The 576,716-nt window shown below is 29.9% G+C and overlaps 7 protein-coding genes and 1 long non-coding RNA gene across 12 annotated transcripts; 3 read left to right on the plus strand and 5 right to left on the minus strand.

The window, feature by feature from the left end:
• Positions 1-56,427: 56,427 nt before the first annotated feature.
• LOC127287511 (uncharacterized) lies at positions 56,428-460,895 on the minus strand. 3 transcript variants are annotated; one of them, XM_051314503.1, is made up of 18 exons: positions 460,580-460,895; positions 439,093-439,178; positions 419,091-419,352; positions 406,502-406,631; positions 367,895-368,046; positions 341,793-342,068; positions 315,736-316,047; positions 305,154-305,249; positions 275,258-275,783; positions 213,025-213,551; positions 209,004-209,182; positions 179,113-179,252; positions 174,298-174,447; positions 169,692-169,781; positions 128,726-129,089; positions 111,737-111,915; positions 93,595-93,738; positions 56,428-58,015 (listed from the first exon to the last, which is right to left on the minus strand). In XM_051314503.1, the coding sequence occupies exons 1-18, from the start codon at positions 460,653-460,655 to the stop codon at positions 57,859-57,861; spliced, it is 3,846 nt and encodes a 1,281-aa protein (XP_051170460.1). In that variant the 5' UTR covers positions 460,656-460,895; the 3' UTR covers positions 56,428-57,858. The 3 variants fall into 3 exon arrangements, with proteins under 3 accessions (XP_051170460.1, XP_051170465.1, XP_051170471.1); XM_051314508.1 differs by having other exon boundaries at positions 315,736-316,035; positions 460,580-460,894; XM_051314514.1 differs by lacking the exons at positions 439,093-439,178; positions 460,580-460,895 and adding an exon at positions 436,952-437,047.
• On the minus strand, positions 382,431-388,277 carry LOC127287563 (uncharacterized). Of its 2 annotated transcripts, none has more exons than XM_051314564.1 (6): positions 388,011-388,277; positions 387,210-387,359; positions 385,254-385,640; positions 383,371-383,626; positions 382,915-383,188; positions 382,431-382,822 (listed from the first exon to the last, which is right to left on the minus strand). In XM_051314564.1, the coding sequence occupies exons 3-5, from the start codon at positions 385,308-385,310 to the stop codon at positions 383,112-383,114; spliced, it is 390 nt and encodes a 129-aa protein (XP_051170521.1). In that variant the 5' UTR covers positions 385,311-385,640; positions 387,210-387,359; positions 388,011-388,277; the 3' UTR covers positions 382,431-382,822; positions 382,915-383,111. The 2 variants fall into 2 exon arrangements, with proteins under 2 accessions (XP_051170521.1, XP_051170530.1); XM_051314573.1 differs by having other exon boundaries at positions 383,339-383,626; positions 388,011-388,270.
• LOC127287555 (uncharacterized) lies at positions 454,106-455,321 on the plus strand. Its single transcript, XM_051314551.1, has 4 exons — positions 454,106-454,400; positions 454,491-454,723; positions 454,803-454,980; positions 455,169-455,321. Exons 2-4 carry the CDS (start codon positions 454,517-454,519, stop codon positions 455,303-455,305), a joined length of 522 nt encoding a protein of 173 aa, XP_051170508.1. The 5' UTR covers positions 454,106-454,400; positions 454,491-454,516; the 3' UTR covers positions 455,306-455,321.
• A 13,685-nt stretch (positions 460,896-474,580) lies between the features above and the next one.
• On the minus strand, positions 474,581-478,051 carry LOC127287549 (uncharacterized). Its single transcript, XM_051314543.1, has 3 exons — positions 477,799-478,051; positions 476,618-476,773; positions 474,581-474,870 (listed from the first exon to the last, which is right to left on the minus strand). Exons 1-3 carry the CDS (start codon positions 477,977-477,979, stop codon positions 474,602-474,604), a joined length of 606 nt encoding a protein of 201 aa, XP_051170500.1. The 5' UTR covers positions 477,980-478,051; the 3' UTR covers positions 474,581-474,601.
• Positions 478,052-521,182: 43,131 nt separating this feature from the next.
• On the plus strand, positions 521,183-526,241 carry LOC127287536 (uncharacterized). 2 transcript variants are annotated; one of them, XM_051314530.1, is made up of 3 exons: positions 521,183-521,460; positions 523,089-523,222; positions 523,713-526,241. In XM_051314530.1, the coding sequence occupies exon 3, from the start codon at positions 525,251-525,253 to the stop codon at positions 526,082-526,084; it is 834 nt and encodes a 277-aa protein (XP_051170487.1). In that variant the 5' UTR covers positions 521,183-521,460; positions 523,089-523,222; positions 523,713-525,250; the 3' UTR covers positions 526,085-526,241. The 2 variants fall into 2 exon arrangements, with proteins under 2 accessions (XP_051170487.1, XP_051170492.1); XM_051314535.1 differs by having other exon boundaries at positions 523,713-524,228.
• Positions 526,242-527,032: 791 nt separating this feature from the next.
• On the plus strand, positions 527,033-528,497 carry LOC127287237 (uncharacterized). Its single transcript, XM_051314067.1, has 2 exons — positions 527,033-527,221; positions 527,877-528,497. Exons 1-2 carry the CDS (start codon positions 527,033-527,035, stop codon positions 528,495-528,497), a joined length of 810 nt encoding a protein of 269 aa, XP_051170024.1.
• A 2,879-nt stretch (positions 528,498-531,376) lies between these two features.
• LOC127287575 (uncharacterized) lies at positions 531,377-532,087 on the minus strand. The gene is made up of 3 exons (XR_007843896.1): positions 531,818-532,087; positions 531,555-531,723; positions 531,377-531,479 (listed from the first exon to the last, which is right to left on the minus strand). It is a non-coding gene; the product is annotated as an uncharacterized LOC127287575 (long non-coding RNA).
• A 12,929-nt stretch (positions 532,088-545,016) lies between these two features.
• LOC127287530 (alpha-L-fucosidase-like) lies at positions 545,017-573,697 on the minus strand. Its single transcript, XM_051314523.1, has 6 exons — positions 573,399-573,697; positions 572,970-573,215; positions 546,305-546,667; positions 545,945-546,163; positions 545,298-545,521; positions 545,017-545,179 (listed from the first exon to the last, which is right to left on the minus strand). The coding sequence occupies exons 1-6, from the start codon at positions 573,625-573,627 to the stop codon at positions 545,069-545,071; spliced, it is 1,392 nt and encodes a 463-aa protein (XP_051170480.1). The 5' UTR covers positions 573,628-573,697; the 3' UTR covers positions 545,017-545,068.
• Between the last annotated feature and the right edge of the window lie 3,019 nt (positions 573,698-576,716).

Consider the following 576,716-nt stretch of genomic DNA (forward strand, 5'->3'; position numbering starts at 1 on the left):
CCAATTTTGGAAAAATTTAGATGAGTCTGATGCTCCAGATTTAATCGACCACTTTGATAATGATTTTAATTAACAATTGATGTAAATTAATCATTAGTTTCTCCAACTAGTCCGAATTTATGTACCTAACTAGTTCGTAAATATGAGTGTACCTGACTAGTTCGTAAAAGAGAAAATCTTCTGTGATTTACTGATTAAAAATGGATGCTTTTCGAAACAATTATTTAATTCACTAAGTTATTTTTTAATTCAAGTTGAATTGTACAACTTAATAAAAATTGTCATTGTAAACTCTAGAATTCAGAGTTTTTAACATTCTATCTCTAATTTAAAAATCGTTTAAGCATTGTGTTTTTATATTGTCACATTTATTCATTATTACTAAAAGAATAAAATGTATTCAATTATTTGGCATGTAAAATATAAGGGTAAATTTAATAAATGATTATTTTTAAAAAATAATTAATAGTAGCTATTGTTTATTACAGTCTTTTATTTAATAACAGGAATCTTAGTTATACGTTTTTTCTTTAAAAAAGAAGAAAGTGAATAATTTTTGGAAATAGGTAACCGAAAATGAATAAAAATTGTTACATAAATAATTGTTTTACATGATAAAAATTTAGATAAATTAAACTTTGGTTTAATACAAAATTTGAGTTTGGTTAAAATTAGAATAAATGAAAATTGTAATCGCTAAAAGTAAAAATGAAAAATCTGTGAAAACCCACTGATTTTAATTAGTAAAATTTCATTGGAAATCAATGAAAAATGACTATTAATTAATGACTATTAATTAATGACTATTATTGATAATTTCAGTCTTTTTTTCAACTGACCAATCACTGGAAAATGACTAAAACTTCTGTCATTTTCTTTAATGATTCCATTTAAATTTCACTGATTAAAATCGTGAGAAGAGAGCAATTAGAAATCAGTGGATTTTCACTAATTGAGTTATAGAGAGTACTGAGTAAAAATAATAACAAATTTAAAACATTGAAATTTTATTAAACTATTAAATGTAAATATATTAAAATTAAATAAAAAATTACAATTGTTTATACAGAACTTTAAATTATAATGAATTAAAATTAGCATTAAACTTAAAATTTGGATAAATTAAGATAATCATTTGACATTATCATTAACAAAAGTTTAATAAAAATTAGAATTAATTTTATAACTTGGATTATAATTCTAAAAATGTTAATCAATGAAAATTAAAATAGATTCAAATGTATGTGTTTAAATTTTAATTAATAAAATTAAACATTTAATAATATAAATATGTATAAATTTATTAATAACTATATAAATTAAATTAATTGATTAAAAAATTTATTTCAAACATATACTCTAACCCCCACCACTATAATTTCTCTTGTCCCTTATGTGTATTCTTCGCTGGACATCTTTGATCCGCTCGATGACTTTACAGCGAAAAACACCACAAGCGACTTTGTGTTCTTTTTACGTTGCATTTGCACTAAAAAAACTACGCAAGTGCATTTTTTAAAAGGGATTGTTTAAATAATTAATTTTTTTTGCAAAAATAGAAAGAGCACATCCGATTTACCCCATTAGGGATATTTTTATTCATAAAAAATGAATTCTAAATGAAGTTTTTGATGCAAATGGTTTTTCTCAAATATCTCCGTTCGACCTATTTGTGGCTTATGTATGTTCTTCCGTTGTAGGGCAGTATAAACAAATCAATTATTTTATGTCAAAAGAATATGATTGGTTTAGGAGGTATTGAAGAGTTATTCCAATAGTCAAAAGATTAAATGAATTTAAATGCAAATTAAGGTAAATATAGAGTCCGATATAATTTCAAAAATATAACGTTTTATTTTGACATATATATATATATATATATATATATATATATATATATATAGGTAAAAGGAAATATAAGGAAGAAAAATACTGTTTTCATGAGTAAGGGAAGTGTTCTGGTTGTGGGCACCCTTTTGTTTTTGGCTCATAACTTTTGACCAAATGCATATTTTGGGTCATGGCTGCATCAGTGGTATTCTAGAGGCCTTAGATAACTGTCAAAACAAGAATTAAATTTATTCCTTTAACTAGAAAGATTTTATTTAAAATTTAGTGAAGTGACCATTTTTGGTCCAAAAAAAGTTGTACCCGGTTGTGGGCACCCTAGGTAATTTCGCAAAAAATGAATAAAAATTAAGTAAAAACACCACAATTAAAAAGAAAATGATAATTCCTAAATACTACGGGATATTCCATTCACATTCCTGGAATATTACTTTAGAACATTGAGAATATTCCTTAGGAATATTCTATTTATATTCCAGGAATATAAAAATGTCCGAATTTTGGAATGTTCTTTTGGAATATTGTGGGAATATTCCAATGAAAAAAACGAAAAAAATGAATATTCTTGAAAAACATCAAAATTACAACATATTTTTCGATCTTACAAAAATATTCCTACAATACTCCAAAGGGACATTCCAATGATCGGACATTTTATTATTCCTGGAACATGAATGTAATATTCCAAAAAAATATTTCGAATGTTGCAATGGAATATTCCACGAATGTGAATGGAATATTCCGTGATATTTAGGTTTCTTTATTTAAAAAACCTTTTTTGGCAGATAGAACAGCAAAATTAATTATTAAGTTATAAAAATTATCAACAATTATAACAAGTTTTTACACTTGCAAAAACATCTATAACTTTTTTAAATATTAACAATTTTCGATGAGCTTTGCCTTACTTCCTTCAGTATTGAAGCATAGACAACTTTTCTAAAAAGTGATTATTTTTAACGAAAATGACAGTATAAGTGTTTTCAAGGTAAATTTTGACAGCTGTCAATGCAACTGTCAAATTTTCTAAAAAGTGTTTATTTTTAGCAAAAATGAAACTAAAAGGTTTTTCAGAGTCGCTGATTACGAATTTAAAGTCAAATTGACAATATGACATTAAGTTCGTAATCAGCAACCCCGAAAACTCTTTTAGTGTTATTTTTAATCAAAATAATCACTTTTTAGGAAAGTTGACAGTTTAATTGACAACTGTCAAATTGTCAATTTGACATCATATTCGAAATCAGCGACCCCGAAAACCCTTTTAGTGTTATTTTTAATCAAAATAATTACTTTTTAGGAAAGTTGACAGTTTAATTGACAACTGTCAAATTGACATCATATTCGTAATCAGCGACCCCGAAAACCCATATAACATCATTTTTGTTAAAAATAATCACTATTTAGAAAAGTTGACTGTTGCATTGGCAGCTGTCAACCATCATATTGTCAATTTGTCATCAAATTCGTGATCAGAGACCTCGTAATTCCTAAGATGGTGTTTCATTTGTTTATTCCTACTCTCAATTTTGATCCGGTGTTAGAAAATTAATTAAATATACGCATTATTTAAAAAAGCAAGGGTGCCCACAACCGGAACAAGCACCTATTTTTTCAAGATACGAACAATTTTTATAGTGCTGATATTTTGGTCAAAGTCAAAATTAAATCACAAAATATAATGTAAACACTGCACACAAAAAAATTACACTCAACTTTTTGAAGTAATTCACACCTATTTAACACACTTCGAAAAAAGTAGAAAATAACTTTAGCCTCCATTTTTTTCAAGCAATTTTTCATTATGCTCACTGCTTCTAAAGAAATGCACATAACGTTGCGGTATTAACACAAAAACAGTGTACTGTCAACATTTACGATTGACTGTACTCAAATCAGCAATATCTACTTGCTGCCAAAATTTACGTGGGGGTGCCCACAACCGGAACACTTCCCTTACACTTGCACTCAGTAGTACGAGTATATATATATATGAATGTCTAAACTATATACTGCCGTATGATATAAGAACTTCGTTAACTGACATTTATGTCGAAGCGAGAAAATAGGGAAAAACTGTTTGCTTTCAGAAAACTAATAAGAATTAAAAAATTATTAAATTTAACTTCACATACTTGGTATAATGATGGTGCTCTATTTAATTATGAAATAAAAAATTAATTATTTAAACAAATTATATGAAATAATGCACTTGTGTGTTTTTCCGAATGCAAATATGAAGTAAAAAGTTTGGGAAAGTCCTTTGCGTAGTGTCCATGAAATAGGTACGCGAGCTCGGTCTGCTGATTTCATGGAAGAACTTAGCTAACTGCAGTGACGTCATGTGGTAAGGGGACAGTTGCAACAGTTCTATAATACGTTTTACGAATTCACAAATCATTTTAAAAGTACATGAACACTGCAAATAAATTTTCACCAAATAAGAACTAATTAGACAATGTTAATTTTGAATAATGATAATAATAATAATATACGTTTAAACTACTGAAATGAAATGAACAATCTTTATTATTAAGTTTAAAAACATTAAAAAAAATCGTCTGAGTTTATTTTACTTACAATTTTCTTCGTTTTTTATTTCTCAATTTCAACTTGATACACTTTTCATTCCGCTAAACATAACCTCTGAGTTGAAGTTTTGACAGAAGCAAGGGAAACAGCAGCTTACTGCCTGCGACCCGAGGACAATCCGAGTTTAGCCGAATTGCAGTTAAGTAGTCGTTCGGCTCTGACTCGACTCAATTTTTGATGGAAGAACTTAGCTAATTGCAAGCGCTGCAAATGTGAGGTTTTTATGTCAAATCCAACGCTCAGACTCGACTACTTATTTGATACAAAAAACACACAACTGCCTTTGACTAAGTTTTTCCATCAAATCTTATATTCGAGCTCGCAGCCTCATTTGTTTTTTGGACTACGCAAAATACTTTCCTTAACTTTTTATCAAATATTCTTTCATTTTCTGGAGTTTTTAAGATTTTTAATAACTATTTTTTATAAACAATAATTTGCAAAAATTATTTAAACTATAACTATTAGACGCAGCTTCTTCTTACGAGTTCATTGATACTAAAAACTCATTTTTCGTCAAAATGTCAGTTAACTAAGTTTTTATATCACACGGCAGTATACTAATATAGAAATTCTAAAAAAGTAAAAGAGTATAGGAAGAATAAATTTAATGTTTGAATATTATAAAAAAATATTAAATAATTAATAATATATAAATAAAATAATGAAAATTATTTTATTTTGTACAATTACTATAAAAATAATGAATTATTTAAAGAAAATTCATAAATTATTTACAAAATGAAAGAAAAGTAATATTAAGAAATAAATTTAAATCTGGAGAAATAGAATTTCAGAAATAATAAAAAGAGATAGAAGACATTCATAGATAACACTATAGAGAAATATACATGAGAAAAATAATAGAAAGAGAAGAAAGATATAATTTCGAATAAAAGGAAATTATTAATTCAATATAAATTTAAAAATTTTTTTTATTAAAAATATTAAAAATAAATATAAACTATAATAAAATTAATAAGCCATATTTTTATTTTTTTAATTAAATAATGCAAATTATTTTATTTAATTGCTTAATTTAATAAAAATAACGTAAAAATTATATCTCATATAAAAGTAAAAATTATTTAAAAATTAATGGCAAAAGTGAAATCATCGTCAAATTATTGTTTTTTAAGATATTAATGATTTAAAGAAATTATATTCAATTATAGAAAAATGATTGACAGCTAGACAATGGCATTGTTCTCTGTATACGTTACAACGGAAATAGAAAGAGAGGAATCGCTCTTTCCTTTCCAAAATAATTTAGATACTATTAGCTAAGAAAATAGGACGCCGCGAAAAATGCGATTAGAGGGAAAATTTGGCGCTAAGAAATATACAGTAAAAGTATACTAATTGTAAGAAAGGTAGGAAGGGAAAACCGCGGATTTTTAAGCAATCAGCTGTCAAAATTTCACTTACACACTTACTAAATTTAAACCTACACGGGATAGAGAGAAATTTGGGGGATGAAGCGTCTTCTCGAGTAAAATAAATAGAGAAAGAGACCAAAATTCTAGCATTCTCTGAAATTTACTCAGGCACTTCACTTATATATATTAATATGTCTCATTTGACAGATAGTTTTGTGAATTGTGATTTATTTCTTTTGTGTTTGGATTTAACAAAATTAAAGTAAGTCATAAAGAATAAAAAAAATTGCTCAATCCAAAATTTTATTATTTAAAATATAAATTTTCTTTTTATTTTTTTGAAATTTCATATTAATTTATAATCTTATATAATATTTGAGTGGCTGGTATAACAACCGTTCTAACTCATAATTATATAAGTAATGAATATTTTAAACAAATCATGCCCAGGTGAAAAAATTAACGTTACTGACGTTACTAATGTTACTAACATTACTAATGTTACAAAAGTTAGTACTTATCAAAATATTAAGAGTTTCTAAAATATATTTTCACAGAAACTTTGTCACTACTTTCCCATTTACCACTTTCACTTCCACTTAAACTTTTTATAATTTTCATTCCCATTTCCACTTATACTTTTTCTAATTCTCATTCGCACTTCCATTCTCATTTCTACTCTTTCCAATTCTTATTCCCACTTCACTTCCACTTTTTCTAATTTTCATTCCCATTCCTATTTCCACTTCCAGTTTTTTATATTCATTGCCACTACCACTTTTTCTAATTCTTATTCCCACTTTCACTTCCACTTCCACTTGTTCCAATTTTCATTCCCATTTTCACTTCCACTTTTTTATATTCATTGACACTTTAACTTTTTCTAATTGTAATTAAAAAAAGTGGAAATAGTTGTGTAAATGGAAATTAGAAAGAATTTAGTTGAAATGTCAACAGCTAATGAAAATTAGAAGTGGAAAAAATGGGAGTAGAAGTGGGAATGAAAATTAGAAAAAGTGGAAGTGGAAGTGGTAATGAAAATAAAAAAGTAAAAATGGGAATGAAAATTAGAAAAAGTGGAAGTGAAAGTGAAAATGGGAATGAGAATTAAAAAAAGTGAAAGTGGAAACGGTAATGAAAATAAAAATCGGACAAGTGCGAGTTACACTCGCATTAAAACCGAGGGTTCCGTATCCTTAAACCTAAAATTTAAAGGGTTAAAGTGTGAAGGCATGTGGAAAAATTCCAATTTTGCTTAATTTTTCCTGTAATGTGAGCATAAAAACACATAGATAGACACATAGTCACATATAACGAAAATTATCAGTTTTTCCTTAAAAACGCTATGATTATCAACTCCAATCATGCTCACTATATTTTTTTTGTAATCTATACGTAAAAATACATAAAAATGTATAAGTTTGAAGCCCATTAAATAATATTTTCTTTGTTTTTTGAAGAAAATTCATGATTTTTATAAAAAATTATCAGTTTTTTCTTAAAAACTCTATGATAATCAACTCTAATCGTTCTCGCTATATTTTTTTTGTAATCTACACGTAAAAATACGTAAAAATGTATAAATTTGAATTCCTTAAGATAAAATTTTCTTCTTTTTTTATTCGAAAAATCCATGATTTTTTCTAAAAATATGAGTTTTCCTTAAAAACAATATGATCATCAACTCCAATCGTGCTTGCTATATTTTTCCTGTGATCTACACGCAAAAATACGTAAGTATACCAAATATGAACTGTCTTGGTCAAATAGTGTGTGCGCTAGGTGGATTAAACACTTTTTTTCAAAATTTTTGAATTTTCCTTGACAACGCTATGTAAATTGATCCGAATCATGTTCGGCATATTTTTCCTGTAATTTTCACGTAAAAATACATAAGTGTACCAAATTTGAGCTCTCTATGTAAAAAGATGTGGCAACCAGAGGGGGGGTACATAGTCATTTTCAGGGATTTTTCGTAAAAATTCATGGTTTTTCCTTGACAACGCTATGATAATCAATTCCTATGAGATTCGCTATATTTTTCCTGTAATCTACACGCTAAAATACATATGTATACCAAATTTCAGCCCTCTAGATAAATTCGTGTGGCCGCTAGGGAGGGGGGGGTACATGCCTTGCTTCACTAGTCTCATTAATAGGGTTCCCCCTTCGGGTACGGAACCCTAAAAAGTGGAAGTGATAATAGAAATGAAAATTATAAAAAGTGCGGGTAAGAACATTAAATAATTCCTGGTGGTCGATTTTCGACAAGTTTCTGCTAAAATACAATTTAGAAACAGTGTCTTAATTTTTTTATAGTTACTAACGTTAGTAACATTAGTAACGTTAGTAATATTAGTAACGTTAGTAATGTTAATTTTTCTACCTGGGTAAATTCAATATTTAAAGTCTAGGTTAGGCAAGAAGAAGAAATAAAAAGTGAATAATCAGTTTGACATAAACTACAAAAAATTCTAAAAAGTCAAGCCATGGTAAAAGACTTAAGGGGTTTCTGATAACTTGGAGTACCACCTTATTATTTGGATCCTTAAGTGGTAACAAAAGCAAATCGTAAGTCTCTTGAAGATACATATATCTCAAATTCATTGCAATAGGCGATCATTTTGTTAATGTGTAAGATTAAATTGAGTATGAATCCTTGTCCTCCAATTAATTAGTTAATTTAGGACATAAATAATTTACTTAAATTATTTATTTAGTCTGATTTTCAGAGAAGTAAATGAATTTTTCATTTATTTGTTACTAAGAATTTAAGCATTTTAATATGTTATGAATTAAATAACATATTAAATAAATCAAGTTCTGGGGGAAATACTTGAGAAATTAATTTGCTTATGATAGATTAATTAATTTAGGAAGTAGTTAACTTGACCTTGGTAGCTGTTAGGAATTGACAGATTTCTTATATTTTGTTAAAATTTTATTTTATATTTTTTTATAGATAAACCTACGAGCAATTTTTAATTAAATTGAGAAAAACAAATTTGTAAGAGAAAAATTTAACAAAAAGGTGAAAAATTTAAATTAATTGATAAAACTTATTTCATTTAATTTCATTCAGAACGAACTCACAATAATTTATTTAGACCTAAATAATTAATAACTATATCATATGATTGATTGTATATTTTCTTTCTTTATTAATAATTAATATTTCTATTTTTTTAAAGTAAAAATATTCAACTTCGAAACGATATATGACATATATTATCTTATAATAATTTTTGTATTCATTCCTTCCGTCATTCATTCACATTTTCTTAGCACTTGAATTTTCACGTTATTATTAGATTATATGTATATACATATATATCATTGCTTTGATAATTAGGGTTCTCGAGGATTTCTACCTAAAATTTGTTTTGTCAAAACAGCCTTCGGTTGAGGATTCGTAAGATGGTCGATGAGCTTTTAAATACTGTCCCGTAAGGCGAAGTTGTGTCCCCCACTTCACCAACCCGGCCCGAACAATCACCATGTGGTTATATGTACTGGAGAATAAAAAGCAAGAAGAAAATTTTTGGTGCCAGCACCTTTGGGTTAAATCGGTTTAAAACACATCATGTAGGTTTATTAAATTGAACTAAAATTATAAAACTTTTCAATATTAACATTTATTATTATTGGAGCAATATATGCTCGTAATCGTGAACTTCTGAGGAAAACGAATATGTCAAAATAAATTAAACAATGTTTATATTTAAAAATTTTATAATTTTTTTGAAAAACTCATTAAGCGACATAAAATAATATTGTCATTAAGCCCGAGAACGCCACACAGACCCCCGCTGTAATTGACTTACTCGAGGTCTGAACCCGGGACAGGCCGATAGAGTGAGGGTGTACCACTTCCCTTTTCAGGACCCAATGCGTGATCGCTCGATTCGTCCAAACAGCCTTGGGTTGAGGGAAATTTTTTTTATTATTGTATATGCGATATAGATGATAACCGTTTAATCCTCGTGAGTGGAAATGGTGTATCCATACTTAACTTACCAACACCTATCCCCGAGGACGCCACTCAGGCCTACCGTAAAATCTGCCTCACGCGAGAACTTAACATAGACCCGGGTTGGTAGAGTGGGGGTATAACACTTTTCCTCAATGGAGTGAAACGGCTACTGCTGATGTAAGATAAACATAGAGCAACAGTCTACCGTTGCAACAACATTGTAGTAGTGTCGCTAAAAAAAGCTTCTAATAGTCTCAGGTAACTTAACTTGATTATTATATAGTTTATAATAATTTTCTGCAATTTGTCAATCAATAACTTACTGCATGTGTTGAATCTTCTTACATTATATTTGTGTTTTTCATTTTTGTATTGGACCCAAAAAATATATTCCTATTTTTGTTTAGTATTAATAATTATATATGTATTTTGAAGATAAAACATTGATTATTGAATAATTTTTTTATGCATAAAATATGGATATTGCATAATATTGGTATAATAGATATTTGTTTCTTTTGGTTGTCTTAAATGTTTCATATAAAAAATAGTTCAATCCATTTTGTTTTTTTGGTATTGGATAACATTGGCATTAAAGATATTACGATTTTGAGGATAAAGAAAGATATTGGAAAACATTAGTATTAAATATATTTTGATAATGCAACAAAAATATTGATTGTTTGATAACAGTGGAAGCTGGCTTTTGGAAAAATTTTTTGGTATTTGATAATTTTGGCATTAAAGATATTTTGATTTTTAAGGATAAAAAATGATATTGGATAACATTAGTATTGAATATATTTTGATATTAAAAAAAAATATTGATTATTTGACCACAGTGGACGTTGGCTTTTGGAAAATTTTTTTGGTTTTGGATAAGATTGGCATTAAAGATATTTGGATTTTGAGGATAATAAAATATGATATTGGATAACATTGGTATTGAATATATTTCGATATTGAAAAAAAATATTGACTGTTTGATAATAGAGGATGCTGGCTTTTGGAAAAGTATTTAAATAGATAGAAAGAGGTTTGAATATTGTTTTAAGGGTTGAAGTTGTTTTATGGGTTAAATAATAGTTTGTGAGTTGAATATTGATTTGAATATTAATGAAAAGTGCAGAGGAAAATATGTTAAATAATAATCATTATCGAAAATGATGTAATGTGGAAAAAGATTAAACAACGCTAATTCACATTCATAAAAGACTATCATTGTTGCATTAGTTAGCTGAATTATAGTTAATGAAATATTTTATAGGTGAAACACATGTAAGTAAATTTTTTAAAGCAATAAACTAAAATAAACGATTTATTTTGAAAATTGGCTTTATCGGTAGTTTAAAAGTTGAAGAAGGATACCATGTCGAACATAAAAGAGTATTTTATTTTAAGTAATGAAGATTTTAAAATTATTGAAAATGTAAATGAAATGTTAAATGATATACATATGTATAAATTTCAGGAATTATTAAAAAATGATTCAAATTCTTTTTTCATTATGCAAAGTACTTTGTATTTACAAATGCTTGATTTAATTGTTGTAATTAGAGAAAGAGATAAACATATTCATATAGTTTTTAACGATAATAACAATTCTGGTCATTGGATTTGTGTTTATTACGATGGAGTAAGACTTTATATTTTTGATAGCTTTAATGTAGGGTGTTTGAATGTTTTTCCAAGTAGAATATTTAATTAGATTGTTCCCTTTTTAACCAACAGTAGTTTTTGAAGCTCTTGATCAACAACCGATTGGTACAGTTAAGTGTGAAGTATATGAAATAGCATTTGCAACATCTGTATTGGTTAACCGTGTAAATTAAAAGATTAATTTATGAAACTGATAATAATATAATGAGCAAGCACTTGATATCATTTTTAGAAAACAATTAATTAAATCATTTTCCGGCAGTTAGAATGTCTAATAATAGGATTTCGACTTGTAGAGAATGATTGGAATTGTCTTTTCAGAAATCGAGCTAAAGAACTTCAAAGTGGTGGACTAAACCCGTCGCTTGGGGGGAAGACTGTGCCATTTCAGGCTAACGACGAAAAAGATGCCGTTTCAAAATATTCGTGAAAACTGTGCCTTTTCGCGAACGCGGTGAAAAAAGTACCTTTTCGGGCGAAGGATGAAGAAAGTGCCTTTTCAACGATGCAATTTTTTTTAAATTTTTTTTAAGTTGGCAATACAATGACAAGAAGTAAATTATACTTTGCTTTGCTTTATTAATAATTGAAAAGTATTTTTTTCTATTTGTGACTTATTTTTTCATCTATATTCTTTTTGAAAATGAAAATGAAAATGAATTTTAACACCGGTAAAGAAAATACGAATACGGACTGTTTTTTGTTTTATTATCTTGACAGCATGTTACTGAATATTTATTTAGTGTTCTTTTTAAAAAAGTAACATTAACGAAAGAAAATGGATTGTAAGTAATTACTGCACATTTCTTTGCTGACATAAAAGTAATTAAATTTATTCAAAATCCTTTTATTAGATCCAGATTTTTTATTTAACAAACCACAAGTGCGACGGGTTTTTGAAAATGATTTTCCTTCTTCATCACAAAAAAAAATTAGTTTACACGGACCTTTCTACAAATCATTTTGATATTCGTGGTCAATTTGAAGCAGATGGAAAATGTGAAAGCAATAACAGTATGAAATCATGTTAAAAATATTATGTTTTAAAATTAATTTTAGGTTTTGACCGTGATGAATTCAGAAGGTTAGGTTGTTATAACTGATTTTAGTCAATTAAGTAAAACATTATTATTAAAAATTTTATTATTTTTGATTTTCATATGACTGACATTAAAGTTTAAATTAATTATTACGTTATAAGTTTAAAATTTTAAAACAGTTATTTTTTTAAATACTGATTAACAATCGATTTTTTTATTTAATTGAAAAGAAATTAATTCAACTTTCTTGAGACAAAAAATTATTTGAATTTTACCAATATAGATTGCAATTATTTTGAGCCACAATTACAACCGGTTATCGAAAATGATTTTTCTTCTTCATCGCAAGAGGCAAATGTAGATCACATCGAAGAAGCTGTTTATAATTTTGATAACGGGGATCAGTTTGAAGTAAATGAAGAGTATGACAGAAATTGTGGTATTTATTTTTTCCGAATGATAATTAATAATCACTTTTTTTATTTAATTTAAAAAAAAATTCCACTTGAGACAAAAAATTATTTAAATTTCGTCAATAGAGATCGTAATTATTTTGAGCCACAATTACAATCGATTACCGAAAATGATTCTGCTTCTTCATCACAAGAGGCAACATTAGAGCACACGGAACAATTTGCAATTAATTTCGATCAACTTGAAGCAATTGAAGATCATGACAGAATTAACGGTATTCAATCACCTCAAATGCTGTAGTATATTAGGGGCCATTCATTAATTACGTAAGGCTCTTAGGGGGAGGGGGGGGTCCAGCAATTCTTACGTTCAATAGAAAAAATGGCGCTAATGCATGTAAAAAATCTTACGTGGGGGGAGGGGGGGGGTCAAAATAGCCAAAATCATCCTTACGTAATTAATGAACGACCCCTTACTTACTCAATTTTTCAGTTTATAAAAAAAATTTTTACGAAAAATTTTTTTCGTAAAAATTTAACTGAATCTGTTTTAACATAGAAAAGAAAATTTTAATTATTACTAATAAGTCGTAATTATTTTAAGCTATAAATGCATCAGGGAATTGAAAATGACTTTGCTACATTTTCAATATTATGATTTGAAAAATTATATATATATATATATATATATATAAATTGAATATAATTTCAGAATTGATTTTTGAGTAAACCGTTTTCTATGTTTGTAGTGGTGGCACCTGCTATAGTATTGAATGAGAAGTCGTCAGCTCAAAAAAAACTATCGCGAAAAAGAAAAGCAAACCCCGAAAATACTGTAAAAAATTGTGCTAAAAAAGCTCGTAATCTAGGAATATCTTATGAATTAAATAATGAAGAAATCGTCAGTAAAAGAAAAATTGGTCCATCGTGTATAAACTGTCGGTTTAATTGTAATGAAAAGATAAAAGGTGAAGAACGGTTAAATTTGTTTGAAGATTATTGGAAATTAGGGGATCATGCACGTCAATGGGAGTTTCTTGATAAATTCATTGAAATTAAAAAAATCGAAGGTGAATTGAAGGAAACGCAAAAATCAAGAAACTTTTTCCTTAATTTGCCATCAGGGAAAGTAAAAGTCTGTCGTACAATGTTTTTAAATACCTTCGGTAAATTCGACTAAATTATATTTAAAAAATAAGCGTTAAAATTTAATATTTCCTTTACAAAATAAAATAAGTAAGATTAAGTAAATGGACCTTTTTAATTATTTTTTATTTAATAAATAATAATATTTACTAATATTTATAATAGAGTCTTTTGCAATTATTAAAATAATTTAATATATTATGAAATTAAAATTTTTATTCAATTAGGTATTTCAAAAACTGTATTGAGTACCATTGCTGCAAAAAAAAAAGATTCAAAATCAGGAGAATCAATTGGCATGGATAACCGAGGAAATCATCATAACAAACCGAAAAAAATATCGAACGAAGTTTTGGATTCTGTGCGTGATCACATAAATTCATTCGAAAAAATAGAATCTCATTATTGTAGATCAACTTCATCTCGTGAATACTTGGATGAAAGATTGAATATTTGCAAAATGTATTCTTTGTATAAAGATTATATGTCAGAAAATAATCTCACTCCGATTGCAACCGAACATTGTTACAGAAACATTTTTAATACTGAATTTAATTTATCCTTTCACCATCCGAAGAAGGACCAGTGTGACGAATGCGCATCATTTAAATTCTTGACTAACGAAGAAAAAGAATTACCAGAATTTAAAGATAAATACGATGAGCACATTCGAACAAAAAATTTAGCACGTCTATTTATGAATGCTGATAAAACCGCAGCTATGAATGATAATTCAATTTTGTGCGCATCGTTTGATCTACAGAAAGTTTTATTGACACCTCGGTCGCAAATTTCGAAAATGTTCTACAGTAGGAAATTATCGATTTATAATTTTACAATTTTTGACATGGTCAGCAAAGAGGGAAGATGTAATGTTTGGAATGAGTCAATCGGTAAGAGAGGAGCAAACGAATTCAGCAGTTGTTTATGGAAATTTATTACCGAAAAAATTCAAACCGGAATTGTAGACTTCCGATTTTTCAGTGACAATTGTGCGGCCCAAAATAAAAATCAAATATTATTTTCGATGTACATTAAAGATGCTTTGGATTATCATGTGACTATTACACATAGGTATAATTATATATTTGTTCAATGACTAAATTTACTTTTGCTTTTATTTCAGTAAAAATTTATTTTTAATATTAATAAATGCTGCTTGTTATTTGAAAAGGCACATTCTAATATATTTAATATTTACAAAAAAAGAAAACAATGCAAAATTCTTCTCATAGATTTTTGAGTTTACCTATTTTAAAATTAGAATTGTGTGACTTTACAGTTACTTAGTGACAGGGCACACACAGACCAGTGGGGATTCCATGCATGCAACAATTGAAAATGCAGCAAAAGATAAATCTGTCTTCAGTCAAGAGGATTGGTGTGACATAATGCAAAATGCAAAAGTTGAAAATCCAGCCTACAATGTTCAAGAAATGACTTCTGACGATTTCCTTGACTTTTCTGTTTTAACGGACAAAAAATTTTGGGCAGATAAGAGAACTTCTCACATCAGTGAAATTAAAGTTTTTCCGGATAAAAGACTAAAACTTAAATACGATTTTGCACCAAATGAAACAGAAATAAAAATGAATTTCAACGTGAACGTACAGTTAAATAAATGTTATCCACAAAAATTAAAATTGGACAATGCCAAAAAGAACGATTTATACACCTTAATGACAAAAGGGTTGATTCCAGAGAAATATCACGCTTTTTACAAACAAATATTAGATTAATACATACTACGCTTTCTGTACACATTTAGTTATATTTTTAAATATTGCAGTCATTTAATGCTACGAATTATAGAAAATACTACCTAAATTAGAGGAATTATTATCGATTGTTATATGTTACTATTTTGCATCAAAAATTTATTTTACGTTTAAAATTTAATAAACTTACAAAATATAATAAAAAAGCTTATAATTTCATGTTAAAATTTCTATTTAATATTTCAATTTATTGTCTAATTTCGCGTCATTGTGTTGCCAACCTAAAAAAAAGAAAAAAAAATTTGCATCGTTGAAAAGGCACTTTCTTCATCCTTCGCCCGAAAAGGTACTTTTTTCACCGCGTTCGCGAAAAGGCACAGTTTTCACGAATATTTTGAAACGGCATCTTTTTCGTCGTTGGCCTGAAATGGCACAGTCTTCCCCCCAAGCGACGACTTTTATATTTTTGTAAGACTTTTGCCAGTAAAAATGACAACAGAGTTTTGTCTAGTGAAACTGAGAATGAAGAGAAAATACCCAAAGAAAAAAATTTGTCATGTAAGATAAAGAAATTATCTACAGAAATTGAGGAGGGATTTACATGTTCATGTAAATTCAGTATGCACAACAGAAAATAATGAGAAAATAATTTCTAGTCTTATTGTTAGTAAAAATTTTGATCCCATGACATATCCTACAATGTTTCCTTATGGTGATCCTGGATGGATTGTTAACCTTAAGCATACTCAAGGTACTTGTAATTTTATTCATTTACAATCTTATATGTATCGTCTTTCATAGAGAAGAAAAAAGCGTGGATTGCCACATGTGCGTTTAACTATATGTTTACGTACACAAATTTGCGATTCAAAAACATTCAATAAAATGATATGTGCTGAAATCACAGACGAAATAAAGAATCCAGAACTTTTTAACATTGTAAAGCGATTTTAAGTTCATGGGCCTTGTGGTAAACAAAATAGGAATTCACCCTGCATGTATCCTGAGATGGGTCATTTAAATGTATTGCTGACAATTCGATGATCGTAGCATATAATCTTTATTTAAATACAACATTTAAAGGTCATATTGACTGTGTAATAATAGGTATTATATTATTATAACACCATAATGTTGAAATAGTAATACAGTAATGATTACAAAATAATATTATTATTTTTGTGAAATCAAAATTCCAATAAGTGTCCGTCAAAAAAAAAAAATTTTTAATTTTTAATAAAAAATTATAGATAGCACGCGCGTTTCTTTTAGCTAGTTCATTTATAAAAGTAGAAGTGAATAAGAAAATAAACAGCTGATCTACCGAATAATTATGGGAAAGATTCCTCTAATTTGGTAAACAAGCAACAAATTTTCTAAAAATAAAATAAATATTTTCTTTTAAAAATATATATATATATGAAAATAATAAATTTAAGAATTAATCTAATTTAAATTATTCTATTATATAATTACTATCATATCTGTTAATATAGATAGCACGTGTTCATTGTATCAAATAATTAAATTTGAAAAAATAATGTCCCATTAAATTTAGACAATAGTCATTCTTTCTTTTGTATAAACTTACGTAATGTGAGTGATTACTATCTAAACATTTATGTTTACGGTCATTCAACCACATTTTTGAACATATTAATTTCTCAGAACCGAACTAAATCAAGGCTAAAATTGATAAGAAAGTAAATATAAACACGTATAATAGTATATATCCCCGGTGTGAGAGTTAATAATGCTTCAGGGGATTTTGGGGTCGCTGATTACGAATCCGGTGTTAGTTTTTCAAAATTCAAAATGGCGGATCCAACATGGCGGACTTTTTTTTAAAAAATAGTTTGGATTCGCTTGAAACTCTCTACTTGGGGGTTTTTGTGGTCTCTGATTACGAATCCGGTGTTGGTTTTTCAAAATTCAAAATGGCGGATCCAATATGTCAGACTTTTTTTAAAAAATAGTTTGGATTCGCTTAAAACTCTTTACTCCGGGGTTTTTGGGGTCGCTGATTACGAATCCAGTGTTGGTTTTTCAAAATTCAAAATGGCGGATCCTATATGGCGGAATTTTTTAAAAAATCGTTTGGATTCGCTTGAAACTCTCTACTTGGGGGTTTTTGGGTTCGCTGATTACGAATCCAGTGTTGGTTTTTCAAAATTCAAAATGGCGGATCCAATATGGTCGACTTTTTTTTAAAAATCCTTTCGATTCGCTTGAAACTCTCTACTAGGGGGTTTTTTAAATATAAAGCAGAATTTTTAAAATTAAAGTTAGATATTTTTTAGTAGTTTAAACAATACCTTTTTCAGCTATTTTAATTTTTTTTAATAGTTTCCAAAATTTGAAAGAATTTATCTAAAATATTTTTCTTCTTTATGCGATTTTTTTGCTACTTTTTTGAAATAAACAATTAAATGAGGTCTTATAAATTAATTTTTTATGTGGTGGTTTCCAGAGTTAAACAGGTTTTGTGAGAATGTAATATTTAAATTGTAATTGTCTAGAAAATTTGATCATAAAACCCAAAACTTTTTATATTATGATTAAATGTTTTCAAAATAGCACGTACTTGCTAGGCAAAATATTCTGATTTTTTGTAAGTTTTACGATATCCATGATAGTATATACTTCATATAATGAACTAACAGTAGGGTGGTAAATTTCAAACGCAGGTTGGTAAATTCTAATTATATTTATCTATTTATCGATGTCTAATTTAAGAGAAAAATTATCATCAATAAAACTAAACTGTACAATATGATACAAGTCATATGATTTCCCATTAAATAATCAATATTCATTAATAATAAAGATAAAAAACAATCTTCAAGTTCGCATTTTGAAATTCTTAAAATGTTATTTTTAATATCTCTGAAGTTTCACGTAAAAAAACCTTACAAATTTCATTATATGAAGTAAATACTATCATCGATGTCGTAAAACTTACAAAAAATCGGAATATTTTGCCTGGCTAGTACGTACTATTTTGAAAACATTTAATCATAATATAAAAAGTTTTGGGTTTTATGATCAAATTTTCTAGACAATTACAATTTAAATATTATATTCTCACAAAACCTGTTTAACTCTGGAAACCTCCACATACAAAATTAATTTATAAGACCTTATTTAATTGTTTATTTCAGAAAAGTAGCAAAAAAATCGCATAAAGAAGAAAAATATTTTAGATAAATTCTTACAAATTTTGGAAACTATTAAAAAAAATTAAAATGGATGAAAAAAGTATTGTTTAAACTACTAAAAAATATCTAACTTTAATTTTAAAAATTCTGCCTTTATATTAAAAATAAAAAACCCCCTAGTATAGAGTTTCAATCGAATCCAAACGATTTTTAAAAATAAGTCCGCCATATTGGATCAGACATTTTGAATTTTGAAAAACTAACACTGGATTCGTAATCAGCGACCCCAAAAACCCCCGAGTAGAGAGTTTCAAGCGAATCCAAACTATTTTTTAAAAAAATTCCGCCATATTTGATCCGCCATTTTGAATTTTGAAAAACCAACACTGGATTCGTAATCAGCGACTCCAAAAACCCCCGACTAACAAGTTTCAAGTTAATTTAACTACTTTTGAAAATTCCGTCCGCTTGGTTATGAAATTGTTTAAAAATATTGACTTTGGACGCCATTTTGTAGCAGCCATCTTAAAATTTAATTTTCTCAAAAATGTTATATAATTTGTTTATTTATAAATTTTTAGTTTTTTAGAGCACGCCATTCTATAGAGCGGTTCTTGACACATAAAAAATGTGTATTGCCGAATTTTTCTTACAACTTTTAAGTGGTGAAAATTGTCCTTAGACTTTATGTAAAAATTTTGTACATCCCGGCGTTAATGGGTTAAATTAAAGTTCGCTGAGAAAAATGTCTGTTATATAATATACAACCCTGCGATTGCGATAAATAATGAAACTATTTGAAAATATTAAATTTTTCAGGCTATTCCGTGTATATGGGCTCTAATGGAAAAAACGAACACGGCTGCATACAAATCAATTTTTTTATCAATTAAAAGTCTCATTACAGAATTTTAGATGGAGGAGGCTCATATTGATTTACGAAAAAGCCTTAAAAAATGCTTTAGTTGAAATGTTTCCAAATATAAATGTACATGGGTGCTCTTTCCACCATAAGCAAGTAAGTTAAAAAAATTGTAACTGATGTGTGATACTGTCAGAAAATAAGCGACTTGTAAGTGGTCTTTTTTAAAGCTGGCGTGTGACTGTGTAGTGTCTGCACTTGTGCGTGTGACTCTGAACGGCACGGCGCTACAGCTAAACTTTTGTCTCCTTCACTTCAATGGTACACGACAGAAGTATACTCGGCATCCTCGGGATCGGTGAGGTATACAAGCGCCTTTAGAGTAATAAACTACACTAAAACGTCAATCGAGAACACGTCAGTCGAAAACAGAGCAAGGGAACACTTGAGGGGAAGTGGGTAGAATTTAGGTTATGACTGACGCCAAAATCGTACTTGTGATTTTTAAATTTAAGGTGGATTCAGTGCCCCACTAGTGAAAATCCCCTAGATAAAATTCACATTGTTGCGTAAGGCGCTTCATACAGCCCTGAGTGTTTTTATTTTCGAGCGATAAAAATCGCGTCAATCGAGAACAGCATTGCACATTCGTCTGTTCTCGATTGACGTTTTAGTGTACTTATATTTAGCTATATTGTCTGTAATTTTTATCAAAATCCGTTTGGCAGTTTCGGAAGTATAGGGTAAAATAATACAATGATTTTCAAAATGGCGTAGAGGGCATAATTTTAAAAAATCCTTTGGGGCTTTAAACTATCTCATCTAAGACTGTTACTTCTCCTAGTTTCAGAGAAATCGGAAGACCATTTAGAAATCGTTTAGTATTTGACCGAGTCTCACCCTGACATGCAATTTCGATTCAGTATAAGTAAAGTAAATAAATGAAATGCTGCTAAATAGAAATTTGATATAATTTGGAATTTAGTTACAAAAATTTTTATAAGTTCACTTCAATCAAATTGGTTGAATATGCTTTAAACAAACTTCTCATGCATACTTGCACAAATAAAACATTCTGTTACTTGGCACAAGCTTACATTGCAATGTTACTGCAAGTATAATCTAAGTTATTATACTGATTAAGTAATTGAATGGTACGTTTTCTGTGACTCTTGTTAATATGACAGACTATAATAGAAAACGTAATTAATATTATTAGATATGCTAAATAGTAAATTATTATATTTTACTTTTTCTATATGCTTAATGAAAAAAATTAGGAATAATTCACAATATAATTTATAACACTTAATTAAAGTTTTTATTTTCCCGTAATTTTATGAATCTTTATTTTACTAACGTTGAATTTTCTTACCGATAAGCTTCTTGTTTTCAATTTTAATTGAATCATTAAATAATTTTAAGGATTTCCCTGGCGGATTGGTTTAAGCGTATTTTGAGCGATTTCGCTCAGAAATCGCTTAACTTCGTTTAAATTCGCTTAGAGTGAAAATTTATCGATAAATTGTTAAAAAAAAATTATATAAAAGTGAAAAATAAAGATAAATTAGTGTTTTTGTAGATGAGTTGTGGAAAAATGGTTATACATTAAACATTAAATAAAAAGTTATTTATGTTTAAAGTGATGTCGATAAAGTGTCAGATTAAGTGTGTTTTCTTTTATTAATTTTAAAGAGAAATATATGAAATGTGATAAAAATGATAATTTTTGTCAATAAATTATTACTTATAATATTAATTGTAGTAATTTTCACCCTTATTTAGTGTTAAAAAAGCTTATAATTGTTTAATTTTTTATAGTGTATTTTACAATGTGTGATTTTACCGGTTATGTAGCTGTGTTGTGAAATGAGGATCGATATTAACTGCAACACGATTGCCGCGCGAAAGTTCCGATAGATGTCAGACCACAATTTAGTCCTATAGCTTTATTGATATCAGCATTTCATTAGATTATACGTGAATAAATGATAAATGAATATTGTACTTAAATAACGGATTATAATTAATAAATAATTTTTAAAAAATTGAAAAACAACTTTTCCGTTTTTTTAAATAATTATTTATTGATTATAATGCGTTGTTTATGTAAAAAATTCATTTATCATTTATTATAATAATTACTATTAATTACTTATTTATTATAATATTAACGAATCTCAATATATATTTTTTAAAGTTGAGTTATTAAAATTACAAATTTTTTAAACAATAAAACTCGGCTTAAAATTATAATCCTTCAACAAACGACCTAGGTGTCTATTGTTCAAGGAAGGATTGCAATATAATTTCCAAACTTAACAGTCTACAAACTATTGTTTTTTTTGCTGTTTTACATGCATATCGTGAGAGACGTTTTGTTGATCTAATATACCTTTAAAACTATTGTTAAAGTACTTTAAAAATGTCTTCTCATGGGTTATCAGGTAGTGGTACTGAAGTGGAACTCAAGCCAAGTCCAATTCAGTACCATTCCAGTACCACTCTTTCGGTAGGGAAATCACACATTGTAAAATACACTATGAAAAATTAAACAATTATAAGCTTTTTTAATACTAAATAAGGGCGAAAATTACTACAATTAATATTATAAGTAATAATTTATTGACAAAAATTATCATTTTTATCACATTTTATATATTTCTCTTCAAAATTAATTATCGACATCACTTTAAACATTAATAACTTTTTATTTAATGTTTAATGTATAACCATTTTTCCACAACTCATCTACAAAAACACTAATTTATCTTTATTTTTCACTTTTATATCATTTTTTTTTAAACAATTTATCGATAAATTTTCACTCTAAGCGAATTTAAACGAAGTTAAGCGATTTCTAGAAATCGCTCAAAATACGCCTGAACCAATCCGCCAGGGAATTGATATAACTTCATAAGGTTTCTTAATTCGATATCTTTCTTTTAAGATGAGAAATAAAATTTGTAAATATAAATGGGAGATTCTCGACGTAGCACACAATTTAGTTATTACTACCCGTGTAGAAAAATCTTCTGGAACGACTAGAGTCAAGCCTGGCGCAATCTAGAAAGCGTTTAGCATCACTAGTCTGGTAGATCTAGCTTGGTCCAGTTCTGGTGCTACACAGACACTAGTCAGATCCTGAATAGCGTCGCTAGTCTAGAAATTCTAGCCAGACCCAGATCTAATGCTAGACAGAAAGTCTAGATAACTAAATATTTTTATTTTGTAATTTCTAGACTGTGTCTGGCGATGCTGGTCTGAAAGGTTTAGCCAGACCCAGCTCTGGTGTTGACCAGAAGTAATAGATAACTAAATTTTTTTATTTGTTTACATGACGAAATAATTGAGATCAATCGGATTTTTAAATTTTTTTTTATTTAATTTAAGCTTACGATTTATTTACTTTTTTAAAAAAGAAAATTTTATATTAAAAAATTTATTTACAAAATTATTAAAAATAATAATAAAAAAAGTAATCCTTCTAACTTTTTTTATAGTGAAAAGAGTATAACTATTATTAAATAGTTAAATTAGGTAAAATTAATAATATAAATTATGATTTTTACAATTGTAGTTCATATAGACAATTGGCTAAAATCAGGCCATCCCCAGAAGATTTTTCTACACGTGTATTATTTAAAATTTGTTTTTACAATTTAACAAAAATTAAATTTTAATCTTCAAAGTTAGTGCTCAAGAATAAAATATAGTTGTGATTCGCTATGCAAGTTTGATGCTTTTAATATACAAAACACAAAAAAATTTATTTTTAAATTACTTTCTTAATAGTTCACTTATGAGAGTTTATTGTTGCTTTGTACTAGTGTTCAGTAAAGTTTCGATTCGATTTTTTTGAAAATAATACTATTTATTCCTAAGGCTTTATTTAGATATGCTCTCAAACTGAGATTAAAAAGGACTTTGCAGTTAAACGAAGATACTCGACATTTACTGAATCTAATTATGCCCTTGCCTCTTTTACCTGCGAATATTATCAGGATCACCAACCAAGAAATTCATGATTCTTCATCTTTACGTTTGGAACGAATATTTGCATCGTTTTTCATATATTAAGAAAAAGAATGGCTTTTAAAAGCAACGCCACAATTTTTTAGTATATATATGTTAAATAAGCAAACTAACAATTCCCTTGAAGCGTACCATTAAGTATTAAAACAAAAATGCGGCATTCATTCAACTATTTGGGCTTTCAGCGGTAAGTTTATATATTTTATTGACCAAGTAAAATAGTATGAAAAAACTTATTACTTATACAAATATATATATATCTAAAATGTTTCATAAAATTTAATTCATGTACAAGAAAACTACAAAATGGATCTAAAATCATTACAATTGGGAAAGACGCAGCCTTTCAAAAACTAAAATGAACCAAAAATTATTACTGAATGCGTGGTTAATTTTTAACCAACAAAACGGTTTTACGCCAATAGAAGTTTTAAAACATGTTTTAAATTTCCAATCAAATATTGTCGACGCATATTTAGCACTTTATTCTAATGAATAATCTTTTTCATAACGCACTTTTAGAGATTCACGATATATGTTACGGTCATTGTCGATTATTGGACATTCTCGACAATGTCGGTCAATGTCTAAAAATATTCATATCATTTAACTTTTCCGGACATTGTCGACATTGCCCGGTCCAACTTGGGCAATGTTGAAAATGCTATGTAATAGCTTCATACGTCATAAAATAAACAAAATTAATCACACAATAACGTAAACAAACTTTCGACAATTAATTACTTTATAAGGTAATTGCACTAGTAATCGTCAGTGTATTGATTATCTGCAGCTAGTACATTATATTGTAAAAAATAAAATCTGTGTTATTTCCCTGTGTTATTAATTGTATGTTTTGATAAAATCAAACCTTTCGGCATCGAAAGGATACAAATTCGTTGTGCAAATAGTGAATTATTAATTAACGAAGTATATTTGTTCGTGACAAGGCCATGTACTGACTAGATCAGCGGCATTTCTTAAAGTGGACTCAAACTTAAATGATATTAAAAGAGACAATAAAACCCTAAAAACAGAACTGAAGATTTTAAAAGGAAATATGACTCATTAGTCGAAGATAATAAAGCGCTGACTGAAAGAATAAATATATATGAGAAGAAAATGGATTATATCTTGCATAGAGAAAGAAGCAAGAATTTGATAATTTATAAAGTACCGGACACCGACGATATAAATAAGGATCTTTTTAACTACGTAAAAGATATGATTGTAAAGATAAACACAAACATTCCAGCTGATGCTATAACGGATATCAGAAGGATAGGCAAACAAGAAGGGTCAAGGCCGATTTTGGTCTCCTTCAATAATTATAAATGGAAATCGTCAATCTTTCAAAATAGAAAAGCTGCCTTCGATATGAATATCAACATAGCAAATGACATGTCGAAAGAGGAGAGAGATAAAAGACGACAAAACTTCGAAACCTTATTAAAATACAAAGATCTCCTTGCACGAGAGGGAAAAATGGCAGTAATCAAGGGACTCAAAATCATTGTGGATGAAGAGGCCTTGGATGTTTAGACAGTGAAGAAATTAATAGAATCACCTGTTGTCACAGAAAAGAAGGAAGAAAATTATAATTCAGATAGTGAATAATCCACATCCTCAAGAGCGTCAACAATTGGTAGCAGTAAGAGAGGAAGAAAACCTTGTTCAAAAAACAATGATAAATTAAAAAAACAAAAAATATCAAAAAATAAAACCTCAGACTATAATCTTAAGACTTTTTTAATACCAACCATACCAACGGAAATAACCAATCAAAAAACAAAAACTAAGGATTCAGAAAAATCATAGCTCAACAATGGAGAAATTTTTCCTAAAATAGTTTTTTGTAACATAAAAGGATGGACCAATTGGACTGATATTGTTTATTGAAAGCCTGACTCGAGTATTGAACTTTTTTGCTTGGAATTTAATGAAATAATTTACTTAATTAACAACAATTTTCCGAATTTTCCTTTGATTGTGGGAGGGGATTTTAACGTCAGAATAGGCGATTTGAATCAATTAAACGATGATATACTCCCAGAAAATGTAAATTTTTCTTCCTTTAAAACCCATTCAGATAAAATGATAAATAAAAGAGGAAGAGAGTGCGATGCATGGAAGAGAATGGCTGTATTGCATTAAATGGTAGATCGCACAGTGATTGTATAGGACATTTTACATATATATACACATGAAAAAAAAATAAACATTTTTTTATTATTATTTTTACACACTTAATTTTTTTCATATATTATTAAATTATTATTAAATTAATTCAAGAAATAAAGGATGGCGCAATAAAGATTGCTGCATCCAAAGTATGTCCATTCAAACTGAACTGGAACACTACCCCAATATTGCAAAGGTTGCAATAAATACATTGACATCAATAAATTTGTTAAATAAAATATACTTTTCCCCACCAAAAGTCAACTTAATAAAATCAGTTGACACACGAAGATCGAGGTCTTCCAAGTGTGGTCTCCGAGTGAGACAGGTGGAACAACCCCTTAGACCAGGGTTGTTTAAGTCAGTAATTGTTGGGAGTTTGAGAGTGAGCTCAGTGTGGAGCTTGGAGTTTTTGAGAGTTTTGAGTTGGAGTTTGAGTCTCTGAGTTGAGAGACTTTTTGAAACAAACCTCTGGTTCGAGGGTGTTTCTGTTTTGAGTTTATTACTGAGTTTTAATTCGAGTTGTGATTTTTGAAGTGAGATTATTTAAAGAGTATTAGAGTTTTGAGTATTTTAAAGAGATAAAGATTTATTTATTTTAAAGAGTATTTTAAAGAGATATTGAATATTTGTAGTTTTGAAAAAGAGAATTTAATTTTGAATTTGATTTAAAGGATACACGAATGAGTTTTTGAGAATCACTTAGTTTTGAAATTGAGAGTGAAAATTTAAATAGTAAATGAGAAAATAAAGTTTATAGCATATACTGAGTTTTGAGATCGTTTTAATAATTGTTTGAAAAAAGAGAATATAATATAACTAAAATAAATTGAAGAGTTAATTAAATACTTAAATTAAAATACGTCGATTATTTTGAAGGATATCAATCTGAGGAAATTCCAGAGGTAAATATACGTAAGAGTTCAGAGACTCTTAACATAACACACACACAACATTGTTACACATACATTCATTCACACGTAAATTGTATTAGAATACAGAATACTGTAATCCTTTAAATCAAATTCAAAATTAAATTCTCTTTTTCAAAACTACAAATATTCAATATCTCTTTAAAATACTCTTTAAAATAAATAAATCTTTATCTCTTTAAAATACTCAAAACTCTAATACTCTTTAAATAATCTCACTTCAAAAATCACAACTCGAATTAAAACTCAGTAATAAACTCAAAACAGAAACACCCTCGAACCAGAGGTTTGTTTCAAAAAGTCTCTCAACTCAGAGACTCAAACTCCAACTCAAAACTCTCAAAAACTCCAAGCTCCACACTGAGCTCACTCTCAAACTCCCAACAATTACTGACTTAAACAACCCTGGTCTAAGGGGTTGTTCCACCTGTCTCACTCGGAGACCACACTTGGAAGACCTCGATCTTCGTGTGTCAACTGATTTTATTAAGTTGACTTTTGGTGGGGAAAAGTATATTTTATTTAACAAATTTATTGATGTCAATGTATTTATTGCAACCTTTGCAATATTGGGGTAGTGTTCCAGTTCAGTTTGAATGGACATACTTTGGATGCAGCAATCTTTATTGCGCCATCCTTTATTTCTTGAATTAATTTAGTTCACTTAGTTTCTCAATTTTATCATGAATTTTAAATAGGTCTTCTTTATAATTTAGGTTATTAATTGAAAGTTAAAATTTAATATATAATTATTTGGACATCTCTCAGAGATTCCAAAGGCATTTCTTGTAATGTTTATAAAGTGTTATTTGTTTGAGTTGCATATTTGTGTCCCTCTTTTTAAAGTATTGTATTAATGAATTATTAATAATGTTAATAATTTATTAATAAGAAGTTACGAAATTCATACGTAACAGTATTCAAATTAGCAAATTAAATATTTAATTTTTTCGCATTTCAAATGATGTTTAAAATTATTTTATTTGTCTGTACTTTAAAAAACTATTAAGGAATGCATCTTAAGTTGCGAAATTGAAATGGACATCAATATTGATATCAACCCATATGATTCTTCATCTATGAAGGAAAATATTAATGATACAAGTGACATTTACAAAAAAGTAACAGCACAAGATGGATTTCCATGCCAGGAGAATAGGGTAAGAAAACTTTTAACTTTTCAATTCACACAATTTATAATTATTTATAATAAATAAATTTTATTTATTTATTTATATAATTTATCTAAATACGCTATTTAACAGAAAGTTTTGTGTATTTCAGTACTGTCAAGATGGAAAATGTGTGAATATGACAATTACTGATACCAAACCAAGCTCTACTGATTTTCCTTTACCCGAGGAAAATTATTATATTAATAATAATAATTATTATTAATAATATTAATGCAATGGTAACCATTGTTACCATTTGCATTTTAAAGAAAAATATTACAATTATTTATAAAAATATTTAATAATTATATTGATAATAAATTAGGATTATTTATTTTTAATTAATAAATAAAGTTGTTAATATCAAAAATTGTTTTTAATTTATAATCTAATTTATAAATTGTCTTTCCTAGATCCTTTATCATTTATGAGGTATTCCATGCCAAATCAGACACTATTTTGTAGTTACATATCCGATTTTTTTTTAGTACTAGCATTTATTAGTTTTTTTAATCTTTTAAGAGCTTTAAAAGTCTTAAAGTTTCGCTTTGGTATCCGTCCGTCGTACACTCGTGTTGTTGCCATGGTTACAGTTACTCTAAGTTCAATAAGGAAATTTAAATATCTGTGGAATTAATAGCAATTATTTATCTAATTTGACGCAAAAGCTAGTTTTTCATTTAAAATAAATAATAAAAAATTAACATTACAAAAAATTATAATAGACAAAAATGATATAAATTGAAAATTTTTAAACGTATCAGTATTCAAACAAAAATATTTTTATCAAGAAAATTTTTTTTTACCTTCTGGTAAGATTATAAAGAGTAAAATTTTTTAAATATTTTTATGCAATTGTTTATATCAGATAAATAATCTTTTTTTGGATTAGAAAATTGTGAATTATTTTTACTAAAAAAAATTTGTTTTTCAGGAATAGTAGTTGCAAACGAATTAATTTACATGCAGGCAAAATCATTTTGATTTAAACAATGATTTATATCTGTATTTTACTTTACGCATTAATTGCGTCATTTTCATACACTTTTGGAAATGCAGAAGGTAAATACATATTACATCGAAAATTATATCTTAAAATAATTAATTAATATACTACCCTGACAGAAATGATTTTATGATAAAAAAATTAGGATATTGTAAATAATATATCTTTATCCTATCTAAATCCCAGTTTTATTGTTTTTTTAAATTTATGTTATTATTTTTTTGTATTAGTTAAGATTTTAAAAAATTCTTTATAGTTTTTACTGTTTCCGTATGTAACATTTGAAATAATTAATATTTTTAATTTTTCAGTATCTAGTGATCTGACAATAAATATTGGGGGCAATGATAAAATCGATACTTTGCAGTCCTCAGATTATTTTGCCTCTATAAATACAAAAGTCTGGTTAGCTGAAAAAGTAGGGAATAATTTTAAATACACTCTATAAGTTGATGTAAGTAAAATAATAAATAGTTTTAAACTTATTTATTATTTTTTAACTTATATTAATCAATTAAAATTTTGCACAAATTTTTTTGTTTCTTATATTCATTATTTAATGTTCTACGCAGATTATCAAAAAAGCAAATGAAACCTTCTATGAAGAGAAATTGAATGGTGATACTAATTCAGAAGATTATGTGAGTACTAGAATGTATCATGGCGTCTTAAATTTTTATATTTATAAAATGCATCATCACATTGGATATTTTATTTATATATAATGTTTAAAAATTACTGGCTTAATGATTATAAATTTTTATATTATTCTTATTAATAGTAAGGAAATATTTATTTCAGGGAAATTTTGATCCTTCAGATTTTGAAGAAAATGCAAAAAGTAATGAAAAACCTATTCAAAAAAAGAAAGAACCTGAAATTAAAGAAAATACGGTATATCCAGAAATTTTGGTCTATGTTGATTAAACAATATTTGAGTAAGTTTTTTTTAATAATTTCAATTTAATGTATAATATTATTTATTGTTTAAAAAAAACAGCAACAATAAACTGCTTGTTCTTCAGAGGATTTGAACCTTCGTGACGTCACAAATCATGGCGCATTACACGCAAACTTCTCAGGTATGTGAAAAGCAGAATTTGAAAATTTTTTAAAAAAACCTTTTGGAAAATGTTCAGAATAACATAGACTCTGTCTGTCATGTACAAAAAATTTAAAATTTTGCGTTTAAAACGTTTTTTAAACAATGTTTAAATTGGTAGTCACAAGTAAGGAAAAATACACGAATTGCTTATATGTAGACCATTTTTGGAAAGACCAGGATAAAAATTGGAAAATTCTTACGTAATTTATCAAATATTTGAATTAATTTTATTATAAATAACTAGCAAAATTACACGCGCGCAAGCGCGCGTCCAACTGTCATTGCAATGGTTGTTTTAAAATAATAATAATATTAATAATAATAATAATAATTCTGCATCAGTGGAGTAATAAATTAATAATAGATATATTTCTAATTTTCACGTTATCATTTATTTTTACACAGAAAAAAATGAGTTTCATGTTATATAAATAGTGATTTTTTAGTTAAGTCAGCTAATAATTAGTTAATACAGCAAAAATAATTTAGCTAAGTTAATTTTTAAATTTAATAAACTTGTAAAACTATTAGTTCGATTGTTGACGGTAACAACAATGAAAACCCAAGAAAAAACCTATCGAAAAAGTGATGATAAGAAAAACATAAATTAAAACCAATAGTTACAATTTGCGGTGTAAATGTTGATAAATCAATTCTAGTTTCACCAACATAACCGCCGCCACTTGAAATGCCGAGAAAAATTAATTATGTTGTGTCAATTATGATTAAAATATTCTTTGTCACTTATGTATACTGTATACGAAAAGGCAGAGATTGTTGGGATAAAAGATATTACTGACGAATGGATTTTCTTATTGACAGAATGTATATATAACGAGTAAGATCATTTTTTTGTGAATTGATAGTAAAAAAATAAGATTTTTAAGTAAAAATTTTAGAATATAAATATTAAAATTTTAGAAATAGTTATTTTTTATAAAGTCAATGTTAGATGATTTTTTACAATTTTTGAAATTACAAAAAATTAGTTTTGCTAAATATTTTTTTGTATTTTCTATAAATATTTCGTTGCAAATGAAAATTTTAAATTTATGTTTTTTTTCAAAAAATTTAATTAATTGATAATTAATAAATATTAAAAAATTATGTAATCAAAAAGAAAATTAAATTAAAAATTAAAATCAAATTGAGAATTTTTTAAAAAAGCAAACTATTTTTATATTGTTTACAGATAAAAAATATAACAATTTAATAATTAATAATAAAAACAAATTAATAATAATGAATTTATGAATAATAATATATAATAAATAATAATGAATAATGGAAAAATAATGAAAGAAATAATAATTATAATAGTTAAAATGTTCTAATTATCTGTAATAATCATTATATTTAAAAAAATGTATATATAATATAATAAATTTATAAATAATAATAAAAATTATATTATAATTGAAACTTTTTTTTCTATAAATACCAAGTAGGAAATATACTGGTGCAGCACACAATGAACAGTATTTTTTTTTACTTTAAACTGATACTTAGTATATGACTTAATTAATGACGATGAATAAAAATATCCGTCGCGTTAACCATAAAATATTACGAAATCAAGAATCTGTCAATTTTAGAAAAACAAAAGGAACAAAATACGACTAACTTCAAGTGTGGACAGACGGAATGAATGAATGAATACGGAAATTATTATAGTTAATAATTAAAAATTTTTATTACTAATTAAACAATAAATTGTTGTTGTTTAATTACTTTTTTCAAAAAGCACTTATAAGAAAGCATATTTTTGCCAGCTTTTTAAATTATTCATCTCAATTTTGTAAAAAATAAAGGCCAAGAAATCAATTTCTTTTTCAATTTTTCAACTAAATAATTATTGCTTTTTATTTAAAAAATTGAAAAATGATTAAATTTTCAACCTTTTTTACAACATTGAGATGAGTAATTTAAAAAATTCTCAAAAAATTGGTTTCTTATATGTGCTTTCAAAAAAAAGTACATAAAAAACAATAATTATTTAAAAAATTGAAGAATAATTCAATTTTTAAACAAGTATTTTTCACAACTTTGAAATTTGCAAATAGCAAAATTAGGAAAAAACTGATTTTTTTTATGTTTTTTTTCAAAGTGAATAAACAACAACAATTTATTGCTTAATTAGTAATAAACAATTTTAATTATTATTTATAATAAAATTAATTTATCCTGGTCTTTCCAAAAATGGCCTACATATAGGCAATTCGTGTATTTTTCCTTACTTGTGACAACCAACTTAAACATTGTTTAAAAAACGTTTTAAACACAAAAATTTTGAATTTTCCACACATAACAGACAGAGTCTATGTTATTCTGAACATTTTCCAAAAGGTTTTTTTAAAAAATATTCAAATTGTGCTTTTCACATACCTGAGAAGTTTGCGTGTAATGCGCCATGATTTGTGACGTCACGAAGGTTCAAATGCTCTTCAGGCACTTCAACTACGATATTGTGAAAACTGTGGCCTATACATTAGTTCTTTGGAATTGAGTGTATTTTAAATTTAGACAAATACCAACTCCATTAATTCGCCTTAAAATTGCTGGAATTGTTGTGTCAAAGGTATTTTATCTTTAAAACAATTATTTATTAGTCTAATGTTTTATTGAAAATATTTTAATCGAAACAAAAACAGTCATATATTTTACAATAAAATTTCAAATTATTCATTCATTTTTATTTATTGAATTTTAATAATGTTAGAATAACAAAAAAAAATTTTTTTTAATTATTTTAGGATCAACTTCTACCTAATAAACAATTGAAACTCAGTAATGAAGTATATGAAGAACTTGGTAAACATATGTTTAGACATGGGCAGTTTGAATTTGAAAAACAACATTACAATATTGCTGTTTGGTTAGCTGGAAGTACAAAATTACCAAAGGGTGAACAAGGTATGTCTTTTTTTTCAAAAAATATAATATCTTCTTTTTTTTACATTATCATTTTATGTATAATATCTTACTAACGAATTAAAAAATTTTCTAGGCAGATCATCGGTGGCTACAGGTTGTGTGAATATACATTCACATAATCCGCGATCTAATTTCGCGGAATCCGTGAAACGTTAATGTGTATCAAATCAAAACACAACTTCGCTTTTGAATCAACAATTTGAATGGGCTGAGCAACTTTGTAAAAACAGTGTATTTTTAGGTGCTTTAAAAGTATGAATTTAAATAATATATTTATTTGTATTCATTTACTCGTGTAGAAAATAAAAACTGGTCCTAGCTTGGTCCTATCTATTTTGCCCTATTATTAACTAGGTCCAAGTTTGGCATTCTAGCTTGATCCTATACAATGGTTTGTGATGCGATTTTAGCCTGGTCCTAACTTGGGTGCCTAGTTACAACCAGTTTTAATAATAAATGATAAATAATTTAAAAAATTAATTTTAACCACAATTAATACTAACTTTCTAGAAGGAATATCCTGTAAGTTTTAAATTAAAATCTGAGAGTTAAATTAAAATTTGAACCCTACGGGAATCGAACCCCAGACGCACATTACCTAAGAGACCTAACGAACGCTTTGACGACCGCGGCTACCGAACCTAATTAGATATTTTTATTTCATTTGTCTATATAAATTTTCACTATATTTTTTTAATTCTATTTTACAAAAAATACTTGAAATCATCCAGAACTTTCACTATAAGTGTTTTATGTTGCCAAATAATGGATTTAAAACATTATATTGCATTGTTTAATTGTTTAAACAATTTATTGTTATTTATATTAACTTTTTTTGTAGTGCACCTAGAAAGATGCAGTTTTTTCCTAATTTTACAATTTATCAAATCGAATATAAAGCCAGATAGATTTAATGTAAAATTATTAATTCAACAATTGTTTAAACAATTTATTGTTGTTATTTATTAACTTTTTTGTAGTGCACCTAGAAAGATGCAGCTTTTTCCTAATTTTACAATTTATCGAGTTTATATTATTCTACTTGATAATTATAAAATTAAGAAAAAACTGCATTTTTCTAGGTGTACTACAAAAAAAGTTAATTAATAACTATTATAACTTTATATTTTGTTTGATAAATTGCAAAAATAGGAAAAAAATACTGCATTTTTCTAGGGAAATTATAAAAAATGTTAATAAATAGAAACAATTATTTGTTCAAACAATTTAACATAATAGTTGTTGCAAAATTTAATTCTATATTTTATTTTATTTATAACCTTTAAATTAATAACTAATAAGAGAAGGTAACAAATTTATAAAATTGTGCTACTGTCTATGGATATTTAAAAAAGTTATAAATTATGAACAATAAATTGTTTAAACAAATAAAAATTCAACAAAATAATTTTGATATATATTATTTGGCAATATATATAACAATTAAATAAATTAACAAATATAACTATGAAAAATTGTCTTTAAATATTTATTGGAAATTAATAAATAATTAAAACCATATAAATAATTATCAATTAATTATTTAAGTATTATCTGAGATTATTTTACAAATCCAAAATTCAATCACTTTTTTTCATAAAAAATTTTCTAACACTTAACTAGATGCTCTAGCTAAGTCCAAGTTTTTTCTTAATTTTATAATTATCAAGTAGAATAATATGAACTTAATAAATTGTAAAATTAGGAAAAAGCTGCATCTTTCTAGGTGCACTACAAAAAAGTTAATAAATAACAACAATAAATTGTTTAAACAATTGTTGAATTAATAATTTTACATTAAATCTATCTGGCTTTATATTCGATTTGATAAATTGTAAAATTAGGAAAAAATTCCATCTTTCTAGGTGCACTACAAAAAAAGTTAATATAAATAACAATAAATTGTTTAAACAATTAAACAATGCAATATAATGTTTTAAATCCATTATTTGGCAACATAAAACACTTACAGTGAAAGTTCTGGATGATTTCAAGTATTTTTTGTAAAATAGAATTAAAAAAATATAGTGAAAATTTATATAGACAAATGAAATAAAAATATCTAATTAGGTTCGGTAGCCGCGGTCGTCAAAGCGTTCGTTAGGTCTCTTAGGTAATGTGCGTCTGGGGTTCGATTCCCGTAGTGTTCAAATTTTAATTTAACTCTCAGATTTTAATTTAAAACTTACAGGATATTCCTTCTAGAAAGTTAGTATTAATTGTGGTTGAAATTAATTTTTTAAATTATTTATTATTAAAACTGGTTGTAACTAGGCACCCAAGTTAGGACCAGGCTAAAATCGCATCACCAACCATTATTGGACCAAGCTAGACTGCCAACGTTGGACCTAGCTAATAATAGGGCAAAATAGAAAGGACCAAGCTAGGACCAAGTTTTATTTTCTACACAGGTTATGTAATTTATGTATGTTCTTTATTAGGTCTCTGCTCATGATTGTATTTTAAAGTGCAAGATACCTATTTATAGTTTATCCGATTACTTTTCGCCACAAAAAACTTGTCAGGTTTCAATTTTCCCAATGGCTGCTCCAAATAAATTCCCATGCAGTTATAAGGGGGTAAGTTATTTTTTCTATATTTTTGTCACTTTAAATCAAATTATTTAGATATATTTTAAATATGCACTTTTTTTAGGTGTGTTTGAACAGAATTTGTGTAAAAATTGACTAAAACTGTTACCAATTATATATTACCAATTATGAGGAAATGTAACAACGTTATATATTTTATATATAACGAAATATTATCAGTTTTTCCTTGAAAACACTATGATAATCGACTCCAATCGTTCTCGCTATATATTTTTTGTAATCTACACGTAGAAATACGTAAAAATGTATATTTACACTATTTGAAGTACTTTTGGTTAGTGGATTGTTAATAAACAATTGGCTAACATGGCAATTGTTTATAAAAAATCCTCTAATCCAAAATAGTCCATATAGGGCTCGTTGGATGCGGAATTACGTCAGCGTACAATTGGTATCTTCAGGATTGCAATAACATTATTTATTTGTGAAATACTTCATTTTTTATTAACATTAATTAATTAATTAATTAATATCTCGATAATAACAAAAAAGGACATGTCAATATTTTTTGTGGTGAAAAAACACATTTTTAGCTAAAAAAAATAAATAAAAAAAATTAAAAAGGACCTAACTTAAAAAAAAATTCGAAAAAATGTTAAATTTTCAAAAAAAAGGGTAAAAATTTTAATTTTTTAAAAAAAGTTTTGGAATGAAAACATGGCCACTACAACAAGGCACTCACCAGATGACATATCGCATTATTTCAGATCCCAATTTTTTACGTAAATTACATGGGTTTTTTACACTTGAAAAATCATAGAGATAATATAAATAGAGTAGACAAGGTATAGGCGGCTGCGTAAGAGGGAAGTGTCCTGACATAAACAGAATGGGTTGGAAAGAGAAGAAAGATTTAACACCAGTATCTGTCCTTCAATAAGCACCAGCGCAAGAGAGACACCTACTGGTGCTAAAATCGCGTTCTCTTTCTATCAAACGGACGCCTCTATACAGACCATCTCCACTCTATTTATATTATCTCTATGTGAAAAATACGTATAATACCCCCCACCATAAAAAAATTCCTTTTTTTGAAAAATTTAAGGTAATTTACATATGTAAGATACGTATATTACATACGCAACCCTGGTTTGCAATGATAAGTTTTGTGTGCGCACTATATGTTCTTTGCATAGCTTTTACAATAACTATGATCATTTCCTTTAGAAAACAAGTCATTTAAAAAATTGTCGTAATTTCTCATAAATTCCCAGAGAAGAACGAGCCGGTAATTTACCGAAATCCTCTTTCTCTTCTTGACGTAAGTTACCGTCTATAGAACACTAAAATGCGCCTGTAGACGTGAATAATGTACTTATTTTAGAACCACCAGATACTGCGGGAAAATTAAAATTATATTTCATCCCTTAACTGTTTGAGAAAAATTACTCATTATTGTCCAATAATTCCCAACAAAATCGAAATTCATTATTTTACCTGCTCTTTTAAATCAAATAACATATTTAAATAATAACTAATTACTTGATTATTACAAAAAATTGCATCAGTGAAGCTTATAGTCATACAATATTCATATAAAAACAAATACCTAGCAATCTATGTACAAATTATATCTATTTTGAGTTGAGGTGATCACAACACAACGTATATGTCACAAACAGTTATGGCCAAACTTTTTCACGACACAGCCCTGGCGGATTGTATGATACGAATGCTTCACGAAATTGGCACACGAGATCGAAATTGAAATTTTATCTAAAATGTATAAAAATGATGAAATTGATAATATAATTATTAAAATCAATAAGTTTTATGCTTTTTAAGATGATTATTATTGAATAATTATAACATTTTTATGTTTTTATTAATTTCAATATTTTGCAGTTGATTGTCAACATTTGTCGATTAAATCAATAGAGCCGCGCTTTTTAGCAGGTAGGTGGCAGCACTCTTATTTTCTTTTCTTTAAATTTTTTCTTTATTTTTTTATCAAAAGCAAAATTATTTGTTCAACGGAAATATTAGTAAAAAAATGTATTATTTTATTTAAAAAAATATTATTGGTGAAAAAAATTATTTTTTTTATCAAAAAAATTTAAAGAAAATTAATTTTAAACGTAAATAATAGTAAAAAAATGTATTATTTCATCAAAATAATTGATGTATTAATCAAAAATATTGGTAAAAAATACATTTTTTTATCAAAAATATTAATGAAAAACCATTTTTTTTATTAATAATATTGGTAAAAAAATTATTATTTATTCAAAAATTGGTGAAAAATTAAATTTTTTTTCAAAAATATTGTTTAAAAAATGAATTATTTTATCAAAAATATTGTTGAAAAAATTAATTTTGTTTATCAAAAAAAAAATAGAAAAAAATTATTTTCAAACTGAATTATTGGTGAAAAATGTATTATTTAATCAAAAATATTGGTGAAAGAAATTGATTTTTTTATTTAAAAAAATGGTGAAATAAGATATCAATTTTTAACGGAAACATTAGTAAAAAAAATTTATTATTTAAGCAAACGTATTGGTGAGAAATTAATTTTTTTATCAGAAATATTGTTGAATGAATTATTTTTTCCAAAATTTGTCTGAAAAACATTATTTTTTAAAGAAAATATTCCTGAAAAAAATTGTTTTAACAAAAATATTAATTTTTTTTGATAAACTAATACATTATTTCAACAATATTTTTCATAAAAAAATTAATTTTTGTGATCAATATTTTTGATAAAAAAATGTAGTTTTTACCAATTTTTTTATTAATAAATCAATTTTTTATAATAAAATAATACATTTTTTACTAATATTTCCGTTGAAAAAATAATTTGGCTTTTGATAAAAAAATATAGAAAAAATTTTAAAAAAGAAAATAAGAGTGCTGCCACCTACCTGCTAAAAAGCGCGGCTCGACAAATTTTCGTCGGGTTAGTGGAAAACTATGCCATTTCAGAAAATATTTGAAAAACATGCCATTCCGCGTGAAGATTGGAAAAGATGCCTATTCGTGAAAGCCGTGTGAAAGATGCCATCACGGATGATATTTGAAAAACATGCCATTTCGGCGAAGAGTTTTTTTTCTCCTATTTTAAGTTGGTAATACTGACTCGAAATAAATAATAGGCCTATTTTCATTAATTAAATCGTCAATTTCTATTTCTGACAGACAGTATTTTGTTTCGATTAAATTTTAATATAGAAGCTAACCGACATAGTAAAAACCCAAAAAGGGTATACGTGAGGAGATCAAAATAAAAAAAATAATAATATAGAAGCTAATATTTCATATAAAATGCACTATATTGTAAGTGCAAACCAAGTAGAAAAATAATTACAAGAAATCTAATTTTAAAATAGTAGTCTAAGAAAATATGTAGAGTAAAATACGAACTTTTGGCATTTTTAGATATTTGACTAATTTGAAAAAAGTGCTTTCATTATTCAATTTTTTAATAAGAATAGCAAAAATCAGAGAAAAAGCTTTTTAGAGATGCCTATTATTTATTTCGAGTCAGTATTACCAACTTAAAATAGGAGAAAAAAACTCTTCGCCGAAATGGCATGTTTTTCAAATATCATCCGTGATGGCATCTTTCACACGGCTTTCACGAATAGGCATCTTTTCCAATCTTCACGCGGAATGGCATGTTTTTCAAATATCATCCGTGATGGCATCTTTCACACGGCTTTCACGAATAGGCATCTTTTCCAATCTTCACGCGGAATGGCATGTTTTTCAAATATCATCCGTGATGGCATCTTTCACACGGCTTTCACGAATAGGCATCTTTTCCAATCTTCACGCGGAATGGCATGTTCTTCATATATTTTCTGAAATGGCATAGTTTTTCACTAACCAATCAACTGCAATATATTGAAATTAATAAAAACATAAAAATTTTATAAGTATTCAACTATTATCATCTTAAAATGCATAAAACTTATTGATTTTAATAATTAAATTATCAATTTCATCATTTTTATACATTTAAGGTAAAATTTCAATTCCGATCTCATGATCCACGAATGCTCCGCCAATTTCGTGGAGCATTCGCATCATACAATCCGCCAGGGAGCGTATGTGTTTTAAACAGATAAGGGGTTAAATAAATATTTTATAAGTGCAAAGGTGTAAGGAATAAATTTTACAGTAAAATATAATTAAATTGTATATTAATGCTTTACTCTTTATTTCTGCACTCCACAACTGCATTTGTAACAAAAAATTTTCCAAATATGATTTTAAACTTCTTACAATAGAAAAAACAATAATTATTTCGCAGAACGAAATTGAAATGTTCTTTTTCTTAAATGTGAGTGAATTAAATATTTTATTTTATAATACCAAACGATCAAAATGGAATACCAAACGTCTGTGACAGTCAGGGATTGTAGGACAAAAAGAAATTTTGAAAAACGATAATTTCATTTCATTTATTGAGTTAACGGGACATGCCCTTTCGTAAAATATTACTTATTATAAACTAGATACAAATATGTATAAAAAATGTAAATATAATTATAACTAGGTTTGTGCATTTTAGTATTAATCTACATAATGCCGAGGTGAATCTTGTTAAATTATTATCATTTAGGTCTATTTCACTTGAAATTGAATTAGCTTCTCTACTAAGTCTATCAATTAAAGCATTGTTCCCATAGTTAGTCCTATGAAATGCTACAGAAAAAATAAGTAATTTCTTGTTAATCTTACTGGTACGGACAAATTTATTAATGACAGAAGAGAAGGACACTGAATAAATCCGTTTAAAAGTCTATACACGAAACTTATATCCGCATAAAGAAACCTTGAGGAAACCAAGGGGATATTTAATATTGAATGTAAGTTACTATAATCATGCGTGTAGCTATCAGTGTTACAGAGCTATGAAAGACCGATGCATTTCTCGTTACAAATCTCAGGGACCTTAAAGCTCTTGAGACCACATCCGAGATGTGTTCATTGAAAGAAAAATCACTAGAAAAAAGTACGCCTAAGTCACGAACTCTACCCTCCCCATGTAATTCATCATTACCAATTGTGTAATGATACAACAATGTTGTTCTTTTGGAGAAGGAAATAACATGACTTTTATTAATGTTAATTGACATATGATTTAGATCACACTATTCAGATAATCGACCAAGGTCACCTTGAAGTGATAAATGGTCTTCATACGGATTAACAGAATTTAAGACTTTATAACATTTAAGGTCATCAGCATACAAAAGGAAGGAAGAGTTTATAAAAATTGATTTCATGTCGTTCATAAATAAAACAAAAAAAAGTGGTCCAAGATTAGATCCCTGTGGAACACCCGAGATAGCAAAAAAAGGATCAGAAAAATCGTGGTTTACTCTGACAACTTGACACCTGTCAGAGAGGTAGAAAAATAATATAGAATATAAATTATATGATCGTTTAGATAATAACACGTCAAATTGTTTTTTTAAAAACCAATATCAGTTTTTTAATCGTTTTACTAAAAATATCATTAATAAATCTGTAAACAAGTTTAATTGGTTGAAATCTAAATATTACCCTATTGAAAAAAAACACGTATAATTATACGTATAATAATACGTACTATTATACGTATTATTATACGTATAATAAGACATACGAATTTGAAACAAGAATTATACTTATAATTATTCGTATATTTATACATATAATTATACTTGTCAATATTTTATAATTTTTAGGTATATATTAATAAACAAAAATATATTCCATATTTATATATTCCTAAATATTAAAAATTATAGACACGTATAATTATACGTATAATTATACGTATAATTCTTGTTTCAAATTCGTATGTCTTATTATACGTATAATAGTACGTATAATTATACGTGTTTTTTTCAATAGGGTATAATTTAAAAAAAACGCAAAATATTAATCCAAAATGGATAATTAACACAACAGATGTAACTATACCAAATGAGGTTATCTTTTTCTTGAGTCTTGGTCAAAATTTTAATACTTTGGAATACAATAATAGAAATATTGTTGAAAAGTCCTTGTCGAATTTGGAAAGTGGCATTCGTAGAATGGAGGATTCCAAGAAAGATGAAATCAGGTCAGAGGTTATTTCTGAATTGTATAATTTTTTAAGAAACAATAGGAATAGGAAATACAATAATAACAAGTTTTTAGAATTTAAGAATAAAACAAAAAGTTTTTAACAGATAATAAAGATTTAATTGTCACAAAAGCGGATAAAGGTAATGCTACTGTCATAATTAAAAAAGATGATTATTATAATAAATGTCATGATCTTTTACATGACTCATCTACATACAAATTATTAAAAAAAAGATCCAACTAACTCTACTGAAACTAAACTTAAATAATTAATTAAAAAAATAGAAAGAAAGAATGTTTTATCGAATACAACAATAAATTATTTAATATCTAGGACAGGAGTCGCTCCGAAATTTTACATATTACCAAAAATACACAAAACGGGAATTCCTGGTCGACCTATAACCTCTTTTATTAATTCACCTCTATATAATGTGTCAAAATTTGTCAGTGAACCTATAAGTAAAGTTATAGGCAAAACAGAGTCATACGTGAGGGATTCATGGCATTTAGCAGAATTCATTAACGATTTTAATATTCCAGATAACCATGTTTTCGTCTCTCTTGATGTAAAAGCTATGTATACAAATATTCCCTCGTCCATGGTAATTGAATCGATCACTAATAGATGGCAGAAAATTAAACTATTCACGAAATTGGATTTTGATGATTTTATCTCTTTAGTTAAATTCTGTTTAAATAACTCGTATATTATTTGAGTATATTTATTTGAGTTATAACGAATTGGTATAGGAAACCTACATGGTCTGGAAGGTATATAAACTTCTATTCAAATTCACATATAAATTATAAAATAGGTATAGTCAATACTTTGGTTGACAGAGCCATTAAGTTGTCAAATACTCGTTTTCATACAGAAAATTTAAATATTATTAAAGATACGTTAAAAATAAATGAATACCCGGATCAAATAAGTCGACCGACGCTCGGACGAACGCTCTATTACCAGTCAAGTAGCAGTGACAGCCTGTGGGCGGCTCACTGCTACCCGACTACCATTAGAGAGTGCGTCCGAGCGTCGGTCGAGTTATTTGATCCGGGTATTCAAATGATTATTATTTCCGTATACTTATGATAATTTTAAAAATTTTAGTAAAATTTGTCGCACTTATAATACTAAAGCCGTTTTTCAATCAAGCAATAATAATAAGAATATCTTCCGTACTATGAAGGATCCTATTCCTAAACTGTTAAAGTTAGGCCTAATTTATAAGATTCCATGTAAAGACTGTAATTCTGTATACGTGGACAGAACTACTCAAAAGTTAAAAAGTCGAATTTAACAACATGAATATTCATTGTCACTAGACGAAAAAACATCTGCTCTTGTTTATCATTCTTATGATAATGATCGTGCCTTCGATTATGATAATACGAAAATTTTAAGTATTGAGAAAAATTTTTACAAACTTAACTTTTTAGAAATGTATCATATTATTAAAGAAAAAAATACAGTTAATTTTAGGAAAGATACGAATAATCTAAACAATAAATATATAAACTTTATTTAAAATTTTAGAAAATATAAATGACTGAAAATGTCTTGTTAGTAGAACGTAAATTATAAGAAATTCGAAAACTATTTTAAATAATGTAATTTTGCGTATTTCACGTTGGAATGAATACCACACGATAACTTGATTACGTCGCTTATCGAAATATGTGAAATCTTCGTCCCAAAAACTTAAGAATATAACCTAAAAGTACCTCATGTCCTTATAACCACGAGTTAATAGTAAACATGGACATTAATTAAATGTTTTGAGGCTAACTAAATTAATAAATGTAATGTAAGTTTAGGTTAAAACAACGGGTAAACTAATGTGATCGCGAGATATAGTAAATTACTAATTGTGAAAATATTATTATTACAGTGATATTGAAAATGACATACGTGTGATGTCGAAACGTTTATCTGACGTCGTTGGAAGTGTATATATATTTACAATGACTAAAATAAAATTATAACTTATTAAAAGAAAAGAAAAACAAGTTTTTAATGTCGAATATTAAGTATAGTCCACAATATAGTATGATCAACCCTATCGAACGCTTTGGTTAAATCTGCATAAATTACATCAACTTGATATCCCAATTCAAGGTTAATAGTTATAAAATTTGTAAACACCCCAAGGTTTGTCAATATGGAACGTCCCCTTACAAATCCATGTTGTTCTTCGATAATAAATATTTGATACAGCAGCATATAATGATTCAAAAATTAAATTTTCAAATATTTTGGATATAGCACTTAATAAGGTTATTGGTCTATAATTTTGAATATTATTTCTATTATCAAACTTGTAAACAGGGAGTTCTTATCCCCCTTTTCCATTCCAAAGGAAAAGTACAAGTTTTTAGCGATTTATTAAATAATATAAATAGAGGCTCTATAAGAGCATAACAACATGACTTAATAAAAGAAGGAGGATTTTTTTAAATATATCATTTCTGGAAATTAATATAGATTGTAAATTCACCTCAACATTAGTATTAGAAAATAAATCAGATGCTTGTTGTGGAAAAGAAATATAAACTGATTTAAAATTTTCAACAAAAAGATTAGATATTGATAGTGGTATATCACCAACTTCATCTATTAAAAACATGTGATTTGGTATAGATTGGTTTTGTCGAGTAGAATTAACAAAATTCCAAAAAAATTTTGGATTACTGGTAATTGAATTTTCAGTTTTAGAAATATAATTATTATAAGACAACGTAGATAAATTTTTACAATCAGATCGCAGTTTAATAAACTTTAAGTAATTGAGTTCAGTTTTATTTTTAAGATGATTCATATGAGCAATTTTTTTGCTAGTACTAATTTTTTTAACTCTCCTGTGTACCAAGGTGGAAAGTATGAAGGTTTCATAAATTTCATCGGTATAAAAGTATCGAAAATATTATACAAATAATTATAAAAATTACCTACATCCTCATCTATGCTATTAGAATTTAACAATTGAGTCGAATTAGTGACATTAAGCATTAATACTATACCAGCAATATTGGCATTCTTAAAATCATAAATAATACTATTTGACAGAGGTGAGGAATTATTATTATTGTGATTTTTAATTGATATGTCAATTAGAAGTGGTGGGTTATAAACATCAAATGGTAAAATTGAATCATTTAATAGATCAATAGAAAAACAATTTAAATTACAAAAAACCAAATCTAAAATTGAACCAACTGAATTTTGATTATTATTAATTTGAATTAAATCCATGTACTCCATCATGTCAAATAATAACGTTACAATTAAATTTTGCTGGTAAGGTAAATTAGAATTTAGATCACTTAAATTAAAATTTCCACCAAAATTCCAGGTAGTATATGCCCAAGTAGCACGATATATCAAGCAGATGTCACGGTGATATCACCGGGGAATGTCACCGTGACATCAGGAAAATGTCAAAATGTCTGCTTTATGGTGATATCACACGGTGACATCGAGGTGATATCATGGTGACATCAAGGTGATATCATGTTGATATGTTACACGGATTTAAAATTTTTAAAAAATTATTATTTTTTATTATTTTTTTTATTTATTATTAAAAATTTTAAATCCCTGTAAAATATCAACATGATATCACAGTGATATCAACATGATATCACAGTGATATCACCATGATATCACCGTGATGTCACCTCGATGTCACCGTGTGATATCACCGTAAGGCGGTTATTTTGACATTTTCCTGATGTCACGGTGATATCACCGTGACATCTGGTTGATATATCGTGCTACTTGGGTGGCAAGTTAAAATCACCAAGTATACAAATTAAAGAATTACTATTATGTTCATAGATGTTTTCAATAATTCTGCACGACTCTGAGTAAACGTTGAGTGCCGAGTTTGGGGGAATATAAAAACATACAATTACACAGACCTACAAATTTTAGACCCAGAAATCGGAATAGTCATTTCCCATGTAATTTTTCACGCTGAATCCAAAAATGACAGCAAAACTGCTCTATCACGTCCGGATTTCAAGATATTCTAACCTAAAAGCGTGAAAAAGGCCGTTTTTGGCAACATTCAATCATCTATAAAATCACCAAAAAATTTTTTTAAGCGTTGGTTCAATTTTCTAAAGAAAGTACTACTATTTGCCTTTTAAAATTTTCTTGGCCCGTTCAAATCCGATTTTTTTTCACTCAGATACAACAATTTAAATTTTGCGTTACACGACCTGAAAACCCTAAAAAAAGGAAAACTAAGTACTTAAATTGAAACTTGTTACTCGGGGGATTTCGAGGTAGCTGATTACGATAACGATGCCAGATTTTCGAAAAAATGGCGGATCCAACACGGCTGCTATCAGAATCGTCATCAAAGATCTAAAATACTCCCAAGTTACGCGATTTTCAAGCGAATCAGTTGAATTTAAAAAAATATCCGCCATATTGAATCCGAAATTTTTAGTTTCGAAAATCTGACATTAAAATTGCAATCAGCGACCCCAAAAACCCCACCTAGTAACGAGTTTTAGTTGAAGTTCTTTGCAATTTTATTTTTCCTTTTTTAAAAAGTTTTTAGGTCGTGTAACATAAAACTCATATGGCTGTATCTCAGTGAAAAGAAATCGGATCGGAACGGGCCAAGAAAATTTTGAAAGGTGAATAGTAGTACTTTCTTTAAAAATTTGGACCTATGTTTAAAAATTTTTTTTTAAGATTTTATAGATGGTTGAATGTTGCCAAAAACAATCTCTTTCACGCTTTCAGGTTAGAATATCTCAAAATCCTGACGTGATAGACCAATTTCGCAGTCATTTTTGGATTCAGCGTGAAAAATTACATGAAAAATGACTAGTCCGGATTCTGGGTCTGACAAAATCGAAAATTTTGTAGGCCTGTGTTATTAAAAGTTTATTATTTAGTTTAAATTTAACAAAAATATGTTCTACAACTTTTGAAGAAGAAACAATTGTAGAACTATGTAAATTTCTTTTAACAGCTAGCAAAACTCCACCTCCTTGTTGCTTCCCACTTGTCACACTGTTTCTATCAAAACGGTAAATAGCAAAATCAAAAAACCTAATTCTTGTGAATTAATATCACTATTTAACCAAGTCTCACTAAGAGCAAAAACACTATGTATATAATGATATACATCGACGAAGTTCATGAATTTTTGTACGTACGCCCCTGACATTTTGTTAATAAAGTGGAATGAATGACGAAGAATGAAAATGGGGTAAAGCACGTTGAGTATTGTGGGGAGTATTTAGTTTTGATTTAAGGTGTGTGGGCCTATCTGCACTGTTAGTGTAGCAGTACTTTTCGAGGAGGAATTTTTATTGTAGTGGGAATTCACGGCAATACACCATTTTCAAATCTATTTCTCCCTCCAGTTGACGAGCAGCTAGCCTCGCCTTCTCAGACTAAATCTCCTCCCTCTCTACTACAGTCTTGTCGGTTGTCATCCACAAGTCCTTTAATACCACTGAGTGGGCCTGGTCTTTTTTGGCAGAGGCAAATGTTTTGAGGATCACTTGTGCCCTCTCCTCCGTCACACAAATTAATTTCACTGGTCGTGGCTTTTGGGGAACCTGCGCAGTAGAACCAATTCTAAATGCCCGAATGTTTTCTAGTTCAATTGGCGATATAAAATCTTTAAGGGTATTGACAACATAATCAGTTACATTATTAATACGCGAAGTACCAGGTTCAGTTGAAGACGTTTCAACTTCAGGTAAATTGAATAAAATTAAATTCTTTTTTCTATCATTTCTATCAAGTAATTCTGTAATACAGTGATTTATTGAAGTTTTTAAGTAAATGGTTTGAGAATTGTTTTTGACAGAATTTAAAACTTTAGTTTCAACAACAGTAAGGCGTTCCGATAAATTAACAACTTTACCTTCCATATTTCAGTCTAGTCAACGCATCATCGAGCTTGTTGTTCATATTAGAAAAATTGTTCGACAAGGATTCAAAGTTATTAGAAACTGTTTTTGTTAGATTCTCAATAGCACTCATAACAGAATCAATCTTATCAGATGAATTTAAAGGCTGTTTATTAGCTGATGGGGACAATGACCTTTGTCTACAGCATTTACTAAACGAACCATCAGATAATGTAGTAAGCTGCATTGAGCAACTGAGATAATAAGGCAGATTACAACCTCTACACATCACTGGAGTTGCACGTGTTATGTCCTTACCACACTTTGCACAATTTTCAATATTGTCCGATATATTAAAGAATTTATTAATAATAATATAAAATAGTCACTAGAAGAATCCCAATTAAGAACAATACAGCAATTTATCAAGGAGAGTTTTAAGAATCTTCGACAAAATAAAATGAGCGAAGTTGAGGTTATAAAAACTTTAAAACACAATCATAAAGAATCCAGGTCAATAAAAAAGCCGAAAATAAAATAAAAGACACTTCAAGAAAAAGAATTCAACAATCAGAACTTCGTACTAAATAAACCAAATTGTAACTAGTAATAATTAAACTAATTAGTCAAGCCACGCACAAAAACTTGTAACGTTGCAGCCACCTAGCGGCAATAATATCTTTGATATTATTGCTACATTATTATTATTATTTATGATAATATCTTTTGCAGCCCCTGCTCTCTAAATTTGAATCAGCGGAATCTCGCTGATTCTCAGCTATAAGTATACCACTGATTCCAATCAGCTTATATGCACTGATGAATTAGTGGAATTTCACTAATTTTTCAGCGTATATCCGCTGATTGGTACCAGTGGTATACTTATCGCTGATTCAAATTTAGAGAGTGGCGGAATAAAATCACTCAACGTCCACTTTATAAAGTAGACATTGGGTAGAAACTTGGTAATTCGCAAAAAAAAGGTTAAAATGACAAAATATGAAAAAATTTGCGTTGCAAAAGGTAAATAAATATGCAGAGACTGAATTTTATTATTAATTGCGTTAAATAAAGCATTATATATTAAAAAATTAATATAAATTGTGCAAAGTAAGTTGTCATGTTTATACATTCTATTGGTTTTTTAATATTTCCAATAAATTAATGTAAAATGACCTAGAACTTTACACATAATTTTAAAAAATTGTTAAATTCATCAAATTGATCTATTTTTGCGGTTAATTAATTAATACTAAAAATTATATTTAATTAAATATGGAATACTATTGAAACTGAATTACCGACCACATGTGATAATGAAAAGTTCGCTTTCACTGTAAGTAAAGTTATACTTATGCATAAATACTTAGATGTCACTATAGTCACCTTGAATATGGTTCTGCTGGAATATAGATTTTGAATTGAATATGAGATTTTTATTTTTGATTATTTAACAGTAAAAGAATTTTTTACTGAAAATATTGCATCAAATACATAATTAAATAATAATAGTTTGTACCGAAAACTATAGTCGCTTTTATTTATTTCGAAATTTATTTTTACTGCAAAGTTTTTTTCTGTCAAAAACAGCTAAGCACCATTTCACCGTGGAGCGTCACATATATATATGTCGTAGGCCATTAGGAGATTTCGCCAGTTAGCTAACTGGCTAGGCGGTTAGCTAACCGGCGCCGAATAGACAAATGAACTTCATTATTACTTGCATTCTTCTATTGGCCTGAGTAGATCCGCCAGTTAGCGAAATGCCTAGGCAGTTAGCTATCAGCCTAAATCATTTTAGGCCATTAGAAAATATGAAACTTTCTTACTGAAATAATAATAAATAATAATAATAAATAATAATAATTTTAATCATTTTTGTGAGTTTCAAACAACTTTCGTAGTTTAAAAGGAATCCGCCTAGATTATAAATTTGTAATCTTGGATTTCTCGTGTTTCATTTGACAGTGTTGTTTTTGTTTCTCTTTTCAAAATTATTTGTTCTCTGTTTGTAACGATATTGTATTTAAATTGATTAATTCGAATAGTAGAATATTATAAATAACTATTATTAGTTTTCATTTCGCGACCGTTGAGAATTGACGTATTATAAAATTAATATTGACAAATATAATTGCTGTTGAATAAATTTTGACAAAATTATTTGCTTAGTACATAAAAAATGAGGGAGTGCAGTGTTAACCGTGAAGAATTTGACGAAAAATTTAAATTAATTTATTCTGCGCAAGAAAGTAATAGAAGCGTTTGGAACAGAAGCCGTTTAGAAGCCGCTATACAGATTTTAAAACAATTTGAAGATGTAAAGTATAAAAAAAGTTGTGCTTTCTATCACTACTCAAAAAAATACGAACTTATAAAACTGGGAGGAGAATATCACGTCATTTTAAAAAGAAAAAACGATAGTGATCCGTTAATTTATGTTATACCGGCTGAGGGTTATTATGAAAAACTATTAGAAGCTCATATTCAGACAGGTCATGGGGGGAGAGACAAAATGTTATACTATATTAAAAAAAAGTGGAAATTATCAAAACAAGCATGCGAGTTGTTTGTCCAGTGCTGCGAAACTTGTACTCGTAAAAAAGCTCTACCAGAGTCTGCCTTGCTCAAATAAATACATTTTTTAAAAATAAAATAATTAATGCACCCTGAAAAAATGTTTCGTAGTTTGTTAATTTCCTTTCTCGATTATTTCAGTAAGAAAGTTTCATATTTTCTAATGGCCTAAAATGATTTAGGCTGATAGCTAACTGCCTAGGCATTTAGCTAACTGGCGGATCTACTCAGGCCAATAGAAGAATATATATATATATATATATTTCGCAAGTAGAGTGCTTTTTTATTATAATATTAGTTTTGTTTTTTTTTCTCCTACTTTTTTTCTGAAGGTATGTTTAGAGTCATCCTTTCAATATGATATATTTATATGATATGAATATCATATATTTAATTGTTTTTTATGTTTTGAGGTTAAAAAAGCACGTTTTCCGTTAAAAATTTACGTCCGTAATACAATTTATATAGTTATTTTTCAGTTTTAGAAAGAATTTTGTTTTAATATTTGTAAGCATTATTCATAAAAGAGATAAAATAAGTGATCCATTTGATACTTTATTGAATCCAGTCTCATATATGGGATAATTTTGATTTCATGTTTCATTCGAGTTGAAAAAATAATTAAAAATGATCGATTTTACTCGTTTCTTAAAGTGACACTCACAATTAAATTATTCTTGGTTTAGGTTTTTATTATTATTATAATAATAGTAGTATTTTTGTATGATTTTAAGGTGAAGGAAAAAATAAATTTCGTCGATTGAGGGCAGAAACACGCCAATTCAGGCGAATGTTGAGAAACATGACAATCTAAAAAATATTAGGGAAACCTGCCATTCCAGTGAAGATTTCAAAAACATGCCATTTCAGATGTCAAATTTTTGTTGATTGTTTTAGGTTGGTAATACTTACTTGAGAATGTTATATTATAGTTAACAAAATTTTATTCTTGAAATCAATATTAAAAATTAAGAAAAGTATAATTATTAATAATAAAATTATTAAAGGTTCTACCGACTTAACCATCAATATTCAACAAAATATTAATTATTTTGACTCATCAATTTTTCGTTTACAGTGTTACCAACCTAAAACAATTAACAAAAATTTGACATCTGAGATGGCATGTTTTTGAAATCTTCACTGGAATGGCAGGTTTCCCTAATATTTTTTAGATTGTCATGTTTCTCAACATTCACCTGAATTGGTGTGTTTCTGCCCTCAATCGACGAATTCATGTTCTTGCACATGTTAATTAATTGTTTTCTTTATTTAAAATTAAAAACTTCAAAGGCTGCGCAATAGTTTACTTTAACCTTTACAGCTGCGCAATAGTTTTTAGCGTGCATGAGTTACAAATCTCAGTGGTTAAAAATTATCAAAATCTCAAATTTTATTGAAAACAAAACTTATACATGAAATTGTACAAGATCATGTACATTTTCTTGTACAAGTATATTTCTTTTACAAGATCTTGCACCAGATCTTGTACAAGATCTCACAAATGAACTTGTTCCAAATTCGTATGCATTTTCCTGTACAGGAACTGGTCAGAACTTGTACAAGTTCAGTTGCTGATCCTGTACAGGAAATTGTACAAGATCTTATACAGGGATTTTCAGTAGGGTTTTTCCTATTTTCTTCTTTCTAAATAGAAAACGCTTATTTATATACCACATATTTGAAATATTTCTCATGCACTAGAGTGCACTCTATTTATATTTTACTCCACATTAACGTATATAACGGACCATATGGCCTTCTCTAGAAGTATAGTCCCTCGTGATGGTAACTATTTAAGCTTAGCATTACTTTTTTATTATCACATGTGGTCGGTAATTCAGTTTCTATAGTATTTCACAACACTATTGAAATTAAATATATTTTTTATTATTATTAATTAATTAACCTCAAAAATACATCAATTTGATGAATTTAACAATTTTTTTAAATTATCCCAGATAGCACAACTTTTTGCAGCAATTTTGCAGCAAATTTGCAATGCCAAATTATAAGTTTACAATGTAAATTTGCTGCAAAACTGTGGCAAATAGCTATATGTCCTCGCTTTGCGAAGTTCGCATTGCAAGTTTGCAGAAAAATTTCTCAGAAAAATTGCAGGAAAATTTTATGACAAATTTTAAGAAAACTTGCGGGCATTTTTCGACAAAAATTAAAAAATGTCATTGTTGTAAATATGATGATATTTTGTTACTGCAAACCTTTCCTAAAGGAAAGGCGACTAAAATCTATTGCGCAGCCCTAAGTGCCATAGAAAACTACTGCGCATGACATGAACTTGAGCAAATTATCAGCAAATTTTCTTCAAGTTTGCCATAAAAATTTTCTGCAAATTGTATGTAAAATTTTTCTGCAAACTTGCAATGCAAACTTCGCAAAGCGTGGACATAAAGCTATTTGCCACAGTTTTGCAGCAAATTTACATTGCAAACTAACAAATTTGGCATTGTAAACTTGCTAAAGAATTGCTGCAAATTGTTGTGCTATCTGGGATGTGTAAAGTTCTACGTCATTTTACATTAATTTATTGGAAATATTAAAAAAACCAATAGATTGTAAACATGACAAGTTACTTTGCACAATTTATATTAATTTTTTAATATTTAATGCTTTATTTAACGCAATTAATAATAGAATTGAGTCTTTGCATATTTATTTTTCTTTTGCAACACAAATTTTTTCATATTTTGTCATTTTAACCTTTTTTTGCGAATTACCAAGTTTCTACCCAATGTCCACTCAATGCCTACTTTATTAAGTGGAAGTTGAGTGATTTTATTCCGCCAGGTGCACTCAATGAAACTAGGTGTTGATTTCATGACCATTTATATTCCGCATCATGAAACACTTATACATATTCAAGATTAAAAGAAAAATTACAAATAAAATAGCGATCAATTTTATAATTATTAATAAAATGTAAACTTTATGTACATCAATCGATTCGTTTACATGCCATGAATACAATTTTGACAAGAATTAATTAAAATTTCTATTTAAAAAAAAGTAATTTCAAAAAATGCAAAAAAATTTTTTTTTCAAAAAAATTATTTAATCTATAAATTTCAGTAAAATATAAACTTTATTTAGGTTAATATATTCGTTTTAATGCAAGAAATAAGTTTCTTTGCCAAACAAAATTAAATTTACACAGAAAAAAATATTTTGAAATTTTGAAAAATTTGTAAAAAAAAAATGTTGTGAATATATTCGGAAATCCTTGTGTCAGATTTTAGGTATTAATGATTACAATGAGCATACAAAATTTCAGGACAATCTGTTAAAACATTTCCGAGATAATTTTATACAATATTTTGTGATATACACACCCACATACATACACTCATACACGTACAAATGAAAATTTGCTCAGAACTTTATATATATTAATTCTTGATAAAAATGAATCCATATAACCTAATTTTAAAACATCGAAAATCGTCACAAATACAAAGCTTCCTCATGAGAATCCAAAATTAATATTTTTCAACGTTCTTGGGCACATTGGAATGATATTTTGTTATACAATTCAAATTATTTCAAAAAAATTTATGTTCACATTCTTCCCAGCAGTGAGTATTTAGAATTATTCACCGTTTGAATTTTGTTAAAAAATTTTAAGACTGCATTATATGAAAATTGAGAAAATAAGCAAGCGCTATGAGTTATGCATTTTGCTGGAGTTATACAATACCGTTGGAAATTGTCGGTACGGCTGACGTGCGAGGAGTAGTTTGGTGTTGACTTTAAAGCAAGATATTTTAAGTTAGGAAAAAGATAGAGACTTCTAACTTAGATGGATCGAAATCTGATAAAATTCTGCTTCTCAATGTATATCAAGAAATTGTTTTCTTTTGTTTTGGTCTTTATTACACAGAAATGATTTCAATTTTTAATTAATTAACTATTTTATTTTTTAATACCAAACGATGAAAATGGAATACCAAACGACTGCGTCAGTCAGGGATTGTAGGAAAAAAAAGAATTTTGAAAAACGGTAATGTCTTTTGCAGCACTCAATGAAAATATATTTTTTTAATAGTTAATTAATAAACTATTTTTTTCCCTGGTAGATTGTATGTGAAAGAAATGTAATATTTTTTTTAAATAATTAATATATTAATCAAAAATATTTTAAAAAAAACAAATTTTTATCAAAAAGAAAGTTGAAAAAAATTAATTTTAAACGGAAATTTTGGTGACAAAAAATGTATTATTTAATCAAAAATATTGATGAAAATTTTTTTTTATCAAAAAAAAGTTAAAGAAAATTCACTTAAAAAGGAAATAAGTGTGAAAAAATGTATTATTTTATTTAAAAAAATTAATATTTTTTCATGAATATTCCTTTTAAAAATTCACTATTGTATTAAGTAAATAAATAAATAAAAATTCAATCTTTCTTTAGCGATATTTTTGAAAAAATAATTCATTTTTTTAACGATATTTTTGATAAAAAAATAAATTTCTTACTACTATGTTCGTTTAAATATTAAATTTTTTTTACCAATATTTCCGTTTAAAATTAATATCTTTCACCTTTTTTTAAAAAAAAATTTATTTATTTCACAAATATTTTTAATTATTAATTTAATCGTTTTCAGCAATATTTTTTATAAAATAATAGATTTTTTCACCAATAATTGCATTTAAAATTAATTTTTTTCAATTTTTTTTGATAAAAAAATTTATTTTTTTCTCCAATATTTTTGATAAAAAAATGGTTTTTTACTAATATTTTTGATAATATATTAATTTTTTTGATTAAATAATAAATTTTTGTCACCAATATTTCCGTTTAAAATGAATTTTTTTCAACTTTTTTTATAAAAATATTGTTTTTTTACCAATGTTTTTGATTAATATATTAGTTTTTTGACAAAATAATAAATTTTTTTATTATTATTTCTCTTTAAAATTAATTTTTCTCAACTTTTTTTTGTTAAAAAAATTCAATTTTTTCACCAATATTTTTTATTAAAATATTAATTTTTTGATAAAATAATATACTTTTTTTACCAATATTTTCGTTTAAAATATAAGAGTTTTGCTTGTAATAAAAAAATACAGAAAAAATTAAAAGAAAAGAAAAAAGAATGCTGTCACCTACCTGCTAAAAAGCGCGGCTGTATTGATTATCGACAAATGTTAATAATAATCTGTAATAGATTGGAATTAATGAAAACATTAAATCTTTATAATTATTTAACAATATTGATGATGCGAATGCTCCATGAAGTTCGCGGAGCATTTGTGGAACAAGTGATTGAGATTGAAATTCTGTCTAAAATGTATAAAAAATCATGAAATAGATAGTACAATTATACTATCTATTTCGTCATTTTTTATACATTTTAGGCAGAATTTCAATCTCAATCACTTGTTCCACGAATGCTCCGCGAACTGCATGGAGCATTCGCATCATACAATCCGCCAGGGGGACATCATCTGATAATTTATGAAAACTTTGTTTTTAATTAAAAATAATTTTTTAATCAGAAAGATTGAAAATTTTTAATGTAAGTTCAGAACTTTCTGAGGGGAGTTTGAACCCCCAAACTCTCCCTTGCGCACGGAACGGCTAGGAACTGTTTAATTAAATGAAACGATGGACCTAAGAAGTAAATAGACCCAGCACCAAGCTGCGGGCCCTAGACTTGCATAGGTAAGGAGGGAATAGTTCTGTGCGTATGAATTGGAGGAAATTCGGTGATTGGTTGAACCGTGCGTCATGTATTGCAGACGACGCAAACTAGAAAGCGACTGTTTGTTGACATGTGCCTTCGAGTGTGCCTTGCAATTCCAAGTTGTGCGTTCCTTTAGAATATTAAAATAATTTAAGAAATAGTGAAAAAATATGAAAAATGTAATAATGAAACGTGTGAAAGTTCTCGAACCATTAAAAAAGATGGTAAATTACTGATCACCATTTTTTAAAGCTATTAATTAAATTATTGGTATTAATATTAATAGTTGATTATAATTATTTGTAATTTATTTATAATTTATTCGGCTTAATATACTTTTTTATTACATTATTTTATATTTACAATATATCTATTATATATTAAACATTTACAGAAAAATATTAATAAATTAATCAAAAAAAATTAAAATATTAATCAATTTTGTGGACAAAACTATAGAAATAGTATTCTTTAGATTGGAATTTACCAATTTTTTGTAAATTACTTTTTTAATTATGTTTCTCTTTTTAAATTACGCACAACAGCGCAAGCGTACTAACCCGCAATCAACGCACTTTCACCAAAGCTTCACCCTTTACTGAAGATCAGATCCCAGTAAAAAAAGTTGGATAGAATGATACGGTATTCCATATAGCAGCACAGTAGCTTGAATATAGAATTTGACTTTTTCCATATAGAACCGTTTGGTGCTATATGGAATTACAAGAAGGTCCTATATGGACAACTTTTATGGCTAGTTTAGATAAGAAATACAACTTAAAAGGACACAATCATTAATGCAGTGTGATTAATTTATTATATTAAGACAAATATTACAAACGAAATGCAAATTTTTTTTAAAAAAAGTAAATATTTCTTTGTCTATATTTGACAGTAGAAATGAGTAACTGTATTTTCCATTTCCAACAGTAAGTCGCTCTTCTTTATCGACAGTGGATATAAAATTTAACGCACAAAAATGTGATTTATGTAGTCAGTGTACAATAGAATGCGTTTTTTTAACAGTAAACGAAATTAAATTTTTTTAAATTAAAGTAGAGCAGCAAATGTAAGTAATTTATACACCGACTTTACAAATCACATTTATGCGCGTTAAATTTTATAACCACTGTCGATAGAGAGGAGCGACTTACCGTCGAAAAGGGAAAATACAGTTACTCATTTCCACTGACAAATATAAACTAAGAAACAGTTACTTTTTTTTATAAAATTTGCATTTCGTATATAATATTAGTTTTAATACAATAAATTAATCACCCTGAATTTATGACTTCTTCTTCTAAAGGTTCTATATTGAAAAAGTCAAATTCCATATTCAAACTACTGTGCTACTATATGGAATACCGTATCGTGCTATCCAACTTTTTTTTACTGGGCTTTACCCCCCTCGTCTAAAATAAGACTTTGAGCTGGGTCCATTTACTTCCTACGTCCATGAATGAGACGAAAACGTGCTTTTTCCCCACTGTGCGTCCTCAAAAATAATGTTGAAATAAGTTTAAAATGTAAAATTTTGCTGTGCATTTATCATATACTTTCGTGGCAGTGAGAAAAATTTAAGATGTCTAAACATTGGAACTTTAACTTTTTTTAAATAGATTATTCATGTACTACAATTATTTCAAATTTAAATGAAATATAAAAACGGGAAAATGTATTGGATGTTTATCTTTCATGTGTTTTTAAGTGAGATAGTATTTCGAACCGAAATTTTAAGCAATGAATATTTTTAATAGTGTTGCAATATTTCTAAGAACTTAGGAAATATTTTATATATTTTACACATAATTTTTCAAACGAAGTCGAGATATATCAGAATTTTTTTTATTTGAGTTTCAGTATGGTATATCTTGAGATTTTATGAGAGCAGATCGACCAAATTCGAAAAGCGACGGATCTGTGTATATTGGTTCACTGGGATCAATATTACTTCGTTGACTTGATTGATTTTCTTCTGAAGTTCTTCTTTGAGACATTATACTGCTTATAGCTCTGAAAAAAATTGCCAGATATAGTAGTGTTAATACTCAACTTTAATGATTATTAAAGAAATTAATTTTTGTATAGGTTAAAAGAATCAATTGTTTGAGGTCAACAATTATTGTAGGTAATAAATGGATATCCAAACAGTTAATTTATGCAATATGTTTGATAATTTAGACAATAATTACACAGGTACACTACAAATCCTTTTTTATTTATTTATTTTTATTTATTAACATTATTTTATTATTATTAATGCCGACGTATTAGGCTCAGGTCTTGAAAGGGCGCATAATTTATAAATAAATAATAAATGTAAAAAATTTTTGTCTTAAAAATAAAAATAATTACTAGGTTATGACTTATTTTTTTAGAATTCTACTTAATTTTAATTACCAGCAGGGCGACAGATACTACACACCTCCGAAGATTTAATAAAAATTTATTTTCAATGTTCACAGTATTTACAATAAAAATTATGTAAGGTTATGTAAATATTTAAATGTTCGCACTTGAGCAAATGTTTAGCGCAAGACTTGAGTGAAGCTTTAAATCAAATATTCGTTAAAGTTTTGGCTCGAAACTTGAGTGAAGCTTTAAATTAAATATTTGTTAAATGTTCGGCTCGAAACTTGATTGAAGCTTAAAAATAAATATTCGTTAAATGTTCGCCCAGTTAGCTGGGCTTTAAAATTATCTAAGTAAAGTATTACAGTATAGGGCCATCTATAAACTACGTTACCAATTTTACATTCTTTTTGGTATATATATGGTATATATAATAGAGGAGAAGATCGCTTTAATTCCGGAGGATAATAGAACAATTTTTAGGAGTAATATTTCAGGAAAATTGAATGATTTTTTAAAAATGAAAATTAAAAAGAGTCAATTATCCGACATAGAAATTTTGGGTAATAAAACTAAAAAATTCTTAAAAGAAAATAATGATATTGTAGTTTCAAAAGCGGACAAAGGCAATGTCACAGTATGTTTGGATAAAAAAGCATATATTGATGGTTGCATGAATCTTTTAAATGACCAAGACACCTATTGTAAATTAAAAAAGGACCCAACGAATGTTATTCAGAGAAATTTGAATGCAAAAATTGGTAACCTTTTGTTAAAGGGGTATATAAACTGTCCAACAGCAAAGTTTCTTAAAAGTTACAATTCAATCGCGCCTAAGTTTTATGGGTTACCAAAAATTCATAAAGATGGCATCCCCATGAGACCGGTAACATCTTTCTGTGGGTCTCCACTAGCTGCCTTGTCTAAATTTATTAGTGTCCCTATACAAAAAGTAATTAGAAATACCGATTCTTTTGTGAAAAATAGTTGGGATTTTGTTGAAAAAATTAAAGATTTTCACATTCCGAATAACTATAGATTAATTTCGTTAGACGTAAAATCTCTTTTTACGAATATTCCGAAAGAACTGGTTTCGAAATGTTTAAAGTTAAAATGGAAAAATATCAGGGATCATACCAAAATTTCTGTAAAAGAATTTTTAGAATTGGTCGAATTTTGTATGGATAGTTCTTATTGTCTGTTCCAGAATAATTTTTTTAAACAGATTTTTGGTACCCCTATGGGGTCACCTCTTTCTGGTGCTATCGCGGACTTAGTTATGGAAAAGTTTGAACAAGAAATTTTATTATCATTAGATTTTGAATATATTTTTTATTTCCGTTATGTTGATGATGTGATCATGTGTATTCCAGAAGAATCCATCGACATAATACTTGAAATTTTTAATTCTTATCATCCAAGAATTCAGTTTACTATTGAAAAAGAATCAAATAATTCTATTAGTTTTTTAGACGTTTTAATTATTAGAGAAAATAACAAACTTATTACAAATTGGCATAGAAAACCAACTTTTTCAGGACGATACGTGAATTTTAATTCCGAAATTTGTATTAAGGATAAAATTTCTATAATTTACGGTTTAGTTGATAGAGCTATTAAATTATCAGATGAAAGATTTCATGATGAGAATTTGAGGTTGATCCTTGATATTTTGAGAAAAAACAATTTTCCGTTAAAATTTGTTAAAAAATATATGAAACTGAGATATGATTCTATATTTGGTGTAGGCAATCGTGTCCCGGTTTTAAGAGATTTTACTTCGGAGAAAATGATTGTTTTGCCTTATTGTAGTGATCTATCCCGGTTTCTAAAGAATGTTTACAATGAATTTGGTATTAGAGTGATTTTCACGTATAATAAAGATCCTTATGGTTGCTTTAGTAAAAACAAGGATGCTACACCTTTCGAACTCCGTTCGCATGTGGTGTACAGTATTCCGTGTGAGTGTCGATGTGTATATATTGGTCACACCGAGAGATACATAAAGGATAGAATGAAAGAACACGAGAGAGACTGCAAGCGAGATGAAAGAAAATCAGCCCTTGTAAAACACTCCCATGAGATGGACCACTTTTTTAATTTTAAAGACGTTAAAATTTTAGGAACAGAAAGATATTACTTTCGAAGAATTTTTAAAGAAATGTTTCAAATAGTTAAAAATAATAATTCAGTTAACTTAAGAACAGATACAAATGCTCTTAATGATATTTACAGAACTTTAATTTTAAACACTAATAAAATTAATTTTTAATTTTGAATTATCCACCTCATGGAGAGAAAGCAATCTACTATATCGACATTATATAACTTTCAAAATCGTAATCTTAGTTTGCGTTTTCATATCAATAAACATGTGACTTTTAAAAAAACGGGGAAGGTTTCTCCTCCCCTTATTGTTAATTAAAAATTTAAATATATAGTCAATGTTTTTAATTTTATATTATTTGAAGGATTTTTTAAATTTTATGTGTGTTATGACTTATAATTATATATTAAAGATAGGAAAGTTTCAACACGTGATTGGTGAGTTTTGAGGTTAACTTCTTATGATATTGTATGGAAGTGTGACATGTATATTTATATTTTGTATACATTTTCAGATTTAACTCTGAAGAGGCTCCGCGTTGTGGAGCGAAAGCTTAGAAAAATTAAATAAATGATTTTTTGAAAATGATCAGAAGAAAAACACCTTTTTTAACATCTTTTTACTACAACTGAGTCAAACTGATCAACAATCTTACATCCTTTATATTTATTAATTAATTAATATCTCGAAAATAACAAAAAAGGACATCTCAATATTTTTTGTGGTGAAAAAACACATTTTTAGCTTTCAAAAAAAAAATAAATAAAAAAAATAAAAAGGACCGAAGTTAAAAAAAAATTTGAAAAAATGTTTAATTTTCAAAAAAAGTGTCAAAATTTGAATTTTTTAAAAAAAGTTTTGCACCATTCGAAAGAGCAGGAAAAAACCTTTCGAAAACATATGGGACAAATTTTTCTTCTTTTTTTTGTTTAAAAGTTACAAGTCTTCAAAAATTCACTGTTTAAATTTTTCAAAAAAATTCAACCCCCTCCACAGTGGTGCAAATCTGAAAATTGAGTTTCAAAAAGGTCTACAGGCTTTATTTTTCAACCGATTTTATTATTTTTTTTAACCCTCGGAGCACATACTGGGTCACACAGACCCTGTCATTAATTTCAATGAAGTGTAATTTGAAAAGTCGGCAATACAACACGAACCTAAGGCCATATAGTGGTAACTAACTAATAAGGAATAATAAGTAACATGATAATCCAAAGAAAATAATAAAATACTAGTAAATATGTTATTAAAAAAGTATAGTTTTAAAAAGTTGTGTCGAAAATCACATTTTTATCGTCTTAAAAGTTACCTTCGTTAAACTACAAAATAAATACCTTTTTTAAAAAATAAGGTGGTATTTTTTCCCTTATTCTAACACACTTCGAGAATATAAATCTCAATTTTTAGCTTAAAATATTAAAAATTACAAAAGTTACATTTTTTTTTAAATTCAATTTTTTCTTTTTAATTAGTTAACTTCACGAATTTTTTTTCAATATGCAAATAATTTAATAATATTTCTAAACTGCATATTCTTATTTTACAAGGTTCAATGAATAAAAAAATATTTTTTTTGTGTTGATCAGTCCAATAGTTCAAAAATGGGGGAGTTTTGTAAAGTAAGCAGGGTCACAGCGACCCAGACTGTGCTACTTGTTCGAAAAAAGAGGTGTGTGCTCCGAGGGTTAAATTGAAGCTTTTAACATTTAGAAGAGCTTTGTCGATACCTTTGATATAATTGAATATTATATATTAAAAAGTAGTGAAAATAATTGTTGTAGTACCCCTTAAACAAAAAAAAATTGTAGAGATAAAATTTTAAAAATTATAAACAAATAAAGTTAACAAACAATGAAAGTTACAACAAATTGTAAATTCAGATAATTTCTTCGATGAATTTTGATGAAATTCATTACTTGGGGGTTTTTGGGGTCGCTGATTACGAACCCGATGTCGGTTTTTTAAAATTCAAAATGGCAGATCCAATATGGCGGACGACTTTTTGAAAAATCGATCCAAGTCGCATGAAAATCGTTACTTGGGGGGTTTTTGGGGTCGCTCATTGTGAATCCGATGGCGGTTTTTCAAAATTCAAAATGGCGGATCTAATATGGTGGATGGTTTATTAAAAAATCTATCCAATATGCCTGATAAAAGTTACTCGGGGGGTTTTTTGGCGTCGCTGATTACGAATACGACGTCAAATTTTCAAAATCTAAGGTAAAGAATACAACATAAATACATAAAAATGAACCAATACAACATACAATCAAAGTTTTTTAAGTTTAGATATGTACAGCACAGTTCATTAATCTTAGTTTAGAATTTGGAAAAACCGACATCGGATTCGTAATCAACGACAGTTTTTGAGAAAACCGAACAATACTTCGTGGTTACATTACTCACCCCTAGGGCTAAACTATGTGCAAGTAACAGCCCTATGCGATTAACTTTTTTTTCATTTAGTTCGCTACAGGAATTTTACCCCATATATATTTTTGGTATATACCCTCCGAGACCGGAACCGAGGTCCTGTCAATAAAGAGAACAAAGAAACAGGAGTTGCTTCTTGTTCTCCGGAGAAACCAGGGGTTGACATGTTTCGGAAGAAAGTTGACTCATGTCCTTAAATAAAAGGCGGGAATCATTCCTATTATGATAAATAGGTCATTTGAGATCAGTGATCTCGAGGAGACCACGAGGACAGCGACGTCGTCAAGGCGGTCCGCCAAAATTAGGCTAGGACAGATACGAAAGTGTCCTATCAACTCATCACCTTGCGCTCTGGGGAAAACTAGCAATAGTTAAGCTCCTCGAAGCAAACGCGGATGCGCTGCTAAAAACGGCCAAGGTAAATTTCACGATTAGGAGCATATGTTTTTCTATTTAAAAAATGTTCATTTTTAGAAAATTTACCGTTTTGATTCTATATAAATATTAAAATTTGTACGTATGTATATGGTTGGTTACAGATATAGTTTATAGTTGAAAATAAAACTTTTTAATTGTAAGTATGTAGGTAACTAATCTTTTTTTTGAATAGCAAGCAATAAACCACCCTTATCAAATCATTCACAACAATACGACCCACATTAATGAGGTCTGTTTTTTGAAAAAATTTGATTTTCTTTGAATAATAAAGCAATAAACCACCCGTATTTAACCCTTACAACAATAGGGATTGTATTAATGAGGGTCGGTTTAGGAGAAAATTTTATTTTTTAAATAATAAATATTAAGAAAAAGTTTTCTTCTCGCTCTGATGAAGAAGAATCAAATTAATTTCATCTTATCTACTGAAATAACAATGATTTTCCTTCCCACTCTATCTATAAATAATTACATAAGAATTTCCTTTCCCTACCCAAGGGAATTTTACATTGAAAGTTTACGTTTTTCTATTTCGCTTTATCTATAAAATGTTAAAATAAGTTTATCCTTCTTGCTTCGAAAACGCTTTTTCTTCTCGCTCTCTCTATAGATAAACAGGTAAGATTTTTTTTTTCTCATATCCTTTGCATATCTACTCTTTTCATAAGAAGGAATACGGCCTAGGGTCCAAGTGGATACTTGCTTTAGGTGCCTTTGCTACGGACATGTGGCTAAGTCCTGCAAAGATCCCGACAGGAGCAATGCATGTTGGAGGTATGGTTCTTCCGACTTTTCCCACAAGGAATGTAAAAGCCCGTATAAGTGCTTAACTTGTGCGGATAAAGGTGGGAAGGAAACAAACCACACCCCAGGATCTTGATCCTGCCCAATCTATAGGGAGGAACTTCGTAAGCTGAAATCAAATTAAGTTTTCTCCAGGTCAACCTTAGAAGAGGCAGCGTCGCATAAGGGCGCTAGAACAAGAAAAGACGGATCAGTATGCTGGATGCGGATCAGTGACAAGCCGTACACTCACACATCGAAGTGAGCCAATCGTAATGAAGCATACTGCTCCGTCTTTTCTTGTGCGAGCGCCCTAAGACCTCCTGATGCAGACTGCCAGGGAGAGAGGAGCTGATATACTGATCATGAGCGAACAGTATAAGAAGCAAGCATTCTCAAACTGGTTTCAGGATGCATCCGGAAGGTCAGGCATGGTGATATGCAATCCGGAACTCACCATCGGTGAATGCCTGGAGACTAAAGATGGTTTCGTTTGGGTAGAGGCATACCTGTAAACAGCTGCTACTTCTCCTCAAACGATTCCATCCGAAAGTTCGACGCCGAGATTCGTTTTCTTGAAGAAAGTTTTAGGACATTTGACGGGGATGTCTTCATTGCGGACGACTTCAATAATAAATCCCGGAATGGGGGGAGACCCGCCTAGATAGGAGGGGGATCTTGGTTGCCAACATGGTCTCTGCAAATGACCTGGTAAAGATAAACCGAGGTCGGGAGCTTACATTTAGGCGAGGGGAATCAGAGAGAGAATATTAAAGTACAAAAAAGCAGAAAATGTCCCTCCTGGAACCCTGTCCCTTCCTCGTAGGCAGCTTTATAGTGCTGACCATTTTCGAACTTCCTAAAATCAACTATTTTAATAAATTTTTAATTAATATAGTTATATTTCGACATGAGGAACAAATGTCCGGATGTATGTGTGTGTATGGCACCGCTTCTTGTGTACAAATTATCTCAAACAAATGTTGACGGATCGCCCTGAAATTTTGCATGCTAATTCTACTTACTAATACCAAAAATCGGACGCAAGGATTTCCTAAAATATCCACACAATTTTTTTTGGGACCATTTTTTCAAAAAGTCAAAAATACATTTTTTGATAAGTAAGCTTTTTATTATAAAAATTTCACTTTATTTATTTTAAAAACGTATTCTTTGCGTTAAAACGAATTTTTTAACCTATATTAAGTTCATATTTTACCTAAATTTATAGATGAAATCATTATTTTTTAAAAAACTTTAAATTTTTTGATTTTGTTAAGGGTTAGGGAAGCATATGAATTGGGATTAAATTATGATGAGTTAAGACGCGGAAAACATAAGATTCAATGGGAAACTGAAAAATCCTCAACACTGTAAAACGAAAGGTATTAATTTAATACCTACTTTAGGTACTAAATTGTTATTTGTTTCTATTTTGATACCTAAAATCGATACTATTTTAGTACTTTCTTTTTACAGTGCAAATTCAGAGTCAGTATTAAAAAAAGGATGAAAAAAATTCGAAAGAAATTAAGAAACAGAAAAATTTAAGAATGAAGAAAAACTTCACCAAGAAATGCGAAATTGAAATAAATTAAATGTATTAAAAAAATTTTTTTTAATGTAAGTTAAATTAAATATTTTCTGCGAGGAAGCATAATGTTCGTGAAATGCAATGAAAATGGATCCAAAATCGGGTTGTGGGATTTTTTTCTTAATGTATTAAGTAATTATATTATCTAAGAATTAAAGTACATGTATTTTTAGGGTCGCTGACCAAAAATTTGATGTCGAATTTACAATTTGTCAGTTGACAACTGTCAAAGAAACTGCCAACTTTGCTAAAAAGTAATATGGTTTTATAAGAATGATTGTAAATATGTTTTTAGGGTTTCTGACCACAAATTTTATGTCATATTAACAATTTGGCAGTTGACAGCTTTCAAATCAACTGACAACTTTGCTAAAAAGTAATTTGGTTTACGAAAATGAAAATTAAAGTTTTTTTAGTGTCGTTGGGCACGAATTTGAAGTCAAATTAATAATTTGACAGTTGTCAATTTTTAAAAGAGAACTGAAAATGTGGTAGAAAATTTACAACTGCCGACAACAAAATAAATGCATCAGGAAGCACAGGGAAATATGACTTAGTCATTTAAAATTCTATGATTGAACATGTTGAGAAGTCTCTAGCAAAGCATACGAGATGATCTGTCAACAACTATAAATAATTTTAATATCAGAACCTTTCTTCTGCTTAAGTCACTTAAAAGTATCCACATATATGTCTATAGACGCACGATGCCCATGTTTTATTTCCTATACTACCGACGCAACGAAACGTTTCCCCGCAGACTGTTCTACACTCCTTGAAAGCTCACGAGATACTCTGTCGACAGCCATAATTAGTTTTAATTTCAGACCTTATCTTCTGCTTAAGTCACTCAAAAGTATCAACATATGTGTCTATAGAAGTATAATGCCCATGTTTCATTTCCTATTAACGACACAACTAAACGTTTCCTCGCAGACTGTTCTACACTCCTTGAAAGCTCATAAGATACTCTGTGTACAGTCAGAATTGGTTCTAATATCAGAACTTATCTTCTGCTTTAGTCACTCAAAAGTATTTAGATATGTATCTATAGAAGTACAATACCCATATTTCATTTCTTATTAGCGACGCAACTAAACGTTTCCTGATGGATTTTTCCATGCCTTTTGAAAGCTAATGAGACGCTTTACTTACAAATATAAATGGTTTTAAGATTGGAACACAATTTTATTTATGTTCCCATCATTCTAGAAAACTTAAATGAGATGTATATCTTGGTAGACTCCTTTCAATATTTCTCTATTCCTCGCTTCTTACCGAGAATATTGATAGTAAACTCTATTACATGGAAATTAATAAAAACATTATATTTTGTAAGCTTGGTAGTCCTTTCGTTTATAAAAATTTTCAAAATGGCGAAAACAAATTTTTCTCTATATAGAAACATGTCATATGAGTTCCTGATCAATTATCCGGATGTATGTGTGTATATGTTGTGTGGACCCCTTTTTTTGTAAACATGATAACTTTAACAGGTTTTAATGAATTTGGGTAAAATTTGGTAGGCTTATTTATCACATTAATATCTCAAAATGGAAGAAAGGATTTTAAAAAATCCCCAAAAAAATATTTATCGTCTTTTTTCCAAAAATTTTTTTTTATTCGAAAAAATTTTTAAATAACAAAATTTAAGGTGATATATAATAAAATCGTATTCCCTACGTCAAGACGAATCGATTGGTATATATAAAGTATAGATGTATTTTAAATTTAAAGAATTAATGAAAGTTAAAATATCAAAAATTCACATTTTAGCTGAAAAATTTTGTATTCTCAAATGTTCATATTATTATATTATTTATGTATGTTTATTTCAATGCTAAGAGCAGGTCAAAGTCGATGCGATGTCTCCATTTAAGTTCTATGTAAAAATTGTTTCGACTTTGACCTGCCCTTAATGCTTTCTCCACGAGGAAGTAAATTTTTTTGCTGATCGCAAAGAGGAAGCAAAATGTTCATGTAATGAACATCTAAATGTACTAAATTTCAAACTCTACCTCGTGTTCCACGAATGCTCCATGACTTTGGTGGAACATTCGCATCATGCAATCCGCCAGGGCTATCAGTTCCCCAAGATTTTTCCACACGGGAGGGTTTTTCATGTAGTTTTCAATACCAACAATTTTTTTTCAAAATTAATCCTTATTTTTAATTTTGAACCTCTTATCCCCACTAAATTTTTTTTTGGAAAACTGAGATTTTTTCCAATGAAACTGTCAGAAATTGTGCCACCTCTGCTTTTTTGATGGCTATGAGACGGTTTAAATCTTCAAAAATATTGAAATTAAAATTTTTTCCATTTAATTTTCTAACAGCTGATAAAATTTTGAAAGAAATGACACCTTGACAAAGAGAATATGTTAATTTTTAAATTAGATGTCTAAGAAAAACCCAATTTTTAATGTTTTTGCAATTTTTTTTATTTCTCTGTCAAAAAATATTTTGAAAGATTAAAAGGAGGATTTCAACTAAAATAGCAATCAATTTTATAATTATTAATAAAATGTAAACTTTATATGGGCAAATCCACGAAAATTTTAACTTTTAAGAAAAAAAAATTTCTGTTTTTAATTTGCAGGCACATTGAGTTTTAAGTACATTTTAACACTACAAATTCATATGCGTGATTCATTTTTAGCTCACGCCGTGAATGTTTAACTCTTTAAACTCTTTAACGTTAATAAATTACATATAAAATTGAAAAATTCAACATTTTTTTATTTTTGATATCGGAGTGGTTTCCAAAGTATTTTCGTCCTCTGAACACGATTCTGGCACCCAAATTTGCTTAGCACGTCATGATTTTGAGAAAAGAGGGGGTAAAGACTCCAAAAAAGTGTTTTCAGCATATTCTTAACTTAATAAAATTTATTTCACTCAAAATCCTTAAGCGGCGTTTTTGTGTTCAAATAAATGTATGAAAATGTTTCGATCACACCGTAGATTGACCTGTTTAAAGCAAAAATGCGGTTGTGCCTTTCAAAAATGTATAAATTTAAATTAAATCTCGATTTTTATTATCATCTTTAAATTGTTGCCATAGGAATACAGTTAGAGGCACATCAATGAAAAAGGTCTTAAAATTTTTGTTTTTTCATCGCCTTTTAAGAAATGCATTGAACTTTTATTTTTATCCAACGCCGTAATAGATATTTTCATAAGAAGACGTTCAATTGAATTTTTTTAAAAAGTGCTATCACTCAATCAAACCTTCGTATTTTTAGTTTTAGTGGTGGCACACTAATGAGATAGTGAAAATTTTTTGACAAAATATGTCTGTTAGATATTTTTATAGTAGCTGAAGTGATATTTTACACGCCGCAAAAATAAAAACGTTAAGAATATAAACTTTTCAAGAAATTCAAATTAAATTTAAGCATTTTTTCACTTTTTAACTTATAAAACTAATTGTCAAATAAATATTTTGTTCTAATACTGTACATAAATGTTCCTTTGTATATAATTTAGCGAAAAAAAATGATACCCAAAGTTTTAATTAAAAATAATTCAGATTTTTAAGTGTTCGATTCGAGAATCACCAAAGTTAAAAGTTTCGTGGATTTGCCCATATACATCAATCGATTCATTTACATGCCAGGAATACAATTTTGAGAAGAATTAATTAAAATTTCTATTTAAGAAAAAGTAATTTCAAAAAATGCAAAAAACAATTTTTTTCAAAAATTAAAAAAATTATTTAATCTATAGATTTCAATAAAATATGAACTTTATTTAGGTTAATATATTCGTTTTAATGCAGGAAATAAGTTTTTTTACCAAACAAAATTAAATTTACACAGAAAAAAATATTTTGAAAAATTTTTTTTCCAAATTTTGAAAAAATAGTAAAAAAAAATGTTGTGAATATATTTGTGTCGTAAATTATATTGTGTCAGATTTTAAGTATTAATGATTACAATGAGCATACAAAATTTCAGGACAATCTGTTAAAACATTAGAGATAATAACATTGAGATAATTTGTACACAATATTTTGTGACATACACACCCACATACACACACATACATATATACACTCATACACACATACAACTAGAAATTTGCTCAGAACTTTATATATTAATTCTGGATAAAAATGAGTCCATATGACCCAATTTTAAAACATCGAAAATCGTCACAAATACAAAGCTTCCTCATGAGAATCCAAAATTAATATTTTTCAACGTTTTTGGGCTCATTGAATGATATTTTGTTATACAATTCAAATTATTTCAAAAAAATTTATGTCCACATTCTTCCCAGCAATGGGTATTTAGAATTATTCACCGTTTGAATTTTGTTAAAAAAATTTAAGACTGCATTGTATGGAAAAAGAGAAAATAAGCAAGCGCTATGAGTTATGCATTTTGCTGGAGTTATACACCACCGTTGGAAATTGTTGGTACGGCTGACGTGCGAGGAGTAGAAATTTGGTGTTGACTTTAAAGCAAGATATTTTAAGTTAGATAAAAGATAGAGACTTCTAACTAAGATGGTAGGAAAGCTGATAAAATTCTGCTTCTTAATGTATATCAAGAAATTTTTATTCTTTTTTTTGGTATTTATTACACCGAAAACAATTTTACAATATAATTTTTAGGTTCTTAGCTTTAATTTGCATTTTTGAAACTTAAAAAATGTTTTGTGGTTCCTAAAGTATGTTAAAAAAGGTCAGAGCATGTATTCCTACAACTCAGCCGTCAATCATCACTTTTCGCCGCCTCGCTGCTGAGTTGTAGGAATACATGCTCGGACCTTTTTTAACATACTTTAGGAACCACAAAACATTTTTTAAGTTTCAAAAATGCAAATTAAAGCTAAGAACCTAAAAATTATATTGTAAAATTGTCAAATTTTTCCATGCATTATTCTAGATTATGCCGGGAGTCAAAAAACATTAGTACGAAAGAAGAAAATTGCATATTTTTTTCTAAAATCATTTCGGTGTAATAAAGACCAAAAAAATCGGACAAGTGCGAGTTACACTCGCATTAAAACCGAGGGTTCCGTACCCTTAAACCTAAAATTTAAGGGGTTAAAGTGTGAAGGCATGTGGAAAAATTCCAATTTTGCTTAATTTTTCCTGTAATGTGAGCATAAAAACACATAGATAGACACATAGTCACATATAACGAAAATTATCAGTTTTTCCTTAAAAACGCTATGATAATCAACTCGAATCATGCTCAGTATATTTTTTTTGTAATCTATACGTAAAAATACATAAAAATGTATAAGTTTGAAGCCCATTAGATAATATTTTCTTTGTTTTTTGAAGAAAATTCATGATTTTTATAAAAAATTATCAGTTTTTTCTTAAAAACTCTATGATAATCAACTCTAATCGTTCTCGCTATATTTTTTTTGTAATCTACACGTAAAAATATGTAAAAATGTATAAATTTGAATTCCTTAAGATAAAATTTTCTTCTTTTTTTATTCGAAAAATCCATGATTTTTTCTAAAAATATGAGTTTTCCTTAAAAACAATATGATCAACTCCAATAGTGCTCGCTATATTTTTCCTGTAATCTACACGCAAAAATACGTAAGTATACCAAATATGAACTGTCTTGGTCAAATAGTGTGTGCGCTAGGTGGATTAAACGCTTTTTTTCAAAATTTTTGATTTTTCCTTGACAACGCTATGTAAATTGATCCGAATCATGTTCGCTATATTTTTCCTGTAATTTTCACGTAAAAATACATAAGTGTACCAAATTTGAGCTCTCTATGTAAAAAGATGTGGCAACCAGAGGGGGGGGTACATAGTCATATTCAGGGATTTTTCGTAAAAATTCATGGTTTTTCCTTGACAACGCTATGATAATCAATTCCTATGAGATTCGCTATATTTTTCCTGTAATCTACACGCCAAAATACATATGTATACCAAATTTCAGCCCTCTAGATAAATTCGTGTGGCCGCTAGGGGGGGGGGGTACATGCCTTGCTTCACTAGTCTCATTAATAGGGTTCCCCCTTCGGGTACGGAACCCTAAAAAAGGAAAAAAATTTCTTGATATACATTGAGAAAAGAAAATGTACATGTTCTTGTACATATTTTTTGTGCAGGTTTCATGTACAAGTATTGTTACATGAACACGTTTATGTTCTTGTACAAGAAAATTTGATTAAAAATGTTTTTAAAAAAATTGTAAATTTAATAATTTATATTTATTAAGACTCTTCACTTATGCATGCTAAAAATTATTGGGCAGCTGTGAAGTCTGAAGAAAACTACTGCGCAGCCTTTAAAGTTTTTAATTTAAAAAACATAAATGAACATGTACAAGATCATGTTCCATATCTGGTACAAGAAAATGTACATGAAAGCTACACAAAAAATATGTACAAGAACATGTACATTTTCTTGTACAAGTATATTGTCTTGTCCAGGATCTTGTACAAGTTCTGGTACAAGAACATGTCTCAATTCCGGATGCTGAACTTGTTCAAGAACATTACTCTAATATGTACTTGTTCATTAATGAACATGTACAAGAACTTGTACATTTTCTTGTACAAGTTTTTTCAGCTGGTGCGCCTATGCCTAATGTAATGCATTTTAAAGATTTTTGAAATTTTTTTGTTTCCTTTATTACCTATTAATTAAGAGTTATGAAAACTTTCAATGACCCTCACCTTCTTTAATAATTATTCACGGCCGAAAATTCAGGTATTGCGAAGTTTCTATATCTCTCTGTTAAAGGGAATGAAATAACATTTTTATTACCATAGAGATATAAGAATAGAGTGCGCAAGCCTGTACAATTTCCATGTTATGCTGCGGTAAACCAATAGAAGAAGACAGATGCAACTAGTGGGCCCTCCCTTCCTTCTTGTCTTCCTTTTTTGTGCATTATAATTCTCACAGAGATTTCAGTGCAGGATAATTCTTATTCCAAATCGTGTGCAAAACAGTACCTACTGAAGCTAGCGGCCAATATAATTTTTATTTAAATGTTAGTACAGAACAATTCCTATTCAAAATTTTGTGAAAAATAATTCTAGTGATTTATATTTAATGGTTACTGGTGAACATGGTAAATGTAATTTAATATTACGTGTGTAAAATTAAGGTTTAATAAAAAGTTTTTTTTGTTAATTATATAAAAATGATAAAATTAATTGAAAATTAGATATCAATTATTATTTATTTATTACGTACTGGATTTTAATTTTATTTATATTCTTTTCAAGAAAAGATCACCTCATCAAGTTTGTACATATATAATTAAAAATAAGACAAAATTACACTTTTAATAACAGAAATTATGTGAAATATTAATTTGCGAAAATAATTTAAAAATTCTTATATAAAGTTATTGTACTACGTTATAAAAATAAAAACGATTTATAAAATGAAATTTTTAAACAGTTTCATTTAAAATATATTTATGGGTGATTCTACAAACGAAGGACAAAAATGAAGAAAATATGGACACAACATTTTTTTCTCATTTAAAGTCTGAAAAGTACTTTAACTTCAAGTTAATGACACTAAAAAAGATATCTGAAAGTGGCCAGACAGAATATTAAAAATTACAAAAGTTATGGTTGTTTATAAATAATTTATCCAGGAAATTAAGATCGTGCATAGAAAATTCACATTAACACAAAAAATAACACAGGCACACAAAAAAAAAGTTGTCTGTTTCTTGAACTAGACATATATTTCCTATAGTATTTTGGACCGCTGAAACCGAATCTGAGCTCAGAATTGCTCCATCACCCTCAGTTTTTTTTTAAATCGACCAAAACCACCCTTAAACGGACAAATTCACACTTCGGAGATAAAAAATAAATCAACTTATTTTTTAAAAAAACCGAATTTTACATCTACGAAACTTTGCTCCACTAACTCAAAAACAAAGCCAGCATTTATCCAGCACCCCCTGAATTTTTTTAATTGAAAAAACTACCCCTAATCTGAAGAATCAAATTCAGGAGATAAAACAATAAAATAACTGATTGACAAATTTTATAACCAGATATTTTTACTCCAGCAATGCAGGAACAAAGCCAGAAATGCTCCCTCACCCTCTAAATTTTTTTTAAATCGTTTAAGAAGTAAAAAAATATTATATTACCGGCTTTTTTTAAATACAGAACCTTACATGTATGTAGGTTTGCTCTACTAACTCAAAAAATAAAGCCAGCATTGATCCATCACCCTCTGAATTTTTTTAAATCGAAAAAACTACCCCTAATCTGAAGAATCAAATTCAGGAGATAAAACAATAAAATAACTGATTGACAAATTTTATAACCAGATATTTTTACTCCAGTAATGCAGAAACGAAGCCAGAAATGCACCCTCACACTCTAAATTTTTTTTAAATCGAAAAAACCACCCTTAAATAGAAAAATTCAAATTTAATAAGTAAAAAATATTAAATTACCGGTTATTTTAAAAACAGAACCTTACATGTATGTAGTTTTGCTCTTTTAACTCAAAAAAATAAAGCCAGCATTGATCCATCACACTCTGAATTTTTTTAATAAAAAAAATTACCCTTAATCTGAAGAATCAAATTTAGGAGGTAAAACAATAAAATAACTGATTGACAAATTTTATAACCACATATTTTTACTCCAGCAATGCAGGAACAAAGCCAGAAATGCTCCCTCACCCTCTAAATTTTTTTTAAATCGTTTAAGAAGTAAAAAAATATTATATTACCGGCTTTTTTTAAATACAGAACCTTACATGTATGTAGGTTTGCTCTACTAACTCAAAAAATAAAGCCAGCATTGATCCATCACCCTCTGAATTTTTTTAAATCGAAAAAACTACCCCTAATCTGAAGAATCAAATTCAGGAAATAAAACAATAAAATAACTGATTGACAAATTTTATAACCAGATATTTTTACTCCAGTAATGCAGAAACGAAGCCAGAAATGCACCCTCACACTCTAAATTTTTTTTAAATCGAAAAAACCACCCTTAAATAGAAAAATTCAAATTTAATAAGTAAAAAATATTAAATTACCGGTTATTTTAAAAACAGAACCTTACATTATGTAGTTTTGCTCTTTTAACTCAAAAAAATAAAGCCAGCATTGATCCATCACACTCTGAATTTTTTTAATAAAAAAAATTACCCTTAATCTGAAGAATCAAATTTAGGAGGTAAAACAATAAAATAACTGATTAAAAAAATTTATAACCAGGTATTTTTACTCCAGCAATGCGGAAACTAAGCCAGAAATGCTCCCTTCCCCTCTAAAATTTTTTTAAATCGAAAAAACCACTAAAGAATCAAACTTAGGAGGTAATACAATATAATTATATTGTATTACCTCCTAAGTTTGATTCTTCAGATTAAGGGTAGTTTTTTCTATTTAAAAAAATTCAGAGGTTGATGGATCAATGCTGGCTTTGTTTTGGAGTTAGTGGAGCGGAAATACATAGATGTAGTAAGGTTCTATTTTAAAAAAGTCAGTTATTTAATTTTTAATCTCCTAAATTTGAATTTGTCCGATTAAGGGTGGTTTTTTCGATTTAAAAAAATTTTAGAGGGTGAGGGAGCATTTCTGGCTTTGTTTCCGCATTGTTGGAGTAAAAATACCTGGTTATAAAATTTGTCAATCAGTTATTTTATTGTTTTATTTCCTGAATTTGATTCTTCAGATTAAGGGTAATTTTTTTTATTAAAAAAATTCAGATTGTGATGGATCAATGCTGGCTTTATTTTTTTGAGTTAAAAGAGCAAAACTACATAATGTAAGGTTCTGTTTTTAAAATAACCGGTAATTTAATATTTTTTACTTATTAAATTTGAATTTTTCTATTTAAGGGTGGTTTTTTCGATTTAAAAAAAATTTAGAGTGTGAGGGTGCATTTCTGGCTTCGTTTCTGCATTACTGGAGTAAAAATATCTGGTTATAAAATTTGTCAATCAGTTATTTTATTGTTTTATTTCCTGAATTTGATTCTTCAGATTAGGGGTAGTTTTTTCGATTTAAAAAAATTCAGAGGGTGATGGATCAATGCTGGCTTTATTTTTTGAGTTAGTAGAGCAAACCTACATACATGTAAGGTTCTGTATTTAAAAAAAGCCGGTAATATAATATTTTTTTACTTCTTAAACGATTTAAAAAAAATTTAGAGGGTGAGGGAGCATTTCTGGCTTTGTTCCTGCATTGCTGGAGTAAAAATATGTGGTTATAAAATTTGTCAATCAGTTATTTTATTGTTTTACCTCCTAAATTTGATTCTTCAGATTAAGGGTAATTTTTTTTATTAAAAAAATTCAGATTGTGATGGATCAATGCTGGCTTTATTTTTTTGAGTTAAAAGAGCAAAACTACATACATGTAAGGTTCTGTTTTTAAAATAACCGGTAATTTAATATTTTTTACTTATTAAATTTGAATTTTTCTATTTAAGGGTGGTTTTTTCGATTTAAAAAAAATTTAGAGTGTGAGGGTGCATTTCTGGCTTCGTTTCTGCATTACTGGAGTAAAAATATCTGGTTATAAAATTTGTCAATCAGTTATTTTATTGTTTTATCTCCTGAATTTGATTCTTCAGATTAGGGGTAGTTTTTTCGATTTAAAAAAATTCAGAGGGTGATGGATCAATGCTGGCTTTATTTTTTTGAGTTAGTGGAGCAAAGTTTCGTAGATGTAAAATTAGGTTTTTTTAAAAAATAAGTTGATTTATTTTTTATCTCCGAAGTGTGAATTTGTCTGTTTAAGGGTGGTTTTGGTGTGCCTGTGAAATAAATGAAAAAAACTTTGACCTATATGTTTTCGAAAGGTTTTTTTCTGCTATTTCGAATAGTGAATTTTTTTTTTAATTCAAAATTTACCACTTTTTTTAAAATCAAAAATAATATTTAATTTTTTTTTCAAAAGGAAACTTTTTTTTCTGTTTTTTACCCTTAAAATAAAGCTTAAGATATATACTTTCAATACCAAAAAAAACAGAATGACGTTTTTTTTTGTTTTCGAGATATTAATTAATTAATTAATGTTTATAACAAATGAAATATTTTACAAACGAATAAAGTTACCGTAATTCTGAAGTGAGCTATTGAAAGTTAACGTAATTCCGCATCCAATGAGCACTATATGAAGTATTTTGGAATAGTAGATTGTTAAAAAACAATAAGTTAACATTGCAATTGTTTATTAACAATCTACTTATCCAAAATACTTCATATAGAACTCGTTGGATGCGGAATTATCTTAACTTTTAATTGGTAAGTTCAGAATTACGATATTAATTAATTAATTAATTAATATCTCGAAAACAAAAAAAACGTCATTTTAGATTTTTTGGTATTGAAAGTATATATAACCTTCAGTTTAAGGGTAAAAAAGGGCCCTTTTGAAAAAAAAATCAAAAACATTTTTGATTTTTAAAAAAGGGGTAAATTTTGAATTAAAAAAGAAATTTTTCACCATTGCAAAGAGCAGAAAAAAACCTTTCGAAAACATATAGATCAAAATTTTTTCATTCATTTATATAGAAGTTACAATTTTTTAAAAAATCCACTGTTTACATTTGATGAGAAACTTGAACCCCCTCCCCTCTCTACAGTTTTGCATAAAACTTAATAATAATTTATGGGTGAAGTAGTCATCCATAGCACTAAAGTTTGTGCAAATTTCAGCCCTATCCGAAAACCTTCAATTTTAAAGTTGGATCACTTCAAGAATTTTGCCTCATATATATATCCATAGATATATATAAATTTTAAAAGACGGAGATATCCAACGTAACAATTTTTTAATGTCGATCACGAATTTAATGTTAATTTTATAGAATTTCATTGATTAAAACGGAGTAGCTTTATTGAAACTCTTCTACAAGTAAGAAAATTCGGAGAAGATAATAAAATAAATATTAAAATAAAGAAAATATACCTGTCAGCGCTACGTAGCGCCGGCGCTTAACGGAATCCTAATGCTGGAGTATGCAAACCGTGAAAGTGAGACGCTTGCTTTTCTCCGAACGGTTAATACGTCGAACAGACAAAATGTCGAAAAGCCAATACGTAGAATGGACAAAATGTCAAAAAGCCAAGACGTCGAAAAGCCAATACTGTTTATATTACTGATTAATCAAGTTGGTAAAGCCTGATATTTATTTTTATGTAGGATCCTGGTCAATTGTCAAAACTACGAGTTTTGCATTACAATAACAAGTCAAATATTCCCATTTATAACATTTATTGATTAATATTATATAATAATCATGAAGGATTACAATTCTGTTACTTAGTTTTAGCAATGAAGTTGGATAAATCGATGATTATAGCTTACAATTAGTCGTTATAAATTGGTTTTGATTTGATTTGAAATAGTTCGTTTTGTTGCACTTGTGTAACTTTAACGACTTCTATTGTTTTTTAACTATTTAAAGAATTTACAGTATTCTTTATTGTTATTTCTCATCACTGGCACCATTGACAGGAATGAATTTTATTGCAGGTGTAAGAAAAGCAACTTGTACTAAATTGATAAATTTAGAAAAGAAATAATGCAAGGTTTCTTTAGTATTTATAGGTATAAATACGACAGTTAATTTCTATTAAATTATTGATTCTAAGTGCTAATTTGCTTCTCTTGCACCTATTGGCTATAAAAGAATACAATAATTATCGGGAGAGAAAACTTAAGGGTCGCTCTACTATGAAAGAGATTGCACCGGAACTTTAACAAGCTTTATGGAAAAAGCTCTTGTTTATATCTTGTTTATGGAAGAGGGGGTGATCTAAAAATAGGATCGTATTCCTTATATGGTAATGATCTACATCGCATATGACAATGAATTTTCATCTTAGAATTCTCTCTCCTATATGTTCATAATAGGCTTTCGAACAACGAAGATCATATTACATTTGAATTTTCAAGCGTAGAAACAAAGCAAGCTTGAACTTGTTTTACATTAGCTTATATGTATCTTATTTTTAGCTATATATTCTCTGAATTTTATGGAGAAAACGAAAGTCATATATCTCTTTTGAGATCGATTTCGTTTCGTCGCTCTTTTCTATTAATATATACATAATAATTACATTAAAATAAGACATATAGTAAAATTATAAGAGGATTATGTGAAATGTCTTATTTTAATGAGAATTTTAAAGGAAAATTAGGACAAATTGTTACCGGGATGTAACATGACAAAACGTCGAACAGCCAATACTTCGAATGGACAAAATATCCGACATTTTGTCCGTTCGACGTATTGGCTGTTCGACGTTTTGGCTTTGCGACATTTTGTCCGGTCGTCGTATTGGCTTTTTGACATTTTGTCCATTCGACGTATTTGCGATTCGATATTTTGTACGTTCGACACGTTTTTTGACCCATATAAAATCCAACATTTTCGGAAACTAGAACAAAAAAAAATACCCGTGTCTGGCCGTTTTGTTAGATAAAGTCGTTTGTGATTTTTAGGGGTGAAAACCACCCGTAAATGAAAAGTGACAAGATATCTTTTAAAAATTATTAATATTTTATAATACTTGTTATCTGGGGGTTTTCGGGGTTGCTGATTATTAATCTGATGTAAGATTTTAAAAATTCAAAATGGCGGATCCAAAATGGCGATAAAATTTTTAAAAAGTTATTAATTTTTTATAAAACTTGGTACCTAGGAGTTTTTAGGTTCGCTGATGACGAATCTGATATCAAATTTTCAAAATTCAAAATGGTGGATATATAATAAAAATTAAATAACATTTAAAATTTTTGAACGCCAAATTGGATCCGCCATTTTGAGTTTTGAAAATCTGGCATCAGATTAATAATCAGCTACCCCAAAAACCCCCAAATACCATGTTTTATAAAATATTAATAATTTTTAAAAGATATCTTGTCACTTTTCATTTAAGGGTTGTTTTCACCCCTAAAAACCACAAACGACTTAATCTATAATATATAATAATAATAATAATAAACATAATATTTCTCTTCCACATCACACTATGTAGATAAAATTGCTAAACACTTTTTCTCACTAAATTTTTATTTTAATTTTTTTATCATTATTATAATCTTTTAATGACTATTTTTTATTTCTATTTGTTTTTTATTAATAATGTCAAATACGATGATTATTTGGGGTTATGTTTTGATTTCGTATAACCAAAATAGTTTCCAACATGCCTTTTCTGCTATCACGTGATGACTTAAATCATCGCGCTCATCCAATTTCAAGCGGCAAATTTAAAAATGACTATTACATGAATAAGCTTGTAAAAGAGTATGGGTGCATATCCTAAAATTTTACATTTCAGATTTTTTAAATTATTTTTTAACGAAATTGTCATTCAGCGAATTCACATACTACCACATGTAGCTTGTTCTGTTAATTCGTGTTTTATTTACTTAGTTATTAACTATAATAATCTTGGTATTCATTCATTCATTCACTCATTCCGTCAGGACCCTTGCTGGGTTTTCGGTGACAGAGAGAGGAACAAGTTATAAAGAGAGAAAGATATATCTTTATTTTGCAAATGAGGGTTCGCTTGACCTGCAATCTGTTAAAGAGGATTAATTAATAACTCTGAGGACTCAGGTAATTATTTCTTTCTCCCTTTATCACGTGAAAAAGCTATAAAGAAAGTCTAAAACTGAAATGGTAACGCAAACCTTTCTTTCTTACACCAAGGAATATAACATAAGTACTTCTTTGTTTAACATTGCGTTTCTCTATCTAGACGATTGAAAATGGCATAAGAACATCATCGTCTAAAATCTTAATCTTCTTCCTTTTTGTTTTAAAAATAAAAAAAATATTCATATATCTGTATATATGTATGTATATAGGGGAGAGTGACAAACAGTGGGACACTTTTTTTTCAAAGACATTAATATGTCAATATTATATATTTTTGGACACTTATTGGTATTACTATAAAGTTTGAACTCTTTTCTACATAATGCATATATTCTATTTAAATTATATTGTGATTAAATAGAAAAATTTTAAGTTTTTGGAACTTGATACATTTTTCTTGTTTTGAAGGTTTGTGTTAAACAGTGGGACACCTATTATTAAATAATGAATAATTGTTTCAATAATAATATTCTGCTTCATACTTTGTAAATATATATGTTTTGCACTAAATAACGTTAACAAATGTTGCAAAACACTCATAATTTAATAATATTTTACATTTTTATAATACGATGTCAAGTTTCATATGAAAAATTGCTATTATTTTTTTTACGTTTAGAGTACTGCTGATCATACGTCATAATTTGGTCATAACCTAAAAACAATTTGGAGAAAAATTTGAATAGTCGTTCTCTTATCAAGTGTTATTTTTCAAATGTTGCCGAACAATAATATTGTAATAATTATAAATTTTGAATTTTTTAATGTTTTTTAGCATTAAAAAATCACATTTTTAGTCGCTGTGTAAGTATAAATGCGCATGCGTATAGCTGACACAACTTATAATTAGTTTTGCCAAAATCCACGTTTCATAAACTTAAATTTTTGCCTGTCCCACACTGAAAAAACGTTGGGCGAGAGGTTGGCTTTTTATGTTCAACCGTTGGGTTAAAAGTAGGCGAACCACTCACTTTCGTTTTGGGCGAATGTGTCTCTCAATTTAGGAGAGCGGTTCGACTTTGGTGGTGCAAATTTAGGCCCAAAGGTGTCGATCACATGCTTACCCTATTATTGGCATAGATGTCGCGCTTCAGTTTCTAGTTTCCAAATTTCCTATGTATGTACTGCGGCATATATATATTTATACGCGTGTTTCGTCGAATAATGTGTTTTTGTGATAAGTTATAAATGATTATGGATTTGTTTTTAAGCCAAAATAACTTTTTCCATTTACGTGAACTATTCTATACATAAACATCATAGACTTTTATGTCTACCGCTAACCTATAAATTGCATGTTTAGTTTTTCTAAATACAAATAAAAAAATAATATCAAGTTTTTAAGCACGTTTATATGTATCCAAATTATTTGTCTATTTTTTTATTTATACTTTTAATTATCAGACTTGTATGCATACCTAACCTATCAATTGCATGTTTACTTTTTCTAAATATAAATTAAAAATAATAAAAATAAACTATTTAAATTGATTTATTAAAATATTTTAATTATTATTTAAGATTAGTATTTTGATATTGATATTAATATATTCAAATTGATATTTTATTTTTAAAATTTATCTATTGTGACGTTGCACAATTTTTTTTACTTAAAGAAATTTCTATATAAAAATAAACAAATAATTTAATGAATTTACTTGAGAAAACATAAACAATCTATTTGTTATTGAAAAATTAAAAATAAATAAGTTCTTTTCTTTGAATTACAATAACACAGGCACACAAAAAATAAAAAGCTGTTTGGCCGAGACACTACACTAGTCTATTTCCATGTATTTTTTCACGCTGAATCTGAATCCGAAGTCAGAATTATCAGATTGGCTTTTATTTTTGAGATAAACTCAAAAAACTGCTCAGAAAGAAAAATAAAATCAAAAAGTTAAAACAATTTTGAATGTCACTGCCATAGTGTAATTCCATGTATTTTTTGTCGCTGAATCCGAATCCAAAGTCAGAATTGTTAGATTCACTCAAATTTTTGAGATAATTGCAAAAGAACGCAAGTAACAAAAAACTCAAATTCAGTTTTTTGGAATTATCTTCAAAATTTGAGCCAATCTGTCAATTCTGACTTCAAATTCTGATTCAGCATGAAAAAATACATGAAATTGCACTATCGTAGTGTTTCGGCAAAAAAAATTTCTTTCAGCTAAAATCACCAAAAACTGATAAAAATTCTGAATTAGGGGCACAGATAATTTTTTTTGCCGAAACACTACGATAGTGCAATTTCATGTATTTTTTCATGCTGAATCAGAATTTGAAGTCAGAATTGACAGATTGGCTCAAATTTTGAAGATAATTCCAAAAAACTGAATTTGAGTTTTTTGTTACTTGCGTTCTTTTGCAATTATCTCAAAAATTTGAGTGAATCTAACAATTCTGACTTTGGATTCGGATTCAGCGACAAAAAATACATGGAATTACACTATGACAGTGACATTCAAAAGTTTTTTAACTTTTTGATTTTATTTTTCTTTCTGAGCAGTTTTTTGAGTTTATTTCAAAAATAAAAGCCAATCTGATAATTATGACTTCGTATTCGGATTCAGCGTGAAAAAATACATGAAAATAGACTAGTGTAGTGTCTCGGCCAAACCACATTTTACTTTTTGTGTGCCTGTGTAATCTGAGGTTTGCCGTACTGACAATTTGTTTATAATCCATTTTAATTTTATTGATCATATTTTATTCTTTATTTATTTATTTAAAATTTTCCCTTCTTAAATTATATTTAAAATATTCGTATCACCATCTTGTAAGAGAATTTTCCCGGTTCCTGCGTTTCCTTTTCATAAGGATCATCGCACTTGCGCAATATTATTATAACCGCCTACCTCACTTAAAGGAAGATAATACGCTATCCAAAATCCTAAAGAATATTTCAATCGTTACCTTTTTTTTGCATCTAACCCATAAATTGTTACCCTCTTATAAAATCTCCTGAATTTCAGAAAATGGCCAAATATTTTATAAAATCTGTTACCATTCAGGATTGATTAATTAAAAGTATAATTATGGGAGTATTTCCTCGTCATTTCTCTAGCGTAGTCGAGACAACCTTTAGCTCAGTCCCGTGCTATTATAATTAAAATTTGATTTTAATTTCATTACGTCAAATTCTTATAAAATTGAATCGAAATAGTCAAATTTATTGTATGGTTCACGGAGGTTAACGACGAGGAAGACATGGATGAAAAATAAGCGGTCCAAGAAGCAGAAAACTATATTGGAAATCGCTTGCAGGGCGACGATTTCCAGTAGTGACTACGCTCTTGACTGTAACTTTGCTCCAGCAGTATAACGTGAAAAACCTTGTTGGCTACCGGCGGGGTAGGTGGGGAAAGAAGAAGAAGCAACGTGCTGACCATGAGGAAAACTCTCTCCCCTTTTGCTTCTAAGTATTTGAGTGATACGGAAGCGTCTCTGATACTTTTGTGAAAATTTTTAAAAAAAATTGCTAGTGTGTGTGCTTCCTCATCTTAGACCTGAGCCGATTATTTCGTTGGATCCTATTCTGATCAACATTGGGATTTGTTACCAGAATTGGCTTGAAGTAGTAAGTCTTTTTCTTTTATTAAAATAATTATGTTTAAAATTATAAAAATTTCTGTGAAGTGTTAAATTTAAAATTAAAGATGGTGCGGCTTGCCTCGTGGATGATTATGAGATTTATATTACTTTATTAAGCTATTAAATAGTTTTATTTTACTTATTTAAATTATTTGACTAATTTAAATTAAATTATCTTTTTTTAAATCTCATGTTCAAACCGAGGTTTTTTTGTAATTTAAAGTGATGAATTGTGCTACTGATTTTCCTGATAGTCGCGTCACCTTGACTATCAGGATTTCCCTCTAGTTTATCTCGTTACCAAAAAAATACCCCGTTACCAAAAAAAGCCCCGTTACCAGAAATTACCCTGTTATCAAAAATATTACGTTAGAATCAGTGTTTTATTTAGTTTAAGAAGTTCACTTGTGTTAATAAATTTATATTAAAATTTACAAGCCGACCATGTTTATTAATAATTGAAAATAAAATATTTAAAATCGTTAATTTTAAACTCTTGAGTGGACAATTCAGCGTGTTTCACATTATTGTATTTGAAATTCGACACATCCATAAGATTTCAGTGTAGAATCGTCATGAGGTCTGACCTTTGAGTGATTCTACATTATTCGGAAAATTTTAAATGCTGTTAATAATATTAAAATTATAATTGTGAATATTGTGATATTTCGTATTATTTTTTTGTAATAATTCTTTTCGTTAATTATTCCTTTTAATAAACTATTGAAATTGTTATTTTAGAACTGCACCCAGAGAAAAAATTTATTAGTTTTGAATAAAAACGTATATTTAAATCATTTTTATTTATTTCAAATAAATATTTTATTTAAATTAAATAAATAAATGTTTCTTTGAAATTGTCGTATATGTTTCTTACAAATAAACAATTTTATTAGTACTTTTTAAAAAGGTACATTTGTGGCAAATAAATAATATATTTAATTCAAATAAAAGTTTATTCGAGTTGAACGCAAGCATGCGCAGAATACTGTATACGATATAACTTTAAAGATGTCGGACGTAGTGAAAACGAGGTGACAGATTAACGCGACCAAGCAGTTGTTTGTACAAGGATTGATTATTATTTGATTAAAACAAATACTAATTTTAGGATAATTAAAGAAATGTTTTTATTCGCGAGTGTTTATTAATTAAATCACACTTTCCTTTTATTTTGAGTGCCTTTCTCCCTGTTGTGTCTCAAATGTGAAGCAGAATTCAAATCAACTTATCATTGACACAGAGAAATGGAAATTGTTATGTTTCAACAATATCCACGGAACATACAAAAAAATAACCACGAAATGTAAAAATTTAAGGTTTTCAATTTTAATCATAAATTTTAATTATATCAATTCCAGAATATTTGGCTGAATACCAGGCAATTTTGCAATTTGTCCTAAATATAAAATATATTTGTAGCAAATAAAAATTTATTTGTCTCAAATTTAAATATAAAAATTTATTTGAGACAAAGAAAACTTTAGTAGGCTCTGAGACAAATATCCATTTTTATTTAAGTCAAATATATTTTATTTAATTCAAATAAAACATTTCTCTGGGTGTGTGTATAATTCTCTCGAACCTCGACACTCTACCATATCCTATAGCTACCGGCAGCTTTTCTTTTATTTAATTTTATGATACTTTTTAGCTTTATTTAGATTTCGGAAAATTAAGATTTAATATAATTAAGAATGTTTGGCCATTTTCTATATTTTATATAAATTTTGTTTTGTTGAAATTCAAATTTTCTTGTGTGCGATCTTGAGATTTGGTATCATTTTTGGAATTTAGTTTCATCTATCTTATCTTGTTATCTTGAACTAATTATTTTTGAATTAGTCAGGCGACCTTGTTTCAAAAATAATTCTAATGATTTTAATATTTCTTGATTTTAATTTTTATTGTCCCAAGAAAGGACTAGCGCTCAACAAATTTTAATCCTATTTATTAATTTCTATCTTTTTTCTTTTTTAATTGTTTTGGATCATTGAGACTTTGGCGGTTAATATTTGTTTATCTGTTAATTTATTGTTGTTATTAATATTTATTTATTTGTTTTCTTAAAAATTATTATTATTTAAATAATTTTGTTTACTTATAAGTATAAGTTCCATTTATCTTATTATTATTAATTTTGTTATTTTATTTGTATTTTTTTTGAAAATTAAATTTAGGTCCATTACACTATTCATATTAATATGTAAGAAGTTAACAATCTATCTATTTATAATTTAATACAAAAACTTTAATTGTGATGTAAGATTTCAGTTTTAATGTTAAAATATGCATAATTCACAATGTGTATAAGTACAGTAATGCTAAATTACATATACTCATAAAGTATAGCATCGTTTCCTTTTTTAAATCAAATTCCATCCCAAATCTTGGAAAAGCATTTCTACTTTGTTTTGGGCGAACGTGTCGCCCAAATATGGTTTAGATGTTCACAAGAACGAAAGTAGCGCCGCTCTACCACTAGCAAGGCAACAGTTCGTCCAATTTTTTCTTAGTGCAGTGTTTAATGTCTCACTGTTTAAATTAAGCTATCGCAAGAAATTATTTAAATAAAAATTGTTTGTAAAATATTAAAATATTTTAAATTATTGAATATTATACTTAAAAACATGAGTAAACGAAGTAACAATTACACTTTTTTTTAAAACTGTCCTATTTATATAAAAATCAGCATCGTATTTCAAGAAAAAATTTACTCCGTAACGTCAAAAACAGTTTTTTTCAATTTTCTTTGTAAATAATGAATCAATGTGGCTAAAATTTTTGGAGATAGTGTGTTGTCATAAACATGCTTTACATTTAAATTTTGGTCGAGTTTCTTTAAGTAGTTTTTCAGAAAATTAAAGTGTCCTACTGTTTAAACTGTCCCACTGTTTATCACTCTCCCTTACCTGTATTAGAGCCCCAGAAAATTTTAATAAAAAAATTTAAAAATTATTACCTGGCCCCTCAGAATTAATCTTCATTAACAAAGGCTCTATTGTCCATTTATTGGTATTGTTTGTGGTAATTGTTCTGAGGGTCTAATACTGGTATATACATATTTTTTTTTATTTTAAAAACAGAAAAAAAGAAGAGTAAGATTTTTAGGCGAAGATATTTTTATGTTATTTTGAATCCTCTAGATAGAGAAATGCAATATTAAATGAAAATGTTTATATGTTATATTCCTTGATGTGAGAAAGAAAGATATACATTACCTCTTCAGTTTTTGACTTTTATCTTTATATTTCTATGTGATAATACACGGAAAAAATTTTGAGACGTCAGACGTGCCGATGTCAGTTAATCTTCATTAACAAAGGTTCTATTGGACAAGGGTTGGTACATCTTTATTTTTCTATATAATAAATGTGAAAAAAGAAATTATTACCTGGGTCCTCAGAGTTAATCCTCATTAACAAAGGTTCTATTGTCCAATGGCTGGTTTTTTTGTGGTATTTGTTCCGGGGTTTTAAAACAGGTATAAATACGTATATATGTTATTTATAATGAACTACTGATTACTCATATAAGATTGTCCTTTTTGCACTTATTGGCTGATCAGTAGTTACTGATTCATAGTTACACATAGTTCTCTCATTCTTTTGGATATTTGGTAGTTTTATTGGATAAAAGGCAAAATTGGTTATATTGGATTAAAGTAAAAATTGGTTATATTGAATTAAAGGAAAAATTGGTTATATTTAATAAAAGGTAAAATTGGTTGTTTTGAATAAAAGACAATATTGGTTATATTTAATAAAAGGCAAAATTGGTTATATTAGAGGGAGTGAGCAAAAGGGTTAGAGATATTTAGATTGTATTTCGCCGCCTCGTCCTTCTAGATCAATATACGTAGTACCGCCGTACTGATTGTTCCGCCACAGTAATTTTAAAAACAAAAGTTTTTCGCGCCACCTGTAGGTGTCGTGCCTCGCTCTGCATGCTTAATCGTCATTACGTTGTTCTGTGCGTTCCGCTCAACACCGCGTTAAATTATCGAAAACGATTACACGTTTTCTATTCAGAATAGTTTACAAGATTTCATAAAAAACGTCGCCCCAAGAAGAGGAAACATTCTACATTGAAATTCTCTCGATGGAAAATGAGAGAAACTTCAGAAAAAGGTAAAGAAATATAAGTGTTCTTCTACAAACCCTGTTTGTCACTACGAAGCATCCTGTCTTCTGTGACATCTTTCTCTAGCTCAGTGTCACAAGTCGTTGCAGCAGTTTCGCACCTGAAAAAGTAATGAACCCTTTCTCAAAGTCCTCGCAGTAGATGTGATCCGAGAGATACATCACGTGGCAGAGGCAAAAGGAGTCTTGAGTCGGGATCAGCAAGATCCCGACCGTGAACTCGGAACTTCCAGAAGTTTTTAGTGCAGAGCGTCTCCTGCGAGGAACGTCACACAAAGAAACATGGAAACGAAAAGAACTGCGAGCACGATCCGAGAGACGTGTCCCGTTTTGGAAAAATCCGACATTAGGCCCAAATTACAGAGAATCTGACGAAAATGACAACTCAATGAGGATAGTGCTTAGTCGGTAACGACATAAGGTAGCCTCCTAAAACTGTTGGGAGAGGGCGCACAAGAATTTTCAATTCGATGCGCCGATCCGAAATTCAATTGCGAAAATGTGGAAAATATTCTCAAGGTCGGTCTGCCCAAGCACACGACTGAAAATTTTTTATTACAGAAAATTTTTTCCAAGAGTGCAACCTTCATAAATTCCGAAACATAACCGAAACAAGTGGTAAAGAATTCATACCAACTAATATTATTATCATTATTTTTTTTATAAATTAATTTTATATTAATTTAATTAATCATCGATTAATAAAATTAATTAATTAATTATTTATTAAATAGCGTCTCCTGCGAGGAACTTCACAAATATTTATTTATTCAATACATATCCCTGCAGTCCTTTGAGAACCATAAGCGGGTATTAACCATATTAATAATAATGATAATGATAATAAATTTATTTATCATTTATAAAAATACATAAATAAAATAAATATATATGTATTTAGTGCAGAGTGTCTCCTGCGAAGAGCATCGCAAATAATAATAATGTTCACTAAAATACGTGCTCAAAATAATCTTAGAGCATTCAACAGTGCTCTTGCACTTCACCAGATTTTTTGATGCGAACAAAAGCAATATGAAACTATACTCAAGTAGTTCGGTCTAACTGAATTACAATATGACATGTTAATAACTCCTAGTTTTTTTTTCTCATAATTTTGTCCTTCATATTGATTCTCAAAAAATAAACAAAATAACCGAAGAATCAAATGTCGATACATATTGTATTTGGCACAATTTTTGCAGAAAAAATAAAATCTGCTAATGAAGTCGAAAAATAGACAAAAAATGCATTAGAAAATCCAGTGCTGTTAAATTTCAGCAAGAGCCAATCAACAAAACAGGAAGAAGGCTGCTGAGTTATCATCCGCGAAAAATATAAACTGAACGGGCATCTCCAATCAATCACATTCTAACTCGTGGTACGGTTATCATTTGTTAACCACGCAAATATGATTTCCTGTCATCTCATTTTTTAAGCCAAAACTCTAGTGGTTCAAGATCGTTTTCTTATTCAACTTTGAAAAGTTAAAATAAGTTTATAACGATCTCACAATTTAAATTGAAGGCATAAAAATCGGTCTGTGCGTCTTCTTTATCAAGGTTTTTATTATGGATGTGATGAATTTATATATGAATATATATAAAATATTACGGATATACTAATATATCCAAATATATAATACAATTCTTTTAAAAATGAATTTAAATGGTTTTTTGCAAAGATCTTTGATCTTTGCAGAGAACTGGTTATTTCACAAAACTCTTCAAATCATGCAAAGAATTAAGAAAGTAAGGTATTATTTTAGTAAAATAAATTTGTTCGACAAATTAATTACTGCAGAACATTCATGCAGCTTGAAGTTGTTGAAATCACCTGGACATAAATCAGTGAAAATACAACTCAATCCAGGAATTATCAACAATTAATTTCCAATATGTAGTTGCTGGGTATCCCACATTATAATATACTACTGACTGTATAGAAAGAAGTCAAATATCACGAAAAATATTCGAAACTAAATAACATAAATAGTAAATACTATGTGACAATAGCTCTTTTTAATTAAATACAGTCAAATTTAGAAGTTTGGATAAACAACACAACAAATCGACTAATCACATTCACGAACGAACTCCATAACCCTATACCACAAGAAACTGAGTGGCAATATACGTTTGTATATTTCATTTTTTCTAGGTTTCTCCTACTTTTGAACTCATACTCTACGAGTAGTACTAAGGGCTCAAATTAAGAAAACAGAAGGGATGTGGTGGTTCCCGACGGGCCCACTCAACCATGAACGAACCAACGTCAATGCCATTAACTGCTGAAAAACCAATCATTTTTCAACCTGATAAAAGTTCTTTATTGATAGTTTTTTCCTTGTTGCTAAAAATTAAAATTACTAAAATTAAAAAATCTTGGCATAATTTTTCGCAGAATAATATTATTACCAAAAGCTTATTAATTTTCCCTCACAGGAAAATGCATTCGCTTCACCAATCGCTTTCCTCTGATAGCGATATACTCATCTGACTACCATTCATAAAGAAAAGAACATCTTACAGATTGGAATTGAAATCGGAAATTCGAATAACGATCATTCAATCTATCTTTTATGTTTTAAAAATCAAACACATTCGTTAAAAAAGCGAAATTAATAGAATTCAATCTCTATTTTAATCATCTTTTCTATATTCGACACCGATTAATCAGTTGTTTTTGAAATTTGAATAATAATTATTGATCGATTTTTTACGTTTTAAAAATTGAACACATTCAAATAAGAATCGAATCCGAAAGTACTAACATATGATAAAAGTACTTATATTTGATTTCACTGAATCATTTGTTGCAAGATTTTAATAACGATTATTTGGTCGATTATTCACGTTTTAAAAATCGAACATGTTTGATTAAAAAACAAAATTGATGAAATTTAATTGATCTCTTATTTAATCACGATTCACACAGCAAACCTATCTAACTTTTGTGGAAATACTAACAAAGTAATAATCCTGAGACTCTCTGCAACTCAACTGTTCACTGTAAAAAGAAAGTTCTAAAACAGTACGGAAAAGTACTAAATCAGTACCGGTTTTAGTGTTTAGATGCCTGCAATTCTTGACCCAAGCATTGACAATCACACGTTTTTTTCACAATACTCTGGAAGTTTGCCGAGCACAAGAATGTATTGACGGACATAGAAATCCGCAAAAATCCCAGCAGTGCCAGGTTCATTAATGGCGTATCGATCAAACCGTCAAGGTCCAGATACGAAACTTGGGACCATGAATGTGTATCTCAACAATTCTCAACACCATATCCAAACGACAAAACTTCTTTTTCTTTGGAAACGTTAAGAGTGAAGTTAGCGACTCATTCACATCTCATCACGAACTGAATACTGAGGAAAATTCGTCAATTTAGACAAAATTCATTAAAATTAAAATCACTGTCCGATCGAAGTCAACAGACAGGGCGAGATACAACCGCTCTCGAAATACCGACTTTTTGCGAATTAACCAGAGTTGTGTGTAGCAGAAGTACCCTAACCAAAAGTCGATGGATAAAAAATATTCTTAAAAAGGGTGAGTTCACCTACTCCTCATTATTACACGACTTCATAATCGACCATTGAATCGTGTCAGAATCCTTCACAGCAGCCATTACTCAAAAAAAATCTTATACCACCTAATCTTTGCTTAAATGTTCTGCATTTGCAAACTTAAAGCCATATTAACTTTTCATATATATATATATCTTTTAGATGCCTAGGATCAAAGAGAGTATTTCTATTACAAATATAATCATACAAAATCGCTTACTACTTTAAACATCTACGTATATTGATCTAGAAGGACGAGGCGGCTCATACAATTGCGATTGAACATCACTTAAGGTAAGTTCGTTCAATCATTTAATTTTCATGAATCAAAAATAAAATTAAACGAACTATACTACTCCCAACATAAAAGAGTATGTTATTTTAAGTGATAAAAAATTAAAAATTATTGAATAAATTGGAATAAATTGGAATAAATTGTTAAATTACATGCATATGTACAAATTTGAAGATTTATTAAGAAAAGATTCCAATTCTTTTTTCAATATGCAAAGTGCTTTGTATGTATAAATGCTTGATTTTATTGTCCCAATTAGAGACGGTGATAAACATATTCAAATACTTTTTAGCGGTAATAACAATTATGGTCACTGAATTTGTGTCTATTACGATAGAGTAAGGCTTTATATTTTTGATAGCCTTAATTTTTGAAGCTGTTGATCAACAACCTTTTGGTAGTGTTGAGTGTGGAGTATATGCAATAGCATTTGCAACATCTATACTATTTAACGTAATGCCAAACCGTGTAAATTATGAAACTGATAATAACAAAATAAGAAACAATTTTAAGTCAATGTTTGAAAATAATCGCTTAAATCATTTTCCGACAGTAAGAACGTCTCACAATAGGAATTCGATAATAGAGAATGATTAGAACCATCTTTTCATAAATTGAACACAGGAACATAAATATTATATTTTTAGTAATTATATTCCCAGTAATAATATTAACAGAGTTCTATTAACACAAGATTTAAAAATTAAACATTCTCTAAATGACACTAGTGAAAAGAAAATAATTCGTACTACTGATAATAAGGTGAACAAAATTTCACCACATGAATATTTAAAAATGAAAAATTTTCTGAGTAAAGAAAATGATAAAAAGATAAATCGAGCAATAAAAGAGAAGGGAAGAAAAAGGAAGGCAAGGAGCGAAGTTACATATGAGCAGAAAATAACAAGACAGGAGAATGAGAGATTGAGAAAACGTAATCGTAATAAAACAGAAATAAAAAAGAAAGAGCGCAAAAAAAATTTGACATGCAAAAAAAAGAAATTATCTATAAAAACTGAAGATGGAAAGGAAATACGCAAGGATAAAAATTTGGCATGTAGGAAAAGAAAAATATCAATGGAAACTCAAGATAAAAAGAAAGTGCGTCAAGAAAATAATTTGTTATGTAAGAAGAAAAAAATTTCTACGGCTACGAAAGATGAAAAGAATATGTGAAGAAAAGAATTTGACATGTAAAAACGATAATCGGAATAAAAAAAGTGCAGGAGTTGCAATAATGTCTTTTGAAGATTTAGATGAAAGTAAAGTTCCACAGAATTATTTAGATTTAATAAATGTAGAATGTAAGTTTTGTAACGCGTTACATTTTTTGTGTAAAAGACCGTCCCATAGATACATCACGGAAGAATGTCCCCGTGAAGAGGACATTATGATATCGCCTGAATGTCACAAAAATATTCCCCGTTGATATCAGCTTGACATTCAAGCAATATTCCGTGCTACTTGGGTGGTAGATCCAATGTAAAGAAATTTTTTTTTTACATTTTTAATATTAAATTTTTTTTGAAAAAAAAATGAATAAAAAATATGGTTAATGCACACTAGCAACGTAGTTGGCCGCTTGCAAACGACAAAGTTGCTAGTTCAAATATTAATAAAAAACTGTCATTTGTTTTGTAATTTTTATGAAATTAATTATTTTTGAGAATACTTACACGGGACGTGCTGCTTTTTGAAAACTTGATCTTAAAAAGCTGTAGTTTATAGATCCTTTGTTACAAAAATCATCATGTATCTGTCTATGAGCACTTGATTTGTTTATTTTTCTGTGTTGTAAAGCTTTTAAATGACTGTACCTTCTGTAATAAAATGTTTATGTCAAGTTTCTTTATTTAAATTAGGAAATGTGAAAAGTAAGATAATTTACATAAAGTAAAGTAATCGATAAGATAATAAAAGATTAATTTTAGATAATTTAGATAAAATTAAATTATTACAGATGTAAAATATATCATTTCACTAAAGAACAATATTTAAATTGCATAAAACATTTCAATTCTTCATAAATAATGCGAAATAAAAATAAAAAGTGCGTATTAGAATTAAAAACTGTTAAATATGATGTGAGGCACAAACCCCTACTAACACTGGAGCATAACTCCCAATTTTCTAGATTTTCAAAATTGTCATAGAATAATTGATTTCAGACAGCACAAAAACTAGCAAGAACCTTGGAGCATTATAAATATGCCAGGTTCCTAAGCTTGCCCCTCAAGCCTCCAGCAAGATTGCCTCAAGCAACAAAATGCATGCAAAAGTCTTTTGTAAGATTGCAGAAGCATATTGTAAGCTTGTTTTAAGCACTTATGAACCTTTTATTGCAAGCTTACATTAAGCTTTCACTGAAAAATTGCAACAATCTGTCATTGCAAAATTGCAGATACATTTTTTTGAAAGATTGCAGCAACCTTTCATTGCAAGCTTGCTAAAGTGGGACATTTTGTTACGTGAGGCAATCTTGTGGGAAGCTTGCCGCGCCAGCTTCGGAACCTGTCATTTTTATAATGCTGCAAGGTTGTTGCAAGTTTTTGTGCTGTCTGGGATAGATCGAATGTGTATGCCAATTTTTTTCATAAGCCGAAAAGTTATTAATAACAGCTAATTTTTACTCACTAAATATTGTGACCACTTTGAAAAAATTTTAACTCACTATCTGAAAAGACTCGAAAAATGCTTGCAAAGATGACTAGTACTACTTAAAAAGTTAGTCCTTAACGAGAAAAGAATATGCCAATAGTTTAAATTTGTTATATTAATTGACATAATAAAAAAAAATTGTTTCAATTTTTTTAACTTTGCTTTAAAAGGTTAGCACCACATCTTTTTTCAAAAAATCAATTTTCTAATAACTGTAGATTCTTATAGTATATACAGTGCCGCTCAGTAGATTTTGCCATTTTTCGGCCAGTCCCTTCAAGAAGCCTGCTTAATTCAAGAGTTGAACTGGGTAAGGAGGCCGAACAGTCTTAATGGGGAAGTGCGGGCTGTAAGAAATATAATCGTCACCGTCTGCGATGCGTCAATGCCGCGTCGCAATACTACATTCCCCAGGAAGAGATCCTTGCACTGGTGGTCAGAAAGGTTGTCCTCCTTGCGAAAGGCGTGTTTCAGAGCAAGAACGACTTATATCTGATCTAAGGGAGATCCTTTGCTCAAGGAAGCATACAAGGAGGCCAAAAAGAACTTTAGCCAAGACATCCGTACGTCGCGACGCCGTAGCTGGAAGGACCTAGTCGAGGACGTCGAGAAGGATCCATGGGGTCTGGCTTTTAAAATCGTTAATATGAAATTAGTAACGAGCCCACGCTAAGCTGCTTTACGCAACACCAGCATGAGCCCCCTCCCTGAGAACGAATAGATGTTCTACCATGCGAAATAAAATGCTGTCCGCGCAGAGATGTATTACTTCACGTATCGTCTCTGCTTATCGGACATTGTCTACGAGTGCTGTGCAGGTCCTTGCAAGTGTCCCGCCAGCACTGAAGTCGCAAGACCCGTTGCACCTAACCCCGGCAATGTCGAACCCAGTCTCCGTCTACTCTTGAGACGCATGAAAATCCCCTAAACTTCATATAACAGAAATGCCATTTGACAGAAATTTATATAACAGAAATTTTATTGGACAGAATATTTACATGGCAGACAATTCATATAACAGACTTTTCATTGGACAGACGTTTGATTGGACAGAATTTTTATCGAACAGAAATGTCACTTAACAGAAATTTTATCTGACAGAATTTCCATTCAACAGAACATAAGTATAGCAGAACTCTCATTGGATAGAATATTTATACGGCAGACGATTCATATAACAGACTTTTCATTGGGCAGACGTTTGATTGGACAGAATTTTTATCGAACAGAAATGTTACTTAACAGAAATTTTATCTGACAGTATTTCCATTCAACAGAACATAAGTATAGCAGAACTCTCATTGGTCATAATTTAACTTTTGCATCATACATTCTCGTCCCTGCTATATTTTTAACCTGTCGGTAAAGTAGACGTAGCAGTCAGTAGTTGCTATTTCTTTCTCGCGCCAAAATTTGAATATTAAATAATAAAACTAATATTTTATTTCATTATTATTGATAATGAATACCTGATAATTATAAATAAATAAAATATTAGTTTTATTATTTAATATTCAAATTTTGGCGCGAGAAAGAAATAGCAACTACTGACTGCTACGTCTACTTTACCGACAGGTTAAAAATATAGCAGGGACAAGAATGTATGATGCAAAAGTTAAATTATGACCAATGAGAGTTCTGCTATACTTGAGTCGCCGGAAAGTAAAACCACACATAAAATTCTGACGGCCATGTTAATTCAATGAGAGTCAGAAGTTTATATGTTGTTTTACTTTCCGGCGACTCACTTATGTTCTGTTGAATGGAAATTCTGTCAGATAAAATTTCTGTTAAGTAACATTTCTCTTCGATAAAAATTCTGTCCAATCAAACGTCTGCCCAATGAAAAGTCTGTTATATGAATCGTCTGCCGTGTAAATATTCTATCCAATGAGAGTTCTGCTATACTTATGTTCTGTTGAATGGAAATTCTGTCAGATAAAATTTCTGTTAAGTGACATTTCTGTTCGATAAAAATTCTGTCCAATCAAACGTCTGTCTAATGAAAAGTCTGTTATATGAATTGTCTGCCATGTAAATATTCTGTCCAATAAAATTTCTGTTATATAAATTTCTGTCAAATGGCATTTCTGTTACATGAAGTTTAGGGGATTTTCATGCGTCTCCTACTCTTTTCCATAACATCTCCTAGACCATTTTTCTATGGTCGCTTTCACCGCGCCTGGAATAATATCTACCGCCGGTTCTGAGCCTACCATAGTTATTTTAGACCCTCTACGGGGGGAATATCCGTTTCTTTATTTCCTCTGATTCCCGAGTGTTCTGGTACATATAATACTGAGAGCTTATTTTTCAAACCTAGTTCATCTAATACCTTGCGGCATTCCCAAACTAGTTTAAATGCAATAGTCGGATTACTCAAGGCGTTTAAAGCCCCCTGGCTATCGACACATATATTGATTCTTTTGCCTGATTTTCCTTTTTCAAGACACATCATTGCGCAAGTCATTATAGCGCAGACCTTCAAGTGGACAGCCTTTCTTCCAATCCATTCTACAAGGAATAATAGTTTTAAAGCGAGCTTTAAATTTCACTCTTTTGACCATTCTGTCTTATCCCATACTATTTTCTGGGATTTTCAGTATAAAAGTTGGTAGTTTTGTGTGATGCCCCCTAGCTCTTCATTTTCCTTGTATTTGAAGTCAGCCTTCTTGACCGTTAAAATCTGTAAAGGTTCTTCTGCCAGCATTAAACCCAACGGAAAAGTTAGCGTGGTTCTCATCGCTCCAGTAATCCCTCTAAATACCATAGCCTGCAGTTGTTCAAGTTTCATTTTCACCGTTTTTAACTGGCTTCTAATCCACGAAACAACTTATGCATGTAGAAACCTTGGCAACATGACTGTACAATAGAGTCATTGAACCATATCTGTTTTTAGACCCCAAGATGATCCAATTGCCTTCCTGCAAACCCAAAAAGTAGCGCAAAACCTACTATATTGATACTCTAAGTGCTTCCTCCAGATCAGCTTGTTGTTCAGAATTACTCCTAGATATTTAACTGAGACCTCTTACAATAATCAGGAAGTCATCCGCATAGCCTTGCGTATAAAATCCCTCGCTATTGAGTTCTACTAAGCTCCACAATAAAAGTGATAAAACTCCTCTTTGTGGGAAACCATAGGAAATTAGGCCATTTATATTGGCCTCTCCATATTCTGCTTCCAGGGCTCTGTTATGGAGCATACCTTTTATCCACATAAATAATGAATATGGTATGCCACATCTTCTAAACGCATTGAATATTGTTTGACTACAAATGTTAGGGAAGGTACTCTCTATATTTAGAAAAGTATCTAGCCTTCGGAATAAACAAAACCTTAGTTATTTTTCATGCCTCAGGAGTGTAATCTAGAGCTATACATGCTCTCATGATTTTAATCAAGGGTAGACGAATATATTGTTATCCGGTCTGCAAGAGAATCGGATATATGCAGTCCCTCCTAGTGCCTTCAATGGCTTAAAAGAGCCTAAGGCCCAATTAATCTTTTCCAGAGTATGAGCGGATTTTCACCGTTCAAAGTTAGGAGGCCTAAATGCCCAGGTATGACTTTAGGTATGCTTCTTTGGTGGCCTGACGTCAGGGATACCAATGCAACTGCAAACCGTCGCCAGGCCACCAAAGAGGCCTACCTAAATTCATGCCATGGCATGTAGCCCGCCAAACTTTATACGGTGAAAATCAGCTCTATGGTACAATGTCCAGGCCTGTTGTATCCTATTTTTCTTTGCCTTATGAAGCAACTTTCTCACCGTACACCTAAGTCTTTCCAGCTCAGAATTCCACCATGTGATCTTCCTGTTGGTTACAAGCCTTTTTGGGTTACAGTTTTTGAATCATACACTTTCCATATTTTTCTAAACATGTAACTTAACTTAGAACCAATTCGAAGTTAGTCTAAAATCTCGAGCTCTAATGAAATGATTTACCGGACCACATGCATATTCTGCACTTAAATTTAATTAAACAATATTATTTTAAAATCTTGTCTTAATCATTATTTTACTCATCTTACCCAATAATCTATTTATTTCTGAAAAATAATGGAATTATTTAAAATTTAAAGAAGTTAATGACAATTATTTATCGAATTAACGAGTTTTTTTAATCAAATCAATGATAAATCACATCAAAAACTTTTCCACTATTCGAAAAAGCAAGAAAATATCTTTCGAAAACATATAGGAGGCATTCTCTGAAAAAAGCGACTTTTAAAAAAAGTGCTTTATTTTTTTTGGCAATTATATATGTATTAGTATATGTAAAAACTAAAATAAAAAACCAGCTTAGCGTAACGCTCTCAACCTGAGCAAATGCTGTCGTGTATAGAATTTGAGTACCCAAAAATTCTACTAGGTGGCACTGATGTATACTTTCTTACAACTGAGTTTATTCACGCATATTATAAGCATGGATGTGTACTTACATTACTTCATGTTTGTTACTTGGGTTTGTTACTTATGTTACCTGCCTATGTTACTCGTTTAGTTTGCTACCTAACGTTTGTTACATTTTATGACGTCAGTCAAAAGTAAACATAACCTCAATTGTCAATTCAAAGATAATCAAAAAAGATTCATAATATTCTAATTATTTTACCATGTTGGTCATTATTTTGATAATTATCTAATATATTATTTCCTCTCGTAAGTAGTCTCTGATTGTAATAAATTGCTTATTTGAATTTCCTTTGAAAAAGTAATTTGAGCTAAACATAACACATGCTTTACAAAAAGTTAAATCATAACATTTCTTTGACGTTTGCTACAATTTAATGATCCACAGAGTAGTAGATTTCAAAAATATGAACTATTAAGACTTGTACCAGATTCATGGACTGAAAGAAAAGTAGCAAAGACATTTGGATGTTCCCGCCAACTTGTCAAAACAGTAAAAAGTTTCAAATTTGGGAAAGCACAGTCCGTTTAACACTGATATCTCAAGTTAAAGATAGTAATGAATTTGTTGAAATATTGTGTGAGAAATTGACAATTTTAAGAACTCATGATTGTATTGCTAGACAGCAAGCAAGATATTTAGAGCATTTGAAAAAATCTAAAAGATGGTAAATTACTATTATTATGCGATTTTGAAGAGAATTATGCATTAGTGGCTCCAAATGCTGCTCAGTCGTTCAATTGAAACAATAATCAAGTGTCCATACATACAGCTGTGTATTACTATGTTAAAAATTAGAAAATTGAACATCACAATATGGTAGTCCTTTCTGATGATCTCACCCATAGTACAGTAGTTGTGCATGCATTGCAAAAAATTCTTATGACACATATAAAGGAGCAAAATTTATCGATAAATAAAATAATATATTTCATTGATGGAGCAGCACATCAATATAAAAATCGATTTACTTTTGCTAATCTGTTGAGTCATAAGAAAGATTTTTGAGTGGATGCTGAATGGCACTTACTTGAAACCGCACATGGAAAAGGGCTTTGTGACGGTATAGGTTAAAATTTACAAAGACTGGCAGCTCGAGCGAGCTTCAATTACCACCTTCTCAATAAATTCTGACAGCAGAAGCTCTTTTTAATTGGGCAAAGGAGAATTTAGAAATGACGTTAGTGTATTTTTTCAAAAGCAAACTTGTACAAAAGCAGACTTGTACACAATAATAATATGCGTTGTTTGTGGGGAATTGCCACAATGTGATCTTACCCTTAGACTGGTTGCGCGTAGCGGAGAGCTGTGAATGGTGTGTAAGTGAAAGCGATGCGTGAGCAGCGCTTATCTGCTCATAACGAACTGTACAGTCGTAGTATATAGTCGAGTCGCTGTTCTATTCCATAAAAGTATGGACCATTCCGAGCCCGTGCACAAGGTACGATATTGTTTTACGCTTGTTTGCTATGTAACAGTTTCCGAATTTTCGCTTTCGCCTCAAAGATGTTTCTCTTTTATGCAATCCTCATCCAACTGTGAGCAATCCATCAAACAAGGCGGCGCCGCCGATTCCAGGGGATGATTTTTGACCGGAGCAGAATTGACGTTTTGAGGTTAGAAGGAAGACAATCAATGGACTGCACGATATACTTCGCTTGTCACATCGCCAATGTCGAGAATCTCATCGCCTTCAGCGTATTCATCGTGTATTGTTTAGCAATTAAATGGTTGTTGTCGTAAGTTTTTATTTTTATGTTTAGTTTTTGACAGGTAGTAAAATTTTTTTTTGAGTAAAATCTCTTTATTTGTTTGAAATATTATTTCAATTAAAATTTGATTTACAAATCATAACATATTCAAGCACATATTGTTATTGATAGTTTTTATTTTTTCATTATTATTGAAAAGTAAGGATCGTAATACTTATTTGTGCGTTATCGGTTTTTAAATTAAAAATATGTAAAATTTTTTATTCGATTTAAAAAAATGATAAAACATTAAATTGAATTTTTTTTTACTTAAATAATCTATATTAATCTGAATAATTTTCATTGTTCGATTATAGAAATTTAATATTCGATATTATTTAAATTTACGAATTATTTTGAAATTTACTTAATTATTTTTTTTAAAAAAAAAAGTTTTTTTACAATTATGCGTATTGTTTTCACTACGCCGTTGTTTATTGACAACATATTACTCCTGTGTATACTATTACAAGCTTTACGATTTATTTTATTGAATCTTACAACAATTTTTAAATTCGTCGAATCATTTAATTTATATTAAGTATAATGTATGTGTGATACTGTAGTAAAGTCTTTTAGAACTGAATCGTCTCTCGTGAGACATTGTCTTTGTGGGGAGTCGGACATTTTAATGGTTTTTCAGTTTAATTTATTATCGTGAATTATTTGCTTTGTGGAATTTGGCTGTTTAAATAATTATAATGGATAATAAAGAGAAGAAGGAAATTGTTGATAACTCTTCTGTCGATCCGGTGGGGAATGCGGCTGGCGATGCTCTGAATTCGGGCGGCTTGTTTACTTTCGGTAATAATAATAATAATGGTGGATTGGCATTTCCGGGTGGTTCTCAATTTAATTCAAATTTTTTGGGAGGAAATGGAATTCTTGGTGCTGGTCAGGTAGCGGTCGACGCAGTAAAACTGACTAATCTTCCTGGCTTTTTCCGATCAGATCCTGCCCTTTGGTTTGCGCAGGTAGAATTTATGTTGGACTCTGCTCGAATTACTTCTCAACGATCGAGAGCAGGTGCAGTAGTGTCGGTTTTAGATTTTGAGGTTATCCAATCTATTGGAGATCTGATAACATCCGATGAAATTATACCTAATTTATACGCGCGCATAAAAGAACGAATAATTACAAATTTTTCAGTTTCTCCTGAAAGCGAACTCCGTCAAGTTTTGAAGGGTGAGATAATCAGTGAAGGAAAACCATCCCTTATTTTAAGTAAAATTCGCCATTTAAGTAGAGGTCGTTGCAGCGAGGACGTCATCAGAGCAATATTTTTAGAACAATTACCGGTTCAGTGTCGATCCATTCTTGCTCTTTCCGATATCGTTGATCTTACTCGACTAGCTTTAGTCGCAGATAAAATTTTTGCGCAATCCGATGAACGATCGGTTGCTGCTGTTTCTTGTGAGAAGGATTTTTTCGACAAAATGGAATCTTTATTAGTCAAAGTTGAAGCTTTGTCAATTCAACCTCGTGGACGTTCTGATTCACATCATCGTTCTTCTTCAAGAGATAAAAATAGGAATCGAAATAGGTCGCAGTCTCGTAATGAATATAAACGAAATCGTTCTTCTAGTCGGGGACGTGACGAGAAGTGTTTTTATCATAAAAGATTTGGCGATAAAGCTTTAAAATGCAAACCTTTCTGTTCTGAAGCGAGGAATTTTAAACCTGGGAAGCTGGTACCGGATTATCGAGTTGAAACTATTGGTGTTGCGGGAAATTCAAAACGTTTGCATATTCGCGACCGAAAATCGGGTCTAAAGTTCTTGATTGACACCGGCTCCGACATTTCCATAATTCCTTTTACTGACAAAACTAAGGCTCAACCTTCTCCAGTAATACTTTATGCCGCGAATAATTCGCGTATAGATACTTACGGAGAACGTGAACTTGTTCTTGATCTTGGACTTAGACGTCCTATAAAATGGAACTTTTGCAGAGCATCGGTGCCCTATCCGATTATAGGGGCCGATCTCCTTGCATATTATGGTTTAAGTGTCGATTTACGCCGGGGAAAGTTGGTTGATTCTTTGACAGGTCTTGGTGTGTTGGGTTTGATGAGCGCAGCATCATTTACTGACGTGAGTAGTGTCGATAAGTCTTCTCGTTTCGCGAAACTTCTTACTGATTTTCCTTCAATTACGGGATTGGAGCAATCTACGAATATTGTCGCTAACGGTATTTTTCACCATATTGTAACAACCGGTCCACCAGTTTCAGAACCAGTACGAAGATTATCACCCGAAAAGTTAATTGCCGCTCAGAGTCAGTTTAAAAAATGGATTGATACCGGAATTTGTTCTCCTTCAAGCGCAGCATGGGGAGCACCACTTCATCTAACGCGTAAAAAAAACGGTGAATGGCGGGTTTGTGGAGACTATCGTGGTCTTAACGCAGTAACAGTCCCTGATTTATACTCAATTCCGTTCTTACAAGATTTCTCCGCGAAGCTTGATGGTAAAATTATTTTTTCTAAGTTAGACCTTCAGTCAGCTTACAACCAAATTCCAGTTGCGCCTGAGGACGTCCCCAAGACAGCTGTGCGTACTCCTTTCGGTCTGTTTGAGTTTCATGTGATGACGTTCGGGCTGCGTAATGCAGCTCAAACATTTCAAAGATTTCTTAACAAGATATTGGGAAATTTGAATTTCGTTTTTACATATATAGATGATATTCTCATCGCATCCAACAGTTTGGAGGAGCATGAGGAACATCTCCGTATTGTTTTTTCTTTGCTAGCTAAATTTTCGTTAAGATTAAATGTTGAGAAATGTTCTTTCGGTTTGGAGGAAATCGAGTTTCTTGGTCATATGGTGGACAAAAATGGTATTCGACCTACCGTTGAAAAAACTCAGTCCATTTTGAACTTCCCAAAGCCTACAACTATAGTGGAATTGCGTAGATTCTTGGGTTTAGTGAATTTCTACCGTAGAAGTCTACCACATGCTGCAGAAATGCAAAAACCTCTAAATGCATATCTTCACAATTCGAAGAAAAATGATAAAACAAAAATTGATTGGAACACCGAGACAGACGATGCATTCGTTAAGATTCGTGAAGCGGTCGCCAATGCAACATTGTTGGTCCACCCTGCTCTCGACGCTCCGATTAGGTTAGTAACGGATGCTTCCGACACTGGAATGGGTGCTGTATTGGAGCAATGACAGGCGGATTCCTGGAAACCACTGGCTTTCTTTTCCCGTGGATTTTCAGCCGCGCAGCAAAGATACAGCACCTATGACAGAGAACTTACCGCTGTCTTTGAAGCAATTAGACATTTCAAACATTTTTTAGAGGGAAGAACTTTTGTAGTGGTGACGGACCATAAACCATTGACCTACGCGTTTTCCCAAAAATTAAACAAGGCATCACCTCGCCAAATTAGACAGTTATCATTTATATCGGAATTTACAACTTCGTTCGAATTTTTGCCTGGAAAGGATAATGTTGTAGCAGATTCGCTATCTCGTATTGATGCGGTCTACTTAGCATTCGATGGTAAACTGAATAAACTAGCAAAAGCTCAAGAGAGCGACGAAGAATTGAAATCTCTTTTGACGGTTGGGGGTAGTTCTCTTAGCCTTAAGTGCATTCGTTGGGGTAATACTACCATAGTATGCGATCTTTCGGGGGAGACACTGCGTCCATTTGTACCTAAATCACTTCGTAGAGAGTTGTTTCAGTTTATTCATAATCCAGCTCATCCGAGCGCTAAAGTTTCGAATAAAATTTTGAGTAAAAACTATGTGTGGCCACTTATGCATAGGGATGTATCAAGATGGTGTAGGGAGTGTCTGGATTGCCAAAGATCTAAGGTATCCAGACACGCCATTGTTCAGCCTTCTTACTTTATTGCTCCCGAGAGTAGGTTTAGACATATTAATATTGATATTGTTGGTCCTCTTCCAACTTGTGAGGGTTTTAGGTATTGCCTAACCATGATTGACAGGTTTTCACGTTGGCCGGAGGCCATTCCCCTTAAGGATGTAGAAGCATTAACAATAAATCGAGCATTTATCGACGGTTGGGTGTCGAGGTTTGGCTCACCAGAGACAATTACAACTGATCAAGGTTCTCAATTCGAGTCTCGACTCTTTACCTCTCTTCTTCAATTAATAGGTTGCGAGAGAATTAGAACCACGCCATATCACCCCGCATCCAACGGAATGATAGAACGTTGGCATCGTGTTTTTAAATCTGCAATAATGTGTCACTCGAATGAGACCTGGATACGATCATTGTCTACTGTTCTTATGGGTTTGCGGAATAACGTTCTTGATTCTGGTGCGTCGCCGGCCGAATTCCTCTATGGGACAGTTTTGAGGTTGCCGGGAGAATTCATCCTTCCGGAGGATTTTTCACAAAACCATCAAATTTTTTTAGAGGAATTCAGAGAAAATATGCTCAAAATTAAACCAATTCCAGTGACTCATCGTCATAAACGCAAAATTTTTTTACACAAGGATCTTTATAATAGTACTCATGTTTTTCTTAAAAAGGGATTTGGATTGAAGAAGTCTTTGGAATGTCCGTACTCTGGTCCCTATAAGGTAATTAACCGTATTTCAGATCGTGTTTTCGAAATTGAGATAAATAATGTTAAAAAGAGGGTGTCTATAGAAAATTTAAAACCTGCTTATTTTGCACGTGAGGATATTGATGTTTCACATTCAGTTACGTTTAAAAGGAAGGGAGACGATTCTGTTCCTTTAGCTACGAATGCTCTCAATCCTACGATTATTGATGAGAATTTATTTATTAATAAACCAGTCCTACGAACTTACTCGAATAAAAAGAAGTCAGTAACATTTGATACGTCGTTAAAGAAAAATTAATGTAATTTATTTTTTTACGAATTTAAAGTCTTTTATTTTTATTATAACTAGCACTAACGATAGATATAGGATAAATGTACAAATGTTTAGAATTGTGATACAATTTTGTAAATCTCAAAAGAGATAACGATAAGTATTATATTTAACATCGAGTCAAATTTAGTTTTAAAAAAAGTTGTAATACATTTTAACGTGTAATATTGTTTAGTTTATTTTCTTAAAATTTTTTTAACAAAGATTATTGTATTATCGTTGACACTTGGGGGGGAGTATGTGGGGAATTGCCACAATGTGATCTTACCCTTAGACTGGTTGCGCGTAGCGGAGAGCTGTGAATGGTGTGTAAGTGAAAGTGATGCGTGAGCAGCGCTTATCTGCTCATAACGAACTGTACAGTCGTATTATATAGTCGAGTCGCTGTTCTATTCCATAAAAGTATGGAAATCTAATTAGTAACAATAAAAGTGATATTAAATAATAAAAATATAAATATTATTTATTGAACACGCGATAAGTGGGAAATCCTTCTGATACCTTATAATTATTTCTTTTATAAATAATTAATATATTAACCTAATATCCCACATGTTTGCGACTCGAGAGCCATCTGTAGGTACTTTGTAAATGCAAAAATACTTTCCTTTTCCCGCGCTTAGTTTCAAATTTTTAATATATTAAATCGACTTATTCTAACTATAAAGATTAAAAAATCTAGTATCATTAGCATAACTACTGCAAAAGCAAACTTTAAAAAGAATATGAATATTCTTCCTTTCTTTTGGTGCATAATAAATAAAAAACCATTATAGAAACTCGGACGCAAAAATTTTTCATTTTTTGCTTCCTCGTGGAGGAAGCTATGTAGTCCTTTCGTTTATAAACTTTTTAAAAATGGTGAAAACAAATTTTCCTCTATATAGAAACATGTTATATGAGATCCTGATCAATTGTCCGGATGTATGTATGTGTGTGTGTGTGTGGATCGTTTTTGTGAACACGATATCTTTAACAGGTTTTAATGGATTTGAGTGAAATTTGGTAGGCTTATTTATCACATTAATATCTCAAAATTGACCAAAGGATTTTAAAAAATACCCCAGAAAAAAATTTTATCGTCTTTTTTCCAAAAATTTTTTTTTAATTGAAAAAATTTTTAAATCGAAAAATTTAAGGTAATATATAATATAATCGTCTTCTTTATGTCAAGATGAATCGATTGATATATGGGGCATTTCATTTGAAAACGATCAGTCATGACTTAGATTTTTTTAATATTTCGTTTTTTTGTATTGTTTGGGGACTTAAATAAGTGTGCAAAATTTTAATTAAAAATCTTAAGTTTTTTTCAAGTTATTTACATTAACAAATTTAAGATACTTTTTTTCCTTTTCGCTATAACTTTTTCATTTTTCTTTGTACAGAAAAGTGTTTTAAATGTTTTTTCTTCAAAAATTGTTGAATTTTAAGAAAATGATTTTTATTTTTAATATTTTATAATTCTTATATTATTTATTTAAAAAAAATTTTTTTTTATTAATGTTTAAACCTGTTATCGGGCTAATTTCGATCTAAAAAAAATCATGAATATTCTTCAATATTATACAAATTACATATTAAAATTTGGTGAATGCATTATGTTTAGTTCTCTAGAAAATTTTTTTTTGAAATTTACCGTGCATGGCTCTATCGGCGCGCAGCATGGGATCTAACCCAAGCGTTGACCGATGCGACCGCTAGAGCCATGCACGGTAAATTTCAAAAAAAAATTTCTCGAGAACAAAACATAATGCATTCACCAAATTTTAATATGTAATTTGTATAATATTGAAGAATATTCATGATTTTTTTTAGATCGAAATTAGCCCGATAACAGGTTTAAACATTAATAAAAAAATTTTTTTTTAAATAAATAATATAAAAATTATAAAATATTAAAAATAAAAATCATTTTCTTAAAATTCAATAATTTTTGGAGAAAAAACATTTAAAACACTTTTCTGTACAAAGAAAAATGAAAAAGTTATAGCGAAAAGGAAAAAAAGTATCTTAAATTTGTTAATGTAAATAACTTGAAAAAAACTTAAGATTTTTAATTAAAATTTTGCACACTTATTTAAGTCCCCAAACAATACAAAAAAACGAAATATTAAAAAAATCTAAGTCATGACTGATCGTTTTCAAATGAAATGCCCCATATATAAAGTATAGATTTGATTGAAATTTAAAGAATTAAAGAAAGTTAAAAAATTCTAATTTTAGCTAAAAAATGATGTGTTTATTTAAATTCATGTTTATATATGAAATAATTTTATTCCCTGCATTGAAACGAATTGGTTGGTATATATAAAGTATAGATTATATTTAAAATTTGAGAATTAATAAAAATTGAAAAATCAAAAATTCATATTTTAGCTAAAAAATTTTGTGTTTTTTTTAAATACAAGTTGATGAATAAAATAATTGTATTCCTTGCATTAAAACGAATCGATTCGTATATATAAAGTTTATGTTACACTCAAAATTAATTAAAATTTTCTTTATTTTTCAAAAAATTTAATTAATTTAAAACATTTTTAACTCGAAATTTTTTAAATCAATCAATTGAATTGGACAAATTCATTGCTTCCTTCACGAGGAAGCGAATTTTTTGTTTCACACAATGAGGAAGCATAATGTTTATGAAATAAACATAAAGGACCCCCTCCTTGTTTGTTAAGCTGTGTAATATTAAGTATTATTGAAAATGTTTGTTTTGTTTGTCGTCCTTGTTTTCCGGCAAGGAGCGCGCGAATTTGTATAAGAAACCTTTTCCCTCTCTACCTCCTTCTACGATAAGAAAGAGGGGGATCTATGTCCCGCGTTCAGACAGTTCGCCGACCTTCTTCCTTGAAACAACATAAGTATATATAAAATAAAATTCAAATAATTAAAAACTACAAGTTTTGTTTCTATTGTTTTCTTTTTATTGTGTAAGTGAAATCCTAAGTATTGAAACATCAGACATAAAAATTGGTCCTTCGAGCCGGATTTTCAAGGCTTCTAGCAAATTTCCAACGTAGTGGCGCATTTTTTGCAATCGAGGCATTGTCGTGGGCTTGAATCATTCTAAACAAACGATGAGCTCTTTCTAAATTATACATATAATTCATTTAAATTCTTATCGACACGATGGGAAGCGAGGGTCTCAATCTTTTAAATAGAAAAAAGATCACAACTCAAGTTTAAATTTCTCATTTAAATAGTTTTTTAATTAAATATCGTGAAGAAGAACCAGACCCGGTCAAATTAGAATTACATTTGCGAAAATTAAAAAGTGTTTTTAAAAAATTTGATGAAATACAAGATGAAATTGAAATTTTAGATACCGAAACACCACATATTGATCTTGTTCTTGAGCGTTACGCGATTCCAGATCAATATCTCGAAATAGTTGTCCAGGACCAAAATCTCCTTATTTCAGCCCGTGAAAGTGATCAAAGACATATTAATTCGGATCGCGTATCAGAAGTTAATCAATCCCTCTCGAAAAATCAAACGAAACGTAAGGTAAAATTACCACAAGCCGCGCTTCCGACTTTCAATGGTCGATATGAAGAATGGCTAGCCTTCAAGGACTCCTTTAAATCTCTAATGCATAATAAAACCGATTTAGGGTAACGGCACCAGTGAAAGAACATTTAAGGAAATGCATACTTTTATCATTTATTATTTTTGAATGCAGTTATTGAAAATTTCTTTACCAATTTTTTTTCGATAGCTAATTAAGTGTAGAATGCGAAGGTCATATTTAATTTTCATAAATATAAGATGTTAATTAAAATTTTAATTAATAAGTAAAACATACCTATTTCACCAGTGAAAGAACAAATTGTCTAATGAAAGAATTTTCTGCATCCAGTGAAAGAACGATGTGAAATATATATTTAAAATATGGGCATATCTCTAGAACTTTTAAACTTTGAGATATTAGAAAAATTAATTTTTTTTCAGGGCACATTCGTGAAACAAATTTTATTGTCTTCAGTATTGATCAAATACTATAAAAAAATTTGCGTAACTCATTTTTACACATTGTTACGCATCACAGTGGGCCTTATTGCAAAAAACCTGCCCAAAATCTCTAGATGTGTTTAAAACTGACTGAAATTTGATACTCGCGGATTTTTTTGGTCGCTGATTACAAATGCGACGTTAGTTTTTCAAAATTCAAAATGGCGGATCCAATATGGCGGACGACTTTTAAAAAATTTTATCGAATTTGTCTGAAATTTGTTACTCGGGGGTTTTTTGGGTCGCTACCACCTTTAAAATGATTTAATGCTACAGTTTCGAAAATTTTATGGCCCATTGCCATAAATGTAGTTTATAATGTAGTTTATAACAATTTTTGAATTTTTTAAAATTTAATTTTTTAAAAATTTTTTAAAAAATTTTGTTTGCAATTTTGGATCTACCATTTTGAATTTTGAAAAATTAAGTTCAGATTCGTAATCAGCGACCCCATAAACCCCCGAGTAACAAATTTTAGGCCAATGGGATCAATTTTGTAAAAAGTCATCCGCCATATTGCATCCGCCATTTTGAATTTTGTAAAACTAAGTTCAGATTCGTAGTCAGCGACGCAAAAAACCCCCGAGTAACGAATTTCAGGCCAATTGCATCAATTTTTTTAAAAGTCATCCGCCATATTGGATTCGACATTTTGAATTTTGGAAAATTTAAAATTCAGATTAGTAGTCGCAGCGACCCCAAAAACCTTCGAGTGAGAAATATCAGCCAGATTTAAACACATCTATTAGTTAATACTTACATTTCTTCACAAACTATGCGTCGGACAGTTTAGGTTTATATTCATTATTAATTATACAGTTTTAATGAAGTGTGCAAAGGTTAACTATTTTTCTGTATACTTTTATAATGCATGAGAAGAGATTACAATGAGTTGGGAGCATTTAGAAGCAAAATTCAACATGTGCTTTTCAAATATGTGGTATTTTGATTTGAGTTACGTTTTAAAATTTAATGTTTGAAGTCATTGCATTCTTTGTGTAAAGGAGGCACACATTCCTGTATGGGTTCAAATTACTTCTTATTAGGTAGATAATATAATCCCGTTGTGCCGTTACTCAAAAACCTTCGTTAAAAAAGTTATATCAGTTTAACTGCTAACTTGTAGAAATTTTGAAAAAGTTGTCTCGCAAGTTTGAAGCTACATAGTTTTTATTCAATTTGAGGCACATCATTGTTTCATGGATTTTTTAGTTCTTTACACTCCCACCTACTTCTATTGCAAGCCACAAGACACACAATGTTTCGTTAAAAAAGTTACAGTCTATAAACTAAAAAAAACAGTCAATATCACACACTAGAAACTGTCGATTTCACCACTTTAACTTACGTTCGTCATTTCCTACATAATTAAAAAAATTATATAACGCATGATACATTTAAAAAGCCCTATAATTGGTCAAATTATGGTATTGAAGTTTTATTAAAAAAATTCTTAAGGTATCATAATGAGAGATAACATAAAGTTTAAAAGTTCTAGAGATATGCCCATATATTTAAAAAATATATTAATAATTATTATTTAAATATTAATTTTTAAGAATAATATTAGGACTTTTGAAAAATATTTTACCTTTAATGAAGTACTGCCAATCTAGTTGCAATTTATTTTGACAATATTATTGTAACCTAACAGTGTTAACCTATTTGATTTTGTCAGTAAGCTGCCTGGGTGCGTGTCTTTTACATTGAATCCCGTTTTTCGATATATTGCAAAAGTTTCCAATCAAAATAATAGTTTCCGTAGTAATAATAGTTCCTACTACAAGAATCTGCAGTTTTTAGAAAATCGATTATTTTGAAAGAAGATGTGGTACTAACCCCTGAAGAAAATAAAACTAAAATTTTTTATTATAACTTTAAGAAAATATAATATAATTTTTATAAGAATTATGTTAAATTATTATCTTCTTTTCATTCTAAATATATACTTTCCATTATATATGGAAGATTGGTAGACGATATTACTTCATATCAAATGCATTAGTACAAAACGTATTTTTATAACTACTTACACATTAAGATGCTTTCGGTTTGCAAGATGTAATTTACAAATATAAAAATTTTATTTTTACCTGCATATTAATATGTGCAAAATTAATGCAGCAAATAAAACAGCAACAAGAGTTATGACAGCAGTAATGAAGGCAAAATATTCATTCGATGATAGACAAATTTTTTCCAAAGCATTAATTTGTTGGTCAATTAAAATATTCTCTTTTTCTCCATCTAAATCATTTCTTGAAGCAAACACCTGTAAATCATTAAGAAAGCAGATTATCATTTCTCTTTGCTACATTATTAAATTAATTTACGTAATTTTTAAACAATTTATTATAATTTTTTCAATAAATTGTTAAATTTTCATTAAACTTTAATAGATTTATCTCTGATAAAAACACAACTAGATAATTAATTCAAATGAATGAATTATATCCTAATTTAATTAATATTTGGGTATGTTGGGATAATCTAAAACGATTCTACGAAAATCACTCCACGGAAATTCCATCCGGAATTCCGCAAAAATTCTATACGGAATTCCGCAAAATTTTGAAAGTATTCCTTTCGTAATTTTGCGAAGTTTTTTGAAAGAATTCCATACAGAATTGCACAAAATTCAGTCAACTAACTAACGGTAGTTGAATTTCTCGACTAATTTTTTTCAGTGTATCCACAAGCAGTTATTTTAAAATTACAAAAAATCAGTAAAAAATACACTCAATAAAAAAACTAGTAGATTTGACTACTTGTTAACTACCCTGCATAGTTCAATAGGTCCTTAACTGAATTTAAAAGTTGTACGGACTATTAAAAAGTAGTTAAAAGAACTAAGAATTTAGTTGGGTCAAGGAGATTTTGTAATTGTTCTAATTTTTGAAGTTGATTTAACTACTTTTATTAAGTACAATTAACTACTAATTCTTAACTCCATAAAAAATAGTTAAATTGACTACACGCACATAGTTAAAATAACCAAAAAAGTAGTTACTTTTACTACTTTCAAGTCAGTTAACTAAAGGTAGTTGAGGATTTCGGCTAAATTTTTTTCAGTGTACAGTTGTGAAATTCTAACAAAAATTTTGTGCAATTCCAAAAAAAATATTGTGCAATTCTGTATAGAGATTATGTGTGTAATTCTTATAAAAAATTCGCAAAATTACAAAAGAACTTCTTTCAAAAATTTTGCGGAATTCCGTATATAATTTTTACGGAATTCCGTAGAATCGTTTCACCTGGGTATAAAAGTGATACAAGACGCCGGGACTAGCCCGTCTGCGAACCGGTACCAATTTTGAAGGTCCACTACGAGATAGTGACCAAACTTTGAGTGGACGAAAAATAAAATTTAACACTTCACGACGGTGAAGTTTATCGGAAGGCGAGTTCGGGAAAAATTCGGGCAATTTAAGAAATCTTAAATTTTCAAATTTTTGTTTTCGAACCGGCCAGTCCGCACGCGTGGTGCCTGTGCCGCTCGAGCCCGTCGGACCCGTAAAAGTGCTTTTTCGCGCGCTACCTTGCCAAAAGTGCATAAAAATAAAAATTATATATACAAGAACTATTTTTTTGTGTGTTAGTTTTCGTTTTGCCCGATGAGGAGCGATAATAAAATTGTGCAACTCATCGGTAATTATAAGGAGTGTGGTGAGTAAGAAAACATAAATGTATCGTTCCGCTAATATTTTTACGCATGATAACCTTCTTCATTGTTTTCTTTATTTGTGTCTCACTCCTTATGAGTGAGATTACTTTATTAATAGTAACTTTTTAAAAATAATTTTTCTAATAAATAGTGTATTAAAAAAAAGTGTTGAATTTTATTGTTGTTTTGCCATTGGTCAAAATTCTAAATTTCAAATTTTTTTACACACACGTACAAGGCTTGGCAGATACGTCATTTAAATTGGATAAACGACCCCATACAAATTAAACAGGATTGATTAAGATTTTCTTTTCTTTTTTGCGCATTTACTTTTATCTTATGAAAATTCTGGCAACTTGGTGCCTCCTCTAACCTCAAAAAAATTGGATTTATCTCAAAGGATCACTATTTTAAATTAATTCGATTTTACCGTTTATTAATTTTTAATAACAATTTCTTGGGTTCGTAACACTGACCCTATTGTTTTATATTAAAAGTAGTGTACAGATTAATTTTTATTAATAATTAACATAATGTAAATAATGCTTTTAATTTAGCACCTTGGCGGATTTTATTTACCTAAGTTCGACCCAGCTGGGGCGAATCTAAGTCGAATTTAGGTAAGTATCAAAAAATAGCTTTTAATTGACAAAAAGTTTTAAAAATAAGTATTGTGAGGATAAATGAACATTTATAGAGTTAATTTTCTCAAAAATTTCAATTATTAAAGTGATAAGAACAATTCATTTTTTTAGTTTTTACAATATTTACTTCCATCCCCTTAATAAGAAATGGAGATTTTTTGCCAATAGAAATTAAGAATTAAACTCCTCCCTTTTACAGAAAGGAAGATTCCTATTCGTGTGGTCAAAAATAAAAAAAAAGAAATTTTTTATTTTGACACTATTTAGTCCCATCCCCTAAATAAAAAGTGTAGTTTTTTTGCTTTAAAAATTAATATTTGAACTCCTCCTCTTTACAAAAAGAAAAATGTCTGCTCGTGGTGTAAAAAATTTTAAATTGAGAAAATATTTAATTTTTTAAATCGACATTACTTGATTGTTGTGCCATATATCTGTGTGCACCTTTTTCAGAATTTCTGAAGAAATTTTTATAAATTGATTATCTTTTATGGTTAATCAAATAAATTTACTTAATGAAATTAAAATAATAATGAGATAGTTGTAATTAACAATTTGAATTTTTCCGCCAGAAGATCATGGGCATTTATATTCGCGCAATTCGTTAAAATACTTAGAAATGAATTATCTTTCAATTTTCGAATTTTTAAAAAAAAGTGCGGTGCAGACGTGAATTTAGCACTCCAAAAATAATTATTTAAAAAAATTTTTTACCTTCTCATCATAAATGAGAAAGTATTCATTTTGGTCGATTTTGACTTTTTTCTAAATACAGTGAATCTCCACGTTTTGAGACAAATCTTAACGAATCGCTTTAAAATTTAGTATACTCTTTCAACATGTAAAAACGAAGCCTGAGTTAGTTGAACAGACTAATCTGCCCAAAATTTTAAAAATTATTCAAAATTTGAATTTTCAAAAAATTCAATTTTTTTCAAATTTGAAATTTAATTAATTTTTTTTTTAATTTTCCCTTAAATTACTCCCAAAATTAAATTTTTTTCCGTCTAACACTTTTCAATGGAGGCTACAATAAAAATGTTACAAATTTTTTAAAATAAAAAAATACAAAAAATTGAATTTATAGTGGATGAAGCAATATCGAATAGAAGAAAATCTTCAAAATACAAATCGAATAAATATTATTTCTGACTTAGATACTTATTAGAATAACATCTGAGTAACATAAAATCAAAATCAACTCAAATTTTTTGCTTCCTCGTGGAGGAAGCTTTTCGTTTATAAAAATTTTCAAAATGGCTAAAACAAATTTTTCTCTATATAGAAACATGTTATATGAGATCCTGAGCAATTGTCGGAATGTATGTGTGTGTGTGTGTGTATGCATGTGTGGACCCACTTTTTGTGAACACGATATCTTTAACAGGTTTTAATGGATTTGAGTGAAATTTGGTAGGCTTATTTATCACATTAATATCTCAAAATTGACCAAAGGATTTTAAAAAATACCCCAGAAAAAAATTTTATCGTCTTTTTTCCAAAAAAAATTTTTTAATCGAAAAAATTTTTAAATAGTGAAATTTAAGGTGATATATGATAAAATCGTATTCCTTCGTCAAGACAAATCGATTGGCATATATAAAGCATAAGTTTGATTTAAATTTAAAGAATTAATGATAGTTAAGAAATCAAAAATTCTTATTTTAGCCATAAAATTTTGTGTATTTTAAAATTCAAGTGTATAGAAGAAATATTTTTATTCCTTTCATTAAATCGAATCGATTGATATATAAAGTATACATTTGATTTAAATTTAAAGAATTAATGAAAGTTAAAAAATCAAAAATTCATATTTTAGCTGAAAAATTTTATATTCTCAAATGTTTATATTATTATATTATTTATGTATGTTTATTTCAATGTTAATGCTTTCTTTACGAGGAAGCAAATTTTTTTGCTGATCGTAAAGAGGAAGCAAAATGTTCATGTAATGAACATCTGAATTTACACCTTCTTTTTAAGTCCAGCCATTTATTTCCACTTCTTAGCGTAAAAAGAATTTGTATTTTTTTCATTAAATTTTGATGATTGGAATCTTTTTAGCAAATTTAAATGAATATTTCTACTTCTTGGTTTTATAGGTCGCTCATTATGATTCTGAAATCAGTTTTTTAAAATTTAAATTGGCGGATCCAAACATTTTTGACGCGATATTTTTAGCATTTAGAATGGATAAGATTCGAAAAAATTATAAAAACTGAACAAAAATTATAAAAAAAATTTTTTTTTAATGCATTTAAATTTTTTATTTAAAATTTTTCGGTTCTTTTAGTACGCCATTTGATAGAGTCTCAAAGTACCTGTAAAAATTTAATTAATGGGTTAATGCAGGCCCTATACATTTCCTATTGTATGTTTCTAATTTTCGAGCGTGAAACGCGAAAGCCGTGATGATAATGTTATTCTTAAAGTCAAAGTACTTTAAGAAAATGAAATTAACTATAATAATCTTTGAATTCATTCCTTCATTCTGTCCATTCCTTCATTCCGTCCATTCATTCATTCCGTCCGGACCCCTGCTGGGTTTTCGGTGACAGAGAAAAAGAACAAGTTATGGAGAGAGAAAGATATATCTTTATTTTGCAAATGAGGGTTCACTTGACCTGCAATCTTTTAAAGAGGATTAATTAATAACTCTGAGGACCCAGGTAATAATTTCTTTCTGTCTTTATCACGTGAAAAAAAAACTATAAAGAAAGTCTAAAACTAAATAGGTAACGCATACCTTTCTTTCTTACACCAAGGAATATAACATAAGTACTTCTTCGTTTAACATTGCGTTTCTCTATCTAGACAATTCAAAATGGCATAAGAATATCTTTGTCTAAAATCTTAATCTTTTTCCTTTTTGTTTTGAAAATAAAAATAAATATATATATATATATATATGTGTGCATACCTGTATTAGAGTCCCTGAAAATTTTAATAAAAAAAATTTAAAAATTATTACCTAAGTTCTCAGAGTTAATCCTTATCAACAAAGGTTCTATTGTCTAAGGGTATTTTTCCATGTAATAAATGGGAGAAAAGAAATTATTACCTGGGTCCTCAGAGTTAATTCTCATTGATTATTTAACAAAGGTTCTATTGTCCAAGGGTTGGATTTTTGTGGTAATTAATCCGGGGTTTTAATACAAGTGTATATAAATGTATATATGGTATCTGTAATGAACTACTGATTAATCATATAAGAGTGTCCTTTTGCACTTATTGGCTGATCAGTAGTTACTCATTCATAGTTCTCTCATTCTATTGGATATTGGTAGTTGTATTGGATAAAAGGCAAAATTTGTTATATTGAATTAAAGGCAAAATTGGTTATATTTAATAAATGGCAAAATTTGTTATATTGGAGAGAGTGAGCGAGAGGATTAAAGATATTTAGATTTTCATGAATCAAAAATAAAATTAAACGAAGTATACTATGGCCAACATAAAACAGTATGTTATTTTGAGTGATGAAGATTTAAAAATTGTTAAAAATAGAAATAAATTGTTAAATGACATGCATATCTACAAATTTGAAGATTTATTAAAAAAAGATTCCAATTCTTTTTTCAATATGCAAAGTACTTATACTTTTATAGCCTTAATGAGGGGTGTTTAAATGTGCATCAAATGAAATATTTAATTAGATTGTTCCCTTTTAAACCAACAGTAGTTTTTGTAGTTGTTGATCAACAACCTTTTGGTAGTGTTGAGTGTGGAGTATATGGAATAGCATTTGCAACATCTATATTTTTTAACGTAATGTCAAACAGCGTAAATTATGAAACTGATAATAACAGAATGAGAAACCATTTAAAGTCAATGTTTGAAAATAATCGCTTAAATCATTTTCCGTCAATAAGAACGTCTCACAATAGGAATTCGATAATAGAGAATGATTGGAATCGTCTTTTCATAAATCGAGCTCAGGAACTTAAAAATAATATTTTGAACCCTTGTTCTGTTTTAATACTTTTCCCAGAAATAATATTAACAGAGTTCTATTAACACAATATTTAGAAATTAAACATTCTCTAAATGACACTAGTGAAGAGAAAATAATTCGTACAACTAATAATAATATGAACAAAATTTCACCACTTGAATATTCAGAAATGAAGTATTTTCTGAGTGAAGAAATTGATAAAAAGATAATTCTAGGAATTAAAGAAAAGGGAAGGCAAAATAATTAGACAAGAGAATGGTAGATTGAGAAAACGTAATCGTAATGAAACAGAAACAGAAATACAAAAGAAAGAGCGCAAAAAAAATTTGACCTGCAAAAAAAGAAATTATCTATAGAAACTAAAGATGAAAAGAAAATACACAAGGATAAAAATTTGGCATGTAGGAAAGAAAAATATCAATGGAAACTCAAGATGAAAAGAAAGTGCGTCAAGAAAAGAATTTGGCATGTGAAAACGATAACCGAAATAAAAAAGTGTAGGAGATGCAATAATGTCTTAAAGTTTTCAATGAAAGTAAGGTTCCACAGAATTATTTAGGTTTGATGAATGTAGAATGTAAGTTTTGTTATGCGTTACATTTTCTGTGTGAGAGACCGTCACATAGATTATTTAGTAGTTGCTGTCATAAGGGAAAAGTAAAGTTAAGCGCCCAAGTAGCACGGAATGTTGGTTGAATGTAACATTGATATCAAGTGGGAATATTCCTGTGACATTCAGGCGATATCATAATGTCTTCACGGGGACATTCCTCGGTGATATTCACGTGTGATTCGTATGATATTGAGGGAATATTCCCGTGAAATTTATGTGATATTGAGTGAATTATTCCTCTGATATTGAGGGAATATTCCAGTGATATTAATAAGATAATTTATAAAATTCTAACAAAATTTCAATTTTTTTTCATTGATTTATTTGTTTAATTAAATATTCAAAATAAACAACATTTTAGAATTTTCTAAATTACAGGAATATTGTCTCAATATCACAGGGATATTCCCTTAATATCCCAGGAATATTTTCTTAATATTGCGTGAATTTCACGGGAATATTCCCTCAGTACCATACAAATATCACGCGAATTTCACAAGAATATCACCGTAGAATGTCCCCATGAAGCGGACATTATGATATCGCCTGAATGTCACAAAAATATTCCCGCTTGATATCACCTTGACATTCAAGCAATATTCCGTGCTCCTTGGATGGTAGATTTAATATGAAGAAATTTTTTTTAAATTTCTAATATTAAATTTTTTGAAAAAAAAGAAGTGAATAAAGATATGGTTAATGCACACGAGCAACGTAGTCGGCCGCTTGCGGACGAAAAAGTTGCTAGTTTAATTTATAAAAACCAAAAATTTCACTTACATCAATCATACAAAAAATTTTAAGGAATAAAAACATGAGGGCGAAACCTCATATAATAAATTCGTTTATTGCTTTAAAAATGCATTTACTTTAAAGTTCTCTTTTTAATGTTCTTAAATTTTCAATTAATTTTTTCTTTCACTCAATTGAAATTAGTTCGAAGCGGAATAACTTATTTTATTAAAATAATTTGGTTTGTTGATTTTCGTTAATTACAAAGACCTGGCCAATCCACGGCGCAAAATTAAGGAACTAAGTTTGAACAGCTGCAGTGATGCCATTCTCTTTTTTTTGCTCGATAAAAAACTTATTCTAATACCTTTAAACCTTACCTATTTGTATAATTTAATTTAACGCATTTTAATAAAGACTATTAGTTGTTTCTTATAAATTTTTCAAAACAGGTCGATTATGTTAAGCTTCCCTCTTAAAGTAACTACTTTTGTACTTATTTTAACTCTGTGTGTATTTAATTTTACTCTTTTGAATAATATTTATAAAAATAATTTCTTTCTTCCTCACATTTTACTTCAAAATTTAGTTAAATCAACTACAAATTCTAAAACAACTACAAAATCACATTCTACTAAATGGATTCTTGGGTCATTCAACTACTTTCTGATAGTATAATTAATACAATTTTTAAATTTAATTGAGAAATTTTTGAATTATACAGTGTAGATAAAAAGTAATTAATGCTACTTGGTCATTCTCACAAAAAGGACAAATATCACGTTCATGACATTATTTTTAATAAATAATTATAATAAATGAAAATGTTGCGGGCCTAACTATAAAAATCAATAGGATTTAATAAGATTTTATAAAAAAAATTGAAAATTTTAAATAATTGAATATAATCATGTTTATATACACGGAGAGAAATCTGGTGCGATTTACGCATGAGCATGTCCTTAGGAATATAGTAACAGACGCTTTCAAGCAAAAATCCTAAGTGAGCGAGGTATTATTGTATGAGTCTCACCTGATATTCAGATGGAATCTTATGGTTTTTGCTTGGAAGTGTCCATGCTATATTCCTTTGGACTTGCTCATGCGCAAATCGCAGCAGATTTCTCTCCGTGTAGTGTAAAAACTCCCCTCCGTTACCGTTCGCGAAGTAAGTTTTATTTAAAAAAGAATTATTGCATTCATACTGCAATATGAAAACATCTTTTGTCTAGTAACATCTACTAATTACATTATATATAACTGATTTAAAAGTGTAAAACAGAATATTTGTCAAATATTTTTTCCTACAATTAAATCAGTTTTGTTCGCAAAGTAAACTCCCCTCCATGACCGGTTACAAATATAATAAAGTAAAGAAAAAAAATGATAATTAAGAATTGAAGAATTCAAAAGTGTTTACAGTGACGATGTTGTTTTGATCAGTACACAACATCATGAAAGAAATGAAAACAATAAGTGTCAGAAATATTTTCAGTTTCGCAGTAACAAGATTTAAACGGATTCGGTCATTGTGTCGGCGACAAAATATTAAACAATTAGTTTTTAAACAATAATGTTTATAAAGATCGTAAGAACTTATTTTAGAGACTTATTTAGGTCCTTTTCTACACATAGCAATAGTCATAACAGTGGTTTTGAACTTTTTTTTCTTAATTCAGCATTTGTCCTTTTCGAGAGATTCACTCTACTAGGTTTTAAATTGTAATAAACAAACAGAGCGATCTCTTTCGTGTTTGGCCCTGAACTTTGAGAGATTGGTAATTATTAGTAAAAAATTAAAAAAAGTTTTTCATATTTTTCTTAAGATATGTACATTTTTTATTAGTATTTTTAATTATTATATGATATTGTATGAATTTTATATACATAGTATTGTAAAACAATATTTTCTTAATAAATTTAGAAGTGAAATTGGGAAAAATATTAAAAAGTTGTAAAATACAATTAGAATTTGCGTGCTAGAAGATCATGCACATTTATATTTGCGCACTTTTTCTGTGTGTGGTCGGTATACCGTGGATGTACCAGTTACCGTCCATGTCCCAGTTTCCGTCCATTTTACAAATATCTCGTATAGTAATTTAAATTATTTTTTAACAATAATTTATTCCTTTTGGCACACAATCGACTTATTAGTTTAAGTAAACAAAAAAAAGAAAATAATTTTTTTATAAATGTTATTTTGAAAATTAAACTGGACGGAAACTAGGTCTTAGGTGGACGGTAACTGGGACATCCACGGTACAGTACAATTTCGGTAAGTGTCGGGTGGTCGGGACCACAACATTTGGTAAGTGTCGGATCGCCCCTTGAGTTGTGGTGGGGCGGCAGACAGTGCCGTATCACGGTGTCTTCTAATGCTTATTAATCTATTATGTATAATTCTTCTCGGATATAAAAGATTAAATAATAACTTAATTTATAATTAGATTAAAATTCAATTTACCTACTTCAAATTCATAATTAAAAACATTATTTTTATTTTATTAATGTCCATATTTGAAAACGTTTTTATACGGCGCTGGTTTTTGATGCGCACGCAAAAAGTAGGAGAAAGGCACCCGACACTTATCAAGATTATAGGCGTGGAAAAAGTCCGACACATATCGAGATCCGACACTTATCAAACCCGACACTTACCGACATTGTACTGTAATAGAGTTCTTGTCACTTTTAAGAAAACTGTTATTTTTTAATTAAATTGCAATGATTATTATGAACTGTGCTCCTTGAATAATAAAATAATTTAATAAAATTTGAAATTTCTATTAAATATAAATTATTTTTTCACACAGTTTACACTAATTTCTTGAAAATATGGTGAAAACTATGATTTAAAAAATACAGATACGTACCACTTACACATATCAAGTGATTATTTATAATTTATCACTTTAATAATTGAAATTTTTGCAAAAATTAACTCTATAAATGTTTATTTACTTTCCCAATACTTATTTTTTAAAATTTTTATCAATTAAAAGTTTTTTTGATAATTACCCAAATTCGACTTAGATTCGATCCAGCTGGGTAGAACTTAGGTAAGTCAAAACCATAAAATTGTGGTTTTTTGCAATTAACTCGTAAAAAACGCAAAAATTCGAAAAATGTTGAAGACAAAATCTGTAGGTCTCAAAAAACACAAATTTTTTTTTATTTTTGGATCAATTTTTTTTGTTGTATACATTTTTTTACCAAAAGTGATTATTTTTTAAGAAAAATCAAAAAAACTAATAAAAAAGTTAAAAATGATGCAGAAACAGTGCATATCAGAAGTACAGTGAAATTTGGTACTTGTAGGTATACTAACGTATTTTGGTGCGCGGATTACGAAAATTATAGACAAAAGTTACCGCCAATTTCTCCCTCTATTTGGAATTTTCGCAAGATATATTTTTAAGTAGAAATCATATTGCAAAAGACAGAGCGATTTTTCTTTTCCTAATTCCGCTTCTAACGCTTGCCGAGAACAATGCCATTGTCTATCTGTCAATCATTTTTCTTTAACTGAATTTTATTTCCAAACCTCTTTAATTTCTCAAAAAATAACAATTTTAGGATTATTTAACTTTTACCATTAATTTTTAAATAATTTTTACTTTAATATAAAACATAATTTTATCATATTATTATTAATTTTAGCAATAAACTAAAAATAATTTTTATTATTTTATTCCTTAAATATTTAAAAAATGTAAAATAAAATTTATTTGTTTAATATATATTATACTTTATTAGACAAAAATAGCCCATATATACAAAGTCCAGTTTGAGACATAGAAGAGTATACATACATAAAACAGTTGAATCAAATAAAATAGTACAGATCAATAAATAACTATAAACGACCACAGACTGTTCAGCAACTTCGTACATTCAACATCTCAACAAACATAGCGATAAAAGCATTAATAACCGAGACATCCAAAGACGAGAGAACATTACACCAAAAAGACTCCTTGACGACATCCTCAGTTAGATCCTTAAAATATTTAACCTTAATTGAAAAGTATTTCGGGCATACGACTAAGAGATGGTGCAGATCCTCTCGAAAGGAATTGCAGAATATGCAATGATCCGTGGATGGTAAAGAAAGTTTAGATCTATTATAATAAAGAGACTTTGAAAAGTAATTAAGGAGTCGAATTTGCGCAAAAGCTCTTTTGGATTCCAAGTCAAGATTTGCATATAGATATGGCTGCGATCCACTATTAAGTGTGAGATGCGGCCAAATCTGAAGACTACTTGATTGAGATCTTGCTATTGTGTTCCTACGTATAAGGAATTGTTTATAGGTATCCCGAATCGCTTCCACACCAGAAGAAAGGTCCTCAAGGGTGTAGGAGGACCACCACTCATTTAGGTTACACACCTCAAAAAAGTGTCTTCATTTAGCAAACCAATTCAACGAGGAACGGCCGTCCGACACCTTTGCCAATTCCATCAGTCGTAAAAGGCATAATTTGGGATACCTAGAATTAGACATGTCATTTATCTTCCTTATCCATACCAAAGCTCTGTCAAGAATCAGATATGAAACTGGGAGAGTGCCCGTTTCAAGACGGACCGCGTAAGCAGCAGTAGTTTGCGGTAAGAATAATAAATTCTTAAAAAAGTCCTGACAAACACTTTCGAGAATATCCACATGTCCCAGGCCCCAAATTTGAATCGTGTATATCAACGTGATTTTTACTAGACTCGTAAAGAGCTTCGTAAAGGACGACCAGGAATCTGTTTTGGTACCATAAATTATACGCATTGCTGCACCGATTGACGAATTCGCAGAACTAATAAAACATTGAGAAGCAACTTTAAATGAACAATAGGATGAAAAAGTGACACCCAAATATACATATTCCTTAACAACCTGTATACTACTATTCTCCATTTTAAATGATTTAAAACGCTTGACCGAGTTGTTACTACCTTTATGAAATATAACAATTTTAGTTTTACTAGTATTAATAATCAGATGATTTTTTTACAGTAAAGCGATAGCGCATTCAATTTCCGTAATAGTTCAGTCGGAGTATCCGACACTAGGACCAGGTCATCCACGTAAGCTAATACAAGGATTTCTAAAAAACTGTTCACTGAAAGACCACGGCAACCTTGCTCCAGTAAAAAACTTTCAAGATCTTGAATGAAAAGAGAGAACAAGAGCGGGCTCAGGACATCACCCTGTAGAACGCCTAATGTAACTTTAACAAAATCAATGTACTCTCCACTATTCTTCACGCAGGCAAATGCTTTTCCGTAAAAATCTCTAATAACATTAATTAACTTACTACTAATACCAAGCTTTTTTATTTTATACCACAGTAAATTATGCACAATTGAAGGAAACGCGCCTTTAAAGTCTACGAAAACCGCATATACAGCAGAATTCGGGTGCCTAAGATGCAACTTAATCAATGATTCCAGTGTAAACAAATCCCGCTTGAAATTCCGGAATAATGTTGCTGTTCTCAGCCCAACAAGTTAAACGGTCAGAGAGAATTCATGTGAAAATTTTAACCAAACAATTAAGTAAAGATATAGGTCTATAGTTATCAACAGATGACAGATCCCCCTTTTTGAATAACATACAAGTAGTTAGTTGTCCCCAACTTTTTGGTACAGTTTCCAAAGATAAAATTCTATTAAATAATTCCTCCAAATAAATTAACCAGTTTTCCGGCAAATATTTATAGAAACTATAATCAATTCCGTCAATCCCAGATGCCTTGGATAACTTACATTTCTTAAGACTGCGCATGATTCTTCATGAGAGATATAACCGCCCAGTAGGGGATGAGAGGAGTGCAACAACAAAATGTCCTCCGGAATCACCGGCGGAAAACAATTAGTAAGGTAGACATACCAAGATTGAGTGTCTATAACATTGTTGCTCAATGGTTTTCTACGATATTTATTTACAACGTTCCAGAACGTTTAAAACCGACAACTCATTCACAATATGCATATCGTAATCTTTTTTCTTCCGCTTCAAGAGGCTCTTATATAAACGCAAACAAGCTCTATAATTTTCCCGATCCAGCGGGACACAAGTAATCGCTTTTGTTTTAGAGTAATACAGCTTAAGGTTCTTTTTTGCGAGATAACAGTCCGAATCATACCATGGTTTACACCTGTCAATGATGCCCGATTTGATTGAAAAAGTTTTTTTTAAATTTAAATTATCAGCGACATCTCTGATTATGGAGGTTAAATTTTCACTCAAGAGATCAACATCCGACTCTTCAATCGCTATCTCATTTCTCCATCTCATATTATTTTTAAAATTATCAATTTCATTAAGGTTAAACACCAATTTAGTTTCTATTTTTACAACCGGTTCATTAGACAAATTAGTAAATTCCCTGTGAAGAGAAACAAATATTGGAAAGTGATCCAATGGTCAACCTTAAAATCAACAATAAAATCCGCACAATCCAAAGAGCACCACAAAAGATCGATCACGCTACTTCCGCATGGGCCGCAAAACGTAAAACCTGCTGGAGAGTCCGATAAAGATCTACCATTGCAGACAAAAAGTTCATTTTGTTCCATAAAATACAAGAGGTCTCGACCTTTATTATTAAAAACTTTATCATTTGAAATTCTGGCATTAGACAAATTAACGTTCTCATTAAAAACATTTGCATCAAGGTAATTGAAGTCTGCAATTATGCAATTAAAATCACCACCCAAAAAAAGTGGGAGTTGAGGAAATGACTCACGAATCGTGGATAAGAGGGGACCAAAAGTGGATATAAAATTTGACAGATCAGTGAAAGGAGGGAGGTAAACCGCACAGAGTAAAAAGGAAGGGTCAAGAGAATTTACCTTTACAATAATAAATTCCCGAGTACTACCAAGAAGCGATGACGAATAAAATTTACGGTTTAAGATTATCGCCAAGTCGCCGCTTGCTCTACCCATTAACGGCTGAGGAACACATCTTTGATTGTTAATAATGTCACGGTGAAACTTAACGAGCTTGATGAATATGTCACACGTTTCATTAATTCATCTACTCAGCCAGCAGGTAATCCGGTTGCAAAAATTTGCAATACACCTACATCAACGCCAAATAAGAGGGGTCGTCCTCCCAAGAAAGAAGTGCAGGATGATAAGCAGGCGAAACGTTTGAAGCACTTCTTGACGGGTGGGGACGCGAATCAAATTTCGCTACCCCCCCCCCCCCTCAGTCTACGGTTACATAGCAATAGTCCCGCCCTGTGTCAAGTCCTGCTAGTGTGGTGGGGGGATATTCGGGGGGGAATTCGAAAGCTTCTCACTCGAAGTCATCTGTTGTCAGTAAAATATTTTTCTGGAATGTCCATGGTTACTCCAACATTGTGGATCTTAAAAAGCGTTTTGGGTACAAGGATATTCTTTGTGTCTATGAAACATGGTCAACATCAAGCAGCAGGATCAACTTTTTGTTTTATTTGTTTAATAATAATTTATAAAAATTCTTTATTCTATTAAAAAATATCTTTAAATTTAAATTAAATTAATAATTTTTAGGGTTCCGTACCCGAAGGGGGAACCCTATTAATGAGACTAGTGAAGCAAGGCATGTACCCCCCCCCTAGCGGCCACACGAATTTATCTAGAGGGCTGAAATTTGGTATACTTATGTATTTTGGCGTGTAGATTACAGGAAAAATATAGCGAATCTCATAGGAAATAATTATCATAGCGTTGTCAAGGAAAAACCATGAATTTTTACGAAAAATCCCTAAAAATGACTATGTACCCCCCCCTGGTTGCCACATCTTTTTACATAGAGAGCTCAAATTTGGTACACTTATGTATTTTTACGTGAAAATTTCAGGAAAAATATAGCGAACATGATTCGGATTAATTTACATAGCGTTGTCAAGGAAAAATCAAAAATTTTGAAAAAAAGCGATTAATCCTCCTAGCGTACACAATATTTGACGAAGGCAGTTCATATTTGGTATACTTACGTATTTTTGCGTGTAGATTACAGGAAAAATATAGCGAGCACAATTGGAGTTGATGTTCATATTGTTTTTAAGGAGAACTCATATTTTTAGAAAAAAACATGGATTTTTCGAATAAAAAAAGAAGAAAATTTTATCCTAAGGGATACAAATTTATACTTTATTACGTATTTTTACGTGCAGATTACAAAAAAATGTAGCCAGAACGATTGAAGTTAATTATCATAGTGTTTTCAAGGAAAAATTGATAATTTTCGATAAAAATCATGATTTTTCCCCAAAAAACGAAGAATATTTTATCTAAAGAGTTTCAAATTTATACACTTTTACGTATTTTTACGTGTAGATTACAAAAAAAATATAGCGAGAACTCCAATTGTGCTTGCTATATTTTTTTGTAGTGTTTTGCCATTCTTTATAATTTGCCATTTTTGCCATTTTTTTTTTTACCATTTGCTATTTTTTTTATCTTTTGACATTTTTTATTTGTTGATATTTTTATTATTTGGTGAAATCTAAAAAAAATTATAAAATTTAAAATGTTAAATGATAAAAAAATTAAAAAAATTTTAAAAACTTATGATATGTATTTCCATGCTCACATTACAAGAAAAATTAAGCAAAATTGGAATTTTTTCATCGGCCTTCACACTTTAAACCCCTCAAATTTTAGGATTAGGGGTACGGAACCCTCGGTTTTAATGCGAGTGTAACTCGCACTTGTCCGATTTTTTCTATTTGAATTTATATCTTCCTTCGCTTTCTATTCTTTTTCCTGTTTACATTCTCATTGTGTTATCTATAGATATTAAATCTTTGACTATTGAAATACCATTTCACTCTTTTTATTAAAACTAATCCATATTTTTAATTTTGAACCCAATTTGCCCTTTTAAATTTTGTTTCATTATTTTCATTAGAAAGCTGAGATTTTTTCCAATAAAGAATGTAAATATAAAAATGGGACCTTAATGGAAATTTAAAAAAATAGGGATAAACATTTTTTGAGAAGTTTTTTTCGTATTAAAAAGTACATAAGAAATCATTAAAATACCCAATTAAAAAAGTAGAATCCGTAAAATTTTGTAGAAGTTACATGGATTTGAAAAAGACAATTACACTTAAAAATGCAATATTTTAACCGTCACTACTTTATACAATTTTTGTTTGTGAATTTATTTATATTTTAAAGTTTTGTTACTTTAATAGATGACAACAAATTAGCAAAGTATAAGGATAATCTTAGAACTTTACTCTTGCTGTCAATTTTTACAGGGAATGACTCATATGTGTACCTATCATATATGTTCAGCAAATAATTTGCTTCATTTGTTCAATCGATACAGCGTGTGCAGTACAATGACCCTTTTACTACGTTAATAGTTTTATTATTTATATAATTATTTTGTCTAAATTAGTTATAAAATTATGTATCATGATTTTATATCTTGGTAAAATAATTATATGAATGTGTTGTAATTAATAAAAAATAGTTTACCTCGATCATCTCTCGGACGTACTCTTCATCACCTTCTTCAATTGATTCGAATGATATATTTTGATTATTAATATCATTTTCTGCTATTGTTAACATTGCAAAATTTTCTTCAGTAATGTTTTTATTAATAGTATTTTTGGAATCTAAATCTCTTCGTTTCCTTCCAAAAGATGGTTCGTTTCTTCCAGCTCCACTGCTAGAAGAACAATAGGCGGGTTGACATCCATTTGAACAAGTGCGAACTGTTGCTTCGAAAACCAAAAAATTTGATTCAGGGATTTTAAAAGCATTAAATCGTGCTTCCAAACTATCTCCATCTCTCAAACGGTCCAAACCAGGAAAAACGAAGTTATCAACAGGACATCTGTAAAATGAAAATAAATTAAGACTTATAGCACACACTATTGAAAATTAGTTTTAATTTTATAAATTTAATTCTTCTTGTAATTAACTAGGGTCGTTTGAACTCAATTTTACCGGAAAGTTCTGGTACTTCAGATTTTTATGTACAAAAGTTTTTTCTGAGGTTTAAGTAGTAATTTTTTTAAATCGTATATAACGAGCTATTTTAACACTGAGAAAAATGTTTAGTCAGAGCAACCAAAATTTGGTTGGGCCAACAAAAAAATTTTGTTGGTATTTAAGCAACCAAACTAAATGTTTGAGTCAACCAAAAAATTTGGTTGAGTGTTTTTTGTTGGCATAACAAAAATGTTTGGTTGAGTATTTTTAATTAGCTCAACCAAATTTTTTTTCTTAGGTCAACAAAAATGTTTGGTTGATCAAACAAACAGTTTTTTTGTAAAATTAAAAATTTTATTCAACACGGAGAGAAAAATCTGCCTTTTATAGTATAGGAAAGTTTACTATACTATACGAAAAATTGAAAACGACGTTAAAATAAAAGAAAAAATTTTTCATCATTTGCTACCTGTCGAAGGATTGGGTCATTGCTGTTAATTGTTCTCTATTGTAGTAGAGGATGCAGGTATGGTTTATATACACAACTACACATGCACGCAGGTTCGCTTTGATTTTCATAACATATATCCCTACCTAACTTATCGAAAATACGCACATACATAAACGCAGAATATTGCAACGCACACACTTATATTATATACATGTTTCACGAAGGTAGAAAATTTCCTTATATACTTCATTATTATGCTTCATTTATTAGTTTAAATTATATGCGCTATTATTTTTTAATATTCATAAGAAAACAATAACTAACTTAAACTAACGTTTAAGAGGTCATTTTTTAAAGTAACAATGATAATGAATTTCTTATGATTTCTTATAAAATTCTTGATAATCTAAAAAACCAGTACTCCTAATTTAATTAGTTAGTGAATTGAGTAAATATTTAAAACTTTATTAGCAAATTTTGAGAAATGATTTTTCTTTTAAAAATTAATTACTACTCGTTATGTGAACTTTTAAGTACAGGTGCCTTGGGCCCCTCTTCCTCAACCTTCTTTTCGGAAATTTTTGTAGCGGCTATACCAAAATATGAAAATATTGAAGCAATTAACGTAATCATTTTATAATGATATTTCTAAAATTCTTAATAAAAATTGTCATTTGAGTTTCCTATAGTAAAATTTTAATTTTTCAAATGACTTTACTAATTTTTATTTTCTAACTATATTATATATTGTGTTGGTGATTTTCATAGGCTTTAAGATCCAAATAATTAAATCAAATAATTATTGTTCAAACGTTTCAATCCATATGTGGTAAACGTCAACAGATGTCTCCACGGCTCCGACCGCTGAGAGTTACACTCACGGACAAAACACACGTCAAAAAAGTGTTATCAGCATTCAGAAGTTTGAAGCAAACCAACACTGCCTTACCGGAATTCCTACCGAAGAATCTCATTCTGTCGTGGGACAAGACACCTATGCAAGTCTCGCAGTACAAAAATGCACTAAAATCGATGACGGAACGGGTGAAGGAAGGGGAGAGCGGTCTACGTATAAAATATCTGCACGGAGAACCTGTGATAGTATCAACACTGACATAATTCATAGTCATGTTGCTAGTGGTAGTGGTGTATCGTTGGGTATCCCCTCTCCTGCTGGTCAAGTTGCTCCTTCCACATCTCATTCACATTTTAATTGTGAATTGACGAATACTAGTGGTAGTGGTGTGTTCTCGGTTGTGCCCCCTCCCGCCGGCAACCTTGTCTCTTCTATTTCTCATTCTTCTCACACCGCATGTTGGTTTGACTTTTCTATATATTACCAGAATGTGAGAGAGCTGAGAACGAAACTATTGTTATTACGACAAACTTTTAATTTATTTTCTTTTAAAATAATTATTTTTACTGAGACCTGGCTTACTTCTGCATTTAATTCTGCGGAATTAGGTTTAACAAACTTTGAAATTTTTCGTTTTGACAGGAGTAAAAACACCAGTGACTCTCTGCGTGGTGGTGGTGTGTTAATTGCAAGTGACTCTTCCTTACATGCATCACATATACCCACAAATGTTTTTTCTATTGAACATGTATTTATAAAATTAGTAAGAAACTCCACAATCTATATATTGGGATCATTCTACATCCCTCCTAATTCTAATTTAGAAGTTTACTCTATGGTTTGCACTATACTTGAAGATTTATATAATGTATACCCAAATGCTATTTTTTGTATCATCGGTGACCTAACGTCTTTCCGTCGGGAATCACGTATTCCTAAAGAAGTTCAATATGGTAATGTATGTGCAAATACTAGTGGTGATATTGCTAATTGTTTTCGTTCACACTTTAGCTCAGTTTACAATCCGCCCTCTACTGGTATCCCCATGACTGATTCAAATTATTCAAACAATTCTACTATTAACACTCACGAAATCTCAAAAGAAATAATATTATTAAAACTAAAAAATTTAAAAATCAATAAAGGGGCTGGACCTGATCACATTCCTCCCAATATTTTAAAGTCATGTAGCTCTGTTTTTGTTTATCCGCTATACATTTTATTTAATAGATCCTTAAAGTTGGGTGCTTTTCCATTCGAATAGAAGAGAGGAATAATTTTACCGGTTTATAAAGATGGAGATAAAAAAAATGTTACTAATTACCGTCCAATTCCTTTACTAAGTGCTATACCTACAGTCTTTGAGAGTATTATTTTTGATATGATCTATGAGCAAGTTGAACATTTGATAATTGATGAACAGCATGGATTCATGCGGCGTAGATCAGTCTTAACCAACTTAGTATTATTTACTAATTTTATATCATCGAATCTTGAAAAGGGAATACAAGTTGATACTGTTTACACTGACTTTGCTAAAGCCTTCGATAAGGTTGACCATGCAATTCTAGTGGGAAAGCCTTTATTTTTTCTGCTTTTTATAAATGACACAAACACTCTATTTAAACATAGTCTATTCCTCTTGTTTGCTGATGACCTTAAATTATACAAAGCAATAACATGTGATCAAGATGCTCTTGATCTCCAATCAGATCTGAATCAATTAACAAAATGGTCAATAAATAATAAACTTTTTCTTAATATTAAAAAATGCAGTATAATTTCTTTCAGTAAACTTCAGCTAATTAAAGAGTATCATTAAAATATTGGTATTGATGTTCTCTCGAGAGTATCAGTGGTGCGTGACCTGGGAGTTACACTAGACTCAGAATTGGATTTTGGAAAACATATTTTAAATGTGGTCAATAACGCGACTAGAGTATTGGGCTTTGTCACTAGAAATGCATCGCGGTTTAAGAATATATTAGCGTTAAAGGTCTTATATTTTTCATTAGTTAGACCAATAATTGAATTTGCTTCATTGATTTGGTCACCTTACCAAGAATACTTATTAATGGCATTGAAACGGGTACAAAATAAATTTATGCGTTTTGTTGCTAGACAGACGGGGATACCATTTGATAGATTTAGTCATGACTAAACTGAACTGAGACGGATTCTGGGTATTCTTCTATTAAGAAACAGATTCTTATTCACTGATTTACTATTTATATTTCGATGGCTGGGTGTAAAAACATGATACATCGAATTGGCGTTGAAAAACATGATACGTCGGATTAGCGTTGGAAAACATGACATATCGTCGTTTGATTTGAAGAACATGACACGTCGAAAACGAAATTTTTCTTTTCAAATTTCTGTTGGTACCACTGATCGCGAAATTTAAAATGGTTTGTTATATATTACATTTTTTAAAAATATATGATGATATTAAAATAATAGAAGTAAAATCTTGCACTATATACATATAATTTTGAATATTTTACATGAAATTCGTTTTAAATCAACGGGATTACAATACTGTATTTAAATGGTCGTCTGTATTATTAATTACTTTTACAGCTGTATGATAACGTCATGGGTAGCAAATCCTCCAGGAAATGAATAATTAGAGGATTTACTAGAAAAAATTTACCTAAGTTAATTTAATTTATTTAATAACTGTGTTTTAAAAAATATACTTTACTTAATCTCCATGATTGACTCTTTAAATTAATATTTAAACAACACCAATTGTAATAGAATATTTACAATATAAATATTTATAATAAAATAGAATTATTTATAAAATCACAGATTTTATCAATCTAAATATAAACTTTATAAAAATTTAACCTAATTTTTCTTTGAACTGACATATTATGAAGCAAAATCATTTGTTTCATAAAACAGTTTCAAAGATTTGACACATTTTAAATTTCACGGCCAGTGGTACCAACAGAAATTTGAAAAGAAAAATTTCGTTTTCGACGTGTCATGTTCTTCAAATCAAACGACGATGTAACATGTTTTCCAACGCTAATCCGACGTATCATGTTTTTCAACGCCAATTCGATGTATCATGTTTTTACACCCAGCCATCGATTTAAAATTATTAACGGCATTATTAACTGCCCTCCACTCTTATCTTTGCTAAATTTTACTGTTCCTTTTAGACCAACCAGAAATCAAACTTTGTTCAGACAGTCTTTTCAAAGAACAAACTATGGATTTAATTCTGTTATAAATAGGATAACTAGTGAAGCTAATGAGTACCACAACAACGTTGATTTTTATGGTATTTCTCTAAGTAAATTTGTATGTAAGCTACGCTCTAAAAATTTTTCATACTGTTTGAGAAATAAGAAAACATTGTTTCGCACTGTCATTTTTCTTATGTTCTTTTTTTTATACTTTAGTACACTTGTACGAAAGGGCATTGCCCGTATATATATGTAAATAAAATAAAATAAAAATAGTGATTCATAGTTAATATCAAAGTTTGAGTCATTAAAAAAATATTTGTAGAAAGAAGAGGGGGTTGAAGTTACGACATTAAGGGTAACATTCCCAGATAGCAAAATGCGCGCACAGTGCCAGACACAGTGCTCGCATGAGTGCGGAATGATCCGCACCACGTGCTATCACTGGACCACACAGATGCGTCCTCATATGCGTCGCATATGAGTCGCATGTTGTGATGGTCGCAAATGACTCGCACGTCGTGATGGTCGCATGATTCGCACCTTATGATGATCGTTACCGTGGGAGAAAAATATAATGCTAATTTAATTAAATAAAATAATTAAGACAAATATGAATGTACGAAATTTTTATTATTATAATTTTAATTCTCACATTTTACCATCAAGAATTATTTAAATACAAATTATTTACGTAGAATCTTTAATTAAATTATTTATAATACCGTCTCGTTTATCTTAACATTACCAGTCTCAATATTTAACTTAATTATGGCTGGTATTAAAAAAGGGGTCAGGCGTAACTTATAGTTTTTACTCGTTTAAAAAAAATTGTTCCTTGTTTATTTTCAAGGAAATTATGATTTAAGTGCTTGATTTAAAAATATGAAACACTTTACTTTTTTAATTAAAATGTGAACCATTATAACTTGAAATAAAAAGTAATAACAGAATAATATTGAAAATGCTTAAAATTATAGAGTTGTAATGTATTTTTAAACTCTTCATATAATTTTAAACATTTTCAATATTATTCTGTATTATTCATAATTTCCTTGAAAATAAACGAGAAAATTTCTGTTTGGTCATTAATGTCAAAACTTTTCACAAAAAATAATATAGGATTTAAATTTTGAGGTTATTTTATGCTTCCAATTTTTATTAAAAATTAATTTAAATACGCTATAATAAAATTTCTTTATAGAAGTGTCTGCAACAATCTCTGTTTGAAAAATTGGCGCTTGACCTCTTTTGTTATGTTACCCTTAATATATCACATCAATTAGTAATTTGTTGCAAAATCTTTTTATTTGCAAATTAGGTTTTGGTATAGATATATTTAATACGATATTTAAAATCTTTCATTTTTAAACGAATTTGAGGTTCTTTTCAAAGATTATTCTTATAGTAAAAAAAATTATTTGTTACTTAAAATTTTTTTAATAAAATGCAAGTCTTATAGTAATCGAAAAAAGCATTTTTGTTTGTTTTTTTCAAAATATAGTCTTAGCTCAGAAAATGGAAGTCAGAAGTAGTCCTCTCTGAAAGGTTGTTATACTTCTATTTTAACACTATTCAAACAATTAACTTGAATTTTGGACAGTCTGTTCCTTGGAAATGTAGTTTTTGTGTACACTAGAATCAGAAATATTTATTGAAAAAAAATAATAACCGAAAAATCCGTAACTTTACAAATATGTAACTGTTTAGAACATTTGAAATATTAATGGATTTTAAAAATCCTAGTTCACACAGAAACTGCATATTCAAGGAACATGCTGTCCAAAATTAAAGTTAATTAGTTGAATAGTGTTAAAATTAAAGTGTGACAAAGCAGTCTGAGAGAATCACTTCTGACAGTCATTTTCTGACTTCATTTTAAAAAAAATTTTTTTTTCGATTTCTTTAAAACTTGTACTTTAATATAAAAAGTTTAAGTAATGAATATAATTCTTTTTACTACAAAAAAATCTTTAAAAAAAACTTCAATTTCACCGTAATCTCATCACTTCTAGCATATGCCCTTTGAAAACTTCTTTATTGGCAGGACCATCAAAGTTACTGCATTTTATGGCTGATTCTGGAAATGAAATTATATATTTTAAAAATAATCTCTAGCAAATTTATTATATTATATAATACATTTATTTATTATATCTTTTTTATTTGTTATTTATTATATATTATTTACTTATATTTTCACACACACACACACAGATATATATCTTTAACAAACTTACGGTAAAAAACATTTGCAATTCTTGTGTCCTTGAAACTTGAAGAATTTTGGTCACCATTCCATGTGAAAGAACAAACCAATTCGTCTGTCATGAATTGTTTCAAACCCGAAGCCAAAAAATGTCGAATATTAAAGCCACCAATTTTAACCAAATGATCATGCTGCAACAAATTAATAGGATTTTCTGATACATTTTATTATAACTGATGGATAAAAATTCTGAAAAGAAAGAAAAAAACAAAAACTAAAAAGGACTAGAAATTTTATTTATTATATAAAAATGCTTATTTAAAAAAATTATTTAATGAAATGTCAGCTTTAAAAGTCATTGCTTTGTGCTACACTATGTGTGGACTAATTTTGATTCTATTATTTATTTATTTGATAAATCTTTGCCAGTCAGGGTGACTAACAAGGATTGAGAAAAAAATTCCCTGACTTTACCCTGACTTTTTTTTATTTTTTCCTAGACTTTTTAATAACCTTATTTCTGCTTTCTTGGGACAAAAATATGTTTACTGACGTATTTAACAATAAATTAATATCTAATTATAGAAAAATGGTAATAAAAATCATTTAAATTCACAAAAAAATTTATTTTTTTATAAATTTCCCTGACATTGAATGAAATTCTCTGAAATTCCCTGACCATTAGACACTCTGACAGACCAAATAAAAAATGTAATAAAGCAAATATATTTAATTATCGAATTATAATCCATTATATCCAAAAATATACTTACAATTTTTTTGCGAATATTTTTATTTTCATCCGAATTTATCTCTTGGAATTCCTCTACTGTTCCTTTTGGAAAACCTGCTAGAGGAGTTAACAAAGTCTGCGATAGTTCTTTTTCAGAATTGTTCCTATTTTGTAATAGTTCGGCAAGAATTTGGCTTTGCTGTGCCAATATTTTCTCATTTTGTGCTATTGTGACACTACAAATGATAAATATTAGTAGTTTTTACTATTTGTACTAAAAAAATTATTAACTAATATTCACATGTATACTAAACTATATTCTTAATTACATGCATTAATAATGCTTACTCTAATCTTTCAATCACTTTCTGAAAACAATTGCTAAAATCGTGTTCCTTTAAATTTTGCAGTAATTCAAAATCTGGTGCAATTATATTAGAATACTTAGAAGACGATGGGTTTGATGTTTTCAAATTCGTTGTTACTGGTATTCTAAAAAATATAACAAGAAATTACTTTATTTTAAAAAAATCTTTTTACAACATTGGACTAGGGACCAAGTCAGAGTACGTAACCAGCAATAAAAAATCCTGCAAGCCAAATTACATGAGAATATTAAAATAGAATTATCAATTAAATGATACTACTTAACTGAATTCAAATTAAATATAAAATTTTATTCAATGTCAAATTAAAACGAATTTTTATTGCAATTTATTTTTCTTTATCAGAATTTTTATAGGCCTATTTAATGAATTCAATTGAAAATTAGTCGTTTTATGTTTCCACCCTTGTGGAAGGATTTTCTTAAAACTTCCGGAAGTCAAATGTTTCCAAAACTCCTTTCACATGGGCAACGAATGGTAATTTATATCATAAAAATTTATGTTTTTTTAAAATCCAATTAAAAGAAAAATTTATTTCATTTATTTATTTCATTTATTTCCCGTAAATCCAGTTTAATTAAACTTTATTTTCACGTAAAAATTGATTTATGTGGGAATATGTATATTATCGTGATTATTATTATTATTAATTACATTAGTTTTCTGATTTATTAATATACTTACAAAGCGTCTTTTAAAATTTCAGTCTGAATGATGATGGGCTTGGCAGTTTTTGATACATTTTCAGAAGTTTCGTGGAATGTATCATCTGACCCTGGTAGCATCCTAAACAAAATTATGTTTTACTATAAATATAAAATTAGAATTATTAACAGCTCTTACAAAACTATCTTCAAAAGACAATTTGAACTCTGACATTCTTGTTATACCGAGTGATTAAAAATTTTGAGAACATGAATACTTTTAAGCTCTCGAATTCACTGGAAAATTTTAAATTTATGAGCAATTGACACTTAATTTAAACTAATGAGGTTTATGCTTTTTGTGCACTTTAATAATTATTGATAACAGGCATACTTGCAATATTTCTTTTATTTCTAGTACAAATAAAAGAGATAATTCTTCTAATTTTTTTCCACCTTGAATACAAATCTGAGCTTCAAAATAATTTTTCATTCTAATTTTAAATTAAAATTCGATTCTGAATATTTTTTTGTTTAGTATTAATTCTTAGATTTCTTACTTATTTTTAGAATTAGAAAAAAACTATAACTTAATTGTATATAACAAAATAAACAAATTCTTACTCTCAGTGTTTGCAGTTAAGTAGAAATGTAATTGTTCAAACAAGTTATAATTTAAAAATTAGGAAAAATAACATTTTTTAAATCGTGAATTGAAATTTGCATAAAGTTCTTTAAAAAAATCTTAAAACAATTTATCAAAATAGGTTCTACAGCTAAAAATTAGTACAATACGATGTACTCTTTTGGAAGATAAAAAACATTTTGTCAGGTAAGTATATAATGGAATATTAATATTAATAGATATATTTAAAATTTTGATATTTCCACTTTTGTTTTAAAGAATGTAAGGAATTACTTACTTTTTGCTTCCTGGCCTTTCTTCATAATCGATTTCTCCTTCTTCTATTGCAACTTCAAATGGCGTTAAAGGTTCAAAATATTCATTCACTTGTGGTTGAGACAGGCGATTATTCTTTAAAGAATCTTTATTAGAACATGGAGGTGGTTTCGAATTTTTTATTAACGAAGAAAGACTGGTTTTCACATCGTTGATACTGATGGGTTTCGGTTTTCTGAAAAGCATGAATCATATAATAATAAAAAAGTTATTATTAATATTTTTGTTTCCTAGTCGTGTTTAAAAATCAATTACAGAATGGCTTTTGAAGATGTTCCGTCCGAAATTGAAATCAAATTATTTGAAAACTGTGAGGAAGTGCAATTTGATTCTCCACTATTGTCAGTTGAGTCCGTTGGCTTTCTAAAAAATATAAATTTATTAATATTATTATTATTAATGATGATAATAATAATACAGTTATTTTATATATACATATAAAATTTTACGTACGAAGTAGAATTTGTAGGCACAGTTTTGGAAATTGATCGTTTCTCTTGAATATTCGATAATTTCTGTTTTAAAGTAAGTAATTCTTTATCGATAGCTAAGGAAGGTTTCGACTTTTTTCGTGGAGCTTCATCGGATGAGCTTGTAATGACTTTCTGTGATCGTTTAATTGCCCTTCCACTTTTAGAAATTTTATTTGGCTGTTTATCACTCTTTCGTCCTAAAAGCTTTGTACCCTTGTCCATGATTTTGTTCTACATTGAAAGTTATGTAAATTTCAGTTGTCTTTAAATATATACAGTATTACAATATTTATAACACACAAAACAGAACTACTTCAAAAATGTTTAAAAATCCTACTAAAATTGTGGTGAAATGGCATTTAGTAATAGTTATTTGTGCAACAAGCGCGCATTTGTAGGGGAATCACACAAATCGAGATTTCCCTAGAATGCGCCCGCGTTGCACACACTATTTTCTATAGTCTTGTCACAATGTACACAAGTTATTAACCACAAAAAAAACTCGAGAAAAATTGAGGTTAGTCAACATTTGCCCTCAGACCACAAAAAACCAAATAATAAGAAAAAACTGTTCACAATGTACACAAGTCATTTACCACAGAATATCTCGAGAAAAATTGAGGTTAGGTTAGTGAACATATGCTGTCAACAACGTGCAGAATTGAAAGAAGAGTTAGTAACGAGAGAGGAGTTTAGGTTGCCAGCACTGTTGAGAAGGATTGATAGTGGGGGCCAGCCTGTGCCAGAGATGGGTAATTATAATACATGACGTATTATACATGGTTTTTTGCATGTATAATACAGTAAAAAATAAAGTTTCTACGCGTAGAATAAGGTACAATACAGTATTTTACGTATAATACTGTATTATATTTATGTATTTTACTGTAGAAAACCTCGAGTTTCCTAAATTTACCCATCCCTGGCCTGTGCTTAAAAGTAAATTTCCCCTCTTTTAGGTCGTAGTATAATAAAAAACTACGTTTAATTCAAGGTTTTGACGACAGGTGTTATAAGAAATTAATTTATTATCATCTATTACATGGAAATAAATAATTTAGGGAACTTCACAAAACTATTTCGTACTAGCAAGTGCAGCTATGAACAAAACGGAGTTCTGTAAAATAAGGGGAATAATACAGGATAAACTTCAGAAATTTAGAATAAATACTTAACGTCTCTGAAGTTTACTCTGTATTATTCATCACATTCTACAGACCTGTGTTTCGTGGATGTTTGTATCCGCTAGTCCAGAACGTTCTGTAAAATTCTCTAATTAATTTTTTTCCGTGTAGATGAAATACCTAGTGCATGTTTTTAATAAATCAGAAATATTTTTTAGATAGACTGCAAACAAAAGTTTTTGTTATATAATTTTCTTACTGTAATGAAGAAGTACTGAATATCCTATACATCCATTTGTTCAATATAATTTAAAATTTTTTAAAAATCGGCAGGAAATTGCAAAGGTGACAATTGCTTGGCACATATCCATCTATTCTCAACTGTCATTTCTTCTTGACTCTCTACATCGCTCCACTGAGGCATCATGTACATTTTATTTTTTATATTTCTTAACGGGATTTTCCTTAAATGATTCTGTAAATTTTCACAACTGTAAACTCCTACGGAAGATGATGTTATACCCACATCATAAACATCAGTAGTAGATTGAAAACAGTTTACAATAAAATATACTTGTTCTTCCATTCGTATTATATTTTTAATAACACAAATATCTTCATTTTCAGAAAGGCAGCATCGATCTCGCAAATCAGTTGAAAGTGTAAATTCTCCAATAACCATTTTCTTAAATTGTTGACAGAGATTGGCCGGAATATTGTTCGGCAGAGGACCTTCTACATGTATTTGTGTCAAATTAATTCGAATATTTGTATCAGCAGGTGGCAAATCAGCGTCTTCGCTTTCAGATATTCTTTTATATACTTGAGGTAACCGTAGATGAGGCTTTCGAATCCATTTCCGTAATTGTGTTAAGTTATTTTTATAACATAAAGCACTAAATGTATCTGCAGCACCTAAAGTGATAACATCTTCTACAATATGCAAAAAACCGTGGATGTTATATGACATGAATTGTTCTCCATACAATTGTTGACATAATGTAACGTACAATTTTGAAGCGTCTTTGCAAAATGGAAACAAATCTGGTGGAATATCTTCAGAAGTCAGAAGTCGCATAACAAAATGAAGAATCATGAGATGTCGATATTTATCTTCGTCAAATACATTTTTCAAAACTGCAGTTGCAGTATAAAGTAAAAATTGCCGGTACTCAGTCGCTTTGAAGCCATGAAATTTCGTGAATTCTTGCGGACGACAATTGAACTCTGATGGACAGTTCCTTTGAAGCTGTATCATCCTGGAATTCAAAATATCCAATTTTCGACGATTTAATCTGTGACATCCAAATTTTCCATCAACATTTGCTTCAAAATTTTTTTAACATTTCCCAAGTAAACTAAATGCATCGGATCGAAAGGCACTTTTTTAACTAATGGTAGCAAAGGTGATAAAGGACTACCTCCTTTATGATGATCGTCATCGAAAAGATTTTCGTATTCCTCGTCAGTTTGAAGAACGTGATCGACTCCTAGGAAAACCATTGTTCTTTCGAATCCTGCAACGGAACATCGATCTCCTTCAACTTTACATTTAGAACATGCCTTAGAAGAACATTTTTTAGCAAGCGTGTTCATGTGCATATAATTTCTCACAATGTACTGTCCCGCGTAACAGGGTGCGTGGGTAATATTAATATGTCAATTTCTTTTGTTTCAATAAAATATTTTTTATATAATTGAAATTCGTTTTAAAACTAAATTGAATACATAATGTTTAGAATTAATTTTTTATTCATACATACAGTGCCGCTCAATAACTTTTGCCCACCCTACAGCGATTAAAGGGTTTACAATAGTATATTGTGCACCAAGTACAGAAAGAACCTGTTTTCCGAAGAGGGGGAAGTTTGCACGAAGTATTAAAATAATATAAAATAATATTAATAATATTAATAATAATAATATTAAAAAATTTTTTTTAGAAAATTTATTTTTTAAATTCCTAAAAAAAATATTTTTTACATTTTTTCGAGTTTTTAGTTTTAATTGTAAAAATTCACTCTTTATACACACTAAAACAAACAATCAAATTTAACATCGTATTTATTAAATTGTTTTCAATAATTTTAACTCTGAAGTCATTCAAATAACTTTTGATAATATAATTAAGTTTATTGTTTTATTTAAATGATTTCAGAGTTAAAATTATTGAAAACAATTTAATAAATACGATGTTAAATTGTTTGTTGTAGTGTGTATGAAGTGCGAATTTTTACAATTGAAACTAAAAGCTTGAAAAAATGTAAAAAAAAAATTTTTTTAGGAATGTTAGAAAAAAATTTCCAAAAAGAAAATTTTTAACTTTTTTTATTTTCTAATTCTACATAAAAAAAGGAACAATACATGTTCTTAACTTTTATCGTAGAAAATTGAAAAAAATGCATTTTAAAGGTGATATAGCTAGCTTTCAAATGACATAACTTGCGTTAAGATGTCATAATTTCCTGAAAAAACGTATCGATTTAAAAAAACAAAAAAAATGAAAAATTTTGTTTTGTAATAAAAGAATTTTTGTTTTAATTTCTGTTTTACATTGTGTTAAAACTCAGAAAATGAGCTTTCAAATGAGACTTTGTTTTATTATTATTATAATATATTTATATTTTAATATTATTATAATATTAATAATATTATAATATAATATTGTTTTTTTTATTATTATTAAACAAAATACATAACTTTATGTAAACTCTTTAATCGCTGTAGGGTGGGCAAAAGTTATTGAACAGCACTGTATTCCAAATTATTAATAACCAGGGACGTTTACAAAATTGAAATTAAATTCGAAAACACTTTTGTTTTGTTTCGAATTGTGTATTCAAAACAAAAATAATTTTCAGTTAGTTTTGTTTTTAACATCAGAATTAAAAGTCAACTAAATTTACTTTTGTTTCAGAAATTTAACTCAAAAGTAAATGCCTTTTTACTTTTGTTTCGAACATCAAAATTTAAGTCAACTAAATTTCCTTTTGTTTCAGATATTTAAATCAAAAGTTATTTCCTTTTTACTTTTGTTTCTAACATCAAAATTAAAAGTCGACTTTGATTACTTTTGTCTTAGATATCAAAATCAAAAGTAAATTCTTTTTTAGTTTTGTTCAACAAAGTGCATGACTTATATAAACTGCTATATAAATATTATACCTATATTATATATTATGCATTATATATTATATTGTACTTTTGATGTAATACAAAATAAAAAATTAAATTCCAGTCGTATTTTATTTTGTTTTCAAACATCAAAACAAAAGTAAAATTCGACATTTTGAAAAATTATTTAAAATTATAAAAGCTATTGATTAGAGTTACTTACCTTAATATGACTAAATGCGAGCGATATATCAAATCTTCATATTTATCATTAGATATTCCTTGATGCCTTAAATAAATAAAACACTTTTGGTCACTTCATGGAAAAATAAACACGATGCGAAAACTGATCGACATAAAAGAAAGAATAAAGTAGGTTAGGTTTACAGCATATGTTACAGCTTAAGGTTTAAGCACAACTGCTTCGTGAACATCGTTCGCGCAAGCGTCAATTAGAAAAAGGCAGATACATATTTCTCTCTTTTTCTATCACATGCACCTCTTTCGCGGATTGATTATGCGTTGGCCTTTACGCACCAGATGAAAATCTCGCCATGTGCAAGTAAAAAAAACATTCAAATCAGATATTAATTAATTGTCAGCCATTTTCCAAAGCTTATTGTGCGCTAGTGCCCCTTAAAAATAAGTGACTATACTGACACTTGCAATTATTAATACATATTAATTATATGAAATAAATTCGAAAAAACAATTATAATACATAAATATATCTATCTAAAAAGTTTTTTGTGTGGAAACAGATCAATTTTTAAAAAATATTTAATAATATAATTACATTATATTATAATTATTACTAATATTTAAATAAACAATTATTTCACATTAGAAAAAATTTAGAAAAAAAAATCTCAATATTTTATAATTTTTATACAATAAATTTTAAATAATTATGTAAAAAACGCAATCATTTTAAATGATACGTATATAGATGCATCACGGGTGACTGCCATGTGCATACGCACCGTGCGACATAGTGTGCGACAAGCATGCGGTGATGCTTGTGTGCAACTCATATAACTCGCACCAGTGACTGTATCACAAGTGACCGCCATATTGCACGCATAATACTGTCACCAGTGCGAACGCACGTGGTGCGAGAAACGTGCGACGCACGATTGCTATCTGGGTTGTCATTTTCAAATCCGTATAACTATGACAAAATTAATGGATTTTAATTTATATATAATGAATTTTAATGCATTTTTCACGTACTTTTCAAAAATGTATACGAAATTAAAAAAAAAATTCTCACCCCTTTTTTTCAAAATCAAACCTTATCTTTCGATTCTCACCCCTTCGGGTATATATATATTTTTTTTATTTTCATTGGAAAGCTGAGGTTTTTTCCCATGAGCTATGTAAATATAAAAGTGGGACAACAATAATTTTGTAAGAAACATAATATTAAAGTAGGCGGTGCCGATTACGGGTAGACCTGTAGATGAGCAATTCCATGGGATGTGATCACAATAATTTTTGATGATTGGAGCAATTTTATTGAAACCTTGTGAATATGTTCCTTTATTTGTACAGAATGAAAGCCCTCAAATAATTTTCCAAAATTTTTTGAGATATCTCTAATTAAAAATTTATGTCATTTTAAAAAAAAACATGTAACTTTTTTTCTTGTTATCCAAATGAGATCAATTTTTTTCAAATTTCTCACAAAAAGATGCAAAAAAATAGACTTGCTATTTCATTTGAACATTTTTTGACGAACAAATAGATTTAAAAAAATCTCATCTTTGGGGGCCCAATGTGAGACCCACAGTAAAAAAGTTAGTTTCCATCCATTTCGTAACCGTTATGAAATTTTGTGTTTAAACTTGTGGTACAAATTTCAAAAATATTGGGCCCAATCCCAGACATTTGGCCTAATATTTTTGGCATTTGTACAACATGTATGAACGCAGAATTTCATAGGGATTACGAATTTGATACTGAAAATTAGTGGTCTCACTTAAGAAAACCACTTTTTTCTTTGTATGGCCCAACATTGGGCCCCGGGCCCAATTTTTTGGTTTCAAAGATGTAGATCTTTTTGTTTGGGACAACTTTTGTTTTGAACATTTTTTACGAAAATTCGTACTTTTCGAGATATTTGCAAGTTTCCATACTATATAATGGACGTGAAAACTAAGATGCGCGCGTCCCGCCGCGCCGCACGGGACGTTTTAATTTTTTTCTTGCAAAGTTCTTGCTGTCCCATTCTGCAAATTAGAGAAGTTATTCTTAACATCATAGGCAACAAATAGAAAAAAAATTTTTGAAATCGAAGAGGTAGTTTTTTCAAAAAATGAATTCAAAATTTTTTTTGCATATTTCCCGGGCAAAAAAAATTTTTTTCTTAAAATAGCATCTTTTTGTGAGAAATTTGAAAAAAATTGATCTCATTTGGATAACAAGAAAAAAAGTTACATTTTTTTTTTAAATGACATAAATTTTTAATTAGAGATATCTCAAAAAATTTTGGAAAATTTTGAAAAATTGTTTGAGGGCTTTCATTCTGTACAAATAAAGGAACATATTCACAAGGTTTCAATAAAATTGCTCCAATCATCAAAAATTCTTGTGATCACATCCCATGGAATTGCTCATCTCCAGGTATACCCGTAATCGGCACCGCCTACTTTAATATTATGTTTCTTACAAAATAATTGTTGTCCCACTTTCATATTTACATAGCTCATGGGAAAAAACCTCAGCTTTTCAATGAAAATAAAAAAAAATATATATATATGAGGCATTCTTTGTCAACTGAAGCCCCCCTCTGTCCAAAATTGGTTTAAGTATAAAATATCGGGCATAGGCCTATTATTTCAATAAAAATAAGTACTTTTTAATTCCGTGTGGCGTTTTTCAAAATTCAAAATGGCGGATCCAATATGGCGACTAACTTTCACAAAATTGATTGAATTTACTTGGAAATTGTTACTCGGAGGTTTTTGGGGTCGCTGATTACGAATCTGGTGTTAGTTTTTAGAAATTCAAAATGGCGGATCCAATATGGCGGATTAAATTTTAAAATTTACTCGGATTCTTCTGAAATTTCTTACTCGGGGGTTTTTGGGGTCGCTGATTACGAATCTGGTGTTAGTTTTTAGAAATTCAAAATGGCGGATCCAATATGGCGGATTAAATTTTAAAATTTACTCGGATTCTTCTGAAATTTCTTACTCGGGGGTTTTTGGGGTCGCTGATTACGAATCTGGTGTTAGTTTTTAGAAATTCAAAATGGCGGATCCAATATGGCGGATTAAAATTTTAAAATTTACTCAGATTCTTCCGAAATTTGTTATTCGAGTGTTTTGGAGTCGCTGTGTACGAATGCGGTGTTAGTTTTCATAAAATCAAAATTGCGAATCAAAAGACCAAAGACCAATCAAAAAGTGCGCCATACATTTTTTGTTTGAAACTTTTATTTCAGAAAAAATTTAGAAAAATTAAATTTGCGAAATAATCCTTCTGGAATATCACCAAAGTCTAAACCCGGGAGTCTGGAACAAAAAATGTATGGCGCACTTTTAGATTGGTCCAGCGGATGCTGAGCTAAACTAGAAAACAAATTTGGAAAAAATTTAGAAAAATTAAATTTGCGAGATAATCGTTCCGGAATACCGCCAATAAAATAGGGAAAAAGTTTCGAACAAAAAATGTATGGCGCACTTTTAGATTGGTTCAGCGGATGCTGAGCTACACTCGAATAAATTTATGAAAAATTTTCGAAAAATTAAATTTTCGAGATAATCGTTTGGGAATACCGCCAAAGTCTTTAGCAAAAAGTAAAGAACAAAAAATGTATGGCGCACTTTTTGATTGGTCCAGCGGATGCTAAGCTATACTAAAAAATAAATTCGGAAAATTTTCGAAAAATTAAATTTTCGAGATAATCGTTTGGGAATACCGCCAAAGTCTTTAGCAAAAAGTAGCGAACAAAAAATGTATGGCGCACTTTTTGATTGATCCAGCGGATGCTAAGCTATACTAAAAAATAAATTCGGAAAATTTTCGAAAAATTAAATTTGCGATATAATCTCTCAAGAATACCACCAAAAAAATAGTCAAAATGTTCTGATAAAAAAATGTATGGCGCACTTTTTGATTGGTAAAGCGGATGCTGAGCTACACTAAAAAACATTTTGGAAAAATTGTTGAAAAATTAAATTTTCCAGATAATCGTTCGGGAATACCGCCAAAAAAAATAGTCAAAATGTTCTGAACAAAAAATGTATGGCGCACTTTTAGATTGGTCCAGCGAATGCTGAGCTACACTCAAAAATAATTTTGAAAAATTTTAAAAAAAATTAAATTTGCAAGATAATCGTTCGGGAATACCGCCATAGTGATTAGAAGAAAGTTCTGAACGAAAAATGTATGGCGCACTTTTAGATTGGTCCAGCGGATGCTGAGCTACACTCGAATAAATTTATGAAAAATTTTCGAAAAATTAAATTTTCGAGATAATCGTTCGGGAATACCGCCAAAGTCTTTAGCAAAAAGTAGCGAACAAAAAATGTATGGCGCACTTTTTGATTGGTCCAGCGGATGCTGAGCTAAAATAGAAAACAAATTTGGAAAAAATTCAGAAAAATTAAATTTGCGAGATAATCGTTCCGGAATACCGCCAATAAAAAAGGGAAAAAATTTCGAACAAAAAATGTATGGCGCACCTATTGATTGGTCCAGCGGATGCTGAGCTACACTCAAAAATAATTTGGAAAAATTTTCAAAAAATTAAACTCGCTAGATAATCTTTCGGGAATACCGCCATAGTGATTAGAAGAAAGTTCTGAACAAAAAATGTATGGCGCACTTTTTGATTGGTCTTTGGTCTTTTGATTCGCAATTTTGATTTTATGAAAACTAACACCGCATTCGTACACAGCGACTCCAAAACACTCGAATAACAAATTTCGGAAGAATCTGAGTAAATTTTAAAATTTTAATCCGCCATATTGGATCCGCCATTTTGAATTTCTAAAAACTAACACCAGATTCGTAATCAGCGACCCCAAAAACCCCCGAGTAAGAAATTTCAGAAGAATCCGAGTAAATTTTAAAATTTAATCCGCCATATTGGATCCGCCATTTTGAATTTCTAAAAACTAACACCAGATTCGTAATCAGCGACCCCAAAAACCCCCGAGTAAGAAATTTCAGAAGAATCCGAGTAAATTTTAAAATTTAATCCGCCATATTAAATCCGCCATTTTGAATTTCTAAAAACTAACACCAGATTCGTAATCAGCGACCCCAAAAACCCCCGAGTAACAATTTCCAAGTAAATTCAATCAATTTTGTGAAAGTTAGTCGCCATATTGGATCCGCCATTTTGAATTTTGAAAAACGCCACACGGAATTAAAAAGTACTTATTTTTATTGAAATAATAGGCCTATGCCCGATATTTTATACTTAAACCAATTTTGGACAGAGGGGGGCTTCAGTTGACAAAGAATGCCTCATATATACCCGAAGGGGTGAAAATCGAAAAATAATGTTTGATTTTGAAAAAAAAGGGGTGAGAAATTTTTTTTTAATTTCGTATACATTTTTGAAGAGTACGTGCAAAATGCATTAAAATTCATTATAGATAAATTAAAATCCATTAACTTTTGCCATAGTTATACGGATTTGAAAATGACAATGTTACCCTTAACGTCAAAACTTCAACCCCCTCTACTTTCTACAAATATTTTTTTAATGAGTTTATATTTTAGGGATTTATTACTATCATATATGACAACAATTTACCAAAGTATGAAGCCAATCCCAGAACATTGACTTTTTGGACTGGGGCGATTGAAAAAGAATCTCTCATATATATGTTGACACTAACCTTATTGATAATAAATTGTAATATCCATTATAAATTCAGAAGTTAAAAGTGTCTGAAGCACAAAGCACATTGTACACAATTTATTTATTAAATTTAAACTTGTGTAAATCAATAAAAACCCATAATGATGGCTATTGCACAGAAATCTTGACATTCTAATTATTTGGGGGTTTAGAGTAAACTAAAGGACCTTTTAGCAGAAAGAAGGAGAAATGAAGAGAGAGTAAGGGGGGAGGTTGTTAGTGGGTGTGTTATAACTTGTAAGGTGAGAACTTTGGTTTTTTATGGGGTTGTGTCAGATTTGTAAGGAGAGTTCTATTGAAAGGAGAGTAAGAAATTCGAAGATAGTATAAACAAATCGGCAAGTGTCCTGTGGAGAGCTCGTAAAAAGAGACAAATACGTTATACAAAGAGAAGGAAAACATTCAAATGATTTTTGAGTGAATGAGGGAAAACGTATTGATTTTAATTTATGACTGCTGTAGTAATGTTTTGTAAAATGTTGATAGATTTTTTACGTCTGTCTGTTGGTTGACAGTATTTGAATTATTAGCAATATGCGTCATTTCCAGAATTATTCTTTTTTTATAGTTGTCAGATTGAGCAAGGACTTTTGTATTATTATAATTAAATAGATGGTCTTCAGTCCATTTATGTTTGGTTAAAGTAGTCCATTTGTCTGGTTTTTTGTAAATGTCATTTTTGTGTTCTTTGATTCTTGTTTTTAAATTTCGCATGGTTGTTCCTATGTAGATGGAGTTGCAGTCCCCGCATGGAATTTCATATACAACATTTATTTGTTGTTCTTTTGGAATTCGATCTTTTTGGACTGAAATATGCAGGATAAGTCATTTTTATTCCGGTGTACTGTAGTAATATTGTACGGTTTGAGAATTGCCGATATTTTTTTAGATAAACCATGGATATATGAAAGAGAGATATATTTATGGTTATTGTCATTATTGTCATTTATATTATGTTGTTGGGTACCTGGTTGTGGTAATGTGATGATAGATCTTTTACGTTTGAGAGTAGCTAATCGTTTTTTTATTGTTTTTTGCAATAAGTCTATTGGATAATTATTATTGATGAGGATAATCTTTATCTTATTAATATTTTCATAATGAAATTTTTTATGTGATAATAGTATGCTACGATCAACAAGGTTATTGATGACATTTATTTTGTATTTAAAGGGATGATGCGATAAGAAATTTAAGACTCGCTGTGAAGAAGTTGGTTTTTGGTACCAATTTGTTGTTAATTTGTTATTAACTTTTGTAACTGCTGTGTCTAGAAAGTTTAATGTATTGTTAATTTCTTTTTCTAATGTGAATTGTATTTTTGAATTGCAACTGTTGAATACGTTTAAAATTGTGTCAGTTTGGTTATCGGGTACAGCTGTAAAAATGTCATCAACAAATCTAAAATATAAGGGTAATGGAAAAGGTAATTTTGCTATTGCTTCTTTTTCTAAGTCATCCATTACAATATCCGATACAATTGGAGATAGAGGGGACCCCATGGGGAATCCTGATTTTTGTTTGTATGGAATCCCTTGAAAGTTAAAAGATGAGTTGCTTGTGCATGCTCTTAAACCGTTTCTGAATTCAGTTAAAGGGATCTTAGTCTTCTTTTTTATTTCATTATACCTGCTAATAACTGCTGCGTGGGCTAGTCCAATTTGAACATTTGTAAATAATGATTTAGCATCTAGAGAAACGAATGTATAGTTTTCAGGAATATTGACATGTTTAATCTTTTCAATAAAATCAAAGCTATTTTTGACACGCGAAGCTGGTGGTGTTATACTTTTTGAAATAATTTTACTTAAGTATAAAGCAATGTTATATGTAGGGCTTCGAATTGTAGAAACAACTAACCGAAGAGGAATATTAGGTTTATGTATTTTGGGGAGACCGTAACATCTTGAGGGTAATGCATCAGATACTTTCAAATTGTTAAAAGTACAGTTATCAATGTATTTTTTAATTTTCCACTGTTTAACAACTTTGTTTACTTTGTTTATACAAGATTTTAATGGATCTGTATTTAGTGGCTCGTAGATGTTATTATCAGATAACATATTTAATAATTATTAAGACATCTGCAAAAAGACATCCTCAGGACGTCTTTGGAACAAGTGTGCCCACTGGGTACATTCAGTCTCCTACGTTCGCATCGTTTTTTGTGGGTATAACAACATGTAAGTAATTGCTCTTTTCTTCTAAACTTGGTCGATTTTAGAGTGCCCAGGTTAACTTCTAGAAATTTTGTACCTTTCTATAATCGTAAACGTAGTACAGCATATATGTTTAACGTGCCTATTTTTTTGCGTGTTTTCATATTAACCAAATGTATAATGATATGAATCCTGATTTTGATTTATTTTTTCATCTAAAACTGATTTTTTTAAATGTCTCGATTCTTACGTTAATCATTTACGTGTTCATAGATAACTTGTAACATAATTGCAAAGTTTTTATTGCCATCGATTTAAATTGTTTGTTTCTTTTCTTATTATTTTGTATACCATATATAGTCCAGTTAAGACTGCGGGAAGATATTATTACTGTAATAAATAAATTGCAAAATAAAGAACATCACGAGCTTCTGTTAAATGTCATTTTCGAAATTAGAATTCTAATTTGAAATTAGCGACCCCTAAAACACCCGAGTAGTAAGTTTCAAACAAATATGATCAATTAAAAAAAATCCGCCATATTGGATCCATCATTTTAAATTTTAAAAATCTGATTTCATTTTCGGAATCAGCGACTCCGAAAATCCCTGACTAGTAAGTTTCAAGCAAATATGATCAATTTTTTAAAAAAGTACGCCATTTTGAATTTTAGAAATCTTACTTCATATTCGGAATCAGCGACCACAAAAACTCCAGAGTAACAAGTTCCAAACAAATGTGAGCAATTATGAAAAAAAATTTGTTTATCAATATTATACTTATTATTTATAATAATTGTAATAATATGTTATTTACCATTTTTGCTTTCTCTCCTCACGATAAAGCTTTGTATTCGTGACGATTTGTTTCGTATAGGCAAAAGAAAGGATTTTTAAAAATTAAGTAAATATTAAATTTAGATTTCATTTATTAATAAATTTTTAATTTAAGTAGAAATAAAATTTGAAGTTATTAAAGAGAGGAGGTAGTTTATTACTAGATAACATTAATTTGAATTGAAACTTTTTAAAATAAGTTAATAAATTATAATTTGATTTTAAAAAGGGTTTAATAAAATAGTTGAAAATTAAGGGTGTTAGTAGTTGTAAATGAGAATTTTTTGAACAGAAAATAAAATAAGGCAATTCATATAAGATAAGTGAGGAATGATATTAATGTATCAAAATAAAAATGGGAATATTCCTATTTTCATTAAAATTACAAATATTAAAATAATGTAAAGTATAATATTTAAGAGCATTTGAACCTTCGTGACGTCACAAATCATGGCGTATAACACGCAAACTTCTCAGGTATGTGAAAAGCACAATTTTGAATATTTTTTAAAAAAACCTTTTGGAAAATGTTCAGAATAACATAGACTCTGTCTGTTATATGCCTTGCCTTCCTTTTTCTTCCCTTCTCTTTAATTGCTCGATTTATCTTTTTATCATTTTCTTTACTCAGAAAATTTTTCATTTTTAAATATTCATGTGATGAAATTTTGTTCACCTTATTATCAGTTGTACGAATTATTTTCTTTTCACCAGTGTCATTTAGAGAATGTTTAATTTTTAAATCTTGTGTTAATAGAACTCTGTTAATATTATTACTGGGAATATAATTACTAAAAATATAATTTTTATGTTCCTGTGTTCAATTTATGAAAAGATGGTTCCAATCATTCTCTATTATCGAATTCCTATTGTGAGTCGTTCTTACTGTCGGAAAATGATTTAAGCGATTATTTTCAAACATTGACTTAAAATTGTTTCTCATTTTGTTATTATCAGTTTCATAATTTACACGGTTTGGCATTACGTTAAATAATATAGATGTTGCAAATGCTATTGCATATACTCCACACTCAGCACTACCAAAAGGTTGTTGATCAACAGCTTCAAAAACTATAAAGTATTTGAATATGATTATCACCGTCTCTAATTGGGACAATAAAATCAAGCATTTGTACATACAAAAGAATCTTTTCTTAATAAATCTTCAAATTTGTACATATGCATGTAATTTAACAATTTATTTCTATTTTCAATAATTTTTAAATCTTTATCACTTAAAATAATATACTCTTTTATGTTGGCCATAGTATACTTCGTTTAATTTTATTTTTTATTCATGAAAATCTAAATATCTTTAACCCTTTTGCTCACTCCCTGTAATATAACCAATTTTGCCTTTTATTAAATATAACCAATTTTGTCTTTAATTCAATACAACCAATTTTACCTTTTATTAAATATAACCAATTTTTCCTTTAATTCAATACAACTAATTTTACCTTTTACTGAATATAACCAATTTTTCCTTTAATTCTATGTAACCAATTTTTACTTTAATCCAATATAACCAATTTTGCCTTTTATCCAATAAAACTACCATATATCCAAATGAATGAGAGAACTATGTGTAACTATGAATCAGTAACTACTGATCAGCCAATAAGTGCAAAAAGGACACTCTTATATGAGTAATCAGTAGTTCATTATAAATAACATATATACGTATTCATAACTGTATTAAAACCCCGGAAAAACTACCATAAAAAAACCAGCCATTGGACAATAGAACCTTTGTTAATGAGGATTAACTCTAGAGGACCCAGCTAATAATTTCTTTTTTCACATTTATTATATAGAAAAATAAAGATGTACCAACCCTTGGCCAATAGAACCTTTGTTAATGAAGATTAACTCTGTGTACATAATGAAATGTACTGTAGGTTTACATTGACATCGGCACGTCTGACGTCTCGAAATTTTTTCCGTGTATTATCACATGGAAATATAAAGATAAAAGGCAAAAACTGAAGAGGTAATGTATATCTTTCTTTCTCACATCAAGGAATATAACATATAAACATTTTCATTTAATATTGCATTTCTCTATCTAGAGGATTCAAAATAACATAAGAATATCTTCGCCTAAAAATCTTACTCTTCTTTTTTTCTGTTTTCAAAATAAAAAAAAATATGTATATATACCAGTATTAGACCCTCAGAACAATTACCACAAACATTACCAATCCTTGGACAATAGAGCCTTTGTTAATGAAGATTAATTCTGAGGGGCCAGGTAATAATTTTTAAATTTTTTTATTAAAATTTTCTGGGGCTCTAATACAGGTAGGGAAGAGTGATAAACAGTGGCACAGTTTAAACAGTAGGACACTTTAATTTTCTGAAAAACTACTTAAAGAAACTCGACCAAAATTTAAATGTAAAGCATGTTTATGATAACACACTATCTCCAAAAATTTTAGCCACATTGATTCATTATTTACAAAGAAAATTGAAAAAAACTGTTTTTGACGTTACGGAGTAAATTTTTTCTTGAAATACAATGCTGATTTTTATATAAATAGGACAGTTTTAAAAAAGTGTAATTGTTACTTCGTTTACTGATGTTTTTAAGTATAATATCCAATAATTTAAAATATTTTAAAATGTTACAATCAATTTTTATTTAAATAATTTCTTGCGATTGCTTAATTTAAACAGTGTCCAAAAATATATAAAATTAACATATTAATATGTCTTTGAAAAAAAGTGTCCCACTGTTTGTCACTCTCCCCTATATACATATATACAGATATATGAATATTTATTTTTATTCTTAAAACAAAAACGAAGAAGATTAAGATTTTAGACGAAGATGTTCTTATGCCATTTTCAATCGTCTAGATAGAGAAACGCAATGTTAAACGAAGAAGTACTTATGTTATATTCCTTGGTGTAAGAAAGAAAGGTATGCGTTACCTATTCAGTTTTAGAATTTCTTTATAGTTTTTTCACGTGATAAAGGGAGAAAGAAATTATTACCTGGGTCCTCAGAGTGATTAATTAATCCTCTTTAAAAGATTGCAGGTCAAGCGAACCCTCATTTGCAAAATAAAGATATATCTTTCTCTCTCCATAACTTGTTCTTTTCTCTGTCACCGAAAACCCAGCAGGGGTCCGGACGGAATGAATGAATGAATGAATACCAAGATTATTATAGTTAATGAATATTTTCTGCAAATCATAAAGATATTGGTGTTATATATTTTATATTTGGGATTTGGTCAGGAATAGTTAGGCCGAGGTTAAGTTTAATTATTCGTATAGAATTAAGGACTCCTAGGCAATTAATTAATAATAATGATCAAATTTATAATTCTATTGTGACGGCTCATGCTTTTGTAATAATTTTTTTATGGTTATACCAATTATAGTATGTGGGTTTGGAAATTATTTAGTTCCTTTAATAATTACGGTTCCTGATATAGCTTTTCCACGTCTTAATAATATGAGATTATGATTATTATTTCCTTCTTTAATTTTAATAATTATAAGGATATTTGTTGATCAGGGGGCTGGGACTAGGTGACCTGTGTATCCTCCTTTATCTTTGAGAATGAGTTTTGTGAAATGAACTGGATTCTTAAAAAGTGCTAAATAGTTGAATGTTATACTCGTGATGAACAATATGACTCTATCATGGCGTCTTTAATTAAAAGATGTTAAGTTAATAGTGTCTTCATTATTATTTGATCGGCATTGAATTATTAGTAATTGTTCGTGATGTGCATGGAACTAAGAGTGGTGCAAAATTAGTTATTATAATAATACTTGGACGCTAATTTGCATTTGCCAAGCTGAACATTGTTCCTGCCAAATTGGATTTGTTCCCGAATATTCAATCTTGTTTCCGCCAAGCTGTGAATTTTCTTGTCATGGGATAAGCAATCACGCTGTGGTACAATATTATCTCCCACCAACTTCTAGTATTTCTACGAAGGAGGAGTTTCAACCATGAGAGGGGCCTAAGGAGAGAAAATTCGTCAACACCTAAGTATGAGAGGATCACACTGCGCAAGTAACTTGTCTGTTCACTCTTTAAAGATTTAATTCGTCACTCATATTTCTGCTTTCTTACATGAAACTAAAATTCAGCTATTATCGACGAACGCTGACAATTACAGCTTTTAAAGCCATCACGACAATTCGAGAGAAATTTCTCAGTTTGTTGCATAAGTTTTTATTATACTGATCAATTTTTTAAAACTGTATTAAAAATTTTTATTTATTTATTTAATGCCAATCAACTTTATTAATGAAATTAAAAATACTTGCTACACTTTTAATTACTCATATGGTGACAGATTTGTACTGTTTTCCGTTTGTCTGTACTATATAATTGTATATTTATTTATGTATAAGGTTTTTGTCTCATTAATGTTTAAAAATGGACGTTTTATTAATAGAAATCGAGAATATTTATCAAATTATTTGTCGTACTTTGATAAATTATAAGAAGTTGGGGAAAGTAGTTGATTATTTTAAAAAATCGCAATTTTTAGCATTAGAGGAAGCTTATTTACATGCGTATGATTTTTTGATTAATTAGATTGATAAATTTACACCCGGTATAAAATCGACTAATGAAAATTTAAATGAAACTACGTTTCGACATGACTCAATGTAAATAAAATTGCCTGAAATTTCTTTACCAGAATTCTCAGGGAAATATTCTGATTGGAAGAATTTTCGAGACTTATTTGAAGCGTTGATTATTAAAAATGAAAATTTGTCGAATATTACGCGCTTACATTATTTAAAAACGTCAATAAAGGGAGAAGCTGTTCAGCTTTTAAAACATGTGTCTGTTACTGATTCGAATTTTAAAGTTGCATGGGATTTATTAAGGGCTCGTTTTGATAATAAACGCGCTATTATTACTTCACATTTTTCTTCATTTATCAATCTCCCAAAAGTTAGTCATAATTCACCTGAGGAGTTAAAAAGATTAATTGATACTACGAATGAGGCTCTTTTAGGCATTAAAAATTTAAATCGTCCAGTAGATGAGTTAAGCGATATTTTAGTTTTTTTGATTCCTCAAAAGTTGGATAAATGGACATTAAAGGAATGGGAGATGCAGGTTGGCTCTAGTACGGAATATCCATCATTTAAAAATCTTAATGAATTTTCGGAGACTCGTATAAGAGCTCTTGAAGCCATTCAAATTTAAAAAAATTTAAATTCGGAAAAATCAAAAAATTCAAATCAACAAGTTTCTAAGCGCCATGCTGCCTCTACTAATTCTAAATGTGTTTTTTGTAAGGAAACTCATACTTTGCATAAATGTAATCAATTTAAGGAACTGCCGGTGGAAAAAAGAAAAGAGATAATTTTGCGTTATCATTATTGTTTTAATTGTCTGGTTCCGGGTCACAAACAGAATTCCTGTTTTAGTAAAGTAAGATGTAATTATTGTCAACGAAAACATAATACGCTTTTACATATTAATTTTAAAAATGATTCAAATGAAACTTCAAATCAGAAAACAATGGTTAACTCTCAATCAGTTGTTACTAGTCAGCTGTCTCTTGATAATAACAATAAAGTTGATAATTCGAATTCGGTTAATATTAATCATGTTAAAATTCCAAAACCATGTGATTCTGCACATTTTTTGAATATACAAACTAGTTTGTTGGGTCACACACTTTTAGAGACTGCTCTAGTAAATGTTAAACCTGATAAAGGTCGAATACACAAATTTAGAATTTTTCTGGATCAAGGATCGGAAAGTTGTTTTGTCTCAAAAAGATCCTTTAAAGTTTTGTATCCTCGATATGATCGAATTAATGCTCTTGTTTTTGGAGTAGGAGGTATGAATATTGGCGAAGCTAAAAAATTAGCACATTTTGAAATTATTTCAAGGGAGGAAGGTAATCCTAACCTATTTATAAAAGCCTTAGTTTTAATAAACTTAACCTCCTACAGTCCACCCTTAAGTATGAGTTTAAAAAACAATTTAAAGGAAACAAATTTGTTTTTAGCAGACCCCGATCCTTTTAGTGATTCTCAAATTGATTTTATAATCGGAGCTGATAAATTCGGCGAATGTTTGTTACCAGGTTTAGAACAAAATTTATTTGGCTCCTTAACTACTCAGTCTTCTATTTTTGGTTGGATCCTTTCAGGTCCCATTCTTATTGATAATAATCAAGTAAAACCCTCATTATCTAATCACGCTAGTGTCTCGACTGACACTTTACATGAGGATTTAATTCGTTTCTGGCAGTTAGAGGAAGGTCCAGTCAAGTCATCCTTGACTGCAAAAGAAATTCGTTGTGAAGAGTATTTTCTTTCAACTTTTTCACGATTAAATTCGGGTCGTTATATGGTTCGATTGCCATTTAATACTGATTTTCCAATCAATATTGGTAATTCACTAGAGAGAAGCAAAATTATTCTTTCAAGGTTAATGCATCGGATTTCCAAAAATCCCAGTTTATTGAAGCAATATTTTGAATTCATGTCTGAATATCTTGAAATGGGACACATACAAATTGTTACTGAAGATGATTTGAAGGACGCTTCTAAAGTAGTATATATACCCCATCACCCTGTAATAAGGGAGAGTACTACCACCACAAAAGTAAGGGTTGTTTTTAACGCCTCAAGTTTGACTTCTAACGGTACGTCACTGAATTCACATTTTCTTATCGGTCCTAAAATTCTAAACGATTTAATTTCGATTATTATGCGATGGCGTGAATATCGCTTTGTTTACTTAACCGATGCAGAAAAAATGTTTAGGCAGATTTTAATCGACCCTAGAGATAGGGATTATCAACGTGTTCTCTGGTATTCAGATAATAAAATTGTTGCCTTTCAATTGTCGACAGTAACTTATGGTACCGCTTGTGCCCCATTTTTAGCAAATAGAGTTGTTAAACAATTGGCAAAGGATGAGGGTGATAATTTTCCTTTAGCTAAGTCAATCATTGAAAACGATATTTATGTGAATGATGCTTTGTTTGGTGCTGACGAAGAAGAAGAAGCAAAGGAAATTCAACACCAAGTTATTGAATTGATGAAACGTGGTGGTTTTCATTTACAAAAATAGGCGTCAAATGAAGTCTCTTTATTGGAAAATTGTCTTAAGGGGGAGAATGAACGAGCCATCGACATTTCCTTTGATAAAGATGTGCAACTGAAAGTCCTGGGTTTAAATTGGGATCCGATTTCTGATGTTTTTGTTTTTAAGATTTCTTTTGAGGAAATTGTTAATTCCACAAAAATAAAGGTTTTATCTCTCACAGCAAAACTCTATGATCCATTTGGTTGGTTAGCTCCAGTGATTGTTGTAGCAAAGATGCTGATTCAGGAATTGTTTTTACGTAAGCTTGACTGGGATGAGCAACTTCCTGAAGATTTATTAAAAAATTGGAAAAATTATTACTCTTCCTTAAATAAGTTAGAGTGTCTTAAAATTTCAAAATGGACAGGTCAAACTAAGTCAAGTAATAATTTAGAATTACATGGATTTAGTGATGCTTCCAGTCGAGCTTTCGGAGCTTGTATTTACTTGCGTGTGAAGGATGACCTTGGAATGATAAGAGTTACTCTTCTATTTCCTGTTAGTATTCCGCGATTAGAACTATGTGGAGCAGTTTTGCTTGCCAAAATCCTTAATTTCGTTATGACCTTAAAAAAGTTACAAAACTTACCTGTTTTTTGTCATACAGATTCATCAGTAGTATTGGCTTGGTTGAATAAACATCCATCTACTTGGCCTACTTTTGTCGCAAATCGCGTAGTACTAATACACGAATTGCTGCCAGAGGCAAAGTGGCAGTATATTCCCACTAAAGAAAATCCTGCGGATTGTATTTCTCGCGGCATTTCTCCTTCTGAAATTTTAAATTATTCTCTCTGGTGGAAAGGTCCACCTTGGCTTCTTGATAAATCAAACAAAAGTTCAAATGAGTGTCCACTCATACCATCAGAAGTTGATTTGGAACAAAAAACAGTAATTATTCATGTTTCAAATCATGATGTTTTTCTTTTAGAATTATCTAAGAAATTTTCTTCATGGCCCAAATTGATTAGAGTAACTGCTTATTGTAAACGTTTTCTTGCTAATTTTATTGATAAATTTTCAAAAAGCAAACCTGAAACTCTTGCGAAAACTAGGGCTCTTTGTGTTGAAGAAATTAATCAATTCCAAGATTTTTGGATTAAATGGATGCAGGCTGAATTCTTTTCTGCTAAAATAAAAAATCTTAAGGATAAAGGGTTAGTAAGTCTGTAATCAAACGTTAGAAGTTTGAACCCTTTTCCAAATTCCAAGGGAATTTTGAGAGTAAGTGGGAGATTACAAAATGCTCCTATTAGCTTTGATGAAAAACATCCGATAATTTTGCCTCGTCATAATATTAGTTCTCTGATCGCTTCTCATGCTCATCTCAGATCATTACATGGAGGCTTATAATTAACCTTATATGTTCTGAGACAGAAATTTTGGATTATTGGAGCTAGATCTATGGTGAAAGGATTACTTAAAAATTGTATTGAATGTGTCAAAGAAAGGGCTGAAATACCTCAGCAGATTATGGGAAATTTACCCGACTTCAGAGTTACTCCATCTCGACCATTTACACACACTGGTCTTGACTATGCCAACCCTTTTGATATCCGTTTCGGAACTGGAAGAGGAATTAAAAGTCAGAAAACTTATATAGTTCTATTTATTTGTTGCTCCACTCGCTTCGTTCACCTTGAAATAGTTTCCGATTATTCAACTGCTGCGTTTTTAGCAGCTTTCCATCGTTTTGTGTCACGTAGGGGAAAGCCTGCACATTTATTCAGTGACAACGAAAAAAACTTCGTTGGTGCAAATAACGAATTAAAAAGGTCCTTCATTAAAATTCAGAAGGATAATGATTTGTTCGTCAAATTCAGTACTGAAGGGATTGCTTGGCATTTTGTTCCCCCTAATGCCCCCCACTTTGGTGGACTGTGGGAGGCGGGAGTTAAAAGCGTTAAGCATCATTTACGTCGCATAGTTGGTTTACATAAATTAACTCATGAGGAATTTTATACTCTGCATACGAGAATTGAAGCTTCGCTAAATTCAAGACCTATTGCTCCATTGAATAATTGATTAAAACGCTGACAATTAGTTCAAAAAATGTCAGAAATTTTTTTGGTTTTTTTTTTTGGTTTAATAAGATGCCAAATTTAACAGTAGGAGACATGGTTCTTATTCGAAATAAAAATTTACCCTCCTTTAAATGGGCCCTCGGTCGCATTATAAAATGCTATCCAGGCAAAGATAATCTTATTCGGTCAGTTAGAATCAAAACATCTGATTCAGAGTTCGATCGTCCCATTGTGAAACTTTGTCTTTTACCAATAAAATCAACTAATGTAACAGCGACATTTAATTTAATTTGATTAACTTCAGTTTTGATTTTTTTTTGTTTTTATGTTCTTTAATTATACCTTGATAAATGTAATTTGTATTTTAGGTTAAGTTTGTTTATTGAAATATATATTTTCTTTATTGCTATGTTATGGCGGGCGGCTAAATTACAATTTATCTTCAAATTTTATTTCGTGTTGTAAGTTACACGAGGCGAACGGTATGTTTAAGTTTGTAAGTCGAAAAGTTATGTCTAGCGCCTTACATTGAGCTATAATTGTACTCTAATGTAAGTTTGAATGACTACTCTTTTTCTCTATCTTTACTATCTTCTTTCTTCTTTCTTTTTCTCTTCCGTGTCTCTTCGTTTTACTTCTAGGAAAACTGTAACTGATTCTCTGAATTAGAATTTTCAGTAATAGCAAGTGTGCGAGGAAGACCGGTCGCGTTATTGTAACGCGATAAAATCATTTTATTATATAATTAATTAAAGACTTTTTAAACCTACTGCCAGTGATTTAGCCTTCCTACACTAAAATTGTTAAATAAAATAAATTGCATTATTTGTTGATTTTCGCACAAATTAAATTTATTTATTTACTTTACCCGAATCAAAATACTTTATTTCGAGTAAATAATTAATAAGGATTAAAAAACTCGAAATTAAACAATTACATTTGAGGGGTGCGTCATCAATTTTAGGGTCTATTAATTTTATTTCAACAATTTTAAATATTCGTCCAAATTTAATAAGAATAGATAAAATTACTTTATTTTATTGATCAATTTTTTTAACAACAATTTTATTATTAGCGGGGGGTATTACGATATTACTTTTTGATCGAAATTTAAATACTTTATTTTATGATCCTGTTGGAGGGGGGGGCCCAGTTCTTTATCAACATTTATTTTGATTTTTTGGTCATCCTGAAGTTTATATTTTAATTTTACCTGGGTTTGAAATAATTTTTCATATAATTTTTACAGAAGGGGGTAAAAAGGGAACTTTTGGGAGATTAGGGATAATATATGCAATAATTTCAATTGGTGTTTTAGGGTTTATTGTTTGAGGTCATCATATATTTACAGTGGGGATAGATGTTGATACTCATACTTGTTACACATCAGTAACAATAATCATTGCAGTTCCTACGGGTATTGAAGTGTTTAGATGGTTGGCTACTATTATATGAAGAAAAATTGATTTTAATATTATTATTTTATGAATTATTGGGTTTATTTTTTTATTTTCTTTAGGGGGGATGACTGGAATTACGTTATCAAATTCTTCAATTGATCTTGTGATACATGATACATATTATGTAGTAGCTCATTTTAATTATGTTTTATCTATAGGGGTAGTTTTTTCGATTATTGGAGGATTTATTTTTTGGTATCCTTCAATTTGTGGATTAACTTTAAATCCTAAGTGATTAAAAGTTCAATTTTTAGTTATATTTATAGGTGTTAATTTAACTTTTTTCCCTTAGCATTTTTTAGGGTTAAGATGGATACCTCGTCGTTATTCTAATTATCCTGATAGATATTTATTATGAAATATTGTTTTATCTATTGGGTCATTAATTTCAATTACGAGATTAATTTATTTAATTTTTATTATTTGAGAAAGAATAATTATAGAACGTTTAATTTTATTTAAAATCTTTTAAAATATTTCTGTAGAGTGAAAACATTTGGCTCCTCCATTATTACATTCTTATTTAGAAGAATCAAAATTAAAATTTTAAATTATTAAAGAGTAATTTATTTTAATATTACAAGATTTTGTTTCACCAATAATAGAATGAATAATGATATTTCATGATTTTACTTTATTTATGAATTCAATAATAATACAATTAAAAATTTTTAAACTTTATTGATACAATTTAAAATATAATTAAATAACTTAAAAAAAGTAAAAGAGTTTTAATCTTTTTATAGTATAAAATTACTCTTAATTAATTCCCCAAATAAAACCTATTTATTCACTAAATATAATATTTTATATAATTTTAGTGGTGGTTATTTATTTAATTATAGTTAGGTACCGTAAAATGAGGTAGAGTCGGCGTTTGAGGGTAAAGTCGGCCGGCGCTTTAAATCATTTTAACGTTTAACTATTACTTTTTTCCAGAAGAAATCCGAGTTTTATTAAAAATGTAGTTAGAATTAATGTAAATTAATAAATGAAATACAATATTTAAGTGTTTAAAGCGCCGGCCGACTTTACCCGCAAACGCCGACTTTACCTCATTTTACGGTATATAACTTTAACTTATTTTTTTGAAAAAAATAATAAAAAGTTTAGTAATAAATTTGAGTGAAAAATAAACTGATAACAAACTTATTTGATATTTTTGATCCATCAAGAAGAACATCCATATCTATTAATTGATTAAGAATAGTTTACTTTATTTTAGTGATTCCAGTTTTATTTGGGGGGGGGGTTCCTTCAAAATATCAAATATTATGAAATATAATTTTAGAAGGGATTAGAAAAGAATTAAAAACAGCTTTAAATTAATTTGGTGTTATAAATATTTTAATTTTTATTTTTTTATTTATTTTTATTTTTTTGAATAATTTTATTAGTTTATTTCCTTATATTTTTACAAGAACAAGACATATTTGTATTTCAATTTCTATATCGTTAATAATTTGATTTAGGATAATATTATTTAGGTTGGGTAATTTTAGTAATCATATATTTATTCATTTATCTCCTTTCGGAACTCCTAAAGTGTTAATGCCTTTTATAGTAATGATTGAGTTAATTAGAAAAGTGATTCGGCCATTAACATTATCTGTTCGTCTTTCAGCAAATATTATTGCAGGTCATTTATTTACTTTAAAAAGGCAATCTTCAAAAATATTAAATATTGTTTTAATTATAATTCTTGTTTTAGTTCAGTGTGTGTTAATGAGATTAGAAGTAGCTGTGTCTTTAATTCAATCTTATGTTTATTTAATTTTAAAAACTTTATATTCTTCTGGAATAAGGTAATGAAAATAAATATAAACTATTCATTTCATTTAGTTACTTTTAGGCCTTGACCAATTTTAGGATCATTAAGAACTTTTGTTTTTATAGTAGGAAGAGTTATAATATTCAGTGAAAAAAAGACATATTTAATAAATTAAGGTTTAATTTTATTACTTTTATGTAGGGGTCAATGATGACGAGATATTATTCGTGAAGGAACTTTACAAGGAAGGCATACAAAAATAGTTGTTAGAGGGTTAAAATTAGGAATAATTTTGTTTATAGTTTCTGAATTAATATTTTTTGTATCTTTTTTTTATCATGAACAGATTATTCTATTTTAAATAAAAATTGGGAAGGAGCAAAATTTAGTTTATTAATAACAATTTATTTAGGAGGGTTATTTACTTGTATTCAAATATTTGAATATAGGAAATCAACCTTTATATTTAGTGATTCAATTTTTGGGTCAATTTTTTTTAACAACTGGGTTTCATGGGATTCATGTTGTTGTAGGTTCAATTTTTTTTACTAATTACTTGGTTTCGTTCAGGAAAATTTCATTTAAGGTCATTGCATCATTTTGAATTTGAGAGGGCTTCTTGGTATTGACATTTTATTGATGTAATTTGAATTATTGTTTATTCAATAGTATATTGATGACATTTTTAAAAATTTTATATAAAATTTATTATGATTTGATAAGAGTTTTAATTTTTTTAGTTATATAAATATATGTAATTATTTTTAGGAATTTAATTTTAATTTTTTTGGGTGTATTAATTTTATGTATTAATATGATTTTGTTAAAAAAGAGATTTAAATTTCGGGGGAATGTTTCAACTTTTGAGGGTGGGTTTGATTCTTTATCATTAATTCGGGTACCTTTTTCAATTCAATTTTATTTGATTAGAATTATTTTTTTAGTGTTTGATGTAGAAGTTACTTTAATTTTACCAGTGGTGAAATTATTTAAACTAAGGAAGTTGAATTTTAAATTCATTTTTTATTTTATTATAGTAATTTTATTGGTGGGGGTTTATTATGAATTAAAAGAGGGTTCTTTAAGATGAATTTAAGTATTGAATAAACCTAAAAGTTAGGATTTAATTTCGACTTAAATATATAGTTTGGTTTAAAACTTATTCATTTTTTTGGTGGGGGGAGTAATTAATTGAATAACTAATTAAGTAACTAATTAAGTCACTAATTAATGTTAATTCCAAACTTTTATAATTTATTTTGTAATAATTTTAGAATGTTATTGATTTTATGTTTTTTAAGTATGGGAGTTTATATAATAATATTAAGGGTGTGATCTTCTAATTCAATATATTCAATATTGGGAAGTATTCGGGCGGTATCTCAGTTAATTTCATATGAAGTTAGTTTAATTTTACTTTTATTAAGTAGATTAATATTTATTGAAAGTTTTGATTTAAAAATTTTTATTAAAATACAAGATAAAATTTGAATATTTTGATTTTTAAGTATAATTATATTAATATTTTTAGTTAGGGGGTTCAAACATCAGACGGGTCAAAAATAAAAAAAATAGAAAATAACTTCCAGTGAGACATTTGTTTATTAATATATAAAGAAGATTTTGGAAATTTTCGAGTCAATTCATTCACAACTTTTAAAAATATAAGTGTTTTTTGAAAAAGCGGGTGGCGCGCTAGCGAGTCGTCGTGTATCATGATGAGGAAGCTAAATGGTCATGAAATGAACAATTTTTTAACTTGTTTATAAGATACCTTGTCACTTTTCATTTATGGGTTCTTTTCATACCTAAAAACCACAAACGACTTGATCTAGCAAAACGGCCAGGCACGGGTTTTTTTTGGGTCCTAGTTTTCAAAAATGTTGGACTTTTTTGTGGGTCAAAAAAAATGGAATTTTGTCGGACGCTGTAATAATTCTTCCGCAGATGAAGCTGCTTCCAAAATCCCAATTCAAATATAATGGTATAAAGACCCACACGGCCGCCGTTAGCCTGTTCCCGACCGACCCACAGGTGGGAGGAAAATGGAATTTACTGTTCGAAAAAGTCCAACGCCTTCATTTTTGAACCGATTTAATAATTTTTTTTTAAACCAAAGATTATAAAATTTAGAAGAAAGTTGTCGAGCCCGATTTGTAATTTTTTATTTGTTTATATTAATTTATTTATTGCAAAGTTTAACAGAAGTATCAATTTTTAAGAAACAGCGATCTTCTGAAACAATAAGTATGTGCTACAGCTAAAAACTGGTTAAAAACAATGCTACTCTCTAAACGGTGAAAAATTACATAAGTCAAAATTTACATGTTATAAACAAATTATTGTTAACAAATAATGACGGTTACAACAAATTGTTTATTTCATTAAATCAGATGTCAGTTTTTAAAAATTCAAAATAGCGGATCCAATATGTCGGACATTTTTTTTAATTTATTCAAATTCGCTTGAAACTTGTTACTCGAAGGATTATGGGGTCGCTGATTACGAATCGGATTTTAGTTTTTAAAAATTAAAAATGCCGGATCCAATATGGCGGAAATTTTTTTTTAATTTACTCAAATTCGCCTGAAACTTGTTATTTGGGGCACTGAGGAAACTGGATTATACGGAGTATTAACTGGTTAATACTGTTTATGATATTTTCACATTGACTATTCCACAATTAACCTGCCTTATAAAACTCATTTACCAAGAATTATCCTTTGAGATTAATCCTGGTATTAATTTGGATTATAAAATAAATGTCAGAGTAGTTGTGGTTAAGTATTTAAAATTTTATTAATAATATTAAATCATTAATTATATTAATATTTTGCATACGAGAAATGTAACGGATGATTTTGAAAAGTTAAGAAATAATAATTAATTGAAATACATATAAAAATTGTACTTAATTAAATAAATTAAAATTATAATCAATATCAATTTATTAATTAATTTATTATTAATTATGACAATAATTTTTTTTAATTGTCCTATAGTCAATGTGAAAATATCATAAACGGTATTAATTAGTTAATATTCCGAATAATACAGTTTCATCTGTGCCCCCAAAAAACAAGTTTCATGCGAATTTGACTAAATTAAAAAAAAATTCCACCATATTGGTTCCGGCATTTTGAATTTTTAAAAACTAAAATCGGATTTGTAATCAGCGACCCTAAAACCCTTCGAGTAACAAGTTTTAAGCGAATTTGAATAAATTTAAAAAAAATGTCCGCCATTTTGAATTAATAAAAACTAACATCGGATTCGTAATCAGCGACCACAAAAACCCCCAAATAATAAGTTTCAAGCAAATTTGAGTAAATTCAAAAAAAATGTCTGCCATATTGGATCCGCCATTTTGAATTTTTAAAAACTGACATCGGATTTGTAATCAGCGACACCAAAAACCTTCGAGTAAGCAATTTCATGAAAATTTAACAAACCCTTTAACGAAATAAACAATTTGTTGTAACGCGCCTCCCTTTCAGCGTGTATATCTCATTCAATTTTCACCGGATCATCTTTAAATTTTTTAGACATGTTTCTTACAAAATGTACTTTAAGAAAATGCAAAAAAATCGATTTTTTGAAAGTTACAACTGCTAGTGCCCCCTTAATAAAGAATATATTAATTTGTTATTAAAGACACGCAAGGAAATGTTTTTGTTATGTTTCGATATCATAATTTTTAGTTAAGCCAGAACAATCAGAAAACTTTAATTATACCTAATAAAATGACGCACATTGTGCGGTATAAAGGAATGATATGGTTTATCGTTTTTTGAGGGTGAAAATTCCACGAGAATCACATACGTACCGTTCATGATGTACAACTGTTTACTATTGCTTTTTTAAATAATATTATATTGTTTATAGTATGACAAATTTAGGTAATTACACGTTTAACACTTGTTTTAAAATGTCAAAATAATATTCTCAATATTTAAATATTATTTTAATTAAACATATAACGCACATGTCACTTTTCGAAATCAGAATTTAGTTAAGTCGACGTAAGTTTTTTATTTCGAAATTAAGACTCAGATTCGGCTATGTTTTCGATAACAGAATAGTACATTGCGTAACAAGTGTGAACTAGCGGCCTTTTTGGAACGAGCGCTAAGCTTTTGAAACTCTTCTGTGAGGGCGCCACAGGCTCCCTCACAGACGAGTTACGAGAATGTAGCGCGAGTTTCAAAATGCCGCATGACGTGTTGCGCACAATACTTTTCATAACAAAATCAGAAAAAGGCGTTGATACTAAGATGCATAATAATTATAAAAATTTTTCACAAAAATTACTTACGAGATGGATAACAGAACCACTATTCAGTGGTTAATAAGATAAGAGTTATGTCGCGCGAGGGGTTTCCCCCCCCCACGGGGTCCAGGGGCACCGCCCCTGGACTACAAAAAAACTACAGAAAAACTAACACAAAAGATATTAAAATTTAATTCTTACACAATGTAAAAAACTAAACATAACACCCACATTCAAAACAAATTAAAATATATTATTAAAAACGAAAGTCAAAAAGTCTTCGCGATGCATTGAAATAAATCCTTTTAAGAGAGCTGTCGAATTTACAAAAGAAAATAAGGTTAAGTTAGGCGACGTTGCGTTACAGACGCAGGAGACGGTAAGACTACGAAAGAGTTCTTTTATATTGACACGTCTCTACTGGACGAAATTGTAATTACTCGTGCGTTACGAAAATACGGGAACAAGCACAAACAAAGCTCTTTCTTGAACTCACCTATCATTCAGTGTATTTTCGTAATTTCGTACAATAAAGGACGATTTTACGTCCCCCCACGGAGGTACAAATAACGCTATTTTTATGATTGCGTTATGAAAACACTTAAATCGAGTTATCTAAGGTTTTGTTTTGTATCTAATGCTCGAGCTCAACGCTTCCCACGATTTTTAAACTACTCAACTTGAGTTACCTTAGTAACTCTTCACAAGTATTCTTCAGTATTCTCTCATTTTCTGGGTTTTTATCGATTTTCAATAACTATTTTTTGCAACAAATAGTTAAAATAAAAAAATTTTAATTACATAATCAGACACAAGTCGATTTTTATGATAATTATCATGAAAATTTATTACTTACCCGTATCTGTCAATCAATTGGACACTCCTTCCGGAATATGGATCTCTAGCTACGACGTTGGTTGCAAATATGTCAGCAGGATAAACAGATCTAAATGAATAAAAACTAATTAATGTACTTTTATTTTTTTTTTAATAAGATAAAAGTATATAGTTCCGAAAGCGTCTCACCTCCGATTTTAATGAAACTTGGTAGACTAACGTATTTTGATTCCCTGATTACAAAAATGATAGTGAAAATTGGCGCAAATGTAATTATCATGGTAAAAACCATAAAAAGCACCATAAAATAATGATTTCTTGCGATTATCTCGTAAAAAACGCAAAATTTCGAAAAATATTTCATATAAAAGTTGTAGGTCTGAAAAAACACACATTTTATGTTATATGCATTTTTTTACCAAAAGTGGTCATTTTTCGAGAAAAATCCACAGTATCAGTTTACGCAATTCGATGTACGCGGTTGTTTACTTTTAAGTACCAAATTTTTTTGTAATTATGATGTGCACTGTTTTTTCCGTTATTTTACGTCATGTTTTATGGTTTTTTAGATTTTTCTCGAAAAATAACCACTTTTGGTAAAAAATGCTTTTTTTAAGAGATAATCGCAAAAAACCATGATTTTTTGGTGTTTTTTTTATGGTTTTCACCATGATACTCATGTCACTTTTACGCCAATTTTCTCTTTCATTTTCGTAATCAGCGCATCAAAATACGTTAATATACTTACAAGTACTTAATCTAGTTATGATGTGCATTGTTTTTTCTGTCATTTTTCATGGTTTTTTGGATTTTTCTCGAAAAATAACTACTTTTGGTAAAAAATGCATACAACATAAAATGTGTGTTTGTTGAGACCTACAACTTTTATTTAAAACATTTTTTGAAATTTTGCGTTTTTTACGAGATAATCGCAAAAACCAATGATTTTATGGTCGGAAGTAAGATCGGAGGTAAGACGCTTTCGGAACTTCACCCAAAATGTTCTTTTGTTATTCCCCATAACAAAGGAATTTTTTTCAAAATTATATAAATAATCAGTAGTTAGAATGGCGATTATAATAAAAAGTAAATATTCTACAATGGACTGGGAGGAGCGTTAAATATGCAATAGTTGCCCTCGTACATTTTTGTCTCCTATTGGCGCCATGTTTTGCTATGCACATGAATATAAACTTCTGTAAGTATTAACACACATTCGAATTTGTTTTGAAAATTATGGAAAGGGAAATATCCAGAAGTTTATACACAGGAGCGCCAACTACGTTAGTGGAGGTTCGGCAGTACAATTATGTCTCACAAACTGTCCAACTCACAAAGTATTTGTCCTCACAAACTGACCAAATTCTATCTATTATATTATATTATATTATATTATATTATATTATATTATATTATATTATATTATATTATATTATATTATATTATATTATATTATATTATATTATATTATATTATATTATATTATATTATATTATATAACAAACATCTATTTTCTTTTTAAACGAGTTTTAATTTTCTGTTATTATTACAAAACACATTTAAAACTTTTTCGGATAAAACTTTGTCTTTAACTAGTGAATTTTCAATGTTTATTATGGCTGTATCGGAAAATCAATCGTGTGTCATAGTCGTCCTCAACCAATTTTTGATTCGACGCATACTTGAGAAGCTTCTTTCGCATCCGGCCGAGGTAATGGGAATTGAAATCGCTACCTTGAGCAGTTTGTGATAATTGGAATTTTTGTGGAGCTTAGTTGCAGATGAGTTATTCATAGAACTTAATGATCAGGGATTTTATACGCAGAGCTATGAGAATGACTTCCTGATTATTGTAAGATGTCTCTCGTTAGATACACTCTTAGAATTGACAGAGAGAGCATTAGAGATCGTCAAGTGATCGAACTGGCCTCTCTGTTAATCCAGACAAGACGGATATTGTAATCTTTACTAGGAAATACAAGGTTCCCACTGTGAAAAATCCTATATTTTATGGGAAAAAAGTGCCTTTTTCCGATTCGGTTAAATATCTAGGAGTGATTCTGGATAAGAAGCTGATCTGGAGAAAGCACTTAGAGTATAAGTATAGTAGGTTTTGCACTATTTTTTGGGTTTTCAGAAGGGCAATTGGATCATCTTGGTGTCTAAAACCGGATATGGTTTAGTGGCTCTATCGTATGATCCTGTTACCAAGGTTTCTGCATGTATTAATTGTTTGGTTGATTAGAAGCCAGTTGAAAACGGTGGAATTGAAACTTGAACAACTACAAGCAATGGTGTTTAGCGGGATTACTGGCGCAATGAGAACCACGCCAACTCCAGCGTTATGTTTCTTGCTAGCGGAAGAACCCCTACACATCTTAACGGTTAAGAAGGCTGCTCTCACATTGAGCAAATTTCAAGCACAGGGGAAATGGAGAGATAGGAAAAAAACTTCCGGCCTCTATACAGAAGATTCCAGAAATCAATATGGGACAGGATAGAATGGTCAAAAGAGTGAAATTAAATCCTCGCTTTAAGACCATTATTCCTTTGAGAAAAGATTGGGAAAAGAGCTGTCCACTTGGAGGTGAAATATGGTATACGGATGGATCTAAGATGGAAAGAGGCACAGGATCGGGGGTATACTGTAAGTCCAATGCCACTAAAGTGACATTATCTTTAGGTAATTATACCACGGTCTGGCAGGCAGAAGTCTGCACTGAAATGACTTGCGCAATGATTTGCCTCGAAAAACGAAAATCTGGCAAGAGAATTAATATCCTTGAGTAATCCGACTATAGAGTCAAAACTAGTTTGGGTATGCCATGAGAGAGAGTGAGCGGAGACTACTGTAGGTAGTCAGCCAAGGCTCTGTTAGAATTAAAACTCAACAGGGGCTTTGCCGAGTCCCTTCTAAAATTCAACAAGATCAGAGTAAGAGCAGTGGTCAGGCTGCTCACAGAACATGGCCTCCACCTAGGTGCAGATTGTGTGATGCAGAAGAGGAATCTTCGACTCATATTTTATGTCACTGTCCAGCTTACGCTGCAGTGAAACATCAATGCTGGAGTCATGCCTTTGTCGACCCAGATTGGATTCGAGACCTCTCGGTAGAAGAGTTACTGGACTTTTGGAATAGGACAGGACTCTAGGGAGCTCAACCCGGCTGACAAAACTTGTACATGTTCATCAATGAACTTGTACATTTTCTTGTACATGTTCAAGTAATATTCTTGAACCAGTTCAGCATCCGGCATTGAGACATGTTCTTGAACCAGAATTTGTATAAGATCCTGGATAAGAAAAAATATACTTGTACAAAAAATGTACATGTTCTTATACATATTTTTTGTGCAGGTTTCATGTTCAAGTACTTTTACATGAACACGTTTATGTTCTTGTACAAAAACATTTGTTTAAAAATGTTTTTGAAAAAAATTTGAAATTTTAATAAATTATATTTATTAAGACTCTTCACTTATGCATGCTAAAAATTATTGCGCAGCTGTAAAGGCTTAAGAAAACTACTGCGCAGCCTTTAAAGTTTTTAATTTTTAGTTTAAACGACATAAATGAACATGTACAAGAAAATGTTCATGAAACCTGCACAAAAAATATGTACAAGAACATGTACATTTTCTTGTACAAGTTTGTCCAGGATCTTGTACAAGTTCTGGTACAAGAACATGTCTCAATTCCGGATGCTGAACTTGTTCAAGAACATTACTCGAACATGTACAAGAAAATGTACAAGTTCATTAATGAACATGTACAAGAATTTGTACATTTTCTTGTACAAGTTTTTTCAGCCGGGAAATAAACTATTTCGTACAAAGTACTTAATAATAGTGATATAAATAGTCATATAAACTATTTCGTACAAAGTACTTAATAATAGTGATATAAATAGTCATATAAATGCCCATATAAGGTGTGTTGAGTAACGCTAAGTTAAGCTACGATGTTTAATGTAAAACAAAGACAAAATCAATTGTATAGTAGTTGTCGTAGACTGGAAATAAATCTAGGTAACGAAGGATCAAAAAAGTTTAGCGTGTCAGAAACAGCGTTTGCCTCCCTACTTAATCTAACTACCAAAGAGTTATTTGCATAATTTGTTTTATGAAATTTTACAGCGAATAGTGTGGTATATCTAGATGATCTGATTGGTACAGACAAATTAATCGTTGACAGAAGTGTTAAGCAATTTAAATAGCCGTTTAACGATTTAAACCAAAAAATTAAATCTGAGTATAAGAATCTTGTCCCGATTTTAGGCATATTTAAACGAGTTCGTAAATCATCGTAGTTGATCGTAGTTTAAAACTAATAATATATAGGTAAGTGTTTATCATGATGAGGAAGCTAAATGGTCATGAAATGGACACATTTTTAACTTGTTTTACAATATTTTGATTACTTTTTTGAATTTAATGTCTAACCTTGACTAAACCTTTACCGAATTTAGTCAAATCTCTGTTTTCACAATTCACTAGGATAATATTACGTAAAAATATTGTTGCAATATTAACTCAATGTTGCGACTCATGACATAAAATATCAAGCGAATAATAAAACCATTATTCTTATTAAACTATTTATGTTTTAAAAATCAAAATTATTACCCGTCTTGAGCTTCTAGTCTAAAAGTCAATGGATCACCAACAGCAATTGTTGTAGTTGGTCTACCTTGATAAAGAATTAATAAACGAACACGATTATTTAATGTGTTTTCAGCTGGAAGATATTCGATTGGTATTGGTGCTCCTGATCTCCTGAAAATAGAAACATTTTATTACTGATGGGGCAAAATGTATACAACAGTGAAAAAAAAATTCTAATTATACATAGAACTTTAGATTACTAGGGGAAAGGGGTCAATAATTTGAGAATCAGTCTTCCGTGCCACAGTCTTATTAGGAACATTTGTTACATTATTAAATATAAAGCTGGAGTGGGATTGTAAATACCGACAGCGCTACGAAGATTTCGCTACGTAGCGATTCAAAGCTACATTCACTTTAAAAAATTTTCTTGCTATCGGGTGACTAAAAAAATTGTATTATTTTGATAGATTTAGGTTGGTACAATTGTTTTTCTGTGTATTTTTTTCTCATATTTGCTTTATTTTATAATTTAACAATTTTTTTTTAATCAAGAATGTATCAAATTCATAAGGATTTCCTACGATGAAGAAATGAAGCAATTAAAATAAGTATCTAAAAGTCTAACAAATTTTTCAAGTGTAACACTTCAAATCTCAAAAGTTATAAAATAGGCAATTCGAGGCAACGATAATTATTAATATTATTATATTAACAATTTTATTTCCAATTTCTACCATTATAAAAAATCAAGAAACTAATTTAACTTTATCCAATATTAATAAACTATTTACTTTTCTTTTTTATAGTAATAATTAAATATTTATTGCATTTATGTTTATTATCTTTTTCATAGGATTAAAAATTTCTATTAGGCATTATCTAAAAAAGGAAAAAAATTTAATTTAAAAAATTTTGAAGATATAACCTCAGAAATAGAATTTTTGTTCTCACGCAAGGGTTCACTAAAAAAATGTATAGGTCATTTTTTGTGAGTTAAAGAGTTTTTCAAAAAATGAAAATTTAAATTAATTTAATTTAAAAATAATTAATTCATTTAATTTAAAAAAATTTACCAATTTTTAAATTTAGGCTGGTAAAGAATATCCTAATTTTAAATCTCATGCAATTATGATTTTTAATTCTTGCAATAAGATTAATTTTCTTAATTTTTATTTATTAAATTAAATTAAAAAATTTATTAATAGGTTATTGTAGTAAAGATGTTGAAATTTTTTGGATTTTTTATATAGTAGTAAGATGTTGTGTTGTTTTAGGTATAATCCATATTTATTGTTATTTAATACACATTAGCTTTCGCCCATCTACGCTGGGCCTCTTCAGATATCATTATAACAATGTTAATGTCAACAATGTTAAGTAATGTTAACCATTACCATTACCAATGTTAACAATGTCAATCAATATAACAATATTCATCACAAAAAATTTTTAAAAAATTCTTTTTACATAACAACGTTTTTTAAAATATGTGTTACATGAGAAGAAAAAATCCACATTGTTAAAATGATATCTGAAGAGGCCCACGTAGATGGGCGAAAGCTAATGTGTATTAAATAACAATAAATATGGATTATACCTAAAACAACACAATATCTTACTACTTAATAGGTTATTTGTAATATTAAAGTATAATTTATTTCCTCACTAGTTAATTATTTTATTTGAAACTAACAGTTGGGAAACATGAAGTTGGAGAATTGATTCCACCTTCTTGTTGTATTTGTTTGCTACGTAGATAAAATATTTTAGGAAATTGACATGAATTTCACTAAAAATATGTAAGTTTTTAATTCTAAATAACGAAAAGCGCTAAATAACGACTAGCGCTATTAGTAATCCCACTGCTGGGGTTTACAAAAAAATCAACATATTATTGCTTGCAATCTTCAAAAGTTATATACATTATCGTATATAACAAAAATGTAATTTACATATTCAGTCAACTTTCGCGTTAAACAATTTACTCAGACAGCACGTAAGCTTGAGGCAAGCTTGCCGCGCAATATTGCCAACCTTGTACGGCAAGCTTGCTCAAGCTTCAAATGTCCCACCAAGCTTGCATGGTAAGCTTGCCGAAAGATTGCAGTGTAAGATTATCGCAAGATTGCATGATAAGCTTACCGAAAGACTGCAGTGTAAGGTTACTGTAAGATTGCATAATAAGATTATCACTAGCTTGCACAGTAAGCTTGCACGATAAACTTGTGGCAAGGTTGGTGCAAGGTTGACAATAACCTTGCCCAATCAGCAAAGAAGTTTGCATTGAAAATGAGCACTATGCGCACTTGCAATCACAAGCACTTACGGCTAAGCAGTAAATTTTTTTGACCTTCCAGGAACTGGTGCTCAATGTAAATACAAAAATAAATTTCCTCCCTCCAAAAATTTTTTTATTATATTCCGCAAGCTTGCTGCAATCTTTTGTGCTGATTGACAAGGGTATTTGTCAATCTTGCACCAACCTTGCGACAAGCTTACTGAGCAATCTTGCGATAATATTATTGAGCAATCTTGCAGTAATCTTACACTGCAATCTTTCGGTAAGCTTACCATGCAAGCTTGGGTCAAGTGTGACATTTGAAGCTTACAGTAAACTTGCCGCAAGATTGCTGCAAGCTTACGTGCTATCTTGGTACTCACATGGGGACATTTTAATATTTTAATAATTTTTTTCTGAACCCAGCGCTTCAATACTCCCAAGTTAACCTTTTAACATTCAATGAATCTTCGGGGAATTATCGGTGCTGTGTGGGAAAGTATGCAAAAGTTGCCTCCGCATATATTAAAATAATATTTGCACTATATATTGCTACTCATGTGAGTATAAAATTCTGAAAGTATGAACCCATAATTCAAATTTTTATGGGTGTTTTGGAGGGGGAAAGAAAAATAAAAAACTCATTTTTCTCGAAAAATATTAAGAGGATTTTAATAAAATTTAAATACGTTATAAACATAAGTAAGACAAATTAGAAAAAAAAATTTGAAAAAAAGTCAAAAAATTTTAATTTTGAAATTAAAAAAAAAATTTTGGAGTCATTTTTATGGTCACCTTATATTGTCCCCTTTAACATATATTTTTGACAAATTTTTAAAAAATCTGCTTTTGGCGAAAAGATTTTTTTTCAACCCTTTCCACAGCAACGCGATATGCTGGTAATCACGACTGGTCGGAATGATGTTTTATCAAAATTGTCGAGCACCTCTGATTATTTTTTTTGTAATTGGTAGTTCAAGGTGCCAAGAATTGAATTCAACAATTTTTAAAATTGAAAACAAATGACCCACCCTTTAAAACAGCATAAAACCAGTAGAAATTGAAAACATCATGTTTTTCGAGAAAAAAATACGTGATACTTATATATTGACTAGTACCTTCAAATTTTTTTTGTAAATGGTATTGCGGAATGCCAGAAACTTAAAAAGAAATGCCACACTCCTGAAAAAGCATAAAACCAGTAAAAATTGAAATAATGTTGCTTAAATCTGTCAGTCGTTTCTTTGAATGTAACAAAGTCAGTTTGTGGGTGTCAAAGCTTGATTGAAGTTCAAAGTAAGTTCACATTTCATTCTTCATTTTTTGTTCCAAGAAATTTTACATTTTCATTTATCGCAATGTTTCTAAGAATAAAATGTGTTACCTTGAACTCAATCAAGCTTTGAGACACACAAACTGATTTTGTTACACCTAAAGAAACGATTGACAGATTTAGGCTACATTTGTCATTTCATTTTTGTCAATATGTAGCAACACCGTCACTAAAAACAACACAAATTCCACAGCGAGTACAGCATCAATAAGTAACAGTGAAGGATAATAAACAAAATATCACTTCTATGTATTTTTTCTTCACGACAAAGATGATTTTTTTAATTTTTGCTGGTTTTATGCTGTTATGAGAGTTGGAGCATTTTTTTAAATTTTAAAACCTGTTGAACTAACTTCCTGGCATTCCTAACTACTATTTACAAAATAAATTGAAGGTATTAGTCAATACATAAGTACCACGTATTTTTTTCACGAAAAACCTGTTTTTTCTCACTTTTTACTAGTTTTATGATGATTAGAGGGGTAGGGCATTGTTTTAAAATTTTAAAACCTATTAAACTGACTTCCTGGCATCCCGAACTACCATTTACAAAAAAATTTAACAACCTGATGCAGTCAACTGTAAATCATAGAAATGCCTCATTTATTCTTTACATTTTCTATTCCTCTAAATGCATTCCAAATGGCCTGACATATAGTCAATTTATAGAAATAACCACATCTACATTACTCTTTAAATTTCATATTCCTTTCAATACGCTTTGGAAATTTTGAAGCTGGCGATTGAAAGGAATATACATTTAAAATTTACTCTCCAAACATTTAATTTTTTTTCTATTCGCTTCCAAAAAGTTTAAAAATAAATAACTTTGCGCATTAAGAAAAATTAGAAGTTTCAATTCTTTTCTATTGACTAATCTGTACTGGGAATAGAAAAGAATTCATTTTTTTGATATTTAGATGTTTACTGGAGAATTGGGTAAAAACGTAAATTCGCCTATTCAGAATAATTGAAAATGATCAACTGATGCTTAATATATATGCAAAATTTCAATTTCTCTCTCTATTCCTCGCTTCTTAAGGACATAGTAACCTTACATGTATAGTTAGTGTAAGCTTACACATAAATGTTACCATGACCCTAACATGAAAAGCTCAAAAAATTTCGATTGATCTTCTTTATCAAGTAAGTCCATCAATCTTAAAAATTTTAATTTATAATGATATTACTATTATATTTAAGTATTTATATGTATATTTACCCTGCTCCGATGTAATCTGATGTAACTACAGTTTCGTCTGGGCCTCGAAAAAGACAAGTGAGATTAAATCTTTTGTCCTTTGCTGTTTGCACATAGTCAGAAAATTGTACAACCACGATGTTGGTCATTGCGTCACCATACTAGTATAAAAATAGTTCATTAGACATAGGTATAAATATTGGTTAAAATTATAAATATAATTTATAAAATTAATAAATATCCAACTAACTAAAAAAACCGCTGCTAAGTTGAAGAATGAACTTTTTGTGTTCATATAATGAACACTTTGCTTCCCCATGGAGATTTTTTGTTATCAATTTATGGTAACTTATTTAGTATTATAATAATTTTAAAAAGGTGTTATATTTTATTTTTTGGGCGTTTGCAGAGATACATTTTTAACATCAATAACTTCGTAATATTTCACAATAAAAGGTTCAATAATAGATCAATTAAGTCGTTTTTAAATATTCTCTAAGTTGTTCATAATATTTTTAAACATATGATTAAAAATTCCTGAAGTGGATCACTTAAATTAAAGATGTACTGTATTTGGTTGGAAATATAGAAAATTAAAACATTATTATGAATTGAAAAACTGCCATAAAGTATTTTTCAAAAAAATTAATTTTCTCAAAGTTGTAAACAATTGAAGTTTTTTGTAGTCTTAAGTTAAAAAATAAATATCTTAGAACTAAGTGAGCGGATCTTTATAAAAATTGGTATACTTGCACAGAAAATGATACAGTTTTAGATGAAAATTTGAAAATTAAAAATTTTTGATTTTTAATAATTGTTATTGAAAAATTAATTGTTTATTTAAAAAATAAACCATGTTCTCGTTGTCGTAGAAAGTTGATGCAAAGTTTAGTGTAAAGGGAATTTCATAAGGATTCGAAAACCGTTTTAAAATTTCGTGGAACGCAATTAGCAAAAAAGTTATCGCGTTTTTTGTGCGGCGCTGCGTGTCTCTAGCGCGCAAAAATAATAATAATAATAAAGCAATAAATAGTAAAACACAGTAAAACCCGCTACCCCGTTTTACGCGAATTCGGAGATACGCGGTTTTTTATGGTCGCGCGAATTAACTCGTAATTAATTAATAAATAATTTATTGTTATTTTTTTCGTTGTTTTTTTTCATAAAAAGTTAAATAGTTTTATTACTTGATATTTTATTAAACATATATCTTCTAAATTCTAAATTATTGCACTTATTTGATATGAAAACTTAAACCCCGATTTACGCGAATTCGACTTACACGGTCTTCGCTCGGTCCCCCCTATCGCGTAAGTCCGGGGTATTACTGTAATACTAATGGTGTCAATACATTTTTTTAAGTTATGGGCAAAAAACGTTTTTCTCTAATTTTTAAAAATTCAATAACTGTGGATAAAATTTCAAATAAACGTTCGCTAATAGCTCAAAAGATGCGGCTTTAAAAACTCTACCTAACATTTTTTTAAAGTTATGGGCAAAAAACGATTTTTGAAAAATTTTAAAATGCAAAAAAAAAATAGTTTATCTGTATTAACATGGCTCAAAGTACTCTCATTATTTGTCCGCCAGTGAGACCTACAATTTAAAAAAATTTATTCCCTTAGCTCTTATAGTTTTGGAGATATTTAAGAAAATTTAGTGTATATATATATACACACCCACACACGGAACGACATTTTTTAAAAATGTGATTTTTGGATTCCTGAGGTGGAAAGATATAAAGATACATCAAAAAATCAAGTTCGAAAAATTTTGGTATTACAATGCTTCCTTTATGAGGAAGCAATAATATGTTTAAATTTACAATGCTTTTCATCGATGCGTATTATATTATAACTAATTCAAGTTTTCGTACAATAAAATATTAATTTCATCATAATTCTATTCTATAATTTGTCATCTTTACTTATTAAAGTAACTTTTATGTAACTTTGAATTATAAAATTTACTTTTTTTAAATTAAATTGTTAGAATATTTATAGAAGTATAGAAAAAAGTAATAGATGAAGGTGAATACACCCTAGCGGATGGGTTCAACGCGATTTGAACGGAATAACGTTGAAACACCGTTGGGAACACAACGGTCACTAAAAATGTTATTTAAAAAATAAAATATGATAAAGTATTTATTGGTATTTGTAGAAAAAGTGTTCATGAGTAATTTACGACCTTATTTGTATCAATTTAATACGAAATAAGTGAAATAAAAGATAAAATATGGAGCACTGTTATATCAGGGTTTTCTGTCAAATTTTTATATAATTCAATGAAAAGTGTTTTAGATATGATTTTTTAATAATAAAAAAGCAGTGAAAAAGTATAAATTTATTATTTTAAAGCATTTGAAAGGGTAATAAATAGTGAAAATTAATGTGTTTATTGTGTACTATTTGTGTGTATAGGACAACGTTTATCGACAGCAAGTTACAGGTTACATCGGTGAACGCTAGATGGCAGCACAGTAAACAATTTTTTTTGGGTTTGCTGATTACGAATATAATAAATTCAATTATTGTTTAATTGTTTTGATCCGCCATATTGGATCCGCCATTTTGATTTTTGGAAATCTGTTATTATATTCGTAATCAGCAAACCCAAAAACCCCCGAGTAGCAAGCTGATGGAGAATTTGATTATGTTTTAATTTTTTTCTATTTTGTTATATTTTATTTGGTATTTTGAATTTTCGAAATGTTTTCAAATTTGTAATTAGCGACCCCGAAAACCCCCTAGTAACATTTTTTAAAAATATTCAATAAGTCTTTAGCATTTTTTTTTATTTGTCTCTAGATGCATCATCGACGTTCACTGGGTTAAATATTTTTCTTGTCAAAGTCTTATTAATTGTTTACTGTGCTGCCATCTAGCGTTCACCGATGTAACCTGTAACTTGCTGTCGATAAACGTTGTCCTATACACACAAATAGTACACAATAAACACATTAATTTTCACTATTTATTACCCTTTCAAATGCTTTAAAATAATAAATTTATACTTTTTCACTGCTTTTTTATTATTAAAAAATCATATCTAAAACACTTTTCATTGAATTATATAAAAATTTGACAGAAAACCCTGATATAACAGTGCTCCATATTTTATCTTTTATTTCACTTATTTCGTATTAAATTGATACAAGTAAGGTCGTAAATTACTCATGAACACTTTTTCTACAAATACCAATAAATACTTTATCATATTTTATTTTTTAAATAACATTTTTAGTGACCGTTGTGTTCCCAACGGTGTTTCAACGTTATTCCGTTCAAATAGCGTTGAACCCATCCGCTAGGGCATTATTATTAGAGTACATATATTCGAACACTTGTGCGAAGCACTTTATTTGTACTAACTTCTGAATAAAAAATACATAGGTATAGGTTGAAAGGCATTAAACAATACTTGACAAGTAGTTAGATCTTTCTGTCATCAGCTCTTACGAGTTACTAACAGGCTGTGTCGAGGGGTTTTTCACTCTAGAATACTTGCGAGTACGTTATTTGATTTCATGAAGATTCTGGATAAATGCAAGTGACTTCACTGTCCAGAATAACTTAAATGCAGTGTTTCACGATATTTCATTTTATTCTAGCAACTGTAAAATAGCTCGATGAATTCTAAAAGTAAGTCGACGTTTATGCAGTATTTCAACTCGTATTCGCGCGGAATCTCTCTAAACAGCACGGTACTCCCTGATACTCCCTCATACTCTTATGTATTCCCGTCGATTCTCAGATTCTGTTCGCTGTATATTGCACAGAATTGAAGCAAAATTTAATCATTTCTTGCAGCTGAAGCAACTTGTTAAACATAAATCGAGTAAATAGTAATGAATATAATCCCTCACAACAAAAGGATATTCAGGATATCCTTGGGACGTCCTGGGGATATCGATTTGTTTTCGGCGGTTTGGATATCCCTGGGATATCTTAGAGATGTCCATGGATATCCAGAGAATATCTTAGGGATATCCGAATCGCCAAAAGCAAATGGATATCCCCAGGACGTCCCAGGGATATCCTGAATATCCTTGTGTTGTGAGGGATGATATATAATATAATTATATATTTAATTATAATTAATAATTGATAATTGTTAATAACACAGCCACATACAAAAACAAGTTTTGATCTGGGGATCTGACTATGTATACTTTATGTTTTTTGGGTCGCTGAATTCGAATCCGAGGTCCATTTAACCCCATGAAATTGGGGTTTTGACATAACCCCAAAAAACCAATATGCGGACACGTTTTTGAAAAGTTCATCGAATTCGATTGAAACTTGTTACTCGAGGGTTTTTGGGATCTCTGATTACGAATCTGAAGTCAGATTTTAAATATTCAAAATGGCACATCCAATATGGCAGACACGTTTTCACAGGAAATTAATCTTTGTCATACTAAAAATCAGAATACACCTAATATTATTTGATATACTCATGTTATTACAGATATCATAATATTATAAACGTTTTATTGAATTAAAATAAATTAAAGGCAAAAATTGCAATTTTATCTTTTACATTAAAATATAATAATTGAGAAATTTTTTTTGGAACTTTTTGTTTGAAAACTTTGTTGTATAAAAACAGAAATTAAGTTTTACTGTACACTAATTATTCTGAAGTTATAATTTGTTACTCACAAAATTTTCTAATAAAAAATTATATTTTTCAGTTATTCCCAGGTATTCCCGATATTCTCAAAAATTCTTGGCGGTTCTCACAGTATTCGTACGCTATACTGCACTATTCCTTCGTTACTCCTAAAATTCCCTTGGATTCTCTTGTTATTTCACCTGATTTGTTAATTATAGATGGTGTAAATCAAAACTCCTCAAATTTTTGGATTGAAATATTATTCGTGATTTACTCTTCATTCTTCGTTTGTTCGACAAATAATTCTGAAAATATTCTTAGCACTAAAATCGTTATATTCTAGAGTGAAAAACCCCTCGGGCTGTGTACATTCGCTAGACTTTAGACTGGACCTGAAATGTACCTGGGACGACCGTCATAAAATTATCAAATGTTGTCCCTTTGGCAATATCGTTTCAATACCAATGTAAATTGTAAATTTTGAGTCACAAATAAACAAAAATTTAAAGGGAAGTATCACCCTCAATTTTGGTGAGGGTCAAAAAAATAAAATTTTTATTTTTGACGATTTTAGAATTTTTATTTCTTGAAAAAATTAATATTTTTGAAAATCCATGCGAGAGATTCTAAAGAATCATTTAAAAGTGTGGAAAAAATTTGACAATGAAAAATACTTAAAATTGTGAAAGGAGATACATATTTAATAGGAAAGTGCAATGATGTTTTAACTTATATTTTTCTTCTAAAAAAATTAAAATTTTTGAAAATCTATGCGAGAGATTCTTAACCCTTCGTGTGTAAAGGTGGGTCATTTGTGTCCCAGCCAAAATTTTTTTAGTGTTTATTTTCTCCATTTGTTTATAAAAAATAAATGCAACAATAATTTTTTTAACATTTTTATGATTAATGTAAGAATTTGAGGGTTGTAAAAAGTACTATGAATTTTGTTGAGCACATTAACACATTAATAACACAGTGGGAAGTTAATGACCCACGTTTACAGACGGAAGGTGCCGAAAAAACGTTAACAAACGAAGGATTAAGAATCATTAAAAATGATATTTAAAATATTAATTTTTTTTAGACATTAACTTCTAAAAGGGTCAAAAATTATAGTTTTATTTTTTTGACCATTCTTTAAGTTTTTAGAACCCAAATATAGGCGTCACGACAAAAGTGGCCATCAGTGACGCGTCACGCCTTAGACCACAATCTCATTTCTACCTTTTCTTACCATTATTTCTCTCCTGAAATTGGTTACTCGGAGGTTTTCGAGGTCGCTGATTACGAATCCGTTGTTAGTTTTTTAAAATTCAAAACCTCCGGGTAACGAGTTTGAAGCGAATATGTATGATTTTTGAAAATATTTTTCTCGACACTCGTGGTCAGATTTTTGTATTTGAGTCTGACACTCAAGGAGTTAAGAATTATTGGAATTCTCATTTAAACTGTATCCATGGTACCTCTCTTCATTATAAGTACATACATATGAGAAAATAACAGTATGAAAAATGAAAAACTTTCATTTTCCAATTCCTGTTTACCAATTTTATTCCATTACGTGCAAAAAACTAAGGAAAAAATTTTAAATGATGTACAAAATATTAAAAAGAAGATAAAACGTTTAAAAGCAAGTAAAATAATTTTAAATGGAGTGACTTATTCTATTGAGTAACAAATCTTTTGCTCTATAGAAGACGGAAAAGTAGTTCAAGCTGTCACCAACACAACCTCAGCGTTTGAAAAAAAATTTTGTTTTCGATTTTTTTTACATTTTTTTAATCTTTTTAATGTCAAAAATACGCGTGTAAAATATTTTGAAGAAATTCCGATTTTTTAAAAAGTTATACACGAATATAAACTCGAATATATACCTGCATGTATATATCGAAATTTAAACTTCGGAGTATGTCGTACTCCATACATAAAATTGTCAAATCTGTGAGTCTTTCTTGAGACATGGTAGTGCGCAAATAGTTTTTAATTCGCCTTAATTTGGAAAACGATCTTTCGCCGGTACAGTTAGTTACCATGAGACTCAAAAACAAGCGTAGAATAGCTTCAACGTTTGGAAAAGCAACTTCTATTTTGTCACAAACAATGATTTCATAAAGCATTTCAAGAGATATGTTTCTTTTTTCCGAATGATGTTTTTTTACAAACAAATGAAAATGATCTAGTTCATGAGCGAAATCTTCTTGCACATCCTCCGAGTATTTCTCTTTCAATGAATCTATACCTTTTTGAATATCGCTCAGACTAGCATATAAATCAGTAAAACATGAGAACATTTCTGAAATTTCACTGTAAATTTTAGATCGTTTTTCTAAATTGGTGCTAAGTGCATCGAACATTGGATAAAACGACTGAATCCGGAATTTATCTCGTGGAGAAAGAGTTTCGTCAGCATCTATAGCATTCCCATCATTAACTTATTTCTTTCTTTTCCTTCTTCTTGTTGTCGCAGATTTGTAATCTACATCAGGGAGTTTTTCTTTTGCCGCCGATTCAATATTATCAAAGTTATCACGAAAAGTTTGCACCAATTGAGCCAGAGAAGAGTATAAGTTTGAAGTTGTACTTATTGTGACTTTTGAATTCTGTAGGGACTTTGAAGTTTTCTCAAATTCATTTAAAATTTTATGCCAAAATTCTAACATAAAAATGAATTCAAATTCTTCCATTTTTCCAACGATTCCGACTGCTTCATTTCTACAATCCCCCGTCTCTTGATTATCTTCGATAATTTCATACAGCGTTTCAACAATTTCATCGTAACTTGTAATTATAGCTGCAACAGATTTTGCGTGGGCATTGCAACGTGTATCCGAAAGTCGTTGAAGATGTAGAGTTTTATCATTATTTTTCATAGTATCATTCAGTAACGACCATCGTTTCGTAGATGCTGAAAAAAATAGGTAAAGTTCCTGAACAATAGCAAAAAAACGAACAGCTGCTAAACAACTATCAACTGATGCACGACCAACAAGATTCAGGGAATGACCAGCGCAAGGAACATACAAGGCGTAGTCATTTATATCACGAATTTTTCTTTGCATGCCTTTGTTTTTACCAGACATGTTAGCAGCATTATCATGAGATTGCCCTCTACACTTACTGAAATCAATGGTATGGGTGTCAATATTTAGATATGTCAAAAATCTCTCAACTGGTTTTCCAGTAGCTGGCGAAACATATCGAATGATAAGAGTGGTTTGATCAACGTGTGATAAATCTCGAGTTGAATCCACAGATATACTAAAATATCCTGCAACTTTCACATCATGTAAAATTGATTTTCTAACCTCGACAGCCAGCAAATGAACAATTTCATCACATGTTCTCTTTGATAAATACGATGTATGTCCAGAACCAGAATTTCCGTATTGTTTAATGTGATTGGCAAGGAAAGGATCGAACAAAGCAATTAATTCTAGAAGACCTAAAAAATTTCCATTGCTTGGCGAGCCAAATTTTTCTTCGGTTCCTCTGAATGACAAACCACGTTCTGATAAAGTGCACACAACTGCGATTACACGACGTAAAACTTCTTTCTAATATTTTTGTTCTTTACTTATTTGGTATTCGAACTTCAAACACAAATTGTCCCGATTTCTTTCTAAAAATTTCACCAAATTTTCCCTGTGGTTTTTAGAATTTTCGTGGTTTTCAACGTTAATTTTTGAATTCCTCCAGTCCGAAAAGCCAACAGTCAATCCAGTACAAGACATAGTAAACAATTTGCACACAAAGCAATAAATGTTTCCAGTGGCAGGAGAGAAAACCAACCAGTCTCTGTTATATTTTTCGCCGTTGACCTTCTTTCCTTGAAATATACTTTTCGGACAGTAACGAGTTGCATTAGGAAATTCGTGTTTGGATTTTTCAAATGGTCCATTCCAATGTTGACATTCCAAAGGTCCTTTTTTCACCCAATATTCAATATCAGTAGGAGACAATTGGGTCCACAGACCAACATCTGCACATTGAACATTATGCAAAGATTCCACTTTTTCAACACTGACAAGAGACTCATTCTGAAGAGGATTTAAAAGTGAAGAAATGCTGAGCTGAGAATTTTCCAAATTTTCGAGTTGGGAACTTTCTTTACTATCCTGAATTTCATTTTTGTTGGACAATGAGTCATTTATATTTTCACAAATTTCAGGATCTATAGCAATAACATTCGATGCATGTGAATCATTGCTGCTATTTGATGATTCCTATTGAAAAAAGTAAGTCAAGAAAAAATAAGATTTTTAAATATTACAGTATACGTCGTCATTAATTTATATTTATAAAGGTTGGCGGATTTTTTAGAAAATCTGTTATTTTAGGCAACTTTTTTATAGACTCTTCACGTTCTTCTTTTCGTTTTCTTTTTTGATGTCCACTTTCATAGTTTCTGCTCATTGTGACTTCACATCAAAAACTTACGAAAATTTTATTACAACGTAATAAAACACGTTTCAAAACAAATATATTCTTGTATACTTTTAATTCAATATATATTTAAATTAACAACACTGTTTTTAAAATGATGAAATAAACTTATATTTTTACAAGATTATTATCTAGGACCGAAATTAGTACGTGTTTGCCAAAATTCTGCCTGTGAAAAATTCCAAACAAATTATTATATCATTCACGAATTCAATTACAAATTATGTAAAAAAAAACACAAGGAATATATTAACAAAAAGAACTCAGTGATTTGCAATTGTGTCACATTAAAGTCCAAAAACAAATAAATTAAAAGTAAGATCTATTTTTAAATATAAAATCAGTCTTTTCAGGTTATATACAAATTGTAAACGTTGCATCTCTTACCCAAGGAGACTTTGTTGTCTTTGATAAAGATATTTCTAACTAAGTGACTAAAACGAAAAATAACATATAAAGCGTTTGAATAACACTACCTTATTCTTATTAATTCGATTCCACTACCATTAAAATAAACATGAGCTCTACAAACAACTTTCATGTTAATACTGATGCGCCATGATAATTTTCTGATGCCAGCTGATCAACATAGTCATGACAGGGCTGCAGGGCTAAGTTATCTTGGTGAAAACTTCGGAATAGTGATTCCTTACCAATGTAGATGGCGTGATATGCTAATGTTCTCTTTTTCGTAAGGACGAGAAGAAATAAGATTATAAAAAAAAAGAAAAATTGTAACGAGATTAATTGTTGACCACAATTCTGTATAGAAAAATACAAAGAATTTTAATTATATTGAAAAAAATTATTGATGTTTTTGTTTACTTATTTTGAAATAAATGATGAAAGTGAAATTTTAAATTCAAGTTTAAAATAAATTTAAATTACCACTTAAATTTAAAAATTGAAAAAAAATTTAACCTAGACAAATTTGGGGGCCCCCGGCAAGCCGGGGCCCTAAGCAACTGCTTATTTTGCATGCATATAAATCTTGCCCTGCACATTTTTTTACTTTTTTTACTCCTTCACCCCCACTATTGCGTACATTAGCGCCATTTTTTCTGCTGGTTGTCACAAATTTACTGACCCCCCCTTCCTCTTAAAGTGTCACGTAATTTACCACTAATCTTTAAATCCTTATTAGATCAAAAATATTTTTAAAAAACTGATTTTGAGTTAACATAATTAAAATGAACGTTTAATCAAGGTAAAACAATTAGTCAACATAAAATAAAATTTATTTAGAGGTAAGGTCCCTTTCACTGTAGTTCATCACATATATCGTATTTGTATAAAATTAAACAAATTTCAAGAAAAAATTGTTTTTCAAAGTAATAAATCAAGATCCCTTATTGAAAATCCCCTGTACAAGATCTCGTACAAGAAAATGTACATGTTCAGCAGTTGAACTTGTACCTGTTCTGGTGAGAACATGTACAAGAAAATGTACAATTTCGGTACCAGAATTTGGAACAAGTTCTTGTTTTAGAACTTGTACAAGATCTTACACAACATCATGTAAAAGAAAATATATTTAATCTTTGTATACAAAAAAATGTACATGTTCTTGTACATGTTATTGTAAATATTCTTGCGCAGGTTCATGTTCTTGTACAAGTTCATTTAAAAAAATTTTTTTCAAAACAATTTTGAGATTTTAATAATTTAGAATCATTAAAACTCTTTACTTATGCATGCTAAAAATTATTGCGCAGCTGTAAAGTCCTACGAAAACTACTGCGCAGCCTTTAAAGTTTTTTATTTTTGCTAAACGAAGACAAATGAACCTGTACAAGAACGTGTACAAGAACATATACATTTTCTTGTATACAAATATTAACTATATTTACTTGTACAAAATCTTGTGCAAGATCTTGTACAGGTTCTCATACAAGAACTTGTTCCAAATTCTGGTACCGAAATTGTACATGTTCTCACCAGAACAGGTACAAGTTCAGCTGCTGAACATGTACATTTTCTTGTACAAGATCTTGTACAGGGATTTTCAATAGGGGATTATTTAATTATTTTTAATACAAATACATTGTTAACATTTATAGCCAGTATAATCGACAGAATAACTTTAAATAAAAATATATAACATTATAATATATTATAATATATTTAAATTATATTTAATTATTTATATGTATTTAAGGGGGGTAAGGTATTAAAATTTTTTTTTGCATTTTTTTTATTTTTTTAAATGAATGTATAACATCTCAAGAACATTGTGTCTAAATTTCAGGTCAATCGGAGAAAAATTGACCGAGTTATGAGTATTAAACGTCCGAAGGTCAATATCCCAAGAGTGTCGCGTAACGCTTTGTAATTTGTTTAATTTTAAATTTGCAATATTTTTAGATACTCCATTTGAAAGAGCGATTCCTAAGCCATAAGAAATGTTTGTTGACAAATTTTTTAAATTGCGTTTTAATGTTTAAAAATAGTGCCAAACATCAAGTAAAATTTTTGTACATCTGATCCTTAAAGTTTAGAGCGTTTTTCTGGAACTCGGTACTTTTGAAGTCGGTGTTCATCATAACTCGAAATCTACTGAACCAATCGTTCTGAAACTTGGCATAGTACTTCGTCACATAATTCCCCAGAGATCCCTGGGAGCTTTTTTTTCAAAAATTACTAATTTTACAATAACAAATTGGATGATTTTTTATAGAGAAAATCGGGTTTTTGGCTTCAAAGTGCTACAAAAAATTCAAAAATAAAAAAAAAACCCTCCCAGGGATCCCTAGAAAAACATCTCGTTTAACAAATCCATTTTGATTCTTTTGTTTTAGATGATTCTATTGCGAGTTACAGTGAACACCGCAAAATAACTTTTTTTTGGAGAGCCAGAGGAAATGTACTGTCACTCGATCAATTCTCAATATTTTGCAATAAACTTTGGTGAAATACTGTTCAAATGTTGTACTATTATATAAAAATTTAATAAATACTAGCGTTGTATTCCTCGCTCGGTTATAGTTGTACTTATTGTTGTTTACTTATTGTAGTTTATGTATATGATATATATAATTTATGTTTTAAATTAATATCTTATTATTATTGTATAAAATTTATCTTAATTTTGATCAGTATCATTGAAGGATGAAATGACAATTGTTAAATATTAGATGCTTTTTTTATTATAATTATGACAACAATATTAATTATATTATATTATAATATATTATATAATATAATAATATATCATATTATATTATAATATATTTTTTTATCTTAACCCATTAACGCCCAAAAACTGAAAATTCTTTGTACACATTCAGGTTACGTTATTTTAAATAAATCGGTCAACATTTTCTACGAGAGGTACATTTCCTATAGGTCTTGAGTGTGCTCTTTCCGATTCCGGTATCAAAAATTAATTTCGTCTAAGCCAAAATTAAATATGGCGGTTTAAATATCAAAAAACACAAAAAAAGTTTCATTTTTTTCAGTTTGACATTTTTTTCAATCGGAAAAAATGTAAGAATAAAATTAAATTGTCAACCATAGGTGCATAAAAGTTGTGTACTTTCGAGAAACGTAAAGTAGAATAAAAAATTTCAAGATGGCGGACCAAATATGGCGTCAAAATCATTGTAAAATGTGAAAATTTTGTGCAATATTGGTCAAATTGACAAAATGTAACTGGATTTGCCTGAATTTTGTTACTCGGGGGTTTTTGGGGTCGCTGATTAAGAATCTGAAGTCGGTTTTCAAAAATGCAAAATGGCCGATCCAATATGGCGGATGAAATTTTAAAAATACATTCAATTGGTCTGAATTTTCATACTCGGAGGTTTTCGGGGTTGCAGATTACGAATTTGAACTTCTTTTTTAAAAATTCAAAATGGCGGATCCAATATGGCGGATGAAAAATTTTAAAAATGCATTCATTTGGTCTGAATTTTCATACTCGGAGGTTTTCCGGGTTGCTGATTACGAATTTGAACTTCATTTTTAAAAATTAAAAATGGCGGATCCAATATGGCGGATGAAAATTTTAAAAATGCATTCATTTGGTCTGAATTTTCATACTCGAAGGTTTTCGGGATTGCTGATTACGAATTTGAACTTCATTTTTAAAAATTCTAAATGGCGGATCAAATATGGCGGACTAAAAAAAACAATTCATCGTATTTACATGAAATCAGTTACTCGGGGGTTTTTGGGGTCGCTGATTAATAATCTGAAGTCGGTTTTCAAAAATACAATATGGCGGATCCAATATGACAAATGAAAAATGTAAAAATCCGTTCAAATAGCCTGAAGGGGTTTTCAGTTTTTTTTAGCAGCCCATTTAGGCGTTTACCAATTCTTACCACGTGAAGGTAGACAAAATTAAGAATGTTATTTTTATTTTATTTTTTTAAATATAATTTGTTTATTTTAGAGTTAATTATTAATACTGAATTAAAAATTTATTTATTCACATTTCTGAATATTTCTAGTGACATACACACAGAAAGAAATAGTTAGTAAAACTTTCATGAACTAGATATTATCTTCTTGATGGGCACGAAGTTAGTAAATTTTTAAACTTTTTCAACGAATTCATCAACTTTTTCTGTGCGCATGCGTAAACATTGGATTTTATGGAGATAGTGGTTATGGATCCGCCATTTTGTATTTTACAAACCCGACTTCAGATTCTTAATCAGCAACCCCAAAAACCCCCGAGAAACTGATTTCATGTAAATACGATGGATTTTTTTCAAAATCCGCCATATTGGATCCGCCATTTTTAATTTTTAAAAATGAAGTTCGAATTCGTAAACAGCAACCCGGAAAACCCCCGAGTATAAAAATTTAGACCAAATAAATACATTTTTAAAATTTTTATCCGCCATATTGGATCCGCCATTTAGAATTTTTAAAAATGAAGTTCAAATTCGTAATCAGCAACCCCCCGAAAACCTTCGAGTATGAAAATTCAGACCAATTGAATGCATTTTTAAAATTTTCATCCGCCATATTGGATCCGCCATTTTTAATTTTTAAAAATGAAGTTCAAATTCGTAATCAGCAACCCGGAAAACCCCCGAGTATGAAAATTCAGACCAAATGAATGCATTTTTAAAATTTCATCCGCCATATTGGATCGGCCATTTTGCATTTTTGAAAACCGACTTCAGATTCTTAATCAGCGACCCCAAAAACCCCCGAGTAACAAAATTCAGGCAAATCCAGTTACATTTTGTCAATTTGACCAATATTGCACAAAATTTTCACATTTTACAATGATTTTGACGCCATATTTGGTCCGCCATCTTGAAATTTTTTATTCTACTTTACGTTTCTCGAAAGTACACAACTTTTATGCACCTATGGTTGACAATTTAATTTTATTCTTACATTTTTTCCGATTGAAAAAAAATGTCAAACTGAAAAAAATGAAACTTTTTTTGTGTTTTTTGATATTTAAACCGCCATATTTAATTTCGGCTTAGACGAAATTAATTTTTGATACCGGAATCGGAAAGAGCACACTCAAGACCTATAGGAAATGTACCTCTCGTAGAAAATGTTGACCGATTTATTTACAATAACGTAATCTGAATGTGCTATGTGATACAGGATGCAGGTGTCCATCTATGTTTTGAGAATAATTTCAATTCTATGAAAAAAAATAGAAAAGCAGATAATAGATTTGTTGTGCCGTATAATCCTTATTTGCTATTACTTATAGAGGGTCACATTAACATTGAACCAGTATCTTCATCCATGCATTTAGTCAAATATTTAGATAAATATTTTTTTAAAGGTCATGACTGTGCTTTAATTGAAATGAAAACTGTGGATAATGATATTATAAGTGAAAATATTGAATCAACTAAAGATTCAAATGATGTAAAAATTAATAAAGAATATAATGAAATAAAACAATATGAGAATACAAGATATGTATGTCCTCCTGAAGCAATGTTTAGATTGCTTGAATTTAAAATACATGAAATGTCACATACAATTTATAGATTAGCTGTTCATATTGAAAATGAACCAAACGTATATTTTAAAGAAGGTTCAGAAGAACAGTTCTTAAAGAGAAATAATAACACTACACTTACTGCATGGTTTGAATTAAATAAGGTAGATTCAGAAGCACGAAATGAACTATATGTTAATATTCCGCAACATTATGTTTTTTGTAAAATAAAAAAAGTTTGGAATAAAAGAATTAAAATAAAGAAACCTTTTATAAGTAGAATGTACATAGTAAGTCCACGTTATCGTGAAAAATTTCATCTTAGATTATTTCTCTTACATGTAAAAGGTGCTACGTCATTCAATGATATGTGAATTTTTCGCCTACATATGGGCAAATCCACAGAACCGGCCGATTTCATGTTACTCACATATTTTTCTATTTTAGAAGTATTATATTAATTATTTTCATACTTCAACCATTTTGTAATATCTCTGAGAACCTATTGAAATAAGAAAATTGAATAAATGTGAACCTTCTAGTCTTTTATAAAAAATAAAATCGAATTAAGTAACTTAAAAAATGAAATTTACGGTGTTACTCCAGGTATAAATTTTAATTCTTATAGGTATAACTTGTTCGGCATAGATCCGAACAATTCCAAACTGTGGTGAATTATAGTTTACTTATTGAAGAATGTTTTGAAAGTAATAAAAAATATGTGCTCTTAAATAAAAAGAAATGATAGTCGTTGAAAGTAGCGTTACTCATTATTTTATAATAATGAAATGTCTATACATTTTTGTAAATATCTTTTGCGGCGATTATTCGATTTGAATTTTTCAAATTGGAGCTTATTGCTTGTGAACAGACGAACAAATGTATGTATCATAGAATAGAGTGCAATCAGAATTAAAGAAAATATTCCAATAATTATCACTCTATGTTTAAGCGTGAACCATTTTCAACTTAGCCTTTTTTCAGTAGCACAACTACAGGATAAAATATGATGAGTTGAAAACATGTGTGATTATATAAAGACATTATTATAATTCTTGTATGCAAACGCCAAATTATATTTTCAATTTATAACGTCTAAAAATTAAAAATAAAAAAAAATTTATCGAAATTTAACTAGTTAATCGTGAAAAATGAATTATCCTTTCATTTGTTTTATTTTCAAAGTTATATCAAAATCGATGTCAATAATGTCAGTTTGTTGGTTAAAATAGTTAATATCAAAATTAGTAAGTAAACAATTTAATTTACAGAAATAAAAAATTAAATGCTAATAAATAAAATATATAATAAAATATGATAAAATATAAATAATTTATTTTTGATAATTAAAAAATTAATTATTTGTATTTTATCATATTTTATTATTCAAAATGTTTTGCACATATTTCAAATAATATATTAAAAAAAACAAAGAAATGCCATTTATAATTATAATTTCCAGAAGAAAAATAATATTTTCGTTTTTGGCTTTTAACTCAAACGGCATTAAAATAAAATGAATCACGCAAGAAGATAATTGTTCTTGAATATATTTTAAAGAAAGTAAACCATAAATAAAAGGTGTGCTTGCTATTTGGAAAATTTTCATCTTGATAAGTAAAAATCGGCCGGTTCTGTGGATTTGCCCATATGTACATATCATAATCCAATTAATGCTTGTGAATTATTTGAAAAATATAAAATGCACTTCTATCATCCAAAAATAAATCCTGAGCAAGGAGAAATTTGGGCTCTAAGAATAATAAGGAATATTCTAATAATGAATAGTTTATCGTTAAAAGATTTTAATTTACCAACAAATATTGAATTATCTTTCCCCATTTGTTACTTAGAACCATCCATTGATAGTGAAATTAAACCTAGAGAAAATGGGTCCTCATTGATGATGGTCCTGGAGGCAGTGGTAAAAGTTATTTACTGAATGCACTTATTGAATTCTTCAATGAAAATGAAATTTCAATAATGTCAGTGGCATGGACAGGGATAGCAGCAAATCTATTGATAAATGGCAAAACTGTACATACAACGTTTAAATTACCATTGATGATAAATGAACAAACAATATGCAATATAAAAAGTTGAGAAAAATTCGATCCTTGGAAGGAATAAAATAACATAAAAATTGTATGTTATTAATATTGTTTATTGTCACAAAACAAGAAACGACGTTTCGATGACTTGGTTTGTCATCATCTTCAGGTTAAATCTAATGAAAATATTTATAATTTTATTTATAACACCACATTATCTTTTCTTTTAAAAAAAAATAATAAAGAATAAACAAGTAATAACAATTACCAAAAAATTAATTGAACCGTTACATCTTAGCGTAAGAAAATTTTATTTTGCACAGACTATGCTGGCACGTCAGGTTTATAGACCAGTATCGTCAAGACTAAATTAATAATACAAAATTTAAAATCTAAATGAAATAGAGGAGTCAATGAACTTAGATGTAAACAGCACGTGGAAGTGAAATATTTTCAGAAAAATAGAATCACGAGTCTAATTTGGAAATTAAAGGGAAGTATATTTTGTTTAGATACATTATGTCTTCTTTTTTGTTAATTGTAAAATCATTAATTTTTATGTGTAACATTTCTGAAAAACATCGTTTTTTATAATTTTGTTCACGGTCTAGTATAAGAACATTATCCCAGTCAAACTCGTGATTCAATTTTGATCGATGTAATCTTGATAATGGTCTATAAATCAGACGTGCCAGCATAGTCTGTGCAAAATAAAATTTTCTAACGCTAAGATGAAACGGTTCAATTAATTTTTTGGTAATTGTTATTACTTGTTTATTCTTTATTATTTAAAAAAAAGAAAAAAAAAGATAATGTGGTGTTATAAATAAAATTATAAATATTTTCATTAGATTTAACCTGAAGATGATGACGAATCAAGTCATCGAAACGTCGTTTCTTGTTTTGTGACAATAAACAATATTAATAACATACAATTTTTATGTTATTTTATTCCTTCCAAGGATCGAATTTTTCTCAACTTTTTATTAAACATTCCGGAAGGGAAAATCCTTACTCTACAAATATGCAATATAAATCCTAATACAATTGATGGCAAAGAATTAAAGAATGTCAAGTAATAATTTGGGATGAAATAACCATGACTTCAAAGCATGGTTTTGAAGCAGTAGATAGATTGTTAAGAGATTTATGTCTAAGTACAGAGAGTTTTGGTAATAAAATTATTATTGCATCTGGCGATTTTAGACAAACTTTACCAATTGTTAGAAATGGAAATACAAAATTGACAGTAAATAATTGTGTTAAAAAAAGTGAATTATGGTCAAATTTTAAATGTTTCACATTACCTGACAACAAAAGAGTATCTAATAATGAAAAAGAATTCAAAAATTGGCTTCTACAAGTAGGAAATGGAAAATTTAACAATACATTTGAAGAAAATAATGAAGTAGTAAAATTACCTAATGAAATAATATGTAATGATGATATAATTACTGAAATTTATGGAAAATCCATAGATTCAAATGAATGTGATATTCAAGAAAAAGTAATATTAGCACCAAGAAATAATGATGTATTTGAATTAAATAATGATGTTGTTAAACGAATAACAAGTGAGCCTAGAGAATATTTAAGTATAGATTCATCTGAAGAAGATGAAAAGTGTGACACAATAACTAACTTAATACCAATTGAAGTATTAAATACTTTAACTCCAAATATTAATTTAGAAAGAGGTCTTTGTAATGGAACAAGACTAAAAGTTATTAAAATAGGTAGTTTTTCTATTAATGCACAAGTACTAATAGAAAATTATAAAAATGAGATTGTAATTTTGCCACGAATTACATTGTCACCGTCTAACGAAGAAATACCATTTCAAATGACAAGAAAGCAATTTCCAATAAGGCTTGGATTTGCTTTAACAATAAACAAATCTCAAGGCCAATATTTCCAAAAAGTAGGCATATACCTTCCATCACATGTTTTTAGTCACGGACAATTATATGTTGCTTTATCAAGAGTAACTTCAAAATATAATCGTTTTTGGAAATTTGTTAACTTAATATAATAGAAGATGTTTCGTTTTAAAATAAGAAATGTTAAAATTATTAAGTTAAAAACAATTGATTTCAATGACACTTAAAATTAGGCACAATATTATAGGTTCCTAACTAAAAATTTAAAAAACAACAATAAATAAGTAAAAAAAACCATAAAAAATTGAAAAAAATTGTTTATATGTAAGTTTTTAAAAATAGAGTAATTTTATAGGTATATATCGAAAAATTTGTAATAAATTGCATAAAATTGCAAAATAACCCTTTTTCGGGTTAAAAAATTGAAAAAAATTGTTTATAAGTAACTTTTTAAAAATAGAGTAATTTTAAAGGTATATATTGAAAAATTCGTAAAAAATTGCATAAAATTGCAAAATAACCCTTTTTTTGGGATAAAAATGCAAAATAACCCTTTTTCGGCTTAAAATTGAAAAAACATGTTACAATAAAAAAGTATGTAAGATTTTCTAAAAGCATATGGCAAAGTATTTTGATTTATTTGAAAATAAGTGGAAATATATTTACCAAGGACGGTGTCGAGGTCACGGGGTCGGTTTCGTTTTTGGAAATTTGTTAACTTAATATAATAGAAGATATTAACTCTTTCTGTATAGCCAAAAAAAATTCGTAAAAATATGCATTTTTTTATGGAATTAACCTTACCCCCCCCCTTAAATCTTATATATTTTTCGTCAAAGTTATTTTTTCGATTATACTTTCTTTATATACAAACTGTGTATTTTTACTGAAAAAAATCTGACTAATTTTTTGGGTCAAAAGGAGTCTAATTTCGGGTTAAGGTTTTTGAAAATCGAATAAAAAGTTTTCTGTGAAACACCCAAGTGATAATTTATTTATTTTTTTCATTAATGATGATAACCATTTCTTATTAAATTTATTCTTTAATCGTTCAAGTACTGCTTCATTGATATCAAGAATGTACAACTGACCTTAGTTTCGGTTATCATCACCATCAAGATGAAGGGCATATGTATTATAATACACTTGTCCGTGTACATGAAAAACATAAGAACCATATCCTTTAGAAATGTCTGATTTTGCTCCCATGCTGGCGAAGACTAATGAATCAAAGCGAAAGTCAAATAACAAATTTTTTAAATAAAATGGATAAGGATTTAAAATTTTTAACTTTACTTTTCCCTTGTGACAGCAACTATTAAATAATTTATCTAACTGACTTTCACACAAAAAATGTAACGCACTACTAAACTTACATTATACATTAATCGAACTTAAATAATTCTGTGTAACTTTATTTTCATAGAAATCTTCAAAGTTTTTAATTGCAACTCCAACAGTGTCTAACATTTTTCTTAACGTTCTTATATGACAAATTCACTTCTTGACACTCTTTCTTTTCATCTTCCGTTTCTATAAATAATTTCTTCCTCTTACATGACAAACTGTTTTCTTTGTGTATTTTCTTTTAATCATCAAGTTGGATTTACATGTTGATGTAAATACAGAATGCAAAATCAAAAATAATAAGAATGAAAGGGATAGTGACATATCGCTGTCCTTTTCACTCTCATTTTTTTCTGTTGTGCATTCTGAATTTACATCAACATGTTAATCCATCCTAAATTTCTGTAGATAATTCCTTCATCTTACATGACAAATTTTTTTCTTTACGTATTTTCTTTTCATTCTCAGTTTCTGTAGACAAAACTCTGTTGTCATTTTTACTGGGAAGAGTCTTACAAAAATATGAAGGGTTTAGTCCACTATTTTGAAGTCCTTTAGCTCGATTTATGAAAAGACAATTCCAATCATTGTCTACAATCGAATTTCTAATATTAGACATTCTTACTGTCGGGAAATTATTTAACCAATTGTTTTCAAAAAGTGATTTCAAATTATTGCTCATTCTATTATTATCAGTTTGATAAATTACACTTTTAATTTACACTGTTAACCAATACAGATGTCGCAAATGCTATTGCATATACTCCACACTCAACTCTACCAATCGGTTGTTGATCAACAGCTTCAAAACCTACTGTTTGTAGAAAAGGGAACAATCTAATTAAATATTCTATTTGAAGAACATTTAAGGTATTACATCGGCACTAATCGGAGTCAAAAGTTTGTAGCTCGCATTACTACTTCCCGCACTATACTTTCGCCCTCAACTCCCTATACTCTCAGCCCATACTGTACCTACTTCTACAAATACACTCGTACACGTATACCCCACACTAGCAGCGATTGGAAGGAGTAGGAGGTTTGACAACGTCGCTATAAGTCTCGCTTTGACTACTGTGGACTACTGTCTCTCTCTAACTAATGTTACCATCCTGCGATGTTGCTACATCAAAGTGGCGGGTGTGCTATATATTGCAAATGACGTCATGAAATAGAATTTTTAATTTATAATTACAAATAAACGGCACGGTAAATTATAAATTTCTTTGTATATTTTAGTTCCAAATTTATTCGTGAATTCAACATTAGTTTTTGAAAAAAATTTATAGAAAACTTCTGATGATATTTATGAAAATGTACTTCTCCCCCATACATTAGTCCCGTCTCCCATGCAAAATAAGCAACTTTGATTGCTAATATCTCTGGTTTCGTACGGCGAAAATTCTTCATATTTTGAAAATTTGTCAAGAATGATAATAAGAACATATGGTAAAATTTTCAAGAAAATCTATAGAAAACGGTTTTACCGATGTGATACCTTAAACACCCTGCATTAAGACTTTCAAAAATATAAAGTTTTATTTCATTGTAATAGACACAAATCCAATAACCAAAATCACATTACTGCTAAAAACTGTTTGAATATGTTTATCTTCTTCTCTAATTGGTACAATTAAATAAAGCATTTGTAAATACAAAGTACTTTGCATAGTGAAAAAATAATTTGAATTTTTTTTTCAACCATTTTTGAAATTTATACATATGTAAATCATTTAAAATTTCATTTATATTTTCAATAATTTTAGAAACGCTTCTATCTAATTTAATATTGTTTTTGTTTACAAACAGATTAATTCAGAATGAAGATGAAGCAGGAATTAGATGGCATAAAAATGCTAATCCTTACAATAGAATAAAAAAGAAATTAGATGATATTAAAATTTATTAATTTATTTATTTCAGTAAACGGGATAAACCCTTTCATACTTATGTATGAGTAATGCTAAGTATGTATAAACCTGTTTTAACAAAATTAAAGTGTAACTTATAGTCAGACTGACCAATGATTAATTTAAACCCAGAATGTGAATCTAGTTTCATTGTTATAAAAAAAATGCTAACATTTCTTAAATTAGATTAAAAAAGAATTAAACAGTTATCAAATAAATAAATTTATTAGAATTAACTAGTTCACACATTTTTAAATTAAAATAAAATATCAATAAGAATAAATGTTAAATATAGATAGTATTTGCATATGTAATTCAAAATTTCTTAAAAGTTACTATTAATTCTTCAAAAAATATAATTATGGATAAATTATTATATTTATTACTTTTTATTTGTTACATATTATTTATATTTATTATTTATCATAGTTGATCCCTATGAATTTATAATATTATTGATATTTTCATCATATACACCGAAAAAAACTTGGTACCCGTTTACCAAAATTTTACCAAGCGCAGGGGTTCGTTAGAGTGATTACAAAGCTTCGATGGTAAAATTAACTCATAATTATTAATCACTAGAAAAATTAGTTATTTCAACCAACTTTTATGGTACTCTCTACGAGTAAAATCTTGGTAAATGCTACCCACAAAAATAAGTATAATGAACTTGTTCAAAATAAGTCACAATGAACATTATAGTTGTGGTTCAGATATTTCAGTATTTATTCCTAATAAAATATTTACATCAGTCGAAATAAAAATTTAATGACTTAATTTTTTCAATTTAAAATATAAAATTAAGGACGTTCTCCGAGGAATCACTTTTCTTACAATTTTCCTGAAACTTTTTTTAGAAGTTAATTAGAACCTGCTTGACACGTGGGTAAAGTTTCAATACTCGAATCGGGACTAAATTTTGTAATATTTGGTCTCAAAGTTTCAACTTTTACATGCGTTTCATACCTGAAGGTTATGATTTAGAGACATTTTTGGAGATTGCTGGAAAAGTCTTCTTAGAAATTCTCTAAAAAACTAGTATATGGTTTATTTTGTTACGAGAAAAAATATGATTCAAGTTTCATGCCATTATTCGGCACTTAATTATGAAAAATTTTAGTTTGAAATATGCAATTCAATGAATTTTCCGTTTCTTTAGAAATGTAAACAAACTGGGAGATCACGGACTTGACAACGTTGCATATAGCGCCAAATCGATCGCGTATTTGAAATTTCGAATTTTTCGCTAAATTATACTTTATTTTTTTTGTGCACTAAAAATATTTTATAAAATATTCATAAATGTAAATAAATAAATAGAAAAAATATTATTTGCTTTTCTATAATCTATCTATAATTCTATAATTTTCTTATTTTTCGTTATTTTTGGTTTTCCAATTTCCATTTTCTCTGTCATCAGTTTTATTATACCTGATTCTTTTCCAAGTTTGTACATTTCAACAAGCAATTCATAAGATATTTCATTTAAAGCAAATCTTTTCAACTTATCCAAAGAGACGACATCGCGCAATTCAGTTAAAAATTGTAAATTATACCGAATTTTGTCTTCGTTCAATAATTTAATTTGACAATTGTACATAGTTGTACTAAATTTAAAAAAACTAGCTTCCAAATTTAAGGCGCAAATTAGTTTTTGTAAAATGGATACGTCGTAAACAGCATCATGAAAATGACTAGAATCTTGTGGTTCCAAAAAATCTTTTACAAGCTTTTCTAACTTAAAATTATTTACGCCTTTTCTGTCTAGGAAATTTTTTTTTAACATTTCCAAAGTGTCTGAAAAGCCTGAAATCATATTGAATTCATCGAGCATTTTGTTCTTCATAATTTCTTTTAACAATAAACGCATGTCAAAATTAACGTTATGCGCAACTAATAAACATTTTTTTGTCGAAGATAACGAGTTCAAGTATTCTTTAAAGGATTTCAATGATTCGGTTATTGTGAATGTCGTAAGTTTGTGATCATAATGATACAAACTTCCATTTACTATGCGGAGACCAGTGACTTCAGATGCGCTAGCTGCAATTTTTTTTGTCGGTTCAACATAAACATTAAAAATACAATCGTTACATTTGGCAGCAATTTGTAGAATATCAGAATCCGCAGATAATCCACTGGTTTCCAAATCAAAGTAAACAAGGTTGGCATTAATTTCCGAAATTGAATCGCAATTTTGTCCTATCCCGTGATCTGTTTTACTATTAAAAGCGCAATTACTTTGGTAGGTCACACCTTCCAATTTCTCTTTACTTATTTTTAAATTTTGTCTATTTTTCTTTAATTGAATTCTTCGCAATTTACTTGATCTCGACTTATCCTTAACCAATCTTTTTACTTTTTTTCTCTCATTTCTTATAACGTACTTAGATGTATTTATTCCTTCAGGTAACCCCAAGTTTTTTTTAACATTTTGAATAATAACTTCCCCATCATTTTTAACGCATACGCTATCTGCAACTCGATAATCGCAAGCAGCACTCCTACTGAGACATTTATTTTTGTGAGCTTTATTTGCTTCTACATTATTGAAACTTTCGTTTGCTTGACTCGAAGCCGCAACTGAGAACTTGTTAGCTTCATCCGCGTAAACACCAAAATAATTTTGTAATGCTGTGTCTAAAGCCTCATCTGTCAAGAGAACAGTGTGTTTTGAATTTGGTTTGCACCAATCTCCACAATTTTCATGGCGACCAAATACATGGTCAGGTATTCTCCTAAGCTCAATTGCTAATTTCTCAGCATTGCCCTTATTTTGCGATACTGCGTATGTAAAACATTTTTTAAGGTGTTCAATAACACCTTTTCTGTGTAACTGCTTATGAGTTTCACGCAATTTATATAATCCATTGGAAAAATTCTTGCCTAGATGATTCTTATCCGACAACTTGTGAAAAGTGGTGTTTGGATCATCTTTTCGTACTGCCGACATCGTAGAACTGTCCTCATCGCCGATTATAACACGAACTTGCAAGCCAGTATCTTTTAAAACATTGCTGTGATTGATCAACTGAACTCCTGCATTTGCCTCCATTGCTTTGGCGCTTCCCTCAAAATTCAAACGGCAGTCATGATCAGTCTTCGGATGACCTAAATCGCACATTTTACATTTTCTATTTCATGTGGCATAATCCAGTATTTTTCCAGATAGAAATCCAATTATGGTGCTGTATCCATTTAAGCTATCGTAGCTCCGACCGTTACCGCGTTTACTCCAGCCCATGTCATATGAAACAATTATATTAATTATTTGTCCTAAAGCAGAATCGAAAGAGTTATTTTCAAAATCGAAATTGGGTTCAGTATTCGGAAGGAAAGAGGAGTTTAGAGTGTCGAGGTGCGGATAAAGGTCTGCAATGATTTCAGGAGGCCTGAAAAAATATAAGTGATTTTAATGCGAGGAAAATAAGAACAATATTTCAATTTACATTTTTTCATTTTATTTTACATATAATCTTTATTTATTAAAAGTAACAATATATTTACAATTTATTTCCTTATTCAAAAATACGAAAACTGTGTAGTTTAGAAATTAGTCAAATTCTTAAGACATAATTTAAATATTTAATCCCTCTAAATTTGAATTAGAAGAAAAATATTGATTAGCAATTGAAGCACGAATTAATTCTAGCTAAAATAATTAACAAAATAAATAATTAATATTAAAAAATATAACTTAAACATCATCTGAATTTAACTAATTGTAAATAAAAAAAAATTTTCTAAAATAATATTAAAACGAGAAGACGAGTAATATTTTATTTCATTTAAACAAATAACCTTAAATTAAATTTAAATAATAATTTGCTATTTCTAACTAATATTGTAATAAAAATTTCCGTTTACAGAATTAGTGATTTTTCAGTTTCAATTATTGAATTAATAGTTTTCTACTAATTCCTGTTCAGTAAACAGGAGTAAACCTTAAAAAGTAAAGAGTAAATCTTACAATTTTTCGCACAGCTCATTTATGTTATTCATGACTAAATGCTTTTCCTCAAGTGCAGCTCTCTCACATGATTTTTTGGCTTCTTCTTCGATTGATTTTCCGACAATATTTTCGTACCTTTTATAAAGATCGTTCGAAATGCTTGGAATGTCAGCACAGGCTAAGATTTTATTCAATGCTGTGTTACCTACGCCAGAATGTATGGCACCTATGAAACCAAAAATTAAAACCAGTTATTTTTCGCCCAAAGTTAGCATTTTTTTTAAAGACACATAACCTCGAAAGTTTAAGACTCATACGTCGCAAATGACATATACAGTTTATTATATATATTTGCAATTCTTGTGAAACACGAATAGAATAAAGATTTGAGAATTTTGCTTACCTAGAATAACTGATGCATTAATGTGTGATAGCAAAGTTGAATTATTATTCTGTTTCCCAGTGTGCACTGCTGAGATGAATTTGCACCGTTCACATTTTACAGACAAAACGGAATGTAATCCTACATGCCTTTCCCCATTCAAATTTTCTAAACTCAAAACGTTTTTGCAATTACATCTTAAATTCTTTCCAAGTTCTAACAAATCGACAATGCGTTTTCCTTGACCAATTTCTTTCGTGATATTTTCAGTTATTTGGTTGTCACGATTTTTGTCTGCTGCCATGGCTGCTAAAGCTTTAGCATTTCTATTTGCAAGCTTCTGACTAACAAACAGTCCGCTTTTCAATCTATTTATTGCAGTTGACATTTTTACTTAATTTTAACCTAAACATTACGAACTCAAACAAACTGCGTAAGTAAACAAAAGTGAACACAGCACGATAAGCAGCAAATGCAACGTTGCCGTGGTAAAAAAAAATGCGCAGAACCACCAATTTTGAACTTCTACGCATCAAAAATAACCAAAAAAATCAAAATCGTGCTCAACTTTTTTTTCTTAAAATGCTATGAAACTATATACATTGAAGTTACATTTTATTTGGAAACCACTGCCTTCGGAGAACGTCCTTAAGAAACAACTTCACTTTGATGTAAAAAAACATGTAAAAACACTTCACAATGTATTAAAAGAAAGTAAGGTTAAGTTTTATAAAATGACTTTAAACCTTGTACACTTAAAATATTATTTTACTAAAAACATTTCACGTAATGAAAGCACGATTTCTATGCACGACTTGTTCATTTTTTAAGAACAATTCTTCGAGATTTAATGTTTTAATTTGATAATTAAGCACTGAAGACAACACGCGATATCCCTAGCGATGTGCAACACAAGTGATAGATTAATTCATCTTTGAAATGACAAGCTGATTTTCTATTTTTTATATTGCATTAAACTGACAACGGCATTTAATAGGATTAGTTTTTTTCAATCTTATTTCTCCTAAAGGAATTAAAACAAACTCAATTTTAATGCGATTAATTTGATTACATTTTCTATTGCAGGATGTCATAAAATTGATTTCAACTTTAAATTAGATTTATTTGCTACAATTCGTATGCTGACCACAAGAATTAAAATGATTTTAACTTTTGTAGTAATTTTTCAGAATTCAAATGTTTTAAACTGATTTCAGTTTATCCTGTTAGGATAACAATTCAGGTGTAAACGGTTTCTAGACTAAATTTTCAAAGAATTAAGTTGGATAGAAATGAAAACGTTTCAGTCACTTTTCAAAACAAGTCTTCTATTTCAGTTGCCTGCTTTAAAACAAAAATAGTAAAATTCAATGAAATTATTAAAAATTCTGTTAGCCATACGTTAAGATTTAACAATTTTCAATCGGATCACTAAAGAACAATTCAAAAAAGGCCAAATAACAGAAATATTTAATAAAATCGGATGTTGTGGACGGGAGTTTTAACACTACTTTTCATTCAATAATTCAGTTATTTAACCTTTTTTTAAATTTTTATTAGTGATCCGATTGAAAATTGTTAAATCTTATCGTATAGCTGGCAGAATTTTTATTATTATGAAAATAACCATTTCGATGATATTTAACAAACATTGAGTTAGTTTTACTCGATCTTTGATACAATTCTGATGTAAAAAGTATATTTGACTTAAGAAGCCTAAAAAATAATTTTATATTTAAATCACCGAAGTCGATAGGTAAAGATTGTAAACCTTGAAAAACAATATTGGGTATTCTGTTAGGATTTTTAAAAGCACCAACTACTGCTACATTTTCAAAAACGCATTTAACCTTATATACTTGTCGTTTCTCAATAGTTTTACAAAAAATAGATGCTAAAGTATCAGGGCGTATTTTGCTTTTAAGTTCTGGCATGGTCATAAATACACCAATACCGCAACAAATAATTTGAGCAAATTTTGTGCCCGTCACTAATGACTTTAATGTCCCATTATTTGCACTTCCAAAAGTAAAACATGACGTTGTCAATAGGGGACCAAAATCTATTACATTTTTTGGAAGATGTAGTAAGCTATGAATATTACTGGTCATGTTTTTAAATCTAATATTTTAAAAAATATAAGCTGCTTATAATGTGTAAAGATTTACAAATCGAAAATTTAAAAAATTTGAAAGTATAATATAAGAAAATGATATTTTTTTATACACTATTAAATAGACATCAAAAATTGACTCAATTTTAAATAAAATGAGACAATTCTTAAAAATTAAATTGTAAACATTGTTGTCAGTATTAAAATTTTTAAATTCTAAAATATGTTATTTTATTATAATATTACAAAGAATATTATTTTTCAAAAATTTGACGGACAAATAATAAAAAGAATTTGATTTTTCTTTTAATATGACTTTAACAAAATCAAAAATTATCTTAACCATCGAAACAATTCGTGAAATGAATGTTAGCCAAGTAAATTTTTGGATTATGTTAAGTTTTAATTAATTTTTTTAACATACATAATTAAATTTAAAAATGGAAAACTATAAAAATTATAATTTTAAAATATGCGTGCTATGTAGAAAAAAAGAATTGTTTTGGTATAAATATGAATTAGAGTGAATAATTATCAAAATAATTAATTGAAATCAATTTTTTGATTAAGAAAAATTTCTATCTTACGCGCAGTTATGAAAACTTGGCGTGAATTATTTTTAAGTATTAATTAATAATATTTATTATTTAAATTTATATCCTACATTAATTTTTCGTTAATCCACTTGCAGTAGTATATGTAAAAAATAATTCACGCCAAGTTTTTATAACTGCGCGTACTATAGAAATTTTTTTTAATCAAAAAATTAATTTCAATTAATTATTTTGATAATTATTAACTCTAATTCATATTTAGACCAAAACAATTCTTTTTTTCTACATAGCAGGCATATTTTGAAATTATAATTTGTATAATTTTCCATTTTTAAATTTAATTATTTATGTTAAAAAAATAATTAAAACTTAACATAATCCTAAAATTTACTTGGTTAACATTCATTTCACGAATTGTTTCGATGGTTAAGATAATTTTTGCTTGGCGTAACTATTTACATGGAAGATGTTTTTGTTGGGATTTTTAATTCAAGCAATATTTTAAGAATTTAAAAATGTTATAATAAAAGCCAAAAACCGTATTTTATTATTATATGTAGTTCATTTGCAAACCTTTCCTAAAAAGAGGTTTGAAATTATACAAATTGTATCGCAGAAAATATTGTAACTCATGAAAAACGTCATGAATTATGAAGTCGTCAACTTCTTTTTATGTTGTATGTTTCAATTAAAACTTAACTAATATTTAACATTATTATCTTTCTTACCCGCTGAGTGCCACAATCAGGATAACCTTGAGTTCCACTTATCCGTAAAACATTTATTGTACCTCCACTACCTCGAAAGAAACATCTATCGTAATAACCATAAGTATAAATTCTACCAGTAAAACCTTCTGGAGTTCTCAATGTAAATTCCATTCCATCTTCACTACAAGTTTGAGTTACTGAAAATATAGAAAATAAATTTAAAATAAAAATGCAAAATGTCATGAAAAAAATATATATAACATTTTTTCTAGCAAGTATATTGCATGAAAGTCAAATTTACTTCATCGCATTTAGGTTTTTTCTAACCGGGGAAAAACATGTCGGATTTTATGTAATACTTTCTCATTATGATAAGAATGTAATAACAAGAGCTTCATCCTTTTAGTTGCTTAAATTCTTGTAATCTGCGATGGTTGGAGAGAGAAGGTAGGCGTGGCCAAATGCAGGTTGTAAGAATCATACGTAAAAAAGTTTCCGGGAGAAAATTCCGGAAAATTTGAATTTCTTATCAAAAAAGATCCCCAAATATTTGCCTGGCGTATAAGTCAATTTTGGCCAATTTCTACTGGGAAATTAACCTGAATTAACAAAGATGTAAAACCGTACTAGGAATTCTCAAAATGTCTGTTAGGTTTTAAGGTGACTTTTGGTAATATTCTACGGGAATATTGACCACAACTAACAAATATCGAAAACCAGAAGTTTTCAACATGACTGGCCGGTGTCTATAGGTCAATTTTTGTCAATTTCAATCAAAGTTACTGGGTTAGGAAAACCCAGTCAGTGACGTTTGTAACTTTTTTATAGTCAGTACACTGAGGGTTATTGTGAGTAATAAATTGAAACTAGTTATATTTAGCTTCCTTATCATGATACACTTATACATATTCAATAGATTAAAAGAAGGATTACAACTAAAATAGCGATCAATTTTCGAGGGGCTATTCACTGAAATCCAAAAGATCCAGGGACGACGTACTCCTTTTTTTGTCAATTGCACAGCCACACAAAAAAAAAGTACCCGGGCCGGGAAATGAGACCATCATTTCTTGATGTATTTTGATGCGCTGAACACGAATCTGAAGTCCGTTTAGCTCCATCACGTCAGGATTTTGACATAACCTCAAAAAACATAGCTGATTTTATATGACAGGAGAAATTTTTTAAATAATGGCAGATTTGCTTGAATCTTGTTACTCGGGGGTTTTTGGGGTCGCTGATTACGAATTTAACGTCAGATTTAATAAATTCAAAATGGCGGATCCAATATGGCGGACGAATTTTTAAAAAGTAGTTGGATTTTTACGAAAATTGGTATCTAGGGGTTTTGGGAGTCGCTGATTACAAATTTATCGTCAGATTATTCAAATTCAAAATGGCGGATCCAATATGGCGGACAAATTTTTAAAAAGTAGTTGGATTTTTACAAAAATTGGTATCATGGGGTTTTTTGGAGTCGCTGATTACGAATTTAACGTCAGATTATTCAAATGTAAAATGGCAGATATAGTACGGTGGTCAAATATCTTTATGTTTCTACATGTGTCTGCATCCAGGGTACCTCCACGCGGTGACGGTGGACAACGGAGTTTGTCCGCTATCCGGCTAAGTCCCTGGATAATGGCTTTGATGCCGTCATGGCAGACACACGTAGGAAACGTATTACGATGCAGGGACTCGGAACCCCAGTATCGGCCAAGTTACATAAAAATTCAACTATTTTTTAAAAACTCGTCCGCCATATTGGATCCGCCATTTTGAATTTGAATAATCTGACGATAAATTTGTAATCAGCGACTCCCAAAACCCCTAGATACCAATTTTCGTAAAAATCCAACTACTTTTTAAAAATTCGTCCGCCATATTGAATCCGCCATTTTGAATTTTATAAATCTGACGTTAAATTCGTAATCAGCGACCCCAAAAACCCCCGAGTAACAAGATTCAAACAAATCTGCCATTATTTAAAAAATTTCTCCTGTCATTTAAAATCAGCTATGTTTTTTGAGGTTATGTCAAAATCCTGACGTGATGGAGCTAAACGGACTTCAGATTCGTGTTCAGCGCATCAAAATACATCAAGAAATGGTGGTCTCATTCCCCGGCCCGGGTACTTTTTTTTTTTTGTGTGGCTGTGTTGTCATCGTTGGTCGTGCCAGGCCGTCTCTTGGATCTCTCATTGATCGCATTGTTTTGTTAATTCGACTATTGGCTTCACGACTTCCTTCAAGACGTATAATTTACAAATGTCGTTTATTGTTTACATTTGTGTAAGGGTTAAATATTTTATTATTTATACTTATAAATATATAAACACAATTATATTAACTTTTAAAACAGTTAAATATTTATATTATTAAAATTTTTTAGGGAAAGCAAAGTTAATTGCAAGTTAGTTATTTAAATTAAATTTAATTAACATTAAATTCTTTATTTTTTAAGGTTACTTCCGAGGTTATTTACATGAAATATTTTTAAATTAAAAATTAAAAAAATGGCACAAAATTATTTAAGAGGCATACGATTCCTAAGTTTTTTTTTATCATTTATTATTGTTTATCTCTGTATTATATTATAATAAACAAATAATTTTTCAGTTTTATTATGTTCATTCAAAATTTCAAATAAATAGTTTAATTAACATAATTTGTTGATAAAGTAAAAAATATACCAATAGTTTTAAATTTCCACATTAATTATAATTATATTAATTTCGAGTTAATTTATATTAGTAAAAAAGTAAGTATTAAATAACATGGTAATTAAATAACTCATTTTATAATTAATACTTTAAAGTGAATTTAATGTAATAAACAATAAACTAAATAAATAATCAATTGAAATAAAATCAAGATTACATTTGAATTACAGTGAAAATTAAAAATAAATTTAATTTAATAAATAAAATTCGAACATTTATTTAAAAAAACAATAAATGCATTTGTTTGTTTTCTCTGGGAGGATTTTGCGATTTGACTTGACGTTAGTTGCGATTTTTAGTCGTTTCTTGTGATCACTGGTTGTCTTTTGGGATCTCTGGCCGTCTCTTTTGATTTCTTGTCATCTAATTGTCACTGGATCTCTTGGATCTCAGTGAATAGCCCCTCGTCAATTTTATAATTATTTGTAAAATGTAAACTTTATATGCATCAATCGATTCGTTTTCATGCCAGGGATACAATTTTGACAAGAATTAATTGAAATTTTTATCTAAGAAAAAATAATTTCAAAAAATAATTTTTTTCAAAAATTCAAAAAAATTATTTAATCTATAGATTTTAGTAGAATATGAACTTTATATAGGTTAATCGATTCGTTTTAATGCAAGAAATAAGTTTTTTTTACCAAACATAATTAAATATACAAAGAAAAAAATATTTTGAAAAAAAAAATTTCAAATTTTGAAAGAAATGTGAATATATTCGGAAATCCTTGTGTCAGATTTTAGGTATTAATGATTACAATAAGCATACAAAATTTCAGGACAATCTGTTAAAACATTTCTGAGATAATTTGTACACAATATTTTGTGACACACACATACATCTGGACATTTGCTCAGATCTTTATATATATATATATATATATATATATAGTTTGCTTTTTTTTATACTATTTTTCTATTAATTTTATTTTAATTACTATTTTTCACTTTAATCGCATAACGTTATTTGATTTTTCTATTTTATTATTTATTATAGACGCCAAGTTATTTTTATAAAAAATGTTAAAAAAAAAACTTTCCAAACACAATCTTCAAAACAATGTCTGGAAAGATATGAAAAAAGTGTGCTATCGGAACGAGTGCTAGAAAAATTGAGATATTAAGTGAAAAAAATGTTGACAATAGGTAAGAGCTATCAAACCACAACTTAGCGATATCTGTGGCCGTGCTTCGCAACTCCCCATGCTTTAAAACGTCCCTACTTAAGTTGAGTAGAATGACGGGTTAAGAAAATACATTTACAAAACTTGTCGTAGAACTGCTTACTCTTATAAATAATTTTGCATAACTTACCATCAAGACACTCAGCTTCGCCTCCTTGCCTACCATTATTTCTCTCGTAAAAATCAAAATCCGTTCCTGAATCATAGTATAGAGGATTATTCATTTCCATATCCCTAGAATCTCTGTCGCTTAGTTCACAATTATTTTGATCGCCTCCCTGTTCATTGCTTAGTGGTTTAAAATTAAATGACCTGCATACAAAATGTCTTGTATCTGCACATTCTCGATCACAATTCTGTATAGATAGTGCAGAAGTAGATCCACGAATAAAAGGCTTACGCACACGCATCCTGTGCGCTACACGACGAAAGTTAGTTTGTTCATCACACCGAGCAAGTAAAGGAGGTCTGTCACTGATAGGTCCGTTTATAACAAAAGGTTTAGACTGATAAATACCACCTTCTCCTATATAACCACCTCCAACTGTTCCACCTTCTCCATATACTTCGTTAGATAAGGGCCTTATGGAATTAAAGGATAAACTTTCGTAGTAAGGTGGTCGATCATAATGTTCTTTTCCATTAACTCCAGGATATCTGTTAATTAACAATTTTCATAAAGATTATTTAATAAATTTTATTATTTTAGGCATATGAATAATGTAACAATTGAATCTTTGAGTGCAAGAAGGGCGTTAGGCGGATAACGCCCTTTTTTATATTATAGAATGACAATGATAACAATATCCTTTAGTTTAAATTACCAAAAATTCATTTCGATAGAAGCCTTTTTAACGAAGCTAGAAATAAATATCTAAGCGTATGTTACTCGATTTCATTCACTGAGAGAAATGAATGGTTGGGGCTATTACTTTTTTATTAGTAAAGGAGGTATTTACCCAACAAACACGTTCTATAAATGTTATATAACAGTGAGGACACAGTTTTATAGAACATTTGTTACAAGCTGGTTATGAATCTGTTATATAACCTCAATGTAACAGAATTCTAGAACATTGTTACAAGGGAGTTACCGATCTGTTTTATATTATGCAAACTTCACAGTTCTGTAACTAATGTTCCATCGCATATCTAGAATTATATCGGAAAAATGACATGTAACTGTTCTAAAATTTTGATAAAGTTCAGTTCTGGAATATATTTGTATCTGAGATTAAAAATTTTGAAATGTTCATAAGTACCTTAACTATTTTCTATGGAATTAATAAATAAATAGTTCATTTTACTTAAGTATGTAGTTAAATTTAAAAAACTCTAAAATTTTTATATATCACATAGTCTTATTGTTTTTTCTTTATATAAGCAATACAGTTTTTAAATCCTCCTTAGTCCGAAGTTATCAAATCAATTTTGTATTTATATTCCCATGTTAAGATAGCGTAATGGTTAGCGTATTAGTCTGTGGAGCGATATTGCTATAGAATAGATGAAATTTGACACTGTTCTAACTATGTTTATTTTATAGTTTCCTTTTTCTATTACATCAAATTTTAATATTTTTATTAAGAATAAAAATATTTTGCATGTATTTTTAGGTAATAATCTTGCAATAATGGTTATTGATTTATTTTATAGTTGTTACAAAACAATTCTAGAACTGTTACAAATACATTTGTAAACATATTCTAGATCTGTTACAGAATCTTACATATCCGTTGAGTACGACATTTTGCGTATCCAGTGACTCACAGGTTCTTAACCAGTTTCAGAACATGTTCTCAAAAAATTTATAACAGTTCTATAACTGACCTGTAACAGTGTTTTCTGGGTATTCTCCTGCCTATTTAGCTAATAAAATTCAGTAATGTTTTTAGTAAATTTTAATATTTTTGATGTCAAGCTCAACTATTTAGAATTGGTAAACAGGATATAATAACCACACCTACAAAAATAGTTCCATGCAAAAGTTTAACTAACAGAGTAGTTGGGTATACAATTTTTTTTAGTAAACGCGGTTAGCAATTGTTAGCAATTCGGTTGGCAACACTGTGAAGCACGCTCATGCTCGTGAAGCAATGTCCTGAGAAAACGTGGTCATTTGTGTTTATGTTATAATTATATTATTTCAATATAAATTATTTTATTGAGTGTTAAAAAAGTGCATGGATTTGCGTAAGTTATTAATCTCAGGGAGGTTCGAAGATTATGTAGATCGTTTTGAATGTAAGTGACAATTTAACCAATAAATCTAACCTATAAAATTTATTTATTATTATTCGCATCATACAAAAAATATGTTTAATATAAGATTTATATCTTACTTGGTACAGCAAGAAAGTTATATTAACCTTCCCAGTGGGCAAAATACCATGTTCGTTTTAAAAACGTTTTAAGAACGTTTCATGTCTGACAAATAATTTTCTAAAACATTTTGAGAACATAGATGTTCAAATAATGTTCTAGAACATTATTTGGCAGACATGAAACGTTCTAAAAACGTTTTTAAAACGAGCATGGTTTTTTGCCCACTGGGTTATAATAAACAGATTTTATTGAATGGGAATAATATTAAATAAATAATTGCGGTTGTATTTTATTTATATCGAATTACATATGTTATTAGTAAGGTTAACTAACTAAGTGTCATCTGTTATACAATATTTATTAGTTGTTGGTACTGACTGAAGTAAGTTCCCCTTACTAATAAAATGGTAACGGCAACTATTTAACTTTTTACTATCATAAATGGTATCCCTGACTATCGAATTAGCTGCAGTATAGTTAACTAACCAAAATGGTATTCGTAACCATTTTATAAGTTGCCTCAACTACTTTTTTCTCTCACTGCAGCTTTAATTATTTTTTAATTAAATTAAAATTTGAAAACAATTGAAAATTGACACTCCAAAGGAGTTTCTTTATAATCATAAGAAGGCTACTAAATTTCAGATACTATAGAAAATATAGGTACAAGTGATACTGAAAATAAGATTCTGTTTCTAATTTTGAATCGAATAAATCCAGTAACGGTAAAAAAGGTAAAAAAAAAAAACAAAACAGTGCACGGAGAAAATCTGAAAGCAATGAGTATTTTTTCTCATAGCACTGGCTACTGTGTATACCAAAAAATTAAATTTCAAAACTCTGAATGTTCTCCACACAGCACTGAATGCTCTGCAGAAAATAATCACAACTTTTTTTGACAGTAAACAGAGTTTCGTTTCATATTAGTTGACAACAGATTATTCAGAACTACAAATGTAGCAATAAATTTTTTGCTCGAAGTCGTGACTGCTGCTCTCACAGCTCTGAGTACTGTGCAGAATTATTTTTTAGAATTTAGAAAACAAAGGAACGTTTAACGTCAATTTAAAAGAAGATAGCCATAGTTATTTTTTCTTTTCAAATATTGATTTTAATTGACATGTTTATAAACAGTTAATGAATAATAGATATAAAGAAATGAAGACTTCAAAAAGTCTTTTTGAAAACTATCGCTTTTTTTTAATTTTTCAGTTATGTAGAAAATAAAGTTATTATACAATAATGAAATAATAAATAATTATTTTTAAAATGAATTATTATAGGTAAATTTTAAATATTTATTTGTATTTCACAAGTTTTAAGATTTTAAGATTTCTTAGCTAATATCAAATTACAACCTAATCTAAATTTATAGATAATTATGATTAAAAAATATTAAGTTTCAACATTATTAATTTAAATATTTATCTCATGAAGTAATAAAAATTATTATTTCTTACGTTTATTAATAAAAAGTAATTTGTTTAATATTATTAAAGTTTATTACTTCTTATTTAATTAAATATAAATAATTTTAGTCAAATAATCTGTTTTTCATAAAAATATAAGAAAACATCTAAAATTGATTAAAATAGTCTTGAACGCTTGTTTAAAATTGTTATTTATTTTTTATTAAAGGTTAAATGTTCTTTTATTTTTTTAATCCTAAAAAATAATTCTACACAGTACTCAGAGCTGTGAGGAAAGCAGTCACGACTTCGAGCGAAGAATTTATTGCTATATTCCTAGCTTTGAAAACTCTGTTGTCCATTAATATAAACCGAAATTCTAATAACTGTCAAAAAAAGTGATTATAGTGATTATTTTCTGCAGAGCATTGAGTGCTGTGCAAAAAACATTCAGAGTTTTGGAATTTAATTTTTTGGTTTCCACAGTAGCCAGTGATGTGAGAAAAAATACTTAGTGCTTTCAGATTTTCTCTGTGTGGAAACGAAATGTTGGTAAACAAAGTAGTGCCACGCGTAAGGGTTATAAATTTTTTATCATTTAAAAACTAAAAAATTTTTTTTTTAAATTTTCATTTTGAAAAAATTTAAATATTTTCATGCAAAAATTTTTTTAAAAAATTAACATTGATTGAAGTCTTAAATATATGTTTAAAAATAAAAAATTCCAAAAATATAGAGGAAAATATGTTAAAATTAAAGTTATTTTTTGTTTTAAAAAAACATTTACTGATTTAATGGCTGGGTGCAAAAAGAGCGTATAAATAGGTTATGAACAAAATTCTTTTTTAACATTAGTCAACTTTCAGTCAAGTTATCATTTGAAATTGATAGCTGCATTAAGGTTTAATTGAATTATAAAAAGTTTTTTTAATTTGAATTTACAGTTTTTGAATAACTAAAGATTAAAACTTTATCTTGAAATATCTCCGTTTGTCGCTTTTTCTTAAACGCCCTTCTTGCACCCAACTCACAGTGGTCCACCCTATTTAAAATCCCTGTACAAGAAAATGTACATGTTCAGCAGCTGAACAAATATGTCTACAGCTCACAATTCTTAATCGATTAAAAATTTTTTTTTTAAATACTCTGCATTAAATTCCGAACAAACGTAAGAGAACCGATTTTTAATTTAGTTTGTAATTTTGAGGCTATGTGAGCAAAAGTACCATAAAAAATTGAAAATCATGAATAAACTTTAAAAATTTTTTTTAAATTCACAAAAATATTTTCTTTATCAATAAAAAGACTTGTTTGTATTTGTAATTGTAACATGTCTGTTACATATTAGGTTGGTTAAATAACAATTCTATTATATGCGTTTTGGTTAGATGACAGTTTAATTATATGTCAATTGGGGAATATTCATGCGCCTCGCGTTTTCCATGTTCAAATATGAGTAATATTGATAAAACTGTAAACATTTTTTCCCATATGAATAACATTGTGTCGTCTATTTGTTTTCAGTCCAACTATCTGACGTCTTACCTAGAATCGATTCTGATGACACAAGTAATATAGCCTAATATACTTAGAATTAGGAGACATTGTCCTATAACTAAAACAGAAATTACGCTCGTAGGTATTTTTAAGGTGCTTTATCACGGTTGGCCTGAACTAAATTTTATTCAAACTTTCAGTAACTCTAAATTTTTTTGTTGATCCTGAATTTATATTTTTTTAGCATTATTTTAAGACAAAAAAGAAAAAAATCGGCAGAGGGCTTTTTGAAATATACCATTTAAAAAAACAAATTTTTTTTACTAAAAACTAAGTTACAGATTTATTTGAGTTGACTTGTTTTGTTTGTATTTTTTTTAAGCAGTCTAATAAATGTTAAGGTATTTAAAGGATAAGTAGGATTTCATAGCTGCAAAAGGTTTTTAATTTGACAAACAATGTACCGTTGACAAAAAAATATTTTATCGAACTAAATATTTGAAATATAATTTGTAATAAATCTGTAATAAAAATTACAATATTTTTTATACACATTTTAACGATTTATTAATGAAGTTAAATTTTAAAAATGTTTATGCAAAATATATAAACATGTAGCTTCAGATGTGCGAACTATTATACTGACACACTGCACATCTGAAGCTACATGTTTATATATTTTGCATAAACATTTTTAAAATTTAACTTCATTTATAAATCGTTAAAATGTGTATAAAAAATATTGTAATTTTTATTACAGATTTATTACAAATTATATTTCAAATATTTAGTTCGATAAAATATTTTTTTGTCAACGGTACATTGTTTGTCAAATTAAAAACCTTTTGCAGCTATGAAATCCTACTTATCCTTTAAATACCTTAACATTTATTAGACTGCTTAAAAAAAATACAAACAAAACGAGTCAACTCAAATAAATCTGTAACTTAGTTTTTAGTAAAAAAATTTTTTTTTTTTAAAATGGTATATTTCAAAAAGCCCTCCGCCGATTTTTTTCTTTTTTGTCTTAAAATAATCCTAAAAAAATATAAATTCAGAATCAACAAAAAAATTTAGAGTTACTGAAAGTTTGAATAAAATTTAGTTCAGGCCAACCGTGTTATAGATTGTAACGTTGATTTTAGAATCCACTTACAAAAAGTTTTATTACGGTCTTGCCAAAACTCAGTAATTGTAAATAACAACAGTTCTAGAATTTATATTGTTAATTAAACTAATCATATATTATATAAAATAAATAATAGGTTGAAAGGAAGAAATAAGAAGATTCAACACCTGTCATTATTTCATATGTTTCTTACATTTTTCATACTTTAGGTAAGCATGATAACGAAAGACTATGTAAAGTTTTCAGCGTATGGAGACTATCATAGCCATGCGCAAATTAAAAGGTTAGTGGCCGCATTGTCAACCAATTACCGAAGGCGCTATGTAGTACTGTGCTATGTAGTGCTATGCTACGCAATGCTACTCTATGTAGTACAGAGTTATATGTTACCAACCCAGCAAACATGAATAATTAATGGTAATATACTGGTTATATACCAAGATTTAACACGTTCTGCCACAAGCTTGTAGCATGTTACAAGCAGGTTACGATAAATGTCAGCTCTGATCTCTGTAACAGATATGTAACAAATACATAACACTGTTACTAGTGATTTATAACAGATATGTAACGATTATATAAATCAATTACAAATTTTTTAAATCCAGTAACAACATCTTATATAACACATATGTAACAAATATAGAATTTTGTTACAAAACAATACATTTAAAATTAATATAATAAATTAAAAGAGTGTCATATTTTGACATAATTTGATGTTGATAATGTTAATAAAATAAAAAAAAATTAGTAATCCTAACACATTCTTGAAAGTTTTTAACTTGTTGACTCCCGAGATTCGAGCTCTCGACCATCACTACACGGAAAGACTTTGTGCATCACTTTGTGTTAAACTCGCCACGAGATTTTAGTAAACTTTTTACCAAACTCGGAATAAAAGGAAAGATATTAATAATTAGTAGTCTGACTATTAAAATCAGAAAAAAGTTACTGACGTACAATAATTGATTGTTGAGAATTTTAAAATTTAATAGTCAGTCGATCAAAAAATAAAATCTGAAGTTTCACAAAAAACATTTAGCTTTTTACATCCATAACTTTGCAATATAATAGAATCCATCTGAAAGTTTGTTTACATAGGAAATGATGGCACTCTCAATGTCTTTCATCTGTAAAATTTAAAAATCGTATTTATTACAATCGTAAATTTTAAAAGCATTAAGATGCTCGTTGTAATAACAATCATTTAATAATTTTGTAACTAAATAAAAGTTGTTTTCCTCTTGCGTAAAAATTAAGTGAACAAGATGGAATTTTGGGCCGATTTCAGAAAATGTAACGATCACGATGTCATGCTTAATTCTTTTCCCCTTGTGATCGATCCACTTAGCAACAGGAACAGAATCGTTTACAGAAAAATGCGGCAAAAGTAAATGTACAAATTCTGCACTTTGGAACAATTTTAAAAGAGGAGTTGATCGGGTGGAACTTGAAACAAATTTCGGATATGTTGATTTTTTGGTCATAAATCGATAATTGAGAATCAATTGGTGTTTTATTGCAATTGTACGGCAAATATTAATTCGACATATGGCAGAACGAGCAATTTGTTTGCCTTCTTGGTGTTTACTTTCTCCGCGTAAACAGGAAATGTTCCATAGAGGTCCTACTAAGTGCATTGCTCTTGGATAGTGAACAAGTAGATGATGCTTAGGTTTCATGCTGTTTGGGAACTTTTCGGTAAGAAGCCTTAAATACTCTTCAATTCGTATTTTTAGTATTTTAGGTGTCTCAATAGTAATTGCTGTGCTGCAAAGAATATTTAGTATTTCTTGCAAGCGTAACACAAGTTGCCAAACTTCATCATTTTCAGAAATTGTGGGTCCGATCAATAAATTTAAATTCCTCACTAAATTAAGCATTTCTGCACTCGAAAGTATGACACAATTATTTTTCAAATGTGATTCCAAGATTTCCGGAGGTTTATTTACATTTGGACTAGCACCGTAATAAAGTGATTGTAATTTTCGATTAAAATATTCTAAAGTAAAGTTTTTCTTTTTTATAAAATAATTTAATATTAACGCGACATCGTATCTGCAAACGCCCTCCAGAAAGTCGTGCATTATATCCAAAGCCATATTTTCTATGATATGGAAGCTTGGAATTTTATTAAAAAAACACTCTTCCTTTATGCCAGTTAAGGACGGCGCCAACACTCGAATCGCTGCCTCGTAATTTGTTCGATTTCTCAATTCGCAATCCTCTTCTTTGAATACGTTGTTTACATCTTTGGCATTCACTAAGCAGAAACGGCAAAATTTTGTTTTATTAAAGCTCTCTATGAAACCGCAGATGGAATTGAGGCTAAGGTTATCTCCAGTGATTAAAATTAAATTAAAGTACAAACTTTGTGATCCAGTAGGTAAATCTAAAGTTATTCCTTCTTCTGCTAGAAATTTTAATTCCGTTACTACTTTTTGAAAAATTACTGGATTTCGAAAAACACTGCGATCTAAGGTGTTAAATAAAATAAATAAAAACAAATTTTCAATTTTGGACTGATATTCTGGAGGTAAACTTGGCAACATCGCGTATACAGCTCCATATTTTGCAATTCCTTTATGAGTGCCCAGAGGATTGTTCGTCTCATAATCGTCGAAATAGAGGATCAGAGGCAGTCGTCGTGATGATCCAGAGTCATCTTCATATTTTCCGCATTTCTCTTTCCAAAGTTCAGCTTGAATTATATTCGAGATTATTCCATCCGAAGTTTTTAGTGAATCCATATGTTGAACAGTTTTTTCGAAAATCCCTGGTAATTCAAAAAATGTTTTTAAAACTTGCCGTAAAGGAACAAATTGTGCAACGACAGTAATATTTTTGTAAAATGACCTGGTAGGTCCAGAGTTGTATTCAACTCGTTCGCCAATTTTATACGACTCTGGTAAAATGAATGTGCCGTTTTTTTGAAATTGAGCGAATCGTTGTTTTTCGGTTTCTAAATTCTTGAAAGGCTTCGCAAAATTTTCAAAAACTTCGTCGATTTCGGATAAGTAATTATCAGTGGCTCCAAGTTTTTTAAATCTATTACATAATTTGTCTTTAACTGAGTTCAGGCAAGAATCAATCATTTCTGTGGCATCACTTATAATATCATTGACACGTGCTCTTGGAATATCATTAAAATCATATAATTTTCCTGAAAAATGTAGTGCAGTGTCATGAACAATTTTCGCCGTGCTATCTTTTGTTGTATCAATCAACTTGATATATTCGTTAATCCAATGTATATCAGTCTCACCATCAGATTCGCTGTCACTTGAGTTTTCTAAATAATTGACATCAACAGAAGAGCCCATTGCTTTAAGATCATTTTCTATCTGAGAATTAGATTCTTGAATGCCCGCATTCAAAGATAAAGGAGTCTCGGGAATATTTGTTTCACAATATTTATATTTATGCTTATTATGCACATGTCTTACAAATGTTTCTAACGATGAAAATATTTTATCACAGTTTGAAATAGAGCATCGATAACTTAATAACATATAGTGCGTTGACCTTACGTGCAGTGCGTACGTAGACGCATCTTCGAAGCACTCACCGCCTTCACAACAAGAAATCATTGTATGATATTTTAGAGGGAAAAATTATAAAGCTTAGGGATCGGTAAGATGGGCTTGTAGAAACGATTGTTTAATTAAGCCGAGTAGTTCCTTTACCGACTTAATAACGGTTTCACCGCTAACATCAATTTCGTAAGCCGCCAGCTGTATAAATTGCCATAATTTCGCGGAAGCTGTCGGATATGCGCAATCTAGAGCAAAGAAAATTTTGAAGGTTGCATCTAATGCTCGTAAACATGTATCAACTTTATATTTTTGGTCATTCACGATAACAAAATATTCTTCCGGCTGAATGAGTGGTCCGACAATCGCCATAAAAGGCTGCAATGTGCTGTGCCTCTTTAGCAGTATCGCCTTCAATTTCGCAATTTCTTGATCCAAATCTTCGCTTTTCTGAATAAAAAAAAAATTTATTTTTTAAAAAATTATTTACTTAAATAATATTGCAGTAAATAATTACAACTATACCTCTACTCGAAGCAAGAAAGTGTCTCTACTTTCTGCGGGGGTGATTAGAGGTTCACCCTTTTTCTGTTTCACGGTGCGATCAATTCCAATAAGCAAATACAATAAGTATAAAATTACACCGTCCTGATTTTCTAAAATGTGAAAAATAATTAAATTAAAATAAAATATAAATAATTAAATAAAGTTAAACTGGAAGTAATCTGTAATAAAATCAGATAATATAATTTATATTACTTTACCAGATCTCAAAGTTGGTAGTAGGCGAATTAAAGTCGCGACATCAATGTCCTTCCTTTTATTTCTATCAAGAGTTTGCAGTTGGGATAATAAAACGTCCCTTATTGTTGGCCAACGAGTAGTTAAAAAATCTTTTTTATCCGGGTATAAAATTTCAAAGTCGATATCATACTGAAAAGGAAGCAGGAAGTGAATATTTTAAAATATTTTATTTTGGAGCTCAATATAAATTTCTTAAAATAAATATTTATCACTTTTTTAATTTTTAACAATTTATTTATGTTAATATTGTATAAACTTACCAATTCGAGAGCACCTGAAACTCTTAACCCTTTGCGTCACAGTGGGTCGCTCAGCGACCCACCTTTGGTTTTTCACTATATTACAATTATATTTCATATGAATTCGCTTGAAAATCGTTACTCGGGGGTTTTCGGGGTCGCTGATTACGAATCTGACTTTAGTTTTTAAAAATTCAAAATGGCCGATCCAATATGGCGGACTTGGAGTTAAAAATTAACTGAATTCGCTTGAAAATTGTTACTCGGGGGTTTTCGGGGTCGCTGAATACGAATCTGATGTCAGTTTTCAAAAATTCAAAATGGCGGATCCAATATGGCGGACATAAAAATTAAAAATTAACTGAATTCCCTTGAAAATCGATACTCGGGGGTTTTCAGGGTCGCTGAATAAAAAAATAAAAATAGAATTTCAGAATTTTAAATGTTTTAATAGAAATAATAGATGCTTATCTTTAAATCATGTACCTGACAACCCTTGGATTAGTAACCTGTAAAAATAAACGTTTTTTACACTCAGCAGTATTGTTATTTACAAAATTGTTAGCATTTATGTTTTTGTAACTGAATCCAATGTATACCTTTTTTTACTATCATAAAGATTGTTGACGATCGTCATTTGTTTCACTGACTTTTTTTTGCGACGATCGTAATTTGTTTTATTTATAAAAATAAAAAAAATAAATAAATAAAAAAAAACAAGGTGGAACCAAAATCTTGCCAAGTCCACGTCGTTGGTTCTGGGTAACGCTGAGAGCAGGATAGATAAAAAAAATGAAATTATTATTTTCGAAAACTGACATGAGATTCGTATTCAGCGTCCCCGAAAACCCCCGAGTAACAATTTTCAAGCGAATTCAGTTAATTTTAAACTCCAAGTCCGCCATATTGGATCCGCCATTTTGAATTTTTAAAAACTGACTTCAGATTCGTAATCAATGTTACGCAAGTACGTAACATATATTTTTTTTTTAAAAAATTTTTAGTCCTAAAATGAAATTCAAAATTAATTAATTCCTTTCATTTTATTTTTATAATATTTATAATTATAAAGGCACCAAAAACTGCTGTAAAATGAGTACGTCAGCAGCTGATTATCGCGCGAAAATGAACTCGGGCCTCGACAGTAAATTATTTTTTTTCTGCTTGAAAATATAATTCCAGCAACCTAAAATTATTTTATTATGATTTCAATGATTTTCAGGAAATGCTCAACATATATTTTAATTATAATTTATATCATTTTCTCCTCTCTCAATTGTATGTATGTATTATTATTATTATTATTTTTGTTGCTATTTGTGTGTAGATAAATATATTCTGCTAGTATTATTATTGTTATAAATAAGTACCTAATTAAAAAAAAAAAAAAAAAAAAATTAAAGTATTCGAAATTAAAATAATGTCTTCGCATCGACGGGTGGGGGCCACCGCTGAACGCGGTCAGTGGAAGCTCCCCGCGCATCCCTCGGCATTGCGCGAGTGAGAAAGAAGATATGCTATACATAGGAATCTTTCTCTCTCTGATACATTATTGATGCGTTCTCTCTCAACCGCATAGTGTTCTCGCTTGTATTCACTATAGAGCGTGCGTCTCTTTTCACCTAACAGCCGTTCTAAGAGAAAAGGAGATACATTGTACCAGCGAATCTTTTTCTCTTAGACTAACGTTCTCAAGATAAAAATATGGAAGCTAATGATTACAAATAACGACAATAAGTGTTTTACTCATGTACTATTATTGCTTGCGGGTCTTAAATGAGTATAGATAGGCGTAGAAACCACATTAGAAATTGGACTTCTCACGAATTATGGGAAATGATATTTAGAACAAATCTACGCGATGAGCTTTTTCCATGAACGTAATTCTTCAGTTTCCGATCCTTTCTTACTTCACCCCTTTTTATTACGTATTCTGGGCCTAACAATCTTACATGCCCACGACAACACAACATCAAAGTTGTAATTGTCGCAAATGAAAAAGGGTTAAAAATACCCAAAATCAAAACATTTTCCAACAAGGAAAATTCATAATATAAATCCAAAAAAAAAAAAAAAAATATAATAAAAGAAAAAAAAAAACAAGTCTTTCAATAATAATTTATGCTTGATTTTTATTAAGTGACTATTATTATATTTGGCTATAACTGTTAACAGAAAACGAAAACTCAGCATTATTGGCATAGTAACAGGCCCAGAGCTCACGCCTTGTTCACGTGTTAAAAACCCTTAGTCCACAAAATTTTCCCACCTGAAGTCTCTAAACGTTCATATAAAAGTGCATCGCGGAAATCAATTAATTGCTGTACAACTCTCATTCGCGAGTCAGCTCTGAAATTCTTCAGAGGCGTAAAAACGATTTTGAGACGCCGGGACTAAGCCCGTCCGTGAGTCGGATTTCCAATTTTTACAATCCACTACATAGATAGTGATTAAAATTGGACGGACGTAAAGTTAAAATGAATACTTCACGCCGACGAAGTCCAACGGAAGTCGTCTTTAATAAAAATCCAATAATTTTAATAAAATCAAATTATTGAATTTTTGTCTTTTTGACCGGCCAGTCCGCACGTGTGGTGCCTGCGCTGTTTAAATTCGGTGGACCCGTAAGTGCATTCTTGTGCGCTACCAAATGACATTTTCGCGCTTTGATAAGTGTGTGTATTTTTTTTCGCCCGTCGGAAAGCAGCTCGAAGCCTCGCCCTCGTTAGCTTGCGATGGTATAATAAGCAGTAGAGTAAGTTTTTAAACATGTATCGTTCCATCTTCTTATCTTATTGTATTATTTCAACATTTTAAAGTCGAGATTTCTTTTATAAAATAAATGTATAAAAGGGTCTTAATTGTTTCATTGTGTCTTATCCCTTAAAATTCAATTTTCGAATAACGTAGCTTGGCAGTTTTCTTCTAAAATAGGATACACGATCCCATAAAATAAACGGAATTTTTTTATTTCGGCAGCTTGGTGCCTCCAGGACATTAAGAATAATAATTTTTATAATTAATATTTTTTCGGTTCGTAACAAGCTGATGGTGGCAGCGGTGGGATTTTTCCTTACGTTGCTGCCAGCTACGTTATCGGAACAATTAATTTTCATCAATTGTCACTTTATAGTTTTTCAAAAAAATTTAATTTTGACAAAAAAATTTCACGTCTACTTTTAATTTAAAATTCTTATACTTATACCTTACTAACATTTCAAAACTAAAAATCAATCATTCTAATTTATTGAGTGATTGATTTTCTTTTCCTTGTATTGAAAGAAAAGTACATAATGACTTTGTCTTAAAAATAAATTCTGGATTATGGCTCTCCAACTTATGTTGTTGATGATGACGCAATCCTAATTTATGATTTTGGCTCTCCGACCTTGGTCGTTGATGATGACATTATCTGAGACATTGGTTCCGAAAATTCTTTCAATTAAAAGAAAAGAATAGTTAAAAACTTTAATCAACTAATTTCAAACTTCTTTTTGAGAATTGTGTAAGGGAGGATTTTTCCGAGGAAAAACCTTTCAATTTCTAATGCATTCAAAAAGTACATGACGACCTGTTTGAATTGCGAAAAATTGTGATTTTGGCTCTCCGACCTTGGTCGTTGATGATGACTCATTCACAATTTTGATTTTGGCTCTCCGACTATGTCGTTGATGATGACTAATCGAAATTCATAACAGTAACTCTGGAAATTTGTATCTTTTGAAATAAAGACAAAATTCTCATCGAGAAAACCAAAAGAAGTAATATTTTCTTTAACTGTCTAATATTTTCCTCCATTCTTTATACTTTATTTTGAAAATTCAGAAGAGAAAATTTTTGAAAGGAAAATTTTCAATTTCTTAATGCATTCAAAAAGTACATGACGACCTGTTTGAATTGCGAAAAATTGTGATTTTGGCTCTCCGACCTTGGTCGTTGATGATGACTCATTCACAATTTTGATTTTGGCTCTCCGACTATGTCGTTGATGATGACTAATCGAAATTCATAACAGTAACTCTGGAAATTTGTATCTTTTGAAATAAAGACAAAATTCTCATCGAGAAAACCAAAAGAAGTAATATTTTCTTTAACTGTCTAATATTTTCCTCCATTCTTTATACTTTATTTTGAAAATTCAGAAGAGAAAATTTTTGAAAGGAAAATTTTCAATTTCTTAATGCATTCAAAAAGTACATGACGACCTGTTTGAATTGCGAAAAATTGTGATTTTGGCTCTCCGACCTTGGTCGTTGATGATGACTCATTCACAATTTTGATTTTGGCTCTCCGACTATGTCGTTGATGATGACTAATCGAAATTCATAACAGTAACTCTGGAAATTTGTATCTTTTGAAAAAAAAAAAAAAAAAAAATTCTCATCGAGAAAAACAGAAAGAAGTGATATTTTCTTTAACTGCCTAATATTTTCCTCCATTCTTTATACTTTACTTTGAGAATTCAGAAGAGAAAAATTTTCAAAAGGAAAATTTTCAATTTCCTAATGTATTCAAAGATTTAAGTGACAACCTGTTTGAATTGCGAAAAATTGTGAATTTGGCTCTCTGACCTTGGTCATTGATGATGACTCATTCCCAATTTTTGATTCTGGCTCTCCGACTATGTCGTTGATGATGACTAATCAAAATTCATAACAGCGAATCCTAAAAATTTGTTTCATTTTGAAATAAGAAAAATTCTCATTGCAAAAGAAAGAAACCTATTTTTTTTTCTTCTATACTTAACATGTCTTTAATAGAAATTTTTCTTTTATTTACTTTCGTGTTACTTATCGTCACCTTTTCGCTCTCTCTAATTACGGAATTATTAGGAATCTTATTTCAACTTTTCTGTTTAAGGGCCACTTTACTCTGTTAAAGAAGTAATTGAAAACTATTGATTTTTTTTATTTTTTTTGTTATGAATTATTCAAATTAGGCCAAATAAAATTAGGCCCCGTGGCCTAATACGACTAAACAAGACCTTAGAGTTTGAAGAATAGAATCGGTCAGTTTCTCGTTTAAAAGACTGAACGGAAAAATAATTTTATCATAAACAAATATTTTTTTTCATGATTAAGTTACCATGACTATTCGAGTACAATATATTTAACCTAATTTGTTTGAATCAAGAAAAAAAAAAAGTTTTGTTGATTCAAATAATTATTTGGTTGATTGTAATAAATACTTGGATTTCATTTGATTATCAGCAAACGAAAATTTTTGTAATTCATAATGACAGTTATTATACATTAAGAACATTTAATATTATAGATCACATTGAATAGAAATTAATTCAACCAAAATATTTATTCAAACCAAACAAATAAGTTTAACAAAACAATTTTTTTTTTTGAATCAAACATATTTCTTTTCTTGTGAAGAACAAACTTTTTTTTCAAATGAAATAACCCATTTGGTTGATTCAAATAAAAGTATTCAACCAAGTTTTTGTTGTATCAAACAAATTTTTTTTTTGAGTGTGACAGTATATTCGGAACATCTCTGGAATAGTTAGAAATCCTTGTCAATAACGATACCAAACTTAATTATATTTGTGAGACACAACTTAAGACAGACTGCGCGATTCTTGGTTCCCGTCCGGAGACTGCATAAACGACGAATATGCAGAAATCTTAGGCATTGTTTTTCTACCAGTAAATGGAATCGAGATCTGTTTTTGTGTAGTGGACTCTTTCTTCTCACAAGATTGTCACATTACAACGGGAATAATTGGCAGACAAAGCGCCATTGAATTGGGATTACTATCATCCCAAAATTTATAAATACTGTTTAAAATTTTCTTTAAAAAAAAAAAAAAATTTTTCACTTAAGGTTTTCCCTTTAAAAGAATTGTAGCAAAACGAAGTTTTCTAATCATTAAATTAATTATAAAACTAGTTACTCTACATCGCTGTTGCCGGTACGACACCGCGAGATCGGAAATTCCTATGCTGCATTTGAATACTTTTCCGAAAAGAAAAGCGAGATAGGAAGAAAATCAAATTCTCTTTCGCATCTCGTAATATTCAAAAGCGCTGGTTTCAGTACGATCTCCCCGTGAGGAAAGCTTCTTGCTGAGTTGTTACACTGCGAAAATTCTCTAATACGGAAAAACTTAAAAGAAAATCTGAATCCTGAGAATTTCCTTAATATCCATGCAGAAAAACCGTTACAAAACGAAGTTTTAGAATCATTAAATTGATTATAAAACCAGTTACTCTCCATCGCTGTTGCCAGTACGACACCGCGAGATCGGAAATTCCTATGCTGCATTTGAATAATTTTCCGAAAAGAAAAGCGAGATAGGAAGAAAATCAAATTCTCTTTCGCATCTCGTAATATTCAAAAGCGCTGGTTTCAGTACGATCTCCCCGTGAGGAAAGCTTCTTGCTGAGTTGATATAAATGTAACGAATTCCTGACGTGGAATTAATGAAAATCAGCGAAAAGAAAGGAAAATTTTCGATAATGAATACTTTAAAATGTCCAGTATAAACGGATTTTTGCTCAATAAAAACCCTAGAGGAAAAAGAGCAGGAAAAAGGTGGGGAAAAATTGCAGGAAAAAAGAGTGCACCCACAATTACAGAAAAACAACCAGCGACAAGAGTTCCGAGTTCGGAAATTTATTATAACCTTACCGAACCGACATTAAAAATCAAACCCATTAATAAAGTGAAACCTTTGTCCCCAGTTGTCCTCCCCATAGCAGGTCCAAGTAACCCCCAGGTTCCCCCTCCACAAGCTCGAGTAATTGACCTTGAAAGAGAGGAGGAATTGGCTCGTCGCAGAATAGAACTCTTACAACAACACTTAGACGATAGTTCAAACGACTCTGACGAGACTACGGCATATGACAGTGACGTAATGATTTTGGATTGAAAATAATTAATAATTTTTCTAAAATGGTTTCACCTATTCTGACTGACAAAACACTCAAAGATTTAACACCTACGCCGACGTTGCCTTGTAACATTCCCTCAGTACTGGTTTTTTTTAAGAAAGCGAATAACCGATTCTACATCGACTATTTCCTTGAAGCAAGTTTGCAGGAATATTCCGCGGTGGCGTAAGAGAAAAGAAAATAAGAGAGATAGTTTGTTCCCCTCTCGAAAAGAAGAGACTGCCAAGTTTGCGTATAAAAAAAAGGGCACATAAGTATATGTGTATGTGTTCGTGGGCATATATATGTATGTATATATATATATATATATATATAATATATGCATGTATATTTAAACACGCATATCATCACCCCTTGTAACAATTCAATTTTTTTTAATTCCTTTTGTCAATTAAGACCCTTTTGGCAAAAATGCCGGACCATCCCGAAGACAACCCCGGCGCAAGGGGCGGGAATAATCACTCTTTATTAGAGACAGAACATGCCAACATAACACTTCGACAAATTAACCAGGACACTACGGCCGCCATGGCTTCTGTCCTCGAATGTATGACCCTACAACAGAGTACATACCACATCCCTTTCTTTGATGGAAAGAATCCACCCTTAAGAGAATTTCTACAAGATGTAGCAAATGGTGTCGTATTCACCACCGATGCCACAGAACCGGGTTTCCTTAAAGCAGTCCTTAGTAAGTTAAAGGGCGCAGCTAGGGAAAGTGTTAGAGATAAACATTTTAATAGAGTGGACGAGCTTGTCGCTCATTTGCATAAACGATTTGCATCTACAAAAAAATACCAATGGTATTTCGAAAATATAATGACAATAAGGATGAAACAAACCGAAACTGTTCGGGACTATAACGATAGGTTGCGCGGACTTCTAAGTGGTGCAAAACATGCCCTCGAAGCAAAGTACAATAGACGATTTCGCGAAGCCGATGTCCCCAACGCGCGTACTCGTGTGCTTCCTGAAAGTGAACTCCTGATACAACCGATTATAGATTGTGCCCTCGAATCTTTCATTCGCGGACTACCAGAAGAAATGTCAATTTTTGTTGACACTAGAAACCCCGTGGACTTAGAAGAGGCCTGCGAACATGCCCTTCGCGCAGAAGAGCGCCAAAAATATTCACATGACAGACAATAGAAAACCCAGTTTCGGTTCAATGAATAAATATTTTGAATTAAAATGAAAATGTAATACTTTTGCGGACTATTTTCTCATAATTAAAATTGCATTTTTCTAATTTTTATGTGCATCCTTATATTATCATATCATCATCATCGTAAATAATTTAAAAAAAAAAAAAAAAAAAAAAAAAAAAAAGGGTGGAAGATCGAAGAAAATATCTTTCAAACAGGAATTTTCCTCATTGTCAGTGGAAAAACTCGAGGAAAATTTCGAATTTTAAAAGAAAGCTTTATCGCTTATCTTTCCGAATTTTTTTTTACACTAGTTGCGCAGCTTTTAGTACAGAGCCCTAGTTATGGAACGTTACAATTGGCGCAATGTTTTAGGTGTAGAATCTGAAAAGTTTGTATCCAAAATTATTCCCCATTCGCCTTCATAATTTTGTACATCGGAAAATTTGCATGCAAGTTAGCAGGAATATTCCATGGTGGCGAAAATCATTTCTAAAATGAATTTTGTTTTTCTAAGGTAAAGAAAATAATTTTCTTTCTAAAATTTTTTCCTATTTTCTTTGTTTTCTAAATTCTGAAAGTTAAAGATCTTTTTAATAATTTTTATTCTGAAATAATTTTTCAAATTTTCCAATCTTTTCCAAAATTAAGAAAATCTAATACTCCGTTTTCTTTGTTTTCCCTTAAATTCAAAAGCGGATATAATATATAATATAATTTAATTTAATTCAATATGCTTTTATTTAAAGAGAAATGCAAGAATTTCTCACCTGGCTTTTATACATTAAAATAGAACATAAATTATATGTGCAAAATTGTCTCAGAGTGTCTTCTGTTATTTCCTTGCATATTAGGTTACGATCAGTGGCCTTGACTCATTAAATGCGAGTTTATGAAATCACGGTCAATGTCTTCGAAATTAGAGTCTTTCCGCATTCCTCAAGAGACGTCTTGTTGACAATGCTTTTGTGTATCTGAACTACCTTGTATTAATGATTAAACTCTTTATTTTCAAAATTAAAATTTATTTTTACCAATAAATTCTAACATTGTTACATTTAGTTTAGTAACTTTAACTAGGCTGATTTGGTTGTTTTAATCGAAAGGTTCGGTCAAAAATTATCCCATTATTTTATTCCATAAAATAACTTAGAATTAGAAATTAGAAAACTAATGAGTATTTGTAATTAGTTAATTTTAATAAACCTATTTATTAATGTATCTAATCTAATTTATCAATTAATAATCAATAAACAATTGTTTAATTTGTTTATTAGTAAATTAATTTCCTTTACTTAATTAAATTAATTTTACTTTATTTTTTTATGTTATTACTTTATTATTACTATTGTTTTAATTAATTAAATTAAATTAATAATTTTAATTAATTTATAATCTATTACTATTAATGTATATAATTACATATTAATTAGATTCTAATAATAATAGTATTAATTTATATATTTATTTATATTATTATTATATTATTAGAATTATAATTATAATTTACTATAATTCACTAATATTAGTAACGAATTATTTATAGGTTATTTGTAAAAAATTTATATTAACTAATCTCTACATTTTATTGTAATAATATTTGTTACTATAATATGCTATAGTAAAACATAATTTAAGATTTGAACTAAGATTTTTACTAAGTCTAAAAAAAAAAAAAAAAAAAAAAAATCCCAATCGAACTTATTTGATTACAGCAACCAAACCATTTTATTTTTGCGTAATAATTCAAAAAAAAAATAATTTTTAAATTTGAGCAAGAAAAACAGAGGAACTCTGAATAAAGATAATATTTTCATTCGAAATATTTTTCTCCTTGCTGCGCCCCTGCGTAAAGCATCGCACAGGGCGGCAGAATAAATGGAAAAATTATTTAAGATGTTTTATGCAGTTTGAATTTTAAATAATTCATTAAAAATAATGACATTTCTTTCGTTTCCTTTTTTTAAATTTTTATATAGAAATTTAAAATCTGTTAATACAAAATTTCTAAATTTTTCCCGTATAATTTTCCTCTTCAATTCAATACTTTTCATACGTAAAAAGTAGTATATATTTTACTCATTTTAAATGCATTGTGATTTATCATGCAGTTGGGACAATCGAGGATCAGTCACCCTGACGGTCATTTTGATAACTGGGCGACGTTTACGGGAAGGCAGGTAAAGGTTACGTGGTGTTGCATCATAATCATCCCCGCACAAAGTACCGTAAATACAAGTGTGCCTACAGGAGGAAGAGTGACTCTAGGAAAAGACTGTCCTCTTTTTGTTTCCTTTTGTATGGTGGAAAGCAAAGTATAAAATGACTATTTTTCATAAAAACAAAACTGTTGTTTCAAAATTATTTTTGTTTCTCCGATGAATACCATGAATCATCCCTGTGAACTTGCAAACATGAAAGGGTTCTTTTGCTAACTAATTGTTTTCAGAATCTTTTATTTTCGTTTAATTTAATTTTATTGTTAAGAAGGATGGAATTTTTTTTTATATTGAGATTGTCCCACTTATTAAGAATTCTCAATCTTCCTATCCACTAAATTAAAACCTATATTTTAATTTCTTCTCCTTCGACTACCAACCTAACATAAATAAATGAATCAATAAATAAAGATATTTTCTTCAAAAAAAAAAAAAAAAAAATAGAAATATCAAAATTCTTTAATACTCGTTTATTCAAACATTTTTTTTGTGTGAAATTTATTTTGTTAAGTAAGATTATAACTAAAAAAAAAAAATTTTTATCTTCAAAATTTTATCGTATTCAATTGAATAAAATGGATCTTTTCGATTATTAAATTGTTTTATTTATTTATGTATTACTGTTTGAAAACAAAATTTTTATTTCAATATTCCCGAACATGAGCAGGAATATTCCATGGTGGCGATACAAGGTTTGTAACGCTACCACCATGAAAATGAGATAATGGTTAAGCACCTAGCCATTGTCTACAACCAAATTGAAATTAACATACCTTTGTTTTTAGATCACTGAGAGATGACCCCCAATTTCCTATGCTTTACCTTAGAACCAGGAGCTAATTCTCATGATGTCGGACTGAGGGTGCCACACTTAGGGTTAAGCCTGGCAGAATGTTTTCTGTCTTCAGAAAAGGGCTCGCTTGGCTCCAGGAAGTTGTTGGGTCAACATCATAATCTAAAATGCCACCAACTGCATTTTAGATCCTATACGATCCTATACGGTAATCGAGGTTAAACTGTCATCAAACCTAACCTCGACCAAAATCAAGGTCAGTCAACCGCAAATCGGCCTTGATTAGGCGAGCCTACAATCCTGCCACATCATAACGGCAAGAGTTACTTTGGACTCATGTTACAACGATGTCACCACTAGTAGAACTCCATCCAAAATTTCAACGTCAACCAACATCTGGATCTTCTGAAGACAACTGTCATCTCACCGATAAAATAAGGTTGAAGGGAGGAGTTAACTATCGTAGCCATGGCGTTCTTACCCAGCCAATTTGGTTAGCCGAGGGTCATTCTTATGGTCCATTTTTCTGAAGCCTGTAGTGGAATGTCATTCATACCACGATACGAGTTATCGAGTAACCAGAAATTTGTGCAACCGGTCCTAGTTATCAACAATTTTGGAATACCCTGCAATTGGACTTTAAGAGATATCAAAGTCATTAAACTGCTACATCTTGTCTTCCGTCAGAAAGCCATCATCAAATTTCAGAAATCGACAAGGACGATTGTGATATCCGAAATCGTTAACGTACCGCTCCATAGAAGATCCACGTCGGAAATTTGATGTCAACTTCCATCTACTAATAACTGCGATCGACACCGATGAGTTGTAACCTCATTACTCTCTCTTAACATTCGTTTGTCACCGCTGTCAAAAATTAATCCCATTTGAAAACCTCAGAAAATTAAATCAACATAATAGAGTATTGTTTGTACTAGCTCATAGGACTTGACAATGCTCCTCAAGCAGATCAACTTTAGTCATTCATGATCTCATTTATTTTACAAATAAAATGAGATTATAATCAGAATGTTACTTCCGATTTATATTATCGACTACTTACTAACACCGCCTATTTAATCTCAATTATTCTAGAGTGCGTTTTCCTTCTTTTATAGCCCCTCAATTTCGATTATTTTCTTAAACGTTATAATGTATGCGTATATGTGTATCGAATCGAATTGCATATGTGCAGGTGCACTCGCATGGTTAACATTCTGGTCACGGATGGTTCTTGACACAGGATGATTTGATCATTTTCTCTAAAATTTTGTTTAAAAAAAAAAAAAAAAAAAAAATTTTTTTTTAAATTTTCCAAAACTTTAAAATAATAATAATAACTTTTAAATATACTTAGACAAATCTTTCAAAACAAGAATACTTAATAGTTCCAACTGGTTGTATAATGGTAAATATTTACAAAATATATTATTATTATAGAATCAATAGTAAATATAAAGATAATTATATGTCAAATATAACGATAATTATTTTATTTAATTTAACCCGATCATTATGAAGAATCAATGTATACATATGTAAACTGCGAAACATAATTTCTAAAATTCAAATTAAATGTTTGACATATAATATTCTTTTCTGCATTCTTGAAAAACATGAAATTTTCAGTCATACCCCAAGTTCATTTCCATTGCGACAAGTTTTCGGGGACGAAAACAGGAATTTCCACGGTGGTTTGTTACGCAAGTACGTAACATATATTTTTTTTTTTTTAAATTTTTAGTCCTAAAATGAAATTCAAAATTAATTAATTCCATTCATTTTATTTTTATAATATTTATAATTATAAAGGCACCAAAAACTGCTGTAAAATGAGTACGTCAGCAGCTGATTATCGCGCGAAAATGAACTCGGGCCTCGACAGTAAATTATTTTTTTTCTGCTTGAAAATATAATTCCAGCAACCTAAAATTATTTTATTATGATTTCAATGATTTTCAGGAAATGCTCAACATATATTTTAATTATAATTTATATCATTTTCTCCTCTCTCAATTGTATGTATGTATTATTATTATTATTATTTTTGTTGCTATTTGTGTGTAGATAAATATATTCTGCTAGTATTATTATTGTTATAAATAAGTACCTAATTAAAAAAAAAAAAAAAAAAAAAAAAATTAAAGTATTCGAAATTAAAATAATGTCTTCGCATCGACGGGTGGGGGCCACCGCTGAACGCGGTCAGTGGAAGCTCCCCGCGCATCCCTCGGCATTGCGCGAGTGAGAAAGAAGATATGCTATACATAGGAATCTTTCTCTCTCTGATACATTATTGATGCGTTCTCTCTCAACCGCATAGTGTTCTCGCTTGTATTCACTATAGAGCGTGCGTCTCTTTTCACCTAACAGCCGTTCTAAGAGAAAAGGAGATACATTGTACCAGCGAATCTTTTTCTCTTAGACTAACGTTCTCAAGATAAAAATATGGAAGCTAATGATTACAAATAACGACAATAAGTGTTTTACTCATGTACTATTATTGCTTGCGGGTCTTAAATGAGTATAGATAGGCGTAGAAACCACATTAGAAATTGGACTTCTCACGAATTATGGGAAATGATATTTAGAACAAATCTACGCGATGAGCTTTTTCCATGAACGTAATTCTTCAGTTTCCGATCCTTTCTTACTTCACCCCTTTTTATTACGTATTCTGGGCCTAACAATCTTACATGCCCACGACAACACAACATCAAAGTTGTAATTGTCGCAAATGAAAAAGGGATAAAAATACCCAAAATCAAAACATTTTCCAACAAGGAAAATTCATAATATAAATCCAAAAAAAAAAAAAATATATATATAATAAAAGAAAAAAAAAACAAGTCTTTCAATAATAATTTATGCTTGATTTTTATTAAGTGACTATTATTATATTTGGCTATAACTGTTAACAGAAAACGAAAACTCAGCATTATTGGCATAGTAACAGGCCCAGAGCTCACGCCTTGTTCACGTGTTAAAAACCCTTAGTCCACAAAATTTTCCCACCTGAAGTCTCTAAACGTTCATATAAAAGTGCATCGCGGAAATCAATTAATTGCTGTACAACTCTCATTCGCGAGTCAGCTCTGAAATTCTTCAGAGGCGTAAAAACGATTTTGAGACGCCGGGACTAAGCCCGTCCGTGAGTCGGATTTCCAATTTTTACAATCCACTACATAGATAGTGATTAAAATTGGACGGACGTAAAGTTAAAATGAATACTTCACGCCGACGAAGTCCAACGGAAGTCGTCTTTAATAAAAATCCAATAATTTGAATAAAATCAAATTATTGAATTTTTGTCTTTTTGACCGGCCAGTCCGCACGTGTGGTGCCTGCGCTGTTTAAATTCGGTGGACCCGTAAGTGCATTCTTGTGCGCTACCAAATGACATTTTCGCGCTTTGATAAGTGTGTGTATTTTTTTTCGCCCGTCGGAAAGCAGCTCGAAGCCTCGCCCTCGTTAGCTTGCGATGGTATAATAAGCAGTAGAGTAAGTTTTTAAACATGTATCGTTCCATCTTCTTATCTTATTGTATTATTTCAACATTTTAAAGTCGAGATTTCTTTTATAAAATAAATGTATAAAAGGGTCTTAATTGTTTCATTGTGTCTTATCCCTTAAATTCAATTTTCGAATAACGTAGCTTGGCAGTTTCTTCTAAAATAGGATACACGATCCCATAAAATAAACGGAATTTTTTTATTTCGGCAGCTTGGTGCCTCCAGGACATTAAGAATAATAATTTTTATAATTAATATTTTTTCGGTTCGTAACAATCAACGACCCTGAAAACCCCCGAGTGTCAATTTTCAAAGAAATTCAGCAAATTTTTAATTTTTATGTCCGCCATATTGGATCCGCCATTTTGAATTTTTGAAAACTGACATCAGATTCGTATTCAGCGACCCCAAAAACCCCCGAGTATCGATTTTCAAAAAAATTCAGTCAATTTTTAGTTTTCATGTCCGCCATATTGGATCCGCCATTTTAAATTTTTGAAAACTGACGTCAGATTCGTATTCAGCGACCCCGAAAACCCCCGATTAACAATTTTCAAGCGAATTCAGTTAATTTTAAACTCGAAGTCCGCCATATTGGATCCGCCATTTTGAATTTTTAAAAACTGACTTCAGATTCGTAATCAACGACCCCGAAAACCCCCGAGTATCGATTTTCAAGGGAATTCAGTTATTTTTTAATTTTTATGTCCGCCATATTGGATCCGCCATTTTGAATTTTTGAAAACTGACATCAGATTCGTATTCAGCGACCCGGAAAACCCCCGAGTAACAATTTTCAAGCGAATTCAGTTAATTTTTAACTCCAAGTCCACCATATTGGATCCGCCATTTTAAATTTTTAAAAACTAATGTCAGATTCGTAATCAGCGACCCCGAAAACCCCCGAGTAACAATTTTCAAGCCAATTTAGTAAAAAGAAAAATGTGTGACTTAAAGGGTTAAACACGGGAATTTACTAATGTACTCGTCAATCAAAACTTTTCCCGTGGAAATGAGAATTTTCCTAGCATTGTATGTGATTCTCCAGTCAGAAAGTACAACATCTTTTTCTAAGGATGATTCGAGTCTTAACAGAGCTTCCCGTATTTCTTCATCTAAAAATGAAAAGATTTTTCTAAAAGTTTCTAAAATCTAAAATTAGCAAAAAAATAAAATATTGAGAAGAGACTCATAACGTTTCAAAATCCTATCATTTTTATTCAAATGTTTACTAAAAACTATCTGACTTACCATTAAAAGATAAATTTATAATTTGCGATAATTCAACTTCAGATTGTTTAGAAATGACTGGAGGTGACAGAAGATTGTTTTTTCTCATGCAATCTTTTGTATAAGAGTAATTTGACCAAAGACTTCCTGAGACGGCAATTTTCTTCCCATTTTCGCACTTGTACGGAGAATAGTAAATACTGGCCTCTTCTCCTAGAAATATTTTCGCAATCGCGTTGGCCAAAGAAGTAAAAGTTTTAGATGAAATGCTAAAAAAACGATAATTTTATAGTTTACTCGACTTACAGTTGGCTTAAAAATATAACGTATTAAATTAATTTTATTAATAGGCTAACTTACTGAAACTTTTCCAGTTGGATTCCTAATGGAACATTTTTCAGTGCATCATCTTTCAACTGTTTAATTATCAATCTCGTCAAGAGACTACGAGTTTGTCTATTTAAACATTTGTGTACAGCGAACTGAGAAAGAATCACTTTTCCATCTCCAGAAGCTCGTAAAAACATTAGTAAATCCTGCAACAGTCACGAAATAATGTTATTAGCCATATATATGTACAATGAGAATAAAATGTTTTTAAAATTAATTTCAAGTAGAAAAAAAGTAGATTAAATTTGACGCAATTTTTTATACTTACATTTTCAATTGAATTGTTATCTTCCTGACTTTGTTCATTTACTGTTTCTAATTCATGTGAAACTTCACTTAACCGACGTTTTTTTATGTTCACATCAGTTTCTTCCTAAAAAATATATACCATAATAATAAAAATTTTTATTTAGTAGACTTCTTTATTGTCATTAAAATGTAACTTTTTCTGTAAGTTGTTTTCATTGTATATGTATATATTATTTTGCTAAATAAATTATAAATTAAAGACGTATAAACAAATATCATTTTTATTTAATTTGTAGCAAATATTTTCTATCATAATTTTATATAAGTACTATTTTGCTTTCGCGTAAGAAATTATATTTTACAGGAATATAGGGATCATTCAAGAAAGATTTTTTATAAAAGTTCAGAAGTTGAGAAATATATTTAAGCTAGCTTTACAATATTTTGTCAAATTATTACTTTTAATTTAAAATATTTTAAAAATTTATGTTGTCAAATTATTATTATTACTTTTTAAATTAATAATCACAAATAAGAAAATAACAATGAATTTGAAACATTATACATATACGCGCTGTGGGACAAATCTTACCTCCGATAATTGTGATTGTGACGAATCTTCACCGTTCATTTCGCTTTTGAATTTTAATTCTAATCAATAGGTAAATGTAATCGGGAAATTTTGAAAAACTATACGAAATTCTCCAACTTATACCGATGAATATCACCTACAGTCAAATATAACCTCAAATATTTTTTCATGCTTTATTGGAAAAAATTTTTCAAATATTTTCTCAAGTTTGATTTTGAAGAATGTCTCAATCAAAATAGGATAATTAAACTCATTACTTACCAAAATTTTTTTTTCTTCTGTTTTTTTTGGCAGCACAAAAATGGCAAAAACACTAAAAAAGTTAAAACCACGTGAATCGCAGTGCGCTCGTATGCCGGAACTATTCAACTGCTGACGCTACACGGACAAGCTTCGCTTGTTTGTATGCGTGCTGTTTTCATCGTGAGACTAGTAAATTGTAAACACGACGCAACGAAAATGTCGTTCTTACAAATATAAAGAATATACTTTTGACATTCATTTTTTCTTAATCTTAATTTTTCTTTCAGCGTTAACGAATATTTCTTAGCGTGACTACTAAATTTTGATAAAAAAGAAAACATTTTTTGTTGAAAACATTTATATAAAATGATAGTTTTCCACTTTTTCCGAGTTTGGTCGCGAGTTTACTAAAATCTCTTGGCAAGTTTGACAGAAAGTGATGCACAAAGTCTTTCCGTGTAGTGTATCTAAACTGCAGGGCTCAACTGTACTGTAAGCTGTGCCTAGACGCGCTCGACCAATGGAGACAATAAAGGTTTCTAAGGAAATGTTCCTTATAACAAACACATAAAAAAAATAGGTTTATTATTTTGTAAAACCATCAAACAATTTTTCAGTTGTTTATTATCTTTTACACTCAGTATATTAGCATATCATTTCTAAAATATTAATCATTTTTATTTGTTAATACTTAAATTTGTTAATTAAAATAAATGTAAAAATTGTTAAATCTTTTAATTATTGTATTTTAGAATTTATTACCTTTTACTTTTTAATTTGAAAGGAAATAAATCTTTGCTTCAGTCATGGGGACATTGCATATACATTTCAATTTTTTCCAAAAAAGTAATTAAGTAACAATGTTGATACAGTAAAAAAAATTTAATTAACTAATATAATTTATAATACTCATAATAGTGATTTATATTATTATTTAACTAGCAACTTTGTCGTCTTCAAGCGGCCGACTGCGTTGCTCGTGTGCATTAACCATATTTTTTATTCATTTTTTTCAAAAAAATTTAATATTAGAAATGTAAAAAAAAATTTCTTTATATTGGATCTACCACCCAAGCAGCACGGAATATTGTTTGAATGTTAAGCTGATATCAAGCGGGAATATTTTTGTGACATTCAGGCGATATCATAATGTCCTCTTCACGGGGACATTCCTCGGTGATGTATCTATATGATATGTGACGCTTTTTTACACGAAAAATGTAACGCATTAGATAACTTACATTCTACATTTATTAAACCTAAATAATTCTGTGGAACTTTACTTTCATTGAAATCTTTAAAAGACATTATTGCAACTCCTACAATTTTTTTATTCCGATTATCGTTTTTACATGCCAAGTTCTTTTCTTGACGCACTTTCTTTTCATCTTCCGTTTCCGTAGAAAATTTTTTCTTCTTACATGACAAATTATTTTCTTGATGCACTTTATTTTCATCTTGAGTTTCCATTGATTTTTTTCTCTTCCTACATGCCAAATTTTTATCCTTGCGTATTTTCTTTTCATCTTCAGTTTTTATAGATAATTTCTTTTTTTTGCGCTCTTTCTTTTTTATTTCTGTTTAATTACGATTACGTTTTGTCAATCTATCATTCTCCTGTCTTATTATTTTCTGCTCATATGTAACTTTGCGCCTTGCCTTCCTTTTTCTTCCCTTCTCTTTAATTGCTCGAATGATTTTTTTATCATTTTCTTTACTCAGAAAATTCTTCATTTTTAAATATTCAAGTGGTGAAATCTTGTTCACATTATTATCAGTTGTACGAATTATTTTCTTTTCACTAGTGTCATTTAGAGAATGTTTAATTTTTAAATCTTGTGTTAATAGAACTCTGTTAATATTATTACTGGGAAAAGTATTAACAACAGAACAAGAGTTTAAAATATAATTTTTATGTTCCTGAGTTCAATTTATGAAAAGACGGTTCTAATCATTCTCTATTATCGAATTCCTATTGTAAGACGTTCTTACTGCCGTAAAATGATTTAAACGATTATTTTCAAACATTGACTTAAAATGGTTTCTCATTTTGTTATTATCAGTTTCATAATTTACACGGTTTGGCATTACGTTAAAAAATATAGATGTTGCAAATGCTATTGCATATACTCCACACTCAACACTACCCAAAGGTAGTTGATCAACAGCTTCAAAAACTACTGTTGGTTTAAAAGGGAACAATCTAATTAAATATTTTATTTGATGCACATTTAAACACCCCTCATTAAGGTTATCAAAAATATAAAGCCTTACTCTATCGTAATAGAGACAAATCCAGTGATCATAATTGTTATTACCTCTAAAAAGTATTTGAATATGTTTATTACCTTCTCTAATTAGGACAATAAAATCAAGCATTTGTCCTTTAACGTGTATTTTAATTAATTTATTTATTTAATTGAATTTACTGCAATTGTTAATGTTAATTAATTAATTTATAATGTGGATTTGAGTAAAATACCCGTTATATTTGGTTTATTTTAATTTAATGCCCGAGACGCCAGGTTATTTTGTGGAAAATAACCAAACCATTTATTTAATAAATTTAATATGCTAGCCCAGCTGTTATCAAGGAGAGCGGGTGGGTAAGGAAAATCACCAATATAATTTTTAAACCACACTTTAATTATTATATGAAACAAGTCCAGAAGGGACTTGTGAAAACACAGAAATTTAGTTATAATTTGAAACAGGTCCTGAAGGGACCTGTGAAAACACACAAGTTTTCGTAGAACACAGTTTTTAATATTTTTGGCGATCAACTCCGCCGAAAGTTCACTTTAAATGATGAGAGACTCACCGGTGATACGCCGACGTCCTCGTAACAGTCCGCGTCTCATTTTACTTTTATTAATAATAAAATTGTCACTAATATAATTACAGACTATTGTATACGTGGCGAACGCCAAAACGAGAGTGATCAAAAATGGCTGTTCGTCCGCGTCATCGCGTCCGTTCGTCGCGCTTCGTCTACATGATGAGTCTCGCCCGAGTTACAAAAGATCCACAATTGGTAATCGATGCGCGTCAGATGGTAATTTCATTAATTATCGACGGTCGAAAGAAAGTTCGATAAATGACCGATAGGGGCGCTGCACAATAACATATGTCTGAAAGATGGCGATGACCAGTGTTTTGACAGGTCTCTGTTATTAGAAGTGGATCTTCGCTTTCCTGATAATGTTGAATAATTGGGACTCACATCCAATTATATATGCCAGAAAATACTTCCCTTGATGTCTTCCTTCAAGGCTGTTTAAGTCGATGATCGACCCGATAATTGTGAAATTGGGGACTTAACCCCAAGTGTCATTTTACGTAAAGTAAAAGAAAGAAAAGTGTTAGTTTAATTCTTAAATTTGTTATGATCGGTGAACAATAATCTGACGGTTCGCTCATTGACAAAATTATTGAATTTTATGTGAATGAAGGTAAAGTAAAAGTGATATAATTGAAGTGAAATAAGTGTGATTTCCGCTCTGGCGTTAAATTGACGATAAATTAATTATTTTTATTTATCTGGAACGCAGGCAATAAAATGCCGCGTTACAGTACATACAAAGTACTTTACATATTGAAAAAAGAATTGGAATCATTTCTTAATAAATCTTAAAATTTGTACATATGCATGTAATTTAACAATTTTTTTTTATTTTCAATAATTTTTAAATCTTTATCACTTAAAATAACATACTCTTTTATGTTGGCCATAGTATACTTCGTTTAATTTTATTTTCGATTCATGAAAATCTAAATATGTTTAACCCTATTGCTCACTCTCTCTAATATAACCAATTTTGCCTTTTATTAAATACAACCAATTTTATCTTTTATTAAATATAACCAATTTTTCCTTTTATTAAATATAACCAATTTTGCATTTAATTCCATATAACTAATTTTACCTTTTATCCAATATAACCAATTTTTTCTTTAATCCAATATAACCAATTTTGCTTTTTATCCAATACAACTACCAAATATCCAATGGAATGAGAGAACTATGAGTAACTATGAATCAGTAGCTACTGATCAGCCAATTAGTGCAAAAAGGACACTCTTATATGAGTAATCAGTTGTTCATTACAAATAACATATATGGAAACCAGAGGTCTTCAAATGGCCCTGTGAAAGACCGAAGCATTGCTGGTCACAGACAGACGTAGTTATAAATCCCCACGAATCGTGATAGACGAATTCGAGGTCAAGTGGAGTAGACAGATAAACTGTCTAGGTGTGGAACTGGATGGAAGGTTAAACGGCTGATGCCAAATGTAGGAGGCCTCCGTGAGAAAAAAGGAGACTGGTAGCGAGTGTCGCCCACGCTAAGTTGATTTACGCAGCAACAGCGTGTGCCCCCTCCCTGAGAACAAAGAGATGTTTACCCATCCGAAAAAGATGCTGTCCGCGCAGAGATGCATTACTTTGCGTATGGTCTCAGCTTATTAGACAGTATCAACGAGCGTTGTGCAGGTCCTTGCAAGTGTCCCGCCAGCAGATATTTTGGCGCTGGAAAGGGAGGAAATTATCCTCCACCTCAAAGAGGCGAATTCCTTGGAAGAGGAAGATCGACCCAGCAAGGACGGCATCCGCTTCTAAGCGAGGAACAGACTCGTCGAAAAATGGCAGGAGAGATGAGACGGGGAGGTAAAAGGTCGATGGACTTACCGCCTTATACCGACACTCACCACCTGGTTAAGTAGGAAGCACGGTGAGGTCTCCTACTATTTGACAGAAGCGATGATAGGTCACGGGTGTTTTAACTTGTACCTGCAGCGCTTTAAGAAAAGGGATAGTAAGGATTGTGCTTACTCCCAGTTCCCTGTGGACAACGCAAAGAATACCCTCTTTGCCTGCAGTAGATGGGATTTGGAGAGGCAGCCATGTTCACCGGTGTAAACGCTACATTTTCACCGAAGAACGTGGTAGCGCTGATGATCCAGTCCCTGGAAAACTGGTGGCTTATCGAGACCTTTATCATCTCTGTTATGATGAGAACGGATCTCGATGGCCGAAGGAAGGCGTAATTGACACACCCTACTTTAATATTTATTTATTTTATCTTTTATTGTCTCTTTACAATTTTATGTTTATTTCGTGTTTTATTTATTTCAGTTCTTTTACAGTTCTATTTATATTTTATATTTTCATTTGTCTTTTTACAATTTTATTTTTGACTTTATTTTTTTATATTATATTTTATTTATTAACTTTCATTGCTTTATTAATTATTTTCTGGTGTGCTGTTAATTTCGCTTTGATTTTGAGTTTCCTACAAAGTAGGAGCGCCACCCTCGAAGGGAAAAGTTTTCCGGACAGTTCCGAGGGTGGTTTAAGGGCTCCCAAGAAGGGTTGATGGGTTTTAGTGGGTCGGGGCTAGTAGTAGTTCACCAGCTTATTTTGTTCAATGTTCCCTTTTTTTACCAACCCCACATAACCTTGGCATGCGGAAGCCAAGGTATCTATATACAGATTTTCGAAAAGTCCCTAAGCAAAAAAAAAAATAAATAAAATTTTTGTTATATTTAACTTTATCTTACAAGAATATTATTATCTGTAAGAATAGTGTGATTTAAAAAAATTGGTAAGTCTCAACAAATTGCAAGTCTTATAGTAATTTTTACGCAAAGAATTTAAAAATTACTTAAATATAAAACAAAGCAAATATTAAATTTCTAATAAATATACATATTTTATAAAAATTGAGGTTTAAGTTCAAAAAATAGTGTTAAAAGTGAATAAAATTCAAAAATAAGTAAAACCAAAAGAAATAAATAAACTTTCTCAAAAATCGTTACATGGGGGTTTTCGGGGTCGCTGATTTCAAATTCGATGTCCATTTTTGAAAATCCAAAATGGCGGATCCAAAATGGCCGACCATTTTTTTTAAATGCATCGAATTCACTTGAATCTCCTTACTCGGGGGTTTTCGGGGTCGCTTATTACGAATTCGATGTCAATTTTTAAAAATCCAAAATAACGGATCCAATATGTCCGATCAATTTTTTTAAAATGCATCGTACTTTGGATTTTGAAAAACTGTCATCGAATTCGTAATCAGCGACCCCGAAAACCCCCGAGTAACGAGATTCAAGTGAATTCGATTTACTTTTAAAAAATGGTCGGACATTTTGGATCCGCCATTTTGGATTTTCAAAAATTGATATCGAATTCGTAATCAGCGATCCCGAAAACCCTCGATTAACGAGTTTTGAGAAAGTTTATTCAGTTTTTTTGGTTTTACTCATTTATGAATTTTTTATGCTTTTAACACTCTTTTATACTAAACCCTTAATTATAAAAAAATCTGTCTATTTTTTTGAATTTTGCCATTTGAGCAATTCCATGGGATGTGATCACAAGAATATTTGATGATTGGAGCAATTTTATTGAAATCTTGTCTGAACGCAGAATTTCATAGGCATTACCAATTTGATACTGAAAATTAGTGGTCTTATTTAAGAAAACCACTTTTTTCATTGTATGGCCCAACATTGGGCCCCGGTCCAAATTTTTGGTTTCAATGATGTAGATCTTTTTGTTTGGAACAACTTTTGTTGTGAACATTTTTTACGAAAATTCGTACTTTTCGAGATATTTGCAAGTTTCCATACTATATAATGGACGTGAAAACTAAGATGCGCGCATCCCGTCGCGCCGCACGGAACGTTTTAATTTTTTTCTCGCAAAGTTCTTGCTGTCTCATTATGAAAATTAGAGTAGTTATTCTTAATATCATAGGCAATAAGTAGAAAAAAAAATTTTGAAATCAAACAGGTAGTTTTTTCAAAAACTGAATTCAAAATTTTTTTACGACTTTTTTCAAGGCAAAGAAAATTTTTTTTTTCATGAACTATTTTTTTCTTAAAATAGCATCTTTTTTTGCGAAATTTGAAAAAAATTAATCTCATTTGGATAACAAGAAAAAAAATTACATAGTTTTTTTTTAAAAATGACATAAATTTATAATTAGAGATATCTCCAAAAATTTTGAAAAATTGTTTGTGGGCTTTCATTCTGTACAAATAAAGGAACATATTCACAAGGTTTCAATAAAATTGCTCCAATCATCAAAATTTTTTGTGATCACATCCCATGGAATTGCTCATTTACATTTTTTGTTTAGGAGGACAAAAATTACAAACTTGCAAGAAATTTCACTGGACCCCAAATTCCCATGTATATGGTGCGGGGTTCTTTTGCAATTCGGCTAATTTTAAGTACCATATATATTTAAGCAAACTGTATATTACTTCTTTATTAAAAATCCTATAATTTATGATTTGGTCAAGTTCCAATATCGAATATTATTGAAATTCTATGTTATATAATATTTAGAACATTTGTAGATTTGAGATAATGTTATAATTCTAGAACAGATAGTTATTAATAATTTCTAGAATAAGACAAGCATTCTGTTCTAGAAATGTCATGTAATAGTTTTTCGGCACAGTTCTAGGTAAGCAGCGGGACAAAATTTCTAGAATATTTGTGACATCTATGTTTTAGAACTCTTATAGAACATTTGTTACTGAATAATTTAAGAACAAATTTTCGGATTTATTCTATAACAAAAAGAGAATACTGTTTTAGAAAGGTGACATAATATTGTTATATCACAATTCTAGAACAAAAAAGTACAAAATTTCTAGAACATTTGTGACTTAAATGTTCTATAACACTTATGGAACTTATATCTAAGAACAGTTCTGGAACAAAAAATAGAACAATTATATTATTTAACATATTAGGAACATTCTTCTAGAATACTGTTACCATTTGGTTCTATAAGTGCTACATGTTATTGATGGCACAATTGTTCTAGAACAATGTTCTTTAATTTTAATAAAACAACTGTAGAACGTGTTTGCTGGGAAATAATATATTTTATTAAGGGGGAGTGACACCTTTGACCTGAAAAAAATTAATTTTTTTTGTTTTCTTAAATGATACTTCATGATGTGTAGAATAGAAATTATATAAGCAAAATCGATTTCGAAGTAATTTTAGGTGGAAAAAATCGAAAGGTTAAAGTTGACGCCAATGTTAATGTAGAAGGCCAATTATAAGGAGCAGGCATCGCAGATAAACGTTGATTTCATTTTTTTATAAGTTTTCATATGTCGAAACTTTAAACGCGTTTTTCTCGAAATGACATTTTTCAAAACGGTGAGCAGTCTAGCTCGAACAGTTCAGATCGGATTGACTTCGGCCAAAGTTTTTTTTTGATCGTCATTTACTAATGCTTTAGAGTACGTAGCGCATTTTTTATTGGTTTGCTTGTTTTTTTGGCAATAGATTTTTTTAAAGAATTTCTCCCTAAAAATCGTTACACGGAGAAAATTCTAATTGTAACGGTTACAGAACTCCCCCCGTACTGCTCGGATGAAATGCCCACTTTTGTTATGGGTGCACAACAGTATTGATTTTTTTAAAACAGAACTATTAAAATTACAGAACGTTCTGTAATGTGTCCCAAAGCCTACTGTACTTGGATTCCGAATTTTTGTTCTGTGGTTAGTACATTATTAGAAAGCACAAAATAACGTTTGAATGAGAACATTTTAAAGAACTATCATGTAACGCGTTAAGTGGGGTGCGTGTACATGCACGCCTGACATAAGTGTGTGTACCAACCACGTGACGATAGTAATCGCATGCGTATGTTTTTCATCTTTCTTATTGTAACAATAAATTTACAAACTTATTTTCATTTTGATATCCCTTATAAAATAGTATAAATTAATAAAAAAATTTATTTCAACTACTTATTCGTATAAGCATTATGGAAATAATGCATATTGTAATATGTGAGGCATTTCGTATGAAAAGACGGGGTCATGCCTCGTATTTTTCTCAAAATTCAGTAAATTGTAGTGATAGTGGTGCTAAATAAGTTTGCAAATTTTGAATTTGAAATGTTTGGAGATATTTACAATAACAAATTTGAGGAATATTTTTTGGTTTAATTATAACTTTTTCTCTACTATAAATAGAGAAAAATGTTTTTTACGCAGAAGATCTTATACTTTTAGAAAAATTTTTTTTTTAAATATTAATTTTTAAACAATTTGTTTAAAAAATAAAATTTGTTTATAACTTTTAAAAATGTTCTTCCTCCTTTTGAAGCGCGAAAAAAATCAAGAATATTGTTTAAGTCCTAATAAATCGATGGTTAAATTTTTGAGATGGCATTATTATTTGTTTTCGAGATATTAATTAATTAACTAACAAAAGTTAATAAAATATGAAATATTTTACGAACATATAAAAATCGAAATCCGCATTCAACGAACCCTATATGTGTTGGCTGAAAATTGGGAAACTTGTATGCGGTGTAATAATATATTTATTTATAAGACAATAAAAGATATAAGATTGTTATACATAAAAAGAATAGTACTTGAATTAAAAATTATAGAGTCTGAATTAACGTCTTATTCCTTCGAGAGGCTTTGAACAACTAAACTTTTCACACGTGTTATATTGAGATATGACACACTCAAAAACTGAATCGACAAAGAGAATTGGACCACCGAGACTTGTTTAGACTCTGTTGCGACATAACGATAACGGAAAAACTAAATATTAAACACAATATCTTTGATCAATGCTTGTATTTGTTACTCTGATTAGTCTTAATATTTCTAACACTTCCCCTCAAAGATATTTAATGAACTTAGTAATTTATTAATCCACATTTTTTCACAAAAAATTTTATTTTAACACCACTTAAAGGCTTCGTCAATAAATCTGCTGTCATTTGATCTGTCGGACAATATTTGAATTCCATAACTCCTTGCTGCTTTAAATCCTTTACATAATGATATTTAGTATCGATGTGCTTCGTCCGGTTGCTGAATTTTTTGTTGTAAATAAGTTTTAAGCAACTCTGGTTGTCCTCGTAGATAGTTGTTGGTCCTTCCTGTTTGTTTTCTATATCTTGTAATAAACGTCGTAACCAAATTCCTTCTTGGCAAGCCTCAGTCAAAGCAATGTACTCAGCCTCAGTGGAAGATAAAGCAACGCAAGTTTGCTTTCTACATGCCCAACTTATACATGCTCCATCTAGTAGAAATAAATATCCGCTGTTTGATTTTCTGTCTAATTTGTTTTCTGCCCAATTTGCGTCTGCGAATCCAATTAATCCTTTAGGCGCATTTCCATATTTCTGTGAAAAACCGCGGGCGACAAGTCGAGCTTTATACCTGTTCACTCCTCCTTCCGCATTTTGTTTTAGTTTAAAAACCCATTTACAAGAAACAATATTCCCATTTAACGGTGCTGCTACAATTTTCCAAGTATTGTTATTTAATAATGATTGCATTTCTTCATCCATTGCCTTTTTCCAAAATTCCTTGTCAGAATTTTCTAGAGCTTCTTTTCTGGTCCTGGGTTCTTCCGTTGCACGTGTTACCGAGTTTAAGGTTGCAATGTATCTTTCAGGTGGCACACCTTTATTAGATCTTGTAGAACGACGATTTCCTTGTTCTTCATTTCGTTCATTCGTTTCTTCTTGATTGTGAATATTTTCATCCTCTGGTCCTGTTTCATAGAGTTCTGTATCACTAGACATTTCTTCTTCTGCGCTTTCTTCTGATTCTTCTTTATTTATATTTAATTCAATCTCAGCTTCATGTTTTTGTTTTTCTTTCGTTTCTCTCGGCGCGATTAATTTGGAGCTATTTGAGAAAATAACGTCTCGACTGATAAGAATTTTATTTGTTTCTTTATTGAGTAATCGAAAAGCTTTTAGGCTTTTTTTGAAATTGTGTCTTAGTCATTTCGATGAATTCTTTGAAAATCTTACATACTTCCCATTTATTTTTAAGAAGATAAACATATGTGAATCTGCTGTAATCATCGATTATTGTTAAGACATACCTTTTTTCACTGGGTGTAATTGTCTGCATTGGTCCGCATAGATCCGTATGCACGAGATCTAACATTAACTCTGCTCTGTTTTCTGACTTTTTAGGAAACTGTTTTCGTGCCATTTTTCCCTTTACGCAAGTTTCACAAGTTTCCCGTCTACCACAATCTTCGATCTTTATACCAGTAGCTAATCCTTTTTCACGTAATTCTTTAATGGACTCTAGATTTCGATGTTCAAACCGCTGATGCCATAAATGTTGACAATTTTCTTTATGAAGACTGCTGTTACCACTTTCGCTGCACTTTGTTACATATGCTTTTTCCTTTGTTCGAAGTTCATATAATTCAGATGTCAAATCCGCTTTTGCCTTAATTATCCCGTCCTTTGAAATTTCACATCCTTTATCTTCAAACACTAAGTAGTGTTTTTTGTTAATTTCTTTACTGAAAGAAAATTTGATTCAAAACTTGGCACATACAACACATTTTCAACTTTAATTGTTAACTCCTTATTATTATCCACACAGCACTTTAAAAATCCTGTTCCTTTTCCGTGTACTTCCACAAGTTCCTCTTCATCAGCAAGCATCACGTATCCTTTCGCTGTTGGATCAAATTCGGTAAAAAATTCCTTTTTATGAGTCATGTGACTAGTAGCCCCTGAATCAACAATCCAAATATCTTCTTTTCCTTGAATCTTTTTTCCACTGAAGCAAGCTTCTTCATAAATACCTTTTGAAATTTTGTTCCTTAATGTTGAAACTGAGAAACAAGAATCATCTGCATTTTTGTCATCAACCTTATTAACTTTTTCTTGTTTTGCCTTCCAAACTTTATACTTGTAACATTCTTTTTTAAAGTGACCTTTTTGCTTACAGAAAAAACAATCCCTTTTACTTTTTGAGTCGTTCAAATTTGCAGATGCCTTCATTACTGATTCATTACTTTCTTCTGATTTTCCAGTCAATTTTCTTCTTCTGTATTCGTCAATTAATTTTCCTTTTACGAATTCTGAAGTAAGATCATCTTCCGACCTGCTTTCAAGACCTGTAATTAAATTACTGTAAGAATCAGGTAAACTACTTAATAAAAGTGCTGCAACTAGATTATCCTTTAAATTCTCTCCAAGGGCTGCCAACTTATTTATTAAATTCAACAATTGAGCAATGTGATCCTCCATATTACCACCTTCCGACAAAGTCAATCTGCATATTCTTTTTAGTAAAAAAATTTTACTTGACAAAGTCGCCTTTTGATGATAATTCTGTAAAGAACTCCAAGCAGCGCGTGCATTACTTGCATTCCTAATATGCACAAGCTGGTTATCTTCTACGAGGAGACCAATTGTAGCACGAGCTTCATTATCCTTTTGAATCCATGCTTTCTTTACGGTATCCTCTGTTGCCTGCGTTGGTGGTTCATCTGTTATCACATCCCACAGTTTATCCTTGATTAGTAAAAGTTCCATTTTATATTTCCATATTTCATAATTTTCACCATTTAACTTTTCAACTAACACACGTAACTTTGAACTTTCAGTCAGTTTTAAAGAGAAAAAACAATCTTATTACTGTATAGAAAAAATTTAACTGTTTATGAAACTGTCCTTTAATGTCTTAATAGCACTAACACCGACACTGGGCCCATAACCTGTTGGCTGAAAATTGGGAAACTTGTATGCGGTGTAATAATATATTTATTTATAAGACAATAAAAAATATAAGATTGTTATACATAAAAAGAATAGTACTTGAATTAAAAATTATAGAGTCTGAATTAACGTCTTATTCCTTCGAGAGGCTTTGAACAACTAAACTTTTCACACGTGTTATATTGAGATATGACACACTCAAAAACTGAATCGACAAAGAGAATTGGACCACCGAGACTTGTTTAGACTCTGTTGCGACATAACGATAACGGAAAAACTAAATATTAAACACAATATCTTTGATCAATGCTTGTATTTGTTACTCTGATTAGTCTTAATATTTCTAACAATATGAACTATTTTGGATAAACGGGTATTAAATTAATAATTAATTATAAAAATTATTTAAAAAATTAGTAACAATTTAAGGAATGAAGATAATTCGTCAATTCTTTTTTTGTTTGGAAGATCATCTGATTCTGTGTCAAAAAAATAATATTAAGTATTACTAAGAATTGAAAATTAATTATAAAATGTTATTTAGAGAAAGACTGAAAATTACCGTGGCGAGTAAGTAGGAAACCTCCGCCATGATGTACCGTAAGGTGCTGAAACAGCAATTTTTAATAATCATCTGTTAATAATTTAGATTGATAAAAATGCTATTTGCACTGGTCTTGTTTGACACATAATTAAATGATCTTCCAAATAAGAAAAGAATCCGAGACATGACTCCGTCTTTTCATATGAAATGCCTCATGTGTATTATATATTTAATCAGAGTGTCCAGCAAGATAAAAAAAAATTCCCTGACTTTTCCCTGAAATTTCCTCACTTTTTCCTAATCATTTTCCTACTTTTCTTTAATACGTATTTAATATTAAAAAATGAAAAGTATCAAATATTAAAGTATTTTTAAAATAATAAAAAACATTTTATTTATTAGAATTGTAAAAAAAAGTTCCGTTTAGTTCACGATACTCAACAGTGTTTTTAACTTCACTCTCTTTTGAGTGAATGCTACGCTACTGTTTATGTTCCCACACTTTTTATTGAGATATCAATTTGTCGGACGCTTCTTTCTCCAAACAATACACTTTGTTTGTTTATATTTAATTTTTTGTTGATCTTATTTGAATAAATTTATATTAATTTTGTCATCCGACATGTTGGATCCGCCATTTTGAATTATGAAAATCTAATGCCAGATTCGTAATCAGCGACCTTATAAACCCCCAAGTAAAGAGTTTCAAACTAATTTGATCAATTTTTATTCACCTATTTTCTACTTAAATTTTTTACGATTTTTTTAACCAGTTGTGTCCATCTTTGAAGCACATTTGTAAAAAGACTAATGAAGCTGGAGATGCGCGGTTTGTTAAATTGAAAAGAGCACATCTTTATCTTTAATAATCGACAAAAAAGTGAAAAACGAATTTTTTCCGACACAAGGTCCCTTTCAACTGTCCAGGTCACATATGTTTTAGTATATGTAAAAAATAAAATAAAAAACATGATTTCAGGTCCGTGTAATGCGGGGTTGCCATACTGTCAGAGGTAAAACTTTTTTGAAATATAATTTTCAAATCGCTATAACCTTTAAATTTTGTACTCAAATAAAGATTATAAGCTACGATCATCGAATTGTCAGCAATATATTAAAATGACCGATTTCAGGATCCATGAAAGGTGAATTCCTATTTTGTTTACCACAAGGCCTATGAACTTAAAGTCGCTTTACAATGTTAAAAAATTTTTGATTCTTTATTTCGTTCTGTGATTTTAGCACATATCATTTTATTTTAAGTTTTTGAATCGCAAATTTGTGTACGTAAACATATACTTAAACGCACATGTGGCAATCCACGCTGTTTTATTTTATAAAATTGTAAATGAATAAAATTACAAGTACCTTGAGTATGCTTAAGGTTAACAGTCCATTCAGGATCACCATAAGGAAACATTGTAGGATATGTCATGGGATCAAAATTTTCCCTAACAATAAGACTAGAAATTTTATTTCTTATTTTTTTCTGTTGTGCATACTGAATTTACATCAGCATGTAAATCCCTCTTCAATTTCTGTAGATAATTTCTTCATCTTACAGGACAAATTTTTTTCTTTGGGTATTTTATTTTCATTCTCAGTTTCAGTAGACAGAACTCAGTTGTCAGTTTTACTGGGAAAAGTCTTTAAAAAATATGAAAGGTTTAGTTCACCATTTTGAAGTTCTTTAGCACGATTTATGAAAAGACAATTCCAATCATTCTCTACAAATCGAAATTCTGATATTAGAGATTCTAACTGCCGAAAAATGATTTAATTAATTGTTTTTAAAAAATGATATCAAATACTTGCTCATTATATTATTATCAGTTACATAAATTAATCTTTTAATTTAGACTGTTAATCAATACAGATGTTGCAAATGCTATTTCATATACTTCACACTTAACTGTACCAATCGGCTGTTGATCAACACCTATAAAAAATTCTGTTGGTTTAAAAGGGAAAAATCTAATTAAATATTCTATTTGATGAATATTCAAACACCCTGCATTAAGGCTATCAAAAATATAAAGTCTTACTCCATCGTAATAAACACAAATCCAATGACTAGTATTGTTATTACCGCTAACAACTATTTGAATATGTTTATATCTTTCTCCAATTGGAACAATTAAATCAAGCAATTAAAAATACAAATTACCTTGCATAATGAAAAAAGAATTTGAATCATTTTTTAATAAATCTTAAAATTTATACATATGCATATCATTTAACATTTCATTTACATTTTCAATATTTTTAAAATCTTTATTACTTAAAATAAAATACTCTTTTATGTTCGACATGGTATCCCTCTTGAACTTTTAAACTGCCGATAAAGCCAATTTTCAAAACTATTCGTTTATTTTAGTTTCTTGATTTAAAAAAATTTACTTAGATGTGTTTCACCTATAAAATATTTCATTAACTATAATTCAGCTAACTAATGCAACAATGATAGTCTTTTATCAATGTGAATTAGCGTTGTTTAATCTTTTTCCACATTACATCATTTTCGATAATGATTATTATTTAACATATTTTCCTCTGCACTTTTTATTAATATTCAAATCAATATTCAACTTACAAACTATTATTTAACCCATAAAACAACTTCAAACCTTAAAACAATATTCAACCCTCTTTCTTTCTATTTAAATATTTTTCCAAAAGCCAGCATCCACTATTATCAAACAGTCAATTTTGTTTTTAATATCGTAATATATTCAATACCAATGTTATCCAATATCATATTTTATTATCCTCAAAATCCAAATATCTTTAATACTAATCTTATCCAATACCAAAAAAATTTTCCAAAAACCAGCTTCCACTATTATCAAACAATCAATATTTTTGTTGCATTATTAAAATATATTCAATACCAATGTTATCCAGTATCTTTCTTTATTCTAAAAATCGTAATATCTTTAATGACAATGTTATCCAATACCAAAAAAACTAAATGGATTGAAGTATTTTTTATATGAAACATTTAAGACAACCAAAAGAAACAAATATCTTCTATAGCAATATTATGCAATATCCATATTTTATGCATAAATAATTATTCAATAATCAATGTTTTATCCTCAAAATACATATATAATTATTAATACTATACAAAAATAGGAGTTTATTTTTTGAGCCTAATACAAAAATGAAAAAGACAAATATAATATAAGAAGATTCAACACATGCACAGTAAGTTATTGATCGACAAATTGCAGAAAAATATAAACTATATAATAATCAAGTTAAGTTACCTAAGACTATTAGAAGCTTTTTTTTAGCGACACTACTACAATGTTGTTGCAACGGTAGACGGTTGCTCTATGTTTATCTTACATCAGCAGTAGCCGTTTCACTCCATTGAGGAGAAGTGTTATACCCCCATTCTTCCAATCCGGGCCTATGTTAAGTTCTCGCGTGAGGCAGATGTTACGGTAGGCCTCAGTGGCGTCCTCGGGGATAGGTGTTAGTATGTTAAGTATGGATACACCACTTCCCCTCACGGGGATTAAACGGTTATCATCTACATCGCATATACAATAATAAAAAAAATGTCCCTCAACCCAAGTAAGTCAATTACAGCGGTGGCCTGTGTGGCGTTCGCGGGCTTAATGACAATATTATTTTATGACGCTTAATTAGTTTTTCAAAAAAATTATAAAATTTTTAAATATAATCATTGTTTAATTTATTTTGACATATTCGTTTTCCTCAGAAGTTCACGATTACGAGCATATATTGCTCCAATAATAATAAATGTTAATATTGAAAAGTTTTATAATTTTAGTTTAATTCAATAAACCTACATGATGTGTTTTAAACCGATTTAACCCAAAGGTGCTGGCACCAAAAATTTTCTTCTTGCTTTTTATTTTTCAGTACATATAACCACATGGTGATTGTTCGGGCCGGGCTGGTTAAGTGGGGGATAGAACTTCGCCTTACAGGACAGTATTTAAAAGGTCATCTACCATTTTACGAACCCTCAACCGAAGGCTGTTTTGACAAAACAAATTTTAGGTAGAAACCATCGAGAACCCTAATTATCAAAGCAAAGATATATATGTATATATAATCTAATACTAATGTGAAAATTCAAGTGCTAAGAAAATGTGAATGAATGATGGAAGAATGAATACAAAGATTATTATAAGATAATTTTATAACGCCCACATAGTTTTTCTCCAGAATTACCAAAACTTTAAAACTATGTACCACAAAAATTCAAAAAAAAATATTTCATAGAAAAAATTCAAAAAAATTTTTTTTTGTTTTTTTTTTGTTTATTTTTTATCATTTTTAATTCTTTTTGTATTTTTAAAATTTTTATTCTTTTTTTTAATTAATTTTTTTTTATCAAAAAAGTAATATAAATAATAATGTTTTATTTATTTAAATGTTGATTAGTTTTCCGTATTTTTGAGCTTACGGTCACGCTTAGGTGGTGTTACATCCCGAGCGAAAGGCGAGATTGAATTTAATTTTAATTAATAAAATTAATTCTAAAATTTTGGAGGAATGATTGGCTGATTAAGTCAAGTTGGTAAAGCTTGACCATTTATTTTTATGTGAGAACGTTTGTTCCTATCGATCCTAAGGGGATCGTCTTTTAATTTATTTTACTATTAAATAATTGCCTTGACACTTCTATTTGTTAATTTAAATATGAATTTAGGTATATGAGAATCTCAGTGAAGAATTTTATTGATATAAATGTTGTATAATTTATTAATATAAATGAATGAAATCAAAATGTTACAATAATGTTTTATGTTAAAAGATGTTGTTACAAGAATTGTGAATTTTAAAATGTTGTACTTACAATTACCTCTGTTCAGAGGGCAGAAACAAATATAAATTGACAAGTTGGCACTTTTCCTTGACGCTGTGAGTTTTTACAACTCCTGAAAAGGAACGGTTGAGACTTCCTCACAGTTTTTTAGTTCGTAAACTCCGAAATGCACACACGTCACGTTTGCAAAATCGTTAAATTGAGAATACACTAATTCGACGATTAACAATAAAATTTAATAAATGACAAGCTTACAAATCTGGCGATGATGATTGCTCTAATACCGAACAACGAGTAAACATATACTGTTCGAGACGCAAGAGTTACAGTCGTAATAATTATAAAGTAATCGAAGGGTCAAACTCACGATGGAAATTTCACGTTATGAAACGAACTATGAAATGATTCCGGAGCAAATGACAAATGACAATGCCGGGACAGGCCGATAGAGTGAAGGTATACTACTTCCCTTTACAGGACCCAATCCGTGATCGCTCGATTCGTCCAAACCGCCTTGGGTTGAGGGAAAAATTTTTTATTATTGTATATGTGATATAGATGATAACCGTTTAATTCTCGGGAGTGGAAGTGGTGTATCCATACTTAACTTACTAACACCTATCCCCGAGGACGCCACTGAGGCCTACCGTAATATCTGCCTCACGCGAGAACTTAACACCCTCACAACACAAGGATATTCAGGATATCCCTGGGACGTCCTGGGGTTATCCATTTGCTTTTGGCGATTCGGATATCCCTAAGATATCCTCTGGATATCCATGGACATTTCTAAGATATCCCAGGGATATCCAAACCGCCGAAAAAAAATCGATATCCCCAGGACGTCCCAAGGATATCCTGAATATCCTTTTGTTGTGAGGGCATAGGCCCGGATTGGAAGAATGGGGGTATAACACTTCTCCTCAATGGAGTGAAACGGCTACTGCTGATGTAAGATAAACATAGAGCAACCGTCTACCGTTGCAACAACATTGTAGTAGTGTCGCTATAAAAAAGGTTCTAATAGTCTTAGGTAACTTAACTTGATTATTATATAGTTTATATTTTTCTGCAATTTGTCGATCAATAACTTACTGCATGTGTTGAATCTTCTTATATTATATTTGTCTTTTTCATTTTTGTATTAGGCTCAAAAAATAAACTCCTATTTTTGTATAGTATTAATAATTATGTATGTATTTTGAGGATAAAACATTGTTTATTGAATAATTATTTATGCATAAAATAGGGATATTGCATAATATTGCTATAGAAGATATTTGTTTCTTTTGGTTGTCTTAAATGTTTCATATAAAAAATACTTCAATCCATTTAGTTTTTTTGGTATTGGATAACATTGTCATTAAAGATATTACGATTTTTAGAATAAAGAAAGATACTGGATAACATTGGTATTGAATATATTTTAATAATGCAACAAAAATATTGATTGTTTGATAATAGTGGAAGCTGGTTTTTGGAAAAATTTTTTTGGTATTGGATAAGATTAGTATTAAAGATATTTGGATTTTGAGGATAATAAAATATGATATTGGATAACATTGGTATTGAATATATTACGATATTAAAAACAAAATTGACTGTTTGATAATAGTGGATGCTGGCTTTTGGAAAAGTATTTAAATAGAAAGAAAGAGGGTTGAATATTGTTTTAAGGTTTGAAGTTGTTTTATGGGTTAAATAATAGTTTGTGAGTTGAATATTGATTTGAATATTAATAAAAAGTGCAGAGGAAAATATGTTAAATAATAATCATTATCGAAAATGATGTAATGTGGAAAAAGATTAAACAACGCTAATTCACATTGATAAAAGACTATCATTGTTGCATTAGTTAGCTGAATTATAGTTAATGAAATATTTTATAGGTGAAACACATCTAAGTAAATTTTTTTAAAGCAAGAAACTAAAATAAACGAATAGTTTTGAAAATTGACTTTATCGTCAGTTTAAAAGTTCAAGAGGGATACCATGTCGAACATAAAAGAGTATTTTATTTTAAGTAATAAAGATTTTAAAAATATTGAAAATGTAAATGAAATGTTAAATGATATGCATATGTATAAATTTTAAGATTTATTAAAAAATGATTCAAATTCTTTTTTCATTATGCAAGGTAATTTGTATTTACAATTGCTTGATTTAATTGTTCCAATTGGAGAAAGATATAAACATATTCAAATAGTTTTTAGCGGTAATAACAATACTAGTCATTGGATTTGTGTTTATTACGATGGAGTAAGACTTTATATTTTTGATAGCCTTAATGCAGGGTGTTTGAATATTCATCAAATAGAATATTTAATTAGATTTTTCCCTTTTAAACCAACAGAATTTTTTATAGGTGTTGATCAACAGCCGATTGGTACAGTTAAGTGTGAAGTATATGAAATAGCATTTGCAACATCTTTATGGGTTAACAGTGTAAATTAAAATATTAATTTATGAAACTGATAATAATATAATGAGCAAGCATTTGATATCATTTTTTGAAAACAATTAATTAAATCATTTTCCTGCAGTTAGAATGACTAATATTAGGATTTCGATTTGTAGAGAATCATTGTAATTGTCTTTTCATAAATCGAGCTAAAGAACTTCAAAATGATGAACTAAACCTTTTATATTTATTAAAGACCTTTCCCAGTAAAAATTACAACAGAGTTCTGTCTACTGAAACTGAGAATGAAAAGAAAATACCCATAGAAAAAAATTTGTCATGAAAGATAAAGAAATTATCTACAAAATTTGAAGAGTGATTTACGTGTTGATGTAAATTCAGTATGCACAACAGAAAATAATAAGAAAAATATATCTACTATCCGCGAGAAAATTCAAGGCCCCTGAAAAATGACAGACTTTCACTTTAAATAAGTCTGTCAAAAAAAATTATAGAAAAAAATGAAAACAATGTTTGGAAAGCTTGAAAACTCAAAAGCTTGTATACAGAAGGTCGTTTCTTAAAAAAATTTTTTCTTCCTAACATACGCAAAAATGAAGCAAAATGCACCCAATATTTGGCCACTTTGAAAATTAACTGAACTTGTATGACACTTTTATATGAAAATCTTTGTTGAAAAAATTTGAAAAATATATTAATTATTCCTTAAATCCTTGGGAATAAAGTTGTTTTTGAATTTTTAAAAAATATTAATAATTATTATTTTTATTATGAAAAAAAGAAGATCATGTTATCTCTGGATCTATTGGGCCAATTTTAATGAATCGAATATATATTTTCTCGTTTTTAAGTTATAGCAAGGTTATAAAAGTTGTAAAATTATGTTGTAAAACCCTCTGATGACGATGCCCATTAGCGCAGACTCTCGCGCTGTAATTCCTAGGTCCCAAGTATTATTGCAATAAGTTTAAGGGTATTAAGTAATAAAATTAGAAAATTCTTTTGAAGCAAATTTGTAAATTTACTACTTAAAATATGAAGTTTTCACTATTTGACAGTTGGCGTGGTAAAAATTGTCAGTGCAAACTGAAACTCGGTATAGTTCAGACGTATTAGAATTTCGAGTTTTCTGCTGTCACAGTTTTAAAGCTTTAATTTTTTCAAAAATGATCGTGGTTGACGAAAAAAATTATACAATCAGTGATTGTGATGGTGGTGATTGCTTATTTAAATGTATTGCAACAGAACTTGGAAGAAAAGAACACACTGAAATTCGCAAAGAGATTGTGAATTTTATAACAGAGAATTGGAATAATGTTGGGAAAGGTTACCCGATAATTAAATTTAAACAGTTAGTTGAAAACGTCTTAGAAATAAGAAATCGTAGACATTATGCGGAATATATGAAACAGAATGGTATATTTGCAACCGAAGTCGAATGTATTGCTGCATCTTATTTATACGATGTTCATATTGTCATCGTGAAAAAAATCGAAACGAATAATCAACTGATCATACCTTTAAGAACTGATAATGTGGTACTTAGTCGGACAATTTATTTATTATTTACTGGACAAACTGAAAATGGGCATTTTCAATTGTTAAAAGAAGACACAAATTTTAATGACATGAACTCTAATCATTTTCATGATCTTATGGAAATAGATTTAAATATTGATAATGTTCAATTCGACAGTCTAAATTTTGAAAATATTGAACTGAGTGGTGCTTCTTTAAATTTTGAAAATAGTGAAGTCCCTCACAACACAAGGATATTCAGGATATCCCTGGGACGTCCTGGGGATATCCATTTGCTTCTGGCGATTCGGATATCCCTAAGATATCCTCTGGATATCCATGGACATCTCTAAGATATCCCAGGGATATCCAAACCGCCGAAAACAAATCGATATCCCCAGGACGTCCCAAGGATATCCTGAATATCCTTTTGTTGTGAGGGGTGAATTGTGCTTTTTTAAATAATGATACCCAGCAAACACGTTCTATAAATGTTCTATAACAGTGATGTCACAGTTTTACAGAACAGTTGTTACAAGTTGGTTACGAATCTGTTAGATAACCTCATTGTCATTGAATTCTAGAACATTGTTACAAAAGAGTGACAGAACTGTTCTATATTATGATAACGTCACAGTTCTATAACAATGTTATGTAACATGTCTATAACACGACAGTCACAAATGATCTGTGACTGACGTTCCAAGGTGGTTTTAGAACTGTGCAACACTAGATCGTTGTTACATTCACAGAAAACTAAAAGGTATTAAAATAAGCTGCAACACTTCTTATTTTAATCAAATTTTTCTTATTTTAATCCATTTTGGTATTAAAATAAGTAAAAATGGATTAAAATAAGAAGCGTTGCAGCTTATTTTAATATCTTTTAATTTTCTGTGTTACTCTTCTTCTCATTTAAAGAACTATGATACATATTCATACTGAAACAATGTTATGTCACAAATATAGATTTTTGTTCCTACACTGTAATACGTTTACGGAACACATATATAATATTTTTTTTATCCCTGTTACGTAATTTAGTTATGTAACAAATACAGAACTCTGTTCCTTACTGGTTACATACCACTTTTCATAGTTGTTACAACACAGTTCTAGAACTGTTACAAATGACTTTGTAACCGCGTTCTAGATTTGTTACATATCTGAACATACCTGCTGAGTACGACGTTTTGCGTAACCAGTGACTCACACGTTCTTAACCAGTTACAGAACATGTTCTCAAGAAATTTGTAACAGTTCTAGAACAGATATATAACAGTGTTTGCTGGGTAGTCTCTGCAATAACATTAATAATAATTTCGAAACAAATGACCAGTCGAAAACTTCTGATAGTGAATCTGAGTATTCTACTGATAGTGATGACTCTGTAAAAAGGCAACCATTTTCAAAAAATGTAAAAAAAATTATTTGTAGAGTTAGACATTTCTTTCAGAGAGAGAAAAATCAAAACGAACCAATAAACGTAAAACTCGTTGTTCGTAGGACAGCCGAATGCTTGAAAATAAGTGAAAGAAGTGTGAAACGAATAATGCAGGAGGAAAAATTAAATTGTGGAACAGTTCTAGACCCTTTTAATTTTAATGCTGGTAGAAAACCTATTGTGTTTGACGAACATTTGCAATGAATTGTGAGACGTAAAATTTTTAATACGTATTTAAATAAAGAATACCCAACAGTGTCAAAGTTATTGAGTGACTTAAAAACTAACGTTTCAGATTTTCCTGATATAAGCGACTTTACTTTGAGAAAATTGTTAAAGACTATGAATTTTAGCTACAGAAAATTGCAGAATCGTTCTGTTCTAATGGAAAGTTCCTCAACATCCGGGGAAAGAGCAGAATTTCTTCGCATGATAGAACAATATAGAAAAAATGGTTTTCACATTTTCTATACGGATGAAACGTGGTGTGGAGCGAATCATCATTTACAATATGGTTGGGTAGAAAAAATTATAGAAAGAGACAGAAGCAGTTACGACCATTATCGCTCTGGGGTTCAAGAAATTAACGGATATAGAGGGGGCTTTGTTTGTCCTTCTGGTGCTGGAAAAAGAGTGATAATTCTTCATATAGGAAGCAAAGACGGATTCCTGGATGGCTGTATGAAATGCTTCATCGGGAAAAAAGGAAGTCAAGATTATCACGATAAGATGAATGCGGAGCATTTTGAAGAATGGTTTAGAGAAGTTTTATATAAATTACCACCAAATTCAGCTATCGTTATCGACAGAGCGCCCTACCATACAATGCTGGATCCAGAAAAACGCAATCCAACATCTTCCTGGCTAAAAGAAAAAATAATTGATTGGCTAATAAAAAGGGGTGTGCCAATACCTTCTGGAGCCAATTCATTTGCAGATTTAACTAAAGTAAACCTTCTGCATATAAGCAAACCATACAGGTTTCCCAAATGTTATTTACTTGAAAAAATAACAAAAGAAATAAGAGGCGAAGAAGTAAAACTGCTGTGGCAGCCTGTAGCCCATTGTGAGTTTAATGCTATTGAGCTTTTATGGGCTTATGTTAAGAAACAGGTTGCAGCAAATAATAAAACTTTTGAAATTAATGACGTGCATGAACTGTGTAAAAGTGTTATGAACTCGGTGCCACCAACGCTTTGGGAAAATTCAGTTCGACATGTTGAGGAAGTAGAAAAAACCTATAGACTGGCAGGCAATCACATTGAACGAGAAATTGAACCGTTTATTATATCGTTGAATGAAGATGATTCTTCCGATGAAAGTAGTGATCCAGACGATATATAAAACTTTTTGTGTTTGTTTATATAATTAGTATTGTTTACTTTTTGTAAATTTTAAAACTAACTTGAACCTTTTACTTGGACTTTTTTAAAGCTAATCTCTTTTTCTCAATTTTTTTCATAAATATGCTGAAAAAATAATGATTAAATTCAATTTTCTCGTCAAATCCATTTGTGTATGCACTGTTGAAATTAACTTAAATAAAAAATTAATGTTTTTAATCTTTAATTAATCTGTCTTTTTAGAGAAGATTTTTTCCTCTGTAAAATGGAACTGAAACATTTTTTTATTTAAATCCTCACCATAAAACCTTTACTTATATTAATTTTTTAAAAATATAATAATTAGTAATTTTTTAAATAATAAATGTAATTTGATTATAAAATAATAGTAATGTGAAAATCAGTTTTTTTAAATAATCAAATATTTTTCAATAGACATTTTTAACAGAAAAAATTTTTTATTGCTAATGTAATAAATTTATTTATTTATATTTTATAAGTACTAATTATTTCGGAAATTTAAATTATTTAAAAAAGTTAAAAAAAATAAAAAATATTTGATGTTTAGAATAACGGGAGTTTTTAATTAATAAATAATGCATTTTTTATAGAAATTAAATTATTTGTGTTTATAAAAAAATTTATTTATTTTAAATAAAAAAATAACGTTGTCTGTAAAAAAAGATGTCATTTATACGTGATGTACAAATTATTCCTTTTGGGCCCTTCATCACCATATATATACAGCCCTGATAATTTTTCGTGAAAAAAATTCTGAGTCCAGGCGAAGGAGTTGGATGGGATCTAATTTATGGCAGCCTCAGCAGTTCCATTCAAGAAAAAATGGCATGCCGCTACCCTTTTTCACCTGTTCCTTGAAAAAAAAACTGTCCAAAGAAATGACCAAAATCATAAGAAAAAGGATAATTACACTTTTTTAAATAAACTAAATTAATTACTGGGTTCAATATTTATGCTGAGAAATTCGATTCATTAAAATTGGCCCAATAGATCCAGAGATAACATGATCTTCGTTTTTTCATAATAAAAATAATAATTATTAATATTTTTTAAAAATTCAAAAACAACTTTATTCCCAAGGATTTAAGGAATAATTAATATATTTTTCAAATTTTTTCAACAAAGATTTTCATATAAAAGTGTCATACAAGTTCAGTTAATTTTCAAAGTGGCCAAATATTGGGTGCATTTTGCTTCATTTTTGCGTATGTTAGGAAAAAAAAATTTTTTTAAGAAACGACCTTCCGTATACAAGCTTTTGAGTTTTCAAGCTTTCCAAACATTGTTTTCATTTTTTTCGATCAATTTTTTTGACAGACTTATTTAAAGTGAAAGTCTGTCATTTTTCAGGGGCCTTGAATTTTCTCGCGGATAGTAGTCTTATTGTTAAGGAAAATTTTGATCCCATGACATATCCTACAATGTTTCCTTATGGTGATCCTGGATGGACTGTTAACCTTACCCTACTGAAAATCCCTGTATAAGATCATGTACAATTTCCTGTACAGGATCAGCAACTGAACTTGTACAAGTTCTGACCAGTTCCTGTACATGAAAATGCATACGAATTTAGAAAAAGCTCATGTGTGAGATCTTGTAGAAGATCTGGTGCAAGATCTTGTACCAGAAAGATACTTGTACAAGAAAATGTACATGATCTTGTACAATTTCATGTATAAGTACTTGTACATGTACACGTTCATGTTTTTGCACATGTATAGTTGTAAACATTTTTTAAAATAAAATTTGAGATTTTGATAATTTTTAACCACTAAGATTCGTAACTCATGCATGCTAAAAACTATTGCGCAGCTGTAAAGGTTAAAGTAAACTATTACGCAGCCTTTGAAGTTTTTAATTTTTAGTAAAGAAAAATAAAATTAACATGTGCAAGAACATAGACGTGTTCATGTCAAGTATTTATACATGAAATTGTACAAGATCATGTACATTTTCTTCTACAAGTATCTTTCTTGTACAAAATCTTGCACCAGATCTTGTACAAGATCTCACACATGAACTAGTTCCAAATTCGTATGCATTTTCCTGTACAGGAACCATGTGCGTTTAACTATATGTTTACGTACACAAATTTGCGATTCAGAAACTTTAAATAAAATGATATGTGCTGAAATCACAGACCAAATAAAGAATCCAGAACTTTTTAACATTGTAAAGCGATTATAAGTTCATGGGCCTTATGGTAAACAAAATAGGAATTCACCCTGCATGGATCCTGAGATGGGTCAATTAAATGAACTGCTGACAATTCGATGATCGTAGCATATAATCTTTATTTGAGTACAAAATTTAAAGGTCATAATGACTGTGCAATAATAGGTATTATATTATTATAACACCATAATGTTGAAATAGTAATACAGTAACGATTACAATAATAATATTATTATTTTTGTGAGATCAAAATTCCAGTAACTGTCCGTCAAATAAAAATTATTCTTTAATTTTTTATAAAAATCTAGAGATTCCACGCGCGTTTCTTTTAGCTAGTATTAAAAATAATTATAATTTTAGATTATCAATTTTGAAAAGATTAAGAATAAAGATTTGTTTACTATTATTTTTACTACTTATTATATGCCTATATAAATGAAATATATTTTTAAAATTTTTGTTATTGGGATGTAACAGTGGAAAAACTGAAATTTCTTCACAAAAGATAAATGTTTTTAACAACATTTCTTTATCCCCAACTGATATAAATGCGTGATATTTTGTGTACCATTTATTCTTTTTGCTGAGGAATATCTGTTATTTAAGGACTTTTCAAGCACACTGTGTTTTGCTTTTGTAAGCTTGCTCGAGCTGACAGTCTTTTTAATTTTCCACCTATACCGTCACAAGGTCCTTTTCCATGTGCCGTTTCATGGAAGTGCCATTCAGCATCCACTCCAAAATATTTCTTATGACTCAACAAATTAGCAAAATTAAATCGGTTTTTATATTGTTGTGCTGCTCCATCAGCGAAATATACTATTTTATTTATCGATAAATTTGTCATCTTATGTGTCATAAGAATTTTTTGGAATGCATGCACAGCTACAGTATTATGGGTGAGATCATCAGAAAGGACTATCATAGTGTGATGTTCAATTTTCTGATTTTTAACATAGTAATATATACACAGCTGTATGTATGGACATTTGATTGTTGTTCAAATTGAACGATTGAACAGCATTTGGAGCCACGAAAGCATAATTCTCTGCAAAATCGCATAATAATAGTAATTCACCATCTTTTAGATTTTTTTTCAAATGCTCTAAATATCTTGCTTACTGTCTAGTAATAAAATCATGAGTTCTTAAAATTGTCAATTTCTCACACAATATTTCAACAAATTCATTACTATCTTGAACTTGAGATATCAGTGTTGAACGGACTGTGCTTTCCCAAATTTGAAATTTAATTTCGTCAATTCCGTTAGACTCGAAAAGCTCATTTAAATGGTCTTTTATAATATTAATATTTTCTTGACACACACTACACTTTCCATAGTGACAATCAGGTGTCGCATTCTCGTAGACCATGATTTTTAAACAATATTTATAAGAAGTGAGTTTCAAAGCACTGGATTCAGTCAAGGAGGGTATAGATGCTCCGTTGATCATTAAATGCACATTTCCGTGGTAAGCACATACACATACTGAATGTATTCCACTTGAGCCTGCAAGAACACAATGTTTCTGACGTAATCGAGCAAAAGTCGTCATAAGACGACTAATTGTGTCTTTTTCATAAAAACTAACAACTAGCTGTCTTATTTCTTAAGGTAATGAATTTCCATTAATTTTTTTGCTTTTTTCTCTTCTTACTGTTTTGACAAGTTGACGGGAACATCCAAATTTCTTTGCTACTTTTCTTTCAGTCCATGAATCTGGTACAAGTCTTAATAGTTCATATTTTTGAAATCTACTACGCGGAAAAAAATAGTTCGTGAAAGTTTCTTAAACTAGTTGTTCACTTTTGGACGGGCCCAAAGTTTGAAAATCTTTCATTAACTTTTTCCAAGATTTCACTAACGTTCATCACTCTCTTCATGACAATCAATGTCTGCGCACGCGCACAAAAAAAAGTTTGTGAAATCTTGGAAAAAGTTAATGAAAGATTTTCAAACTTTGGGCCCGTCCAAAAGTGAACAACTAGTTTACGAAAGTTTCGCGAACTATTTTTTTCCGTGTACTCTGTAGATTACACAGCCCCACAAAAAAAAAAAGTGTCATGTACTTTTGACCGGAATACCCTAACCCTATGTATTTTGACGCGCTGAACACGAATCCGAAGTCCGTTTTGCTCCATCACGTCAGGATTTTTTTCTAACCTCAAAAAACATGTCGGATTTTGAGAAGTAGGCGATTTTTAAAAAAATTGATGTATTACCTTCAAACTTGGCATCTGGTGGTTTTTTGTGTCGCTGATTACGAATCTGAAGTTAGATTTTCAAAATCAAAAATGGCGGATCCAATATGGCGGACGAATTTTGAAAAAAATTTTAGATTTACTTCAAACTTGGTATCTAGGGGTTTTTTGGGTCGCTGATTACGAAGCTGATGTCAGTTTTCAAAAATTGATAATGGCGTATCTAATGTGGCTGATAGGAGCCCATGTTGGATATGCCATTTTGAATTTTTGAAATCTGACATCAGATTCGTAATCAGTGACCCAAAAAACCCCCAGATACACTATTGCACATTAATTTTTGAAAAATTTCGTAAAATAATGTCCCCCTACCAAAAAAAAATTCAAGGGGTATTTCCCCCCCATAAATCAGCTTTTGGGGAAAATCAAAACATACGTGTCAAATTGTTTTCAAAAAACTACAAAACTGCCAAGTTTCTGAAAAATCGGCGTATGGCACTTCCCTAGTGTTACTTGTCAGCAACTTAGAAAACCTGTAGATACCAAATTTCATAATAATCTGACAATTTTTTAAAAATAATTCCTTAATATTGAATCAGACATATCGAATTTCGGAAATCTGACATCAGATTCGTAATCAGCGACCCAAAAAACCCCTAGATACCAAGTTTGAAGTAAATCTTAAATTTTTTTCAAAATTCGTCCGCCATATTGGATCTGCCATTTTTGATTTTGAAAATCTAACTTCAGATTCGTAATCAGCGACACAAAAAACCCCCAGATACCAAGTTTGAAGTTAATACATCAATTTTTAAAAAAATCGCCTACTTCTCAAAATCCGACATGTTTTTTGAGGTTAGAAAAAAATGCTGACGTGATGGAGCAAAACGGACTTCGGATTCGTGTTCAGCGCGTCAAAATACATAGGGTTAGGGTATTCCGGTCAAAAGTACATGACACTTTTTTTTTGTGGGGCTGTGTTATTAAATTGTCGCAAACGTAGCAAATGTCACAATCGTCAAAGAAATGTTACAACCTCACTTTTTGTAAAACATGTGTTATGTTTTGCTCAAATTACTTTTTCAAAGAAAAATACAAGTATGAAATTTATTACAAGCAGAGACTACCATACTGAAAATCTCCACATAGGCTCCTATATAGGAAGCCATATGGTTTCCTATACAAAATCGTATACGTAATTGGAACAGGAATTTGAATAGGAAATTAAGTAGGAATTATCATATGAATGCACATTATATCTTAATATCATGCGCAGTAGTTTTCTTCAACTTTTTCGGCTGCGCAATAAATTTTTTTCATCTCTGTAGTCTATCAGGAACCTCTACTATTGAAAGATATATATCTTAGAGTTGAAAAAAAAATTCATATTATAGGAATTGAAATAGGAATATACATAGGAATGTACATTCCTGTGTGGATGTGGATTCATATGATAATTCCGACTTAATTTCCTATTCAAATTCCTGTTCCAATTACGTATACGATTTTGTATAGGAAACCATATGGCTTCCTATATAGGGACCCATGTGGTTTCCCATATGGGAGCCTATGTGGGAATTTTCAGTGGGGTACTTACTAGAGGAAAGAATATATTAGATATTTATCAAAAGAATGACCAATATGGTAAAATAATTAGAATATTACGAATAGTTTTCGATTATCGTAGAATTAAAAAATGAGGTTATGTTTACTTTTGACTGACGTCATAAAATTTAACAAACGTTTGGTAGCAAACCAAACGAGTAACATAGGCAGATAACATACGTAACAATCCCAAGTGACAGTCATGAAGTATGTTAATTACACATCCCTGCTTATAATATGCGTGAATAAACTTGGTTGTAAGAAACCATACATCAGAGCCACCTAGAGGAATTTTTGGGTACTCAAATTCTATACACGACAGCATTTTCTCAGATTCAGGGCGTTGCGCTGAGCTAGGTTTTAATTTATAACTCATACAAATATTCCTGTTCCAAAATTCCCTTTGGGGGGTAAAAAGGTGATGAAATAAGGAACAGTTTGAGATATTTTTAAAATAATCAAAGTGGCATAAGGGGTTAAAATTTAAAAAAAAATTTTTTTGAATTTTTTCTATGAAATATTTTATTTGAATTTTTGCAGTACATAGTTTGAGGGTACACTCTCACCTTTTGGCTGCCTGCCTGCCTACAGGAGTTGTCATGTCAACGTGTAGGAATAATAAAGATAGTAAATTCAAATTTGAATTTTCTCTCTCTGTTACTCCTGCACGTTACCATGACAACTCCTGAAGGCAGGCAGCCAAGAAGGTGTGAGTGCGCCCTTAAAGTTTAGAAAATTCTGCAGAAAAAACTATGTGGGCGATTTAAAATTCATTCATTAAATTTATGTTACAGCGATTTGAAAATTATTTTTCAAAAAAGTTTGACCCCTGACAGTATGGCAACCCCACATTACACGGACCTGAAATCATATTTTTTATTTTAGTTTTTACATATACTAAATCATGTATAATTAATACAAAAATAAGCACTTTTTTAAAGTGCCTTTTTTAAGAGAATGACTCATATATACCTGTATATAATGTATCCTAGCGCGTAAGGGGGTATTTTCTTGAAAAAGGACATGTTTTTGTAAATTCGCTTTTTCTCAAGACAATGTTTTTTGACCTGGCGGACATCCTAAAAAAAACTATTGCACCGATTAAGCAAAAATTTTTCTGGCTAATTCTACTCATATACCGCTATCATCGGAAGTAGAATCATAATTTTTTTTTATACGGCAATCCTAAAAATGGCGTTATTTGTACCTCCTTAGGGGAACGTAAAATCTTCATTTATTGTACGAAGTTACGAAAATACACTAAATGACAAAAGAGTTCAAAAAAGAGCATTGTTTGTGCTCTTTCGTAGTCTTACCGTCTCTTGCGTCTGTAATGCAACATCGCCTAACCTAACCTCATTTTCTTTTGTAAATTTTACAGCTCTAGTAAAAGTATTTATTTCAATGCATCGCGAGAACTTTTTGACTTTTGTTTCTAATAATGTTTTAATTTGTTTTGAATATATAGGTGTTATTTTTAGTGTTTTACATTGTGTAATTATTAAATTTTAATTTTTTTTAAGTTGGTTTTTTTGTAGTCAGGGGGCTTCGCCCCCCGATCCCCTCGCGCGACAAACTCTTGTGCATACTGGATAGTGATTCTGTTTAAATAATTAAAGACGTATCATAGGAAAAAACGAGTTGAAATTCGTATGAATTGAGAATCACTTATTTAACAGTGCGGAATTTATTTTTTATATTATATTTTCATTAACCTTAGGGGCCGTCCATAAACTACGTAGTCCAATTTTTGGCACTTTTTGACCCCCCCTCCCCCCATGTAGACCAACGTAGACTTTCGCTCTAACCCCCCCCCCCTCCACTGGTAGAACGTAGTTTTTTTTTACTTATTTAAAAATGTATTTCTATTGAATAGATAACAATTTCCAATAAAGAGAATTCAATTTAAGAACACATAAGGAATTTTAATTTTTTATACTAATAATAATAAATAATAATAAAATAATAATAAATAATTTATACTAATGATTTTTTCAATAAATTAAATGCTCTTAAATATGGTTTTACACACTTTTTAATATACCTGAAGGGATTTAAATTTTATTTAACAAAAATTTCATCTGTAAGAATATATTACACCTGTTTTTTAATAAGAAAAAATTACTTTTAATGAAAATTTTACGTTATATAATTTTCAAATTATATAGTAATTCGAATAATTAATTAATAATATTAACATTACATAACTTTTAATTTCTATTAAAAATTAATTCTAATAAAAATAAGTTTAACTGAAACATTCTTACCAGTTAAATGTTTGTTAAAATGAAATAATAATGTATTTACCATTTGGTTTTGGCAGCAAAATCGACAAAGTGAAATTCATTCTAATAATTATGATAAATAAAAATTTAGCTAATTAAAAATTTCAATGAATGAAAATTTAGTAAATTGTAGAATTCTTAATTAATAAAAATTTGTTTACAATATTGTTTGCATTAATTTCTTTTGATTAAGTAATATTTCTAAAAGCAGGTGATTTCGAAACACTAAAAATGCTATTTTATAATTTTCATGGCATATTATTCGTGAGACCCAATTATTTTTCTTATTTTCATCAAGTTTATAATAATCATTTTAAAATAATTTATACATATTTAATTTTACAAAAATTCTACTTTATATTCATATATCGCTCAATTCGACATTAGAATTACCCGCGCAATTTAAAAAATATCATAATAAATGACTTAATAAATATAACTACGTAGTCATGGCTCGAACCCCTCCCCTCCCCCACGTAGTTTACCGTAGAATTTCACTGAACCCCCCCCTCCCCCTAAACTGGCTACGTGGTTTATGGACGGCCCCTTACATTATTTCTTTGACATTAGAGATCGTAAAAACAAATGCCGCTGTATTCAAACGGTGGTACTCAAATGTGTTTTGAGATATTTAGAAGTTTAACCTTCAAACTAAATTTTTTATACTAATTAAATATTTAAAGAACAAATTTTATTTATAATAATAAAGTTTAGAAATTTTACTTTCGAAACTACTCATTGCAATAGTATATTAAGCAACAATGGTCCAAAGGCAGCCAACGTAAACAATTGGCTGTTTTTGAACACATATTACTTACGATATTTTTTATTTCAAAGGCACAATCGTCACGCTTTTAGGTTATCTGACGGCCTAGTGAAAAAGCAATTCATTTGTTCTACCGTTTGACAATGGCGTCTACTTTTACCCTAGGCCAAAAATAACACATGGGCCAGCTGTTCGTTTTTACCCTAGGGCATACATGGACGCCATTTTCAAACTGAAGAATAAATGATTGGTTTACATCCGGACGTCACGTATCTAAAAGCGCCATGTTTGTGCCTGAGGGATAAAAAAGTAATTTGATTTAATTAAATAGGAGAAAAAAATTATTTGAAAATTGTATTATATTGTCAATTGTTTACTAAGGGTATAATTTTAAAATAGAATGCCCCATATATTTCTTAATTAGGCAAATTAATTTTTTAAAATAGATTTACCAAAAAACTCACCTTACTCTTTTGAAGAACATGTCTTTACTTGGAAAATCTTCTATTGGATAACGTCTGTTATTTTTTGGATGTCCAGATGAATATCGTAAATTTTCTTGATTAGAAAAATGATCCTGTAGAAGTTGAACTTGTGAATGAGGCAAGATATTCAAAAATCGACGTCTGTATATTGGAAACCTATTTATACTATGAGGTTCATATACAGGATAATTTTCAAAATTATCAGAATAATAAGGTCCACGTACAGGAATTTTGTTTTCATTTAGAAAATTTTTATCTGTTGGGTATCTTTCACGAGAATAATGGTCAAAGTTTGGTGGATAACGATTTTTGTAAATTCTATTATATTTATCGTCAGACAAGTAGTGATCTTTAGATGGATATATCTTAAATTCACCAGGATAACGATGTGCTTCTGCTACAGGATAACGACCTAAAGATTGTGGATTTAATTCCGGATATCTTTCTTGGAAACGAATATCTTTTTCAATTCCAAGAGATGGTTTATAATAATCATCCACAAATCCTAAAAGAAATTACAAATATTATAAAATTATTTTTTTTAAATTATATAAAAACACAAAGTGATAAACATCACAAACATCATTACATAACACGCCTTGTCATATAAAAATTCTTTTTCTTTCCATAGATAGAAGGTCTTCTATTCGAAACTTCTGCTAGATCAAGATTCTGTCCAATGAAAAGTTTGCTACATTCATATTCTATTAACCCTCAAATAATTGAGTTTATTTTTTGACGAGCGCGGCTGAGGTGGGTCCGAGGGACCCAGCTGCTTTAATTTAATAAAAAAGAGGAATCAATAGCAGGTTATTAAATATCGTCAAGTGGGGTAACTTCGGACAGGGAGGCTAATTCCAGACAGTTAAAATTTCTCTTTCAATAACTTAATATCACTTAATATCACATGTAGTCAGAGAGTTTTTAAATTGGAAGCTTTAATGAAAATATTCGGTAACATTTTCAATCAACAAATTATAAGTGTCCGGAATTATTCTCCCTGTCCAAAGTTATCCCACTTGACGGTATTTTGTGCTCACATATTATTTAAAATGAACGTTATAGCATTGGCTTATCTAATTGAATAACGATTTTGAAAAAATATTTTCTTAAATAAAAGTAAATAAAAAAGCAAATTGTCTGGGAGGGAGGGACCCAGTTCAGCCGCGCAAGGGTTAAATGAAAATTATTTTGCGTGAGAATAATGTTAAAAAACATTTCTGTTGGATAAAAATTCTGTCCAATCAAAATTCCATCCAAATAAAAGTCTGTTATATAATACTTCTGTTTAAGGGATTACATGGGTCAAACAAAAAAATTGGTCAAGTGCGAGTTACACTCGCTTACCTAGGGTTCCGTTCACGATTATTTAAATGTTTATATATATTTAAAAAAAAATAATTTTCCTATAATTTTCTTTCAATTTGCTAGTAAATATATACATATATATGTACAAAGTTTGAGATGGTTGGCTAAAAAATTGTTAAAGTTAAGATAAAAAGGTATTTTGAGTTTTTCTAGCGAAGCAATATTTAAGTTAATTTCAAAAGGGTTAGCTCTATTTTTCGTAAAATCTACACATGAAATTAAATATATGGACCAAGTTTCAGCTTCTTAGCTCCAAAACTGTAAAAGTTAAGATGGGACACGCTTTTTTCAGAAATTTCTAGTTTTTCGAATGTAACTATTTGCAATCCAATTCCAATCGGGTTCGCTATAATTTTTCTTTTAATCTACTCGCAAAAATACGTATGTATACCAAGTTTGAGCTCAATTGATTAAAATGGCTAAGTTTTAGAGGAGGGACATGATTTTGTGTACGCACATGAGTGAAACCATAAGGGTTCCGTTTCAGTTCACTGCGTGAACGGAACCCTAAAAATCGAAATTTTTTTTTATTTGATAGTATAACATGTCAAGAATATTTTTCCAAAGTTTTATGATAATTTGAGTAAAACTCTAGGAAAGAGAGAAAATTTTCGAAATCGCTTTTTGTTTCGACCGACACCTGGTGCTATTGATTTTCAGTTACTTAGTCCGCATTCTTGAATCAGTCATTTTTAATTTTGGAAAACTGAGGCCAGATTTGTAATCAGCGAGCCCATAATAAAGATTTTGAAACGAACACAGAAAATTAAAAGGCATTTAAATAAGCTGCAACGCTTCTTATTTTAATCCAATGTTGCTTATTTTAATACCAAAATGGATTAAAATAAGCAAAATTGGATTAAAATAATAAGCGTTGCAGCTTATTTTAATGCCTATTAATTTTCTGTGAAACCGATGAAATAAAAAAGAAAATCCAACGTTTATCTCATTTAACTTTGAACGCTGTTTTCTCAAAACTCTATTTTTAAAGTCGGTAGTGACGATTTCTCAAAAACTAAAGCACCGATTTCTCTGAAATTTGGCACACTTCTTCTACATAGTATTGACTAGTGATTGAACGAAGGATTTTTTTTGTTGATATCAACCAATTTTACATGTTCTAAATGGTCCCAAAAATTATAATTTGTGACAATAAACTGCCAAAAATTCAAATTTCAATAAAAAAAAACGATTAAATATCGTGACTACCGCAAAATCACGTGTAAATAGCAATTTGAAACAAAGTGTTTTGAAGAAAGCCAAAATAAACGAAATAACAGAGGCATCAGTGGCAGGCCATGAATTGCATTTACTTATTTAAGAAAAGTGGCACAAAGTGAATATGGATAGAGGTCGAATTAAAGAACTTTTAATACATTCGCGACTACAAATAAAGCAAAAAGCCTAAAAATTATCCGCTTCCTAATGTTAGAAAAATATCCTGTCTTGAACGATAAAGATATTGTAAGTTCAACGTTTATAGCACTCCATTGTTTAAAATTTATATATTTGTTCAGTAACAAAGATTGAAGAGCAATAGAAGCATTTTTACTAAAATCAATTATAACAGTATTTATTTTTTAATACTAAAAATTCATTTTAATGAAACGACTTAAAAAAATATAAATTTTATCCATATTTTTTTAACATCTTATTTATAAATTTTGTAATGATAATGAAATTAAAAAATGTAGACGAAATCGAATATTTTCGTATGTATGTAATTAAAGTGGAATGAAATTTTTGTTAGTTTTTTAAACTCATTTCAGTTTTATTAATGGCTAATACACATTATTTTTTATTGTTAATAGTTTATATGGGAATTTGAAAAGATCGTGGAAATTCCTATTAAAGTTATGTTAAAGGATTTATGTTTTATATAGTTTACTGGTAACCAAATATACAAATATACATTAACACGCTCAAAAAACTCGTGACAGCCGATCTCGCTCTCACCGCGATCACAAGCAATCTGCGCGTTCACTTCAGTTGCGCCCTCTATATTCACAAACATCAAGTAACCAAGAATTAAAAATGATAAGAAGTAAAAATTAAAAATTCTTCAACAGTTATGAGACGAAACTTATCAATTGCTGTGTCTAAACTGTTTCAGCTGTTAACAACCCAGTAAAAAAAGATTTATTGAGCAAGCGATTTGGCTGATTGAGCAAGCCGTCTGCCCAATTGTCTAAACGACATTCGGACAATTGGACTGTTTGCTCAATCATCCAATGCATTATGCCCAATCACCAACATTGTATTTCGCGTCTAATAAAAGAAGAAATCGGTCCGAGTGTTGAGAAAATGATAAATCATGAATAATTATTGTTAAAAAGCAAGAAGTAATATATAAAAATACCTGAAATAAGAATAAATAACGAGTTTTGTAAAATGTTATTTTTTAGTTGACAGTGCACTGATGTAATATGAATTTTGTCGGTAAAAGTGAGGAGTATGATAAAGAGAAACGTTTCTTTATCGACTCGTGATACATTTCAATTGATAATAAAAAATTGTAGATTTCTTGTTTTTTTAAAAAATAAGGAGAAATTTCAATTGAGTATTTAAAAATAAATTTTAATTGATTTAATTTAATTTAATTAGTGGATTAATAAATCAGTGAAGTGAAGTGAATTAAATTAAATTAGGTTAAGTACATTGAATAGTGGTAAGTAATTATATTTTGTAAAATTATTATTTATTAATAGAATTATATTCTTTGTTAATTTGTCTAGTATTATTCTTTTTACAAAAAAATAAGTATAAATAAAAAAATGAGCCTCATAACAAGAATTATTTGGTCAATATTTTAGGAAGGTGTCATTTGAAAAAAATATTGAAAAAAAATTAAAAAATTTTACTGTTAATTTAAATTTTTATAAAAAAAGACGCAAATAAAAATGTTTAAATTTAACTTAATAATAAATTGACCAATTAATATTAATTATTATTTTTCTCACAATTATCGTGATACTATATATATTTATAAAAAGAACAGCATTTTTGCTTCATATGCCAAATATTTGAATAATTAGATGTTTTTTTTATTATAGATCCGGGAGCATTATATGTTTTAGTGTAAATTATATTTTGATCCTTGATATATAAAAATAAAATTTTCTTTAAAATAATTGGATTAATTTAAATCTCCTATTTATTGTTTCTATTAATAAAAATCCTATTTTATTTAATTAATTGAGTTTAATAATATAAATATATTATTATTAAATTCAATTATTTTACTTACCAGTTTTTATTTATACTTATTTTTTGTAAAAAGAATAATACTAGACAAATTAACAAAGAATATAATTCTATTAATAAATAATAATTTTACAAAATATAATTACTTACCACTATTCAATGTACTTAACCTAATTTAATTTAATTCACTTCACTTCACTGATTTATTAATCCACTAATTAAATTAAATTAAATCAATTAAAATTTATTTTTAAATACTCAATTGAAATTTCTCCTTATTTTTTAAAAAAACAAGAAATCTACAATTTTTTATTATCAATTGAAATGTATCACGAGTCGATAAAGAAACGTTTCTCTTTATCATACTCCTCACTTTTACCGACAAAATTCATATTACATCAGTGCACTGTCAACTAAAAAATAACATTTTACAAAACTCGTTATTTATTCTTATTTCAGGTATTTTTATATATTACTTCTTGCTTTTTAACAATAATTATTCATGATTTATCATTTTCTCAACACTCGGACCGATTTCTTCTTTTATTAGACGCGAAATACAATGTTGGTGATTGGGCATAATGCATTGGATGATTGAGCAAACAGTCCAATTGTCCGAATGTCGTTTAGACAATTGGGCAGACGGCTTGCTCAATCAGCCAAATCGCTTGCTCAATAAATCTTTTTTTACTGGGAAAGAACCCAGAAAATGAAGGAAAGAGTCTCTTAATTCATTTATTACAAAATTTGTTAAACCAAAGGGAAAAATACCAAACTCCAAAATATTCTAGAAATGAATATTGATGTAAGTTGTAACAAATCCGACTGCATATCATATGAAGTGTACGTCAGAACTCCTCTTCATTATGGACCTTATTTTCCTGAATTATTTCATTCAAATGAAAATTATTTATTAAGTTGCATTTATAATCAGAAGTTTAATAAGTTATATTTTTACAGGAGGGTGTTCCAGAAAAAAACAAGCCGCTATTCTTAATTGCAGCTGATATTGAAGGACGGCAATTGAAATGCTACGTCTATTCAGAACCGATGCACGGTACAGACTCCTTAGAAGGAGTTATATTGCTAATTGCATAATATTATATTTTTAAAATAAGTTATGATACAAATTTAAATTACTAATGTTCTTTTCTTGAAAGCATTATTTTTGGAAAACATATAAACCGTCTTGTGCCATCAAAATGTGGTTATCTGTCAGTAAGCAACATTTTAGAAAAAGCTGTACTCTAAACGTCCCAAAAGTTCTGAAAGTTCAATTGAACGAAATGTTTTCTTTGGTATAAATATTTTCAAAAATTAATTCATACAATAAAAATAAAAAATTAATCAAAAGTTTATTATAGTTTATAATTTTTTTTGAATAAAAATAAAAAACCCAATATTATTGTAATTTAAGACTTGGACTTTATAAAGTAAAAAGAAAATCTTAAATTGAATGTAAACTTACTTTCAACTTTGACTTTTTAAAGGAAGAAACCTTATTTAACAATGAAAATAAATTTTAAAAAATAGTTAGTTGTACTTTCACTACAAATAAACACGTTATTGGACAGATTTTTAATTCACTGGTCTTAACAGAAAAAGACAACATTGACTTTTAAATAGTCTTTTCTATAGCATCATATAGGGCTTTTGGATACTTATTGTTAATAAAAAATGAAATATTTTACAAACAAATAAAGTTATCGTAATTCTGAACTTATCAATTAAAAGTTAAGATGATTCCGCATCCAACGAGTTCTATATAAACTATTTTGGATAAGTAGATTGTTAATAAACAATTTCAATGTTAACTTATTGTTTATTAAAAATTTACTTATCCAAAATACTTCATATAGGGCTCGTTGGATGCGAAATTACGTTAACTTTTAATTGCTCACTTCAGAATTACGGTCACTTTATTTTTTTGTAAAATATTTCATTTGTTATAAATATTAATTAATTAAATAATTAATATCTAGAAAACAAAAAAAACGTCATTCTAGTTTTTTTGGTATTGAAAGTGTATATCTTAAGCTTCATTTTAAGGGTAAAAAAAAGGAAAAAAGTGCCCTTTTGAAAAAAAAATCAAAAATAATTTTGATTTTCAAAAGAGGGGTAAATTTTGAATTTAAAAAAAAAAATTTCACCATTCAAAAGAGCAGAAAAAAACCTTTTGAAAACATATAGGTCAAAATTTTTTTCATTTAATTATATAGAAGTTATGATTTTTTAAAAAATACACTGTTCACATTTGACGAGAAACTTGAACCCCATCCCCTCTCAACAGTTTTGCATAAAACTTAATAATAATTTATGGGTGAAGTAGTCACCAATTGTACTAAAGTTTGTGCAAATTTCAGCCCGATCCGAAAACCCAGCTACAAACTATTGAACAAACCGAAACCGAATTTTTAATCACCGAGGCTTAAAAAGTCGTCAAGTAACAAGTTTTAAGTGAATAAAAATAATTTTTAAAAATTCTTTCGTCATACTGCATCTGGTATTTTGGATTTTCAGAAACTGTTGTCAAATTCGTAATCAGCGACCCCGAAAACCTCCAGAAACAAGATTCAAGTGAAATCGATGTATTTTAAAAAAATTGGTCGGACATTTTGGATACGCCATTTTGGATTTTCAAAAATTGACACCGAATTCGTAATAGGCGACCTTGAAAACCCCCAAGTAACGAGGTTTAAGAAAGTTTATTTAGTTCTCTTGGTTTCACTCATTTTTGAATTTTTTTCGCTTTTAACACTGTTTTTTAAGCTTAATTCTTAATTATTAAAAAAAATCTGTCTATTTTTTTAAATTTTGCTATTTACATTTATTGTTCAGGAGGTCAAAAACTACAAAATTACAAAGTTGCTAGAAATTTCACTTGACTCCAAGTTCCCATGTATATGGTGCGGGGTTCTTTCAATTTTTGTTTAAAAAATGACATATATATATATGAGAGATTCTTTTTCCATCGCCCCAGCCCAAAAAGTCAATGTTCTGGGATTGGCTTCATACTTTGGTAAATTGTTGTCCTATATGATAGTAATAAATCCCTAAAATATAAACTCATTAAAAAAATATTTGTAGAAAGTAGAGGGGGTTGAAGTTTTGACGTTAAGGGTAACATTGTCATTTTCAAATCCGTATAACTATGACAAAAGTTAATGGATTTTAATTTATCTATAATGAATTTTATTGCATTTTTCACGTACTTTTCAAAAATGTGTACAAAATTTAAAAAAAAAAATTTTTGACCCCTTTTTTTTCAAAATCAACCCTTATTTTTCGATTTTCACCCCTTCGGGAATTTTTTTTTGTTTTTTTTTTATTTTCATTGGAAAGATGAGGTTTTTTCCCATGAGCTATGAAAATATGAAAATGGGACAACAATAATTTTGTGAGTAACAGAATATTAAAGTAGGCGGTGCCGATTAGGGGTGTACCTGGAGATCATCTTTGAGGATTTAGATAGGCACCGCCTAATTTAATATTATATTTCTCACAAAATTATTGTTGTCCCATTTTCATATTTACATAGCTCATGGGAAAAAACCTCAGCTTTCCAATGAAAATAAAAAAAAAACAAAAAAAAATTCCCGAAGGGGTGAAAATCGAAAAATAAGGGTTGATTTTGAAAAAAAAGGGGTCAAAATTTTTTTTTTTTAAATTTTGTATACATTTTTGAAAAGTACGTGAAAAATGCAATAAAATTCATTATAGATAAATTAAAATCCATTAACTTTTGTCATAGTTATACAGATTTGAAAATGACAATGTTACCCTTAACGGCACCCTTATCGGCACCGCCTACTTTAATATTCTGTTTCTCACAAAATTATTGTTGTCCCATTTTCATATTTACATAGCTCATCGGAAAAAACCTCAGCTTTCCAATGAAAATAAAAAAAAAAAAATACCCGAAGGGGTGAAAATCGAAAAATAAGGGTTGATTTTGACAAAAAAGGGGTTAAAAATTTTTTTTTTAAATTCCGTATACATTTTTGAAAAGTACGTGAAAAATGCAATAAAATTCATTATAGATAAATTAAAATCCATTAACTTTTGTCATAGTTAAACGGATTTGAAAATGACAATGTTACCCTTAACGTCAAAACTTCAACCCCCTCTACTTTCTACAAATATTTTTTTAATTAATTTATATTTTAGGGATTTATTACTATCATATAGGACAACAATTTACCAAAGTATGAAGCCAATCCCAGAACATTGACTTTTTGGGCTGGGGCGATTGAAAAAGAATCTCTCATATATATATATACGTTTATTTAGAAAATAGGATCTGATACGATTTTCGGCCTCGAAAATTCGGAATCCTAGGACAATTTCCAACCAATCTGCTTTAACCGAATGTTGCTACATTTTTGAAAAACCTATTCGATGTTAAAGCCAACTGTGAGGAATTTTACCCCATATACATATATCCTGAAGTGATGCAACTTTAAAATTGAAGGTTTTAGGATCGGGCTGAAATTTGCACAAACTTTAGTACAATTGGTGACTACTTCACCCATAAATTATTATTAAGTTTTATGCAAAACTGTAGAGAGGGGAGGGGGTTTAAGTTTCTCGTCAAATGTGAACAGTGTATTTTTTAAAAAATCATAACTTCTATATAATTAAATGAAAAAAATTTTGACCTATATGTTTTCAAAAGGTTTTTTTCTTCTCTTTTGAATGGTGAAATTTTTTTTTTAAATTCAAAATTTACCCCTCTTTTGAAAATCAAAATTATTTTTGATTTTTTTTTCAAAAGGGCACTTTTTTCCTTTTTTTTACCCTTAAAATGAAGCTTAAGATATACACTTTCAATACCAAAAAAACTAGAATGACCCTTTTTTTGTTTTCTAGATATTAATATTAATATTGCTACGCATTTTTTAGCAAAAACAATATATGATGAATTGAAAACTGCAATTCCTCTTCCTAAGTCTCACATTAACAATAGTTTTGAATTAAAAGAAAAAATAAACGATATTGTTATTCCAGAAAATTTTGTATTGCTTTCTCTAGATGTCACTTTTTAATAAAGTGGCCTGATGATGGTGTCAAATTAAGACACCGAAACATTGCCAAACAAGTGATTTGGTGTTTCATTTTTCACTTCCAATAATCGAAAAAAACTCAATTTCTAATATCAAAATAATAGAAGAAAAAAATATTTAATATTACTTATTCTACAATGTTTAAAGAATATTAAAAACTTTTTTATGTCGATCTAATGAGACGTTTTTAAATGATAGATTTTCAAAAATGAACAGAGTCTGCTTTTTAAATTTGAATTATTAAAAACTTTTAGTAAATTAAATTTGTTAAGAGTGTCGAACGGTCTCTGAAATTTTTTGTCATTTAATTATCGCCCTATAAAAACGAAACTGTACGTGAAAAAGTTAAACATTGATTTTAAAACACTTTTTTCTCGAAACGCGGACACTTTTTTCAAAATCGGACAAAATAGCAAGGATCCTTATCTTATAAATTTCTTAAATCCGAAAGATTGTGTAAATGTATACAAAAACGCGATTGTAAATCGAAAAGTAGGAAAGTGATATAATGACAGCTGCGACATTGTGCTCCCTGTATGCTTCTGACACCTGACGGCTGTAGGACGTATTAAAGCTAAAATAATACAATTTACAATAATTGTACAAGTTTCTAAAAAAGTGTAAATCAAATCACCAATAAAAAATTTCAAGGGTGATTTCTAACTCTAAAATAGTGTCTGATAGAAAACAAAAGACGAAGACAAAGATATTTTTCAAAAAAATACTAAAATTGTTAACAAATAATAAATTTATTAAAAAAATTATAAATTTTTTAAAAAAAAATTCTGCCATATTGGATCCGCCATTTAAAAGTTTTAAAAACTGACTTTACATTCTTGACCAGCGACTCCGAATAAGGATTTTCAAGCAAATCCGATGAATTTTTTATTTTTTGTCCGCCATATTGGATTCGCAATTTTGAATTTTTAAAAACGGATATTATATTCGTAATCAGCAATCTCGAAAACTCTCGAGTAACAAGTTTGAGGCCAATTCAATGAATTTTGATAAATGTCAGCCATTTTGATATTTTTGAATTTTTTGAAATATACTTTAAGGCTATATAGAATACGCATCAAAAAGAATGTATCTGACATACTAAAGTTTTTTTTGTTATCAATTTCACATTTATTTAGCAACAAATAGAATATTTTTTTGCTCCATGGGTTAAAAAAAGTATAGGCTTTAAGCTTTAATTTAAGCCCTTGTTGAAATTTTTTCATTGAAACCAAAAACCCTGGCGGATTTGATTTACCTAAATTCGACCTAGCTGGGGCGAATCTAAGTCGAATTTGAGTAATTATAAAAAAAGCTTTTAATTGATGAAAATTTTTAAAAATATGTATTGGGAGGGTAAATGAACATTTATAGAGTTAATTTTTGCAAGAACTTCAATTATTAAAGTGATAAATAATAAATAATCACTTGATATGTGCAAGTAGTACGTATCTGTAGATTTTAACTCGTCAGTTTTCACCATATTTTCAAGAAATTAGTGTAAAGTGTGTGAAAAAATAATTTATATTTCATAGAAATTGCAAATTTTATTGAATTATTTTATTATTTAACAAGCAAAGTTCATAATAATTGCAATTTAATTAAAAAACAACAGTTTTCTTAAAAGTGACAAGAACTGTATTATACCGACCACACACGGTAAAAGTGCGCGAATATAAATGCGCAAGATCTTCTGGCTGGATAATTCAAATTGTTAATTACAAAAAATCTCCATTTTTTATTAAGGGGATGGGTCTAAATATTGTTGAATTAAAAATGTTATTTTCTCATCATTTTGAATTTTTGAATCCACAAGTATGAATCTTTCTTTCTGCTGAGAGGAAGAGTTTAAATCCTAATTTTTTATTGCCAAAAAATCTCGATTAAATTTTTTAAGTTTACAATATTTTATACCATTCTCTCAATATAAAATTGAGATTTTTTGCCAATAAAAATTAAGATTTAAACTCATCCTCTCTGTAAAAAAAAAATTTCGACTCGTGGATTCAAAAATCAAAATGGAGAGAAAAAAAATTTAATTAAACAATACCCAATTGAAAAATCCTGTGAAGGAACACAAATAGGATCCTATTTCGAGTTTCTTCGTAAGTTCCTTCGTATGTTCACATGTGGTTTATCACACATGATCTTTTACAAAAGGATCCTGTAAGGAACTTGTGTGTGAACTATCATGGTTTCCCACATGTTGAAAATAATTACAACAGGGGATCTCACGATTTTTCCTATGTAAGATCATGTACAAGTTCTTTTATAAACAACTTTTAATGTAATATCATACGTAGGCTCCGAGAGATTATCTTGCATGTGTTTCTTCACGGGATCCTTTTTACGAAATGTTGTATAAAAGTGTTCCTTGAAAGTACCCTTAAATTGTTCCTAAATATGTTCCTGCATGGTAACTTTAATAAGATTATTTACAAATTTGTACGTACCTTTTTGTTGCTAAATAATGAGTATTCCTACGTGGTATCCTTTGATGTTTCTTTCACAAGTTCATACGTGTCTTGCCCTTGGTAAGTAGTGTGTGTTTCTACATGATATCCTTTGAAACAAGCAAGGCAACAATGACATAAATAAAAAAAATTATCAAATTTTTATTTAATTTTTTTTTGTGACATCCTTTGTAGGATCCTACATAGGAAACTCTATAAACTATATTCCAATAGATTCGTTTTAAAGGATCACACGTGGGAAACTTTGTAGGAATTTTGAATAAGGTCAACATACTAATGATCACGCGTAGGAATATGTACTACTAACGATGTAGAACGAAATCAGTAGGGAAACTTTAAAAGTTTGAACGTAGGAACACATGTTATTTACTAAGAGCAAGGTACGTAGCAACTTGTGAAAGAAACTTCAAAGGATATCACGTACCAACACTCATTATTTAGCAACAAAAAGGTACGTACAAATTTGTAAATAATCTTATTATAGTTACCATGGAGGAACCTATTTAGGAACACTTTAAGGGTACTGTGAAGGAACACTTTTATACAACATTTCGTAAAAAGGATCCCGTGAAGAAACACATGCAAGATAATCTCTCGGATCCTACGTATGATCTTACATTAAAAGTTGTTTATAAAAGAACTTATCCATGATCTTTCACAGGAAAAATCGTGAGATCCCCTGTTGTAATTATTTTCAACATGTGGGTAACCATGATAGTTCACACACAAGTTCCTTACAGGATCCTTTTGTAAAAGATCCTTTTGTGGTAAACCACATATGAACATAGGAGGGAACTTACGAAGAAACTCGAAATAGGATCCTATGTATGTTCCTTCACAGGAATTTCCAATAGGGTATTAAGTCTTATCCTATTAATACAAAATGGAGATTTTTTTCCAATAAAAATTCAGATTTAAACTCCTCTCCTCTATAGAAACAATGATTTCTATTCGTGTCTTCAGAAATTAAAAAAGGAAAAAATTTTATTTTTTTAGTTTTTACAATATTCAGTCCCATCCCCAAAATAAAATATTTATTTTTTTGCCTTAAAAATTAATATTTAAACTCCTCCTCTTAACAGAAAGAAAAATGTCTGCTCTTGATGTAAAAAATTTAAAATTGAGAAAATATTTAATTTTTTAAAATGACATTATTTGATTGTCGTGCTATATATCTATGTGCACCTTTCGGCATTTCTAAAAAATTTTTTATGGTGAATTAAATAAATTTAATTAATGAAATTAAGAAAAAAAGTGAGATAGTTGTAATTAACAATTTGAATTTTCTCGCCAGAAGATCATTCGCATTTATATTCGCGCACTTTTACCGTGTGTGGTCGGTATAATACAGTTCTTGTCACTTTTAAGAAAACTGTTGTTTTTTAATTAAATTGCAATTATTATGAACTTTGCTTGTTAAATAATAAAATAATTCAATAAAATTTGCAATTTCTATGAAATATAAATTATTTTTTCACACACTTTACACTAATTTCTTGAAAATATGGTGAAAACTGACGAGTTAAAATCTACAGATACGTACTACTTGCACATATCAAGTGATTATTTATTATTTATCACTTTAATAATTGAAGTTCTTGCAAAAATTAACTCTATAAATGTTCATTTACCCTCCCAATACATATTTTTAAAAATTTTCATCAATTAAAAGCTTTTTTTTATAATTACCCAAATTCGACTTAGATTCGCCCCAGCTGGGTCGAATGTAAGTAAATCAAATTCGCCTGGAAATAAACAGATATGGGGTAAAATTTGACAAAGAATGCCCTATATATATATATGGGGTAAAATTCCTGTAGCGAACTAAGTAAAAAAAAAAGTTGATCTGATCGGGCTGTAACTTGCACATAGTTTATCCCATATGTTTTCGAATGGTTTTTTCCTGCTCTTTCGAATGGTGCAAACCTTTTTTTAAAAAATTCAAATTTTGACTCTTTTTTAAAAATTTAACATTTTTTCGAATTTTTTTTTAAGTTCGGTCCTTTTTATTTTTTTTATTTATTTTTTTTGATAGCTAAAAATGTGTATTTTTACCACAAAAAATATTGAGATGTCCTTTTTTGTTATTTTTGAGATAATAATTAATTAATTAATTAATTAATGTTAATAAAAAATGAAATATTTCACAAATAAATAAAGTTATTGCAATCCTGAAGGTAACAATTGAAAGCTGATGTAATTCCGCACACAACGAGCACTATATGAACTATTTTGTATTAGAGGATTTTAGGTTTTTTTTTTAGGATTAGGGTGTTGTTATCAATAGAGAATATGATTACGTGCCATAACTGTCAGATAGAAATGCACTTAAAGGGCGCCAAAATCTGCGGACTATGGTACAGATATCCGAATTGTGACTCAGACAATTCAGCTTAGAGCTGGATTTATTGTTAATTTCTTTTAATTAATTATAAAATAACTAATCTTTTATTAAATATAAATAAATTAGCACCCCAATTTTATGGCTTACCTAAAATTCAGAAAGATAACATTCCAATGAGACCAGTCGCTTCCTTTGTAAACTCACCCCTTTATAATATATCAAAATTCATTAACAAATCAATAAACCTAACACTCGGAAAAACACAAACTTATATCAAAGATAGTTTCGATTTCATTAAAAAATTAAACTCTATTACAATAATTCCAAAATTATTTAAAATAATACCCTTAGATGTAAAATCACTTTTTACAAATGTTCCATATGATTTTGTTATTGAATGTATTAAAAACAACTGGGGACAATTTGAAAACCACACTAATTACAATAAAACAGATTATATTGAAATTGTCCAATTTTGCTTAATCAATGCATATGTCACATTCAACAATAATTACTACGAACAAATATATGGAGTCCCTATGGGATCTAGTTTTAGTTTTAGAATACCTATAAAATGAAATTCTTAAAAAAAATTCCATATAAAGTTCTATTTTTCTTTAGATTTGTAGATGATATACTAATATGTGTACCAGAAACCAAAACTACAGATATTTTAAATAGATTTAATAGCTTTCACCCGAGACTTCAATTCACAATAGAAGAAGAACAAAACAACCAAATAAATTTTCTTGATGTTTCCATAATAATCGATGGTAATAGTTTTTGTACAAATTGGTTCAGAAAACCTACTTGGTCAACAAGATATTTAAATTTCCACACGTACACACCATTAACATACAAAATAAGTGTTATCAGTAGTTTAATTGATAGAGCGATCCGATTATCTTACCAAAAGTTCTTTAATACTAATATAAAGATCGTAAAAGAGACCTTACTGTTAAACAACTATCCAATGTACTTGACAAATGAAACAGTCACTAGAAGAATCCAAAAACTCTTAAACAATATCACCACTGGTAATGATAATAGTGATAATAATGGTAATAGTGGCAGTAATAATACTAATAGTCATAGTAACGATAATAACATTAACAATAATGATCAAAACACCAATATCAACGGAATATGCACTCAAAACGAAAATAAAAAAACTTTCGATATTAATTCTACTATAGTTATCCCTTATACTTTACAATTTTTTAGACATATTGACAAATTATTTGAAGAACACAATGTTAAAATTATACATAGATCCGAAAAAGATTCTAGTTACTGTTTCACAGGTAGGGGGTCACTTTTCCAAAACCAATTTTCCCAAAGGACTTTTTCCCAAAAAATCCAATTCCCAAAGAAGTGTCATTCCCAAAGGACATTTTTCCCAAAATAAAAATATTTATGAGATAGGTAAATTATAGATACAATGGTTGTTTATTCTGTATAATTGGAAAAAAAATATATAAAAATTCAATAAAATAAAGTACCGTTGTAAAAACTATAAATGTAAAAATGTATAGAGAAAAAAAAATTGAAAAATTTAGAATTTTATATTATGACCAATAATTTGAAAATATCCGACAACATCATTTCTGTTCCGAAAGTCATTGTAAGACGACACAATGTTCCAGATTTGCTCTTCTTTTCGTCTCCTATCTTTGTTCAAACCTCTTCTTACTTTTTGGCCCAGTTCCACTTGTCGCAACATTGTTTCAGTATCGCACTGTTCTTTTGCCAGTTCCGTAAGCAAGGTATACAATGATGGGTGTTTCTTCCCTATTACCAATTGGAATTTATTGTGCCAGCCCTCTGAAGCATTATTCGTTCGAGCTCTTCTTTCTCGAACCGAATCGTATTGTCACCACAATTTTGGCGGATATCGTGGAGGCACAGCTCGTCTGCGACCTCGTGCCGGGGTACCAGATACGTATGTTTTCTTAAAATAATCGTATATAGGCTTTAAATCCTGGACTAGATGGGAACGCAGAGTTTCAAGAAGATTCGGAATGTCTGCTGCAGGAGTAAAAGCTAGAGCACACATCATTTGCGTTCCTTTCTTTACAGATGTAGTGGAATCATTGTACACAACTTGTAACCCTTCTGATTGAATGTGGCGAAACACAGTCTGACAGAGGTGGAAAAAGCAGCATTTTACATTTTCTTCTCCTATTGCATCTGAATCGAATTTATAATTGCGACCTCAAAATTCGTCATCACTACATCTGGCTTATTTTGTAATCCTAGGCGACGTGCTTCCTCCATTACGACACTTAAGACTTGCGTATAAGATGTTTCACCTTTTCTTTCCAAAAGAGCATATACGTAAGGTAATGCTATGTCATTCGCTTCACCCTTGCTGTCCCTTTGTGTCACTACTCCGAGAATTGCAAAAATTTGTAAGAAAATAGTTGGAGCTGTACTAAATGTACCGTCCACGAACCATGTTTTACTGTTAAATAAATTTCTTATATTTTCTTTAGTCGCAAATGCGAGAATTCTTTCTGCTACATTGTCGTCGTCAATCGAATCATATAACAAAAAATTTATCCCACCAAAGGAATGTTTAAATCTATCCGGAATTTCATTAAAATACTATATTCGAATAGAATTTGGCGGCAAATGTTTCAGTCGTTCTCGGGAAAGGCATTTTCTCAAATTTACACGATCGGGAAGCTCTGCTAAAACCTCTAAAAATAAAGCCACAATTATAAAAAATGCGCACACAACAAAATATAAAAATATAATATACATACAATTTTAACTTTAACTTAAAATGTGACATAATTGTATGTACCTGAGGGAACATTCCGTAATTCTGTACGGATAATTTGCACTGTCGGAGCTTCTGGATGTTCATCGGCAGTTCGCTTTATTTTATTTACAATTTTCAAAGCTGATACTTCTTCCGCGTTTGGAGCATGACTATGCATAGATTGATTTGGACCTTTTTGAATGATTATATTCTCTTCTGTTCCAGAGGTTATCGCTCTTGCAGAACACTCCCCTTTTCTTCGTCAATTCTAATAAACTTTCTTACCCCACGAACCGGAATGTTTATAGTATAAAAAATTTTCAATGTTAAGAAATACACTTTTGTTGCTTTTTACAAGTTCAGCCATTATTGATAATTAATAAATTATCACTGATTAATTTTACGTACGTTATGACGGGGGATCTGTCATAACAGCTTTTCGCTTATTTATAAACAGATTCAAAAAGACAAAGTACCTAAAGATAGTAAGACTCACCTGATATAAGGAGCGTTCACAAATGATGTCACGCACTTTTTCCAGATTTTTGACCCCTCCCCCCTATCACGCTCTGTCACGTACCGGTAAACCCCCACCCCCTAAAAGGATGTCACGTTTCATAACCCCCCCCCCTTATTTTATATTTTTAATTTTTTCAGGAATAATAAAAAAAATTAGTACAATTTATAATCGATTGAACAAGCAATCCAAAAAAAGTGCTCATTTAAAAATCGTCAAATTTTCACACACGTTATGAAATATACTATTTTGCAACACTAACCTCTAAAGTTAAATTTTACACACCGAAAATTGTGTGTAAAGAAGCTCTTTTTCAAACGGTGTGTAAAGTGATTCACTTTACGCACTGAAATTTACTTTACGCACTGAAATATTACTTTACGCACTGAAATTTACTTTACGCACCGAAATTTTACTCACATAATATAAGGATTGTTTTAGACCATACAAAACCACAAAGTTAAAAAAAGAACTTTACTTTTAAATTTATACACTCCTCCTAATTTTTTTAATTCTATACAATCGAAATTATTCTAATAGAGAGTTGGAATTCTTCATAATAGGTACTTAACTTTAGAGGTGGGTGTTGCAAAAAATGTTGTATGATACATGTGCGTAAATCTGATCATACTCGTGTGATTTGCATCACTCGGCTTCGCCTCGTGCTGCAAACGTCACATTCGTATAATCACTCACTTTACGCACTTGTATCATAAATAACTATTTTATCAATATATTGTATTAAAACATGTAGATAACGGAAACTACAATATCATTTATATTATATTAGACTACATTTAAAAAAATTTTTTTCTTAAAATATTAGGCTAAATTTTTGAGATCTCAATACGCACTTTCATAACAAATTATAAATAGTTTTTAACATATTTCTTAATATTTATTTATTTATTTATTATACATGTTTTAGGACTGTTTGGTCCATACATAGGATTCCTTTTAGTACAGTTAATTATAAAAATATCGTTATCCAAATATAAAATACAAATCAACATTATTTTAAGACAAAGACAATATTCTTGAGCGACGTTCTAAAATACTTGAGAATGCTTTTAATGTCAATCTCAGTTTAATCACCTCCCCCGAAGAGAGCAAATCTTTCCATATCTCTGCTGTATCTAAATAGCAATTCAGTTCCATTATATGGGTGTTCCTTATTGTTGTGTATGCTGGACATTCTAATAAGATATGGAATAGATCTTCTTCAACTAATTGATAGCACACGGGACAAATTTTTTCTTCGGTTTTAAAAGAGTGTCTACTTTTATTATGTGTTATACATGGGAAAATATTCCCTAATAATCTGAGTTGTGCCATTAATCTTATATAGTAAAGGGGTAATCTAATTTTTAGATAGGACTGTGTTCCTTCTGTAAGTGAGAGATATGGGAAGATCTGCAAACTTTTACTTTCTTCCAATCTTTTTTTATCTATTTCTATTAAATAAATCTTATAAGTTTGTATTATTGCCTCCTTATTTGTCACCAAAGAACATAGATCGGGTTCCTCCCAAATATACCCCATGTTACATTTATTGAACATTTCTTTAATTTGTATTACCCAATTGTATTTTCCCTTGCAATCATTAATATTTCTAAGTTTTTCAAAGCACATTTTTGGATATCTAGATTCTTCCATTTTTAATATTTTTTCAACCCATCCCACAACTGCTTTAAAAATCTCTAATTCAAGAGAAGTTTTCCCGACCTCTATTCTCAAAGCATAACTTGGCGTGTTCGGTGTCAATCGAAGGAGGTGCTTAAAGAAACCCAATTGTACTCTTTCTACCATGTCTACATGTCTTGGTCCCCAGATTGACAATGCATATATAAGAATGCTCTTCACCAAACTATTAAACAATGTTTCTGTCGTTTTCCAGCAATCAGATTTAGTAGTATCAATTACTCTATTAACCGATCCCGATGCTAATTTCGCCGATCCTGTTATTTTCTCTGCTGCTTTTACAAAAGTGCCTGTGTTCGCAAAAGGAATGCCCAAATATTCATAATTATTTACAATTTCAATTGACTCTTCTCCATACATAAATTTAGGTACTGTTTTTGGTTTTTTATTACCTTTTTTAAAAATTACAATTTTAGTTTTCCCCAAATTTACTGCTAAGCCTTTGTCGTCACAATATTCTTTTAGTACTTTTAATTTGAGATTCATTTCGCTTGGCGTGTCTGCAACGAGAACTAGATCGTCTGCGTACGCGAGGATAACAATTTCTTCTGATGAGGAAATGGAAAGCCCCCTACAACCCTTATCAATAAAAAAATCTTCCATGTCATTTGTAAACAAGGAGAATAAGAGAGGACTTGTTACTTCTCCTTGTAATAATCCGCGTGTTATCTCTACTGGGTGTGTTGTATCATCCGACACTTTAATTTTAACAGTAGCCCTTTCATAGAAATTTTTTAACGTTCTTACGCATTTCGAGTTTAAATCCAATTTAAAGAGATGTTCCCATAATTTCTCGTGACATATCGACGGGAAAGCCCCTGAAAAATCTACAAACAATGCGTAGAGTTTACTTCGCGGTTTATTTAATTGAATTTGTACAATTGAGTTCAATGTAAATATGTTATCCAAACAAGATCGGCCTTTACGAAATCCGAATTGAAATTCGGGAACTAATTTTTTTTCCGTTGTCCAGTTCTTTAATCTCTCTCCCAATATTTGTGTAAATATTTTCGTTATGCAATTTAATAAAGCAATAGGTCGATAATTATTTGGATCGAACGGACTTCCCTTTTTATAAATCATTGTAAGCACCGTTTCGCCCCACTTTCCCGGTTTTTCCGTATTTAATATTTCATTGAATAATTCCACTAAATAATTTAACCAAGTTAACGGGAGGTTCTTGAAAAATTCAAAACTAATTCCGTCTGTTCCCGGGGACTTTCCATTTTTACATCTGTTTATACTGTCGATTACTTCTTCTATTGTTATCTCGGAGTCCAGATAAGGGTGATTAGCAAGATTCATTTTATCCTTTAGTGGGGGTATTTTCCTGTCAGGAAAAGAGTTTTGCAAAAATGTATACCATGAAATTTTATTTATTTTATTGAGTTGAGGATTTTTTGGCAGAAATTTATTTATTGTCCCCCAAAATGTTTTGGAAGAATTTGTATTCGCTAAATTATTTAGTAATGTTTGGTTGTAATTTTTTTTCTTAATATTACAAAGCTTTTTATATTCTGCTTTAGTTTTTTTATAACCAATTAGATCATTATCTTTAAATCCGGAAATTTTGCAATTTTTTAATTTATCGTTTAAATCCCTTTTTTTATCTAAACATTCCTTATCGAACCAAGGTTTGTTGTAAGGTAGTTTTTTCTTTCCTATTTTAACACCCATATCTAGACTCTTTGAAACATCGACTATTGTTTCTATTATATTATTACTTAATTTTTCTGGATTTTTATTACTCTCCAAATCTATAACACGCTCATTCATACTGTTCACATACTCCATTGTGTAATCTGGCTTCCATTTTAATTTAATTGAATTCCTTATTTTTTTATCTCTCGAGTTATCTTTGTTTACAATTTCCGGTCGCATTTTAACAACAGTTGGAAAGTGATCTGAGGAAGTCACAACATTTAATACTTCAAAATTTGCTATAAAACTAAGAGCTGACAAACTACCCCAGACTAGATCTATTACGCTAGACCCGTTCGCTCCTACAAATGTATATTGCGCCGGTGAGTCGTTAAAAGTTCTACCGTTTATATTGCACAAACCGTTTTCTTCCATAATTTCATTTAGCAATTTTCCTCTTTTATTTACAATCATATCAAACGAAAATCTATGATGTGTAAAAATCGTGCCAAACGGAATACTACCTTCAGTTAATTGGTTTAAATCCCCTATTCTTGAGTTAAAATCTCCCCCTATTATTATTGGTAATTCCGGATGGGACTTTACAATTTCTGAGATCTCTAAATTCAAATCATTTAAAATATCCAATCCTGCTGACGGTGCAATATAAACTAATCCTAATATAAAATTTAAATTATTACATTTAATTTCAACAAAAATCCAATTTGAATGTTTAATTATCACATTAATATTATGAAAATTTTTTTTATATAATAAAATCAAACCTCCCTTAGCCCTGCCTCTTTGGAACTCCCTTGTTGCACTTGTTGAAACATAGTCGTAGTTCGTCAGTATAGCATGTAGAGTTGGATCTGCAGTGAGCCACGTTTCGGAAACACAGATAATATCTAGTTCTGTCACTTCATTGAGAATCTCCCCAATATTAGTGAAGCCGTACACATTCCAGAAGATTATCCGTAATGATTGTTGAGTCCTCGTTACGTTCTTCTCTGCTACCTTCTCTCTTCCTCGGGATGTTTGCTATTTTTCGTCGTTTGAATTTCTGGTCTGTCGATTTGACTTCGGTGTGAAGTAATTATCCATTGTGTTTGACTTTTCTCCGTTACTCAGTGCCCCTTTCCCTTTACGACCTTTCGATTCTTCTCTCTGTGTGGGTTTCTTGATAAAATTTTCTTGAGTCTCATTCTCAGTTTGTTTTGATGTCCTTCCTCTGTCATTATCGGTGTGACTAGTTGCCTCTCTTTCTTTAGGTTGTTTTTCTTTATCATTTAATAGCGCCTCGATGCTTTCTAGAGTCCAGAGTTTTTCGTCCATAAAAATCTTGTTCCTTTTCAAAATCGGGTCCTTTCCTTGTTCCTTTAGCCTGGTTACAGCCTCAATGAGAGCTTTCCTTTCTCTTCTCTCCTCAGGTGTTCGGTCATTAGCTATCGAAAATCCAAGGTCCTTGATTTTGCTTATTTTTGAAAAGACAGTTTTGGTCCAATGTGTGGATGCAAATTTGATCAAGATGGGACGATTTCCTGTGCTCTTTCCGATTCTGAAGGCATGTTCAATTGCTTCATCGGGTATATTTATATCTGCTTTCATAAATATACTTTTAATTTTGTCGATAATGTTTTTGTTTGTGTCCAAGTTGTCCTCTAGTCCAAACAAGACGACATTCTTTTCTCTGAGTGTACTTTGCAAATTGTTAACTGTTCTTTCCAATTCCTGGAAATATTTAGTCGTTTGCTCGTTTTTCTCATCCGTTTTTTCCTGGCAGTTCTTAATCTTCTTCATATCAGATTGCAGTTTTTTGTTGTTTGCTTTTAATTCTTCAACTTCATTTTTGATTGTTGAAATATCACTACTCACAGATTCTAGTTTATTCCAGATTTTGTCTAATTTAACAGTGACATCGTCTGTGATGTTATATTTCGACATGATTATTAACCAGATTTACTGCACTTTTTATAAAAAAAAAAAAAGAAAAACACGACACAACAACAGTTACACAGATTGCACTCGAAACTTTTCACCACCGATAGATTTCTAGATAGAGATACACGCGTTTACTTTGTAAACAGTTGCGGAGCGATTTGAAAACACGTCTGCTCTGTACGAAAGCCATCGAAGGAATCATATTTCTTAATACTTTCAGTTCAATACTTTTTAATTACATGTTTTATCGTTAATTTTGGAATTAGTCTTTAATAGCTATTTTTGGTAAATTTGCATTCCTCTGTATTTGCTTTTAAAACAAAGCTTTAATAATCTTCCGTAGTCCAACGATTGACAACCCAACGTTTTATGGAACTTATAACTAGAATAGTTCCTTCAGTTGAAGTTTCTAAATCGGAATCACTTTGTGAATCACATTCTACATCGCTTTCTTCCAACCATTCAGCATCTTCATCTCCGTCTTCCTGCAGAAAACATGTTTTTATTTATTTTGACATGAAATTGTAAATATGAAAAAAGAGAAAAATATAAAAAACTACTTGAAGTGCCGTCTTCTACGGGTATTTGAAACTTATAAATTAATTAATTTGAAAAATAATATTATTTTCCTCAATAAATTGGCAATTAAAGAAGGATATTATTTAAATTGAAACTTACCATATTTTTTGTGATGCATAGGAGCTCCTTAGCTCTGCGTGCAGCAACTTGTTCCGGTCTGACTTTTTTAAAGTCCGTATTTACTTTTTTATGCATTGCCATTGCATGGTTTGCAGCAGATTTAATTGAAGCATGATATAAACCACAAATTTCGCAAGTTCTTGTAGAAACACGAGTTTTAATCGATGGACAGTGCATGTCATATGATCGATGAAGATGGTTTTCAAAGTCAATTTGTTCATCTAACGTCAGGCGCATGAGCAACGGAGAAAACTTCAGTGAAACATATTCGTCAGAAGCAGGCACTTTTAATTTTAATCTCTGAACAATTGGATAAGGCAATAATAGAAAACCGCTTGCTAAAATGGTCCACCAGTTGCTTCTCCTTTTTCCACATTTAATGTCATCACATTTTACTACTTGAAGAACGTACTGGGCTTCTCTGACGTGTCGACAGTACCAATCCATATTAGGCATTGTAGCAGGATTCAAAGTCTCAGGTTCTACATATTCTGCTATAACAGAATGATCGTCAATAACCATAGATGACCAAACTTCTGCTAAAACTTCACCAGCGTACTTGAAATTTTGCAATTCTAACTCTGAATCGACAGTTTGACGTTTCGCGTCGAGGTGAGATCCGAAGTGATCATAGGGCAAAACAATTCCCGAAAGCTCATTGCTCATTGGAGCCATTCGTCGTTCCACTCTATTATACGCACTTCGACCTGGTGCGTTTGTGGCGATTATTAAAACATATGAATTAAAATCTTTGAAGTGTTGAATTGCGTTTGCGATGACCTTCTGGTATCGAGGATTTTCGTCAGGTCCGCCGTCCACTGTGAAAATCACTACAGGTTTTATATTTCCATCTGATGTTTTTGTAATTGGATCGAATTCCGTCAGCTCCAGGAGTTTGTTGAAATCTTTCGCATGTGATTCAGCAGTTGAAGAAGAGTGTTTACCGCTACGAATAGCCACATATGTCGGACCAGAGTATGTCACAGCACTAGGATCACCGTTTCCATCAGGTTTAATCGAGATGCCCGCGTAGACTGACGGGATTAATTTATGGCGTTCAGCCACGTCCCAGTCATGGTCAGGGAGTGTTACTTTATACTCAAGATGCATAAGCATGGATGCTTGCTTATGAGCGGCAGTGATTCCAAGCGGAACTTTCGCTTTATCATCTTGAGATATAAAACAAACTTGGTAAGGACCAAGAATTGATGATATTGTCTCGAGATCTTGAATGGTTGATTGATAAAAATGAGTATCTTGATGATTTCAATGTTGGTTTGCTAGAGAGCGACATAATTTCACCGGAACCGTCTTGACGTGTCGCTTCCCCTCGTAGCTGTTTGAATTTCGCGGAAGTAAACGTAAGTATAGCGCACTGCGGGATATTTCAAACCCAAGTTTTTTAATTCGTCCGCCAATTCGTCTAGAGTTTTACAACTTCTAATAAGCTCTGTTCTTCTTTTGGCATTTACCGCTCCACCAAAAATAGCTAAATCCGAGATTACTTCCAATATGCTTTCTTGGTCATATTCTATTCGTGGTCGACCTACTTTGTTCCGCAGTCCGAATTTTTTTGCGTATTCGGGATGTTCTTTGCAAACAGTTAAAAGAAACATTTTTTTTGCTTCTCTCCGTTTTTTCTGTCTCTTAATGTCATTTTTTTACCCTTAGTTTCTGTTGTTCTGAATGTAATTTGGTTTTTAGTTTTTTTAAATTCATAAAATCTTCTTCAGTCTCTAATCCAGCGTCACGTGCTCGAGCAACATCTAAGATCTGTCTTTCAATAATACTTATATTTTTCTTTATTTTATCTTGAGCTGGGGTTGAAATTTGTACCGTTGAAAATTCTGGTTTTTCAGGAATTTCGTCGGCAGAATTTGTTTTGTTAATTAAAGAAGCATTTTGTTTTTTACTTGTTTGTCCGTCGTTATTTCTAAACTCATGTATAACATTGTTATTGCATTCTTGTTCAACGTTATTCTTCTCTATTATTTCTTGTGGACTTTTCGAAGTTAAATATTTAAATAAAGTTGAGTTTGTCTTCTTTGATGTGGCTAACCGATGCAGATTTGGCAGATCTGCTTTACTTAATTCATTCCACAGACTGTTGACATCCTCTTGATTAGATTTTCCACTTTTTTCAGGGTGTGCTTTACGATAAGCATCGTACAGACGCTGATACATCTGTCCTCGACCAATCTTCATTTTTAAGCTACAAAAAAATATAATTAACACATTGATTAACAAATAATGTTAGAAAAATAATAAAATAAAAAAGAAATAATTTTTAAAAAACAAATAATGTTTGTGTAACAATTTTAAATTATTTACATCTATTAATATAAAAATATTGTGTTCTTTTAAACGTACTATCATGGAAACTCAAAAAGCAATCTTTCTTTTTTATAATTTTTTTAGTTATTCTTAACTCATTGTTTATTTTTATAATTATTTTATTTATATCACTATAATTCCTAATTAATTAATTCATTACTGTATATATGTACATAGCCTCAAATTTCACTAGTTCGTTTACGATTTTTAAGTTAACATACTTTATGTTTGATTTTAAAAATTCAAGAGATATATATGCTTTATTAAATTTTATTTGTCGATATAATTATATTTTTAGAGAAAGCTATAAGCAGATATAAGCAAAAGCAATTTTGTTTGTGAAGCAGGTTATGTATACCATTATTGAAACTCAACCACGTAAAAACAAACATTTAAGTCCAATTTATCAATATAACAATAAATTTTTTATTTATTTTATTGAAACTTACCGTGATAACTATCTCATCTCTTCTCGCAACAATAAACAAATAGGACGTACATCTGACAATTTCGTGTATTACGAAAACGAACAATATTTAGCACTTGTAGTATTTTTTTTATGTCTGAATATAGTCACGTATCTTATCTATCGATATATATCCCTAATGAGATGGAGATATATTGCATTCAAGTGGGAGTTGTAGTAAACGCGCACAAAATTTGAATTATAGTTTGAATGTTAATTTTCTACACTGCAAAATAAAGTGATGTCACACTTAGGCTGACCCCCCCCCCTTCCCATGTCACATTTTGTCATGTTTGGTGAAGACCCCCCCCTAAGAGCGTGGCATCATTTGTGAACGCTCCCATATTGAATAAAATGTAAACAATGTAAAGGTGAATACATTGGACGCACAGAAAGATATCTCAAAACTAGAATAAATGAACACCTAAATGACTGCAAAAATGATAAAAGAACTACAGCCCTTGTTCAACACTCACATACAGAAAACCATCTATTTAACGTCGATAATACCAAAATCTTATGTACCGAATCAAATTGGAAAAAACATCTTTTTAGAGAAATGTTCCATATTAGAAAATACACAAACTCAATTAACAATCATTAATTCGAATATACAATAACCTTATTCTATTAACTTACAATAATAACTAAATTAAATTTATAAATCATATAATAACAAATCAAAACCTGTAATAATAATATATAATTGAAAAACTAATCAAACAACACAACCCTTAATAGTATGCAACCATTATTACACCTGCGATATCCAACGAGTGAAAACACCTTCCAATGCCATCCATATTACCATCCAGTTAATATGTCAATGTTATAATCTGAATAATACCCACTGTAATTTTCAAAACTAACACCATTAAATAAATTAACATCAAGAAATAAAAACGAAAATGATAAACGATGGATTAATTGAAAACTCAATTAAACGAAAATTCAAATTTATAACATCATTCTATTATAAGTTCACATTTTTCAAAATAATGTAAGTATAGGTTAAGTAACAAATGTTAAAAAAAACTTTAATATAAAAAAACTTTAATATATATTGTAAACTTTATAAATATTATAGATATAAACTGATGAGGCTGAAAAACCGTGAGCGAAAACCTTCTCCTTACTGAGAATATAGTATAAAAACAAATGTATGACCAAAAATTAGAAAATAAAAAATTTGAGATCTTAAAAAATTATATCATTTATCACTGGTCGAAAAGAAAGAAGAAAAACATGTCTTCAGCAATAAATAAATTAGATTGGATAAATTAATTTAATTAAATTATTCTCGTTAAAATTAATTTTCTTACAATGTAAACAGAAAATTGGTTTAAAAATCCTTACTTCATAATTTATTTTTATTTTACCTGTTTTTTAATGCACTTTATGAAGGTGTCCATCTTGGGGCCATTTTTTTCAAATCAAAATTTGCAACAATTTGAAAAAATTCTTTAAAAAATGTTTGCAAAATAAAATTTTTTCTTCATGGCTAAAGGATACCTTATTTATTTTACTTTTATACGGTATGCACCTCGGTATGCACCGATTTAAATATCCTAAAACGTTTGGATTCTAGAGCACAAAATCGATTTTAAATTTTTTGGATCCGCCATTTTGAATTCAAAAACTAACATCAGATTTGAATTCAGCGACCTCAAAAACTATTGGATAGTGTATTGTGTTTCTCGTTACGTGTATGACCTTTTTGTAATAGGATAAGATTTAATTTATTCTAAATTTATTTCGCAAGACCAGACTAAAATAACCCAGCTAAAAATTACTGTACTATGTTGAACAAAATAACATTGTATATTTCAGCAGGTGGAAAAAATAACATTAATACCAGGTGAATAATATAACAATCTCTAAGACAAGTTTTATGTAAAAAAAATGGCGGCCCTAAAGGATCACTATAGGTTCCTACATAGAATCCTTAAGGTCATGTGTCTGTTGGGTCTGTAATGTTAATTTGTCCGTAACTTTTCTCGTAAAAGACTGAATGAATTGACCTGAAATTTTGTTGAGGAATTTAAAATATGATAAAGAATGGTTGTGAAGTGTGAAAATATTGATATATTGTTAAATAAATATAATAAAAGGCATAAAAATGGTTAGAAAATCCAACATTACTAACCCCACATTTTCTAACTATTTTCAAGTGTTTTATAATAATTATTCAACAATATATTAACATTTTGGCACTTGACAACAATTCCTTATCGTATTTGGAACTCCTCCATAAAATTTCAATTCAGTCCATTCAGTATTTTACGAAAAAAGTTACGGACAAATTAACATTACAGACCTAACAGACCTAACATAACCTTAATGGTTTCCTGAGGGATCCGCTGCAGGATATTGGAACAGGGATCTTGTACAGAAACCTGTGCAGGATTATTACTTACTATGGTTCCTCTGCAGGTTCCTTTGTCTGAAAGTTTAAAACAAATTTTCAAATAAAAATTCGGTACATGAACCTCCACAAGATCCAATGCAGGAACCTTTGTTCCTGAATTTTAATAACTTTACTAGTTGCACTGTAATTTCTATGGCTCCTACGTCTACGCAAAATAATTTTTTTAAATTAAGTGCATCAACATATATTCATCACAAAATTAAACAAAAATTTTTATTGTATTTAAAAAATACACCCTGGATCCTGCGTGGGATCCTGTCATGGTTCCTACAATACAAATGCAAATACAAATGCTCCTGCACAGGTTCCTGTAAAGGATCATATATAAAATTCCTGTTCTAATATCCTGTAACCGATCCCGTGTAGTATTTTTAACAGGATACCTCAAGGAACCTTTAAGGATCCTATGTAATAACCTCTAGGTTAAATAACAAAAACAAGTTTTTTTGAAGAAATTAATTAAATGCTACCAAGATATATTTTTGTATATCGGAAATGTCATTTGAATGTAACAATACTTTGTTATGAACCGAATTCTCTGAAGGAGGTATTCAAATGACTTTAGTTTACTGTCATTGTGTCATATGACACAATAACAGTAAACTAAAGATGTTATAAATTTTTGTTTTTCTGTATTTTCATTAGAAATTGATGTTTTTTCCAACAAAAATATATAAAAGCAATGCTGGGAAAATAAAAAGTTTTGCGAAAAAATGCAAAAAAGAACAATCTTTTTTATTCTTTTTTTATTTTTCCCCGAAAACCCATTGTCGATTTTTGAAATCGATTTCTTTACATGAAAAATATAACTTAATTTTAAAAAAAGAGAGAATTAAACATTTTTGATGATTGAATAGTTAGGAATATTCAAGTTTTTTTTGTTTAATAAAGATCTTATATTCAATCAGAATTAGTTGATTAGTAAATTTACCTGGGCGTCCAAAAGAATGTCTTTCGTAATTGGTATCTTGACCCAATGGATCAGGTCTATGTGAAGAAACATCAGAATCACCATCTAGATACTGATCTATAAATATACAAATTAACATGATGTTACTAATTAACATTTACTTCTTGGATTATGTCTTAGCAATAACAGGAGACACAACAAAATTTTTTAAAACTGTTGAAAAGCTTATTCAATTCTACGTACAGTAAGCTACATTTTAATAATTTCCTTAATAATTTTTTGAATTGTGATGTAAGAAAGAGACAAAAAATATCAAATTTTTTACTTATTTTTATCTCCTGATTTCAACTCTTCAAAAAAATCTAGTAAAACTTAATTAAAATTTTTTTATAGACTTAAAAATCTGTATTAAAATTTCAGCTCTGAAATAAGCCTTAGAAAATGAAATAAATGGTTGAATAAACCATTCCAGATAAAATTAAAAGAACATACCATTTCAGAATGCGCATTTTTTCCCTTACTTTAAAAATTGCGTTAAGAAGATAGTCAACGACAGCATTTAAAGAAAATAAACTTAAATATTGAGTATGAACTTCAGATCATAAGTTTTCATTTGAAATTTATTTTGTTATATATCTGTCAACTTAAAATGAGAAAATTTTTTTATCCGAAATGGAACGTTTTTCGAATGTTATCTACAATGGTAAGATTTTCAGAACTTTATCCGTAATCATATAACATATAGTTACAGTCTCTTTCAATTTGGGGGGCAGCGGCAGATTGCCGTTTGTGTAAGTTTCATCCATAGTTAGTAATATTTTTAGCATTTCAAATGAGACCTTAATTCAGAGCCGACAAACATGTTTTGAACAGTAAAACTGAAGTAATAGAGTGGGTCATTAACTTTCAGGAAATTCAAAAACATTACATTTGAGTAGTAGAATTAGTCTTTTAGTTTGTCTGAAACTCATCATTTACAAGTTTTTAACATATATAGGGAGATTATAAGAATTAGTATCCAATTAGTATCATTTAGTATCCAATTTTTTATATTTATAGTAAAAGTTCCTTATTTCTTTTTGTCACCGTAAAATGAAAATTAAAATGGATGATTTTAATAATCAAATTAAACAAAATGTTCTTTTCTTGTTTTAGAAATATTAATTAATTAATTAATTTGGCACCATTTGAAAGAGCAAGAAAAAATCTTTTGAAAACACATAGATCAATATTTTTTTACCCATTTAAACAATAACTATGATTTTACAAAAAATTCACTGTTCGAATTTCTTTTTAATTGAATCTCTTCAGAAATTTTGCCTCTTATGTAAACTCTTTGCTAAATTAACATCAAGGAGATGTTATGTTGAATAATTTTTATAATAGGAGAGAGTCCCCTGTTATGCAGCAGCCCCGGTTGTGCAGCACTTGTCATTTTGTTCATTTTTCTTCATCTATTGATATGAAACTTATGTCAACATTTAGTCACGTTATAAATATGAGAGATTCTTTTTCAATCGTCCCAGCCCACCCTGTTGAAAATTCCTATGTGAGAACACATATGGGATCCCATCCAGGATCTCTTGTGAGTTCTTATGTGGGTTCCCATACAGGTTCACACATAAGATCCTGTATGAAAAGGTTCCTGGGATGAACTTGCGTGAGATCAAGCGCACGATCTTATGTCTCTGTAAAAGCAATAACACCACAGAAAATTAAAAGGTATTAAAATAAGCTGCAACGCTTCTTATTTTAATCCATTTTTACTTATTTTAATACCAAAATGGATTAAAATAAGAAAAATTTGATTAAAATAAGAAGCGTTGCAGCTTATTTTAATACCTTTTAGTTTTCTGTGACAGGATCCCATGAGGTTTCCTGTGTAGGTTCCTATATGAACAACACGATAAATAGGAACACACATGAGATCTTATCCGAGATCTTGTATGAGTTCTTACATAGGTTCTCACAAGAGATCCTGGATGGGATCCCATATGTGTTCTCACATAGGAATTTTCAACAGGGCAAAAAGTCAGTGTTCTGGGATTGGCTTCATACTTTGGTAAATTGTTGTCCTCTATGATAGTAATAAATCCCTAAAATATAAACTCATTAAAAAAATATTTGTAGAAAGTAGAGGGGGTTGAAGTTTTGACGTTAAGGGTAACATTGTAATTTTCAAATCCGTATAACTATGACAAAAGTTAATGGATTTTAATTTATCTATAATGAATTTTAATGCATTTTTCACGTACTTTTCAAAAATGTATACGAAATTTTAAAAAAAATCTGCCCGCTCCCCCTTCGGGGTAGCGGACACATTCTCATCCGCGCGCGAAGAGCACTTCGTCGCGCTACGCGCTCCAAATGTTATGCTGACTCTACATTTAATATTATATTATAATATTTTAATATAAAAATTATATATAATAATTATATTATTATTATATAGGATTAATTTTCTTAAAGTTCTTCGACTTTAAGGACAACATTCTCATCATGGCACTCACGTTTCACGCTCGAATGTATGATTCGGAATTAGAAGTGATTTTGAGTATTTGGATTTTTCAAATATATGAAACATTTGAGCGAACGAATACATTTAAGGGGATAGTATCCCATCTCCATTATTTTTTTCAAATAGTTTTTTTAATTAAACAATTTATTTTATTTACTTCAAACTTGTTATACATAAAAGTAACGGTTATACACTATTCCCAGTTGAAAAATCTTGTACAAGATCATGTACATTTTCTTGTTCAAGTTCAAGTACTTGCACATTAGCGTGATCTTGTACAAGAGTAGAAAACGAACCTGTAAATAGAATTGGAACAAAGTACATGAACATGTACATGCAAGTGTACTTATTTACAACTTTGTGTGTGCAAAATTGCAAATCGATTCATTTCGATTTACAAAAGTTATTGTGTCAACAACATTTTGTGTCTACATATAGACAGACACTTTCGCCGGACCATGATTTTTCGACTCAGGGCACCTTAAAACGTAAAGATTTCAGGGAAAAAGAAAAAGTAAATTTTCGACCAATTATAATACCTTCTGATGTGATGAGAATGTAAATTTTTTTTTCAAAATTAACCCTTATTTTTCGATTTTCACCCCTTCGGGTATTTTTTTTTTATTTTCATTGGAAAGCTGAGGTTTTTTCTCATGAGCTATGTAAATATGAAAGTGGGAGAACAATAATATTGTGAGAAACATAATATTAAAGTAGGCGGTGCCGATAATGGGTATACCTGGAGATCATCTTCGAGGATTTAGGTAGGCATCGCCTACTTTAATATAATGTTTCTCACAAAATTATTGTTCTCCCACTTTCATATTTACATAGCTCATGAGAAAAAACCTCAGCTTTCCAATGAAAATAAAAAAAAATACCCGAAGGGGTGAAAATCGAAAAATAAGGGTTAATTTTGAAAAAAGGGGTGAAATTTTTTTTTTTTAATTTCGTATACATATTGAAAAGTACGTGAAAAATGCGTTAAAATTCATTATAGATAAATTAAAATCCATTAACTTTTGTCATAGTTATTCGGATTTGAAAATGACAATGTTACACTTAACGTCAAAATTTCAACCCCATCTACTTTCTACAAATATTTTTTTAATGAGTTTATATGTTAGGGATTTATTACTATCATATAGGACAACAATTTACCAAAGTATGAAGCCAATCCCAGAACATTGACTTTTTGGGCTGGGCGATTGAAAAAGAATCTCTCATATGTTTTTGAGCAAACACCGATCTGCCAAATATTATTTAACCTTTTGTGAGCACTATGAAAAAAACGCTGCAATAATTTTTCCAGTTTTATAACAAACTGATTTTTTTACTTGTTTATCAAGCAAAACTAACGAGCTTGAAAAATATTTACAACTTTTAGAAACTCAACTTTAGTCCTCTACTTTATGATGCAAAAAGAATTTTTGTGAAATAATTGAATCGAAAAAAATTAAGAGGTCATTTGCAAAATTGTCCCAGACCAGGTTATGCAGCACCCCAAAACATCATTTGGTGAAATAATTTTGTTCTAAAGAAGAACGTCAAAAACCATACAACCAGACGGGCCTGTTAATATCCCGTTATTTTGTAAATTTGACATAAAACTCGCCTCCCCACTCTCTCGCTCACACACACCGAATCGATGCAATGCGACGACCTTCGAAACTTTACTATAGAATAACCACGTTTACTCCCCGTCACTAGCGGTAGATCGGTTTGTAAACATAGTCGACGGAGTTGCGGATCACACAAATACGGTGCCAATCTTTACAACTGGACGGGCCTGCCAAAGTCAGGTTACTTTGTAAGTTTGGAATAAAACATTAGCGTCTTGTTCACACCAACGGTTTCTCCCTAACTCTTATGGTCTCAGCTCACTGCGGTACTACTTTCGGACCTCTCGCTTCAACCAATATTACTATCTCCTCCCTTACCTTGTTTTCCACATCAGGCAAGACCTTTCTTCGGTTTTAAAAATTCACGCTCTCTGTATTAATATTATAATTCCAATAAAATACTAAGTTTGAATGCGCATTCGATTATAAAATAAATAGACTATGTTAGTATATATATACTTATATATCCAATGGGCACGGTCATCCACTGGATGCTCCAAGGACATCCTTTTCGGAACGTTCTTGGGACATTGTTAAAAAGTCGATCTAAAGATATCCTTAGGACATCCCAAAAAAGTCCCTAAAAAGGCATCCTGTAGATGTTAGAAAGAATGAAATAAAGACATACAAAACAAGTTCTATGTCTGGCCTAGAGCAGTTACAAAAATATCCTTCAGAAACCTTAAAGATATTTTTGAAAATAATGGAAAAAATTTGATTCTTTTCAGTACATTTTTTAGACATATTGAGGATATTACAAAGAAGTCTGTTGAACATTTTTTGGACATGTTTAGTACATTCTCAGACCATAATCCTTTTTCGGCGAATTAGCCCATAAGGATCAATATATATGACCAATAATCGCGATATACTTTTTTTGTGTATTTGGATCTTCAAGAGCACTTCGGTGTTGTGGGTCGTTTGGCGTTTAAGACTTAATACCCTTTACATTACGCGCTCTTTAACCTATGAAGTATACATAATTTCAACGTAATATTCATTTTGGTTCTCAAAAATTTTGGAACATATTAGTACATTACTTAGCCATTTTCAGCATATTTTTGATACATTCTCAGGACACATTTAGGACATTCTCAGGATATGGTTGGAACATTTTTAGGATACTCTGAGAACATTTTTTGACATTTCAGGGATATTTTTAGGCGATTCTGGGGACCTTCTGAAGACGTATTTAACACATTTTGGGGACAATTTTAGGACATTCTTAAGACTGTTCTGGGAAAGACAAAGAATATATTTCGGGCGTCTTTAAGTTGTCTTCTTTATGTCTTTGGAACATTGACACAATGTCCTAGGACACTTTGGAACGTTCTAAAGTCATCCTAAAGATATCTTGGTGCCCACTGGGTATATACTAGGGGGGCATCGCCCCCCTGCGCGCTTCGCGCGCCAACCCCCCATTTTTTATTGGTTTTGTATATGTTTGAATTAATGTTTAGACAATTTCTGGAATTTAAAATTATTCTTAAATTTTATTATATATTTCTTTCAATGTTATTTACGATTTTCATTAACAATAATTTTTATTATTTTCAATTTTTAAAACAAAATTTATCTAATTTTTTTTTAAATTTTCCAGCTAAAATTTGACCTACATTTAAGGTTATTTTCGTTTTTTGGTCATTTTCCTTCAAAGTTTGACCTAAATTTTGAGGTTATGTTTGTTTCTTGGTCATTTCCCGACAAAATAACTTAACCTTAAAATTTAGTTCAATTTCGGCTGAAAATCCACCTCTCCTTCAACGTAAAGAAGGAGGGGGGGGCTTGCGACTATATTCACAGTCTTGAAACGAACATAACCTTTAAATTCAGGTCATTTTTGGCAGGAAATCTGCCTCCACTTGCGGCTGTATTGAAAGTCTTGAAATGAACATAACCTCATAATTTATGTGATTCTTGGCGCGAAATACGGAGAGAGATGAGGGAAGAGGGAACGACTTGCTGCTCTATTCAGAGTCTTGAAACGAACATAACCTTAAAATTTAGGTCATTTTTTGCGGGGGAGTGGGAGGAGAGAGGGGACAGGGCTCGTTGGATGCGGAATTGAGTCAGCTTTTAATTGGTAGCTTTAGAATTGCAATAACTTTATTTATTTGTGTAATATTTCATTCTTATTAACATTAATTAATTAATTAATTAATTAATTAATATCTCGAAAATAACAAAAAAGAACATCTCAATATTTTTGGTAGTAAAAATACACATTTTTAGCTTTTAAAAAAATGAATAAGAAAAAATAAAAAGGACCGAACTTAAAAAAAACTTGATTTTCAAAAAAAAGGGTCAAAATTTGAATTTTTTAAAAAAAGTTTTGCACCATTCGAAAGAGCAGGAAAAAACCTTCCGAAAACATATAGGACAAATCTTTTTTCTTCTTTCTGTTTAAAAGTTACAAGTCTTCAGAAATTCACTGTTTAAATTATTCAAAAAATTTCATCCCCCTCTCTCTCCGACAGTTTTTGAAAAAACTTAACAATACTTCTTGATTAAAGTACTCACCCCTAGGGCTAGACTATGTTGAAGTTACAGCCCTACACTGAAAAAGTCTTGGGCGTTTAGAATTCCCAACGCATGTATGAGAAGCACCAAATAAAGAGATTCTGAACAACTTCATTGTGGGGCTAACTGTTTCCCATCTTGGGTGCTCTGAGTGCCCAAGTCTGATGCTGCAGCATCACCAAATCTTGGTAACAATAACGTGGAACATCTGCTCGCCCAACATTTAGCATAGAGGTTGCTCAAAATCATGCTCCAGACACTCCAAAGCAAAGAGCTACTGCATTTCCACTGTTGGAACTGCTGATCGCTTAAGACTTTTTCAGTGTATCCGATCAACTTTTTTTTCACTTAGTACGCTACAGGAATTTTACCACATATATTTATATATCTGTACCTTTTACCTTTTTTTGTTTTACTATTATATTTAGATTAATCCTCTCAATATTGTATTATTATTAAGAAATTATATTATTATATTATATTATTATTTTGTTATTGATAGTTTCCAAACTTGCAATGATTTTTATTATTATCATTTCTTTTGTTATTAGGATTAATATTGTTGAATATTATTATATTATTTATTATTTAAGTACTATTTGTATCTTCATCTGGGTATTTGTTAAAATCGATAGAGAATCGATGAGGAGAAATGGTCTCTCGGAGGGGAGGACGACTCTTACCCCTACCAAAGGGTGAAGATGGCGTCATTCCGCCTATAAAAGGGACCTCATCCTCTTCATCGCTCTCACTCGATTCCCTTGACTCACCTACAATGAGATTTGGAAATAAACCTTCACTATAACATTGTAAATACCTTCTTGTACTCGCTTCCCCCTCTCTATCCCTCACCACACTCGACCACAGTCATTGTAACCATTCAATGCTCCAAGTACAGGGATATCCTTTCCCTATTTTTACAGGGATATCCGTTCCTCGTCCCTATTTTTACAGGGATATTTTTCTCTTTTCTACTGGAATCTCCTCTCCCTGTTTTAGACATCCGCCTTCTTTCTGTTTTCTTCATAATGGATACTCGGGATCTTAATGAGTATTCAGAATTTCTTATAGATGCCGTCTTGTCGGAACAGGAGAAACTTGCGCCAGAGCCAAAAACTTCAGGCCAAACTTGCCGCAGCCGGACTATCTTGGAGCTCTAGAAAGAACACTCCCGCGCCCTGCTCAACATTACTATACCTATTCCGGATTCCCAACCTGATAGGACCGACATCCAATTGGAGGAATTGCTATCAGACCCGATATATCAACCGGAAGGTCTTGTCATCTTCGGGCCCCAAGTGGAATATAATCCTACTCCACGGGAGCTACTTACCAAAGGCTTTCGGGTTACGATTTCCGATTTAACGGCCGAATCAGGACCCGAACATGGTTCCACCTAAATAAAGCCCTCAGTCTCGGTATTTAGATCCCCCACAAACTTCGGGACCAAAGAGATTCCATAGATTTTGGAAAAACGCCTGTCAGAGGTTCCAGGGGATTATAGAGTCACGACCGACCAGGTCAGGCTTCTAAAGTGTCTCCAGGGGGCGCCCCTGAAACGACTTCCCTACACAGATCACTACGCTTGGGCAAAAGGAAACACGCGGGTCCGTCCTGGTTAAAGATAAGCACCAAAGTATTGGAATTCAATTCCGCGCTAACCTTACGGCCTCTAATGAACATAACGCTCTCTCCCTTTCTGGACAAAGGAAGACAAGCCAGAGCCCTGGAGAGAATAGAATTCCCAGACCGGAACGGCAACGCTCTCGTGAAAACCGGGACAGGTTGAGACGGATCAGCCAACGTTTTAAAGAAATTAATAAAAAAAATACCTCTCCTTTCCCTTTCAAACAAACAAAAAAAGAAACAAACAAAACAAAAACGCTCAAAATTAAGTAGCGCAAATTAAAGAGGTTTCGGTTAGAGCACCTACGACCGATCCCCCTAGAACCGCAATTTCGCTGTGGCAACCCCTTCCCGTTCGACTCCTTGTCTCATTTTACATTTGTACGCCCCTCATGATTCATATAGAGAATTTCATGTTCAATTTTATGTGCACTTAAAGCTTTATATAATGTTAAACACTTATAAAATATAATATATATAAATATTTATAAAATCTGTAAATTTTAAAGGCTTTTATAATAATTAAATAATACAAAAATTTACTTTTATATTTGTATTTTTTCATATGTTTAGATTTTTAAGTAATTTTTGGAAATGCTGCACAACCGGGGTCAAATTTTACTTGGTCTGAAAACACTGCCTTTTAAAATTCTTTCATAATTCTTTTGTTTTTAAAAAAATAAGTTTCTAAAGCAAAAGTTAGGTATTTACACTAGCTTTAAAATAGAACATCAACAATCAAAATTGGATGAACCAATTAAAAGTTATGGATAAAAAACGAAACCTGCTGTACAACCAGGGCCACTCCCTGACACATGTTTATTCTTTGAGTTTTAAATATGATGTTAACATTATTCATCTTTGAATGTTATTTGTAATGAATTTTGATATAAATAAGAAACTTTTTACTATAGATACAAAAAATTGGATTCTAAATGAATAGTACTCTTGTAATCTTCCTATACACGGAAAAGTTCTTGGGCGAGTTGCTGTAACTAGCAGTAGAGATGCTTCACGAAATGAGAGAATTTTTTTCTTTTCAGATGAATTGCAGTAATAGGGGAGACTGGGGCAAACCGGCCACTTTATATATAAACTAATGAAAAATCTTTAATAACAGCTTGTTGGAAAGGACAACTAATTGCGCAACTTTTTCCTAGAGACACATGTACCTTACAATGCATTGTTTAGCTGCTGCATTAATTTAAAAAAAAATTGCAAACTGGCTGGTTTGCCCCACCCCTGAGGTAAACCGGCCACCCCTCTGGAGCAAACCGGCCAGTTTATATTTTTTTTTTTGTTTAGAGAATTAATTGTAAAGAAAACGTCACTAAATATAAAAAATCAATAAACAATCTTCCCAATTAGAAAAATAATAAGATACGATTAAATTTCAATTAAAGAAACATCTTATTTATTATAAAACAAATATTTTCAACTAATTGTTGTCGTTCACGAAGAAAAGTCTGTCGGTGAACTTTGTAAAACTTCGTATATCTCCGTAAAGTGGACAAAGATTCACAAAACCGTGCACGAAGTTTTCTAGCCGATAGGCAATAATCTTCGTGAATTTCTGTTGCAAGGGGAACAGACATAGGCCGGTTTGCCCCACAGGCCCATTTTGAAAATTTATACCTGTATAAAAAAAATTCTGAGTAAAATCATTAAATAATATACCGATAAATTTAACTGAGGCATGCACCTTTTAAACCTAAAAAACAATGTTAATAAATATTACACGATATTCTCACAAAATACTTATGAACAGATCTGTAAACATTTCTAGCGGAAGCAAAAAAACAAACTTTTGTTTATAAAATTGCATAAACACAATTAAAAAATGTCAAACTGAAGAAATAAGTTATTTTTAATATAGTCTTTTCAAATTTATAATTGACATATTTTAAAGTTTGACCATTTCTGAGAAATTAACGCCTGGCCGGTTTACCCACATGGCCGGTTTGCCCCAGTCTCCCCTATTATTTAATTTTTAATTAAATAATTTTTAAAACTGCTGTCTGCATAAACTATCCAACTGAAAATTTCCATATGAAAACCTACATTGTTTCCTTTTAATAAATCCATGTGAAATCATATGTTTACACGGGTTTTCATATAAGATTCGACATGAATCTTATATAATAAGATAACAACTCAGATCATTACAATTTCATTATCCGAGTATTAGTTATAATTTTTACATATTTTTCAAGTGAAATATAATAGTTTTAGAGTAAAATTAAGTTGATTAATTGCCCTTGAATTAAACAATCGGTATGTTTTGTAAATTTTTAAGTAATTATAATAAAGTACTTACGCATAAGATTTTCATAATAATCATAATCTGCGTCGAATATGGTACGATGTCTGTCTCGTTGGTTAAATCTGCTGAGTCGACACGTATGAAAATGTTCGGAGTAAACAGCGCTTTTACATTGGAAACTAATTTGTCTTAGACACTCTTCTAAACATTCGCTAAGACTTCTTCCTGTTATTTCTGAATGAAATTCTCCACTTAATCGGGCATTTCGGTACCTTTCAAAAGCAGTATCTGGACGATGTTCATCAGAAAATGATGTTGTTGTTACACCTTTATCTGGATATTCAGAACCCCGTGCTATGGAAAGGCCTATATTTTATTAATTATTTCCAATATATGTATAAATCAATATTTGTCAGTTATGTGTTGAACTAATCGTCAGGTTAGCTCAATAACGTACCAATTGGGAAACAGAAGCAAGAAGGTCCCTATTCAAAAAAGAGGTAAAAAGGTGCCAATTCAGAATTTATATTTTTTTTATTAATTTTTAAGTTGGCAACATTGTCAATATTTTAATATTGACAAGTTTTTCTCTAATAAAAATTGTATACATACAATATTATTTAAAAATTTATTTATGTAAATGGAAATTAGTGTAATGAATAATAAAATTAACAATTACAAATAGGAAAAATTATTTCATTTCGGAAAAATATGCAGCATTATAGGTTAAAAATGCCGACACTGTGCAAGTTTATTTTAAATACAAGAAAAATATTTTTATAGACAAATTTTTATTATGTATATTAAGATCTGTAATTATGAATGAAAAACTATAGTTGTAATTAAAATTATAAAAATACTTACAATAGTATTCATTTTAAAACGTATAACTAACCTGACATTTTGATAAGAATAATTTCCATTTAATGAAACAAAAAAATGCAATTAATAATACTAAAGTACAGGACATTTTTTTGTCTGTTCAAGCTCCTGTGCAAATATTAAGTGCATTAAAATTTTCTCCATAGTCATTCTAGACGTGTTTTTGCTCACTGATTATGAATTTGGGGTCAAAATTGACGATTTGCCAGTTTAAAGCTGTCAAAGTTGCAAAAAACGTAAAAATTGTCAGCCAAATGGCTGTCAAAATCAGTTAAAATAGTGTCGATATGCTATGTTAAAAAAAAGTTTTTTTTGTTATTTTCGTGATTGGTGAATCTTAGTTGGTATATTTTTTAGTGTTTATTAATTCTCCAAATGAAAATTGCATTCTTTTTTGTTATTTCTGAGAAAATATCTTAAAAGTTTTCGTGAAAAAATATGCTCATATTTAATTTATCGTTATTAATTTGTTTTCATTATTTTAACTCAGAAAAAGTTTTAGCTGGTATATTTCTTGACAATAATCAATTATCCTAAAGAAAACAGTATTTTATTGTCTTGCTTTCAAGTAAATACTGTAAATAATTTTCCAAAATTTTAGTTTCGATATAGATGGTGCTGCCTTACTAGGACCTACCCTTAATACACTCAAAACAAAATTTGTAAATTTATTCAATTTGGTTAAGTCGTTCGACATCATCAGATCCACCTAAAATTGACCAGATGTATATTCTAAACTAGACATTGTAAATATTGTTTCTTTTAATTCTAAATTACAACAAATACAGCTCTGTTCTGCACTAATATTAAATATCTCTTTTTTGTACACTATTGTTTGACGTCTAAATTGGATCATTCTTATCTGTCCTATTGATCTAACAATCGAAGTCGAAAGTTTTAAATTCAAATAAGAATGAGCCTCTATCTCGACTACCAAAGTCGAGTAGATCTGAAGACTCAACGACATTATAAACTATTATATATTATTATAAACAATATTATATAAAATAGAACAATTTTAACGTTTTGCCATAAACTTTGAAATTTTTATTTGCAACTGTAAAACTAATAAACTTAAGAAAATATATGTATTTACAGAAAGAATTAAAATTGTAAAATAATAATCAAAGCTAGTAAATAATATGATTTTTCACGTTAAAAAAAATTATGTATGAAAACATATTCACAGAAATTTATGTGTAGAAAATAAATAACAGTAATTAAAATATTGACAATGTTGCCAACTTAAAAATTAATAATAAAATACAAATTATGAATTGGCACGTTTTTTTCTATATAGGGACATTCTTGCTTCTGTTTCTGAATTGGCACGTTATTGCTCTAATCAGACGTAATGTAATTAATCTTATAAAAATTTATAGCTACTAGCTATAATAAACGCACATGTTTATTTTTATTTATTATAATTCTAAACATAATAAATTTAAGCATGGGATAAATTTTATTTACATTTTACTAAAGTAGATACTATTACTCAAAAATAGGTATAGCATTGACGACTGGTTGCAAGACTATGGTTCAGGAGTAGATAAAAATTTAGACAAACTATACACCGAAAAAAAAATATTCTGAAATGAAGTATACAATATTCTAAATTTTTTTAATTAGTATATATTCTAAAATTTTTAGTATATCTCCCACTTATATCTCCAATAATAGTTAATATTCTTAAAAGAAGAATATATTCTAGAACTTAGAATATAATATTCTTTGAAAAGGCGTTATGCGCATGTGTGATTGCGCGACCGTAAAACGCAGAAGCAAGTTGGAAAATACCGGTGTCCTCGTGTACTGCGTAAATTTTTTCAGTGTTTCGGGTTAAATTAATATTAAAAAAATATTATTTCGAGTGTCAATATAGAAGAGGTTAAAATGTGCCTTAGAATGTATTATAGATTATATAATTGTTTTTTAGTGGTTTTTAGCGTTACATGACGAACACTTATCATTTAACCCCTAATTTCTTCGCACAGGAGGTGATGGTAACTCATATATTTCTTTTTAGCATATTTTATCATTTAAAATTTAATGTAAAAAATTATCTTTTTAATCTGCACTAAATATTTTTCATTATTTCCAGAATTATTTAATGTATATTTTCGTATTAAATATCAATATTTTAATTTTTTATAAGTAGAATACTCTATTTTTAAATTTAGTATATTCTATTCTTCATTCAAGAATATTATCATCATTATAGCTCTCAAATGATTATACTGAATATTAGAATACCTTATACTCGATCACTAGGTGAATCCCCTCTAACATCTAGAATGTATTCTTGGCACCTATTTTAGTGGGAGATATTCTTCAAGTTAGTGGGAAATACTTAATTTTAGAATATTGTTTTTTCGGTGTAGGTACAAGTATGTATTATGGTTACCAAAATATGTTCATCTATGCCATGTGATAATTGTAATGTAGTTATTTTTTTTAATTCTGAACATCATAAACTTTTTACTATTACACAGGCCCGGATTAGGCCGGCAGGAAGTCGGGAAAAATCTCGGTGAGCCGGTGTTTAGCAGAACTGAATGTTTTAAGACTGACTAATAATTAAAAATGAAATTAAAAGAATGTCAATTGCACAATATTTTTCGTTAAATGAAAATTTTTCTAATGATTTATTTACTGCAGTTTCAGAAAATTACTGGAAATGATTTAAAATAAGTAAAAGTTCGTCTTTTAGATATTCTATGATGAAAAAACGTTGCACATATGACTAGGGTAAGTCCGGGGGAGTTGGCCATGTGGGAGAGATGGCCAATTCAAATATTTTATAGAATTTGCTGCTATGTATCGCTTATTAAAGATCCCACACAGCACCCAAAATTTCCTGAAACTTGACAGAGCCTCACACGGCAAGGTTAGGAAACTTCAGTGGCAAGGTTTATACAAGTTTGTGTCGATGTTTAAATGTCCGCATGAAAAGAATATTTACACGAAACTTTGAGGAAATAATACACTATAAATATTCACGTGCAATGTTGTGTCAATATTCACCTATACTTATTATATTAGTAAATGAAATTTTTATAACTAGGCGAAAATGTAATTTCAATATTGACACAACATTGACTGAACATTGCACGTGAATATTTATGTGTAATATTTCCTCAAAGTTTCGTGTGAATATTCTTTTCATGTGAACATTTAAGGGGGGCGCCTACTTTAGAATGTAAAAAACTGCGTACATTTCAGGAATTTTTTTCTCAAACACATTTAAATAAATCGATGCGAGATTTAGTGTATGTTTTCTTATATATTTAAATCTTTGAAATATAATTTTTTGATTAAATGAAAATAGAATTTAATAATAAAATAAACGCCATATATATAACGTCTCGCTGCTGAAATTTTCCCATTGCGTACAACCTAGGGTCCACAATTCTTATCCAAAACAAAAAAACAAAATTTTTTCTTTAAATATACATTATTGCCTTCTGTATGAATTAAAAGATTTCAATAAAAAGTAAAAACTGACATTTTTACATGACTTTTTAAAAAAAATTTAATTTTCGCCAAAAAAAATCTCATTTTTTCTTTAAAAAAAAGCACTAAATTTAACTCTATCAAAAACAAATTTAATTCATACAGAAGAGACACTTTTTATCTTCAAAACAAGCCCAGGTAGACCTTAATCGGTTGAATAGATTTTTGTCTATCGTGTACGCAAACTACAAAAACAGTGTTTTGAGAAAAACGAGTTTAAAGATTGAAAAACATATAAGTGCTGTTTTTTAAAAACTTACGGCAGTCACAGGCCTCGATGAACGACTATTTTTTTTATGGGTAGCTCTTAGATAAGACGACATTTTACTGATAAATGGTAATTTTAATGGTAGATGTAATAGTAGATAAGCGCAACAAATTATGAAAAGTATTAGAGACCGCGAGTGGATTCGCGCGCCAGGCCACGCGCTTTATTGCGTTCTACAAGCTGTATGTAACTCGAAAAATACTTTGTATTTTGACATAATATTTTAAGAGCATATTCTCTGATAGTTGTACTTTCAGTTAAGACAACTTTTAAAAAATCGATTTTTTTGACCCGATAAAGTAGGCGCCCCCCTTAAACATCGACACAAACTTGTATGAACCATGCCACTAAAGTTTCCTAACCTCGCCATGTGAGGTTCTGTCAAGTTTCAGGGAATTTTGGGTGCTCTGTGGGATTAGTTCCCTTGTTTTGTGGCAAAACACAATTAAAAGAAAAAACTTCACAAAAAATATTGAAAAAGTATGTAAAAATCTGATTTGTTGTTTTGACTAGTTCGGAAAAAAAGTGATGAGTTTACGTTTCTCACTGGTGTTATGTTATTTTATAGAATAATTTTGAATTTCATGTTTTTTTGTAAAGTACATGACCCAAGCTTTGTCATAACTTTACATTTATTCAAAAAATTTATTTATTTATTTATATTTTAGTTGTGTCAATTTGTGTACTGACATTAGGAGAGATGGCCATGTTTTTTCGAGGTGAGATGGCCATACTGTTTAAGTTATTGGCACCCTTGAGATTCGTGTGGTCGATAAAAAAAACATTAATTCTGTAGCAAATGACATTTTTTATGACATATATTACAACAAGACACTCCAACAAAGGTTTTCAAATTTAAATATGATCAAATAAAATAATCACTATTGTGTAATTAAATCTTAAAAACGTTTATAAACAATCATAACACAGGTATACAAAATAAGAATTTTTATATATATAGCGGAAAGGTTTCCAATGAATTTTTGTGTGCTGAACCCGATTCCGGGTTCCAAAATTGCGTATCACATCAGGATTTTGAATAAAGTGGAGGTAAAGTCTCCAAAAACAGTGTTTTTGAGGGTTTTCATTATTTTTTTATTCCTTAACCAGACGTGCTACACACTTCTATATATGCTTAAATTAAAGCTTAGATCGTACACTTTAAGACTCATTTACGCAGGATTAAAAAAATTTGAAAATTTGAAAAAAATTGGGGTAAATACCCCAAATATCTTTTTAGGTGACTTGAACCTAATTTTTTTTCAAAATTTCAAATTTTTTTTCTTTGCGCATATCAGTCTTAAAGTGTAAGATATAAGCTTTAATTTAAGCCTATATAGAAGTCTTTATCAGGTCAGGTTAAGGAGAAAAAAAACTGAAAACCCTCAAAAACACGGGTTTTGGAGACTTTACCCCCACTTTACTCAAAATCCAGACCTGATACGCAATTTTGGAACCCGGAATCGTGTTCAGGACACAAAAATAAATTGAAAACCACTCTGATATCTCCAAAAAATACCTTGTACACTTGTTGTGTTGGTGAGACAGACAAACAGAGAGCGCTTATAGAAGACTGGATTCAGTGCAATGGTTGTCACCTTTGGCTTCATGAAAATTGCACTGAATTTAATGATAAATGTTTAAAATGTGGTCAGAAGAAGAAAAGAAGACATTAATCACTTTAAATAAAGAATTCTGATAATACGAAAAGCCAAAAAATAATTTTAAAGTATTGGCCATCTCCCCCGTACATTCCGGGAGAGATGGCCAAACGTGTTTTTTTTTAAATATTAATTTTAAGATTGTTTACATTTAAAAAATTTATCATTTCTATTATTATTTGTAAGTTAAATGTTCAATGTTTAATTAGCAATAAAAGTTAATACATAAATCACTTTCTTCTTATTTTTACAAGCCTTTAAAAAAACTATGGCCAACTCCCCCGGACTTACCCTACCATAATTTATCGATAAAATGATTTAATCTGACAGACTTGTCATGGTTGAGTAGAAATTTTCACAAGTATTTTTTCTTACGACAACAAAAAACCTCTCGAGTCAAATAGAATTTCTGCCCTTTATTTTTAAGAAAAAAAATTAATGAGTACAAAAGAATACAGCTATGGTGACATTATTCTGTATTTTATTCTTTAAAGGCAGGTCAAAGGCGATGCGATTTTCATAATACCGCAAAAATTTTCATAAACATTTTAAATAAAATTTCAACTATTTTATAGAATTCAAAAAGCAAAGAATTTTCTATTTAATTTGTTTAAAAAAATTAAAAAATTATAAACAATTTTTCCGGCCCACCATGTATATTTATTTCTTGACACTTTATCTTCAAAAATATGTACTGATATTTATAATTTCGATAAAAAAATACAATTTTTAAAGTTTCAGACACCAAATCGTACGCTACGCGGAGAATCACCCATATCTTTAGCCCTAAAATCATCAGTATAGTTGACTAGTGTTGATAACTCATGTTCTAAAAGTTTCTAACGAACTACATGAAGAGAAATTTGTCACTTTAAAAGTACCATTACTATACTAGCGATTTTCGTATGTCCGTTTTCATAACAAAAATGCTTGTTAAAAAAATTAAAATTATAGGAATTTTGTAGAACTTTGCATTAAAAGGAAAGTCTCGTAAATTAAACACCAAGTTACTTAACAAAAAAACGAAATACATTTATTACAATCAAAATTCAGACATTACATTACATCGTTCTAAAACTGACTAATTTGTTTTTCACACATCTGCCTTCTTATCACTTTCGGTAATCTACGTAACATTTTCCCGAGTATCCCTGATCATCACATTACTCATATACAAATGCCAATATTTTACATTCTCCCACCATCGGATATTCTTTTCAAAAAAAATTTAAAATTTCATTTCTTTACAAATAAATATTTACGTTGTTTAACCATTCGTCCATCCGTGTTACGTAGACAACTCTTGTAATTCCATCTAAACCTGGAAAAATTTCGATAACTCTACCATGCGGTCATTCCATTCTTTTATCGCAATCGCTGCTAATTAATACAATATCTCCTACACTAATCTTTCTAGAGTCAACGGAACGCCTGGATACCGCATATTGCAACGCACCTAAATATTCGTTACGAAAACGTTTTCTTAATTCGTCCTTGAGAACCTGTCGGTATTTAAATCTTCCCTGAAATTGATTTTTGTCAAAAAAGTCGCAATCAGGTCGCCGGATTCTCGAATTTCCATTAAAAACATATTAGGAGTAAGTAGAGTAAGGTCACGTGGGTCTTCAGTCAAGTAAGTTAGAGGACGAGCATTAATCAGGTACTCGCAATCACAAAGAACTGTCACCATTTCGTCATAATCAAGACACGCTTTACCAAGAACTTTTCGCAGCATACGCATCAAAATCTACATCATTCGCTCCCATCAACCTCTCCACCATGGCGAGCTTGGTGGATTGAATTTCCACTCGATTTTTTGAACATTACACGTGTTATTAATGCTCGTCCAATCAAGATATCGTAACAAATTTGAAAAACCCCCAAAATTAGTGCCGTTGTCACTCCACACTGTACTTAGGTGTCCTGTCGCGCTACAAATCTACTAAAAGCTTCCATGAATTTATCAGTTGACAGTGAATTTACTAACTCAATGTGTATTGCGCGATAAACGGCGCGGCGCAAGTGAATATACATATCCAGGCTTTCCTACTATTACGGAGAAAAACCGGACCGGCAAAATCCACACCTGTCACTTTGAACACTCGAGTGTCTCGTACTCGCTTCTGAGGTAGAGGGGTAGTCTCTACCGACATACACCTCCCATTCTGTCGTACACATATTACACACTTATTAACGATAGAGCATGAAACTTTTCGTCCGTGAATTATCCAATATTCTTCACGCAAATTACTAAGTAACGAATTAACATGGACGTGATTCAATCTTTCATGTTTTTCAGTAATCAACAATTTAACTACAGAATTTTCGCCTAATAAAATTACAGGGCAACGGAAATTATACTTGTCATCTCGATACAATAATTTTGATTTTAAACAAAACAAAAATATTTTCATCGACGAAAGCATTCATATCACGTAATTTATAATCTTCTATTCCGTCAAAGGACCCGCGCTGAGAAATCAACAAAACACTTTTTTTTGCTTGCATTCTGTCTGAGAATGACAAAAAAACTTTTCACTTCACTGTATTTTCTTTTTTACAATTATAAATGAAACGGTTAATCCAAGCAAAAGCCCCGACAATTTCAAAAAATTTTGAAACTTTCGGAACATAAAATGATTCAATATTTTTCTCGGTATTTACATTTGCAGTATGAGTCACAATTTCCTCGTTGTCTAAAAAAAACAACGGATTTGCCGACTTTTTTAACTCGTTTTTAATTTCCTCTTTAGAATAATTAACGCGTGAATCAGGCCATTCAGCAGTCGATTTATGAAGCCATTTTAGACCGTCCCAGTAGTTTTCTTTAACAAGAGTATCTACATAACATCCGCGCGAAGGTAAGTCCGCAGGATTCACTTCTCCCGGAATATGATTCCATGAATCTGTACTGGTGAGACCTCTGATCTTTTCTACGCGATTCGCGACAAAAGGACTCCACGGATAATTTTTCTGTATCCAAAAAATGACAGTACTAGAGTCACTCCAGAAAGTTACATTTTTTCTGAAATTCCCAAACAATTTAACGTAGACACAGCTAAACGTGCCCCCATATTTTCTGCAAGCAATTCGAGTCTAGGAATAGTAATGGGAGTCAATGGAGCCACTCTAGACTTAGCTGTCAAAAACATGACCTTGACTTCAATTTTCGATTCCATTAGGGCGAATATAACTGAGGCGTACGCCATTTTGCTGGCGTCGCAGAAAACATGAAACGTCAAACTAATTTCTTCCTCCATTGAGGGAAAAACCCAACGCGGAAAACGCATTTCTTTTAAAGAGATCAGTTGTCTCAACCATTTTTTAAATTGATCCTGTAATTTCTCCTCAAGTTCGTCATCCCATTTTATTTTTCGAATCTAAGTTTGCTGTAATAAGAGCTTAGGCATTATCATGATCGGGCAGGCAAAACCAACTAGATCATAAATTTTATGAGCAAATGACAATATTAATCTTTTTGTAATTGTTTCTGATAACGCGTCTTCGATCGATGGTAAAATTAAACGTAATGTATCATCAGCTTTATCCCATGTTAAACCCAAAACAGGTACATCACGTTCCCCACCATTAGAACCAGTATACTCCCACCCTCTCAAATCAAAAGCTGCCTCGGTGATAGCGAGTTGCGCGTCATGTCTAAACTCCTCTGCTTCTTTTACAGTACTCACACTTGCGACACAATTATCCACGTAAAAACTCTCTAATAATATCGTGAAATTTTTTGCAGGATCATTAAATCGAGATTTAACTCTTTCGCCTGTTAACAATCGATTCAAATGCAAATTAATTACAGCACCCAATAAGAAAGAACTACACGAGACACCAAAAACAACACGTGCATGTCGATATGTTACAATTTTATTGTTCTTATTATACCATAAGAATTTTAAATAATTACCGTTCTTATTATTAATAGCTATTTGTAAAAAAGCCATTTTTATGTCTGCCACCAGACCTATTTGCTTTTTTCTAAAACGCAAGATAATAGATGAAATAAGTTCTATTAAATTTGGACCTTTATCAAGACAGTCATTCAAAGAAACAGAATTTTTGTTACCTTTGGAGGACACATCAAACACAGGTCGGAGCGGAGTAGTACTTCCCTCCTTGATAACACCTCTGTGCGGCAAAAAATAACAACTGTACTCAGTTTTCGTTGTTGGCACCTCTTCGATGATTCCTTCAGCATGCCACTCGTCCAAGATCTTGTCCTACTGGTTATAACAAATTAGTCAAGATCAATTTCCTTTTTGTTGAATTCAACTTTCTCAGGGCTACATCGAAATTATCGTCAAGGGGGGGGTGTGATTCCTTCCAGGCCAAACGCACTTCATATCTATCTTCCTCGTTCACAATCACTGTTTCTTGAAAATTCACTTCAACTTGTTTCTCTTGGTCTCTTTGAGACTTATCCACTAGTGGATCCCTGATACCGATCAAGTCCAAATTCCAGAGATCAGTTATCTCTGCCTCTCTTTGAAACATCGAAATAGCAAAATCGGCAAGGCCGTCTGAATCTTCTTTAGGCACTTCACCCATTAGAGTACAACCGATACGTGTTTCTATTGCCGTCACACCACATTCCAATTGTATCATTTTTCCGGCTACATCCGATCCGATCAACAACTTTATCGGAGCTGCATTTTTTGACGCATCTGGACTATCCGAAAGTTTGATATCTAGACGTCTCAATTCTTCCATCCATGGTCTATATCCCACATAGGAATCTCTGCACAAATCGCGTCTTCATCAAAAACTTTAAAATTACACGAAAAAATCTCATCGAGATTGCTCAAATGCTCGAGATTGACATATTGCCAAACAACGAATGTATCATCTTGTGTTCCCTTAGCGGTTCATATTCATCATTCGTAAAACGTCCTTGGTAGCATATGATTTCGTCGACCCCGTGTCAATGAAGGCGCGTATAACCATCTCTTTGTCTTTGTTTTTAATAACAATTCGCAACGTTTGTAAAAGTACGTCCGGTCCTTTGGTACGATTCAAACTGACAGTTTCTTTCATAACACTTTTCTCTTCAATTTGCTTTGTCAAATTCGAAGCACTTTTTCTCATCGATATTTCCAGACACATCACAACAAAATCTTTACGGTTACACCAGTTACACTTCACAAAACTGCGACATTCGTTACTTCGATGTCCCGATTTCAGACAACAGAAACACCTGTGTTTCAGTTTAAGCACTGATCTTAGTTCATCTAACGTCATTTTTCTCGCTTGCTCACATTTACTACTTCCATGTTCATCTTCACAAAAAGCACACGTCACTGTTCCACTTCTGATTGTAGAAATTTTGAAATTTGCGTGAGTCGATCTGTTGATACTGAGGCATCCTCCCACTGAAAGGCTTTGATGACAATTAAATATTCCGAACATTTCAAATAAATCTTTAGGAAAGTTTTGGTGCTGTGAGGGTTAGTATTACGAACTTAAAATCAAAGCAAAAAAATGGTATGTTTTATATGGCTTTCACGAGTTGATATGTTATAAAAAGATTTTCTGAAATAGTATGTTTTTCCACTAATCCGACGTTATGCTATCTGAGAAGTGACACAACCGGATGCGCAGAAACCTAATTTAGTCTACTGCGCAAACCACCTGCCACGTTCATTGTGCTCATTCGGAAAGCGTCAAAATTTTCAAGTCGTGTAATAAGATTAAACAAAAAATTTGAATTTTCAGCACTGATAGCATGCTGTGAGGACGAAGGGGTTATCAATCGCCTTTTCACTTTTTCTTATCAATTGCAGTTGTAAATGATGCTTTAAATGCAAAAGTAACCTAACTGTTATTTTTTAATCTTTGAGACATTAATGATATAATTACAAGCAATTACGTACTGCATAAATTACTACTTTGTTCGAAAGAACAAATTTTATCAAGAATTATTTTCAATTTTAGGGAAAATATTTAATTTCTGACATCTCAGATATAATCCAATGGAAACTTGGGGTCACTGTGGTAATCGCTCTACTTTCTGTGACTTTACCGACGGAAGTGACCTCACGTCAGACAGTGCTGGCTTTTTATGGTGACATATGCATGTGGAATACTACATAAATAGAAAAAGCCAGACTTATAAAAGACATTTAGACATAAAGGATTGACACTATGTGAGTCTGGTCATTATAAATATTTTATAAATTTTTGGGTTTTTTTTAACTATTGTCGCATATGTGATAACACAGGGGATGCGTGCAGCCAGCCTTGTAGTTTTGTAGAGAGGGGTGTAGGAGGTACCTATCATTTAATTATAGGCCTTATAAAAAATCCTCCACCAAAACTGTTACTAGCTCTCCGTCTAGTAATCTTATTGAAATCTGATAACAATACATGGACTGACTAATTAAAATTCTTTTAATCTAGTGATATTCATTCGTCATTCCTAGTAAAATTTTACACATTCACATAAAAATGTGAAATTTGTGAAACATTAAATTGTTAGTTTAAAGGAAGTTTGCTGACTAAGATTCTTTAAAACTATCTGTGGTAAGTATTCTAAAGAATTACAAATAAAGTTCTCCTTAAATAAAAAAGCAAGTTTTTAGTGAATTTCATTAAATAAAATAAAAAAAATTTATTTTTTCTTAATACTTCTGACTCTGTAGAGCTGCGTTTATTTAATTTTTTAAATTAGCGGAGAAATTTTTGAAAATAAATTTGGAGGGACTGGGGACTGAACTCGGATTCGCTGCGTAGAAAGAAATAACCTAACCAACTAACCTAACTAACTAGCTATCTACGGATAATAAGTTTACGGTACTCTTAAGCTGCAAATTTAAGCAAATTTCAGTGCCGTATCTTTGAGACTGAAAAAGGTACCTATCGACAAATCTTAATTACATTAATATGAATATTATTTATGTTTTACACCGGACAAATAATTAATTTAATAATTAGTATGTTTAAATAAATAATATTTATTAAATTTTACTACGAAAAGTCTCCCAATGTGTTCCAAACGAAATATGTACAGAGACTGCCAAGGAAAATTAGTCGGGGGGTATGACGTAGGCATCCGTCAAAGTAAAGGATGAGAGAAGGGGAAATTTGAGGCTGATCCGTCATTGTAGAGGATTGACTGTACGCGAGCTAATGAAATACACAAATATTAAAGAAGATATCATCATTATCAACATTTTTTTGTTTATTTTCAACAATACAGGCACACAAAAAAAAGTTGTCTGTTTCTTGAACTAGACATATATTTCCTATAGTATTTTGGGCCGCTGAAACCGAATCTGAGCTCAGAATTGCTCCATCACCCTCAGTTTTTTTTAAATCGACCAAAACCACCCTTAAACGGACAAATTCACACTTCGGAGATAAAAAATAAATCAACTTATTTTTTAAAAAAACCTAATTTTACATCTACGAAACTTTGCTCCACTAACTCAAAAACAAAGCCAGCATTGATCCAGCACCCCCTGAATTTTTTCAATCGAAAAAACTACCCCTAATCTGAAGAACCAAATTCAGGAGATAAAACAATAAAATAACTGATTGACAAATTTTATAACCAGATATTTTTACTCCAGCAATGCAGAAACAAAGCCAGAAATGCTCCCTCACCCTCTTAATTTTTTTTAAATCGAAAAACCACCCTTAAATAGTAAAATTCAAATTTAAGAAGTAAAAAAATATTATATTACCGGCTATTTTTAAAAACAGAACCTTACATGTATGTAGTTTTGCTCTACTAATTTAAAAAATAAAGCCAGCATTGATCCATCACCCTCTGAATTTTTTTAAATCGAAAAAACTACCCCTAATCTGAAGAATCAAATTCAGGAGGTAAAACAACAAAGTAACTGATTAAAAAAGTTTATAACCAGGTATTTTTACTCCAGCAATGCGGAAACAAAGCCAGAAATAATCCCTCACTCTCTAAAATTTTTTTAAATCGAAAAAACCACCCTTAATCGGACAAATTCAAATTTAGGAGATTAAAAATTAAATAACTGACTTTTTTTAAAATAGAACCTTACTACATCTATGTATTTCCTCTCCACTAACTCAAAAACAAAGCCAGCATTGATCCATCAACCTCTGAATTTTTTTAAATGGAAAAAACTACCCTTAATCTGAAGAATCAAACTTAGGAGGTAATACAATATAATTATATTGTATTACCTCCTAAGTTTAATTCTTTGGTGGTTTTTTCGATTTAAAAAAATTTTATAGGGTAAAGGAGCATTTCTGGCTTTGTTTCTGCCTTGCTGGAGTAAAAATACCTGGTTATAAAATTTTTTAATGTTATTTTATTGTTTTACCTCCTGAATTTGATTCTTCAGATTAGGGGTAGTTTTTTCGATTTAAAAAAATTCAGAGGGTGATGGATCAATGCTGGCTTTATTTTTTGAGTTAGTAGAGCAAAACTACATACCTGTAAGATTCTGTTTTTAAAAAACGCCGGTAATATAATATTTTTTTACTTCTTAAATTTGAATTTTCCTATTTAAGGGTGGTTTTTCCATTTAAAAAAAATTAAGAGGGTGAGGGAGCATTTCTGGCTATGTTTCTGCATTGCTGGAGTAAAAATATCTGGTTATAAAATTTGTCAATCAGTTATTTTATTGTTTTATCTCCTGAATTTGGTTCTTCAGATTAGGGGTAGTTTTTTCAATTAAAAAAATTCAGGGGGTGCTGGATCAATGATGGCTTTGTTTTTGAGTTAGTGGAGCAAAGTTTCGTAGATGTAAAATTCGGTTTTTTTAAAAAATAAGTTGATTTATTTTTTATCTCCGAAGTGTGAATTTGTCCGTTTAAGGCAATTCTGAGCTCAGATTCGGTTTCAGCTGCCCAAAATACTATAGGAAATATATGTCTAGTACAAGAAACAGACAACTTTTTTTTTGTGTGCCTGTGCAATAGTTTGTTTCAGATTTAAAAATCTTCTTTAATATTTGTATATTTCATTATCTAGCGTATTTATAATTATGTTTATTTAAAAAATTGTATTAAACATTTTACCATAGCTTGCAGTTATACTATGATAATGTTTAAACTATTTTTTTTATGCACTTTTAATAACTATTTTTTCAATTAAACAGTGAATCTTCAATTATTTCGGTGAAACGATTTTCAAATTTGCCTGACATTTATGTCAACCAATGAGATCACTTGCAGCTTAAGAGAACCTTAAACTTATTGTCCGTAGATAGCTAGGTAGGTCAGTTGGTTAGGTTGTTTCTTGAGTATGCCTCTAGAGCGTCGTGATGCGAGACACGTTTTTTGAGCTCTCTCAGATGATTAGTATTTCTGTGACGAATTGAGACCCCCCGAGGCCTCACTCATGTTCAAAAAATTGCTACCGATCCGAAGTACAATGTTTTTATTAAAAAAGTGCAGTTTTCATCCAATTTATGCTGATTATTACTAAAATCTCATCGTGCACGAGGGCCGGTGGCCCTCGCCTTTTGTAATCAATATGGCGAATATTGCACCCGGTAGACAAGATAATCGCAAGCAGTCTACAAATAGTCATAGTGCACTACAAAAATTACTTGAAAAACCTATTTATGAATTGACACATCCGTCTGTCTATACACCAAAAGCCTCTGGTAAGTGGAGAGTAGATTAATTACTCGAAACGACATCACAAGGTAGAGCCAACACCACATAAACAAGTTCATATGTCAAATTATTCCCAAGTTCTTTAAGGAAATGTCCATGGACATGACAAACAGAACATGGAGTGTGATCAACCTCTTTCCGATCAAACACAAAATAATGTCCACAATCAAAGGAAAAAAAGTTATTAATGCCGCCTATTCATACAATCAACACCAATTTTAAGCAAATTCGTACTTTGATTACTTCCAACACTGTAAATAATATAAAAATTAATTGTAGATTAAAAGAAATTGACACATCATCAATAACTATTTTTGACGACAATGTTAAAGATTTTAACGCAATTATTACTTTTTTAAAAAACTGTTCTCTAGGGTATCGTTGTGTAGGTGTGCCAGAAATCATGATCTCAAAAAGTGCCCAATGTCGGAAACTGACAGTGTGACAAAATTGAAGTGCGTAAATTGTGGATCAGATAATTACCCTGCATCGTATAATGGTTGTCCGCATTTAAACTTTCTTAAAATCTCTTAAACATAGCCAAAACCAATAGGCACAAATCATCAATGCCTCCGCGACAGTTTACCAGAGAGTTATGTTTGAGGTGGATTTACTTATGCGCAAGCTGCTCATGCTGTTAGAGTAATCACAGAACCTGCTCCTGCTTTCCAACAACAATATAAAAAAATGCCCTTAACCAACAATTACACGGTCCTGAAAATTTATTAGACTTTTTGAATGAATTAAAGAGAGACATTTTAGGCACTTTTAATAAAGAATTAAAAAATATTAAAGAACAAATAACAATTAACACTAATAATATAAACTCATTAAGTCATGATATGGGAATCGAATGGAGTTAAATCACACACAAGGTACATTTCATGTTGTTACGGGCGATCATCGATTGCGTCCTTATGAAGAAGTTGTATACCCCTACTCTATCGGCCGGGCCATAAACTCGGAGCTCGAGGGACGCATGCACCGAGGGGGGCCTGAGCGGCGTTCTTGGGCCTAATGACATTTTATATTTATGGCCCTTAATGAGTTTTTCACGAAAATTATAAAATTTTTAAATATTGACATTTTTAATTCCAACAACATTTGCTCATAATCGTGAAATTCCAAGGAATAAGAATATGATAGAAAAAATTAAAAATTGTTAATATTTAAAAATATTATAATTTTCGTGAAAAACTCATTAAGGGCCATAAATAGAAAATGTCGTTAGTCCCAAGAACGTCGCTCAGGCCCCGCTCGGTTCATGCGTCCCTCGAGCTTCGAGTTTATGGCCCGGCCAGTAGAGTGGGGCTATACAACTTCCCCTTACAGGACGCAATCGATGACTGCCGTTGTTTCATCTTTTTTGCTCTTCACATTTTCTCGCGCTCTCTCTTTCTCTTTCTCTCTGGGTATAACGTGAACTACAGTTTTTAATCGCATTCTCTTGTGAAGTTTCAGATCTCGAATTTTGAAGTAAATTTTCTACAATTTGTATTTTCTAAACAAAATATATTTTCTTTGTAAACTATTTTTTGTTATGGAGCGAGTTATGGAGTTCATTTTATTTTTATGTCTTTAAGTAATTAATTCTCTGTTTAAATTAAAAAAAGTGTTAAATTGTTATTTTGAGAAGAAATTGGATGAGAAATGAAGACTAGGTAAGTGATTTTTTCTAATTTAAGTGCTTAAAAATTATAAAAAAATAATTATTTTGAGAAATAATAAGAGATTCATTTTCAAAGTAGGTGTATTTGTGGTGATATTTTTCAGAAAATATTTTTCATACGTATTATTTTCATTTGTAATTTCAAATGAAAATATATTTTCGTTATAAATTTTTTTTTGTTACAGAGTAAATTTAATTTTTATTTCTTTAAATAATTAATTCTTTGTTTAAATTTAATAAAGTGTTTAATTGTTCTTGTAAGAATAAAGATAAAAACAATTTGAAAAATATTTGGGTGACAAATGACTTAAAAATTAAATTTCAGAGTAGGTGTATTATTTAAAAAGGAAATATTTTTCTTAAAGGATTTTTTCGAACACGAAAACTTATTGTGGTGATTTATTTGATTTAAGAAAAGATTTTTTATGCAAGTTATTTTAATAAAAAAAATGTCAAATTCAGAAAGAAAAGGTTGCTTAAGTGCTCTAGATTTTAGCATTATAGATACTGAAGGAGAAATGTTAAGTGATAATCATATTAATGAATTTGCACAACTATTGCAAAGAGTATCACTTATTATGATGGATTAAGATTTAATATTTTGATAGTCTTAATAAAGGTTGTTTAAATGAGGATCAAATAAAATATTTAGAAAGATTATATCCCTTTAAACCAACCGTAGTTTTTCCAAAAGTTCATCAACAACCGAATGGTGTTGATTGTGGAATATTTGCAATAGTATTTGCAACATCTTTATATTTTAAAATAGTGCCGAATACTCTTGATTACGTTCACAGCAGAATGAGGCAGCATTTAAGCTTAATGTTTAAAAAGAATTGTATATTTCCTTTTCCTGCAAAAGTAACGTTTGAAACTAGAAACTTAATTATTGAAAATGATTAAAAGCGACTTTCTATTGTTAACAGCGAAGAATTGAAGTGCAAAAATCCGAATTTTTCCCTTTTTCCTAAATCGATGGAGCAATTAGATTTAAAATTTCCACTGCACATAAAAAATAAACAAAAAAGACCTTATACTTTAAAAGATAAAGAAAGAAAAAAAGGCTATGTTTCAGGAAAAAATAGAACAAAAAATAGAAAGACAAGAAAAGGATAGGCAGAGAAAACGTAATCGACAAGAAATAGAAAAGAAAGAAGTCAAAACAGAAATTTGCTAAGTAAAAAAAATTATTAGAAACAGAAATTGAAAAAAGCAGCGTCTAGAAAACGATTGAAAAGGAAAATATGATAAAATTATAACAGAAACAGAAAGTGGCAAAAAAGAGCGCCAACGAACGAATTTAAAAAGTAAGAATAAAAAATTGCGTTTAGAAACAGAAATCAAAAAAAGCAGCGTCTAGAAAATGATTTAATGCGTAAAAATTTTGACAGAAACAGAGGTTGAAAAAAAGAGCGCCAATAAAGGAACTTAGAATGTAAGAATAAAAAATTGCGTTTAGAAATAGAAATCGAAAAAAGCAGCGTCTAGAAAATGATTCAATGCGTAAAAATGTAAAAATTTTGACAGAAACAGAGATTGAAAAAAAAACCAAGAAAGGAATTTAGAATGTAAGAATAAAAAATTGTTTTTAGAAACAGAAATGGAAAAGAAAAAGAAAAAGCGTCTAGAAAAAGATTTAACCAATAAAATAAATAAAAAGAATACTAAGAAGTTGGAAACATTAGGAACTGCAATTATGTCTTTAGATGAATTTGATGAAAAAAATATTTCTAAAAATTATTTGGGTGAAAGGTCTTTAGATAATAATTTTAATAGCTGTTGTCACAAAGGGAAAGTAAAGTTAAGTGACTTAACTCCTTATTCTGAGTATTTAACCAATTTATTATGTGACTCTACCTCTGTGGGTAAAAATTACAGAGAAAATATTCGTTCGTATAACAGTTCATTTGCTTTTGCTAGCATGGTAGCTAATTTAGCAGATCCAAAAGGAAAAGGTCCGTATGTTTTCTGCATTCATGGACAAGTATATCATTGTACATACTCTCTTTATCCAAATGATGACGATAGTCGAAAATATGGTCAATTGTATATAATTGATTCAAATGCAGCTGTAAAAGAAAGATTAAATGACGAATATAATAATAAATGTTTGATGAAATTATTATCAGAAATTGATATTTTACTTAGAGAGATTAATCCATATGCTAGCATTTAAAATGATGCGAGATTTCTGATTAAAGAAGAAGAACAAGCTAAATCATCAAATAAGTCTGTAAGAAATATTGAAATATGGATTAAACGCGACAGGTTATTAGATCAAAACAAGTTTAATGTTCCATCTTGTAATGAAGTAGCAATTGTATTTGTTAGTAAAGATGGTGAACCTCCTATTAAACGCGATATATCTATACATCCTACAGTTTCCAAAAGTATTCCAACTTCCAGCCTCAGTGCGAATGTTAACCCTATGACTTATCCTTTAATGTTTTCTTCAGGTGATCAGGGATGGACTGTAAACATAAAACAAACTCAAGGCATTCGCAATATTACTGCCTTACAATATTACATGTTTCGTCTTTCATATAGCAGAGCATTTAATCCATGTTTAGAATTAAGGAAATTAACTCAGCAATATGTAGTTGATGTCTGGTCGAAAGTAGAGGGCGAGCGTTTAAAATATATTCGTTTACATAAAAAAATTCGAGCAGAATTGTATTGTAGACTAATGGATTTTATAATTAATAATTCAAAAGAAGAGAATGTTAGACCAGGAAAAATGATCATTTTACCTTCAACATCTACTGGAAAAATTAAGCAAAATTGGAATTTTTCCACCGGCCATCACACTTTTAACGCCACAAATTTTAGGTTTAGGGGTACGGAACCCTCGGTTTTAATGCGAGTGTAACTCGAACTTGTCCGATTTTTTTACTCTAATATACATAAATGTTAATCTTACCCTAATACCAATGAGTATGTTTTATCTTGCTCCAAAGATCGACGTTGCTAACATCATTACATCACAAGGTAAAATGTCTAACAAATTAAGAAGTTGCTATGACTAGTATAAAATCAAGCTGCTCAATAAGAAAGCAGCAGTTCGCTTTCATACAAGTACTGCTCTTCTTTTTCATTCATAAAATATGCGTGCTGTAGCGCGCATATTTTGCTAGTTTATTAATAAAATGAATCCTGACATTATACTTTTAAACGAAACAAAGTTGACACCTTTTCATACCATAGAATTAAAAAAATATAAAATAATCAGAACCGATAGATTAATGAATAAAGTTGGTGGAACTACTATTCTCATAAAAAGAACAGTTGACATTTGGAACCTCTTCTTTACTCGATAATTATATAAATGACCGTAGAATAGATTTAACAACTTAACAAATAATAAATTAAAAATATTATATTATGATTGTGATCGCCAAGGTATTTTATTGAAAGTCAACTTAAAAAACCTCATATGGAATTGACAATATTCCACCAATTGCTATAAAATACCTTCGCATGTATATGATACAACAATATGCAATTATTTTTAACAACTAGCAAAATATAGCTCGCTATACCGCGCGTGAAGTTTTCTATTGAATCCAAATCTTTGGCCAAAAATAAAAAATTCAAAATGGCGACCAGAAAATTTAAAAGTTAACGAATAAAGCTAAAAATGGTTAGTTTAGGAATTTTACACGATCTATTATCTTAGTGATAGAAAGCATTTAGAATTTTTTATTTTCGACAAAATATTCGAATTCAGCGACCCCGAAAACCCCCGAGTAACCATTTTCATCTAAATTCATTACTTCAAAATATGTTTGGTCGCCAATTTGTAGCCGCCATTTTGAATTTTTTATTTTCGACAAAAAATTCGAATTCAGCGACCCTGAAAACCCCCGAGTAACCATTTTAAGTCATATTTGTTAACTTTTAAATGTTTTTTTCTTCGAAGCGGCTATAGCCGTCATAGATATACAGGGCACGACTTTTCTGTGCGGTTATAGCCGTCAGTGACAGTGAAGGGATTAATTTTTGGTAAAAATATTTTTTCATTTAGTCCAATATTTTCCGAGGGGGAGGTGGTCAATGTTTTGGAATTTTACGGTACTCCGCAAATTTAATAATTTCTTTTTCTTAAATATCAAATGAATTTTTTTTATCAATATCGAGTTTCGAAACCTTTTTTGATGCTCCTTCGATTAATAATATGCATTTTTGAAAAAATAAATTTTTTGACCAAAAAAATGAAACTCAAAAATAAATTTGACTTTTCTGGATAAAACGCACGATTTATTTTTTAATCGAAAGCTTAGATTTTTTCTACAAAAATATAAAGTTCAAAAAATGGGAGAAGAATGCTTAAATATTGAAAAATAGGAAAAAATGATTAAAAATGGTAAAAAAAGAAAAAAAATGTTAATTATCAATATTTAAAAATTCTTGTCCCACTTTTTCAAGTGTAGGGGAGAGTGAGGAGTTGCGCTCCAGGTTTTGTTTTTCAATTAAAATTATTACATAATTTTTTTTTGACTTTTCTATTATATAAAACTTTTAGTACACGTACAGTGAAGTTTCATTTTTTATATGTTATATATAAAATTAAATCTATAATTAAATGATAAGTCATAATCAATAATAATAAATCGAAAATTACAAAGAACAGATGATGCAATTCGACTCTACATGATAAATTTCTAAAGAAATATGCATAACAATCCAGACGTTATTCAACCAATTTCTTATAACAAATATTATAAACAATAGGAGTTACTGCGTACATGTCTTTGCCTATGCTCAACTAACTACTCGGTTAAAAAAACTTGTACAGGATCGTGTACGCGATCTTGTGCACGATCGTACACTGATCTTGCACAAGTGCATTCATCAGGTCATGTACAAGAGCAGCAAGTGAACATGTAAAAAGCATGGGAACCACGATCTTGTACAAGAACATATACAACATGTTCATTCATGGTAACTATAGAAATCAAATTCTCGAGTTAATGCTCGTGTACTTGTATAAGATCGTGCGTAAGTTCATGTACATGAACTTGAGTTTTCCCTTACAGTTTATAATAAAAATCTTTAATAGCTGCACAGTAGTTTTCTATGGCTTATATAGCTTCGCAGATGCAAAAATAAACAAACTAACACAAGATCTTATACAAATACACAAGAGTGGACTCGAGAACTTGATTTGTTTAGTTACCATGAATAAACATATGCATATTCCTCTACATATTCTTGTACAAGATCGTTGTTCCAATTCTTTTTACATGTTAACTTGATGCTCTTGTACATGACCTGATGAATGAACATGTGCAAGATCAGTGCACGATTATGCTCAAATTCGTGTACACGACCTTGTACAAGTTTTTGCAACCGGGTACACATGTCTTCAAAGTCAATATCCAAGTAGCACGTAATATTAAAGTGTGCGCCTCATGGTTTTTTAATAATGCTTTAGAGTACGTAGCGGATTTTTTATTGGTTTGTTTGTTTTTTTGGCAATAGATTTTTTGAAAAAAATTCGTTCTAAAAATCGACTTTTTCCTTCAAATAGCTGCCAAATCCACAAAAATTAATATTTTTAAAATATCCTACATACTCTAAAGCTAAATCTATCACAGATTCAAAAAAATTTGAATTTTTGTTTTGTATTAAACGGTCTAACCGGAATCTTGCCCACCGATTTGCCCTGAAGAGAAACGAGACCAACTTTAGCGGCATCTATAGTCAACAAATTAAAACTTTTTTTAAGTATAAATATATTTTCGTATGCTTAGAAAGTTAACAAATTCCATAAAAGACAAGATTTAATAGCAGGTTTTTTATATTTTATACTGGAAACTACCAAGAGCGTACGGCATTAGTCTTAGTCCGCTCTACGGAAAAATGTTCTTTACGTGGAATATTATAAACACTCAGGGCCATACAATGAACTGCCAGTTCAAAATACATTTTTAGCAAAATACATTTTACATATTATTATAAATATTAATACATTTTGTTTTTATAGTAAAGTATTGTAAGTTTTCATTTTATAATTAATATTTTTTTTCAAAAATTTAGTAATTAATAAGACAATAAAGGTGCTTGCATAATAACGGTACACTCAAAGCAGACGCTCCTGTTTTCTATTTTCGATTTCTGATCCCGCCAATCTCTTCCCTCCTCACTCTTTACCACCCCGCGCAGATAGTTCGTCCGCTCTTGGGAGTTTTCAGTGTAATTCTAAATTATAATTGTAATATTTTCAAATATAATTACGAAAAATATTTAATCTTTTGACATTCTAGGGTACATAAATAGCCCACAAAAAGTCATTTCGTGACATCTTTTTTGACAGGGCTAATTTTAGGGTACAGTACAAAAAAAGTAATTAATTTAATTTAAGTATTATTGTGTATTCTTAGGTTTTTTGGGTCGCTGATTACGAATCCAACGTCAGATTTGGAAAATTCGAAATGGCGGAGGCAATATGGATGACGAATTTTTCAAAAATTAAACATATTTGCTTGAAGATCGTTACTCGAGGATTGTACCCATACCAAAGAAGGGGAAAGAGATCCTGCAGACTATCGCCCAATCAGCCTCACACAAAGTATAAGTAAACTTACCACAAATTGTTTTAAAGAATCTTGTTAAGCATGCTTCCTATAAACTAACAATTTAATGTTTCACAATCTTTTCTCTCCTTTTTTCAGAAAACTTACTCCTATAACTTTCTGGAAACTAACACGGAAAAGTCAAAAGCGGGGGACATATAGAGCTACAGAAAACTAATTGTGTTAAATTCCGAACTTAACTTGGTTAGTTTCCCGTTAGCTTCCTGCAAAATATGGTGCTATGTAGAAAGTTTATTGTAAATTTACTACAAACTTACCACGTAATCTTAAGAGACGCATGAAAATCCCCTAAACTTCATATAGCAGAAATGCCATTTGACAGAAATTTATATAACAGAAATTTTATTGGACAGAATATTTACATGGCAGACAATTCATATAACAGACTTTTCATTGGACAGACGTTTGATTGGACAGAATTTTTATCGAACAGAAATGTCACTTAACAGAAATTTTATCTGACAGAATTTCCATTCAACAGAACATAAGTATAGCAGAACTCTCATTGGATAGAATATTTACACGGCAGACGATTCATATAACAGACTTTTCATTGGGCAGACGTTTGATTGGACAGAATTTTTATCGAACAGAAATGTTACTTAACAGAAATTTTATCTGACAGAATTTCCATTCAACAGAACATAAGTATAGCAGAACTCTAATTGGTCATAATTTAACTTTTGCATCATACATTCTCATTCCTGCTTTAGTTTTAACTTGTCGGTAAAGTAGACGTAGAGGTCAGTAGTTGCTATTTCTTTCTCGCCCCAAAGTTTGAATATTAAATAATAAAACTAATATTTTATTTCATTATTATTGATAATGAATACCTAATAATTATAAGTAAATAAAATATTAGTTTTATTATTTAATATTCAAACTTTGGGGCGAGAAAGAAATAGCAACTACTGACCTCTACGTCTACTTTACCGACAAGTTAAAAATATAGCAGGGATGAGAATGTATGATGCAAAAGTTAAATTATGACCAATTAGAGTTCTGCTATACTTATGTTCTGTTGAATGGAAATTCTGTCAGATAAAATTTCTGTTAAGTAACATTTCTGTTCGATAAAAATTCTGTCCAATCAAACGTCTGCCCAATGAAAAGTCTGTTATATGAATCGTCTGCCGTGTAAATATTCTATCCTATGAGAGTTCTGCTATACTTATGTTCTGTTGAATGGAAATTCTGTCAGATAAAATTTCTGTTAAGTGACATTTCTGTTCGATAAAAATTCTGTCCAATCAAACGTCTGTCCAATGAAAAGTCTGTTATATGAATTGTCTGCCATGTAAATATTCTGTCCAATAAAATTTCTGTTATATAAATTTCTGTCAAATGGCATTTCTGCTATATGAAGTTTATGGGATTTTCATGCGTCTCAATCTTAAAATGGCCTTACCATATAAGGTTACATATTGTGGAAGTTTTAATTTTAACTTAAGTCTACTGCGAGCTTGCGGTGTAATTTCACAAGCCTTTTAATGTTATGTGACTGATAGGTCTGTAATGTTAATTTGTCGGTTACTTTTCTCGTAAAATACTAAATGGATTGAGTTGGAATTTTATGGAGGAGTTTCAAATATGATAAGGAATGTTTGTCATGTGCGAAAATGTTAATATATTATTAAATAATTATTATAAAACACCTGAAAATAGTTAGAAAATGTGTGGTTAGGAGTGTCAGTTATTCTAACAATTTTTATGCCTTATATTATATTTATTTAACAATATATCACATGACCTTAAATAAATTTAAAGTATCCTTACTGCAATATATTGTGCTATGTGCGTAGTGAATTTATAATAAATCATTTTTATATAATATTAAGCAACTTAAAATATGACTAAACAGTGATCAGAAAACTGACTATAAATAATAAATTTTTGTAACTTACGGTTGTCTAAACAAACAAGTTCATAAAAATGTTGATTTGGACTATTGTTTCCACCAATGTCATCTCTTTGAGAAACTGAGTCTTCTTCAAAAATAGCACATTGATGAGTTTGTTCATCATATTCAACACTTCGACAAAAATACTTCTCTGCTCTTGAGCAAAGAGCTTGGCATTCATCTAATGTTAAATTTGCATAAACATCGAGTTCAAATGGACCTTTTAGGCGCATCTTAACTTCTTTCACAAAAATCATAAGACCATCACATCGACGATCAGCTGCAATAAAAATTGATATAAACATTTTTTAAAAGATCGCTAAACAAATTATCACATTTAATTTTAAACGTAAAACTTATTATTTACATAATAATTATAAAATGAAAAGGCCTAGAACGGTTGTATGATATTAAGTGCTGACTGACAGATGAGTATATAAAAATAAAAATATATGGTCAAGAGGCCATACTTAAATTGCGCAACAGCTCATACGGAAGAGATTTGAATAATTGTTTTTTACAGGGGAAAGGAAGTGTGTGCTTAATGGGTATATGTATTTTTCTAATTTCAAAAAATAAAGTACAAAATACATATTTGCTGATATAATTTTTTCACCAAGTTTCGTGACTGAAGATTTTAGATAAGAAAAATAACAAAGTCTATATTAAAAACTTTAACAAAAATAAATTAGAATAGATCAAAATAAACGAATACATGGAAATAAAAGTATTTTATATTAATTTCGGAAGTTTTGCTATTCATTTTGAAGATAATCTGGTAGCCACTTTTTAATTATTTTAAATATTTTATTTTGAGATGTTAATAGCATCTTTGCCAAAATGCTTCGTATACTTTTGATAACTGTACAGTATACAGTCCCCTCGACAGTCTCGTCGGAAGTTATTGGTACACCAGACGTGCGAGGAGTGGTTTGATGCTGACTTTAAGGGGAGGTTCCTATTGCGGGAGTAAAAAAATCTATTTTTTATTGCATTTTTTGACAGTTATAAGGTAAAAGAACCCATTATGGGACAATTTATAAAATTTTACCTATTATAGGACAAACTTAGAAAACATTCATTTAAGACCTGTACATTAAAAAAGTAAACCGAATAATTTTTTTCATGATAAAACACATATTATAATTCACAGAAATAAAATAATAAATGACCCAGTGTGCACGGTCTAGAACTATTCTATAATAAAAAGGTAACAGTGTTCTAGAACAGTTGTTATCATTTTATTATAGAACAATTCTAGAACTGTGTTATAGATTTGTTCTGTATCTGTTCTGTAATGCAATGTTCTAGAACATTAGTTCTCGATTTGTTCTAGAATTGTGCCATAGCATGGTTCCTGCTTTGTTATAGAACAGTTCCATTGCGAATGTTCTAGAAGTTTTTTATAAAATAAAAGTAACATTGTTTAAAAACAATTGTTTTCTGGTATGTAAAAAATGTGTGCCTATAAGAAGTAAAGATAAATAAAGAAGATAGTGAAATTCATAGGAACAAATATTTATTGAATATAAAAGTTAAACGTAAATGTTTAAAGATCGCTCTTGATGACAATAAATGCGTGATTATTGTCATGTTGCATGCGAATAATTAAAATGATTATAGTAATACTCCGAATTAGATTGTATGAATTATACATAAGTTTATACATAAGTTTTTCATTATTTTTAAAAATTGTTTTTCAAATTTATATTTAAATTTAGTATTTGTAAAAAATCAAAAATAATTTTTAATGTGTGTTAGAACTGATTTAAGGATTAACAGTGAATAAATGTCGACTTTTATGTAAATGTATAACAAATGTTTTTCTTATTTTATTCAAGCAAAAAGATCATTTTAAAAAAATTTTGTTTTGTAATTATTATGGATTTGTTCTAGAACAATGTTCTAGAATACTGTTCTAGAACTGTTCCTTCAGGGGGACGATATTTTTAGTAACCAGTTAGTAACAAGTTCTAGAAACTGTTCTTTTTTGTTCTAGAACTGTTACAGAATTGTTCTGTATCCTTGCACACTGGGGAGCTAAAAATTAATTTAAATTTTTAAAAAATTAGATTATTGCGTAAAGTCAAAAAATGGAAAACATCGTTCATGATTCCAGCAAAATGTCTAAAACCCTGTGACTTATTTTTTATTATTCTGCAAAATTAAGACTATAATGTGTTATGTATAAGTGATGAAATAATTCGTTTTTTATTCTAGAATCTATTTAAAAAATGACATAATTTAAACTAAATTACTTTCTTGAGAAAAATAAATGTCTTATAACAAGTTCATAATTTCATACGTGTCTGAAATTATGGGACGGCAAAAGGCTTTGTCTCAAATCAAAGTACATTTTTTAAACCCCGATCCTATTATAAGACACTTCAATTTGTTAATTTATTTACAAAATCTCTAATTATAATTATTCTCAAGGATCATTGTTTATTTATTTTAATTATACAATATATAAATAAAATAATTAATTGAATCCAACATAACCTCCAAATTTTGTTTGTACACAATTTATGCGATACTTGTTTATATATTTCTTGTACACTGAGAAAGAAATGCTACTGAATCAATGAAATAGTAGATTGTCGCATCAAACGGTTTATTCAATACCGTTCGAAGACATTTGCTTCGAATTTGCTTCATTCGAATGAAGCAAATTGTCGTCGACAATGCCCGCCAATTTCGGTCAATGTCTAGAATTATTTATATTATGCGGCTTTTCTAGGCAATGTCAACAATGCCCGGTCCACTTTGGGTGGTAATATAATTAAAGTTAACATTATATGTATAATTGACAATCAAGTGTCTAAAACCGATAAGATAATGTGAATAGAAAGTAATACTGTTTTTTTCTGACTATAAATTTCAATAATTAATTTAAATCTTGCTAGAAAATAGTCATATTTATGGGATAAATTTCCTGCAGCGAACTAAGTGAAAAAAAAGTTGATCGGATCAGACTGTAACTTGCACATAGTTCTGCCGTGTGATATAAGAACTTGGTTAACTGACATTTATGTCGAAGCGAAAAAATAGGGAAAAACTGTTTGCTTTCAGAAAACTAATAAGAATTAAAAAATTATTAAATTTAACTTCACATACTTGGTATAATGATGGTGCTTTATTTAATTATGAAATAAAAAATTAATTATTTAAACAAATTATATGAAATAATGCACTTGTGTGTTTTTCCGAATGCAAATATGAAGTAAAAAGTTTGGGAAAGTCCTTTGCGTAGTGTCCACGAAATAGGTACGCGAGCTCGGTCTGCTGATTTCATGGCAGAACTTAGCTAACTGCAGTGACGTCATGTGGTAAGGGGATAGTTGCAACAGTTCTATAATACGTTTTACGAATTCACAAATCATTTTAAAAGTACATGAACACTGCAAATAAATTTTCACCAAATAAGAACTAATTAGACAATGTTAATTTTGAATAATGATAATAATAATATACGTTTAAACTACTGAAATGAAATGAACAATCTTTATTATTAAGTTTAAAAACATTAAAAAAAATCGTCTGAGTTAATTTTACTTACAATTTCTTCGTTTTTTATTTCTCAATTTCAACTTGATACACTTTTCATTCCGCTAAACATAACCTCTGAGTTGAAGTTTTGACAGAAGCAAGGGAAACAGCAGCTTACTGCCTGCGACCCGAGGACAATCCGAGTTTAGCCGAATTGCAGTTAAGTAGTCGTTCGGCTCTGACTCGACTCAATTTTTGATGGAAGAACTTAGCTAATTGCAAGCGCTGCAAATGTGAGGTTTTTATTTCAAATCCAACGCTCAAACTCGACTACTTATTTGATACAAAAAACACACAACTGCCTTTGACTAAGTTTTTCCTTCAAATCTTATATTCGAGCTCGCAGCCTCATTTGTTTTTTGGACTACGCAAAGTACTTTCCTCAACTTTTTATCAAATATTCTTTCATTTTCTGGAGTTTTTAAGATTTTTAATAACTATTTTTTATATACAATAATTTGCAAAAATTATTTAAACTATAACTATTAGACGCAGCTTTTTCTTACGAGTTCATTGATACCAAAAACTCATTTATTTTCGTCAAAATGTCAGTTAACTAAGTTTTTATATCACACGGCAGAGTTTACAAAGTTACTCACCCTGAAGGTCAGTAATTTAACCACGAAGTATTGTTAGTAGGTTTTTTCAGAAACTGTTGGATAGGGAGGGGGTTGAATTTTTTTGAAAAATTTAAACAGTGAATTTTTGAAGACTTGTAACTTTTAAACAGAAATAAGAAAAAAAATTTGTCCTATATGTTTTCGAAAGGTTTTTTCCTGCTTTTTCAAATAGTGCAAAAAAAACTTTCAAAAAATTAAAATTTTGACCCTTTTTTGAAAATTAAACATTAATTTTAATAAAAAATAAAATATTTTACAAATAAATAAAGTTATTGCAATCCTGAAGGTACCAATTGAAAGCTGACGTAATTCCGCATCCAACAAGCCCTATATGGGCTATTTGGGATTAGAGGATTTTTTTATAAACAATTGCCATGTTAGCCAATTGTTTATTTACAATATACTAATCCAACGTACTTCATATAGAGCTAGTTGGATGTGGAATTATGTCAACTTTCATTTAGTAACGTCAGAATTACGATAATTTTATTTGTTTATAAAATGTATAATTTTTTATGAACCGTAATAGTTAATTAATTAACTAAAAATTGTAAATATTATATAAGTAGATAAAAAAACTTTTGACATATATGTTTTCCAAATGTGTTTTTGTGCTCTTTACATTGGTGAAAAAAAATTTCAAAAAAATCAAAATTTGACCCTTTTTTCTGAAAATAAAAAATTTTGTTGACTTTTTTTTTAAGTTCGGTCTTTTTTTTTAATTTATTACACAGGTTTACAGTGAAATTGTCACTCGAACAAAACATTTTTTTTTCGATGAATAGGGTAACGGCACCAGTGAAAGAACATTTAAGGAAATGCATACACTGAAAGAAATTTCATAGGAAAAAATAACAAAATGCGTATTACATTTTAATATATTCTTTTAGAATTTAGGGAAAAGTGTACTTTTTATTAAAATTCAATATACTTTATACTAAAGTTCCAACTTAAAATCTTTTTTCAAATATTAATAATTATTGTAGAAAGAACGTAAAAAGATTACCAATATTTGAAAATATTATATTAAATTCTCATAGAGTTGTTGCATTATATGGAATGTAGCGTTCTAATATTTGTAAAACTTTATACGAAAAATTCAGAATGTCGGAAGAAAAGGGAAAAAAAGCGGAAACTGTCGGACGTTTCCGTTAATTCTCGGGAGGAAGAGGAGTGAGACTAGGAACAACACATTCACACTTACGATACAGGTTAATACACATACTAATGAACACGCACGTTCATTTCGCTTATACATAGACATTACACGATCGCAACGAAACCTACACTTACAATTCTATACGCATAACGATAAATTTCGCTGGGGGTCGGCATATATCGTTTTCTTATATACTAACTACTGAATATTTTTACCACTTGCGAGAAAGAAGTTTACTTATAATAACTTAATAATAAAAAATAGTTTACTAGTGCCAATGGTGTAATTTTATAGAGGTTACGCTGGGTTCATTTTTATTATTAATTGTTTATATAGATTTTTCTTTTTTTTCAGATTAAAAATTATGATTGTTATAAAAATTTTTATTGCAAATAAAAATTAAATAATTGTAAAGATGACATCAAAAAATAAAAATTAATAAAAATAATAATAAATTTAATAATTATAAATGTTTTCTGTGGCACTATAAACATTTGAAACACGTGTGTTGACAGTTGATAGGTACGTTCTGCTGGTTAACAACACTTTCGAAAATCGGATCAAGTCGTAGAAGTTCGAGTAGGACACGAAGCCGCAAACAGACAGAACTTCGGTTAAATTCGTAGTCTCTCGGGAAAATCCGTGACTTTTAATATAAAGTTTTACAAAATGTGAAATAAGTATACGGATATACATATGTTACTTTTCTTACTATTTTGTGAAATTATTTATTATAATATTTCGTATTCTGTGAATTCATAAAGAAAATACTAATTTTTAAAATAAATATACTAATTCTTATTTCTTAAAATAATAGTTACTCTTAAATTCATTATTTCATAAAAACTGTAATAGTAATCAATATAGGTGCACTTTTTCCCTAAATTGTAACATTTATATTAAACTCTAATATGAGTTTAATACTTAGTAGTATGAATTTTCTTTCAGTGTACTTTTATCATTTATTATTTTTGAATGCAGTTATTGAAAATTTTTTTACCAATTTTTTTTCGATAGCTAATTAAGTGTAGAAAGCGAAGGTCATATTTAATTTTCATAAATATAAGATGTTAATTAAAATTTTAATTAATAAGTAAAACATACCTATTTCACCAGTGAAAGAACAAATTGTCTTATTGAAGAATTTTCTGCATCCAGTGAAAGAACAATGTGAAATATATATTTAAAATATATTTAAAAAATATATTTAAACAAAGATAAAGTAATAAAATGTTTGTAATATACTAAAATAAAGGTAAATTAATGATAATTATGAATATTTTTTAACTAAGTTTGCAGAATCTTATTTTTAATTGAAAATGCATTTATAACCTACAATCAATCATCTAGTTGCAATTTATTTTGACAATATTATTGTAACCTAACAGTGTTAACCTATTTGATTTTGTCATTTTTTTGTTTGACTTCAGACTATTCGTTGAAGGTGTTCCTTCATTGGATTGCATTGGAACCAGTGAAAAAACATTTCTGTTCTTTCACTACTAAATAAAAAAAAACCCCCCAATGACGGAATTTGCTTTTCTTATGGCAAATTAATATTTTATTAGCTTTTAAATGAAAAGAAGTATTTCTAATACACAAGATAAATTTAGTTTAAAGAAGACCGACGATTTAAGGCAGTTTAAATTAGTTAAATGTGAAAAAAGAAATAACGTGTCAGAGAAGAGTTCTTATTGTTGAAGATAAATTTACAACACAACATTTTTAAAAATTTTTTTTTATAAAATTTACGTGTTAACTCTCTAGGTATCTTAGATACTAAAGACGTAAATTAAATAAGGAACATAAAAATATATAATTTATAATACCAAATTGCTTATTACACTAATTAGAATGCAAAACATGAAATTTGTTCTTTCACTGGTGTCAGTTCCTTCACTGGTGCCGTTACCCTATGTGTTTTTTGAGTAAGAAAATCATATTTAAAATTTTTTTCCCTCGTGCAATTTTTTTGTAACATCAAATTATGCATTTTCGAGGTGTGACGTCACATAAAGTCACCGGTAGAGAAAGCAGTTAATCCAAATGTAAAAAATAAATCACCATTTGAAAGATAATTAAATTACCTCTCAAACCATTGGTCAACCAATAAAATCCATTCAAAATTGTCAGAGTTACAGTCGATCAAAGTTCAAATTTCAAGCAAATTTTAATGATTTTTAGACATTCATCTAACTTTCGCTGATTTTTTCAAAGTCAAACAATTAAAAAAAGGCAAGATTTAAATTTTTTATTAATAATATATTTAATTACGAAACTTTTAAGCCTTTATAGACCTCGATCGGATAAAAAATGACAATTCTACACTACATTTATTGAACAAAGTACTTTTTCACTTTTAGTATATTTTCAAGCGATTTCGATCTATATCAGTTTTGTATAAAACTAAGTTAAGCGAAGCTCACCAAAATGAGTACTCGGGGGTTTTCGGGGTCGCTGATTACGAATTCGAGGTCAGTTTTTAAAAAATTAAAAATGGCGGATCCAATATGGCGTCACGAGGTGGTTCCGGCATTTGTACCATAACCGACTCGCTGAGAGTGACTCCCGGTATCGGTGGGCCGTAATGCTGATTCCACATATACGAAACGCGCGCGTTTTGCGCTGACGCGTGTCGCTAGCGACAGAGTGGAATGCGTATTTGTTGTCGCGTAACGCTAGCGATAGAGTGATATACGTATAGTTTAATAATTTCTTAAATTATTATTAGAAATAGTTTCAATGAAAAATTAGAAAAAAAGTAATTAAAAGAATTTACTTATTTAATTTAATTGAGTGATAGAAAAAAACAAAATAATTTACTAAATTAATTTATTTAATCAATTAAGAAACAGTAATTTATTTATTTAATTAGAAGGAAAATGTTTTTTAAAATTTGTAAATATATAATAATTAATAATTTTGCATAATTTCTACTTGAAAATTAATTTCTTTTACTTGAAATTATGATTGAAATTCCGAATTTTCATAACTACACAACTTTGAATCAAAAATATTAAAATGTATTCATTCAAACTTAGCGCCAAAGAGTAAAACCGAAGATGCACGAAGTAAGCTCAGCTGAACTCAGCTCACGCATGCACGAAATTCAATGTAGTAGTGAAGTAGTGTGGCTGATTTTCGATCGAGCGTCTCCAACAAACAGAGACGCTTGACTTTAAACGCGTTTTCTGTGAAATTCGTCATTTGCAGCTAAGTTCCCTTTCACCGTGGAACGACACATATAGATAGATAGATATACACAAATATTGAGCCGCCGGAAAGTAAAAGGGCGCATAAAATTTGTACGGTCGTTCGAGTTGGCCCCTGACGCTTGAAAAATCGATTTAAAAAAAAAAATTTTTTTATTACTACATTACTGGAAATTTTATGCCGCATCTTTTTCCTTCTATGAAAAAAATCTTTTTCGGTTTTCGAGTAAATCGAAAAAAACTGGATTTTTAGAAAACACAAGTTTAATTAAAAACATAAACGACCTTTGCAGCCATCGCTGAGTACTAGCCGGCTCTACACAAACGAGAAGTTTTTGACTCCCGCCCGTTTGACGGAAAATAGTTTTTCAATAATATTTCGTAAACGGCTATTCCAATTGCAAAAATATTTTACAAAAATGTTTGTAAGGCCCTAGTGAACATTTTTTTCGGGATAAGTTTTCACTGACTGAAAATTTTTCAGATAAACGAAGCCCTTGAAAATTTGGAAACGTAAATTTGTCACTGTGAAACAAAAAAATTCATAACTTTTTTGGAAATAAAAAAATCACATTCATACAAAGTTTGTCGTCTTAAGAATAGTTTAAACTATAATTCCTGTGAATTTTGTCAAAAAATATTTATAACTTTGTTTTTTAGAGCGAGTTGAAGTGAAAAATTTAATTAAACTCGTGTTTTCTAAAAATCCAGTTTTTTCCGATTTACTCGAAAACAGAAAAAGATAGAGATTTTTTTCATAGAAGGAAAAAGATGCAGCATAAAATTTCCAGTAATGTAGTAATAAAAAAATTTTTTTTTTTTAAATCGATTTTTCAAGCGTCAGGGGCCAACTCGAACGGCCGTACAAATTTTATGCGCCCTTTTACTTTCCGGCGGCTCTATTATAAATAAATTATAAATTATTATAACAATAATATTCACAATCTTCATAAATTCTAGTCACCCTTATCAGTGACATGTATCAAATGAAAGTTAGCCAAGGATTATGTTAAGTTTTAATTAATTTTTTTTAATATTAATAATTAAATTTAAAAATAAAAAATTATACAAATTATAATTTTAAAATATTCGTGTAATGTAGAAAAAAAGAATAGTTTTGGTCTAAATATGAAATAGTGTTATTAATTATCAAAATAATTAATTGAAATCAATTTTTTGATTAAGAAAAATTTTTATCGTAGGCGCAGTTATAAAAACTTGGCGTGAATTTTTTTTAAAGTATTTAATAATAATTTTTATTTTTTAATATATTAATATTATATTGTATGAAGTAAATACTTCTTTATTTTAAGCCATTTTTAATAGATAGAAGATGTCTTTTTAAATTTTGTGCCCTATTGGCTTATATTTATTTAATTACATCAAAATTTGACGCTTTTCGACACAGTATTCTGTATCCTCATCAGAAAAAATACCTGATTATTTATCTTGTTTTGTTTTTTTTCTAATGAGGATACAGAATACTGTGTCGAAACGCGTCAAATTTTGATGTAATTAAATAAATATAAGCCAATAGGGCACAAAATTTAAAAAGACATCTTCTCTCTATTAATATTATATATTAATATCTTTATATCTTAATTATTTATATTAAAAAAATTAATTAAAACTTAACATAATCCTTGGCTAACTTTCATTTCACGAATTGTTTCGATGGTTAAGATAATTTTTGCTTGGTTATATACTGTCAAAACAAAAAATCCCATTTTAAATTATCTCGCTATTTTCCGTAACCAATAAAATCACTTGTAGCTTAAGTGCAAAATTTTTTTTCCAATCATTGTTGCTCGTGTAGCTCGGTTGGTTAGGTATTGCGTTTGCGTTCGTCGAACCTGTGTTCGATCCCCAGTCTCCCAAAATTTATTTTCAAAATTAATTTCCTTATTTAAGGTCTCTAAAAAATTAATTAATCAAGTATGAGTCCCTAAATTAAAAAATTTTATTTTTTGTATGCTAAAACTTCTTAAATCAATTTATTTATTAAACTGATTTAAATTAAAAAATATAATTATTTCAATTTTATTCTATTATTATTATTATTATTATTATTATTATTATCGAGATTATCATTAATGCGTACAATCTTTCATACTTTAATTTAATTATCTGGGAGAACATATACGTACACGGTTCAGGCAAAATTTTCTTGTGTTCAAGTATTATAACAACAGCATGTGCTATTGAATCGAAAGCAATTTGTATTGTTTCAAATATACTTTTATACAAATTAAAAACACTATTTTTTAATACAAATATTTTTTTATTTAATTAATCAGTACACTTATTTGATATCAAATAATGTTTCTTTGATGAAAAAATAAATTCTACATTCATCACAACTACTGAAAATGTTTCTATAGAAAACATTAGGCTATTGGTTTAAAATCATGAATTGTTCTATTTTAATATATTTTAATTTGATTCATAAAGTATGTTATTGTTTCAAAAAAATTATTTCAATAGCATCGGTACTATTGAGTCAATAGTGCTTTTTTCTCAGTGTACATTAATACAAAAAATGACTGCTAGAGGACAGCAGCAGATGGCACATAACTTTTTTTTTACTTTATTTTTTATTTTTATTATAACCGTGTATTATATTAAATCTTTAATTTATTTTGCGCAAATAAAAATACAACTTATTATCGTTATAATTATGCAAAATAATTAACATTATAGCTACAATTTGTTCAGTGTCCCATAATAGAAACCGCTTTGATAGGACAAAGGTGCACTATAAAATTCATGTCTCATAATGGGTACACATTTTTTATTTACAATTTTATCAATAATTTATATTATTTCAACATAAAAATGCTACCAAAAACACTGTTTTAACATCTAGAGACATACACAATTCTAATGCACGCTCAAAAAAATTCATGGTGAATTTGACTAAATTTTAACTATTTCTCCTAGTTCCAGGAAGCGGTTGTGAACAAACAGTAGTTGAAACAACTATGTATAAATTGTCAGATTAACTGTAAAGTATAGTAAAAATTACTACTTTTACAGTAAATTTAACCAAATAAAGAAGTTATTTCAATGATTTATTGTCAGTCACATTAACTGTTTCATTAGGTTGCAGTTACTAATTTCCATGGTTCCAGAAGGCGCCCATTAACAAAAAGTAATTGAGACAATTATGTAAAAACGGTTAAATCAACTGTAAAATTTAGTAAAAAAACTATTCAAAGTACTAAAATTATTATCATTAATATTAGTATTGAGATCCATTTTTTCATCCTCTCCCCTACTACTTTCGTTTATACATGCCTTATAATATTTAATTTCTATATACCTAACAGCGAAAAATCCCGAAACGCTGGGGATTGAACGCACGACCCTAACATTCGCAAGCCAACAACTTAACCAACTAACCACGCACGCACGCTAGGATGACTTACATGATATTTGACACACCATGCCTGAACCAAAAAAAAGTTTGACTAAAATGGATCCAAAATCGGGTTTTTGGGGATCATTCTACATCATATCAGAAGTAAAAATCAGTTGAGATCAAAATCCTAGCTGCTCCTTTTTTCGAGATATCTCCAGTCAGTTTGAAACTTGTAGGCAAACAAATCTTACAAAAAGTATCTTAAATATATTTTATATATAAATATATATATTGGATATCTTGCATGAACTATAATAATCAGTATAATACAACTCACTTAAAAGTAACGAAATAAAAATTCGACATTGTTCGCATAAGTCTCAGTGAAAATTTCTCATCTTTAAATGCATTTCGTAGAGATTCTAACTTTTAAAAATCCACGATGGACCAATTCACTAATGTGTTCAAAAGAATATAACATATTTAAAAAAACAACTTTTTTTAAATTTTTTTAAAAAAATATAACATATTTTTTTAAAGAAATATGTTTTATTTTTTTGAACAGATTAGTGATTTGGTCCATCGTCGATTTTTAAAAGTTAGAATCTCTATGAAATGCATTTAAAGATGAGAAATTTCCACTGAGACTTATGCGAACAATGTCGAATTTTTATTTCGTTACTTTTAAGTGAGTTGTATTATACTGATTATTATAGTTCATGCAAGATATCCATTTGAGCGGATGGGAAGAAGAACTCGCCGAGGCGCTCGGCTGACGCTGTATTGCCGAGTATCTATTGTCCAAATACCAAAAAAATTAAATTTTGAAATTTTGAGTTTTGAAAAGTGCTACCTTATAGGAAATAGAAAGGCGCATCTTTTTTTCCATTGAAGATTTTTTGAAAAGTAATAATTACTTTAAATAATAATTGCAAAAAACTGACAAATTTTCATTTTCATTTTTCATTCAATTTTAAAACATATATCGTCCTAACTTTGACAAATGTTGATAAAATTAATTGGGATTTGATATACAAACGCGTTTGAGTTAATAGTTTTTAAATATGTGTAAAAAATCACGTTTTTTTACCTTTGCCGACCAAAAGTCTGTGGGGAAGTTTCGAATTCAAAGAACTTCCAGGGATACATTTGTTTATCAATGTATAAGGAAGTTTTTTGGAAAATTTCAAATTGATTTGTTGAATAGATTAGAAAATATTCAAGTCTTAACAAATTACGCGTGGCGCGCTAGCGAGTAGTGGCGTAGATTGTATGCGTATTCTGCTGTGCCCAACATATCTTATGATTACATTTATTTACTACTGCAAAGAATTTGTTTTACATTTATTTATATTTATAATAATCAAATTTTTAATAGTAAATAATAAAAATACATAAAATACTATGTGTACATTAAGTTTATTATAATTATTTTTGCAATCATTTTAATAATAGTAATAATAATGATAATAATAATAAAATAATTTTTTATAATTTATTTTGTAATTAATTATTAATTATTATTATATTTTTAATTATTTTGTTAATATAAATAAATGTAAAACAAATTCTTTGCAGTAGTAAATAAATGTATTCATAAGATATGTTGGGCACAGCAGAATACGCATACAATCTACGCCACTACTCGCTAGCGCGCCACGCGTAATTTGTTAAGACTTGAATATTTTCTAATCTATTCAACAAATCAATTTGAAATTTTCCAAAAAACTTCCTTATAAATTGATAAACAAATGTATCCCTGGAAGTTCTTTGAATTCGAAACTTCCCCACAGACTTTTTGTCGGCAAAGGTAAGAAAACGTGATTTTTTACTCATAATTAAAAACTATTAAATATTATTAAACAATTGATAATTTTTAAGTTTATTAATACACTATCGTCTTCTGTGAACTCAAACGCGTTTGTATATCAAATCCCAATTAATTTTATCAACATTTGTCAAAGTTAGGACGATATATGTTTTAAAATTGAATGAAAAATGAAAATGAAAATTTGTCAGTTTTTTGCAATTATTATTTAAACTAATTATTTTTTAAAAAAACTTCAAAAGAAAAAAAGATGCGCCTTTCTATTTCCTATAAGGTAGCACTTTTCAAAACTCAAAATTTCAAAATTTAATTTTTTTGGCATTTGGACAATAGATACTCGGCAATACAGCGTCAGCCGAGCGCCTCGGCGAGTTCTTCTTCCCATCCGCTCATTTATATACCAGTTGAAATAAAAAAATTTGTTTCGTTCTTTCTTAATCAAATAAATTAATTTGTTGTGCAAAAAGTATTAGAATATAAAAAATATATTTAACATAAATATAAAGGGTTTGGAAATAGGTATGACCTAAAATATCAAAAAAATTCAAAATCGACTCTTAATTGAGCTTAGTATAAAAAAAACCTAATATATTGACAAATATTAACCAATTTTCTTCATAGAGTTTTTATTTTTAAGGTTTTTACATGTAATTACTTACAAAAAGTATCTTAAATATTTTTCTTATATGTAATTACATGTAAAAACCTTTAAAATAAAAACTCTATGAAGAAAATTGGTTAATATTTGTCAATATATTAGGTTTTTTTTATACTAAGCTCAATTAAGAGTCGATTTTGAATTTTTTTGATATTTTAGGTCATACCTATTTCCAAACCCTTTATATTTATGTTAAATATATTTTTTATATTTTAATACTTTTTGCACAACAAATTAATTTATATGATTTAGAAAGAACGAAACAAATTTTTTTATTTCAACTGGTAGAGAATGATATTCGTAAAATATCATAAGCAAAATAAGAAGTTAAATAATTTTGAAACTAAATAATAGATTTAAAATTTTGAAAAAGGATATAAATGGATATCTTGCATGAACTATAATAAATCAGTATAATACAACTCACTCAAAAGTAACGAAATAAAAATTCGACAATAATTGTTCGCATAAGTCCCAATGGATATTTCCCATCTTTGAATACGAAGCTAATTATAAACATCAATTACCTAATTATGATGTTTACTATTTTTCAAGGTATCAGTGTCCGAGCGATAACAAAATAAGAAACACCGAGTACTAATCCAAAAATAGAACCCCTAGTTCTTTTCCTCTAGAAGAAAATTTAGAAAGTTACGAATCAGGATGAACAGAAATACAAAATTTCGCTGCTAAATATCTTTAATATCTTTTAAAAAACTGTTTTTTACAACATACAATTCTTAGGGAAAATAGTCAAAAAACCATACGTTTAAAAAAATAAAAAAAGAAAAATAAATATGATTTTTATCACAACGGCCCTTACGACATTATGAATATATTAGACAAAAGTACTTCAATTTTAATAATTAGCGAGAGTCAAAGGTTTCAAAAATATATTGATAAACTAAAACTATCTTACGAATAAAAATAATAACACTATTTTATGTTTTATAGATGGCAGAGATGATACTCTGATCACCACCTCTCTAAGGAGAGGTTATCAATGAAAATTTATTTCCAACTGGAAACTTTAAGTCAATTGAATTTTCAATAGGAAAAAAAAACAAATTAATAAAAAAAAAGAAATCCGAAAAATCCCAAAAAAACCAGTCATTTATCCAAATTTTAAAAAATAATTGGGATTTTCCAGGATAATTTGGTTAAGGGGTTTCCTAAATTTTTTTGCCCTAAAATAGAAGGTTTTTAAAAGATCGTGTACTCATAAGTTTTAAAATATAATTGATCAAAAGTTTTTACATGTTACTATATACGTCAAGAACTATTTAAAAAAAATTGCGATCTTAAAAAATATTATTATGCTCCTTCTACAGAGGTCGCTATGTACACTGGTCAAAATCAAGGTCCTTTACGGTAACCACTGTAGCTCATCGCAGAATCATCTAAAATAAAAAAATCAAACGTGATTTTAACCCTCGGAGCACACACCTCTTTTTTCGAACAAGTAGCACAGTCTGGGTCGCTGTGACCCTGTTTAATTTAAAAAACTCCCCCATTTTTGAACTATTGGACTGATCAACACAAAAAAAATATTTTTTTATTCATTGAACCTTGTAAAATAAGAATATGCAGTTGAGAAATATTATTAAATTATTTGCATATTGAAAAAAAATTCGTGAAGTTAACTAATTAAAAAGAAAAAATTGAATTTAAAAAAAAAATGTAAGTTTTGTAATTTTTAATATTTTAAGCTAAAAATTGGGATTTATATTCTCGAAGTGTGTTAGAATAAGGGAAAAAATACCACCTTATTTTATTTTTTAAAAAAGGTATTTATTTTGTAGTTTAACGAAGGTAACTTTTAAGACGATAAAAATGTGATTTTCGACACAACTTTTTAAAACTATACTTTTTTAATAACATATTTACTAGTATTTTATTATTTTCTTTGGATTATCATGTTACTTATTATTCCTTATTAGTTAGTTACCACTATATGGCCTTAGGTTCGTGTTGTATTGCCGACTTTTCAAATTACACTTCATTGAAATTAATGACAGGGTCTGTGTGACCCAGTATGTGCTCTGAGGGTTAAAGTTTAAGACCTAATACAGGTCCTAAACCTCGAGATATTAAAAAAAATCAAAAATTAAAAAAATGGCAAGCTTTGGAACCCAAAAAACTGAAAAAACACCATTTTTTTGACAATCAATCACTCACAAAAACCTGATTATTGAATATTTTAAATATATTAGAGGTTTAGGACCTGCAAAAACTTCCACTGAATCGAATGCAACTTGAATTTTTGAAATCGGTCAAACAGTTTTTGAGTTCTAGTGGTTACCATTTTTATATATAATGTTTTGAGAAAAAAGCGTTTAAAGTTTTGATATCAAAAGGTTATAATGAGTCAAGCAGAAGTAACTAAATCAGCTTGAAAATTCTTACTCAGGGATTTTTGGGGTCGCTGATTACGAATATGATGTCAGATTTTAAAAATTCAAAATGGCGGATCCAATATGACGGACATGAAAGTTAAAAATCAATTGCATTTACTCGAAACTTGGTACTCGGGGGTTTTTGGGGTCGCTGATTACGAATATGATGTCAGAATTTAAAAATTCAAAATGGCGGATCCAATATAGCGGACGAAAATTTTAAAACTAATCGGATTTGCTCGAAAATGATGAAATGATATGAATATGATGAATTGTCCGTACTGGGTCCATGACCATGTCGGGTTTATTATCAGCAAACCAAAAAACCTTTTTTATATTTGAATTTTCGAATTCTGTCATCATATTCGTAATCAGCGACCCCATAAACCCCCGAGTAGGTTATTTCGAGCCAATCTAAACACTTTTTAAAAAACTTGTCAGCCATATTGGATCCGCCATTTTGAATTTTTAAAATCTGACATTAAATTCGTAATCAGAGACCCTAATAACCCCCGAGTAACGAATTTCAAGCAAATCCATTCGCTCGGTTTATCGTGGGCACAAAAGGGTTAATTATACGATCTGTAGACGCATATATATATGTATTTTGTTAAATAACTTAAGATTATGAGCGAATTACGATCTAATGATTTATCCACACATTCTTAACATACTTTCCTATGAAAAAATGAAAAAAAAAATTAGATTTTTTTGACCAAAAAAATTTAGGAAACCCCTTAATAATAATCATAAAACGAATGGGAAATATAATTATAAACTTCTTCATCATCATTTCTATCAAAAACATTAATCACTACTAATTAAAATTAGACAATTATTATATTGTAATCATTACAATAACTGAAAATATTGTGTATTTAAGAAAAATAATTAAATTCCAAATTAAAACTAATTATAAACATTATAATATAACCTCACAAGAGTAATATATGTTTACAAGTAATAACTATATAAAAATATTAATAAATCTATTTCACAGGAAAACTATTAAAATTCCATTCCTGGGACACATTTTCGATACTACCGACGGAATATCAATAGCATCTACAATTACTATTGTTACTTATCACCAATTTTTACAACAATTGTCAAACAAAAAATGTATAGATTTTATACAAATTTATTGCAATGATAAAAAAACAACACCAAATACAAAAATTATCAAAATCTCCAATCCATATTAACTGTTAAGGATATCATTCAAAAAGCAGAACTGTTTAATAAATGTTTATTCAGAAAAACTTATATTTTAATACAAGACGTGCTCCAGTGCGAACTTATCCCTACGAAAAGCAGTACAGAACTGAAAAATAAGCCTCCTCTTCGGAGTACCTGAAATACCGCAATAAAAATCGGCCTCACACTTCATACTAATAGTTTCTTGACGTCACTGGCAAATATACCTGATCAATAAATTAGAAAGTTTTCAGACGACAAAAACTCGATACTTAGATGTTAAGTTTTAAAATAATATTCTCGAAAATACAATTTTTATCTCAACACTCTCCCTAAAACTTTACATCTAATATTCTTTACCTGGCTAGTTTATAATCTCGCTTTTACTTCGAAGACCTAATTTTTCTCTTAAATATACAAATCTCGGTTTCGCAAGAGCTTTTGTGAAAATATCCGCAAATTGATTTTCACTTTTTACATACTTTATATCGATCTCTGACTTTAAATATAAATCGCAAACAAAATGATATTTAACGTCGATGTGTTTGCTTCGTTTGTGAAACTCTGGATTCTTGATCAATCTTACGGCACTCATATTATCTACAAACAAATCTTACCTCTCTATATTTAATTCACACTCAGAAAAGATTTTCTTCAGCCAAACAATTTCTTTTGCGCATGCCGCTGCGCTTACATATTGTGCTTCCGACGTTGATAGAGAAACACATTGTTGTCTCTGGCTTTGCCAAGTAATGGCTGCACCCGCGAGCTTACACACAATACCACTTGTCGATTTTCGTGTTTCCGTATCAGCAGCAAAATCTGCATCGCTAAATGCTTCAGAAACGTCTTTCTCACAATTGTTCAGTAGACCAACATCAGTTGTTCCCTTCAAATATCAAAAAATTCTCTTCACAAGTTTCCAATGAGCTAAACTTGGATTTTCTAATACTCTTGAAAGAATATTTATCGCAAAACTGATCTTAGGTCTACTTACTACCTGCAAAAACATGAGACAACCGACCGCCTCCCTATAGGGCACATTACACTTTTCATTTTCGAAACTACCTGTGTTCCAGGCAATTTCAATTGGCGTTGAAACACTATTTGCTTCTTTCAAATGAAACCTATCTAGCACGTTTTTAATATACTTCTCTTGGTTTACAAATATTGAGCCATCTTCTAATCTACAAATCTCTAAACCAAGAAACATTTTTACATTCATCGTCGTTGTAGTTTTAACTTCTTTATTTAACTCACAAAAGAAATCATTTATAAGAGATTCATGAGTGGCAGTTAAGAGTCCATCGTCTACATAAATTGTTAAAAAAAATTTAACCCTGTCCCTTTTGTAAATGTAAAAACACGGATCAGCTGAACTTACTCGAAAACCGAAACTCTTAACAAAAATTGAAAAACGTTCTGTCCAACATCTCGGAGATTGTTTCAATCCGTACAAACCTTTTTTTAATTTACATACTCTCAATCATCGAATCCCTCAGGTTGTTTCATAAAAATGCTTTCTTTTAAAATCCCATACAAAAATGTAGTCGTGATATCGAAATGTGCTAATTTTAAATTCTCACGTGCTGCAGTACTTAGCATTATTCTGACAGTATCGAAACGAGCTACCGGACTAAACGATTCTTTATAATCTATTCCCTCTGCCTGCGAATAATCCTTTACCACCAACCGAGCTTTGTACCGTTCAGTACCATCAGAATTTAATTTCTTCGTATAAACCCACCGACTATTGATAACCTTTTGTTTTTCCGGTTTTTCTGTTAAATCCCACGTATCATTTTCACGCAACGATTTAAACTCATCTTGCATTGCTATCCATAATTCTTTACTATCTTTAGAATTCATTGCATCTTTGTAATTTTCAGGCATAGTTTTTGCAAGATAAGTTATGGGACATCCATAATAATCAGGCGGTGAAATTTTTTGTCTACTTCTTAATTCTCGTACATTAAGAACATTCTCATTTGGTTTTGATGATTGCAAGTTTTTTGTTTCACTTTCAGACTTTACGTCACTATCGGATTTTTCAGACAAAACTTCAATTCTTTCTTGGTCAATGTTGTTTTGATCCTTTAACATTACTTCTTGAACTACTACACTTTCCTTTTTAAACATTACATCTCTGCTCAAAACAACATCACCTTTTTCTGGAACAAAGACCCGATAACCCTTGCAATCATCAAGATGTGGACAAAACATTCCGTACCAAAAATTTTTAAATCTTTCACATTCGCCTGCTTATTATACCATAACTCGTATGGTGTTTTCCCAATCTCTTTCGTTGGACCCGTGCGGTTTATAACGTTAACAGCGGTGTTCATTGCCTCCCCCCATAAACATAAAGGAAGATCCGATTTAGAAAAAATCATAGACCTCGCGGCTTCAACTATGATACGATTTTCGCGCTCCGCGATTCCATTCTGTTGAGGCGTGTATGGTACATTGACTGTATGTTTTATACCCTCATTTTTTAGAAACTTTTCTACATCTTTATTTATGTACTCTTTTCCGCCATCACTATGAATTTCTTTCACATTTTCGCCAAATTGATTTTTAATCTCATTACAAAATTAAATGTCTTTGTTTGCTCTGATGATGCTTTGAACCTCCACCGTTTTGATTGGATTTAGTGAACAACGCCACTGTCGATTCATTTGAGTTCTCTTGTCCCTGCATTCTTACTTCCTCTGCCATTAATCTAGCCGTCAGATTTTGCAAAGTTCTTTTCGTATCATCAACCGAATCCCATGCACTGTGGAAATGATTAAATTTCGGCGGTAAGATACTAAGTATACGCGTCAGTAACATGGATTCGGGAATTTCGCCACTGAGACTCTTCATTTTCACTGTCAACGTTTACGGTTTTGATAGATTATGCGCTACACTTTCACTAGCGTCCCATTTACAATCAAAAAACTGTTTTTGAACCAGTGATCTGACTGACTGATCTTCATCTGACTTCATGTCAAACACTGAATTTAAATTATCCCACATTTCTGCGGCGGTAGTACAATTTAAGAATAGATTCATTGGCTTCCTTTCAACCGACGTGATAATTAATTTCCTAGCTAATTTGTCAGCTTTTTCAAACTTCTTCAGATTAGCTTCATAATTTGCTGCTCCATTAACGGGTTTCACTAATTTTTTCTCACACACATCTAACAAATCGTCTTCATTTTCTAACAGAGTGCGTAGAACAAACCGCCACTGATGCCAATTATCTTTATCACGTAGTTTCTCGATTTTCATTTCCATTTTTAAAATTGGACTTTACTAATTTTTACTAAACAACGTAGTCCGGGCCCATAACCTGTTAAGGATATGATTCAAAAAGCAGAACTGTTTAATAAATGTTCATTCAGAAAAACTTATATTTTAATACAAGACGTGCTCCAGTGCGAACTTATCCCTACGAAAAGCATGATAGAACTGAAAAATAAGCCTCCTCTTTGGAGTACCTGAAATACCGCAATAAAAATCGGCCCTACATTTCATACTAATAGTTTCTTGACGTCACTGGCAAATACACCTGATCAATAAATTAGAAAGTTTTCAGACGACAAAAACTCGATACTTAGATGCTAAGTTTTAAAATAATATTCTCGAAAATACAATTTTTATCTCAACATCAACTAACAACCCATTGAGGACAATGGATACAATAAGGAGGGAGGACAACACAAAAATCAAAAAAAAAATTTTATTCTACAACAGCACCACTCTAAGAATTTCAAACAACGAAGCCAACAATGACATATCGACTACACACTCAACATGCGCAACGTCATGTATGTCAAAATAAAAAAAACCAATGTTAAACAAAATCAAACTTTAATAATCAATAAAGTATAAACAACAATTAAGGAAACAAAATCAATCTTATTAAGAAATAAAACAATTCTAAAAATTTAATAAAGTATGATTAATGAAAATAATTTGTTGATTATACAAGGTCATTAATTATATTAAATATTTAAAATTTAAACTTTAATTTCTATTCACAAGTCAAATACTTTTGATTCGACATATGAATGCTGATCACTCAAAAATCAAATTCTTATTTTATTTTAGCGTCAATAAAAGTTAAAAAAAATTAATGTAAACGTGCGCTTTATATTAAAGGAATCAAGCTGAAATCATACTCCCCAATAGTAAATCTGTAAAAAAAAGAGAAAAATTATATTAATTAACGAAATTCTCGGAGATGCATTTTACTTCTTAAATGCAAATAACTACATAATTGAAGTACACATTTTACAAAATAAAATACAAGAAAATTCACCACAAATTCAGATAAATTCCCTTTTAACCCTTCACGTGAAATCAATTTTTCTTTCAAAACCATCTTTCAACTTCGAATCGAAAACATCAGAATTATACGACACCTTAATCTAGATGACCTGATTAATCAGTATGAGAACAAACTTATCACCTCTACAATTCATGTCACAATTTCTCTTCACAAGAACAACGACAAAAAGTTCTAAGAATCAAATACAAGGCCAGCACTTAGTACTGGGATAATCAACAATATAACACTAATCAAATTGTTACATATAATTATGGACATGCAAAATGTTCATAAAATGTATATCCAATTAAATCATCAAATAATTATCCAAAACAAATAGATAAATTGGTCTTCGACAATGTTAACAAAAGAAGAGAGGAAAACGAAATACTTGGAAAGAAAATTCTCAAATCTTTTAAGTGTTCCATCAATTTTTCGAGATAAGTACCCTGTTTTGACGTAACAAGATATTTTCATAAGATTCAATGCATTCAATTTTAAAATGTTATTCAAAATATTTCTCGTAACAATGATATATCAAAAGATGTATTAAATAATTTTTCTACATGCGTATAATTAACCATAACATATAACCAAAAATTCATTATCCATCCTTTAAAAAAGTAAGTTGTTTTAAAATTTCATCGAGGACGATGAAAAGAATAAGAGGGAGGACTGTTACATCCCAGTACCAAAAAATTCTTAAAAGAATGGATCTTGAACAAATTAAATTATCTCTTTTAAATAAAAGTCATTACATACATATGAGTCATTCACGATGGTAATAGTGAAAGACAGATGTAATATAACACCTCTGAATGCGGAATATATATTAGTAGATTAAAGAATTTAATAAGATTATTGATCACTACTCGATATTAATATTATTTTTCATAATACCAATTGTCGATCACTATACATCCTAAGTGACTACAATCAACTAATTAATAATCAACAGGAAAACTAATGCAGATATATAATAGTTTTGATTGTCATTAGTAAATTAAATTAAACATTAAATTCATAGGCATAATAATAAAAAGTTCTTTGATACTTTATACGTGTTTTATATAAATCGGCAAGAATACGTGACTGTTGCGCTATTAAGATACTGTACGTGATTCTTGCGGTTTTTGCAAAATATGATACATCAATGAATTAGTATATAAACCCCCATTTTTCTATAAGAATTGTCAGTTAATCGGACGAGCTTCTGTCCGAACAGTGTCTAAGAATCGGTCCTTCAGTTTTGTAATTGTTTAAACTTCGTTATTTAAACCCGCGAGTTTAGTGAGTTTTACAATAGTTTTGCAAAAGAGAAACAAGTTTCTTTTTATTTTAAACAATATAATTCTTTTGTTCGAGTTAAATAATTCTTAACTGTCGTATAAAATCTAAATTGTGTAAGTGTAACAATTTATGATTTGTATAACAACGCATCCAGAGACACATATTTGTAATCCTGATTGCAGCTTGTTACATTACTAACTTTTAACGAATCAATTGTAACTACTATTGTAATTATATATTGTTATTAATAAATTGCAAATCATGAAAAGGAATATTTTTCTTTAATCGCTTGACACAAAACCCTTAGTTTTGACAAAGTGACACGATCCTACATTAAAAATAAATATCAGGTTTTACCAACCTGATTAATCAGCAACTTGTCTCTAATTTGTTATTATAAATAATAAATATATTCTACCTTAGCTCGGGACGTGACAATTATAAATAAGTAATAAAAAATTCTATTCAATATTTTAAAACCCCTTTTTTTAGATATAAATAGTTTGAAGTAAATAAAATAAATTTTGTAATAAAAAAAATGTTTAAGAAGTCACTGAGATGTGAAACTAACTCCTTAAACAAAAAAGAGTGAAAAGTGCGCATAGTATGAATCCCCGGTCTCCCTTACAATTGCAAAATCCTGTACATGATCTTGCACAAGAACTTTCCGAAATTCAAATTTAAGTTGATGTGTAAGTTCTATTACCAGACCCTTTAAATGTTCCTGTACTAAAGCCTGTACAAGATCTTGTAAAGGAATTTTCAATTAAGGGCAAGTCCAACATGTGAAATGTAAACAAACATGAAATGTAAACAAACCATGCACATTTTTTCGCACCTCTCATTTGCGTAGAAAATAAAAATTTGTCGTTTTCTTTATGAAAATGGTAAATTAATGTATTAAAGTTGGTTACTATACTTTATTTAACTAATTATATGAAAAAATAAGTACAATTAAAATGAAATGAAAAGTGCACTGAATTAGCAATTTTTTCAAGGTTTCGAAAAAAAACCATTTGGGTATATCTGAGGCACGGACGTTGAGCGCCAAGGTGGGAGAAGAATGTTGAGCCATTGGACGGTCACATCTTGGAAGGGGTAAAATTCTGAAATTTTACCCCTTCTCTCACTTTCTCCCACCTAAGTCCTCAACGTCCGTGCCTCAGATATACTCGAATGCTTAAATTTTTCGTAACCTTGAAAAAATTCATATTTCAGTGTACTATTTATTTCATTATAATTATACTTATTTGTTCACATAATTAGTTCAATAAAGTATAGTTACCTAGTCTAATATATAAATTTACCATTTTCACAAAGAAAACGACAAATTTTTATTTTCTACACAAATGAGAAGTGCGAAAAAAAATGAAAAAATTGCTAATTCAGTGTACTTTTCATTTTATTATAATTATACTTATTTGTTCAGAAAAGTTGTTAAAAGAAGTATAGTAACCTAATACAATATATCAATTTACCATTTTCACAAAGAAATTAACACATTTTTATTTTCTATTCAAATGAGAACTGCGAAAAAACTGTTCAAAATCTAAACAAATCATACCCATTTTTTTCGCAGTTCTCATTTGAATAGAAAATAAAAATTTGTTACTTTCTTTGTGAAAATGGTAAATTGATATATTGTATTAGGTTACTATACTTCTTTTAACAACTTTTCTAAACAAATAAGTATAATTATTATAAAATGAAAAGTTCACTGAATTACTAATTTTCTTACATTTTTTCGCATTTCTTATTTGTGTAGAAAATAAAAATTTGTCGTTTTCTTTGTGAAAATGGTAAATTTATATATTAGACTAGGTAACTATTCTTTATTGAACTAATTATGTGAACAAATAAGTATAATTATAATGAAATAAAAAGTACACTGAAATATGAATTTTTTCAAGGTTACGAAAAATTTAGGCATTCGAGTATATCTGAGGCCAATGGCCAATAGCTCAACATTCTTCTCCCACCTAGGCGCTCAATGTCCGTGCCTCAGATATACTCAAATGGTTTTTTTTTCAAAACCTTGAAAAAATTGCTAATTCAGTGTACTTTTCATTTCATTATAATTGTACTTATTTTTTCATATAATTAGTTAAATAAAGTATAGTAACCAACTTTAATACATTAATTTACCATTTTCATAAAGAAAACGACAAATTTTTATTTTCTACGCAAATGAGAAGTGCGAAAAAATGTGCATGGTTTGTTTACCTTTCATGTTTGTTTACATTTCACATGTTGGACTTGCCCTTAAGGAGGGTCGTGCATAAAGCATGTGAAACTTTTTTTCAAAATTTTAACACTCCTCCCTCCTTCTTCTGATGTTTTTTTCATTAACGTGGAGCTTTACATTTTGTGTCAAAAACTTTAAAAATTTTCTATCACAACTAAGATTTATGTATCTCTTACAGAAACTTTATTTTTCTTTTACAAAGCATAAATTATGTACAGAAAAATTAGATTATAACATTTGTATTGCAAAATGATAAAAAACAAATTTCTTTCTTACCAGTTAAACAAGTATTTTCTAGATAATCTGAATTAGGATCATCCTCTAAAAAGTCAGGATAAGAACGTCTTGTGAATCGACTCAATGAACAACTTCTGACAACTGCATTATATGTTGCTGATCGACAAATAAAACTAAATTCATTGAGGCATCTAAAAGCGTAAAAAATATGGTATCATTATTACAATGAAAAAAAACAATGCGAATAGCGCTAATTACTAAGAAAAGCATTTTGATGTTTAGAGTATAAAAATTTGTATATTTTAATTTTAAAAATGTAAATTCTTTCTTTTTTGTGAATATTAGGATTGATATAATTTTTATACTGATTGCACATGGAACGATGTTCTAGAGTGCAGGATACATAACAAATGACGTAACAAAAAACAAATTGATACATCGGTCCTTTTTTATCCCATTTAAGCAGTATAAAAAATTATTTAATCTAGTAGTCGGTTTACGAAAAGCACTAGTCACTAAGTAGCGCTTTTCACTATTTTCTAAATCTGAATTAGTAGTTTTCTACTAAAAAAGAGTCAAAACTGTTACTGATTCAATTGGTAAACGAATCCGCACTCTTTCATTAGTAGAAAACTACTAATTCAGATTCAGAGAGTATTTATGGTTAAAAATTTATGTATTTTTAGTGAAATTAGTTCTATAACGATGTACAAATTAAAATAGCGTTGACAGGTTCTTTAAAACTTAAACTGTCAAATCGTAATTCAAAAGAGTTTAACTGTATTTTTGGTTTCCCAACCATTTTACCGAATTGACAAGATCCCGAAAATAAAAAAAATTTAATATTTGTAAATGAAAATTTATAAAAATGTGTAAGTAAACGAAACCAAATCAGTATATAAATTCAAAAATTACAAGAACTCTACTATTTTCTCTCTAGTCATGAATTAAAAAATTTTCCCCGGCAAGTGTTCGTTGAAAACCATCTGGAATTTCGATTAAATCATAAAATGATTTTGGGTTAGGAGGCAAGTTTCTGCAAACCCATCGCAAAAAAGTTTGTTTCCCACTATTTTTGCCATTGCGCAAATTAACTAAGAATTTTGAAATACAACTAACTATAAGAATTAAGGAACACTAATGTGCAATTTTTATAGCCTGACATGTCACAAATAATATTTATTACGGTTGCTATAGATATAAATGCATTAGGTAGAACGGCCTTCGGAAAAAAGGTTTTCGGGAAAATCTACAATAATCGTATTTTTGGCATAACTTACAAAGAAGGCACTCGAGGTGTGTATCGCCAATTTGCTTAAACTTGATATATGTTGTAGAGGACTAAAAACTAAGAGACATGTATTATTTATACGTGCCCATAAGACGGTTTAAGGGGTGGAACAACCCCTTGAAGATTAGTGTGTTGGGTCTCGATTTTACTAGTTCATATAAAAGAGCATATTTTTTTTAATAAAACCAAATGCAAAAGTTTCCCTCTAATAAAAAATAGGTATAATTTTCCCACACCAATCGGAAAATGTTGAGGGGGTAAACCACCCTCCCACGTGGAAATGGAACCATGGGTAAAATCATAAAAACCATAGGCGAAATCGATTGGGAAAATTAATTTTTTAATTTCATTGATTTTGAACCATTGCTAAAATCTTGCGACAATGGGATATTTTTTTTCTATTTTACGGATTTTGGACCATGGTTAAAAACTTGCAAACCATTGGAAATATTTTAAAATTAATTTTTCATGTTTCGCGTGCTTTTTGCAATGGTCCAAGAACTTAATATTAAAAAATTAATTTTCCCATGGTTTCAAAGATTTTAGCAATGGTCCAAAAACCGTAAATTTAAAAAAAAAATTCCCATGGTTTCCAAGATTTTAACAATGGTCAAAAATTAGTAAATTTAAAAAATTAATTTTCCCATGGTTTCCAAGATTTTAGCAATGGTCAAAAATGTGTAAAATAAAAAAAAATTTCCATGGGAAATTGTACCATGGGAAACGGACATGAGCAATGGTTTTTAAGATTTTTGCCAAGGTTTAAACAATGGGTCTAATCGTTCTTACCTTGGCAATCGATTTCGCCTATGGTTTTTATGATTTTACCCATGGTTCCATTTCTACGCAGGCTATGAAAGATTTAAAAATTGAATTAAACCATACAAATATTTATTAATTCGATCAAAAATTCTTGGCGTTTTTAATAAAAAAAATGTTAAGGGGGTTTAATATATGGTACAATAGTTACGAGGACTCAACTCCGCATCCATTGCAGAATCCAGCCACATTTAACTTAACGTGATTTTCCTAAATTGATATTCTTGGCGAAAAATTATTTAACAATCGTGTTAACTCAGGGAAATGTTTTTCTATTTACTTGTCTCTTCAATACAATCAAAAAAATATACCACCTGTTTACACCAATTAAATTTTTTAGAGATATTGCTATTTATAGAATGATTTTTTAAAAGAAGAAAACAAAGTTTGGGGTATATATCTATTGTCTTCCTTGGAAAAATTTTTTCAATGAAGTTTAAAACCAATTTAAATAAAATAGCTGATAATTTTGGCAATCCAATTTCATATCTAACTGCAAATCCCCAAATATTCGCCGAATACATATTATTGAGAATACATTACATTCTTAATCCTTGAGACTAAGGATACAAAAAATTCCTAAAATCACAAAAAGTAAAATTTTGTCGACGCAGTTTTGTTTCTTTTTATTGCACATGATATATTTCTCAAGGTACAACACATCAGAGGCTTCCAAAAAGTCGGTTTTCGGGGTAAAAGTTATCAAAAACGAATTTAAAAAAAAAAAAAACCCTAAAAAATCAATGTAAAAACCCAAAAAAGTAAAACTTTTTCGACGCAGTTTTGTTTCTTTCTATTGCACAAGATATACTGATCAAGTTGCAACCCATCAAAGCCTTCGGAAGAGTCCATTTCCGAGGTAAAAGTGATTATGAAAGATTCCTAAAAAATCGACGTATAAACCCGAAAAAGTAAAAAAATTTCAACGCAGTTTTCTTTCTTTTTCGTACACAAGATATAATATAAAAGTTACAACGCTATAATGAGTTATAAAAAAGGAAATTTTGGCTACTTTTAGAAGAGATAGAAATTTTTTTCAGAAAACAGAAGTTTGTTTTTTAAAACATTTTCTTGAAAAGTAATACAAATTATAAAACGATCCTGAATGTTAAAAAATTATTTTTCGTGAATTGAATATTTTTCTGTTTTAAAAAAATATGACATTTTTTTCAACAAAATCAATTCAAATTTGTTTATTTGCAGAAATTTTGAATTTTTTTTTAAATTTAAATATTTTTCATTTTTCGAAAAATAAAATTTTAAGAAATTTTATTCTAACAGAAAAATTATTAATTTTGAAAATTTTTAATCTAGTTAATTTAGAATAATAGTGCATACATTAGTATGAGCACGCACACATATACGACAGTGTGTGTCAGTTGGAACCACGTAAGTAAAATGGCAGAGTTTCCGTGCAGGCAAAATACAGGCTGGGATATTCAGTTGCGTTTGGCATACTTCGTCTCTACGCTCGTCACTAGCCCCGCCACATTCCCCTACACACTCCGGAGAAAGACGACTACAAATCTTCTCAAGCAGAAACCGACGATCATCATGGTACCGGGGCGGTACCAACGGCGGACTTTAATTATCCAGCCGGTGCCGGCCGAAGACCAGCATTTCCGCCGGCGTGGAACCGGTCCGGTCATGGATAATAACCCGGGAAATATCAGCTCCAATGAAATTTTCAATAGCGGCCGACACCGTCATTTCTGCCGGTTTGGTACCGGGCCTGTCATGGATGATAACCTGGCAACTATCCGCTGGTAAATGCTGGCACTGTATCAGATTACCATTTTATATTAACAACACATTTTACATATATTATAAAAAATAATAATTTTTGTATTAATTCATTCGTTCATTTACATTCCGTTAGCACTTGAAATTTCTCATTATTATTGAACTAGCTAAAAGAAACGCGCGTGATATCTATCTTTTTTTAAACAAAATTAAAAATTTTTTTCTTTGACGAAAATTTATTGGAATTTTTATCTCACAAAATTAATAAGATTATTTTTGAAATTGTTATTGTATTACTATTTTAGCATAATGGTGTTATAGTATAATATAACAGTTTAGTTAATTTGTAAATGTCATCTGCGCATAGCTTCTGTTTTTTTTCTGATTATCATCATTATAACCTATTATTGTACGATCATCAAATTGTCAGAAATACATTCAAATGACCCATCTCAAGGTCCATGCAAGATAAATTCCTATTTCGATTACCGCAAGGCCCATAAACTTGAAATCGCTTTACAATGTTAAAAAGTTCTAGATAAAAAATAAAATTACAAGTACCTTGAGTAAGCTTCAGGTTAACAGTCTATCCAGGATCACTATAAAGAAACATTGAAGGATATGTCATGGGATCAACATTTTCACTAACAATAAGACTACAAATGTAAATACTCTTACAATCTTTGGGTGTATACATATATAGCGTTTCATAGGATGTTCACTATTTTCGCTAACAAATACAAGTGCTACTTTAATACAAGAAAGAGCATTAAATTTGCTTTGACACAATGCTCAGTAGCTTTTAATCCACATTTAAGTATTCCTTATAGGCTCATTTTTAGATTTTACTAGTGCTTCTTCTTCTAATTCTACTTCTGTTATCATTTTAAAAACTTTAGCAGAAGGATTAATTTGCCTTAATAATTTATCTATTTTATCCATTAATGATAATAACCATTTCTTATTAAATTTATTCTTTAATCGTACAAGTAACTAATATCAAACATATAATATTTTTTCCCTTTATCAAAATATATTCAATACTAATTTTATCCTCAAAATTTAAATATCTTTAATGCCAATGTTATCCAATATTAAAAAATTATTCCAAAAGCCAGCTTCCACTATTATCAAAGACTCATTATTTTTTTCAATATCAAAATAGGGTAACGGCACCAGTGAAGGAACTGACACCAGTGAAAGAACAAATTTCATGTTTTGCATTCTAATTAGTGTAATAAGCAATTTGGTATTATAAATTATATATTTTTATGTTCCTTATTTAATTTACGTCTTTAGTATCTAAGATACCTAGAGAGTTAACACGTAAATTTTATAAAAAAAAATTTTTAAAAATGTTGTGTTGTAAATTTATCTTCAACAATAAGAACTCTTCTCTGACACGTTATTTCTTTTTTCACATTTAACTAATTTAAACTGCCTTAAATCGTCGGTCTTCTTTAAACTAAATTTATCTTGTGTATTAGAAATACTTCTTTTCATTTAAAAGCTAATAAAATATTAATTTGCCATAAGAAAAGCAAATTCCGTCATTGGGTTTTTTTTTATTTACTAGTGAAAGAACAGAAATGTTTTTTCACTGGTTCCAATGCAATCCAATGAAGGAACACCTTCAACGAATAGTCTGAAGTCATAAACAAAAAAATGACAAAATAAAATAGGTTAACACTGTTAGGTTACAATAATATTATTCTTGTATGATTAATTGTAGGTTATAAATGCATTTTCAATGAAAAATAAGATTCTGCAAACTTAGTTAAAAAGTATTCATAATTATCATTAATTTACCTTTATTTTAGTATATTACAAACATTTTATTACTTTATCTTTGTTTTAATATATTTTTGCTTCCTCGTGGAGGAAGCTATGTAGTCCTTTCGTTTATAAACTTTTTAAAAATGGTGAAAACAAATTTTCCTCTATATAGAAACATGTTATATGAGATCCTGATCAATTGTCCGGATGTATGTATGTGTGTGTGTATGTGTGTGTGGATCGTTTTTGTGAACACGATATCTTTAACAGGTTTTAATGGATTTGGATAAAATTTGGTAGGCTTATTTAACACATTAATCTCTCAAAAATGACGAGAGGATTTTTAAAAATACCCCAAAAAAAAAATTTTATCGTCTTTTTTCCAAAAAATTTTTTTAATTGAAAAAATTTTTAAATCGAAAAATTTAAGGTAATATATATTATAATCGTCTTCTTTATGTCAAGATGAATCGATTGATATATATAAAGTATAGATTTGATTGAAATTTAAAGAATTAAAGAAAGTTAAAAAATAAAAAATTCTCATTTTAGCTAAAAAATGATGTGTTTATTTAAATTCATGTTTATATATGAAATAATTTTATTCCCTGCATTGAAACAAATTGGTTGGTATATATAAAGTATAGATTTGATTTAAAATTTGAGAATTAATATATAAAGTTTATGTTACACTCAAAATTAATTAAAATTTTCTTTATTTTTCAAAAAATTTAATTAATTTAAAACATTTTTAATTCGAAAGTTTTTAAATGAATCAATTGAATTGGACAAATTCATTGCTTCCTTCACGAGGAAGCGAATTTTTTGCTTCATTATGAGGAAGCATAATGTTTATGAAATAAACATAAAGGACCCCCTACTTGTTTAAATATATTTTAAATATATATTTTACATCGTTCTTTCACTGGATGCAGAAAATTCTTTCATTAGACAATTTGTTCTTTCACTGGTAAAATAGGTATGTTTTACTTATTAATTAAAATTTTAATTAACATCTTATATTTATGAAAATTAAATATGACCTTCGCATTCTACACTTAATTAGCTATCGAAAAAAAATTGGTAAAAAAATTTTCAATAACTGCATTCAAAAATAATAAATGATAAAAGTATGCATTTCCTTAAATGTTCTTTCACTGGTGCCGTTACCCTATATTCAATACCAATTTTATCCTCAAAATCCAAATATCTTTAATGCCAATCTTATCTACTACCAAAAGAAATTCAAAACAATATTCAGCTTACAAATTATTATTTAACCCAGAAAACAATTTGTACCAGTAACACAATATTCCGTCCACTTTTTTTTCTATTTAATTAATTTTCCAAAATTCAGCATCTACTATTATCAAACAATCAATATTTTTATCCAATATCAAAATTAATATTTAAAACCAATTTTATCCACTATCATATTTTATCCTCAAAATCCTAATATCCTTAATGCCAATGTTTAAAAACAATGCTGTGGTACTTCCTAATTTGTTATAAACAAATAATTGTTAACAAATAATGAAGGTTACAACAAATTATTTATATCGTTAAAGGCTTTGTTAAATTTTTGATGAAATTGTTTAATCGGGGGTTTTTGGGGTCACTGATTACGAATCCAATGTCATTTTTTTAAAATTCAAAATGGCGGATCCAAGATGGTGGATATTTTTTTATGGATCAGTAGTTATCTCACTGATCGAACATTATCTGTGCGTATTGAATATGATTTTTCTGATATATTTTTAGCAACTTCAGGAGTTCCCCAAGGATCAAACTTAGGACCGTTATTTTTTATACTTTTTATTAATGATATCAAAGATGTTTTCAGATTTTCTTTTTTCCTTTTATTTGCTGATGACTTAAAAATTTATAAATCTATTTCTAATGATCAGGACTGTTTGGATCTACAATCAGATCTCGATCGCTTGCATTTATGGTCTGTTGAAAATAATTTATTGTTTAATATCAAAAAGTGTAAAGTAATATCATTTTCTAAATCAAGCGACACTCCTGATCGCACTTATAGAATTGGTAACGATAAACTCTCTAGAATATTTATTGTACGTGACCTTGGGGTAATGCTGAACTCCTCTTTTACTTTTAACGATCACATCACATATATTATTAATAAAGCATCTAAAGTGTTGGGATTTGTTATTAGAAATACCTCGCATTTTAAGAGTGCTTTAGCTATAAAGCTTTTATTCCTTACGCTAGTTAGACCAATAATAGAATTCGCGTCAATAATATGGTGGCCCTATCAGGAATATTTAATGTATGAATTGGAGAAGGTCCAGAATAAGTTTTTGTGTTTTCTTGCGAGTAAGACTAATGTGCCTCACGACTACCATAGTCACGATTATACAGTTCTCAGATCACTGTTTAATATTCCGTCTTTACGTGATAGATTTTTATTTTCAGATCTTCTTTTTGTGTTTAAAATTATTAACGGAATAATTAAATGTCCCGGTTTATTGTGTCTATTTGGATTTTACGTGCCTCAGCGATCCCCAAGACATGTTCCTCTATTTAAATTAAAGTTTGTCAGAACAAATTTTTCGAATAACTCGGTGATTAATAGATTGAGTCGTGAGGCAAATCAACATAACAGTAACCTCAATTTTTTCGGCGTTTCAATCAACACCTTTGTCCGAGAGTTACAATGTTTGATATATTATGATAACAATAATAATGCCAGTGTGGCCACACAATAATTACTGTAATTCTTTTTTTGTATTATTCAGTACTTTGTACTAATGGGCAGTGTAATTACTACCCGTCTGAAATTAATAAATTAAATTAAATTAAATTGTGCTGTCTTGGACAAAAATGCATTAAAAGTAACCATTACTTTTTTAATGTTTAAACTATTAGTATTTGGATAAAATTATACTTTGATTTAAATATTGGGATCAATTCGTTTCAATTTGATCTTTTCAAGGAAACAGCGTTTTATTTGTTTGTATTAATTTTGTTTTTGGTGAAATTTTAAAACGTTATAATTTTGTAAAAAATGGAATCTACTGTTATTATAGATGAATGGCACATATAAAATTACTACTAAAATATTTATAAATTTATCAATAAATATTATATTTTTTTGTATTTCAATTATGCAAAAAATAAATAATTTTATGAGAAAATCGTATTATTAAATTTTTTTATTATATTCGGCATTGTGCATCGATATTTGGCACCAGTTCTCATTACTGCTTAGTATTTCGCGGTAAAAGTATGAGCTTCTTATCTTTGCCGCTAGATGGCTAGAAGGTGTTTCACCTACAAGTGAGATCGATCGAGTTATTCTTAAAAGAGTACGGACTATGCTGTATGTCTATGCTGTATGTAAGTTTTCAATTCCATTTTGAGGGTTGTAAAAAGTAACATGAATTTTTTTTTTAACAAATTAAAAACACAGTGTGACGTTAATGACTGACATTATACAAGAGTAAGTTTCAAGAGATCGCTTTTTCTTAAAAATTGCTACTTTTGTTAAACTTTGCAATTAATAAATTAATAGAAACAAATAAAAAATTAAAAATCGGGCTCGACAACTCTCTTTTAAATTTTATAATCTTTCGTATAAAAAAAGTTTACTTAAATCGGTTTAAAAATGAAGGCTCTGGACTTTTTTGAACAGTAAATTCCATTTTCCTCTTACTATGCGGCCCGGGCCTATTTTAGGACCTTGCGTAAGGCAGACATTGCGGTAGGCCTGTGTGGCGTTCTCGGGCTTAATGACAATATTATTTTATAACACTTGTAGCGGTAGCGCAATATTTTTATTGAAAAATTATGTTTTATAAATTTGGTTTTATATTTAATTTTCTCATATAACATTACACACTACACACTTATTGTTAGTCATTTGAAAATCATATTTTAATTGTTATTTTACAATCTATTTGCTTAGGGTAGAATTCAATACCTTCGTATTTCACAAATGTAGTCTAGTAGACTAGACTACTTAATAGGTTTTTAATGGTGTCCCTCAGTGTCACATTCAATCTGCTCTAATATTATGAAATGAATGAGATGCTTTAATTCTCATTTATGTTAATGTGATTTTAATAGGTTTTTAGACTATAAGAAGGGTGTACCTTATGTACAGGACTCAGTTCAAATTTGTCCGTCACGTATTGCCGTTCGTCATTTATGTATAGTTTTACCAGAACACACACTCAACAAATATTCCAAATTTTATTTCACTTGTTTCTGGCATAATAAAATTTTATATCATAGTGTTAAATATATTGTGTAACTTGTTAAATTTCAGTTTTGGATTTCAATTCCTTTACCTATCCCACACACTTAATGAGTTTTTCATCAAAATTATAAAATTTTTAAATATAAGCATTGTTAAATTTATTTTGACATATTCGTATTCCTCAGAATTTCACGATTATGAGCATATGTTGTTCAAATAATACATGTTAATATTCAAAACTTTTATAATTTTTGGTATAATCTATGAAACCTTTACGATGTGTTTTAAACCGATTCAACCCAAAAGGTGCTGACATCAAAGATTTTCTTCTTGATTTTGATTCTCCAGTATAACCACATGGTTATAGCTCGGTCGTGGCTGGTAAGATAAGGAACCCTACTTTCCCTTACAGGACAGTAATTAAACGGTCATCTACCATTTTATATAAACAATAATAGAAAAAAACCCTCAACCGAAGGCTGTTTTTGACGAAACAAATTGCAGGTAGAAACCCTCGAGAACCCTCATTATCAATGCAAAGATGTATATGTATAATATATCTGTGGTTGAAAGACATAACAGCATAACTGACATTTTTATCAAATTTGAGATAACACCAGATTCTAGTACATTTAGTAATGCTTTCCAAAGATTCATAGTTAAAAAATCATTTATGTAACTATTTAAGTAGAAAATGATGAAAAACCTAATTGCATAACTGCACTTTTGGCAATAGGCGATAGGCATAAGCGCATAACTGCATTCAGAATAAAAAACAATTGACGTAATCTACAAAATTAAAGTAATATTTTAAAATAAAAATATTATTTATTTATTTATTATTTATTTTTATCTTATAATAAGGAATTTCAGAAAAAATAAAATTTTTTATTAGTTTGACTAATTTTTCGATTTTCTCTTTTCATCAATTCTTTTGAATCACAGGTATCTTCATTCTTCTCGATATCTTCACAAAAAATATTAAATTTGAGAAATTACGGAAATGTAAACATAAAACCTAACCAATTTTAAAAGCTATTTTTAAAAAATATTCGTTTGATTTTTTTCATACATACAATAAACATAAATAATAATTTTATTCTTTTGCCTTGATTATAATCATCTCCTTCAGATATATGTGTTTTAGACTCAGATTCGTACGTCGCTATTAAATTCATTTTGACAATTTATTATGACATGAAAAATAGAGTGAAGTTGGTTACATATTTAAACTTGAACAGCATAAACACATAACTGCAAAAAAACTTTCAATTTGACTAAGAATATATTAAACATATGAATTCGTGCGTTTTATTAAATGTGATAAACGTATTTTAAAAATACATTAAATAATGAGACTAAATGCCGAATACCAAACACATCCATTGATTTTCTGATTTGACAGAGCTAAATGAATATTAAAACTCATTTTTCTCAAAATCGTGACAAATGCAGTTGTGCTGTTATGCTTTTCAACCACAGATATAATCTAAAAATAATGAGAAATTTCAAGTGCTAAGAAAATGTGAATGAATGAATGAAAGAATGAATACAAAGATTATTATTATTATTGAATTATATATATACACTACCGTCCGAAATTGTGCGAACGCTTACACCGCGAGTCATTGAAAAACATACTCGCGTGAAAATAAAGATAACTCTGAGAGAAATTAACGTAGAGACTTTTCCCTTATAGCGTTGGAAAGCTTATTAAATTTCGAAAAAAATGATACCTATTTGAATGAGATTGCTTAAATAGGTTTAAATATATCATGTTACAAAGTTGAAAAAATAATTGTAATTTTTTGCTTATTTCCTACCTTGACTTTAACCTCTTGCATGGTCCAGGAAAATCGACGAAAAAAATTGTCCTTTAACATAATTATTTCTTGAAATCTAAGCTTTCCATTGATTCCAAGAACAATAAAAAATGTTGACGGGTTTGCCAGTAATTGAAAAAAAAGGACGAGCGTGCACGAAAAAAAATTCGACCGTCAATCGCTCGATTTTCCCGTCTCGCTGCCTCTTTCGTTCGTGCGCCAGGGCCGAAACAGAGGATTTTGATTAGGTGCTTTCCGGGCACCATTAATTTCATTATTTTTGCCTTTTTGTGAACATAAATTATTTGTATAACGCGAAAGATATCATAATTGTGTTATAAGTTAATTATACAGTTATTAAAATTAAATAAATGTAATAAAACTTATATATTTTATTATTAAAAAATTCAATTTGGCCAACGAGGTTTTTGATTCTTAATAATAAATTGTTTAATGATTATAAATATATTTCAATTTTTACAAAACTTTAATTGTATAATTATTTTATTTATGATTGATTAAAAAATTAATATCTTTATGTATGTGAAATATTTTTTTCTCTTGCAGTCAATATCAATTTTTCAATTTCTGCTTTATGACTGTTATTATTATTAATTAACTTATAACACAATTATGATATCTTTCGCGTTATACAAATAATTTATGTTCACAAAAAGGCAAAAATAATGAAATTAATGGTGCCCGGAAAGCGCCTAATCAAAATCCTCTGTTTCGGCCCTGGCGCACGAACGAAAGAGGCAGCGAGACGGGAAAATCGAGCGATTGACGGTCGAATTTTTTTTCGTGCACGCTCGTCCTTTTTTTTCAATTACTGGCAAACCCGTCAACATTTTTTATTGTTCTTGGAATCAATGGAAAGCTTAGATTTCAAGAAATAATTATGTTAAAGGACAATTTTTTTCGTCGATTTTCCTGGACCATGCAAGAGGTTAAAGTCAAGGTAGGAAATAAGCAAAAAATTACAATTATTTTTTCAACTTTGTAACATGATATATTTAAACCTATTTAAGCAATCTCATTCAAATAGGTATCATTTTTTTCGAAATTTAATAAGCTTTCCAACGCTATAAGGGAAAAGTCTCTACGTTAATTTCTCTCAGAGTTATCTTTATTTTCACGCGAGTATGTTTTTCAATGACTCGCGGTGTAAGCGTTCGCACAATTTCGGACGGTAGTGTATATATATATATATATATATATATCTTTGCTTTGATAAAGAGGGTTCTCGAAGGTTTCTACCTGCAATTTGTTTCGTCAAAACAGCCTTCGGTTGAGGGTTTGTTTTCTATTATTATGTATGTAAGATGGTCGATGGCCGTTTAATTACTGTCCTGTAAGGCGAATTGGTATCATTAAAACAGAGAACGCCACTCAGACCCTGCGCTGTGCCTGACTTACTCGAGGTCCGAGCTCGGGCCCGACCGGTGGAGTGGGCGTACCGTTTAATTCCCGCTAGTGGAAGTGGTGTATCCATACTTTACTTACCAATGCATATGCCAAATAACGCCACTCACCCCTACCGCTATGTCTCTCTCACGCGAGCTCCTAACATAGGCCCGGGCCGGTAGAGTGGGGATATAACACTTTTCCTCACTGGAGTGGAACGGCTACTAAAGAAAACTTGTAATAGTCACAGGTTATACATATATAAAAAATACTTTCTTTCATTTATTTTTTTTGTATTGAATAAAATTATCATCAAGGATATTCGGATTTAGAGGATAAAATATAATAGTGGATTACATTGGTATTGAATACTTACTATATTGGAAAAAAATATTGATTGTTTGATAATAGTGGATGCTGCATTTTGGAAAATTAAATAGAAAGAAAGCGGCCTGAATATTGTTTTACGGGTTAAATAATAATTCGTGAGCTGAATATTGATTTGAATTTCTTTTGTATTAGATAACATTGGCATTAAATATATTTGAATTTAGAGGATAAAATATGATATTGGATAATATTGGTATTCAATATTTTTGATATCGGAAAAAAATTGATTGTTTGACAATAGTGGAAGCTGGCTTTTGGAAAATTAAATAAATAATTGTTTGTAAGATGAATATTGATTTCAATATCAATTGTTAATTTGAGAGACAAAGAGATTTTAAGACATGAGAAAACTTGATTTATTGGACCAAAAATTAAAAGAACAGAGAAAAATAAGTTGGATGATAATGATTATCGAAATTGATGTAATGTGAAAAAAAGTTATGCAACGCTAATTCACCTATATAAAGGACTATCCTTATTGCATTTGTTGGCTGATTTATAGTTAATGAAATATGTCCTCAAATAGGACAAATCACACGTGCACGATTTTAGACGGTGTTTTTGTAATAAAATAATAAAATTAATTTCAAATTATAAAAATTTTGCCAGCCATACAGTAAGATTTAATAATTTTCAATCGGATCACAAATGAAAATTTCAAAAAAGGTCAAATAACTGAATTATTGAATGAAAAGTAATGTTTAAACTAGGCGTGTGCAGTATTGAAAATCCATAACCGGTTTTTCGAAAAAACTGATTTTAACTTCGGTATTTGGTATTCAAACCGGCACCGGTTTTTTAAAAAATCGGTTTTAATAAAAAACTTGTTTTTTGTAAATATACCGGTTTAAAAAAACGGTTTATTTAAGAAAACCGCTTTTTTTCAAAAAACCGGTATATTTAAAAAGAAAACCGGATTTTTTAAATTAGAATATTTTAGAAACAGGGTTTTTCTTTTAGAAACACAAGAACAAATTTCTTTAAAAACTACAAATAAATTATTAGTAGTACTACAAAACGAAAAATAAACTGAAAATATAATATAAATTATTTTTGAAGAAATAATTAAAGGAAGGTTAGGGTTAAAACATTTACTCAAATCGGTACTTTTTAGAAAAATTAATTTTTTATTATTTGTGCATTAAAACAAATTTTTGTTCATGGATAAAAAAATAAATTCATCAGCATGTTCTCCTGTCAAACATGTTCTCTGATCACTAATAACTCTCCCACCGGCACTAAATACGCGTTCAGATGGAGTGCTGATTGCCGTTATTGCTAAATACTTTCTCGCAAATTTCGGTATGAATAGCGCTTTTTCTACCAAATCAGGAAATTGTCATCAATAGAGACGGGTGGATGTGCTTTATATCGAAGGAGTTATTTTTGAAATTTTTGATCCAGTGTCTCAGTTACAGTTTGCTCTCGATTACCGGACAATTTAGTGAAGGCCGAAGCTAGTCCTGCGTTTTGTTTTTTTGATGGCGGAGATTGCTCTGTGAATCACATTATATTTTAAATATTTGTGAATTTTTATGTATGTAAATAAATTATTTACGTAAAAAGTTAAAAATATTTAGGTACGTACCAGTCGCAATTTAAGCAGGTAATTCATCGCCGAGATCGAGAATTAGCTGAGATTTCACAGAGACGGTGTACTTCTTCTTTAAATCGTTTTTAAATCTTGGATCCAGAAAAGTGAATTCGATGAGGAGATCATGACATTTTCTACCAGTTTGAACATCACTTCTGCTTTGCCTCACTTTCAGACCAAGTTCACCGGAGCTAAGTAAATTCGGGCAATATCTCTTGTATAGTTTTCGCATTATATTTTTCAAAAATTCTCAATCCGGTTGAACAATCTGCATAAAATAGAAAAATCGTTATATTTTATATTTGACTGATTAAGACAAGATATTCTTAAAATCTTTCTTAAAATTATTTTAAGAATATTAAAAAAAATTAATCTTACAAAAATTTATAAATAGATTTAAAGTAGTAGCGTTCGTTACCTGTTCAGTTTCTGCTATAGAATGAAACCTACTGTTTGATGCCGATGCAGTGGTGTTATCACTACTTGTTACGGCTTCCTTAATTCGAGATTCTGCATCAATAATTATTTTTTCAATGAAATACACCACTAGAAGTACGGCACTTGCTGTGACGTAATCTTCTCTAGACTTGGCAGAGGACAATTCCTCTAATGGATCCAGTGTAGCTGAATAAGTCTTCAACAAATGCATTTGCTTCTCGTCTAAGAGTAAGTGCATATATGATCTCCTTTCGTGGTGTGCTAAAAACTGTTTGTGGTAATTTACATCTTCAATTAGAACCTTATTAAACGGTAACTCACTCTACTAGCGAGTAGGAGTAAGTCCTGGGAAGCTTTTCGGTTTCTTCTGGTGTTAATCATTTATAAAAAAGCGTATCGGTTTTTTAGGGTTTCGTGGCCCATGGCCGAAAACCTTATAGTTTCACTTTGGCGTCTGTCTGTCCGTAGTATATTTTGGGCACCACAGCTCCCAAAATCAAATTTTAGGGCATAGATCCCAAATTAAAATTTTGGGGCACCACAGATCCTAAATTCAAATTTTGGGGCCCCACAGATCCCAAATTAAACTTTTGGGGCACCACAGATCCCAAAATCGAATTTTGGGGCCCCACAGATCCCAAATTCAAATTTAGGGGCCCCACAGATCCCAAATTAAACTTTTGGGGCACCACAGATCCCAAATTCGAATTTTGGGGGCACCAGAGATCCCAAATTCGAATTTTGTGGCACCATAGCTCCCCAATTCGAATTTTTGGGCCCCACAGATCCCAAATTCGAATTTTGGGCAAACATAGCTTCCAAATTCGAATTTTGGGGCACCACAGATCTCAAATTCAAATTTTGGGGCACCATAGCTCCCAAATTGAAATTTTGGGCAAACATAGCTTCCAAATTCGAATTGTGGGGCACCACAGATCCCAAATTCAAATTTTGGGGCACCATAGCTCCCAAATTCAAATTTTGGGGCCCCACAGATCCCAAATCTCCATTTACTGAATTGACATTTTCCCGAATGGACATTACATGAATGGACATTACATGTCCCATTAGTTAACATGCCCCTATAATTAACATGTCCCAGTAGTTCACCTGTCTCAGTAATTGACATGTCCCAATAGTTGACATGTCCCAATAGTTGACATGTCCATATAGTTGACATGTCCCTATAGTTGACATGTCCCTATAGTTGACATGTCTTAATAGTGGACATTATCGAATGGACAGTTTACCTAATGTTTTTGTTTGTGAATCAAAAAAGATAAATGATAGAAGAAAGACCTCCACTCCACAGTCACTCTTTCTTTTTTCTTTCATTTACCTTTTTGAATTTTGATTTTGCCAATTTTTGATTTTCTTCGAATTTACTGTCTGGGGGAGAATTAATTTATAGAAATTAATATTTTATAATTTATAATTAATTTATAATAAAAATTTTGCTAAATAAATAAAATTTAATAGTACATAAAATTTATAAAATAAATTTTATTATTTATTTTTAAATTATTTATTTTTGATTTATTTTTTTTTAATTAAAATTTAAAGCGCCACGAAACCCTAGATGTAGGCACAATTGCGCCTAGTTCTTTTCCTATTTTTTACTTTTGACGAAGAAAAGACATGTTCAAGTGCGTGAGTACTTTTTTTGAGTTGAATGATTTCTGGTAATTTTTCAATATCATCAACTCCATTCTGTAAAGTATGGCCAAGGCAGCGAACTACAAGGACTCCTAAAAGGTCAGCGGCCAAAGAAATATTTCCCCCATTATCTACTGTGATACTCAAGACCTTTTGAATATCAATACCCCATTCTTTCAGCAACTCCAGCTTCCAATCTTTTATGTTGATCCCAGTGTAATCAACATTTAATTACTTACAGCACAAAGTATAACTGTGCAGTTTTCACTCTTGATCAAATGAACAGTTAGATCCATATATGGTTCACATGCACTTGATGTCTACGCGTCAGTAGTGAAAGGGACAGAATCAGCATCATGAACTGTACACTGGATAAACTTTATTGTCGAATTATATAGATTGACTAAGTGATTATCTGTTAAAGTCTTCCTCCCACAATGATCATATCCTGATCTAAAGGATCGCAGCATCTGTCTGAAAGACTCGTCTTCCACAAGATTTTATGGTTGATGTGCAGATAAAATAAACCACTGCCTTGTACAGCTTTGAAGCTGATTTAGTTTCAAAAAGCTTTAAAAAGACCAAGTGTACCTTGCTGCTTTCCTGCAGCCTTCTTTTGCATAGTTCTGTACAAAAATAATTAAAAATAATCATAAATGATTATGATACATAATGGAAAATTAGTTTGAATTTTTTACGCGTTTTTCTTGATTTTGAACAATTTTTTTAAAAAAATAAAAATTTTTTTTAAAATAATAGAGTAGGTGTACAAATTGTCGATGATTTTAGACAACTTGTGACTTTGATATTTTTTTCTCAGGAGTAAATGTAATTAAAAATTTGAATTTTGCGCAGTTGGACGAAGAATTTAATAATGTTTAATATTCCTATTTATTTTTCTAAAATAAATTATAGTGTTAATTAAAAATTGTTTTTAAATGTAAATTGAGCAAAATCACCATTTGTCGATGGTCGTGTACCAATTTCTCCATGTTCGGTTCCAATTCTCAACGGTATTTTGAATTTTTTTAACATATAACCTGACAATTAATGAATTAACCTTTACCGGTATTTACAAAATCGAATAAATATTTTTTTTTAAAATAAATATATTATAAAACATTGTCATGAAACAATTTTACGTATTTAATTGTAAGTTTATAGTATATACAAAAAATAACTAACCTGTAAAACTTTTGCATCACTGACGTTTAATAATCAAAAACTTAACCAACTTTATTTTGCATTTTTATCGTTCGAAGCATCGACAAATTGTACATCAGCTAAAAAACTGACTGCACTAATTTTCGAGTCAATACCTTGAAAAATGGAGCTGAGATAAACTATGGAACCCGATACCGATGATTTGCTTTTAAAAAATATAAAAAATTTATTTTAACAAATATATTTATATAAAAACTTAATACAGTTCTTCTACAATGATATAGTAATAATTTAATACGAAAAAAGTAATTAGAAATACATTTAATTTGTATTTTTATAATTCAACTCCCATCAACTTGAAGTATTAAGAAAATGTCGAATCGAGTAAATTTGACAGCAGTGAATTATAATTATAAAAGAATAATTATTATAGTGCCATCGATATGAAATTTAATTGGGTAAATATGTAATTGGAAATGTAAGGTTAATTTACAAATTATTTTGGTTTTTAAATTTTCCACAATATACTATTTATCGTAAAAAGAAAATTACTACCATCGACAATTGGTGCACCATCGGTAACTGGTACACTTACCCTACAAAATTCTAAAATGGGTAAAAATTATTTTTCTTTAATTTTTTAAAGTAACAAATTATTTTAAAATGAAAATAATTTTAATTTTTCTGTAATTTTTAATATTTTTCATCGGTACTTTTTTAAAATAGTTTTTTTATGTTCTCGAACAATTAATCGTGTAGATTTTCAAAATTATTCGTTTTTTATAAAAATAAAATTCTAAAATGGTGAAAATTTTTTTTTAATTTAACTAAAATAAATTAATTTAACCTCAAAATATACCTTGAAAAATATCATCGTTAGTCAACGTCGTAAATTTAGATAGGTTAGAATTTTACTGCTCACTCTCCTTAAATAAGTTTTCAAAAAGTATTTTTTTGTAAATAGGCCAAACAACTATAAATGATAATATATATTGTAGATTAGTATTTTATCCAATCTTTTTTCTACTTACGTTGAAGAAATGGAACTAGCTTTAGTAACTGGTGACAACAATGAATTTGATTTCGGAGGACTCAGAGGACAAACTATTGAAAGTGTTGGCGAAGGTGAAGGTCGTGTAGGACATGTTAGTGAGTGCTGGCTATCACTATCTTCATCAATGCTTGAAGTATAAAAAGTTTAGCCAAAATTATTTGGCACAGGAATTCTGTTTTACATAATATAAGGTGAATTGATTCGTTTTCATATGATTCTTAACATTTAAAGTATCTCCTCCTGTTCTGACTGTTTTGATACATATTTTTCATTTTGCTATCGATTTGTCGATGGAATCAAAAAATGTCCCCCACTGACTACTGTTTGCTCTATTAGTCATGTTATATTTTTGATAAAATCAAGGTTAACGTTAACGGTCTAAGAAACAAAAACATTTTAAGTACTAAAAAAGGAAGAAAATTTTATATTTACTTTATTCTCGAAATATTTATTTTTTTCAAATGCCAGTTTTTGGACTTTAAAACATTTATTTGTGATATAAAAATTAATTGCATTATATTACTTTTTGGAATTATTAATTCTTTCATGAATTTTTCTATTTATTAATTCTTTTTTATGCCATTTAATTATTTTCTAATTTTAAGGTTCGAAAATATTTACTTATATTTAGGCATATTATCAATATTTTTTATTAACTACCTTCAAAGAAAAAAAAAGGTTGACGATAAAACAGGTCAGGTTAGAATGTACGCATGGCACATCTTAACATCCAGAAATTTACACTACGTAAAAGAAAGAAAATCTAAATTCCACTTACTTGAAAAACGAAGTCGACAGTCCAAAAATCCAAAAAAATTTGAAACAAAAAGAACAAGGTACAGTGGCAACAACGGTAGTCTCTCGATGTCTTAACTTCCGTCAGCTATTTTGCTACTTTTAGGCAGGCGTAAGCAGGATATATCGAATGTACGATACAGCAGTCGAATAACCGGTATTTATCGAAAAACCGATTTAAAGAAAACCGGTACTTCAGATAAAACCGGTTTTATAAAAAAAGGGGGTACTTTTTATAAAACCGGTTTAAGAAAACTAGAAACCCGGACTTCATAACCGGAAACCGGTTTTAACAAATACCGAAAAAACAGGTATACCGGTTTACCGTACAAGCCTATCAAGACCTGTCTCTTAAAAATCCAAAACTGAATGAAACAGTATTTAAGCAAATGGTGTAAGGCAGTTTTTATATCTTCAATTTTAAAGTGCTGTACCGTAATAAATTTATTTACGTTTTTTAAATTCAAAATGAATTCATCATCCCCATTTGATTACGATCTTAAAAAGTATAAAGACAAAAATTGGTGCTTGGACGATTTGCACTTTAAAACTGCCCCTATACTCGAATTATAATTCGAATTCGTTGGTGGGAACTTCTTCTGGAGGGGGTTTCGAGTTTAAATGAGACTTTGAGCCGCTTGCTTAGGATGATTTACTCTTAGTGTCTTGGTTATTTTTAGCCGAGGGTTGCGTAGACTTGAAGATACCTTTTTCGGATTTCTCCACTTCTTTAGCTGATTTTAGCTATTCAGTTAATGTTTCTCCGGAAAGCCACATATCCACACATTTGACATCTGCTGTTGTTTTTAGTCTCAAAAGAAACGATGGAATTATGAATGACCTACGTCATCGACATCCCATGTTGAAGATCAGTCAACAATCTGCTCACATCATTGATAGATTCGAAAATAGTAGTAATATCTTTGCTGTCTATCCTATTGGAAATCCCTATACAAGATATTGTACAAGAAAATGTACTTGTTCAGCAGTTGAACTTTCAATTTTTAATTGGAGAGCTTGAGGAGTAATGCTCGAAATATGTAGTCATTTTTAAAAAATCTGAATGAAAAAAGTATCATTTCTTGACAACGAAATAGTTTTTAACAAATATGATTATCTGCAATGTTGTAGAATGGACTGTCGGGGAGACCGAGGCTAAATTTTAAATTTTCGAGAAATGTTATTTTTTAGGCAATAAAACCCATAAAATTCATTTATATGTCGATCTTTCTTGTAGGGTATGTAGTTCTCTACAATCTTTTATAATAAAATTCGTGATATTTCGACGAAAAATGTATTTTATATCCTTTTTTCTAAATTTTGTTTTTTACTTTTAGCCCCATGCTGCACAGTGGGAAAAAAAGGACCCTCTGTGGACAAAAATCTACCGACAACACAAATCTTAACCGATTTTAATATTTATTTTTTCTAAATACTCGGAGACGTTTTTCCTGTAACGCACAACTGCGATAAATTTGATTTATTTCAAACTAACCTTAAAAATGATACCTATATATGAAATTACGTTATTAGGATGGTTTAAAAAATGGAAAAATGATTAATTTTGATACAGCAGAGAGTATTGTGAACCCTTTTTGATCACTGAATGCGAATTTGACATTAAAAATGCAAAATTTTAAAATTCAAAATGGCGGATGCAATATGGCAGGCAATGTTTTATAAAAGTCACCAAATTCACTCGAAAGTTGTTATTCAGGGGTTTTTAAGGTCGCTGGTTACGAATCTGAAGTCAAATTTCAAAAATTCAAAATGGCGGATCCAATATGGCGGATAAGAAAATCAAAAACTAATTGGATTTGCTTGAAAGTTGTTACACGGGGGTTTTTTTGGGTCGCTGATTACGAATCCGATGTCACATTTCCAAAATTCAAAATGGTGGATCCAATATGGCGACCAAAAAAAATTTGAAATTCACTAGATTTGCTTAAAACTTGTTACTCGGGGGTTTTCGGGGTCGCTGATGACGAATCTGATGTTAAATTGTCAAAATTCAAAATAGCGGATATAAAATAAAAAATTAATAACTTTTTAAAAATTTGATCGCCATATTGGATCCGCCATTTTGAATTTTTGAAATTTGACTTCAGATTCGTAATCAGCGACCCTAAAAACCTCCAAGTAACAACTTTCATGCAAATTCAATGAGTTTTTAATTTTTTAATCCGCCATATTGGATCCGCAATTTTGAATTTTTGAAATCAGACTTCAGATTCGTAACCAGCGACCTTAAAAACCCCTGAATAACAACTTTCGAGTGAATTTGGTGACTTTTATAAAACATTGCCTGCCATATTGCATCCGCCATTTTGAATTTTAAAATTTTGCATTTTTAATGTCAAATTCGCATTCAGTGATCAAAAAGGGTTCACAATACTCTCTGCTGTATCAAAATTAATCATTTTTCCATTTTTTAAACCATCCTAATAACGTAATTTCATATATAGGTATCATTTTTAAGGTTAGTTTGAAATAAATCAAATTTATCGCAGTTGTGCGTTACAGGAAAAACGTCTCCGAGTATTTAGAAAAAATAAATATTAAAATCGGTTAAGATTTGTGTTGTCGGTAGATTTTTGTCCACAGAGGGTCATTTTTTTCCCACTGTGTGCTGGGGCTAAATGTTAAATTCTGGAGTTGGCAGTTAAATCGTATTTCTATCATTCTAAACTTCTTTTTGAGAAGTGTTGCCAAGTAAATAAGTTAACAAATGTAGAAAAAAATTAATTTAATAAATAGAATGTCCGTGTTTCAACTCCATTGATTATTTGAAATTTTCGCAATTTTTTAAGTGTTTGCTCGCACCTTTCGTGAAAGTTTTTATTGTGGACACGACCTTAGGTCTCTTTCTTCAGAGCTCGTTACAAATATAATTTGCGAAACATTGAACTCGATAGGCAACCAAAACATATCAGAAATATAAATAAAGCGAAGAAATGACATTTAACATTTTAACATTTTAATTTTTTAACATTCAGCCCCACGGCGTGTTTTTGACTTGAAAAACAGCTACACAAAATTTGACAGATAGTAATGTCCAAGATGACTTTTTTGTCAAAGAATTCGGAAAAACAAGAATTAATTCCTACGTTAAGAAAATATTGTCATCAATTTGATCTTCCGGGTGATAGTTTAGGATTTAATAAATTAGTACAACATACAATAGAAACAATTAACAATTCGTATTTCGAAGGCACTATCAGCCTTCATCTTGTGCCAGAATGCCAATTTAAAATTTGATGAGCGAAATGCTCCCAATTCTTCCGTATACTCTTTCACTATTAATTCCTCACTATATTTCTGTTCGAGGAAAGTATTCTTTCTTTTAACCTAACCTTTTAAGTACATCGAGAAACCAAAAGTTCCGTTTGTTACGTTTGCTTGAATGAACAAAAATAATAATAGCGAATCATCAACTGTGCGATACAAAAGATTTTGTATGCAAAAGTTTGAATTTAGAAATAGAAATCCAGGGGTGCTATTCTTGAACTGATTTTCGTGCACAGAACTTTGAATCGAATGGTTTAGACTAATCGTTGCAAAGATTTGACAAGCACTCACCAATCAGAAGTGTCGCAAAGTTTCGAGATATCGCATGGTGTTCAAGAATAAAGGGCCTGATATAAAGAGTTCAGTGATAGAAATAAAAATATATATGTACCTTTAATGTACGTAAATACATTTATACTTACCATATATATATTTGTAATATACGGAAAAATATGAAAATTTTCCAAAGAATAAAAAAATCGGTAGAATTAAGTAAAGAATCGGTAGATCAGTAGATGAAGTCGAAAATCAGTACATCTACTGATAAATCAGTAGGAGTGTCAACACTGACTGAATCACACACCACTACCCCACAGCAGCCAATCTTTACTAAAAATTCCGTAAAGATTTCCTTGAAATCTTGGGAATATTTAATTGCAAAGTTTAATGAAAATTGCATAAAGATTTAAATATCCCACCAAAATAAATATTTGGCGTAAAAATTGACTAAAAATTTAAATGAAATTTTCAGGAAATGTTCGTCGCAAAAATTGAGTAATAATTTAAATGAAATTTTCAGGAAATATTTTAATTCAATTTTTTTCAAAATAATTGAATTTTCAAAAATAATTAATTTTTAATGAATTTTAGTAAAATTTAAAAAAAAACGAATTTTTAAAGAATTGTAATTCAACATTTTGAAAATAATTAAATTTTACAAATTGTCACAAATAAATATATTACAAGCATTTTTTTCTGTCTATTTAGTCAATTTTATTTTGAATCGAAATATTAATTTTTAAAAAATTTTATTTCAACTTTAAAAACCATTTTGTAAAAGCCACAATCTTTCACAAAAAATAAAATATTTAAAAATTAATTTTTCATTAATTAATACATTTTTAATTATAATAAATAATTTTTGAATAATAATTTTGATTTAAATGTTTAAAAAATAGAATTTTTGTGTTCACTTTCATTTCTTATTTTAAATATATTGTAATTATTTTCTTAATTATTTTTAAAACGCTTTTTCTTGTCTTTAACAATACTAATATAATTGTTTATTAATAAATAAAAAATTTTAAAATTAATTTTCGCAAATTTGTGAATTTTTAATTAATAGATAATATTTTAAAAAATAATTAATTTTATAATAACCTTTTCACATGTGAATATTCAAATATCTCCGTGAAAACCTTTTTAAATGAGCCCGCCCTTTTAGGTCGATAACTAAGATTACTTTTCTATCAGCAAGTTGTAGAGCCTGTGGAAGATTTTTTATTCTCAGCCAGGTATCTGTAGTGTAGTGGTTAGGGTCTTTAGCTAGCGCGCGGCGAACGTAGGTTCAATCCCCAGCACCCCACAATTTGTTTTCAAAAGTTCTTGTTCAACAAGAATGCAGTGCTTGATTCAATGTGAAACAAAGCATCAAAGCAGAGCAAGAATGTTTGTATATTATTTATTTTATTTTTATTCCCAGATAGTAAATTTTTTTTATTGATAATAATAATAATGATCTATCTATCTTCTAAATAAAGATCTTCTAATAAAGATCTAATACTTCTTAAATATTATTTTTGTATTTTTTACATATATTTCCGACCAACATTTCCTGAAAATTTAATTTAAATTTTCAGGAAATGTTCGTCACAAAAATTGACTAAATATTTAAATTACATTTTCACTCAACTTTCGCTATAAATTTTTAATGAATATTTAATTTAAATGTTCAGTCAATTTTCGCGACGAACATTTCCTGAAAATTTCATTTAAATTTTTAGTCAACTTTTACGCCAAATATTTATTTTGGTGGGACATTTAAATCTTTATGCATTTTTCATTAAACTTTGCAATTAAATATTCCCAAGATTTCAAGGAAATCTTTACGAAATTTTTAGTAAAGATTGGCTGCTGTGGGGGAACAGACGTTCATTTCTTATCACAAGACCCTGAAATAAATCCAAGTCACTTGGACCAATTACAGGATCATTAAATATAAATTAATATTATCCCCTTCGCTGTAATGAGCAAAACCTTAAATGTAGGTCCAAAATGTTAAGAAATTTTTTTATTACCAAAATTTTTGAAACTGTGTGAACTTTGGTTTTTGGGGTCGCTCATTACGAATCTGATGTTAGTTTTTCAAAATTCAAAATGGCGAACATGTTTTTATAAATTCATCGGTTTTTGCTTGAAACAAATTACTCGGGGGTTTTCAAGGTCGATGATTACGAATCTGATATTAGTTTTTCAAAACTGACAAAAAAAGAAGCTTAGATGACGAAGTCACATTGTTTTTCGGTCCAATCAAAACAAATAATGGATTATAAGTAGCTCTTCATATTGGATAAGTCATTTTGAATTTTTAAAAACTAACATCATCATTCGTACATCTGTTAATTTTTGTTTTTTAAAGTTTTTTGTAAGTACGTGTATAGACGTATCTAACAGTGAGAGCCCACTTTGGAAAGTACGTCTGTAGACGTACGTGATTGACCAAAAACATCAAAAAGTGCAGAATTACTTCTGTTCATCATATAACAATTATTAGTTTTATCAAATAAAATAATTTAAATATAAACAAAATCAATAAGAAAATTAATATAAAAGTAAATTATAACAAACAAAAATAAAGAATAAATCGATCAGAAATCATAAATAGTATATAAAAAAATCAATTAAACAAATTATATGAGATATACAATGGAAATATTAAAATAAACCAACTAAACCAGATTAATTCATATGAATATATTCTCATAAAATCAGTATAGCCATAATGCCTTCAGTCATATATGATGTTAACAATAGTATTATATTGATAAAAATATAAGACACAAAATTAATAAAACAAAAATGAGTAAAAAAACTGTAGACATATCAGACAATAAACAAAAATAAAATAAAACTTATCGCTCATGAGGTATATTGATGATAGCGTTGTTTGGAAAATAGTCAACGTGTATGGAACGGTTCAATTCGTCGTAAAGAGGATCGTACATTTTTATCCTTTTTATGAAAGTAATCTCCTCGTTAATGTTAAGACAGTGAATTTTGTAAAATAGGATCAATTGTTCGATAAAGTTCAACCTTCAATTCCTGGACTCTCCACACCGCGTCCCGCAAACAGTATATAATTCACCCTCCAACAGGAGAAAAGACGCCACACCTTTATTTTAAATAATCAAAAAGAAAAGAAAACTCGAAATATATATTATAAATACACAAAATTTAATGAAGATTATAATAAAATATTTTAAATATCACTAATAATTACCTATAAACTATCGGCGATACATATAAGAGTGGCGTGAATTTACCCCATCAAAGAGTCAGTAATAAGAATGAAAAGTCCAGGATTTTTACTTATATTATCTAACTTCTTAAACGACTCCCCGCGAACCCCTATAGGCCACATACATTGACTGTTCTCCCTTCTAATTCAAATATTACACTCATTTCTTCGAAATTTATCGATAATTCTCGACATAAACGAATCATTCTAGGAAACACTGATATACTCTTCCTTCATCCGTATGAGTGGACACACACATACAGATCTCTTATCTTTCATATATTCAATCCCATAATCTCAAATCTTATATATCCATTTGTGACGAAAAGTCTTAGCTTTTAACTTTCACCCTTATTCAGTGTAACCAAAACTGGTTCTCTCCCTTCTTTAGAGTGTAAATGGTCAGCTTCGGCTTGCCTAGGACAAGGTCCTTGCGTCAGTACTAGATTTCATCATTTTGTAGAAACACGTTCTAAAGGTACGCCTTTAGAACATTGTTAAGGGTACTCTTACACTTGTCATATATATATATATATATATATATATATATATATATATATATATATATATATACTAGGGGGCTATGCCCCCTGCGCGCTTCGCGCGCCAACCCCCACCCCTCCTCTCTTCCCCTCCCCTACCTTAAATTTAAAGGTTAAGATCGTATCAAGTCTCTGAATATAGCCGCAAGTGCCCCCCTCCCTTCTCTTCTACCCCCCTTCTCTTGACTTGCGGCTATATTCAGAGTCTTGGAACAGCGGCTTCGCGCGCCAACTCCCATCCCCCCTCCTTTTCCTCTCCCCCAACCCTAAATTTAAAGGTTAAGATCGTTTCAAGACTCTGAATATAGCCTCAAGTCCCCCCTCCCTTTTCTTCTACCCCCCCTTCTCTTGACTTGCGGCTATATTCAGAGTCTTGGAACAGCGGCGGCGGCGGCGTTGGCGGCGATATCTTTTTGTAACATAGGTAGATATATAACTACGGCTATATTTAAATAAGTGTAATAAACAAAAAAAAGAATAAGAATAAACAATAATTATTATCATTAAACAATAATAATTATTATTATTAATAATTAATTAATTATTAATTAAACCCGTCACAAAAATGGCGATCCTGCCAGGATACGTGTTGAGTTAATTCTTTTTAAGAAAAGTGTTAAAACTCTAAAACCGTATCTTGATACGAACCATTATTCAATTAACTACGAGTTAAAAGTGAATTGTTTAAAAGTGACGGGAGTGAAATAATAATAATAATCTTTTAATCTTGAGTAAATTTAGCGGCTGAATTAAGTAGGCTCTATTCTACGTAAACTCAAGGTTTTGAAGATTATTTATAAAAAATAGGAAAAGAACTAGGCGCAATTGCGCCTACATCTAGGGTTTCGTGCCGCTTCAAATTTTAATTTAATCCACTGTGGAGTGGAGGTCTTTCTTCTATCATTTATCTTTTTTGATTCACAAACAAAAACATTAGGTAAAATGTTCATTCGATAATGTCCACTATTAAGACATGTCAACTCTTGGACATGTCAACTATAGAGACATGTCAACTATAGGGACATGTCAACTACTGGGACATGTCAACTATAGGGACATGTTAACTATATGGACATGTCAACTATTGGGACATGTCAACTATTGAGACAAGTCAATTACTGAGACAGGTCAACTACTGGGACATGTCAATTATAGGGGCATGTTAACTAATGGGACATGTAATGTCCATTCGGGAAAATGTCCATTCAGTAAATGGAGATTTGGGATCTGTGGGGCCCCAAAATTTGAATTTGGGAGCTATGGTGCCCCAAAATTTGAATTTGGGATCTGTGGTGCCCCAAAATTCGAATTTGGAAGCTATGTTTGCCCAAAATTCGAATTTGGGATCTATGGGGCCCAAAAATTCGAATTTGGGAGCTATGGTGCCACAAAATTCGAATTTGGGATCTCTGGTGCCCCAAAATTCGAATTTGGGATCTGTGGTGCCCCAAAATTTTAATTTGAGATCTGTGCCCTAAAATTTGATTTTGGGAGCTGTGGTGCCCCAAAATATACTACGGACAGACGGACGCCAAAGTGAAACTATAAGGCTTTCGGCCATGGGCCACGAAACCCTAAAAAAAAGGAGGCTCGTCGACCTAGACGGTAAGACCTAGGGAACGTAAAACAGTACGGTAAATCCCAGAAAAAGAAGCGACAACGGGGATTCACCTGGACCACGGCCAAGCAGTACCACCAAGCGGCAGCATAAGTTTATCGTCAGTTAATAGCAAAATAGAGGCGAGTATTTAAATTGCACCGACAAGGAATTACGAATTCCTTGTCCGTTGATATACTCCTGGTGTTCCAGAGCACTGCCACCGTTAATAAAATCACCGAATCACTCCGAATTAACCTTGTGTGTACTCTTTGTAGCAAGATTGCACAAGTGAGGAGTTTAAAAATTAACTTTGTACGCGAACGCGGTACATACACCTTATTTACACAAAACTATAATTATACTTTGCAACCCTGGCCCTTACATCTTATTTAAAACATCTGGTAGGGGTAAATTCAGAATCGGAATTAAATAATTTTTCTCCTTCATCCCAAATTTCCAACTATCCTCTAACGATAAACAAAATGACGGACAATATTAATAACGAACAGACAAGCAAGATCTTAGAGACAATTCTTGACAAATTAAGTGTAATAGAGAACAATCAAGTCCTTCTCAACGAAGAAAACTCAAAACGCGTAGACGAGATTCGGATTTTAGCTAGACGAAATAATGCCCTTATGACCTCGGACGACGATGGAAAACGCACAGACAATAGCAACAGGAAACATAAAAATTCCTTAACTTCAGATGCCTCTGCAAGCGACAGTGAGCCGGACGAGAAAAATGAAAGTAAACCGAATTCTTTTAAAACACCGGCAACGAACGCAACAGAGACGGGCGGAAAATTCGTGTCTACACAGCGGGTCGGCCCGCCGGAAATTTTGTTAGCCAAGGACGCGTTAAGAATGGTTGAGACCCTCAATGGTCAAGATGATGTAGGAGTACAAGATTTTATCGCTAACGTTAAATTTGCCCTGAGTAAATGTTCACAACCTGAAATATTATTACACTTCATTAAAACAGAAAAAATAGTTGGGCACGCGAAACGCGCAATTAGACACATCCCAATCAGTGATTTTAATGAATTGTTTACGGCATTAAAATCTAATTTAAGCTGCGAAATGTCTGTCGAATCTTGCAGGGTTAAATTGGGAAATTGTTGGCAAAATAACGACTCCGTGCAATTGTATAATCAAAGATTCAGGCATGTTTTTAACGAACTTAAATATGCAATACAAGCAGAACATTCAGGTACAATAGCGACAAAAATTATCTTGCAAGTTGAAGAAAAATCGGCAATTAAACGATACATAATGAATTTGCGAGACGAAATAGGTTTACAGGTACAATCTTTAAAACCCGACTCAATAAGCAAAGCTCAGCAGGAAGCTTTAGAGGTAGAAACCTGGCATCGAGAGAAACATAGATTTAGGATAGCTAACCAAATCACTAAGTTTCAAACGCGACAAATACCAGCAGGTCTTACGAAAAGGCCACCGCCACCCAGCGCGATGCCCGGTACAGGACGCACACAAAGAGACCCTCCGAATCACAGCCTGCCTTTGTCACAACGCACCGGTTTAGTATGCAGTTTTTGTAAAAGACCAGGAGACATGGAAAACCAGTGTTACTCGAAAAAAAACAGCTCAAATTTTCAGAAGGGACAAAACTCAAAGAGACCACCGCAGAGAGTCAATTATGCGATAGAAGCAGAAATAGGAGAAGAATTGACCTTAGAGAAAAGCGAAGAAAACGAAGCCGCGGATTCGACCGAGTCAATAGAGTATCAGGAAGATTACAATCAATTATCATACAACCCATCGGATTCAAAAGAGAATTACGATTGCTCGTGGACTCAGGATCATCTCTGAATTTAATTAAACAATCTCACATTCCGGAAACCACTGAAAAAGAAACATGTAAAAAGGAATTTAGAATGGGAAGTGATATTCGCGTTTCCGAAACTAAAGTGACTTTAGATTATTTAGGAAAATCGCACACATTTTATTCAGTATCAGACGATTTCCCAATGCCCGAAGACGGTATACTCGGATTACGATTTTTACAAGCATACAATTACAGTCTCACTAACACAAGTTTAACACTCGACAAAAAAGAACACGTATTGCATGAAGATGGAATACTCTTAGCCCCAAATCAAATAACGTTAGTTAAAATACCAATAGACAAACCCGGGGAAAACGTGGTTATATTCGATAACCCTCACATCCCAGATTCTATTTACACAATCCGCGACCAAACGATCACCATACCAATTAGCAACGAATCGCAAGAATTTAAACAGATTAATTTAGACGAAATAAACTATAAACATATGAAATCTAACATTTTTGAAGAAAGCATTTGCTACATTACATCAGAAAATTTTGCAGAAAGAATTAAAGTTTTAAGAGAAAACACGCGCTTAGAACATGTTGAAAAAGGTTTTAAGGAAAACTTAATTAAAATCATCGAATCATATCACGACATCTTCAGATTACCCGGAGATCCTTTACCAGGCACACATCTTACTAAACATAAAATAGTTTTAAAGGAAGATAAAATTATTAATCACAGATCCTACAGACCACCTAAATGCCATAAAAAAGAAATCAATACCCAAACCACGGAAATGTTAAAACAAAAAATTATACGCCATTCAAAATCTCCTTACAATTCACCAATATGGGTAGTTCCACAAAAAGGAGATGCATCGGGAATAAAAAAGTGGAGAATTGTAATTGATTTTCGAAAAATAAATGAAATTACTGACCAAGACTCCTACATAATGCAAGTGATGGAAGATATACTTGATAGCTTAGGAAAAGCTAAATTTTTCTCGGCCTTTGACCTCAGCTCTGGTTTTCATCAAGTTTTCATGGATGAAGATTCTAAGAAATATACAGCATTTTCTACCCCTGAAGGACATTTCGAATTTGAAAGAATGCCCTTTGGTTTAAAAAACTCTCCGGCTACATTTCAGAGAATGATTAACGACGCATTGGCAGGCTTAATAAACAAAATATGTATGGTGTATTTAGATGACATAGTGGTGTTCGGCTCTACGATACAAGAGCATAACAAAAACGTTGTAACACTTTTTGAAAGATGAAGACAAACAGGCCTCAAATTACAACCCGATAAATGCGAATTTTTAAGACCTGAATTAGAATATTTAGGACATCTCATAACACCAGAGGGAGTCAAACCTAACCCCCACAAAACCAAAGCAGTTCAGGAATTTTCAGTACCAACAAATGTTACTCACGTAAGATCATTTTTAGGACTATCCGGATATTATAGAAAATTCATAAATAATTACTCGACTATCGCAAAACCACTCACAGAACTCACTAAAGGTAAAACAAAATTTTGCTGGACTTCGGAATGCCAAGAATCATTTGATAAATTAAAAACAGAATTATGCAGTGCCCCCGTTTTAAAATATCCAGATTTTGAAAAAGAATTCGTTTTAACAACAGACGCTTCAAACGTCGGCCTAGGAGGCATCCTGTCTCAAGAAGGACATCCGTGTTATTATATCTCACGAACCCTTAATGCACCAGAATTAAATTACACCACCACAGAGAAAGAGTTGCTCGCGATAGTATGGGCCACAAAAAGACTGAGGCAATATTTGTTGGGACGCAAATTTAAAATTTTAACCGATCACCAAGCTTTAAAATGGCTTTTTAATGTCAAAGACCCAGCTTCAAAATTAATGAGATGGCGATTAAAAATGGAAGAGTTCGATTACATAGTAGAATATAAAAAAGGATGCGAAAACACTGCAGCTGACGCACTTTCTCGTGTACACATAACACGGGTAACCACGGATGATTCACAGAACGGTTTTGATATAGAATTTGATTTAGAGTCATTATTACCAGAAATCGAAGTTATCAATAGTCCCTCAGAACGAGACCTTAACACTCCAATCCCTTACGAAGAAACAGGAAATGTGGACGGGAATCAAACAACAGCTGTCGAACCATTCGATACATCAGAGGAGAATCCTATTAACACCCCTAATTTTAACCCTATTCAGGCATCTAACAAGACACCTGCAAATCCGATAGATATCCAACTTTGTCAAGAATATTACAGATGGTTCGCTAACCGCACAGAGACTAGAGAACAAGAAAAACCGAACGCCAGTGGGAAATTATGGAGAGCATTCAGGAAACGCGATACCGACGACCCTAACATTAAACAATTACCACCTTATAATGAAAAGGATTGGCTCAGAATATTTGACAACACCGCGAAATGGACCATTTCAAGAAAGTTAACGATTCTTAGAATGCACTTCAATGACCCGACGATTACATCTACCGAAAGAATAAAAATTAAAATCCTGATCGCATTCCTTAGTTTTAAATACCCTCAGTTAAAAGTACACACCTGTTACAACAGTACCACAGAATTAACATTGGAGGAAAGAAAACAAATTATAGAAGAAAGCCATGGATCTATAATGGCCCAACATTTCGGAGAAAACAAGTCCATATTAAGAGCGAGAGAATTAGGAATTTGGAAGAATATGGAGAACGATATCGTTGAATATATAAAAAAATGCGCGACTTGCCAGACACAGAAACTCAATAGGATCAAAAGAAGAAGTGAAGCCATCATTCCAGATACTCCTACAGAACCGAACGACAAAATAGCCATGGACATTTTTGGCCCTTTACCAGTCACAAGCGAGTCCAACGAATATATACTATCAATCCAAGACGTTTTAACAAAATACCTTATTTTGATACCACTAAAAGATACCTCATCTGAAACAATTATAGAAAACCTGTTCGATCACTATATTTATACGTTTGGATCTCCTAAACAAATCCTAACACACCAAGGACAGAATTTCATCTCCGAGTTAGTACAGAACTTTGAAAATTTATTCAGAATAAGACACATTAAAACAACCGCCTTTCACCCTCAGAGTAACGGCGCATTGAAAAGAACACATGGAACCATCAAAGATTTAATTAGGACAGCCATGTCAGATTTGCATACAGAATGGGATAAAACGCTAAAATTCATAAGCATGGCATTCAACACAATGCAACACGAAGGAACCGGATACTCCCCTTCGAATTGACATTTGGCCGAAACCCTAATATCTCCTCCACACTTGCTACTACACCAAGTTTGAAATATCCGGAACTTGTAAGGTTATGGCAAGAAAGACATGAGAGGTATATTTCGAAAGCAAGAGAACAAATTCAGAAGTGTAAAGAAAGATATAAGAGAGCACAAGATGCTAAAATAGTTTTATCCCAAAAGCTGTTGAACAGCGGGGACCCAGTAATGATTTCCAACACAAAAGAAAATAAATTAAGTCCTGATTGGAAAGGGCCGGCTACTATTCTAAAAACACTGCCAAATAATAACTATGAGATAATTTTTAATAACGACAGAACGATTATCCACGCAGACAGACTAAAAATATTTTATTCTTAGATTTCAGATCAAAAATGCAATTCCTACTCAAAATAATTGCATTATCAACCCTTATTCAAGCTGACATCGTTGTAAAGCCTCTGAAGAACATCCCTATTTTTGCGGAAAATTTAGGCACTACCAGTCTATATCACCGTACATGGAAATTAATAATAGGAGTGGACACCTCAACAATAGAAAACAGATTCCAACAAATTTTGAAGGCGTATGAAAAGGCATCAAATCTGTGCCCGGAATGTCAAGAAAAATTTGAATTACACTCAATCTGCAATAGGATTAATAGGATTGAAGATTTAAAGGTTACTTTAGACCAAATCCTTGGGTTTTCACGCACAAAACGAGGCATATTAAACATCGTAGGATCAATTTCGAAAACATTATTTGGAACCCTCGACGAAAACGATCTGACATTAATTAACGGAGAACTCGACGACATTTACAAAAACCAAAAATTAATGGGACAAACAATAGGGAACCAAACGAGGATTTTAAAAACATTGTTAAATTCAGCATCTCACGATTTAGAAGTGTTAAATGAACAATCTGAGGGTCAAGTAAATCGATTAAATACCATAATCAACGCCACAAATATTAACCAAAGAAACTTAATAGTAGCTAACATGATTGTTCTATGCAGCATCGCAATTGAGGAACTTTATGATGATCTAAACCTGATAATAAACGCTGTTAATGATGGAAAACATGGGATCATTCATCCACAAATTCTCACACCTAGTATACTGATTCAAGAATTGCAACAAATCGAAGAGGAAACCAATAGCAAATATCCTATTAGACTGACTCCACAAAACTACCAACACATTATAGACATTTCTGAAACTAACATTGTGATTGCAAACAAACGTCTCGTTTACATACTAAGAATTTCAGAAATAGAACAAGGAGAGTTCCAAACATTACACTTGATTCCAATCCCAATTCACCACGGAAAAGGTTTCCTTGCACCTGTTCCTCCACATGAAATAATCCTAATTAACTCCGAAAGAAGCTTATATATACCCAGCGATGTGAAACTTCTCGACAATTGTAAAAAAATAGAAAACCATTATAAAAAGTTGAGAAAAATTCGATCCTTGGAAGGAATGAAATAACATAAAAATTGTATCATTCCTTCCAAGGATCGAATTTTTCTCAACTTTTTATTAAACATTCCGGAAGGGAAAATCCTTACTCTACAGAAAACCATTATATTTGCAAAAGAACGCAACCAACGTATCTAGTTAGTGAAATAGAAAACTGCGAAACCAGTATTATAAAAAATCATAATAAAATCATCTCAGACCGCATTTGCGAATTCTCTGTGTTTAGAATCTTAGAATTAGCTTTTATACCTTTACATGACACGAATCAATACATAATTATTCCAGAAAGCGAAGTAGAATTAACTACCAATTGTAAATCGTCAGTGAACAGTATATATGTTAAAGAACCGAGTATTATTTTCAGTAATTCCGACTATGAATTGCATACACCAAAATCAATTTTAAAATTCAAACAATCCATAGAACACAGAACAGATATATTGTTTAGGAGAAATATATCCTTTTCTATCAGCGAAAACGACTTAGAATTGTTACACGGACAAGTACCAGTAATTCAAGAATCAATTCATCGAGAAAGACTAAGTTCTTTAAAACGTAGCCTAGACGTTATGGAGACTTCAATTCAAAATATTAAATATGCTAGAAGAAATAAAACGTGGCTCGAAAAAGGTACAGATTTATTAACATACTTAGGGTATGGTTCCCGTCATACATTGAACTTATACGGAATAAATTTACACTGTATTAATATAAAAAAGATAATTATAAGATTTTAAAATACTCTACCTAAAATAATAAATAATAAAAAGAATTAATTTAATCCAAACTCATATGAACAGAAATCCTTTCAATCATATTTAGCGTTTCATAGACTCTCAAAATAGGTGCTGTCCTATTTGCAGACACAATCGCAGTATATAATAATTCAGAACCACATGAGAAAAATTGAGCCCAGAAAAAAAAGAATTGGAAGTAAGCGAAAAGAATTGGTGGTATCTTAAGCTGAATTCGGTTTGGCGAAATAACCGAATTGGAACGTTACGGTAAATTATTTTTTTCTTACCGTGAATTCTTTTCTCTTGAACATTTAAATTGACGTTTGTTTATTCGAGTTTGCATTATAAATGAATAGATTAAATGTTTCGAAGTCTACAAAAAACGATTTGGAGTAAGAAATATATAATTTTTTAAAAAGAAATAAAAGTAAAATGTGACAGATTTACCGACAATTTCACTATGTGAGTATTATATTATATTCATATATTTCGTTTTGTATTATCAACAACTTATTGTATTTGTATGTAAACAAACCACACTTAAAATTAAAAATAATTTTGTTCAATAAAGTAAATAGATTAATTTAATTCATTAACGTTGTAATTATAATTTAAAGAATTTAAAAAAATGTAATCCCTGATTACAAATCCAATATCAGTATTTTAAAATTCTCAAAACTCAAAATGGCGGATCCAATATAGCGAATCAAAATTACTAAAAATGGTCACTGATTACAAATCCAATATTAGTTTCTAAAAATTAAAAAGGCAAAATCCAATATGGCTGACGAGAAAGTAAAATATTAATTAATTGCTTACAAATGCAAACTGATGTTTGCTATCGGATCTATCAAAATTAGTAACCTCAGCTAAATTTTTTGCTATGCCAACGAAAAAGTTTGTTATGATATACAATATCAAATCAAGAGAAGGCACCTCTTGTAAAAAAGATTGCGAAAGTGAAAGTAACCTCAAATCCTAAGCAAACCAATAAGAAGAAAGCGACGAGTGGATATACAATGGGGCCGTCCGTATACCACGTGGACACTTTAAAGGGGAGGGGGATTTAAAAAGTCCACTATTCAATGTATTTTTGTATCCACGATGGGGGCAGGGGGGTCAAAAATCAGTAAAAAATTGTCCACGTGGTATATGAACGGCTTCAATAGTAATCCGAGTCGCAATTGGAACAACGTATGCCAAAATACTGAGCAAACTTCGGAAGGAAGTGAATCCGGAGGTCAGCCATACGCAGGTTGTGGGCGCTAGGCCTACTAGAAGGGGAGATATTCTGATTAAAATTGGAGGAGACTCCAATAAGGAGGCATTCACCGCTGTGGTCGACAAATCGGTTAGAAGCATGGGAAGGTGCAGACCGTAGATCGACAGGTCACACTGGAGATCAGCAACCTGGATTGCGTTACCCAGGAATAGGAGGTCGAGCAGGTGCTGGCGGAACTGTTCCAGAAGTCAGAAAGCAGGAAGGTGACGGTCCTAGGACCCTACCTTTAAGTGCGGTAAAGTCAATCATAAGTTTGCAAATTGCAGAAGAAGCCCAAGCTGCTTCTTATGTAGAGAAAAGTATGGTGATTAGGCGAACATTAGCCATATCGCAGGTAGCGAAGGATGCGGACTCTTCAGAACGGCACTTGAGGAGTCCAAGAAGACTCTTGCACGAACCAAGAATAAATAGGCCAGAAAGATCGGTAACGGCAAGGGTCGTAATAGCGAGATCCCAGGGACCTTCACCTACAAAGTTTAAAGCTTGACGGCAGTTCCGTTGTGTGAGGATTAGGCCAGCCAAAGGGTGTGGTTTTTAGTCGGTCGACCAGAACAAGAACGATGATCCCCACATAACCTAGGAGGACCAGACTCCTGGTATCTGCCTTGGATATCAAGGGTTAGGCAGATTTTCCACATTCCACGTTAAAAATGGTATATTACGGTATACACCGCACAATAAACAAATTTAGAGTGAGCCAAAGAATAAAATAATGTTTTTAAAGCGGACTCGTTATTAAAACCCTTACAAATTCTGAATTTGACAGTTTAACATTTAGCCCCGGTCTCCCCTATATAAATTTGATATACAGTAACGTGAAAATTTATTAAAAAGTGTCAATAATTAAGAGATTCTCTTACAATTAGTCTCTTACAATAAAAATTAGCACGTCTTATACAATCTGCTATGTGTATAAAATATAAAAGCATATTTGATGTGCAATTAGGAAAAGAATAATGTATTTCAGCTACAAACCTATCTTCGCATTCTGTCCGATTAGCGGCAGGTACCTCTTTTATTTCCGTTAGTTGTAATTTTAATTTTTTTCGTGGATGTCTTTCAAATATGTAGCGTCGATTTGGACAATCTCTCTCTATTCGATTTGCTGAAACAATCATATAACTCGTGTAGAAATCGCAAATATTTTTTTATAATTTCTTTATAGGAGGTTCCCATTACGGGAGTAAAAAAAATTGATTTTTTATTGCATTTTTGGAAAGTTATATATGTGTGGAATATGTGTGTAAAGCGATTTTTTGATCCGAAGAATATTTTCGTTTCTACAGCGCCTTGAACTCATCCACGTTCCAAAGCTGAGAACCGCTGAAGTCGTAAGTAGTCCGACATATCCCCCACAGCAGCCAATCTTTACTAAAAATTTCGTAAAGATTTCCTTGAAATCTTGGGAACATTTTATTGCAAAGTTTAATGAAAATTGCATAAAGATTTAAATGTCCCACCAAAATAAATATTTGGCGTAAAAGTTGACTAAAAATTTAAATGAAATTTTCAGGAAATGTTCGTCGCGAAAATTGACTGAACATTTAAATTCAATATTCATTAAAAATTTATAGCGAAAGTTGAGTGAAAATGTAATTTAAATATTCAGTCAATTTTTGTGACGAACATTTCCTGAAAATTTCATTAAAATTTTTACTCAATTTTTGCGACGAACATTTACTAAAAATTTCATTGAAATTTTTAGTCAACTTTTACGCCAAATATTTATTTTGGTGGGACATTTAAATCTTTATGCAATTTTCATTAAACTTTGCAATTAAATATTCCCAAGATTTCAAGGAAATCTTTACGAAATTTTTAGTAAAGATTGGCTGCTGTGGGGGATTGGATCCGCTGTCTTGAATTTTAAAAATCTGATATCATATTCGTAATCAGTGAACCCAAAAACACCCGAGAAACGAAGTTCAGGCAAATTCAATCAATTATTTTAGAGTAGAAAAATATTACACCTCAAAATGTTCCCAAAACTTTAAACGTATTTTTCTTGAAACAAGATTTTTCAAACTGGTGGGCTTCGTAGCGTCTAAACTATTAGACCAATCGACTGCGGGTTTGCGGCAGATTAAAGGTAACTAAATTCTGCTGGGGTTATACCTTTAAAATGATATAATTATTGTTAACAATAAAAAATTTTTACAAGAGGTCTAACATGAAAAAATAAGGCAAAAAAGGCAGTGTTTTAAAAAAGTCGCCGACATTTTGTCATATGTTTAACTTTTTAACTATTTAAATTCTATTTATTCTTTAGGATGTCACCTTTCTAAAAATGTGGAAGTTTTTGTTTTAAACTCAAAATTGAGCAGTGTAGAATACCCACCGTTTTCCCTATTTAAAAAAACATTGTTTACTAGGTGCGCCAATTGGTCGCCATTTTGAAATTTTTTGAAAATGAAATATATCTTTTAAAAGTTCAAAGATGTACTTTCATTTAAGAAAAGAAACTATATCACTAAGTCAGAACCGTCCCCCGCAAAAAATTGTCAAATTTTGTGTTGATTTTCGCCTCCGCAATGAGAACCTCCCTTTAATAGATAGTATTACGAGCAGGAAAAAAGTCCTAAGACCTTGTAGCGGTTCCACGTGTATTTTTAAGTGTAATTGATACAAAATATCACTTGAAGTACACGTGTTTAAGAGCTATGTGAATTTTTTTGTAAATATTTCCATCTGGAGCCTAGAATTGTCCTACCAATACAACCCTAGTTATTATATTTAATTGATTGAGGGTCCTGATCAAATAACTCGACCGACGATCGGACGAACGCTCTAATGGTAGTCAAGACCATTCAAAAGTAAAAACAAATAAAAATTGGAAATTATAATTTAATAATTTTGTCGGCTTCTCTGGACCCTAATACGTAAGTATACCAAAATTCACTTAATTTCGTGAAGATTTGTTTAAGATAAGACGAATTATGTTTTACAGGACTTCTTTAAGATGCCCTGAACAAATAATGTTTATGACAAAATGCCCCACAAAGAATATTCTTCTAGTTATATGGGGTAAAAGTGACAAAAACAAAAAAAAGAGTGAAATACACAGAATGGGGCTATTCAATTATTATGTAAGCATATTATTAAGGTTTTTTGACCAAGACTCCCCCAAAATAAGCACGTTCTTCGCGACATATTTTCTCCTTTCTTACAACAGAATAGTATAATGTAGCCATGTGACGGGTGCGTTTGAAGAGGAATATTGGAGCAAGCTTGCCAACAGTGAGACAGTTTAAGTTTATTACAATCTTGCAGCAAACTTGCACAGCAAGCTTTCTGAAAGCTTGCGTGCTTTCTAGGTAATGTTAAAAATCCTATGTTAGATCCTACACAAGTTCCTAATATCGACGTAGTGTAATGATAAAGTGTTTATTCAAATTACAGCGCAATAAAGTGTTATTTCAGAAAATTGGGATATATATGGTGTCTATTAAAAATTTCGTGCAATATAGTTTACTCAAAAGAATTAATTTTTTAATCATTTTAAGGTCAAAAATACTTTATAATAATAATTATCTGAAGAATCAAATTCAGGAGATAAAACAATAAAATAACTGATTGACAAATTTTATAACCAGATATTTTTACTCCAGCAATGCAGAAACAAAGCCAGAAATGCTCCCTCACCCTCTTAATTTTTTTTATATCGAAAAACCACCCTTAAATAGTAAAATTCAAATTTAAGAAGTAAAAAAATATTATATTACCGGCTTTTTTTAAAAACAGAACCTTACAGGTATGTAGTTTTGCTCTACTAACTCAAAAAATAAAGCCAGCATTGATCCAGCACCCCCTGAATTTTTTTAATTGAAAAAACTACCCCTAATCTGAAGAATCAAATTAAGGAGATAAAACAATAAAATAACTGATTGACAAATTTTATAACCAGATATTTTTACTCCAGCAATGCAGAAACAAAGCCATAAATGCTCCCTCACCCTCTTAATTTTTTTAAATCGAAAAACCACCCTTAAATAGTAAAATTCAAATGTAAGAAGTAAAAAAATATTATATTACCGGCTTTTTTTAAAAACAGAACCTTACATGTATGTAGTTTTGCTCTACTAATTTTAAAAATAAATCCAGCATTGATCCATCACCCTCTGAATTTTTTTAAATCGAAAAAACTACCCCTAATCTGAAGAATCAAATTCAGGAGGTAAAACAATAAAATAACTGATTAAAAAATTTTATAACCAGGTATTTTTACTCCAGCAAGGCAGAAACAAAGCCAGAAATTCTCCTTTACCCTCTAAAATTTTTTTAAATCGAAAAAACTACTAAAGAATCAAACTTAGGAGGTAATACAATATAATTATTAATTTAAATTAATTAAATTAATTATTAATATAATTATTACCTCCTAAGTTTGATTCTTCAGATTAAGGGTAGTTTTTTCTATTTAAAAAAATTCAGAGGTTGATGGATCAATGCTGGCTTTGTTTTTGAGTTAGTGGAGCGGAAATACATAGATGTAGTAAGGTTCTATTTTTAAAAAAAAGTCAGTTATTTAATTTTTAATCTCCTAAATTTGAATTTGTCCGATTAAGGGTGGTTTTTTCGATTTAAAAAAATTTTAGAGAGTGAGGGAGCATTTCTGGCTTTGTTTCCGCATTGCTGGAGTAAAAATACCTGGTTATAAACTTTTTTAAACAGTTACTTTATTGTTTTACCTCCTAAGTTTGATTCTTCAGATTAAGGGTAGTTTTTTTATTAAAAAAACTTTTGGGCTTGGAATTTTTTTTTTGGAACTTTTGACTCCCTACCCAGAATCTGTAGGCTGTCCATCTTTTGCAGAATCAAACTTTTCTCCAGGAGTAATATCTTTAGATTTTACTTGTGTAGTTATGGGTGTTGATGTTTCTTTCTCGACAACTCCGTCAATTCTATCCACCTCATCTATTGGCTGGGAATAAAGATCCTCGTAGTTAACTGTACGTGAACTTTCAACCGGTGAATAAATTTGACTATTCTCCTGATTTATTTGAGAGAACCATTTTTTGATTTTAAATACATTATTCAATGCACACGAAAAATTTTTATGTTGTTTTAGACCATAATGTAGACAATATTCTGTGCATGCATCCATTTTATTGTGACTCGGACATGATAGATCTTCCAGATTAACAATTTACGACTCATAACGTCTTGTAGAAGGGAAGATTTTTCTCGACCTCGTGTAAAAATTTGTCCAGCGTTTCTTGCAATACTACGAAGCGTAGCGTGCATATGTTTAACGGGAACATCTCCTTCAAACCACTCGATACCATGGAAATAACAAGTCAAAGGTTATCTTAAACTTGAAAGATATGGTGCCTATCTAACCTCCAAAATCAACAATGACCTGCCTTGACGAGTCTATTTCAAGAACATTATCGTATTCTCCGTAAACAATACAGTTTACAGTCTCTGTTAAAGCATTATTGAAGCGCACTTCAATTCTAAGGCTGTCGCTTCATATAAAATTCTAGTGAGAATAACAGTTTGCCGACAGATCTGGTGTTAGGTCAAAAGCAAACAGACAAAATCCATTAGAATAGCTAGCTCTGTCTATATCATTTCCATCGTTGAGAAAATGTATTCCAATTCCAGAAAATAAAGTTTGATAACAATCAATATAAAGACCTTCTTTATTGAAATCAGGTTGTAGAGGTTTAGAAGGAATCTACATACCATCAATATAAGAGGATAAGAAATTAATGTCATAATTTTTTAAATTAAACGGGTTTAAACCTGTATTTCCATTGTATGCTTTATTATTAACAAAACCAATTATTACTTTTTTCGGTAGTTGTCTTAAAATGACATTATCTAAAGTAAAAGCGTGAACAACCCTATGTAAAGTGAATGTTTTAACCTCAACTCTTGTAATGGGATATTTTGCTTTACCATGCAAAAGAGCTTTGGTATGAGCTAGAAGAACGGCAGGACCAATTTTTGATCGTCGGACAAGAAGTGTCGCTTCTGAGATATGTATGAAACACTGGTTTGTAGGGTCTAAAAGTGTAAAAGTATGTTTTGAACGTACAAGTCGGAGTCGCATTTCAACACCATTCAAACGAAATTTGTTTTGATTAAACACATCACAATGTAAATGACCAATCAAATCTACAACCCCATCTGGTTGTAAAAGAGCTCGTCGTGCTGCAAATCCTGTTGAATCTCGATTTACATCTTCCATATTTTTATGGTCATCTGTGTACCATAGAGCTGTACTTAAATGACTTCTTTTTGCAGCAGGCCCGTAATTAAGTAGAGTTTCAAGATAAGCGAATGCTTAACAAAGTATGAGCAAGATCTATGTATTCCTCATCATGGCCAGAGATGACAAATTCTATGGGTGAATTGTTTGCAAGTGACGAAATAGGTTTGTAGTGAATCAATTGTGAACTTTCTATTGAGGTTTGAGTAGGTGGCAGAGAAAACAAGTCAAGCTCCGTTTTCAAACACTCACAAGAGTGAGAATGAAGAAAAGACAAGATTATATATTTCCAAAAATGTCTAAGAAATTTTTATTTTTTCTGTTTGATTTTTTTTGCTTTTTTGTTTATCCACTCTTTTTCTATCTTCTTACTTGTTTATTATTATTAGATTTCCTTTTTGTTCTTTTTTTCTTTGTATTTCTTTTCTTTTTTCCAAGTCTCTTGAGAGGTTTTTTTATCTTCTTGTTGTAGTTTTCCTTTTCTTACGTTTAACACTTAGTGTTGGAAGAACACCATGCAACTGAGCTCTTAAATTTCTTTTCGCAATCTTATAACCTGAACCATTCATTAAACTCTGAATTTTTTCAGTTGCTTTTCTCTTCAAGTTCTCTCGGCTTTCATTAAAACGCATTTTCATCGCTTCTTTGAAAGGTACATTGTTTTCAACATCATCTAATGTATTAATACCTGCACGAAAAGCCTCTCTACCTACTGTCCTTGCACCCCTAGCAAATATTGGTAAAACACGTCGAAAAAGACCACCGAGAAAACTCACAATTCCATGACCTCCTTGATATGGTGAACCAACATAAATTTTTGATATACCACCCCCACCAATTTGTGATGTATAATAATCTTGATAATGAGACATCTAAGAATTTTGGAGACTTTCTCGCTAATTGTTAGAAAATGTTGTCCCGACATTTCACAATTTTCGTTACATACTTTTTGAACTCTAACATACGAGTCTTCTTCATCTTTAAAAGTTAAACTGACATGATTACTAATTATTGGCGTTTGATTAATTGTTGTAATTAAATCTTGAACTTCTTTGTAAATTCCTGGACTATAAAAGCAACATTCTCAGGTTTTAACCACCAAAAGGTGGATGCTTGCTTTGTTTTATTAAATACAATTTCATCAATTGAATTTGTCATCACCTCAGTTGAATCTTTATTATCATAGTCGTAATCATAGTTATCACTATTGTTATCATCTTTATTATGTGAAGCATGAAAGTATTTCATCGGCATTGGATATTTTTCAAGTAACTGTTTTCCATCATCAATATAGTAATCTTCTTTGCTGCGTTTTTTTCCATCTGTATCATTATTTTGTATAATTGACATTAAAGCAATACGATTTTCAAATTTATTAGACTTAAAATTTCTTAGGTGTAAAAATGTGCAAGGAATCTGTATTTCTGTTAATGCAATGGCCCAACGACCATGTAAACGAATTTCATGTGGTAGTTGAGTGGTAAAGTGAGTTGTAGTATTCTTTGGAAAATATTTCATACTACTGTTACTTGGTAACACTTAATAAAAATAGATCGGAATCCATTATAAATTTTTTAAATCAGACTCTGGAAGCCAAGAATTAAATTTATTAGGATAACCTTTCCACTTGACAAGTACTTGCTTGTTTCTACCTGTACCTTTTCTACGAATTACTTTTTCAACAATAAACTCACTCAGTATCAGTCAGAAGATTTTCTCTTTTTACAATTAATAATTCTCGTTTATAAAACAATCCCTCTATAAGCTCATTTGATAAATCTTTTTATTCGTAAACAACTGGTGATACGGTGGGTATGAATAAACTTCAACCCAAAAGTGCTTGCGTATCAAAATTTCTTCCTGATTTCTTTTCTAGGATGTCTCCTGATAACTTTGAGCCCAAAAAAGAAAAACTCGCTTGGACCCTTTTTAAAAAAACTCATTTTTTCGATAGTTTGAAAATATCACTAATCATATTTTTTAAGAAAATGGATAATAGTAAGGTTATTAAAGTTTTAAATCATTTCTATCAACATAAATAAAAAGTCCCTAGGTGCTGAATTCCTTGCAACAAATAAAATCCACAAAAAAACCTGAAAAACCGTGTAAAATTTGTTAAAAAGGCAGTTTTTTGAAAATTACTCTCTTCCATTGCATTTTTACCAGTTAAAGACCTATACGTAAATTAAAGCTTATAAAATTTTCTGTAAATTAAAAAAAATTGTTCGAATTATCTTTAAAACTGTTGGAGTTATGACCTGCAGAGTGCGAAAAATTTCCAAACAAAAAATAATAATTTCAGATTTTGTGAAATAACTAGTTTCCAGCAAATCTAAAAATACTTCTACTTTGAAACAATAAAAGTTGACATAATTTTGAGGAAATCAACAAAAAAATAGCCTTCCAGCTTAATTAGAACCGAAGTTATGACTGTCTGAAAAGTAGTCTTTTTCTTTTTACTTCTCTAACAATTTAACATTCTTGCTATTGCGATTTTATATTCATTGATAATTGGCAGTCAAAAATATAAAAAAAGGAGATCGATATAATTTTAAAATAGGAATCTTGTTACATACATATTTGTCATTTTTATAATAATATAAAAAATAGTGATGTCGAAAAATCACGCAAAAACCCATAATTAAGATAGGCAACAAATTTGCTTGTTGTGTTTTGGTAAAACAAAGAAAATGTATCCGGTGATTAGAGAAGATAAACTGGAAATTAAGATAAAAAAATTTATCGAATACGATCACGATGACATTAGGTTACCTTCTGTTGTATGCTCTGGCTGCCAAAGAGATTTATATAGAATTTCACAAGATGATGTTGACAACAAAAGCGTTATATTACCAAATTTTTCTAACATGAAACTCATGAAGGAAACGAGATCAACGAGTTGCACTGTGTGTAAGTGTTATATTAGCAAGAACTCCAAAGTCAGGAAATTTCACGAAAGTTGTTTTACCAGAGCGAAAGAGAATTCTGTCCGACTTTTTGAATAAACAAATCTTAGATCAGTGAACAACTAATAATAATAATAATAATATAAATAGTAATAATAATACTAATAATAACCCTAAGAGTAAGAAAAGTTTTATACTTAGTTTATTTTGTATTAATCTTGTGAAGAACAAGAAATTACAACTAAACTCTCATTGACGCAGCCTCGAGGTGGTCAGCAGCTTCAAGTCACTAACGGCCAAAGTGCAGATAGAAATTCATTGAAGCAGTCACTTCTTACAGCAGAAGACTTTTTGAAAATTCAAAATAATTTCAATTTAAGTCAGAATAAAGTAATTGGGATCGCTGCTGCTATTCGTATTGCTACAAAAAATAGAAAGATTATTGAACCTGGTCTAAAGAAAAGCTTATCGGTTAAAAGTCATATCAGCGATCAGTATTTTGATTGTGGAACATTTAAATTTTCCAGAGTCAATTCTAATAAAGTATCAGAAGAAGAGAAAACGATTGCCTATTGCTCTAATTTGGAGGGTTTTATCGAGCACATTAAAGAAATGCGTCAGCTATCAGAATGTCACTTAAAATTTGGAATTGATGTAGGTGGAGGTTTTCTGAAAGTATGTCTGTCTATCCAGTCCACTGTAAAACAGAAAGAACTGAGTGGTTGTCGTCAACGATATAATGACGGTATTTCTGCTAAACGGTTTAAGGATTCTGGAGTTAAGAAGTTGCTTATATTAGCTCTAGCAGAGTGTACTCAGGAAAATTATCAAAATGTATTGCTGTTGTGGTCTACAATTAAAATTAATAACTTCCAAGGGAGTATCGCTACTGACTTAAAACTCGCAAATATTTTGGTAGGTGTAATGGCACATGGCAGTTTATATCCATGCACCTGGTGTTATTCGATGAAAGGAAAACTTGATGAACGTGGAGTTTATAAAACTTTAGGCAATACTATGCAAAATTACAAACTATGGTGTGAAGCAGGATTCGAAAGCATATGTAGCTTATTATTCACCCGTCGAATTTAGCGGGTAATAAAGTGCACTTTATTTCCCTAGGGAAATAAAATCACATAATAACCCGCTGCATACACAGTTGGCATCACTGTAATCTGCTATATTTCACCTCTGGACACACAGATCTGGCATTGAGAACGATAATGCTGCCAATGTTTCCTCAATCCCTCACTGTCCTTTTGTTTCCCTCTCAAAATGGTGACATAGAAATCAAAGTTATTTAGAGTAAACACGCACTTGAAGTGAAAATAAAAAGATCTTTAGTAAAAATGACTGGAGATGGTAGTGATGCAATGGAACAATTCCTCAATTCTATGCCGCCTGAACTACAAAAAGCAGCCGAAGAAGCAACAAAAAATTTAGTGCCACAGAAATCGAAACAAAATTATCTAATCTCGTACAATGCTTTTAATCAGTGGAAAAAATCAAAAAATGTTCAATCTTCATCAGAAACAGTGTTAATGGCATATTTTAACGAACTTTCGAAAAAATATTCTTCATCTAGTTTGTGGTCTTTTTACTCTATGCTGAAAAGTATGATTTCTCAACATGAAAAAGTTAATATAAAGGACTATAATCAATTGATTTAAAAAAACAAGTGAATGTAAATTATTCTATTTACACTAATCAATTTACAAATATATAAAATTTAAACTATTTACATTTATTTACAGGTTGTTTTTATTTTTGGAATTTGTGGCGCCTATTGAAGAGACAAAATTGTCAAAATTAGATTTCAAGATGTAACAACGCAAGGTTATTTACTGATGGTGACACTGCCGGACACAAAAACAAACCAACCTCGATTTTTCACTATTGGCTTAGAATTTAACGAAATTATTAAAAAATACCAGACTTTGCGTCCCAAAAATGCAAGTGGTGACAGGTTTTTTATGAACTATCAACGGGGAAAATGTACAAACCAAGTTATTGGAAAAAACAAAATCGCTGGTTTTCCGAAAGAAATTGCTAATTTTTTACAATTACTAAATCCTGAATTATACACAGGTCATAGTTTTCGGCGATCATCGACGACTATACTTGCTGATTCCGGGGCTACGATAACAACACTCAAACGCCTCGGAGGCTGGAAATCAGCCTCCGTAGCCGAGGGATACATAGAGAACTCATTACAAAATAAAGCAAAAATTGGAAACGTAATTGTATCTGCAATAAATTTGCCCGTCGATACGTCTCATAATGAATCAACATCAATTCCTCCAAAGTTACAAAAATTAAATGCCATTGATTTAAATGCACCGTCATTCAATGAGAATATTGTTGCTGATAAGAAAACGTTCAGCTTCGAAAACTGAAATGTTACCATTAATTTAAAAGAAAATTAGTACTGTAATAGAGTCCTGACTTTGAAGTTTTTTAAAAAATAAAATTATTTAAATATAAATAAAAAACAAAATTTCGTTTATTCATAATACATACATAAAAAATTTCATTTATTCATATATTACGCTTATAATTTAGAATATTTTTTACATACACTACAAAATTATTAGATACTATTGTACATAATTAAAACTTTTGAGTTGGTGTTTTTGCAGTCGGGGGGCTTCGCCCCCCAACCCCCTGATCGGGGCTCCGCCCCTGGACCCTGGGGGGACCCCCGCGCAGCTAACTCCTTTGTATTTAGATACTACTAATTTATAATTAATAACTCGACCACTCTGAATGTCTTTTTGTAATATTCTGTTATACTGCTTTAAAATGCCTTCGTTACATAAAATATCGTGTGTAAGACGGGAGATATCACTTTATTCTCTCGTGTGATGTTCGCAACACTCGATGAATAAAGTGGCGCATATCCCTCTTGTAACACAATATACTATTCTTCTAGTAGTTTCATATTAATATTTTATTTATATATTTATTTTAAAAACAGAGACAACCATTTAGTACTATTATCACTTTCCTCTCTCTTTGCATGATGAGTATCCTGTTTTGATCTGTCTATACGATTCGTACTTCTACTTTGATGTTTGTGTTCACTCTCGCTACTATTACTTTCGTCATCTGTCATTAAATCTATCAAAGATTTTTTCTCATTGACTGGTTTATTTTTTAAATTGAAAGATGATGTAATATTTATATCACTAAGAAAACTAACAAACTGACCACGTCCTGATGGGTTTACAGTTTTTCTATATCTTAAAGCATCATTAATAAGATCAATTATTTTTGAATTTTCTACTGGTTTTCCATCTATAATAACTTTACCACGCAAGTCCCATTTTATGCGTTTACGTATTCTAGGTCTACGGATACTTTTTAATAAAGATTTGGCTCTTAATTTAATAGTTTTTAGTACAGCACCAAGTATTTCTTCATTACTCATTATTTTATCTTCATTAAAATTATCATTACCATCATCTTCCTCATTTTCATTAGTATCAATTTCTTCATTATTGATATTATTTAATATTTTTTAGAACTGAACGGTTTGCGTTTTAAATTAACAAAGAATAAATATTTTTGTAAAGTTTGTTGATACATTTTCCATTTTTCTCATTCATCTATTAAAACTAACGAATGTAATATTTTACTCATTTCGCTGTCAAGGCGGCTCATAATATTTCCAGGTGTTTTTATTGTGTCATTTCCAATTTCATTATTATTATTAAAATTTTTTTTGTTTCCATTATTTAATTGTAAAAAGTTAGACTGTTGTTGTTGTTGTTGTTCTAGTATTTTATGAACTTGTTCGCTGCGAATTAAAACCATTTTCTTTGCATGTTCCATATTAGAATTCCATGAAAAAACACAAATGAGAGGTGAGATTAAATTAATTAATTTTATTATTCGTAAACTAACAGCTGAAACCAATTAATTAAACCCGAAAACTGAAAAAAATCACAAAACTTTACATTAAACAAAAACGCTTAGTACTTTGAAGGTATAATGTGGATTTTTTTCATATTTTATGTAGTTTTAAGGAAAACAATCAAGAGAGTCACTTAAACAAAATTTTTTAAAAATTTTGTATCACAGTGTAATTTGTTTATAAACTCAGCTACGAAAAAGTTAAATCGCCTGTCATTCTCAAAAATACTTAACACACGTTACAAAGGTTTGATTACCCTTACGAAAATTTATAATAAGAAATTTCTAATTGGCCTATCATTGATTTTCTATCGTATTATTTTTACCATTTTTTCGCGAAGATAGAAAAATGATAGAAAAAATTATAGTAAAGTGATAGGGAAAACGATTTAGAAGAAATTTTGATTTTAAAAGACTTGATTTAAATGAAGATCAAACGCACCGTGATTCAATTCATCAGACATGCAGCATATAGTCAATACAATACTATTCATTAATATGGTTATATAAGTGCAGAAAAACTTACACGTCAAACATACTTCTGTGAAATGCACACTGTTTGGAACAAGCATTAAATTTCCAATCCCATCAGGCTGCGCTTGTTCTCTAGTAAGATAACAACTACTGTCTTCATATTCAGGTGTTCCACTAAAAGACGCTATTCTACTTCCTGGTTGAAAATCAAAACTTGTACAAGCACGAACTAAATTGTTTATTGCTGTTCTATCCCTTAAACAAAGTTCTTGACACTTTTCAAATACTCTAAATGGAGGTGAAGGATCTCGAACCTGAAATAAAAGTTTAATTATGTTGTTTCGACTGTTAAGAGGATCTAATATGTTAGACACATTTTTCAAAAATTCAACTATTTGGTTTAAAACTTGTTTCCCGGAGAGATTTTGGGATTTCTGATTGTGAATCTGAAGTCAGTTTTGAAAAATTTGTAATGACTTTCCCATTTTGAAGTCGCTTAATCCAAATATGGAGCCGACAGTATACCATGTGGACAATTTTTCACTCTTTTTTGACTCCCCAGTGCTGTTGAGGGCATGAGTGAACATTTTTTAAAAGTGTATATTTAAAAAAATAATATATTTTATTTATGAACTTTTTCTAAAGTAGAAATTACTGGAAATTGAGGATTTAACCGTCTAAAATTATTTTTAGAATATTCTGCACATATTCAGTGTTTTAATTTTTAAACAAATTAATTTTTCTTTTAAAAAATTATAAGAAATTAATATTTGACTAACTTAAAAATTCAAAAAATTTACTTGAAACATGTTATATTCAGGTTTTTCGGGTCGCTGATAACGAATTCGGTGGCAGATATTAAAAATTCAAAATGGCGGATCTATATGGCGGACGACTTTTTGAAAATCAAATGCAATTCGGTTAAAACTTCTTACTTGGGGGTTTTCTGTGTCGCTGATTACAAATCCGTTGTCCGCTTTTTAAAATTCAAAATGGCAGATCCAATATGGCGGATGACTTTGATACCAGTCACAAGGGTAAAAGGCTCAAAGGAGGGTAAAAACGTAAAACAAATTACCAAAATTACGTTTGTGCAGGCGCGAAAGAGTTTGTGTTGTATTCGAGTAAGAGAGAGAGTGACGTCACATGAAGTGCTCTCTTTCTCTCTCTCTCTCTGTCGCATGGAGTGAAACAAGAGCGAGTGTGATGACGTCACCGGGTGGTTCCGGCATCCGTACCATAACCGACTCGCTGAGAGTGACTCCCGGTATCGGTGTAGGTGGGCCGTAAACGCTTTGCGGCTCTTCACGTAACGTAAACGCTCGATAAGAGAGACTCCCCGTACGTTTACGTTAGTGAGGCGGCACCTGGTGGTCACGTCACGTGATGACGACGATGAGAAGCGTAGTTTCCGTATTTACGGATTGTCTGGCGAATATTGCTGGAGGGTTACCCGTAGCCTAACGACTCGCTAAGAGTGACTCCCCGTATCGTTAGGCGGGTTTGCGTGCTCTTTGTGTCCGTACCTTAACCGACTCGCTGAGAGTGACTCCCGGTATCGGTGTAGGTACGACAGAGGCTCTCCACGTAACGTAAACGCCCGTAGAGAGTGACTCCCCGTACGATTTACGTTAGTGAGAGTGCAGGGTTTACCCGTAGCCTAACGACTCGCTAAGAGTGACTCCCCGTATCGTTAGGCGGGTTTATGTGTTCTCTGGGCCCGTACCGTAATCCGACTCGTAAAGAGTGACTCCTCGTATCAGATAGGTGGGCCAGAGACCCTGCACGTAACGTAAACGCCCGTAGAGAGAGACTCCCCGTACGATTTACGTTAGTGAGAGTGTGAAAGAGGGTTGGGGTCTGAAAATAGAAATTGATTAGTCGGCCTACGGTAGTAGGGTGAAAGAAAAGTAGAAAAGTTCAGTTGAAGAACCTTTATTTGAAAGTACGCAAGAGACCTACACGCCGTTAGGCGGCAAATCTCTGCTGGCTGGTGTTCTAACACTCAGACCTTATATACACTTAGCAAGTCATCTCGACTGCGAGTGAAATAATAACTACATATTTACTACAGAACAGCGCTCGTAGCGTTAAACAATAAGAACTAAATTGAAAACTTAAATGTAATACACACACACACACACACATATATATATATATATATATATATATATATATATATATATATATATATATATATATCTAACATTATAAATTATAAATAAATTATAAATTATTATAACAATAATATTTATAATTAACAATCAATAAAATTACAATTATTATAATAACAACAATTGTAATTATTAATTAGTTAATCACAATTTATTACAATATAATAATCATTTATAATAAATTATAAGTTATAATTAATATGTATAGATTAAAAAATATTAAACGTCGAACATAACCTTTTTTATAAACAAATTAACTGAAAACTCCGCTCGGAAAAGTATCCGGCGAGCAGGAGGTTTAAAGAAGTGACGCGTTGACAGCAAAGGGCCTGACGCGTGGAGAGTGGGAGAGAAAAGCGGGAAATAGGAGAGAGGCGTGGCGTGGAGTTTGGTTGGAAAGCGTAGCAGACCCGTTACCAATGACTCGGCCGAGGACAAAAATTCATGAAGAATGATCAATTTTGATTTTCTTCATGAATTCTAGTCACCCCTATCAGTGACATGTATCAACTTTTTGAAAATCAAATGCAATTCGGTTAAAACTTCTTACTCGGGGGTTTTCTGAGTCGCTGATTTCGAATCTGATGTAAGTTTTTCAAAATTTAAAATGTCGGATCCAATATGGCGGACAGGAAAATTAAAAATCAATTCAATTTACTAATATCAGATTCGTAATCAGCGACCTTGAAAATCCCTGAATCACTAGTTTCAATCAAAACCATCAAATTTAAAAAATTTATCCGCCAAATTAGTTCCGCCATTTTGAATTTTGAGAATATAACATCAGATCCCAAGAAGCACGTAATATATCCTCAATATCAAGGTAATATTACACGTAAGATTCGTAATATAACGCTGTAATATTACAGTAATCTTAAAATGTCCGCCTCAAGGTAATATTACCGGGAATATTACTGTAATATTAACGGTAATATTACAGTAATATTACAGTAATATTAAAGACTGATTTGAGTTATTCATAAAGCATAAAAAACGTAAATATATTATAAGTCAATTTGGCTTGTTGGTAAAACTCTGGAATCGTGTGCTTTGAGTTCGGGGTTCGATTCCCTGGATGGGTAGATTTTTTTCGTAAAGAAATGTTCCCATAATATTACTGTAATATTCTCTTGTAATATTACCTTAATATCACGGTATAATATTACTGCAATATTACTATAATATTACCTTAATATTAGCGCGTAATATTACAGTAACATTACCGGTAATATTACCTTGAGGCGGACATTTTAAGATAACTGTAAGATTACTGTAATATTACAACGTTATATTACGAATCTTACATGGAATATTACCTTGATATTGAGGTTATGTTACGTGCTTCTTGGGATTTGTAATCAGCGATCCCAAAAACCCCCGAGTAACAATTTTCAAGCGATACCGAACGATTTTTTTAAAATTCTTCTGTCATATGGAATTGGACATTTTGAATTTTAAAAAGCAGATACCAGATTCGTACTCAGCGACCCAAAAACCCCGAGTAACAAGTTTCAAGCGAATAGCATTTGATTTTCAAAAATTCGTCTGCCATATTAGATCCGCCATTTTGAATTTTAAGAAATGGACACCGGATTCGTAGTCAGCGACCCCGAAAACCCCCGTGTAACAAGGTTCAAGCGAATTGCATTTGATTTTTTAAAAGTCGTCCGCCATATTGGATCAGCCATTTTGAATTTTAGAAAACAGACAACGGATTTCTTATAAGCGACCCAGAAAACCCCCGAGTAAGAAGTTTTAACCGAATTGCATTTGATTTTTAAAAAGTCTTTCGCCATATTGGATCCGCCATTTTGAAATTTTAAAATCTGATACCGAATTCGTAATCAGCGACCTTAAAAATGTAAAAATAATAATATTTGACTAAAGAATGGTATTGCGATTATTAGTTCGTACCTTAAAGGGTTAAAACATAACATAGAACCACAAAGGGAAATTGAGGTGGACATGTTTTAAGGGTAGGTGACCTTTATGTTTTTGAGGTCGCTGATTACGATGCCGGTATCCGTATTATCGCATGACGTCAGCCTCAAGGTCAACACAACGACAAATACCTTAATTTGAAGTATTTAATTTTTTTGATACCGGATTCAGAAAGAGCAGAAAATTTTGCGTCCAGATACGTTTTGATCTTTTTTTTACACTTACATTTTAAGATCATATCAAGGTCATCTAGAGGTCAAATTCTTCTTTTAATTTCTCGGCCGGGATTTCAGCTTGGAATTGGTCTTAGAACAGTTGCTTATATTTTTGGGATCGCTGATTACGATGTCGACGTCCGTGTGACGTCATCAGGTCAGCATCAAGGTCAACACAAAATCAAACACCATAATTTAAAATATTTAATCAGCGACCCCAAAAACATAAGAAGCAATTGTTCTAAGACCAAGTCTAGGCTAAAATTCCGGCCCAGAGATTAAAAGAAGAATTTTACCTCTAGATGACCTTGAAATGTTAGTTTAAAAAAAGGTCAAAACGTACCCGTACATAAAATTTTCCTCTCTTTCTGAATCCGGGGTCAATAAAATTAAATATTTCAAATTAGGGTGTTTGACCTTGAGTGATGCTGACCTGATAACGTCACACGGACACCGGCATCGTAATCAGCGACCCCAAAACATAACAAGCAACTGTTCTAAGACCAATTCCAGGGTAAAATTCCGGCCCAGAGATTAAAAGAAGAATTTTACCTCTTGATGACCCAAAAACATAAAAAGTGACTTCTAGGACCAATTCCAGGTTAAAATTTCGGCCGAGAGATTAAAAGAAGAATTTAACCTCTAGATGGCCTTGAAATAACTTTGAAATGTTAGTTTAAAAAAGACCAAATCGTATCTGGACGTAAAATTTTCCGCTCTTTCTGTATCTGGTGTCAAAAAAATTTCAAATTTCAAATTAGGGTGTTTGTTCTTCATTTTTGCAAAAAATCCCATGCCTCGTTGCTCATTTTTTCCAAAATTTTTTGACAACTCAGTACGTGTTTGATAGTTTCTTTCCTATTTTCACGATACGCAACAATATGGGCATCGAAGTGGCAATTTGTTAACCGTTCGCCATCAGTATTAACTTAAAATCGGCAACAAACTTGAAAGGAATGTTATTCAGTTTATTCAGCTGAAACAATAATTCCAGATTCCCATATGTCTCCTTGATTTTCGGAACTAAACACAGAAGTATTAGACGATTATCACTCGTCAACTTTTCTTTTCTTCTACTTTCAGCGTCTCTAGAATGGCGGCTTCGTTTCTCTGGAGATGATTCTGGATCAACATTTTCTTTCATTTCGTCAGCAGTCACATTTTCTTTTTCCAAATTATAATTCTGTGGAATTAGAGTTAAACACATTTTAAAGAAGCCCTGTCCACCATCTGCAAGTACTTTAATGTGAAAATTTGGGTAGAATGCAATTTTCATTGCAGGTCCAGACATATTAGTGAGCTGAAGATTAACATTATTCTTTTTATTTGGATTTTCTGCTTTATTGGTTTGATCTCGTAACAAACTGCATATAATGCGTTCTTGTTCTTTTTCAAGAAGTTGGTGGACTAAAACCACATTTTCACAAACAGCTTTACGTTTAGCAAGACAGGGATGTTTTATGCCACGGACAATTTCTTGTAAACAATTATTGCACCTTGTAGAGGAATCAACAGACTTTTTTCCGTCTAAAAAAATTTTGTTTGGTTATAGAATATTTAAATATTTCTTAAAATTTTTAGAAAAACGGTAAGTAAAACATTCTGTAAAATATGCTTACGCAATACTCTAAGAGAGTCTTGTTCATAAATTGAGTTCAAAGAAATATCGTTTTTCGTCGTTGTACAGACAATATTTTCAAACTTTCTTATGTTACCGGCACCTTTTTTCGGGTTGATGTGACCTTTATATCTAGCCTTTGTACAGATATCAGAACATTGAATGCTATCACTTTGCCGAGTATTTTTTGGCAATTCTATATTTAAATAATTTGGCATTACAGGTATTGGTCATTTAAATACGCCCTTTTCGTGCTCATCAAGAGTTAAACTGCAAGAAACGCAAATACTCAAAGGAAACTTGGAATTTTGTATATCAAATTTTTCGCTTAAAAATTTCTAACTCAAATCTTCATATTTTTTTATTATAAAAAACGATTCTAACCTTTTTCCTTTGAGAAAGATTTTTTTTCCACACGGAGCACAAACTTTTTGGCGATTTTCTTCATGCGTCTGTGACATTATTTATCAATATTACCTAGTTATTCAAATTTTTAATCAATCTATGACATTGTTTCCACATGAAAACAAACATGCTATGAATTATTTATGACACATAAAGTTGCATGATAAATTACAAACTGAAGTTACACTTTTGTAAAAAATGAAAATCTACATTAGTATATCGAAAACTAATTTTGCGATATTTACACATTTGGGACTGATTTCACGATATCTCGCTTAAACGATCAGCTAGGATTTCGAATCAAACGGATTTGTAATGTCCAAATATACCTTGAAACATCCCCGCTTGCCGATTTTGTCGTCATTTTTGGTCTGAACTTTCCAGCTTCCAGATCACCGTGACCATTTTTCTTCTTCCTTCGCTCCTAATTTGTTTATCTTCAGATTTTCTTTTTATTATTCTTGTACTGCTGTCTCTCCCACATTCTGCTATACCTTTTTTTCAGATTCTGGCATTAAAATCTCCTGTGATAATTATTTTTTCGATTTTTTGTTCAACATTCTTTATTTCATTGTCAAGTTTATGTAGATATGTTTCTAAATTTTTACTGTCATTATTATATGCACTTATTATTGCATATTCTTCTTTTGATTCACTTTCTTTTATTTTTAAAGTCAAGTCGTACTCCCATTCATTTATTTTCCATTCGCATTTTAATTTCTTTTTAATGTCGATTAAATGTTCTGAAAATGCTCTTCCTTTTCTTTTTCCGTTGCTGCCTTTCCGTTTACATTAAATAATTTAAATACAAAATGAAATTAAAAAAAATTTTAAGTAAACTTTTAAATGTGTACTTTATAAACCTATGCATTAGATGCATTAAAAAATAATTTCGTTTCTTTAATGTGTGCTCTTGTCGTCAGTTCGAAGCTTTTTTGAATTATCCTTAAAAATATTATCTAGAAGAGATGATGTCCTCTTCTCTACTTTTTTCTCCAAACCTATAGTTTTTTTCTTACAAAGTTCCTCTGACCTTAATGTAATTGCTTTGACACCATCCAGCATACCGTTAGCAACCTTGGCTTCTACTAGGTTATTGTTTTTCAGAGCTTCTTTCATCTTTCGGTTGGCTTTGTCAATTAGCTTATCAGAAGCATGGCGTTCATCATCTTCAGTTTTCTTGGTCTCTTTAAGATCTTTCTTTAATTCTTCTAATTTCTTTTTGTTTTCAATTTGTTTTTTTTCAGCTATTCTCTGCTTCTCTAAGTCCTTTTCTTGTTGTTTTCTTTTTCTTATTTTTCTTGTTCCATTCGTTTTTTCTTTAAATATTCGTCATGCTTACTGTAGGCATTTTGTGCAGGAATATTTAATGATTTTTAAATTGGTACTAATTCTGGCCGACCATTATAAACTTGAAGACCATCCCAAATGTTTAATCTCGCATTTAGTGTTTTTTCTGTCATAGCACCTCTATCAGCTGGTAGTTGATTCCTTTAAATTGAAAAACGACGTTCAACATCCGAATTACCATGAGCGAACAATAATACAGCTTTCACAACCTTTGTAATTAGTGGATATTTTAGTTCGTTATAAACATTTTTAATTTCAAAAATCTGGTTCCAAAAATGATCAATTCTGATATTCAAATTATAAGATAAAAGATCTTCCAGCTGTAAAAGTTTCCAATCGTCAGTGAGTGAATTCGTGTCAATGTTCAAGTCTAAGTTAAGAAATTTGTAAACAATTTGAATACTTCTTAAGCTTCTTCTTTCTGTTATTTCTTTAGGCTGTAAACATCTCAAGTGCTTAGCATCGCTTCCTTTGGCCAAAATTGAATTTTGAAGTAGATTACTCGCTGCTTTTAGGTAATGTTCAAGTGCTTGATGTTTTTATTACCCCATATATATATATATGTGTTAATTGATAAATACTTATATTTATATAGGTATATATTTATAAAAGCATACATTGTACTCGCGAAGAGTACGCTCCATGACCGAAGTTTCCAACCAAAATAATAGTTCCCCTAGCACCTTAAAAATCAATTATTAAAAATAAATTTTTTTTAATTACTATCTTGTAGGAAATTTTCTGGCGCATCTTTTTTCTTTTCATAAATTTTTTTGGATTTGTAGCAGTTTTTGAGAAAAAAGCAAAAAAGTAAATTTTTCTTAAAATCACTTTTAATCAAAATTTTTATTTTCATTCGTTCTAAAATGTAAAGTTCTGAATATTTTTGCATACAATTTACAAGACTTATAGTTTAAACTATCCTTTGAGTGATCCTTAATAATAATTCTTCATTTTTAATTTTAAAAAAATTATTGATTTTTTTGTTGCTCAGTGTTACAATAGGGCTTTATATTTTTCAAACGCTTCGTTTATCTAGGAAATTTTCTCTTAGAATAATCTTCCTCTGAATAAAATGTTTATTGATGATAAAAAAAGTTTTATTAAAATAAAACTTTACGAAAATCTTTATTGTGTATCAATAAACATTTTATTCAGAGGAAGTTTGATCTCAGAGAAAATTCCCTACATAAACGAAGTGTTTGAAAAATATAAAGCCCTATTGTAACGCTGAGCAACAAAAAAATTAATAATTTTTTTTAAATTAAAAATGAAGAATTATTATTAATGATCATTCAAAGAATAGTTTAAACTATAAATCCTGTAAATTGTATGCAAAAATATTTAGAACTTTTCATTTTAGAACAAATTAAAATGAAAATTTTGATTAAAAGTGATTTTAAGAAAAATTTACTTTTTTGCTTTTTTCTCAAAAACTGCTACAAATACAAAAAAATTTATGAAAAGAAAAAATATGCGCCAAGAAATATGCACACAGTTTTCTTGAAAGTATCAAATTGAGACCAAAATAGCATCAAATCGTTGCAACGTTTTAGTGCACCAAAGTTATATCAAAATGAAAGGGTTTTGTAAATCATTTTTAGAAATGATACACGAAGCGGTCTCATTTTTTGATGCAAAAAATTTAATCAACTTATATTAATCATGGCCGAAATATATCGACTGAAAAATAAACGATTCATTTTCAGTTATTTTCGTAATAGTGTAATTGCGGAGACTATTTTACTATTTAGTTTGAAAATGAAAATAACAGAAAATCAAAGACAATGTGCAATTCGATAATTAAATAGTGACAGCTTATAAACATAACCTAAAATGCATGGAAAATAATTTGTCAATAAAATCAATATAGCCGAGCTTTTTAGAAGGTAGGTGGCAACACTCATCTTTTTTCTTTCTTTTAATTTTATCTGAATCGTTTTTATAAAAAGCAAAAGTTTTACTTGCTAAACGGAAATATTGGTCAAAATTATCAAAAAAGGTAATATTTTAATCAATAATATTGGTATAAATAAGATATTAATTATTTTCAACAATATTTTTAATAAAATATTTAATTATTTTTTTACAATATTTTTAATAAAAAAATTAATTTCTTCACAAATATTTTTGATCAAATAATAAATATTTTTCACCAATTTTTCCGTTCGAAATTAATATTTTTCACCTTTTCTTTGATAAAAAAATTAAAATTTTTACCAATATTTTTGATTAAAAAATTATTTTATTTCACTAATATTTTTGATTAAAAAAAATTTTTTATGAAAATTTCCTTTAAAAACCCGTATGGATCGCCCTCATGCCATGAGGGGCGCATATGGATGATCCATAGGGCCCCTCATGGAAACGACATGCTCATCGATGAGGGCGCCCTTATGGGCCCTCACGTTTGCCCTCATCTTGCCCTCAAGTTTGCCATAATGTTTTTTAATCAATAATATTAATAATAAAAGTTAATTAATAATAAATAAGCTTAAGTTATGAATAAATAACATATTTATTTAATAATTATTCAATTTTAAATTAAATTCTTACTCAAATTGAATTTATTAATTAACGTTCTAATTAATTAACTGTCGGATATAATTAAAAGTAATAATAAATTAATTAATTAAAAAATTAAAAAATATGTAATTTATGCATACTATTAACGGATATTTTCATTTTTCAATTAATTCATACGTAGAATTAATGATTAAACGCAAACATGAGAAATAAATAAATCTAACGCATGGGGGGAATCGAACCTACGACCTACGGACTATGAGTCTAACGCTTTACCAACTACGCTACGCACGCTACTTCAAAACGAATGTTAACTTCTTGATGTTATTTAAACTTAAAAAATACCTAACAAAGAAAAGTGCTTAACATCATTTAATTAAAGTTAAGATATTAAATTATATTTTCCAATCAAATGCAATTTATAAAATATAATTAATTATATGCTTTATGATTATTATCATGAATCATCTTAGGTGAATTTTCAAAAAAAGTGTAAATATATTTTTATTAAAAACGCGTTTTTCGTTGTTCTGAATCATTATAAACATTAATTTTTTGGTGATAAAAAAATACTTGATTTTTGGACTTAGAAAATTTTGCTAATCGATCATGAGGGCGATCCATGCGGGACCCTACGTTGCCCCTCATGGATTCGCTATATGGATCAGCCCTCATCAGGGATGGATCAGCCGGGGGCCCTGAACTCTTGAGGGCAAGATCGTGGCTTTTTCCACACGGGAATGTATTTTTCTTTCTGTAAAGAGGAAGGAGGAAAAATCCTAATTTTTATTCGCAAAAAATCTCCATTTTTTATTAAGGGGATGAGACTAAATATTGTTAAATAAAAAAATTTAATTTTTTCTCCATTTTCAATTTTTGACGCAACGAGTAGAAATCTTGAGAGGAGTTTAAATCTTAATTTTTTTTTTGGTAAAAATCTCCGTTCTATATTTAGTAGATAGGACTAAACATTGTTAAATTAAAATGGAGATTTTTTGCCAATAAAAATTTAGATTTAATCTTCTTCTGTCTACAGAAAAAAAATTCCTCTTCGTTGTGTCAGAAATTAAAAATGGACAAAAAAAATAAAATTTTTAAATTAACGGTATTTAGTCCCATTTCATTAATAAAAAATAGAGATTTTTTGCAAATAAAAATTAGGATTTTACCTCCTCCTCTTTACAGAAAGAAGAAATACATTTTTAAAGGAAATTTTCAAGAAAAAAAATTTTTTTAATTAAAAATATTGGTGAAATAAGTTAATTTTTTAATCAAAAATATTCGTGAAATAAATTAATTTTTTCATCAAAAATATTGGTGAAAAAAATTAATTTTTTCATCAAAAATATTGGTGAAAAAAATTAATTTTTTCATCAAAGAAAAGGTGAAAAACATTAATTTTGAACGGAAACATTGGTGAAAAAATTAAATTTTTCATTAAAAATATTGTAAAAAATAATGAATTATTTTATTACCGCTTCGTGTATCATTTATAAAAATGATTTAAAAAACCCTTTCATTTTGATATAACTTTGGTGCACCAAAAGGTTGCAATAGAAAATGATACAACAACTTTACTGTGAAGTTTTTCAAGAAAAAATGACAATTTTAGGGAAAAAATGTATTTTTCCACCAAAAACGAACAAAATTTTATTTAAATGGATTCAAATTTATATATTTTAGCGTATTTTTACGTGTAGATTACAAAAAAATATAGCGAGCATGATTGGAGTTGATTATCATAGCGTTGTCAAGGAAAAACCATGAATTTTTACGAAAAATACCTAAAAATGACTAGGGTAACGGCACCAGTGAAAGAACATTTAAGGAAATGCATACTTTTATCATTTATTATTTTTGAATGCAGTTATTGAAAATTTTTTTACCAATTTTTTTTCGAGAGCTAATTAAGTCCAAATCCATTAAAACCTGTTAAAGTTATCTTCTAAACAAAAAAGGGATCCACACATACGCCCATACATACATCCGGACAATTGATCAGGATCTCATATAACATGTTTCAATATAGATAAAAATTTGTTTCCGCCACTTTGAAAAGTTTTATAAACGAAAGGACTACAAAGCTTCCTCCACGAGGAAGCAAAAATCATGAATTTTCTCCCAATAAAGAAAAAAATTTTATCTAAAGGGCTTAAAATTGATTCATTTTCACGCATTTTTGTGTATATATTATAAAAATAATTTTAAAAACATGATAAGAAATTGTTTTAATTAAGTTTTTTAAGAAAAAGAAATTTTTTTTTTTTAAATTGGACTTTTCCCATAAGTTTTTTATTCGTTTCTCTGTTCTATTTACATTTTTCTAATTTTTTTCTTTTCCTCCTATTCTTCCTTTTTTAATTCGATATTCTTTTCACATTTTTTTAAACAAAGTGTTCATTTTAATTGAAAATAATATCGGATCGAGGGTTCCGTACACGAAGCGAACTTATTTGGTATAAAAACGTATGTTTAAAAAATATAAGTTTTGTATGTCAAATAATGTAAGTGATACAAAAAGGAACAATCTTCTTAACATTTTTTTAAAAATTGTTCATTTTTGTATCACTTACATTATTTGACATACAAAACTTATATTTTTTAAACATATGTTTTTATACCAATATAAAAACCTCGATTTCAGTGCTAGTGTACCTCGAACTTGTCCGATTTTTTTTAATAATTTTTTTTTTTGAAAGTTAAAAATGTGTATTTTCACCACAAAAAATATTAAGATGCCCTTTTTTGTTATTTTCGAGATATTAATTAATTAATGTTAATGAAAAATGATATATTTTATAATCAAATAAAGTTATCGTAATTCTGATGTTACTGAATGAAAGTTGACATAATTCCGCATCCAACAAGCCCTATATGAAGTACTTTGAATAATTGGATTGTTAATAAACAATTGGCTGCAATTGCAATTGTTTATAAAAAATTCTCTAATCCAAAATAGTTCATATAGGGCTGGTGGGATGCGGAATTACGTCAGGTTTCAATTGGTAGCTTCAGGATTGCAAATAACTTTATTATTTATGAAATATTTCATTTTTTATTAACATTAATTAATTAATATCTCAAAATTACAAAAAAGAACATCGCAATATTTGTTGTGGTGAAAATACATATTTTTAACTCATAAAAAAATAAATAAATAAAAAAAAAGCCAAAAAAAATCGGACAATAATATAAGTGATACAAAAAGAAACAATTTTGTAAAATTTAAGAAAATTGTTCCTATTCGTATCACTTATATTATTTGACATACAGCACATATTTTTTAAACATTTGTTTTTATACGAAACGAGGAACAATTTTCTTAATTTTTTTCCTTTGTTCCTTTTTGTATCATTTATATTATTTGTCAAACAACACATATTTTTTAAACATTTGTTTTTATACCAAATAAGTTCACTTCGAGTACGGACGTCTCAATTTCAGTAGGAGTGTAACTCGCACTTGTCCGATTTCATTTTCCATTAAAATAAACATTTTCTTTAAAAAAAATGTGAAAAAAATATCGAATTAAAAAAGGAAGAATAGGAGGAAGAGAAAAAAATTCGAAAAAAATTAATAGAATACAGAAACGCTTAAAAAACTTATGGGAAAAGTCCATTTTTAAAAAAAAAATTTCTTTTTCTTAAAAAACTTAATTAAAACAATTTCTTATCATGTTTTTAAAATTATTTTTATAATATACACACAAAAATGCGTAAAAATGAATAAATTTTAAGTCCTTTAGATAAAATTTTCTTCGTTTTTGGGAGAAAATTCATGATTTTTTCTATTACAGGGTGTCTAACAGTCAGGGAAAATTTCCAGGTCAGGGAAAAGTCATGGAATTGATTTTTGTCTGTAATAGTCATGGAAAAGTCATGGAATTTCCATCATTTTCTGGAATTTTTGCAAAAAAATATTTAATTAATTAATTTTTTGAAATAAAATTTATTTCTACTCATTTTTCATATTTTATACTTTTGCGCAATTTGAAATAACGCGCCAATACTAGTAATAACTTAATGGTGCGTCTGCGCGTTCAATTCAGACCTCGGCTGTCTGCGTAGCCAGACGCATGTTACGTGCCCATCTCTGCAAGGTGCATCAGAGTTCCGCCATAAACTACATAGTTATGATCAACATGGTTGTTTATGTCAAATGTATATCGCTGATTGCAGATTATTATTAGTTATTTTTCAAAATTTTATAAGACTGTTTTAGTGGTGTAAGCACTTTTCATGAAGGTTGCTTAATAATGACTTCGACAAGAAAATGTGTATTTGACCCCAAATGGTTGGAAGAGCAACGCTTTTCGTGGGTGATGTCAGTAGAAAACAACAAAAATTGCGCGCATTGTAAAGTTTGCAATACAAATATGGCTGAGCAACATGGGAAAAAAGGCCTTAGAAAGTCATATGTTAAGCAAGAAACATATTACTATCCAAAATTGGAAAGATTCAAACAAGCCTTTATTTGAAAAAAGCAATGGTCCCAGTATATCATCTTCTTTCTCAACATCTCAAAATGTAGAAATTTCAAGAGCAGACACAGATGATACAGATGCAGTGCAAATTAAATCAAAAGTTTTAAGTCAAGCACGAGAAAATTTAAAATCGACAGGAATGATAAGCTACCTTGAAAAGGACAATGTTACGAAAGCAGAAGTAGTCTGGTGTTTAAAATCAGTATTACATCATAATTCTTTAAGAGACATCGAAAGCAGTGTTTCTACAATGAAACTTCTATTTCCTGATAGTGAAATAGCAAAATAATTAAAACTAAGTAAAGATAAAGCATCATATATTATTACTTATGGTCTTCGGAATTATTTTCAAAGTGAACTTGAAAGGGAGTTAGAAATGTCTGATTTTATTTCAGTTTCATTTGACGAAAGTTTAAACAAGGTATGTATGTAGATTCGTAAAATGTTGATTTGTTTAATGATATATTATAATTATTATACTTATAAAATAATATGGTTATGGATTGTCAGAATTAAAAATTTTCTTAGATCGTTTAGTTTTTATAATTAATATAGGTTTGCGAAAAACAACAAATGGATCTGATCGTTCGCTATTGGTGTGAAATAAAAAATGAAGTTAAAACTAGATATCTTACATCTACATTTTTAGAACATGCAACAGCATCCGATTTACTAAAAGCTTTCAAAGAGAATACGTCAGAAAATATTTTGTCAAAATTAATACAGATTTCAATGGACGGTCCTAACGTGAATTTTAAATTTCTACGAGAATTGAAAGAAGACTTAGCTCAAAATCCAGAAAGAAAAAAATTAAGTGAAACTGGAAGTTGTGGACTTCATGCAATGAATAATTCCTTTAAAGCAGGTATAAAAGCTACTCAATGGGATGTCGTTGCTTATTTACGAGCTTTATATAATCTATTTAAAAATGTTCCTTCTCGAAGATCCGATTATATAAGTGCATCAGAGTCATCTAAATTTCCGCAAAAATTTTGTTCCGTTCGTTGGTTAGAAAATGGTGCAGTATCTCAGCGTGCTCAGGAAGGTTTACCAAATATTCAAAAATACGTAGAAAAAGTTACAAAAGACAAAAAAGAACCAAATTGCGCTAGTTTTAAAACCGTTTCTAATTCATTAAAGGATGCACTTTTGGGTCCAAAACTCTTGTTTTTTCAAACTCTTGCAGCTGATATTCAACCATTTTTAACCAAATTTCAATCAGATAATCCTTTGGCACCATTTCTTTATTCTGAGATATCAATTGTTTTACAATCCGCTTTTAGACGTTTCATAAAATCAGAAGTTTTAGAAAATAATTCCTTGTTAAATATAGATTTCCTAAATGCAAAAAATCAGTTGACTGACAAAGAAATTAATATTGGGTATGTAACCAACTCAGCACTTCGAAAATGCAAAAATGTAACAGAGCTGGAAAAATTACAATTTAAAGAACAATGTAGAAAATGTATGATTGCGTTTGTATCGAAAATTATAGAGCGATCACCTATAAAATATCGATTAGTAAGAAGCATAACATGTTTTGATCCTGCGATTGCACTTCAAAAAAAACGGCAAATAAGCGATTATCTAGTCTTCTTAAAACCTGTGTTGAAGATCAGATTCTAACTGGCCTAACTGCTGACAAGATTGATCAAGAATATAATAGTCTTTGTGAACAATCAATTGTTGTTGAGAAAATGAAAATTTTCGACCAGTCTACTGACAGATTAGATCACTTTTGGTTTAGTATTGTTAACGCGTGTAATGAGAAAAATTATAAAAATCTTTTGTTTTTAATAAAGCATGTAATGGTCCTGTATCATGGAAACGCGGCAGTGGAGAGAGGATTTTCCGTGAACAAAGATTGTATTGTTGAGAATCAAAAACCAAAGAGTTTAATAGCTCAAAGAATAATATATGATTCAATCCATTCAGTAGGGGGTATCGAAAATGTTACAATTACCAAAAAAATGATTCTTTCAGTTCGAAATGCCCCTTCTTTATATAAAGAAGCACTTGCTGAGGAAAAGAAAAGTAGAGAAAAAGATAAAGCTGAAAAAGAGTCAAAAAGAAAAGTTGAGAAGAAATTAAAGGAACTGAAAGTATTAAAACAAAAAGTGTTTCAAGATGCGATGAAAGAATCTGTTCACATCGATGAACAAATGGAAGCGCTAAAAAGGGTCTGATTGTAAAATAAGTCAAATGAAAAGTATTTAACAAAACGATTGTTGTTTTAAAGTTGCTTTAATTTTTATATATATAATTTAACGAGAATTAATACAGATATATGATATTATTATATTACTCAACAAAAATCTGTGAAAGTTCAAAATTATTTTATACGACTTGTGAGGGTAATAATTTTCGAAATAAAAAAAAATAAATCGATAATTACCTGCATGTCCTCCTGCCAAGAGAGGAACGATTCGCAGCTCACAAAATTTTCTTATTTTCAACAATAATCTCTTAAAGACTCAAAATATCTCTTAACAATCTTAACTACAAATCCACAAAATTTATCATAACAATCATAACTTTAAATTTCATTAATTGCTGAACAAAATTCCATAAAAAATTCTCCAATTAGACCTGGTTCCTCTAGTTAGTGCGTGTGTGTGATTAATAATTTTTCATATATAATAATTTTGACACAAGACAAAGTTTTATTTCTTTTTAATTATTCTCAATTTTTAAACGACGATAATTAACAAAAAAAACTTAATTAATAGAATCGACTCATAATGAACTCAAAATTTTAATTTACATTAATTAATTAAGACTTTAATAATTTATTGAATAAATTCACATTAAAGTAAAAATATTGGCTCTTAATAGCCGACGAATACTCCATGACTGCAAAAAAAAATAAAAAAATCGGAAAGAAACTTGTCGAGAAGCGACATAACCAAATTTTTATCTGAAACAACAAAATCGCGAATTTCATAATAAAATTCTCAAATTTTTTACTCATGAATTTTCCGAAATTATTTACTGAATTTAAATTTTACTGAATAATCAAGGTTATCTTAATAATTTGCCGAAACACTCGAGAGAAAATTCGTCCCACAACATGTGCTTGAGTTCGCCATTTTTTTTATTTTCTAATATTCAAAGTTAATTAATTTTTATTTTCCACTTTTTGGCCGAACTCGTATATTTTACAAAGAATCATGTTTTTAATTTTAAGAAAGTTTAGCTTACCTCGATATCAATTTACAATTTATTGGAGCATCTATTAAAATCTACCAATAATTGTTTTAATTTTTCCGATAATCGATCAAATCTAACAGACAGCACGATGTACAATGGGACTCGTCTTCCCTCTCAATTTTTATAACCACAAAATTACAAAAATTACAAGAAAACAGAGGGGAAACGTCGTGAGTGTCGTCCTCGGTCTATACCGTTGTCCTTCGACGCTGATTGGCTGATGTGTTTTCCTCGACTTCCAGAATAGTTACGTCGTTAGTCCAAGTTCAAATTTCACTTAATTAGAATTAACAATCAATCCAATTGACTTAGAGAATTTCCATTATCTTCTTGAATAAAATATTCGTGGCGACTCAACGTAATTTATAGATATGTTGATTTTAGCCAGGATCAGCAAATTCATCAAAATAATTATAATTGGCCTCGCGGTAATTTTTGAACCTCCTTCCAAGATCGTGAAGGCGGACCCAACAGAAATTTTACAGCGCCAAGATGGTGTAGCGGCTACCGGCAATAATTCAACAAGTGTGCCCAGGTGGCAACCAAAACAAACAACATAACCCCAATTCTGTTCGTAATAGCAGAACAGCAATTTTTGTAAGTTTATTTTTTTCTTTCGTAACAAGGTTGTTCCTCACGATAATCCATCGAAATTCATGGACCCCACGATGTCGGAACGGCTTAACAATTCGTAACAAAGTGTCGTTCCTCACGATTACCCCTCGAAAATTAGGGATCTCTCGGTTTCGGAGCGGCAATAAGTTGGTGTTCGATCCTTCCTTTGACTTATCTCAACAGTTCGGAGATCTCCTCGTCGGCGAAGGTGAACAGGGTATCGTAACAATATTTTCATAACAGTGACGGTCCTAATCCTTTCATAATTCTTGACAGGTTTCTTGTGATGTAGCTGAGTGACAATTTCTTTTAAATGAACATGGACTTGTAGTCTGAAATCGAGAATGGACAGATGTCATCTACGTTGGCTGGATCTTCTGGTTTCCGCTCGGATATATACATAAAAAAAATAAAGAAAAACGGCAATATCGCAACTAAAATTATTTGACATTTCTCGCAAAATTCAGTCATGGAGTGTCGCTTTTTCGCCGAATCGTGCTGTCGTGTTTTATTTAAATTTCTGATTCTCTACAACTTCTAAGTATTTTGTATTAACAAGATTTTGTGACGTGCACAAATTGCAACGTCACAGACTTTTGAGTGATACTACTGTGTTTTATCATCACTAGTTTACTGTAGTAGATTTCATAAGAGTTATATGACGTTTAATTTAATGTATTCAAATGCCAAATATTCAAACAAAGTGTTCCCTAATTCACTAAGATTCTATTTTATATATTGAGTATGTAATTTAGAAAATTAATAAATAGAGTTTTATTGTCATTAGTTTTTATTATTGCACTTGCGTGTTCTTTATTATTTTATCTACCACCTAATATTCAAAAATAATAATGTCAGGGAAAATTCTTGAACCTGTCATGGAAAAGTCATGGAAAGTCAGGGAATCGGGATTTATAAATTTGTTAGACACCCTGTGTTATTATCAGTTCTTTCCTGACAGCACCAGGACCATCAACTCTAATCATCCTCGCTATATTTTTTTTGTAATCTACACGAAAAAATTTATAAATTTGAATTACTTTATATAAAATTTTCTTAGTTTTTTGTCGAAAAATACATTTCTTTCCCTTAAATTATCATTTTTCTTTAAAAATTTAATAAAAATTAATCATTAACTCCAATCGTGCTCACGTTAAAATACATAAGTGTACCAAATTTGAGATCATTATGTCAAAAGATGTGGCCGCTAGGGGGGTACATAGTCATTTTTAGTACACAATGTACTATTTTTCACACAGTGTTATGTTTGGCTTGGGAGAATATTTTTTGGAAGTATTAAGGCAATATTATTTGGTAATATATAGGCAGCTCGTAATAAGCTAAAAGAAGTTTCAGAAATTATATATTATCATGTAACATTCAAAAGTAAGTTAATAGTCTACTAATTTATATGTAACTTTTTGTCTGTAGAAATACAAAGTCAATAAGAGTTTACAGAATTATAAGACTTAATATTAATTTAAAATTATTTGTACATTTACATCTAATTTACTTACCATATCATCATCAAAATCTTGTAACTGATGATCAGGTAGTCTTTCATAAACTACTCTTCCTAAACCATTGTTGCATGTTGTTTGGGCTGTAAAAAATAGTATATTATTATTTGTAGACTACGGTCAAAGTATTAGAAATGAGAATTTTATAAATAATAAATATCCCTATCTCCTTCAATTATACCTAAAGAGCAGTCAAATTAATAGCTCGAGACAATACGAGAGATTTGCCACGAGAGGCAATATGTCTCGAGATGAAATTTTAAAAAAATTATAGGAGTAGAAGAGGAATGTCAAACATAAAACTAATTATTCCGTGAAGCAAACAAAATCAAAATAGTTGCCAAAGATGCGCATAATTAAAACAATACTTCTCTCACTTCAAATTTTCAAAAAAAAAATTTATTTTTGAGATATTATGTTTAATTTAGATAATAATGTTTAATTAAAACATTATTATGAATGTAATATGTAATTAATATGTTTTACTATTAATATTAGTTAATTAAGCATTATTTCAAAAAATTTAATGCAATTAACATTGCAAAAAAGTTTAGACAAAACAATTAAGATAGCACATTATTCACCGTCCCTGTGACATAGAACAGTATCACACTCAGGTATCGATATAATATAATTATATTAAAATAAAAATTACAAAAATAAAAATGTAATATATCTAAAAAAAATAATCAATTTCAAAAATTCGAATATTTCAATTTTTATCATAAAAATCACTCTAACCTTTTTAAAAACTTATTACTTGTAGTAATTTCAATGTTTATTTTAATAATAAAATAAAAAATATACAGTTCTGTCAGTCATAAATAGCAATGTTGAATCCGGAATGTTGAATCCGGAATGTTGAATACGGAATGTTGAATACGGAATGTTGAATACGGAATGTTGAATACGGAATGTTGAATACGGAATGTTGAATACGGAATGTTGAATACGGAATGTTGAATACGGAATGTTGAATACGGAATGTTGAATACGGAATGTTGAATACGGAATGTTGAATACGGAATGTTGAATACGGAATGTTGAATACGGAATGTTGAATACGGAATGTTGAATACGGAATGTTGAATACGGAATGTTGAATACGGAATGTTGAATACGGAATGTTGAATACGGAATGTTGAATACGGAATGTTGAATACGGAATGTTGAATACGGAATGTTGAATACGGAATGTTGAATACGGAATGTTGAATACGGAATGTTGAATACGGAATGTTGAATACGGAATGTTGAATACGGAATGTTGAATACGGAATGTTGAATACGGAATGTTGAATACGGAATGTTGAATACGGAATGTTGAATACGGAATGTTGAATACGGAATGTTGAATACGGAATGTTGAATACGGAATGTTGAATACGGAATGTTGAATACGGAATGTTGAATACGGAATGTTGAATACGGAATGTTGAATACGGAATGTTGAATACGGAATGTTGAATACGGAATGTTGAATACGGAATGTTGAATACGGAATGTTGAATCCGGAATGTTGAATCCGGAATGTTGAATACGGAATGTTGAATCCGGAATGTTGAATCCGGAATGTTGAATCCGGAATGTTGAATCCGGAATGTTGAATCCGGAATGTTGAATCCGGAATGTTGAATCCGGAATGTTGAATCCGGAATGTTGAATCCGGAATGTTGAATCCGGAATGTTGAATCCGGAATGTTGAATCCGGAATGTTGAATCCGGAATGTTGAATCCGGAATGTTGAATCCGGAATGTTGAATCCGGAATGTTGAATCCGGAATGTTGAATCCGGAATGTTGAATCCGGAATGTTGAATACGGAATGTTGAATACGGAATGTTGAATACGGAATGTTGAATACGGAATGTTGAATCCGGAATGTTGAATCCGGAATGTTGAATCCGGAATGTTGAATCCGGAATGTTGAATCCGGAATGTTGAATCCGGAATGTTGAATCCGGAATGTTGAATCCGGAATGTTGAATCCGGAATGTTGAATCCGGAATGTTGAATCCGGAATGTTGAATCCGGAATGTTGAATCCGGAATGTTGAATCCGGAATGTTGAATCCAGAATGTTGAACCCGGAATGTTGAATCCAGAATGTTGAATCCAGAATGTTGAATCCAGAATGTTGAATCCAGAATGTTGAATCCAGAATGTTGAATCCAGAATGTTGAATCCAGAATGTTGAATCCAGAATGTTGCACCCAGAATGTTGAATCCAGAATGTTGAACCCGGAATGTTGAATCCAGAATGTTGAATCCAGAATGTTGAATCCAGAATGTTGAATCCAGAATGTTGAATCCAGAATGTTGAATCCAGAATGTTGAATCCAGAATGTTGAATCCAGAATGTTGAATCCAGAATGTTGAATCCAGAATGTTGAATCCAGAATGTTGAATCCAGAATGTTGAATCCAGAATGTTGAATCCAGAATGTTGAATCCAGAATGTTGAATCCAGAATGTTGAATCCAGAATGTTGAATCCAGAATGTTGAATCCAGAATGTTGAATCCAGAATGTTGAATCCAGAATGTTGAATCCAGAATGTTGAATCCAGAATGTTGAATCCAGAATGTTGAATCCAGAATGTTGAATCCAGAATGTTGAATCCAGAATGTTGAATCCGGAATGTTGAATCCGGAATGTTGAATCCGGAATGTTGAATCCAGAATGTTGAACCCGGAATGTTGAATCCAGAATGTTGAATCCAGAATGTTGAATCCAGAATGTTGAATCCAGAATGTTGAATCCAGAATGTTGAATCCAGAATGTTGAATCCAGAATGTTGAATCCAGAATGTTGAATCCAGAATGTTGAATCCAGAATGTTGAATCCAGAATGTTGAACCCAGAATGTTGAATCCAGAATGTTGAACCCAGAATGTTGAATCCAGAATGTTGAATCCAGAATGTTGAATCCAGAATGTTGAATCCAGAATGTTGAATCCAGAATGTTGAATCCAGAATGTTGAATCCAGAATGTTGAATCCAGAATGTTGAATCCAGAATGTTGAATCCAGAATGTTGAATCCAGAATGTTGAATCCAGAATGTTGAATCCAGAATGTTGAATCCAGAATGTTGAATCCAGAATGTTGAATCCAGAATGTTGAATCCAGAATGTTGAATCCAGAATGTTGAATCCAGAATGTTGAATCCAGAATGTTGAATCCAGAATGTTGAATCCAGAATGTTGAATCCAGAATGTTGAATCCAGAATGTTGAATCCAGAATGTTGAATCCAGAATGTTGAATCCAGAATGTTGAATCCAGAATGTTGAATCCAGAATGTTGAATCCAGAATGTTGAATCCAGAATGTTGAATCCAGAATGTTGAATCCAGAATGTTGAATCCAGAATGTTGAATCCAGAATGTTGAATCCAGAATGTTGAATCCAGAATGTTGAATCCAGAATGTTGAATCCAGAATGTTGAATCCAGAATGTTGAATCCAGAATGTTGAATCCAGAATGTTGAATCCAGAATGTTGAATCCAGAATGTTGAATCCAGAATGTTGAATCCAGAATGTTGAATCCAGAATGTTGAATCCAGAATGTTGAATCCAGAATGTTGAATCCAGAATGTTGAATCCAGAATGTTGAATCCAGAATGTTGAATCCAGAATGTTGAATCCAGAATGTTGAATCCAGAATGTTGAATCCAGAATGTTGAATCCAGAATGTTGAATCCAGAATGTTGAATCCAGAATGTTGAATCCAGAATGTTGAATCCAGAATGTTGAATCCAGAATGTTGAATCCAGAATGTTGAATCCAGAATGTTGAATCCAGAATGTTGAATCCAGAATGTTGAATCCAGAATGATTCTAAATTATTAAATTATCAGCAGAACAGGTACAATTTTAGTTGCTGAACATGTACATTTTCTTGTAGAAGATCTTTTAGATGGTTTTTCAATAGGGAGGTGTTTGCTTTTTAGGATAAAAAACAGTTGAAAGTAATTGACTGAGGGGTTATAATTTTATGAAGCAATAAAATTCGTTTAATATTTTAAAAATTTATAAGAATAATAAAATGTGTGTCAAAAATAAACTATAATATACATATAGGTCAAATTTTTTTTATCTTTCTGTTTAAAAGTTACAATCTTTAAAAAATCACTGTTTAAATTTTTTAAAAAGTTCAACCCCCTCCCTCTCCGACAGTTTTTAAAAAAACCTAACAATACTTCGTGGTTAAAGTACTCATCCCTAGGGCTAAATTATGTGCAAGTTACAACCAGATCCGATCAACTTTTTTTCACTTAGTACGCTACAAGAATTTTACCCCATATATATTTTTTTAACTTGAACATTATTATTTCTTAAATGGATGTCTAATTACCATTTGCTAAAAAATTAAATTCTTTACATTATTTTTTTTTTTAATAATTGGGACTTCGTCGATTTTGCACAAAATTGTTTCTTTCACAATTTCTTGTATTTTTATTATTTGCATTTTATTTTTGTATTTTTCTTTGGCCAGAATAATTTTTTTCCTACTCGACGCATTGGTGAAACAATAATACGATAATTTAAATCCTCTTCTACTACACCGGGAATCCACGTATTTTGCTAATTACCGCCAACCAATCGCCTGTTTGAAAAATCATTTCCTATAAATCCAAAATTAAATTTGAATCATCATTCCGTATTTCTTCGTCATACTTAAGGGGGTATGGTATTTAATATTTTTGCATTTTTTTTATTTTTTTAAATGAATGTATAATATTTCAAGAATATTGTGTAAAAATTTCAAGCCGATCGGAGCAAAATTGACCAAGTTATGAGCATTTGAGCATTCAAGTGTCGGTTGCTCCGCGGGCTGTGTTTTCGTACATTTTGAATTTAGTTTGTGTTTAACCTTTTGCGGACATTTCTGAATGTATTCCGATGTCATTGATGTGTACGTATAAGTTTTGGGGTCGCTGATTACGAATCTGAAGTCAGATTTCAAAAATTGTCAAAATTTAAAATTGCGTTTTTCCCGAAATGACTTTTTTAAAGTCCGTGTTCACGATATCTCAAAATCTACTGAACCAATCGTTCTAAAATTTGGTACAGTTCTTCTTGACTAAATTCCCTAAGTAATTACGAGAGCTTTTTTTATAATTATTAATTATACAGTAAAAAATAGATCGATTTTTTCAGCGAAAATCGAGTTTTTTGTTTTCAAGTGCTGCGAAAAATCGAAAAATAAAAAAAAAACCTCTCGTAGTTACCTCGAAAAACATCTCCTTCAGCAAAAAAATTTTTTTTTTTTAGATGAATCTGTTGCGAGTTACGTTGAACACCACAAATCCATTTTTTACGAGGCGCCTAAAGAGATTTACTGCCTCTCGTTCAATTTGCAATATATTTCAATGAAAATTTAGAAAAATATGTACCCCCCGTTAAAGAACTTCGGATTTAAACTAAAATGTTTACAAGGAGGAGAGTAGATGCATTCGCAACACGTTGAGCTTCCGAAGTACAGTTTATCAACTTCCTGTTTCGTTTAAATGATTTTATGAATTGTTCTGGTGTTAGGAATAATACGAAGATCTTTTGGAGTTAGAGCATCAATATTTTTCATCTTAGCTTCAGATATTTCGAAAACATGAATTTTAGAGTCAGGTAAATTTTTGTACATATTTACAACGTCAGATGCAGAACGGATGTCTTTGCCGTGTGTTACAGCTGAATCGCACTGCTATTTGATGCTTCGACCAACACCATCATTGAAACTTTTGCCGTGTCCAGAAGTCGTAAAATTCCAAATCACATTTAACCACTTCAATTTTTCAGAATAATAGCATAACAAAAAGAAATTGGTTTTATTTTTGTATTGTATACTTGGGTCATCATTTTGAAAATGAATCGTTTTAATTTCGGGTATATAACGGTTCATTAATTCAAAAATAGGTTTCATATGAGCCTAAATTCTACAAGCATTATGGCGCAATCACTCGACTGTACCAAAAGATACACATTCAATTTTTTGTTCTGAAAAATCTTTAAAAAGGAAGCATCCAGTGTGCAAAGTAATTTGTTTTACTGAAACACCAAAATGGGCACTTTGTACTGCTTTAACAAATTGTTAAGATTTTTATACCGATGAGATGTGTCGAAAGAATGTTGCAAGTGTTCACGGTGATCTGGAAGCTGGAAAGTTCCGACCAAAAATGACGACAAAATCGGCAAGCGGGGATGTTTCAAGGTATATTTGGACATTACAAATCCGATTGATTTGAAATCCTAGCTGATCGTTTAAGCGAGATACCCTGAAATCAGTCTCAAATGTGTTAATATCGCAAAATCAGTTTTCGATATACTAATGTAGACTTTCGTTTTTCACAAAAGTGTAACTTCAGTTTGTAATTTATCATGCAACTTTATGTGTCATAAATAATTCATAGCATGTTTGTTTTCATGTGGAAACAATGTCATAGATTGATTAAAATTTTGAATAACTAGGTAATATTGATAAATAATGTCACAGACGCATGAAAAAAATCGCCAAAAAGTTTGTGCTCCGTGTGGAGAAAAAATCGTTCTCAAAGGAAATAGGTTAGAATCGTTTTTTATAATCAAAAAATATGAAGATTCGATTTAGAAATTTTTAAGCGAAAAATTTGATATACTAAATTTCAAGTTTCCTTTGAGTATTTGCGTTTCTTGCCGTTTAACTCTTGATGAGCACGAAAAGGGCGTGTTTAAAAGACCCATACCTGTAATGCCAAATTATTTGGTTATAGAATTGCCAAAAAATACTCGGCAAAGTGATAACATTCAATGTTCTGACTATATCTGTACACAGGCTAGATATAAAGGTCATATCAACCCGAAAAAAGGTGCCGGTAACATAAGGAAGTTTGAAAATATTGTCTGTACAACGACGAAAAACGATATTTCTTTGAACTCAAATTATGAACAAGTCGCTCTTAGAGTATTGCGTAAGCATATTTTACAGATTGTTTTACTTACCGTTTTTCTAAAAATTTTAAGAAATATTTAAATATTCTATAACCAAACAAAATTTTTTCAGACGGAAAAAAGTCTGTTGATTTCTCTACAAGGTGCAATATTTGTTTACAAGAAATTGGCCGTGGCATAAAACATTCCTGTCTTTCTAAACGTAATGCTGTTTGTGAAAATGTGGTAAATATAGTCCACCAACTTTCTGAAAAAGAACAAGAACGCATTATATGTAGTTTGTTACGAGATTAAACCAATAAAGCAGAAAATCCAAATAAAAAGAATAATCGTTATCTTCAGGTCACTAATGTGTCTGGACCTGCAATGAAAATTTCACTTTACCCAAAACACAAGGAAATCGAAGTTTCAAATGAGCAGTTCAGCATCTTTCGTAAGTTGTATTGCTGGTAGACATTCGGTACTTTTCAATTTAGCTAAACATTTATCGCTGAAGTCGACATTACTATCTTATTTATACCAACACGATGTTAGGGATTTTGACGTAGAAGGCGTAAAAAATATCAAAGAAAAAAGACCCGTTGTGTTTGCTGATGCCAAAGCGTTGGTCTCAAAAATTATTGAGCACAGAAATTTACTTGGCGATTTTCACATTAAAGTACTTGCAGATGGTGGACAGGGCTTCTTTAAAATGTGTTTAACTCTAATTCCACAGAATTATAATTTGGAAAAAGAAAATGTGACTGCTGACGAAATGAAAGAAAATGTTTATCCAGAATCACCTCCAGAGAAACGAAGCCGCCATTCTGGAGACGCTGAAAGTGGAAGAAAAGCAAAGTTGACGAGTGTCAATCGTCTAATACTTCTGTATTTAGTACCGAAAATCAAGGAGACATATGGGAACCTGGAATTATTCTTTCAGCTGACTAAACTGAATAACATTCCTTTCAAGTTTGTTGCCGATTTTAAGTTAATACTGATGGCGAACGGTCAACAAACTGCCACTTCGATGTTTCCATGCCCATATTGTTGCGTATCGTTGCGTTTTTTGAGAAATTCAAACGACGAAAAAAATGAAACATCAGCTTTAAATAAAAAAATTGATTTTTCACATTTAGAGTCTCGAGACAGTTGAAGAATGAGTTCGAAGCATTTTCTAACGCGGGAAAAGATAAGAAAATTGCTCCACACTTTCATAGCACAATAAATGCACCATTGTTCAAAGAATCTGATGACTATTAGAAAAATGTATCGTCCCAGAACTACACATTTAGCAAGGATTTGTCAAACATTTATTTTGGGACGGAATAGTACCTCTTGTTGGACGTGAAAAGGCTCTTTTATAGCCTAGGAAACTTGGCGTGATTTCTAAATCTTACCATGGTGAAGTATTCGAAGGAAATGGTTGTAGAAAACTTCTGTCGGAACCAGATAAGTTGTTGGACCCAGAAATTTTCAAAGGTCATACTCAATATACACTCATACCTTTTGTATCTGCCTTCAAAGCAACTGCAGTGTATTGAGCAGCCAAATTGGAAACGTGAAAAAAGCTTATGAAGCTACTGAAATGAACGAAACTCCGAAAATACACGTGTTTTTGAACCATCTTGAACAATGCCTGTAGTTTTTAGGAAGATCTGATGGTTTAGGAATTTGGTCTGAGCAAGCGGGAGAAAGTGTCCATCATTCTTTTTTGCAAACTTGGAATAAGTATAAAGTAAATTCCATGGTTGATGCTGAGGGATTTTATTTAAAAATATTTTGTTTATTGAATTAAAAACAATTATTTTTATTTTTGAATAAAAATATTGCTTTGGAATTTATAGGATACACACATAATAATATAATTATGTTACAATAACAATGTCTATCACGTGGTAAATCTTGTAAAATTATTTACTTTTTATTTAATAATGCAATTTGAAGTTCGAATTTTATATAAAGTAATTTCACTAGTAACTTCTAGTACTAATTACTACGCAACTTTGTATAGAAGTAAATTAAATATTTAAAAAAAACATAATAATTTTAGAGTCGGTATTAAAACTACACAAGAATTTTCATAAAAAAGTTATATTGTACAAAACATATAAATTTATATTTTTTACATTATATTTTGCTTCCTCGTGGAGGAAGCTTTGTAGTCCTTTCGTTTATAAAACTTTTCAAAGTGGCGGAAACAAATTTTTTTCTTTATAGAAACATGTTATATAAGATCCTGATCAATTGTCCGGATGTATGTATGTGTGTGTGCATGTGTGTGTGTGGATCCCTTTTTTGTTTAGAAAATAACTTTAACAGGTTTTAATGGATTTAGATAAAATTTGGTAGGCTCATTTATCATATTAATATCTCAAATCTGACCAAAGGATTTTTTAAAATACTCAAAAAAAAATGTTATGGTCTTTTTTCCAAAAATTTTTTTTAATCGCAAAAATTTTTAAATACAAAAATTTAAGGTTATATATAATAAAATCGTATTCCTTACGTTAAAACGAATCTATCGATATATATGAAGTATACATTTGAGGTAAATTTAAAGAATTTATGAAAGTTAAAAAATCAAAAATTCACATCTTGGAAATAAAATTTTGCTTTCTCCACGAGGAAGCAAATTTTTTTGCTGATCGTAAAGAGGAAGCAAAATGTTCATGTCCTGAACATCTGAATTTACAACTTGTTTTTAATGTTTTTATTTTTTGTTAATTTAAAATTTTTTTGTAAATGAAAAAATTTTTTTTGCAACACTAACCTCTAAAGTTAAATTTTACACACCGAAAAGTGTGTGTAAAGAAGCTCTTTTTCAAACGGTGAGTAAAGTGATTCACTTTACGCACTGAAATATTACTTTACTTTTTTTTTAAATTTCGTATACATTTTTGAAAAGGACGTGAAAAATGCATTAAAATTCATTATAGATAAATTGAAATCCATTAACATTTGTCATAGTTATACGGATTTGAAAATTACAATGTTACCCATAACTTCAAAACTTCAAGCCCCTCTACATTCTACAAATATTTTTTCAATGAGTTTATATTTTAGGAATTTATTACTATCATATAGGACAACAATTTACCAAAGTATGAACCCAATCCCAGAACATTGACTTTTTCCCTAGTAGAAATTTCGGTAAAATGCCGAAGCTCACCACTGGCATTGTATTGGCACAGTATAATCTACCAGTACTGGTTTCCGGGAATTTTACCAGTACTGAAAGGTAGTACTCATCCATTACAATGCCAGTAATATACTCAGATCAGCATTTAAGGCATGCGCAATTGGACTATTAACTATATCTCACATCTGCGTCTTCACGTCACTAAACTAGAATTCTATCACAATTGCAGTTAATTTATTTTTAAAAATAGTGCGTGTTTGTTTTTTATTAATGTCAAAATGTTTGATTATAATGCAAAACAGGAGTAACTTTTTGATTTTTTCATTAAAGAGGAATGTAAGTATAGAAAATATTTCATATTTTAATAGAGAATACGTAGAAGGCGAGGTTATTTTCTATTTTCATAAAAGGTTATTTCAATAAATAAAATGTAAAAGTTACATAAGAATATATATTTGTTAAAATTTAGTTTACAAGTATGATAATAAAATTTTGCAAAATTATGTTTTCTAAAAAATGTTCGTTTGTAGTTTTTGAAAATTATTATATGTATAACTTAACCTCAAAACATACAGTTTTCAATTTTATTTTATTTAGTCAATAAACTTAATCTTTTTAATACTTGGAAAATCTTATTAAGTATTATTATATATTATTTATGTTAAATTTTAATTTGTTTAATTTTTTAAAACTATTTCAGAAAATTTTAATATAAAATGTTTGGACAAGGCAGGAAAAGATTTTTAAATCGCGACAGAGTTGAGAGACACAGGTGTTTAAAAAAGTTGAAATTGTCTGATGACAATATTTCGCAGGAAGAATCTTCATCTGGTATGTATATGCTGCAAATTAAAATTTATTTATGAAAAAATATAAAATTTATTTAAAAACTAATTTTTTTAAAAATGTGTTAAACAATTAAATTCATTAATTTTTTACAAACTTTCTGAAATTATTTAAGGAAACTTTTAATTAACTTTCATTTGTAATTAAAAAAAGAATATATTCTACGAATTAATGTTTTGTATCAAATAATTTTAGATAAACCAAGTGTCTCTCATAGCCATGATGATAAAAATATTTATAATTTTGCACAAGTTAATAGCTGCCACTACGATTACCAAGATTGTGATGAAATTACATATGAAGATTTCGATGGTGCTGATGATGCAGATGATGATGATTATGTATCTTGCGAAGAAGAGGAGCAGTTTGAAGACGTTGAAGACAATTTAGTTTTGGATTTTGAAGACATTTATGGGGATGAGTCGGAAAGCGAGAATACTGACGAAGAAATAATTGACGATTTTGAATATTCAGATGATGAACTTGACGTAAATGATAAATCTCCCGAAATGGATATAGTTTCCGAAATAAGAATGTGGGCCCAAGGTGGTCATGTACCATTGACTAAAGTTGATGAAATTCTTAAGATTTTAAGAAAAAATGTGCTACCTCAATTACCAGCATCTTCTAAAACGTTGTTAAGAACCTCTTCAGCTAAATATGTTATAACGGAAATGGAAGATAAGGATGGAGGAAAAGGTCAGTTTGCTTACCTTGGAGTTGCTTCAGGTATTAAAAATTGCTTGAATGTGAATGAGCACAAAAGTGATACAATCTCGCTAATTATTAATATTGATGGAATGCAACTTTTTCGGTCTAGTAATAAAGATTTGTGGCCTATTACTGCAAAAATTTATACGCCTAATAATATTTGTGAGCCATTTTGTATTGGACTTTTTTTGGGAAAATGAAAACCAAAAAATATTAAAGAATATCTGAAGAATTTCAAGAAAGAGATGAATCGTTTATTCGAAGAAGGTTTGACAATTGAAAATAGACATTTTAAAGTGAGAATAAAATGTTTTGTTTGCGATACTCCCGCTCGTTCATTTGCAAAAAGTTCCAAAGGACATGGAGGATACTACGCATGCGAACGTTGTAAAATTAAGGGAAAAAGAGTGAAATCGAAAAAATCTAAAAAGAAAGGTTATCGAACCGTTTATCCATCAACTAATGAACCTTTGAGAACCGACAATTCGTTTAGAGAAAAAACTCAACCTGAACACCATAAAGAAGAATCACCACTTCTTTCTTTAAAGCAAACAATAAATATAATTTCGATATCTATTTTAGATTTTATGCATTTGGGATCAGGTGTTATGAAAAGAATATTAGAATGTTTGACATCAGGTTTGAAGACAAAATTGAGTGTGAGAGACAGACAAACATTATCTGAAAGATTAAAAGCATTGAAAAAACAGGTTCCAATTGAATTTCCGAGGAAACCTCGATCTTTAAAGTTTCTTCCGAAATGGAAGGCGACTGAGCTTCTTTTCTGTCTCTTATATAGCGGTCGCATTTTGTGTGATGAAGAATTTGCTATTTCATGGAACAGTTTAGCAAAGCATTATTTGATCTGTTTTTTTAAACTTTTAAAGCATACCTATGGAACTTCAATGCAAGTGATAAACATGCATAATCTGATTCATTTAGCAGATGATGCAAAATTCTTGAATTCCAGTCTTAAAAACATCACCGCTTTTCCATTTGAAAATTTTTTGGGTAAATTAAAAAACTTGTTCGCAGTGGAAGTAGACCCTTGTCTCAAATTTGTCGACGGTTATTTGAAATGACTGTAAACAAAAATCCATCATCGCCACCTGTCATACAAATAATTGAAACCGAATCCGTGACAGAAGATCGAACGAGGATTAAAAAACTCAAATACACAAACTTAACTATTTCCACATCTTATCCAGACAACACTATGATGCTTTCTAACAAAAAGAATTTTAAAATCGCTGACATCGTTAAATTAAAAGAATATCATTCGTTAGACAAGATAGTAATTGTTGGACATGTATGGGAAAAGAAGAAGTCTATTTTTGATTACCCTCGTGATTCGAGTGATTTAAACATGTTGGAAATGCAGAAGGATGCAAGGAATGTGCTGAAAAGTTATTTTTTAACTGATATTAATCGAAAAATGGATGTCATGTGGGTGAACGAAAATTCTGAAAAAAGAATCTATGCAATTCCTTTATTGCATCACTGAACTATGAATAGGGAATTTTTATCGATATCTTTTTTCATCTAAAATCGATAAATTGGTTCTGAATTATATTAGAAAACAATAGCCATCAAATTCATTTTTAAAAAAGTATCAGTTATTTTTCAAACTTTCAATGGACGTATTTTCGCGCGCTACAATTACTTCTATCTTTGTCTGCTAAGTTTTGCCTGCCCAATAGACAAATGTTAAATCGGCCATTTGCCGTACGCAATCATCTGTGTATACACCGTTTCACCATCTATTTCTCTGATAGCATCGCTCTGACAGAAATTGTGAAGGTAAAGTCATCAGTTTAGCAAAGCATTATTTGATCTGTTTTTTTAAACTTTTAAAGCATACCTATGGAACTTCAATGCAAGTGATCAATTTCTTATAGTACTAAATATTTTTCTCATTAAAGTGTTGAAAATGTGATAAGATTCAGAACATGATTTCTAACATCAAAGTTATAGATCGCGACGCGTCAACCACGTGTATTCACACTGCTTGCACAAATAAATTAACACAAATAATTAATTGTCCAGTGTATTTCATATTACAAAATATTTTTTTAAATACATTTATTGCGTTTAAAACATAATTTTTATTACACTATTGGATTACAAGCAAGAAAATTTTGATCGAAAATCAATAGTCACGTGTTGCATCAGATTTTTTATTCAGTGTTTGTGTTTTTGTTATAGAAATTTTTCTGATAAAATGATTGCTATTGTTGCTTCTATTTTATATGACATTAACATATATATTAAAACTTTCAATACTCTCTCTAATTCAGTTGTAGTGAACAAAAAATTCATGACGTAATTTCTAACCTCCAAATTTTAGAAAAGCACTTTCTACATGTTCTTTTACAAGGTTTCGTGTCTAAACTTTAAATAATTCATCATCAAATTGTACCACATAGCAAAAATTATTTTTTATTGCATACACACATACATAGATACTTTGTTATATTTGAAGGTTACTAATGGAACACGTGAAAATGAATATCAAAAGTTTGCACAAAAATACAACCCATGTTGTTGTGCAGTTCATTAAACTAAGCAGTAAAGGGCAAAGAGTCGTTTAACTAGTGCCCAGATATTGGGTCATTTATAAAAGAAGCAAGAAGCAGTGGTTTTGTAAATATCCACCCATCGTAGAATATACATTTATTGATGAGTGGGTTGAAACTGGAAAACATCCTGATCCAAAGTGGGGAGAATGGGCTGTAATTTTATTAAGAGAAGCAAGTAAGAATAATATTAATTATTAAAATTATAAATCCGATAAAACTTAAATTAATGTTATTGAATATTTAACTATTATTTTACTTTTTTAAGGTTCTTTTCAACAAGGAATAAGGCGCCAGGATAGAGCCTTCGAAAGCGCAATTGTTGATACAAGTACCTTTCAGGAAAGTTGCTTAAGTGATGAACCTCGAGAACATTCCGATTCAAGTTGCGATGAATCAGCTGATGCCATTTTAGCCGAAGCGAAAAATGTCGTTGCCAATTTGCAAAGTAAAGCGAATGAGACCCAAGGTATTTTTATTCTTTGTTTAAAAGGAACCTTTTATACATTTTATACATAATACGTAAAAAATTTATTGCTTTCTTTTTTCGAAACTTTTATGTCTGCTTATTTAAAATTTTACAGAATACTGATACTTCATTAATAATATCTTTTTTTTAACATTTACAGGGAATGCCTTGCCGGTAGCTTCTTTGCCAATCCATTCAGTGAAAGATAATTTTACTGATACAGAATCTGAAAAATCTTTGGACAATTCTTTTGACGAAGAACACGAACCGATCAACAACGATTATAATCAGTCCAGAAAATCATTTAAAAAATCAGCTCAAACTAAATCAAAATTTAAAAGTCCTTACGCTTCTACTTCCGTCAGAAGAGTTAATGGTGCGAAAAATATCGCCAATTCGCAAAGTAAAGTGAATGAGACCCAAGGTATTTTTTTTCGTCAATCCATTCAGTGATAGAAAACTTTCCAGATGTAGAATCTGAAGAAGAACTCGAACTGAACAACAACGAGTACAAGCAGTCCGAAAAAGCATAATTTACAAAACCAGCTCAAACAAGAGCAAGAAAATTTAAAAGTCCATATGCTTCTGCTTCCGAAAGAAGAGTCACTGAAAATTCTAATCATCGGAATAGTAAAAAATGTGCATACTGCAAAAAAGATACTGGTAAGTTAGTTTTAAATTAATTATTTAAAATTTTTTTTAAATCTACACAACATTTAATTATTTTAATTATGACACTATTTCTTATTTCAGATTTGACTGAAGTGTTCACAAAATCGATGGAACTTTTAGAAAGACGACTTTTACATCATATTAACAGAAGATTAGATACGTTGTCAGATGCGGTAGTAATAAATCAAGCTGCAACTACAATCTCTGAAATTACGGAGAAACCAATTTTGAAAACTTTGCCAAAAGAAACGGTACAAGATTTTAAAGATTTTGACCAAACTCTTAGTAATAATGAAGAATCTCTACTTCATGTGGTAAGTTTTGATTTTTAATTTAATTTTATGATTTTCTTTATTTTTATTTATTTAATGACAAAATTTCTTTGAAAAATAGGTTCACTTCATGCATCTTTATGCAGCACGCGCGAAATCAGCCAACGTTGCAATCGGTATTATATTACCGAGAATCATTAAAAAGGAAGTTCAATTAAAGTACAGTAAGGCAGGAATACCATTTCACGGAATATCGAAGGAAAATTTTTCCGCCACGACAACATTTAAATCTTTAGAAAGTACGTAAAAACAACTTTAAGAAGTAAATTAAAATAAAATAAATCTAAACCTCCCGATCCGTCATAGATAAATTCTTTCCATAAGAAATTACTTGGGATAAATCTATCTGGCACTCATCGGAAAGTGGATCATTACAGACTAAATAAATTTTTAAAAATATTTTTAAATAATGTAACTTTTTTTCTAGGAGTTCTTTTGGATGTATTCAAGAACGAAACACAAAAGACGATTGGAACAGCGGTTAGTAGATGGCTGTCAAATGCTGTTGATCGCGAGGGAGGAAAAAAGAAACGGATGCAAGAAAATGCCCGTCAAGCAGAGTAAATAAAAATCATTTAATTAGTACTTTTAATATTTTATTATTGTATAAACAATATATACAAATATATATGTATATATAAATATATTTATACATATAATATTTGTATATATGTCAATATTGTAGCAATAATAATAATTATTTAATATATTAATTAATTATTCATGTTATTTATATTTTATTGTCATTTAACGTACGAAAATGATAATCATAATATAAAAAATATTTTATTTACCCATTTGTTAATTAATTATATTATTATAATTTTTTGTTTCCGTTAACTGTTTAAATTTAATGAGGTAGAAATTCTTTATTATAAAATAAAATATTTACTTTCCCGTGTGGAAAAAGCCACGATCTTGCCCTCAAGAGTTCGGGGCCCCCGGCGGGGGCCCATGAGGGCTAATCCATATGGCGAATCCATGAGGGGCAACGTAGGGGCCCCGCATGGATCGCCCTCATGATCGATTAGCAAAATTTTCTAAGTCCAAAAATCAAATATTTTTTTATCACCAAAAAATTAATGTTTATAATGATTCAGAACAACGAAAAACGCGTTTTTAATAAAAATATATTTACACTTTTTTTGAAAATTCATCTGAGATGATTCATGATAATAATCATAAAGCATATAATGATGATGAATTAATTGAAAAATGAAAATATCCGTTAATAGTATGCATAAATTACATATTTTTTTAATTTTTTAATTAATTAATTTATTATTACTTTTAATTATATCCGACAGTTAATTAATTAGAACGTTAATTAATAAATTCAATTTGAGTAAGAATTTAATTTAAAATTGAATAATTATTAAATAAATATGTTATTTATTCATAATTTAAGCTTATTTATTATTAATTAACTTTTATTATTAATATTATTGATTAAAAAACATTATGGCAAACTTGAGGGCAAACGTGAGGGCCCATAAGGGCGCCCTCATCGATGAGCATGTCGTTTCCATGAGGGGCCCCTATGGATCATCCATATGCGCCCCTCATGGCATGAGGGCGATTCATAAGGGCCCACATCACTTTTCCACACGGGTAATTAAAATAAAAATTTTATTTAATTTTATCAAAATAAAAATTCCCCTTTTTTAAATACGGTGATTTGGATAGGCGGTATTAATCCAGTACCAGAACATTACTGGTTGATGGTTCTACACCAGTACAGATAAAATTCATTAAACCAGTACCGACAAGCAAAAAGCCAGTACAGACCCACTACTGGTACCGTACTGGCAGCCAGTACTGGTACTACGGCAAATAGTACTGGACCAGTAATTGCGCGATCGTATATTTCTACTAGGGTTGGGCTGGGGCGATTGAAAAAGAATCTCTCATAAGTCATATGTAAATCCATGTGAAATCTTGGGTTGAAATTTAAGAATCTATATGACATCTTATATGATTTTCTATGCTTAAATCTATTTGTTTTATCATGTGTAAGAATGCACATGAAATTGTGTTCTATTTCCCATGCGGATTCCCATGTGGTTTCCTATGTGATTTCCCATGAGGGGATTTTCAATAGGGCGAAAGAGGATTTGATATGGGAAAATTTTTCAAAAAAATGATAAAGGATTTCACATGGGAAATGACATGGGGTTTGACATGGGAAAAATTTTAAAAAAGTGATAAAGGATTTCACATGGGAAATGACATGGTGAAATTTTTCAAAAAAATGATAAAGGTTTTCATTTAGTATTTAACATGGGATTTGACGTAGGAAATGAGGAACCTCGTTTTGATATTTTCCTATGTCAATTACTGTCTCAATTTTCCATGGGGATTTATATGGGAAACCATATGGTTTCCTATATAGGAGTGGGGTTTTACATAGTTTTTGACATAGGATCCCATGTGGTTTCGCATGTGGGGATTTTCAATAGGGTTAACAAAGATTACTGGCTGATAGATTCAGGTGCTTCGGATCATATGACGTACCAGCGGGAATGGTTTTACACATTTGAAGAGTTAAAATCTCCCTTAATTATCAAGATTGGAAACGGGGACGAGATTTGCGCTTATGGTAAAGGTAATGTAAATGTATAGAAACACATGTTAATGATAAGTGGATTCCAGGTACTATTTATGATGTCTTATATGTTCCGTTGTTAAATCAAAATTTATTTTCAGTCAAAGTTACTGCTAAAAAGGGTATAAATTTTTCAATAACTAAATAGAGAAAACAATATTTATTTATGCGAGATAATAATATTATAGCAACAGGTTAAAATAGCAGTGATTTTAGCATAAAAAATACAAAAAGTAGATTTTCTTAAACATGCGTCTAACGATTTTTTTCTTTTTGGTCTTAAATTATGCAGAAGACATAGTAGAATAGAAACCCACAAAAAAATTTGAAGTGCTTCGACTTTTGGGTTCAACTTGGTTTGGACACACCGTGTTTAATTAATAATAAAAACATAAGTTATGCAAATAAAGCAGGCCTAACTTAACACATCACAAATAACTTCATACCTTTGTTTTTAATTGCGGGCCACGAAATTTGGAACCGGATATCGAATCGTTATAAAATATCGATTTCAATAAATTTTAAATAAACTTTCTATGAAATTAAGAATATTAGATATTTATTTATAATTAAACAATTAATTTTGCATAAACAATGGGTAAATTTAACAATAAAATTATTTTTAATGTCATATTTTAAACACACATATTTCATGAGTACTTATACCAATCTTTATTAAAATCAATTCATTGCATTTTAAGATAAGAATTATTTAATGAAACGATGTAAAATATTTTGATTGTTTATAACTCAAATAATTTTAATTTTTTTTTTAAATCCTTTGAACCATTTAATAAACTCATAATAATGTCTTTATTTTATATATTTTTAAATTAATACAATAGAATCGAAAATTTGCTGTTACACTTCAGTAATTTTTATTTGGATGTACATATATTTATATGTCTTTGAAAAATTAGCAGTTAAGATTTAGGTCAAAGTATTATTTTCATTCTAAAAGTTTGTAGAAACATAAAGAATGTTCAAAAGATTGTCGCAAAGAAAGTTCATAATATCCTCCTTCTTGCAGTGTGCCAGAGATCCATTGGAGTAAATTTAAGTACACAACAATAAAAACTTTCTTTATTTTTTTTGAAAATGAGAGAAATATGTAGAAAAACACGTTTCTTTCATTTGTTTATATAAATATAATTTTTTATGCAAATTGAAAATCAAAAATCAAGCTCGAGACTTCATACTTGATACTAGGCTTTAGACTGTTTTGAACCCTACTTTTTCATTTCAAGCCACTTTGGCGGGCGGTGCACGGCGCAAAAAAATTCAAAATGTCCGGTTATAATTGGAAACAAATATTTATTTCAAGAATATGAAGACAAGAGTCCAAGGTATTTTGCAAATAAATTTCATTATAATCCTTGCTATAGAAAGTATAAAAAATACAAATTGTTTATAAAATTCTTATTAAAAATGAAGAATTTTTGAAATTTTTTTTTCACAATTAAAAGTTTATTTAAAAGAGAAGATATTCAATTATTAACTACCAAAAAAATTGCCATTAATTTCTAGCAAATGAAATTTGATTTATTAATTTAAAAAAAAAAAAATGATGCAAAAATTTTTTATTATAAAAAAAGATATAAAAATTTGAAATTTTGAAAAACGATATAAAGTGTTTTTTTGGTTCGTTGTGAGCGACAGGTTTTCACAATTGTTTTTATTTTTCCAAAAATCTAGAAAATTTTGATTCACGGTTGACGTGGTTTTTGACTCATAGTATTTCGAAAACAAAAAATGCCAGATTTTCATATTTTTTGTGTTAAAAGTATTCAATTTAGACTTTATAGAAAAAATGTAAATCGAATAAAAAGGGTCGAATTCAGAAAAATAGTCAAAAAAAATTTTGATTTTCAAAAAAATGGTCAAATTTTGGATTTTTTGAATTTTTTTTTGCACTATTTAAAAGCGAAAAAAACTATTTTTATCATTACAATTTTATATTAATTAATTATTAATGTTAATATAAATGAAAATATTTTATTAACAAATAAAGTTATCGCATTTCTGACCTTGCAAAATGCAAGTCGATGTAATTCCGCATCCAACGAGCCCTATATGAAGTATTTTCGTTTAATAGATTGTTTATAAACAATTGTAATGATAATCAATTGTTCATAAAAAATCAGCTTAAAAAAATACTTTATCCCAGTGAGCAAAAAACCGTGTTCGTTCAAATAATTTTTCAGAACATTATTTGGCGGACATGAAGCGTTTTTAGAACGAACATGGTTTTTTTCCCACTAGGATATTAGGTTCGTTGGATACGGAATTACGTCAGCTTTTGATTAATAGCTTCAGAATTGCGATAACTTTATTTATTTGTCAAATATTTAATTTTTTATTAACATTATATAATTAATTAATTAATAATCTTGAATAAAAAATTGATAACATATGAGATTATAAGTCACATATAAAATTGTTGACCAATGTTACTGGCTGGTAGAAGGGTAATATTACTGATACGGCAGTTTGTTATCACTTTGAGTGAGTATAATATCAAGTCACCTGGTGACTGCTCTATACATCACTTGTTAAAGCTTTTCCCTATCTTGTTACAGATTTGTTACTTGTTCGCTAGTAACTGTGTTGCCTGGGAGAACCCTCATTCAAAAGTAAATTTGGTAATCATTAGAAACCTACATTGCAAGAAAATCCTCGGAATACAGACCTCCAGAAAAAATGTTTAATTGGCATTTAAAAAATTAAAATATTATTATTTATAACATTCGTTGGAAGAAAAGATACTAAGTTTTATGAAAAAAATTTGAATCCTTCAAAAATTATTTATTTATATATATTTTGAATATAAACACAATTTTCTTCATATCGCTTTTTAAAAATGTTGTAAAAATGATTTCTTTTATTTTAAAATTCGATTGCAAACATGGTTTTTCTTACCAATTTTATATAAATAATCAAAATTTTTGTTTATTAAAATTCAACATTTTTTTATGAAAAAACTGTCCTTAAAAGTTTTGATTCAAAATAATATTAAAGAAACACTTTTTATAAATGATATAAAATTTTTTATACTTTTCAAATGATACTTTAGATTTTTTAATACACTAAATATTAAAAATTTAATATCCTAAACACAAAATGCGTACCAACCTTCACTACCTTACCTTACAATTTCATTTAAAAATACGGTCTTGTTTCTTATAAAATGACCCATGTGCAAAGAAAATAATATTTTTAAGTAACTGACTTACCATTAGTAAGCATTTTTAAAATTGTTAAAATGGTGATTGCATGAACCATGTTGAGCATAAAAAACTTATATTTCATCTTGTCATTTGTATTCACAGTATGTTAACAAGTGATTTCAACACTTTGGAAATTTCAGACTAAGCAAGTCAAATACTTCTTCCTTTTATACAAATATTTCATTTATAAAAGCTTTAAAATTTTGAAGCATTATTCTATAAGATGTTATTCACTTTATTCACAAGTTTTTTTCAGTGAAGTAATTTAGATTACTAATACGAGTAGAAAAATATTATCTACCAAAACATTAGTTGTTTAGTATAATTTCTTTTTGCATTTTATAAAATGTTTTTAAATTTTGAACTAACAAACACTTCTACTATTTTTTTGTTCGTATTAAATAAACTTTAAGAATAAAATGTATTTTAAAAAATACAGATTATTTGCAATATTAGTAGAAACTTCAAATTGTTTCAACCATAATGTGAGACTTCATCAGTGCTTTATTTATTACCATAAAAATAATCTTGTTTTGTGTATGGATTTTTTTAAAAACAACTGAATAAAATATTAAATACTTTAATCTTCTAGAAAGATTAACAGTAAAGTAATTTTAATGAATTATCTGTAAAATATAACTTAATTATTTAATATAAAAAACTGTATCATTGATATAATCTTAAATACAAATATAATGAAATATAAAATGCTTAAATTGAAATGAAATGTTTAAAATAGAAATTTGAGATTAATGTATAAATATGGAATACGTTTTAATTGAAATTATTTAATAACAATATTTATCATAATATGGAGTATAATTATTAAAGTTTGTGAAAAGAGTATATTGTAAGGTAACAAAAGAAAACTAATGAAACTGTGCAAGTATCACTATTACTCAATTATGTGTAAGTTAATTAAAGGTAAATTGTTCACCTCATTAGAACGAGATACAATTAATCCAAATTATCATAATGTTGGTTGTTATTCTGAACAACATAGAAGAAATTGGTTCACTAACACAGACCACAAATATTGTGTTTAGTACAAAAGTGTTGAACACACTGATTTTCTTATGGAATGTTTTTACAAGGCAAGAGATATATTTCCAGTTTAAGATCATTATATTTGTAATAGAGGTTTAATCCCAGATATAATTTATTTTATATATCAAATGATTTAATTAAAATTTTCAATTTATAATTCATTCAAATAAATTAGGATAAAATTATTTTAAACTTTAAGATATAATTGTGTATCACTGTTACAATAATATTTTTAAAAACTTCCGTAAAATTTAAATATTTCATATTTTATTCAAATGTTGTGAAAAAACTTTAGATACGCAAAATGAAAATTTTTTAGAGTAATAAATAAAATACAACTGAAGGCCTACATGGAAATCGAAGTCTGCTAAACTTGAAAACAATCTTGATTGATTTTTCAATTTTTTTGGCTTCAAAAGTCTATATAATGTTAATATAATGTTGTTGACCAAGAGATAAATATTAATGAAATAGAACTTTAAAAAATCACATAAAAAGAGTAAGTACACTAACGTCCACTATGCGTATCACTGTTCAACAGAATAATGTAAATTATACCTGAAATTAAAAACAGTTGGGACTGGGTGGTACGGTACGATGCAATGTTGTATTAAATTATGGTGTAGTGTGTGTAGGCTTTGTATATTCCGTCAACACAGCCCTTTGACTTTAGTAACACGATATATTGCGTTAAAATTCACGCTTCAGTAATCTTAATTCATTGGCCGTTTTGGATGGGTAAATATTTCTACATGTGCTACATACTATTTCTATGTCGATGGAGAATTTTGGAGTTATGCTTTATACTTATTCAGTTTATCCGATATCTACTTCAACCAGAAACCTATTATATTGGATTAAAAACAAATATTACAATTAAGTTATTTAAATAACTTTACAGGGATTTATAATTTTGTAATATGCAATGATTCTATAAAAATGTGATATTATTATATGAAAATGTTATTTGTACTTGTTAAAAATTCTATTGGCGATTCAAACAGCCACACTAGCGATACTTTTGAACTAATATTGGCGTGACTCGCACCGCTGAACTCCATGTATTTTGACCGTTCATTTCAAGTTTATTAAATTAATTTATATATTTAATTTAAATATTCATATTCTATATTGAATAGAAAAAAAATAATCTGTCTTATTACATAGAGTGCTACACAATAAATCACGCCAATATTAGTACAAAAATAGTTCCAGTGTAGCTGTTTGAATCGCCAATAGATGTAATCATACTTACAATTAGATCTTTATTGACATACACTTTTCATTTGAAATACTTGACGACTTTTGACTGAATTTCAGTCTAATTATTTTTCAAAAGAATATTTCAACAACTCTTTTTTTTCCTTTGAAAAATAGATAATGTATCAATTTTTCAAAGGATTATTTTAACTAATCGCTTAAACTCTACATGCCCACGCCTGGAAAATCAGGAAAGTTCCGGCACGTTATGCCCCGCCCACCGACCCACTGAACTCGCGCGGCCAATCACCACGCGTAATTTTTTAAATTTTCAATTGCAATTTTCGCAAAAACTATAAAAAACTGTAGAGGGCTTTTTGTCTTATTTTTTCCGTATAATATGTACCTTTAATATGTACTCTTATGACTGGGACACCCTATATATTCAGTTCTGTGCTAAGGCACGGAAGAAAATAGTTGTATATTCAATTCCGTGCCGAGGCACGAAATTAAAATATGGAGGCATTTATTTTCATGCTATAAGCTCAGAATAAAATTAATTATTTAGGAATTAGGTTCCGTTCCAAATACGTAAACAACAATAAATGGGGACAGATTGCCGGGCCTGTTTACATTAAGTGTCCTTGCACACAAGTATATCATTTCACAAATTTAAGAAAATATTACATATTATTTATTATATATTACATATCATATATTATATTCAAAGATTTCATAGGAATTGGAGGGTGTACTTCCGAAGTAGGGGTACCTCCGATCTTAATGAAACTTGGTATACTAACGTATTTTGGCGCGCTGATTACGAAAATGATAGTGAAAATTGGCGCAAATTTGATTAAGATGGTAAAAACCATAAAATACACCATAAAATCATGGTTTTTTGAGATTATCTCGTAAAAAACGCAAAATTTCAAAAAAAGTTTTAGACAAAAGTTGTAGATCTCAAAAAAACACACATTTTATGTTTTATGCATTTTTTACCAAAAGTCATTATTTTTCGAGAAAAATCCAAAAAACGAAAAACACCATGATAATGAAAACATATACCGCAGTCACGGTTAGACATATTATTTGACTCGTATATAGTATCATATCCACCATTAGGGGAGACCGAGGAGGAAAGTAACAAAAATCAGTTTTTTATGCTAGCATTAAAAATATTTGTCGGATAAATTTGTCCAATATATTAAATGAAAGCTTGGACATTCACCTTTTAAATAAAATTTGAATTAAACATTTATAATAAATTGACAGTTCACAGTATAACTTTTACGCAAGCTCGGGGGTGAGGAGGAAAGTAACAAGCTCCTAGGAGGAAAGTAATAGTATAAAATTATGTAAAATTCTTTAGACTAATGACTATTATTAATTAGAAATATTTTTATTAGGAACACATAAAAGTTTAAGTACACTTTATACTTATTTGGCACATATTTCGAACATTTTATGAATTTAGCTCATTTTTTTTCTTAAAGATATTTTATGCTTACCTAGATCACAGGTTTTTCTTAAATAAATCTCTGTTATTCGTAAAATTAAATACGATTTGCTTCAATCATTAGTTAAAACATGGACAATATCGACAACAGGAGAAAAGTAGCGTGTTACTTTCCTCCTCGGTCGCTTTTTTCTTGTATGTCAACAAAAAAGTTAAAACTACACAAATGTTAAATTGTTTGTTTAAGCACAACTTAAAGACAGATAATAAGGCTACAAAATAACGAAAGGCACATTTTGAAAAACAATAAAATTAAAGAAATACGAGACTTTGAAAATTTGAACGAAAACTTACTTTTGACGTTTTTTCTGCACGTCACACCGGAATCAGACCTAACCTTTCCTGTCAGGCTCGGACACACTATGGAGGAGGAAGGGGGAACAGTGCCGACTAAAAATATGTTTGAACCATGTCTATCCGATAATTTGTTTAAAAGTTATAAGCTTTGTTACTTTCCTCCTCTGTTACTTTCCTCCTCGGTCTCCCCTACTCAGGATCCAACGAATTCCGCAAAATACTTTCGGCCATATCCACTCCCTCTCGCCAAGGTTTTTTTAAAAAGAAAAGCGAGCAGTACCTTACGCGTACGAAGGACGTGTTTACTATTTTGCGTTTACCGCTGCTGTAGACTCCACCCCACAATTTCTGCACATTACTTTCGGACACATCCACCCCCTCTCGCCAAGATTTCTTAAAAACAGAAGAGAGCAGTACCTTACGCGGCCGAAGGCCGTGTTTACTATTTTGCATTTACCGCTGCTGTAGACTTCACCCCACAATTTCCCCAAATTACTTTCGGACCATTTTTCTCGAAAAATAATGACTTTTGGTAAAAAATGCATAAAACATAAAATGTGTGTTTTTTTGAGATCTACAACTTTTGTCTAAAAGTTTTTTCGAAATTTTTTGTTTTTTACGAGATAATCGTAAAAAACCATGATTTTATGGTGTTTTTTATGATTTTTACCATGATAATCAAATTTGCGCCAATTTTCACTATCATTTTCGTAATCAGCGCACCAAAATACGTTATTATACCAAGTTTTCTTAAAATCGGAGGTACCCCTAATTCGGAAGTATATCCGAATTGGAAATTATATATATATATAGTAAATAAAAAAAAAGTTTGTCGCATACAATAAAAATTGTTTATCAACACGTTGACAGTCTAGTAGATGTTAAATGAGATTTCTGAGAAATTTAATTAAAATAAAATAGATATAAACTAAATATACAGGGTGTATCATAACCGGGTACTATCAATAAAATATATAAATCATAAAATATTCTTTAACTTTTTACTCAATTATTATTCCCTAACAGCATCCAGTTATTCATATTATCCTATGGACGTCCTAGGAATATCCAGTAATCAGGATATCTATAGGATATCTTAGAGATATCCTGAGGACATTCTAGAGATATCCAAATTTATCCCTGGATATCCCCAGGACGTCCACAGAATATCTTGAATATCCGGATGCTGTTAGGGTTATATATCACTTACATTATAGAAAATAATTAACTCCTTTGAAGTCTAGTAAAAAAACGTTTATGGGCCCAAAACGGTTTGAGGGTTTGACCCAAAAAACCCCCAGATATACTATTGCACATTAATTTTTGAAAAATTTCGTAAAATAATGTCCCCCTACCAAAAAAATTCAAGGGGTAGTTCCCCCCCATAAATCAGCTTTTGGGGAAAAACAAAACATACGTGTCAAATTGTTTTCAAAAAACTACAAAACTGCCAAGTTTCAAAAAAATCGGAATATGGCACTTCCCTAGTGTTACTTGTCAGCAACTTAGAAAACCTGTAGATACCAAATTTCATAATAATCTGACAATTTTTTAAAAATAATTCCTTAATATTGAATCAGACATATCGAATTTCGGAAATCTGACATCAGATTCGTAATCAGCGACCCAAAAAACCCCTAGATACCAAGTTTGAAGTAAATCTTAAAATTTTTTCAAAATTCGTCCGCCATATTGGATCCGCCATTTTGGATTTTGAAAATCTAACTTCTTATTCGTAATCAGCGACACAAAAATCCCCAGATACCAAGTTTGAAGTTAATACATCAATTTTTAAAAAAATCGCCTACTTCTCAAAATCCGATATGTTTTTTGATGCTAGAAAAAAATCCTGACGTGATGGAGCAAAATGGACTTCGGATTCGTGTTCAGTGCGTCAAAATACATAGGGTTAGGGTATTCCAGTCAAAAGTACATGACACTTTTTTTTGTTGGGCTGTGTTATCATAGCGTAGTCAAGGAAAAACAATGAATTTTTACGAAAAATCCCTAAAAATGACTATGTACCACCCTGGTGGACACATTTTTTCACATAGAGAGCTCAAATTTGGTACACTTATGTATTTTTACGTGAAAATTACAGGAATAATATAGCAAAAATGATTCGGATCGATTTACATAGCGTGGTCAAGGAAAAATAAAAAACTTTGAAAAAAAGCGTTTAATCCTCCTAGCGCACACACTATTTGACCAAGACAGTTCTTTTTTAGTATACATGCGTATTTTTGCGTATAGATTACATGAAAAATATAGCGAGCACAATTGGAATTGATGATCATATTGTTTTTAAGGAAAACTCATATTTTTAGAAAAAATCATGGATTTTTCGAATAGAAAAAGAAGAAAATTTTATCTCAAGGGATTCAAATTTATACATTTTTACGTATTTTTACGTGTAGCTTACAAGAAACATATAGTGAGCATGATTAGAGTTGATAATCATAGCGTTTTCAAGGAAAAACTGATAATTTTCGATATATGTGACTATATATGTGTTTATCTATGTGTTTTCAAGCTCACATTACAGGAAAAATTAAGCAAAATTGGAATTTTTCCACCTGCCTTCACACTTTTACTCCCTTAAATATTAGGTTTAAGGGTACGGAACCCTCGGTTTTAATGCGAGTGTAACTCGCTCTTGTCTGATTTTTTGTTTAATTTCTACTTAAAAAATTTTAAACGCGTTTTTCTCCAAAGTGCATATTTTCAACTTTGTCACACTCTCATTTTAAAACTATTCAATTAACTTCAAATTTGGGCAGTATGTTTCTTACATGTGTAGTAAGGTGACTCAAAAAAACCCGATATTTGAATTTCTGTAACGCTACATCAAAATATTGTTCCAGAGGGAGAAAGAAGAGATACGTATTTTTTTAAATTTATTTTTATCAATATTAGTTGGTCGCGCTAGTGCGTTTTCATGAAAAAATGGATTTTTACCATTATTAATCTGTTAAATAAGTAAAAAGGAAGCAAAAATATTCAGACCTTTTACAAATTTACTCTCATAATATCACCAAATGTATACGTTGTGTAAAATAAATAGATAAATATAATTTGAAGGTTATTACAAACTTGAAAAGATAAAAATTTGAAATTTATGTGTAAAAGTTAGTCCAAAAAAAGTCAATAAATCTTATTTTAATTAATTAAAGTTACTATGGCTTTTTGTTGTGTATTCAGTATTGACGATTTTTTAAATAATTAGTTTAAAAACATTATTTAGTAGTTACTCAAGACGTTAATTGCAAATAAAATGTATATTTAGTTACGTAACTTTCTCTATTTCTACTTTTTTAAAAATTAAGCCTATTTTATTTTAATTGTTTTCAATATTTAAATATGTAGACGTCGTAAAAGAATAAATAGTTTAAGTTTTCTTTGTCCACGAAAGATATTTCAATTTTTTTAAATTTAATATAACTTTTTAAACATGCAATTATTGCATGTAATATATAATACGAAATTTGTGTTTAGAAGCCACTCTTATTTAAAGGCCTTAGAGACCCCAAGATGACAAGTTTCGAGTAAATCAAATTGATTTTTAAAAAATATTCCGCCATATTGGATTTGTCATTTTGAATTTTAAAAAATTGACATTTGATTAGCAATTAACGTCTCGAGTAACTATTAAATGATGTTTTTAAACTCATTATTTAAAAAATCGTCAATAAAAAATAACTTCAGTACTAGTAAAACGCACAAGTTACACAGGTCTACAAGGATTTTTTTGAAATATCAGAGTGGTTTCCAATGTATTTTTTATGCTGAACACGATCCCGGGTTCTAAAATTGCGTATCATGTCAGGATTTTGAGTAAAGCGGGGGTAAAGTCTCCAAGAACAATGTTTTTGAGGATTTAAGTTTTTTTTTAAAGCTAACTTGATATAGAGATTTCTATATAAGCTTAAATTAAAGCTTATAACTTACTCTTTAAGACTAATATGCACCAGATAAAAAAAATTTGAAATTTTGAAATAGAATAGAATAGATACATATATATATATATATGAGTTGAAGGTTATTACAGACCTGAAAAGATAAAAATTTGAAATTTATGTGTAAAAATTAGTCAAAAAGTCAATAAATCTTTTTTTAATTAACTCCAATTACTATGGCTTTGTTTTGTACATAAAGAACTATTAATTCTTTTATATGGGCCAGAAAGAAATTAAGCTCTAAAGATAACACAGATAACACTTTTTTTAGATGCCAGAGTTGTTTCCAATGTGTGCTGAACACGTTCCAGGAATCTAAAATTGCGTATCACGTAAGAATTTTGAGTAAAGTAGGGGCGTACATTCTCCACAAACCGTGTTTTTGAGGGTTTTCATTATTTTTTCTCCTTAACCCAACGTGCTAGACACTCCTATATAGGCTTTGATTAAAACTTAGATCGTTCACTTTAAGACTTATATTCCGTATGAGGAAGACAAAAAAATTTTTGAGAAAACTTGGAGTAAAGGCCTCAAAAAATGTGTCTATGAGGGTTTTCAGTATATTTTTTCTCCTTAACCTGACGTGATAGAAACTTCTATATAGGCTTAAATTAAAGTTTAAAACGTATATTTTAAGACTTATGTGCCCATAATAAAAAAAATTAAATTTTGAAAAAAATGTGGGTAATAACACCAATAATCTTTTTGGGTGACTTGAACCTACTTGTTTTTCAAAATTTCAAATTTTTTTTATCTGGCGCATATTAGTCTTAAAGAGTAAGTTATAAGCTTTAATTTAAGCTTATATAGAAATCTCTATTACGTCAGCTTAAAAAAATACTAAAATCCTCAAAAAGAACGGTTCTTGGAGACTTAACCCCGCTTTATTTGTGTAACTATCCGTCCGTTTCACTGGTAACGAAGTTATTTTTTTTTTACTCGAAACTTCTCATCTTTGGGTCTTTGAGGCCTATAAATGAGAATGACTTCTTACAAAATTGGTATTATAGATTACATGCAATAAGTGCATGTTTGAAAAGTTATATTAAAAAAAAATTTTTTTAAATTAAATAGCTTTCGTGGTCAAAGAAAACTTAAATTATTTATTCTTTTACGACGCCTACATATTTAAATATTGAAAATAATGCAAATAAAATATGCTTAATTTTTAAAAAAGTAGTAATAGAGAAAGTAACATTACTAAATATACATTTGATTTGCAATTTACGTCTGGAGTAACTTTTAAATAATGTTTTTAAACTCATTATTTAAAAATTAAAAAATAGAGTTAATTGAAATGAGATTTATTAACTTTTTGGACCAATTTTTACAAATGAATTTCAAATTTTATCTTTTCAGGTCTGTAATAACCTCCAAATCATATTTATCTATTTGTTTTATACAACTTCCACATTTGGTGATATTATGAGAGTAAATTTGTAAATGGTCTGAATATTTTAGCTTCGTTTTTACTTATTTAACAGATCAATGACGGTTAAAATCCATTTTTTCATGAAAAACGGACTAGCGCGACCTCTAAATATTAATAAAAATAATTTTAAACAAGTTGTAAATTCAGATGTTCATTAAGGAGGTTCTACAATAGATGCAAGTCCAAGTACAAATTTATTGTACTTGGATGCGCGCGCAACGTATTGCCAACTGTCGCTGAGGCGCAGTTGAAAATACTGGTTTCCGTCAGTTTACGTTCTCTTGGTGCGGTGGTGCCGGCTCTTTAAATTTTTTGTTTAAAATTGAACAACGTAGTATGTATTTAATTTTTAATTATAAATTAAATAAATTAAAAAAAATTGTTGCAATTGCTGATTGCATTTAATTATTAATATTGTTTTGAAAATAAAAGAATTGTAGGTTATGTGTACATAACATAACTTTTTAAATAATTTTATTAAAGCTTTTGAAAAGAATCGTTTTTTTGAAATGTTTTAAATGCAAATAATTAAATATTACAAAAAGTCACGAAAAGTACGAAATTTATTTCTTTTGCAGATAAAATGAATGATCTCAATATTCTCTTAATGACTTTGGTCAAAAAGTACCCTATTTTATATGATAAGTCATTAAGAGAATATAGAGATAATGTTCTTAAAGCGGAAGCTTGGAGGGAAGTGACAAGGGGGTTAAATGAAAAAACCGGTTTCAACATCAAAGGTAGGTATCCTGTGCCTGTTTCTTTAATTTTTATTTCCGGTTTTTAAGCAGTTCAATTCAAAGAAAAAAGTGCATTCGAATTTTATAATTAGTTTTTCTTCTTTTAGACGGTCAATATTTTAGCAAATATTTATAGTGTACAATTTTTCATTGACTTTGTTAAAACAATCTGAAAAGTTCTAAAAAACTTAATTGACTATTTTAAATATTTTGAAACTTTTAAGCATATTTTGACAAATGAAAAATTTTTAAACAATATATTTAATATTTGACAAAATATTATTGCATCCAAAAGTATAAAGCGGTAAATTAAAGAAGAATCCGACAAACAATCGAAGCAAAAGTTAGATGAACTTTATATTTTCGTATTTTGAATTAAAAAACTAATTTAAATTTTAAATGCTTTTTGGTTGAAGGTTAAAGAATTTATTTTTTACACATTAAACAATTAAAAGTTGCATTTGAATAAAAATTATAATTTTGTCTCCATAAGAAACAATGTAGGTAATATAAATGAAGTCAGGATCAATAAAAATTTCAGTTAGCTAAAAAATTAGAATATACTAAAATTTGAATAGATTAAAATTTTAATAAATTGAAATTTTATTCGTTTCAATTTAATATTGATTAAAATTAGAATTAATTTTACTTTAGATAGTGAGAAATTTGTATGAATTTAATTTAGAGTCGAATAAAATTTCCTTCCGTGTAAGTTTTTGTCAAATAAATATCAAGATTGATAGAAATTTCGATAAATAGGAACAGTTTAGTAGATAAAAATTTGCGTAGATTAAATTTTAGATCAATTGAAATCAAGTTTGAATTATTAAAAAATAAGAATAAATTGAAATTAAAATATATTAAAAAATTTGCATAAATTAAAATAAAATCGAATTAAAGTTTCCAATAACAAAAATGTTAATCCCTGAAATTTACAATGTCCTGAATTGTCATTGTCCTGAGTTATCAATGTCCCAAATTGCCCGTGTACCTAATTTTTATTGTCCCGAATTGCCATTGTCTTGGGATGTCATTGTTCCGAAAGTAACCATGGAAAAAATTTCCCGCCAACAATTTTTCCATGGTATCGTTCGGGACAATGACAATTCGGGACATTGACCCGTATATAAATAACTCCAATAGTGCCAGAATGGGCCCTTTTTATGCTGACGCCCACATATATCGTCAATTTCTCTAACGTGCCTTTTTTATTGCAGTGAAACAAGCTTCCAATAGATGGAAGAAATTAAGAGACGATTACTCTAAGGCTAGGTCAAAAAAAAACGTACATTCCGATTGGTTCCGCCGCTCCAGAAGAAGTTCAGTGGGAGTACTACAACGAAATGTGCTTCCTGCAAGAAGTGGTAGACCACATGAAGTAAGGATACCCTTGGGCTAGCAATTATAAATACAAAAAAATGTTAATTTCCACAATTTTCTGGAATGTCTTTTCAATTAATTAAAATAATTGTTTAGCTGTAAACAAAAATTTGAACGTTTTCTAAAATTTTCAAAATTTCTTGACTTTTTTGATTTTTTTTTTGCTTCTGATTCAAAATGTTGATCACTTTTTAATAAAATATTACTTCCTTTATTGTTATTCAATTGAGATCAAGTTTTTAAATTACCTTCATTATGAAATTTACTAATTGCTGGCGTTATTTGTAATGCCATCAACTGTAAGTAGAAAAGAAATATTGAACTTGTAGAAGTATTAAAGAAATTGTAATTTAAATGACAAATTCGGAAAAAATTTAGTTTGAAACCCCTGAAATTTTTTAGAGTAATAAATTGTTTATAAAATTCAATATTACATTAATGTTAATAATAATTATTTTGTTTTAGTACCAATGAAACTTTTCAACTACCAGGTCAACGTGAAATTGAAGAAGAGGAAGTAGGAGGGGAAGATGAAGAAGAAGAAGAAGAAGCGGAAGAAGGTGAACATACATACATTTTTACAATTAGGATGATCACTAAAATTTTTCAATAAAATTCAAGCATTTTTGATATATATATATATATATATATATATATATATATATATATATCAAAAGAAACTTTAAAATCGGTTTTTGGGGTTGCTCCTGACGGCTTCTAAGTCAAAATTTCGGAACTCAAAATGGTCATACTTTGTCTTTTCAGATATCTTCTCCCATTTCCATGTTCCGGAAGTGTCCTGCTCCGAAACTTCTTCAGCCGTAACAGATTTACCATCCAAGAAAAGCACTGTTTCAAATGATAGATTGATGGTTTTATTGGAAATGTGGCAGCACATTCCTGTCAAAAATAGAATTTCTTGTTCCGAAGAACTACATTCATTTATTAATAAAAACAGAAAACGTTAATAATTAAGTTAATTTTTGTGTTAGTAATTATAAAATACGTCGATTTGTTGTTGGAAATCAGAAAAAAGTAATTTAAAAAATGTTTTTTTTATTTTCGAATTAATAACTTAGATTTGACTTTTTTGCATAAGTTTAACTTTTAACCTATTGTGGTAAACTGGGACTTTTAAAATATGTCAAAATATAATTATTATTTTTTTATCAGGATTTGACTCTTTATTTCATGTACTGCAATAAATACAACAGAATACACAGATTTCGTATTTCTTTTTCCTTTAAAGATAATAATAAAACTAAGACAATAAAATACATAAAAAAAAACAAAATGCTTACAAAAATGCGAACAATAAACCGTCAATGGTAGTAGCAAATGATAAAATGTAAACGAGCAAAGAGAAATATTACTAGTATTCATAAAGAAATATTATTAATATTCGTAAATAACTTTGGTAATTGTCACAAATGACGAAGTTAAAGATAAAAATGAGCAGATGAAAGTGGTACATTCATTCTTTTTGACGTTTCATCATGATGTCCAAAATATCGTGAAACAACTCTTCTTCCTCCTCATCCGTTAAAGATTCCCACTTATGAGCAAATACGTTAAAAAGAGAATCCCCTCGAACTGTACACTTTTCTTTTTCCATCCCTTTGTCTTTATGTAGTTGATTTTCTGAAACTTGTTGTTGAATAGCCATACAGTTTGTAAAAACGGTTGTTAGTTTATGTAACTCACGAGTCGATTGCCTTAAGGTTTCATTTATGCCGGATGTTTCAGTTTTTCTTCGTTGGGCGTTTATCCTCGCGAAACGATCAATGGGAGGCATAACCTTAGTTTTTTTATGCAATTGACTTCTCGGAATATCCTTTACTTTATTATATTTTTTGCCATAGAAATAGCATTATTTTTAGTCGAAAAAGAAGTCGAAGGAACTTCGAAAGGTGGTTGAAAAAGTGATTGAGTCAGAGGAAACGATACCGAGTTTTCCGAAGTTGTGGGAATCGTCAAAAAATCTGAAGCTGATGGTTGCAAATCATGGACTGGTGAAGGTATTTGAGAAATCGTCGATGTTGCTGCCAATGGCACGAAATGTCTTTCAATTGTGGAAACCGTCGGATATTGGCCTGATGATTCAGATCCGGAGAATGAATTTATATGAGAAACCACCGATGCGGCTGGTAATTGTGACAATTGCAGTATTGGAGGCTGATAGACTGCTGATGATTGGAGGACTGAAGGTGAAGTTCGAGGTGACGGCTGATGAAATGTTGGAAATCCTGCTTCTGCGAGATCTCTGGTATTAATTTCGCTATTTCCTCGCAAACCAGAGAATGGCGAATATTGCGGAGAAACTACCGATGCTACAGGCATTGGCACAGAAGTTTCCTCAATTGTAGAATCCATCGAAGATTGGCCTGATGATTTAGATTTGGAGAATTGCGAACATATTTCAGAAATTGACGATACGACTGAGAATGGCAAAGGTTTTTAAATCGTGGAATCACTCGAAGATTGGCTTGACGATTGCGATCCGCAAAGTGACGAATCATCATCCACTGTTATGATTTCATCATCAAAAGTTATCATTTCATACTTAAAAGAAAAGTCATGCTTCATGGCATCATTTTCAATGAAATCTTGTATACAATTCTCCTCGTCAGGCATTTCCACATCATAAGAAGAGGAACTCTCCAAATTATCATGAAAATCTTTTGTCTGATGCCAATTTGAATTTGATGTTTTCGATGTACCGGGACCTGCAAAAAATTTTTTCATTTTATAAATTGTATTCTTTATTGAATATGTCTATTTCTTATAAATCTTGATAAATTGAAATAATTAATAAATATCTTATGGTATTAATTTCAACTATTAGATTTTAAGTGAACGCATTTATTAATTTAAATGAATTTAATTTAGAACCAGCAAAACGACACATGACCAAGCGTACGTGAAACTTTAAGGCCATTTTATTTTTAAGCTTATTACAAAGATATTACGTAAGATTCTTAATAATTCTTGAATAAATTGAATAATTTTTAAAAATCAAAATATTCAAATTATATTCTTTTCAAAATTCAATAGTTTCATTTTGAAATATTTTGTAAATTCAATTACTTTTATTTTCATTACTCGACTTACGGAAAAAATCCCGGTATTTGGAATTTAACATTGAAAACATTGTAATCTGTTGAAAATAAGTCTTCAACCTATAGTATTTATAAAAATAATTGAAATTTTAATAAACTGAATGTTATTGCTGATTAATAAATGGTGTCAGGTAATCTTTTATTTTTTTATAAAACTTGTAAAAATTGAGAAGAGATTAAATTTCAAAATTGTAAGAATAATTTTACATATTACAATAATATTATTTTTGGTCTGGAAATTTGAAAAATGGTCTGGAAAACCTGGAAATATCAGGGAATTTTGAAATTTTAAAACCGTAGAAACCCTGTAGAATTTCCAATTCACCGAATCTTTATTTCTTCAAATTATTGTACGTTCAAATTGTGATTAGATGGAATTCTCAAAAAATAATTAATTTCTCATTTCTCCGAAACTGCAAAAGGGCCAAGCAAACAATCGACAGAAAGATTTTGGCGTGAATTTTAAAATTTACCAATCACAATTTTTTTAAATAATTTTTTAAAAATAAATAATAAAATTCACGCCAAAATCTTTCTGTCGATTATTTGTTCAGCCTTTTTAATTTTCGGACAAATGAAAATTCGGATTTTCAAGAATTCTATCTAATGACAATTTGTGCAAATAACAATTCGAAGAAATGAAAATTCGTTGAATTGGAAATTATGACATTTATAAATTCGAATTACTTAAAATATTGAATGAGAATTCTGCTAAATTAAAAATTCGGTTAAATTAGAATTATTTTTAAAAAACAGTTGAGTAAATAGGTAAAATAGAAATTTTGTTAAAAAGAATTTGCTGAGAAATTTGCCAAATTAAAAATTCTATTGAGTAAAAGGTCGTTTAAAAAGAAATTATATTAAATGCTATTTCAAAAAATGAAAAATGAAAATTCGTGTAAAAAATAATTATATAAAACAGCAGTTCACGCGACCAATAATAAATCATCAATTTGACGAGATTTTAAGAATAAAAAATTTCGCTAAGATCTAAAATTCTTGAATTCTGCAATTTTTAACAATTATTTTTTGAAAAAAGTAGCATTTAGTAGGTTTTGGCCAAAATTAGTAGTAAAAAAGTAGCCTTGCCAAAAAAAGTATCAAATAAGTAAAAAAGTATGTCACTTCGAAGCCTGTCATGTTAAAAATTAAAACTTTCTAAATATTTGTTCGAGAATAGAACAGTTTTTGCTTTGAAATAAAATGAATAAAAAGTAATTCGTAATATTTTGTACAATAAGTAGCAATCAACACAAGTTGCATTTTATTAAAGAACTGTAAAAAAAATTTAAAAACTTGTACGTTCTTAAGCTTGAGAGATTGTCTCAAAGTAAATGATAATAAAGTCACAAACCTGGTATTAAAAATGGAGTATGAACTGTGGAAGGTTTCTTCGCATTGGTGTGTTGCGCCTTGAAGAACATATCACTGTATAAGTACCACCTAGTATTCCCATTCCTAAGGTGCCCATTAAATGAAATTTTTAGCTGCTTCCAACGTTTTTGAGGATCTGTAAATTGAAGAAAATTAATTTCTTTCAAATTCAGTACTTTTGAAAGTAAGAAATTTTCCAAAATAAAAAAATTGTTCACCCTTCTTTTTCAAACTTAAGTCTCACATTTCACTTTTAACTCAAGTGGGCACTTCTTTTTCTTATTTATCGGAAAGGTAAAATTTTTTTCCAATAAAATATTGTACAAATGAAAGTGGAGAAACAATAGATTCTTGAGAAAAGAAAAAAACAAGGTAAGGAAATTGGTTTCTTTACATGTTCTCAAAAACAGGGTGTCTACAATTATCCTAAAAAAGATTTCCCTCACATTTACAGGTTTTCCAGACCTTCTAAATTTTTTTCCAGATTTTCAAAATGAATATAATAGGTTACAAAAAATGGATTGCTTTATATTAATTTTTTATTCATTATACACCCTGAAAAACCCATTGTTTGGACACTTTTATTTTAACAATACTTCATTGGAAAAAATCTAAGCTTTCCGATGAAAATGATAAAAGAGAAAAATAAGTCCAAATAGGTTAAAACTAGGAAATAATATTTAATTAGAATTAATTAAAATATAATTAAATTGACATACATCAATTAAAATTGTTATGAGTAAATATTAAGCCTATTGAAAATTAAAATTGATTTTACATATTTCAATTAGTTGTTAAAAGTATGTGATAATGTTACTAATTTGCACAAATTTGTCGAACTACTTAACAGAAACGGTTTAAAGAGTCTAAAATAGTGATATTTTTAAAAAATCAAATTTAAGAAAAGGTAAGAAGGTTACAAATTATCGAAATAGGTGACATGTAAATAGGTGATAATTTGTGATACTTGTCAATTTTATCGGAAAGAAATAGGTGTTAAAAATTAATTTATAATTTTTATTTTTATGTAAACGTGTTAAATTGGAGATTTATTGGGAAAAAAGAGAAAAAAATATGAGTTAAGGTGTTCTAGGTGATTTTGTAAATTTAAGGAGAAGAAAAAAGGGGATATAATTTATAGGAACATAATTAATAGAATACCTAAAATTGAACTGCCTAATTTCCTGAGGGTTAATGCGATTTGAACCCATGTCTGTTCCACAAATCCAGCTGGCGAAGTTTGTTGCACATATTTAATGTATAAGCATGGATTTTGAAAAACTAGCTTCACTAATAATCTGTCGTTAGCTTCTTTCAAAAGTTTCTCTTTATTTTTGAACATGATCAAAATTTGTCAAAACACAGGAATAACCGGCTGCCGTGTTGCGACACGTTTTTCTTGTTTTGGCGAACTACAAATTTGAACACTAGTTCCTGCGCTGTAGTAAACAGAACTGCCAGACCTGCGCAATTCAATGGGGGTGTGTCTTAATTTAGTGTACAGGTTAGGCGCGAAAATTTAAATTCAGTCGTGGGAAACTTGTTCCAGATGCATGATTATCCTCGACCATTTCCCACACCCTCCATTAAAAACAAACTTCATTCAATCTAAGTCAGAAATATTTAATGGAAATAAAAACCAGAAATTTCGTTTATTTCAAATTGATTTTACGGCAATATTTATTGCTGTCAATAATTACTTTGTTAAAAAATATTTTCAGGAAATAATTTTTTGGTTAATTTTTCAAGGAATGCAATTACTCATCACTCTAAATTAATTGGACCAAAAACTTAATGAAATATTTATTTAATATTTAATAAAATTAGTAAAAATAAAAATTAATAAAAATTTAATAAAATATTCATAGAACAAAATTCTGTTGTTGCTTACAATGTTTATTTAACTAAATTGTAATGTGTCCTAATTTTTAAAGCGTAAAAAGTATCTTCTTTCATAAATTCCCTTTAACGTATATTAACATTTGAAATATATTTATTAAAACTTAAGGTGGAATGTAATTCATTACAATTTAGAAAAACCTTGTAATTCCTGTGAATTTTATTTTACTGTATAATAATCTATTATATTTTATTTAAAGAGAAATTTTAATTTAATTATAGATGCAATTAATATAATTAAACATATAAAAATTTTTATTTTTAATTTTAAAAAATGTTGGTGTATTTTGGAGCATTATAAATTTTGAAATGTTATGACTCTGCGGTTTATGCAGCAAAAGGGGTGGTGTAAGGCGTCTTAAGAAGATTTTACAATACCTCCAAAAAGCAAGTCCAACTCCAAGTGCAAGTTTTTTTTCTATAGGTTGGTCTATAGGGAAAAAAAACTTGGACTTGCTTTTTGGAGGTATTGTAGAAGCTCCTTTAAAATTTTCCAAATTTCACCACAAATACACGCCCATATAGATAAGTCCAATTTTTCATGTAGACAAAAATTTGTCAACTTGATTATGTTAAATTCCAATTTGTATGGATGAAGATTCGGTAGAATTACAATTCCTTTAAAAGGGTCGTTTGTAAAATAGGCCTATTTGTAAAGGAAATTGATCATTTTTATGACTGGTTTTTCATATCTGTATAATAAATAATTTTCTGTCAAATGCTCATTTCTATAAAAAAAAAATCTCTAAAATGATAAGTTCCAGGAAATTTTGGTGATTTTAAATAATATTAATAATAACTTCTCAAGGAAAAAAAAATTTTTTGTTTCAATATTAAAGTTGACAATTCTTTTCAGCAATGTCAAAATTTTGTAGTTATAAGGAACTATTTCTTAAGTATAATCAATTTTTGGTAAAGTGCAATACAGTAACACTAAACTATGAGATTTATTAGTATTCTACATATCTTTTGTTAACTAACTTTGAAACAACACACAGAAATGAATCATAAATACTGTAGTTTAATTAAAATACCTTTTATTGAAAGTGCTTTCTTCATGGGAAAGACGATTATTCCGATTGTAGGGTATCATAAAAAACTTCTTTATATCGAAAATTGCATCTCCGATGAAAAAGTATGACATCTTGATGTTGCTACGTGGCAAAAAATCATCTTCGGGAAGGTCTACTTCATTATTTTCCAGTGCTTGGAATAACTGGGTATTTCGAAACGCAGACAAATCGCTTATGGAACCTTAGGAATTCAAAAAGTATATAATTATTGATATGCAATAAGAATTAATTAATAAATAATTTTGAATTTATTTGGAATATAATTTACCGTAATCGCCAACGTTTGCCCAAATGAAACGGTAAAAGGAATCACACATGGCGAGTAATTTAAAACTAAATAATTTCTTATAGTTATAAAACATGCTCCCTGAATGGGGAGGAGCTTTTATCCTTATTTCTTTACCACCCACGGCTCCTAAACAATGGGGAAAATTCCATCTTCTATGGAAGCCCTCAGCTACAACTATCAGCTCTTCTGCTGACTTCCAGGCGAGGTAAATTGGCGACAACAGTTCCCAAATTAACGGACATACTTCACCTACAATTTGGTAGGTAGTACTCCTACCAACACGAAACAAATTCGCTGTGGAAAAGAAGCTATCTCCGTGAGCAAGGTAGCTGTAAGTACAACAATCGACCGTAAAAAAGATTCGCTTGTGCTTGCTTATTTTTGCTACTTTTCAATAAACAGTTCAACTCACCTTACTGTAATGCAAAGTCTAACTTCTCCGCTCAATGGTCTCCTCCTACTAGTTTTAATTAGCCTGAAGTGCAGCATATTATACAATTTATGGAAACATTGCACGTCCATTCTGACCATGTTGTAGAATTCCTCAGAGTCGTTATTAGCGTAATATAAAAACAGCATTTCATATGACCCATAATTGTCGCGCATGAAATTCGTTATTTGTGGTTTCACCCACCATCGACGATTTGTAATTTGTCTCTGATGCAAATACCTCTGCACTAAATGCAGTAGGTTTAACCATTGGTGCACAATCACTAGAACAAAAAAATAGTTTATCATCCTTGCTGTAAGAAAATTTTAATTAAACATTTATAATTTAGTGTCTATTCTGTCAATTAATTGTCACAATAAGATGTTTTAATTATTCGTCTAGTGCACAAAAAAGAATTAATTATTTTGGGTAGTAAATTAATTAATAAAAATACACAGAACCAAAAAATTAAATGTTTTAAGGTTTTTTTTTAAAGAATTATAATATTCAGATTGAAAGTAAAATTGATGAAATACACAGAAATAAATGCTTGTAAAATACACATATTTGTGAATAACTTCAATTGTGACTTTTTGTAATATTTAATTATTTGCATTTAAAACATTTAAAAAAACGATTGTTTTCAAAAGCTTTAATAAAATTGTTTTAAAAGTTTAATCATTTTCAATACAATTTTTCAAAATTGAAATTATATAAAAATCATTCAATTTCATATTTTCAAAAATACAACTATCTGCAAAAAGTGTGATTCTTGAAAAACCTAATTTTTTTTGCATAATTTTTAGAAATAAATATTTAAATATTACCTATTATTTATTTTTATACAGTAATTCAAATATTCCAAAAATTTCATTTTAAAACCTTTTGAAATTTAATTATTTTTAAAACACTTCAAATTCTAGACATTAAAAATAAAATTAATATATTATTACCTTTTTCAAGTCCTTTTCAAATGAAGTACGGAGTCAATATATTTAACAAATACGAACTAAAAATTATAAATACATATATATATATATATATATATATATAAAATATTTAAAACACAATTAATTAATTAAACAATTACAATTTTATTACGCTGTGAAAAATGTAAAATTACTTTCAATGTTTTAAAACTGCATATAGGTTGTGTACACATAACCTACAATTTTTTTATTTTCAAAATAATATTATTTATTCCTCGTGGAGAAAGCAAAATTTTATTGCCAAGATGTGAATTTTTGATTTTTTAACTTTCATTAATTCTTTAAATTTACCTCAAATGTATACTTTATATATATCGATAGATTCGTCTTAACGTAAGGAATACGATTTTATTATATATAACCTTAAATTTTTGTATTTAAAAATTTTTGGAAAAAAGACCATAAAATTTTTTTTTTGAAGTATTTTTCAAAATCCTTTGATCAGATTTGAGATATTAATATGATAAATGAGCCTACCAAATTTCAGCTAAATCCATTAAAACCTGTTAAAGTTATCTTCTAAACAAAAAAGGGATCCACACACACACATACACACACATGCATACATCCGGACAATTGATCAGGATCTCATATAACATGTTTCTATAAAGAAAAAAATTTGTTTCCGCCACTTTGAAAAGTTTTATAAACGAAAGGACTACAAAGCTTCCTCCACGAGGAAGCAAAAAATAAAAAAAGTTTTTGAAATTACAAACAAAATATAATTCGAAACCAAATTCATGTTTAAATTCTTAATGGACTGATAATTAAAGGAAAAACTAAATTGTAATAGAATCTCTATGAAAAGTTAATTTTTATGTAATAAACACAAATGAATTTATAGAGTTGTTTTATTCAGCCTATCCTTAATCATCAATAGAGATAGACATATGAGAAATAATAATGATATTCTATCGATCCAGGAAACGATCCCATAAATTAAAAACTTAATAAATATAAGATTTGATTTTCTTTGTATTTATTTTGGTTGTTATGACCGAAGAAAAGAAATTAATAAAAATAGATAATTTTTTTAAATAAACATATTCATAACAGTTGTTGCTATTAAAACACATCTTTCTTACTATAAAAGCATATATACTATGTATCTTTAGTACGGACAAATATTATAATAAAAATTCTTAAATATTTGCTCCATTAGTAAAAAAAAGTTCATACAAAAGTAGCAGTATAGTTTTTCATACTATAAAGTACGTCTTGATTTTTCTCTCCGTGTAGTTTACACGATAGCCAAAATAGTAGAAGAGGATGGGGCAAGGATATGCATGAAAATGGCAACTGTGGGAGTAGTATGGGTTAAAATTTTTTAATATTTTATCCATAGTTGGGCCACTATGGGGCAGGTATGGGTTGTGTCCAAATCCCATAGTCAAACTTTGGCCATTTACAAGTCCAACACTTGATAATATTTATCCGCGAGTTGGGCCATACTATGGGTCAAGTATGGGGTTTCTTAAAATCACTTGATTTAATTTTAGGATCATATTTTTTTGAATTTGAACCATTTTTTAACCAATTATTACACAAAAGATGTATATAAAAAGCATATATTTTTATTATGAATATTATTAAAATAGTTTCAAGAACTTTTGTTTATATTTCAATAGTATAATTTTATTTATAATTTTATGGTATATTTTTATTATATATTATAAATTATTCATATTTAAATATATCTTATTTTCAATTTTTTGACAATTTGTAAAGTTGACATTCAAAAAAATATTTTGTAATTTTTAATAATTTTATATTTTCTTGCATAATTTTTTCAAAATTGGCAAAATACGAGAGTATTTTTAAATTTAGTAAAGAAAATAAGAAAAATGACTTTTAAAAATTGATTTTTATAAAAAGAAATTTTATAAAATTAAATGTTCACGAATAATAGCCCATTTTATCTAAACTACTATAAATCAATATGAGTTGCAAAGAGAAAACTCTTTTTTGAAAGCAAAAGTTTGTAAATATATTTTTTAAATATTACATTTTTTAACATTAATACAAATTATTCTAAAATCTTACTCGTCTTCAATTGTATTAACTGGTTCCGCAATATAGGATACAATTCTATTTTTACGTACTCATATTTTTTTATAACTACATAGTAGTTAGAAGGACATTGGCAACCATTTCTACAGTGACAGCGTAAAACTTTTAAAAAAAGATGAATTTGTCTGAATTGGAATGCGTTATCACTGTCAATGTATTTTACAAAACTCGAATTTGTACATTTCGCCCTAGTGTATATTTCTGATGTAAACGAAATATTGTTTTTATATAATTTTTTAAAAATTACATGCTTTGTTCCTGCAATTCCTCTATCAATAAGAGCCCTTAAAATTACATTATTGACCCGTAAATTAGAAAGTGCACCAACGATATATAAAGATTCGCCAATAGGTCGCAATTTCATTTGCTTAGTCGGAGATAAAATTTTTTTACAAAATGCATAAGCAGTACCTTCAACGTTAAGTAATTCCTCATGCAAAGTAAATGTATTTATAAATAACGAGACTCCAAAATAAATTTGAAGCTAAGCGCATTTACTCCCATGAATTAAATTTTTCAGCATTTCGTTTATGCTTTCAAAAGTAAAACGATGATAAACAAAAAGAGGGCCCAGTAGTTCAACAACCACTGTTAAATGTAAGACAGAGTGGACATTGCAGGTCATATTTTCTAAATCGTATAGGTATTCAAATCTGGAAACGAATTCATGGAGCATTCTGTGAGCATTGTCTAACATTTCTAGAGATATGCTTGGTTGGCAGAGTAAGTATATCGCAGCAATTAATAATTGTAGATGTTCAAAATACTCCTGAGGTAACAAATCTTCTAAAATTGGAAGAGAGTAATAGAAGAAAAACGTTTTATACATTGACGCCTTCCAAAGTTTAATGTGATTCTTTATTGAAAGCAATCGCCTTTGAATAAAGTTTGGATGACGAAGCGATTCAATTCTTTGGTCAACGACATCCACAGTTTCGAAAATAGAAAAACGTTTTCCAGAAAATTTAGGATCAAACCAAAATGCCATTAATGATTTTAATACGGCTATAAAAACCATGTGCATAGAGTCAAGTGATGTAGTTGTTATCCATTTGTACACTAGATTGGACAAAATCGTTCGACCCTTTACCCCGAAACTTAAACTTTCAGCGTGTCGTAGAGTATCTTCTTCATTCCGAAGAAGCATATTTCTTCTATAGGGATGTACTTGTCGATTTCGCAATCTTATTCCCTCTTGCAAACAATTATGGCACCCGAATCTTCCATTATATTGTTTCATGTTCAAAAACAAAGCCTTTGCTGGAAGATCACAGGAGCCACAAATGATTTTTCCTTTCACAAGTCTTGAATCTTCGTTATTTATCAGTTTCATATCAACGCCATGATCCAGTTGAACCATTTAGTCATATAAAGGAGACAGGAATAAATTTGGAAAAGGTTTTTCATCGCCAAACCACATACCAGCCAAAATTAGATTTTCTTTCTTAAATCTTTCTTTATATGGCAACTCATTTATAATTAAATAAAAGGGCCAGAATGAAAACTTGGATGTTTTAAAACCTTTTGCACCATCAGTATACCATGAAAACGATATGTTATTTTTATTCGACAAAAAACCACCAGGCTCACTTAGTTTCTTATATACATTTCCGTCATAAGTGTCCTCGATATTATTTGGAGATAATTTCTCACGATGAAATCTGTGCTGTAATTTTTGGTGAAAGCCATTTGTCAAATAAAGAGCTTGGATTTGATCGATAACAGAAATGGATAGAAAATAGTTGGAATCTATTGCTTGCAAACATTCAGGATATTGATTAACTTGTTGCTCAAGAAAAGTTAAGCAAATTGGACAATAAAATTGTCTCGTAACGGGTGCATGTAAATTTTCAAAATATTGTTTAAAGGCAAGTAAACTAGTTCGTCAAAAATTGGGTTCGGGACAATGCAATGCTATCAGTTGTAAAATACCCCCTAGAACTACTCCTGATAGAGAAAATTTTAAGACCAGAGAAAGAAAAGCTAAAATGCTCTCTGTTACAGTGATAGGAGATCCCTCGTATAATGGTGGATCGTCTTCTTCGATTTCATTATCGTTTCCAAAATCATTTTGATTTTCAGCATCGGTGTTAGGTTAAGAGCTACGATCAGAATCTATACCAGCTTCATCAAAATCACTAATTGAGTCATAATCAGTGCTGTTCGTAGAAGGGGGATCGATTTCATTATCTGAGTTTACCTCTTGATTATGGTTGCCTAAAAATATCAAAAAATTGTTAGAAATATTTATATTTGAGGTAGTCAAGGCAATTTTAAGGCACAAGAACGTCTTGTTCGATAATGTTTCGATAATCTCGAATTTTCTGAAATACTCCAACAAAAATTTTGATGGTTTCAAAGGGAAAAAAATTCATGTTTTCAACAAAGACTAATCAGACTTGAATAAAGAACATTTGAGACGGTTATAAAATAGAAAAAATATGTCGATCTCATTGACGCTCAAACAATGGATTTACCTTAGTCGATACTTAAACGAATTTTTAATCGCGAATTTATCTTCATTCAACTTCATTTTTCGATCTTTTTTCTCTCAACATTGAAATTTTTAAGAAAGTACAATTTTTTACTTAAAATATCTTTCGTAAAATCTATAAAAGCTATTTTTCATTATATTCTCATTTAAAAAATTTTTTTTTGCGCTTTTAATCAGTTTTTTAAAATTTATTATTCCACAATTTTAGAATAATACTTCTTCTTTTTGCGAAAGTAATTATTTTCTAATTTGGAGTCGTGCGTTAATGGCATTATGAAGTTTATTTTGGGGGATTTTATTAGAAACAAAAGTGTAGATAAGTGATGATTTATAGGAAAAAATTGCATGACCATTTAGCATCACTGTCATACGGGGGAGAATGAAAATTCAAGTGCTAATGCGAAATACTTTAAATACACACATTTGTAAACAACTTTTTTTTATTGTTTATTTTCTTTTTCTCGGCATAGAAAAAAAATATTATGAGAAATGTAAAAATGATTGCACGAAATGAAAGTTTTTGTAATTTTTTAATTTTAACAGAGAAATAATTATATTTTGTGCAAATAAAAAAATTAATTTTTAGTGATGAATTAAAAATAATAATAATAATAAAAAATTAATAAATAAATTTAAGAGTAAAATTATTTAAGTCCTGTATTATACCTTGGTTATTTATTACGCTATTTTCACAATAAACATTGGAATTATCGCTGCCAGAGACATCATTATCATCGCTGTTAGAGATATCATTGTCATCACTGCTAGATCATTTTCTTTAATACTATCGGTCTAATTTTATTATAAAAAAACACAAGTTAATATTTTAAAATAAAATAACATAGACTTCATAAAATTTTACAAAAAATTAATACATTAGAAACTTCGGAAAAATCTGAATCTTCTGCCAAATCGTTGGCAATGCGCATTTGTGTTCTTCTGCTCAATAATTCAATATCTCGAGAACGTTGCATTTTAAAATATAATCCGCAAACTACGTAGAATAATTTAAATTGAATCAAAGCAGTTCGATTTGTCGAATTTTTTTTTGACGTTTATTGGACGTAAAAATAATGAAATGAGTAACGAAACATTCAATTTGAAAATTAGAATGACATGCAGTCTATTATCATGTTGCCCTTAGAAACCAAGTGTCATTTACGAATTTGACAGAACAAACAAATTTATTTAAAGTTTTCCTAAAACATTTAAAAATGCCAGGAAAAATTTATGTGCTTTTGCAATGGGTGGATAAACCGAATGCAATCACGATTATGGAGGAATCTGAAGATGCGAAGAAAGCAAACGAGGGAGAAATAATTCAAATAAAATATAACATTTTAAAAAAATAAAAATAACGTTTTTTTTCAAATTTTGGTTTTGAAAAAAAGTCAAAACTATTTGTTTTTCAAACCAAGGGTGGAAATGCGTTTAAAAAAGATTGAAATTTTTTATATTATTTTAAAAAAAAATATTTACAGACTTAAAATAAATTTCAGGGGTTATTAAATTAATATTAAATTTTATTTAATTTATTAAATTAAATTTATTTAATTATTGATTAATTAAATTAACCTATTTCTTTGAATTATAAGAACAAAATAAATTTAATAAAACTAAGATTTATAATTTGTCAAATTACAATTTCTTACCATTTTTACGTGCTTTATAGAGTCAAAAAGTTTCTTAGAAAAACTCAGTAAAAATGTCAATAAAGACGGGACCATCGCGGCAAAGAAAAAAAATACTTCAAAAATCGAAAAATTGAAATCTCAATCAGCGAAGGAGAAATCCGAATCAAAACTGAAAAAGAAAATGAGAACTCAAACTGCATCAAAATTAGAGGATAAAATTTCTGAAATGCTTCCAATTTGTGGTAAATAATATTGTTTGTTAAAAATGTTTAACTATCTACATTGAGATTTTTCAAAACTTTTATACACAATTTCATAGTGAATAAACAATAATAATTCTAAAAATAAATAAAAATAAAAAAATCATTTACAGAGTTAATAAAATTATACAAATATAAGAGTAGCGCACATAATCCATAATTACATTTGATATTTATTTGCATTATTATATTGAAGATAAACGTAAGAAAGCCACTGATTCGGCTGTTAAGAATATTCCCGTAAATGATTTCGACGATAATCACAAAGACAATGGAATGAACAACGAAAAAATTGATGTCGTAACAGTGAACAGAAATAATTTAGATTCAAGTGATCCCGAACATGTAAAAACCCATTCGACATTGGACAAGGAATCAGAAAAACCCTCAAAGTTTAACAACAAAAATAAAAAATCATCACGAATTGGCGGTAATCCAAATTTTTTTTAAACGTTAAGTTTACATTTTTTAAAATTCGCACATAACATAGGTCGTCAAGTTAGGAAAAAGGGTCCACTTTAAACTTGAAAAATAAAAAATTCTTAAAATAGTTAAATATAATTTTTTTTGAATTTTTTATAATAGAATATATGATTTCAGGTTTTAAAAAAATGGATAAAAAATTTTTTACCCCTAAACACGTTCTATTTTAATTGGTTTAAAACTTTTACTGTTGTTTCTTTAAAAATTTAGCTTGTTTCACAATGTACGTTATTTGTCATTATGGCAAATTTTTTACACTCGTTTTTTCGTAATTTCGAACAATCAATCGTATGTCGGAATTTTAATCTGAATTCTGCCATGAATTTCTAATTCGAATTTTTATAAAAATTATCATCAGAATTCTGATTAAAATTCTAATAAAAATTCAAATAGAAATGTTTCATTAGAATAACGAAAATTCTTAGGACACTTTCCTAGAAGTCTTTTTATGTGGGTTTAGATGAAGATACGTAAACTAATTTATGAATATGTGACGCTCCACGAGAGAAGGGACCTATCTCCGAAATAATATTAGGCTTAGTTTTCCATGCACCGTACATGAAATATTAATTAATCAAATTAAGTTTTGAATTTTTTTACCATAATTTTGCAACTTAAATTGTTTATAACTTTTTTAAATATTAATGAATTTTCAAAATCCTAGTCCACACGAAAACTACACATTCAAGGAACATGCTGTCCAAAAATCAAGTTGATTGGTTTAATATTGTTAAAATGGGAGTGTGAACCAGTTGAAAATATGTGGTTTCGAGAAAAACGCGTTTAAAGTTTTTATATAAAAATTTTGGATAATATTTAATTTATCCGCCATATTGGAACTGCCATTTTGTAATTTCATAGACGCGGTAGCTTATCTTAAAAAGAAACTCTTCATGATAGTTTTGCAAAAAGATGCATTAAAATCGGTTAACATTTGCCGCTTCGATAGAATTTCAAAACAAAAATTGCACTTTTATTCCACTGTACCTCGCTTCGCATGAAGGGGGTAGCGTTTTCGCTGTCATAAGTACTCTTAAGGGCGAGTTTTGTGCATTAGACTATTTTTACCGTATTCTTAGGTATGTATACTAACCAAAAATGAAAAAAAAAATTTTCAATTTTTTGAAAAAAACCAGTGGAACCTACCCTTAAGTCAAAAGCACGTTAGGTCCCTTCTCTCGTGGAGCGTCACATATAATAATCTGTAGTGTGATATGGTTGATGCAATTCGTACGAGATTACATGTCGCAAAGTCTTTAAGTCGCATATCACTTTTTGTATCTGTTCATTTGGTTCAATTTTGTATCCCAAATATATTTCGTCGAATTCAACCGTTTTGTACGGTTCACAAATCGAGTAGGCTGAATTATTAGCTATGAATAAATTCACAATTTTATAAAATATTGGAAACTTCGAGGAATCATCTTTTTTTGTTATAAAAAATCCAACCCTATACTCAACGCGGAGAGATAATTTTTTAATTTTATAAACGAATTTCGGAAAATCTTTTGAAAAATTTGTATCAAGGCCAATCTTTGAAATACATTCTTCGAATAATAGTATATTGTGCAACGAGTGGAGAACAAGTGCGATTTCTCGCGAGCTCGAAGTTTGCTGCGCAAGCGAAGCCCGCGCAGCAATCGAGCAAGCGAGAATCGCTGTTCTCCACGAATAGCACATGATACTTTGTCCAACAACTGTAAATTGTAAATTACAGTTGACAGCTGTCAAATAAACTATCAAGTTTGCTGAAAATCGACCTCTTTGTTTTAAAATGGAAGTAAAAACATTTTCAGATCCGCTGGTGTAGAATTTAAGGTAAAATTGATATTTTTTTTTACTTACATTATAATTTGACAGCTGTCAAATCAAGTGTCAAGTTTTATAAAAAGTGATTTGTTTTAATAAAACATTCAATAAAAGGGTTTTCGGTGTCATTGATGACAAATTTGATGTTAAGTTGACAATAAGTTGACAGTTAATATGACAGCTGTCAATTTGACATCAACTATGTAATTAGCGACCATTAAAAGTTTCAGTTAGTTGGTTAATATCTATTAATAATTTTGCAATTTTTATTATGCCTTTTATCCCCACTCTACTCTCAGTATTTCTCATTCCTCCACTGGTGACTAGTGTACAATAGCACAATTCCACCGAAAGCGTTGGACAAAACATATTTCCCTGAGTTTGCAGAAACTACATGCTCCACTCTTTTATCGTTGTTGAGCCACTGTTCGTAAATGAATTTTTGGTGCTGTTCAGCGAACGTCTTGATAACATTTATAAAATTTTTTGTCTTATGAATCAAATCCTTAAAATAGTTATGCTTTCCTTCGAAACGCAAAGTCCATAAGAATATCAGTGGTCCCAGCAATTTTACTACTAGCGGGTAGTGCAATAAAAAGTGATATTTTGGCAATAAGTGATCTCCCAAGAATTTCAAAAATAGAGAATGATGTTGGACTATCAGTTCTTTCAACTCAGCAATCATTGCATTTGTGAAAATTGGAGAGTATACAATTTGTAAGATTTGTAACAAAAGTTTGATAACTTCCTATTTTTCAATAATAGGATCAGACTTCTCATAAGCTTTTTTTAAGACATCACTTAATATAAGAGGTAGATACGTGCTCAAACAACGACCTTGAGCAGCTCGTTGGCCTATTCTGTAGCCACACAGTGGGATAGATTGCAAATCTAGGTGGACAAAATACCAAAAATGAAAGTCGACAAATCCATGCTAATGCACAAAAAAACTTAATCTAAAGTATTTTTTTAGAAGTGCCCTGAAGTATAGAAACCCAAAAGTTATTTTAAGTAGCTATATTCATGTGTAAACAATGTGGTTTTGCCAATATCTCATTATTCTTTGTTTTTCAGTCTCCGATTTAGACGTGTTTAACACGCAATATCTTTTAAAATTGGATATATTCCTTTTTAGTATTATTGTGCATTGTATGAGTTAACTTTATTGCTTTGTCAGTTTCGTTTAGTCTAATTTATAATAGTTAAAACCATCAATTACGGTAAGTACGTACCAAAGACAATTATACATCGATTAAAAAGTATAGAAATAAAAATTATTAAACTTTATTAATTTTTTCTTTACATTTTCTGACAACTAAATACATAAACTAAAAGCACAAAAAAATATACAGCCTACTTTTGCTTACTTTGTCTTATATTTGATTTTAAAGATGACATTACGGTTAAGGTTAAATTCAGTGCTCTTAAAGAAATCAATTTAACTATCAGTATCTTCTGTTTCATAGATTAAAATATAATTTATTCGCTATCTTTGTGTGCTGATGTAGTTAAATTGTCATAATAATTAATATAATTTTAATGATATAAAAAAATTTTGAAATTCATCAAATTCAAAAAAATAAAGACAAAAAATAACTATATTTGTTTACTTTATTTTAGGAATAATGGGTTCCTTAGCTGTGAATATTTGTGTTACAAATCGTGATTTGTACACTAAAATTAAAGATTCTTCTTTTTCATGCATGAGGTACACGACTGAAGCAGCAGCATGTCTTTTCAACTTTTTAAAAGATAAAATAGGCAAAAATTGGATTGAAGAAGAGTTGTTTGAAAGAGAAATCAAGACGAAAATTGATGGATTTTACAGCAATTTATCCACAAGGTGGAAAGCTGTTGGAGTACGTGGAATACACACAAAGTTTTTGACAAAAAATGAAAAATGGCTTGATTTACAGTTTTGCTTAACAAATACTTCCAGTAATTTATTTTTTAATATTAATTTTTATTAATCTTGAAGACAAATATGTCTTCCACTATCTTGCAATTAAAATATTTCAGAAAGAAGTAGTGTCGGTCGCCCAAAAAAGGATTTTAACGATTGTAGTTTAAAAACGAAAAAAAGAAGAGTAGAAGAAATAAAAAGTACTGTTTCAAGCGAGCAGTTACTATTTGCCACAAAAACTGTTTTGTATGATGAAGGAAAGAGAGCTGTAGCAGATCTCCTTGTCCAATCTACTCAATTATCATCTTCTCAAGCAGTATATATGCGTCGTGATTTGAAGAAAGCTCAATTAGCAGTAGGAGTTATTCCATATACTCCAGAGGAAGCTTTAGCGTATATTTTTAATGCAGGAATGACAAAGGAAATGTACCTTCAAACCCGGCTGGGAGCTAAAAAACGAAACTCGAATATTTATCCATCTTATGAAGAAGTTAAGAAAGTGAAACTGCAGTGTACTCCAGAGGGGGTGACTGTGTCAAACAGAGGTGAGTAAAAATAGCCGAAAAAGCTATAAATAGTATTCTACGCCTTTTAAAATGTTTCCAGGTGCTCAAGTACCTTTACAAAATTTATTGCAACATACCGCAACACGACTTTTGCACAGTATCAAATTGTCATCTGAAGTTAGAACAGTTCAATTAGTTTGCAAATGGGGTGCAGATGGAAGTTCGGGGTACTCAGAATATATGCAAAAACCTACTGATTCTCTTGCGGATGACACTAACCAAGACTCTAACGTGACTAATGCCAATTTGTTCCTAATGACATTAGTTCCATTGCGCCTTATTGGACTTTTTGAAAACTGTAATGAGAATAACAAAAATGAAAATCAGCAAATTGTATGGCAAAATCCAAGGCCATCGTCCACGCGATTATGTAGGCCAATCAAATTTTTATATGAGAAAGAAACGGCAGAGCTGATCCGTCAAGAAATCGCTGCAATAGAAACTGAAATTTCTAACTTATCTGACTTCGATATTTTAATACAAAAAGATGGACACGAATTCAACGTGAAATGTACGTTCATTATGCACCTAACTATGCTTGACGTGAAAGCAATAAATGCTTTGACTGATAATAAATCGACACAAACGTGCTATTTGTGCAAATCAAAACCGACGGAAATGAACAACCTTAGGAACAAAAAACATACTGATATAAACGTGGATAATCTGAAGTATGGTTTGACAACGCTACACGCTTGGATAAAGTTTTTGGAATTAGCTCTTCATGTATCCTACAAACTAGAGTTACAAAAACCCACCATTCGAGGCATTACTTCAGAACAAGCTGCTACAATAGAAACGCGGAAAAAACGAGTACATCACGAGCTACATCAAAAAATGGGAATTAGAGTTGACAAAGTAGTTCAAGGGAAAGGCACATCCAACACTGGAAATGTAGCAAGAATTTTTTTTGAAAATTACAAAGATTCAGCCAGTATCACAGGAGTTGATGAAAATTTGATTAGAAGGTTTGGAATTATTTTGATAGCTTTATCTAGTGGGTACTCTTTGAACATCACGAATTTTAATAATTATGCGAAGGACACGGCAAATTTGTACGTTGAAAAATATTCATGGTATCAGATGCCAGTGAGCGTACACAAAATCCTGATTCATGGAGGTGCAGTTGCTGAAGCGATTATTCTCCCAATAGGCATGATGTCCGAAGAGGCTCAAGAAGCCAGTAATAAAATATATAGACAAGTTCGAGACAGACACACAAGAAAATGCAGTCGCATAGATACAACGACTGACTTAATGAAAATGATGCTTCAACAGACAGATCCTATCATTGCTCAATTACGAGGTTTGCCAAAAAAATGTCAGAAAGAACTACCCGATGAAGTGTTGCCGCTACTCGTTCTCGACTCGTTGACCAAAGATGATAAAAACTAAACCCTTTTTTAAATGAGTTAATTTTTAAATTATTAATTACTTATTGTTTATTTATTGTTATTATCAATTGTTTGTAACAAATACAATTATTTGTTGATTGTGAATTTATATTTTAAACTTTATTCAATATGATGCATAACATTTATTTGACACTTATCGATTCGAAACTGCAAAGAATTTTTCGATTATTAGTAATCAGCGATCTCAAAATCCTATAGTTAAGAAGTTTCAAAAAAATTCATCATGTTTTTCAAAATTTGTCATCTATATTGAATTCGCCATTTTAAAAATGTAAAAACTAACTTCAGATTCGTAATCAGCTAGCTCAAAAACCCTCAGATTCTGAGTTTTATAAAAATCCATCATGATTTTCAAAATTCGGCCGCCATATTGGATTCGCCACTTTGAAAATGTAAAAAATAAATTCAGATTTGTAATCAGCGACCTCAAAAACCCTTAGATACCTAGTTTTAACTATATCTATAATGTTTTTCGAAATTCGGCCGCCATATTGGATTTGCCATTTTGAAAATGTAAAAACTAACTTAAGATTCGTAATCAGCGACCTCAAAAACCCTTAGATACCAAGTTTTATAAAAATCCATAATGTTTTTCAAAATTCGGCGGCCATATTGGATTCGCCATTTTGAAAATGTAAAAACTAACTTGAAATTCGTAATCAGTGACCTTTAAAACCCTTAGATACCAAGTTTTATATAAACATATCAAGAAACCACTGAGTTATCAATTTTGTCCACCTAGATTTGCAATCTATCCCACTGTGAGCCATCTTTCTTCAAATCTAAAGGACTAGGTTTATTTTTTGATTCGTTAATTCCATAACTAAAAATCTTTATACGCTCATTCAATTCTGAAGGTTTTATCAAATGTCGCACTTCAATCAACTCCTTTAAAAACAATTTAATTTCAAATTGAACTGTACCTTCAGGAAGGTCATGTGCTATATCAACTGTAGGGCAGTCAAATGGATCAAAATATATTAATTCAGAAAAAATTGTTTCAGCTTTACAGCCGACAGTGCGCGAAAAATTTTCGTCTTCACAACGCGGATTCAAAATTTCAGATCTTAAATACTCTACCTTTTCTAAAATCATAGTTTTCGCTTCTTCATAAGAAACGGTGCAAATTTTACAATAATGTGTGAAGGTTAATGACTCAGGTAAACGATACAGCATATTACCACCAAGATTATCAAAGGCAAATGCAACTATTGTACCACGAATTGTAAACTCTCCAATTTTAATGCCTTGAATTTCGAAAATTTTTAGGTCGTCAATTATAGGTCGTAAGATACTATCAATACCGAAATTTTTAATATCCGCTGAATAAAAGAGAGCAACTAACATAATATTTTCCAAACAAGCGTTAAATTCGTTTGGTAAATTACGAAATGTACAGTACATTGCACCAATTTTATGACCTCCAGTTTTACTGCCTAAAGGATTTACCGTTTCAAATTCGTCAAAGTAGAAAAGCGAAGCAATCTTACCTTTATTCAATTTAAACAACAAATATCTTTTGTAATATAAACCATCTCTAAAGCTTGTGATGAGATCTGCATCTTGATTAGAATCTTTTAAAACTTCTTGCATTACATACTTATTTGACAAGACAAATTTAACAGTTTTCAATCTCGGAATGTTAGCAACTTTACATGTAACAGGAAGTGACTTATAAACGCCGGTTTTTTTGTCATAAAATTCTTCGTTTCTTGTACCGATAGTATAGTAAGTTTGTTTAATTAAATTTTCGTTAATTGAATTGATTTTATTTCTTCTGTAAGTTGAACTGACATCTTTATAACTTTCTCGCTGATCAATTACATATTCGCTAAGATTTTTAGAAAAAGAGAAAGGATCGCTTTTATATATATCATTGACATCATTGAATACATTATCTAATAGAGTTGAAGTTTCTTTAACAATTTAATTAACTGTTGCTTTTGGCATGCTTGAAAAATCTAAGTTCATTATAAATTTTTTATATAAATTCTCTTTTTTGCTTTGCTTTTCACATTGAACATCTTTGTTTACGGTATCTTCAGTTTGTGAACAAGAAGGTATATCGGAGTGTGTTTCATGTTGCTCTAAATTTGATTGAAGTGATATTTGAACTGTAGAATTAAAAGAAATTGAATTCTCAGCTTCCGTAGTTTTTATAACTTTTGCTGACTGTCCACCGTTTTCGGTTAAAATTTCAATTGAAGCAGCTTTTTTTAAAGCTTGTTATTGTGGTAGAATGTTCATTTTTCTCTGATTCATTATCAATAGTAGACAAATTTAAAGGGTCACGTAAACCGGAAGGTATTTCATAATGTGTTACAGGTTGTTTTGAATTTGATTGATGTGAGTTTTCAGTTACAAAATTAAAAGAAATTAAATTTTCAGTTTCAGCAGTTTTTATAACTTTTACTGACTGTTCGCAATTTTTAGTTAATATCTCACTGTCTTTTCTTTTAACGCTTGTTTGGATGTTCAAATATTGCTCTTTTTTATTTGATATATCATCTATATTATCTAAATTTAAAGGATTACTTTCGAAAATTAAATGATTTTGAAGATAATCGCGAAAACTTTTATAATTCTGAAAAGTCCGTTGACATGAATCTGTGCAACATTGTAAAGATAGAAGTTTACCTTCAAACAAACCATGTTGTCGGCGAAGATGAGAACATGTTTCATCAACTGTAGTTAACTTTACCCACGTGAAAAGGTTCCCGGAATTTTTGCAGAGTGACTCTGGGAGTAGTTCCCAGAACATTCTGAGAACATTCCCGGAATTTTTTTGGTTTTTTCCCAGAATTCATGGAATTTTCGTTTCAATCAAATAATTGATACTCCGGGATGACTCCAACGTACATTCAGAAATCCAGGAGTCAATTCGACAACTTCTCCAGGGAATTTTAACTGTAATCAAATAATCGATACTCCAGGATGACTCCAACGTACATCATGATGACTAGGAATCAATTGGAACACTTCTCCAGGGAATTTTAGCTGTAATCAAACAATCGATACTCCAGGATGACTCCAACGTACATCATGATGACTAGGAGTCAATTGGGCAACTTCTCCAGGGAATTTTAACTGTAATCAAATAATCGATACTCCAGGATGACTCCAACGTACATCATGATGACTAGGAGTCAATTGGACAACTTCTCCAGGGAATTTTAGCAGTAATCAAACAATCGATACTCCAGGATGACTCCAACGTACATCATGATGACTAGGAGTCAATTGGACAACTTCTTCAGGGAATTTTCGTTTTAACCAAATAATCGAGTTTCTATGACAACTCCAACGTACATCCAGATACCCAGGTGTCAATTGGGCAACTTCTCCAGGTAATTTTAACTGTAATCAAATAATCGATACTCCAGGATGACTCCAACGTACATCATGATGACTAGGAGTCAATTGGACAACTTCTTCAGGGAATTTTCGTTTCAACCAAATAATCGAGTTTCTATGACAACTCCAACGTACATCCAGATACCCAGGTGTCAATTGGGCAACTTCTCCAGGGAATTTTGACTGTAATCAAATAATCGATACTCCAGGATGACTCCAACGTACATCATGATGACTAGGAGTCAATTGGGCAACTTCTCCAGGGAATTTTGACTGTAATCAAATAATCGATACTCCAGGATGACTCCAACGTACATCATGATGACTAGGAGTCAATTGGACAACTTTTTCAGGGAATTTTCGTTTCAACCAAATAATCGAGTTTTTAAGACAACTCCAACGTACATCCGGATACCCAGGAGTGTATTGGTCAACTTCTTCAGAGAATTTTACACGGAGAAAATTTAAGTATCACTTTTTGTTAAACTCATATGTATTTTTAGTAAATTGACTACTAAAGTGGGGAAAAAACGAGAAGAAGACTAAATTTCTTATTTAATAGAAGTCTCTTTAACAATATATGACGTGGACAGTGTCGTAATTTAAAAGGGTTAGATGAAGCCCCGACTTAATCGCAACAATTATTCATTAACTTTTAATTATATCATAAATAATATTAATGAGGCTTTAATGTATAGGTTATTTTTCTTTTTCTGTGTTTAAAATTTCACAATCCGGTTAGATTATACATTGAAAATACATTTTTTATGAAGTTAGGGGCGCTTAAAACATCAAGTACTCTTCTGAGCACATATGAGCTTGTCTATGAAACCCCCCCAAAAAAATATATCATGTCATGTACATCTCTTATATGAGAGATTCTTTTTCAATCGCCCCAGCCCAAAAAGTCAATGTTCTGGGATTGGCTTCATACTTTGGTAAATTGTTGTCCGATATGATAGTAATAAATCCCTAAAATATAAACACAGTTTTCCTAAAAGTATCAAATTGAGACCAAAAATTGCATCAAATCTTTGCAACGTTTTTGATGCACATAAGTTATATCAAAAAGAGATCGTTTTGTGTATCATTTTTAGAAATGCTACACGAAACGGTCTCATTTTTTGATGCAAAAAATTTAATCAATTTATATCAATCATGGCCGAATTGAATCGACTCAAAATTAAAGGAATTTTTTTCAGATATTTTGGTAATAGTACAATTGCGGAGACCATTTCACTATTTAATTTGAAAATGAAAATAACAGAAAATCAAAGACAATGTGCAATTCGATAATTAAAAAGTGACAGCTTATAAACATAACCTAAAATGCATGAGAAAAAATTTGTCGATAAAATCAATATAGCCGAGCTTTTTAGAAGGTAGATGGCAGTTTTGCTTTTTATAAAAACGATTCAGAAAAAATTTAAAAAAAGAAAATAGATGAGTGCTGCCATCTACCTTCTAAAAAGCTCGGCTATATTGATTTTATCGACAAATTTTTTCTCATGCATTTTAGGTTATGTTTATAAGCTGTCACTTTTTAATTATCGAATTGCACATTGTCTTTGATTTTCTGTTATTTTCATTTTCAAATTAAATAGTGAAATGGTCTCCGCAATTGTACTATTACCAAAATATCTGAAAAAAATTCCTTTAATTTTGAGTCGATTCAATTCGGCCATGATTGATATAAATAGATTAAATTTTTTGCATCAAAAAATGAGACCGTTTTGTGTATCATTTCTAAAAATGATACACAAAACGATCTCTTTTTGATATAACTTATGTGCATCAAAACGTTGCAATAGAAAAAAATACAACCAAGTTTACTGTGAACGCATTAAAAAAATATTTGTAAAAAGTAGAGGGGGATGAAGTTTTGACGTTAAGGGTAAAATTGTCATTTTCAAATCCGTATAACTATGACAAAAGTTAATGGATTTTAATTTATCTATAATGAATTTTGATGCATTTTTCACGTACTTTTCAAAAATGTATACAAAATTTAAAAAAAAAATTTTTTGACCCCTTTTTTTCAAAATCAACCCTTATTTTTCGATTTTCACCCCTTCGGTAAAGTAAAGTGGGACAACAATAATTTTGTGAGAATCCTAATATTAAAAAATCATAAATATTAAATCCAAGTTTATAATTCTTTTAATTATTGAGAATCAGTTTGAAACGAAAATTCCCTTAAGAAGTTGTCTAATTGATTCCTAGTCATCATGATGTACGTTCGAGTCATCCAGGAGTATCGATTGTTATATTACAGCTAAAATTTCCTGAAGAAGTTGCCCAATTGACTCCTAGTCATTATGATGTACGTTAGAGTCATCCTGGAGTATTGATTATTTGGTTAAAATGAAAATTCCCTGAAGAAGTTGTCCAAATGACTCCTAGTCATCATGATGTACGTTGGAGTCATCCTGGAGTATCGATTGTTTTATTACAGCTAAAATTCCCTGAAGAAGTTGCCCAATTGACTCCTAGTCATTATGATGTACGTTAGAGTCATCCTGGAGTATTGATTATTTGGTTAAAACGAAAATTCCCTGAAGAAGTTGTCCAATTGACTCCTAGTCATTATGATGTACGTTGGAGTCATCCTGGAGTATCGATTATTTGATTACAGTTAAAATTCCCTGGAGAAGTTGCCCAATTGACACCTGGGTATCTGGATGTACGTTGGAGTTGTCATAGAAACTCGATTATTTGGTTAAAACGAAAATTCCCTGAAGAAGTTGTCCAATTGACTCCTAGTCATCATGATGTACGTTGGAGTCATCCTGGAGTATCGATTGTTTTATTACAGCTAAAATTCCCTGAAGAAGTTGCCCAATTGACTCCTAGTCATTATGATGTACGTTAGAGTCATCCTGGAGTATTGATTATTTGGTTAAAACGAAAATTCCCTGAAGAAGTTGTCCAATTGACTCCTAGTCATTATGATGTACGTTGGAGTCATCCTGGAGTATCGATTATTTGATTACAGTTAAAATTCCCTGGAGAAGTTGCCCAATTGACACCTAGTCATCATGATGTACGTTGGAGTCATCCTGGAGTATCGATTGTTTTATTACAGCTAAAATTCCCTGAAGAAGTTGCCCAATTGACTCCTAGTCATTATGATGTACGTTAGAGTCATCCTGGAGTATTGATTATTTGGTTAAAACGAAAATTCCCTGAAGAAGTTGCCCAATTGACTCCTAGTCATTATGATGTACGTTAGAGTCATCCTGGAGTATTGATTATTTGGTTAAAATGAAAATTCCCTGAAGAAGTTGTCCAAATGACTCCTAGTCATCATGATGTACGTTGGAGTCATCCTGGAGTATCGATTGTTTTATTACAGCTAAAATTCCCTGAAGAAGTTGCCCAATTGACTCCTAGTCATTATGATGTACGTTAGAGTCATCCTGGAGTATTGATTATTTGGTTAAAACGAAAATTCCCTGAAGAAGTTGTCCAATTGACTCCTAGTCATTATGATGTACGTTGGAGTCATCCTGGAGTATCGATTATTTGATTACAGTTAAAATTCCCTGGAGAAGTTGCCCAATTGACACCTGGGTATCTGGATGTACGTTGGAGTTGTCATAGAAACTCGATTATTTGGTTAAAACGAAAATTCCCTGAAGAAGTTGTCCAATTGACTCCTAGTCATCATGATGTACGTTGGAGTCATCCTGGAGTATCGATTGTTTAATTACAGCTAAAATTCTTTGGAGAAGTTGTCCAATTGACTCCTAGTCATCATGATATTCGTTGGAGTCATCCTGGAGTATCGATTGTTTGATTACAGCTAAAATTCTTTGGAGAAGTTGTCCAATTGACTTCTAGTCATCATGATGTTCGTTGGAGTCATCCTGGAGTATCGATTGTTTGATTACAGCTAAAATTCTTTGGAGAAGTTGTCCAATTGACTTCTAGTCATCATGATGTTCGTTGGAGTCATCCTGGAGTATCGATTGTTTGATTACAGCTAAAATTCCCTGAAGAAGTTGTCCAACTGACTCCTAGTCATTATGATGTACTTTGGAGTGATTCTGGACTATCGATTGTTTGATTAGAGCTAAAATTCCCTGGAGAAGTTGCTTAATTGACATCTGGGTATCTGGATGTACGTTGGAGTTGTCATAGAAACTCGATTATTTGGTTGAAACGAAAATTCCCTGAAGAAGTTGTCCAATTGACTCGTAGTCATCATGATGTACGTTGGAGTCATCCTGGAGTATCGATTGTTTGATTACAGCTAAAATTCCCTGGAGAAGTTGTCCAATTGACTCCTAGTCATTATGATGTACTATGGTGTCATCCTGGTGGATCGATTGTTTGTTTACAGCTAAAATTCCCTGGAGAAGTTGTCCAATTGACTCCTAGTCATCATGATGAACGTTGGAGTCATCCTAGAGTATCGATTGTTTGATAACAGCTAAAATTCCCTGGAGAAGTGTTCCAATTGATTCCTAGTCATCATGATGAACGTTTGAGTCATCCTGGAGTATTGATGGTTTGATTACAGCTAAACTTCCCTGAAGAAGTTGTCCAATTGACTCCTGGATATCTGGATGTACGTTGGAGTCATCCCGGAGTATCAATTATTTGATTGAAACGAAAATTCCATGAATTCTGGGAAAAAACCAAAAAAATTCCGGGAATGTTCTCAGAATGTTCTGGGAACTACTCCCAGAGTCACTCTGCAAAAATTCCGGGAACCTTTTCACGTGGGTAATCAACACATAAAACAAAAAAAAGCCATTTTTTCGCTACAAATTTTTAACAGCCACGTTGTAACTTGTTATTGCCAAAACATCACTTTTATATAGTTATCGTTAATATCGAATAAGATATATTTTATTTTAGAAATGTAATCATTGCATTGACAACAATCTTAATATATTATTTTTTATCCGAGAAATTTTAAACAGTCTTAAATTCTCAATACTGCTTAAGTCACAGCGAACTATTTTAATGAATTAGCATTTATAATGATTAAACTTTCAGTTAAAACTGGATTTAAAATTTCAATTAAAAACAATATTATTTGAACTCTGTAAAAAAGGAAGATCAGTTCTCAACTGAAAGTTTTCTACGAATCTCTCGCATTGTAGGAGTCAAATTAAAATTTGGATTTAGTCCATAAAAGACAAGTTCAACGAAATGATAAAAATTGTTTAAATCGTTATCGTAATTCGTGTTAAACACAAAATGACTTTTGAATAATTCGTCAAATGCTTCGATAGCATTATTAGCTGCAGTTGGGATAAAATGCATAGGCGTAGCTAGAAAATTTATTTTGGGGGAGCCCGGTCCCAGTCATTATCTAGGAGTGTATGTATCTTTCTATATTATAAAAAGATTTTGCCGCAGCCGCCGCTGTTTCAGAAATTTTAACCTAGTAGGGGGGGAGTCCCCCATCCTAAATTTTGAGGTTATGTTCGTTTCTAGACTCTGAATATAGCCGCAAGTCCCCTTCCCTCCCCCAACAGAAATGACCTAAATTTTGAGGTTATGTTCGTTTCAAGGCTCTGAATTTTCAGGAAAGTCCCCCCTCCCTCCTCTCATTTCCCTCCTCCGCCAAAAATGACCTAAATTTTGAGGTTATGTTTGTTTTAAGAATGAATAAAGCAGTAAGTCCTTCCCCCTTCCCTCATCTCTCTCCGTATTTCCCGCCAAAAATGACATAAATTTTGAGGTTATGTAAATTTCAAGACTTTCAATATAGCCGCAAGTGGAGGTGGAGTTCCCACCAAAAATGACTTGAATTTAAAGGTTATGTTCGTTTCAAGACTTTTTTAATAATTTATTGGTTTTTCGGCAATTTCATTGAAATTATATTTAAAAAAAAATTTCTTAATACCAATTTTAATTTATTTAATTATTTATTTAGTATTAATTTAATTAATTTTTTAATTAAAATTTAATAATTTTAATTTTAATAATATTTATTCAGATTTCAATGAATTTGTAATAATAATTTCTGTTATTATTACAAAACACATTCAAAACTTTTTCGGATAAAACTTTGTCTTTAACTAGTGAATTTTCAATGTTTATTATGGCTATATCCGAAAATCGATCTTGTGTCACTGTCGTCCTCAACCAATTTCTGATTCGACGCATACTTGAGAAGCTTCTTTCGCATCCGGCCGAGGTAATAAGAATTGAAATCGCTACCTTGAGCAGTTTGTGATAATTGGGACAAAACTCTTTAACAGTTACTTCTTTAACATTTTGCAAATTTGCAGCTTTATTTTTTTGCTTTAAAACGTTTTTTATTACAGTTGCCTCAGCTTTTAGTAAATCAGTGTCAATATTCATTCTTTTTTTGTAAACATTTATAAATTCTTCAGCGTTAATCAAGTCTTGCTTTAAAAAGGCATCTATGGATTGAGCTAATGGCAAATTGCAAAATCTTTTTTTCAAGTTGGCAAGAACATTATCCACAACTTGAAAATGAATGTTAATTTTCCAATATTCAAATGTATTTACATCAGAAGACAAGTCCACAATATGTCTTTTGCCGAGGGTCGTGTCCGTTATGAAATCGTTAAATCTCCTCGGCTCCGGTTGTCGTTTACTTTTTGAAACTCGCGTTGGTTCGAGTGAAATACCATGTTCTTCGGCAAACGAAGCTATTTCCATCCAAACGTCATCAAAATTGTTCCTATTCTCTTCAAATGTTGCAATTGTTGATTGAATTTGATCTTTGGCTTGACCTAATGTAGCTTCCTTAGCTTGAAAATATTTACTTAATGAGTTCAAAATTGACAGTACCGATTTAAAAATGACAAGACAAACTACAAAATCTGCTTTTGCAATACAACTTAGCAAGCCAATCCCCTGTACGGCATGCAGATTCTGACTGAGATTTGTTTCCTCTTCTAAGGCAGAGTTAATTGCCGCAAAATTTTTTAAAACTGCTTTGCAATTTTCATATCGGCAAGCCCAACGTGTAGATCTAAGGCTTCCGATTTCGCCAGAGTTTATGCCAAGATTATCCCGGATTTGTTTGAGATCAGCATGATGACCTGGACGAGAGAAATGCACATGAAGATCTTCGATCGTCTTAAAAAATGAAGCTGCTGAGGAAACATTCTTACATGAGTCGACAACTGTTAAATTAACCCTGAAATTTATAATAATTGAACGTGTACAAAATGCAATTAATATTGTTATGTCTTAGACAGAAAACAAAAGTATAAATAGTAAAAATTAGCATTATGAATTATTGTTTAATTTATCTGTTCAAAGTTTTGACCTAATCTTTAAAAATTAATAAAATATTAATATTATTGCTTATTCTAGTAGTAGAATTTACCTGTGCGCTAAACAATGAATGTATTCAGCTTCTGGATGAAATTGCTTAATTACCATTTGAACACCATTGTGTTTTCCTGACATAACACATGCTCCGTCGTACGATTGAGCAACAATTGGAATATCATTTAAATCGTACTTTTTTAACGTTGACAAAATGAGTTTTCCCAAGCTGTCTGCATCTCGTGACGTTGAACAATCGACGAAACAAAGGAAACGTTCCTCAACATTTAGATCTTCTTTTGCATAGCGGATAACTATTGACAGCTGTTCACTTTTATACGACCTTGCCTCATCTGTAGTTAAAGAAAAGAATCTGCATTCTTTAACCTGTCTCGCTATTTCTTAGTGAGTTAGGTCCGATATAATTTCAATTATTTCATTTTGAATTTGAAGACTAGTATAATTTGTATACTTTTTAAATTGCTTTTGAAAATTTATGTCGAATTTGCCAAAGAGTTCACAAATTTCCAGTAAATTTCCTTTGTGGCTAGAGGACTTGTCTTTACGATGTCCTCGCAGTGCCAAACCTTGTCGACATAAATATAATATTGTGTCGATAATTTTAAATAAATATTCTCTATTTTGAATGATTTCTTCAGTATGCTGTGTTACAATTTTTTTGTGTACACTGCCAGAGAAAAGGGACTCTTTGTAAGAAACATACCGAAAAACGGGGTTATTTCGCTCATTGCGGGTAAATTCGCTCATCCACTTTTATGCTTTATTTCAGCTTGAAAATAAAGTTTAATACCTTTATTACCAGGTAACAATTTTAAATTTGTTAATAGAAATAGTAAATTTTAGTTTAAATCACATTTAAAGCAAAAAAATGGGTGAGCGACTTTACCCGCACTGAGCGAAATAACACCGTTCTACGGTACATCTCATTACAAGAGATATGGAGGGATGATTGCTCATGTTTCATTAAAGAAGCTGACATTTTTTTCCAATTGTTACAACCACCAGCAATAAATTTTTCATTGTTCTCTCTAAATTTGCTTTTGCAAAAGTTTCTACATATGAAACAATAAACTTTGTCTTCACTTATACTGAACTTTATCCAAGAATGAGTATCATAAAATTTAGAGGAAAAGCTTCGTTGCCTATCACCAAACTTTGTTTTTGGGAAATCTATCAGAGGACTGATAGGTCCAGTTTCAAGATTGCCTAAACATTCTTTTTCTTCTTCAATCGATTGTTGAGAAGTACAGGAAGCAACATCTGGTGATTCAACCGATAAATTAGGTTGAGAAATTCGTCTAATATTATTGTCTCTTCTTCCGAATCGCGCTGCGAGAAGAAACTACATTTTCCGAAACAAAGCTTTGTTGCCTAATATTGTTTGTTTCTTTTTGAAAATCTTTTTCTGTCGTATTTGTAGTCGATGATGATTGAGAAGCTTTTTTATGTTGTTTATCAACACTTTGGAAAAATGAACGAATATCTTTATTCACACTATTTATCTAATTTATTATCATATATATATATATATATATATATATATATATATATATATTTGACTTAAAATTTAACTGCTGAATTGTTTAATAAAACTAAAATCTTTTTATTAAATAAATATTAAATATACATTATGAATAAAAACATTTCCTTTGAATAAAAAGAAAGCAACCAACAATAAAAAGTTTATAGGTTAGGCTTGCGCTCACTGGATGGTTCACATGGCCTTTTAACCATATGTGTTGAATTCCCACAGCCGAGTTGGACAAAATTTGTAATTAAAGGTGCACTCTCAAGACGTATACTCGCGCGTTCATTTGACTGTCATTTTCGACTCTATTAAGCTTAGACCCCAAGGCTTTGTATGCTAGGGCTGGATAAGTATCATATCCAAGGTACTTAATTTACCTACAGATTACGTTTACTGCAATAATCTATTGACAGTAAACGTTCATTGCAAAGTTTTATCAAAAATTTGTAAATATTAACTTAGATTTTATTTTCAATATTTTTGTAAAAATTTCTTAAATCACATATAGATTTGTTCATATTTCTGGGGGGCCAGAGAGAATCATGGGGGGCCGGGCCCCCCCTGGCCCTTACATAGCTACGCCCATGATAAAATGTCCTTCCAAAGCAATGAAATAGCTATTAATAAGATTTTTCTGTTGACCGACTGCAACTAAACACGGTTGAGTAGTATGCAATTTAACACTTTTCAAAATAACTCCAGTTTGCAAAACATTATAAAAATTATTAGAACTGGCAATTAATATTTATTTTGTTTTTTTCAATTACATTTTTTAAGAAAAGTAATCTTTAGAAACATACCTTTAAAAAGGTAATTAATTTGAGTGAAATGACAGCAACAGATCCAAGGGTATCTTTTTCTCGACCTCTGCTCCTATTGGGCGGAGGTCATTGTTTTAGCAAAGTCAAAATAGCCTGTGTATTCTCATCCCAATCAGAACCTGCATCGTTTTCTGATACATCAGTTTTTCTCTTTTTAGTCTGTTGAGAAGTCGTACTGTCACCAAAAATCTGTAATATTTGCGCAGAAGGAAAATTTTTCATCTGCAAATGTGGATGCATTAATGAAAAGTCCAGATTGATCTGAAATGAAATTATTGTTAAAATTCTGTGGAAACTAAAATATGGGTAATATTTGAAGTAAATGATTTTAATATAAAAAATGGGCAGAGTATATACGTGCTAAACCTGGTGTATCCAAAAATCGTGGAAATTTATTCAAAATTTCGATGGAATTGTTTCTTCGCTCAGACATTGTAACTTTCATTGCTTTCACAATTTCATCTTTTTTGCGTTTTTGGATCAGCTGTCTGAAGGAAATTCAAATTTGCCTGCAAATCTTCTTCAGAGACAAATGTCGGAATATTTTCATTAACCTCATCGATTGTTGGCATAACAGTATTTTTCGACTTGCTCGAATTTGTACCTCTGTTAACGGTTTTTAGGCGAAAAGTAAAAAATCCCAATCCAGTATCTGGATGATAAAATGCTTCCTCTTTTTCTAACTTTTGTAGATGGACCGTTGGGTTTGAACAAAGATTTATTATTTTATAATTTTTTTTTATTATCAATTTTGTATACGCTTTTTTATTATTCTAAATAATTAATCGTGTGAATTAAAAAAATTGTTAGTTTAATCAACAAAAAAATTTTTTAAATGTTTCATGCCCTTAATAAATTGTGATTATTAAAAGTCATACGTACGTAACCGTATTTTGAATGCTTGTCCTCTATTGTGGGAAAAAGTTTTACTACTTTACTAGCATATTGCATTTTAATTCTTTTTGGAACTGTTTTTCCACATTTTGATCTCATAAGTTGAACAACAATGTGAACAAGTTTTTGGCGGTTTTTTTTATCCAAGTTTTTGACTTTCTGATATTCTTGAATTATCTCTATCCCCCCTGGGGCGTTTTCAAGCTCTCCTTGCAAACTCTAAACTTTAATATTTTAAAATTGTTTTAAGTTTTTTAAAATTTCTTTTAATTTTTTTAGAATTAAAATTTTAATTTTTTAAATTAAAAAAAATGTTTTTTGACTTTTTTTCAAAACGTGTTATTAATTTATCTTACAAATTCAACAAGTTGTGGTTCTTCAATTACAGAGTGTGATTCATTTGTGTGGTTAAACTGATCTTCTAGAGAACGCAGTTCATTTTGATTAGATTGATTCGTAACACTTCCCAGTAAAGCGTCATTACTGTTAAGATAATTGTCAAAGAACACATGAACTTCTATCAATAAAGAGAGACAAAATATTAACAATAAAAACAGTTTACCATCAAATAACCGTAGTTTACAATTTTGACATAAGTCAGTGATTTAATTTAATTGAATAAACACAAAAAATTTATATAACTTAAATGAAATAAAAATAAAATTTTCATTAAAAAATATATTTTAGTAAAATAAAAATTCTTTAAATAATATTTTATAAGAATAATTTTTTTCTTGTATTTTAATTACAACTTTTGAAAGTAATTATTATTAATTAAATAATTAAATTAAATAAATCGTCCGTTTCATTTGTCTTATTTTTTACTAAATAAAAGGACAACAAATTTAAATTTTAATTCATAATTACTAAATTGAGAAATCAGGCCAGCACGAGTAACACAAACCGAATTGATGAAAAATTTTGAGGTTATGTCTCAAATAGAAATAAAATTATCTGTCCATATTCTGTACAAAAATGCTATTGACGCACAATTTTAGAACACTGTTTTTTGTCGTATAAATGTTTAGCAATAAATTAAGTATGTGAAAACAATTCAAATATTATTAATATTTACCAGCAATTTTTTGAGTTCTGAATTCATTTTATTACACTGCTAACAAAACTCGAAGGTTGAACTCATTTCAAAATTAATATAAAATTGCTTTGAACAAACTTTGAACGACGAAATCACGACCGCGTCACAAAACCACGCCAGTAATGCTCGTTAACTTCTGTGAAACCACGGTGTGTGAAGAGAGAGACAACACTACTTTTCACACCGTGAAAGTTATAAAGTCACACCTCTGGAGATTGAACTTACAGCGTTCAATCTGGATAATCGTGTGTTGACACTTTTAGAATTGAAAAAGGATTTTTTCAAACTTACTGGTGTTGAGCACATAATAAAATCAAACTTACAGATTGAAACACTTAAATTTTCAAACTTTTTGGTGTAAACTTGAAGTCCGATTTTTAACAGTGCAACTTCCGGTAATTTAAATTAAACACATTTCATATTAAATAATCTGCAATAATAATTAAATCAACGAAATTATTTTGTTTATTTTGAATTGTACAAATTTAAATTTGTGAAATAAGTAATTTTCTTTTTAATTTGTACAAATTCACATATTATTTATTTAATTTAAAAATTAAGATATCAAATCTTAAAATATTTTTAAATATTATTTAATTTTATTTGAAATGATTTAAAAAAATTATATGCTAATAATTACACATGTAAAATAATTAAATTTATTATTTTCAATAACGGAAATTTAAAAAATTAAATGTATTAGATAAGAAAAGTGAAGATCTCTTCGATGAGACCAACAAAAGTGGGGAATCTTCGAATTCAATTTTGAATGCTCTCATTTCAAACAGTAAAGGTACTTGGACACCTCTTTTCGCCAGCTGCCTGCGCAGGCAGCAGATCATTCCCGCCTGGTTTGTAAGTTTATTAGCATTCATTTAGTTAATGTATAGAAAATGTGGTTTTAATCTTCCCGTGTATGAATATGTATATATATATATTTTTTTACAGTAATGGATAGTGCCAATTCATCAACATCAGCTTCATCATCATCTGATGATGATACGGAAATTCTTCTTGCTGTCCTCGTTCTTCGCATAAGAAGGCAGAAGAAGAAGAGAAAATTTTATGTGAATCATCTGTGGTTAAGTAGGGAAGGGAAAGGTAAAATTTATATTTAAACTACACGGAGAAAAAAGTTAGCCAAATAAACTAAAATTTAGATATTTGAGCATATCCTAATTGCTTCTACTTCTTCTTCTTCTTAAATGACTTTAGACGATGCCAACTGTCAGAACAAACAAACGAATGAAGAAGGAGTTCAGTCAGAAAGTTGATAAACCAAATATTATATCAGTCGACGTGATAGAATCTCCAGGCAACGAGAGGACTCATCAGGGTTGAGTCATAGAAGGTGGGTCCACGACTAGTACTTTGCTCTTTGTATGGTATTGAGTTGGAAAGAATAATAAAGGGAGCGGAAGGTTGTGTTCAAAGCATCGCGCGAGGCAAAACGTCTCAAATAGTTAAGTGAGTCGATCTGTCCAATTAAAATCCTGGAAAGAAGAAAAAAAATTAATACACGTGTCGACTACATGCGAAAGTTGTTTACACCCAAATCAAGGCTTAAATCAAGCTTCAATTTATGGTCCAAATCAACTCGCACACCTGTGATCAACTTTCTCCCCTTATCCGGCTTTGTTTATGTTGAAGTTCATAGTGCGTCAATTACTTTGACACGCGCGCAGAGCTATTAATCCGTTCGCAAGCCTGTGGAGCAACACTCAGAGACACTATCACATCATCGAGAAAGTTGGGCAGTCATTCCTGCGGGGAAACGTAAAAACAGAACAGAGGTCCAGAATCCCCGCCGCTGCACGGCCATACCATACATGAGAATGAACTTCATAGCGACTGATTCCTACAGAAGAATCACTCACATGAACAGGACCAGGAACGACACGGGTCCGAGACATCACTCAAATCACGATTCCCCCCCGTTCCGATGTGTCTGCCGAACTCTCTCGCAGTTTCAGTATCAGGGGAAAAAATCAGCACATCAAGTGGAGAATCCCTAGGGTTCAGTTCGGGAAAACGTCTGCTCAGAAATTCAAGGAATCTCGGTCTGCTTAGGTCTAGATTAGGACAATCGAACAAAATATGGTTTAAGTCTCGCCAGCTCGAACCGCATGAACAGCCCAGAGCCACGTCCATGCGGAATCTTGATAGGTGTTCCGCGGTACAGATATGACCTGTTCTAAGTCGTGATCAAATTTATTTGTCTTTTTGGGAGGTTTACACTCTCAAACCAAGGTCTACGAGAATCACAACGCACTCTGGCAAAGCATCTTATTTGTTGTTGGGCGGAGCTTACATATGGCCATAGACCGGTTAACCATGCTTCAGCATCCGGATCCAGAATCTCAGACTGACAGTCCTGGGGAGGAAGAGGAAAGTGTACTCTGTTCAGGCGAGAGTTGGTCATTTTGGCAATAGCGTCTGCTCTGTCATTGCCAAATAGACCTGAATGAGCCGGAACCCATAAAAAGTTTACTCGGTTTTCATCTGATGTTGTTTGTATCGAGTTTATGTGGGACAGAATATTATATACAAGATATGGGTTTTCTTTGTATGCAAAGCAGTTTGAAATTCTAGATAAGGCCGATAGGGAGTCAGAGACAATCAAAATCGGTCCTTTAATATTTTACTCCGCAAATATGATGGCTTTAAAAATGGCATAGAGTTCTGAAGAGCGTATAGAGGCACTATACTGAAGTGGAATACCAACCGAGTAGTTGGAATTCTCGACGTAGAGAGCTGAGGCAGATAAACCAGATTTCCTGTTGTGAGCTCCATCTGTATATATGCTAGTGGAGTTAGGATATTTCTCTCTAATAATTAGGTTGAGAAGTTTGGAAGGTTGAGAATCCACTCTAAGAAGGTTACCAGTAGTGTGGTCGCATTTAGTTGGAGTGGAGAGTACTGCCCAGGACCAGTCGTAGTATGATGGGCGTACTGCACGAAACATAGATTTTATGACAGGAATCGTACGGTCGTAAGCGTTTAAGAGGGACAGTCTAGTTTTGTTTAGTGAAAATCTCGGTAGGATGGACTTTACACTAAGAAGCTGAAGTTTAGGGATAAGAGGGTTATCTCTCCATTTGTAGTTTCTTAAAAGGAATTTGTTGGATAGGAAGATTCTTCTGAGAGCTAGCGGGGCCTCCCCAGCTTCCGAGAGAAGGATCGGCACTGGGGTAGAACCGATGCAGCCCAAAGAGATTCTAAGTGCAGAGTTTTGAATTCTGTCCAGAATTTTTAGGTTGGTAGGGGTTGCATCAGCAAATAAAGGTGATCCCCATTCCAATATGGACCGTACAAGTCCTCTGTAAACCATCAAGGCAAGGGATGGAGAGGTTCCCCAGGTGACTCTAGAAATAATTTTTAGTAGGCCTAAGGATCTAATTGCTTTGTTTGCGGTGTATTTAATATGTGGTAGCCATGAAAGTTTCCTATCTAATATGATACCGAGATACTTCATTGTAGGATCAGGATTGATGTATATATTGTCACACTGAATCCGGAAATCTTCAAAAGATGATCTGGATCTGGAGAAGATACAACAACAAGTCTTATTTGAGGCAACCTCCATACCCATGTTTTTCAACCAGGCAAAGAGGGTGCCCAAGACAGCCGCGGCGTCCTCCATTGCCAATTCCGGATCCTTGAATCGAAAGTAGACTAGAAGATCGTCTGCGTACATAATATATTTTAAGTTTGCCGGTAGAATAGCAGTAATGCCCCGTAGATAGAGATTAAACAATAGAGGAGAAAGGACGCCACCCTGGGGAACACCCACACCACAAAACCTGTTTTCTGTTCCATCATGAGAGAAGGAGAGATTTCTTTTGGAGGTAATGTGAGTTATAAAATTAATTATATTAGGGTGGAATCCCAGGTTGATAAGGATTCTGTTAAGGATGGAAGGACGAACGTTATTGAAGGCCCCTTTAATATCAATGGAAATGGCTAGAGTGTGCAGCGAATCAGAAAATCCATTCTGTATATCGGAAACGAGAGTGGCCACGCAATCCATAGTAGATTTTCCTCTTCTAAAGCCAAACTGGCATCGAGGGACAAGGCGAAAAGCCTGCACCCTGTGATCCATTCTTCGTTGAATAATTTTTTCGAATAGTTTCGAGAGAACAGTGGTAAAAGCTATCGGCTTATAACCCCGTCCTCCAGGCTTCGGGATAAGTAGTACGTGAGTATCTATCCAGGATTTGGGAAAAGAAGAGAGGAGAAACATTCTGTTGAACAGTAAGAGTAGGAACTACAGAATGACAGGGCCTAAGTCTTTAATAATCTTTCCAGTAATTCCATCCAAACCAGGAGAAGAATCCGATTTAATAGAGGATAGAGCTGAGTTGAATTCATTTAGGGAGAATGGAGAAAAGTTATCTTTGTTGAACTGAGAAGGGGTAGGGAGAAAAGGTATGTGAGTCGGAGGAAGGTCCTCTCTTATAAGTTCATTTTTAAATCTAATAAGATTGAGGTCAGTTGAGTCTGTGGAAAAGTTGGTGTAAGCTTGCGAAGAGCGAGAGGAGAGAGCTCTGACAGTACGCCAGAGGGTAGAGGTGCCACGGGATGGAGAAATATTCTCAGAGAAATTCCTAAAACCTTTAGTCTTCTGTTGGCGTAGGGTTTTTTTTATTCCACTGTCCCGTCTTTTGAATTCCAGTCTATTTTCGGAAGATTAGTTAGATTGGTACCATTTATAATTTTGTCTTCTGGCTTTAAGCGCTTCGTCACATTCCGGGTTCCACCACAGGGGCTTGGCATACTTCGGAAGAGAAGAGGCTGATGGTAAAAATGCACCCGATTCTAAAATGCGCAATTTGAGAGCAGCTATAAAGCGATCATAGATATTAGATGGAAGAGTACCTAAAGCAAAGTCCTCCGCGAGGTGAAGAATATCCTCCTCAAGGAGAGATCTAAATTTGAGCCAGTGTAGGTCCTTGATATTAAATCTGTTGACTGTTGGTGGCATTAGGGCAGGAGTCAAGGAAGCTCTGAAGAGGACAGGGAAGTGATCTGAGGAGAGCTGCTCATTCAAAACTATAGTGTCTGAGTTCTGTAAAATGGAAGAAGAACAAAATATCAAGTCCAGATTGCTTGCGCTTAAGTTTGTGGGGCTAAGTCTCGTCGGGGTAGAGGAGTTGGTTGGAAAAAGCTCTCGTCTTAGTGTGTATGTTAGAAGAGAGTTACCTCTTATACTGTCGTTCCGATCACCCCAGCATGTGTGGTGGGCGTTAAAATCTCCGCAAAATATGTGATTTTTGGCAGGAGGTAAGATGTCTATTATTTCTTCCCACTTGTCCACTGAAATGTCCCCCCAGGAGGGGCATAGATCAACGTGATCTGAGTGAGACCAAACATGGTATGGAGTGTTAGGGCTATCATATCTATGTGAAGGTTATTGACAAACAGGTAATATTGAAGGCAATTCTTTTACAGATGAGGATAAGCACACCCCCACCGTTTCTCTCCAGAGCGATCTTATCTTATCGTAATGTAATTCGGGATTTAAAAAACAGATCTCGGGGAGAGCCAAGACTCCGTGACACATACCACGTCCGGATTATTTTGCCATAAGAGAATTTCAAGTTCTGGTCTCTTGGGGATGATGCTACGAGCGTTCCAAAGGATCATTGAGAAGGACCTGTTGAGAGTGGACATATTTTAATTTTAGATTTAAGGGTTACGGAAAAGAGTAGTATATTGAGAGAATAGTCAAAAATAAAGGATTCTAAGAGTCAATGAATATTTAAGTGGCAGATAAGCGAATAAATAGATAAAAGGACGAACAAATAAATAGAAAGTCAAATAAATAAATGAATAAATAAGTAGATAAATAAATAAACAAACAAACAAATAAACAGGTAGGCTAAAAATAGACCGATAAATTGACAAATAAATAGATAGATAAAATTGAAAATTTGATAAGATTTTATTAGTTGGAGTTGGAAGTTATAAATTAAAATTTTTATTAGGACATCATCCTGGGCCTATCCATCAGGTTCCTCCTCCTCAAGTCGTGAATTTGAAGTTGAAAGTGTCGAGTTCGAATTTAGGATTGAGGATTCAAATGAGTTTATAGTAAGGTTATCTCTGGTGGTAGGAGGTAATGGAGGGATGGTAATAGGGAGGGAGGTTATTGGAGGGGATGGTGGAGTTGTTACGCTTTCAGACGAGGTTAATTCGGTTTGGTCAATCACTTCCATATTCCGAGAAGTCTCCTGCCATACGACCTGGTAGCCTGGTCGTAAAAACCCTGTTGAAGGAGGATCTCATCAGCTTGTTCGTATGAAGCGTTGTTTAGAAGTCTAGCTTTCATGATAGCAAACTCATATTTATAATATGGACATTCTTTAGCTGAGGACATGTGGTTATCATGGCAATTGGCACATAGAGACTTGCGGTTTAAGTTTTCACAAGTCTTTTTAAAGTGGTGCTCCGAGCAGATTTCACATGTAAAGTGGGTAGCTCGACATTGTGACATGAGATGACGGAATCTTTGGCATTTATAACATCTTTTGGGAGGTGTGACGACAAGTACCAGTTTGAAGGAAAATCGGGAAATTAAAATGGAATCTGGGAATTCAATTCCTGAGAAGACAAATTCAATTTGCTCGAAGAGCTCGTCTTCCATGGTGGTGCGTCTGCGAATTGAGATTATGGAATTTATGAGATCAGTAGGGCTTATTTTTGTACTAATTTCAGTGGGAGAAAGATTGATATCAATGTTATTTGCCAAAGCTTTTCTACTAACGAGGGATTGGGGAATGTAAGATTTATAGTTCTCAGAAAGAAGAAGGGCATTATCCAGGAGATCATTAGCAAGTTGCCACGTTGATGACGTGACAATGATTTGATTTTTACCGTTGGCCACTATGATACGAAAGGGATCACTTACTACTTTTTCAAGATGTTCGGCAAAAGCGATACGATTATATTTGACCAAGTTTTGATCTGGAATGGATGATTCTATCAAAATTTTGAAAGGTTCAGGTGATTGTGAGTCGTATCTAGCATCATTGGTATAGGATTTATTGATCCACAGTAATTCATAAGGATAAACTTTGGTATTTTTATGTTGTTATTATTTATTGCAGAGTTATTTTGGTTTTGTAAGCGGAATTCCAGATCTTTGATTTGTTTCGCTAAGGCTAGATTAGAGTTTTTATTTGAGAATTGGGAAGCGATGGAAGTGTGACGAAGCTCCACGTAGTTGTTCGTCGGCTCGAGCAGGGATCTGTTGCATGTTTTTAAGATTCTTTTTTTATTTATGATTAATTTTAGTTAAGTAGAAATAATATTTAATAATTACATGTAAAAAAATTATTAAAGAAAGTTTCACCTGGGTGTTACTCACGTCATTAATTATTGAAAAAATTAAATATATGAGTATAGACTATTGTTTGTGTGTTAGAATTAATAAATTTACTTATATAATATTAAAAGAGAATTTCAAGTTTATTATTGTGGTTGTAATGTTTTGAGTCACACGAGAGACGAACACAACCCAAGGAGAAGTGTGTAATGAGAGAAACTAAGGTTAAAAGTATAAAGGATAGACAATACCTTGTTGACAAGTTGCTGTGAGCAATGTGAAGTCAAAAATTTCTTACGATACAATTTGACCAAACGTTGAGTTTTAAAACTTATAATAAAATCAAAATTCCATATATGTTTGTTCGAAGGTCTTAAGAGGATTCAATTAATTATAAAGAAGCAGGAAACAGGCATTTGTTCTTCATAGAAGTTCCCTTAAAGAATGCTTAATGCTTCAGATGTTGTTACTTATGAGTGCCTTTATATATCTATCCAAAAACTCTCCAAAATATCCAGAAAATAATAAGTCAATTGAATAAAATGATTCGGTTGACCAATTTTAATTATATATTTCAGTTCGGTATAACAGATTGGTTATCAATTCTACGTGAGCAGAAGTTATTGTTAGCTGAATATTTTCTGTGAACTTTTTTCAGGGGCTCACACTTTTTTTTGGAAACGGCGTTAGTAGATCAAGTCATTTTGAAAAAGTACACGAGGATGACTGTAACGCAGTATAAAGATCTTCTCCAGCTACTTGGTCCTGCATTATTGAGCAAACCAACTCTAAAGGATATTATTAATCCATCTACAAAAATAGTGTTGACTTTACGGTAAACAATTTACTTAAAATTTTTTAAATATTCATTTATTTAAAATTTAGAATAATTGCATTTTTAGTTCATCGAAACTTTGAGCAATTGAATTTTAAATTGATTAAAATGTAAAATTATTAAAATTATTATTGATTGATAAATTTGAAGAAATGGAATACTTAATCTTCGAATGTTTAGAATACAAATAAAATTTCAATTCATTAAAGAACGGTGCTGAAAAATGACCAAAATTTGCCCATGCGGGAATTATGAAAAACGAGTAGTTTCCCATAGTTTAAACCCTGCTGAATCCGAAAATGATAATTAGAATCTTGCAAACCTGAGGGAAAGGGATGAAAAACTACCCCTAAATAAGCAATTCCAATAATTCACGACAATTAAAATGCAGTCAAGTAACATCTAAAAAATAAACCAAAATCGCTTAAAACTTGTTACTCGGGGGTTTTCTGGGTCGCTGATTACGAATATGATGTTAGTTTTTGAAAATTTAAAATGGCGGATCCAGTATGGCGGACGACTTTTTTAAAAAATCTTGAGAATCGCCTGAAACTTGTTACTCGGGGGTTTTCGAGATCGCTGATTACGAAAATGATGTTAGTTTTTGAAAATTCAAAATGGCGGATCCAATATGGCGGATAAAAATTTTAAAAATCCACACAATTTGCTTAAAACTTGTTACTCGGGGGTTTTCGGGGTCGCTGATTACGAATATGATGTTAGTTTTTGAAAATTCAAAATGGCGGATACATTATGGCGGACGAAAATTTTAAAAATCCACATAATTTGCTTAATACTTGTTACTCGGGGGTTTTCGGGGTCGTTGATTACGAATGTGATGTTATTTTTTGAAAATTCAAATTGGCGGATCCAGTATGGCAGACGACTTTTTTAAAAAATCATGAGAATTGCCTGAAACTTGTTACTCGGGGGTTTTCGGGGTCGCTGATTACGAATATGATGTTACTTTTTCAAAAATTGGAAATGGCGGTTCCGATACGGTTGGACAGTTTTCTATGAACCGTCGTATTCGCTTGAAACCACTAATATTTACTATTTGAATTGTTCTAGACATCACTTACTGTTTATTTATATGTATACCCAAGAAGCACGTAATATAACCTCAATATCAAGGTAATATTACACGTAAGATTCGTAATATAACGCTGTAATATTACAGTAATCTTACAGTGATCTTAAAATGTCCGCCTCAAGGTAATATTACCGGGAATATTACTGTAATATTAACGGTAATATTACAGTAACATTAACGGTAATATTACAATAATATTACAGACCACAGGTGTTTGGAAAGAAAAAAAAGTTTGCCTACGATGCCAAGAAAAATCATTGTTACCTGGTGGTTCCTTAGCCCCTTCTGAAACGAGAAAACTTAACCCGAAAATCGTAGCTGTCTATTTAGAGAAGTTTCGAAATTTTTTCAAAAAATTTGTTTTCTAAGGGTCAGAGATAAGTTTTAAATTATGTTAATGATTTTTATTTATGTGGGTGTGTTTGAAGGATCTGATTTTCTAGGTACAAGTGATTAAAAAAATTTTTAATAGAAAAGAACTCGAATTCGTAACTTTTCTTTTATGTAGGTGACGATTTTGGATGATTTAATTAGTAAATAAATAAATCGTGTTAATGAATTTATATCTATAGGGCGAAATTCCACCACGAAGTGTTGTTAGGTTTTCTCAAAAACTGCCTGTAGGAGACGGAAGGAGTTGGATTTTTTGAAAAATTTAATCAGTGAATTTTGATTTTTTTGAGAAGTTAAAAATGTGTATTTTTACTACAAAAAATATTGAGATATCCTTGTTTGTTATTTTCGAGATATTAATTATTTAATTATTTAACGTTAACAAAAGATAAAATATTTTATATACAAATAAAGTCATCGTAATTCTGACGTTACCAATTGAAAGCTACCGTAATTCCGCATCCAACGAGCCCTATATGAAGAATTTTGGGTTAGTGGATTGTTAATAAATAATCGCATAACAACATTGCAATTGTTGATAAAAATCCCTCTAATTCAAAATAGTTCATATTAGTCTCGTTGGATGCGGAATTACGTTAGCTTTCAATTGGTAACGCTAATTTACGATAACATTATTTGTTTATAAAATATTGCATTTTTTATTAACATTAAATAATTCATTAATTAATATCTCGAAAATAACAAAAAAGGACATTTCAATATTTTTTGTATTGAAAATACACATTTTTAACTTTCCAAAAAATTAAAATTCACTGTTAATTAAATTATTAAAAATCGTCACCTATATAAAATAAAAGTTACGAATTCTAGGTTTTTTAATAAAAAAAATATTAATGGCTTGTATCTAGAAAATGAGGTCCTACAAACACATTGACATAAATAAAAATCATTAACATAATTTAAAACTCATTTCTGACCCTTAAAAAACAATTTTTTTGGAAATATTTTAAAATCACCCCTTGAAAGAGGTGAAACTTCTCTAAATGAACAGCTATGATTTTTGGGTTAAGTTTTCTCGTTTCAGGGGGTGCTAAGGAACCACCAGGTAACAATGATTTTTCTTGGCATCGTAGGCAAACTTTTTTACTTTTCAGACACCTGTGAGACTAATTTGAGTTATTCATAAAGCATAAAAAACGTAAATATATTATAAGTCAATTTGGCTTGTTGGTAAAACTCTGGACTCGTGTGCTTTGAGTTCGGGGTTCGATTCCCTGGATGGGTAGATTTTTTTCGTAAAGAAATATTCCCATAATATTACTGTAATATTCTCTTACCTTAATATTACGGTATAATATTACTGCAATATTACTGTAATATTACCTTAATATTAGCGCGTAATATTACAGTAACATTACCGGTAATATTACCTTGAGGCGGACATTTTAAGATCACTGTAAGATTACTGTAATATTACAGCGTTATATTACGAATCTTACGTGTAATATTACCTTGATATTGAGGTTATATTACGTGCTTCTTGGGTATACGTATAAATAAACAGTAAGTGATGTCTAGAACAATTCAAATAGTAAATATTAGTGGTTTCAAGCGAATACGACGGTTCATAGAAAACTGTCCAACCGTATCGGAACCGCCATTTCCAATTTTTGAAAAAGTAACATCATATTCGTAATCAGCGACCCCGAAAACCCCCGAGTAACAAGTTTCAGGCAATTCTCATGATTTTTTAAAAAAGTCGTCTGCCATACTGGATCCGCCAATTTGAATTTTCAAAAAATAACATCACATTCGTAATCAACGACCCCGAAAACCCCCGAGTAACAAGTATTAAGCAAATTATGTGGATTTTTAAAATTTTCGTCCGCCATAATGTATCCGCCATTTTGAATTTTCAAAAACTAACATCATATTCGTAATCAGCGACCCCGAAAACCCCCGAGTAACAAGTTTTAAGCAAATTGTGTGGATTTTTAAAATTTTTATCCGCCATATTGGATCCGCCATTTTGAATTTTCAAAAACTAACATCATTTTCGTAATCAGCGATCTCGAAAACCCCCGAGTAACAAGTTTCAGGCGATTCTCAAGATTTTTTAAAAAAGTCGTCCGCCATACTGGATCCGCCATTTTGAATTTTCAAAAACTAACATCATATTCGTAATCAGCGACCCAGAAAACCCCCGAGTAACAAGTTTTAAGCGATTTTGGTTTATTTTTTAGATGTTACTTGACTGCATTTTAATTGTCGTGAATTATTGGAATTGCTTATTTAGGGGTAGTTTTTCATCCCTTTCCCTCAGGTTTGCAAGATTCTAATTATCATTTTCGGATTCAGCAGGGTTTAAACTATGGGAAACTACTCGTTTTTCATAATTCCCGCATGGGCAAATTTTGGTCATTTTTCAGCACCGTTCTTTGTAGTTTTCAATTCAAAATTTACTGAAGTTTTGATTCAGTTGTACAGAAAATTTTTTGTGACATTCACGCATCTATTTTTAAACTTTATGAAATTTTCCAAATTTAGCAAAGACTGACCATACAGATAAGTGTACACTGAAAAAAATTCGGTGTCGCTGCCTCACCTACGAATGTCGCTACCATACATTTCGGAGGGTATGTACTATCCCGATTTCGGAAGGGAGATTAGGTCGCAAGGGAACACTACCTCACCGCGAGAGAAGGTTACAACACTGGTTTTTCGTCCAGTCAACGATTCCGAATTGAGAGAACATATAGCGCGTCACAGCTAGCACGCGCAGTGAACTAAAATCTCGGCGTGCTCAAATCTTTACGTATGTGCACGTGTTTCTCGTGTTCGTCTTATAATAATAATTCTAATATTTATATCAGATACAGTTCTGTGTCTACTAAACATTTACTGGATTTTAATATTTTTCGTAAGTAATTAAAATATTTACTCATTTAACTAAAAATGTTTATGCTTTGAACTTCTGAAAAGGTCATACATAACCTCAAAATGTCATCATATGTTTATATTGTTTGAAATTCTTTTTTTATAATTCTGGTTTTCATTTGTAAAATTCTAATAATAAAAATCGATAGATAAAATATAAATACTAAGAAGTATAGAAGAAATGGAAGTGGAAACATGCAATGCTCCAAATGAGAATAGTGAGAATTCCAATAATAAGAAGAGTAATTCTACGACGTCGGATGAAATTAATCCTGCTATAACAAGTAAAAATATAGAACAAAATTTTTTCAAATATATTCATAGCTTTGAAAAATTTATTTTTTATTAAAACAATAACTTTTATATCTAAATTACGAATGTGTAATGGACAGTTTGTTTTTATATTTATTAATAAACTTCCTATCTTGAAATTTATTTGTCGCGTTTCGATTTGTTTTAATTCTCAGGAATGTTATTATATTTCAGATTTAGTATATGTGCAAAGTGATTTGTATGACTTTTTAAATGATAAAGAGAACTTGGTTGGAAATATAATACTGGCGAAAAATGCCAAATTAGGAGTTTTAGATAATGACAAATTAAAGAAATTAATTATTGTTCACGAATTAAAACGCGACCCGATACATTATAAGTATTTTTTTTTTTTTATGTATTTATAAAATGAAATTCGTAATCCAAATCGCAGAATAACGAGAGACTGCTTTATGAAGCTGAGAACAGAAATTAAACCGCTGTTCCCAACATGCGACGGAGAATTGTTTTATGTACCTCACTGTAATGATGGTAGAGAATATACAGGTACAAGAGGTTGTCTGTATAATTATTATAAGTACATGAGAGAGGAACTGCGTTCAGGTGGCATATTAGGCGTGAATAAAAACAAAATTGATAAAACCATTCAAGGTACATTGATTCATTATTTACAACTAATGTAAATATAAATAAATTTTTAATTTTATTTTTTTCGATCATTAAAGTAACTGTTGAAGACGATACTTGCCTCATTGATCAAAATCGTGGCGAATATGAGGCAGGCAATGTATTCCGAATGTGGGAGAAAAAGTACTCTGAACGAACAGTCAAATTTTTGAAAAACAAAAAAATCGACAAAAAGAATCTTTTGACAGTTTATTTCACAGCTTATCCTTGCTTGAAAAGTCCTCTCGGAGTTCTTTTGGTAAAATATCAAAATTTTATTTACTTTTCATTACTTATTTTAATAAATTTTAATTTAAAAAAGGGCAGTTACTAATTTAATTAATATTTTAAATCAACATTATCCTGTCGTAGTTGGAAGCAGATTTCAATAATGTTCTCGCGGAGTTTGTAAATAAAGGAGAAGCAAGTGTTGCCCTTTCCAGTTCATTCAAAACCATATTGTCTAACAATTGGCCCACGCTTAGTACGAAAATTATTCAACATTATAGTACATCCAGGGTCAAACAGATTAAAGACTTTTATTTAAAGTACGATGAATTAATAAAAGCAGGTACAATAGTGGAAGATGATGACATATTTTATGTATACGCTTATCAGATGTATACTAATAAATTTGCTAAATCGTTTTCTAATTGTAATACTTTTTTAAAGGAACGCAAAACAGTCTTTTGGCACTTCTGTTACTGCCGTTAGGTTTGGCTGTTAAGAAGTCATTGAAAAAAGATGACCAAATCAAACTTTTTTCTAAATCAGATGTACAAAGATCGTTTTTGCTGGTAGTAGAGGTAAGAAGTGCATTTAAAGAAATACCTCATTTTTTTAAGGAAAGAGACTGGTGAAACTTCAACCCTTTGATATTTAAGTTGTTGAGAGGCGCCAATTTTTTTCTGGTATTATTCAGAATTTAAATTTATTTTAATTTAAAGAAATTACAAAAAAATTGTTTGATCATTTTCAAAGTTTTATTTTTTGAAAATCTATACAATTGATTTTTAGAATCATGAAATAAGTTTAGAAAGAAATTGGCAATGAAAATTAATAAAAAATAAGAGAGTAATTAAAATTTCTATTTTTTGAAAATTTTGATTTTTATTAAAGAAATTATGAACTAATTAATTTTTCTCCAAATTTTTAGAAACATTTTATATTTTAAAATATTCAAATTTATCAGAAAAAAATTGACCACCCATATACAACAAAAATTTAGATGGGTTAAAATTTTACCGATCCCTCCTCTTAATTGGAGATATATTTAAAAAAAATTTTATTATATAGGATCCAGTAAATCTTTCTACAGAGCGATCAAATCAAGAAGACTGGTTGAAAAGTAACGATCTGACATCCATCCTTTTGTTATTTTATGCGGAGAAATCAGTTCCATAACTGAATCCATGGTTATTTTGAATGGTGTCAGATATTTGTTTGATAACCCACTCAAAGCTGTGGAAGCATGTTTTAAGTGCTTGATATCACTTCGGTCAATGCCTTTTATATGTGATTTCTTATGGACATTTCTCGGGAAATTAGTGTACTGCATAACTGCATTTAAGGCCTTCGCAGCAGTAAATAAGTTAATTGTTGATCTCAATAATTATTAACAGTCAGTTAAAGTTGGAACTATCTTACGCATTGTAAATGAAAGCTTTTTAAATGTGTTATCAGTTTTAAACGGAATGTATATAATATGTGCTTAATTAAAGTTGAAAATAGTTTTAAATAACTATAAATAAAAAATTAAAATTTTCCTGTCAGAATCTTATTATTAAAAAATGGATCTAAAAAAATTGTAAATCATCTTCTTATGTTTATTTTGTCACTCTATGGTAATCCTAATTATCCAAGAAATTTAGTTCAAGAAGTCATTGATGAAATGGAAAAATTTATTAAAACGACTTTTTTAACGTCCATGCAAGATGATATTTTTCAAATTTTATCTAAAGAAAATGTTCCCGACAATGTAAAGCGTAATATTCAAAGATGTTTTAACGAACACAGCAGTATTTTTGTCAAAGTAAAAACCGAACAGTTAAGATTTAAACTACTTCGAAATATTGGTTTTATTGATCATCAGATGTTTGAGATTGGTACTGCTTTTATCCCGCAATTTGTAAATAACAAATTACGGTTTTTAACTGAGAAATTGTATGCGGTGCATGTTCCTTTAAGAGAAACCCTTAAAGTTTTTTTTAGAAATTCCGGGATTATTCAATCAAATGTTAGATCACATAAGTAAATTGCAAAAAGAAAAGAACATAATACAAATATAATGCAGGGCAATTTTTGGAAAAAAAAATTTCTCAAAATTCTGAAGAAATTGTATTACCGTTAAATATTTTTTATGACGATTTAGAGGCTGGAAATTCATTAGGAAGTCATGCTGGAGTAGATAAATTTGGAGTAGTTTATGCCCAAATAGCATGTCTTCCAGTGCATATTGCTTCCCGACTTGTAAGTATCCTTTTTTCAACTTTAATAATGGTTAATAATAAAAAACACTGCACCAACCAAAGCTGCTTTCGAAAAATCATAGACGAAATTAATTATTTACAAACAGTAGGGAACGAGATTATAATAGATGGTATTCCAAGAAAAATAAAATTTCAAATAGCTTTAATTATAGGGGATAATTTGGGTTTAATGAATCATTTATTTCGAAAAGTTGGTGTAGAATTTGTAAAGCAACTGCGGAACTTGCTGCGAAATTATTAGGAGAAGATGAATCATTGTTGAGAAATAGGGAAAATTATGAAAAAGATCTTAAACAAGGGGACCCGTCAGAAAGTGGTATAAAGGAAGAATGCGCTTTTCATAAAATGTTTAATTTTCATCTCACCGAAAATTTGTGTGTCGATTTTATGCACGATGTATTAGAAGGGGTTTGTGTTTATGATATGTCAGCAATAGTGTCTGTATTGATTTATAAAAGGGAATATTTCACGTTAGAAGAATTAAACAGTTTAATTGACAACTTTCCTTTTAACGACAATGCAAATAAACCTCCAGCAATTTCTCGCAATAGATCAAACAATCAAGCACTTCTAAAAATGTCAGCGTCAGAAATGCTTTCTTTTGTACGTTTCTTTGGTCATATGGTGGGTCATTTAATTATCGACAAAGAGGATGAATACTGGAAGTTGTATAAATACCTTCGACAAATCATAGATATTCTTAGTTCACCGCGAATAATCCCTTCTGATGCGAAGCAATTAAAAATTCTTATCAAACTTCATCATGAATTGTATATTCGTCTTTGTGGACCTTTGAAACCAAAGTTTTATATCTTATCACACTATCCGCGAATTTTACTTGAAAATGGCCCTTTTACTAACTTTTGGTGCATGAGGTTCGAGTCTCGTCATCGAGATTTAAAAACAAACTGGAAATCAACAAGTTGCAAGAAAAACGCTTTGGTTACAGTTGCTACAAAACAAATGTTACAATTCTGTGAAATGATTAACACCTTCGATTGTAAAACAACTTTTGTACTAGGCTCTCGAATGAGTGATGACATATCTGAAGAATGTTATAAAGAAGTAAATATTTGTGGAACACTATACAAACTTGGAACATTTGTTGTAACTAATATAGAAAATAGTGAGAAAGAATTCGGTAAAATTGTTAAAATTGACAGCAATATTTTTTTCTAAATTGAAGTTTTCGAAGAAATAACATTCGATGAGCACTATCACTGCACTCCTATATCATTAATCCAAAAAGTATTACGTGTCAAATGTTTAATCGAATTGATTTGCCAAACATCGCGCCTTGTACTTATGTAGTGAGAGAAGACATTCATTTCATTGGCACAGACTATGGACTGTAATCTCTATAGAAATTACAGAAATTACTTTGAAAACTGTGTATTTAATATAGTATTTGTATGTACGTTTATTTAAATTCAATGTTTAATTTTGTACTTCAATAATAAACAAAATTCTAGAATATAAACTCTTTTATTTTCTATGAGTATTATTTCTAAATGTATTGAAAATAAATTAGGCTCTAAATCCGAGTTTAAAAATACAGAAATTAAATTTTTTTAAAAATGTATTTATTTTACACAAGTTTATAATAATAAATAAAATATAAAGTTAAATAAGTTAAAACTATCTCGATCACTGAGCGCTATGATAATTAATATATTCTTCGCTTTTACTTTACTCCGCGCGCTTGGAAATTCCAATATGTTATTCCTGCGAAGTTGCACCAATCTCGAGATATCGGTATGATAGCTTCCCGCCTGTTCGGGAAGGCTACCTGCTCTCGAGATTCGTTGACGCACCCGAAAACCGATGGACAGAGCACTCGAAGCAAGAGTACGCAGCGCCATCACCACACAGGCGACAGCCACACCGAATTTTTTTCAGTGTAGTAGTGTCAGGGTGGTAATTTTTCATGCTGACGTCCAGAGATACTGTATTATTTCATCGTCTATTCTTGATAGACATTGTTACATTAATATATTGATTTATTCTTATATATTTTAATATTGTCTATTCTCTTTCATTCGTTACATAGGTATATCGCTTACCTATATTAATTTCAGATTTCTTGCTACAGGGGAGTCCTTGTCTTCGCTTCATATGCAATATAGAATGGGTCTGTCGACTGTATTGAAATGCTGTTACAGAACGATGAAAGTTTTGTATGATAAATTGCAGCCAATTGTAATGCGGATGCAAGAATCTCCCGCAGAATGGAAAGAAATTTCTGACGAATTTGAAAGGGAGTGGCAATTTCCTCATGTTTGGGGAGCGATGGACGGAAAACATGTCGTTATGCAGGCAAGTATTTTTCAACTCCGACTATCCTAATACGAATTCACAATATTCTCCCATTCAGGAGAATTTTACTTTTATTTGAACATAAAAATGTATTTAAAATATCTAATCATTCTTGACATTCTTTAAATCATCTTGATTTAAATTCAATACACTTTTTCAACTAAAAAAATAATTATATCGATCCTTTCGAGCAAATCTTGTGTATGTCCTTTTTTATACATAAAGAACAAAAAAACACTGAACACGTAAATTGAAAAAGGCAAAAGTTTTTATTTTTTGTATTTTTCAATAAATACAAATACACGAGATCGCGTGTCGTGTCTTTTGTCCGTCTCCAGTGTTCAAATTGTAATTTAAATATTTTCAACTTTGACGATTATGATTTAAAATTTGACTAGTTGCAATGTGATGTAAAAAAAATTATTTAATCAATATTCAGCCTGATGAAGATGGTAAACCGCGCCATCGAAACGTCGCAACTTTAAATATTTACTTAAATATGTGTTTTCTTTACCTTTCATTGATCGAGTTTACTTCTCACAAGTAAATAATTGGAAGGGAATTTTCAATCTATCTAAATAATCGATATAAGTATTTTCTTTATTATATGTAATCGCTTATTCTAACATTAATTATTAATTTTTTCAACATGTAGGCTCAACTGAACAGCGGTTCCTCTTTCTTCAATTACAAAGGAAGACACAGCATAATTTTATTGGCGGTTTGCGACGCACAATATAAATTTATCGCCGTAGACGTTGGAGCAAGAGGCATAGAGAGTGATGGTGGAGTTCTAGGAAAAAGAATCGGTGCTAAAAGTCTCAATCTACCGCCTCCATCAGAAATTTGTCATGGAGGTCCAATTTTGCCATTCTTCTGTCTGGCAGACGCAGCTTTTCACCTTCATGAAAACATAATGCGTTCTTATCCAGGACGCTCCACTGGTATAATGCCATTAGGCCAGCAGATTTTTAATTACAGTAGAGGAAGTAGAGGAAGACGAACAATTGAAAATGCGTATGGAATTATGTGCTCGCAGTGGAGAATTTTTCGATTGACAATCCATGCCACCACAGAACATATAAAATTGATTGTCTTACCGGCTGTTGTGCTACACAATTATCTTCGGAAAAAAGAAGAGGACTGTCCGGAGGATCATGCAAGGAATTATTGCCCCATTAACTTCTGTGACCGAATTAATGAGAATGGAATAGAAGTTGCAGAGAGTGGAGACGCGACATCCAAATGGATGCACTTGTTCCCCTTCCTCGTGTGAACACGCAAAATCTTAGTGCTCTTAACATTCAAAGAAGCCTAATGAATTATTTTTTAAATGAAGGTAGTGTGCCTTGGCAGATGGAGAGAGTAAACGCAGTGGTATACTAATGAAATTAGTATACAATGTTTCTTATTGTTTTTAAGTCAGTTTCAAGTACTGTTATTTTGTAAATGTGAGTAAATTAATAGAAATTAAAAAAAAAATTTTGTTAGTTATCTATGATATATTCTATATATTCCAACATTAATTAAATATCAAAATATAACTTCGTTGTTTATTTGAATTTAAAATTTAACTTATTGCGAGGCAAAAGACGTGTCATCGCACAAACAACTCACGTTTTTGTAAATGGTTGGCTCAAAAATGTGCAATATGCATTGTGATATTAACGTTAACGATAAACCACGTAATCAGATTTTCGAAAAAATCAACGTAACAAAACAACATGTAGACTACTTTCTTCTCAGACTGAATTTTGACAACACTAAATATTTTCAGTTAAATTCAGTGTAAGATTTGAATTTAAGCGATAACACAGGCACACAAAAAAAAGTTGTCTGTTTCTTGAACTAGACATATATTTCCTAGAGTATTTTGACCCGCTGAAACCGAATCTGAGGTCAGAATTGCTCCATCACCTTCAGTTTTTTTTAAATCGACCAAAACCACCCTTAAATGGACAAATTCACACTTCGGAGATAAAAAATAAATCAACTTATTTTTTTAAAAAATCGAATTTTACATCTACGAAACTTTGCTCCACTAACTCAAAAACAAAGCCAGCATTGATCCAGCACCCCCTGAATTTTTTTAATTGAAAAAACTACCCCTAATCTGCAGAATCAAATTCAGGAAATAAAACAATAAAATAACAGATTGACAAATTTTATATGCAGATATTTTTAATCCAGCAATGCAGAAACAAAGCCAGAAATGCTCCCTTACCCACTAAATTTTTTTTTTAATCGAAAAACCACCCTTAAATAGAAAAATTCAAGTTTAATAAGTAAAAAATATTAAATTACCGGTTTTTTTGGAAAACAGAATCTTACATGTATGTAGTTTTGCTCTTCTAACTCAAAAAAATAATGCCACCATTGATCCATCACCCTCTGATTTTTTTTAATCAAAAAAACTACCCTTAACCTGAAGAATCAAACTTAGGAGGTAACACAATATAATTATATTAAATTACCTTCTAAGTTTGATTCTTTGGTGGTTTTTTCGATTTAAAAAAATTTTAGAGGGTGCGGGAGCATTTCTGGCTTTTTTCCGCATTGCTAGAGTAAAAATACCTGGTTATAAACTTTTTTAATCAGTTATTTTATTGTTTTACCTCCTTAATTTGATTCTTTAGATTAAGGGTAGTTTTTTCGATTTAAAAAAATTCAGAGGGTGGTGGATCAATGCTGGCTTTATTTTTTTGAGTTAGTAGAGCAAAACTACATACATGTAAGGTTCTGTTTTGAAAAAAAGCCGGTAACTTAATATTTTTTTACTTCCTAAATTTGAATTTTTCTATTTAAGCGTGGTTTTTCGATTAAAAAAAAATTTAGTGGGTAAGGGAGCATTTTTGTCTTTGTTTCTGCATTGCTGGAGTAAAAATATCTGGTTATAAAATTTGTCAATCAGTTATTTTATTGTTTTATCTCCTGAATTTGATTCTGCAGATTAGGGGTAGTTTTTTCAATTAAAAAAATTCAGGGGGTGCTGGATCAATGCTGGCTTTGTTTTAGAGTGAGTGGAGCAAGGTTTCTTAGATGTAAAATTCGATTTTTTAAAAAAATAAGTTGATTTATTTTTTATCTCCGAAGTGTGAATTTGTTCATTTAAGGGTGGTTTTGGTCGATTTAAAAAAAACTGAGGGTGATGGAGCAATTCTGAGCACAGATTCGGTTTCAGCGGGCCAAAATACTATAGGAAATATATGTCTAGTTCAAGAAACAGACAACTTTTTTTTTTGTGTGCCTGCAGGCACTAAACTCAGAATTACACATGTGTAATTCTGAGTTTAGATTCGGAATCATTATGAGAATACAAATGAAAATCTATTAGTGGTGCGTATCAGCCGAAAAACTGTTCTTTTTTTGTTCCTGTGTACTTTATGCCAAGTACATAAAACAATTACATAAAACAAATTAAATGTTTATTAAAAGTTTATAACTACTACTTTATATATATAAACTACATGAATACGCGAGAGTGAAAAACTTTTAAATTAATTATCCTTAATATGATACTTAATAATTTTATCACATTTTATACTTTCTTAATTAGTATATCCTATGGCAAAAGTCTTCTATTGTCAGTCATTTTCGTCTTAAAATGTACTCTTTAAATATGAAGCGAAAAACAAAAATATTAAGAATAATAAATTAAATATAAAACAATGAGCGATATTGAATACACTTAATATTTGACAAAAATTGAGCATGACGGATCAAGGAATTGTAGCAAATAGCACCATACCATCACATCTGCTTAGGAAATGTGTTCGCGACGCTTCTGTGCAATGTATTGAGTGATATAACCCTGTATTTCTAGCCTGTCGTTCTTATTTGGAAATTCGTTTATTTCTTTGTCTAACCATGACGCCCACTGTTCCATTGGATCTTTTTGCTCTCTAGTGTTCTTCTGTGCGGTTTTAGAACTTGCGAGTTCTAAAATGGCATTTTCAAGTTTATCGGGATCATCTGATTTTCGTTTTGTACCTAAAAATAATACATTTGTACATACAATATAATATAAGTGGTTGACAAATTAATAAAAAAGGTGATAAAATTTGAAAAAGAGGGAAAAAAAGTCTAATTGTTACAGTTTCCTATCTTTATATAAAATTAGTAAACATAAATTAAGAAAGCTTTGATAAATACCTCAACATCTGCGGGAACCTCTTCACAAGAAAAATATTCTTGTGATGAATCGTTTAAATCCTCCACGTATTTTCTTTTTGGGATTGAAGGCACATTGGAAGATGTACTGTAATACATAAATAAAATATTTTTTATAAAATCATGAAGTATTTAATACATCATCATCAGTTGATATACGTACGCTCTAGAATCAACACATTTAGTGTCATTTAGAAAACTTAAATATGGTTCTAGATCCTATGGTTTATGGCTATGAGAACCTGAACCACTTGGCAAGTATGTATTTTGTCTCCTCGTTAAGGACGTTTTTAAATTTGAAAAGCGTATCTTTGTTAGCTCGCCAGTTCAACCTGCACAAAAAGTTGCGATTACGTGCATTGTAACAAATTAACTGTTAATTGAAAAGTGCTAATATTCTGCGATTATCTGACATGTTGATATTACCTGCAAAATATTTGAAAATTCTATGCCACTCCTCAGTAACCTTCGACACACTTTTTCCTTTAAAGGTATTCTGTAGTCCCATAATATTGGAGTTTCTCGCACCCTTTCAATCAAATTGACAAGATTGCTGATAGACTGTGTAACAATCCCCTTTTCATCCACATCAATGGCCATTACATGGACATTCTCTTGTTCATAATTCTGTAATTAAAGAAATTAATTGAAAAATTATAATTCCATAATTTGAATTTCAGATTATTAAATATGGTATTCAATTATGAAAAAATATTAAAATATAAATGAAGACCTCCACGGAAAAAAATCTATGGAACAATTGAAAAATTTAACAGGAACTATAAAAAAAGTAATTACATGTAAATTAATTTTACGAATAAAATCAGTATTATTTACTAATTATAATGTATAGATCAATTCACATATAGTTATTACCAATTTCATGAAAATCTATGTTTTTCATGCCATCTGTCAAATTTTTCAATTGTTCCATTGATCGTTTTTCTATGGAGGTCTTCAAATATTGGCGGAAGTGCTATTGATTCAATAGCATATTTCTCTCAGTGTCAGTAACTGAAAAAATAAATTAAATACAATAAAGGTATTCTCACTTTATCAAAATTTAGTACATTGCCCTCAAGTGACAATTATACATCTTTGGCCCCTGCAAAGCATATTTTATTATTACATATTATGATTTTTCTTACTTCATCGTACTCCACTTCTGCCATTTTCTTTCACTTTTTCTGATAAACTATAAACAAAGTAAAGTAAATTATTATGTATGATATTTGGACACATTATGAAATATTATTATTAATTTTCTTCAATACTTTAACAATAATCCAATGTGGAACAAATGTTCAACAAATTCGTCGCACATTCGCTAGGTTCAATTCACCAGAGTAATTAGAAAAAGGAAAATTATTATTTATATAGTTAATAGTTCATTTTAACTTTAACAATTTATTAATATTATAAACTTCAATTGCAAAATATACAAAATTAGAAGCAATTAGAAAACGAGGATAATGCGAATGCAATCACGCGGATGATCAAGTTTTTGAATGAAATGAGCTTGGATAACTACAGCTCTTATTTCCAAACTGATTGAAAAAAAATAATAATAATTACTTACTTGCCAAAAGAACGATGAGCACAAATTATTACGAGCAAGAAATTGAGAAAGAAGCACGTGTCGAGTTGACCAGCAACAACCAACCTGAACAACCAAACACTTTTTGAGGTTAGAATCCCTCATTAAACACGTTGCACACAGTGCACAAAAATTACATTTCTTTTAACACATTCACTCATATTTCACTTAAAAAAATTAATATTCCAGTAAATTTACTATTTTTATTTGTTTTTATTAATAATTTGCATTCAAGAAAAGATACTTATTTTTAGTTAAATTCAAATTTTCAAAAATCGAGGCGGGAATGATCTGCTGCCTGCGCAGGCAGCTGGCGAAAAGAGGTGTGCAAGTACAGTAGACTCTCACAAACTGTCACTCCCGCAAATTGTCCACATTCAGAAACTGTCTCTGACCGACATGACATTCAGAAACTGTCCCGTTGCCCACTTTTCGTTTTCCCTTTCCTTGGCTAAAAGTGCGAGCTGCCAGAGCCGAAACGGAGTAAAAATTCAAGGGGGATCTCTGTCTTAGAAAATTTTATTTAAAACTTATATATTTAATATACATATATTAATAATATTAATATAAATATTAAAATATTATTTATTTCATGTAAATTTATAATACCTAATAATATTTAATTTATTTAACATTTTTAATTTGAATGATATATAATTTTTTTTAAACATTAAAGAGGTTCAACCCATTAACACAACGTCAAACTAAAAAATTGTTAACAGAACTAAAATTTTATTTTTCTTAACTCTTGAACAAAATATTTTTAATAAAATTCAACGTACAGAATTGTAAAAAATCTTTTAAAGGGTCAAATTAGCTATTGTTTGTAAGAATTCAATAAAAATTATATGTCATTGTTCACCTACTTTAAACAATAAATATAAAAAGTCAAATAATTATTATATAACAACAAATTTTTGGGCAAAATAATGTATTTTGAAAATTCTACAACTGAATTTTTAAAAATTTGTTACAATTATTTTATTTATAGTTTTATGTATATTGTATATTTACCTATGTTTCGAAACATTTTATTAGAACCTTTGTATCTATAGAACGCAAATAGACAAGATACGATCCTGCAATTCCCACTACCTACTCTTGTAGGCGTGGCATAACGGAAGGGACAGTTACTGAATGTCGAAAATTTCGCTTGGGACAGTTTGTGAGAGTCTACTGCACCTTAAGAAAGAAAATTATTAATCATAAATGGTATTTAAAATTATGGTTAAAGCAAAATTCAGAGATCTCTAAAACTTCCCGAGTAAATACTTTTAAGCGAATATAATACATTTTTTAAGAAGTCAACCATATTGAATTCGCCGTTTTCAACTTTAAAAGACTGGTATTAAATTTGAATTCAGCGACAGCTAAACATTTATAAAATTGTAGTTTCCATAAGGTCTTAGCTCAATTTACAAAACTTTTAACCGTAATATTGGATCCGTCTGTTTGAATTTTTAAAAATTGATATCAAATTCATAATCAGCAGAATTGAAAAATATAGAGTAACGATTTTAATCTGATGAAGTTTTAAAAACTTCAGATCAGTTTAAAAAAAATCCTCCACACTGTATTCGCTTTTTCAAATTTTCAAGAAACTAACATTGAATTTTTAATTTGCGACCACGAAAACTCACAAGTATTAAATTTCGTGACCTTTCATATCTTTTTTGAATTTGTTATATTTTATCAGCAATTTTCAAGGCACCATTTTGAATTTTGAAAAAAATATTTTTCTTTATAATGCCACTATCTGAAAGTTCTAACATTTTGGATGCAATATTTTGTGATTCCAAATTTATTTTTTTTAACATGGACGCGATTCGAAAATATAGTTTAAATAAAAAAATTAAAAGTTCATTTTTTTATTCAATTATAATTTTCCTCGAGGTCAAAATTTAAATTTTCTTGTATATTTTGAATATTTTTGAGAACTAAAAGCGCATATTAAAAGTAATTTTTCTGAATCTTTTTCAGTTACACTAGAATTTTTCAATGGTCTAGAGATCTTATTAAAATTTGCTAAAATAGTTGTATCATAGGTATAGGTGTAAATTTTATAAGTTTCATGTCAAGTCAATGTATAAAATATATATTTTTCTTAATTAGAAGCTTTTCGATCACATCACGTTGATCATCTTCAGTAACACTAAAATATTAAACAATCGCATAGTTGTTATTATTATGAATTTAAAAATTATTCCTGCAATATTGCATTACAAACTTACAAAAGATATGGAAAATATTGCACGATGGTGACATTATTTTATATAAAAATTAGAGAAAAATAATAAAAGTGTCAAGCATACACACACAGCAGACGTCACTAAAGGAGTTTTAGTGTTACTGAAGATGATCAACGTGATGTGATCGAAAAGCTTCTAATTAAGAAAAATATGGGTCATTCCATGTGAAAAGGCAAATGGATTTGTCCACTCGTGGTTTAAAGCAATCGCAAAGTCTTAGGGCTTAAAATTTAGCATTTTTTATGTAGAATCGAATACCGAGTGGCTGATTTTAAAATTTTTAAAATGGCGGCCACCACAGGCTGGAATGTGACGTAAAAAAAGCTTTTTTTTTATTTAAATTGGAAAAACTTTTACATTTTCAGACCAAAATTATTCAAAACAACTACTTTTCATATTTGTGAGTTGACAGAACACAAACATATGGTCAGAACTAAAAAATCCAAAATGGCGGAACCAAGATGGCGGATGAATTTTTGAAAATACAATAAATTCAACTGAATTCAGTTGAATGGTGTTACTCGGGGGTTTTCGGGGTCGCTGATTACAAATCTGATGTCAGAATTAAAAAATTCAAAATGGCGGATCCAATATGGCGGCCGAAATATAAAAAAAATGAGTCAATTCGCTTGAAACGTGTTACTCGGGGGTTCTCGGGGTCGCTGATTACGAATCTGAAATCCATTTTTGAAAATTCAAAATGGCGGATCCAATATGGTGTACGAAAAAATTAAAAATCACTTGAATTGAAACGAAATTCGTTACTCAGGGGTTTTCGGGGTCGCTGATTACGAATCTGAAGTCAGAATTAAAAAATTCAAAATGGCGGACCTAATAGGGCGTATGATTAATAAAAAAAACCATTAGAAATGTTTAAAACTTGTTACTCTGGAGATTTTTAAGTTGTAGATCACGAATTTGTCAGCGGAGATTAAATATGAAAAATATTAATTAAAAAAAGCGCTGAATACCAATCAAAGGTCGGAATTAAATAATTTTAAAATATCGGATCCTATATGGCGGAAGATTTTTTCAAAAAATGGCTAAGGACTTTGGCTTAATACTATATTTATCAAAAGAAAAGTCCTGAAAAGGACTGATTAACATTGGTTTTAATGCTATTTCTCATAATAAAAGTCCTAAAAAGGAATGATTGAAATTGGTTTTAATGCTATTTATCAAAATAAAAGCCCTGAAAAGGACTGATTGAAATTAGTTTTAATGCTATTTATCAAGATAAAAGTCCTGAAAAGGACAGATTGAAATTGGTTTTAATGCTATTTATCAAAATAAAAGTCCTGAAAAGGACTGATTGAAATTAGTTTTAATGTTATTTGGCAAAAGTAAAGTCCTGAAAAGGACAGATTAAAATTGGTTTTAATGCTATTTATCAAAAGAAAAGTCCTGAAAAGGACTGATTAACATTGGTTTTAATGCTATTTCTCATAATAAAAGTCCTAAAAAGGAATGATTGAAATTGGTTTTAATGCTATTTATCAAAATAAAAGCCCTGAAAAGGACTGATTGAAATTAGTTTTAATGCTATTTATCAAGATAAAAGTCCTGAAAAGGACAGATTGAAATTGGTTTTAATGCTATTTATCAAAATAAAAGTCCTGAAAAGGACTGATTGAAATTAGTTTTAATGTTATTTGGCAAAAGTAAAGTCCTGAAAAGGACAGATTAAAATTGGTTTTAATGCTATTTATCAAAATAAAAGTCCTGAAAAGGACTGATTGAAATTAGTTTTAATGGTATTTGGCAAAAGTAAAGTCCTGAAAAGGACTGATTTAAATTGGTTTTAATGCTATTTATCAAAATAAAAGTCCTAAAAAGGACTGATTGAAATTAATTTAAAAATTTTAGACTCTGCAAAAGTTTTTAAAATTCTTTAGAATGTAGAAAAAAATTTATTAAAAGAGAAGACGAAAATGAAATAAAGATATAAGGAAAAATAAATGAATGAAAAGGAATTAAGTAGATTCTACTGTAAGTATATCGGATCTAGACTGTATTTATTAACGTTGAGAAAAAGTATTTTCTAGTATGGTGATAACTGCACAACCGTAGTCGTAGTGAGATAGTAATAGTAAATAGTTTGATGTTCTGTCCGTCCTCTGTAGCTCCGTGTGGAGGGGGCAACTGCATGATGGCGTCGATTAGGGGGCTGATTGGCTCAAGCTATCACGTGAGAATCGCGCAGGCGCACAGTGGTAAGAAATGCAAAGTTTTGTACAAAATTCTGCTGACAATAGAAATCTTGACCATTTTCAATTTTTTTCGAAATACTGAAGAAGGATTTTGCTACAAGCCTTTTGCAACATAGCCTCATAAAATTGATTTAATATCTTGAATAATCAATCCTACCTAAAAAAGCATGATCAAGAAGTCACGATTTAAAGAATTTAATACTCTCGAAATTTTTTTTTCTAGGTCAGAAATTAAAGAGGGCTTAATGCTCTTTAAGATTTTACCATTGTGAATTTTTATTATAAATTTTTAATAACCAGCGTATATACCCGACCGCATCAGAAAACCATATTTTTAAGAAAGTCCGTTAAAATTCGAATTTGGCGATCCCCAACCTACGAGAAAGAATATTCATTTTTTTAGTCATTTTTTGAAAAAAGTTTCCGCCATATTGGATACACCATTTTGAATTTTTTATTTCTGACCTTTGATTCATATTCAGCGACCCCAAAAACCATTGAGTAGCAATATTCAGTTTATTTAATCGATTTAAAAAAAATCTTCTGCCATATTGGATCCGCCATTTTGAATTCTGACCTTTGATTCGTATTCGGCGATTTTTTTTATTAATATTTTTCTTCTTTAATCTCTGCTGACAAATTCGTGATCTACAACAAAAAAACTCCAGAATAACAAGTTTTAAACATTTCTAATGGTTTTTTTTATTAATCTTACGCCCTATTAGGTCCGCCATTTTGAATTTTTTTAATTCTGACTTCAGATTCGTAATCAGCGACCCCGAAAACCCCCGAGTAACTAATTTCATTTCAATTCAAGTGATTTTTAATTTTTTCGTACGCCATTTTGGATCCGCCATTTTAAATTTTCAAAAATGGATTTCAGATTCGTAATCAGCGACCCCGAAAACCCCCTAGTAACACGTTTCAAGCGAATTGGCTCATTTTTTTTATATTTCGGCCGCCATATTGGATCCGCCATTTTGAATTTTTTAATTCTGACATCAGATTTGTAATCAGCGACCCCGAAAATCCCCGAGTAACACCATTCAACTGAATTCAGTTGAATTTATTGAATTTTCAAAAATTAATCCGCCATCTTGGTTCCGCCATTTTGGATTTTTTAGTTCTGACCATATGTTTGTGTTCTGTCAACTCACAAATATGAAAAGTAGTTGTTTTGAATAATATTGGTCTGAAAATGTAAAAGTTTTTCCAATTTAAATAAAAAAAAAGCTTTTTTTACGTCACATTCCAGCCTGTGGTGGCCGCCATTTTGAAAATTTTAAAATCAGCCACTCGGTATTCGATTCTACATAAAAAATGCTAAATTTTAAGCCCTAAGACTTTGCGATTGCTTTAAACCACGAGTGGACAAATCCATTTGCCTTTTCACATGGAATGACCCATATATATTTTATACATTGACTTGACATGAAACTTATAAAATTTACACCTATATCTATACCTATACCTCCTGTGAGTCCTCCTTTTCAAACTTTCATTTTTGGTTACAAATTAAATTTTATTAATTAGTTTTTCTTTCTAACAGATAATGAATAATGTCATAAAAAGAACAAATATGGTAGAGTTGTTCAAAGGATCGAGTGTTTTAATAAACGAAAATAAATTAGTTTTGATGAAACGCTTCCGGAACAATCCGAGAGAGTTGACTCGGCAACTTATGTTGGAATTGGTAGAAGCGAAAAGTTTAAAAACTATGACAGCACTGGGGAAAAGAGGAAACGCAATTCCCGAAAATATAAGGGTCGATGTTTATAGTTAGTATAAAAAAATACATATTTATATATTTTTTGTATCATACCTTATTTCATCTGAAATCATTAAATTTTAAGAAGTAAATTTTTATCAATTTCTCTAAAATAAAATCAATTTTAAATAAAAACAAATTAAATTTACAGAATACGTACACGCAAGAAACAAACATTTTACGGAAATAGAATATATTTATGTTATAAATTATCAGTGAGGGACATTAAGAAATCCCAAAACTGAGAAGAAAAATAAAAATGAGACGAATGCGGAAGTAAAGAAAGTCACGAAAAAAGCTAAGAAAATTGTTAAAAATAATGCGGTTGAAAAGGAAATGGATGAGAAAGAAGTCGTAGAGGACAATAAAGTCGATCACAGTGATGAGGGTAATGAGGGAGAAGATAGTTAGGAAGAAAATTGTGAGAGAGAGGATAGTCAGGAACAGGATAGTGAGGAAGAGGATAGTGAGGAGGAAAATGAGAATAATCATGAAGAGCCACTGGCCAAAAAAAGAAAACTGTAGGGTTGTCTCTTAAAACAATTTTATTTTTATTCAAGCAATAAGCTAAATAATAACTTTTAAATGATTCTTTTCGAATAAATTAAAATTTTGATTTCCTTTTTTTAAGGATATTTTAGCATAAGCTAAATATTTATTTGTTTTATTACATACGACTGATTCTGTTAAAAAAATAAATGATTTAATAGTCTATTTATCAAGAATAAAAAATTATTTAAAACAATTCTAAAAATTTTAATTTTTTTAAAGTTTCCAAATATTTGAAAATTTATCATTTCACAAAACAAAAAATTTTATTTTAAATAAAGTATTTATTTATTAAAAAGAGAATTTGATAAAATAAAAATTTATTTAACAAAAAGACAAGTTAATTATAACAAGGAAATTTTTATGTAATAAACTCAGAAATATATATTTTTTCAATGATAAAAATTAAAATTTGAAAAGTTTTTGAAATCACTTTTTCATTTTGAAAAAAACTAAAAATTTCCATTTTTTATATGAAAAAAAATACAATTTTTATAAGTTTTTTGTGTAACAATTGTTTAAAATATGGTAAAAAAAAAAAAAAATTTAAAATATTATCAAGCGTTGGACTTGTAAATCGCCAAAGTTTGACTGTGTGATTTGGAGAAAACCCATACTTGCCCCATAGTGGCCTAACTATGGATAAAATATTAAAAAATTTTAACCCATACTACTCCCGCAGTTGACATTTTCGCGCGGGTAGTTGAGGGGTAAGGATAGTTAGTTACTGTTATGCTTAGACTACTTGCTCAAAAATCGCGTCATTCATAGTATATTTGCGTCTTAATACCAATAGATGATAGTAAAAAGTGGAAATCAATCTACTACCATTTGCGAAGTAAGGAGTTTATTTTTGTAAAAAGACTGTTTTGCTAAAATGTCAACGTAGTGTTTATCATATTGTTTTCTATATTAGTGCTTTCGAATATTTATTTACGTAAGTGTTTTCCGGAGTGGAATTTCCTGTTGAACACAAATATCGTATTTATTTTCAAATTAATTGACGACGTTCCTTAAAATTTAGAAAAAACTGAAATATCGGCTCATAAGGCAAGGATAGTTAGAGCTATTACGGCTCAATAAAATTCTGCTAATGTGACTGCAAAATATAAAAAAATGTTTAATTGTTCTTTTTAGGTTGATATACATAACACCGTCCGACAAAATTCAACTTTTTTTTCACACATGAAAAAATCAATGATTTTTAGAAACTAGGACCAAAAAAAAGATACCCGTGTCTGGCCGTTTTGCTAGATCAAGTCATTTTTTGCTTTTAGGGGTAAAAACAACCCTTAAATGAAAGGTGATAGGAAATCTTGTACAAATAAATAATTTTTTATGAAACCTGGTATCTCGGGGTTTTCCGGGTCGCTGATTACGAATCTGATGTCATATATTCAAAATTCAAAATGGCGGATCCAATATGGCGGTCGAAATTTATAAAAATTCACCAATTCATTTGAAAGTTGTTACTTAGGGGTTTTTGGGGTCGCTGATTACGAATATGATGTCAGATTTTGAAAATTCAAAATGGCGGATCCAATATGGCGGTCGAAATTTATAAATATTAATTATTTTTTATAAAACTTCGTATCTAGGGGTTTTTGGGGTCGCTGAATACGAATCTGAAGTCAGATCTTTAAAATTCAAAATAGATCTAATAATGTGGAAGATTAGACAGTTGTTTATATGTTCGTTTTCAGTTGCATAGTTAGTACATAAAACAAATGACAATTGTAGACTTTTTTACTTTGCACAGCAATTTTAAACAATCACTTCACATCTTTAAATTCATCTTACTTGAGCTTATTACTGTTATCTAATAAAAATATTCTTACTTACTACAAAGCCTGTTTTGTCATTAAAAAAGTGTCCAATATACAAAAAACACATATGTGGAAATTTTTATTTTTTATATATTGTTTTCTAATCTTCCACATTATTAAATCTATTTTAAATTTTAAAAATCTGACTTCAGATTCGTACCCAGCGACCCCAAAAACCCCTAGATACCAAGTTTTATAAAAAATAATTAATATTTATAAATTTCGACCGCCATATTGGATCCGCCATTTTGAATTTTCAAAATCTGACATCATATTCGTTATCAGCGACCCCAAAAACCTTCAAGTAACAAGTTTCAAGTAAATTCGATGAACTTTTTAAATTTCGACAGCCATATAGAATCCGCCATTTTGAATTTTCAAAATCTGACATCATATTCGTAATCAGCGACCCCAAAAACCCCTAAGTAACAACTTTCAAATGAATTGGTGAATTTTTATAAATTTCGACCGCCATATTGGATCCGCCATTTTGAATTTTGAAAATCTGACATCAGATTCATAATCAGCGACCTGGAAAACCCCGAGATACCAGGTTTCATAAAAAATTATTAATTTGTACAAGATTTCCTATCACCTTTCATTTAAGGGTTGTTTTTACCCCTAAAAGCAAAAAATGACCTGATCTAGCAAAACGGCCAGACACGGGTATCTTTTTTTTGGTCCTAGTTTCTGAAAATCATTGATTTTTTCATGTGTGAAAAATCGTGTCGGACGGTGTAATAGTGCGTAATTATGTACGGAAAACGAAGCTTATTGACCAAGAAATTGGTGATCACCTGAAGAAAATTGTTTAAACCTCAGATTTTAGTTCAGACGAATTTTAATGCAATAATTGATATTTAGAAAATGTTCAAAACATGTTGTTAAATTAATATATCAATATTGAATAGTCTAAATCCAATAAAATAAAGAAAACGAAAATTTACTGATCCAGAGAAAAAATGTGACAAACTTTTAAAATGGACCTCTTTTGTCAGTCATTTTTTATTAGATTGTTTAAAAAAACAAAAATTGTTTTTAACACTTTAAAATATATATTTTATCATAAAAATTGTAACTAATTAACATTTTTTTACTGTAAAAAAAAATCTTTGAAAAACCTAAAAATCACCGTAATCTCCCCTTAAGCTAAATGTTGTAGAAAGTTTTTAAGTTAATTCATTTCATTAACAAATAAGTTCGTAAACTTTGTAAAGGATTTTATCTGTCTCTGATGGCTCAGACGCATAAGACGTGGAGTTTTAATCCAAGGTATCGCGGTTTCGATCCCAGGTGCGGGAGGATTTTTGCATTCCTGATTTCTTTACAAGCCTGTACAAATAAAATAAAAGTAAAAATTTAAATATGACAATAATTGATGTGTTTATACTTAAAAAATATTCTGTATAGAAAAAATTTCTAAGTCCTAAAGACGTCTTTTAGACATCCTTTCCGAATATCTTTTAGACGTCCTCTTCGAATGTCTTTTAGATGTCCTATTCGGATGTCTTTTAGACGTCTTCTGGCTAGACATAGAACGTTTTAAAGAAGTCCTTTGTATGTCTTTATGATGTCTTCGAGACATTATCATCAAGGTCCTAGGATGTTCGCGGTACAAAAAAAGACGTCTTCAAGACGTTGTTTAGACGTCCCGGTGCCCACTGGGATTACAGTAATATTACAAAAACTTTCAAAAAACATTTGAAAATATAAAAAAAAAATCACTGATTAATTCTTATCTTTCTGATTTTTATCATAAAAAACTTTAAAATTTTTATGCATTGCAAATAAACGTGTAATGTTACAGTAATATTTCAGTAATATTGCTCTAATATTACAGTAATATTACAATGAAGCGGACATTTTAATATTTTGTAATATTATTACGTGCTACTTGGGGAACTGATTTTGTCAAAAATGAAATTAAATATGACGATTTTAATGTTAAACAAATAAGTCGTTCTATATATTCATTTCATAAACAATTTTCTTTCTCATTGTGTAAAGCAACATATTTACTTCCATCTCGCATTAATGACTTTAGTTGTCTTGAGCGAAAACCGGATTATCTTGCTGTTATGGCAGTATGAAAATATCCCTACTTGTGATGGTGGACACGATATCTCTAATTCAGGTCATCGATAAATAAAATTTTTGATATTTTCTTGAAAAGTAAGCTCGTCGCTATCGCGGGAACTACAATCAACTATTTTCGATGGAAAAAAACAAAATGTCGGACTTTTTTCATGTTTGACCTTATTTTTTCAATTTAAATTGTTTTAAAAAATGGTTAAATATTAATGAAAAATTATGATTCTATTTCCGACGATGGCGGTATATGTGTAGAATAAGCCATAAAAATTTGAGTTTAATCAGTGCAATAGTTTTTTTAATGATGTCCGCCAGGTCAAAAACCATTCCCCCATAACACGCCATGTTGCAGCAACATTGCGGCAATGTTTCAATGTAACGTTTTAAACATTCCAACTAAATATTACAGTAATGTTTCAGGAACATTCCTATGTCTGACTAAAAGGAACATTACCATGAAACATTGCAGAAACATTCCAAAAAAATATTCGCAGAATCTTTGAAAGTTGCCGGAAGATTACTGCGAAATGTTGAAATATTACTTGCAATGTTGCTGGAATGTTTCGACGCAACATTGCAGAAACCTTTCAGAAAAATATTCTGAAATATTTTCGAAAATATTTTAGAATATTTAAAAAGATCATTATGAAAAAAGAAAAACTTTAATTTTGAGAAGAATAAATTCGTGAATTGAATAAAATTTAATAATAATGTGGAACTTTAAGGGTTGCGTAAAATAAATAATATTTTTATATAGGTAAAAAAAGTAATAAGTAAAGCAAAAAAATATTGCTCAAATTTGTTATTGTAAATATCTCCGAAAATATTAAAAAATTTAAATTCAAAATTTGTACACTTATTTAGCATCATTATCTCTACAATTTACCGAATTTTGAGAAAAATCCAAGAACCCCGTCTTTTCATGTCAAATGCCTCTTATGGTTATTTGTATTTTTCTTGAAAAATAGCCAGTTTTGGTAAAAAATGTATAGGACATAAAATGTGTTTTTTTTGAGACCTACAACCTTTAATAAAACATTTTTCGAAATTTTTGCGTTTCTTACGAGATAATCGCAAAAAACCATGATTTTATGGTGTTTTTTAATGGTTTTTACCATGATAATCAAATTTGCACCAATTTTCACTATCATTTTCGTAATTAGGGCACCAAAATACGTTAATATAGGTACTAAGTTTCGTTATAATCGGAGGAAGGATGCATTCGGAATTATATCCAAATTTTTATCAAGTTTATCAGTATTTTTTAAATAAAACTCAAAAAAATTATTAATCCACTAGTTTTTTTTCAAATAAATAAATCATAAACAAAATCATTTTATTGACATTTAATAAAATTTATTTTAATAATTAAAAGTCTGTAAAATTTCTAATATTTGTCTCTTGAAATGTATTGATTTAATACTATTACCCATGCTGGTTTGTTTTTTTCAGCACCTGGAGGTAAATTAATCCAAAGTTCTGATGAATTATTTTGCCACTGAAAAATGAGAAAATTAAATTTTCAAATTGTCATTAATTTTTTTCTCAGATTATTCCTTAAAAAGTTTTTCAAACAAATATTTTATAATATAAAAAATGAAACACTTTAGACTTACATCAAGTTTACACTGATAGCCAAGAAGTTGAATACTTGCTGATTCTAATACCCTGACACTTCCTAATTTAACAATGTTATCTGTTGGCCAAGAAAGAAGAATAGCAAACAATTTTTCATCATTTTTACTTTCCGTATACCAAACATATCCACTTAAGGTATCATTTTGTGTTTTCCAAGGTCTAGTTTTGTAAATTGCTTCTCCGTTTACTGCTAACCAAGATCCTAATAAAATTATACCAAAAATAATAGTAATTTCTGTATTTCTTTCTTTACCACTTAAAAATTTCGTTACCGGAGTTTATAACTATAAAAAATTTTAAATTTCATTAATTTTTATTAGTACTGTAGCTAAATAGGTTCCACGGCACTACTACCAGTCGGTAATGCAGATAGCCGCTTTACCGACGAAGAGTTTCAGACTTCAAAGGTAATTTACCATCAGTTGGTAATGCAGACATCTGTAATGTCAATTTAGCGTTGGTTGGTAAGCGGGTTACCCTCCACAGATAAAGGAGCGATCTGCATTACTGATTGCAGATAATAGTGAAGGACCCTCCTAGCTATTAATAAACTTTTATAATAATTAATTAATATTTTTAAGAGTTATATTGAACTTTTTCATAATAAGTTAATATCGTTCTTTACCCATTCCCCGAAGTCTTTCTTCATAAATTGGACTTATAATTCCATCCTTTGTAGGCCCTACATTCATTAAAAAATTTCCATTACAGCTCACAGTAATTACCAAGTCAATAACTAATTCTTGAAGAGACATGTAATCCTTTAAGTCAGCGTTTCTTCGAAAACCCCAAGATTTTCTATCAATTGTCATTGCGTTCTCCCATTTGTGAGTCTGAAGAATGCCTATATTGAATCCGCATAAACATTGTAAATGACATTTAAAAAATTAATTATAATTTAATAAAAAATAAAATTTCAGTTTTAGTTTGAAGAATTTAGTATTCATTTACAAAAATTATTTTTTAAATCAAGTTTTGAATTTACCTGGATTATAACGATCGGAGCAAGTATAAAAATCTCCATGATGACACAAAGTTTTAGAACCCCATCTATCATTAACAACAACTGTTTTTCTAACTGGACTTGAATTGAACAACCATCTTAAAATTTCCGTTGATCTCCAATATTTATCTGAAGTTTCCCAATCTCCATCTGACCAAACTATTTCCGGTTTATATGTATAAACCAATTCCTTTAATTGAGGAATAACTTTATTACAGACAAATTTATGCGTTGAAAAATTATTTCTTTTATCCTCCAGATAAAGTGGATGAAACCATTCAAGAAGGGAATAATAAAGTCCAAATGTTAAATTTGTTCTTGTTCGAATTGCATTTGACAATTCACCTACCAAAAGAAGATTATAGTTCTGTATTTCAATAAACTGTGTAAAACATTTTATTTTTTTACCATCCAAAAAAATAATTATTATTTTTTGTCTTAACCCTTTAACACTAGAACTACCGACGGTACATTCTGTCCCGCGGCGCACGGTTTTTCTTGTGTATCTTTCGTTAATGACTAGCTAGAGGATTGAAATTTTCTGACTTATTTTGTTGTTGAGTTTAATCAGTATACCAAATTTCAGATTTTTATCATTATTAGAACCTGAGATCTGAACCGGCATACCTAGAACTACCGACGGGACATTTTGTTCTGTGGTTATAATTATTGTTAAAAATAATTATTATTACAAAATTGAAAAATAATCATTTTGTACAGTTAATAGAAAGTATAAACAATGATTTAAATGCTGAAGTATTTTCGACTTCGGATTCGTAATCTACGAGAAAAAACCTATTAAAATCGTGTATCACTTTATTTTTCTAAATTATAATGTTAATAAAAAAAACATAAATGAATAATGGGACAAAATGTACCGGTGGTAGTTCTAGATATGCAGGATCTTTGGTAGTTCTAGTGTTAATGACCAGTGGGACATATGTATATGTCCCATCTACTTCAAAAAATCATATCTTTCTTTAATCTTAACATATTAACTCCGCTTTGGTCTCGTTTTGAAGGGCTGGTCAAGATTAATAAATAGATATCCATACCGTTTAAAAAGACTACCCCTTTTGAAATACATCCCTCCAAAAAGTCGAAAAATCACAAAATTTAAAAAAAATGTATAAATTCCATGTAAAGAAAAATATCAAAAACTACCTCATTAAACCAAAAGCTTTTAAATTGATGAGATTTGCCTGAAATTTCTTATAAAACAATAAAATAACTGATTGACAAATTTTATAACCAGATATTTTTACTCCAGCAAGGCAGAAACAAAGCCAGAAATGCTCCTTTACCCTCTAAAATTTTTTTAAATCGAAAAAACCACCAAAGAATCAAACTTAGGAGGTAATACAATATAATTATATTGTATTACCTCCTAAGTTTGATTCTTCAGATTAAGGGTAGTTTTTTCTATTTAAAAAAATTCAGAGGTTGATGGATCAATGCTGGCTTTGTTTTTGAGTTAGTGGAGCGGAAATACATAGATGTAGTAAGGTTCTATTTTTAAAAAAGTCAGTTATTTAATTTTTAATCTCCTAAATTTGAATTTGTCCGATTAAGGGTGGTTTTTTCGATTTAAAAAAATTTTAGAGAGTGAGGGAGCATTTCTGTCTTTGTTTCCGCATTGCTGGAGTAAAAATGCCTGGTTATAAACTTTTTTAATCAGTTACTTTATTGTTTTACCTCCTAAGTTTGATTCTTCAGATTAAGGGTAGATTTTTTTATTAAAAAAATTCTGAGTGTGATGGATCAATGCTGGCTTTATTTTTTGAGTTAGAAGAGCAAAACTACATACATGTAAGGTTCTGTTTTTAAAATAACCGGTAATTTAATATTTTTTACTTATTAAATTTGAATTTTTCTATTTAAGGGTGGTTTTTTCGATTTAAAAAAAATTTAGAGTGTGAGGGAGCATTTCTGGCTTTGTTTCTGCATTGCTGGAGTAAAAATATCTGGTTATAAAATTTGTAAATCAGTTATTTTATTGTTTTATCTCCTGAGTTTGGTTCTTCAGATTCCCTAGTAGAAATTTGTCATGGAAGCACTAGAAATACTCTAGTAACTGGCCAGTTTTTCTCGTGGACGCTGATTCTAGACAAACTAGACAATTACTGTAAAGTTACTTGACCAACAGTCTTAGAAAACATTCAAGTTGAACTTGAAATTGGCTAGATTCAACTTTTGTCCAGTTGCTTGAATGGCACTGTCTAGTGTCTCTAGAAATTATACTTTCGTCTTCTTTCGTGGCAGCAGCGCTGCAGTACATGTCTAATAACTAGACAGTAAATAATTAATTAATTCATTAATATTAATTAATTAATAATTAATTCAGGTAAATATAAATTAAATTATTCTATTATCTATTATTGGCATTTTATTTATTGTTCCATTTATATATCATATATTTTTTTATTAAGAAAGTTTATTCTCAATTGATATTGAAAAAAATGTGTAATTTAGAAAACCTAACCTATAAATTCTATCCTTTGATATTAAAAAACAATAAAAATTACTGTTTTCGTTGAGTTTTTCACTTAGAAAACAATAAATAATAATTTTAATAGTAATTATTTTTAAAAAATGTCAAAATGCAATAATAAAAATATGCCTTGTTACATAGATAGGTTATATTTTATTTCTCTTTTTATTTTTTTAAATTAAAATGTTTTTATGCCTTAAATTTTTTAAATCTTTTTAAATAAAATATATAATTTTAATAATAGGTGGATTAATAGTAACAATGAATCAAGACGACAGCAAAAAGAGGAAACGGGAAAAAGCTAATGCGAGACAGAGAAAAAAGCGAGCCCGGAAGAAAAGTTAGTAATTATTGTCTGTAAATTTAAATTCACATACGTTTAATAAACATTTTTATTTATTGTGAACCATTTTAGTTCATTTGTGCAATGATAACTTTTGTATAATATTTTTATTACGAAATTTTTAGTATTTAATTATAATTTGTAAATTTTATTCATTTAAGTATATAAAACACATTTACAAATTTTTATTTTGACCGATTACCCCATTGAAAAATTACTAAAACTAAAAATAAAATATATCGATGTTGAAATTAAATAATAATTAAATTGTTATGCTTTTTAGCATTCTTGGAGTGTGCTGAATTGCAATCAGCTCCTATCAAAAATGAAGAGAATGGATTTGTTGAGGAACCATTAGATGAAGTACCGCGACCTTTTTTAAATTTCGAGATATTGGATGACCTATTACAATCCTGTGGTAAAAATTCCAATGACGGTGTAAATTCAGCTCAACCAGAATCTGACGTTACCGATTCGGATGATGACAGTGACGATTTTTCGGACGCAATCGAAGAATTTTCCTCTGAAAGCGATGTAGGGAATGATGACGTGGACGAAGATGACGATTTTTCAGATGCAATTGACGAGGAATTCACTTTTAACTGTGAAATTGATGAACTCAGAGATTGGGCAATCGACTGCAGTATACCTCAAAATCATTTGGATAAATTATTAACCATTTTAAGACGTCGTTTGTTGACAGACTTGCCAAAAAGCTCAAAAACATTTTTAGGGACCAGTAGTGCTAATTATGTCATCAAGTCTATCAGGGATGGTGTAGGCAATGCTGGAGATTTTGTTTATTTAGGTCTCGAAAAAGGCTTAAAGGAACGAATAAACGAGGATCTAATTACTAACGATACGATCGAGTTGGTAATAAATATTGACGGCATGTCTCTTAGTAAATCCGGCGTCAATCAGTTTTGGCCCATTTTGGTAAACATTTTTTCCGAGGATGACCTTTATGATCCATTCCCTGTTGCTATCTTTCATGGAAACGCAAAGCCGGATTTACAAGAATTTTCGGAAGAGTTTATTGCTGACCTTAACAAATGTTTAGAAAAAGGCATTGAAACTTCTACTGGACGAGTTGTAAAAGTCTCTGTTAAATGTTTTATCTGCGATACACCGGCTAGGAGTTACATTAAATCCATAATTGGGCATGGCGGTTATTATGCCTGCGAACGGTGTATTATAAAAGGAGACAGATTTGTAGAGGTCGAAGAACATGGATTTAAAAAAATGATTGACTTGAAACGTACAGTTTATTCGAAAACAAATTGTCAATTAAGAAGCGACTCGTCTTTTCGAAACCAGGAACAAAAAGAGCATCACCACGATACCCCTACTCCTATCACTCGCATTACTCCACCAATCGATACTATTTTTTCATTTATTCTGGATTTCATGCATTTATGCTGTCTAGGTGTAATGAAAAAATTATTAGAATGGTGGCTTACTGGCAAAGGAGCAAAATTAAAAGTCAAAAAACGAAATGAATTGGGCAGAAGAATGGAGATGTTGAAAAATCAAGTGCCATCAGAATTTCAACGACAGCCCAGATCAACAAAATTTTTTTCGAAATGCAAAGCCACAGAATTTAGATTCTTTTTGCTATACAGTGGCCCGATTATTTTGAAAAATGTCTTGAGTACGCGTTTTTATAAACACTTCTTGTTGCTACATGCCGCGCTCCGAATTTTATGTTGCGAAAATCTTTGCATAAAATTCAGAATGTATGCGAACAATTATTTATTGCGTTTTTTCGAAACTTTACATCGTTTTTACGGTTTTAAGTCGAAAATTATGAACTTTCATAATTTGATTCATTTAGTACAAGATGTTGAAAAAATGAATTGCTCTTTGAGCCAAATAACAGCTTTTCCCTTTGAAAATTTGTTGGGAAAAATTAAACGTAGGCTGTTGCGCTCTCCGAACCGGCCTTTAGCTCAGGTTTGCAGACGACTGCACGAAGACGATTTGAGAAATAAATCTAAAAAACCAGTCGCGCCAAAAAAAGTAGAAGTGCTAAAAATTAAAAGAAACAAAATTTCGAAAATAAGATATCAAAAATATGAAATTTCTACAAAGTCGCCGAATAATGTTGTCCTGTTAAAAAATACTGTTGTCTTTGAGGTGTGTGAAATTTTAAATTCAAATAATGAATTTACAATAAAAGGGAAGCAATGCACAAAGAAAAAGTCTTTGTTTAAATATCCGGTCAACTCGAAACATTTGAAAATGTGGGAACTAAGAGATGAATTGTCGGCAAGTACATACGAATTTCCCATAGATTCGATTGATTGTAAAATGATTAAAATGAGTGTCAATTTAAAAGAAAATGCTCCACATCAACACTATGTTGTACCTTTTTTGCATTGAGCTGTACGTTCATTGTTCAATATATCATTTTACGTCAGCAATCAGTGTAAAATAATTTAAATAAAATTTTATATTTTTAACGTATTAATAAAGGCTTATTCTTTTTATAACCTATTTAAATTGTTATTTTCAGGCCTAGTTATTATCCAGAAAATTAATTTTTTCAAATATTTAAATAACAATAGTTTTTGAATAGTATTTTTTTAAAAATAAACATTCAAAAATTAAATATTTTTTCACTGTAACTTTCATTTACAGAATTAGTTATAAATTTCCACGCAAAATTTTATTAATGTTTTACATTCTTAGAATTTTCAAATATTTTTGAAGATAATTATAAAAAGCAATGTTCGAAAAGAAATTAATTAACTAAATAATAATCATTTGTTGGTTTATTCAGAATAGGGCATTTTATAAATCAAATTGAGTACTTTCTTAGTGCTTTTTTAAATGTTTATTTTGAATGTAATTGTAAAAAAGTTATTCTTCATTTCCTTCATTTAGAGTTTCTTCTGGCACAAGTTCAGCAGCTTTTTTCTTTCGTGATTGACGGAATCCATCCCAATCTTTAGCGTTAGAGAGTGCAGCTCCTAGTTTTTGATAAAATGACTTTTCCGAAAATTCTACAGATTTTTTTTGGCAGTGAGTAGCTATAACCTCTGAAATAGTTTATAAGTTGAAATTTAACGAAACAAAGTTATGAATTATAAATATATATTTTATAAATATAAAAAATTATAAAATAATCTACTATAATTTTATAATAAATTATAAGAGCGTTTTGCAAGCAGAGCAATATTTTATTAAATTGTATTTTTAATTATTATTTACCTAGAATGCATTTGCAAACTTGTGTCCCTTTAAAAACTTTTTTTATTCCAGTTGATTTACTTCCAACAAACGAAAGTGCCATATTTCTGTTAAAAATTTTTTTTAATACATTAGTGATGGAGCGCGACAAAACGTTTTCTTTATCCATATAAAAATACAAGGATTGACTCTGCAAAATATAATACATAATTTAAACATAATTGAATATTTAAAACTTTAGTACTTTTTTCATAATTACAATTTTTAATTTGTACTTACGAATTCCTTTTTAAAAGCTTTGTTGGTTTCCAAAAAATTCTGAAGTTTGTTGAACTCTGCTTCAGTTGTCACAGGCAACTCCAAACCGTATTTAACATTGAGACTCTGGGTATCTATGCTTTGAGAAACACAAAATCTTTCGATTATCGATTGTAAATTCATAATCACTAATTTCAATTCTCTTATTTCATGTTCCTGATTTTTAAGCATGTCAAAAATCTTTTGAATAAGAGACTGGTCTATTCCATTACTGTTTGACATTAATTGATCAATTAAAACGATGTCATCAGGAATGAAATTATTGAAATTTCCTCCAATTTCTAAAAGTTAAAAAAAATTTTAAATTAAAATTGGTAAAACTATAATTAGTTTGTAAAAATATATTTAAGATAAAGATTGAAATTATATATATGGGACGTTCTTTGTCAACCGGACCACCCCATCTCTCCATAATTGGTTTAATTTAAAAAAATTTTATCATATTGGAAAAATTAGCTTGGAATGTCTACTTTTTAATCCCGTTGGGCGCTTTTTGAAATTCAAAATGGCGACTTAAATATGGCGCCTAAACGACATAAAAAACACAAAAAATCCACCAATATGATCTATATTATTGTTTAAAGCTTCACATATGACGATAACAATAACCACAACATAGTTTACTTACAAACTGATAACGTATCTCCATTCAAAATTCAAAAATGCAAAATGGCGGATTAAATATGGCGGACAAAATTAAAAATTGAGGTAGACTCGTGAAAATTACTACTTGGGGGTTTTCGAGGTCGCTGATTACGAATCCGGTGTTAGTTTTCAAAAATTCAAAATGTCGGATCCAATATGGCGGACAAAAATTGAAAAATTGTTTAGATTCGACTGAAACTTGTTACTCGGGGGTTTTTGGGGTCGCTGATGACGAATCCGGTGTTAGTTTTCAAATATTCAAAATGGCGGATCCAATATGGCGGACAAAAAAAATTGAAAAATCGTGTAGATTCTATTGAAACTTGTTACACGGGGGTTTTTGGGGTCGCTGATTACGAATCCGGTATTAGTTTTCAAAAATCCAAAATGGCGGATCCAATATGATGGACAAAAATTAAAAAATCGTTTAGATTCGCCTGAAACTTGTTACTTGGGGGTTTTTGGGGGCGCTGATTACAAATCCGTTATTAGATTTTAAAAATTCAAAATGGCAGACTTAAAATAGTAGCCCAAAATTTAAATAATTGAGTTAAATCCGTGAAATTGTTTACTCTGGGGTTTTCGGGGTCACTGATTACGAATCTGCGGTTACTTTTTAAAAATTCTAAATGGCTGACCAAAAATCCAAAAAATTGAGCTAAACTCGTTAAAATGTCTACCTAAGGGTTTTTCAGGACAATCTTTACGAATTCATCGTTACTTTTTAAAAAATCAAAATGGTGAATCTAAAATGGTGGACCAAAATATAAAAAATTGATCTAACTTTTTTATATTGAACGTAAAAAGGTGCCATTTGAACTTATCAAATACAACGCCAGATAACTTTTTGTGGAAATTACGTGAGGATTATTTAATTGATAATCACAAGACTAGCTTAATTTTTTAATTCTATCCGCCATTTTGAATTTTAAATAGAGATTTGTCATGAACCATTTAAAAATTTTTTAAAACTGACATCGGATTTGTAATCAGCGACCAAAAAAACCCCTATGTAGACATTTTTACGAAATTAGCCCCATTTTTTAAATTTTTGGTCCGCCATATTGGATCCGCCATTTTGAATTTTTGAAAACTAACACCGGATTCGTAATCAGCGACCTCGAAAACCCCCAAGTAGTAATTTTCACGAGTCTAGCTCAATTTTTAATTTTATCCGCCATATTTAATCCGCCATTTTGAATTTTTGAATTTTGAATGGAGATACGTTATCAGTTTGTAAGTAAACTATGTTGTGGTTATTTTTATCGTCATATGTGAAGCTTTAAACAATAATATAGATCATATTAGTGGATTTTTTGTGTTTTTTATGTCGTTTAGGCGCCATATTTAAGTCGCCATTTTGAATTTCAAAAAGCGCCCAACGGGATTAAAAAGTAGACATTCCAAGCCAATTTTTTCCAATATGATAAAATTTTTTTAAATTAAACCAATTATGGAGAGATGGGGTGGTCCGGTTGACAAAGAACGTCCCATATGTATATTTTCTACATGTGTATTTAACGCACCTGTTGCTATATTGTTTTGCGAATGATTTTGTTTATCACCTGTAAGGGATGTCAATGTTTCACGTTGTTGAGTAGGACTTTTTTCTAAAATAGTAATCGTTTATTAAAATATATTAAAATTAAAATATATAATAAAAACAAATTAATATTCAATGTTTGTCTGTATATGTAATATATTTTTTTTACTTTATAAATTTTATCTAGTTTAAAAAAAATATTTTTTCACGTTGAAATTCAAAAATTTATTTTTATTTTTATAAAAATAACATCTGTTTGAAAAAAAATAATAACGATAAATTTTAATAAAAAACATTTTTAAAAAATATTACTGTAATGATCCATATTTCTTCAATAATAAAAATTTGTTTTTACCAACAATCTCAGGTGACGTTATAGAAGGTGGAAGATTTGCACTGAAATCCTTCGCTGGATTCTGAACGATTGTCGAGGGTCCTGACGATTCTCCCAAGTGCAACGAATCTTGTTTTACATTATTTTGGCCATTTTCTACCTCTGTAAAAATATAAAACTTTAAACTAAATTTAAATTTCAAAACAATTTTAAAATTAAACACAAAAAATTCTTTACCTTCAGACACTGGTTTTTGGATACTAGGTATCAAGCTTTTTGGTGCACTTTTGCCTGTTTTTTTCTTTTTATTTTTCTTTTTTCTTTTTGCAACCTTTTTATTTTTATCAAAATTATCTGACGAGGATGATGAGCTATTTTTCTCTGAAAATTCTTCTGAAGATTCTGATTTATCGTCATTTTCAAATTCCTTATTTAAATCAGGGACTGCAAAAATATCATCCAAATCTCCCTTTTTTAATTGTTTCACGTGTTTCAAGCGATAATCGTCTTTTATTCTTTTTGCTCTGTCTTCAGGTGCTTCAGTTGCATCTGAGGTAAAGCAATATTTTTTCTCCTTCAATTTTTCCAAGGCCAATAAAGCAAGCTCATAGGTTTCTACAATAATTGAAAATAGTTGAATTAATTGTATTAGTTTAATGAATGAAAGTAATAATACTCAAGAAAAAGAAAAAATCAATTATTGTGTAAATAAAAAACAAAGTGTAACTACAAAATTATATGTAAATCAAAGAAATATATTAAGGTGATAACCTTATTTTAGGTTTCATTCTTCTAGGGAATTCTTCAAGTTAAAAAAAATTTTTCATTCTTTAAACCATCTATAAACTTTGAAATTAAAAAAATATGTTTTAATTCAATATAGCAAATTTTTGTCTGTTTAATGAGGTTACAAAAATCGCAATATTATAAATATATATTTATGTTTTTTTTAATTATTAAATAATTTAACAAGATACCTGCTTCTCCTCTTATGTCACATACATAAGTAGGCCAATCCGCAAGTGGTTTCTGAGCATTTTTTACTAAGGATTCGAGAAGCTTGGATTTTTTTTTGTATATGGTCCTTCAAGAAATTTTGTTACCAAAGATCCACTTGACGGATCATATATGAGCCATTTTGCTGGTACAATGTCATAATCTGGGTCGGCTTCTTTATCATTATCATCCGACAAAAATTCAATTACTTTGAAAAGTTTTACCTTTTTATTAGCTGCAGCAGCGTTAATAATTTTTCGTTTACTTGCCATAACCTTAAATAAAAAAAAAAAATTTCCAGTAAACAAACTTCAACCTTTGCACTTGACAACATAATAATTATGATTATAGAAACATTGTGCTTTTAATTAAAATACGTATTGAATTAAAAAATTAAAGAATACCTACTGTAAAATAAAGAACACGTTTTATTTGGGAACCGCGCACTGAACCCAGGACTGACCGAACTACTTAAACAAATTGAATCTCGTTGCCTTCGTTTTTACTGTTGCCCGTTAAATTTGATAAAAACAAAATATAATTTGGTTTTACATATTTAGAAACAGCACTGAACACAAAATTGATTGAATGATCTAAACAAGTTGAATCCTGTAGCTCTCGTTTTCACTTCTGCCAGTCGAATTCGCTAAGAATAATATGACTTGGTTTCACACTAACAGAAAGTCCAGGAACACATAAAAACACCAATCAAATGTTTCTGTTATGCGGAATTTATTCAGATTTCCAGTCTTATTCAGATTCTGATTGGTTTACCATGTCGACAAAAGCGATGGAAGCGACACGAATTGTAAGTGTTGGTGCAACTGAAATGACAGGGCCGAATTTACACTGTAAAGGACCCTAAGCAGTGGAAGAAAACAGTCTTCAGCAATTGCTTATTTTGCTTGTATATAAATTCGGCCCTGTAAAATTCACGTTTCCAATTGGCGCTAAATTAAAAAAATTTTTAAATTATAAAATATTAAAATTAAGTTGTAAAAAATTAAAAATTAAATTTTTAGAAAATTTAAAATATCTATTGTTTAATACAATAATGGTTTAATGAAATTTGTGCTGATTAAAATTGTTATTTCAAGTGTAAATTTATTTTTCAGTAAATTATAAAAAATTAAAATTCTAAAATATGTAATTTGGCAGATAATAGTAAAAATATTTATATAAAGCATGCAATTTCTAGCTACAGCACTGAACTAAAATATATCTGCTATATTTTTCGTTTGATGGATATCGCTTAGTATAGCAGATTGCGTAGCGTGCGTACCTCGCGCCCAGCGGACCCGTATTCGCTCCCCGTTACCCCCGAGATTTTTCGTTGAAATTGCGTTCTCTTCGTGTTTAAAAGTTGATAATAATAATTGTATAATAAATTACTAATACAAAAATATTTGTTTCAGTCATTACAGTGCAATCAAAAAGTGGATGTTTCAGTGTACCAGAAAATATTTGTGATCCTTTTACACAAGTAAAATTTTTTTTTAAAATTAAAAATTAAACAGTATTGATAAATATTATGCTTTTAACAATTTACTATACATTATATTTTCTTCAAATAATTTAGATTATAATTTAAAAAAATTAATGTAATTATATAATTTATTATTGTATAATTAGTTAAATTATAATTAAATCTTAATATTAGACAAATTTTGAGAATATTTAAAAGAAATAATTTGTCTAGTTTTTCTAACGGACCGTTGATCAGAATTTATCAAGTTGGGCTAGACAATAACTAGACGAAAAAGCGTGACATTCCATTCGAGTAATTAGCCAGTTGCAGTGTTAAGTTACTAGACAGCTTCTAGCGCAACTGTCCAGTGCCACGATAATTACTGGGACAAATTTCTACTAGGGTTAGGGGTAGTTTTTTTGATTAAAAAAATTCAGGGGGTGCTGGATCAATGCTGGCTTTGTTTTTGAGTTAGTGGAGCAAAGTTTCGTAGATGTAAAATTAGGTTTTTTTAAAAAATAAGTTGATTTATTTTTTATCTCCGAAGTGTGAATTTGTCCGTTTAAGGGTGGTTTTGGTCGATTTAAAAAAAACTGAACGTGATGGAGCAATTCTGAGCTCAGATTCGGATTCAGCGGCCCAAAATACTATAGGAAATATATGTCTAGTTCAAGAAACAGACAACTTTTTTTTTTGTGTGCCTGTGTTATAAATCAATTTTTATTTAATACGTTAAATTATAAAATTGTTTACCTAAAAAAAATATTTTTTTATAATTTGTTGATTAATAAAAACTACACGAAACATTTTTTTGGAAAAAAATTATAGAATTTTTCATTTTAAAAAATTATTTTTTTAAAAAGAATGTTCGCGGGGAATATATATATAAATAAATAAAAATCGTTTATTATAAACATGGCGTACTTCAGTTTCTTTTTTTAATCAGACTCTTAAAATGCTCTACAAACCAGAGTTGGTTTGAGAACACGTTTGGGACACGTTATTTCGATAGGGCAATTATAATACAAAAATTTATTTTCTAATAAGTGAAAAAAACTTCAGTGCTTCGTTTTTATACATAACTGTCTTATTTTTATGTTCGAAAATTAATTATAATTATAATTTGACAAGGAATACAACATAACTTTAAAAATTAATATCTATATATTTGCGTAATTTTAAGTTAATTTTAAATTTTTTTTTACGGTATGTTAAAGAAATTAAATATTTTTTACTTACGATAGATCCGAGGATATATCAATATAATAACAACAAAAAAATAATATCAATACAAATTATAATACTAATATAAAGTAAGATTTGTTGTCAATAAACTGTCAATAATATTTCGAAATTGCTCGGTTTCGTTCGCCAAATATCGGTTGCGCAGTTAAAAGACGAAATCCACGATTTCTGCCGGGATTTTCCGAGATTTCTATTGAAATTTCCTAAGATTTCTACAGATTACTAAGATTTCTTAAATATTTTATTAATGCTAAAATCAAGAAATCACGATTTCCTTCACTGAATATCACCTCGGAATGTCCATATGAGAGATTCTTTTTCAATCGCCCCAGCCCAAGAAGTCAATGTTCTGGGATTGGCTTCATACTTTGGTAAATTGTTGTCGTATATGATAGTAATAAATCCCTAAAATATAAACTCATTAAAATAATATTTGTAATTATTATAATTTATTATAATTATAATTATTATAATAATTGGGTGTACTTCCGAAGTAGGGGTACCTCCGATCTTAATGAAACTTGGTATACTAACGTATTTTGGTGCGCTGATTACGAAAATGATAGTGAAAATTGGCGCAAATTTGATTATCATGGTAAAAACCATAAAAAACACCATAAAATAATGGTTTTTTACGATTATCTCGTAAAAAACAAAAAATTTCGAAAAAAGTTTTAGACAAAAGTTGTAGATCTCAAAAAAACACACATTTTATGTTTTATGCATTTTTTACCAAAAGTCATTATTTTTCGAGAAAAATCCAAAAAACGAAAAACACCATGATAATGAAAACATATACAGCAGTCATGGTTAGACATATTATTTGACTCGTATATAGTATCATATTCACCATTAGTCAGGATCTAACGAATTCCGCAAAATACTTTCGGCCATATCCACTCCCTCTCGCCAAGGTTTTTTTTAAAAAGAAAAGCGAGCAGTACCTTACCCGACCGAAGGCCGTGTTTACTATTTTGCGTTTACCGCTGCTGTGGACTCCACCCCACAATTTCCGCAAATTACTTTCGGACACATCCACCCCTCTCGCCAAGATTTCTTAAAAAGAGAAGCGAGCAGTACCTTACGCGACCGAAGGCCGTGTTTACTATTTTGCATTTACCGCTGCTGTAGACTCCACCCCACAATTTCCGCAAATTACTTTCGGACCATTTTTCTCGAAAAATAATGACTTTTGGTAAAAAATGCATAAAACATAAAATGTTTGTTTTTTTGAGATCTACAACTTTTGTCTAAAACTTTTTTTGAAATTTTTTGTTTTTTACGAGATAATCGTAAAAAACCATTATTTTATGGTGTTTTTTATGGTTTTTACCATGATAATCAAATTTGCGCCAATTTTCACTATCATTTTCGTAATCAGCGTACCAAAATACGTTAGTATATCAAGTTTCATTAAGATCGAAGGTACCCCATACTATATACGAGTCAAATAATATGTCTAACCATGACTGCTGTATATGTTTTCATTATCATGGTGTTTTCGTTTTTTGGATTTTTCTCGAAAAATAATGACTTTTGGTAAAAAATGCATAAAACATAAAATGTGTGTTTTTTGAGATCTACAACTTTTGTCTAAAACTTTTTTCGAAATTTTTTGTTTTTTACGAGATAATCGTAAAAAACCATTATTTTATGGTGTTTTTTATGGTTTTTACCATGATAATCAAATTTGCGCCAATTTTCACTATCATTTTCGTAATCAGCGCACCAAAATACGTTAGTATACCAAGTTTTATTAAAATCGGAGGTACCCCTACTTCGGAAGTATATCCTAATAATTATAATTAATTTTATTATTTATAATATTATATAATATATTACATATGTGACCGGGTCGGAGAAAACGGTGCTATGGACCAAAATCAACTTTTCGAGAAAAACTCGTTTAAAGTTTTACTACTAATTAAAATAGATTTCTTAAATCATTTTATATTTCAAAGTGTCTAGATAAGTGTTCCTTATGTATTTTTTATGCTGAACATGATTTTTATGGTTAAATAATTTTTTGAACATCAGTGTTATTGTTATAAACAATTTGTTTTGCAAAAGTCAAAATATGATATTTTAAAATTTAATTTAACCGACTTGCTGATGCCCTAGAGTACAAAACTTTGCTACATCTTCATGAATTTCTTGTCCTTAGCCAAGTCATAACTAACGCGTTGATTATTGACTAATTATTAATTATAATTTTTATTATAATAATTATAAATTGTTGGTTGTAAATATTGTTGTTATAACGATTTATAATTTATAGAGTTGTATATATATATATACATATATATATGTGTGTGTGTTTAATATGAAAAATATTATATTGTTAACTTATAGTGAATACAATACACATACATATGTATATTTGTAACATATTATATTGACAAACTATATTCTCATATAATAATATTATTATCATATATCACACTTATTCATTAAGATTAGTTATTAATTAGGTTAATTAGGAATGGTTAAGCAGGGATTTGAGAGAATTTTGAAGATAGAGCAAGTCTCGCGAAAAGACGCGCGACTTGACCTATGGCTCAAGCGAAACGCGTGAACCGCACGCGCATTCGGATTGCGTCGAGAGTAAGAAACGCGAATGTTGCACGGCTCCCGGGAAGGGTCTTTAGTAAAAAATGTCGGGCTCATCTGATTTTTTTCTTCTAAATGGTAGTTCGAGATGCCAGGATGTCAGTCCAATAGTTTTTAAAATCGGAAACAAATGCCCCACTCCTTAAAATAGCATAAAACCAGAAAAAAATTAAAAAATCAGGTTTTTCGTAGGAAAAAAATACATGATGCTTATATCTTGATAAATACTTCTATTTTTTTGTAAATAGTAGTTCGGGATACACAAAAGTCTAATTATATAATTATTAACGTCTTAAACAAATGCCCAACTCTCAAAACAACATAAAATGAGTGAAATTATGAAAAACTCTGTTTTTATATGAAAAAAAATAAATATAAAGTAAAATTTATTAATTTTTTTTCAAATTACATAAATGTTAAGGATCAATACATATATGATTTACTTTATTAATTAATTATTTTAAACTTACTTAAATGTGATTCGCGATACTTTATGTGTCGAGCGTTGTATACACATACAGCACGAAGAAGTTTAACTGCATAATCTTCGTGATTTTTAGACATCTTGTAAAAATCTCAGATTTTAGAAAAATCCTGATGGTAGGGTTCAACGGCCTGCTCTGAGAAAAATCCTAATCCCGTTTGATATCGTTTACAAAAATGTGGAACATGTTCTGTAATTCCATGTCATTTTGGAGTTAAACATATGTTGGAATCCTTGAGACTGTTTTTAAAATCTGCAATATACGACTCAAAATTTGGATCAAGATTTCTGGAAAAACATGCATCCACGACTTTTTTGAGACAATCAAAAACTGTAACGTACTTTATACAATCGATTGATGAGATTTTCCACAAATAACTTACGTTGCGAAGAAGCTTGGCACAAGCGATTCCATTAAATGCAGTATTGCCATATGTGATTGATTTTTCTACATAGCAAAATTTAGCCCAATTAATACTTATATCACTGAAAATTTGAACCATGTGATTAAAAATTGTGTTTACTGCTCCTAAGAGTAGATGAAGCTCTGGTGGTGGTATAAGATCAAGAATAAGAGTTTCATCGTTGTTTTCATTCCAAAAAAGTGGATAATTTATACAATTTTTATACAACTTAGCTTTAGTAAATTTTTTTCCGTTTTTTGACCACTCTTCATAATTTCGAATGCAGCTGCCAATGGTACGATATTCACCACATAAATCTAACAAATCTGAGTGTTGATCGCACCACGTACAAGGATGGGCGGAAGAATGCTGCATTAATCTTGTAATGATATTAGCAAGTTTAAGATCTGTTGCAATAAAATCCAAACATTCGTTAATTTTCAATTCCATCCATAATAGTTCAACATTTTTGTAATTTTCTTGCACTTTTTCAGCCGTGTATCAATTAAAAAAAATTTTTCACACCTGAGTCATTATAAATTTTTTTTAATGCGATCATTGGCCTGAACTGACAAACAAACTTTGAAAAATGAATTGCCACCGTCGAGTCCAATTTTGACTTTAAAGTCAGAAATTCCACGTTTTTGCGCGACGAATTCAATGAATTCTTTCAAATTGTTACAAACAACTGCTACTGATTTGACTGGAGTTTCTTTATTTTTTAATATATGTACAAATTCAAATTCCTTGGTTACAAAAAAGTCGTCAACCACATGACTTTTTTCTGTAATTTAATATCAGAACACGATTCTACACTTTTGCGACTTCCACTACTTTTACGAACTGTGGTAGCGAGTTTAGATGTTTGATTGTCACTTAAACCTAGTTCAATTTGAATATCACCTAACGTTTCTGCAGATATGAGTGTTTTCGGTTGGTCAACAGGGTTGCAAACAATTTTCGTTTCTCTTCCTTGTTTTGTCCGTAAAGACATCTCGACATTTTTTCCAGAATAAACTTTTGACTCTTTTTCGCCATTTAAATTTTCTTTTAACATATCGATAACTAAGTAATCTTTCTCTTTCTCATTAAGCTTGTCGTTGATAGATTTTTGAAAATTTTTATTCTTGTTTTGTGGTTTGCAGTCGTGTCTTATTCCCCTTCCAATCAAATTGTAACATTTCGCGCATCGACGCTCGATCACTGTTTTATTGTCACATTTTTTCTTCATAGATTTTTTCCATAATAAATTATTTTGATCAATATTATAATTTAACAGTATTTCGCACAATTTACAACCACATGTTTTCTGAGTAATAGTAGATCTAGTGATTTTTGTCTTGATAGGAGAAAAATCTTTGTATTTGTCAGGAATTTTCAAGCTTTCCATTTCCTCTCCAGCAAGTTTTTTATAAAGTTTTCTTCTACAAGCATCACAGATAACAGCTGGAAATCGGCCATCGGATATGTCATTTTCAAAGCAAAATTTCGGAAACGACAAAATTATTTTATCCTTAAGAACGTTTTTAATTTCAAAAATATCAGGAACTTTTTTCAAGCAGAAGAAACATATCTTCAATCGATTTTCTTCGTGTGTGTATAAATAATTCTTTTTTTTCCTCCCTTAACTATTTTTCCCATTGTAAGCTTTCAAAAATTATTTTATCGTTAACGATAAAAACTATAGATATCTTCTATCACTTACTGAAATATACGAAAATAATAAATGAGAATTGATTTAAAGGCATTATGATAAACAAAAAAGTAATATTTTTAAAGCAAAAAGTAAAAAATGAAATGTAAACTTACATTAAACTTCAATCAAGCTTTGAAACGCACGAACCGCAGTTCGTGCGTTTCAATGTTCATTTGAATGTTGTTACATTCAAAGAAACGACTGACAACTTTAGGCAAAATTTGTCATTCTATCTTTGTTTACAAATAGCAACACCGTCACTTAACATAACACAAGTTTCACAGCGAGTACAGTATCAACTAGAACTCCAGGAGATTAAAGGATAAAATAGAAAATAGTACTATTATGTATTTTTTTCCTACGAAAATCCTGATTTTTTTCTGGTTTTATGCTTTTATAAAGTGTGGGGCATTTGTATTCGATTTTAAAATCTATTGGACTGACTTCCTGGCATCTCGTACTACTATTCTACTACTACTACTCAATACTTAGAAAAATTCTGAGTTGTTGGACTTAGAAAAATTTCGAGTCATCGAACTTAGAAATTTTTCCGAATCTCCGACTTAGAATATTTCTTCGATATTGATACTTAGAAATTTTCGCCCTTGTGGGACTTAAACTTTTTTTGACACACTGTACTTTAGAAATAAACGATCACTTATACTTTGACTCGTTTCAATTAACTCTACCCCACCCCCCGACTCTAACGTTTTACACTTTCAGGCACTCTCTAACGCAAAACACTCTACGTATCGAGTTGGTTTCCTCTCGATACTAGAGCTTTTCTGAACTCATTGTTGAGCTGGCTTTCCTCTCAACAATCTAAAATCGAGCTGGTTTCTTCTCGAACAGACACTCTTAGCCGCTATTATTGAGCTGGTTTTCTCTCAATAATTGTCCGCAACGCTACATAACGAGTTGGTTTTCCTGTCGATATAAGAGTTTTCAGACCCATTCTGCCGTGTGATATAAGAACTTGGTTAACTGACATTTATGTCGAAGCGAGAAAATAGGGAAAAACTGTTTGCTTTCAGAAAACTAATAAGAATTTTCACCAAATAAGAACTAATTAGACAATGTTAATTTTGAATAATGATAATAATAATATACGTTTAAACTACTGAAATGAAATGAACAATCTTTATTATTAAGTTTAAAAACATTAAAAAAAATCGTCTGAGTTAATTTTACTTACAATTTTCGTCGTTTTTTATTTCTCAATTTCAACTTGATACACTTTTCATTCCGCTAAACATAACCTCTGAGTTGAAGTTTTGACAGAAGCAAGGGAAACAGCAGCTTACTGCCTGCGACCCGAGGACAATCCGAGTTTAGCCGAATTGCAGTTAAGTAGTCGTTCGGCTCTGACTCGACTCAATTTTTGATGAAAGAACTTAGCTAATTGCAAGCGCTGCAAATGTGAGGTTTTTATTTCAAATCCAACGCTCAGACTCGACTACTTATTTGATACAAAAAACACACAACTGCCTTTGACTAAGTTTTTCCTTCAAATCTTATATTCGAGCTCGCAGCCTCATTTGTTTTTTGGACTACGCAAAGTACTTTCCTTAACTTTTTATCAAATATTCTTTCCTTTTCTGGAGTTTTTAAGATTTTTAATAACTATTTTTTATAAACAATAATTTGCAAAAATTATTTAAACTATAACTATTAGACGCAGCTTTTTCCCAGCAAACACTGTTACAGGTCAGTTATAGAACTGTTATAAATTTTTTGAGAACATGTTCTGAAACTGGTTAAGAACCTGTGAGTCACTGGATACGCAAAATGTCGTACTCAACGGATATGTAAGATTCTGTAACAGATCTAGAATATGTTTACAAATGTATTTGTAACAGTTCTAGAATTGTTTTGTAACAACTATAAAATAAATCAATAACCATTATTGCAAGATTATTACCTAAAAATACATGCAAAATATTTTTATTCTTAATAAAAATATTAAAATTTGATGTAATAGAAAAAGGAAACTATAAAATAAACATAGTTAGAACAGTGTCAAATTTCATCTGTTCTATAGCAATATCGCTCCACAGGCTAATACGCTAACCATTACGCTATCTTAACATGGGAATATAAATACAAAATTGATTTGATAACTTGCGACTAAGGAGGATTTAAAAACTGTATTGCTTATATAAAGAAAAAACAATAAGACTATGTGATATATAAAAATTTTAGAGTTTTTTTAATTTAACTACATACTTAAGTAAAATGAACTATTTATTTATTAATTCCATAGAAAATAGTTAAGGTACTTATGAACATTTCAAAATTTTTAATCTCAGATACAAATATATTCCAGAACTGAACTTTATCAAAATTTTAGAACAGTTACATGTCATTTTTCCGATATAATTCTAGATATGCGATGGAACATTAGTTACAGAACTGTGAAGTTTGCATAATATAAAACAGATCGGTAACTCCCTTGTAACAATGTTCTAGAATTCTGTTACATTGAGGTTATATAACAGATTCATAACCAGCTTGTAACAAATGTTCTATAAAACTGTGTCCTCACTGTTATATAACATTTATAGAACGTGTTTGTTGGGTTCTTACGAGTTCATTGATACCAAAAACTCATTTTTCGTCAAAATGTCAGTTAACTAAGTTTTTATATCACACGGCAGCATTGTCGAGCTGGTTTTCCTCTCGAATATACACTCTTAGCCGCTACTATTGAGCTGGTTTTCCTCTTAATAATTCGCCGCAACACTACTGCCGTGTGATATAAAAACTTAGTTAACTGACATTTTGACGAAAAATGAGTTTTTGGTATCAATGAACTCGTAAGAAAAAGCTGCGTCTAATAGTTATAGTTTAAATAATTTTTGCAAATTATTGTTTATAAAAAATAGTTATTAAAAATCTTAAAAACTCCAGAAAAGGAAAGAATATTTGATAAAAAGTTAAGGAAAGTACTTTGCATAGTCCAAAAAACAAATGAGGCTGCGAGCTCGAATATAAGATTTGAAGGAAAAACTTAGTCAAAGGCAGTTGTGTGTTTTTTGTATCAAATAAGTAGTCGAGTCTGAGCGTTGGATTTGAAATAAAAACCTCACATTTGCAGCGCTTGCAATTAGCTAAGTTCTTTCATCAAAAATTGAGTCGAGTCAGAGCCGAACGACTACTTAACTGCAATTCGGCTAAACTCGGATTGTCCTCGGGTCGCAGGCAGTAAGCTGCTGTTTCCCTTGCTTCTGTCAAAACTTCAACTCAGAGGTTATGTTTAGCGGAATGAAAAGTGTATCAAGTTGAAATTGAGAAATAAAAAACGACGAAAATTGTAAGTAAAATTAACTCAGACGATTTTTTTTAATGTTTTTAAACTTAATAATAAAGATTGTTCATTTCATTTCAGTAGTTTAAACGTATATTATTATTATCATTATTCAAAATTAACATTGTCTAATTAGTTCTTATTTGGTGAAAATTTATTTGCAGTGTTCATGTACTTTTAAAATGATTTGTGAATTCGTAAAACGTATCCCAGACAGCACCGTTTTTCGCAGGGAGTTCGCGGGGAGTTCCCCGTGTTAAGTTCGGAAACTAAGTTGGGGAGCTTCAGGGGAAGTTCAGGCGAGCTCTATATGTCCTCGGTTTTATAACTCGCGGTGCGAAGTTCAGGATAGTTATCCGATTAAGTTTGCCGAAAAATTGTGGATAAAAGTTTAGGAAATATTAAATTTTGAGTTTTACAGAAATTTGCTTTGTGAATTTCTTTAAAACTATCTCCGGAAAGTACTCTAAAGATATATAGACAAATATTATTTGTAAAAACTAGCAGCTATATAAAACGATTTAAGGTAATTCTTTAAAAATGAAATTTATTAAATACTGAATCTCGTTATAAAAAATTCTGGACTTGTCAAATTTTTATTAAATTATTATTAATTTATTAATTATTAATTTATCATTAATTAATTAATTAAATTTACCGAGATGTATGGTGGACATTTAAATCGTCAATTTGTAATTTGATAAATTAATTTAAAAATTAAAGTATCTGCATTTTATAATAAATATTTATAATTATTTGTCAATAATAATATAAATTATTTATAATAATAATAATGGTCAATTCACAACATTGCTCAATAAGTAAATATTTATTAAATAATAATATATTAAATATTAATACTCAAACAATATTAAATAGTTAAAAATATAAATGAAATAATCGTAGCTAATTACGATTTTTAATTAATTTATAGATATAAAAATTAATAATAAGTTTCTTTATTATAAAAAATATGAAAAAACATTGCGTTGTATAAAAAATTTTGATTTAAAGAATGCAAGAAATTTATTTACAATTATTATAAATAATTTATATTATTATTGACAAATAATTATAAATATTTATTATAAAATGCAGATACTTTAATTTTTAAATTAATTTATCAAATTACAAATTGACGATTTAAATGTCCACCATACATCTCGGTAAATTTAATTAATTAATTAATGATAAATTAATAATTAATAAATTAATAATAATTTAATAAAAATTTGACAAGTCCAGAATTTTTTATAACGAGATTCAGTATTTAATAAATTTCATTTTTAAAGAATTACCTTAAATCGTTTTATATAGCTGCTAGTTTTTACAAATAATATTTGTCTATATATCTTTAGAGTACTTTCCGGAGATAGTTTTAAAGAAATTCACAAAGCAAATTTCTGTAAAACTCAAAATTTAATATTTCCTAAACTTTTATCCACAATTTTTCGGCAAACTTAATCGGATAACTATCCTGAACTTCGCACCGCGAGTTATAAAACCGAGGACATATAGAGCTCGCCTGAACTTCCCCTGAAGCTCCCCAACTTAGTTTCCGAACTTAACACGGGGAACTCCCCGCGAACTCCCTGCGAAAAACGGTGCTGTCTGGGATTATAGAACTGTTGCAACTGTCCCCTTACCACATGACGTCACTGCAGTTAGCTAAGTTCTTCCATGAAATCAGCAGACCGAGCTCGCGTACCTATTTCGTGGACACTACGCAAAGGACTTTCCCAAACTTTTTACTTCATATTTGCATTCGGAAAAACACACAAGTGCATTATTTCATATAATTTGTTTAAATAATTAATTTTTTATTTCATAATTAAATAGAGCACCATCATTATACCAAGTATGTGAAGTTAAATTTAATAATTTTTTAATTCTTATTAGTTTTCTGAAAGCAAACAGTTTTTCCCTATTTTCTCGCTTCGACATAAATGTCAGTTAACCAAGTTCTTATATCACACGGCAGACTACATGTCGAGTTGGTTTCCTCTCGATGTAAGAGTACCTAAACACTTTGTTGAGTTGGTTTTCCTCTCAACAAATTCAAACTTCGAGCTGGTTCTCCTCTCGAGCAAACCATCTTAGCCAAAAATATTAAGTTGGTTTTCCTCTCAATATTTCTACGCGACCCTCCCCCACCTCTATATCGAGTTGGTTTCCTCTCGATATTGGAGTACAAACCCCGGCTGAAAAAACTTGTACAAGAAAATGTACAAGTTCTTGTACATGTTCATTAATGAACTTGTACATATTCTTGTACATGTTCATGTAATGTTCTTGAACAAGTTCAGCATCCGGAATTGAGACATGTTCTTGTACCAGTACTTGTGCAAGATCCTGGACAAGAAAATATACTTGTACAAGAAAATGTACATGTTCTTGTACATATTTTTTTGTGCAGGTTTCATGTAAATTTTCTTGTACCAGATGTGGAACATGTTCTTATACATGTTCATTTATGTTTTTTAAATTAAAAATTAAAAACTTTATAGACTGCTCAGTAGTTTTCTTAAGCCTTTACAGCTGCGCAATAATTTTTAGCATGCATAAGTGAAGAGTCTTAATAATTATAACTTATTAAAATTTCAAATTTTTTTCAAAAACATTTTTAAACAAATGTTCTTGTACAAGAACATAAACGTGTTCTTGTTAAAGTACTTGTACATGAAATCTGCACAAAAAATTTGTACAAGAACATGTACATTTTCTTGTACAAGTATATTTTCGTATCCATGATCTTGTACAAGTTCTGGTACAAGAACATGTCTCAATTCCGGATGCTGAACTTGTTCAAGAACATTACTTGAACATGTACAAGAAAATGTACAAGTTCATTAATGAACATGTACAAGAACTTGTACATTTTCTTGTACAAGTTTTTTCAGCCGGGAACTACTTTCTCATTTTAAATTTAAACAATCGCTCTTTTCTTTTTTTATCCAATATTAATAAATTTAAAGTTACTTTGCCACTATTTCGCTGTACCTTTGAAAACCCCCCATTGGTTATGAGGCGAAATAGATTTGGCCGTTGCCCGGTTACTCCCTCTACAGTGACCGGTGTCAACAACCCCACAATAATCCATGGTTAGTTTTTACCTCCAGAACTAGGTTGCCTATGATGGGTATACTTTAGAATCATCGGCCAGAATTTAGCTCCAATTTTTTTTAATGGTTTTGGCATTCATATTTGAGGTTTTGAGAAAATATCCTTAACTCTTGGACAACCAGGTTGCCGATAACGGGTATACCTGGAGATCATCTTCGACGATTTAGGTAGGCACCGCCTACTTTAATATTATGTTTCTTACAAAATTATTGTTGTCCCACTTTCATATTTACATAGCTCATGGGAAAAAACCTCAGCTTTCCAATGAAAATAAAAAAGAAAAAAAAAAAGATACCCGAAGGGGTGAAAATCGAAAAATAAGGGTTGATTTTGAAAAAAGGGGTCAAAAATTTTTTTTTTAATTTGGTATACATTTTTGAAAAGTACGTGAAAAATGCATTAAAATTCATTATAGATAAATTTAAATCCATTAACTTTTCTCATAGTTATACGTATTTGAAAATGACAATGTTACCCTTAACGTCAAAACTTCAAACCCCTCTACTTTCTACAAATATTTTTTTAATGAGTTTATATTTTAGGGATTTATTACTATCATATAGGACTACAATTTACCAAAGTATGAAGCCAATCCCAGAACATTGACTTTTTGGACTGGGGCGATTGAAAAAGAATCTCTCATATATGGCAGCAACTAAAGTGACGCGCGCTGATTGGTTCACACTGATGTTCTTATATGGTAGCGTTCAAGTCGAAGCCATTAATTCCCAGTCGAAAATCGTAAGTTTCCCTGAAGGGTTCACATAGCCTTCAGGTAACTGTTATGAAGGTTTCAAAAGCTTCATGGAAACTATTTATACATTAGACCTAAAATTCTGTGATATTTGCTTTCTGACTTCTTAACGGGAAGCTTTTTCTACAGCTTGTTGAATATCTGTGGACAGCTTCTAGCAAAAGGTCTACCAGTTTGCTTGGTGAATGCTTTCCTAATGCCTAGTTTAATGTGTAAGAAAGCAATTCTATTCGTTTTTCACAAGTTGCAAATTAATATGTAATTTAATTACCTTTTTTACACTTCCTGAAAACTAGAATAATTTCATTAAATTAAACTAAATCGAAAAATCATAAAAATTCTATAGTAATTTGTAAATCCGTTTTATACAAATAATAATTATTCTTTATATATTATATAAAAATTATTTTTCAAAGAAAACGTTTATTTTTAAACACTTAAATTATATACGAAAAAAATTCTATATAACTTGAGCAAAATTTGGGGTTAGGAATACGAACACGGTGAAAACCTTTTATATTGAATAATGAATACAATTTCTTAAAAAAAAGACAAAATATTTAATATTTAAAAAAAAAAGATTATTATTTTTATACTTAATATTTATGAATATTTTTTATAAATAATATATTCTTTATTCTTTTAGAATTTCATAATTTATGAAAATGAATTTAACAGCGTATTTTTATTTACAAATTTTGGTTGACAACAATGTACTAAAAGTTAAAATACCGAGTCTGACGTAAATAATTTTTCTTTAATTCTTCAATATTTAAATATAATAATCTAATACATAATATTTTTACGAGATAAATAAAGATGGAAAGAAAGGTTAAATTTAATTTTTGATCATTGTCATTTTTCCGCTGTTTCCTGAAACATCCATGACGCTTCATTTAATTTTCGCCACCTGAACGCTTTCTTTTTATATATGCAAAATCCTGCAACTCTTTGATAACTCTCTCAAAGCTACTTGAATGCTTTGTTTAAAACGTACAAAATTTGTTATTTTCAAGCTTTCCGTGGAAGCGAAAAATCGGCCATAACAGGCTTCCTGAAAGTTTTCTATAGCTAGTTATCTACTGTCTCACAATTCTCTAATGGTTATCTCAATACTTCAAAACAACTTTTTGTTCAGCTTAACATAGCGTAGGATTTTTGACTGGGTTAGCCGTTTGATGGAAATATTTTTTTATAATTTTGAAACATAGAGAATCAGTGAAAATTATTTTTTAATTTAAAAAAAAAATGTCAGTATCTAAAAATAGTTATGAATTAGTCGTACGTTCCGAGGAGTTGTTAACAATCATTATTCTTATCTGTGTAGCTTAGAAATACTTTTTTATAATTTACATATACTAAGAATTGACAAACATTTTTATCATTAAGGGGTGGTTTTCAAGTGGTTGTTGATAATCATTTCCAATTTTAAAGCAACCAGGAAATATTTAGAAATAATTATAAAGTATGTTGGAGCTGTAAAATGTTTAATTAATCCTTTAGATGAATTATTAATATTTCGGGGTAGTATTAAACGTTAGGGGTGGTTTTAAGGGGTGAAACGTGTTAAAATTTTTTTTTATTTATATTGAATACTGAAATAATTAAATCTAATATGCATCATGTCACTAAAATAAAGACACAAAACTAGGCCATTAAAGAGTTAAAAATATTTAGGCGAATTAAAAATTTACCTATTATATCACGATGTGGACCAACATCAACAGAATTCCAACTGTAAGAATAATTTGACGGCCAAAGGGCATATCCATCATGATGTTTACTCGTCAATACAACATACTTTGCACCAGAATCTCTGAAAAGTTGACTCCATTTTACAGGATCAAAAAATTCACCAGTAAAATCGCGAGCAAAATCTTGATACGTAAAATTAGGTGGATAATTATGTTTCATAAATTTGTTAAGAAAACTATTTCCATCTACAGAAAAAGAAGAAAAATTTTATTTTTAGATTTCGAATTCAAAGTTATATATTTCTATCAACATGTGTTTATTTAGTTAAACAAATAATAAAATATAAAAAAATTACAATTAGCAAGAATTAAAATTTAGATAATTTTCTCAAATAGGCGATTTAAAATATATTATATAGTGAAAAATACTTTTCCAACTTTTCCAAAACCATTCGGATCGAATACTAGGAACACTGTAAACACCCCAATGTACCATGATTCCAAATTTAGCATCGTCATACCAAGAAGGCAAAGTTCTTTTATCCAAACTATCCCATTGTGGTTGAAAGTCTTGAAAGTTATCAAAATGTTCACCTGTTAAATAATTTAAATCCAAGAGTAAAAATATCAATGAGTTTCGCAAACTTTTTCCAATCATGATATGTCAGTTTCGTTTTTTTTATAAATTTATGTCCACTCGAATAATACTGGAAATACAAATTTATGTAATAGAATACTGTTGTCTTCTCTTATCAACAAATGCCTTATCACATATATGCTAGTTTAGGCCTGGCGAAATAACTGTCATTGACCATTTTAGGTATTGCAGTCTGCACAAACACATTTTTTACAATTATTTATTATTCTTATTAATTAATGAAAATTCTTTTCTCAATTTTAGACAGATATTAATAAAATTTAATATAATTTTTAATTCTTTAATAATAAAAATAATATTTTACAGTGACATTTTTTTTACTTATTGATTTAACATTCAATTTTTGTTTTAAAAGTACACAAAAAGAAATTTATCAAATATCTCGTTTTTTAAAACTATAACCGAATAGACTTTATGTAAAACAAAGTTAAGTTGATTAAGAAGACATTTTTTACACGTACCTCTATACTACTTTAAAATTTGTAATATTTATTAAATTTCATTACAAACTATCTATGCAAAATATTTGTGCAAAATTTAGTTTTATTTGACTAAATGTTACTTTAAAACAATTTATTTAACAGACTTTTTAATTTTTAATAATTTAATAGACACTTTTTTTGTTAATTCGAATATTTAACCCGTAAACTAATATTCAACGCTTAATATATTCTATAATTTTCAAAAAAAAATAGCTTTGAATTATATCCAACATCCATCTTTTATCTTTACAATCCAAATATCTGTGATTGCAATCAAATGTAAAAAAATAAAAAGAAAAAAAATTATATCTATGAAGTTCATTAACATTCAACAAATTATACAGACATGATAAAACTGATTCTACTTTTCTCTATTGTTTTTTTAATTATTACACATCATTCCTGCAGTTTATAAAGGACCATCAATGGGTTACTAAAAAAATAGGGAAAAAATCATATTATGAAACGAGTAAATATGCCAACTAGGTAGAGAAAGACATTCTTATGTTATATTCCTTGGTGTGAGAAGGAAAGATATGAGTTATCTCAATCGTTACCAAAAGCGTTACCTGAAGCGATACCTCTCCAGTTTTATACTTTCTCTACAGCTTTCCATGTAATGAAGGAAGAAAGAAATTACTACCTAAGTAATCATAGTTAATATAATCCTCATTAACAAAGGTTCTATTGTCTATTTTAAAATTACACCCCTAGTAAACAATTCACAATACAAGACATTTTTAAATAATTATTTCTCCCTTTTAATTAAATAAAATTACGTTTGCAATGAGTAGTTTCGAAAGAGAAATTTCTGAACTTTATTATTCTAAAAAAAATTTTTAAAAAAATATTTAATTACTATAAAAAATTTAGTTTGAAGGTTAAACTTCTAATTATATCAAAACACGTTGTCTCCGATTTTGACAAAATCTATAATTATTAAATGAAAGCTTAAATATTCTATTTTTCATTTCCGTAAAATTTATAATGGACATTTTCGAGGATTTTAAGAAATTAATTAAAATTCTCTGACGTTTCTGAGGCGCCATTTGTTTTTACGATAAAATAATTTAAAAACATCCATTTAAAACTTAATAATTTTTATAAATATGAAAAATCTTTAATTTCAAATAGCTAAACGCTAAAACATTTAGTAAAATCTCTCTGACCTGAATTTATTTTTTGTAAATTTTTGTTGAAATCATAATACTTACCACAATAAAAGTCCATGAAGAATTGTTGTTTTGTTAATACTTTTTTGTTACTTAATATAAATTATTATTTTAAATATATACTTTAAACATTTTACAATAATGTTTTGTGGAAAAAAATAAATGACTAGAAAACTTGTTTTGTTAGTAATTAATTTTTTTAAACTTTTGCTTCCTCGTGGAGGAAGCTATGTAGTCCTTTCGTTTATAAACTTTTTAAAAATGGTGAAAACAAATTTTCCTCTATATAGAAACATGTTATATGAGATCCTGATCAATTGTCCGGATGTATGTATGTGTGTGTATGTGTGTGTGTGTGTGTGTGTGTATGTGTGTGTGTATATGTGTGTGGATCGTTTTTGTGAACACGATATCTTTAACAGGTTTTAATGGATTTGGATAAAATTTGGTAGGCTTATTTAACACATTAATCTCTCAAAAATGACGAGAGGATTTTTAAAAATACCCAAAAAAAAAAATTTTATCGTCTTTTTTCCAAAAAATTTTTTTTAATTGAAAAAATTTTTAAATCGAAAAATTTAAGGTAATATATAATATAATCGTCTTCTTTATGTCAAGATGAATCGATTGATATATATAAAGTATAGATTTGATTGAAATTTAAAGAATTAAAGAAAGTTAAAAAATCAAAAATTCTCATTTTAGCTAAAAAATGATGTGTTTATTTAAATTCATGTTTATATATGAAATAATTTTATTCCCTGCATTGAAACGAATTGGTTGGTATATATAAAGTATAGATTTGATTTAAAATTTGAGAATTAATAAAAATTGAAAAATCGAAAATTCATATTTTAGCTAAAAAATTTTGTGTTTTTTACATTCTCATCATAAATGAGAAAGTATTCGTTTTGGTTGATTTTGACCAACTTCTAATTCATGTAAATCTCCACGTTTTGAGACCTCCTGATGCCAAAAAAATAGGTTTTGAAAACCTGTCCGTCTGTCTGTCGTCTGTAGTCTGTCGTCTGTCGTCTGTCGTCTGTCGTCTGTCTGTAGACACTTTTTTGTCCCCACGATAACTTGAACAAATCTTAACGAATCGCTTTGAAATTTGGTATACTCTTTCAACATGTAAAAATGAAGCCTGAGTTCGTCGGACAGACTTATCCGCCCAAAAATTCAAAAATTATTCAAATTTTGAATTTTCAAAAAATTCAATTTTTCTCAAATTTAAAAAAAAAATTTTTTTCTTAATTTTCCATAAAAATACTACCAAAAATAAACATTTTTTTCCTTCAACACTTTTCGATAGAAATTAAAACAAAAAAGTTATTCAAATTTTGAATTTTGAAAAAATTCAAATTTTTCAATTTTTCTTTTTTTAAATTTTCTACTATTTTTCCCTAAAAATACTCCTAAAAAGACACATTTT

Source organism: Leptopilina boulardi, unplaced genomic scaffold (genome assembly GCF_019393585.1).
Source record: "Leptopilina boulardi isolate dan_hultmark-lab unplaced genomic scaffold, ZJU_Lbou_2.1 LbouV2_122, whole genome shotgun sequence".
NCBI lineage: Eukaryota > Metazoa > Arthropoda > Insecta > Hymenoptera > Figitidae > Leptopilina > Leptopilina boulardi.

Bases quoted from the DNA above. Each gene is read 5' to 3' on its own strand.
- LOC127287511 (XM_051314503.1), bottom strand. From the start codon at position 460,655: ATGAAATATAAGTTTTTTATGCTCAACATGGTTCATGCAATCACCATT. The intron at 439,179-460,579 runs GTAAGTCAGTTA...TATTTTTTACAG, and splicing joins TTTAAAAATGCTTACTAATG to CCCAAACAACATGCAACAAT. The intron at 174,448-179,112 runs GTAAATATACAT...TTCTATTTTCAG, and splicing joins TCAGATTACATCGGAGCAGG to GAGATCAGGAGCACCAATAC.
- LOC127287530 (XM_051314523.1), bottom strand. From the start codon at position 573,627: ATGATTGGAAAAAGTTTGCGAAACTCATTGATATTTTTACTCTTGGAT. The intron at 573,216-573,398 runs GTATTTTTCACT...CTTTTTCTGTAG, and splicing joins GTTTTGGAAAAGTTGGAAAA to ATGGAAATAGTTTTCTTAAC. The intron at 546,164-546,304 runs GTAAATTCAAAA...GATTCAATATAG, and splicing joins CTCCGATCGTTATAATCCAG to GCATTCTTCAGACTCACAAA.
- LOC127287555 (XM_051314551.1), top strand. From the start codon at position 454,517: ATGGAACTTTTAGAAAGACGACTTTTACATCATATTAACAGAAGATTA. The intron at 454,724-454,802 runs GTAAGTTTTGAT...TTTGAAAAATAG, and splicing joins AAGAATCTCTACTTCATGTG to GTTCACTTCATGCATCTTTA. The intron at 454,981-455,168 runs GTACGTAAAAAC...CTTTTTTTCTAG, and splicing joins AACATTTAAATCTTTAGAAA to GAGTTCTTTTGGATGTATTC.
- LOC127287549 (XM_051314543.1), bottom strand. From the start codon at position 477,979: ATGTTCAAAAATAAAGAGAAACTTTTGAAAGAAGCTAACGACAGATTA. The intron at 476,774-477,798 runs GTATTCTATTAA...TTCAATTTACAG, and splicing joins ATTAGGCAGTTCAATTTTAG to ATCCTCAAAAACGTTGGAAG. The intron at 474,871-476,617 runs GTTTGTGACTTT...AATTTTTTGCAG, and splicing joins TACTCCATTTTTAATACCAG to GTCCCGGTACATCGAAAACA.
- LOC127287563 (XM_051314564.1), bottom strand. From the start codon at position 385,310: ATGGATCTAACTGTTCATTTGATCAAGAGTGAAAACTGCACAGTTATA. The intron at 383,627-385,253 runs GTAAGTAATTAA...TACCACAAACAG, and splicing joins GCACAGTTATACTTTGTGCT to TTTTTAGCACACCACGAAAG. The intron at 383,189-383,370 runs GTAGGTTTCATT...TATTTTATGCAG, and splicing joins CACTGCATCGGCATCAAACA to ATTGTTCAACCGGATTGAGA.
- LOC127287536 (XM_051314530.1), top strand. From the start codon at position 525,251: ATGTTTAATTTTCATCTCACCGAAAATTTGTGTGTCGATTTTATGCAC.
- LOC127287237 (XM_051314067.1), top strand. From the start codon at position 527,033: ATGGGTCTGTCGACTGTATTGAAATGCTGTTACAGAACGATGAAAGTT. The intron at 527,222-527,876 runs GCAAGTATTTTT...TTCAACATGTAG, and splicing joins GAAAACATGTCGTTATGCAG to GCTCAACTGAACAGCGGTTC.